The sequence below is a fragment of the Ammospiza caudacuta genome, chromosome 4 (assembly GCF_027887145.1).
Source record: "Ammospiza caudacuta isolate bAmmCau1 chromosome 4, bAmmCau1.pri, whole genome shotgun sequence".
In the NCBI taxonomy this organism is placed as follows: Eukaryota; Metazoa; Chordata; class Aves; order Passeriformes; family Passerellidae; genus Ammospiza; species Ammospiza caudacuta.
In genome coordinates, this window is record NC_080596.1 from 29,043,952 (window position 1) to 29,620,667 (window position 576,716).

A 576,716-nucleotide genomic window follows, 5' to 3' on the forward strand; every position below is an offset into this window, starting at 1 on the left:
CCTTTAGAAAACAAATAAGTTCAGAGGTGTAGAGGGGTAAATATTTTTCCTTGCGTTAATTCCCTATTTCAGTTTCCCAGCCAGGCCTGCTCCAGCATTAAAGCTTTAATCTCCATCTTTTACAGCAGAATATAAAAATATAAAGGTAGTATAGATAAAGGTAGTATAGAAAGTAATCTTACTCCCTAAAGAGTTGCAGCTGGGTTAATTACTAAAGATTAGGAGCAGGCCTGACTTTAACAGGCCACAGCTGTAGCCAATAATAAGAAGAGTGCTATAAAAGAGTGGGCTGGTTGGTTGGCTGAGGGGAACTGGAGTTGGTTGGTTGCTGCGAGGGGAAGAAAGTCAGTGCTTAGAGGAGAAGACTGTGAGAAACGTTAAGAAAGTATAAAACTCTACCAATATGGAACTCTTGCTATATATGACAACATCTAATGATAACTTTGAGCTAATTTTTTTTTTTGTGTGACTTATCTGCATGGACCTTATTAAAGCCTTCAGGCACCCTGTGGATAAAATTTGGAAAACTTCCCAAGACTCCATCCTTTTGGCACAGCAGACCAGGGAAGAGTGCTGGAGTGCACCAGCAGAGAAGGGGGCCCTTCAATATGAAAACCAGGAATACTTAAACAATATTTTTCTTCCTATGCTTAGTATGATGGGAATGTAGCAGACAACAGTGAGGATAAGCCTCGTTGGGTAATGCTGGCTTTGGTTCTGGCTCATCTGCTGGGTGGAGGATGCCTGGAGCTGCTCTGAGCACAGCTCTGTCCAGCAGGGTGCTGGAGGCAGCTAGGGTCAGGGCTCCCCTGTGCTTTGAGGCACTGCTCAAGGATAATCCTGCCAGTGCCTTTCTGTGCCCAGGTTAGGAGTTCCTGCCAGCCCCCCGGGGGCATCCGTGCCCTTGTGTTTGCTGATCCAGTTGAAAGTTGGCTCTGCAGGGAAAACCATGGGGAATGCTGGAGCAGACGCGAGCCAGGAGAGTGGCTCGCAGAGAGGAGCCATGAGCCCTCTGCTCAGCTGGGCTCAGTTTCACTTTGGCCCAAGCAAATCCACAGATGGGTCTCACTGTCAGACCAGCGAGAGCAGCACCATGGCTTAGGGGTTCTGTGTTTCTCACACAGTTTCTCACCCACAGGATTTATTTTACAGGTGCCAGGGGGTACAACAGCCAGGATCCAGGTGCCCAAGGATGGGTATCCCTCAGGGGACACGGCGTGGTGCAGCTTCTGGAAACCTCGGGGGCATTGAGGGACCGTGGAGTTCAGCACCGCTGTTGACAGTGTGCAAGGAATTAATGGAAGAAGGTACATGAACACCACACACAGAGTCACTGTTTTGGTTTTCCCTAGCATGCTACTGAAGGCTGGAGGATGCACGCCTGAGTGATTTTAAAGAATTCGGTATGTTTTATCATGTCTGCGCAATTCTGAAGAAATGTGCGTACTTATCCTATTTGGCTACACCTGGCAGTCAAGTCACGGCCACATGTGTTCAAAAAACCCTGAAAATTCACTTTTTATCTGGTTTCGGGGGCCAGCTTTCTTCACCTGCTTCGGAGGGCACAATTAACGGGCGGGAAAACGAACAGCCCGTTACCGGGCGGCTCGGCCGACAAACGCCTCCGGTGCCTCGCAGTTAGGCGCTGCGCGGACACGGGCGAGCGGCAGGTGCCGGGGGCGCGCAGGCGCTCGCTCCGCCAGCCGCTGCCGGGCGGGCACCACCCCTTCTCCCGACATAACGGGCACCCAACCGCGCCGGGGGCAGGATCCATCGGCGACACTCCAATTCGGCAGCCGTGTGCCCGCCAACCCCATAAGGTACTGGCCACGCCCGCGGCCCCCGCGCACATCTGGCGGCTCCAGCTGTGCCCGCGCCTGCGCGCGCCGCGGATGGGCGGGCGCGGCTCCCCGCATACACACACGGGGCGGCACCGCCCCTCGCCATTGGCGGAGCGGCGCCTCGGTCCCGCCCCCGCGGGGGGCGGACGGCCCCGCCATTGGCCGCGCGGGCCGGCGGCGCCTCTCGGTTGGCTGCGGCGGCGCCGTGGGCGGGGCCGCGCCTTCACCGTGAGGTGCGGGAGGGCCCCGGCTGCCGCCGCCGGTTCCGGGTCCGCGGGGGAGAAGCCGCGGAGGGCGATGGCGTAAGTGCGGGGGGGTGCTGGGACCGGGCTGCGCTCCGCTCCCCACCGGGATGGGCCCGGCGCGCAGGGCTCGGCCCCGCCGCTCGCCCTGGGCCTGCCGGGAACACGCAGCCGCCCCCGCGCCGGGAGGAGCCGCGGTTCGGCGAGGGGCTCCGCCGGGCCGGGACGGGAGGAGGCCCGGGTGCCTGTCCTTCCGTCCCGCAGGGCCGTGTGGTGACCCCGGGGGCCGGTCCCGCCGAGGTGCCGGCCGCCCCGCGGGGGAGCGATGCCGGGAGAAGCCTCTCCGGTGTCGGGAATTCGGTGTTTCCCCTTTGGCGGGCGGTAACGCCGTGCAGAACGGCTGTAAGGCCGGGGGCGGGAGCTCACAGCCTCCGGTTGTGTCTGGCCTGCGAGGGAAGTTTCCCTGTGCTGGTCCCTGGGCGGTGGAAGGCGATGTCTGCCGGTGCCTCTGGTCCTGAGAGGGTTCAGCACACGCACGGTGGTTTAACACGACGTGCACCTGCTTTTTGGTGTGTCTGAAGCTGTAGTGGTGGTGATACGTAACGACGTTATGATAAGGTGCTTGTACTTTGCGTTATCAATAAAAAACCCGATACAGTTACCAATGTAACGTGTGCATAACAGATATAATACATAATATAACACTGATACCGGGGAGGTGTCTTTTGGGGGTAGTCATGTAGCAAATATCCCAATCACAAGCTCTTTCTGCTCTGGTTTCCCATCCTAAGATCCATCTCCACAGCAGCCTTCGCTCAACTTTGTGAAAACTTCCCAAGTTGACAGTTTGCTGCGATGTGTAACTTTCTCAGGTTTAATATGCAAAAGGCCACAGTTGTTGCCATGTGAGTTCTTCTGTTGTGTCACTTAATCCCGTGATTCTGCTTTTCTGGCTTGTTCTTTTTATTGCAGCCGTGCAGGGTTTCCCTCCCCTGCTTTTTATGTGCAGTGAGCAGCTAAACAGTGGGGCCAGAAATTTTGAAACTGAGAAAAAAACTGGAGGGGGAGGGAGTATTCCTCTTGTTTGTTAAAGTGTGTTAATAGGTTACTCAAACAGCCATTGATAAAAACAGTATTGATTGTCCACTTAGGCAGTTGGCTCTGAATGGACGATCGGGGATGTTTGTTTAGGGTCATGGCCAGAATTTGCACATTCTGGCAGTGATCATGAGTAGCTTTTGCTCCTCGTGGATCGTCTGGGCTCGTTGTCTGGAGGTATGGACACATTTAAGGGGATCTTAGCCTTGTTTGTGGCGTGCTGAAGTCACCCTTTTGGGAATGCTGTTAGGGAGCTTTGGCATGTGAAATGTGCATCAGCTGCTGTTTGGCGATTGCTCTTTTGCACCATTTCATCCTGGGGGAAATAGGCAAGAGGTTAGTTAATGCTTTTGCTTAGCAGTGAGCAGAGTTCTCGCATGTTCCTGTGACGTGTAGTAGCTTCTCCTGTCGCTGCTTATCTCCGCACATAACTTATTCTAGCACTTGTTGCTGCACCCAAATCTTTGTGGGGACTCCAGGCTGGGGTGAAGATACAGGCAGTTCCCTTAAGGATGATGCTGCATGTAGCTACAAGACTGACACATAAATCACTCTATGTGTGATTTATGGCAATGACTTCCTCTTTCTCCAAATTGTGGTGATGTATCAAAAGAGAAATTTAGAGGAAGTATGCTTCTGGAAGAATTCATAGGTGTGGAGTAGATGGCTTAGTTTCATAGAGTATTTCAAAGGTACAGTGCTGTACTCAAATTGAAAAAGGGAGAAACAAGTTATTGCCTTGTTAAAACCAACCACCAAGGCCCCAAAGGCAATATTTTTATTTTACCCCTCTAAGTTGAGGAGTGTGCATGAGGGAAATTCTTATTTATTTCTACTGCTGTAAGCCTGTAGGTTCTTCTGTTTGTGGGTTTTGGGGTTTCTTTTTTTTTTTTTTTTTTGTTTTGTCTTTTTTTTTTTTCCTCTGCAGCATCAAAGCTTGGCAATGTAAGCAGGAAAAGAGCCAGCTCCCCTGAAGAAGTCTGGGAGGCAAGGTTAAGAAGTGTATTTTTAATTTTAAACAGTTAAATGAAAAATCATCCCAATTCAAGCAGGTATTCCTAGGCTAGCAGTGGCAGTACTGTGTGTTGGTTGCCATAGCAGGAGTTTGTCTTTGATCTCTTTCCTGGGAAAACTCATGTCATTTACTATTAAAAATAGAAAAATAAAAGCTACCACTTGTGCTGTGAAACTCAACTTCATTGGGCAGGCTATTGTGGAATGATTTTTATCTTACCGTTCCTTTGAGTATGCTTTATTTTGATTTAATGAATTTTGAAGTAGACCTGTTATTTGCTGAGCTACTGTAGTGCAAATTGTGTTTGGCTAAGGCTGTCCACACACCGGCTCGACCAGGTGTGGCTCTGCTGGGCTCTGCTTTCAGCGCAGCTGCTTCTGCTGGGGCTGTAGCAGGATTTCATTAGCATAATTAAAGCTCTAGTTTATTTTGTTTACAGTTCACCGCTAGTGGGACTTCAGGCATGGGCAGGCAGGGAGGGAAATAGACCTGATTGTTTGCTGTTTTCTTAAAGAAAGCTCAGAGCTCATTTCAATTGGGTACCAGATATGAGAGCAATGCAATTTGCCCTGTGGCAGAACTGCTCTGTGGGTGCTGTCCCTTCACTTAGTTTTTTGTCTGTTTTGTGGGTGTTTTTGTTTTTTTTTTGAGAGCAACTCTCCTTCTCTTCCTTCCTCTTTCCTTTGCTTGCTGACTGAAGAGCAGCTGAGTTTCCTAAGCTGTGCTGGGATCGGTTTGAAGTGTTTGACCTAGCTGGAGAGTTTTGGGATGGGTGCCAAGGTTGGCAGCTTTTTGTTTTGTGAGAAGTGTTTAATGTGCCTCTGGGTGCTGACAGTGTGAGAATATCCTGAGAGGAGAACTGTGTCCGTGTTTGTGAGCCTCCTTTATGATATCATGTACTTATCTAAACCTCTCATTTCACAGCAGATGTGCTGGAGACCCTTTGAAAGGCAGTGATGGAGTGGGTAATGCCAAAAATACCTTTTCTTTCCTTTAGAGAGCTGCCTTAGGTATGGCTTCTTGTTTGAGATGAGGCATCCAGACATGTCATCTACATGCATTTATTGACACCAAGGGGATTTAATGTGTCACTTTGGGTGTAATTGGCACTCCACTGATTAGTAATTGCTGTGGAAGTTGGGAGTATCCTTGGAATGGCAGCTAACCTCTAATAACACCAATTAACATGTATTTGATAAGCACTTGATCTTGTGTGGATCTGAAGGATATGTCTGGCAAATTTAAACTCCTGGTTTATTCCCCCTGAGAATTCCAGCAGTAATAACAGAATTGGCATGTCCTTTATTTCCCTACCCACTTCATGACCATATAAAAGTATTTCTTCTCAATATAAAATGGCAGTTTTTTCCCCACTTTTAGACACCCCTTTTATTCAGCTGTCTCTCTCTGACATGCCAAGAAAATGACTTTACAAAGGATGTGGTAAAGAGACATTTCTTGTTCTTTCTCCTCTTGTTGCCCAGCTCAAGACCTGCATCACCCTAATGTTCCCAGGCACTGAGTAAAACATTTGTTGCCTTTTTGCTCAGCTGTAGGTGCCGGACAGACCTTTTCCAGGTGGGTGCAGCTGTTCCTGCCAAGTGGCTGCACTCTGGTCACTGAATTTCTGGTTTCTCTTCTGCCAGCCCTTGCATATATGCATGCCTCCTGTAAATATTTCATGACTTAGCTCAAGCAGAGGTTTGTTCTTGGTGTTGAGTTAATTTGCCAGGCTGAGGTTAAAATGAGTTTACTTATCTGATGTGATTGGGATGAGTTTATAAAGATTAGGAGCAGCTGCTTTTGAGTATTTGGCATTTTAGGGATGGAATATTTGCAGTGAAAATTGGTTTGGACTTGTAACACAGGGAGCAGGCTGAAAATGAAGTGCATCCCCTCAGGATTATAACTTCCCTTGCCTCTTCTTAGTGCTGTGGAGAATGGATTATGTGTGACACAAGTAATTAAAATTCACTTTTTAAAGTCTGTTAAGTATATATTTTTGCTATAAAGACAGCCTGGCTGACCATGAGGTGCAGCTTCACAGTAAAATCAAGCCCTCATATCTTTAAGGCAGTCCAGTGCCTGCCTTGAGCCTGCTGAGTGCTCCAAACGTGCACAACCTGAAAAGCAGTCCTCTGGTATTTCAGTTTGGGCATCATAAATGAGGGATTTGGCCTTTATCTCTCCTTGCTTCAGATACTCATTTGGAGAGAGACAACTACATGATGCCCCAAAGGACTGCTGTGAAGATAAAATATGAGTATCAGTGTTCTGTCACCTCAGTGCCACAGAATGTTTCTTTTCTTCTGTCCTCTTCCCAGGAGAGAGCTAATACATTTTGTAGTTATTAACGTGGTGTGTGGTAAATGAGAGGCACAAGTGACATAATGAATAGTGAAAATGTGTTTAAACAATAAGGCAAGGGGGAAGGCAAATAAATCCAAACACTTATCATGGTCTTAGACTATATTTCAGCATGCTGACTGAGCTGTTCATCGCAGAACAGCACAGACCTTGAGAAAAGATGCTAAATAAATGCAGAGAAACAAATGTGAACTTCTGGGTTTCTGTTCCTCTTTGTTACATTTTCTTTTGTGTATTTGCATGGTTGGCAAGAGTCAGCTTCACGCCCTCAGGTCTTGTCATTCCAAGGGCAGTTCCTTGTGGGATTGGCTTCAGAGAGTTCAGTGGGCAGCATGACAGACCATTCCAGCCTCAGCAGCCTATGGATCACCGTTTCTGGGGAGTGCAGCAGTTTGCTCTGGTGGCAGAGCTGAGTTTGCACACAGGAGTAAATGTGAGTGCAGCAGGGTGTGGGCAGTGAGAGCCTGCAGGACTCCCAGCTGTGGTTACAGTGTATGGCCCAGGGTTTAAACCAATGGTTACAGTGTATAGGGGCTGGGAGGTGCAAAGGAATGCTGGTTACTCTAAGTAGCAAATACCTGTTGTGAAAAGATGGCATTTCTTCCTCTAAGTTATCCTGAGAGGAAAATTGTGTCTGTTCTAAGTTACCATAAGTTATCCTGATGGTGCAGATCCTGCCCCTTCATCCCCTGGACCTTATAAATGCACAGGGACGTTATGAGCACTGCGCACTCCTTAAGTCTGCGCTTTTTACTATAGTAATTAATAATACTAAATGGATTAAACACCTGATTGCTCTGAGAGGTGTGTTGAGAGCTCACATCCAGTGTAGGTGTTGCTACTGGCTGGCTTGGGGTGCTTACACTTTTATTGCCAGCATCCTCCCTCCAGGAACTTGATCAAGGGCAGAGACTGCCCTAATGAAAGAAAAAAGCCCAAATCAGAGGGCTGGGGTGTTAAAGGATCCTCTTTGAAGCTCAAATATGTTGTATTGACACATGCGGAGTGATGGGGGATTCCTGAGTTTATTTGCATGCAGGTAGGAAATGCATCCCAGAAAAAAATTGAAAGTATGTTTTTCCAGTTTATGGTTATGGATAGTGATGACAAAAAAAAAAAAGAGATGAACACTGTCTTTATTTAAGTAGCTAAGTATCAAGATTCAATAGTTTCAGTCTCCAGGTTGTCTTGCCACTGTCCTGTTTAATGATTTTTAGTCGTGTTTCAGTATAATGTCATTTTGGGTGATAATTTCTTGCTTCCCTGATGAGATTAAATATTGGTGGTTGAGGCAATAGGTAGACAGTCCTTACCTACTGACACCATTTCCATGGTGATCTGGGTCACAACAGAATGACACTGTTGTCCTTAGGTGGGAAAGGGAGAGGTCGAGTCCTTGGGTCCTTTTATGCTGCAAGTGTTGATTTGGCTTTTTCTCTTTACCCTGTGATTCAGGGGTTAAAGGCTCTGGAGGCTGCCTGCAGAGGCATCATCTGCTCCATCTACAAACTGACATGTGGCTTTTTTATCAGAGTACTGTGGATGTCTTAAAGTAAATCACAGTGCCGTTATGTGATTTCATTTGCTGTTCTGAGGCCCCTTCTGAAACAATGGCTCCTTTCTTAGTCTGTGTGCATTTGTGTGATGTTTATTTCTCTTATTCCTCCTCCTTGCAGGGCAGTAAGTTGGTAGCTTTATCACCCCTGCTGGAAACTGGTGTTGGTTCATTGTGTTTCTTTGTTGTTTCTTTTTTTTATTGTTTGCTGCTTTCATGCTATTTCCTCCCCATTCTGTGTCTTCTTGCAGAAGGGGTAATGAACAAATGATTAACCCTTATTCTTGGGACTGTACTGCTATTGTTGTTCTAAACACAGGCTGTTGGTTCAGGTACAGCAGGAGAAACAAGTGCATTAAAGGCAGTTTCCCCCCCAACTTCTTCCAGTTAAAATAATAAGAGTAGTTTGAGTATTAAAGGGTAAAAACAGATGAATTGCTACATTTGCTGCTAACATTTGCAAATACTAATTATTCAAACCTGTTAGGCTGAAAAATTAAGGACTCGTCAATATTAGTTTTATGTCCTACAGCCCTTGATGGAGAAACCCACTGAGACTTCATAACAAAAGGAAGTAAGATCTACTTATATTTTTTGAGGGTGAATACTGTCAGGAGGACAGGAGCTGGAAGGTGTTAGAAAATAAAAAAAAAAAGAAGCAGAATCAATGCTTCCTTTTCTATAAGAAGATGTGACATATAACATCCAAAGGAGAAGACTGCAAATGAAACCAATGCCACAAAAATACTGCTGTGTAATTACAGATGTTGCTGAGCTGAGCAACTCCCTGCTAATCACATTTAATTAATATAAACCCAGTTGCAAGGTGATTTTTGGGTGATTTGAAGAAATGTGTAAGATCCAAATGACTGGTTTTCTGTTCTCTATGACAGATCAACCAGACAGTCAGTTTTAACAGAATGATACAAACCCATCCTTAAAGAGAATTATGGACACAGCAGATCAGGAGGTTTTGGGAATTTTCTGTAGCTCCTGGAAGTGTCTCCTTTGGCCTTTCTTTCTGCAAGGGCAGGGGTTTAGTCTCATGTTACAGTTTTGCATGTTAGTGAGCTTAATACAGCCTCATTTATACTTGTATGTTCAGTTGCCTTTTGACTTACTGCTGTGCCACAGCAGTTTTAGACATTTATTTGCTTTTGTATGCTGTACAGGGCATCCAGGGTACTAAATTTGGAGGGCATATTTTGGTGTTTGGTTGGTATGTAGTTTGTTTGGGGCAGTCTTGTGCCAGGAAACTGTTCCAGCAGAGATGAGTGAAAGTGTGTCTGGAGCTCTGGAGTAGAAGAGGAGGTACCTGAGAATCATGAAGTTGTTATTGAAGGAAGAAAACAATTACATATGTATTTGTGTGAAGCACTCTGCTGGGGATCACTTAAGATGGTACATATTCCATTTATTCCAAACTGTACTGTTCTTGTTATTAATTTTGGTTTTGCAACGTTTTTCTTGTTCTTTCAGTTCTATAGGTGCTGGTGCAAAAACAGTGTAGCAATGGATCAAAGAAAAAATGACAGTTTTGTCCCAAGTATCACACAGCTGGAAGATTTCCTGACAGAACATGACTCCAACGTGGTGTGGCTGTTAGTAGGTAAGGTTAACTCTTCTGTCTTGGTTAAATTTATTCTGTGGTACCATAACAAAGGATTAGAATCATAGCTACAATAACTTCCAATATGTGCCTACCTGCCACTTCATCTGGTGTAATTTGGAAAGTGATTTAAGGACTGTTGTGTTTAATGACACAGCTTCCTGACTAAGTTGTGGGCCACAATGAGCCTTGAAGCCAAGCTGTCATTCAGTCAGTTATGAGCTAGGTTTGTAAACATGCCTGATTTAGGTATGCTGATTTAGTTTTTCTTTAGCACTAGTGCTATTGCTTATATTGGTGTAGGCATTTTTATTCATCTATAAACAAGTGGCTCAAGGACAGCCAAGTAAATATGAAGTTGTACTCAGGTGCATGTAAGAATACTGAAAGTGTGCAATGAATTCAGACTTTTCCAAAGGTAGGTAATTAGATAATGCCTGCTTTCCAGCCTTGGCTCTTGGACTTGGAGTGAGGGGCAACACAGGATCAACAACTTGATTTTTTCACTTTGACTTCTGACAAGTTCAAGTCTATTGGCTATTGACATACTGGAATTATTTTTCCATAGGCCATATGAAATAGAAAGGACATAGGTAAATTATTTGAGGGTGCTTACTGTTTATGTTTAACTTCTGAATGCTGGAGTGGAAAGTTTGTATTCAACATAGAGTTCTCAGTGTAGTCAAGATGGAAATAGGGGAAGTCACTGGTAGTAGCTCATGGTAAAATGTGGAACAGATGCAAATAGATGTGAAAATTTTGTCTTCAAAAGCTTTGCATTGCTTCCTGTTATGAGGCTGGGATAGAAACACATTGGAATGATGTTCATTAAGGCAATTTCAACCAGCCTTCCCTCCTTTGCTTTTATCTGCTGACCTATGGCATCCTGCTATAAGGGAGCATAAAAAGATATCAGTGTTTGCCTCTCCTGAGTGCTGAAACAGCTAACTACTGCTCTCAGTAAAAGGTGATGAATTCCAGAAATGAACATGCTCCTCAAAGAGCCATTGCTCACTTCTGGAATCATTTCTAAAAATCACATGCAGTAATACTTCTGAAATGCAATTTCCAAAACTTGGTTTTAGTGCAGAGGCTTTAAAAATCAAGAATATAATAATGAAATTAATGAAGTTTATGGAATTTGCTGAAGGGAAAGGCTACAGTTTGTGGCAGAGGTGAGTCTAGTGCTGAAGGCAATGGATCAGAACTGGAAAGAGCACTGGTTTCGCAATTTTTCTCAGTGTGTTTCACCTTGAGAGGGCACCTTCTTGACTGCAGCCATCCAGCAGTGCCAAGTTGAACTTTAATCCCAAATTAAACTCTGTGGACCCTCAGAGTGTGAGTCATCCCACCTCTCTCCCTCCCCAGAGAGCACCAGCAGGGAGGAGCTTACTCACCTGAACGTGAGGGAGGTGAGCACTGTCCTTGGAGTGTGCCTGCCCTCAGTGCCAGCTGCAATTTCTTTCCTGGGTTGTGGATTCCACCCTCCCTGCTCTTTGCTGTGGGATCACCCGCACAGACTTGGTTTGCTTGAGTTTTGGTCACACTGGATCCATTTAGAAAAAAATAAAGCAAGAGTGGAAGAACAGATAGATTTTGTAAATATTTTTTTCAGTAATTATCTGAGCTCTCTTCAAAGTTAAGGTTCCTATATGTTTCTACACTTTATATTTTTCATTTAAAAAATTCCATTTTTAGCATAAATAAAAAAATTCTGTTACAAAGTTCAGGTGTTTTCCCTACTCTGCTTTGGGTGAAACAGAATGGTAATTATCAGTAAGGTGAATTAGGACTAGTCCATTCCTTGGCAGTGCCATTCCTTTTGGGTTTGTCCTTCTGGAAGCTTAGAGAACCCTTGTAATTAGAAATAGGTTACTAGCTCTTAATCAACTCAAGTAAAAATGACTTTGGGGACTAGCAGACCTAATTTTTTTTTTAAAAACCTTGTTTCTCATTGGATTGCTATTTCCTTTTTTTCCCTATCAAATTCCATGCTTGAACTGTTGAGGTATTTCTGCTAACCCAAGGGCTGGTGCATTTCTCTCAGGAGGCAGTGTTGTAGGAAATGGTTTGGTATATGATAATGTTTCCTGTGATAATATATCAAAGACTAGAAATTTAAGTTACAGCTCACAGTTTGGAGAAGAGTAGGTGTCCTGGTTTAGGACAAATTAGGGGAAATCTCCAAAAGGGAGCCCCCCAAAACAAAACAAACCTCCAACCACCCCTCCCCCAACACCGGGTTCGGGAAGGAATTTCTCGGAGGAGCAAAGTGGAAAACAAAACCTATTTATTTACAAGTAACAAAAGAACACTCCCCAACACAAGAAAAGAAAAGAAAACAGAAAAAACAGACTGTGTGTTTAGAGGGCGCGGCGCTTCTCTGCAAGCTTCGGGTGTCCTGGACGTCTACAGGTCAGGTCCGGAGCCGGTCCAGTATCTTCAGGGGAGGGTAAGAAAGAGGGAGCAAGAGAAAAGGAAAAAAAAACAGCACAAAAAGCAGAAAGCAAGCAAGCAAAGCGGCTAGCCAAGCCAAGCAGCAAAAGCCAAAAGCAAAAAGGCCTGGTCAAACACTCCCCCCTCTCTTCCCCGCCCCGCCGCAGCAGGACGGCCGGGGGGGGGGGGAAGAGAGAAAAGGCACAGCTGCCAGACACAACACACGATATTGGGATAAAGGCTGTCAACCCACGACACTCCACCCCTTATCCCATATCGTGAATATACAATAAAAACTTTCATTTCACTTACTCACACCTTTGACACATACGCATTCCTCTCATCTTACTTGCTCAGACCTTTGACACTTACAGTTTCCTTCTGTCTCACATTCAACAAACAATGACATTCATATATGAGTCTCATCCCACAATCAGGTCTCCCTGAGGTACACACCGTGTTGTTCCATCTTTCTGCATTATCCACCATGTATAACCTGGTCCTTGAGCAAAGACAATCCCACGGATGGGTTTGTCTGTACTCGAGGCAGGGTTGATCCATACTGTCTTTCCCAACAAACCTCTGACGTGGGCCACTGGGGCTTTATCCCCATCTACTATATTAAGGAGCTCACACTGAGCAGGACCCGCTTGGTTGGTGGAACCTCGAGTGTTAACTAACCAGGTAGCCTTTGCCAAATGCTGCTCCCAGTTTTTAAAAGACCCCCCACCCAATGCTTTTAAGGTGGTTTTTAACAATCCATTATACCTTTCCACTTTCCCTGCAGCTGGTGCATGATAGGGGATATGGTATATCCACTCAATGCCATGTTCCCTAGCCCAAGTATTAATAAGATTGTTTTTAAAATGAGTTCCATTATCCGACTCAATTCTCTCGGGAGTACCATGCCTCCAAAGGACCTGCTTTTCAAGGCCCAAGATAGTGTTACGGGCTGTGGCATGAGACACAGGGTAGGTTTCCAACCATCCCGTGGTGGCTTCTACCATGGTTAGTACATAGCGCTTGCCCTGGCGGGTTTGAGGCAGTGTGATGTAATCAATCTGCCAGGCCTCCCCGTATTTGTACTTAGACCACCGCCCCCCATGCCAGAGGGGCTTCACCCGCTTGGCCTGCTTAATGGCAGCGCACGTCTCACAGTCACGAATAACCTGAGAGATACTGTCCATGGTTAGATCCACCCCTCGGTCTCGTGCCCACTTATAGGTGGCATCTCTACCCTGGTGGCCTGAGGCATCATGGGCCCATCGTGCTAAGAATAACTCTCCCTTATGCTCCCAGTCGAGATCTATCTTCAACTCCCCTATCTTTGCAGCCTGATGTACTTGCTGGTTGTTTTGCTGCTCTTCATTAGCTCTGCTTCTGGGGACATGGGCATCTACATGGCGAATCTTCACAGGTAACTTCTCTACCCGAGTAGCGATATCTTTCCACTCTTCCGCAGCCCAAATTGGTTTTCCTCTTCGCTGCCAGTTCGCCTCTTTCCATCTCTTCAGCCATCCCCATAGAGCATTGGCTGCCATCCAGGAATCGGTATACAAATAGAGCCTTGGCCACCTCTCTCTCTCTGCAATACCTAGGGCCAGTTGAATAGCTTTGATTTCAGCAAATTGACTGGATTCACCCTCTCCTTCAGTAGCCTCTGCAACCCGTCGAGTGGGACTCCACACAGCTGCTTTCCACCTCCGTTTCATCCCTATGACACGACAAGAACCATCGGTGAATAGAGCATAACGTGTTTCTTCTGCTGGCAACTGATTGTATGGCGGAGCTTCCTCAACCCGGGTCACTGGCTCTTGTTCCTCATCTGCGACACTAAAGCTTTCACCTTCAGGCCAATTTGTAATTATCTCCAGGATCCCAAGGCGATTTAACTTCCCAATTCGAGCGCGCTGCGTAATGAGGGCAATCCACTTACTCCAAGTAGCATTGGTGGCATGGTGGGTAGAGGGAACCTTTCCTTTGAACATCCATCCCAACACCGGTAGTCGGGGTGCCAAAAAGAGTTGTGCCTCTGTACCAATCACCTCCGAGGCGGCTTGGACTCCTTCATAGGCGGCCAAGATTTCCTTTTCTGTTGGAGTATAGTTATCTTCAGACCCCCTGTAGCTCCGACTCCAAAATCCCAATGGTCGGCCTCGGGTCTCGCCAGGTACCTTCTGCCAAAGGCTCCAGGACAGACCATGGCTCCCGGCTGCAGAGTAGAGCACGTTCTTCACATCTGGTCCCGTCCTGACTGGACCAAGGGCTACAGCATGAGCGATCTCCTGCTTGATTTGGACAAAAGCTTGCTGCTGCTCAGGGCCCCAATGGAAGTCGTTCTTCTTGCGGGTAACCAGATAAAGGGGTCTCACAATCTGACTATACTCAGGGATGTGCATCCTCCAGAAACCTATAGCGCCTAAGAAAGCTTGTGTTTCCTTTTTATCAGTTGGTGGGGACATGGCAGTGATTTTATTAATAACATCCACAGGAATCTGACGCCGTCCGTCTTGCCACTTCACCCCCAAGAACTGAATTTCTCGGGCAGGTCCCTTGACTTTGCTCTTCTTAATGGCAAATCCAGCTTCCAAGAGAATATGAATTATCTTCTCTCCTTTCTCGAACACTTCTATTGCCGTGCTCCCCCAAACAATGATATCATCAATATATTGCAGATGTTCTGGAGCCTCACCCTCTTCTAGTGCAGCCTGGATCAGTCCATGACAGATGGTAGGACTGTGTTTCCACCCCTGGGGCAGTCGGTTCCAGGTATACTGCACTCCCCTCCATGTAAAAGCAAACTGAGGCCTGCATTCTGCTGCCAGAGGGATGGGGAAAAACGCGTTAGCAATATCGATGGTCGCATACCACTTTGCTGCCTTAGACTCCAGCTCGTACTGCAGTTCCAGTATGTCCGGTACAGCCGCACTCAGTGGTGGAGTCACTTCATTCAAGGCACGATAGTCCACAGTCAGTCTCCATTCTCCGTCAGATTTTCGCACAGGCCAGATAGGGCTGTTAAAGGGTGAGTGGGTTTTACTGACCACCCCTTGGCTCTCCAGCTCTCGGATCATTTTGTGGATGGGGATCACGGCATCTCGATTCGTCCGGTACTGCCTGCGGTGCACTGTTGAAGTGGCAATTGGCACTCGCTGCTCCTCTACCTTCAAGAGTCCTACTGCAGATGGGTTCTCTGATAGTCCAGACAAGGTGTTCAATTGTTTAATACCCTCTATCTCCACTGCAGCTATTCCAAAAGCCCACCTGAATCCCTTAGGATCTTTGTAATAGCCATTCCGGAGGAAGTCTATGCCCAAAATACACGGAGCCTCTGGACCAGTCACAATCGGGTGTTCCTGCCATTCCTTCCCAGTCAAGCTCACCTCAGCTTCCAACAAAGTCAACTGTTGTGATCCTCCCGTCACTCCAGCAATGGAAACAGGTTCTGTCCCCACATGTTCTGATGGCATTAAGGTACACTGTGATCCAGTGTCAACCAACGCTTCATAGTCTTGTGGCTCTGATGTGCCAGGCCATCTGATCCACACCTTCCAAAAAACCCGGTTCTCCCGTGCCTCTTCCTGGCTGGAGGCAGGGCCCCTCTAAGCCAGATTGTCCTTCTTTCCTTGGGCATATGCCTTAGAAGTTCCTTCAAGGGGATCGGACATGTCATCGTCATCATTATACTTAACATCTCGGCTACGAGCGACCGGAGCTGCTATCCTTTTGGTGATACTTTCTCTTTTCTTCAAATCACGCACCCGTTGTGCCAAAGCAGCGGTGGGTTTTCCATCCCATCTCCTCATGTCTTCTCCAGACTCACGCAGAAAAGCCCATAACTCAGTCCGTGGGGTGTACCTTCTCTCCCCATCAAAGGAGCGCCAGCGTTGGACACCAGGACCTCTAATTTGTACAGCTGAGATTTGAATAAGGTCCTCCTTAATCTCTTCCCGGAGTTTCTTATGATTCTCCTCAATTTTATCCTCTAGTTTCTGCAGTCGGGTTTCCACTGCTGCAATTCTGGCATGAGTTGGGCCATGCACAGCATCTGCATACGCTCGAAGCTTCTTTGCCATATCGAGCACAGTCTCATATGTATCATCCCGCTTCATTATTGCTAGGGCAGAAGCGTATTCAGGTGGCCCAAGTCGCACGAGTTTCCTCCACATTACAGGTGTGCATGGTACCAGGTCCGGATTTCTAGTTGTTGTGTCATCTGAGAAAATGAGCTCTGCCACCGCCATCTCTCTCAGGCGTTGGATCCCCTGTTCTATGGTCTTCCACCGTGTCTGCTGCATATAGAGATCATCCGTACACAGGTATCGTTCTGCTACGCTTCTTAGGACCCGTTCCCAGAGGCTGTGAGGGTTAGCCCCCCTCATCATACCTTGATCGATGACAGGATCATGTGACAGGGATCCCAAATGCCTCGCTTCAGTACCATCCAAAATCGTAACCTCCCCTGCAGCATCCCAAAGGCGGACTAACCAACTAATTATAGATTCGTCAGGTTGTCGTCTGTAATCCTTTCTTAGGCCTCTGAGGTCCTTCAGAGAAAAGGAGTCAATATTAGCTCCAGATTCTGTGCCCCTTGATGTGGCCTCTGATTTTGGTGAGGGTCCTTCTCCTGCATCATCATCCTCATCATCCTCCACCTTTCGATCGGTCTTGTCTTTACACTTTCCACCTCTTGTATTAGCTGCAACAGCCATGGTTTGGGGCCTACTGTCTGATGTAGCTGCTAGCCTGGAGCCTGGGATGTTAGCTGCAGCCTGGGTCACTGGGGTAGTAACTAACTTATCTCCCTGTTCCCTTTCTGCTATCTGCTGCTCCACAGTATCTAGCAGAGTACGGTAAACAAATGCCAAGGCCCAGCTCACTGCAGTAATCCTTTCTTCCTTAGTGTTACCATGGCACTTCTCCCTCAAATACTTTGCCACCTCGACTGGATTCTGAATTTGATCAGATGGAAAGTCCCAGTCCATAGGATCAGAAAATTCCTTTAAAGTCTGGCCCATGTCCTCCCATTTCCCACTCCAGTCAAGATTTTTCCTGCTTTGTTTTACTCCTAAGTCAGGAGTGTCTCTAACCCCTCTAGAAATCTCAGTCTTCATTTTATACACACTCTAGACAGTATAGAAAAGGCTTAATAAATTAAATGCCAGAAAGATGGATTCTTTCAAACTCAGGGGAAATTCAGTATTTTCTAATAGAGATGTCAACAATTTGGAGGACAAGAAGGAAGACAAAGCTGAAAAGCCCCTTCCCCTTCTTCTCCCCAAACAAACTGAGTAAACAACCATAATAACAGTCCATACATTCCTGAAATAAAGTCCAGCATTTTTATCCGACACATCATCATACATAAGACCAGCACAATGACTATTCTGGTTAGTGCCCCCCGCTTACAAAAGCTACTTATTAGGGCCAACATCAGAGCTATTTTTGGGTAAGGAAATAACCCTAGGGACCACAAAAGTATTAAAACTTCAAAAACCCCTAGGGACCAGAACGACCGGCAAGCTTCCACTCCAAATGACATTATGAATCACCAATATGCCCACAAAATAGCCAAAACCAAAATATTATTATTATAGGTTTTTTTTCCACTGTTTTTTGGCCTCCCTTTTTCCCGGCCAATGCACCAAAAAGTATATTGTCCTGGTTTAGGACAAATTAGGGGAAATCTCCAAAAGGGAGCCCCCCAAAACAAAACAAACCTCCAACCACCCCTCCCCCAACACCGGGTTCGGGAAGGAATTTCTCGGAGGAGCAAAGTGGAAAACAAAACCTATTTATTTACAAGTAACAAAAGAACACTCCCCAACACAAGAAAAGAAAAGAAAACAGAAAAAAACAGACTGTGTGTTGAGAGGCCGCGGCGCTTCTCTGCAAGCTTCGGGTGTCCTGGACGTCTACAGGTCAGGTCCGGAGCCGGTCCAGTATCTTCAGGGGAGGGTAAGAAAGAGGGAGCAAGAGAAAAGGAAAAAAAAACAGCACAAAAAGCAGAAAGCAAGCAAGCAAAGCGGCTAGCCAAGCCAAGCAGCAAAAGCCAAAAGCAAAAAGGCCTGGTCAAACACTCCCCCCTCTCTTCCCCGCCCCGCCGCAGCAGGACGGCCGGGGGGGGGGGGGAAGAGAGAAAAGGCACAGCTGCCAGACACAACACACGATATTGGGATAAAGGCTGTCAACCCACGACAGTAGGGAAGGTATGTAGCATGACTTTGGTGTTGAGGTTTTTTAGGGTGTTCTGAAATACATGTCCATGTGGGACAATGCATATTACAATTCAATCTATAAAATCTGACTTCTTAGAATGGTAAGTGGTATATGAAATAATTGATGCCATCTGCAGTTCCTCTGGAAGGACAGTTTTTGATATATTGGGGAATGGAAGAGCAGTGAAGAATCTATATTTTTCTGGACTTCTTCTCCCTCCATCTCCTCACACCCATCTCACACCATCTCTCTGAAAACATCCAATAAACTGCCCCATCAGTTTGAATTTTTTTGGAGAGCAGGAAGAACACTGCTAAGCCTCATAGTCCTAATAGGTAAGGTTTTTATCTGGGTCAGTGTACTTTAAAAAATGCTTTAATTCATTGTAATCTTTCAACAGCAACAATATTGTCCTGTGGATGGATTATCTACCTAACTTACTATAATTCCCGGAACATTGGACTCATTCTGACCTTGGTTCTTAACAGATTATATAAACATGGCTACATCCATATTGGTAAGTTATGATTCATGTCATGCCACTCTTTGTCTGCTCCAGTTTGCTAAAATCTTGAAGTAAACTCAAGTTTTCCTTCAAGTGTTCCTTCATTAGTGATTTGAAAACATTCAGTGGATTCAAAGCAGAGACTCAAGCATTAAGTCCCTGTTCTGGCACTGCCCTTGCTTTCTAAATAAGCTGTCAGAACAACTAATCACAGGTAGATCCATACTGGGACTATATGTAGAATTGATACTGGCTAGAACATTTTGCATCAAAATCCATTAACTTTTTATTAAAATATTTTAAACTTTTTTTCAGTAAAACAGGTCAGTACAAATCACTTGGGCACTCACCCACTTACAAAAATATCTGGTACTGAGTCACAGAGGGCTGTAGCTCACAACCTCACTGATCACACTTTTAATTTTCTTTCACTTGCTCCTCTGCCTTCCTCTGTCTGCTTCACAGAATAGCAATGACTTCAGTTCTGGACTTTTTCTGCAACTATACCTCATGAATGTAGTGAGAACTTCAAACCAAAAAATCCCACTCACACTTGGCCTGCCACAGACACCCTTGCAATTCAGTTGTTGATATCCTCAAGAACCTAAGAACTGAATTCCACATGACATTCAAATCCAGCTTTTTGGAAGAGCAAAATAGATGAAATATTTACTGGCTGCTGCACTTGATCTGTAGGCTTTTAATAAAAATTACTCTGTGAAATTGCCATTAAGTAAGGACAGCTGACATGGCTGGCCATATGTGGTATTCTTTATGAGCCTCATCAGCAAGTAGAACATAATGTTAATTCCCACCATTTACTGCTTGGTTTCAGTCGTTTAATGTTTATTTTGGTGGTGGTTTTTTTTGTTTTGTTTTTTTTTAAATTATGGTGTACTTTCTGTGAGTGAGGTGAAAAGCCTTAGCAAAAATCTGGGCTGTTGCATTACCTGCTGGTCTTTTCATACTTAATCCTTCTTGCTGCAAACATAATTTGTTGTAATAATTGGACCAAACTCCTTACAGCCATTTAAAATTTTTAAAAACAGTCCATCAGGAATCTTTGTTCCTCTGATTATGGTCTTGCACACAATGTCCTGAAACTCCAAATGTTCAAAACAGCTTTTCTAATTCTTTAGAGACTTGCATGGCACCTGGATGTTTCTGAGTGACTCATGTACCTCAGGGGCTTGGTTGTTTTGTTGGGTGCTGCCAAAACCAGCATCCCTTAGTTGTGTGCTTTGTCTCCTGTGTTCTGAATCTCTGACTTGCCTTCAGAAAAGGAACTCAAGATATCCAGTTAACCCATTTCAGGTCATGGAATGCTGTATTCTCTCTGTTCACAAAATCAACAGCTTTAGGGTAATAACCTTTTTTTTTTTCTATGATTAGGTTCCTTTTCATTTTCTGTGCTGTCTGGAAAAGTCATGGTGCGTGAAATTTATTTCATCACAGAGGACATGTCCATCAGGTACAGATTTCCAAAGGAATCCTCCTTCTAAATAAGTGTTTTAAATACAGGTCTAAATAGCACAAATGCAAGTGTAGCTTTCCAAATGAGCAGTGTATTTGTAAGTGTTGGACTGTTTCTTTTGGTGCTAGTATTTAACACCCCTACAGACTTGGGAGCTCATTTGCTGCCTTAGCCTTATCGTTTGGAAGTGAGTGCTGGATAAGATGGTTGTTGTCCTACCATCTTAGATTTGTCAAATAAACCACTTTGGAGCGTGAAGTTGCTCTCTTAACTTCTGTTTTATTCCAATTTGTTTGGTTTAGAATTCAAGATGGATTTATCATTTTTCGCTGGTGGAAGATGTACAACCCTAAGCAGAAGCAGCATGGTAGGTTTCCCAAAAAGCTTTCAAAGTTTAAATTTACAGTTAGCCTACAGAAACACACTTCCTTTGCACAATCATAGGCATGCAATTGCTTTGTTAATATGTACCTGAAGTACTGTGATGCTCAGAAGGTATGGATTTGTTCACTGTTGCAGAGTAGATGCAATAAATACAGGATTCGTTATCGAGGACATGAACCCTTCCTGACACAAACCATTAATCTTAATAGTGGCCTTCATTAGCTGCAGTCCAAGCATAATTGTCTCTGTATTGGAGTTGATAACTATGATGAATAGAGATGTCTCATGTTCTGCAAGTGATTTTAGTTTGAGTTTCAGTGAGTGTTGTGCTTTCAGTATTTTAGCTAAAGTGTTATGGTAGGGGATGTCCTTTAGTATTTGACAAGCCTGTGTCTAGATGACATCTGTGGCTACAGAAGGGAGGCAGTATAAAAAAATTCATTTTTCTTCCTTATCTCTGACTGAAGATGGATGATTAACACAGATGCAAGAGATTAATTCTATCTGCAGAAAACAGAGAGAAAGCATAAGTAGCCTAGGGCTGTGTGCTTAATCATTTATATGATTAGAATCTTGTTGGATGAGACTCAGGTCCTGCTTCTCTTGACTTTTTGGAGCCATCTCAGCCCCATGTGCTTATTCAAGGAGGTCTGGAAATGTCAGCTATCTACAGCTGAGTACACTAATTGGGAGGGTCATTGAACTTTACAGGGTTTTTTTCCTCACCTCGCCTTTGGAAGTGGCTTCTGCTGGTGTGAAGCCTCTCAGAGTTGTCAGCAGGCTCATGGAGCTGTTGCTGTGTCAGTAGAGCTCAGCAGTGGCAGCAGTGCTGCATGCAGAATCAGTCAGGTGGATGTGAGACTCCACTCTGGGCAGTGATAGGAGCTTGGAAGAGCTGCTCATTTCTATTTACTGAGGCACTGCTCACCCTCTGAGGTAGTAGGGCACAGTTCAAATTCACTGTACAGTAAAAAAGTCATTGAACAAGTGGACCCTAGTCTTAGAGTTAATTAGATTTTGCCAAGCCTGTTACTGTCCAATGGGTTTTCATAGTATTGTCTTCATCTGCTAGTTAAAACCTATTTCTCTGGTGGCTCAGAGAATGAAAAATGAGTTGAATTTAATGCAGTGGAGATGGTTGCCTGTCCTCTATGGTGGCATTTTTGCTTGGCTTTAATGTTTGCTGCTGGCATTTAAGGCCAGGTGATTAGTGGACAAATAATCCAAATAACCACAGAAGTGAGAGGTGTCCAGGTCTGATAAAAAAAGTGACATGACTAAAATGCTCTTGAGGTTTTGTGTATACTTGGGAAATAGAAGTTTAGGAACAAAAGCTGGAGGATTGTGTTGTGGATAGGGCACACCCCAATGACTTGGCTGAGGTGCTGCAGCCCATTAGCAATTTTCACATTGTGAAACAGTCTGGTAGTTACTTGTACATAGCCTACATAAATGCTGCTTTGAATAATTTAATGTCATAACATTCAGATTTGCTTTGTCTCTTTTTCCTTATCCCTTTTTGCTTCTTTTCCAAAAGTGTTTTAGCAAACCAAATTGATGTGTGGAGGTCAAACCTTATTTTGTTGTTAAGAAAAAGAGATACATGTCTCTGTAAATCCCCTTTAAATAAATGAATTAGTACATATGATTTCATTTAGTAAATCAAGTCTAATGCTTGCATCCAGGAATTGAAAAATTACATTTGTCTTCTTGATGCTGCTCAGATCTCCTGGGTGAGCAATTGTGTGTCCCGATCTTTGTCCATCTCATTCTTTGCCTGACTTATTGATACAAGTTAAGGTTGGCAACAAATGGATGTGATGGTGCTTTTCTGAAAACAGGAAGGAACTGAAGCTGGCTCATTAACTTTTCTGTCTCCTCTTCAAGAAACCTGTGATGTCAATGGGCTCTGGAAACTTACTTTCTATGTATATATATTTTTATAATTATATGGGAATTTCTGGTACTTGAGGTGTGATGGGGGAAAAGTTGGGACAGTGTTGCAGAGATGTGTGATTTTGAGGGACAGATGAGTTTTTTATCAAATTGGGTGCATTTAATCAAGTAGATGTCTCTAAACGTTGGCTCTTGGGCATCTGCATTCCTTCTTTTGACCCCGACCACAAACGTTTGCTCCGAGTTTTAGTTTCTTGTGTTTTGGGAAATGCTGCCTTCAGTTTGTACCCCCTGAGTTACAGCTGGGGGACTGCTGTAATAACCATTGATTCTTCAGCTGCCTGAAGTCTGTTTGACTTAGCAAGACCAGATGAGGTTTTTAGAGCAGCTCAGGTCTCTTGAGTCAATGTGTAATGGGCACTCTTTCAACTGGGTAATTAGGGGGAAGTGGTGCAAGCTTTTCCCTCACATTAACTGCATAATTAGGTCACACTTTCTGAGGCAAAAGTATGTCAAAGTATGTCACAATCAGCTCTCTATATGTTCAGCAGATGTTAAAACAGGTTTTAAGGATCAGAGAGCCAAGCTGATATAACAGTTGAAATCTTAAAATTGTGAGAATGTTGACTGATGGTGCAAAATGAGTATGATCTGGTTAGTTCTTCATCTTAATAATTTCTCTGTGAAAGAAAGCTTTTTCCCACTTCAGGCATGGTGTACCAGGGAGCTTGGCTAGAAAACCATTTGTGTTTTGAGATTGAGTTGCTCTCAGTGATATCTGTGCTAAAAAGCAGAAATTTTTGCCGAGGCTTCTGTTCTATGCATCAAGAGAGAGGTTTGTTTGTTTTTATACATGAGACTGAAAAACTTCATTTACCATTTTGTGCAGTTTTTGTCTGGATTTATTTTTGGACTGTGACCTAGGGGTGAAATGCCTTTCAGATTTAATATTTTGTATGCAGCTGTCTTATTTGCCAAGTTTTACTGATTTGCTTAGAAAGCTGTAATTATTTTGTGGAATTTTTTACTGCTTTTTAATATGTACTTCAGCAGCTGTTCAGTACTGTGTGGATTGGTTTTGCAAAATGTGCATTTTTGGGAAACTGTAAATATTCCAAGGGAATGTTGAGATAGAATTAGAAGCTGTTTTCCTACTCTTGGGTTAGATCCAAAGGCAGAAACTCGACTGTATATTATGGTGAATGACTTTGAATTTCACGTGTACAACCGCTCTGAGCTTTATGGACAACTTCAAGAGCTGTTTGGCTTGGATCCCACAATAATTCCAGCAAAGAAAGATGATGAGAGAGCACAAGTGAATGGGAGGCAGAGAACACACGCCAATCTTGAAAGGTAAATAATTATTAATTTTGCTGTTTTGTTGATGCTTTGTTCTGCAAAGTGCTGAACTAATTGGGGAATGTTTTGTTAACGTGTGCTCTGGAAGCCAAATGAGGGAAGCACAACTGAGAGAAATTGAACTGACAAGCCTGACAGTCTGAATCTTTTCCCTTTCCTCAGATTTCGTACCAGTAATAATTAAAAAACACAGCCAAACAAACCAAGCACTCTTGTTTAATGATCAGAGACAGGCTGAAAAATCTATTTGAAATACAGTGTGGAGAGGAAGCATGTGTTGAAGAGGATTATGCTGGCAGAATAATAATGGTTTTGCTCAGTAGAAGTAACAGCTGCTCAAGACATTGAATAGGCAAAATGTGAGGATCTCTATGGTCTTGTGTACAGCTACACAAACTGTCTTCTGTTAATTCCTCTTTTTGGGGTACCCCAGAAAATATGGAGTGGAAATATAAGGAGTTTTATCTGGCTTATGTGTGGTGCAGTCAGATGTTCAATAATCAGCCTCTGTTTGGGCAGGACCTCAGCAGGCTGATTTACTGTCAGGAGCAGAGAGGATCTAATGAGAACTGAGTCCTGCCACTGCTGCTGGCCAGTTGCTAAATTTCAGAGTGGGCAGCTGCAGGAGGCTGTGGCACTCCGGAGTTTGAGTAAGGGCTCTGCCTCCCAGCCAGCCTTGCTGTGTTTTTATCTCAAGCCCTTATTGACAGGCACAAGAAGGATTTCTGCCTTTGAGGAGGATGTGTCTTGGGAAATGAAAAATCCCATGCCTCAACAGGAGTATTTAGAACAGGCCAAGATCCTCTGAGGAAGATTTATTTAACTACTGCTCTGAGTTAAACAAGGCATGCTTGTTTCTTAGCTATGTCAGCACCAAGGTGCAGCTCCATGTGCTTCCTGCTGTTCTCTCAGGCTTGGTGCAAGTTATCTTGCACCCTCCTGGGGAAGGAGTGTTCCCCAAGATTTGTGTCCTGAAGACCTCTAGAAGAAAAATTTGCTTGGTCCTTCTGCAGAAAAAGCAAAGTAATAACCCCCTTTTTTTTCTTTTTTTTTTTTTTTTTTAATTTAGTGTTAAAGTAAAAACAGAATCTCAAGACCCCTCTTCTTCATGGAGATCACTTATTCCAGTCATTAAAGTCAATGTGAGCACGGTGAGTGTAAAGACCCTTATAAGGAAACTATTTATCAGTATTTGCCATTCATTTTTCTTACACATTCTGTTCAAAGTTTTTCTTTGCATTTATGCTTTTAAAAAAGTTAAAGTTACATCATCAACACTCCTCTGACCAGTCACACATCCTGCTGGTGCTGGTGGAAATACAGCTATGTTCTAATTCTGGGAAATACTCATGCCTTAGTCTTAGTAATGATTTCCAGGCTATCACAAGTAATTAAATTGTGGGTGTTGTACACTATGGGATGTGTTGGTTTTAAAGAATCAGGGAGACTGTTATTGAGTTAATAGAAGAAAAAATTCAGAGTGTAACATACAAGCTAATATTTGTAGATATGCACAGATTATGGCCAGGACTTTTGTCCGTGTTCATTTGCACATGGCTGGTTCAACTGCATTTTTATAGATAAAAAATACTTAAATGTAAGAGTTTGAGTGTAATGTAAGAGGTCACTGTAAATAGGTATGTAAATATAAGAGATAAGTGATTGCCAGTGAGTTACTGGGTTTGCTTTTTGATTTAGGGTCGCTTGGCATTTGGGAATCATTATCAGCCACAAACACTTTGCATTAACTTTGATGATGCCTTTTTGACATACACCACAAAACCACCTTCGAGCCACCTTGATCAGTTCATGCACATTGTGAAGGGAAAATTGGAAAATGTTCGAGTCATGCTGGTTCCAAGTCCAAGATACGTTGGTCTTCAAAATGATGAGTAAGTTTGGGGTACTTTTGTATCCATATTATTTTCTTATTTTAAGAACACAAAGAAAAGCATGTTTGATGTGTTTCCATGTGTTTATTCAATGTGTTTTTGTTACTACTCTGAAGGTTTTGGTTTTGGATCTTTGAACAAATTTGATATATGGAGAAAAGTGCTGGTTTTCTGTGTTATTCCAGGTTTGTGTTTTTGGTGTGTCTTCTGCTCTGTTAAACATAAAATCATAGAATAGTTTGGGTTGGAAAGGTTTCTTTGAAGGCCACCTAGTTCAAACCCTCCACAGCAGATCAGATTGCTCAGAGCCCCATCCAGCCTGGCCTTGAATGTTTCCAGGAATGTGGCATCCTCTGTCCAAGGTCTGTTTTCCTTCTCTCAGGTACAAGAGCTGTACCCAGGCTTTGCCACCACTGAATTTCTAGCTGAAATGCAAGTTTTAAGGTGTTGACTTGTGTAAAGCAGATTCACGGTTTAGGAAATGCTAATAAAAAACCCAAACAGGGCAAAAGCTGTGTAATACGTGGTAGAGGAGAAACCATGTTATCTTTTGAAGACAGATTGCTGATCCTTTTACCTCTGTGTGTTTTGCGTAAGCAGGGTTAGGCAGCTTGAACTGACTGAAGGAAGTCAAACACAAGCCTGAGTGCTTGCATGAAGTAATGAAGTAAACTGTACATCATTTGTACCTTAATTGGCTTTTTATCAGCCAAATACTGCTGTTTGTAACAGGGCTTTATGTTTTTCTAAGAACATTCTGTGGCTGTGCACAGAATCTTACTCTTCCAACATGACGACAAAGGAAATTTCTGCAACTAATGTTGAAAACAAATAAGATTAAAACAAAATAGAATTAAGATACTCAAACTATTAGCTTTTCTTGCTTCCTCTAAGTATTTGCTTTTTATGCTTTTACCATCCCTGTAGCTCCTGATGGCTGAAGGATGGCATCTGTGCACAAAATGTGCTCTAATTTACTGGGCAAATTCAAAAAATTGCCCAATTCACTGGAAATGGAGAATATTTGACTCTGTGGAGCCTGCCCTCTTACACTGCTTTGGCTAAAATTTAAGCTGGGTGTTTTAACTTACAGAAATTCCTGCAGCCAGTGTATGTATAAAAAACAGCCAAGTGGCTTGATAAATTTGTGGCAGACTGAGGAATCAATCCAAACAGCAACATTTCACTTTGGAAACTGACATTCTGTGTTACAAACATCCATCTCAACACTTCTAATGCTCTTTGCAAATAAGTCCTCTGAAATTGAAGAAAAGAAAAGAAAAATGGTGCTGGGGAAAGCAAGTCAAAGTAGAAGAAGTTTGGAGGCAGCAAGCTTCAAGTTCAGGATAGATATTAGGGAATACTTTAAAATTGCAATTATCTCATTTTAATTTTTTGCCAATATCTAGTTTGTGTTCAAGTATGATCATTTGGTGCTGTTACTCAAAATAAGCTTAGTTTCAAGGTTCCTACTCTGTTGCTTTTGAAGCATTTGTGGCAGTATGTGATTTCTGCATCTGCTGTTTTCCATGTTTTCCAAGGTTTCCTGCCTTTGAAAATGAGCTGTGGTAATATGGGCTCTAACAGGTCATTCTCTTACACAGTCATAGGAGTTGTCTTTTTTTGTCAAGAAATGACAGTTTACGAAAGTGGCTGAGAAACTTCAGTAGTGTCTTCTGCAGTCAAACCAGAATAATTAATATGTAAATTAATGTGGGAAAGGGATTGTAATAAACCAATGTGGTAGTGTTAGAGAAACATTTCACCTCTTAGATTTATCATTTAGATCCTTTTATATCGAGGGAAGTGTTATTGAGGCAGAGTAGCTTTTTTCTTTTTTCTTTCATTAACTGATGGTCTAATTACTGAAAGTCCTGTTCCTTTGGTGTAGAGGGCTATTTTAGTGAGAAAACAATTAGCAGGTGAAAGAACAATATAGGACAAGGAGAAAGGAACTCTTGCCTGGAAGAAACACTGAAAGTAAAACTTCAGTAGTTACTTGTGGTTTAGGATATCTGAGAAATGCCTTTGTGGGGAAGAACCTGGTGTCTTCATGCTTGAGTTGACTAAACTTTTAAGTTATTTAATGTAATGGTTATAATAGTAATAACATTATGATCAAGGGTTTGGTTTTTTCTCAAATCATTATGCAAATCCATTATGCTTAATATGTTGCATTTAAAATCATTTGAGTTCATGAAGATCAGTCTTGGCATGTGGATTTTTAGTCTTCATCTTTTCACTCTTTCCTTGCAGACCCCCAAGGCTGATGGGTGAAGGTTTTGTTGTAATGCAGTCCAATGATGTTGATATCTATTACTATATGGATGAACCAGGTACAAGCTGTTAAATACAAAGATAGTTTATTTTTTTGAAGGTGAAAAATCTATATGCTGAGAGCTAATGCAATGTTTTGGAGCAATAGAAGTATCATAAGTATGCTTTTGTTCTGACTGCCCTTGAAGTATTCCCTGAGCCTTGAGCAAAGACAGCACGTTTGGTAATGGTATGTACAGGTGTAGGATAGGTGGCAATTTTGGGTCATTTTTGGCTGTATTTCTTAGCCTTCCCCTGGAAGTCTGCATTGAATTGTCTTGATATTTACATATTGTAGTGCTCTCAAATAAAACTGACATGAGGACACTTTAATTGTTTTGTGCTTAAGAAAACATTTATAATTTGAAGCAGCTTCCTTTAATAATGTGTTTAATATTTTATGTAATGCAGGCCTTGTACCAGAGGAGACAGAGGAGAGTAATGATGGAGAAGCCAGCAATGAAGACAGCAAATTACAGGACCTGCCACCATGCTGGGGTTTGGACATTGTGTGTGGGAAAGGGACAGACTTCAACTATGGACCTTGGGCTGATAGGCAGAGGTATGACCATGATTTACAGCTCTCATCTTAATATCCAGTATTACTGAGAAAGCTTGCTCAAGTTTCCATTGTGTGATTGCTCAGAATTTGTGTGTTTTAGGGTAACCAAGTCTGAAAGAAGAGTCCTGCCACAATGGTTTAAGATGAGTAAATTCATTGGTGTTTATGTTGTTGGCCTTCCAAAGTTAGGATTACTCTCATTATTGAATTAACAGATTATGTTCCCTTCTTGGAAGCAAAGTATTTTTAATGTTTATTGAGTAAAAGGTTTAACTTGTTAACTGGTGATCTTTAGATTTATCAAGCTCCTGTTAGCTAAGATGGGAATAAAGTGCATATTGATGAGGAAATCTTAGGGAAGCAGAAATCTGGCTATGAAAATAATGAGGGAGGAATAATCTATCCTTGCTTAGCATATCAGCTGCTTAATGTTATCTCCAAAGTATTTATTATCTAGCTATTTTAATACAAAATATTAGCCTAGAGTTCTATTGTTCTTCACTTGGCCCTGGATGCTTTGCGCATGAGCATTTCTGGTGAGGACAATAGGATTGTTTAGAGAGTGAAGGACTATTAAACAAAAGTGACATAATCAGTGCTTTCCCTCTTTTCCCCTGTTAATTACAGGCTGGTACTTGGCCTCCACTAATTCTCCTGTGAAACTGTTATGATTTCCTGTCTCAGGAGTGTGAGGATGGCAGCCCAAAGAGTAGTCATTAGATATGACAGTGCATTTTAGAGAAAATGTCGCTTTCTAGAACCTTTTGCTAGAAATATGAGGTCAGTGAATCATTAATGATACTTTTAATACTCCAAAGAAAGCTTGCTCTATAATGGAATGCTTTTTATAATCTTAACTGGCTCAGTAGAAAGCAGTTTAGTGCAGAGTGCATAGAGTTCCTAGATACACACTAGGAACACTCTTGCATCTTGCTGTGGATGGATCCTGGAAGTTTGGGAGCTCTTAAGCTGCTACAACAGCCAGGTGCTGGGTGCAGGAAGAAATTCCACTCCATTAAGACCTAGGTAAGACCTCTGCTGTCTGTGCTTTGTCACTCTGCCCTTCCTGTCAAGTATTTCATGGCACATTCAGCTAAAAATCTGTAGAAATGTGGCTTCCATTCTGAGGTCTAAAGTTTTGTGCTTTCTTTATTTCTGGGCTTACATCAACTATTTATGCACAAACTGAAGAGTAAATAAGATGATTTGCTGCTATGCTTTTGTAACAGATTTTATAAACCAAGGATTAGGGAAAAAAAGAAAACATGTTTGTTTTACTTCTGAATTAACTTGCAGACAAAAACCATAAATTTTAACTTTTTGCCATTGACACTTTTGGAGATTGCAATAATGAGTTGGAAGGCTGCTATGATGAAGATATTCAACATTCTTCCTTATCACATCCACTGGTTGTCCAAAGACTGAGCTAAGAGGAAGATAGTTAAATGAACCAAGTAGATGCACAAGTACACATATGTATTTCCTCTGAGAGCAAAAAAAAAAGTCTTTTTTTCTGTTTCTGCACTAGGGATTGCCTGTGGAAGTTTTTCTTCCCACCAGACTACCAGGTTATGAAAGTCACAGAAATTGCTCAGCCTGGGAAATCAAGACAGATCCTTGCTTTTGAGCTGAGAATGAATATCATTGCAGATGCCACCATTGATTTGCTTTTCACCAAGAACAGGGTAAATAGTGTAACTTTATCAAGAAATTAACTTTGTCTGCTGTGGTTGCACTGTGTTTTTTGGTTGTGCACAGTTTTACTTGTCTCAGGTGTTTATTACAGAGCTATGGTTTTAAAAGCTGGGTGATTTTTATCTTTTTTATAATTATGAGCAAACCTTTCAAATAGAAATGTATTATTAGAGGCATTATTTTAAGTTTGTTTTAAGCTTTAAAGGTACATCTTAAACCATGCCAGCTCCTGCAGTCTTGGGGCTTTATGTCCTGTGCAGTCTTAAATTCTAATGAAGCTCACCATGATAGATTAAAAAAATCAATTTCTTCTGATACTTCTGAATGAGGAGAACGTTGGAGGAACAGAACTAGTATGTGTAGGAGTTGGGATTTTTCTTCTTGTTCCTACTTTTCCACATGGGGTACAGCATCACTTTGTTTACCCCTGTTGTGTTCTTTGTGGGGGGACTGAAAGGGTTAGAATTGCAGTGTCAGACATGAACATTAGACTAATGTACATGTCTGACACTACAATTCTTGGAGTATTTTATGTTGTTTCTCTAACTGGGCTTCAGTTAGCGTTTATGAAACCTAAAAAAAGTATTTTATTATTGTTAAACCTAAAAACAGTAGATTATGTTGTACCAATATGTATTGATAATTCCTTAGTGGTTTTTCTGAAGGCAACGAGGACTTTAATCACCAGGTGTGGATAATGGTAGCCAGAGGCATAAATAAACCTAGAAATCACACTTGGACTGTTTTGCTTTCTTGCGATGCAGGAAACGAACGCTGTACATGTGAACGTTGGTGCAGGATCCTATTTGGAAATAAATATTCCCATGACAGTGGGTGAAAATGGTGAGTAAAGGCTAAGCTAGATTTGTTTTTCACTGTGTTTCCTGAACAGTTATCTTAATTCCTGTGTGTGCCAATGTCTTTTAGTGTTTTTCCTTTGTAATTTTGAGATGTGTATTCCTAAGGAAAGGAACAAAAAAACTTCCCTGTACAATTCACTGCAAGATGTTAAAGCAAATATCCCTCAGGGTGCTTCTTGGTAGTGGACTCCTGAAATCATTGCTAAAAATTGATTAAATATTGATCTAACTCTTGTGTCTAAATGATAATTTGATTTTTGTTTGCCAGGCTATTCACCTACAATTAAAGGGCAGCTCCTCCACGTGGATGCCACCAGCAGCATGCAGTACAGGACTCTCTTGGAAGCAGAAATGCTGGCTGTAAGTGTGCATTAATAAGCACAAAGCTTCAGTCTCTAGGGGATTTTTAATAAAGAACATATTTGCTTTTCTGTGGAGCAGTCTTTACTTAATGCAGGAAAATGCCTTTTTAAATGTGTTTTGCAGGACCTAAATATATAAGGAATTTATATGTACTAAACAATTGTGTATGTGTGTTACCTTTAGTGACTTAAAAAGCACTACCTTGGTGTATAAATTACCTATTTACAAATGTTGCCTCATTTACTGTGTAGCCATGTGTCCATACAGTCTTGGCCTTAATTCATGATTATGCTCACTAGCTCTGCAGGAGGATGTGTGTGCACAAGTACTTAAAAGCAGTCAAGTATGCTTGAACTACTTGAGACATATTTCATACTCCATTGCTCCTTTGTTTGCCTAATATTTCACTTCAGTGTTGTAGTTGTGTAGATTACCCTTCCTGTTAGCTTTTAAGCTATCTTATTGAAGTGATAGTTTTATGAATATGAACACTGTATCAGTGGTTGAAAAACAGTCTTTCTGGTGCATTTTCTTTTTGTTGTAGTGTGAAATGCTCTTGATGAAAACCTTGCATTTCAAATTGCTTTGTACATCTACAGCAGCAGATGTATCTGAAACTCATCTCTACCTTTCCAAATAAATGAATACACTAATGCTTGACCTTCAAACACAGAAGGAGGGACAGAGATTAAATTATTAAGGAACTGGAAGTACCTTCTGTTCATCCCAGCAGGAAAACAGTTTTAATTATTCAGCGGGGTACATGTGTGAACACTGCTGAGACAGGGTCAGCTATTGTCATCTTTGCAGGTAATCCTGATGCTTTCATTTCTTGCCCACAGTTCCACATCAATGCCAGCTATCCCCGGATATGGAACATGCCGCAGACGTGGCAGTGTGAGCTGGAGGTCTATAAAGCAACCTATCATTTCATCTTTGCTCAGAAGAGCTTCTTTACAGGTAACCTCTTTGCTAAATAGGTTACATGTCAAATATTCTTTCTTTGGGATTTGTTTTCAAATTTTGCTGAGTTGTGCAAGGTCAGGTTCTCTTATTTCATGTTTTTAAGGTAACAAATAGTTTCTGAGGACAAAATTCCTGATGGCTATAGAATGTCAAACTGCATGGTATTCTTACATTTGAGTAGAAGCGCAAATAATTTAATTTTCTAAATAAATGTCTAAATAGATTTGTTTTGCAGTTAAGTGATCCTACATTTATTTCTTACTAGAACTCTTACCACAGCTACTGATTTGCTTAATTTGTCACCCATGATGTTGATTTCTGCTGGTATCTCTCTTTGCTTGGCTCATTTTCAACTACTTGGGCTTTGGATTGTGTCCCTATGGCTGACAGATGATGAGGAAAAGTCATTTGCTCCTCAGGCTTCTGGCTGTGAGGAGGAAGGCAATGCAAGGTGGAACAGCACCACCCAACTGTTGCTGGGAGCTCCAGCTGCAGCAATGGAAAGAATAGAGCCCCATCACTGTGGTGTTAATTTGCCCTGCTGGGAGGAAGGTTTAATTTGTGCAGGCTTGGTGCCATGCTAATGAAGTTATCCCCTGAGTGAGGCCAGAGCCACTGTCTGGGTAGTGCCACAGTGCCCAGTGTAACCTGCTGCTGTGCTCAGGGCAAAAATCAGCTTTTCCAACACCAAATGCTAAGGAATCACTCATCTCTGCTGGCCACTAACCCACCTTTTATTGCTTGCTGTGGGTCTAGATCTGATCCAAGACTGGTCCAGTGACAGCGCACCTGATATTTTTTCATTTGTTCCATATATGTGGAACTTCAAAGTCATGTTCCATCAGTTTGAAATGATCTGGGCAGCAAATCAGCACAACTGGATTGACTGTTCCACCAAACAACAGGAGAATGGTGAGATCACTTATTTTGTATTTGGAAGAAGTAGCATATATAACAAAAATTCATCAACAAAATACACTGTATACAAATGTATGAAGAGATAAAGTACTAGAATTACACCCAAAACCTGGTGGGTAAAAAAAGCATTGAGATATTATTGTAATTTTTATTGTTTTCCTGCAATATCCTTGTGCTAAGTACAATGTCTTTCTAGAAGCAACAAGATGTGGGTAATAAATACTTTCAGAATAATTGATTACAGTAATTAATGACTCCAAGTACAGTGTAGTTAAATGGTAATATTCTGTCATGAGTTCTTAAATATATTTTAATTATTAAGACCTTATGTTTGATATTTTGTCTAAGAATAAAAGAGAGTAATTCTGACAAATTTGTTTGGTTTTCCTTTTCCCTCCCAGTTTATCTGGCAGCTTGTGGAGAAACCCTGAACATTGTTTTTTCTCTGCCTTTCACTGACTTTGTTCCAACCACATGCAATACTAGATTCTCCTTAAGGGTAAGGACATCTTGTAATTGTGAGACTCTTTCCTGAAATAAAAATAGTCTTTTTCACTTTCAGTTCATAGAATTTTTCTTGAAGCAACCCAGAGGTAAATGCTTTCGGTTTGCTTGTGTGAAGCATTTAATCATAGGCTGTTGTACTTTATATATACATATATGCACAAAAATGAAAATATTTCTGGAAAATACCAACATGCATACACTTCATACATGCATAAATATACACATTTAGTATGCATATTTATTATATGTAGTTACATTGTGTGTCTGTATGTGGTTTATCACCTGGAATTCTGTTCCCCTTCATTTATGAAATATGGAAATGTAATGTGTGTTCAAAGATAGAATCAAATACTGTACTGGCTACCCCCAAACCATTTTGAAAAGCCATGTTCCAGATTTTTAAGAGGTGCTGTAGCATAAATAATGATCACCAAGTGTTTTTCACAGATGCAGATCATTCTTTGAATTACTGTACTTTTTGTCTTCCTTAAAACAGAACTGTCTACTGCTGCTAAAAATAAGAAACTAGTTGATGGTGATGTTGCTAATTTGGTATAATTTGTTAGCAAAGAAATCAATGTTTTATAGGTTTCGTTCTTTTTCAAGTGTGATTTAGTTGAGATGTGGAGTAAGCTTGTTTTAGTAATTTAATTTCTGCAGTAGAAGAACAGGGATCATGAAAAGTTGTCCAGTGTTGTATAGATTGCTCTAATGATGTGGAAGTTATTGGAATTGTAAGCATTCAGAGCTGTAGAGCTCTTGAGACTGCGCTCAAACTTGCTGGGAAACAGATTTCTTGTCTAATGATGCCTTTATGTAAAATAAAGATGATGGCACACACGAACATGATGATAGCTTGAGCATTGTGCATAAGGTGAATGTAAATTAACTCTCCTGTTGCTGATGTTTGACTTTTAGGGAGAAGATGTTGATCTTCATTTGTATCTGCCTGATTGCCATCCTAGTAAATATTCCCTTTTTATGCTGGTAAAGGATTGTCAGCCCAATAAAATAAGTCCTGAGTCTTGTATGTCTGCAGAATGTCAAAGTGGTCAGAAAACAGGCAAACCCAAGTGGAGGAACATTACTCAGGAAGAGTGAGTTTTATTAAGATACCTATGTATATTTGTGTCTTCATGTTGACTTTTCTTACTTTTTTATTTTGTGTTTGATTCATGAACTTTTGAGGTTGCTTTAAAGATACTTAAAAGAAGTGTTGTGCTTGAAATAAAAGGATGCTGTTTCCTTTTGAAAGGGCTGGATGGGTTGAATGCTGGACAGTCCCAAGTGTTGTGTTCACAATTGACTACTCCTGGCACCCAATTTATCCTCAGAAGGCAGATGAGCAGTTGAAGCAATCCTGTAAGTGTCACTACCTTTTCCTTGTTAGCATTGCTGCATTTGGGAAGCTGCTGGGACTTTGGATCACACTGCTTCCATCTGCAGAGATGAACTTGGGACTGAAATGCTGTTCTATGTCTCAGGGGAATGTTTTGATCATTAGAATGCACTGGGATTGATTTAAAACCTGACAGGATTCCGTGCTGCTACATTTCAGTATGTGTCCCAGTTCCTTGTGTAAAAAAGAGGGTACTGTCTGCAGTTCACTTCTCCTTGTCCTTAACAAAGTGGATCTCTTAAATGGGTTGTTGCACAAGATAAAATATCACTTGGTATATTAAACATCAGGATATTAAATAGGAAGTACAATATTTTTGGCCATGCCATTGTTTTCTAAGTTTTTTTGACTTTAGAATGTTGTGATCTCATCTTATTATTCAAATTGTTTAAATTGATTGTATATGAGGTGTAATAATAGTGCCTTCCCTTTATGGATGTCAAACTGATTTCATTGTTCATGGTTCAAGTGTACCATCAGAAAGGAGTGTTAGACTGGTCAGTCTAATGTCTAAGAATTTATTTTAACTGTCTAAATATTTCTAGATAACAAATATTCTGTAAGTATGTGCTTGCAAAACAAAAATTTATAAACGCAGATTAAAGTAGGTTAATTTAAATGCAGAGGGAGGTATGCAGGAAGTTAGGGGTTACATAAAACTCTTTCAGGCTGAGATTCTAGAAGCAGAACTGATGGAGGAGAGATGTTGGAAGAATAATGAGGGCTAATTTGAAAGGGCCACAATCAGCAGGTGTTGAAGTCATGCTGGATGGCATTTTTAGGGTTTGAGTTCCAACAATTGACATCTAAAAGAACTCTAATTTGTGAGGATGAAGCAGAAAAGGTGAGATGGATTTTGCAGATGCTCATTAAGTGCTCTTGTGAGACTGTCAGCTTGTGTCAAATGTGCCTTCCTCACATTCTGAGAACATTTCCTCATAATTGTAGCAATTGAAACCTGCATTTTCAAGTTTGTACATACACAGGTAATTCATCTGCAGCTTCCTCCAGTGATTAGTTCAGCAGTCCACCTCGCTCCTACTCCGTGGTGCTGATGGAATCTGCTTGCACTAGCAACATCTGTATTTTATTTTGAGTCAGTCCATCAAACTCTGAGAAATATGTTGCATTACAAAAGATGTAGTTTCCATAAAAAGTGGTCATCTCTCTGCAGCATTTGGCTGATGCATAACTCATAAGATTGTGCAAGCACTGAGCAGGCACTGTAGGCAATAATGGGGAGTTCAGGCCTTGGAGGTTTCTGCCTGCAGGTGTCTGTAGTTCTGTATGTGCCAATTCTTCCCATTAAACTGGCACCTGAAATCTCCCTCCAGCTGGAGCATCAATTTTTGATGGTTTTCCCATGGAGTTCTCTACTCACCAGTAATCAATTCACATCCCCAAAATACTTCCAGTTACTCATTACATTGTCATTGCCTTTCCTCTCTTAAGACAGTTTTTGGGATCTCTTGTTCCTAATTCCAAGTACAAAGAAGGGGTAGGAAATAGGATTTGAATTTCCAAACTGTTTTGTGACTAGAGTAGTTCAGTTGTTGGAGACAAAATTTTGGCCTACAGAGCTACTAGTTCAGAACAGATTTTTAGTACAACTTTGCGCTTTGCTTGTTTATTCTCTGTTGTTTATCCTGTAGTAGCTGTGTGGTTGTGGGAAATCTGCTTTGCTGAAATGAAAGCATGTTTCTGTTTAACTTCAAAAGCAAGCTAAACATACCGAATACTCTTTTTTCAGAACTTCAGGGATTGTTTTCTCTTGCATAATTAACATTGACTAAAATATTCTCTATTTTCTTGTCTTCCCATAGTTACTAAAGATGAAAAACTATATCTGTAACATAGACATCCTAATGTAATTATACAATTTAGGTGCTGCAAGTTGTGTGTTTAATACGCATTCCTGTTGGCTGAACTTGGTCTAACAGAAACCTACACTGTAATCAAAAATCTATTTTCTATTCTTCTTTTGCTTCCAAGTGTCAGAAATGGAGGAAACCATGTTGTCTGTGCTGAGGCCATCCCAGAAAACCAGCGACAGCGTGATCTCCTCTCCCACAGCTTCCAGCCGCCTTCCCCTCGACCCCTCGGAGCTGCCCCCAGATAAACTGCACGTGGAGCTGGAGCTCTCCCCAGATTCCCAGATAACCCTCTATGGACCCTTGCTCAAAGCCTTTCTCTCCGTAAAGGTAGGCAGAGCAGCACAACTCGCAAAATTTATGCGTGGCCACTTGTAGGAAGGGGAAATAATGAGTGTTAAAATGGCAAATTCAATTTCGGAAGGATATGTGAATTTGGATGAACGCTTCTGGTAGGCTCTAGTTTAGAATTGCTCTGGTGATCTGGTATGAATCACCAGATGAATTTTGTTGTCACAGATTTGTGAGATGATTTCTTACATACATATATATACACACACACAGACACCCATATCAGCATAATTTTTCCTTCAACAAATACTGCGTGTTCTGAACATGTGCAAAAAATTTCTTCTTTCAATTTTCTACTAGTAAAATAAAAAAAGAATCCATGACTATGACTAGAGCTTATCTAAACTCCAGTTTTTATGCAGACTTATACCAGAAGCCATGTTTTTGGTGCATTTTAAGTTCTGCAGTGTGTTGTTGTTTTTCTTAGCTAGATTCCATGACATTTCTGGAGTTAGGATCATGGAAGGGACTGGGGAATAAGCTTAATTTAAAAAGCTTCTTCAGTAAATATTTGAAGAGGATTATGCGTCCTTTTCTTGATATTCATCTATTATGCTTTAGAATGTGTTTGTTTTTTTTTGCTGTCTTCTCTTCCATGACTTTTTTTTTTTTTTTAGGCTGTCTAAGTTTAATTCCTTGCCATCTCCATCACCCTCCCTTGTAGTGACAAAAGCCAAGGCAGTTGAATGTGTCAATTCTGTTTAACAGCAAAATGCTTGGGGTTTGGTTGATTTTTGTGGTTGGTTTTTGTATGTGTGGTTTTGGGGTTTCTTTTTTTGGTGGGTTTTTGCTGGTTTTTCTCTGAAAATGTGTTTCAGCATATGCAGATCTAGGTTAAAGTAATGCTTCTGGAGGCTGGCATTTTGGAGCAGAGGTTGAGGAATTTTCTGAGACAGGTCATCAATATAAGGACTCACTGGAACAGTAATTTTCATTAATTTCTATAAACATAGCATATAAGCAAGGAATAGCAGAAAATATTCTTTTGTAGAGTATAGGACTTGCAAATATGCTCATTATTTTTTCATGTTGTCGATAAAATAAATAGGATTAAAATTAGGCCAGTACTGCATCTTGAAGATTTGATTTCTCCTGGTACAGAGCAAATGAAGCCATGTTTGAATTGTTTATTGAACCTTCTTTTTGAAGCCCATAAATTCGTGGGGGATTCTGGCTTTTCAAGCAAAGCAGCACCATTTCAGTGCTTTTTGCCTCTGGAGATAAATGCAAACAGTGCTCCATTGGATCCCTGGTTCTGTAATGATTTCATTTTTAGGTGCAGATTTCTCATGTGAAATTTGGCTTTCCTATTCTAATTCTCAAGAGAAATTGTGGATTAATAGCTTGTTTATGAACATGTGCATTTATTGCTCCTTTTAGCATTTTTGTGACTCTGTTTAGATCTTTTAGTCCAGCTGTGCTGGGATCATCTCTTGAAAGATTTCTAGGGTTTTTTTTTAATATTTGTTTTCCTGACTTGTGGTTGTTTTCAGTTTGTTTACATTGATCTTTATTTAATACATGGTGTATAGATCTCTGCACACACATTGTCCATGCTGCTTTGTTAAGCCTTCTAATCTTGGGAGGTAGTTTTTTGGTGTAGCACACCCTGCTAAGGCTGTACTGTCTGGAAAGGAATGATTCACAGCAGGAGTTGTCAGGAGTGAGTTACCGGAGCACCTACCACCCTCTGCTGGGTCTGCCTTATTAAAAATCACTGCAAGAAAATTCTTCTTGAGTGTTTAGCTTTTCTTTAAGGGAGAAGATGTGATAGATTGCCAGAAACTTGATGGATTCTCTGTTTCCCAGTAGAACTTGGCAGTGTTACTTTGGCCTTAGATAATTGAAGAGGATTTGCTTGGATACAAGGTGGCTTTTAGACCCAAGCAAGCAATGTTTATGACATAATATTTTAGAAGCATGGTTAAGACTTCTAAGCCTGCTGAAAAAAAGGGTCAGAAAGTTGGAGGAGGGTGACTTCCTGCAGGATGTGTTTTATGTTCTTACTCTGTTATGTATCTTTGACACTTTTAAACAGATTTTGTGCTTTTAGTTATAATATTTCAGTTACTTGTGTTGAATGTTCTCTCAAATACCACTACTGTGAGAACTACTGAGCTGCCATCATTTTCTGCAAAGCACAATGCCTAAATTTGCACATTTAAGCTATCCAGTTTTCATAAAATACAAGTATCTATGTTCCTTTAGCTGTAGGCTATAGCTATGCCACTTATTTTAGGGAGGATTAAAACCAGAAGATTTGTTTTGTATTTCAATTCATTGCCTGCATGTTTTTCGTTTGTTTTCCATGTGATCACAACAATACTTTTTCCTAGGAAAATTATTTTGGGGAAGATGACATGTACACTGACTTTGAAGAGGTCATTTCAAGCCCTGTTTTGTCCCTGTCAACATCCTCAAGCTCTGGCTGGACAGCTGTAGGAGTGGAAAATGACAGGAGAGAAAATGAAATTTCAGTCAGGCCCGTTCACCCTCTTACTTTACGCCCATGGGATATCACTGTGCTTGTTAATTTGTACAAAGTGCATGGGAGACTGCCAGTGGTAAGTACTTTATAATAATAAAAGCATTTGCTTCTTGTAATTTTTTTTTTTTTGTTTCATAATCTGGAGCCACATTTAACTGCCTGGAACATTGAGTTGCTGTGGTGCTTACCAAAATGTAAGCATACATACCAAAATGTGTAGATACTCTCTGCTGAAACTGTGGCTATCTAAAAAACTTTGAGACAGGATTTATTTTGCTTATCTGGGAGGCAGAACTGGATAATTTTCTAATATGTTTGTTATTCCCAGAACTTGATTTGTGTGCTATTTTTGATAGACCATTACAATTTCTCTGCTGATTAGCCAATTTGTCTTATAATGGTGCAGTCTGCTCTATGCTCCTGACTTCTGAGGGAACCCCAGAATAAAAAGGCCAGATAGAACATTGGGTTCACCCAAATCTTTTTGAATTACTGTTGATGTGATTTTCAATAGGTTTTTGAAGTTGCACAGGCTTCTTCTTGAGTGTCCACTGAGGGGAAAATCAGCATACTCATACTTCCTACTCACAGGTTTGCAGCTGATAGTAAAGTTTCAACCATGTTATGTACTTTGAGGTTCTGAAACAGATGTGTTTATCTTTGTTTCAGCATTGCAGTCCAGATGGTCCAGACTGTCCTACAGCTTTCTTGGAGAGGCTGTGTTTCGAGATGAAGAAAGGGTTTAGAGAAACAATGCTTCAGCTTGTATTGTCTCCAGTGAATCTGTTTCTGAATGACAATTATCAGGTAGTCAGTCAGTGTTTGTGTGGCTGTGTTGTGGAAGTTCTGTTGATGTTAAATTTGAATTATTTTTTGGTAGGAATTTTCTTGTTGTGCAAAGGCTTTATTAAGGCTTGTAAGACGTAAGAAAAATCTGATGGGTATTTTGTAAAAGTCTTTATTTTTGTCCAGATTTTTTTGTCAGTAAATCAAACAGGATAAAATGAAGCTGGTGTTGCCTCTTCTCCAAGCATTGCCTCTCACCTCCTTGTCCTTGCAGCGCCCTGCAGTGGACGAGGTGCTCCGGGAGGGTCACATCAGCCTGTCGGGCCTGCAGCTCCGTGCCCATGCCATGTTTTCTGCAGAAGGGCTGCCCCTGGGAAGTGACACTTTGGAATATGCCTGGCTGATAGATGTGCAGGCTGGAAGCCTCACAGCCAAAGTGACAGCACCACAGGTACCATCCAGAAACCAATCTGAAATACTGAAGTATTACCCTTCTTCCTTCTAGAACAGGCACAGTGTGGATTTCTGGAAAGCGTGTGATCTGTGCCTTATTTTATAACTGTAAAATCTAATAATTTCTGTAAAGAGACAGGAGATGCCAAATGAGCCATTGTCAGAGTGATGTTTTAAAGCAGGAGGCAAATTAGATGATTTATGGGAGTGTGGTATGGACAGGCCTCAGGAGTAGCTGCTCATTGCATAAACTGTGCTCCTTGGTCCCACTGGAACATAATTTGCTTTCCCAGTATTGCACTTTGTAGGGTCAGTCTTAGCACTAACCCCTTTTAATTTTGCCATTTATGTTACATTTGTCTTTCCACCTAGGTGAATGACTCCAAGTTTACAACAGGCAGATCATTCTGATTTATTTCTGCTGTGGTCTGCCAGATCTTTAAAAGGGGGCTGCTTTGCCAGTGTATTCTGAAGCACAAGAAAAGCCCATGCTTTCTATTTAGTAGTTACTATTTGCTTTAATTATTTTTAAATTTTTAAGACACTTCTACATCTTCTTGTTCCTCTAAGAACTGGTATTTTCTAGGATTAAGCACATATTTAATTGGGAGACTTCTGCAGCAAATAAAATCAGGCATACAAGCAAGTTTAATAACTCTAAAGAATAGATGTTTTCTTGCTGCATATACAGACATTTGTGGTGGTACTTCCCAAAATGCTGCCACTGATTTAGATCATCTGCAGGATTTGCTCTATTGCTCTATGGTTCAAAATTGAACTTTGTTGATTCAAAGTACTCCAAGGGTAAAGAACATTTCTTAAGGCCTAACGCAGCTGAAGGATTTTCTTGCTTTATGAAGCCATTCTCAATTGTATGCAATTGTATTTTTTTTAGTTGTCAGCTCTTGAATGTGCTGTTTCAGGTTCATTGGCTTTTTTCCTTCCATAGTGTGATGCATTGCAGGAATTTCTGAAGGGACTACACTGAACAGAGGAGGAGAGATTTTGTGCAGGAGAGTGAGGGCTAGATTAAATTCCATTCAAATTACTGCTGATTTTAAGTGCCCTTTCCTTTGGCAAGCCAAAGAAAACCCATTTCCCTCTCATAAGAGACAGACAGTCATGAATCATTTCCTTTATGAGAGAGCTAACTATATAAAAGACTTAAATCAACAATAGGCTAATTACTGCGTCTAGCAAGAATCAGCAGTGTTTTGTTGAGCCAGTTTTCTCCTGTGCTATCTAAATGTAACTTTGTTGCTTTTATAGAAGCAAATCTGACATTTAAATTATGTGTGGTAACGAAGTACCTTGAGCTGTTCTTCGTGAGAAAGTTGGGGGAGCTTTGTCTTTACAATCAAGTTCTCAGCTGACTGCAAGAGCAAAAGCTGCTGCCTTTTATTAAGAAATAATTTCAGAAATTGTTTAGTGTCACCATGCTTTTCCATGAGAAAGTACAGACTTGCATGTTGTGGTGCACACAAGAATAAAAATCAGCCTTGAGTAGCAGGAAGGTGCTGAAGCCTTCTGCTCACATCCCAGCCCTTGGGGTTGTTCTGTCACACCACAAATCCATGTTGTGTGGGTGCTGATGGATGCTGTTGTTTGCTTGCAGCTTGCCTGCCTGCTGGAATGGGGGCAGACCTTTGTGTTCCACGTGGTGTGCCGGGAGTTTGAGCTGGAGAGGCCCAAATCCGTCATCCTGTGCCAGCACGGCATCGACCGCCGCTTTTGTGACCCCAAGGTACCTTGTCATCTAGCCCTGCTGCTCACTGGGCATGCACCCGTTCTGTGGAACACTTCTCTAATCTACCCAGAACATAAATAAAAGGCTCAGCCCAAATTAAGCTCCTAATAGATCTTTATATGGCTTTTTCCCTTGATTCTTTCTTTTCCCTTTTCCTTCAGACAAACACTGTGCCTGGGCCATGCCCAACGTCGGATGACTTGAAGTACACCATGACACGCTTAGCCATGGATGGAGCAGATCTCTATGTGGTAGAACATGGCTGTGCCACCAATATCAAGGTAAAACTTGTTCTCTTGACAGCAGTTAACTTCTTTGCTAATAGACATACTTGTGTTTTTTGATAGAATATCTACCTGCATGGATGGCTTGCTTGCATGCAATGGATTAAACAGAATTTCTAAAACTTCAAGTGATAAAAAGTCATCATGGGCTGAGCAAGGAGTAGATCAATTTGGCTTCTATTTAATTATGCCATGGCATTATTAATTAATTAATGCCTTGGTAAATGTAAGGAGGGAGTATGTGTCTCCCAAAATAAAATGTAAGCTGTGAGTTTGGTGTAAATTAATTTCAAACACCCTGGGCAATATAAATCTCAGTGTTTGTCCCTGAGAGTTGATAAGAACTTTTGCTGTGAATTAATAATTCAGCAAATGGAAATGATTGATATGGATCATGTACAAGTCTGTCATCATTTCAAAAGTCCCATACCTTCTTGGTGATTGCTCATGAACAGCTCCTTGCAACACTGACTCCTTCACAGCACAGCCAACAAACTCCATCTCTCTTCAACCAGCTCACCCCCTCTTTTGTAGCACTCATTTTCTCATTGGGCACAGCTGTGGCCTGTTAAGGGTAGGGCTGTTCCTGATCTTTGGTGATCAGTACAGCTGCAACTCCTCAGGTGTGAGATGACCTTCTGCACCATTTTCTTACATTCTGTCCCTCCACACAATTCAGTGCTGGATAACTCACAGTCCTCTTTGTGAATTTAGGTGTATCTTTGGTAGAGAAGGGAGAAGTGTTTGTGCCACTGCCCAACTGAATCCTCTGTTCAAAAAGGGCTGTGTAGAGAAGAGCTGGTATTCTCTCCATTATCCTACTGCACAGGGAAAAAAAGGAATGATTTACTTAGTGTAGCAAAATATGAGTTTAGATACAGTTGAGTTATGGTAACAACAGCAAAGAAGGAAACTGCCATGCTGACACCACTGAGTAGTAATTGTTCTGTTAGTTAATAAATGCAGTTTTAAATGGTAGACTTAAAAGTCGAAGTTTTGGCCACAGCTTCACATTATGAGCAAGAATCTGACTGAAGGGCACTGGTAATTATTTTAAACATTTTTTTAATGACGTGATATCTCATCACTTGAATGGCTTGCTGCCCTGTGGCAGTAAAAAAAATGCTTGAGCCCCCAAATTCTTTAGAATCCAATATTAAAAAGTACCATCATAAATATTAACAGTGTCTGTAGGCATAAAGATGAATGGCAGTATTTTCAAAGGCAGCTTAATAACCTGAACCACTCTAGAAAATTATATCCTGAATGTGTTCCATTCAAATAAAAAAAAAAGAAATTTCCTTTATAATCTGTGACAGAGATGAGGAACAATAATTTAATATTAACCCTGTGGGTAGCTCTTCTATGGCTAGGTTATCTTTCAGCTTTTCGTGGTTTAGATTTGGCAAACTCCATCTGAAATTTCAGGTGCTTCATGGTGACACTGGAGAGGACTCAAGCTATGCAGGAAGTCTGATCCAATGTCTTCAGATTCTATGAAGTTTGAGGACTAAGCAAGTTTGAGCGATTCAAACTTCTTGGGTTTTAGGTGACAGTGAAGAAGTTAATGATTTAAGTTTTTAAGTTTCATGACAAGTGATTTCTGTTTTGTTTACAAAAGGATGCTTCTATGTAATTATTTTTTTTTTGTTAGGTAAAAAGTGTCTGAGATTAATTTCTAAGCTTGCCTTCTTTTGTGCGTGTGCTGACTTGCAAATAGTACTGCTTCTCCAGAGAGATTTTTACTGAGATCTTTTTGGGCTGTAGTTTGGGATGGATGTGTTAACTGGTTTAAGGCCACTTTTCCTTTGTCTCACTGACAAATAGTCAGAGTTGCTGTTTAAATCCTGTTTCAGATGGGTGCCATCCGCATTGCAAACTGCAACCTGCACAACCAGTCCGTGGGGGAAGGCATCAGCGCCGCCATCCAGGACCTGCAGCTCAGGCAGTACGTGGAGCAGGTGAACAACTGCAGGACTGGCCTGCAGCCAATACTGAGGAGGGCATACTGGCTGGAAGCTGGCTCTGTCAACCTGGGCCTCATCACTGCTGACATTGCTCTAGCTGCAGATCACCCTTCCAAACACGAGGTGCAGAGGCATTTCTTGGAAACGCACGATAACCGCACCAAGAGGTGAGCCACGTGCTCCAGGGAGGTGCATTTGAGGGGGATATTTATTGATCTTGCTTTCATTGAGCTTCAGCATGGTCATGGTTTTGTTTTGCTTTCTTCTCTTCTTCCTTTTGTAGGTTGTGGTTTTTGTGGCCTGATGATAATTTGAGAAATAAGAGAAGCAAGAACAAGTGTGGCTGTCTCGGTGGTTGTCGGTTCTTCGGTGGAACCTTAACGGGACTGGATTTCTTCAAACTTGAGGAACTGACACCTTCAAGCAGCTCTGCTTTCTCAAGCACAAGTGCAGAATCTGATATGTTTTATGGGCAGTCTTTACTGCAGCCAGGAGAATGGATCATCACTAAGGAGATTCCTAAAATTTTAGATGGTGAGAATGCGCTGTACTGTGTTTTTACTCTATTTTGCCCAAAAGTATGATTCCTTAACGTTTTGCTGTTTATAGTGTTTATGAATCTGATTAGTAAAGTACAAATGCTTGTGCTTTTCTGGCTTGACCCCTTCTAAGAGCAGGCAGAGCTTGAGCAAGCTTTCCTAAGCTGGATTTTTATATTACCATGCACCTCCATGCTGAGTAAAAAGGAGATTTTTGACTTGTTCTACTTATATAGAAAGCAGCCAACTGAGACAATCTGATGTTTTGCTGACATGATTTTATTAATTTTTGTCAGAACATGCTAGTATGTACATGCATTTCAAGATTAGGGCTTTTATTTAATAATGATTTTTATTTCAGTAGGCAGGGAAGAGTCCACTGCAGCTGTGCCATGAGAAACTTTTTCTTTTCCTTCCTTGATCCTAGGTAAAGCAAATGGTGTCAAAAGGAAAGATTGGGACTGCAGATCTGTGGGGATAGAAGTGGAAAGGAAAGCACAACACCTGAGCCTCCAAGTGCCGCTGCGCTCCCACAGCTCCTCCTCCTCTTCAGAGGAAACCAGCAGCTCCAGTGCTGCCCTGCCCTTGCTTGCAGGGGAGAAGGACAGCCCCTCATCCACTGCTGAGGATCACCTGGCACAGAAGGAGTTCCTGCCCAGTGCAAAAAGGGAAGATGCTCATGGAAGGTGAGTAGTCTTCTCCGAGTAGACATCTAATTTGACTCTTACGTCTTAGAGCATTCAAGAAATTTAAGATATAAGATGTGGGAACCCAGAACATCCCTCTGACACTCGAGAATGGCCAAGACCCATGCCAGGGGCCTCAGAAGCTCTGGCACAGAGCCCAAAACACCTGTGGTTTTGATTATGACCCGTGGAGCAAATTGCTAACTTTATATGAAGATCTGCAAGCCAAAACATTTTAGGTAGCACAACAGTGAAGTTATCGTGGGTGGAAGAGTAGATTTTGGGGTTTCTGGTATGGGGGTTCAGGAGGCAAGATGAAGGGATCTGGGTGTGTCCAGCCTTTCTCCTTCTTCTTCTTGGCCTCCATCTTCTGTTGTGATGTTGGCACTTGGAGATTGGTTTAGAGTAGAAGCTCATTGTGTAACGTAGGTGACAGGTATTGGGAAGTTACTGTAAACACTGTACACGTAGTTTTTAGTATAAAGACATAACATCATCCAAGGGGCAGGCAGAGTGCCTGGAACTGTCCTACTGGATGGACCTTGGCAGGGCAGGAGAAAATTTTTTATAGATAAGGAACAATAAACAACCTTGAGACTGAGAACTGAAAAGCCCTGACTCCTTCTTCAAGTGCTTGGGCTGGGAAAAGAGACTTCTAACATCTTTTGGGGTCACAGTGACCCAAAAGACCCCATGAGTAAGAAATTTGATTTAGCTATTTTTCAAGTGTTAAAGGTGCTGCTGAAATGTTGCCTAGTTTGAATGATGATTTGGGCCCCTGATGGGGGATGGTTACCTGGGCAAGGTAGAAAATCCAGCATGTTACCAGCACTTGTTAAATGTTTGGTTTTACCTCCTCTGTATGTGTCGAGATCGCTAGCTTATCAGAGTGACCCTGAGAAAAGTTCAAAAGTCTCTTTTCCCAGCCCGAGCGCTTGAAGGAGGAGTCAGGGCTCTTCATTTCTGGGTCTCAAGGTTGTTTATTGTTCTTTATCTATAAAATTTTTCTCCTGCCCTGCCAAGGTCCATCCAGCAGGACAGTTCCAGGCACTCTGCCTGCCCCTGGGATGGTGTTGTCTTTATACTAAAAACTAGCTGTACAATGTTTACAATTACTTTCCAATACCTATCACCTATGTTAGACACTGAGCTTCTACTCTAAGCTAATCTAAAAGTGCCAACATCACAGCAGAAGATGAAGGCCAAGAAGGAGAAAGGCTGGACACACCCAGTTCCCTCCATCTTGGCTCCTGAACCCCCATATCAAAAACCCCAAAATGTACTTTTCCACCCCGTGATAACTTCACTATTGTTCTACCTAAACTGTTGTGGCTTGCTGATCTTTGTATAAGGTTGGTAATTTGCTCCACGGGTCATAATCAAACCCACAGGTGTCTTGGGCTCTGTGCCAGGGCTTCTGAGGCCCCTGGCATGGGTCTTGGCCATTCTGGAGTGTCAGAGGGATGTCCTGGGTCCTGACATGTATGTGGACAAGTGGCAGAGTTTGGTATGTAACCAGCATTATGAAAATAATGGCTGTGCTAATAGAGAGCCACAGAATCACCGATGCATTTGACAGCTCTTACAGCGCAGGAAGAGAAGCATTAGTACAGAAATAACCAAGTGTTGTGTGTGTTTGTGTTCCCAGTGTCACTGTGGAGGCTGCAGAGGGTCGGCCTGCGTCCCCTGGCCCCCAGGAGAGGCCTGTGGGGCAGTCCCCCATGAGGTCCCCGCTGAAGCGCCAGGCGTCTGTGTGCTCGGCGCGCCTGGGCAGCACCAAGAGCCTGACGGCCGCGTTCTACGGGGACAAGCAGCCCGTGCCCGTGGGCGTGCAGTTCAGCAGCGACGTGTCCCGCAGCGACGAGAACGTCCTGGACTCCCCAAAGCAGAGGAGGAGCTTTGGCTCCTTCCCCTACACGCCCTCAGCAGATTCCAATTCCTTCCACCAGTACCGCTCCATGGATTCCAGCATGTCCATGGCCGATAGCGAGGCTTATTTTTCAGCTGCTGAAGAGTTTGAGCCGATAAGCAGTGATGAAGGTCCAGGAACCTATCCAGGGAGGAAGAAGAGGAAAAAGCAAGCTCAGAAAGCTGAATACAGTAGGGGGTCTATTTATCACAGTGTGGAAGGGCCCTTAACAAGCACAATCCACAGAGAAATCAGTCAGGATATGAAAACGTTGCCAATTAAGACTCATCCTTCCCAGGCTTCGTTTGTTTCAGCTCTGGGAGGAGACGATGAGCATGTTGACAACATGTACATCCTGGACTCTGAGAAGACTGTGGAACGGGAGCAAATCACTTCCCAGCAGCCTGTAATGGCATGTTACCAAAATTACCTGACACAGTTCCAGGTGATCAACTGGTCAGTAAAGCACCCAACCAACAAAAGAACTTCCAAATCCTCATTGCATCGCCCTTTGGACCTTGACACGCCAACCAGTGAAGAAAGTTCCTCGTCCTTTGAGCAACTCTCTGTCCCAACTTTTAAGGTATGGAAGATGGAGGAGTAGAGAAAGGAGTAAGAATTCAAAATAACTTAAAATGGCTTAGTACCAGTTGTGTGAATAAGATACAGAAAACTTGAAATTGCTTTCCTTTCAGTTAAAGAATACCTTGAATTTCTAACTTGAGATCATGGGGCTGTGTGGCGGGAAGGCTGTGGGCAAAAACAGGACTTGGAGTTCTGTGGTTCTGAATTATCATTTTTGCACTTAAAATGCTGTCTGTTGAATGATATGCAGCTAGAGGACATTTATGTGAGTTTTGTTTAAAACACATTATGCAGAACTGCAGTAGTAGTACATTTAATACTGATAAAGTATACTTCAGGCTCTCAGTGCTTTATTTCAAAATTAAATTGCAACTCAGATTTAGGAAATGAGTTTTTTTAAGTGACCTGAGCATACATGCTTAAGGAAGGAGATGAACTGAAATATATGAAAAATAATGGAAATTACTTGGTATAAAACAGGTGATTGAGTTCTGAAACTGAACTTGTTATCATTTTGCAGAAAAGGTTTGTGTTGATGCAAGCCTTATGTAGATTAGTATTTGAAGGGTTTTTTAAAAGCAATAAATCAATGTTTATGTAAAAGCAGTGTAATCTGATTTTTCAAGTAATTTAAAAGCAAACCTAGGAGTTCCAGTATCCTATATTGGAGAGTCTGTTTCTAAGTGTTCTTTTAACAAAAACAGTTTTAAGGGGAATTTTTCAAGATCCCTTGGTTGGGGTTTTTATCATACATGGAAGGAATGTAATAAACTTCTTTGCACTTCTACCTTAGATGGTTAAACAGGGTCTCACAGCTAATTCACTACTGGACAGAGGCATGCAGCTCACAGGATCAACATCTAAGTAAGTTGAACACATAATCTATGCTATATTATTAGCATATTTTTCAAGAGTAGGATTTTTATTATACCCTGTGAAGTATTTTGGCTCTTGCTAGCCCTTTGAAAATTTTGATTTGCAGCAGTAGTTTTCAGTACCAGATCTATTTCAGAACAGATCATTCTATTATGAAATATTTGGGTTTGGTCAAACAGAAAGTACACAGTGCAAGCATTAAATTATTTCATATGTACAATTTCAAGATTATGAATAGTGATTTTGTTTAGATTAATTTGGAGGTGCTAATGCAAGTCTCCATTTCATTGCCATAAGCGTAACTTGAATCTAGGGGGGATTGTATTTTTGTGCTTTCTAAGATATACAGTAGAAGAAACCTGCTGTTACGTGGATTTCAGTAAGAGTCAAAATGATACCAGAACACTCTTGTTTGTTTTTGCAAAGCCTGGTCACTGATGTTTGTTTGCCTTCCCTAGCACACCTTACACTCCCTTGGATAAGAAGTCTGCAGAGAACACAGATGATGAAACAATAACAGAGGAATGGACGTTGGATCACCCGGTCTTCCAGACACGCACCACGGCCATCGTGGAAGTAAAAGGAACTGTAGATGTAGTTCTGACTCCTCTTGTAGCAGAGGCACTGGATAGGTAATTTTATTTTGATGGCACTAAAAATTGTCTAAAATCACAGCTGTTCTGTTCAGCAAAGGCTTAGGTAAAAGGATTGAACAGCCTGGCTGATGGAACAGCAGGGCCTGGTGCCTGCAGGATGTAGTTCTGCATTTCCTATGAGGTGCCTGGAGTAATGGGAAGTGCCCTTTGTGTTTGTCAGTGCTTGTTTTTCCTCTGTAGTGTTAATTGCATGTGGCTGATGGTTAAACTGGGAGTTTCAATGGTCTCTTGTGGCTCTTTTCCCCTCCCAGGTACATCGAGGCCATGGTGCACTGTGCCAGCTCCCGGCACCCGGCAGCAATCGTGGATGACCTGCACTGCAAAGTCCTGAGGGATGCTGTGCAGAACAGCAAGACCAGCTTCTCAGAAAATGTGAGGGAAAACCAAGGAAATCCTCATGGATTTGAGAAAATGCTCACTTCTCTATCTTACATACAAAATATTTTAACTGAATTTAGTGTTTTGAGATATAAAGCTAAAATGATAGCTATATTAATTTGGAATGCATACTTACATGCATTTTCATAATCAACTCTTACATATTGTCTTTCACTGCCCAGGAATCTTTTACAGGATTCGACTTTTTCTGTTTTGGATAGTCTAGAGTAATTTACATCAGATGAAATCACACATTCTGTTCTTTGAAATTACTATAGCTGGTGTTCTTAAGTATTACATTCATCTCAGTGAGATGTTACTTATTATTTTGTAGTAGTTAGGGAGAGCTTTGAAAGTGCCTGTGGGTTTTTTTTGCAGTTCACCTGAGACCTTAAATTAATTAAACTTAAATAGAATTGTATGGTAATTCTACAGAATTAGGTGTTCTTTCTGTCTATGGTAATGACCATATTTATATTTTATGGTTTCTTAGACTTCACAGTGTAGTGGACACTAATAACTTGTTTCATTGTAAGTTGTCTGATATAGCTTACATGTGTAGAATTCCAACTTCCAGCTGAAGTCTGGTTGTTAAAGTTTACTGCAGAATGGCACTGCTGCCCTTATGGTTTTAAACCTACTGTACCTCTAAGTGCTGCAGCCTTTATTCTGGAAATCATGGTAAATTGCCTAAAATAAAGTCAGAGTCTCTTTCTGCTTCAATGCTAATAAAATATCTTGTTTCTCCTGAGCTCAGCAGCTCTTGAGTTTGTGCTAATAAATTATTTTTCTCCCCTCTTCAAGTTGTCTTCAAAGCAAGACATCAGAGGAACAAAAATAGACACCACCACAACAGGAACAACAAACCAGGGACCAGCACAGACCAATCTCTCACTTAAGCAAGATAATGTGACAATTAAAGGTCTTCAGGCCAATGTTACAGTTCCAAAGGTAACAATCTTTTTTAAAGCTTATCAGGGAAGAAGTGCCTCACAAAGTTCTTTTTATTTTGAATCCCTTCTCATTCCCCAAAAGCTGAAGTGAAGCTAAGCATTTGTGCTAGAGAACTAAAGTTTTGAATTTTGGAACTGCTTAATTTTTTGATGGTAGACATGGAGTAGTTAAATATCAACCACCATAGAGGTAACTTGTTGCCATGTCTTTAAATTATCTTCTGGATGTCATGATTTTATTTTTCTTTTTACTCAAAGACAAGGTTCTATCAGAAATGAGTGGTTGATGTAACTTGCTTTTCTAAATGTCTGTCCTCTCTTGGAATTCTGTGTGCAGGTGAACCTGTGTTTGCTACAAGCATCTGTGGATGAATCCCCAGGAGTTTCTTCCAGCAAAACCGTGACTCACGTTTCCCTGGTAGCTTTGTGTTTTGATAGAATTGCTACTCAAGTTCGTATGAACAGGTAAGAACAGTGCATGTCACTGTCATAAACTTCAGACATGTTTATTTCATTGGTTTTGTCTATCTTGAGGTTTGCTTAATTGCTTTTTCCTCCCTGATATTGTCAAGGGGTATAGTTGAGGAGACTTCGAACAATGCAGAAGCTGGGAGGAATTCTGTCGCATTTGATCGTTACATCCAAACCAGCAAAATGCAGCCCCAGTCCTCTGGCTCACTGAGATCCAACTCTGGAGCAGAAAAAGGAAAAGAAATTGCTGCTAAATTGAACATCCATCGTGTTCATGGACAACTTAGAGGTCTTGATACAACAGGTATTGACCAATATTAAAATGTGGAAATGTCAGTGTTAATAGAAGCAAGTAGTTACAGTTGGTGTTCATCTTTTAGTTTGGTTGTAGGTGTTTTGTTAACATGGATGAAAAGCTACTTGCACCCAGAACTTGTGCAGATACTTGAAAAAGAAGTTTGAGATGAATTATTATTCCACTAAGTGCTAGATTTAAACTTAGGCAAACTAAAAGGTGTCAAGACAGACTTGTGAGTAGTTTGTGTGGCAGGTGTGTTGCCCTGTAAATATTGACCTGCACTGCTGGAATTTGAGGCCTGAGCTCCCTTTCTTCCAGCTAATCTCTTTTCAGCTTCCATTTTTGTCACCTTTTGTAGGGAATGAATTACACTTCTTTGCTTTCTTAGTGTATTCTAACACATTCAGTAATTGCCTGTTGTGCCAGAAATTTCAGCATGATACATTGTAGATTTTTAACTGTAATAACTCTAAAGCTGAAAATGAGATCTATCCCATTGACTTCCTTGTTGTTTGTGTTAAGGAAATGCCTTCAAGAAGCTAGGAGTTAAATTTTGCTCTAATTCCTGATCCTGGAAAAACAAACCAGGAAAAGATGATGAAATGTAGAGGCTGTTTTTGTTAAACTGCTTCAAGTTTCATGGAATCTACACCAGTTTTGATTCTGTTCTGTAAGGATCCGGAGTCTTCAGACATGAGGTAGTACTCTGTAAAACCAGGATGATGAAACAATACGCAATAAATAAATAAATAACAGAAAATCCCATTGCTGTGCAAAGATGAGTGAGCAAATGAAATTGGAGGAAAACAAAGAGCACTGCAATGGTTACCTCCCTTTTTACTTAGTTATGGATGGAATCTTAGCAGTAGTGCCCTGTGGCAGATATGCCACAGACATTCAAGAGGTCCAGTGTCGGAGTTCTAACCAAGAAAAGTAATCATCTTCCGTTTAAAAGGTTTGAGAAGAGCCTTTCTGAGGATCTTAGCATCTCATGTTTACTTCAAACATGGGTGCACTTACAAATTAGAGGCAGGGAGTAAGGATTAGAAGGGGGATAATGTGTCTCAGTGTAGTTCTTTGCCTGAGGTATTTGATATTTAGGTATAAAGTGATTTAAAATACTGCTCAGTCCTTGGTTCTTGGTTTTTTTTTCAAATTTAAAAATTATCCTGCCCATATTAACAGACCAGGAGCAAGGCTTTTTTGCCCTCTTTTTGTGCTTCTTTTTCTTGCTCGTGTTTCAAGTTTAAACTTTTTCTTTCTTTTTTTCCCTTCCTTCTCGTTTGAGGAATACTAAAGGGATAACTCCCACAAAACACTCTAAACTTCAGAGAGCTTTTGGAAATTGTAAAGCTTTTCCATTTTGGAGCAAAGTATTAAATATTTATTTATCTTATTTATTTTCACAGATATTGGAACTTGTGCAATAACAGCCATTCCTTTTGGGAAATCAAAAGTTCTTTTTACTTTGGAAGAGTTGGATGAGTTCACTTTTGTGGATGAAACAGATCAGCAAGCTGTTCCAGATGTAGCTCGAATTGGTCCTAGTCAAGAGAAGTGGGGTTGGATAATGTTTGAGTGTGGAATTGAAAATTTAACTATAAAAGGTAAAGCTTTTCAAGGCTGTGTATTGTTTTTTTTTTTAATGAGATTAGTGACAGTTCTGTTGATAGGTCTTCTGGCTTACCAATTATTTGATTAGAAATTGTTAAATCTGGGTGATGCTGAATAGTACATCTCTGTGGTAAACAAATTTCATAGGTTATACAATAAAGACATTTTTAGTTGTAAGTACCACTAATAATAGTATAGGAAATAATTTCATGTAAACTGGTTTCATCAGTTTCTGAACTTAAGGTTGAAATTAATGCTTTCACTCATCACTCAAATCCTTACCTTATCCACAGGAAGTGCATTATAGAGCCAGAGTAGCCAGAGTTTTGCTGTAGGAGGGGAAAGCTAGTTACAAAAAGTAAAAAAAACCGACCTAGTATATGTGTGTTTTCTATCTTCAGGGTTACTTTTTTTCAGAAAATAACGTTTACCAAGTCTTTATGCGAGTACTCTTCATCTACTTGTGGTAGAAGCTCAAAAGGATCAGAAGCTCAAAATTGTAGTGATAAGTTGTTGAGTAAAATGGTAATGCGTCTTGTTTAGCTAAAATCCTGTGTATTTCCCTGCTTAAGCAGAGATCTTCTGTGGGAGCAATAACTTACAGCTGTTTACAGCTGCCAACCTTTACACTCTGGGTGTTTTTACAGGGGGAAGACAGTCTGGGGCAGTGCTGTATAACACATTTGGAGTCATGGGCAAATCAAGAGACACAGAGAGAGGTGGATTGCTTGCATCAAACAACTCTTCAGATTCCCCCACTGGCAGTGGCTACAACACTGATGTGTCAGAAGATAACCTCCCTTGTGACAGAATAAGTCCCTCTTCAGATATTAATGGAAATTCTGTTTCAGATGAGCAGGTTAGTTCAAGCTGGGTAGAAGTCATTAGTCACTCATCCTGTCTGCTTAGACACTAAACTTCCAGCTTTCTGCAGAGTCCCTTGGGAGGAGGAGCATTAATTTATTTTGCTTTGCCTAAATGCCTGTGGAAAAAAAAAACTATGAGCATGTATGGTATGTTAGCACCTTTCAGTGTAACAGTTTTGGAAGTCAATTTCCCTTCTAACTTCATGATTCCTTGTTTTTGAAGGATGAAGGTGTTGAATCAGATGATCTGAAAAAAGATATCCCCTTGATGCCTCCTCCCCCTGACTCCTGCAGCATGAAGTTGACAATCAAAGAAATTTGGTTTAGTTTTGCAGCTCCCACCAATGTGCGCTCCCCAGCCCACATATATTCAAGGTATGATTTTACCTGATATAAAAGAGGGAAAATGACACTTCTGCTTTGTTAAATTGCATTTGTATTTGCTAGGTTCTGAATGGAATTTGAAGCTTTGAAAATGGTAATTTTTATTTTGTGTATATCACAGTAAGGCTTCCACAGAAATTACTACAATAAAAAACTGAAGCAAGTGCTGCTAGAAAATTCTTACAACAAAATTAAAAGCAGAGAAAATGAAGAGTAAAAAAACCAAATGAAACCAAAAGCCTTCACTAGCAACTTCTGGTGAGATAGAAATATATGAGGGAGAAAGGCAGGGGAAGGTGTTTGTTTTGAGTAGATGAAATGCCAGTGAAGAGAGCAGCTCAGTGCTTTTGGTATTCAACTGAATATCATGCATGATCTCACTGCCATGCACTATAAAGTTCTAGATGTGTATTTCTAAGAGTTTTTCACATCATGTAGGTAGAATAAGCCAAATGTTTCAGTCTGTCAGTACAAAGCCATGAGTTAAAAAGTACTCTGCTGGTACTCCTACCTCAGCCCTTTACCAAAAGTCCTTCATGGCATGTAACACTTCAGTGGGATTCAGTCAGTGATGAACATTTTAAACTGTTTGATTTCAGTAGGGAATACAAATGGGAAAAGGGAGGAATAGCAGTAGCAAAAGTGGGAAGAATCAGTGTGTGAGTCAGTAAAACAGAAATTGCCTCAGGTCCGTTTTGCCAGTTTTATGTTCTGGGCACTGAGTCTGTGTGTATTACTTTGCATCAATGCCCCACCTGCATGACTGTCATTTGTAAGAGCACCAGAAAATCCTGCTCATTGCTGCTGGTGCCTGTGAACATCCCTTTCTCTCTGTCTGCACAGGCAGCTGAACCTCCTGAGCACTGCAACGCCTGCAGTTGGTGCTTGGCTTGTTCCCATCGATCAAGTGAAGTCATCGTTAAATAAGCTGGAAACGGAAGGAACCCTGCGAATCTGTGCTGTTATGGGGTGCATCATGACAGAGGCTCTAGAGGTAAATGGCCTTTACAAAATCAGTGAGCCTATCAGAACAGGACAGTGTGATAGACAAAATACAGGTTTTGGAATGCTGGATGCTTTCACTGGCACACTTAGAGCATCTCTTGTGAGCCTTTGGAATTTGTCACAAGAGATGGCAAAAAGCTGTGGTTTTCGTACATAGTCTGAATTCCAGAGCCAAGTCTCATGCTTCTTACAGGAGTGCATCTCCAGGTAAAATAAGAGTAAGAAGTATGGCTGTGGTGCCTGGTATATTCTATGGAGTGTTTTTGTTTGCTGATGGTTGGATTGGCACCATCTAGTGGGAAGATTTGGATGTGACACCCACGCTGAGATCCTGTCTTGCTTAGTGACGTGGATGACCTAAATGTGATGCTGGTTTTCTGCTCTACTCAAAAAATTATCCTTTTCAGCAGTCTCTTATTCCTACCTCCCTTCCTGTTTCTTCTTCCTGCTCTCTTTCTAGCATTAAACCAAATTTTGAAAAGTGCCTGTTCCTTCAAAAATTACAGCTAGCTTTGCATGTATGTCTATTAGTCTAGACGTAATTTTATAAGGCCTGCAGTTTGAATCCAGGCTTTTCTTTTATTGCTTCATATATATAAACATGCATCCAGAGTTGTTTTTCACATGCAGTATTTAAAATAAGGTGGGTACCCATGAGCCAAATCCTTGTTGCAGAAGTTCAAAATGAGGTTAGATGTTTGTTGTCTTATAGATGAGATCTTTTCTTTGATGCTGTTTGCAAGTGTTCATATGCTGAAAATGCTTTTATTTTAATCTAGAATAAAAGTGTGCACTTCCCTCTGAGAAGCAAGTACAACAGGCTTACCAAAGTGGCTCGTTTCTTGCAAGAAAATCCCTCTTGTTTACTCTGTAATATATTGCACCATTACCTTCATCAGGCAAATTACTCCATTATTGAGGATGCCACTATGGTGAGTTACCCAGGAAAACTGGAAATATCTCAGTCCTTTTGTTTCAAATATACCAATTCTAATGTCTTAAATTTGGCAACAGTTTGAGGAAGGTTAAGAAACAAGAAAATATAAGCAAGACTCATATGTATCTTTCAAGTGATAAGTAGATATTGTTTCTCTCATTTTATTTTCTTTGATATCTGCTATTTTTATGACCTGTATATACGCATAATGCTTATCAATCTATTTTATTAGTAAATATGTGAGATCATAAACCAAAAAGGTATGCCTTTAAAACTGTATATGGCTTTTTTTATCATATTTCCTTCCCTCTCTGTCATACTTCAATGGACTTCATATGATTTCATTTTTCATGGTTTTAAAGTGGAATGAGTCTCAATTATTGGGGCAAGTGTATGAACTGGTTAGTTTATTCCAAATTCTCTCCTTGGAACTAGTTTTCATGGAACTAGTTTTCTAGAAACACTGGGGTAATGCAGACAGTTTAAGAAAGGAACTAGAATTGCACAGACTTAAGGGTTTAAGAATCTAATATTTTTTTTGATGGCTTTAGAGTGTTAAGATTGTAGTGGGAAATAGTTATTTGAACAAACATCAGGCAGAAGGGAGGAGTCTTTATTCCTGATTTTATGTCATTTTCATAATCCAATTCCACAGCTGTCAGATTTAAACACTTTGGTTTTCAACATATTCAGCTGAGAGCCAGTGATCAGGAATAGCACAATTTGTGGCACAAATAGCACAGTTTGACTTGTGGTTAAAATGCCAAGCTTTTGTTTCCTTTAGGACAATTCAGTGATGTAATCAAAACAATCCCTATATTTGGCCTCAAATTTATGTTCCAAAAGCACTGCTTATGAACAATTGAAAAAACAATCTTTTTAATTTCATTTCTGTTTGTACAAAGTTGCTATGAATCTTAGCCCATAGCTCAGAGCCTGATAGTTACTCAAGTGCTTTTAGCTTCATATTTAACAAACCTGCTTCCTGTTGTTTATTTTTGGCCCTTTGGGCTGGCTCCTCAGGTCATGTAGATAAATGTGTTTACTGTGTTCAATGAAGCTGTAATTTTTTATCTGTCAGCTCCTTGGCTTCTTTCTTGATGTCTGATGGTGCCAGCATGTTTGTCATAAGCCTCTTAAGTATAGAGATTTAAGAGAGCTTTGCCTTTTTCTCCCTCCAGTTTACTTCAAAATGTTGTGATATGAACTTTTATTTTATATATTTTATTTTTTTTAAAGAGTGATGGTCTTCCTGCCTTAGTGACCTTAAAGAAAGGTCTGGTTGCCTTAGCAAGGCAGTGGATGAAGTTCATTGTGGTCACCCCAGCCTTTAAAGGAGTCAGCTTGCACAGACCAGCCCAGCCAATGAAGCTGCAGCCAAATGCCAGCCACGAGCATGAGGATGGCCTTGGACTGGACAATGGAGGGGGCCTGCAGAGTGACACAAGTGCTGATGGAGCAGAGTTTGAATTTGATGCAGGTATTTTCATCCATAAAAATTCACAGGGGCAAGCAGCTCCTCTCAGACGTTTTTATCTTCTTAACTTTTAGTGTTTGATACATTATAGTCTCCTTAGAATTATCCAGCTTCTTTTTTTATATATATCACCTTCATTCTGAGGCTGCTGCTAACAATGGTAATTATAGTATTACAATAATTAGTGTTTGTTCAGGGAAAAACAAAACAGGAGACCTCTCTTTCTTCATGTCTTGTCTTTTTTCCCTGCACGAAATAAATCAACTTAATTATTTACTACATTTCAATCAAAAGCCAGGCAGCAGTTAGCAGCTTTAAGAGAGCAAAGATATTTGTGTGAGAAACCTGTATGTAGACATACAGTATAAAGGAAATTTTTGCCCCCTTCTCTCAAATATCTGTTTTAATTAAGCAGAAACACTTGGATTACTGAACAAAACCCAGCACACGCCTGTCTGAGGTGTTCTTACTTGTTTATAAATCAGACAGCGCTGTGTGGGTGTGTGCCAGCACTGGGAAGTTCATGACTGCTTGTAGATAGATGTGCCTGATGCTAGATAGATTTGGAGAACCAGGATTATCCGAATGAGGACAGTGTTTGCTTGGTGCAGCCACGGTGAGCGAGCACACGATGCTGCTGGAAGGAACGGCCAACCGCCCTCCCCCTGCCAGCGCCTCCTCCGGGCCCGTCACCGGGGCTGAGATCATGAGGAAGCTGTCCAAGACTCACACCCACAGTGATTCCGTGCTCAAAATCAAGGTGAGTGCACAGGGCTGGGCACCAGGGCAAAGGGGGGTCTGGCTGGCCTGTTCAGGAGCAGTTCTGTAGCTGCAGGTGGGTAAATGCGTGCAGAAAGTTACTATAGTGCATGGAAGGTGTGCTCCTGACCTTACAAAAGGGATGCTCCAGCAGTTGGTCTGTGTTCTTCGTCTGTTCTTTGTTTTCTTGCCAATTAACTTCCTGTGCATCATTTAAGGATGTGCCCTAACCTTTGCAGCCTTTGATCTTTTATTTATGGCAGCACAAACAAGGATTTAACTGTCATGGTACAAAATCAAAGACTGGCAAAGCTCTCCAGTGACTTGTACTAAAATTGTGCTCCAACCTTTTATTCAGACTAAATATTACTTTGTTTTTGCAGTTTCTACAGTACTTCGTTAATTTGCTTTCTGCTCACAGGGCATCCATCCATATCATTCCCTGAGTTACACCAGTGGAGACACAGCTACAGATTCACCAGTGCACGTTGGCCGCTCTGGAATGGGAGTCAGGGAAAGCCCAAGGAAGGAAAGTCTGCTCAGCTATCTCACTGGGAGCTTTCCTAGCCTGCACAATCTGTTGGAAGGGACTCCTCAAAGAAGTTCAGCTGCAGTTAAAAGTAGTTCTTTAACACGAACAGGTAGGATGTAGCATAAAAAAGTAGGATGTAGCATAAACAGGTATGATGTGGCATAATTTACTAGTCTTTTTGAATGAATAAGGAAATAACCATTTTGCATTTGTTTTTTCTTAACCTTTTGAGTAGCTCAAAAAGAGAGCTGAAACTACTATTTCACTACTGTAGTTTGCATATGATAAATTCAAGGTTTAGTCATGGTTTATGAAAATGTTTATTTTCAATAAATATTTTAGAAGCTTGAAGCATTGAAGTGTTTATACTCTGTGTTATTTTTCAGAGTGTATTTTTATCAGTTTTTCTGTGTATGTACAATATATACTATATTTGATATTGTATTTTCTCTAAAACTTCTCTCCTTTGCTGTCAGGGACTGAAATATTGTTCAGAAAAAAAGGTATTTTGGTTTCTTAATGATTCATTTCCTCTAATTAATGGTAGAAATGAGCAAATACAAAGCCATGTGTAGTGCAACATCGATTAGTGCCACTTGTAACTTCTGTGGTAGTGCTGTTTGACACATAATTTAGTGGAATAAACCTAGAGAATTAGGTTTATTTTTATAGTTTCTAGTTGTTGGCAGTGAAATCATGCTGTGTTCCTGGTTTTTGCTGACTTGGATGCCAGAAATGCTGAAGTTTCTGCTTTACCTGCACAGGAAACACTGTGGCCACAGACATGTTGTCTGAGCACCCTTTGCTGTCTGAGCCCTCCTCTGTGAGTTTCTATAACTGGATGTCCAATGCCGTGGGCAACAGGGGAAGCGTCATGCAGGAAAGCCCAGCCACCAAGTCTGGGCACAACAGCCTTCCAACAGGTATTGCTCATTTGCAGCTGAGTTCCAGGTGCTTCTGGGTTGGCTGGGCCTGTGTTTGCCACTTTCTGACTGAAAGTAATGGAGGGAGTGATTTATGATCAACAGGACTTAATTGGTTCAAAGTATTACTTGTGGGACTTCACAGCGACCTGGGAAATGAAAACATGGGATTTAAGCAAAATGGATGTTTTATTTTGCCTCACCCTGCCTCCAAAAATTTAGCTTTTTCTTGCATTTGGAGCAGTATGGCTGCCAAAGCAATGTGTAGCTGCCAAAACTTAAACCATAATATCTTCTTCTGTTGCTGAGTTCCTTCATTTTGTTGGCTATTTTGGATCTAATTTGCATATGCTTATTTTGTGATTTGTGCATTGGAATCCTTGCTCTTTCTCAGTTGAATTTTGAGACTAAACGTGTTTGGGAGTAACTTAGGAATGGGTTAACTTGTGGAAGGGAATAAAGAAAAAATACATTTCTCAAAGTCATAGGTGTATTAAAGAACCAGGTGTAACAATTTATTGCAGCTCATTTATTTTTCTTCTTGGCCTGTCATCATTCAGATTTTTCAGTGTGTATCTTAATTTTCTTTTTCACTAACACTACACTTGAATCTTTTTTCTGTTAACACTCCTTCAACTGTGCTATATTAATCTTAGGCAAAAAGCAGTTGCTTTAGTTTGTTTTTAATATTGAACCAACAGTCTGATCCTACAAACATCATTGTGCTGTACAGATTGTCGTACATATTGAACTATTGTGGTTCCTGTGTAAACTGGAATGTGTTTCTCTGCAGGAATACTCTTTCCAAATTTGAATTGGGCAATCTCTACCCGTTCCAGCAATATCAGGCTGTTTCTTTATCCTGAATGCCACCTTTAGTAAAGTTACAGACCTCGCTGTGTCTCGTTTATCTGTGTAAATAATCTTGCTGAATTTATCAAGTCGCTGGTGGTAAGATTTGCTGTGGTGTTAGTGTTCCATGGGTATTTATTTTCCAGGTGTGGCACCCAATCTTCCTACCATCCCCTCTGCTTCAGACTTCAACACAGTTCTGTCCAGTGACCAGAACACCCTGGATGGCACTCACTCGCAGCACAGCACCAGCCAGGATGACATTGCAGGGGTAGAAGAGGGCAACCAGGGCTTTCCTGCTGTCCAGCTGGCAGATGCACAGGTAACTGGGGTTGCACATGGTGAGCAGGAGTGTGGAAATGATCAAGGCTTTCATAACTCATTGGGTGGGTTTTGTTTTGTAGGTTGTGTTCAAACCTCTGCTGAGTTACACGGGGATTCAGTCACAGGATGCGATGCCCCTGTGCTACAGGATGTACTTTGGAGAGTACCTCTCCTTCTCAGGAACTCTGGACTGCCTCAGAGCAGATATTGTTGATTCAGACACAGCAAAGGAGAGGAAAAGCAAGCGAGCCCGAAGGTATTATGAGAGATTTAAAAACATGTGTATTGGCTAAAGAACAGAAATTAGGCTTTTCATGTGGTGACAGATTTCCAAAGCACTTTCATGGGATAAGGACCAGCCCTTTATTCTTCTGATCTTTTGTTCTGTCTCCCTGTTAAAATATTTTTTTAATCCTCCTATGGAATGATTTGGGAATTGTAACTATTTGAATCTTAGCTCCTTTTGAAAATTGGAGATTGGGGAAGGGGGAGAGCTGGTGGAAATAATAGTGGGGAGGAATTTGGGTGGCTCTGAAGTGGTGTTTGATAATTAATCCTCTAAATAATAATGATTTGAATTCTTCTGAAAATGCTCAATCTTCCCCTGGACCAATTTTGGGCAAAGCTTTAGGATGTAATGGAATGACTGCATGCCAAACTAGGTTTCGTAGAACTAGATGATTTCTATGTTAGTAGCACACAGTGTGAAACTGTAAAAGTTTATTTTATCATATTTAGAACTGTGGTAAAAAGGTGATATCCTAAGGCAAATAAAAGGCTGGGTTCAGTAAATTAGATGTAAGCTGTATTTGACTCTCACTCTCATAAAAAGCAGCACAGTAGTAACTAGTACCTTTCCTTTCCTCAGGCAAGGAGCTGTCAATCTCCCTCCTCTGGAATTCAAACCAGCTTTGATGTTGGAGACTTTCAGCATTAGCGCCGTGGTGATGGAGAAATCCATGTGCACCCCTCAAAACTCCACCAACGCCCTCTCCTTCCACGACTTGAACAAGCGCTACTACAACACCTTCCACTGCAACTTCACCATCTCCTGCCAGTCCATCAGCCAGCACGTGGACATGGCCCTGGTGCGGCTCATCCACCAGTTCAGCACCATGATCGACGACATCAAGGCCACGCAGACGGACATCAAGCTGAGCAGGTACACGGCCGGCTCGGCCTCCCCGACGCCCACCTTCAAAACGCGCAAGCACCGCGACTTCCGCTCCTCGGATTTCAGCCGCAGCTCCCGGGGCAGCCTCAATGGGGGCACCCGCGTCAACAACGCCAAGGGCAAGAGGACAAACAACGACAACAACAAGAAGGAGGCTCGCAACAAGAACTCCCTGGGCAGGTCGGAGCGAAGGACGTCCAAAGTGTCCAGGAAAGGCTCCAAAGATGTTGTTGACCACGTGACCATCCATATGGATGACTCTGACTCCATTACTGTGTCGGAGCAGAGCGAGCCCTCTGCAGAGTGCTGGCAAAATATGTATAAACTGCTCAACTTCTATTCACTCATTTCTGATCCCACTGGCATCTTAGAAAAGTCTTCTGAAACCTTTGGACCAACAGGTAAAGTGGTTCATGAACCCAAATAACCGAGTGTGTGTGGTTTTGCTTAAATGGTGCTTTCTAAAGCTTGCTCGTGATGTCTTTTTGTGAACTGCCCATCCTGTCTAAATTGGATTAGAGGGGCAAGTGATGAGGACAGAGGTGAGCTTTCAATTAGTTCACCAAGATGATGTACAAAAGGTAAGCTTAACTTTTCTCACTAATTGCATAGTGTGGATTGAGTTTGTTCCTCCCAAAGTGCTGTTTTGTGTTCAAGGGGGTTTGGAAATGCTGCATATTATTATTCGTGGGAATATGCAAGCAGGTACATAAAGCCATCCTGAGGAAGTTAATCTCTGCCTTGAGAATGACTGACAGTAAAAAAAAAAAAATCTGTGAATCTTGCTGTGAGAGAAGGAAAGCTGCAATAGTGGTTTTGGTGAAGTCCCACAAAGATTACAAGTGTTTGGGCCTTATTCTCATCTGAAACTTTGAGATCTGGTGTGATTATTACTATTTCTAATGTATTTCAACACAGAGCAGCAAATCTGAGAGCTGACTTAGCATCGTTCTCTTTGTTGCTGAACTTAGGTTGCTGTGAATATGCAGGGGATGGTGTAGTTGCTCTATTGCCATATTTTCTTTGAACTTCTTTTAACTAAAGAACAAAAAACTTCTGAGAGTGTCAGATGGGAACTCGTATTAAACAGATACCAGTGTCTTTCATGCACAGAATATCATAACCACAGAATATCATATCAACATCTGAACAAAGTGTAAATTTTCTTATCTTGTTTTTAGCTTCCTGAATGTTGAAAAGGAAAACTTGTCCATCCAAAAAGATGAATTATAATAATCTTTGCCTGTGCAATGATCAAAAAATAAACAGGGCAATTGGAAACTGTCAGGGCATTTTTCTGGTATAACAATAAAACCAGATCATTACAAATATTTATATGAGGTGAATATATCTGTGAATAATAATGAAACCACATTGCTCATTATTGTCTCCATGGTGTCTTGCGTTCGGTTCAGTTGCAGTGGTATTGGGGTGGAGTGAGTGAAGCACAGATAATATTCCTGAAGAGTTTTCTTGCCATGAAATATCTGTGATCCTCAGTTTGAACTGGAAATGTAAGTGGGATATAGCACGGGTTTATCCCAAAAGGAGCCTTAGGGAGCTGCTGGTGTGTTTGTGTGCAGGTGTGCGCAGCCCCACGGAGCCGGCCTGCAGGGTGGTGTTTGAGAATGAGCAGGACAACGGGCGCAAGCGCAGCCTGGTGACCGCGGAGCCGCAGCACGTCACCCTCATCGTCTTCGGCATAGGCATGGTCAACAGGACGCACCTGGAGGCCGACATCGGCGGCCTCACCATGGAGTCTGAGCTCAAGAGGATCCACGGCAGCTTCACCCTGAAAGAGAAAATGAAAGGTGGGATCAGCTAAAAGCATTCTTGAAACAATTCCATGGCAGCTTTACGTGTGCGTGTGCAGTATGTGTGTGTAATATAATAACATTCAGCAAGTGCTTTTAAAAAATTATTATAAAGGTTGCTGCAAGCTTTTCAGAAAGTGTCATGGAGGAAATTATCTTAGAAGACAGTCACTCATTTTTCAAAAGCTTTTCTCTTGTCACATTTTATATTTGACATCACTTACTGTGACTGCTAAAGCTGTAATTTTTCAGTTATTTTCCTGCTGCAATATTTTTAAAAACAGCACACCTGAAGTATTGTACTGACTGAAATGCTGTTTAAATAAATTTTTTCCCTGAAGATGTGCTACACCAAAAGATGACTGAGACATGTGCCACTGCTCACATTGGAGGTGTCAATATTGTCCTGCTGGAGGGAATTACCCCAAATATACAGTAAGTATGAAGTCTAGAATTTAAAATTGTTCAAATTCATCAAAGTGTTATGAGTTGTATTATTTCTCTTGTGCTTCTAATTGCTTTTTGAAACTTGTAGGCTCAAACCATATGAGATTTGTAGGGAGTAATTAATCTTCTGATGGTAATTATTCATTGGTCATTATATGTTCAAGAGCTATAGTGTTTCTTTAGTAGACATATTTTCCAACTCTCATGATGCATCGTTCTTTGTTCTCTCATGTTAGTTTTGTTGTTCTAATATCCTTTCTCCAGCCTTTATATAATTGACACAAGGTGGCAGGGGAGGGGAGGAGAACCACTTCCTGTGCATGAACATCATGAATCACTTGCTCAGCATCCACATTGTTCTGGCTTTTTTATTTCTGCCAGGTTCACAGACTCAAAAAGGCCATGCATTATTTTAATTTGTTCCCAGCTGCATCTCTTTCTGTTTGAGTTGCAGAATGAGCTGAACCACAATTCTTTGTAGCACAGATCACCCTCACACAATTTGGGTGTTGGCTGGGTAACCCTCAGTATGTGTACTGGTCTGAGAACATGACTCTTGTAGAAAGGGGCTAAACAATGTCACTTGAGTTTCTCTCTCCTTTTAATTCCTGGGTAGTGTGCAGGATGCTACATAGAAATTAAAACATACAGAATTTTATAATTTCCTCATCTAAATTGCTTCCAGTAAGTTTGTTTCAGAGGGATAAATAAAAGTTCCAATCTGACAGTCATGAACATATTGGGAGGATACAAAAGGAAAGGGGGGAAATAACGATAAATCTTAAAAACAACAAGATCAAAGAACAAACATGAGCAAAACCAAAACCTTCATCTTGGTAATTTTAAAAATAAGTGTCATATTGTGGGTTACAAATAATTAACTGACTAATTTTGCATGACTGTTTATTCTTTATTTGCTTTGTTTTTGTTTTTCTTGCTTTCTCTTCAATCTTCATCTGTAGACTGGAGGATTTTCCTACATCTCCTACAAGCACAGCCAAACAAGAGTTTCTGTATGTCATATTATTATGTTTAATAGTCTTGCAATTAACTCTGTGTTGTGTAGATAATGGCTGCTTTCCTACTCTGTGTGATTGTGGAGGCAGATGATGCTTGAATACATCCTGGTTCATCATCTAGTATTACCTAGATAAACTTTTTTAATGAAGCCTGCTAAATATCTGCCTGAAACAAGCCCTTGTTAATGTTAGCAATACAGTTTGAGGGACTGCTATTGCACTGCACTCACTACTGTAATGTTGGAATGGTTTTAGTGCCCCTTAAGTTCTTTAGATCTACTCCTGTACTTATTTTAATGAGCTGAAATAGTGTTGATAAATGTTAGGGAACAAGAGGTGAGATTTGCTTTGGAACTGCTGTGCTTGGAGTGATAGTTGTGGTGTCATTGTGGACAGGGCTGTTCCTTTTTGTCTTCATTTCTCTGTGTGCTGGTTTAACTCCCAGGCATGCTGAAGATCTCTGTCTATTTATTCAGTTTTGTGGTAATGCAGGATTAACTTTAAAATGTTCTTATAGCTCTGGAAGAAGAGGTGATGGACTGAAAACTACAAGTGATGTAGGGCAAATACTGGCATTTGTGTTCCTTTTTGTCTGGTAGCAGCATTAAACCAGGGCATCACTGAGTTGTTGAATTGGCTGCTATATGATGTGGTCAACAAAAGTATAAATGATGAACAGGATTGGATAAATCCATGTTGGATTTATGGTGGTGTGTCATGATGGAGTCTCTGGCTTAGAAAGTGAATTCCTTTTGTCTGGAATTAAGGGAAGGATCCCTTTATTTACACACAGCTGACTCAGTGCAGTAGCTCCTGTGTGTTATTGGCCTCCTGCTGACTCTTTCCCCCCCCCACATACTTGTTACAACATGACCAAAATCTGTTGAGTACTGGCCTTGTAGTCAGTTCTGCAGTGGGACTAAGACTTTTTGTCACTAATTTGTCTGGAGAGTGATCATTTATAGTATTGATGTGAGAATATAGAATTCTTTCTGGAAGCATTATTGGTATAGAAGTTAAATAATGATTAATGATTTTAATGAGATAGAACCAGGTGTGTTACAGGCATGTCACTGTAGGTAAGCAAACTGCAGATCTTCAATAATAAATGGATAGCCAGGCAGTTGTTCCACAGTCATGGAAGTAGGTTTTTTGTAGGCAAGCAGCAATGAAATTCATTTGTTGCATGAAATATGGAGAAAAGCACAGTTAATTTTGCTGAGCTTTCTTTCTCCTGCAACAGCCATACTGATGTAATATATTTTTAATTAAGGAAATGTTTAAAATGGTTTGAATGGAGTAGTATTTTGTGTTTATAGACGGAGATGGAAGTGTGTTCTTGATTGGCTTCACAACAGTTGAGTCAGAATGGTAGCAGGAAGAGAGTGGGACAGAAGCAAATATCAAGAAAAATAATGTTGTTCTTATAAAGTGGTGGATTAAAGCAATTCTGGCTTTTTCTTAAGTAATGTTTATTTGTATAATGTTTTTCTGAAAATTGTTGTGAATTGTTTCTTCCTTCATCACATATTTTGCAATCATTTTTACTTGATAGTCTGCTCTAAAATATTAATTCTGAACTGCTTTAGGTCACTTGCATCTCTGGCACAGCTGTGACAATCTGAGTGTTCCTTGAACTTGAGGCAATTAATTTGCTGTTGATAGGCCAGTGGTTGCCTTACAGTGCTGTGTATTTCTTGATTATTAGCAGAAGGGTGATGCCTTTTTTTCTTTGGTCTGTATTTCCACATCTGGGTTGCTTTGGGCTTGCTGGTATTTTAGCATAAGAATAAGAAACATTACTTAGAGAGTGGAGTTCATAGAATAATCAATCTTCCACCATGAGACCAAACTGTCTATAAACAATTTAAATATGATACAAAAAGTATTTTAGCTATACCCCATGAAATACAGTATTTGAGAAACTTGCATTGAATGTTTTTATGTATTTTATATTGTCTATTTTACATAGTCTATAGTTTATTTTATTCAATTTTTAGTCTGTTTTTCAGCCATTTTAGCTGATGTATTGCATCTTGACAACTACATGTCCTTCTCTTTGAGGCTGTAATTCTGTGTTGGCTGCATAATATACTTCCATTGGGTAACCCTCCAGGAATTGACCATAGAAACATTTATGTGTTACCCCAATATATTTTTAATAGGAGTTTAGTGAATTCTGCTCTGCCTAAATTCTATAATGACATCAAAAACTGTCTGCTTAGTGCAGTTATCTTTTTATCTTGGGTAACCATTGTGAACTATATCCTCCTCAATATTAAAATCAAGTTTAGATAATGTTTTGCAAGAATATCTCTGAATTGAACATCAATATAATGCACAAATTTATGAATCACATGCTGTGTATTTACTGTTAAGTATTTCCTCCAATGAACTATTTGGATGCAAAACTCAGAAATCTGAGTTTTTACTAAAAGGATTATTCAAGATTATTCCTGAACAGGAGTTGAAATGGAAGGTTCTTTTTTTTATTTCTGTGTGTGCAAATTTGTTTGTCTATGTGCAGCCTGGTGTGTATGCACTGAAATGACCTTAGGTTAAGCAAGGATAGGAGTTTGGTATAAGTATTTTTTGGCATGCATGACATGTAGTTCTCTTAAGTGTAATGTAGTTGTTTGTGGCATGTAGTGCATCTGTGTGTAAAGTGAGAGAAAAAGGGATGTGGGTGTAGTTGATAATATTACTGCAAAATTCAGCTAACACTTAAAGACTCAGTTTAACCCACAACTGGAAGGGCGTGCAAATGACTGCTGTTCCCTCTTGCTGCCAGGACTGTGGTGAAGTGCAGCATTGCCAAATCCCAGGCCCTGTACAGCGCCCAGAGGGGGCTCAAGACCAACAACGCGGCCGTGGTGAAGGTGGGCGCCATCAGCATCAACATCCCGCAGCACCCGGCCACGCTGCACAGCATGATGGTGCGCAGCTCCCACCAGCTCTCCAAGCAGATCTCCGACCTCATCCGCCAGCCCTCCACTGCGTGAGTGCTCCCACACCCCTCCCCTGGCAGGCTTTGGCACCTCAGGTGCCTGGGCGGGTTAACAGCGAGGGTTTCCTGCCTGTTGTCCTGGTCCACAGGCCCCAGCCAGCCAAGGAGGATGTGGCCACTCCTCTGCCCTCTGAGAAGACTCCAACGAGCATCAATCAGACGCCAGTTGAAACAAATGAGTTCCCCCAGCTGCCAGAAGGTTTGGAGAAGAAGCCCATAGTGCTGAAGTTCAGTGCCATGATCGATGGGATTGCCATTGGAGCAGCGCTCCTGCCCTCCCTGAAGGCGGAGTACAAGATGGGAAGAATGAGGAGTCATGGAATGACAGGTGACAGTTTGGCCTTCCATAAGCACCCACAAGCACTTGGTGTTTGTTGAGTTCTAGCTAGAGCTTTGAATCTGTTGTCGTCAGCTTTGGTTATTTTAATATGGGCTTCAGCCAGGTGGGCCCATATAGAGAATTTTCACTGTTGTTGTTACACATTTCCCAGAGGCAGAATGCAAGAGCACATGAAGTAATGTACATGTTCATATATAGCATCCTCCCAGGAAGCTTCCCTCTAACTGCCAAAATCAGGTTATGATCCTTGATTACTTAAATTTTGATTTGTAATGCTGGTTTAGAATAGTCTTGTAAGGCCTCAGTATTCACAAGGTGGTCTGTATGACTTCCCCCTTAGTCTTATTACTGTGGAATATTTGTTTTCTCTAAAAATTAAGACAACCCAGAATCATGTGGATAGGTATTTATAGTTCTTTGGCTGTGTGAACTCCAGTAACGTTTTAACCATTTACGTTTTTTTCTATTGTTCCAAAACTGTTCTTAAATTTAAAGATAAATAAGAGATTCTTTTGCCAGTTCATACCTTTTCTTCCCCGCCTTCATTTTTCAGGTGCCCAGACCAGATTTAATTTTGAGCTTCCAAACCACAGACTGCGCTTCACTTCAAAAGTTTCTGCCACTGACATGTCAACCATTCCTCCTTCGGCCAGTCTCAACCTGCCTCCTGTCACCATGTCAGGGAAATACGTCATGGAAGAGCATGACACTTACTCTGACCAGATCTGGAGCATCGATGAGCTCCCTGCCAAGCAGGGCTACTACCTGCAGGGCAACTACCTGCGCTGTGTGGCTGAGGTGGGGCTTCAAGGCATCTTTGATAACTTATTTCCCTTCTATTACAATTCTGTCTGTGCACCTTCACATTTTTTTTAGCAATCTGCCTCCTCCAGAACTCTCAGGTTTACAAGCTGAATCCAAATAGTGAAAATCTATTTTTTACTGTTTTATAGCTGGTTTTTTTTATTGGACAGCTCCATAAATGGAATAATGACATGACATAGAACCTTAATGATATAAAATGCTCCGCTCGACACAGAGTGTTCTATTCATAAGTTCTACTTGTGTGCCAATTTCCATAGTTAATTTTTCCAGAGAGAAAAGGGATGCTGCTTAAAAGAAACACCTGCTGGGGAAAAGCAGGGCATTCCTACTAACTTTTTAGTCAGAAAAATAGTCTGGCATGTTTTTAAATGAGAATTCTGATGTTGGCAACTAAAAAAAAAAACAACCTGAAAATCCACTGTTTTTTAAAAGTAATGTTTGTTCTCAAATGTTCTATTTCTACAGGTTGGCTCCTTTGAACATAATCTCACGACTGACCTTTTAAACCATTTAGTATTTGTGCAAAAAGTGTTCATGAAGGAAGTAAATGAGGTCATACAGAAGGTTTCAGGTAAGTGGAACACTTAAAAGCTGCTTTAAATAAGATCCTCAAACTTTGTTTGATGGCAACATGATGTAGCTCTCAGTCAGGATCAGCTCATTAATTTCACAGCCACCCTCATTTCACCTCTAGCACTGCAAGCAGCAGCAGGAAGCAGAGCTGGACTTTGAAATGATAAGAGAGGCTCTGGAAATTATTCTAGGTCTATCATAAGCAGGACTTCTATTGGGAAGCAGGATTGTTTGACGTTCTGGACTTCAGCCTCTGTGTGTCTCCATAATGTGACCTTGGCTGGGTTACTTTCTGTAGTCACTTTGTTTGATTTGAACTTTTTTTTGAGTTATCCTAAAAGGCAAATTTTTAGTTTAGTAAGATTCATCAATAGCTGGAAACATCATGAGGAAAGAATAACAAGTGGTAACTAAGTCAAAAGAATGTCTGTATGTACATCTGCCTCCTTTCATGTCCCTCTGTGTGTGTGTATGTATATTCAGATATATACATCCAATAAAAGAATTGTGCAGTCCACATGACATGCCCTCAAGGCGGTTAGAAAATGCAGTGGAGAAAATGGAAAATGCCAAATTCCTTGAAGGCTAACAAGAAACACCCTGATACTTGTTCCAGCCAAAATATATTAGTATTGGGTAGTAAGAAAATGCTTGGGCCAAGAATAAATCTTCTGACAACTGTCATTATTCTATCAGAACTTTTTTTTGTGTGGAGGAGCATATATAGTGCTGAACCAGGAAAGCTGTATTAGCTTTTACAGTGTTTCGTAGACCCAGCCTTTCAATCTGCCCTGTACTTTTATGTGAGGAATTTATTACCAGTGCTGCTTCTCTGCTTGTCCAGACTGTAAATTTGTATTGCCAGTAGCAGCCTCCTGGTGGTTTTTCAAATGTGACTGTTGCCTTCCATGTTGGGGTAATTCAGAAGGGACATGGTCAGGTCAGCAATCTGTGGGTCTGGATGCTCAGTGCAGAACAATGGGGACAGAAATTGGGTTGGTCCCTCTGGCTTGGAGCAAAGTATTTTTTTAAATGCCTTGAAAATACCAATTAGTGTGATGTGCTGCAGTATTTTTTCTAATTAGCGTTTGTGTTGCACTAAAGTATTGTTTGCCTATTATCCTTATATAAAAACTGTGTAAGTACCAATTACTGAAGGTGAAGTTGCACAGATTGAGGGCTTGTTAATGACCAGAGCAGTCCATAATAATGGCATCTGAAAATTAAAGGCAGTGTTGATTAAAAGAAAATTACCCAGATACAGAATGGAGTGATAAAAATTGATTGTTGTTTGGGGTTTTTTTTGAATCCATGATTCAACTGCTTGTCCTTACCACCTGTAATTAGATCAATTGGCATATTTGGAGAGAAATAATGGCTTAGCCTTTTCCAGCAGCAAGCCCTTCCTATAAACTAAGTTGGAATGTAGATAAATATCAAGGAGAATTAAAACCAGGATTGCTTCTTAGGGGTACATAACTTGGAATGAAATGTGCCAGAATGAGCAAGTAAACCCAAAAGTGAAATAATTGCAGAATACTCTTTCCTCTCATGGAAAAATACTGATATAATTTCAATTCCTCATTTTCATGGGATTTGCATAGTATTTGGTCAAGTGTTAAACTTGTGTTGTCAGATAACTAGGAGATACACTAGTGCAGGGGACAAAAACCCTCCTTTTTGAAAAGCAGGTGTTAATCCTTTCAGACTTTGAGACTTCCTATGGAAAATTTCCCAGGAGGGAGGAACATGCTTCTGTTCCTTCATTCTTAGTGGAGAGATACTAATTGTATGTCAGAAGATGGATCTGCACTCATGTCTCCAAGCATCACTTGTTTTTGTAAATCCTCAACTGGTCACTATTTAAAATGAGGCTTAATTTATGGTCACTTTTTTATGTGTTGGTTTTAAAATGTTTTCTTTGATAAAACTGTGATTGTGCATTTTTAACGTGTACAGGAGGGGAGCAGCCAATACCTCTTTGGAATGAACATGATGGCACAACAGATGGAGATAAACCAAAAATTCTTCTTTACTCCTTGAGCCTGCAGTTTAAGGTAATCTTATGATGACAAAACAGTGGTTGGGTTCTGTTTTCCTTCTCATCGTGTCTCTGAGCCAGATGCTCATGGCTTTGTACCTTCCTTTTCCATTAGGGAATTCAGGTGACAGCAACAACTCCCTCGATGCGGGCTGTGAGGTTTGAAACGGGCTTGATAGAACTCGAGCTCTCCAACAGACTGCAAACCAAAGCAATGCCTGGAAGTAGCAGCTACCTCAAACTGTTTGGAAAGTGCCAGGTGGATTTGAATCTGGCTCTGGGACAGATTGTTAAGCATCAGGTTAGTGCTCAAAATCTTTACATGTAATGTTCTCAATGTGTGATTAAAAAATGGCATAACCAAGCTAAGAGGTTGTTGCACAATGCTGGTTTTTATCTGGTTTTTTTCCTATATTAATAATATCTTAGAGCTTCTTAGCCCTTTAGAACAGTAATAGCCGTTCTGCTGAGTTAAACTCAAAACTTTTGTTGATATTAATATAATTTTTTACAATATTTGAATGAAATAATAAGATCAGAGGAGATCCAAACTTTACTAGACCTACATTTTGACCTAGTTTGTCTGTCTTGGTTTGACAGTTGTACCTCTTGTACTCTTAAACCTGCTGCTACCTGGAATCACTTGTTCTAGGATATGAAAGTGTTTTGTGATGCCTAGGAAGAAACAGACAAAGAGAAATCTTAAGACTTGTAAATCAACTGTCACAATAGAGAATCTGGATCTATAAATAGCTACATTAGTTAACAATTTATGATAAATAAGGAAAATAATGCTGTGATCAGACCTTAATTCAAGAATACTGAAGATCCTCAAAGGAGCTTTGGCTAGAGAAGAACAGGAAAGGACACAACTTGTTTTAATTTTATATTCTGTCAAATGCAGTAATTTGGTGTTTTCTTCTTCCCCCTCCCCATCCCTGAACTCTTCCCTGCTGCAAACCCCTCCCTCTTCCCATTTTTTGTAATGTTTTAAGGTTTATGAAGAAGCTGGCTCAGACTTCCATCAAGTTGCCTATTTCAAGACAAGAATTGGATTAAGAAATGCTCTCAGAGAAGAAATCAGTGGCTCATCGGACAGGGAGGCTGTGCTCATTACTCTGAACAGACCCATTGTTTTTGCCCAGCCGGTGGCCTTTGACAGAGGTACTGTAGAGACAATTGCTACAAGTTTGTGTTCATACTGAGGAAGAGATTTTTTTTTTTCTCAAAAGGTTTGATTATTCAAGATTCTTTGTATTTCATGTTAAGTAGCTGAGAAATTTGGGAGATCTCACCCATGCCAACAGATTTATCAATCTGTCATCACACATCAAAAATTCCACATGTTGAGGTGATTAGATGGTTTGGAGCAAGTTGCTGTTGTAAATCCTCACAGAGGAATAATGCTGAGAACAGCAGGACTTTCTGTATTTCAATGTATTAATAACTTAGGTAAATGATCAAGTTTGTCCATCTTGTCCTTTGAAGCATGACCTGATCACTGCACCCTGAACCTGTGTGTGTCCATTGTTACACATCCTCTCACTTAAAGTAATGGAGGAGCTGTAAAAAGGGATTACAAAAAGAATTTATACATTATTTTTTTAAGGTGTTCATTTCAATTAAGCATTTTTGGTTTCCTCATTAAGCTGTGCTGTTCTGGCTGAACTACAAGGCAGCATATGACAACTGGAATGAACAGAGAATGGCTTTGCATAAAGATATTCACATGGCCACAAAAGAAGTGGTGGACATGCTGCCTGGAATCCAGCAAACCTCTGCACAGGCTTTTGGCACTCTGTTCCTTCAGCTGACTGTCAATGATTTAGGAATTTGTCTGCCCATCACAAACACACCCCAGGTAAGCAAAAGCATGATTATTGCAAGTCTGTTAAAACAGCCATTTGTGTGTGGTGTGCATATACAAGAACCAGGTGATATAAGCTTCAAAAAAGGTCTAGTTTATAAAAGGAAATATAAATTAAAGTGAAACATAATTATAGATGTGCATATTCAGAGCTAGAAATTTATCAATCTGTACATTTAGGATTGTACATAATTGTACACATCGAAATAAACACCGAAAAAAATCACATAAAAATTAAAGGTACCTTTTGCCATTGTTCAGTCAAGTCAGGTGTCATTTTTCTTGGAGAAAAGAATTGATCCTTGGCTTGTCTTCTCTGCTGATGGGGCCATATGGATTATAGCCCTTGATCAAACCTAGATTTCTGTTCCTTTTCCAGATAAGCCTGACTCCCACTGCTCAAATAAATGTATAATGTAGGTGTTGCATTTAGGAATCAGCAATGTAAGGCATTGTATGGGCAGAGGTGATGCTTTTGAGACTCTCTGCAGAGAAGGGAAAATACAAGGAGATATGAGCAGGGGTCAGTTAATAGGGAAAGATAAATGGCATTTAGGAAATGTAATCACTTTTGCATTGCACTGACCAGTAAGTTCTCCCTGTGATTTTCTTTTCCAGTCTAACCACTCTGCAGATCTTGACACTGGCTCTGCTTTAGTCCTGACTATTGAAAGCACGCTCATCACTGCTTGCTCCTCAGAGTCTTTGGTTAGCAAAGGTCATTTTAAAAACTTCTGCATTCGCTTTGCTGATGGCTTTGAGACAAGTTGGGATGACTGGAAACCAGAAATAAGAGGAGATCTAGTCATGAATGCATGTAAGTGCAGGGGATTTCATACTGGACAAGAGTATTTCAGATATAAATCCACTTTTGCCTTTGCCATTGACTTGAAAAACAGCTGAGCTTTCCCAATAAACCTAAAGAAAAGACTTGGGCCTTTTGAAAGCAAAATAATATAGATCCAAAAGGTTATATTCCTTTTTTGTTGCTTTCCTTTATTAATATTAACTTTACTGCTTTATATATAGTTGTAGTAATTTAAGTTTTGCCTGAGAGATATTGTAAGAGTTGAATGCATTGCTTTTATACAATTACATAAGATCCCAGTAATATTTTAATAGTCTAATATAGAATATTTTTATATAATGTGAAAATTCCAACATTTTTATGGGTTTTTAAGTTGATTCAATGCATATGTGTATTATACATGATACATATTTAGAGTTTTGTACGTTAGCAAGTAAGTTCACTTTACTAAATAAGAAAAGTCCTTCAATGAGAAATAAAACTAGAACTCTTGTCATTCTTTAATTATGGCAGGCAGGAGAATGAGGGTGGGATTGGGAAGGGCTGCTCTAAAGCAGCTTTTACTGGCTACCTAGTCAGTGACTTGCTGTGTATGCTTCATGTAGGTGTTGTGCCAGATGGTACCTATGAAGTGTGTTCCAGGACAACAGGCCAAGCTGCAGCAGGTAATGTGCTTGTTTTAATTAATCAAGTCCTCCATGAGAAAAGCATTCATAGAATATGAAATTTAAGTCCTTTAACTGTGTTTTAATTTAATTGGTTGGAGAAGAGTCAGCAATAGTTGCCATAACAGTCAGCATTGCTTCCTGTCCTCGGGATTGCTCAGTCTTCCTCATGCTGAGGCTTTGCACCCTGAGCTGCCATCCCTCTCTTTCCTCTCCCAGAAAAGGCTTCTCTTTTTCCCAAATTCCCTCTCAGCCCAATCTAAGTAGTCTGGACCTTCTCCAGAGCATTCAGAAATAGCTGGCAGTCTCTGTATTAGCCATACTTCCATATAGGAAGAAAACCAATATCCTGTGTTGTCATGCTTAGAGCAAGGTCTGTATTTTGATGCTGAAAAGTGGCACTCAGAAAAATCCTGGGCAGACAGGATATTCACTAGGCACAGAACACATATGACATCTTCCAGCATCATTGTTCAAGACTTGAATAAAAATAGGTCAGCATTTGTACATGCAGAAAGACATGCTTTATGTTTCTTGCTGTTAGAAATTCTGTTTTGGAGTCGTGTACTTGCCTGCATTTGTATGAGCTGAAGCTTGAGATGCTCTTTACTTGCTCGGAAGAGAATGTATTTTCATTAGGTCTGCCTGTGTTATATCACTTGTTTAAGAAATACTGTGAAGTATTTTCATTAAGCATTTCAGTTATGGAACGTGTTTTCCTCAGAATAGACAGAAAAGATAGTGTTTTTCAGTTACAAAGAACTGTCTTGGCTAATGGGTACACAATTCTCTATGGGAGATTTTTTTAAAACAGGAAAAACTGTTTAAACTGGTTTGTTTGTTTTTTTTTAACACAGAAAGTAGTAGTGCTGGAACCTGGACACTGAATGTGTTGTGGAAGATGTGTGGTATTGATGTCCACATGGATCCAAACATTGGGAAAAGACTGAATGCTTTGGGCAACACCCTCACAACATTGACAGGAGAGGAAGATATTGATGACATTGCTGACCTCAACTCTGTGAACATAGCTGACCTTTCAGATGAGGATGAAGTTGACACCATGTCTCCCACTATCCATGCAGTAAGTGATTCCACCAAAATAAGTTCTACTAATTGGAAAAAGTATTCTGTCAAATGGAAAGGTCTTAATCTTGAGTCCAGCATGAGAGTCTTTATAGCTCATGCAAGTCTTGTTAAATCAGAAACGTTTGTGTGTGTGTTTTCCAACTCCATCTTTCAAAGGCAACAAATTGCAGATCATATTTCTACTGGTGTTATGTGGAAATAACGATCTGGATTTGAGAGCATGGAGGGGACACAGTACCTAACCTCAGATAGCTGAACTGTAAAAGCTGTGGCTTTCTTCTAGGTTTTCTTCACAGGAGAGTAAGTAACTAACATGAAAAAAATTTATAAAAACCTACTTCTACTCAGTATGCTGTTGACCTTGCTTTTTGGTTTTCTGCAAAACCATTTTAACAGCTGTTCCTTCATGTCTCTAGCCTGCTGACTGAGGAAACATTTTCCCAGCACACTAATGCTCCTGTTTGTTGTTCAGCAATCAGGTGGAGGTTCCTTGGGTGGAGAGGCACGCAAGCTCACATTTGGGCAGCGGATTGTAAATCACCTGCTGGGTTTGAGCCCCCCAAGGCAGCGATACTCTGTTCCTGTAGAATATCTCTGGGGCTCAGCGAAGCGGGATCTGCTCCAGCCTAGCAGAGCACATTTGAAAGCAGGCAGATCCTGCTCATGGGGACATGTATGTAGTAGTTACAGTGTGTCTAACTGAATGATGGGCTTTGGATCACTGGAAAAAATCCAATCAGCTGCCTGTTCACATGAATTGATTCTTTTGCATGCACTAGTCCAAATTTGAAGGTGTGAAATTCACTTTGCCTGTTGTTCACAATGTTCTGATGGCCAGTTTTTCATGAGGACATGAATGCAATCTTCATTTTTAAACAGGAGATCGTTGATCACCGGCGGCAGGGAGCTTCCAGTATCCAAACTGGAGAACAGCGAGGAAGGAAATTTATGAAGCGTTTGGTTGATATTAGAGAGCTCAATGAGCAAGCAAAAGTCATTGATGACCTGAAGTAAGTGGGGTTTGCTTTATGTTTGTATCATACGTCATGTGGCACTGTTAGGATTAAGTGCAAGTTGTTGCCTTTATTTGAAAAGAAAAGGATTCCAAAAGCAAAGGCTATATGTGCAAGTGCTCTCTCAAATCTCTCGGGTTGTTCCACAAGTGTCAGATTAGTCTGTGTTTTTCTGACTCTGCATTTTAATGACTGATTTATAATCCTTTTCCTATTGATTCAAAATCAGACTTCTATCTTGATATATTATCATGCTGATTACTTTAGGAAAATATATTACTTTGAAACTGTAATACGCTTAGGAAGAAGAGGGAAATTATTTAAATATAAACTTGTTTTTAGTGTCTTGCACATGATGTTTTCAAGATGAAACTTGAAAACTTTCTTATACTGTACTTGAGAAAACCCTTAAGAAAAACTTATTTTAGATTGCACTAATGTCACCTGACCTTCTGTGTATTTTATTAATAGTGTTTTCTGACTTTGGGCTTGTTTGGGCTTTTCCCCCCCTTTTCCCCAAGACAGACTTACTATAAATGGATCTGTCTGTGATGGGAGTACAGAGGTTGGTAGTTACATGTTAAATAATGAAAAGGGATACATGTTTTACTGTTTATACTTAAAATAAGATTGCTGTCACCATTCAGTGGGAATTTTTTTCTGAAATTAGGAATTTAGGTTAAATGCTTGTTTTCATAATTCTGTGGCTGTATTTGGCACTGGCCCTAAGTATTGGGACAAAAGAGAAAATGGGTTAGTTCCTGGGGAAAGCATTCTTACAACAAGAGTTTTGAAATTGTGGAAATAACATCTTGTAAGGTAACTCAACCATGCTTTACCTCCAGGAAATTAGGTGCAAGTGAAGGGACCATAAACCAAGAAATTCAGCGCTATCAGCAGCTGGAGTCGGTGGCTGTCAACGACATCCGCAGGGACGTCCGCAAAAAGCTCCGGAGATCCAGCATGAGGGTGAGCAGGATGAGGCTCCTTGGAGAATACTGTAGCACTTGTGTCCCAAAACCCCTTTGACTTTGCTGGCACTCCCACGTGCAGTAGCATTTTAGCTTGCCAGAGTTTTTCCCTGTGTTCTCAGTAGTTGCGTTTCCATATTGTTTCTGGTGTAGGCTGCCTCCTTGAAAGACAAGTGGGGTCTGAGCTACAAACCCAGCTACAGCCGATCAAAGAGCATTTCAGCATCAGGGAGGCCCCCTCTGAAGAGAATGGACAGAGCAAGGTGAGCCTCTGGGAATTTGGGATTTGTGATAGCCACAGCAGCACATGGGACAGGGGAGAAGTTGGACTTGGGCCTCAAGAGTCCTTTTACCACAGGCAGCAGCTGTTTGTGGTGGAACTGGCTAGAAAGAGGTCATTTTGCAAGGCAGGCATGTTCTAAAAAGCTTTTCTCATTTTTCTGAAACCACTGAGAAGATTCCACTTCTAGAACAACTTAGGGTTTTCTACAGAATCCTGATTTCAAAACATGTATATAAGGAAAAATAGCATACTGTAATAATCTTTTCTACACCTGATTTGCAATCATCTGCCTTTTAAAAGGGTTCTTGTAATGAGAAGAAGAAAGGGAGATGCTTTTTTCTGTGTAAATAATTGTCCCATGTGGCAGATTACAAATGGCTTATTTTTCTGTAATTTCTGCATGTTGGCTTTAGGATTGAAAAGCTTACACAGAGACAGTAGCAGAGATAGAGTGCTGGCCAAGTCACGTGCAGCTTCCTTCTCTTTTCTTCTCCCCCTCCTTCCTTTTCATTTACCCAAGTGCTTCAATTATGATTTTATATCTTATTCCCTAAAAGAGTGCTAAGTGTGACCTTGTACTTGTGTAGTTAAATGTTTGCATGACCCTAAATCCTGTAGTACAACTCAAAAAGCTGTTTTGGTTTTGTTTTGCTTGCAGCTCTCGACTGGGAGACAGTGAAGACCTCCCAGATATCCGTGTGGATGCTGCATCCCCTGGGCCAAGAGTAACCTTCAACATACAAGATTCTGTAAGAATTACTTTATATGCCATATAATTATATTTCCTCTGCCATTTGGTCACCAGTTCATGAGATAATTACATCCAGGCAAGCCTGAATTGTGTCTGCTTTGCCTCAAATTACAGATTTGTTTTTGAAAAACAGACTTATTTTCTTAGAAGACAGATGTATTTTGGTTTCTTGGCGCTGAAATTGACTCATGAGAGAAAAATATTTTAAAATGGCTTGATTTGTTTCTTAGGCTCACACAGTAGTCCTTTTGTTGGAATTTTTGTCAGAGGTGTGCAAAAAATCACCTAGGTTTTTTGGTGTTTGAATATATTTAGAGTTTTGGAAATGGGTATTAGTTTGCTGTAGCTGTACAGGTATATCCTTAGTATTTGAAATGGATTGTTGAATTGGCTTGGGGTTGTTTTATTTTTTTTTGTATGTTTTCTCACATTTAAAATGTTTATTTTGCATGGTTGAGATTATTGTAATTATTTTAATTTCTATTTTTTTTTCATTTCTATTAAGTTGAATCAAACAGCTTTGGGGATTGCACAACAATCCAGCTGTCCAGGGGAAGGGTATTTTCAGGTATTTCTGAGCAGAAACAAGTATTCTTTGCCAGAGAACTAATTTATCTCATAGGGAGCTGCTTTTCAATATTTCATCTCTTTTGCACTGAGCTAAACAGAATGTATATTGAGCTTGAAAATATTTAAATACATAAACTAAGTAGAAGAACATGATTTATGGTTGATGCACCCTTATGTAGACTTAAAACTACTGCTAAAATGAATTACTGACTTTTTGCTTAAAGACTGAGCAAGGCTGATGTAAAGTGACCCAAGTCTAGCATTGAAATGTGCTTTAGAGGCCGATTTTAGTGTGTGCCTTCACATGTCACATTGTGTTCCAATGTGATGGCAATCAACACTGGTACAAAATTATTACCAGGTGGGAGGACTTCTCCTCACACTCTTATTTCTGTTTAAATTCTTATATTTAGTGTGGAATAAGGCATTTTCCAATAATAGCAAGTAGGGAATGTTCTGAAACTTAATATCCTGAGGACAAGTTGAGTTTTTTAACCGCTTCCAAAACCATCTTTTGAGAAAATAGTAGTTTTTTTTGAAGAATTAATCAAGCAAACCCAAAACTCATAACAAATCAGGAAAGGCAAAACTAAACAAGCAAACAAAAAAAACCAAACTGAAGAGACAGTAATGTACTTTTTCTCCTTTCCAACTCTCCTTAATGCTCCCAGGAGATAAATGCCTATTTCTGAGAGAATGGTGGAAATGGCACCTGGGAATGTGCTTTGCACATTTAAATATGTTCACATTTCAAAGCTACCCTGCCTGTTGTTGTTATGTAAAAGCCCAGTTAGCTTAGGTTTTGCTGGCATACCAAAAAACTGTTAATCACGTAGAGGTACCAAATGTTGAATATTTTTTTTAAAATGTGTTTTGCTGACATCATGCCAGTTGTTCATCAGAGCTGTAATTTGAGTATGCAAACAACTGTGTAGCTCTACAGTGTTACTGCATAGGAAGTGCTGGTGTTTAACACTTGTAGATGCTTTTCACAGATGCTTTTAAGAATCTAATGTTGGACAATGGCTTGTGGCATGATTTCTGTGAGAAGCAGGAGGCTCCTTGAGGGCACTCAGTTCCATGCTCAGGCTGGGATGCCCAGGGTGGTGCTGTACATTCTGTCTAGTGCCCTGCGTGCCCTCGCTAACGCTTCCTGCAAGTCATGGGCACTTGGGCTGCCTTCTGTCCTTTGCTTTCAAAACAGTTCTTAAATTTAAATGAAATGTTTCCTTTCCTTCTAAATTGGTAAGAGCATGATGAATCTTGGTCTACCAGGCTGAGCTCAATCACTAGGCAATGGCAAAGGTCTTCCCACCAAGCTTTCATTTCCTTCTTTTTCATAATCCTCCTGCAATTCCTTTACCTGCTCTCTCTGTGTTATGAGGAACTCACAAGTGAGAGTTTTTCATAGCAGGCCTGCTTCTTTATTTCCAGATCTATCTACTGCATTCTCTGTGGAAATCCAATCTGTGGAAATTTACTATCTTTTTGTCTTTTCATAATCAGTTTCCAGAGGAGACAGAAATGGACCTTTTGTCCGTAACTATTGATGGTCCCTCCCATTACTCATCTGCTAGTGAAGGCTCATGCTCAGTATTTGGTTCACCCAAAACTCCAGCTGTCTTCTCACCCGGCATTCCCTTCCAGCCTGAAGAAGGACGCCGGGATGACAGCTTATCCTCCAGCAGCGAGGACTCAGACAAGGATGATGACCATGAAAGGGAGAGGACCTATTTCTATAGGAAACCACCGTAAGTAACAGTCCTGAGGAACCACACAGAAATTAGGAAGATAACTAAATATGCTTTCACTATTCTCAAACTTGAAATATTGAATTTCAAGCTACGAATTCTGTTGCTGATGTAGTGAGTACACTCAAATGTGGGTGTGGAAGGCAGGTGAGGTTGTGTTCACTAGAGGTGACTATGTGGGAAGGAGTGATCCTGATTGGAAAAGGAGGTAACTGTTACAAATTTCAGCTCTTGGAACAGAATAAAAAAACTTGGAAAGTGAGGCTTTTGACCACAGAACAGGGTGTAGTTCCACAAACTGAATGTGTAAATGTGGCTACTTAGAAATATGAAATTGATTGTGTGTGTATATTTTTGTTCCTTTTTTGATTGAGAGTTTAAGAAAAGCTTTGTTTTTTCTGCTACTATTGCTGCATATCAGCTAAGGCCTTTCCCTAAAATATTCTCATAAGACCCTACAATGTGGGCATAGTTTGGGAATGCCTCGTAGCCCCTGCTGAGGTCGATGTCCTGCTGATACCTGCCCCCCACCTGTGCCTGTGCAGGAGCACCTCTCGCAAGAAAGCCACGGGCTTTGCTGCTGTGCACCAGCTGTTCACCGAGCGCTGGCCAACAACACCCACCAACAGGAGTGTCACTGGCACCACCACAGAGAGAAACATTGACTTTGAGCTCGATATCAGGGTTGAAATTGATTGTGGGAAGTGTGTGCTGCATCCCACCATGCTCCAGCAAGAGCACGATGACATCAGTTTGCGAAGGTAAGAAATGCATGCGTTAGTTTATTACCAGCAATTAATTATCACTGCTTAATAACAGCACCATAAGTTGTTCTGGCCCAATGTGACACAGCAAATTACTTTAATAACATGAGGATATTTGTTTCAGGAGCTATGATCGGAGTTCCAGGAGTTTGGATCAAGAGTCTCCTTCAAAAAAGAAGAAATTTCAGACTAATTATGCATCTACTACTCACTTGCTTGCTGGCAAGAAAGTGCCATCATCTCTACAGACAAAATCCAGTGATGTGGAAACAACAGTGTTTTATATTCCTGGGGTGGATGTAAAGGTAAAATGAAGGGATAACTCAGCAGGGAGGCAGTGACAATGTTTTCTTTCCAACAGAGTCAAACTGTACATTTCCTTGGTTTTTAATCATTGTGTCTATATCCTAGCATGAACAGGTCTCAACAAAAATGTCCTTGTATTTTGTGATTTGAAATCCGAATGGAGTAAGAACAGGGAAAAATCTGTTGCTGCTGAACAAAAACTTGATATAATTCTGTTGAGGCAATGCCATGAATCAAATGCTCCTCACTTGATACAGCTTGGCTTTTCTAGTCTTGCAATGTTGAAGGACCATGTATTCCATGCTGTACTCAGGGATAACTGTTATACCTCAGGTCCTGCCTGTTGCTTCTAGTCAAATTCAGGAGTGACTAAACATTCTCTACAACTTTTGTTATGTTCTGTGTTCTCAGTAGTAGTCTACTGTGCACATGGAGGAGGTGTGAACTCCTGGGTTCAGAGGTATTTTGGGGTTTTTTGTGCCAGTTTCTGTATTCCTGTGTTCAGTAGTGGAACAGTTCCACCACACAGACATAGTTGTGCATAGGTGGCACAGGGTGCATGTCATGTAACAGAGAGAAAAACAAGCTTTAGTGTTCCTAAATCATGAATTTCCTCTGTTTCTCTGTGTTTTGTTGAATGTTTTAATAGTTTATTAATTTATCTCTTTTTTTACTAAGTTTTCAGTTCTTTTTGTGTATAGGATGTGAATTGGAATGTAATGTATATTACAATGATATTTCTGTAAAAATGAGAAGAAATAAATTTTGGAGGGAAGGACTGGCACCAAATGGCTGTACAGCAATTGAATTCTTTGTGTGAAGTAACTTGGATCTTGCTTTGCTTTCCAGCTGCACTACAACTCCAAGACTCTAAAGACTGAATCTCCAAACACTTCTCGAGGATCCTCTTTGCCACGCACCCTTTCCAAAGAGTCCAAGCTGTATGGTATGAAAGATACTGCCACATCTCCTCCTCTCTCTAGCACTATCCACAGCAAGACTAACACCTTACTTCCTCCCCAACCCCCACCCATCCCATCAGGTACTTATGGACAAACTTTCTGAACCTTTCATGGATATTTTTTTCCTTGGTGTAATCTACTGCCTTTAGATCTGGCTGCACCTTACCTGGAGCACTGTGTTTATCCAGGTTTGACTTTAGCTGCAGAAACCTGACCCCAGAAGCAAAAATGCAGTTCATGAAGCTGCATTTTCAGACATTGGTTGCCAAAGCAGTCTCATTAATAATTTTGTCATAGTCACCATATCCCAGTGTTGGGCTGTCACTGCCTTCTCCCAGTTTTCATTTAACCAAAGAACGTTGGAAAGCAGTGTAAATATCTGTGTCTCACCCATTGAAGGCCTCTAAATAGCCATGATTTGGAGTAACATGAGTTCTAATACAGGCTTTGTCGTGTCTCCAATGATTCCTGTTCTCAAGCAGGAGGCTGTTGTTACCTCCTGTTGGATCCAGAGGCATGTAGATTGCATCTCCCGTTTCTGAGACATTCACTCTTCTCTCCTTGGCATTGAAATGCTGCTTTAAACACAAAGCCAAAATTTTGCCAGAACTTGATCACCAAGCAAAATTAATAACTGGAAGTCATGCTTGAGGATTTTACCTTATAAATCACCAGAGATGCTGGGAGAGAAGAGTGAAATGGGAATACTTTCCTCAGTTCTCCATGCTGTTGAACCATTAGCTCTTACTCCTTTAGGTGGCCATCCTCTTTGATTACCAGATGTTGCGTAGTGGTTTATGCTACTTCACTTTGGTTCTCTACTCTACCTTTCTAATCTTTGCCTTTGAATTCTTACCACATGATGTCCAGATCCTGAGTCTTGCTGGTTAAATGTCTGTAAGCTCTGCATTTGGTGTGGAAATTGCACTTGTATGATAATGTATATGGCCCCCCAAGACTGCAGATTGGCTTGTAATTGCTTTATTTCTTTATGCATTTTATTTCTGTAAGTATTTATTAGTCTTGAATGGTTTTGAAAAACACCTATTGTTGTTTATACTACTTTTTTATAATAGTACTCTTCCTCTGGAATGGAGACAACTTGTTGTATTGTCTTTGGTTTCCAGTAAAAGTAAGATAGGACCATGTTGTCAAGAGACATGAGACAGAATAATTTGCACAGAATGGGAAGTCAGTGTTTTCTTTTTTTTTAACAAATGAAAGGATTTTAATCTCTGTTTTAGTAGTTAATTTCTATATTTGTCTTGGAGAATTTTAAATCTGACTCCATTGATGTATATTCATTCTAATAGCTGTATAGCATAGAGACAGCAAGTGAGCTGGTACTTATATCTTCTCTGCATATTAATATTTTGATGAGCATGGATTCAAGATTCCTCTTCCACAAATTTACAAGACAGTAACCTTTTTATTTGTTTATCCTCTGGCTAATTCCAAGCTTTCAAAAATTATGGTTTAGAATCTTTAGTCATTCTTTGCATAAATATAGTAGGACTTGCCATTTGCAGTTTTAATGTTTTTATGTGTTTTTCTCTATTTAAACTGATATTCTTTCCAGACTTGTTGATTTAATTTTCCTAATACCACTTTAATTTCCAGTCAGCTGTGGTTACTTTGCACTGGGTATTTGGAGGAGAAGTGTCTGTGTTTGCTTTCAGTGCTATTTTCTAAAAAGTGAGGTGGTGACAATGACAACAGAGTGCTTGGTTGAGAACATGAGCAATGGAATTACTACAATTAAGCCTTACAGACTAATGGTTATTTCTGCAAAGAGAAAACTTAATGGCTTCATTTCTTCTAGCAGACCTGGTCTAGATCTCTTCAGATGATAGAGAAAATAAGAGGGCACAGCTTGATAAGTTATGAAGTGCCTTCTAATGTTTATCAGTTACTGCTCAGTGCTATTACCTTAGGCAAATGTACCTTCTCAATCTTGCAGCCAAAGGGAAAGGAAGTGGTGGAGTGAAAACTGCTAAACTCTACGCATGGGTTGCTCTCCAGTCACTGCCAGAGGAGATGGTGATCAGCCCCTGCCTCCTGGACTTCCTGGAGAAAGCCCTTGAAACCATTCCCATCACACCCATTGAAAGGAATTACACAGGTCAGTTGCATAGCTGTATTCTGGCACTCTGTGCTTTTTTGGTGTTGACCTGTTTTCCCCTTCAAATTCCACTTTCTAATGAGTTTTTGTGCTTGTTAAAAGCTGTTAGTTCCCAGGATGAAGACATGGGACAGTTTGATTTACAAGATCCCTTGGAAGAGTCCACAACATCCTTGGTGTCATCCTCAACATCAGCATACTCCTCCTTCCCTGTAGATGTGGTGGTTTATGTACGAGTCCAGGTGAGGGTTTAACTCAACATTCAGGGGGGTAGCTTGCTTTAGTCGCTGTCATTTTAACAAGCCATGGTTCTAAATTTCATTTTTAAGGAATAAAAGCTCTTGAAGAAAACTTCATAAAGAAAAAAGTCAAGCGTCCCTTCTGAATGCTTTATTTTCTTTCTGCCTGCCAGCCCTCTCAAATCAAGTTCAGCTGCTTGCCAGTATCCAGAGTTGAGTGTATGCTGAAGTTGCCTTCCCTGGATCTTGTTTTCTCTTCCAACCGAGGAGAACTGGAAACTTTAGGCACAACATACCCATCAGAAAGTGTGTCCATTGGTGGCAGTACTCCACAGAGTGGCTCCAAGAATTCAGCTGGTAAATCTGGAGCACCAGGTAATACGTGTGTGAATGTTGACTGATTCAGAATATTTAAGCTATATTGCTGATAAAGGGCATAATTTGAAGTGTATTTGGTCTGTTTAATATTGCTCTTACCATTAAGCATTATTTCATGTTTGAAAATGCTTTAAAAATCTGTTTTTTTGCCCCCAGGTTCATCCCCTGGCCTCGGCAGCCCTCTGGGCCGGACGAGGCACAGCAGCAGTCAGTCAGATCTGACGACTTCCAGCAGCAGCTCTTCGGGCCTGAGCTTTACTGCCTGCATGTCTGACTTCTCCCTTTATGTGTTCCACCCCTATGGAGCTGGAAAACAAAAATCAGCTGTTACTGTGCTGACCCCAGGATCGGGAGCCTTGGGTACGGAATGAGGTTTTGTTTGCTTTGATGAACATGATTCAAGTGTGGCACAGGTTTCTGAACTGCAGAATTGAAGGGATCACACAAGATGAAACTGTTTCCTTCCTTCTTGTAGGGAATGTGGATGAGGAGCCCACTTCGGTCACTGGCCGGAAGGACTCCCTGAGCATCAACCTGGAGTTTGTGAAAGTCAGCCTGTCACGGATCAGGCGTTCAGGAGGCTCCTCCTTTTTTGAGAGTCAGTCTGTGAGCAAAGCGACCAGCAAGATAGACACCACTTTGATCAACATATCTGGTAAATGCTTCTTTCATTTTAATCCCAGCTAATTACAGAACTGCTGTTCCATTGATGGGCTTTACTCTTGGCAGCTTTTTTTTTTTTTTGGAAGATCTGTGTACTTATTTTTTGCCCCTGCACATGGGATCCTGACTTACTGGGGAAATAGCAGGATGGTTGTGAGTAATTTGCCATTAAAATCCTCCCATGAGGAGTCTGAGGCACATCCAACACAAGCAGGACTCAACATAATCTGTATTCTTGGGTTCTACTGTGTCTTTATGAAATGCATTTTTATGTAATGGCTGGACTTGAAGAAATAGCAACACCTTAGGAAAACTGTTTTTTCATGACAGCAGAGACAACACTATTAGGTGAAGGAGAATATGACTTGGTTATCAAAACCTGTTATTACTGGGAATTTACAACTGTGTGCGTGTGCTTTTTCAGCTGTCTGTGACATAGGATCTGCTTCTTTCAAGTATGACATGCGCCGCCTCAGCGAGATCCTGGCCTTTCCCAGGGCTTGGTACAGGAGAAGCATTGCTAGAAGGCTCTTCCTGGGTGATCAGACAATAAATCTGCCAGGTAAGAGACTGCTACTTATCACAAAAAAACTTGTTACTCAAAGAGAGTAGGAATTTTATGAGCATTTATTACCTGTGTCATATTAAATCATTGGATACATGTAAATGTATTATTCCATATGCAGTCACTCAGAGATGCCTTGTAGGAAATCCTAGACAGAAGAAGTGATAAAGTAATAATTTAAAGAGCATATTCCAAGGCCAGGTACGATGGGGCCCTGAGCAACCCAATCTAATAAACCCTGCCCATGGCAGGGTTGGAACCAGATATTTAAGGCCCTTCTCAAACCATTCTGTAGTTCTATGATATATTAAAAAAGAGTAGAAAACTTTGAGTTATGTTAAATGAAATAGTTTTATTTCTTAGTACTACTTAGTGTATGTGAGGATATGGTTAGACACAAATGAAATGGTTTTTCTGTGTTTCCTGTGCTGCGTTTTCTCCAGTAGCATCAGGCCCTGGCACACCAGATTCAATTGAAGGAGTGAGCCAGCACCTTTCTCCTGAATCCTCGAGAAAAGCATACTGCAGGACATGGGAGCAGCCCTGCCAGTCTGCTTCCTTCACTCACATGGCACAGTCCCCCAATGTTTTCAGTGAGCACAGTGCCAGCAGCAGTATGTCACCTGGGACAGCATCTCACAGCCTCAAGTCTCCAGCTGTCACAAGATCCAGGAGCGTGTCTGACTCTTCAGTGCCTCAGAGGGGTGAGTAGATAATGACTTGTATATTTTTTTTTTCAAGTATTTCCAGCAGTTGTATGAAAGAAGTATGTCATTACTGCTTTGAAAATATTCTTTTCCACAGTGTCTGGCACTGGAGAGTCAATAGTTAGAGAAGGTAAAATGTCTAAAATGGGTGAATGAAAGTTGTTAGCATATTTTCCATAAAATTTCCCTATCTGAGTCAATTTCTGTGATAGCTAAAGCAATGCATATTGCAAATCCTCTAGTTCTCACTTATCTTTTCTCATGGTTTTGTGCTCTTTGTAAATATTGTGCTTGTCAGTCATTTTGTAATATTCAAAATGGATATATTCTGCTAGTTTTTCCTAGTATGTGGAATATTTTCCTATATGTGGAATAATTTACATTTTTGTTTGGTTTTTTCTGTTTAGATACTCTCTCAAAAACATCAACTCCATTTAATAAGTCAAATAAAGCAGGCAGCCAGCAAGGAACACCGTGGGAAACACTGGTTGTGTTTGCTATGAACCTAAAACAATTAAATGTTCAAATGAATATGAGCAATGTAATGGGCAATACTACGTAAGTATAAAATATGATCTAGTTTTAACACTTGGTGGTGTTTTGAGGGCAAAAAAGCAATATTTTCCCCACAGACTGTTTACAGTCTGTTGACTTGTAGCTTTAAAATCCTACCCTTTGCAGTTTTGGACTGAGAATTCCCTCTTGAATACTGTAGTTGCTTAATCCTGAAGTCACATATGTCTAAACCCCACCTTATTTACTGCTTTCCAATAGATTCAGTTTCTCTCTTGGCAGCCTGGCAAGTTGTTGTCTATTTTGACCTCTGTTCTAGGTGGACCACCAGTGGTTTGAAAAGTCAGGGCCGTCTGTCTGTGGGCAGCAGCAGAGATCGGGAAATCAGCATGTCTGTGGGCTTGGGAAGGTCCCAGCTGGACTCCAGAGGAGGGGTTGTTGGAGGTACCATAGATGTTAACACCTTGGAGATGGTGGGTAAGTTGGAAAGTGCTCCAGTCAATAAAGGTGATATCACTGGAAAAACTGATTTTCATCTCTTTAATTCTGTATTTCTCTATTGCTTTGGTTCTATTTCAGCTCATATTTCTGAGCACCCAAACCAACAGCCCAATCATAAAATTGAAATTACTATGGGTTCTACTGAAGCGCGTGTTGACTACATGGGATCCAGTATCCTCATGGGAATCTTCAGTAATGCTGATCTTAAACTGCAGGATGAATGGAAGATTAATCTGTATAATAATCTGGATTCGAGCATGACTGATAAAAGGTGATAATATTTCCTGTGCTTAAAATGTATGATGTTTGATAATGTCAAATGTCTTCTGTCCAATACTGCTAACCAGAAATGTGTTTGCTAGAATGCAAAGGGTTCATTGTTTGGTTTTGGTTGTGGGTTTTTTTATTGTCAGTAGGGAATTGACAATAAAAAAACCGGTTTATTTTCTTGCTATTTTTTATATCTAGTGAGATATTTGTCCATGGGGACTTGAAATGGGATATCTTCCAAGTGATGATTTCAAGGTCAACTACACCAGACCTGATCAAAATAGGAATGAAACTCCAGGAGTTCTTCACGCAGCAGTTTGATACAAGCAAGCGAGCTCTGTCCACGTGGGGACCTGTTCCATATCTCCCTCCCAAGACAGTGGCAAACAACTTGGAGAGAGCCTCACATGAGCAATGTAAGTGCTACCAAAAAATATGATTCCCAATTAAAATGTTTTAATTGCAAAAGTTACCTAGGAGACAGTGTCAGGGAAACAGAAAGTATTACTCGTAATTCCAATTTTTACTAAAAATAGAACTATGCCAGCAGCTTTTTCTGCATCTTGCCTGAGGTTTGTTGTTCGCGTTTGCTCTATAGTGTTGGATGCAGCCCATCATCGCCACTGGCCAGGAGTTCTGAAGGTGGTATCTGGGTGCCACATATCCCTGTTCCAGATGCCACTGCCAGAAGATGGGATGCAGTTTGGAGGATCCATGAGCCTGCATGGGAACCATATGACCCTGGCTTGTTTTCATGGACCTAATTTCCGCTCAAAATCGTGGGCCTTATTTCACCTGGAAGAACCCAATATTGCATTTTGGACAGAAGCTCAGAAAGTTTTGGAAGATGGTAATTTAAACTGTTTACTCATTCCTCTAAATTTCTTTAAATGAGTTTTTAATGATGTATTATTACATGAGAATAAATGAAAAATTTATAATCTTTGTCTGAATCAAGAATATTTCCCAAAAATATACAATTTATCTAAAAATAATCTGTTCCCTCCACATCTTTACCACAATTTTGCCTTATGTGTGGAATAAAGTACATTTTCAAGTGTACTGGGTATGTCCCTGATAATGAGCCTACCGAGTGGATTTGCTGGCTTTTTAATTGTTTGTGTAGTCTTTCCTAGCTGTATGATGAGTTTTGGTGATCTTATTGCTTATATTAGTCTTGATATTGTGAAGTTGTGTTGTTTGTAAATACCGAGGATGTGATTTCTCTGTTGTTTTCAAGCTTTATACCAGCATTTATACCACTGGCACACGAATTATTCATATTAAGTACCTGTAGGAGAATGAGAGAAAATTCCACTACCCTCACTAAGCTGCTTTTACTTTTTTTTTTTCCTCTCCCATACCACGCTGCCCACACCTCCAATGCAGGCACCAGTGAGCACTCCACGTACATTGTTCAAACCCTGGACTTTCACTTGGGCCATAACACCATGGTGACCAAGCCCTGTGGGGCCCTGGAGAGCCCCATGGCCACCATCACCAAGATAACGCGGCGGCGCCACGAAAATCCCCCCCACGGAGTTGCCAGCGTCAAGGAGTGGTTCAATTATGTGACAGCCACGAGGAACGAAGGTTAGAGTCAGCTTCCCTCAGTCTGGGGATTGATCTGCTTGCACAGGGAGCTGTTGGAAAGCTGCTGCATCTCAAGTGTATAAACAACAAATTTGATGGACCTTTTCTAGACACGCTTTTGGGAGCAGAATAAAAATCTTCTCAATAATCATACAGCAGCAGTTTTACAAGTGACTTTTCTTAACTTTTTTGCCTTGTCATGATTTAACATCTCCCATTGTTCCTGTAGAGTTGAACCTGCTGCGGAATGTTGATGCCAACAATCCAGAGAGCAGCACAACAGTGAAAAGCTCGAGCTTGCTAAGTGGCTTCAGGGGTGGCTCCAGTTACAACCATGAAACTGAAACCATCTTTGCATTGCCAAGGATGCAGCTGGATTTTAAATCTATTCATGTTCAAGAGCCCCAAGAGCCTTCATTACAAGGTGCAGTAAAATATAATTTGGTTTTTCTTGGTGAAAAAGTATTTCTTGCAAATTAGGAGTTAAAGACAAAGGTAGTGGGCTGATAAGAGGGTTTAATTAGAATTGCTGCAGATCTACAAGAAAAAATAACATTTTGTAGTAAAATGTAGAGGGAATTATTTTAAGAGAGTGACGATCTAGTGCAGAGACGGGTTGCTGTAGAAAACAACTAAGAAATGAATATGAACATTTCAGCTACACTGGCTGTTTTCATAGGTTGGTTTCCTTATATTTATTAAAATGTTAACTGCGGTCCTTCCTCTCAAAAGTTGCTGATTCAATGAAAATATTATTTTCAAATGATTTGCCTTCCAATTCTATGTACTTTTAGACTTAGTATGTACTTGTAAGTGTACTGATGCTATTTTTATTTGGCTGTAGATACAAGTGTTAAACCAAAGGTGGAATGCAGTGTGGTAACTGAATTTACAGACCACATCTGTGTGACCATGGATGCTGAACTGATCATGTTTCTGCATGACTTGGTGTCTGCTTATCTAAAAGAAAAAGAAAAAGGTGAGTTGTTGTTCAGGAAGTAACACTTGTCTAGACCAAATACTCTTAAGTCTCCTATTTTTATTTGTAGTTTTTTTTATTTTTAGTTAAATACCATCTTTCTTTTCATAAGATGGTATAGGCAGATGAAAACTTTCAGAAAGCTTTATTCTTGCTATTGCAATCCTTTCATCTGTGGGGTCCTTTTAAGACATGCATTTTTCTGATTTCAGAATTATGTACTTTTCTGCCTTTTTAATGTTCAGTTGCAGCATTCAAATTTGGCATGGTCATTCTTAAGCAATATGTGGCCTTCTGCAGAAAATCTGGAAACATGAGGTGGTTCTCTTCTTGTTGAGACTTGTGCTTTTGTTTTATTTAAACTGTGTACAAAAAGAATCCAAGTGAGCTGCTCATGGCTGACTGGTGTTTTTCCTCTCTCCCCCTTGCAGCAATTTTTCCTCCTCGCATTCTGGCTGCTCGTCCAGGGCAGAAGAATTCTGTTGGTGTCCTTGAGGACAGCTCCACTGATAAAGAGGCAGAGGAAAGCATTACCTACACTACAGTTGACTGGAGAGAGTTTATGTGCAATACTTGGCATTTGGAACCCACACTCAGGTAACAAGCAGCTTTAGTAGCTGCAGTCTCTTTGGCTGTGCATTAACTTCTGGGTTAGATTTTATGCACATTAAAGGCATTTTTGGAGGTGCTTCTGAATTAGGATACAGTGAACTTTAAACTCATCAATTTCAGGTTTTTCACCTCTTCCTTTGAGAGGATGTTCCATTGATCATCTTGAGCTTATGTGTCTAAATCAAGTTTGAAACAATGCCTGTTAGATTTAAGATTTGGCCATGAGTAACACTGGGGAAAATTGATTTTTTTTGTATATACAAATGCCTGTTTGCTATATTTATATATTTGAGACTGAGTCTATTTATTGCTTTTCTAGATTAATATCCTGGACTGGGAGAAAAATTGATCCTGTTGGTGTTGACTACATCCTCCAAAAGCTGGGCTTTCACCATGCAAGGACTACTATCCCTAAGTGGCTGCAGCGTGGTGTTATGGATCCTTTGGACAAAGTTTTGTCAGTCCTTATAAAGAAACTTGGTACTGCACTACAAGATGAAAAGGAGAAGAAAGGAAAAGACAAAGAAGAATATTAAAAGTACAATGTGACAACCCTAAATCCATTTGATTTTATCAAAGTGTTTTATTATATTTTAAGAACTTAAATATGGTTTAAAGAGAAACCTAACAGCTTTTTGCTACTCTATTTGAAACTTACATTGTGAGTAACTGTTTATTGTGGTACTTGATACCATTCTGTATTTGAAGTTATTGCATGATAATGATGATGACCAATGTATATTCTGTGAAGGAATAGCTGGAACACTGTAAATCTGCTCCTCAGCGTCCATTTTATGATGTGCAATATGATCCTGCATCTTTACAATACTTGCAGATTAACTGTGAATTTTCTTAAAATTTTACTTGCCATAACACAAACCCCTCGTTGATGTGACCAGTAATTGATTTGTCAATGTAGACTGGTGTAAATTATATATATATATAACTTATGAAACTGTGATTGCCTTAGTGCTAAAAATCATGAAGTTTATTACACTTGTAATAAAATTTAACTACTGTACAGGACCTTTTTTTTTTGCATCGATCAAGGAAGCTGAACTACGAGAAGAGTGTTTTAAGTGTAACTCTTCAGACTGTGATTGAAGTGAGGTCAAGCCCAGAAGGCGGGAAGCGCCGCCCCCACCCAGCAGGGCGGACGCGGCGCTTTCGCCGGGATCGGGGAAGCGGCTGCTCCCGCTCCCTCACGGCTCTGGCGGCTTCGGGTGCCGCCCTTGCCCGGCGGGAGCGGCCCGGGAAGGTGAAGCAAGCGGCTGGGAAGCGCTACTGAAGCCGAGTCGGCAGCACAGGGGGCAAAGCTTAGTAGCGCCCTCGCTCCCTCAGCTCCCCCCTCAGCTGCAGCTGCGGCCTCGCGCCTCGGCCGCGCCCCTCACAAAGGGCGGGAAGGGCCGAGAGGGGCCGGCCCCGGCTCTGAGGGACCGGCGGGCTGAGGGGGGGAGCGCTGCTCGGCTCTCGGAGGCCATCGCCTCAGGGCAGCCGGCACTTCCTCGGCTCCTCCAGCTTCGTGAGCCCTTAGGGGCGCTTGGCCTGTCCGCGGGTGTGAGCGCTGAGGAATCTTCCACAGCAGGACCAGGGCAGCAGGTGCAGGTACCAAACCCTTTAACTGCGGCGCCGCTGGCTTGGCCTGGAAGCTTGAGAGGGATCAGCTTTGCTGCTTTAGTTCGCCTCAGTCCCTCAGGAGAGTTGTTCTGAGGTGTGTCCTTCGAGGGGCAGGGCCGCCTTAGGCGTGAGGGGAGGTGGTGTAACAAAAGGAGAACTGGCTGCCGTGTGGGGAAGGACACCGGGTCTGGGTTCTACCCCAGCTCTGGGCGAGTTGTTCTTGGTGTTCCTATGAAATAGCTTGACCAGGAGAACTGCTGGGTTGTTTGCAGGTTGTTTTTGCTGCTGCTAGCATTAGTGAGTTAAGTTTCCTTAGGTCAGTCGGAAATGGCGAGCAGCTCTGGCTGCTTTGAGGGTGCGGCAATGTTCGCCTTCGACCCCGCACCTGAGAAGATTTTGCTCCCCGAGGTTCTCAGACAGCCAATTTCAAAGGATCTCTCCGAGCCTGTGATTGCAAGGCTGAATCCTCCATCTTGTATGATGTGCAGTGAACCAGGGGTGATGAAAAATCCAGGTATAGTTTGCAGTTTATACACCGGGATTGGCTGTTAATGCTGTTGAAAGTAACTTTGCTTTTTCTTATCGCTGTGTTTTCTTACATGACTACTTTGGCATCTCCTTAAACTTGTCCCTCCTCTTCTAAAGCCTTTTTGTGCTGGAAGTTTTTTAGGCATTTGTTGTGGGGTGGCCTGTGTAGTCTGCAGCATTACCTGTTTATAAAGTTCAAGTTAACTGTAGAGTAACAAAATATAGAATATGTTCTGCTGCATGAATTTTATAAATAACGTTGTGAAAGGGTTTAACTGCAGTTTGAGATGTCCCAGGGTGTATTTTGAATTGCTTTGAGTAGTTGTGTTGCAGTAAAGGCACTGTTAAGACTCTTAAAAGTGAGGATTTCTTGTTGGCTGGGAAGTGGTTGTGCTTGAAGCTGATTGTTGCATCCATCCAGTGGTTGCTGAAACTTCTGTCGTGTCTCAGAACAAGGAGTCCTGCTGCTGCCCAGCTTTGTGTGGAAGAAACACAGGCTCCACTGTTGGCTATCTGCCATCAGCAACTTGGATTTGATTGTTCATTTGCAAGAGAGGGGAGGGGGATATATGTTGTTTTGTTTGTTGTTAGCAGATTTTCAGAGAGTGTGTTCAGTTCTCCCCTTAATTTTGTTTAAGGACATTTTCTTTCTGAACGAGCTGACACCACCACATTTTCAGCCTTTCTCTCGCAGAATGACCTGGATTTGATTGAAAGATACAAACAGGGAGTAATAAACTCAGTGTCTGCCTTGCATCTGTTTGCCAAAACACACCACCTGCAGCTTGAATTGAAAGAAACCAGCGTGGCCGGTAAACACTTCTGCTACCAAATAAAGTGGTGTTTGGGTGTCCTTGAGGGTATCTGAGTTGATTGGGTGGTGCTGACACAGCTGAACCTTGTTACTGTTGATGCCGCTGCCCCCGCTTGTGTTGGCTTTTGGCTGTGCTGTCCTTGCCTCCACAGCTGTGTGTCCTTATCAGGTGCTACAGAAATCGATCGGGTCAATTTGCTTTAATTATGGCTGTTAGCAGAACTTTGTGAAGAGTGCATGAAGTGAAAGGTGCCAGAATTTTGGGGGAGGTTATGGGTGAGGGTTTTACTTTGCCAAAATTGTCTTTTTGTCTTGTATTTCTTCTAGGAATTAATATAAGGACATAAAGCTGTGGATCAAGTGCCTTAAAATAGTTTCACTGCTTGCGTTCTCTTTTTTGTTCTCCTTTTAAGGTGACGTCATAAGGCCTTACTTTGCCTTTTGTGCTGTGATAAATGGTGTTTGCTACAAGACTGGGCTGGGAAAGAACAAGAAGGAATCTAAATTAAATGCAGCTAAACTGGCTCTTGCTGAGCTACTCAACCTGGAGAATACAGGGGCAAAGTCTTTTGAAGATTCAGGTAAATATTGTAGCAACACCTAATTAGAACTTGAAATGCTTGGCTTAACAGCAGCCTATGCCAAACATCTATAGTTTTATTAGATATTGCAGTATTGGCCTCTGCCAGGTTTTTTGAATCCTTGGGGCAAATCTGTAGTTTGATTCTGAAACTGGTTTTTATTTTTGTCATTTGTGTATTCAGAGTTGCATCAGCTGATGCCAGGAACACTGAAGGAATTAATTCGTTGCTGTTGCACTTGATTTGCTACTCACTAGGTGCAGCAACAAGAAGTACATCTCAAGTGGGTTTGAATTTTTATGATTAAAAGGCTTCCCCACTGAGATACTGCTTTCAACAGAGTTCACTTGCCATAATATTTTGAGTTTTGCTGTCTGAATCATTCTAAGCTTACAGGGACTTAAAAGTCAGAAGAGCAGGTTCATAGAGAATTAGAAAGTTTGACTTGCTGCAGATAATGTGAGGTTCATGTTTAGAAATTAGGCATATCCATCCCACTTCAAAATGTTCTTAAATTCTTAGCTTTTTCCTGTGTTCCTGCTGAGCCTCGACCTCCAGGAAACTCTGCTTGTGTTTCAAGAACTGGTAAGGAATAGTCTTGCTTTTCCTCTGTTGATTGAAATTGCTCAGCAAATAGTTTCTTTTTAAAAATTATTCATCTTTTAATACACTTAGTGCTTCTCTATGTTGTTAGTATTGTTTTAAACGTATTTGAAGACTGTAAGAACTCATATTACTAGATCAGTTCTACAATAGGACACACCTTCAGTAAATTGCTTGAATTTGTGTCACCAGTAGTGATAGAAATAGCAGCAGTATTCTCTGTCCTTACTTGAGCTAGTGTGCAGTAGGTGATCCAACTTGGGCTGTATCTGTTGTTACTGTAATGGATGATAAAGACATCAAGTATTTGGGTGTTCTTGAGCTTTTTTCATCCTGGGGATCTTAAGAATCCCAAAAATGTGTGGTTGTGCTTATACCATGTGTTCAGGGATACATTTGGCAAGTTGCTCATGTCTGTTATTTCTGGTACCTGTAAATTTGTGTCTTGATGGATTCTGTTGTTCCATTTAGGAGGAGAACATATCTATCAAAAGCTCTCACAAACGCTGGAGGAAGTGTTCAACCGCCTGACTAGCCAACATCCTGAGTACCAAAGCTGTGGCAGCTCCCTGGCTGCCTTCATCATTGAGAAGGGCAAGTCTGGGTTGATTGGGAGCTTTGGGGAGGGGGAACACTGAGAGCTTGGGAGCAGCTTGGTGGGCAGCCAGCCCTGATGAACCCCCCACCCTGTGTGCTTTTAGGTGGGCAGCACGAGGTGGTGGCTCTGGGGACAGGAGAATGCAACTACAGCCGGCGCGTGGAGTCCTGCGGGAGGCTCCTGCACGACAGCCATGCCATCGTCACTGCCAGGCGTTCCCTGCTCAGGTGGGAATGTCCCTGCAAATCCTTCCCTTGCCGCCCCTTTGTGCCAGTGTCACTGCTGCACTTGAATTCTATACTTACGGAAACAAATAATAAATAATAATGCAAATGGGTATCCAGATTATATATAATAATTTATTAAAGTATTCAATGTAAAATACATAATTTCCTTTTATTTTAGATACTTGTACAGGCACCTTTTGCTGTTCTATAACAAAAATCCAGCCAAGGCAGAGAGATCCATATTTTGCACAGCACCAGGCTCGAAGCTGCTTACCTTAAAGCAGAACATAACTCTGTCTCTCTACATGAACCAGCTTCCAAAAGGAACTGCTCAGTTAAAATCAGAGGTGTAAGTACCGTGGCATTTCCTGAGATAATAGTGGAAGGTGAATTTTTATTTTGTTTTGGGAACATTAATGTACAGGGTAGTTGTGATATATATGCAGTACAGCTCAATATGGTGATACAGAAAATTTCTTTGTGGGTTATATTAGGTGTTGGTTTTGTTTATTACAGACAATGAGCTGTTAACCCCTTTCCCAAGATAGTATTAAAATACTATGAAATCATGAATTTAACCATTGAGCAAGTGGATGTAATGACCTAATGCCATCAAATGCACTACAAGATTGGAGTACAAAAAGCCTTGAATTGAAACCAGAGGCTCTGCTTTGATGTCTTACCTCTTTGTAACTATGGGAGAAAACTGTTTTGCTTCAGAACAACCACTGGTTTGTCTCCCTTAGGTGTTGTATCTACTTACTTAAATATTTTGAATCACAGTGTGAGTTATGTTTCTAAGGAGATTTTAAGAACCTTACAGCTGCTTTTTCGCAAGTAACTGTTACAGTGTGGGTAGACAAAAAGTGACAGCTTGTTTGCAGCTGTTTGGTTTTTTTTAATGTGTGCATTAAAATTAGACTGGTGGCTAAGATTAGATTGAGTGGCTATTTCCTATTTAAATACCGATTTCAGTATTCTAGGCACTTGAGCAATTCAGTCTGGTGTTTTTAAGAATTACAGACATTGAAGATAACACAAGGCCTAGATGTAGTGGTGATTTTTGTTGTCAAAAGCAGCCTTAGCTAGCGCTTCGTGCAATCTCTGATCAGAGTGCTTGCTCACTGAAATCCGTTCTCCTGTCCTGCCACAGGCATCTTGGTCCCCAGTCCATCTCTGCTTACGAAGCCAGCGAAGAGCTGAGTCTGCACGTTGCCCTGGAAGGCAGGATTTACCTGGCTGTCTGCTGTCCCCCCAAGACTGTCAGAGTGAGCAGCATGTCAGCTGGGGACAAACTCACCAAGTGGGAGGTGGTTGGTCTTCAGGGAGCCTTGCTGAGCCACTTCATCGAACCCGTGTACATCAGCAACATTCTCGTGGGTATGTTCAGTGCCAGCTCCAGGTGGGGGGGTTTGTGTGTTTCTGTATTCCAGTTTGGTTGCATTTTATAAAGCATGAACTAAACCAGAGGTACTTGGAAGAATTAAGAATTGTACTTGGAGATGCAGTGAACCAAAGTGTATTTGTTTAGTAGGCAGTCAGAAATGCTGTTGAATGTTGAGGTAATGTGGGCAAACTCCTCAACATATTTTCTAGTCTGGAAGGTTGAAATTTGAGTAGGGAATGTAAAGAGCTGGTGAAAAACAGTGGTTCAAAAAAGAAAACATTTTCCAGTAAAAATAATGGTGCCTCTGGAGAAGAAAATGGGAAATCATTTTTGTTCTGTGAATTGAATATTGGAACTGATCTTTACAAACATGAATTTTATGGGAAAAATGACTATAATAGATGAAGAATGCAGAAATATCTGCACTTTTAACTATTTTATTTGATGTACTTGCATGTGGCTGATCTGGTCCTGTTCACTAGGAAATGGAAGTTGTAAGGATACAAAAGGACTGGACATAACCATAAAGCAGCGTCTTGATGATGAACTCATTTCGAAGCTTCCTGTGCATTACCTGGTCAACAGATCTCACATTTACTTGGTGAAAGCTGCGCTGCCAATCCAAACAGATTTGAACCAGTGGTCGCTTAGTTTGAATTGGACATTGTCAGATGCATCCTTGGAGGTTGTGGATGGATTAAGTGGGAAAACCACTGAAAGGTCAGTATTTATCTTCATTTTAATGGGTATAATGGGTTTGTGCTGGCTTATTGTTGTATTCAGTTTTCTAAGCTATGAGAGAAATTCTCTCCTGTGTTAGTTGAAAGCTAATCCTGTGATTAGGTGAAGTTTTAGAGATCTTGTAAGCTCACAGTGAGATTCCAAGACACCGAACAAAACAGCTCTCTCAGTGGAGATTGCCTGTAGTAGTGAAAATGTTTTATCTTTCACAATGCATAAAAGTAATTGGGATTCCAATTGAGATGGATTCCAGCACGATGGCATTCACCAAGTGTTAGTGGGGAGGGGAAAACCCCTGTAAGGCTCCGAGCATCTCCTGCAGTGAGTTTGTTCCCGAGTTCCATGGCTGTTTCCCCGCTCTGCCCGCAGCTCCCCGTTCCGCAGCGGCAGCTGCCTGGCCAGCCGCCTGTGCAAGGCCGCCATGTTCAGCCGCTTCAGGATGCTCGCCAGGGAAGCAGGACGGGCTGACCTGCTCCAGTTTCCAACGTACCATGAGGCAAAGGTGAGCTGATGTGGTGAGAGGGGTCATTTTTGCAGTGTTTGTGCTTGTGTTTAATTGCATGTTGGTGGCAGAGAACTCTGATCCCTCTGAGTAATTCTTGAGCTTTTTCTACAGATCTCTCTGTAACTGTAATTCTTGAGATTTTACAAGGTGTATCTTTTTTCTTCTTTTAGATTAAATCTCAGTTGTACCAAGAAGCTAAAAGCTTGCTGCAAAGCTACCTAGAGCAGCACAGTTACGGATCGTGGATTGTGAAGTCTCCACATATTGAGCAGTTCAGTGATTGATGGAGGTGGATTAAATGTCAAGTTGGTTTGAATGATCTGTTTCAGTAAATAGAGTTCTGAGTAGTAAAATGTTCAACTTTCAAGTTGGTAGTTACAGGAAGAAAACAATTCCAGAACTGCTTCTTGTCAGTTTAAATGCGGTTATTAAACTACCTGTAGTAGTTCAGTCTTTTCCCAAAATTGATGTTTTCTCACAGGTGGGAGTATCCAACAGCTTTGTAAAACTTTGTTCTGCTTTGCCTCTCGGTGCCACCTCATTTCACTGACCCTGACTCCTACAAATCCCCACCCTGTGGAATTAACATGGCTTTTTCCTGATAGTTTCAGGATTTCTGTACGTTGATTTCTTCTTTTTCCTCCCTTTCTCATAACTTTAGAAAAGAAAAAAAAACCAGTAAAAGCTGGATTTCTTCAGGAAAAAGGCATGCTAACATGAGAGTCTTCCAGGAAAAAAAAAACACATGGACAATCTGTGCTTATCTGTAGGCATTCATCCTTTGCTGAGAGTTTTGTGTAGTGTCAGTCTGCCAACTGGCTTATAGTTTATGTTGTTTGTGCTAGAGGAGTTAAATAATAATTTTTGTCCTTCCAAATGTGAAACCTGGAATGACTGGCTGTTAGTCAACTGTTTTGTGATAATTACTGGTTCTGCTGGTGGGTTTAAAGCATTATGCAGGTGTCAAAGCTGTAATTGAGAAAGTAATGCAATGTAGTACAGAAGTCTCCAGAAACAAGATTTTTTCAACTTTTGTGATTTGCCTCAAACCCCATCAGCGTTAATGCTTATGGATGAGTTGGACTCCTGCACTGAAGATGACTTCATCACTGCACTGACAAGTCCTAGTGAAATCATCTGCATCATACACAGTAACCTGGAAAATAGTGCCTGCCACAAGGGAATTTACTCCTTTTGAGTCCTGGTGGGAACATGGTAGCATTGGGAAGGTGTTACTGCATGCCATGTTTGGAGTTGGCTTGGTGTTGTGAACAGTGGCGTGTTCAAGCTAGACAGTACACCTGGATTATGTTTGTGATTCCTGTAAATCATGTGAGGGGGGTCACACAGTGTTCCCATACATCAGGAATAGTGAGCGTAGGGCTGTAGTCACGTTTCACCTTCTCAGTGTCAGAGGATTCTCAAAGAAGTTCCTCCTCCTGGTGTTTCTTTCCTTGATCTGTTCTTCCAGCTAATAGGAGAGTCTCCTGTTGGGATGATTGTATGCTGACTCACAAGTTGTTGAAACTCGCTGGCCTGTTACTGCTTGGTCCTCAACCTTTTTTTGGCTTATGTGCTCTCTTGTTTTCTGTTACTGTCCCTTAATTTTGGGGGTTGTGTGGTGGTTTTTGGTTTATTGTGGCACATGTTCCACAGACTGCTTGTTCCATGTAATGTTTTCTAAGAATGCTTGGGAATGGCCATCGTGTTCCAGGCTAGAGCACAGTGTTGCCTTTTTGTAGGGGTGTTAAAAGTTCAATAAATGTCCTTGACAATGCATTAGCTATATCTTCATACATAGAGATGCTGGGAAGTGATATACATGTTAAATCTGACACACACGTAGCATACCACACATGTGTTTGCATTCTGTACACTCCTCGATTGCTTTTTATATGGCCTTAGTCTTCTGCTGAGGTATTGGCCCCAAGGTGTTTCCTGTAGTTGACCCAGAAGCCTTAAATATGTACAAGTATTGAGGTTTTTTTTTGTGTGCTGCAGCCATTTTATTAATTGGACAGCAAACTGAAATTTCCATGGAACTTACTGCTGCCTTAGGAAGAGAGATATTTGTTAGTGGAAAGGATGTGTTTGGCTGGACATGATCACTGTGTCCTTGAGCAGTAGCTTGATGGCACCAGTGTAGGTCCAGTTCTTCTGCCTGGATTGTTCTTTGATTAAGCAGCAGCATATGCAGCATGCACCAAGCTAGTAAATGGAAGCATGGAGATGTGTCCAGGTTTTTCCTTGGCTACTTCAGTATTTCCAACATGTATGATCTTAGAAGCTTGAGAGAGGCAAGAGTGCTGCAGTTCCAGTGCTGAGGCTGAAGCTATTCCCAGCCAGATCCATGCACACGGAGCAGGTGTGCATCACACTGATGTGGCACAGAGCAGACACAGGCAGGTGAGTACCAGCAGCAGCCCGTGGCAGGGCTCAGCCCTCACCTCCCTTCTTGAGGAGAACTGAGCTCTGGGGAGAAGAATGGATGTACACATGGAGTGTGGGGGTGTGCTTTCCAATTCATGGAGCTCTACCTGGGTGGCTGGAGTGACAGTGACCTCTAGGAGTGGTACTTCCTGATTCCTGCCCCCACTGAGACGCCAAACCAGGTGCTGCTCTCAGCTTCCATGCTTCTCCCTTCACCTCCCTTCTGCAGTGGCATGGAGTGGGGAACTGGGGGCAGAAAAGACAAAGGCCTCGGAGTTAAGAACAATTTACTGGAAACAGCAATGGTTCACATGGGGGAGAAAAAACCCCAATAACAGAAAATAGTGGACAGCTCCTTCCACCATTTTCTGAACCAGAAAGAAATCCTCCCTGGAAGAGGACCCCTCTCTGACATCCCTGGTAATGATGTGAGGTGGTACCAAATGACCTCTGTGTCTTGGCTGTGCCCTCTCCTGGATGCTGCAGAAAATCCTATCCTGGATGGAACCAGAACATTATTCATCCTTTTTACACAGGAACACAGGTCTCATTTCCATAGCCAATGGCTCTCCCTCCAAGATGTCGGTTGAGTTAATTTGATCCATCTCTGTGGGTTCTGTCTATCCTAGATGGACACACAATACATACAGTATTACACAGTTCAACATTACAGACTGTTTTCCCCCAGAAATCAAATCCCCTTCAGGTACAAATTGTGTTTCCACACCTCTGCATTGCCTGCCACATCCCCTGGGTTTTGGGGCAAAAAATAATCCCACAGCTGGTTTTGCCTCTGCCTGAGGCAGGGCTAGTGCACTGTTCAATGTCATGTGTCATATGTCACACCATGTCTCAGACTTGGTAAGTTCACAAATGTCACATGCCACATATGCATACACCTCTGTCTGTCACATGCATTTCGTGGCACATGTCAAACATCTTGATTTGATACTAGAACTGTGCAATCAAGCAGGGGAAGGCAGGTCAGGAAATCAATTTTGATAACTCTTTTTAGGGGTTCTGTGGTTTTTTTAAAGCATAGTGGGGGAAGGTACGTTTAGTAAAGTTCACCTTTATGCATTTTCAGATGCTTTTTAACAGCATCCTTTTGATCTAAAAACATCTTTTAAAGCTTGGGCAAATACAGAAGCTGGCCCTGCAGATGCTGTTTAAGAATGTGGACCTTCCTATAATTAGGTGTAGATTTGACAGACATAACCATGTGTAGCACAAGCACCTTCCTCACACCTCAGCTAGTTCTTTGTGTCAGCAGTCTTTATACAAATGTTTCTTTGAAAAAGCATCTTGAAATTCTTGCTGGAGGTGCTGTGTGGGGGGGAGCAAGGCAGCCTGAACATGGTTTGAAAATCCACAGCAGATCATGGCTACTGTACAAGTGTGATGTTATCCCCAGAACTGGAGCCAGGACAGGCAAAGCCTCCTCTTTCCATGTCTGTGAACCTGCAGCTGTCTCAGAACAGCCCAACTCCAAAGCAGTTTGTGCAGACCAAATGCCACAAAAAGTGTACGTAGTTCCACACTGCTTGTGTTTGTGAAGTTGTTAGTGAGCTCCAGCTTCTGCCTTTCCTTATGAATACATGGGTGAATATCTCTTTACCATCCTTTCCTGCTTTCTGAACTATTTGACTCTTCCTGCCTTACCTAACACTTACTGTTTAGGGATTTAGGACATGTTGTGGTTATTCCATGTGGGATGTCCAGCTGCACAGACTGACTCTGGGGTAGATTTTACCCATCTGCCAAAGCTGAGGGCTCTTGGGCTTAAGAAAATAATAAAGAAAGCCTTATTTATTAAGAGAATTGTTTTTAATGAAAACTGCTTCTTTGCCCTTTCTGGTTGTCGAGAGTTAGAGCAGCATTACCACAACACTGCCCACAGAGAAATGTCTGAGCTGATTCTGGAAGAGGTTTGTTTGCAAAGCCTTGTGTTATGGGTGATGCTGTTTCTTTCTACATGCTGCATTTAAGAATTTTTGGAGTAAAAAGGTATCTGTGTAAAGAGAAGGATTTTTCTATAAAGACTACCAAGGTAGAAGGAATTCTCATGCAGAAGTTTCTTGCCTGTTTTCTCATATGTGTCCTGTATTCAAGTATTTTTGTTGTGACTGTCATCTGATTTGAGGGAAGGGTGGGGCTTGTCTGGTTGTGGCTGAGGTGACTGACAGTATTTACTTTCCTGAGTCCTTGTGGGTGGGGACAGAGCACTCCTTCACCGTGGGAAGAGAAGATGAGTAGAGAAACAGACGGCAGTGCTGTGAGTATTTTCCCAGTTTTGGCAGAAAGCTGTCATTAACACCCATTTTCTCTTTGCAGCATGCAAGGAAACTGCTGTTTTTTCCATTGTTAGTCTGGTTTTAAGTCTAAGGTGAAGTACTCCATACCACACCCACCAGGAAAGCACATCAAAGTCTAAACGATGATAGATGATAGCTGCTGTAGTAGGCTGACTTTCATCAATTATAGTCTGCCTTGTTAGTATTGACTTGGGGCTTTTGTGTAGTAAAAAGTGCTCTTACATTGTTTCTTTGTCACAGAACTGAGTCCATCTGCTTTGGGAGTAAGGACATTTCTGAGGTTCCATGGAAAGATTTCTGACATTGCAGTGTGTTCATTTAGATTTGTACATTAATCTTCAATTTCATGTCAGTTTTGTTTTCTGGGACCTCAGTTACCTGCACAGTTGTTATTTCAAGTGTGTTACTGTTTCCATAATGCTTCCCTGTCTCTGAAGAATTTTGGGAAGTACTATTTTGCTTACACCAATGAGAAAAATGTGTCTTGCAGGAAGCTTGTGTAGCTAAGTAGAACAGCTCAGGAAAAAATGAAGGTTTCTTTTATGAGGGGGAGCAATTTAGTGTTCTAAACCTTGTGCTGCATGCCAGCATAAACTGGCATTTTATATTGCTTAAAAAAGGTTATCTGCAGATGTCTTGCTTTGAGCCTGGTACCTGCACACTTGCATGCTGCTGAACGCTTCATTGGGGTTTTTGTGTGTTTTTTAAAAAAATAGAGTATTAAGTGACCCTCTAAAAGGGCAGTATCATAACAAAGAAGACTTTAGACATGATTTTTATATGTCTGTGACATTTATTAAATATAATCCACAATAACTTTTAATAGGTTTTTCAATAAATAGTTGTCTCAGGTTGATGACAAAGTGATAATGAATGAGTTTTCCAAAGAACATTGAGCCCCTAGGGCTTACAAAAAGGATCAAGTGTGATCTTAGAACAGACAGTCTTACCACCCACATTAAGAACATTTAGTGATCCCAAAATGGACAACAAGCTAGTAGTATGCCTCATGGCAAAATATATAAATTATTCAGAATTAAATATTTCAATAAATAATGTAGCAGTAAAAATAAAAATGGTTATACAATTTCTTTCTGCATAGATTGCAAGAATCTGGTCATTTCTTGGTGAAATTCAGGAAACTTTTTCTTCTCATTGGCTTCACACTTCTTGCATGTCAGGTTTGAGAAATTAGGGTCCTGCAATACAGAGAATTTTATTGATTGATGATAACTTCCTTGCTAGCTGGTTTTAACAATGATACTTGAACTTCTATAAAGATTTTTCTTTAACAAAAAACAACCCTTAGTATTTCTAGCCTGAGGAGTACTCATAAAATGCTACAAGGATGTCTAGGCCATGGATTTTAGTCTAGTAGTATGTCAGAGTGTACTGCATTCATCCCTGAGCCCTCCAGTCATAAACTTTTCTGAAAACTGGCACAGTTTTCAAAGCCATTGCTATGTAAATATTTGTTAAGCTCCTAAAAGCAAGCTTTTGTCAGCATAAGATGCTTGGCGTGATTCAGCAAAGAAAATATCATCTTTAGTTAAATGTTGGCTTGTATGACCCGTAGGGCTCAAATGTATTTTACTGTATTTAGATTACCATGCAAATAGGTGTTTTCACATAGTTCATCATAGCATATTTTTGTAAAAAAAAAAAACCTGTATTTTATGGTAACACAGATCTTGATACATGAACATGCTGATTCTGGCATGGTTTTTCACTAATGGTGAAACACTTTTTTATTTCCTTTTTTTTTTTGGTAGCACTTGTAAAAGATGGCCTACCATAAAATCCTCAAGGTTCTTCTGGATATTTATTACAGGTCGCCGTTTGTCCTCTTCCAGATCTTGTTTCAAGACCTCCAGTTCTTTCAGGAAGCATGCTAGAGTTGTGTGGTTGCACTCCTAGAACAGTCAATGAAATTGTTATATTTGTGACTTGTTTTCGTTGTTCCACTTTGCAAAATCTCAGTTTCCTGGGTTTTTTGTCCTCATCTCAGGATAAAAAATTGTTTTCTGCACTGTATTACACTTCATTTGTTGCCCTCAAAGTTATATTGGGAGATGTTATACGGGGCCTTAATTCTGTAGCTTTTGAAAAGTAACTTTCACAAGACACTTGAAGTGTTGCAATATCTCTTGGGGCCCCAAAGCTGCAATATTTACTCCTGAAGCGAGCCTTACTCCTAGCTGCTATCTGAAAATCACGGGTTAGCAAACAGGTGGCCTCTCCTAGAGACATCTTGAATTGATGCATTTTGGTTGCTCTATCTAATGTCTGCATCACAGCTGGTTTTTGAACAGGGTAAATAACTTTACACACCACTTTTGCAAGCTATTTCAGGCACTCACTGATAATGCCTTACCGATCAGCCCCAAACATTTGCATTTAAGACTTGGAGCTCTCAGATAGCCAGGTCTTAATGCTGCCAGCAGATGAGAAAAGGGACATAGATAAGGAAGTGGTTGCAGAATCTGACTTTAAATCTATACTGAAACAAAAGTGTTTTTAAGTGAGAAGTCTTCTGAATTAGAAACTTACCAGAGGTTCAAAGCAGCTAACAGATAACTTGTGTAAAGCTTTTAACTACTTGCCAGTACTAAATAATTAATGCTCTTGTTGATTGGGCTGTTTGCATGCTGAATGAAAGGCACTACAAATCAGCAGCCTGTCTGCAGTACAGCTGTATTTGGAATACTCTCTGCACACTGATGAGCTGAGTTTCAGAGAGAGGTGACCCCAGTGATGGTATTCTTGTGCGAATAAGCCTCAGCTATTAACTCAGTGCTATACAGCATGATGTACAGCTTATGTATCCAGAAGGGCTTGGTTAAGTTGTATTCATGAAGAGAATTAAGTAGAGCATACCTGAGTTTCATCTTTGATGGGGTGCAGAAAACTTAAACATCTTAAACAGAACCAACCAGTGGCTCTGCCGCTAGTTTAGATAAAATATGGGTGATTTCATGTGGATATTGCTTTAATCTATTTCTAAGTCTGGTTTCATTCTCAGAATTGTTCCTGTGTTAGAGCTAACAGTATTTGCCTCCTGCAAATCTTATACCGTCTTTAAATTTTCATGAACCACTTTTTTCCTGTGAACTCAAGCATGCTTGAGCAGGATGAATGAAGTATTAATTTTGTGTTCCTTATTGCACAGAGGCAATGAGATAATATTGCATGTCAACCTTTCAATGCTTGAGAATAAAAAGCAAAATCAGAAGTTCCTTTAAGAAATTGCACTCCCTAAATTGAATTAAAACCGAACAGAAAATTCAAACTCACCTGTCTGTCATTCGGTGTGTAAAAGTCAAGAAAATCCTGTAGAGAAGGAGGGGGGAAAGTTAATTTTTCTGAAAAAATTACATAGAAAAAAGAAATACAAATGAATCTTCAGATAACAGAAAGTCGCCACTTACGTTGTCGAAGTCTTTCAGGAGTCCTAAATCAGCTATTGAAGCTTCCAGGCGTGCTGCTTTTTGAGTCCAATTAAGAGGTGCTCCATAAGCTGCACTCATGAGAATTACTGCTGCAACACAGCCAAAGATGAGGGCTTTGCACATGGTGTCAGTGTTATCTGGATGCCAATATTAGAGTTGGGATGGATGGTGAGAGCTGATAAGTTGTCATTAAGCTGTTTAGTGTATTTATACTCTTCTTTCTGGGGGGGAAAAAGATGGGGGCGTCGTGAAGAAGAGGTTTTATTACACATTTTTTCATATGTTCTACCTGTATGGCAAGAATCATTACTTTTGTTTTTCCTCCCTTGATGACACTTTGGAATTTTTATCAAGCAGAAGGGATTTTACCTACATTCACTGCTGTAAGAGAAGCCCACACTCACTTTTGGCAGCCTCTCTTTGTGCTTCCTGCATGAAACACTTTTTCCTGCACTGTCCTACTCCCCCATAGAATAGGCCACAGACTATACTCCTGCCATACAAAATGTTGTCCTAAAGGTGTATATTTTAATCATGACTTTAGTGAAGAAGAAAGAAACGTTCTAATTTTAGTAATTGTTGATTAAACAACAGGAAGAAAGTTGGCTTCCTGTCTGAAGGTGGTTTTTTTACCTGTCATCTTTCGCAAAGGCAGTGGAAGCTTAGGTGCCTAACTCAGTCTTTATAGCATCAAATTTGAAACATTTATGAAAAAAATCCATCAGAATCCCTTGTTTGGGGATGAGAAGCTCTCCCTTCTATTGCTGTTTATCTTAACACTACTCTTTTTTCATTGTGTGCAACTTTCACTTTTCTGCAGCTTAAAATGAAAATGTACCACTGTAAAATGTTTACAGATTTTATTGCTGATACCTAACCCGCTGCATCTTGTGGTGTGTATCACAGCACTGAAGTTCGCAGTAGGCAGTCATTTGACACTGAACTCAAGCAATGATAGTATTGTTTTCTCCTTCATGTGCCCGTTGGCTGATTTCTTTGGCATATGAAGTGCTTCAAATTAATGGTTTCCTTCACTTTGAGTGTAGGTCTGAGCCAAATACTCCCCCTGCTGCCCAGCAGGTTCTGACGTTATGTGAAACACAGTTCTGCTCAGTGAATTCAGCTGCTGAAGCTGTGTGGAATAAATCCTGGTTTGCACACTGCTGTTGTTTGAAGTTTTGTAGCATTTAGGATGTGCAGGACTGGGTGGGTAACTGTTTCACCTGCCATTGCATTATGGAAACCCACATTGCATGTTCTGATCCTGCAATCAGAGGGGATGTGGATCTGCTGCTGGAAGTTGGTTAGAATACACTTTGACTTGGATGAAACACAGCCATTAGTATCATTCTTTTTATTAGTGTGTGTCTGTCCCTTAGTCATTTACTCAGTGCTAATTAGCATTGCCATCCCAGCTCTAGAGAACATCTTAATATCCTGTTTTGAAATAAGCACATTTCATGTCTATGGTTATAAACAAGTCCTAGTTGCTATCTGAGCTTGCAATATTGTAATATTTGTGCAGTTTCAAACTTTTTCTGGCACCTTATTTTTGTATCTTGTATTTATTCTTGATAGTAACCAATATGTAATGAGGTGAGTTACTGAGCACTGGGTTGTCAACTTCAGCTTCCTGCTCTTTTCTTTTTCAGGTCTTGGAGATCTTAGGAAAAAAAGAAAGCCTGAGCATTCTGTCAGAACTTTTCAGCAAGTTTGCTACCAGGTCAGTACAACATAAACTACTCTAGTTGTAGTCTAGGTGTAATTGGAAACAGCTCTTTATCTGTTCATTCTTTTCAAAGACAAAGAGACTTGCACATCCAGGCAGGAGGATGGAATCTTAATATGCAGCATTTAATAAATTGTGCATGGGAGTTTGAGTGATTCATTTCTGCTTAATATTGTGCTGCAGGATTTGTGGTCCAACAGGAGAAAGCAACAGAGATCTTGTTTTGATCGTTTTTATTGGATGTACCAGGTGAGGAAGACACGGCTTGGAGTATATTGATGAGCTGAGAAACAGCAAACCCCTCAGTTAGTGTTAGCACACAACTCTGCTGTGCTGGTCAGATTTCAGTTATGCTGCTCAGTATGTGCTCATATTTATTACTGGGCAAGGAATTACTTGGGCTTTTATTCATTGATTTAATCCTCCCAGCTTTACTTCACTAGAGTTGCTAGCATTTTAACAGGAAATAAAGTTATTCTTTTAAATTGTCCTGGAATCACAGAGGATAAAGTAATGCTACAAATGCAGACCTGGAAAAGTCCTGACTTTTTAAAGTTTTGGGGTCAGGTACCAGTAACCATATCATACAGTGGGTTTTTTTGTTTTTTCTTTGTTTTAATGCACTATTATGAAAGGTAAGTTGATTGATATCTCATTTATCTCCAAATTTAATTACACTAAAACAATGATATAAGAAAATGCACCCTGCCTGAAAAGCTTTAAGAAACACTGAAAGCCTTGCCTAAATTTTTAAGGAAGATTAATTAGCAGTAAGCTACATATTTTAAAGGGAAATGATGTTTATGAGTCAGGGGTTGGGAAAGGGAGAAGATTCTTGTTTTAGTGGATTATTTGTACTTGTAGTACTTGTGCGTAATTTAAAGAAAAAGGGCTGATTTTTCTGTTTTAGTGACTAAAAGTGACTAAAAGTAAATGGCACACACTGACTAAACCCCTAATCTGTACAACTTCAAAGTCTGGAAAAGTTTTTACATAGGATCTGACTCCTCTCAGTTCAGACTTACTTGTCTTTCTAATCTGAGAACTTCCATCTTTGTTTTTTTGTTTTGTTTTGTTTTTTCATTTTCTGCCCTTGCAAACCTGCTGACTGGTGAATTTTGGGGACAGGTTGTGGTTTCAGTGAGGCATTTGGCATCTTGTTGATCAAGGTGCTTGCCTCCTTTCTCCATCCCCAGAACAAAGCAGTATTCAGCTGAAGTGAATGTCTTGGTTGGTACTTGAGTTCATGTGCAGGTATTTTTCAAACTCCTATTATAGTACAGGATTACTGTCAATAGAGTCACAGGAATCACAGCAGAGTTCATACATCTGATGAAAGCAATAGCCAATTTTTGATCATGGTCTGTTGATTTAACACTTTCTAGCTGTGTTTCAGAGAATTTTGGGGGAGCAGAGGTTGACTTCTGCTTGCAGATCTCATAATTTTAAGCAATAACCTATAGAAAATAAACCTTTAGTATTCCTATTCTGCTTAGTAGGGAGGCTCATTGAAACATATTGAATATTTGATTGAAGGGTTGAGTGACATTTCTTTTTCATTTGATTTTACACCATCAAAAGGAGACATTTACCACTTTTCTTCTTCACCCTTTTCTTTTCCTCATCTTTGTGCTAGATGCTACAAGTAGAATAGTTTCCAGATAAATGCAGTGGATTCCCTAAAGTATTAGTATTTAAATGTAGGAGTGAATAATGGATTTAGCTAGTTGAATATTGTACTTGATCAGGGACACAGTTTCAGGAGAAAGTGCCAAAAAAACCCAACCTCAAAGTGAGTAATTGTTAGAGTGAATTTTTCCTGCAAGGATGACAGTGGGGATTTTTTTTTTTTTAAGAAAGACTTTTGGTTTTGGAGGCTTGACTAAAATGGCCTGGAAATAGTTGACAATTGGGAATCTCTTCACAAAACCAATGGTTGATGTAATCTTCCATTGAAAGGACCAGCATTAAGAGGGAATACTTTAAAAATAAAAAATGTTCTAGTTATAAAAGAGCGTGTCCTTTGGGAAAGTAACTTTAATCTCTCCTTAGGAGCTGTGTGACACACAAGTTTCATCTTTCTAAAAATCTTGCCTGTGATTGTTGAATAGGTGTGGACAGTGTTTCCTGTCACTGTAGTCTACTTTTCAGAAGTAATTTTACAAAGGTTATGAACTTTGGAGTTGTTGATTTTGTTTTCTGGTGAAATTTGGTGTGATTGGAAGTCTGAATGAGATGAAGAATAACTGTGAGAGTTATGGCTGAATGCAAAGTTGGGAAGGTTGATCTATAAAGGGTAAGGATTAAGGTTGGATGTAATGCATGTTGAGATTCTGTGCTGTGTTTACAGAGGAAATAGTTCAATTTTTGCAAGATTTCTGGGTGAACTTCAGTGACTTCTTTTTGTCTAGGAATAATCTGTCTTCAGGAGGTCCAGCATATATTTACAAGGGTGATTAGTCCTGTTTACTCATGTTTTCCTTTTACATCCAAATGGACTTGGTAAGGCTGTCTCCATAGTGAAATGTTGCCAAAGCTTTAGTTACCAACTCCCTCTTAGTACAATGTGCACCAAACCTGCTAAAAGTGTTCTTGGTATACCCACAAAATAATACAAGTGTTAACCTCTGCTAGTTTTGGTTCACACTTCTCTTTAGTTGCAGAGCTGTAGAGACCAATACAAATGCACAGTTGATGAGGCACAAATCTGTTAGGGAAAGCCAAATGGAGGTGTCCTGCAAAGAGGAAATCAAATCAGAGCATCCTGGTCAACTTAATAGGAAAAAGTGCTTTGTTGTGGCTGGAAAGAAACTGAGGTCTGTCAGTTACTCTGGGCAGCTCAAATTAGAACAACACTTGTTTTTATTTTGGAATGAGAAGTGAAGTGAAAGCCCAAAAGCAAAAGATTTCTGATTTTCAATATTATTGTTTTGCAGTGGAAAAGAGGCTGGTACATACCCTGGCAAGCCAGGTTGTTGCCAAACGGTTCTCAGGGTCCGGATTTAAGAAATATGATAAAATGCAAGCTGAAATTGCCCTACTGGGTCAAAAGGCCAGTGTCAGGTTATAACCATACAGGATGCTAACAGCCCACAAAGAAAGAACCTGTGACTTGCCTTTGTGAGAGCTGTGACAGTGCACATGATAAGCAGATGGCCTAGATTTGTCACTAGATAGGGACAAAAGGTGTTAAGGTACCTCCTCAGCGCTGGCTGGCTCCCAGCTGTGTGCAGGCATTGTTATGACGTTGTTCCTGTTCTCTCAAAGTTCCCTTTCTTGATTCCATTTTCCCTTTGCTTGCTTCAGACTGGTTGTGTGGAATTTACTGGGGAGCAATGGGGGCTTGCCCACACTGATTCGTTTTTCCACTGTCCTGTCCAAGGCCAGTATGGTATTCCTGTGCTTCCTTGAACCACTCTTAGGATCCACAGCACAAATGTTTGGCAGGTTCCACACATCAGCCTACTGTGGCTCTGCATGTTTTGATCCTGGGTCCTGCTAGGATTATTTGATGGTTTTATCTTTTGATCCTGGTACTGGAAGAGGTGGTGAGTCTTCCTGTCTACCTGTGCTGTGGCACTCAAAATTAGGTGGAACTTTGTCCACAACAATTGCCTCATTTCTAGCCTCTCTTTACTGTCCGACTTGTTTGCTGAACAAAAGAACAGAAATTTGATTGTGTTTGTTGCCCTTGCTTGAGCCCTGTGAAGCTCTGCTGTCTTTTTGAAATGAGGGGACAGCATCCATTTCCCTTCTTCACAAAAACAATTTGAAGTTGGCATTTGCTTTATTTTTGAGTGAGAGTTATAAGGGATACTCCTCTGAAGTAATGAATACAAATGCAAATTTATCTGTGATTACAGGGGTAAATTTCAATACTAGTGACCTGGCGAGATGTGCATTTGAACATAAAGCTGGAGAAAAAATACCTTTTGCTAGGAAAATCCTCTGTGTCAGTGGGATTCAGAGCTAAGGAGTATTCTTGGTTCTTTAACTTTTACTCATGATGAAAATAGTTTTATTAAGATAGATGGAGGAGAGCCATCTTTGGTCCTAATGCAAATGCTGTAGTAGACAACCTGAATTTCTTACATGTCTGTAATGCCTTGTTACTACTAAAAATGACAGTTTTAAGGCGTTTACATCTGTTCCTGTTAGGCACAGCAGTTCAGTATCTCCAGTTCATTCAAGAACACTCAACACAAGTGTTTCATGTATAGAAAAATTATGTTCAGTTGATTTAGTGCAAGAACATCAGTACAGGGATCAGAGCTAAATTTTATACCCTACCCAAGGTCTCAGTGTAATAAGTGTGAGACATAATGAAATTTATTCAGTATGGTACGAGCATATTTCATAATTCAAGTCCTGTGGCGATTTTAGAAATCCCTGCCCCTAGAGCTGCATGTCTGCCCCAGCCACATCATGACCCCGCAGCCAAGCGAGCCCCGGGCGTGCGTCACCCTCCCTCCTGCAGCTTGGTTTTCTCAGAAAGGAAATGCATTGCGTGGGCTGCAGAGGAGATGGGGTGCTCTGCCTCGCCTCTGATCTGGACGATTGGGGTAGCACCTGTGTCAGCTCCCGCCCAGCTCACAGCCTCAGCGGAGAAATCAGACAGGACAGCGTGCGTGCTTCTTCCCTTGGGTCCCTAAAGAGCGTCACTAAAGGCTCTGGAAAATCCATGGATCTTGGTAGAAGCAAGTTGTTCCAAGGTTGTGTTGGAATGGGGAGGGTAAGTTTCTGCAGTACTCAGCCAGTTAGGAAAAAGAGTAGTAAATTCCAAACCGGTGGAAACTTCTTGGGTGGCAGCATTGCAAGAGGCGTGAAACACTTCAGACCTAGAACATGTTTTCTGTTGAAATGCATGCATTGTTATTGTTATTCACATTACAATAATGCCTGGCCATGATGAGTGAAATCCAAATCCCATCTGTTTACTCTATGAATACAGAAGGACATAAGCTGCTGTCACGTTACATTGAACACACTGCTGAGCAAATATGGGTAATAATAATTCCTAGAAGACTTGAGTTCAGCAGGATTAAGATTTAAAGTCTTGCACATCAAGGTTTCCTGGAGTTTGGGAAAGATGCTTCTACACTTCTGCAGCTCTGGAGGCTGTTTACAGCAAGGCGAGACTGAACAGCACAGTAGCAGAAAGAATGTCTGGTGTTCACCCTTGCTCTTCTGAAGCAATGGAATGTACTCTGAGAAAAGTGGGCTGAAGTATCCAAATACCATAAAACCATTTGGTCTGTGACCTCATCATGCCTATTACCATTTACTTTTGCTCACTAGTATTAAAAAGTGCAGGAAATAGAAACTTTGATCATGTAGTTAGAGGTTTCATAAGGGACCACAGTGATCTGATTAGAGTTTACACTCCTCCTTGGTTTCTGCAATCTTAATAGAATAGGAGAAGTCTATTAAACCACAGAGTACAAGGTTTAAATTACACAATTGCACTGGGTATTAGATTATTTTCTGCTTCAATAGCCAGATATGAAGGTCAGTAGAACCTATTGTGGAAAGTGAGGTTGAAATTTTGGTGCTGGGTGCTCACTTGGTCTCTGGACTTTCTTCATGACAAATTTGGCAATCGAAGTAAAAGCGACGGAGAAATTTGCTGGGGTATTGGTCTTCCCACCGTTATTCAAATTACTGTGCTTTTCATTTTCCATATCTCGCTGAGGGAAAGATTGACAGTGATTTATTGGTGGCAAGTGCATCACAGCAGCCTCAGTCATATATTCCATAATGAAATGCCTGAGAGAGTAAGCGCTTGGTCCCCTTGCACTGTCTGGATCCTGTTTTAAAACTTGTAGTAATTCAAAGGGTTTTATATCAGTGAGCAGGAGCCAAGAAGTCCCTGAATGTGTCATTTTGTGCCTGTTGGATTTCAGAGTTTTTAAGAAAGGAATCTTTTGGATTTGGCATATCCAAAATACAGCATGTGAGAAAAACTGGCTTCCAGGAGGTAGACTGGGGACCAGCAAATGTGTGATGGGTGAGAAGTTCCTTTTTAACCACAGAAAACACCAGTTGTGGAACCAAGTATGAAAAGTACTGTGCTTTATTCTACTGTAATCACCTAAATATGCTGCTGGCCATGGAGTGACATTCACATCCAAGTGCTAAAAGTGTTGCTTTCTGGAAGGGGAGTGACAAAGGTGGGAGAGGAGGATTTGATGGACCAAAAAAACCCATATGAAAACAGATAACTAAATGCACCTTCCACCTGTGGACAAGGGAGAAGTGAAGGATTTCAATCTGCTGCAGGATGTAGTCCATGAATATCACAGAATCATGGAATAGCCTCAGTTACAAGGGACCCACCAGGATCAATTCTCACTCCTGGCCCTGCACAGGACATTCCCAAGAGTCACACTGTGTACCTGAGAGCATTGTCCAATGCTGCTTGAGCTCTGTGAGGCTTGGTGCTGTGACCACTTCCCTAGGGAGCCTCTTCCATTGCCCAACCACCCTCTGGGGGAAGGGACTTTTCCTGATATCCAACCTAACCCTCCCTGGTTCACTTTGTGCCATTTCTTCAAGTCCTGTCCCTGGTCATGAGAAGGAAGGAATCATCACCTGTCCCTTGCGAGGATGCTGAAGACCCTCATGAGGTGTCACCTCAAATGCAAATAAATATCTTGGACATGTGAGGACTTCCTGTAGGGAAATAGAGGATTTCCTACGCCTTAGAAGCTCGCTGCGTGAAACTGCTACTGTGCATTATCACAATAATGATAAAAGGATTTTCAGTGGATTTTTTTCAGATTTAGGCTGCAGAAAGAGAAGTGAAAATGCAATTTTGTTATTATTTTGATTCTAGAAAACTGCTTTTATATTTGTGCTAAATTTATATAATTACTTCTTATTGCAAAACACTCATTTTTTTAGCCTTTAATGACCAATCTGGCACAAGCCATTTGTTTCTAAATGGAGATGTAAAGATTTGAGACAGATATTGAAATAAAGTATCAGGCTTTTGTCACTGGTTCTTAATCCCTGCTTTCCAGAAGCCTTTTCTGGTAGTTAGCTTTCCATGCAAAATAGGAAATAGGAGGCTTTGATCAGCTGTTGAGTGCCCCAGACAAAGCTCGTGATATTTCCAGAAGGAAATGAAACATTTTTGCTGTGAAACATCTCCTATTCAAAGCATTTTTTTATTGTTTTCATGGAATATGATTTTTTTCGTACTTTGATATGAATTTATCATCAAATTTTGAATCTTGCTGTTTTAAAGAGATTTAATGCTGATAGTTCTTCTTGATCCTGTCAGGATGGAATAACTGGTTATGGAGTATACAAATTAGCCATCGTTAGCATGAGCATCTGAAAACTGAAGCTTATTAGTAGAATTATATGTGGTTTTGGTGATCTTTTTTCCATTTCTGGTGAGATGTTTTTTTGTTTTGGAATTTTTAATTGGTAAAACACTTAATGGCTGAAAACTACTTCCCCTGATGGCAGAGGCAAGTCATTATAATACCCTTTGTAAAGGGGAGATGATACCAAGTGATTATTTTAGACATTAAAACTTCTTAAAAATAAGAAGAATTTAAGAAAAGAAGAAGATTTACTGCTGAATTAACTGACCAACTTCCTAAAACAAAAAGTAGAGCCAAGAAGAATATCTAATGGATAGAAGGAAGGAGTTTTGGGAAGATGTCACTTCTTAGGATGCCAACACCTAAGCATGGCAAGAAGATTTTCTGACTTTTTAAATCCAAGAATCCACTTCCTATTTATTTTGGAGGTGTGAAAATGAACCACTGAGTTTTATTGAGTCCTACTACACCTCTTCTCTTCCATTTTTGAAGGTGTAATAGCGAAGTTGCTACTTCTGCCAAAAACATCAGAAGTAACCAGAAGTGATCAAAATCATGTTGGAACAATTGTGATATGGATTTACTTGGAAAAGGACTCAGCTGCTGTGGAGAACAGAGTAGTAAGAGATGTACAGATTTTCCTGAGGCATGTTGTGACATCGGTACAAAAGGTTATGGTAGATTGTTTGTTTGTTTGCATTTACTCCCAAACCAAAAAATGTCACTCTTCAGAAAAGACTGATTGAGGATTAAAAATTTAGGAAGAGTTCCCTGCCTTTCCCCTTTTTAAGCCTAGCCTTGGGCTATGTTGCTAGATTCATGGAAGAGCCCAGTTATGCTGAGAAATTGTAGTTGATAAAGCATAGGGTAGAGAAAATGTAGAAATGGCATATAGTAGAAATTTAGATCAGATTTTAGCTGGTTCTTGGTTTCTGTGAGATCAGGATTAACAGTTTTCCCAGCTTGAATCTTTCAGCACTTAAGACTGAGTGCATTTGTTTGTGAAATGAGATCATGACTTATCTCATGCTATTCATTGGCTACCATTTCAGGAAGCTTTTTAGAGAGTGGATATGCATATGGGTGGTGTGTAATGAAGGTAGCTCTAGTACAAGGGAAGTTTTTGGGGGGTTTTTGTTTGTTTTTTTCCACATTTATTATCCTTTCAGCAACCTGGTCTGGTGGAAGGTGTTCCTATCCATGGCATGGGGGTTGAAACTGGTTGATCTTTAAGTGCCTTCCAACCCAAAACATTCTGTGACTCCGTGTACCTTGACTTAAACATCTATCTAAATTTTGCTTAATTTCAAATACTTACTATTGCAAATTTTATCTTCCAAAACTGATCTCCCAGTGTCTCACAATCTAAATGTGCAAAGCCTGTGCGATTGAGACAGATTTCTCTTACAGCACGAGAAACAGTAGCAATTCTGACCTTATTTCCTATATTTTTAACAAAAAAAAAAGTTAGGATACAGAGTACCTCTTGTGGTTTTGGTTATAATTTCATTATTAATGAATGTGATTCATAGGTAGAACATAGGGGTTTCCCCCTGTGCTGTGTAGTAGATCCTTGCTTGTGGTAATTCAGGGTTTTCCCTCTCCTGGTTTTTTAGCTGGGTTATAGAATCTTAATTCTTCTTGTTCTCCTAGATGACTGCATATTAATTTCTTCCTTTCTGCCCAGTCTTGATGGGTTTTTGTAGGATTACCTACAAGGTAAATGGTAAAGTGTGACCTTCAGCAGGGCTGTGGTTCAGAGGCTCCCATGTTGTCATTCCATGACACTGCCTCCCCCATGCCTGGGGAAGGTGCTGACTCTGCTTTAATCTTCATGAGTAAATGAGAGTGAAATCTCACTGCTGCATTTTGCAGGAACTTGGTGCCTCCTTCTGAATAATCCACTGTTAATCCTGATCTCACAGAAACCAAGAACTGATTTGCATTGATGAATTTCTTCATTTTGATGTACAGCTTTGGAACACTTACCTTATACGTCTGTGTCCTGATTTTGGCTCATTTTTTCCCCCCAATGGAATTGGTGATAAAATAATGCACTTTGGCTTAATAATAGTAGGAATGATGACATGTAGTTCTGAAAAAACACTCTCATCTCCAGAGCATCTCTCCATTCCAAAAGTAATTTTATTACTTTATTCCAATTTACTCCTGCATTGCCATGTGGCTAAATTATTTTTTTCCTTTATGCTGGTTTCTATATCCATGTAAAATTTTACAAGTTGCTCTTTGTCTGGTATCTATGAAAATCTATATATTTAGGTTCTACATTCAAAAAAAACCAGGGGAATATTTTCTGACACATTTTGGATTTTATGATCTATTCCATAGAGCAGTATTATTACTGCCTCCAGAATTCATAGCTATGTGTGGCTAAACAAAAATGTCAAAAGGTTCCACTTAAGTGCCCAAGGAAAAAACACAGTGTGTGGGAGAGGAATTTCTGATGTTAAACAGGAAGCACAAATATTCAGCAGAAATATTAGCAGAAGCATTGTTAATAACTCTACAGATGTACATGTGTTCATTTTGTCACTCATTTTACCCCCAAGGATTATTAGTATATTTATGGGAAATTAAAATAATTAAATAATAAAAAATAATTAATTAAAATAATTTAAGGCACCTAATTTAATATGTAAACTGGAAAATATGTATGTGAAAAGAAATAATCATTTTTTGTGCATTTGCCAAACAGCTGATAAGGAGGTATATCAACCAGTCCTGTAGCCATGTAGCTTAGCCAGTGTTAAAAAAGGAGTTGTGTTCACTCTTGGACAACTCCAATACTAATGTTTTCTGAAGTTTGTGCTGTAAATGGAATTTCTTCTTCTTTATATTCTGTAATAATTGCCAACTCCTGCATATCAGTGTTAACTGGACAATTAGTAGTAGTTTTCCACATGTAGAATTTTGACACAAATTTTAGATCTGTGTGTGCCTGGACATTTTTAGCAAATCAGTAGAAGCAGAGGCAGGAAAAAACCAAACCAATGAACAGCAAGTTCAAGATCATTGTATTTGGGAAAACTCCAGACCTACTATGCAGTGCCGTGAAAGTGAAAAAGTATTTCCTTTGCTACTATAGATAAAAGGATTGTGTGGGGCCTCTTGCACTGCAGCACTTGTGAGAATCCTGAATTCTAAGTAGAAGTGAAAGGACTTTTACATTGTGTTCAGAAACTAAGTTGCTGTTTTTTCCAAACAGAAAATGATTGAAAGGTTGTAAGGACAAAACAACAAAAGAAAAAAAAAAAGGAAGAGTATGAGTTGGCCTTGACTCAATGTTTTATTATATTTAAAAAGTACAGGTGCATTAGTCATATTCTCTGAAGGATTTCTTGTAAAAGAGCTTTGCTGTTTGTAAGCTTTCCCTGTGATAGTTTTTTTTTTTAATACAAGTATTTTTTAAAATTAGATGAATTGGTACTTTGGAAATTGATAATGATGGGAACTGAAACGATCTCCTCCAGACTTTCAGGGACACTGGGTGCTGTGAGCAGCGTGCAGAGAGCTGTGCAGAGGAAGAAGCCATTTCTGCTGGGGCTGGGCCAGTGCTCGGCTCTCAGGAAACCCCAGGAGGTGACACAGGACCTGTGGTGAGGCCCCATCTGCTGGTGCCTCCTCCTCCAGCCGCTGCCTGTGGCTGTGCATCAGGTACCAGGTGTAGTCTGTGTTCTCTCTGAGCTCACATCCCTCTGCTTTCACTGAAGAGAACCTGTTCCCACCATTTCAGTCTTGCAGGATAAGCTGGCAATTGAAACCCATGCTGTGTGAAATAAGAGATAAGTATAGAGTGACGGGGCAGCTGGTTCCATTTTTATTTTGCAAAGCAGCTAAACCAAATGAAATCTGTGTAAATAATAATAAAAAAGGTGGGCCGCTTCTAGTATGATTTTGGCTATCAAAACTCTGAGCTGTAATCACTCTCAGACGCCTATTAAGGTTATGTGCTAGAGCCCATCAACATGGCCAGTTTTCAGCTGGATGCTGTCAGAATAGTTTTTTATATATAAGCAACATTCAAACAGAGCAACAAAAAGAACTGAAATTTTAATCGCATTTATGATGACAATTAGAAAATAGTATTTTACAAATGTATGGGACTACGTATCTGTCTTACACTTAGAGAGTTGAAAATATGTTTGTCATATCTTTTAAGATATGAATCATTGTTCCCTACCTGAAAAACTGAGCATGGATTATCCAAAGCCATGTGACTGCTGATATCTGATTGTTGGTACAGAGCAGTTTCACTGGACTGAACTTGTAGTGTTGGTGCCTTGTCTTGATGGAAAATAAGGAGATCTGTGGGGCCTGGGAAAGTACCCTGGGTGCTTTTGATTGCAAAATGGGTTATTGATGGATCAGTACTCATACAGAAACTTTCACTGAGGGAGAAGTTTTAAATGAGATTACTATCCAACTTTGTTCTCCCAGTGACTTGTCAACCTGCGGTTTCTTTCATTCCACAGAGGGATTTACTGTTTGCTGTGTACCTCTGCTGCTCTTCATCTGACCTTTATTGCTCTGCTGCCCACTGAGTTGTTCTTAAAGCCTAAAAAAGGCATATGTGTCAGACTGGGAAATTTGCTGGAGAATTGTCTCAAACACTGAGACAAATCACATGAGAACCACATAGAACTAGCTAGAAAATATTTCCCCATCTCACAGAAGTGTCACTTGTCCATTTTTGGCCTTTATTCCCCTCTGTGTCACTCTGAAATGATGTTGAGAACTCTCAGCTTTTATAATAAAAAAGCACTCAAGCAAGTGTGAGACTGATCCACAGCCATCAGTAGCCTGTGGAGTAGGCACCTCCTCTGGCACCTTGCTGGAGTGTGTCACCATGGAGAAGCCAAATAAAGTACAGCAGGGTTTGGAGCCTAACTCCAGCAATTACTTCCTATCCCAAAACCCTGCATTCTTCTCTGCTCTTGTTTACATGCTTCTGTTTATAAAAAAAAATTCCATCCTGGACCTGAGAAAAGGTTTTTGCTCAAAGTTTTATCAGACTGTTGCAGTAAAAGTTGTAAAGTTTCAAAAAATTGTCATCCTCCAGTGGAAGAACTTGCGCTGAAAAATTCCCAACTCAGTCTGCTTCTGAGTTTGCCTTGTACAACAACATCTTTTTAAGGGAAGTCTTCTGATGCAGAACACTTACACTTCATGAGGGCATGTTTTAAAAGGCAGTGTCTGGGTCAGAGAACTGACCCAGAGCAAATATAATTTGTCACCTCACCCTCTCCTCCCAAAAATGCAGCTGTTGGGGACTGGTAGGGGGAAGAAGTGGGAATGGTTTAAGCCAACCCTGCCCCATGCAACAGGTGGAAAAGGAGCTTGAGGCAGTAGGTTCCCAGTATTCTGTTCTTCAGTGCCATAAAAAATTCTTAGTGCCAGCTGAGGTGTGTGGGAATTTGTACTACACCTTTCCCACCACTTCCAGCTGCACCTGCTGCATTCCACATGTTACCTGGTGTTTGTTCAGCTCTTTGCAGGGTGTAAGCCAGGAAATTAATTAATAAAAGTAAAACAGGGGGCAGCAGAGTGTAGCAGCTGTCTTACAGGGGGTGGGACACCTGAAGGGAGAGGCAGTAAGTCCATAAGGAGTGCTTGGAACTGTTCATCTGCAGGTACTGGGTTAGCAGTTTAGAAATGGGCTAAATGCTCCATGCTGAAGGGAAGTGTAAATCTCCCAGGAATAGCACACATCCTGTAATTTATTTATTTTTTTTCTTAATCTTTGTTTTTAGGTGATACTTTTTCTAGTGGTACCTCTGAGGTACAGTGGCAAGATTTTCAAGTGCTTTGTCCTGTCTGGTGTTAATGCAAGAGTTGTAAATGTCAGGCATAACTAATAAAGGAGAGATGGAGGGTAGAAGGGAGGAATGAAATGAATGAGGAGTAAAGTGTTTGGGAAAGAATAGAATATAGAAAGAAGTAGGAATTATTAAGTAGGCAGCATTTGAAATGTGCCTGTAAAAGAGAACACAGAAATGGGAGCATTTTTAATTAAGTCCCCTTTTTGGACTGTATTTGGCCACATTTGAGGATTCGTAGATTCATTTGTTAAGAGCTGGGCGGGGTCAGGAGGAGAAGGAGGAGAGTGAAGATCTCCTTTCCTTTCTCAGCTGCCTGCTGCCCTCTTGTGCAATGATCTGCTCTCTACACCGCTGCATTTCCTTGCCATTCATAAACCTGGAGCTGCTTCTCGGTTTGATGAAATGCTGGATTTGGGGTGCCAACCTCAAACACTTCTGTGTTTCACCCCCTGCAGATACTGTCTTCATGTCAGCTGGCACTGGCCTTGACCCCTCTGTCATTCATTGTCTCTACGTTTTTTAAGGATTTAAGGGAGAATGGAGAGACCTGCTCTATCATGGTGTTTGTCTGATCTGTTGTGATAAGCTTGATATGAAACTTACTGTGTTTCCTGCTACAGTTGGTTTATGAGTGCTTCCCTCAATACTTTGGCTTAGAAGGGAAAATCTTTCTGACTTCTTTGTTGTCAGGATGTTCTGTGGATGGTAAGGAATTAAACTTTATGTGGACCACTAGCATTATGTTCAGCTCTTTTTCCATTTTAATGGAATTGTGCAGCTGATGATCTTGCACCATCTGTGTGTCTGAAAATTCCCTGATAATAGTAAGGAAGCTGGAGGAAGTGTAACAGGAGGAAGAAAATGAACTGGGATTGGGAAAACAAGTGTTGGGAATTAGGATGGGAGGAAGATGGAAAACCAGGGGTGGGCAGTGAAGTTTAATAATGTCATCTTAAAAAGAATGGAAACAGGTAAGAAGATTGTTTACAAAGAGTCTAAAAAGAGCAGGAGATGTCCTGGTAAGTTGTTGGACACTTAATGAAGGGACAATGGACACAGCATCCATTTGTACATCTTCTTACAAAGGGAAAGGAGCAGCTGAAGAGCCTGACTGGTGTGGTAAGGGAAGTTTTTGAACATGGTCTTCATGATGTTACAACAGTAACACCATTGGACCTTCAGCAGTGTGAAGAGGAAAAGGGAAACCTAAATGGGAAGTGGAGAACTTAGTTGTTATGTCTGTGGTGTATCTCAAAGCTCACTGTCATGACAGTGATACTCAGCTTGCCCGTTTTGTGTCTGGAACTGCTCTGAATTTCCAAACTGCCATCAAAAGGTGGCAGTACAGCAATGGAGATGAGCAGCTTGGGCAAAGATGTTTGAGTAGGAAATGTCCTCTTTCACCTTTGCTCCTGTTACAACATGGGTCATCAGCACGAGTGCAAAGCAGAGAACACTGTAGGGAAGTTTTGTAGTTACCTATTTGTTGTGAGATTTATTCCCTGTGGATTTTACCCACTAGATGGAGGGATCCCTTCTGACTTTGCACACAAGAAAACAGCAGCAATCACATATGCTGGGATTCATCCAGAATTAGCTGTTAGTCAAGTCTGACTCATCTCTCTCAGTGAGATGCAGAAATGCTCAGGAACAATTTACCCCACTCCAAACCATGTCTGTGAAACAGGTGGCTGGAAAACCCACAGGGAATAGTTCTCGCACAGATAACTACAAAAATACTTTTTGGAAGAAAAGAACAAGAGAAAATGGTAGTAGCTAAAATTGTTTACTATCACAGGCATATAAATTAATCAGACCACATAGTCCTTAGTATGAACATTCCCTTTACAGAAATGCAATAAATAATTAAATTAGATTAATCAGTTGGTATAAAAATAAAAAATCCTCTCAGGAAAAGTAAATATTATACAAAATTGTATATACCATGCTAAAACAGATCTCGAAGTGCCTACAAAGGGCACCTATGATCAAAATCATAAATATATTATAAAGCCTCCCTGGGAGGTAATGAGCTTTTATGGCTTACATGATGTACTCTGTTAACGAAACACACATTGTTTCTGCAGAGTGCACTTAGTACAGAGTTCATCTCATGAAAAGAAATAAGTCTAGAGGGTGTACCCATTTATATTTGTGGTGTCTGGTCCTTCCTAAGGTCAAAAGTTCCTCCTGGGGCATCTTCATTTTTGCTTCTGAGAACGCTGTTGCAGAACAAGATGATGTCTTCTCGAACACTGGTTTGTCCTGCACAGATTTCCTGTGCTTCATTCATCCTGTTCTTCAAATAGCACACCCTGAATAATACACTCAGTCTTTGATCACTTTTGGCAAATCCAAGTCTCACATCTTGTAAATCAATGCATATTTTAAGTGCACAGTATCCCACAGTGATTGTGCTGACACTGCCCAGGGATGTGGTGTTGGCCAAAATCACCTGTGCTAATTTTGTCATTAATATTCTCCATATGTAGCTGGACTGGCTTGTTCAATAATTTCAGTTTTCAGCAAGATCTCTGAGCACTTAACCCTCTAAAGTTACATTTGTTGCAGTTTCTCACTAGTTTTTTGAATACTACAAGTGAGCATTTTAAATTAAGTTGTTCTGCAGGTACAAGAAATAACCTCAATTAATAAACAAGTATATTGTGTTTAAAACAAGAAAAATAAGCTTTAGCACTATGTTTGGTGTAATAAAATCCATAGTTAAAACCAGTGAAGCAAGTCACTAAACAGAAGTAGGTGCATTACTTGCTGCGTTACATGCTGCCTCTTGGACAAAACCCAGGCATTGCTGCAGTGTAGGCAGGATTACCTAGTTAGCTTATGACATTCCTGTAGGGCATTGCTTTTCATTCATAAAATGTCCATCTCAGGTACAAAAGTTGCTTCTCAGTGCTTTGTAATGATTGCTAATAAATATGTAATAGACAATGTTGTGCTTGTCAGGGCATGCTAATCCCATTTGCTATGCACAACAAGGATTTTAACAGGCTCTTTTAGAACAATGATTTCAATGCACTTAGCAAGTTACTGGAAAAGACATTTACAGATAAAGAAATACATACTGTATTCTTTGAACAAAAATAAAGCTCTTTCTCCAAAACCCTGCACATGCAAATATTCCACAGAGCTGCATCAAAAGTGCTGGTTTATTGGTTGTCCTTCTAGGACTCATAAAAATGCACTTGATTCATGATAAAGGCATTCCATTAAAACCCCTCCATAAAAATACAAATGTAGAAACATCAGCAGGTATGCTGCAACTGCAGGACATGCTGCAGTGTTTCCCCAGTTGCTTTTATCCAAATCTGGAATGAAATTTTACCCAGACTTTAAATCTGTTGCAGTTGCAGCAGCAGCAGCTTTGCAATGCATAGTGCTCACTGATTGGTGATGAAGGGACTTCATGGGTAGGTGAGTCAGAGAAATGGGGATAGAAGGTGCAGGAAGAACATCATTTAAACTCAGTACTTTGATTACTTACATATGAGTGGTAGTTCTTTTTTAGAATGTTAATTTTGATGCAGTAATGTGGAAACATTGAGGTATAAGATAGAACATTACACAGAGGAAAAGCAAGTTTTGAAACAGAAAAGGGAAAGAGAAGAAAAAGATGTTCTAAATGAGAATGACCATCACCAGAAACAAGGAGAGTTCACTTGGTTTGCTGTGCCCTGAGGATCTTCCTTCCTCTTTCTGATGTACATTTTTGAGGAGGTTCATGTTTCAGGACAGTAAAATTGTGGAGGCAGCAAAACTTTTTGTATTAATTTCCTTTAGGCAGATGACATTGGTAGGAATGGAAATATTTTTAATACTACCGCATTATTTTTGGAGGTAACTAAGCTTGTCAGTTTCCATTCTAACACTAGATGCAGTTTTCCAGTTTCCTCTCTCTACCACATTTCTACTAAGTAGAGAGAAAATTAGATGAAAGATTAATTTTTACTGGAAGGCATTATGCCCTTTTCCAAGATCAGTTTCCTCATGTGGGGTTAATATCTGTTTGGGGCAAATTAGCAGTTACTGCTCAGATGGAAGAACCCAGAGGTTCAGAATCCTTGCAAGCAGAATATGGTGGTATAGAATTAAGCTATCAAAACTAGTTTTAAGTGCCGTGATACTCACTTTCATTAAAAAAAAAAAAAAATTATATCTCTAGCCATAGTTCCACAGAAATGTTCAGGATTTCAGGAGCTGGACAGGAAGGTTTCCACAGAACAAAAAACTTGGCAGATTTTTAAAGAAAAAATGGCAAATAACAAACTGTAAAAATTAATCAGGAGGAGGGAGAATGAGTAGTGTTAATGGTACATTACTATGAGGGTACATGTTGTCCTCTGAGAAAGAGCAGTATGCATTTGAGCTGTTTCACTCTGACTGAGCATCAATGACTGTATTTATTGGACATTTTGCAGTGGCTGGTTGTACCAGCCTGTCATGCCTCTGCTCTATCTGTCATGTTAAGCTGGGGCAGTGTAGACAAAATTTCATTTTCTGAAACAGGATTTCCTCTCAGAATCCTGTATCTCAACTTAGAGCATGTGGGTTACACCTCTCCCTATTGAATCCCATGGCAAATGTGCCATTAGCTTCAAGATGTTAATCACAGCCATACAGTATGATTTGTAAATGTTTTTTCCAGTATTGACAAGGCAGTTAAATGTAGGACATTTTTCCATAGTTAGCTAAAATGCAGTCTCAGAACTTATAAATAAAGCTCTGTGTGTGGTATTATTGTAAATAAGGAAGTCAGCCCAAGCAGATTGCTTTGAGGCTTCAAAGCCCCTGATAATTTTTCTGTTAATTTTCTTTAAAAATGTGCAGAAATCTCTGCATGGGATTCAGTTAAGGTCAAAGTAAAAATACAAAAGGAACCATGTCATGTATTTCTAGTTTAGCAGAAGGGGGACAGTTAAGTCCCTTACGAGAGCCAGTTTTTGTGAAATTAGAATTTATTTTTCCCTGTAAGGTGGGGCTAGAATCAGTTGCAAAATAGCACCCATCTTATAAATCCCCAGCCAAATAAGACTCCTTAATATTTTGGGAGAAGCTTTCACTTACCACACACAGAGAGCACATCATAATAGCACTGGGAAGTATTTACATTTTTCATGTCTTAAATATAACATAGTGTCTGCTTTAAAAAATAGATTTTCAGTAGCCTTCAGCTGTGGTGTGTCCTAGATCAGTTCTTGTAAAGCTGTAAAAACAAGACATTGTCAGTAAGGATGTAAACTAAGGATATCTGTAATGATTTGCAAAATGTCAGAAAGCATCCAGGAGGAATGAATTTTGCTTACCATTTGCATAAGATTTTCAAAGCTCTTCAAAAATTCTTTGGGGCTTTTCTTCTCATAAGATTCACATGTTTTCGTCTCATAAGACTCACAGTGCTGGAAGATAAAGAGAATCATGGCACTTCTAAACAGCACATCACAATCCCTAATCAATCCTCAAGCTTTCTCACTGAAAAATCCAGAGGGTTGTAATCAATGCCTTTTCTAGCTGGAAAAGCTTTGATACAAGCTCTTCCAAAAGGGAAGGAATTTAATAATGACACCTTTCATTCACTTTTTTTGCAGTGATCCCCGTCCCTCTGCCAGCACATTGTGTGGTTGCCAAGTACATGTATGTGAATTTTTATGGTCACAGGGAACGCTTTTCCCAAAAATTCAAAAATTGGACTTTTTGATTTTCAAAGTAATGAAAGGCAGATTACTGTTCCTAACAGACTTGCTTTCTACAATTCCCCCATTGCAGGGGGCAGCTGCTATAGAAAATAAGGAGCATTATTATTAATATGAGCGCTGCGAGGAAACCCTACCTCTCCAGAGTCTCTGTAGGTAAGTTTGTTCACAATTCTAATGGCTTTGTGGAACGCCACCTTATCTTGGCTGCTCGCTGGTTGTAATTTCTGGACGCCCTTCTTGAAGCAGGTCACAGCTGTGGACAGGCATCCCTCCTAGGGCAGGAGAAGAAGGAACTGGTTAAAACCAGTGTTGCTGCAGCTGTTTTTCCTGCTCATGTTAGATTGTGGTCCATGTGCAGAAGAAAGTATCCAGGGTATTAACTGAGAATATTCAGCTGTACCTTTTTTATTTTTTTAAATTAGTTTTTGATGTGCAGGTGATGTTGAGGCTTTACTTTGGCTCTTCTTGCATAATTACTTCAGTATTTCCTAATGAAATAAATGTCCACTTGGCTATTAATCATGACAGCATTTGAAAGAAAGCAGTCCTGAAGAGTAGATCAGTTACATGCAGTAGGTTTTCACCTGCTAAAGCACGAGCATTTTATTTTAAAAAAATTACTATGTGGGAATATATTTTTTTCTTCCTCATTTTGGTGCCTTTTCTAATAGCGCTGGGTTAATAATTAGAATTGACGAAGAACTGCGTGTTTTGAAATACTATTAAAATGTTATGTGATAGCATCAGAAATGATACAGAAACTATCCCCAAAACTAATCTAACAGTCAACAGAGAAAGGAAAGCGATGTTTACTGCAGCCAATTTAAGTTGCTTTCTGTTTTCCAAAGAAGGAAGCTGCTGATTACACGTATTAGGCTCCAAAGCCATCCTTGTTTGCATACCTACTGCTACCCAAGCTGAGTCTCATCTGCCTTATGAGTTGTCACTGCAGTTTGCTGCTTGGGCAAGGACAAGGCAGCTTTCATGGATGTTGCTTATAGCAAATTTTTATAGCAACATTCTGTGTTGGTCAGATAAAACATTTTATTTTCCTTAAAAACCACACGTTTATGGTTGTTTCAAGCATCCTTACCGTAACCGGCCTTGCTTACTGGAAAAAAACCACTACTTGTCTTTTAAAGAGATCGATTTTCCAGCTGAAACTGAAAACGTTTTTGGTCTCATCCGTGCTGAGCTGAGAAACCAGCATTTCTCATCTGTGCTGCCTTTTCTGTTTTGCTGAGCTGTCACTTATAGCTGCAGCAGCCAACGAGCAGGGCACCACAAGGATTGTGGGGCCTGGTGGGTTGTCATGGGCTAAGCACTTTGGGGATGAGGCATGAAGGAGCACACACCACTGGAAATGTCTGAAGGGAGCTAGAAATGTGTAAAATATTTCTATCAGTGGCACTTGGCAGCAGCACTCTGCATCTGACTCAAACTGGCTTTACAGATGAGCCTGTAGAGCCCTTGCTTCCGGAATTAGCGATCAGCGGGGTGAGATACAGATCCAGGGCACTTCAGCATCTTGTCACTCAGTGTCACTTCAGCTGCACTGCCAGTCACTAGCAGGAGAGCTCATTTGCCCTCCAGGCTGGAATTACCTCAGCCTTAACACTGCTTTTTCACTTTTTAACACTGCTGGCTTCCCTTCAATTGACGTCCTCTAATCTCTCTCTATTCAAAGGAAAGAATACTCCATTGTTGAGGGTACAAGGAAATTATGTGGGAATGAATAGGGGCTAACAGTACACACAAAGGAACCTCAAGGAAGCCAAAATAGATCAGGATAAACCACCTAATTCTAAATGTTATAATAGGTGATTGAATATTGAATATTGAAGACCAAATGCATATCTGCAATGAGCAGGTTATAATAAAAAAAAATCAAATATTTTGGTATTTGAAATACAGTTCTGTGAGCAACTTTTTATTAAATTGAGTTTCACTAGGCTGTGATGGCACCTAATCACTGAGTGCCACTTTAGCACACTGTGTTACATATTCAGTCACCCTGTAGGATGAGAAGTTTGTTGATTTGGTTGCTGGTGATAATTACTATTAGCCCACTAATGTTGTTTTACATGTTTTACATTAGAAGCTGAACCCGTATCAATACCTTCTAAATATGAGAATTCTCTGTCTTCTCTAGTATTCAGAGGAGGCACTTAGGACCTCCCAGAATCAGGCAGCAAAGCCCTAAGCTGCAAGTGAGCTGTTGTTTTCCTTCCTGAGCCGAGCATGACTTTTCTTAAGAAAAAAACCCCAACAACCTCATTAAGCAATTAGTCAGTAGTTGTTGTATTTGCTTAGTTTCAGAGGCAGCGGCAAACGCTGGATTAAAATGACAACTAATAATCTCCTCCTTTTCACTTTGACACCTCAGGTTAGAAAGAGTTTTAGTGGAAAAAGCCCAGCAATGAGTTTGTGCACTGAAGTTGTTTCTAGCGCTTCAAAGGAATGCATCTAGTTTGGTCATGCTTTTGTATATTTTTTGGCAAGTTAAACATGCACCGAGCTGTAAAGCCTAGGAAGAGGCTAACCAAAACCTGTGTGAAATGAGGTGAGTTTTTTTCCTTTCTTCTTGTAGCTGCTTGCAAGGGACTTTAGAATCCTGAGTAGATAAATTTTTAAGAATGTCTGCAGCTTTTACAGCATAGTAGTGCATAGTGATGGCTTTTCCATGTCAATCAAAATTGTGCTACAAGATAGGGCTCAAAAATTTAAGACAGCTGATAACACAAGTATAATATTAGGTAGTCACAGGTTGCTCTACATCTCAGTTGCATGTTGAGGGATTATCAAAGCAGCATGCATTTACCCTCTAAATTTTTAAGATGTGATTTTACTATGATGAGCATTTAAATTCACAGTACATCCTGCATCCTACCACTTTTGAGAGTGCACAAACCTGGTGACTCACTGTATATAAGATCTTAACCTTGGAAGATGCAAAATATCAGCACTAAATAATGTGTAAATATGTATCTGTATTAAAAAAGGGTTCACAGGGAGCTGCCCTTGTGCTCCCCAATTTTTACCTGGTTATAATCTGAAGAAAATATTGGCAGGTGCAGTTTTGTCTTCCTGTTGGTAGCACAGTCCCTGCACGAACAGACTCAGAGCAGTGTGAGTGCACATGAGAGGAGGAACCCGTTGACATGGCCTTGCAGTGCCACTCTTGCCATTTGGCTGCAGTGGGGGGCAAGGGGGGCAGCTCAGCCATGCTGGAGCTCATGGCAGCTGGAGGCACTTCCACTCCAAATACCTGCATCCCCAAAAGCACTGCTGCTTGGCTGGGTATCATCTGAATCCTCACTCTTAGCACTATTTGTTAATTAAATGGAATCTGTGCAACTCTGGATCTGTTGGTGGGTTATGATACACATAAAAAAGCAAAATAGTAATTCCAATGCCAAAATAGAAACACTTCTGCTAATAAATATCCAGAAAAGAACTTTTAGAAAGTATTTTCTTACTCAGTCTAGCTTGCATTAAGAGTACTAGGTCAGAGATGTGAAGAACAAGACATTGTCCCATTTGTCAATGGAATAAACCAGCACAAAATCAAAATTATATAATTTTGAAAAAAATTTTAAAGCAGCCTCACCACAAAGTTTTCTGGTGTATGCAGCAATTCAGCATCCTAAAATAAAACAAATAAATCTAAGTTAGAAAATTTTTAATATTTGAAAGTGATGTCTCTCATAAGATACATACTAAGCAATGTCCAGTGCTTGGAAGTAATTTCAGTATTATGACAAATGCCATCACTTACCTTATCTTTCACCATTGTTTGTAAGTCTTCAATTTTCTTTTTAATCTGTTTGTATTTTAATGTTCTGGGTGAAGCTGCAGTCAGCATCATAGTGGAGCAGAAGAAAAGCATGCAGAAAATAATCATCCTCTTCATCCTGATGAGTTTTAAAATGTGCCAGGAGCAAAGCTGTGCTGTTCAAGTGTAACACTCCAGTTTGAGCTGTGCTCAGGTAAACTCTGCACCTACCTATATATTGCTCCCTGCTGGAGATGGAGAACCCACCCATTTCAGTTTGGAAAGCTTTGTAGAATGGATTAATGAGTAACCCTTTTTTCTTTTCCACTGGCTAGGTGCATGTATGCAGGCTTGTGCGTGGGGGGGCAGGGATGGATGGAGTGAAAGAAAATGTGCCCCATCTGCACATTGGGCAGGAAAAAAGAGAAAAGGGTGAATTCCCATTTTCACTTTGAGTCAAGAAATGAACGTACTAAAAAGTTAGTACTTAGAAACCACAGGCCTAAGTAAACAAAGATTCTGCATTTTTTTTCCTGTGTCATACAGCAATGAATCTCTTCAGTCCATCTACAGCTCTTCTGTACTGTTCTGGAGAAATATGACAGGACTTCTTTCAAAATTTAAATTTATTTATCTCACTTTATGGCTCCAAGGAGTGTTTGTCAGCTATTTCCTCCTGACATATATGAACTGTGGCTTTTTCATTCTCAGCTTGGATTGTGTTAGAGCTGTGAGTAAAAGCTCATCTTAGCATTTAAACCAGCTGAAACTTGCTTTGTATTTGCTTGGAACCAGTAGCAGATACATGAACAGCATTGTGGAGGGCATGTCCACTGGGAGTGAAGGTTGCAGGGAGATACCTTGTCCTGGGAGAGATGAATCCCTGGAGCACAGCCGTGACCAAGAGGGTCCAGTACTGGAAGGGCAGGGACTAAATCCTGGTGTGCCAGTCCCAAGGGACACTATTGCTTGTGGCAGGGATTCAATGCTTGTGGCACCTAAACACATTCAGTTACATCCTTCAGCAGCTGAGAATTTCCTTCGGAATGTAGAAGAATGTTTGAAGTCCAAACAAAAGTCTGTGCAGGCACTAGGGACTTACTGGACTTCCATCTCTAGGAATCAGTTAATTTTAAAATCCCTGATCTTGATATTTCATCACAAAGAGAAGAAAGCCAGCTTTAAATTACTTTTTTATATTATCATTATTTAATTACTATCAATGGCACTGAAGGGTTCCTATGTGGAATTAGTAGAGAGCAGTTAAAGTCACTTGGGCACCTTCAGTTGTGATGAATAAAAAGATGGTCATGTATCTGTCAAATTAAATATTTTCTTTTGGAAATCTGAAGATTCCAGATGGCTTTGGGGATGCTTTACAAAATCTACACAGAATTTGGACTGCAGTTGGATGTCTGGTAAACTGTATAGTATTCTGACATGGTATAAAATTCCCTGTATAAATCTGTCTGGTGGGTGAATTTGGGATGCCAGGCTGGGTCACTTGTTCATTGTTCATTTAAAAATGAGTGTTTAAGCTGGTGACAGCTCTATCTAACATGCTCTGGCATGTTTCTTTTCTATGTGCAAATTATTATTTACTCTATGCTGTTTATGTGCTCAAGTAATTTTTCACCATTCAGAAAATGAATAGCCTAAAGGAATAAATTTAAAACGTGTATGTGTAAATACACATAACTGCACTCAGTCTCATGCATGCACACACAGACTCTCTCCTGGTGAAAGAGATAGCTACTAAAACCCAATAAAAGAGAAATTCTGAAAAATGAGAACTGAAACAAGTAAGAAAAAATACTTTCTTCTATCACATAGTCTGAAATTTCATTTCTTGAAGGAAAGGTAATGTGATGATTTTTCTTCCCCCCTATGGATTAATCTTAAAATAATTTTAGATAAGCAGCACAGCTGCACTGTGAAGTACAGAGGATCTAATTAAGTTTTATTTGAAATGTCTGTTAATTTATGGCTAGCGTTCATTAAAGGAAGTCAACAGCATCTTTGGTTTGAGAAGCCACATGGTGACCAATACTTCTTTTTATCTTCTCTCCCTCCATCCCATTCCTGTCAAGCATTGCAGAATTATTTTTTATTTGTTCTCAGCAGCCTCAGGCAGGTGTTAGACACAGAGAGGTTTTTTCCAACAGTGGTATTCTTTACACAAAGAGAAGTCTTGCCTTGCTCCTCTTTACCATAACTTTTACATAGGTTGTTGCCTGGTAATGTGGATGAACATTCATTTATCCTCTAATCCAATTTTTGATTGACGATTGGAAGTGTTCATGGTAAACAAACAGGCTGGTGCTAATGTTTACTTTTTCTTCTTATTGCCAGTATTTCAACTGTGGATTCTTCTGGTAAGTTTCTTTGAGCTCAGCTACAGTAGGTTTGTTGTGGTGGCATTGTCAGCCATTTATACATCTTTATTTGGTTGATAGGTTGGGAACTTCCCACTTGGATGTGTAACAGGACTCTGTTAGCTGTGACATCTTGAGGTGCTTGGCAGTGTTTGATGCAAAGAGATCAGTGAAGGTTTTTGCTGGTGCAGACAACTTCAGAACCATTTCAAAACTTTAGTTAATGCACAGGGTAACTCTCCATGTGTTTTCAGAAGCTCAGGGCTTACAGGGGCAGAGGCAGATCTCCACCAAAATCATGGGAGGTGAGATTGCTCTGTCTAAACTACTCCAAATTAAATCAGTTACATCAGAGATCAGTTTTAAAGCTGGTGGAGTAAATGGGAAATTAAACAATGGGCATTTGAGAATGTGATAACTTTTGTTTGCATATCAGGTCTCTAAAGCTGCTGTATAGACTTCTGTTTTGTGGTAGAGGCTGTAAGGCCACAAGAACTGCATCAAGGAAGCCATGCTGACAGAGAAAGTGAAATGCAGGGACAAAGGAGGACTTCCTCTATTGTCTAGGCAGTGGAGAAAACTCCTTGATATCCCCCTTATCAGATAAGAGCGAGCAGCAAGTTTTTATATACGTCAGTGCTCTCTTGTGGCTTAGGAGCACGCTGAGTCAAACACTGACAGCCTCTCTCGCACTGCCCGGCCCCGGCCCCGCAGGGATGGCTGGAAAGAGGAAACGTGAGAAACCTCCCGGCCGAGCCCGCCGGGCTGGGCCCTCCTCTTTCCTCTTCGCGATGGTGCCACCCAAGAGCTGCATGACTTCGACCCCGAAAGCCCGGTTCCCCACCCACATTTTCCTTTACAGGAGAGCTCAATGGAGGCTTTTCCCATGGCTTAGTCATTGCAATGGCTCAGCCAAAAAAGTCTGTAATATACAGGGCTGCTTTCAAAGAATTTTTATAACTTAGGTTTGTGAAATTTCACATATGTACTGTCCGTGACTTGAGGGGTTGTAGGAGACAAGGGGAGAGAGTTATACTGGAAAATGGGAGACTAGGAAGAAGATTCCTGTAAAACAGATTTAGAAAAACTAGTCTTCAAAATATTTCTGATAGCTTTGCAAGACAGTTCTACTCTCTTGTAGTCTTATTTTCCTATTATAAGCTTCAGTGTAGTTCTTTGGTCTTTGAACTTTGTTTTGTATTTGTAAAGAGAAAACCTAACTTGGGGAAAAAAACTTATTCTTAAATTGTATTTGCTCTAAAAAATGAGAATAATATAACTCTGAATGTGGGGACACAGGCACTAAAATATTAATAGGCAGCAATGTAAAATTATTTACATTCTCCATAATGATCCTCCAGGGCTAACTTGTAGCCTATTTCTTTCCAGTAATGATTCTTAGGCACATAGTTTGATGTATTTGTGTCCTTACCAACTACTAATGACAAGCTGTACTGAGGAAACATCCTGTCAACACCTCGAACCTGAGACAAGCTTAGACCCACCCTGCACAGAGCCAGATATTCAGAGCTGTCCTCTTGTGGGCACATGATTTTAAGTATCCTCTAGTGCTGGGAGCAGCCTCCCACCTCCTGGGTCACAACTCTCTCTGCATGTAGGATGGAAGGAGCCTCACTGTGTGACCAAGTGAGCTCTTCTGCCACTGCACTGAGCCATGTCATGCAGTTCCTTTCATATCTCAGCTACAAACTCCTGCTAAGGCCTGAACAGTTTGATCCCTGTAACTAAGAGCTTAGAGCTGTGCCTGAACTGCGTTCCAGCTTTCATAGAGAGCTTCATTCTTCTTTACAGTCATGCTTATAATCTTTCCTCACTACCAGAGGACAGCCACGTTTAGAAGACAAGGCAGCAGCTGACAGGATGTTTGGCTACCACAGTTCTCTTAAAATTTTGAGGGCAGAAAGGAGTTGTTCAGCTGAAAGCCACAGATGGGGAGAGGTTGGGGCAAGTCATTGCTCCTGCTCTGTGTGGCAGCCAGGACTTCTGCTGCTCAGGGGTTTGATGCATGGCAGGTCTCCTTGTGAAGGATGGCCCACAGAGCACCACCTTTCTACCACAGGAGTGTTGTCTGTTTCCCAGCATTCCCAACACATCTCCCAATGATTCCAGTAAGAGATAAGCCTATGGTGTGAAAAGCAGGGGTGTGGTAATGCTGAAACCCAACAGCATGTGTCATGTTCATCCCAAATGTTGAGCAAGAAAAATCAGAAAAGGTACATGCAGGTGTTGGACAATGAATGGAGGATGCAGAATGGAACAATGCAAGATGCTTCCCTTGTTCATTTACTACTATTAGTGAACAGAAGGAGCAGAAGTCAGAAGAGACTGACACATTTCTGTGTTACAATACCAGCAGCATAAAACAACCTCTGAACCATTTACAGGCTCAAGATGTGTGTGGTGCACAGTCTGGTACACAGCTAACTATTCCACTGGCAGCTGGGGCTCCCTGTATCCTGTTATGCCTTGCATGGTGATCAGCATGACACTACAGTTTTGATAAAAGGATTCAATGTTTGATGTTACAGATTCTTTTAGAAGTCACCCCCAGGGTTTGGTGAGGCTTCTGAGCTTGTGTGGGATCTCCACACCAGTGCATTGTTCCTCCTTACACAGCCTAAAGCTAAACACAGGGCACAGCCACTGAGGGGCTGTGGCCCCTTTTCCCTCCTCCAGCAGATCTGCTCTGATTTGGTCTTTACATAAAGTGATCTTCAACATAAAATGCAATTTTCTCCTTTTTATTATGGTTGTTATTGGTAGAAGCAGATGACTGAATACCACTTATTTCTGACTAGTTCTGCTTTCTGGTTTTCAGGTACTGCCAAAATACCACAGATTGTACCCTCATTCTTCTATCTATATGTGTTTACTGTTTATACTCAGTTTCTAATAGAATTATTTTTAATGATAGTGTTGATTCCAAATCCTATGAGCTCAGTCACATTATTCTCCTGCCCTTTCTTATGTGTCTTCCCAGGGACAGTGTCACATCTCATGGTGCTGGGGCACCTCTGGCACAGCAAGAAGTAGTGAGGACAGAGGAGCAGTGTGACATTGCACGGGAGGATGCGGTCTGGATCCCTTTGGAGTGACTCCAAGTCCTTGCTTGCACACCAGCTCCTCAGCTTGCCCTGAGCACCACCGCTGTGTGTGCTGCAGACCACTGGATCAGCCTCCAGATGTGCTGCACTTCAGCCCCTGCAGCAGAGGGGAGGCTTTGCTGTGTCACACTGCATAGCTGAAGTCAAGGCTTAGGCAGAAGCCATGTCTGCAGTTCTCAGGGAGTACACATCCAGGTGCTTTCTTCAGCAGCAAGGCCATTTAAAGAAATTTCTATTTCAGGTCACTGCTACTCTCTGTCACAGTTTGTCACAATCTGAGGAGCCTCTGTTACAAGAGCCTTGGGTTAATGCACTGAAATCCCTCTTGCAAAGGCCTTGAGAGATTGTTTGTTTATCTTTGTTTTAATTGCAATCATTTCACTATAAACCCTATTTTCTCCTTAGCACACCTGACAAATTTGCAAATAGAAATGAGTTGTTAGAAGCCTGACACTCCCCTCCTACTGCTTTACTACTGAGCACAACTGTGATCTGCTATGCAACATATGCCTCCTTAGCACATGAGGCTGAGGGGGCCAGTGGCTCCCACTCAGGAGCCTCATTCCAGGAACAGCAATTTGGTGCCAGTGCAGACACCATTTCATGATTCTGGCAGAATTGTTTTATGGAAGAGTGTTTAGGGGAATCTTAACTCTGCACATTTAGGACTCTTGAAGGTATGGTGTTGTTCAGGCAGGATTTGTTGTTACTTTTCAGGCAGTTACATCAATAAAAACCCTGATGCAGAAGTAGCTATACTTGTCTAAAATTCTCTTAAATGGGAATACTCTTCTGTTTCTCATACATTAATTGCTCTGGTGATGAAATGCACTTAGTTATGACTTCTAACTTCATGACTAGATCTGCTGTTTAATTGTTTACAGGAGGCTGAAGAATGCTGAGGTAACTAGCTCATGCTATCCTTAACAGATAAGTTAGTAACATTGTAAAAACAGTCTTTCTTGTTTTTTCTTTTTTTCCAGATGTCTCTTCATCTGTAAGTAGCTGTATATAATGCAGGGATGGATGTGTGTGCCTGTGCCTGCAGATGTATCTGTTATGTGCACACACATACAGATTTGAGAAGCTATATAGCAGAGTTGTTTGCATAATGAGTTTCATTTCTCTTCACAGGTCAGCACCTTTAGTGAACCTTGGAAAAACTATTGTGTGAGCAGTCAGCACACCAAGGCAGCAGCACCCGGTGGGTAGAGCTTGTCTTGGATAAAAAGCTGAATGCTGTGGTTTCACTGACTTGTCGTTGAAACCTTGTGGTTTCTGTGTAGGAGGCTGTATAGGCTGGACACATTCGACATCCTTGGTTCTGAGCTGTGAAATCTGTACATCTAATTTATGAAAATTATCTCTGGTTCAATTTTATTCTTTTTGTTTTAATGAAGTCAACATATTTTCCTTGCATTCAGTAGAAATGGTAATGGAAATGTTTTAAGATGCATTGTGAGCATTTTTGACCTCAAAAAGTGAGACAAGTCGAGATATTCTTGGTTATGATTAAGGTCTAGGAAGGAAATTTTAAATTAAATGCAGAGAGCCAGATGCGAGAGGAAAGCGTTTTCTGAAGTGTGGAGACAAATAGAGTAAGTAACTGTGGAAAATGACAGAGGAATTATAAAATAAAAATCTTCCATCTGAGAATTTGATTTTTAAAAACCCCAAACAGCTTAGTAAAATAATTAAGAGTAAACAATGGTGCTGGTACCATTTAAGGTCACCAGCAGTATCTCTAGTCTGAAAAGGTGGTCTAATTAAATAAATTTTTAAAAACCAAGACTAAAGAATCTAAAAGTAAGACAGAAGGAGCTGCAGCAGAAGCAGTAGCAATTCCAACAAAACACAGTGGGACACTTGATCACTTGGGTGTTTTTCCTTCTGTAGTTGAGTTCCACACTGCATTCAGTGAACTGATTCTCAGGATGACAGAATCATCACTTAACTGGAGCCAGGAGAGCCATGGACCACCTGTATGAGCCTTTACTCCTTCCCTCACTCTCCTCCCTTCTGCTCTGGTGAGTGCCTCCCATCCTGTAACTCCCCAGAAAGCTGAGCTGCAGCAATACAGGACACCTGAACCTCTAATATTGGCAAAGCCCATTCCCAGTCAATTTGGGCAGCATTGACTGCCCAAACTTTTGAGTTTTCACCAACAACAGTTTTGCCTCTTTCAGGCAAGTTCCCAGAAACATGTACACCATTCCCTCTGAGTGAACCTATGGGAATGAATTAAAAATGAGCAAAGACCTCTGGATTGAAAACAAAGGAGAAGACAAATAACATTCAAGTTAATAAAACAAAGTTTCTTGCTGATATGTAAGTGAAATTACTATTTGTGTGAAAAGAAACAACAAGTCAGTGTGTTTGTGGGAGTACCAAAATCTGTCTGAAAACATTAGTCAAAGCATTCTTTGTGAATAAAGATTGAAAGTGTGATCACCCACTTAGCTATTTCAGAGGGATGACTGCAAGATTCATCTTAATAATTTTCAGTAATTTCCATATCAAAACATCGATAGAAGACCATAAATTTTAATTCCTCATTACTATCTCATTGGTCCATCCTGGAGACTTGTTCCTTTTCAAGGAAAAAAAATTAAAATGTTACTCTAAAATTGTATGTTTGACTGGCAAATTAAGGTATCTTGTCCTGCTTGTGTTTCCTTTTCATAAATCGGAGATAGCAAATATGATGTCTGCATCTGTCAGTGAATATACAAGAAAATAGTAAAACTGGTCTCTAAAAGTACTCTTCTGGTCAAGGACATTTTGCTTGCCTGTTACTTATGAGCTTCTTGCACTCTTTACAATTGATACCTGTTCCTTGAGCAGGACAGTCCTGTTTCTCTGAGCTATCTCATGGGAAACCAAAAGGCAAACAAGGAGGCACTGAAGATCCTAGCCCAGAGCAATGGTAGCTTTTGAAAATCACATTTTCCCCGTTATCACCGCAATATATGCAGGTAGGCAGATAACCAAGGATTAGCTTTCTTCTGAAGCACCCAGATTTTACTCAGAAGCAATAGGATTCATCATTCATTCCCATATAACTCAGTTTCCACTCCTGGATTCTCCTCTTCTGACTATAATAAAGATTACACAACTAATTTGTTATTCAACCTATGGAAAAACCCTGTCAATGCCTCTTCTGCTTGGTAGCTGAGCCTCCCAGGATAGCTGCATTTCTTAAATCTCTCCTGCTGTAGTTTTGAACCCCTATGTTGAGGGCACAGCTGAAAAATCAGAAGAGATGCTGAGGGCACTCCAAAGGCTGCAAAAAGCTTGTACTTGATACTGCTGCACAAAGGGCAAAAATGTGAAGGGAAGTGGAAACATTTAACCTGAGGACAGGAAAGCTCACGAGAATCTCAGAAAAAAGGAGACAAAGATGTAATTTCCAAAACAATACCCAGAGATCAAAGGAGGCTGATGCGCTTTCAAACACTGTTTGTGCTGGATCTGCAAGGAAAGGTTAAAGAATGTGCTGTGAAAAATGCAGAGTATGGTAGAGAAGCAACAGACCCTGAAGAATTTTTTTTGTCTCTTTTCCTTGCCATTGCCCTCTCCACGACTGATTTGGCCACACTGAGAGAAATGTCACCGTTTGCTTTAAATTGCCTTTAAATTGAGCAGAGATGAAACAGTTCTACCCTCTGATATAATCACGTGCCATGGAAGCTCTCCTTACTCTTTGTCTGAGCTGCATTGTTTTCTCCTTTATTGCTAGACCTAGTTCAGTGCACACTTCCCCTCTCAGCTCTGTTCATCATATCCTGATTGTTTTTATTAAGTTTGACCAATTTGTGTCAAAGCTAATAAATAACTAGAAATATAGAAATATTCAGTGCTGACGCTTTCATATGATCATTTCAGTTGTCCATTAATTATATTTAATTATGGAGTTTTATTTCAAATAGTTTTAAAAGCTAGGAAATCAACCTTTCTTCATTGTTTAAAGCAGAATATCCAACCTGCAGTGAGCTTTTTTTTTTCTTGTTCATCTCAATAGTTGCAGTGTGTTTTATGCCATTTTGTATGGTTTCTGTCAAATTAAAAAGATGCTCTCCCTTGTTTAGATGATCAGTCTAACATTTGTAGTCATTCTCTGTGCTTTCTTAGATCTTTATGTTTCAGTACACATGCTCTGAAAAATTTTTGTTTTTTCACAGGTGAGAAACAGTGCCAGAGTTATATACAGTGAGTAACCAGTATTCCAGAAAATGGTGGGCAAAGGAAAAGGACACAAGTAAAATCAGACCTTCAGTACAAAAAGCCTGAGGTTGGTTCTTGTCCTTCCTGCTTGATGCAGGAGGGTGAAGTGATCTGATATAGAAAAAGAAGATCAGTAAGCCAGTGTGCTAAAGTAGAAATACCCAGGCACTTCAAGGCAGTTCATAAGGGGCAGGGGTAATGCAGATTGAAGGTAAAAGAACTTCTGCCTTAATAATTTTTGTCTGCTTCTAACAGGGCCAGGACAGTTTTCATTAATTTACCAGGCTAGGGAATGTGGATTGCCACCTGTTTGGACAGGTAGTTTCCTTTTTCTCTTACAAAAAGAAAAGTAGTGAAACTTTTGGAATTCAAATGATCATTATATTTATGCTACTCCTTGATGCTTAAAGAAAGAAAACTTCAATGTTTTTATTAAGACTGAGAGGATGGTCAGGAGAAGCCAGTATTTTGTACATTAGATTGTCTTCTCTGTATAAAGTTGTATTTCATACAATACATTGTCTTTTCATTAGTGTACATCAATCTTCAGTGTTACTTAAAATCGTCCATAAGTTAGTGGAAAATGGCCTAATATGGGTTGCTGTGGACTGCTGTGCCATATTAGTTCTTTAGACCTACACAGCACTTTATTGCACCTAGTGAAAATGGGGTAAAAGAGCCTTATTTAGCTGTTTTTTCTGTTCCCATTTTATCCATTGCCTGGAATGACAGTCCCTTTGGCTGCCTCTTGCCCTGGACTTCTTCCAAGAAATCTGCACATTCCTTACTGAAGGGATTCAAGGGAACTTGCACCTCCAGGGTGTTGATTTACTTTTCTTCTCCTATGAGCCAAGATTTCTTCAAGAATGACACTGTGCAATGAACAAGAGCAGCTCAGTGCCAGGGTGGGGATTCACATATCTGTGCATAAATCAGAGCAGCTGAATACACACCTCTGTTGCCTCTCACTCTAGTACTGAGAAAGCTTCCCAGGGCTGATTAGTCATTTGAGTGAAGTGCAATAAATGTCAGAGAAACGAATTAAAACACAACCTTGCTGAGTGTGAGGCATAGCTGCTCTCTAGTGGACTTGTGAATAGTGTCAGCAGCTCTGAGTACACTTATCACCAGAAAATAATAATACAGATATTCTGCTGAGAGATAGGTGGAAACTCCCTACACCTGTGAGTTCAGCTGCTTCACTTTCTTGTCACCTCTTCTCTCTTTGTGGCTGATTTAGACCAGAGCTGCAGTGAAAAAACAATGCAGAAGCATCTTTAAAAGCTATCTCCTGTCCAGTGCTGTGGAGGGACAATATTTCATTGTCTCTGTGTTGTGGGTTTGTTTGCAGAGGACACTGTTTCCACTCAGCATCCTGAGAGTGAGAAGTATCTTAGAGCTAAGGGAAACTGTTTTATTGGAAAAGAGGGAGGTGTTCAGAGTACAAGTGCTTATTTCCTGAGGTGGCATGGAAAGCAGAGGGAAAAACAGCTGCTGCACAAAGGACCTTCACTTTTGGGAACACGAGATCTTCTTGGGCTTTCTCAGGGGGAAAGTTAATGATTTCTGTGGGGTTGAGGTCAAATATGTGCATGCACACAGAGGGCCTTGGGAAGGCAGGTTCTGCCCAGCACATCTGGGGCTGGATGTTGTATGGAGCAGTGCTCCCTACCCCTGGGACAGCACTACTATTCCTGACCTTCCCAGCAGCTCCACTGACTCACTGTTCAGCCTGCTGTCCACTACATTTCAAGGAATTCTCCTACAAAGTGCCCCAAGCAATGTTCTTCTGCCTGTATTGATTCACTGAAAGATAATCTTTAAAAGAATTTGAGAACAAACGTATCAGTCACAATCTTTTTTTGCAATAATTTCAGCAAAAATCAGTGGCATATTTCATAAACAGCCCCTGAAATAACGTAGAGACCAAGTAATGTGATTCAATCCCACTAAAGGTTTATTGGAGGGTCTGAAAAATCAGTCTTTATTTCTATGACCAAAATTAAGTGTGCAGCAAATTGCCTTCTGGAGAGAGCCTTGGTGCTGTGCAAGAATTGTTCAGCCACAGACAAAACACTGGTGTGTTTGTGAGTGTATTTTAGTCACAAATCCAACCAACAGCCATAATGGCACTGCTGTGAAGAAAGGCAACTACATCTTTGCTGGAACTGGGACACTCAGAGTGATAAAACTGGTTTGATTATGGATTCTCTGGTTACACTAAATCACATTCATTCTTTTCTGGCAGGGACAAAGTCCACGATTTCTCATTGTTAATTTGTTGCTCATGAATAATTGTTTGCATCTTCCATTGGGAAGGAGTTCACTGAGTCCTTTTCCTATGTACCTTGAAAGAGGGTATGTGGTTCTGTGACTGAAGTGAGGGGCTAAACTAAAGTCTGGAAGGGCTTCCACCTCTGCTGAGCAGAGTATTAAACACCTTCTTTTTACTGAAATTGAGGAAAGACTTCCTTATTAAGTAAAAAAATCTGGATTTTGTAGTCTGTGTCCCCAAGTAAATGGGTATATTGTCCATTGCCCCTTCCATTGTGTACATTTGAACACATGAGGTGCTGATCTTTGGCATTACACAAGCACCTAACCCTTAATATTGCAGTACAGATGATAGCTGTGAATGGGGCATAAATCTGACTTTTGCTACCCTTATGGACCATCGCTTCCATCCTTTAGTGGGAGAGAAGTAATGGTGGTTTAAATGAAAAAGGCTGAAACTTTAAAAACAGGAAGTGCCTTTTTGTATCCATAGGGAACTTAACAGGTACATCTGAAGGACCACCTTGATCGAAAAATATGTCAGTCTAATCTCTGAGAAGTGAAAATATGTACATGAAAACCAATATTGTCTATTTCCTTTTTGTTCAGCTTCCTGTATGCAGAGCCCAGGTTGTTTATTCTTGTGAATGATGCAATGGGTTAACGGATAGTATGTGGGTTATCAGTAAGGAAATCTGAAGGTATAAGGACCATAACAGTACCTAATGTTTCACTTTGATTAAACTGGTGGAATTCTGTCTAAATGGAAAATTGTGAAGGCGTACAGCCTTCATTTAATCAAGAGGATACGGTAGGAAGTAACTCGAAAGACAAATTGTCATATTATTTCTAAATTATTGTCATATTATTTCTAAATTATTAAATTACTTGAGGGCTTCCAATTCAAAACCCATGTGATCTTCTTACAAAAGATTTTACAAAATACTTGCATAGTCCTTCCTTGCCAAGGCTGAGATTTAGGGAGATGTGAGGCTCAGGGGAGAGGTTTGGTGGATTTACTTAGAAGCTAAGAGTAATCACCAGGAGGTCACATTCTCTAACTTAGCTTGGCACAAGAGAATGAGCTTGTTTCCTTTTGGATACTGCTTCCATAACAAGCAGCCTTGCAAATGTCAAAGCACTTTATTTGCTTTAGAAATCTAAGTAAATTTAAAGTATTTCATATCAATTTAAAAAAAATAGACCTCATCCTTTTTGTTTCTTGGCTGCTTTATAGAGTGCACAGCAATGCAGGATAAGGCTCAGTTGCCTCTTAGAAATTAAAAAAGCTGGCACACAGGGAAAAGCTGCCCATAATCCCTGACCCCTGAGAGCTTCAAGACATAAAGCAGCAATCAAGATTTTCTTTGAGGTGGGTCTTGTAGACATTGTTTCTGTGCCCAACTGCTCTTGCTTGGGCACAGATCAAGAATAATGTTTTGTTAAGAAAACAGCAGGGAGGGAATGCCCTTGGGTTGCCCCACCTTAGTGCTGCATGTTGGTGTTTTGAAACTAGGGTGGGGTGATTTATATTTTGATAGCCCATTACCTAGGAGGGAAGTAAATAACCTGAAAGCTTGACCTCATTAATGCCTTGTTCCTCACCGGTGTTCTTGTTGTTGTTTATATGCTGCAAAACTGCCTGTGAGGGCAGCCAGGAGCTAAAGACAGTTCTTTACACTAAAAAGGCTGGCCAGCAGTTTTCCTGGGATGACTTCACCAAATACATTAGTTCACCCAAGGCTCTGAGAATTAAATGTACAGACAATATTTTCCTCCTGAATTTGTAGGTAAGAGGTACCTGAGTGAGTGCCTTCAGTGCCAACCGTGTGGGACCTGCTGTAAGAAGCAGGACCTGCCTGGTGTTGGCACTGGTAAGAATCTCTGTGGCATTAGTCACAGCTAGTGGCTACCCACAGTCACTCAGGCTGTCTGGGCAAGAAAACTTGTGGGTTTGTTTCAGCTTCCTTGCTACAAGTCTCAAAGCCAGATATCCTCATTTTGGGCAAGAGATGCTCTCCCAAACCTGACTTATCCTGCTCATTTCTTGCTATGACCTGTCCACAAGCCCTGTGCTCCCCTGCTGGTGAAGGAACAGTTCCCAGGGCCTCACTGTTTGTGAAGCGCATTTCTCCCAATTTCCTCTTTTTCACCTAATACTGACCATTTCTATCTCTGTCTTCAGAAACCTTGGGTTTTTTTAAAACAGATTAATTTTGGTTGCCTTGAGAGTGATTTTTTTTGTAAAACTGCCTCATTGTCTCATTGCTGCTCCACTCCTTCTTAAATCTCAGATGGAAAATACCTCCTTTTGTCCCCAGACTTGTTTTTCTCTTCTACTGGGACTGATTTAAGTCTTATTCTGCTCTCCCAGTATTGCTTAAAAGATGTTGCAGAAAACAAAGTTGTAGTGTATTGAAACATAAAACAATTTCAGAATAGGATGAATCACCCTATCTTTAGCCTCTAGCTAAAAATAATTAAAAAAAGGATGATTCACAGTAGAAAGTCTACATGAGGTTTCTTTTATTCAGTTCTGTGAGGCAATTCTGTGCTTGTCATTCTGGCAATGTGGTATCATTTTACTTGAAAATGGCTTTTACTGATTAATTCTGGGAGATGACTTTGTTGGTGAATTAGAAGATTATTTTTGCTTCTTTCATTAAGTATTTGAAGCATATGTCAGACTATAGAAAATTTAAGTAAAAGTAAATATATAATAAAACATAACAATAAGTCCAGTCAAAATGCAACACACTTAAAGCCTGTGTGAGGCACTGCTTTTTTACCTGACAAGCTGTGGAACCTCAAAATCATCAGGGCAAGACCTTTGTGAGGCTAAGTACAATTAGGCACACTGGTAACATCATCTTTTGTTAAATTACAGCAGAGGGGTGAAAAGAAAACATCAAACCTGGAGACAGAAAACATCAATGCCTGTCTCGCATTCCTTTGGATGCAGGAGTAGTGCCTGGTGCCACAGACTGCCAGGGCTACCCCAGCTGGTTTTCTGTCCCCTCCAGCTGGATCTGTCCTTGTAGTTCCCTTCACCTGGGCAAAGGCTGTGACTGTTTCTGCAGCCTCTGTAAGGCTTGGCAAGCAGGGTTGATGCCTGGATCTGGTGGGACATTGGCTTCCTTGGGGCTTTAAAGGACAGTGATTCCCCTACCTGGACGAAAATTCCTGTCCCTCTTGATCAAATCAGACCAGAAGTATGTTTCCAGTTCTATATGGTGAGCAGTTTTCTGTAATCAAATGATCCCCAAAGAGGGAGTCCACAGATGAGCTTTGGTGGAAGTTGACTCTGGACTGGTGGGAGAGGGTGCATTTGGGGGATTGGTCCGTGACGGTAAGGGAAGTTCCTGAGCTCACAACAAATTGCACTGGATTTAAATAAAAAACTTAAGCGCAATAGTGAATAAAGGCTACTGAAATACCCTGTAAAAATTTCCATTTCCCTAACGGGCTTTTTTCAAAATTATTGCAGGGAAGATTGAGAAGTAACCAAGCTTTGCTACCCAGGTGAGAGCAATGGAGCAGAGAAGTGGCAGGAGCCTCTTCCTGAGCCCCTCCTGCTTGGCTGCTGGCCCTGGTTCCTGCAGGTCAGTGCAGTGCCTGGTAACTCCAGGAGGAAGGGTGACTAAGAGGGTGACAAAAGTCGGTCGAGGCTGCCATGAAGCCCTGTCACAGGAGGTGTGACATTTATGGCAGTGCTGACATATTTGCTGTGAATTGCAGGAAGGGCACACGAGGTCGGGTGGCCGAGCTCCTTGGCTCTCTCACTGAGGGATGTCTGGACTAGAAATCAGCTGCTGCCTGGTGAAAGCTTTTCATGAATCACTTTTAATTAATACTTATGAAGGTGGTGGGAGGGGGCAGTATGAAGAGGGATCAATGCTGAGTGTGGCCAGAAGCAGTGCTGCTGGCAGGGCAACAATTCCCATGCTGGCACAGGCACAGTGGCAGCAGTGCTGCTGTGAGATCTGCAGCTGCACCTAAACTCCACGTGCTGACAGTTTCCCCAGATAGGCTCTGCTAGCGCTGCCAACCAAACTGCCTCTGGAGCTAGTCCAGAGGAGAGCCACTGAGTTGATCACAGGGCTGGAACACCTCTCCTGTGAGGACAGGCTGAGAGACGTTGGTTGTTCAGCTTGGAGAAGGAAGGCTCCAGGAAAACCTTATAGCACCTTCTAGGATGTAAAGGTACAAGAGAGATGAAGAGGGACTTTTCACAAGTGCATAGGACAAGGGGGAAAGGCTTTAAGCTGAAGGAGGGTAGGTTTAGATTAGATTTAGGAAGAACTCCTTTACGTAAGAGTGGTGAGGCATGAAACAGGTTGCCCAGAAAAGTTGTGCACTCCCCATCCTTGGAGGTGTTCCAAGACCAGGTTGGATGTAGCTCTGAGCAGCCTGGTCTAGTGGAAGGTGTCCTGCCCATGGAAGGGGTGTTGGAGCTAGATGAGCTTTAAGGTCCCTTCCAACCATTGTATTATGCTAAGATTAACCAAATTTTCACAATCTACACACTTTATTAGAGCTACATCTCATATACTTACCAACCTCGTCTACTGCAAAGATAGTAGACATGATTTGTTTATGACTTATTTAGAAATCATTTTACATTATTAAACTAGTGTCCTTTGTTTGGGGGAATTTACTGTTCTTCTAGTGTATAATAGATATTCTTCTTAGTATTCTAAGAGTAATCATATTCATGTGGGGAAAAATGAAGTCCCCTGTCCATAACTGAATTTCAAGCTGAATATATCACAGAGAGAAAAGAATATATTTATTGTTCATGCTTTTGGTGTATTTTAAGTCTGTGAGCTGTTGCACTGGTAAGTAACCATCTCTTAAGGGCAGAAATGAAAGCTTCTTTTCACAAACCTGGATTCACTCACACCCATTGGTCACAAAAGCTACAGCAACATGAGCACTACAGTTCCTACCAGGGTAGGAATTAACATTTCCTTTCACATGCACATAGGTGCCCCCATTTCCTCAGTGACCCAAAACCTGAGCCCAGCCAGGAGCTCTCTGTCTGCAAGTGTCAAAACTGCACCTCCAGAAACCCCTGAGGGCTCTGTGGTCACTGAGCTCACACCTGGGCACATGTGGGTGTCAGTCTGTTCCCTGCCCACACGTGTCAGTGTGTGAAACCTTGTGCTGCTTTGTGGCCAAAGGGGCCCTGGGGACATTCACCAATGCTTTCTGTGGGTGCCCAGGCCATGTCTATAGCTTAGAAATGTACCCTGGTAATGTACATCTCTCCCCAGATGATGAGTAAGAGATGACCAAAGCTGTAACTACCCACAAGAATACAAAGCCTGTGAATGACAATAAGGCAGTGTTCTAAGAAGAACAAGGCAGCATAATAAGGGATTTGAAGGTACCTTTGTTTTAATGAAGTGAAATATAAACATGTAGGCTGATCTTTTGTTACTTTGCTATTTTGCCTTACATTTTGCAATCCCATACATGAACAGCAAATAGTGAATTTCTATTCTAACACCAATTTGCTCACAGATTTGTATTTCTGAGGGTAGTATAGACAGGTATTTTGTAGATTTGGTCTTAATTACAGACAATTAAAGACAAACTCCTCTGTCAAAGCAGTCTTCAGCCACGTGAGAGTTTTCTAGCAGCAGGTAATCCACAGGTACTAAAAAACAGATTGTCAGATGTCAAAGGTTCTCTTTCAAGGCTGCCTTTAAAATGATATTGTCTGTCTACTGGAAATGTTTATTCCTGAAGACTTTGTCAGAGGATGTTTCCTTAGGTATTATTTCTGCAGCTGGGAATGGCATAAGAGGTTTTTACTTTGTTGCCTAAGTTCGAGGTTCACTAAGCAGACTAGGAGTCAGATATTCCATGAAGTTCTGAATTGAATAAAATAAAGTGACTTAACATCAGTGAATGGGAAGGTAACTTAAATTTACATTTATATGAATCAGAGGCCTAGGCAACCTAAAATAAGAATTTTATGCTTATGAAGTAAAAAAAAAATAAAAAAATAGCAGCACTCACTGTATAGTTTGGAAAGCTGTCCTTTAGTATAGCCAAATGAATTTCTTTCCTTTACACCTGTGTTGAGGGTTAGTGTAGAAACTTTGATTTCAGACTAATTATTTCAGAAATCATCTCTTTCATACACACAGTAATAAACATGAGAGGGATAGCAGTGGGTTTCTGCCAGAGCAATGCAACCTATGTTCTATCCCCTAAGGAATGACCCAAACAATGGACAGGTTCATGAGTACAGCAAAAAGGTGTTGAAGAAAAATGTCTTTATCCACATACTCATGGAGTGCATTATAACATGGCCAATCTTACCAAGTTTCACAATGAATCATAGGTGGGAACTGAAAAAAGCAAACTGTTGCCCAAACATCGTTACCGTAAGTGTAAAGGAAAAGAAACATTGTAGGTGGGGATCGCAGTTCTGAGCCATTCCTTTGCTGTCTTATATGTAACTGTCCCAGAAAAACCCCAATAGGACTTCACCGAGACAAATGTCCCGTTCTGCAGACAGCCTGCCTGTTCTTGCCTGGTTGGCCACAACCCCAGAGCACTTTGACAAAAAGAAAAAAAAAAAAAAAAAAAAAAAAGAATGCCATTTGACGTATTTCACATTTCCATTCCTGTTCAGTGATCTTTTTCCTTCTGTCTGCGGTTGTGCAACCTTGATCCAGTCATTCAGGTGAGAACAGAGAAAAGTGGAAACAAGGCTATGTATTTTTCCTCCTGTGTGTCGAGACACAGCACAGTCAGAGATGGACTCAGTGGTCTTCGAGCTGAAGTGTTCTTTGAAAACAAAACAATATTTTGATTATGGCTCAGTGGCATATAATTTCTGCAGCCAATAGTAATTATTTTACCATCTGGAATAGTGACTGTTGAATTTTCCCCTGGGGACGGCTGAACCACAGAGGAGATTGTGGGGAAGCACCATCCAGGTGCCAAGCTCCAGAATCCACAGCACAGCCAATTCTACATTTTGCAAAATCATCCTTTGCCTGTGCATGCTTAGGCTTTGTTATTTGAAAGTTGTTCAATAGCTTGCAACAAAAATTTCCGTGGAGTAGAGAGCAGGGAAGTGTGTTTTGGGATAAAATCCAGGCTGCTGTTTCCAGCCTGTGAGCTGCCTACATTGCACTGGCAGCTATGAATTAGGTGACTCAGTCCTGTGTGGTCACAGTCAGTCAGAAAATAGCAATGTTTGTGGCATGCAGGGTGCTGTGGCTGGTCTCAACCTATTGAGCAAATCAGTGTTTACAAGGACCACTGCACTTTTCCTTTCCCTGGTGCAACACCCAGAGCAGCCTGCTTGATTTTTCTATAGCCAAGTATAACAGTGATAGCAGGGCCAGTGCTTTCAGAAGTGAGTCTTGGAAAGAGTGGGTGAAAATTGCCTCCCCCATTTAGACACCTAAATAAAATGCCTGTCTTCAGAAAGACTTTTGAAAGCCCCAGACCTTATCATTAGTGACATATTTTTGAGATCTGTTATCTATGTGGTTCCACAAGTGACCTAGAATAAGAAGAGAAGAATTCTTGTTTTTAGAAATGGAAGAATTTGCCCTTTACGGAGTCTCCGTGACGCAGAAATATTGGGCTGTCTGCTGGCCTTTGCTTTGTCTGTCATTGCATGGGATGTTCTTCCTAAGCAGTGTGGAATTGCCCCGGGGCAATCAGCGATCAGAAGCAGCTGGAGATGATCCAGGATGGTTTTGTTGGCCATGCTGCTTTGCCAGGGTGAGCAGGGTTGGGGCAGAAAATCCACCGCAGCGCGAGTGAACAGCAGGAAAGCAGAGCAGGGGGAATTCATGGCACACCACAGCAGCTGTGGTGACTGCTGCAGGCCACAGCCACAGTGTGGATTGAGGTTGCCCTCGGATTTTTCACTGATTTCTTTCAGCATATCTGCAGCCAGAAAAATCAGGTCTGGCTTTCTTTCAGCTTCACTTTAGCACAGCCAAAGCAGACTTCCTGCCGTCGGCTGCAGCGGCTTGGGACAGGGTCTGTTCTCAATGTCAGTGAGTAGCACACAGGTCCTGGGTGCTAAGCACAGAAGGAAACTTGTGTGTGCAGCTAAGAGCATCAGAGGGGTTTGGGCTGTGTATTTCTACTGTTGGAAATTGCATCAACTGATGGTATCAGATGCAGATTGGTATCAACTGGGAGTCAGGGAACGTGAATATACCATACCACATTTGATTTTGTCATTGTTATTATGAAGACAACACCCCAAAGACCCTAATTCTAGCTTATAGGAATAACTACAGCCTGGCTAATCTCTACTAGGATTTCACTTCAAATTAGCTCCAATTAAGAATACTTATTTTTCCAGAGATAAGCTTTTGCCAGAAAGAGTAGTTTCCTTTAAATCACTGGATTTAGATGCACATTATAGAACTCAGTACATATGCAGAAGTGTTGGTCTAAGTGGACTACGGAAGGGATCCTTAATTTTGATTTCTGTCTCTAGCTACAGCCTTGCAGTTTCTCAAACATCATCTTTTTGACTGAATAATGAAGGAGAAAATGGTTTCCTGGAGGGGCTTGTGAGAGGCAGAGCACTCACTAATATTTAATATAGACAAAGTTAAATTAGGGGGGGAAAAAAGACTTGCAGGAGATTATTAACCATTTTTTCTGCCAGAAAGGTGCAAAAAGACTTGCAGGAGATTATTAAGCACTTTTTCTGTCAGAAAGATGCAAAAAGAATTGCTGTGCTAGGCAAGTCTGTCTACACATCCTAGAAATTTAATATTTAGTAGAAGTATTCACCACTGCAAGATATTTTTCTCTCTTTTGGTAACCTCCACAAGAAAGAATAAAAATAGATAAACTACATGGGCACCCATCAGTCTTAATTAAGAATATACCTGTCTGCACATGAGGTTCTTCAGAAAGATCTGCTCTTTTGCAGATCCAGATTCCACTCTTAGAAATGCAGAGCAGGAACATCCCCTTAAGCAAGAGCTAAAGTCTTCCCAAAACTAGAGACACTAGTCTGTAGTCTTACCTTTTTTCTAGTGTGCTTCTCCTTCCAAATTACTGATCCATAAAATTGCAAATGCTAATACTGACATGAGAGTGTCCAAAGGAAAAAAACCAATTTGCCTCCATCAATGGCTTCAAGACAAAAGCCTATATCTTCAGTTCTGCATTTCTTTGGTATGAGAAGAAACAGGTCTGAAAAGAGGCTTCTTAAAATAAAAGAAATTCAGCCTAATTGGTTCTGCCTGTGTATTAAATACATCTGTTGGCTTGTGGGGGCTTCTGTTACTCAGAATTGAAGTGAGATTCACTGGAACATTTGTTTACTGTGTATCCGATCAACCACGTTGAACCTTTACCACAGCAACTAAATTAGACAGAAAAGAGCAATGCATTAGGATAGCACTGGCATCTGCAACGTAGTTTTTAAGGTCTGTTCAAGATGAAAAACATACAGAGGTCATAAGCACTGTTACTGGAATGAACTTTTGCAGGAAGCAGGAGACACCCACTTTTTCAGGGCAAAGATTGCTAAAAGGTGTGATGTGACACTGAAAAGGATTAGATATATAAAATGGAGAATATCAGTACAACAAGATATAATTCAGAAGTCTTCAGCGACAGGTGAGAGACTTTACTGCTTAAATAGACCATGCTTGATTCCTCTGGATTCAAATTTGGATGTTGGACTTCGAAATTGCCCAAATTTGCATTAAATAGAAGATGTGTAGCTGAGGGCATATATGTCAAACAAAAAAGAGTTAATAGGCAAAGACCCTGCTGTGAAAACCTGGCATCATCCTCAGGGAATATTTCTTCCTAAAATCCTTAAGCCTGTTTTGGAGTGATTTATTCTAAACAAAAATTTGAAGGGGTTTGCTTTTGGGTGATAGAAGAGGTTTTTTCAGGGTGTGGATTGCAGCCAGCACAAGTTGAGATGCAAGCACTCTGCAGATCACACTGGCCAAAGCTTTTATATCAGGCAGCAGAGTGATTATCACTACTGTTAATCTTCACTTCCAATAATTTTCCTGTACTTTATGAGTAACATGGGGAAACAGCATGATATTGCCTAACAGCTGTCTGAAACCAAATGTGTTTGTATTTGTAAGGAATGAGGGCATTTGGATGAGTACAGCACATAAAGGATTGTGGATTTTTTTACAAGACCTCATGCTGGATTTATCTGTTGTACAGAATAATGCAAACAGTCAGAAAGATGAATAAATTTAATGCTTTCTCTGTCAATAGCAAGAATCCAATGAGAAAAGCTCCAAGGTCATGCAATTAAAGGCTAATCCTGGAACTCAGCAACAGGTGAATGAAGGTTGAACAAGTGAATATAGCTGCTGCTTTTTTAATTATGAGAGTTGGGCTTTTCGAGTGTGTGCCTTTCCCTAGCAATTTTCTGTTCCTCCAGAGACCTATGGACTGTTTGAGGACAGTGAATTGAGATTAATTAATCATGTCTCTCCTGGATTCACAGAGAGGTTTGTTTGTGATTCCAGTTCTAGTCCAAAAGCAAAGTGCTGTTCTCTTACATAAACCTTGTGTCTCTTACATAAACCTTGTGGTATTAAATCAGGGCATAATGAGATCTAACAAAGTGGCAAGTATAATTTTGAAATACTGTGGGTTTTCACTCTTGGTCCTCTCAAGGTCAGTTCCAAAATCTCAAAATCTTCTCCCAGCTCTCCCTCAGTTTCAGTTATATTGTTCAAATTTTGGCATTCCTGTCTGAACCTTCATTTTAGTTCTTTGAACTGCCCAAAGCAAAACTTGAGACATTGTGCTTGACACATTGAGACATATCAGAGTCCTCTTAGGTCTGTGAAATGAGATTTTTCCTCTTTGAAGGTAGAAAAAAACCGGTGTGTTCTTCCATCCATTGCAAAAACAAAACTTCCAAAACTTCCAGATACATCACCCAGTATCGCTGTAGAAATGCCTCTGTAATTAACCAGATTTGGCTTGATGTTGAAGCAGTTCTGTCTCTGGCTTTTCTTTCCCAGCTGTCTAACCTCATTCACAGCAGAGCCACAGGCAGAGGTGTGGTCCTTGCCTGCACAGTCTGCTCTTGTCAACTTATTTTCTGCATTAGTCTCTCACTATGGACTCGTGTTTTCCTCCACTTGCTGCCCCCATGCTTTTGTACCAGAGCAAATCTCAGTGTTGTGAGATAGGGACCAAGAGGAGGTGCTTGGAACTGTTTCACAGGGTTTCTATGTACAAAAGCATTTCTGAAACACTTAAAATCCTTTGGTTAAAGTAGATCAGTATCTGCCAAAAATGAGCCCTCAGGTGCATTTCCACAGCCACATGAAACAAGCAGCCACCTGTGACTGAGTTGTGCAAGTTGTGTAGTACCAACAGGATCCTGGTTTCCTTCATCTTTTGCATCCTCAGTTAAGGCATGGGAGTTGCATTTGATAGCAAGTGCTGTGATGTAATGTAAATAAATCAAACCTTGTCTGGTTTGCTGAAGAAGAAATTATTAAGGGTTTCTGTCTTTTGATCAATAACGGTGAGAGACTTGAATTAGAAAGGAAGCAAAGAGCATTGGTGGAAAATGACCACTGAAAGCCACGTAGACCTGTGTGCCTGAAGACTTTACTGAGTATCCAACGAGCTGCTGAGTTATTAACATCAGACTCTGGGCTGGTAAATTCTCTGCACAGACTTTGGACCCAGCTGTGTTCTGGTGTTTAAAAACTCAAATGGAAAGCTTGACAACTGATAAATTTATCACACAAGTGTGCATTTTTGTGCTTAGTCTTTAACACACTGTTAAAGCCTTCTCCCTGTCCCTTTCCTTTAAAAACTGAAGGCAAACTCTTTACTGCAGGTGGAAGAAGCTGTCAGCTTGTTATAAATGAATAAAGAAGGAAGAGAACATGTCATTGGAGATGTTCCAGCGGTGAGCTGAACTGTACCACCCCTCTGCTTGCTCGCAGATCAAAAGCCAGTCCCTGAAGTTGCATGGCAGCTGTTTCAGAACAGCACCATGTTTCCCTGGGCTCTGGATTGTGCATACCTCAATGAATCACAGCTCCATGGGCAGGGTAGGTATTGGCAATTACACTGGAGAGGCCCTGCTGGAGGGGATCATCTTTACACAAAGCAGGGAGGAGGAAAGATGATACTCAAGCAGGTTACAGTACATTGTATCTGCCAAAAATCTCTCTCACAGCTATTCCCTCCCATAGCCATGTAAAACAAGCAGCCACCTCTGATCACACTGTGCAACACATCCCTGTGTTTAAAGGTGTTCATACTTTTGTGCCAATCTGCCCATTAGGAGGGATTGGGATACAGAACTTGCACTTTCATTGTAAGCCTTGGAGAACTTCCTCCATTGTTCTCTCGTTTGTGTCTTGAAATGGTCCTCTTGTGTCATTCTTCAGTAAAAGGTGAAAATGCATCCAAATCTCCTTTGGAATTCAGTTTTTAATCTTTAAAAAGGAAATCTGGAAAAATGGCACTGGTGTTTACTACTAGGAGTTAGACTGAGGACAGAGCATCATCAGTCTAGGACTGTTCTGTATCCAGGTGATGCTTAAATCTGGATGTGTGTACTCAGTAATGTGAAGATTTTATTCACAAGGTTAAAAATTCCTCTTGTATCTCTAACTGCAGGATTCCCCTTGGCTTTCATGTAATCCTTGCCTGCTACCAAAGCTAATTTTCCAAACCTACCTCTCTGCTTAAATAATTTCTGTGATGTCTGTGCCAGATTAGGTGCAAGTAAAATGCCTGTTCCTCCAAGGCCAGCTCTGATGTACTCTCAGCTTCGTGATCGTCTCTCACTTGCTGTTGGTACATTCCCTTCCACCTCCCACTGTTCTGTGCTCCAAGGCTCTGCCACCCTCCTGATACATATTTAAGAGTGCACATTTTTGGGTGGTTCCGAAGCATCCCAATTTTAGTCATCTTCAGGCTGCTTTTCTAAGAAATGGTTATTGGAAAGTTGTTAACATTCCCTGGATTTCTGGGCAATACTGTCTTAGGTGTTATCAGTCTTCTGCTGAAGCTGAAAGCTTTCTAGGGCATGGGGCTATTACAGTTCTGCCTGGATAGTCCCTAAAACAACTCATATGCAAATAAAAAAGAGTGGTAATTGCTAGGAACTCAGTGAGCATTATCAAGTAACATCTACTGAGGCTGATGTAATGTTTTTAAAGAGATGGGGCCTTGAATAAGCCAGTCTCTCAATGGAAACTGCTGAAATAAGTGTGAAATTATTTCTTTTTGTCTAAGGCTTATGCCACCTTTTGAACTGCGAAAGTTTCAGGATGGCAACAATGCCACAAATAATTGCTGTTCTAGACTCCATTTTCCATTAAATACCTAGATTCAGTTTGAATCAGTGCTTCACGCTTAAAAACAAATCATTTTGTGTCTTAAAAGTAATTAATCTGCCACCTTGACATTTGTAGGTGCTATTCAAAATCCACCTTAAACTTTTGAACTCCAGGACAATGAGCCAGAAGCTCACGTGCAATTCATTGAGGTAAATTCATTCTGACTCCAACATGTAGAAGGAAATTCAGTCCAAGAATGCCGCTGTAGATATTTAGGAATGTCCCAAATGGCCATGATAGATCTGTGAATTATCACTATAAAGTAGTTTGGGCGAAAAGGGAAATGTTGAACCCAGTAAAGGGAGCACCTGTGGTGTAACCAGGTCCATGATGGAGCCAACCTGTGACACCTCCTTAGAAGAAAAACTTGGTATTGATCACCAGTGTTAAAACATCCAAGTGGTTGTATGGTAAAGGAATTGTGGGGTCTTGTTCTTCCCTTGTTGGCATAGATTACAGAGGCAGGCTCTGGCCTGCCCATCAGGCTGGGCTGAAAGCACTTGGTAAGTGGATGCATGCCTAGACAGAGCTAGGAAAGGCTGGTTTGTTTTTCCCTTGACACGTAGCTATTTTCTCCTGTCTGTCCTTTCCTGTGTTTTGGTCAATATGGGCATGGAACAAATGTGACAGGGAATGGATGTCAGAAGAAGTTTCCTCTCCTTTTTTTTCTGCATGGACTTGCTGCTTCAGCTTCCTAGGAGAAGTTTCAGGTGGCTAAACAGAAAGCACAGGGGCAGCAGCTTTGCTAAGGAGGCACAAGGAGGAGGACAAGAAGCCTCCAAGGAAGCATGGCACTGGCCTAAAAGGATTGCATTAGGGTTGTGGGATTGGCTGGGGCTCTGATGCCAGTTCTGAGCCAAGTGGCCTATAAGCCTTTGGAGATTTGGGGAGAGATTGTACTGCCCAGGGCTGACTGAGGCTGTTTGATTGCTTTCCTAAGGCAACCTTTCCCAGTGCCAGCAGAGCTCTCTGGTTGCCACCTCAGCGTGGAAGTGCGCACTTAGGGATGTCAGGTCTCTTCTTGTCCCCTTTACAGGAGCAGCTTCTCAAAAGAGCTTTTGTTTGGAGCAACTGCCCAGACAGCTGGGCAAACCCATGCTGGTCTGTTCCTGTGTTTCCTTTCCCAAGAGCAATACCCAACCCTAGGCTGGAGAGCCAGGCATTGGCTGCCTGACCCAGGATGCTTGTGGTCTTCTCAGAATAACACCACCCTCAACATGAGCTTGGCAAGTGACACAGGGAACACAGGGCAGGAAACAAGATGGATCTGTGAGCAGTGTCTTGGGTTGCTCTCCCAGCAGGATGCTTGCAGAGCCGTCATCTGAAGCAGCGTTGGCAGTATTCAGCCATTACTGGAAAATTCAGAGTTTGAAGCTGCCCTGACTGAATCCACCCAGCTTTGCAATCATGGAATAAGGCTGGGACAGAGATGGGTGGGAGGTGAGACCTTCATTGGAGCCACGAGGGCTGTGCTGGCCACAACAGCATGGCAAGAGCCAAAACTTCATAATCCCCTGTGCTTGAAGGCAAACAGCCTTGGCTGAGCAAGACCAGGAAGGGCAAGGTGTGACGTGCTCCTTGCCAAAAAGTGAGGAGACAGGATGAGGTGGGACAGCAGAGGCCGTTTGCTGGTGGCCCTGGCGTGTCCCCATGGGTTACACACCTTGCAGTGTTGGCCTTGGCAAAGCAGCAGGGCTGTGGGCAGGCAGGGCTGGCTCCCTGGGATGCTGTCGGCGAGGCCCTGGCACGCTGGCCCTGAGCCCGCAGCCGCCGCCGGCGCCACAGTCTCCCCTTTGTTTCTGGTGCCCATGCATCCAGAGGCTGTAGCTGCGTTTCCTACACGCACTGGGAGGATGTGGGATTTTCCTGGCTGCAAAATGCAGCAGCGAGAAGCTCTGCAGGCTGGGCCAGTGACTCAGCTGCCAGCAATAGGCAGAGGACATTTCAGATGGGCTCTCCCTTCTCCATGTGTGCAGCAGCCCAAGCCACGGTGCCCTTGCAAACCTTAATCCTTTTGTTTTCCACCCCACTCCTGATTTTGCCACACAAGAGAAGAAATTGATCTCACCAGAAGGAGACACCCCAACTGGTTTGGAGAAACAAACAGATGATTTTTATTTTCAAAATATTTCATTCCTTTCATCATAGTCATTTCTGCAGAAACACAGTCAGAAGTTGCTGTGTAGGAGTATGGATTTCTGGTAACGAGGCCACCTACACAAATCCACTGCAGGAAATAGGAAGCCCATACCTAAAGCCTCCATTGTCTAAGGCCCAGTTTTGCAGAAGTGCTTAAGCATGGCTTAGTCCTGCTGCAGGCAATGGGAACAGATGATGCTGAGCCCTTGGCAGGAGGGGGTCAGGGTTGCACCATCCTAGACCTTGACTCGGTGAGTCACGGCATTGCAGGCGTTTGAGAGTCGGGAGAATTCTGAATCTCGGCGCAAAAATCCCCACACAATAAATAATATCCTGTTAATTCATCTATTGCATCTTGGGTTGATAGCAGGAAGAATAAAAGTACCTGTTTCTTCCCTTCCACCTTCAAAAAGGTCTTTCATTTCCTGGAAAACCTCCTTTAATTGTGATACATAAGATTTTCAACATTTTCTCTTGGATTTGTAATATTGCTATTTTTAATTTCATTGGCAATAACAGAGTTTTCTGCAGAATCAGCTGAAGCATTTAGCCCAGCCAGACAGTGACCCAGTTTATCAGGGTTCGACAAAACATATTTATAGATATATTTCACAGCACAAGCAGAAATATTATTCAAACCTCTTGGCCATTTCGATGAGTACTTTATTGGTTCCTAATGTTAAGGAGGAGGATGAGAAAGAGCCATGTTAAGGGATATATTTACTGAACATTAGTCTCAACTGTGGTAATAATCTGCTTAGAGAAAATAATTAGTAGTAGTTTTAGCACCTGTTTGCCTGATATCTGCTCTAGATGGACTGTACCTTCACTAACATGGATTTTTTTCATCTAGGAAAAAATCTCTTTTTACTTCTGCAAAAGGTACCTGTAATTCCACAACTAACATCAATAACTTCATTAATAATTTAGTTAATCTGATAGGGGAGAAAACAAAAACAAACCCTAAAAACTTTGTTAAAATTATGTCCTTTCCAAAAGGAGCAATTCTGCAGCAATTCTGTTCAATCTTATGAGTATATTATGGACTGATTTAAACAAAACATTCAAAAGATTTGTGGAAACCACACTTCTGTTGATTTCTTGGTGAATCATGTCCTAAGCTCTTTAAAGAGGAAACATGGGTTGCACAGACTTAAAATTTACACTGAGATGATCTAATACCATGTTTTTAGAAGCTGCTTAAATGTTGCTTTTTTAAACTGAAATACCTTTAATCTACAATGTTGGTGGTCACTTTTTCCTTGATGTTTATAGCTTTTATAGTACTTCTTATTTGGATGTCTGAAAAAATTTAGAGGAAAGTATGTTTATCTGTTTTCTCTATATTGAAATGGAGAAGGAACCATACTAGGAAGCAATTTCAGACAATAGCATGGATGTGTGAATTACGTTGGTTTTGCTCCATTGCACTAAGCTATGTTTTTGGGTCCAAAATAATGTTGGAGATGGGCTAGGTTAGGTGTTCCATTTGCTTCCTATGGAAACCTGTTTTTATGGCTTTATTTAATGTGGGGGGGAGGTTCATTTCATAGTGAAACTTATGTCACTGCTAGAACCAGTCAGAAGCTTTCAGAGGAAATAAAGTGGCCTTGAGAGCAAGGGAATTTTGCACCTTTGCAGGCTAGGCTTTACAGTTTGTTTTGTTAATATTCTTTGTATTTAATCTAATTCAGACAAGCAAAAAAAAAAAAAAGCCTTGAGCAATTTCAAGTTCAGCAATTAGTGGCAGCCAGGACTGCAAAGAGTTCAAGAGCTGTAGGTTTAGGTCCCCCCAAGGCCATTGGAGTTATGCCACATCCCTAAAGGTCAACACACTCACCTTGGGGACAAGAGTCTAGTTGTCAAATCCTCGTTCCTGCTGAAGCAAGGCCACGATTCCAGCTTTCCCACATCCCAAGGGAGGGCCACAAGCATCCTGCAGCAAGCCTGGCTCTGGCTCTCAGCTGGAAGTGGTTCCATTTGATAGCAGTATTCCCAAAGGGACAAAAGAAATCTACAGAGTGGTCAGAGCACTCGGGGGGACTGTGTGAAAGGCAAGTTGAGTTCTCTGCTTTCCTGAGAGAGTGCCTGCAATTATTGATACAGAGTGGGAGTTTCAGAAAGTGTGGTTTGGGGGTTTAGCTTTGAACAACTGACTAATAATTACATCGTTTTACACATGGCTTGTGAGAGAAGCATTGCGTTCTTCCTTTCACAGAAAATAATTCTGTATCCAACCACGTATTTCAAGGCCAGTCTGGATGATGTTTGTATGCCTACTTTCCCTCCTCACTGAAAGCCACAGCGGAGGCAAAGCAGCATCAAAGCCTCACGCACCTCACACGTCAGTAACTGGATGCCCTCTAGCGAGGCTGCCACGCTCTCAGATCCACCGGCCCTCGCTGTACTGGGAGGTGCGACACAAAGGAAGCTGGCTTTGCAGCGTTATCCCCTGAGGCTGCCTTTCCTCAAGTGGCCAAAGCTCATCTCAGCCTCTAGACGGAGCACTTTGCTGCCCTGTGCCCTGCTCAAAATCCACTTATGCCGTCCAGGGGCATTTAAAAGTAGCTGGCGTGTGGCAATGTTTGGTTTCCAAGGAGTTAACATTGAACATTTCAAATGCTTTGTGTGACTCCACCAGGCAGTTTGCAGGATGTGAGAGTCTTCAAAACTGTAAATGACCAATTTAAATATCTTAATATTAAATGCCTCATCAGTTTATGGAACTATTTGGGCTCTGTTAGTAAGACTCCTGGCATATGAATGTACACAAATGTTTCCTGTGCTGCTTCCCCCCATCCTCTTTTAAATGCCAAGATTAGGTGTACCTGAAAAGGAACCTTTTTTCTTCTGCAGTGTTAGAAGCTGATCCTGTGCTCATTGCTCTGAAAACAAACTCACACCTAATGAAGTGAGAGCAAGCACTCCTTGGCAGTTCCTTGGGTCTTTTTTCCCTAAAGCCAGCTGAAGATTTGCCGTGGTGTGGGACTGGCAGGACTGTGGGACTGTACTGTGGGCCTGAGAGATGATGCAGAAGTTAGAAGCTGCATGTGGGAGATTAAAATTGCCATGCAATTGTCATATTTTGGAATATAACTTGGAAGCAATTTTTTTTCCTCTTGAACTATTTTGTATTTTATTAAAAGCCTGGTACTTTTCCAGTTCAAAACATATCTCATTAGAAGATATTTGCAATATTATCTCCCAAACAGCTGTTTACCTTTACCAGCGCTTTGACATTTAAGTGTTTGCCAGACACAAACTGCAGTTCCACTTTCCTTTCTGTGCAGTGTCTGCCTAGAATGAACACTCAGAGTGAAAACCAGGCTTTGCTGATGGTGCAGAGGGAGGATCTCAGATCTCAGCTGGGTGCACACAATGAATGTCTGGATTGCAGCCACCTGAGGGGAATCTGCAGGTGCCAGGTAAGGACCCACTCTCGTGTCAGCATAAGGAGAAAAGGGATGCAAAGGATGGGTTTACAGCCACCTGCCAGGCTGAAGAGGGCATGATTTCCCTCACTATCCTGCAAAATAGAGCACCATGAGATGCTTGTTAACACTTGCAAGTTTTGTGCTCATTCAGACACTACTTGACATTCCAGACTTCAGAGATTAATGGGCAAGCCAGAAATAACATTTCACCATTGTAGCACACATGGCAGGGATGATTGTGTGGCTTTTTCCTACCTTCAGGGCAGATAATGGGATTAGAACAGGAAGAGAGAAGTGACATGCATCATAGGTAAACCACAGTCATCAATCTCTTCCTGTGGCAGCATAAAAAAAGTACAGTCACTCTTAATAGGCTCTGGGATTCCCCATAATCAACTAGAACTTCAAATTTCCCTTTCTGAATATATGTGGTTAGTGCTAGAAACTTTTAGTCAGCAGAGTGGAAGAGGAATTACGTGACAGACTACTGCACCTAAGAATTCCTCTCTTAGAAAGAAGAGATAAATGAAAGTGAAAATGGGCTTGTTGAACCATTTAAGACTTTAAAATAATTAAGGAAAAAAGAGAATAAACACAAAAACTTCTTAACTTGCAAAACAGTTTTATTTCACACTTATACAAAGGTAAAACATTTTAAAACACTTGCAGTAGTACAGATTACATCTACAGCCACCATGTTAACAGGGGACTTCTCAGGCCTCTGAAGTTTCACAGGATTTGAAAGTTTTGAAGCTGATTGTCTATACAGGATAAACCCTCCTGCAGAGCAACATAATCACATAGCAGGCTGTGTGTCACTGCTCTAGAATTCAGAAGGAAATGTGACTCTCCAATTAGTCCTGGATTAACAGTATATGAAAGAAATACTGAAGAAAATGAAGGTACTACTAAAAAAAACCACCCCAAAACCTGTGATGTGCAAAATTTGGATTTGGACTGCATGGATTTAAAATATTCAGCGCTCCACAGATGTCCATGGTGAGCTACTTTTACACTTCAGATGCAAATCCTCTCTGCAGTGCAACTGTCAGCAAGACAAAATTTACTCTCCTGCACCATGGAACTGAACTTTTTAGGTACCTGAAATCCTGGAATAACAGAAGCTCTGGGGATGTCTGGGGAGTAAGAACAATGGCACAAGGTGTTGCCTGGTTATAAACAATAAACTTTGGTCACCCAAGCAGGTTACATTCAAGTTTCATTCTGGTTTCAGGTGATCAGCTAAACACAAGAACATCTATGGATAGCACAGAGCTCCAAAGGAAGAGCCAAATCTACATTTGCTTTCCATTAAATCCAGAAACAACTTGCTATAGGAAAACAGTGTTTCATACAGAAATACAGACAAATATACAATTAATTTTAGAGTCTTTCATGGAAATAAACAACAGGAGACAAATACCAAAAGATAACCTAAAAAACCTTCAAAGGAATAAAAAATACTGTGCTTGTCCCTTCAATCAGTAACCTTAGAAAAGGCAAAGTATCCTTTCCCAGCAGCAGTGGGCATCTTCACATCTGAAGTGAAGTATCTTTTAGTTAAATAGTAAAACACACCAGTTTTTATCCAAAATGGCAATCAGGGAAGTTGTTATGGTAGAGGGGAAGGGACCCTGCCTTGCAGTATCTTCCTTGACCTCTGCAGTATCTCATTTTGGCAGTACTGGGTACTGCAGCCCTCCTTCCCCAATTATCTTTGTTGAAAAAGAGAAATAAACCAAAAAATCTGCCCTTTCAGACTTTGTTCACGTGGCAGAAAACATGCAGAAGGCACAAGCCCAGTTTTTAAACCTTTTCCAGGTTATCTTTTGGCCCAGCTGTATAGCAAGGCAACAAATATTAGTATAAGCTAGTTTTCTTCATGATTCTCAAAAATTCTTGCTCGCTTACTTCCCCATCTCCATCTCGATCAGCTTCATCAATCATTTCCTACAAAACACAGTGTACATTTCATCAGGCACTGGACTCTAAACACAACACAATCCACCCATTAAAACAACAATAAATCAGAGGCACATCATGTGAAAACAACAATGGATTTGACTGCTTTTCATATTTCTGATCTCTCAGCCCTTCTGAAATAGGAGTAAATTCCCACCCAATCCCTGGGATCTACAGGAATGGTCTGTGCCTGTTAGAAAAGCTCTGGCAAATCAGAATTTACCTGAAGTTCTTCATCTGTTAAATTTTCTCCCAGCTCCTTGGCAACCCTTTTCAAGTTTTTGAATGAAATTTTTCCTGTGCCATCATCATCAAATAATCTGAAAGCTTTCAGGATTTCTTCTTTTGAATCCTTTTCGCTCTAAACCAAGAGTAAAGCATATGTTAATCAGAAAACCCCTGACACTGAGATGTCCCTTTCTCTTATGCTGCCACAAGAACTTCTGCTAAGAGTTCCTACCATTTTTTGTGTCATCATAGCTAAAAAGTCTTCAAAGCTGATGGTGCCACTTCCTTCCTTGTCAATGTCTGCTATCATCTTCTTAATCTCTTCCTTCTTTGGCTCAAAGCCTAAGGCACGCATTGCAACCTGTGCCAAAACAGCAAGACCAATTCTGTTAGGAGGCCACCAGAATTTTGGGGTAAGAGCTGAGCTAAAGCCTGTTTCATTTCCTTGTCCAGAACTCTAGTCACAACCATGGAAACACCTTGGTGTCCTCTACCATCTTCTTTCATCTTGCTGAACAATAATAGTGTTGGTTTGATTTTTTATGGTGTTGTTTTTCCTATATAGTAATGGAAATCCATTGTTTATATCAGGCAGAGGTAATTTTCAGGTTACAGAAATTGAGATTTCAGAAATTGAGGTTTCTCATGCAGAAACTGAGCAGAGTGCATGTAAGAAATCAAGGTAAAGGAGGTAAGTAAATTTAAAGTGTTCATGCTTACAAAAAAATCAAACACATAAAATCACAGGGAGACAACTGATATTCATCTTCCCCTTGTACTACTGTATGTGTGCAAGTGCACACACACTGCCTGAGTTGTAATTGAAACACAACTCAGATCTCTTTTTTGTTCTTTTTTAAATTAAAAACCAGGTATTTTTTGGATTACATATATGCAAATATGGTTGTAACTTTCCTGAATGCATACGAAATCTGTGTTTAGTTCTCAGGTGAAGTAAATATTTGATACTCTGATACTCATCCCAGAACAACAAAAGTCTACTTCCCAGGAACAAGCACCTTAGTCATGAAACCTGAAACTGTTTAGTTTCTCTAAAGCTCAAAGCTGTCAGATTTAAACAGTCACACAGAGAAGCCTTTCTGCTTCATGCATTACATGCAGAGTGCACCCCAAATTCAGTCATGACAGCAAGCCATTACTCTTCCTTGTACTCCAAAAACTGCTTTAAAATAGGGTTGGACAAACAGAAAATGCAGCTACAATTTTGAGATCAAAGATATTTTCATCTCAGAGGAAAAAGAAAAAAAAGTTTGAAAACCTTCAGTTCTTTTATGTCAATGCTTCCAGATCCATCAGTGTCAAACAAATCAAAAGCTTCTCTGATCTCCTGCTTTTGCTCTTCTGTAAGTTCAGGTTTCAAGCCACTTTTCTTCCTCTGGGCTGTACCTAAGCCAGGTTTTCTATAGTTGGATGCCTTCAGAAAGTGAAGGGAGAGAACAGATAAGCAACAGCACCTTCCTGGGAGAATTTCAAATACACTTAATTATAAATGAGAACAGTAATACAGTAGAGGTGAGAGATATTTCCTTGCTGCCAATGATAGACATTGAGTGTCTAGGTCAATTTCCTTACGTTGTTGTAGAAAGAAAAAAAGAGATTTTGTTTCTGGGGAATGTGGATTTGGCCTTCCTGTTTTCTGTTTTAAACTGAAGTATTATCAATTCAAGGAATAATGCCAAAAAACCAGGTGGACAGCCTGAAAATGGAGACTCACTGATGTGACCATGACCCTCTGCACCTCCTGCCAGTTGCCTTTCCTGCAGGTTTATGTGAAACATGAGTACAGCATCCTCACAGCTAAGGAGGGTGGCTGCTTAGGGTCTTGGCTGTAAATAAGACTCAAAATCAGCCACTCCTGTGGGAAACAAGTGTAAAGGGAGCTGTGTGGCTCCAGGCTGCCTGTCCATCAAGTAGATGTGGGATCAAGCAGCAACATCCAGTGGGAAAGTGAGATAACAGACGCTCTGTCCCATAAGGAGAACTAATCTGCTTGTGCTGAGCTGGTGCATCATTACCCAGGACACTTCCGAGACTTTTTCTGCCTCTGGTGTAAGCCAGTGCAGGACAGAGTGTCCCACACACCCATACAGCAGGGAAAAACTCCTTCCTCAAGTATAATTTTGGTTTTAAATCAGCAGCAGACAGATTTTCGTCCTGCAGTCCAATCTGCACAGGATTGTGGAAGGAAAGGCAGTCCCTCCCACCCCCAGCTCCAAGTGGCTAGGCTTTATAGAAGTAAATAAAACAAGCACAAGGCAAGGGATTTGTTACCTAGTTACTGCTGACCAGTGGCTTGCCTCTGCTGAACTGTTAACTTGTTTAGGGTTGGGATCTCTCTTTTAACTAAGAAGATTCCATTTTCTTCTATTTGTTAATGAAATTTCGTTTTCCAACGTGATTTGTCCCTCCCAGGCCGGACTGCAAAGCCATTTGTCTGGCTCACCCCTGACTTCCCTGTGCTGCTATTAACACACGAATCAGACTTTTACTTTTATATGCTGCACTGGGAAGAAGCCACACGAGACCTTTTCCTGCCTCCGGAGTCTTACTGTTCCATTTATTTCACATCTGACTCGTACAAATAAATCCCTTTCAGGTTCCACCTCCGGGCCTGGCCGGTGCCATTCCGACAAGGCTGCCCGGGCCGAACGCTGAGCTGCGGTCTGTGAGCTGTGCCAAGAAGAACCAGGCACGCCGAGAGCCGGTGACGTGTTTTGCGAATCCCGGTGTTTTTCCGGGCGCGTTTTTCCCGTTGAAGTAGGGGGCCTTTCCGGGGTGCGCTGTGCGAGGTAACCGGGCAGCAGCGACGGCCTGGGCAGGGGTGGAACCTGAAGGAGGTTTGCGGGCGGGAGGGGGCGGAGGGGCTCGGGGGAGGCGGCGGTGGGAAGGGAGCCCGCGGCGGGGAGGGCGCGCTCACCATCCGGCCGGGAACGCCGCTCCGGGCTGGCACCGGGCGGGACGAGACGGGAGCTCCGCACCGCCGCGCGCAGCCGGCACGAGCCGCCCAGCCGGCCAATGAGCGGGCGGAACGAGGGCGGGAAGCCGCCCCCCCTCACGGCGCCGGCCAATGAGAGCGCGGCGTGCCCGTGAGGGACAGCTGAGGGAGCGCGAGGGCGGGCCCGCCCGCGGGGAGCCTGAGGGAGCGACGGCCGTGTCCAGGCAACTCCGTGTCCAGGGAAGCGGCGGGAGCGCGGCCCCTCCGGTGAGACACCCGCACCGGCCCGCCGGGCACCCTCCGGGCCGCAGGAAGCGGCCAGGCCGCCGCCAGTGCAGTTCCGGTGTGTCCGCTCCGGGCGGCTTCCCCCCGGCCGTGTGGAGCGGGCGGGCCGGGACGCGCTTCCTCTCCCTAGCGATAGTAGGACATAATATTCAAGCGGACTTTCGCTGTGTGGGATGGGGAGAAAGAAAAAAAAAAAAAAAAAAGCTTTTTGGATTGGGAATAGCTACGCAAGGGGGCCTTTAGGGAGCTGGAATAAATGATGGGAATAAATTCCAGTACCTGAAGGGAACTTACAGGAAAGATGGGGCAGGACTATTTACAAGGGCATATAGTGATGGGACAAGGGAGGATGGGTTCAAACTGACAGTCGATTTAGATTGGATATTAGGAAGAAATCTTTATTGTGAGGGGGGTGACGGACGGGAACAGGCTGCCCAGAGAAGCTGTGGATGCCCCATCCCTGGAAGCGGTGAATGCCAGGTCAGATGTGGCTCTGAGCAACCTGGTCTGGTGGAAGATGATCCTGCCCATGGCAGGGGGTTGAAACTGGGTGATCTTAAAGGTCGCTTCCCACCCAGACCATTCTGTGATTCTGTGATGTGAATCTGAGCATAAGAGTTACAGGACTCAGGGTTCTCAATTCTTGCTGTGTATACTTTGTTATTCAAAAAGGGAGCTTTATTTTAATCTGCATCTGCCACAGGACCATGGTGTGGAAGAGATTTTGAGTGAAAGATTTCTTTTTGATGTGCTAAGAATGAATAGTTGGTCAAAACTTTAAAGTCTCAGCAGTTTGTAAGTTATGAAGAAGTGGCATTGCTTTCATTTTGCTTAATGAAGAATTCATGCATGTTAGTTGGACTAAACAGAATTTGGTATAAAATATGTTTTCCCAGACTTGAAGGTTAAAGTCAGCATGGCATGACTGTTGTTACCAAGAAGGATCCACACAGAGCTCTTGAGTTTGGCATGTAATTTGTCCATTCTGCTCTAATGAACTTTTGCCCTCAGTCAGGCAAATAACTGAAATTCCGGACATTAGGGCAGGAGGAGGTGGTAGTTCCACACAGCCTGTATGCCAGAAGTGTAAGAAATCGTGGGAATTAACAGCTCTTTACTATCTGCCAGCCAGAAACAATTCCATGGTATTTTAACAATGCCCCATTTCAGCAACTCTGCCCACTGATTTCTCAAAATAAACACACAGTAAGAAAGGTTGATATGGAAGAAAGCCATGTTCAGGGGTACACTGTTAAATTAATTTTTGGTGATTTGTGCTCTGGTGTGCTGTGAGGATGGGGCAGTAATTTGTCATCTGTTCACAGATGCTGCCCACTGCCCATGGCTTTCAGGGATGTGAATGCCAGGAGACACATTGGACTCCAGCAACTCTCAGCCTTAGCATCCAATGGGAGAACATTCCTGGGGCCAGTGAAATCACATAAATTCATTGTGGATGAAATCACCAAGCAGAGCACATTGATTTGTTCTGCTGTTAGGCTGCTGGAAAGTTTGGATTTGACAAGTGCTGTTGGGCAGCTTCTCAACGAGAGCGTTCAGGCCCAGAAGAAGGAGTTTAAGACGGGGATGAGCACCCTGTTGTTCCTGGTTGGAGCGTGGAGCAGTGCTGTGGTGGAGTGCCTCCAGCAGAACGTTCCTGTTCCAGCTATAGTGTCTGTGATGTCTGAGGGGTTGAACTCCTGCTGTGAGAGAGTCCAGTGTCTTCAGATACCAACACACGATGTGAAGAAAGAGCTGTGTTCTAGCAGAGTTAGGCCAAAGGATTCTGAAAGCAAAACTGGCCAAGCTGGACGTGATGCTCTTACAAATCCTTGGGATTTGCTGTGTTTTCAGAGAGATATTTCTGCAACAGAAGAAGTAATCCAAATAAATTCTTGTTCCCATCAAGGAGATGATTGTAATTTTAACAAGCTCCTGGTTTCACCCTTGGCTGGCTTTGGTTCAGTGGCTTCATTTGTCAAGGCAGCGGGTGACAAAAGTTCACCTGCGCTGTCTGGAAGTGCTGGTACTGCTTCCAGCTGTATCACACGGAAGTTAACCCACAGCAGACACTTCAGCACTCTAGGGAAAGGCCCTTCTGCAAGTCAGCAGGGAAGTTTTCAGGGACACCTTTCAGGACCAGCAGCAGATGTGTGTGGGTGTTGTGGTTTAGGACACCTGGCAGTGGCTCTGAGCCACGGAAACCAGAGCAGCGTGAAGCTGCTACAAAGCATTGCTGCCTATCAGCAAGAGAGAGCAGAGGGCAGTGGCAATTCCCAGATTAATATAGCAGAGATTGTGACGTGCTGTGTGCTGGGCCTGCCCGAGAGCTATTCCTGTGTCTCCCCGGGCTTTGTCACCTTGGTGTCACCAGAGCAAGCCTCAGTCATCAAACGCTTTGCAGACAAACCCCTCCGCGTGCTGCTGATGGATGGTGACCTCACGGAGGGGTACCGACACTTAGGGTTTAACAGACCACCCAATGTAAGGACCATCTTGGAGCATCCCAGTCCACAGGGATGGGCAGGAGATGCGTGGCTAAGCAGAACGTTGGATATTCTGATGAGCTTTGAAGTAAACCTGGTTTTGGTCAAAGGAAACGTGTGCAAGAACTTGATGGAGAGGTGCACGGCCAGCAGGATACTGGTAGTTGGCTGCGTGGCCCGGGATGTGCTGCGTGCCTTCGGGGCAGCCACGGGTGCCCGGGCAGTGACGTACCTGAGCCAGCTGAACGCTGCCTCCGTCGGGAGCGGGGCCTGGGCGGAGCTGTGGAAGAGCAGCGATGGGCGTGCGGTGGATCTGGGCGAGCTGCTGCCGGCGCGGATCAGCGCGGGAGGCATCGCGCTGCTCACGGCCGTGCTCACCACTGCCCTGCCTTGCAAGGCGCAGCTCCTCGAGGACCAGTTCTGGACTTTGCTGTATCGGCTCCATCACGCTCTGAAGGACGGCAGGGTTTTCCCTGGGGGCGGTGCGGTGGAGCTCTTGTGCCTCAGTCACATCCAGGCGCTGGCAGAGCAGCCCGGGCGGCCGGGAAGCGACGGAGCTGCGAGAGGGCTCCCCAGTCCCTGGCTGGCAGAGCATAAACCCATTGTGCTCCAGGCACTGGCGAGCGGCTGGAGGCGGTACCTGGCCGTGCTCCTGCGGAACACTGCGAGGGCCGGCTCGGAGCTGGAAGCAGGTGCCTCCGTGGATCGTCACCTCCAGAAAGCAGCGGCCTGTGGCTCTCCCTCAGCTTACATTTTGGAACAGTTTAGGAGAGGGGGAGTGCTCGGGAGTGGCTCTGAACCCGTCCCTGAGCAGGTCACAGGTTTAAGGGTTTGTGATAACGTTGCAGCCAAGACGGAGGCGTGGAGGAGAGCTCTGGACCTGGTGCTGCTGGTGCTTCAGACTGATGCCGAAATTGTCACAGGCCCCAGAGGGCATCAGATCCTGAACTCACCTGTGTCAAGCGAATTTATGTTTTTATAGGATTTTGAGGATGTGTAAGTCCGTGGGAGAAGGCTGGGTGCTACCTAGATGTCTTTTTATAAAGCAAACAGTGAGGTGTGATTGGGACTTTAGAATGTAACAGCAGAAGTCAGAATGAGAGACAGTCACAAAGTGATTTCTTATTTCTAGAAATGAGAATTAAATAACAAACAAAAAACCACTTGTGGGTTTATCTCTAACCCAGGCCATGCATTTCTAGCTAATGGTATTGCCTGTGTTGATGTCCCCTAATGTCTTCTGAAGAAAGGTGGAGATCTCTTACATTATATTGCTGTACTTGTGTTAAATGAAAGAATATTTGTAATTATTTCTTAATTAATACCTTTTTCTTAATTTCTGTACATTGCAAACATAAGAGTTAAACTTGAAATAATGTGAGTGTTACATTTTATACTGAGAGTTTGTATTTATAGATTCTATTTTTGCATATTTATATGGTCCATACATCTCTGATTTCCTAATGTAGACCCTCTGGAATTTCCCTGGTTTTGACCAATTCAGGCTGAATCCTTCCTTTTGGTATTACAGACTGGATGCATCTCTACACAAAATTTTCCTTTACCTTCCCAACTGGATTTTTAGATCATTTCCATGGGGTCTTTCAGCTGTCCTTGCAGAGAGGAAAATGTTGCTGTTAGTTTTCAGTGCTGGGTAACAACTAAATCTCTCCTGGTGACTGAGGCACGGCATTTTTGCTGTGTTACAGCACTGACAGTTTGAAAGCTGGGCATGGAGAGCTGGCACTTCGTTGCAACAGAGAGGTGTGTAACTATGGTGATATTTTTTTTCTGAACTTGGCATTCTGAGTCACACTGAAAGTGAAATGTCTCACCAGTCTGGTGAAAATAGAATGGAAAACGAATGGAAATGGTGATGCTAAAGAGAATCCTTGTATTCAAGAGCTTTCTCATGAAAATGCTCATGGCTGGCAGCACAGATAATAAAATTCATCCACAAATAAGGTTTAGATGCTTATTGGGGGTATCTGTAGTAAAGTCATGTTATGTCTTTGACCTGAAACTAAATATTCTGGTTTTCTGTCAGATCCCACAGTTTGGTGGATTTTGGCAAAATACTGTAGGGGCTTACAATTTTAAGTTGGAACAGTAGTTCCTAGTAGCATAAGGATCTCGTTAGAATACAGTTTTGATCATCCTGCAATTTTTATTTTCATTATTAGAAGGTTGGCAATTTATTATGTAGCTTCTGGGCCACATTCTTGATGTACCAAGCTGTGAGAAAGAGTCTGGTAGATCAAAAGAGACAAAAGGAGCTGGGGCTGTTAAGTGAGAATGAAATGGAAACACAGCACATAAATAAATATAAACAGACTCTGCTGCTCTGCAAGTGTTTGCAGCTCATGTTGGGCTTTACACTGTTTTTCTCGAGCCTCCTGTACTGAGCATTGCATAACCCCTGTTCCCAGGGAAAGCTCCACTTGGACTTTATTTGAATAATAGAGTGAAGTGTGTTATGGAAAATCTGCAGACAGGAATTGTATTGAGGTGCTCCAACATCTATTTATGGGACTCTTAGGCACTGGGAGCTGACGCACCAAATGTTGAGAAAGTCCAAAATGATGTAATTTTTCCAATCAGGCTTTTGAAAAGCACATCATGATATATTTAAATGTTGTGATGCCAAACCAGGACAAGAGGTTTTCAAAAAAGCTGTCAGATGTTACATTTGGATTAATTAATGCCTGTTTTTGTACAGGCCAATGAAATGGAACCGTTTATAAACTGGGTACATCCTGTATCCTGGGTTACTTAAAATTCTGTCTGATGTGCACAGAAGATTGCCATGCAAGCTCTCCTCAAGGCATCCTCTCCTGAAATTTGGGATACAACATTCTGCTGTGGCTCCCTCAGCCCCAGGTCTGCTAAAGCTCTCTGCACCATGGAGTGGAGATCCCGCGCATGTGTGCCATGGCGCTCGGCACAGAAATGATTTCAACATCTGCCACAGCTCCTGCCAGGCAGAGGCTCCTCCTCTGGACACAAAGGCTGTTTGTGTAGAGCATGGTGTGATGGCAGAGCTAAGCTTTCACATGTGATGTGCTTGGGAAATTGGGAAATGGCTGAGATTCAGGAGTTGGCACATCTTGCTCCCCGCTGGAACCAAGTCCCAGTCAGGTGCCTTGTTTCTCCCTTGCATCCCAGTATCATCATTGCCATCTCACTCCACCTTCTGTTTGGGGCTGATGGCATTGTATTTCACATTTCTCTTTATAAAAAAAAATTTTATGCGTCTGTACCTTGAGGATATCCTGAAATGTAGGAGAGGTCTCGTAATTCATAGCAACCAGACCGTTGTCCCAAGCTGAGCCAGCCTGGAGGGCACAGCCCCCTGCCAATTCTGTCCATGTAAGGGACATGGACCAGTGATCAGTGGCTGTCAGGAGGCACCTGAGAGTTTGCCTGCTGCCAGGTGTGCTGAAAATGGGAGCTGGGAAGTGTGGGAGACTGTGTGTCCCTACAGTGCTCCCCAGGCAGGAGAGGAGTGACTCTGGGAGGGTGAGGAGAAAACTGTTAAGACTGTTTGTTTGCACTGAACTCCTTTAGATACCCTAGGCCAGGGCTGATGGAGAGGCTGGGAGAACATTTTCCTTTTTCTTAGAGGAGGGAGTTGGAGAGGGCCATTGAATCTAGGAGAAAAGTTATGGAGTGACAAGAGATTTTCAGCTCTGCTCACAAGGATGAGGTGACTGCAGGCCTGAGTCATCCCATCAGTCACACTGCCAGCAAAAAGTCCTTCTGAAGAATGGGAAGAAGTGACCTTCTTCCATGCAAAGCAGCTTGGCTTCCCATAACCAACATCCACAGGAGCTGAACCAACATCACCAGGTATCAAGTGAATGAAATGTCTTGTAACTGTTTGGGGTTTTTTGTATCTTTTTGTTTGTGTGTGATTTCTATAAAATTCCTGTGTAAATTCCCTGTTACATGAAAGTGCCAAACTCAAATGGGGCTGAGCTGCTGCTTCCAGAATGGACTTGCTGTTCTGGAACCAGCTGAATTGCCAGGACTGCTGTGAACAACAGGCACTTCTGGCAGTAACAGAGGCCCATTACAAGCCTGAAGATTTGTTTTACCCACTTTTATCTCTCTCTCTCTGTAGATAGCAGTCCTTCCGAGATAACTCCACACCAGCACAGTCAGAGCATACTTTGTATGACATAATTTGAAAAATCTAAAAATTACACATTTAATTCCTCCACCTGCCACCAGCATCATTGTATTAATTAACCATTTATTGCAAAGCTGCAGGATCAAGCCTTTTTTTTTCTAACCAAGCATGAATAGATCTGCAGTCTTAAAGGGCTTTTTCTTTACAGATAATGTTGCTCCAAGAACTAATGTCCACAGGGACGATTCCAGCCCAGGTGAGAGAAGAGGGAGAGCAGCTCAGGTGCATGCACAAACCAGGGACTGGGGCTGATACTGAATAGTGGGAGGGAAAAAAGAACACACCCCTCTGTTCTGGCTTCCTACCTGTTTATTCTGCTCATAATACCCATTTCTGTAGATTTTTGAAGAGCACCCACAGTTGTGCTTCTGCTGATTTCAATGCTGGTTTGCTGTGAGTACTGAGATTCAGCTTCTTGCACTGTGTCCCTGAAAACTCTGTAGGGCCAAGGGCACTTTGGGGCAGAGATGCAGAATGGAAGGAGAGAGCAATTCCCCAATTTCTCCTTCCACATCAGGCCCTGGATGACCCCTGGGGAGTGGCTGCATGTCACATTTAATCAAACCCCAAGTTCCCAGCAGCCATGTGTTCCCACGGTGAGAAGTGTTTGGGAGGAGTCTTTCTCAGAGAGTGGAAAGAAAGGCTGGGCCATGATCATGCACAGATGGTGAAAGAGCTCATCAGAAAGGAGAGAAACCAAGGGCTGTATTTGGTTTCCCTGCCTAGCAGAGATTCAAAACAAAAAACTGTTTAGTTCCTTGGGGACCAAGTGCTACTCCAAACAATAGGATTATTTTTTCATTATTGCAGGAGTAGCAAAGATAGCATGCAGTTTTGATTTAGAAGTAATGGGAAGATTCACCTCAACTGTGTTTTATTCCAGCTGAAATCAGTAGAATGGGGTTTAGTTCACAACTGTTGTCCACTGTGTTGTGAGACCAAATATTTAACCAGCATTGCAGATTTGGAGAGATGACTGAAAATAACACAGTTGGTGAATTTACTTATTTCCAAGGTATAATTTGAGTCACTGCTTTCACTGACTACACTTAAAAACAAAACAAAAACAATCAACAAAAACTTTTTATTTGTCAGGACTGGAGAGCCAGAATCACCCCACAGGAGTTGTATAAAATAAATTTTGTTTATATATATTGTATTTGTACATATATTCACACATTCTGGAGCAGAACAGTTTCTCAATCAGCAACATTAATTTACAGTGTAGTCATACAACTCTAAACTGATTCACCCCCTGTTTATTTCAAAGAAAACCATCCAAATACCTCCTTTTATAGAATAGCTACCTATTATCAGTTGGTTTTTGGTTTTTTTTTTTTCGAAAGAACCTTGTAGAAAAAGGATCCCTCCAGTAAACTGAAAGGAATTGTTTGGGGTATTAATTCCTGTATCCCATCTGCTGCTCCCTGCATTTGCAGTTCTGCCTGAGTCACAGCTCCTAGATAAGCCTGTACCAGTTTTAGGGGGAGGGAGCACAATTCCACATGTGTAATTCCATATCAGTCTAATGTCTGTGATCCCCTGCACTGATGGAAATTAACTGGTACACCTGCAGCAATACAGATATGCTGATTAGATCAGATTAATTACCTGGCAAAGCCCTGCTAATGTGAGATTATTCCAGCTCCCTGAGTATTCCTTGCTCAAGGTAAGGGGCAGTCATTGCTCAGTACCTCTCCCTGTCTTCATCTCTTGGTTTATGTGAGTACTGTTTAAATACCCACCCCAACCATCCCACCCAAACTCTGGTGCTTTCTGGAGCTCTTCAGCTGGGACAGTTGCTGATGGAAACATTTTCCTGGGACATCCAGGAAACTTGGATGTCATTGGCAGTAAGAGAGCTTTACTGGAGCTGAAGCCCAAATCTCTCTGTTTATCTGAAGTACCAGGCAGTTAACTTGAAAAATGGCCATTTATTGTGACCCTGGCTGTGCAACTATTGAGGCTTGTAATTGACATCTCAAACACAAGAGCAGTGCTGTGAAAAAGCACTGCGAGTTGCCAAATGTCAGCGGTAATTGCTATACACAGAGTCACTGTGGCTAATTTGGGAACTGCTCTCACATCTCTGCTCCAGTGCTGGATACTTGGGACAGATTCCCAGCAGAGCTTGAGGAGGGCCTCCAGCTTCCCAAATTCCTCTCACAGCCATTCATAAGGCCAGTGAAACTGTGGAAGAAGAGAGAAGTGTCAAGGCCAGGAGAAGCTGGAGGAAATCCAGTGTCTCTTGTTTGTTCACATCTCATTACTAAACAGACATTATTATTATTATTATTAAAGTGCTGAAGAAAGGCCTTCCAAAAATACAGGAGTTAATTTAAAATAATTTTTTCTGTTCCAAGAGGTCCTGCTTGAATTAAATGTGTTTGAATTAACTGTGTTTGCTCACCTTGAATGGGAATTCCCAGATGCTTTTGCTGATGTGTGTGTGACAAGATGTAATTTCCCAGATATGTTATTCTCAGGAGACTGGTGGGGAAGTGGAAATCACATTTGGGTCCTGGATTAATACAGGGACCAATCCCTTTCTCATTAAAAACATCAGTGAACTTCCCTTGGTTTTGGGGATTGGTCCCTGAGAAACTGAATTTTGCAAAACCATGATTGTCCTCCTTCTAAATACTGGCAAAGGGTGGCTTTTGGATATTTCTTAGTGACAAGAAATGCAACACCGAAGACTGCAAATGAAGGAGTGCAACCTTCATTCAAAGCCACTCTCTCTCAGATGAAGCTCTAGTAGCAATAACCATTGCTGAGGGATGACATGAGCACATTTCCCTCAGAGATGCCATTGGTTGAGCCGTGCTATCCACTGAAGAATTTGATGAGGTTTAGAAGCCCAGCCCATCCCTGGGTTAAGGGATGCCTCCTGCAGGGAATGTCACATAGGAAGGGCAGTGAGCTTTGGAAACAGGCATATCCAGCTCTGTCAATCTGTTTCTTATCTTGAAACTGCAAACTCTGTAGAGAAGAAACTCTTTACTCTGTTCATGTGGTATGTAACAAAAGGAGGCCTTGGATCAGGAGTCAGAACTGTTGTAGGAATGAATGAATGTTTGACGTCATCAAAGATACAGTTTCTTCACCTCAAAGGAAATTTCCTTGATTTGCAAAGCTGATGAAGCTGATGGAATTTCTCTAAAAGCCTTCTCACTTGGCCATACACCATTCCCACAAGTCTGAACTCCACAGGGATAATATCAGAGTAGCTCTTGGAGAGTAATAGTAAACTTTGACAATGAACACAGTAGCTCTTTTTTGGAATGTGGGGTGAAGATTAAACCACAGCAGTTATAAAGTGCCAAGCAGAGCTCTGAGTAGTCCTACAACACACAGTGCAAACTCAGAGGAGCAGAACAGTTTCTCCACATCCGAGCTGGCAGGATGGAAGCAATGTTGTCTTTTCAAATGCCTGGGAAATGAAGTGAGGCCACAGTATATGTGTGAGGGGTTGGAGATTCACTAATTCTTTTTAACATCTCTTTGAAATAATTCCCTGTAATCTGCCATCGTTTCCTTTGCAAGCCATCTCTTTATTTATGGCTTTAATACTAATCTCCAGGGCTGAGTGTCTGTTTGTCTTGGTCTGACAAAAGTGTTGGAAGTTGCCCCTTGTCACATTTCCTGTATTGCTGATGCAGTGCTGGGTCAGGCAGATTTGTAGCAATGCTTTTAATATTGCAAGCAAAAAATGAAGAGATTTTATTGCTGCAGGTTAGAGGAAAATCCTTCCTTCTCCTCTTTGGTTTAGTTGAGGTTGTTTTGGTTGTGGTTTATTTTTTTAAGTGGAAACTTAAAATGCCTTTTAGAATTGTGCTTTCATCTGTCTGCCTCTTCCCCTGCTCTGTTTTCTCTTGAGTCCCCAAAATTAGCAAGAGTAATGTTCTAGTTTGCAGTGCAGTAGGAAAGAATAACTTGACTTTCTAAAATGTAATAAACAGTGCAAGACCTGGAACAAGTACAAAACCTTCAGACAAGGTGAAAGCCCCCAGAAGAATACCTCCATTCAAAAAGTCTGGGGATGTCTGCAAACACTGCCAGCAGCTTAAGTCTTGTCCTTTTCCTTTCCAAACATGTGTATTAGGTTTTCCTTTAAAAATACATACTGTATCCCTGAACTCTTCCACACTCCCAGTCAAAGAAGGTAGTATTTCCTTTAGACCAATTGATTCATACACAAAATAAAAGATGTGAGACATTATTTTGGTCTTGGTTGTTTCCCTCTTGTGATATTGATGAAAACATTCTCTTTGAAATGTTCAACCTTTAAAACCACCAATCATCTCCAGCTCTTGAGGGTTACCTGGCTCCACATCTCAGGAATTCCACAGGGCTCACATTCACTTCTACCTGACCTGATCCAGCTCTGTTTAAAATGTCCCTTATCCTCTGGGGCCTGTCTGTGCTGTACAGGAAATCTTACAGTGGAGAAATAAAGTGCAGTGTACAGATTTGTGTTTTGGTTTGGAATGGAACTGTGATCTTCCCTCCTCTTGGTATTTTTTACAACAAAATATCTGCTTTGCAGACAGGGCAAAAATGTTTTGTTTTGTGTAGGAAGCTCAGCTACAGACTTAACCTTTCTGTAATGCCTCTAGGCTAAATCAGTGAAGATAAAGGCCTTACATCACACCATCTGTTCTGTACCCCCAAATGCACATGGGATGACTTAGAATAATATGGCTAACAGATCAGGGTAATTTGTTCCTTAAATATGAGCTTTGTCACTTTGGGGTCAAATATGATGGAGTGAGAGACTGTCTGTTGTTTAGTGTGTCATCTGTTCCACCTGGGTGACACCCATCTGTTTGAGTGTCCCAAGCAGAGGATAATTTTGTAGCTGTGCTGTTGCCAGCAGCCAGAGAAGGATTCCTTGTTGCATTTATTTACTTCTTTTTATTTGTCTTAAAATCACTGCTGATTACGGTCTGACTTTCTCTTTGTGGTCAGATGAAAACAGCAGTGAAAATTCCACTGAAATTTGACTTACTGGGAAGGAGCCACAAGTGGTCTAGGATTTATTCTTGGGTTGTTTTGCTGTGTCACCATCTTTTATTAGCTGGTAATTTCCTGTTCATCCGTGACAAAGCAGTCAAACAGCACATCCTCTGCAGTGGAGGTTGTCCCTGCATGAGTAGCTTTTTGTATTTTAAGTCTGGGCAAGAGAGAATTCTTCATAGGGGTAAAAAATGTGTGTGGAAGGAAGGGATTAATATTAGGATGATGGCCTCATCATCTGATTTGGCCTCTTAAATCCTTCTGGAAGTGCCAGGTCTAGAAATTCCCGCAATTAATTTTCTTACAATCCCTTCTGTATTCTGCTTCTAACAAAGTCCTGTGAGAATGACTGCAACAGATGAGAAAATTAACTGAGATTTGAATCACATTTGAAATTGGCAGGAAAGTGAGGGGCTTAAAGCCAAGCTCCACAACGTCCTCAGATACAGAATATTTGGGATCAAGAGCCCAGTGTTTGCTTCTGAGGAGAACTAGGGCTGCTTGTGATTTGCTGCAATCAATCAGTCAGGACTTTGCAGTCCCATCAAAGAGATGTCACTGGGAAGGAAGTGCATCCTGGGGGCTTGCCTGGGGAACAGCACCAGCTGGGGCTGGGACCCCTTCCCGCTGTTATCTGGAGTGTGGAAAAGCCAGGCTGGAGAATATCATGCATCCATTTTTGTTGCTGTTGTTTTGTTTGATTTTTTTTAGTGAGTTGGTTAGCCGAGGTTGGATGCAGTTGATAACAGGGATACCTGTGAGAACTGTGTGACCTGCTCAGATGTAATTCTGAGGGCATTAATTACATATTGCTAACATTTCAAACCATAAGTAGAGATCAGTGTTATGTTGCAGCCTTTGCAGTAATCTGAAGCAGCTCTGTTCCACAAGAAATTTTGGAGACAAGTAACCACTTGAAGCCTAAAATTGTTCCATTGTCATTATTGCTCTTTGTTTTCATTTTTAAATCTTGCAATTAGTGTTCTTAAAAAATAATAAATAAAGCAAAAGGCAAATGCAGACCATCTGTGAAACAGAAAGAAATTGTTAAAAGCTGCATCCACGAGGATCTCTGGGAAGAGTGCCACAACACAATAAAGCATTCAGCCAGCATGATATAATTACAAATTAAACATCTCTAAAACAAATTCCACATTGAAAATAAAAATGAGTTCTGCTTCTTTCTTTGTGGTGGAGGATCATATTAATCTCAGTTCTAGAAATTACCACCTATCCTCCTGCAAACTGCAAGGTCTGGGGGGTCTGCATGCCCTCCACAGGTGGGGTTTTGGAGGGGATGCCTCATGGGGCATTGCTCAAGTCCATGTTTCAGTCAAGGCACTGAGTTCAGGAGGATTTAGAACAAGTGTGGAGCTTGCTGTGTTTTTTAGAGCTCTGACATAATGGCAGGTAATTCTGTATTCATGGCTTACAGAAATGTGCCTCTTGTTCCAGGAGATGGCTCATTCAGCTCCTATCAACTGGGTTCATTGAAATAAAGGGCTATTGTCGATTATGTTAAGACATAATCATTTTACACTTAACTAGAACACAATCTTCAATATATTCTCATTTCTTGCTTTTATCTAAAGGAACATTTTTCTGGTTTAAGCCAGACTGGATCTGATGGCTCTTGGGGCATGCTTGAGGTAAAAGTTCTTTCAGCTAAATCATCTAAGTATTTGTAATGACAGCTTATGTGATCATTTACTGCTGTATTTGCAAGAGGAACAAATGGAAACTTTACTCCTTGAAAAAGAAAAGCCAGTAGGCAAATTCTGTAAATAAATGAAATTGATGATGACACAATATTTAAAATTATTGCTGAACAATTTTGTCATTTAAACAAGACTCTTTTTTCCTAGGCATAGCCTGCCTTTCACAGAAAAGTGTTACCCTCAGTTTTAGAGGTTAGTTCTGTCTGTTAAATAATCTGTCCTCTCCATCGAAACCAGAAGTATTCCTAAGAACTGAAGATGACTGTAATGAAACAAAGTCTCCAGTATAAAATTTCTCCATGAAGATCAGATTAATCCTGAGACTGAATAAACAAATGTGTTTCTCAGGAAAGCTGAAAGTAGCTGCAAGAAAATGGTTTGACCTGGAAAGGCACAAAATAATACACCAAACACAATACAGTTTTTGGAACCTTCCTAATTTAAACCAAAAGAAAAATCCTCTACCTCATGTATGTAATTCTAAATAAATAATCAGTTATTAACATGTTTGGAATAGGAAAAACTGAATTTTCTGCTTTGAAGAGGAGCATAAACCAATGGCTTTTAAGGGAAGGCCCATCAGAGTTTCTTTTGGACATCTGAAACCAATGAAGATGTCCTTGGTCAACATGAGTACTGCAATAAATGTAAAAATTCAAGCTTCTTTGCTTGCTGATCCAATGTTTTGTTTTTCCCTTGTGATACTGTTGTAGAAATAGCAGCCATGTATTTAATTGTGAATTTCTTTACTTAGTTCTGGAACTTCAACCTTAGATTTTTTTTTTAGATTTTTCAAGACCTCTGAAGGGAGATGATTTTATTTCAGAATTCTGTTTGATGTGCATTGTAAGCTTTGCTTTGGTCACAAAAGCTCCTGTTTCTGATTGCAATTACCATCAGGGTATTTCTTTAACAGAGAGGTTATCTGGGGAAATAATTGCCATTCTTTTTATCCAGTCTGTTCATCTCCATACTTCCACTTCTCAGCTCTCCCCTCATGTCCTAGGTGTGTTAAATCAGGAAGCCTCAGCCCTGCTGTCACCTGAGCTGTGCTTCCTGGCTTTCCACCTTCTGAGAAACCATTCTTTGGACAGAGTGCCTTCTGCAATTAGCCCTCTGTGCCTTCTGGGATAAAGATGAGCAGCAGCAGCCCAGAGCTCTTGTGCTCAGTCAACTCAAAATGACAGCTGCTGTTAATAACAATTAAACTCATTAAAACCAAGTCCACTGGTGGTTTGTATGAAGTGAATGCCTGCTTGCTCACTGGCTATTTAATTGATGTACAGACTGTCAAGCAGACAACAACAGCACTGACTGGAGAGATGCTATAAATCCAGCTGACTTCCTCCATTTTCAAATCTCCAGAGACTGCTGACAAAATTATTGAGATTCTTTTCCCCTCCAGTGAATAAGAAATGCTGAGTAAAAGGATATTACATAAATTGGCTGACATTTGGAGTGGACTAGCTAATTCTCATTGCCTCGTGTGTGGTGGCTGTGTGTGTATGTGCACATGTGCCTGGTATTGTCAATGAGCTCCCTGCCCACTCCCCTCTGCTCCCAGCAGGCTGCTGGGAGGCTGAATTTTGGGGGTTACGTAAGAGACAGTCTAGGAAAACATCCCAACCATGTGGAATTTACCCTCAGCACTAACCTCTTTCCTCCATTGTGTCATGCACTTAAAGAAATGATTTTTTGTTTAGTGGCGTGACGGGGATGTGTCTCATCTGAAAAAATGAGGTCTGTCTGTCGTGGGGAGGGAGTTGGGTGTACCAAAATTGACTTTTGCTTGCTTCTGCTTTCCATGGGCTGTGGCTGCAGTCCCTGGAGTCAAAAATCTCTCCTTTCTCTAACAGCTGGGAGTTGAAGATCAACAAGGGCAATCGTTCAGCAAAGGGAGATAAAAATGAGCTGTTAGGGCTGTACCTTCACCCTACTGGCAGCTGCTTCCTAAGAAAGGGCTAGCAGCATGTGCTGTGTCTACAAACATTTCTGACAAATAATTTCCCTTGAAAAGTAACAAAAAGTAATGCTGTGAGGTTACACTTTATAGTCAGAGAAGTTGGGGTCATTCATACTTTGAATAAATTGATATGAAAATCATAAAACACATTCCAGTGAAAGTGCATTTCACCAGGAACATCACTTGTTTGCCATGTGTAACCCTCCTCTGAGCTGTGCTCATTCTGAATGCAGCTTCATATTCCTGCAGATTTGTGAGGATTTTATCCTACAAGTTTTGGTTGGCCTGTCTTTTAACACCAGAAGCACACTCCAGTACATTTTTCTTATAACCCTTTGGAACAGTGCAGTGTTACTTTAATACATGGGATTTTTCTCTTGTGGCCTAGAACCTTAATCCTGATTCCACTCAAGTTTCATAGCAAAGATAAATTTGTGTAAGCAAAGTAATATTTGTATTTTCTTTCAAAAGTGGTTGGGATCAGACCTCTACTCCCTGTCTCTTCTTTGTAATGTTCTGCTTTCAATTTCTTAAACATTCTGTTCTTGATCTTTTGCAGGTTGACATGAATGAGAGTTCACCTCCATACAACAGAGCAGGAATTACAGCTGAATTCCTCCCAGTACCACTGCTTTTAATATGCTAAAATCAATCTGGATTCAGACAGGAGGTAAGCAAAGCAACTCTTTTGTTCACACTCACTTGTACCACATCTGGATTCTGGCCAGTTCCATCCAGTCTCCTGTGATAATTGCATACAGTTTGTTCCTGTCCCTTCATCCCTTTGCTTACAATGCTTACAATTTGCCTTTCTTGCATGTAACCATCCTGGAAAAAAGACTCGTGTCTGAGAGGTAATGTAATTGTGTTTTCAATTATCCTCTGTGGGAGTAATCCAAACATCATCATATAAACGAATTTATTTTTTTGAAGATGGTACACAGAGCTCCTGTAAAGAAACTGAAATAAGAGTAAAGGCTATTCAGTGCTGGTCTATTTTGTATGTGAGTGGAAGAACAAAGGTACCCCACTTCCCTCCTCCTAACAACCAAACCTACTCACCTCTGTTGGCTCCTAACACAGGATATAGCAACACACAAGCTGCAGCTTTTCCCCTCGGATTTGGTGTTGTGTCTTGGGCATGTGGCAGCCAAAAAGCATTTGTTTACCCCCTCATAATTTTCAGGGGCCTCTTTTCCTTCCTCTTTTCAGAAAAATTACTTCCATCTGCTAAGTACAGTTGTTTAAAAAAGAAAAAAGTTGGGTAAAGTTAAAAATTATGCTTTTTACTTTTTTTTTACGCAAATCACTTCATCATTATTTCTGTCACACCTTTACTCTGCTGTCCTTACTGCACGTCCTAGACCCAGGCAGTTTCACACATGTGGTGCATGGAGCCAGGACCTCTAGTGAGAGCTGGCTGGGAACTCAAATGTCTTAGAAACAATGGCTGCCATCATCACTTCAAAGAGGCAATGGCTTTTTAAGGGATTTGGATCGAGGCCTGAACTGACTCCAGAGTGCTGAGATGCTTTATTGGTGCTTCATTTGGACAGCATGGGAGATTTCTGGGAATCACCTGCTGGAAATGGAAGGCAACATAGGGATACCCTAAAGCATTCATTTCTCTAGAAGCTTATGCTCGGGGCATTGAAGGTGAGAGAGTAATGAAGAATGACAGAAAAGGTTTGTCATCAAGCTAACAACTCCAGTGACAGGAATTTAATTGTAGTCATTCCCTAAGCTTGAAAAAAGTTTCAAACAGAGCTCCCAAATGGGTGCAGCTGACTCCTGAGACACTATTTGTGTGTGCCTGGCAGTCGAGTGGCACTGGCCAAGCTGCACTAAATGTGGAATCAGGTTGGTTCAGAATAGTTGATTCTGAACTAATTACTTAATAAAATCACAGGTTTATTAGATGATTAACCTAACTTTTTATTTGTTATAGGCTCTGGAGAAAACATGCATTGGCAGTAACTCATTCCTTATATTGCACTTGCCACTTCTTCCTGCTCTCCTGCCCTGAGCTCCTGAATTTTGCTATTTGCTATTTTGATATTTATAACTGTCTCATCTATTTGCATTTATAGAACATGGAATCTTCTAGAAACCAGAGAAGAGCACACAATATAGATGGAGAAAAGCAGGAAAGGGATTGGCTCTAGTGTGTACAGAAAAAAACCCCAAACAAACATAAGAAATGGGGTTTTTTTTACTTCCCTAAGTACATTCTTTGGGCTGTACTCAGGTTGTACTTAGCCTCTTCCCCTTCTGAATTTCTGAAACTTTGGTTTTCTAAAGATCACAGTTCTCTGCTGCTTCGTTCTGTTCTCCATTCCACAGCTGGGAAAGGTATTTATTCTCATCCATGTCTGTGTGATGAAACTGGCCACTAGGAAAAAACCCAGTGTTCCATAAAAATAACTCTGCTCAATAATAAATTTGTGCATGAGGTCATATTCTTAATCTGAAAATAAATAGCTAAATAGTAAAAAAAAAAAAGGTCCAAAAAAGCAGCAAACAGTTTATAAGGAAGAGAGCCATACTTCAGCAACTAATGAACTAATGATGCCTTATGGGCTACTTGGTACCATTGTAAGAAGGAACTTGGAACAAATAATTGTCCTTGAAGTCACCTCTACAAATACCCTTGATAACAATGAAGTAGTTGGCATGGCACTGGTGTCACTTTACTTTGCCTGTGGTGGTGGGGTTGTGACAAGAGATCTGTTAGTGAAGATTACAGGAATTGTTCAGCACGAGTTGAAGTCATTTATGCAGGGCCATAAAGGCTCTTGTACACTTTCCTTGGGAATGCACGAGTGCTGTAGGTAAAAAGATTTCAAAACCTTCATATATCTGTGTGCACTAAAAATATCATCTGGAGGTGGTTGCCAAAGAAGTCAGTGAGAGCTGCTATTTGAAGGGTGTGAGTAAAAAGTAATGTTACCGTAACTTCCAGCTAAGTAGGTGAGGTAGCCTGGGGATACATCCTGTGCACATCCTGTTCTTCCTTCCATACTCTGCATGGGGATTGATATCCCTGCTAACTGTGCATCCAGCCTTTTCCTTGCCATGGTGTCCCCACCTCTCCTGCTTTGAGGGACAGCAGCTTCAGGTACAGCAGCTGCAGCATCATGGTAGCTTCAGGGAGGCCAGGGAAGACATTGGGAAGTAAAAACTTTAAAGGAATGTTAACCTTAAAATCACTCTCTTCTTGCCTGTCTTTAAATCATACCAGAGCAATTTTTTTTACATCAGTAAAAACAAGGAAGGATGTTGGCTCTGAACTGTACAAGTGCTACTTGATACAAGCAGGGCTTGGCCAGCAGCGCCTGCTCCATGGCCTGCCTTGGCAGCACCCTCCTGGCTGTGTGTGGACACCCAGGGAGCTGCTGCAGGAGCTCTGGCAGACCTGGCAGGCTGCAGCTGCCCTGGGATCCCAGCCCCCGGTGCTGTGCGCTCCCAGATGGGACAGCAGGCACGGTGCTCCCTGCACAGCTGGGCTGAGTGACTAACCCTGGCTGTGCACCCACACACTGATGTCAGGAGAGCAGCCAATAGCTCAGAGTGACTCTCCTTGTCTCTGTGTGCACATCAGCCACAACAGTGGCAAACCCAACAATGGGCAAGGAAGCAATCAAAGGAAAACCCAACTTCAGACTAGGAGCAACTGATGTAAAATGGGATGTGTAACTCCTATTTCCAGTGAAAGGAATCATCGATATTAGCTCGCTCATTTTAAAACAAATGAATCATTAGATGACAAAGCCCATAAATTGATTCATAAACAGCTGTCATCTGAATATGAAAACTCTGAGATTAATCTGTCTGAAAAATTGCAGTTCAATTGTGAATGGAAATAACAGCTAAAATCCAGCATTCGTCTTGGCCAGGATGAATTTTACAAAATAAACTTCAGAGTACACTTCAGAGTTCTATCCATCCTTGTGTGTATAATATGTGCATGCTGTCTGGCCACCTGGATTTCAGTTAATTCATTAATATCATTAATTGCAATGACTTTGGCTTTCTGGTGTTAGAGGGGAAGGCTTCTATCACTGTTTGCTTGCTGAATTTTTTGTTGTTTTGTTGAGGTAGTTGTTGGCTGTGGTGCAGTGACTCAAGGCATGCGATTACTCAGAATGAGCCCTCAATACTTATGGCAATAAAGTTTGGCACGTATATTTTTGTTATTTTTCCCTGCAGTGAAGCACTCTTAGACAAGGTATGGGTTTAGGATGCACTTGCTGAGGTAATGGATGCCATGGTACCTTCTTTGAAGAAGACTGAAGAGGTTTGTAACTTGAGTTTTGTGGTAGGCAGGTGATGGGCAGTCTGATGGGACTCAGGGAGACTGCCACCCTGCCAGGGAGTGAAATGGGGAGCTGAGAACTACTGTGAGATGGGGAAGTCCTAGGGGAAAGGAAAATGAAGGAGCCCATGGAAAATTGAGCTATAGGGTTATGAGGATTGGCTGAGGAAGGAGAACATGGGCTTTGAATTTCAAGAAAGGAGGCAGGGATTAAGAAGCGTTGGGGAAAGGAAACACAGCTCTGGAGCACATGGCTAGGAGCCATAGTGAGATACAAAGAAAAAGTAGTCCAGAGGACAGAGCCTGGCATGAGGAGCTGGGGAAAGATTTAGAAACAGGCCAGGAACCTGTGCCTGACAGCAGGGGAAGGGAAAAGAACAGGGTGGGGACAAAGGAGAGGAGACGAGACAGGCTGGGGGTGGAGGGTGGGGCAGCTAAGAGAAAGGAAGATGAGTCTGTGCCTATTTCAGTGTCCTCCTGGTTCTCACTCCTGGGTCTGGCATTACACAGCCTTTCCCTTCATCTGGTGTCAGGAGACACTGTCATCCCCTGGTAACGTGCACACATGGACTCCTACACAGCAGACAACCTGCCACAGGGGACAACCCTTCACTGCTTGGGACACAGAATCACTGTGGCCTGGGGCAAAGCCAGTGGGCCCAGCTTTATCTCCGGTGTCAGCAGACAGCCCTCACAGGGGATGGGCAGGGAATCTGTGAGTGTTACATCAACAACATGAACAGCCCACAAAGGTTTCAGAGCAAACATTCAGACTCCTAATGACACCTGTAACTCTTGCCTTTCATTCTTAAGTCCCCGTTGCTTGGAGTTTTCACCTTCAGCATTCTTTTTAAGGTACAGCTGTTTTTTCCCTAGCAAAGTCTTCCCAAATGCCATGTGAAGTATGTGATGGCTGGAATTCGTGGCAGTATGAGTTCAGCAGTCACACAAGGCAGAGGTCAGTAGCCGGCCACATTCATGTCAGAGTGAGCTTCCTATTTAGCATTTGCTGGGGGCACTTGGAGCAGGTAATGCAGCTTTTACAGAAAAAAAACAATCAAGACTGCACTTGATAAAAGTAATGAGGGTACAACAACGCGGCTTACACAGGCATTCATCCTCTATTTTTTCCTGAGGAGGAAAAGGATATAAATTGTGATTCTTATGTAATGACTATTGCTTTTGCATAAAAGGACACAAAACACTGAGCAATCTAACCTCCCAGATGCTTGGAAGTTAATGATTGCAGGTCAGCTTTGAGATAATAGCCTGGGCAGTGTTGGGAAAGTCATTTTCTGGCAGATAACAGATTCCATTTTGGCATGTGGACAGTGGATTACAGTCCTTTAACCACCACGAAGAGCTGCGCTAAGCTCTGGTCTCTCCAAGAAACAAACAAGATTTCACAAGAGCCAGCTGGCTTCAGTTGCACTTACAGCACTTGTAACTCAGATATCGTGGGAGATGCAGTCATGGTGAACTTAAAGACATATAGGGATGGTTCCCTAGCTTAGAAAGGGGGGATTGCAGAACGTGTTTGTCCCAAGCCGGTCACTGCATGGATGGATGCATAGGGGTGTGGTGGAGCAATAACTGCATCCACCCCAGCTCTGAACGCTGCCTCAGGCTCATTTGGGAGAGTTCTCCCTCCCTAGAAATAAAAGCTAATGCAGCACAAGGGACCACATAATTTCTTTGCACTTCCAAAGGCATTCCAGGGCTCGTCTCTCCTTTCTCAGATGCTGCTGCGCTGATACCCTGTACAGGGAGCTGTCTTTGCAAGGGCTTAATGAGTTCACTGTGCCACTGGAACTCTCTTTGTGTTCTGCATGTGATGCTTGGTCTGTGACCTGCTGCTGCAGGGTGTTATGCTCTGGGGAACCCTTCAGTGGGGCCTAGGTTTGGGGATCCATGGAAACAGTCCTGAAACAAAGAGAAAACAAATGGGAGAGTTGTGACATTCCTTCTGGAATACTATCAGCACAGACTGTTACCAAGAGAGAGAGGTTTGGGGTTGTCTCTTTATTCTTGCTGTTTTCTACCTGCCAGCTAATACATCCTACAGAAATGACGCAGAGCAAGATTTTGGTTGTGCAAGTGGTAGAAATTAAATTCATGATGTAGTAAAATGATTTTTTTTCTTTGTAATGTCCCGCTGATCTCATCTCTCCTTGCCCTTCAGTGTGACATGATGAAAGCTGCATGATGTGGTAACTGCTGTTCCTTGGGAATAGTCTGTCTTTGCTGTATTCCTCCATGAGGTTACTTTGGCTTTGTGCTATAACATACCAGGGAATGGAAAGAGTATTTTCCTCACTTCCACCTATATTTCTATTTCCAGCTACAGTCCTGTGAATAATGTAACATTCTCCAGAATTAGCCCATGTGGAAGTTATTCTATGTGGAAGTAATTCTATGACCTGTATAAGAATCTCATTTAAAAGAGGATAAAGACAAATCTATAACAAAACTTCCACTATTTCATGATCACTTGCTAGGAGAGACAGTGAAAGAGACATTTTTGACTTGCAAGGGGTTTGTAGTTGATGTGGAAATATTTAGAGCTAAAATTATTGCAGGCAGACTTGTTGCAAGCAGCTGTGCTTGAGTTTTCCAACCTTAACTATTCTGTGCTTGTGTGACGATCTGCTTCCTAACAATCTGTGTGTGCTCTGATCAAATGGGATAATGGGTTTCTGAAATTACAACAACCACACAGGCTGTATCTGCCTCACAAACACTGATTTCCCCCAACACGGGGAAAAAGATCTCCCTCTAATCTCTGAGCATGTGTTCAAGCACTTCCAGTACAAAAGCAGTTGCTTTACCCTGTAGCAATACAACAAAATGTGTCTTGAGTCCTGAGCAGGGGCCAAGTTACTTTGGGACACTTTTTGCCACCCTTCCAGTGCCGTGGGATCAGGAGAGATAAATAATTAAACCATGATCTTATGGTTACAATGCAATGCTATGAGAAAGAGATGTGATTTTATGCTTCTTCCCATTAAGGAATCTCTCAACAAGTTTGGATTTCTTTGAAATCCAATATTAACTGAAATTGATTGAGTTCATGATGTTTGATTGCAGAGTATTTTTGAAAATTTTTTTTAAATGTATATCATCAATCTTTATACTGACATTGTTTCTTTTCTTAGCCTGGAGTAATTTTGCTAATTTAGATGGATTGCTCTATGTGATGTGGATACAGAGAGAGAGGGTGTGTATATGTGTTTGTGTGTACATTAGAGAGAAGGAGAGGGGTGCTAATTCTGAACTCTAACCCCCATAAATATTTGTACTTGAGACATTATTTCTCATTTCTCATGAGCTGAGGTCACTGCTCCATCTCTTAGACCTGCAACAGTTGCCAGTGCTTCTAGACAGTTCAGATCTTTTTCCAAGTGCAATTATTCTGGACTAGAGAAAATTTGATTTACTTCCAATTTAGACCTCACTGGATTGTTTGTTCTCTTATCTTCAGCCATGCTGGGCTGCTGTGTTTCCAACATTCGTAAAGACAACCCAAAACAAAGTTTTGGCCATCTGTGGCATTATCAGATTAAGCATATATGGAGAAAATTTTATTTAGAAAGACATAAACAAGTGTCCACTGGTGCTTTACAGGAATAAAGTACTCCTTTGAACTGGATTGGAGACTGTAAGAGGTTAGTAATAGGGAGGAGATTTTTTTTCTATTGTTGATGTAATGTCTTTCTACTATTTGCACCAGAAAAAGAAAAAAAAAAAAGAGGGAAGAAATAAGCTTTTGTTTACAAGAAATATTGATGAAGGGTCTTAAAGTCTTCAGAAAGGAAAATGAAAAGCTGAACTTGTGTTACAGGTGTTTTTAAGAGAGTGACCATGCACGTAGATTTTCCCAGGCACTTAATATCCATATATACTTCAAGCAGAGAAACTTTGCCTCAAAACTGCACCTACAAAAGCAGGTGGGCAAAAACTGAAGCTACTTTCTCTAGTAACTAATATTTAGAAGGGAAATTCAGCTATAGCCAGATTTATGGCTGTTTGCTTCCATCATACAAGGCAGGAATCTTCCTCCCAAATTTAAACTCAAGCAGTTACTGTACTTTAAGTTTCTACATTTCCTGTAACAAGTGAGCGTGAGAATTTGTGGGAGAGCTTTGGTGTCAATATTCAGTGCTGGAGAAAGGAGATGGATGATTTTTTTCCACTGTTAGCTGAGTGCTAGACAACACAGCAACAGCTTCAGAAGGGACACAGCCCATCCATCTCTTTTTGGCTAACTGCTTCTTGGATAGGCACCAAAGAGAGGGACTGGGAAGCCAAGAGCCCCAGGGAGTGGAGAAGCTCTGTGGTGGAGTGGAGGCCTGGGCTGATGTTCCATTTCCAGCAGCTGGACGTGTTCCCTGCTGCCACAGAGACACAAACCACCCGCTGAGTGTCCTCATGGTGCAAGATGGATGAGCCTGAGTATTCCTGGGTGTCTTTGCTTTCCTGGAGTTCTACTTGCTTTTCAAAAGTGAGGCGCTGTTTGTTTGTTTGATTGATTTTAATTCTATAGTGAGTGCTTTTCAAACACTACTTTCATTATTCCAGTGTGAGCAAACTGGAGATGTCATCCTGATAAACTATCAAGGACATATGGCTGAAACCCTTTGAAAAGCAGTTTTTATGAGAGGGGATTGACATTTCCTGGGCTCGTCATATGGCAGGATTTGCAGTAGTAACTGCTGGAAAGGCAGGAAAGTTGTTGCCCCTTGGATTAAAAACCAAAAACTCATGGATGGACCTGATGGAGTTTCTTACTCCTATTTTTAAATTATCTCAAAAATTACTCTTGGATTTCTCAGGGTTTTCCTGTAATCACACTAACAATATAATTTAGGTTTGAATTGTGTTTACTCTGGAGTTTTTTCCCTGATGTTCTTGCTGAGAGTCTCTAGAAGTTGAAGAATTATATATTGAATAAATGAGATGATTGGATGAGCAGATGATGCCTTGTGTTTAGTATGACCTCTGTGTTAGAGAGCAGCACTGAATAAAGCAGCTTTGTCTTTGTAAGAGGTAAGGCATTCCTGTGAGGAACAGGAAATTGGACTCAGATCATTCTTAAGGGTCCCTTCCAGCTTGAGATGTTCTCTAATTCCATTAAAAATTGTAGCTGGTTACAGAACAGTGCAGGACAAACAGAGAATGGCAGCAGTTCAGATAAATGGAACAGGTTAGAGAAGAGGTCTCTAGGAGGTTCTTTTGAAGTAGCAGGAAGGTGGGCTCTAAGGCACTGTGACATGGAGTGCCTTACACAGGCCAAGAGAAGACTTGAAGGGGTTGGATAATTGATGGTCTGGGTGGAGGGGAGGCAGCCATATGGGTGTGATTGTGTGGAAGATCTGAGTTGAGGAAGGGCGGTGGAAGAGGCCACAAGAAAGGAAAATGCTACTGCCAGAATCGCTTTAGTCAATGTTCAAGAGCAATATTAATGACCATATTAAGAGGCTGGACTGCAGAAGAAAGTAGAGTGGAGAAAAGAAAACAGGCATGTTTTCCATTTGAAGAAGAGAAAGGAAAATATATTTAAAAATATAGAAGGTTGGCAGATCTTGAGGTGAGTGTAGATTGCTTAGGGAATAGGACTTTCATTTTAGCTCTGTTATCTTTTGGTTGTAGGCTCCATGTACACAATTCCCAGTGACAAGTTTTTAAAAAGTTCTCAAGCCTTACAATTTTATTGGTGCACTGGATTTTACTGATTTTCAAAAGGATCATTTGATAAGGAATTTAGGCTGGTTGCCATACCTACCCTGCCACCACTGGGTTTGGCCCACTCATGGAGATCAGGGCTCCAAGGACTGAGAAATACCAGGAGCGTGGCCTGTAAAGCGTGGTGTCTACTCTGCAGCTGTGACAGGGCATCCAGCTGAGAGCTGCGAGGGCTGCCGTGCGTGCAGGGAATGTAAAGTTCCAGGAGTGGCTGAGTGGAACCATGGGTGTTTAGTCTTAGGGAAGTTTTTTTGTGAGATTGTTTTTAAAGAACTTGTTAGAGTTTTTTAAATGACATTTCACCCCTTCCCTTCATCTACTTGAATTCAGCTTCATCTTCTCTTAATCTGCCTTCCAAGAAAGACACAAGGACTTCAGAAGGCTCCATAGTGCAAGGACACAAAATGCCCTGAATGGAGCTTCTGTTGCAGGGGAGGAGCAAGAGGAAACAAGAAGGGTCTTCACTGTTGGCTGTGACCGTCCAGAGCTCTCAGGTACAGTGAGAATGAGGGATTTCCTTGAGAAGGAGCAGAGAGTGTTTGAAGTGGAGGGGTGGCTGGGGGACCTAGGGAAGGGGGATGCTCACGGAGCAGCAGGGCTGCAATGCCCATCTGGCAGCAGATGCCTGCCCCGGGCTGTGCCTGTGGCACCGAGGGGAGCAGCTGACACGGGGTGAACCTGTGCCTGGGCTGGGCCGTGCTCTGCCTGCTCCCTTCATCAGGAGGGCGTGGGGAGCAGCGTAATTGTCTCTGATTCTGGTAAAGAACTAAAATTTATGGCTTGCCAGAGGTCAGAGCTGGGAAGGGAATCTAAGCAGCAACAAAATATCCTTGACGTACTTGTTAGCAAAGTGAATACTGCAAACTGCGTGAGCTGGACGCTGTGTCTGCCTTGGCGTTGGTTTGTTCCTGTGGGTTGCTGCATATTGGCTCTGTGAAAAGCCCCGTGTTTGCAGTCCCACCTGGGACTGTCCAGGGCTGCTTGTGCTGCCTTTGAAGCCACAGAGCTTCCCAAGCTCCAGGCGTGAGCAGCCAGCCTGCTGTTACACAGGAGATAAGGGGCACAACCATGTTTTGGGAAACAAACCTTTTCATCCTGTTTTGTTATCAGCCTCAGGCACGAAGTGCATTTGATGGGTCACTATACTTTATAAACTCTGCACATTTGTTTTACCAGAGGGGGAAGGCCTGTACCAGAATTTTCACCTGTTGCCTTTTGCTATCACTTTGCTCCTGTTGGATGGGAGGAGAACTGGTCTCTGGTGAATGCAATGGAACAAAACGGTTACCACGGATTTATTTTAAACACATGTGTCATCATATTGTGATTTAAACAATTTAGTGTGGTGCAGAGGCCACACAGCTTCTTCTGATCTAAAACAACTCACCAGTTACTTTTTTTATAAGGCCAGAGGAAAAGATGTCCGACCGATGTTCGCAGCATCCCGTTTCCAGCGCTGCCGGCAGCGATGCTCAGCCGGACGGAGCCCCGCGCTCCTGGCCGCGGTCCCTCGGCGCGGGGACCCGCTGCCGCCCCTGCCCGGTCCCCCGGGATGCCCGGCCCGGCGGTGCCGGCGCAGGGAGCGGCCCCCGGCGCGGCGCGGGGGCGGTCGGGGGCGGGGCGCGGCGGGGGCAGCCCTGTGCCGGCGGGGAGCCCGTTCCCGGCGTGCTGGGCTCTGCCGCCTGTCTTGCTTCCCGCTCTCCCGAGCCGGCAGCACCGTTGCGCAGCTCCCGCGGACCGGCCGGGACGGGACGTGTCGGGAGCTCGGCGCGGCTCGGGGCTCGCGAGGCGAGGCGAGGCTGGACGGCCGGGGCAGGGGCCGAGGCCGCCCGGCGCTGGCGGCGGGGGGCGGCGGGGGCCCGGCGCGGCGCGGAGCTGCCGGGGCCCGGCGCATGGCGGCGGCGGCGGCGGGGGGCATCGCCACGCTGCCCGACGACGGCGGCAGCGGCGCCTTTCCCCCGGGGCACTTCAAGGACCCCAAGCGCCTGTACTGCAAGAACGGCGGCTTCTTCCTGCGCATCAACCCCGACGGGAAGGTGGACGGCGTCCGCGAGAAGAGCGACCCGCACAGTGAGTTATCCCGGGAGCACCGCGGGCGGCACCGGGGCGGGCGGGCGACTCCTCGCCCGGGCAGCGGGGCTGCGGGAGGGGCCGCGGCTCGGCCGTCCCGCCCTGCCGGCGCTTCGGCAGCGAGCCGTGCTTGGAAAGCGCCCGTCAATGTGCCGAATGCTCCTGCGCGAATAACCGCGAGTACGCAGACCGAGTTAATTGATACCGAGTTAATTGATACCGAGTTAATTGATAGCGAGTTAATTGATACCCGCATCCCGCAGCCGGTGGTCCCGCACCGGCACCCGCGGGGTGTCTCGGGGCAAAGCCTCGCTGGCGGCTCCGCGCTCAACCTGCTGGGTGCAGAGCTTGTCAGGTGCACAGTTTTTGTTACGGGCTTGAAGGGGTCTCTGGTTTGTTTGCGTGGCCCTTATCCGGGTCTGATGGTACTTGGCGGCTCTACACGGCGGCGGTGAATGCGTTGTATGCATTAAGGTAGGGAGGAGGGTGTTCTTTTTCCCGGTGCAGGTAGGCGCTCATGAGTAGGAGCACTTTTGGCACATGGGTACTCTTAGGAACTGAGGGGGTAAATCTGGCCAAGGAAGCAGGCTTTATAACAAACTGCTGTTAGAACACCTCTCTGGCTTAAACTGTTACATGTTGCATTGTTTTGTTGTTTTTTTTTTTAACTTAATGATGATACAGATAAAATGTATGGATACCAGCAGCAGCAGGAGGTTGTCCCTCCAGTACCTGATCTTTTGAAGGGAGGGAAAGGCTCCTGGGCTGGGAACACAGCCCACGGACTGAATGATCATAGGCTTTCAGGGAGTGTGTGGCAGGTTGCTGTTACCAACACAGGCTGCTTTTTGTCCCACAAACAAATTGCCTTTTGCAGAGCTCAGAATATTTTGGAAGTATTCAGCACGGAGGTTTTGTGGATGCAGTGGTGAGTTTTTGATGCGCCTGTGAGGCATTTCCGTCAGCGCAGGTACCGGGACTGCTGGGTCAGATTGTCCCAGTGCAATTCCCGGTTGGAGGGAATTTGTTACTGTGCTCGGTGTGCAGGGCCTGCCTGCAGGCACTTGGCATGAGGAGCAGGTGAAATGCCTTACTGGCATTCTTCATCTGCTCTGCACCTGTGCTCTGACTGATGGATGCAGGGACCGGGCTAAACTCCGGGACTAGGAGCAAAAGGAAGTGAGGAGACAGACCAAAGATTCTTAATATTACTTTCCACTTCAGATATTCATCTTTTGCAAAACAATTAGTTTTACCCAATAATTCCAAAGAATTCTTGTAACAGGAATTCTTAAAGGAAATAAATCTAGGGTGTCACCTCACCCTAGAAGCAGCTATGGAAATGTGCTGCAAAGGGAGGTGATGTTGAGTGGAGGATATTCAAGGCTGAAGCTGAGTCCAAGACATTGCCATGGCTGTTGGGATCTTGCCTCATTCCCTGTCTTTGCTTTTGAAAAGTGCAGGTAATGGTGTGTGCTGTTGTGTGCTCACCTGGCTGGGCCAGGCTGCCCTGAGTGGAGGTGGTATTCATCACTGCTGCCTTTTTCATCATAGAGCTCCCCCATAATAATTTCTTCCTTCCTGCCTTTTTTTATTATTCTCTCAGGAAAACTAATACTATTTTTTTCATTCTTGAGTCCACTGAATGTGTGTTTTCTCTTCCTATTGAACCTTATCAATACCAAAATTTTCAACTGACATCTCGTGCTTTCCTAGTAGTGAATTCTCTCATTTTTGCATTATCAGACAGCTCTTGGCTTGTTGCTTTTTCTTCCTTCCTTCTTCTTTTTTTTTTTTTTTTTTCCTGGAAGAACCCTAGTTCTGAGAAGCAGAGAATCATCGGTGCCTGAAGCATCAGCGAGGGTCATTGCTGGGGCATTGCGTGGTTCACATCCTTAGCATCCTCGCTGTAAATACGTCATTCCACACGACTCTGCTCAACTCTGACCTGCTGAGTGCTGCTCTGTGGAAGTCCCTGTGAAATCTCCTGGTATTCCTGGCATGGCAGAGGGCAATAAATCTTGGACAACGTGAGAGGACTTTAAAAAAGAAATTAGCAATGAAAATATGCACCTTGAGTAGTTCAGGGTGATTTTCTTAGTTAAGCAAAAGGTTTTGTAAGGTGGTTTTGAGAAAAGAAATACAATGTCTGCACAATTTGGTTTAGAAATAATTAAAGGCCCCTTAGTAGAGATGCTTGTGGTTGCTGCTATTCTTAGGAATTAATTATACAAAATAACATTTCAGTAGCACATCATCCTTCTTACTTTTAAAGGAAGTTCTTATTTTAGAAGGCAAGTTACTGTCTCCTTATGTTTCAGACCAAAGTTTTAATACTATAAACAGTTTCCATGATCCATGTCCTTTTTACCTCCCCTCTCCTGCCTCTATTTGAAATACACAATACACATCGCTTTAGGTCATGGCATGGTTTTATATTTGCCCCACTCACCTTCATTTACCCATAATTGTGTCATTAATGAAATTAAGAATGCTGGAGGATTGGGATCCTATGATTCACCCAGCTGAAACCCAGGACAGGGCGCCTTCCATGGCCATTATTGCCACATCTGACGCGTGTGCTGCCGTGACTCCAGTGAAGTGCCCCTTTGGACACACTCTGGGGACTCCATCCAGAGTGTTTTCCCTTGAAGAGGTACTTTCAGACAAACAAGAAACAGAAGGCGCTTTCTGAGAGTTTTGTTGTCTAAAGCAAAACAAAATCATGGCTGGTTTGTTGTTGTTGATCAACAACTGTTGATTTATGCTCTGGAAATTGTACAAAGGACCCAGTGTTTCTGGAAAGGCTCTTAGAAATTCTAAAATAGAGGTGTTTCCCTCAAAGAGGCTACAGTGCTGGTGAGGGGGAAAATCCTGGAGAATGGAAAGGGAACACTTATCCATACATTTAGAACATGTCTAGTAGCACAGCTTGTTCCTTTCAGAGTTTCCCTAAATGAGGAATGGTTGGCACTTATGTATTTCCATAATTTCTTAAGCAGCTTTGTTTCATGATGAGCATAACCCAAGACAGTATCCAAGGCATCCTGAGCCATTCTTGTCCATTCCTTAATGAGGTGACAAGGCTCCAGCCTCTCACTTGGAAAGGATTCAGCTCTGTGAGCTCAGTCAACCCTGCAGATGTATGAAACACCTCCTTCCTGCTCAGTACCTCTCTCCTCTTCCGTAAATATCTGAAGAAAATGTAAAATAGGGTAATACTGGTCCAGGAAAATTTCTTAAGAAGGTTCCTTTCATAAATAGTGGTTAATATTAAGATTTTGACTTGTCTCTCTCACAACATTTAAATGGTTATGCTGTAAATGTTTTAGAAAGACTCTGCTGAAGTAAAGACTGACTTTTAGAGCAACTCCGTGAAGAAGATGGAAATCTGATCACTGATCATGCAATGGGAGAAAACTCATGGTTATCCCCAAGCTGAGCAAATGTCAGGAGGTGTTTTCATATGAAGGTTCAGGACCTGGTGTTTACCTTTCATAGCTAAGTTGTTTGGGACTTGGATTATCTTCTTCCCCATTTTGGTGTCCCACAGACACGGCCAGAGCTGTTGACAGGGCAAGATCTTTTCCAAATCTTAGCACTAAGTGAGAGGTGACTTGTTTAAAAAAAAAGCCTGCCCCTAAATGCTCAAATACGTTGCTTCTACCTCAGTCCTTCTGGAAACAGACTCTTTTTGCATTACTTTTCATCTGTTGCACAGATCTGAACTGCTTTGCCAAGTACTTTGTGGCATAGCATGGAAATTCCTCCTGGCTCCTGGATGTACCTGCCTTTAGGGGATGAAGTAGCAGAGATCCCGTGTGAAAAAGTTGGGAATATGCTTCTTTTGCTTCTTTTATCATAGAAATACCATCATGTTCCTGTATGTTCCTGCTCAGGGGAGGATCCCTTCTCATCTCTCACTGTGTCTGCTACTCCTGTATCCCAGTTCCTGGTGAGTCTTGCCCACCCCAGAGCTGTGTGATCCAGCAGCAGGTGCACCCCCAAGGTGAGCCAAGGCAACACGAGATGTCTCCAGTGGGCAGCGAACTGTCCTGTCCCTCCCAGCTGTTTTCTGCCCAGTCTGGAAGTGGGGAAGGTTCCAAGGGCACCACCACCCACAGGTACACTAGAGGGCAGGATTTAGCCCTTAGATTGTCTCACACAGGAAATCAGGAGCACTTTTAGGTACTTACATAGTCTGCTTTGCAGGAAAATGGTAATCCAACTCCTGTTAGCCACTGCACTCTCAGAGCTGGAAAAGACAAATCCAGATAACATGTGAGATCAGGTGGCTGCTGTTGGTTTTCATTTGTTTCATAAATGCTTGAAATTTGTGCAGCTGATTCTAAGAAAAAGTTTATATGTAGTGGGGTCATATTTAAAAGCATTTTACAGAAAGTAAATTATTTTAGTAACTCAACCTGAATTTTACATCATAGTCTTTTCAGTGACACTTTGTTTCCCCAGCTCCCCTGGATTACAGATAAGGCAGGCAGTTCTAATAAATAATTTTTTGATCATTATGGTTTTTAGCAGTATTGGGAGCATTTCCCTGGGATCAGAGGCCATCTGATCCAGGATACTTGAGAGGTGATGGATTGTGCTGAACTGGTGCACAACCCTGGGATTAATGGCGCTTTTGACTGTTGGTGACAGTGTGTTCAGTGCAGTTATCTAATATAACCAAACCAGACCCAGTGCAGCCCAGAGAATGCTCAAGTTACTGTTGCTGAAGAACATACGTAAGTGTACGACATCTGTAAATTGAATATCTATACCAGGTGGTACCTGAAATGTTTACAGCATGGTTTTTGAAGCCTTAATGTTGGTGATGAGATACTGTTTCAATCCTGATGGAGAATTAATAGCCTTTGCTTTTGTTAGCACCTGTTTAAGACTATGTGTTTCAAAATAAAGCAGCTCTCTCACCCTTCGTCATTTTCAGTAATGTTTGGTAACAATGTGCAGGTCAAGTGTTTTGCCTGTGCCTCTTCTGCTGCCTCCAGACTTGTCAATAAAAATATTGAAAGGGTGACTCTCTGGAGTGCTGGTGGCATTTTAGGGTTATTATCTTACGTAGTTTTTTGTTTGTTCAGGGTAGGGCCAGATTTTGACTGGAGCTCGATAGGATCAGCCGAGAATACAAATGAGATGATGTCTGAGCAGTTGGGTGGAGGTTGTCCTGCAGGAGCTGTCATGGTGCACTGCTGCTGGAGTGACCCTGGCTGAGCCTGGCGCTCATCTCTGACTTGCAGAGCTTGAAACCACATTGACCGGGTGATTCAAAGGACAAGGAGACTGAGGGTACTGGGAAAGGGCAAAGTAGGGCCCAGACTCCATGGCCATGTGCAGAGCCAGTGTGGTGAAATTCTGCTCGTGTGATGCAGAGCTCAGGATTTGTCTGTGACCTTCTGACAGGGTTGTAGCAGATTTCATAAAACCAGAATCATTAGGATTCCTGGAATATGCAAGTCACAGAATCCTTGTAGCCATGGCTGTGGAATCCTGCATGGTGGTGTTTTGTAAGAGCAGGGAGAGATGTCAGCTGTGATACAGCTTGAAAATATTTGTAGTCTCTTTCTTGGTTCTTTCCTTCCTGCTCTCAGGCTGACCCACGATGCCTGATGCAGACTTACCCCATATCCTGTGCCATTCTCTGGGGATGTAGCTTTGGGGTTATTTTTGGTGTTAAAGGATGTCCTTAACATACTCAAGTGTGCAGTTATCACAGCATCTGGATCTGCACTTGGGGGAAGGTCTGCAGCACCTCTGGCAACTGGCATCAGTTTTTTGGTATCTTTTCTGGGTACTGGGGAAAAAAATCCTGAAGTCTTTATTTGTCACCACATATCCGTCACTGAGATGCCAAGAGAAGTGCCAGAGCTGGTGCCAGGGAGGTGGTAGGGAGTGCTGGTAGTGTGGAATGGAGTGTCCCTCTCCAGTGGCAGCTGATTGTCACTGCCTGTCCTGTGATGCAATGTCCTCTTCTGTAAAAGGGCAGGACAGGAGACAAGTTCTTCCCAGATGGATGTTTTGAAAAGCATGAGCAGAGTCTATGCAGTTGTCACCTGTGTTACATTTCAGGTTAGAATAGAAATGTTGGGACTGTATTACAAAGAAAGTTCACACAGTCCCACAACTCTGGGAAGACCCATGGAGAGACCAAGATTCCTGGGTGGAGTGGCTGTGTGCAGTTACTCTGTGGGAGCTGCTGGTACCTGTGGGAACAGAGGTGGATACAAAACCAGGAGCACGTGTTAGTGTGGAGAAGCAACTACCAATGGCCATGTAGAGGCTGCCACCTCTGTGGAAAAGTCACTTAGGGAATCCTGCTGCACAGACCTGTTGGGCAGTTCCTGGGAGACAGTATGTGGATTCAGTTCCTTGGGTTTGTCCACCTGTAGTGGAGCAGTTGGGATGAACAGCTGAGCATGCTCCGGGCCGTTCATTGGAGTATGTAAATAGGAAGGATTAATTTTGTGATTTTAGAGATGTTTACAGACTCACTGTGGATGTTTTGCTGACAGAAATGTTGTTCATTCAGGAAGATGGAAGACAAAAATGTACAATGTTCATGTCTGTAGAAATGCAGGAACTCCTCAAAGCTGAAGAGGTGCACAGAACTGGCTCATGTTGCCAGGTGTTATTTATTTCAATCCCAACCTTCTGCTTGCTTTACAGCTTCAAGCAGTAGCCTCCTCCAGAGCACTTATCTGTGCTAGAGCGAGTACCAGTAGTAGTAAGGTGTTTTCCAGTGATCAGGCTCTAGTTTCATGGATCAGTATTGTAAGACTGTGATATTTTATTAGAAGAAAATGCTACTAGGAGTGGGGTGTCTGGCTGCTGCTTTGATGTGGTGAAAGGTGAGACTGTTTGATGGCCAGTGCTTGTAGCTGCTGTACTGCAGGAGCACCCTCTTGCAGGAGCTGTCTGGAGCAGTGTGGGACTGAAACCATCCCATAGATCTAAACCAGGGTATGGGCACTAGCAGTGGTCAGGCTGAAGAAGCAGGGAGTCAAGTAGGTTCTTCCAAGCTGCAGGAGGTCCAAGGTCTCTCTTTTGTTGTGAGGAATCCTTTCTTAGCATAGTTCAGATGTACTTAGAATAAAATTGAGGAGTGTTACCCAAATATGCACTGTGTGTTTATTTTCAGTTAAGGAATTTGATTCCTTACAAAGAAAATTCTTTGCTTAAGCAGGGCTGCATTCAAAAGCAAATTAGAGCCCTTTTGTGAAGACTGGGATTCATTACTGTGCTGGGTCAGCAGTGATTGACAGCTCTTGTCCTTCACTGCAGCTCGTGCTGTTCCCCTGTGCATGCTTTATTGAAAGGTCAGCACAGGGTGGTTACACAGCTTGATGGAAGGGGATGAAATAGGACGATGAAGTAAGACTTTGAGCTTATTGTGGCATTTGCACTGTCCTTGCAATAAAGGAGCTGTGCTGGCACCAGTGCTATACTGTGTGTGCATGTGTACGGCTTTAAATTTTTAAAAATTTGTTTACTTTTTGAAAAAATATTAAAGTTTCAATGATCAGTTCAGTTTCATTGGTACTGGAGATAAGGGAAGTACAAACCCAGTATAATTGCCATCTCAACCTTTTGGCCAGGTTAAGAGCAATCAGCTGTAAAAGGCAGCTCAATTCACAGGAGCTCCTCTGTATGGGGCTGTTCCTTCCTCCCATCTGCTGTGCCATCTCTCTGGATCCTGGGTGCCTGACAGAGTTCCTTTTTCACCACTGTGCTCCAGACTCTCTGAAATCCCATTTACTTATTCTTCTTGGCATTTCTAAAATCCAGCTTTTCCTTTCTGTGCCACTGAGGCTTATTGAGCCTATGGGACAGCAATGTCCCACTGCTGCTCTGGCAGCCTCTGCCTTTCATCCCATGTGTTACTGCTCTGACATCAGTCACAGCCCTGAAATACCATGTACTACTGAGTAGTTGTGTGAGTTGTACCTGCAGGAGGAACACTACAGAATAACTTTTAAAAATTACACATTTTACCTTCTCTGTCTTCTGAAATGCTGCTCCTGTGTTTGCCTTGGGTTGTCCCTGGTTTTATGTGTTTGTTTTGCTGCAAGTGCAAAACAGGTCATAGTTACAAGGAGATGAGTGAATGCACAGTAAACATAAAGCAGAACTTCTGCAAGTTCTGTACGTGTTTTGTGACACGGCTCTGTTGGCTGAACAGTTGCACCAGCTTTGTTCTGAGTTCAACACCCAAAAGTGGTTATTCTGAGATTTACTTCAGTCAAGACTGAATGAAGTGAAAGCAGATGGAAACAACGTGCGGCATACCTTACCCTTGCTAAGAAAAGCCCTTTGGAAACAGTCCTAAAAAAACTACATGTGAACAGGCATGCATTACTCTTTTGATAAGGCAACCCTGAAACATTTTTCTAAATCAAGAATATGGGGTGAAAAGAATGGTAATTTGGAGACTAAGCTTTATTACCAGTACCCAGTAAGGAATTAAGTTCTTCTCTGGTAAAGTTAGGAATTTTTTCAGTTTGCTTTAGCCCTCTTGACTTCCGAAGATGCATCAGTTCATCTGCAACGCCAAGGAGTCAGCAAACAGTGTGGCAGAAAGCATTTAGAAGGGTTTTACATCACGGTGACTTGGAGCTTCTGGCGTACGAAATCCTTTCATAATGCGAAGCAATCGCTGTTTACTTTACTCAGCAGCACAAAATGCCCAAGTTGTGCTTTGTAAGCAGAATTCACAAACTTTGGATTTGCTTTTGCATGACATTTTTACTTTTAAAGGGCTCGACTAGGTTTCATCAACCAGATTATGCAAGCTGTGAGAAGTGGAAAAGTGTGGCTGTGCGTGTTTTACATGTGGGCACACAGGCAAGGAGCCACTGGTGCCAGAAGTGTTGGATGTCACACTATTCTGAAATTATTGTTCTGCATGATGGCTTTACTGTCTTTTATATGAAATTTATAGGGAGCACCAGAGAATGCTGTGTGTTTGGTAATCAGTGTTTCATGGGGAGGATTCCCAGTGTCATAGGTGCATGTTAGGTAGAACTGGGTACTTGCAGCAATTGAGGTCAAGGTAAAAATCAGAATCGGTGGAGAATCTGAAGATGGAAATAATTTCCATTGTATTCAGTATCTGTACTACTTAAAAAGGTGCAAACTTTTAAAATCTGAGAATGTCCATGTTAATGTGGTTGATTACCATAGTGGGTGGATGCCTAAACAGTTACACAAGTTACTGTTCTGCTTTAAGCCTTGGTTTACTCTTAAGTGTAATCAGAACTTCCTGAAGTGTTTGCATTTCACGAGTGTGTATTTTTGTTGTAGATGTTTACATTTTGGACACCTTGGGTCTGTCTGTGAGTGGTTTTATGCCTCTGGCTGGCAAAAAGGAAAAAGATACACTTAGAATGTTGTCATGCAAAAGCAAAGAAATGTGCCTTTGTATGGGAGCGTGACTCACTGTTTCTCATCCTGACACTCCATTGGCTTGATTGTTTTTGTTGCAATTCTGATGGTTTGGTTTATTAGCAGCCCACCTCTCCCGCTAAGGTTTGCTGGTTGTTTCTCCTCTCTATTTCTCCTTTTGGTGCCTCATATGTGTTCCAGGTTTTAGGCAGTGTCTGCATCAGTGACTCTGGCAGTGGCTCACTTTTACCATGAGTGTATGAAAGTGAGCAAGGAGTTGTTCTCTTGTTCACACTCTGAAGACTTGAGGATGCCTCGTATGTCAGCGCTTATCAAATAGCAGGAGATGTTAAGTTGCTAATTGTGCCTTTGAGAAAGAGATATCAGAAACTGTCAGAGACTGATGTGAGCAGAGGGACACAAAGATATTTGTAATTCTTAGAGAAAGTTGCAGTAGGCATCACCAGGCTGGGGTTTGGATCTGATCCAGCAGACAGGAAAAGCCAGAAGGGAGTGTTAATATATGTGTGTTTGTAAATGCATGTGTAGCTTTGAACCAGCCCCGGGGTTTGGGAGGGTTTGTCGTGTTAGGTGTGGAGCAAGCATGTCTGACTCCTTGTGTTTTGCTTGGACACCTGGCTGGGAATAGATGTTGCCCCTGAGCGTGAAGGAATGGCCAACTTCAGCCACAGAGGATGGAGGAGTGGGAATTCGGCTGTAGGGTGTTGCATTTAGCGAAACTTACTTTCCTCCCTTTTTTTTGTGAACTTCCTTGCATTTCTGATGCTTATTCCCTCTGGAGCTGACCCACCTCTGCAGTGAGGCTGCAGAATAGCTGCTTTGTGCTTTCCTGTGGGCACGGAGGTGTGGGAGGATGGGCAGTGGGAGCTGGCACAGCAGCTTCACTGCGCTGTCACTCGGGGGCCTCGTGGAAGGATTTTCCTTACAGGGCCTCTGCAAATATGTTGGAGATGGGCCCTGAGCCTTTGGCTGGGGCTGAGCTTTTCCACAGCAGACTGTAGTAACACTAGTCATTGATCCAGAGACGTGCAGCCTGGGATTTTGGGGGTACAGAAACTCTCCCTTCTCGTAAACTGAGTGAGAGGTGTTTTACTTTTTGTTCCAATAAAGCAGCTGTATGTTAGTGAAAACGAGGGTTGAAATAGTATCCAATTTTTCCTCTCTTCCCAGGCTGTGAGCTGCTCCCTTTGCTGCAGTGTGGCAGGCAAGGTTCTTGCTGTGAAATGATGGAGTCTCTTCAGCAGGAGGCTGGACTAGAGGGAGTCCTTCTGACCTGAGTTTTGTATGATCCTGACACTGGGGATGGTACTTGTAGCTCTAGATTGCACTGAAGGCTGTCTGTAGGGTGTTAGCTAGAAGGGTTACAGTGAAAATACAGCTGAAGCTGTAATTGAACCTTTATTTGCTGTGTAAATGCATCCAAAGCCAGAAGCTCATAGTTGTTTTTTACTTCATCATTTTTCTGATATAGTGGTTAGAGTTCCCATTTCTTTGTGGAGTAGGAAAATGGGGCTTTTATTAATCACTTTGGCTAATGCATCCTCAAATTTCACCTCCTTCGGATGTGTGAGTTTGCCTCATGCTCCAGTACAGCACCCTCCTGTACTGCCCTTACCCTGCCCTGTCTTCACTGCTCTTTGCTCTTTTTACCTTTTATTTTATTCCAGACATGTTTCTGGTCCCTTTCTCTCCTCCCTGTGACCTTTATTTTCCCTTTCCTTACTAATCCTGTGGCATTCTCCTGCCCCAGAACATCTTAGCCAGTGCAGCTGCTGTGAGTGAAATACCAGCACGTGGCTTTGGTCACAGGGATTGCCCCGGGCGAAGGTCTTGCCAGCAGATTCCCACTGGGAGTCAAAAGGTAGTACCAGCTCAGCAGTGAGCAACTTCCAGAATGTGCAGCTCTGTTTTCCTGAAGTATTAAGTTGGTAGGTTTTGCCCAGGTCTTTGAAATGAACCCATTTTGAAGGAGATTTTGGCTGAACCATTTATGATGCATAGCATGGAAACCTTTGGGACCATTTAAGCTGTGCAGTTCCTGGGTCTGGGCCACTCTAAAGCTTTGGTTTATTAGAACTGTAAAAGGACCTGAGAATTTGCATTGCACGTGTGATTTTCCAGTTCTAGTGCTCAGGACAATAAAAGTACTTTTGGAAAATGTTCATGTTTTCTTTATTTTTTTGCATTTGCTAACAGCTTTCCTGTCTAGCTACTTGTCCTCAAAATTATTTTCTCCACTGGACTGTGCAAAAGTGCCTTGGAAATTTTTTTTTTTTTGGAGGTATCTAAGAAAACAAGGAAGATCCATTTTTTAAGAAATATCTTAAACTTTGCCAACCACAATGCTATTAAATACCACTTTTCAACTTCCATACTCTTAGAAAGGTCTCTCCAAGTTGTGGAATAAATGCCCATTTGTAACTCTCTGAAATACACTGTTTAGTTTAACCTGCACTTTGTACATCTGTCCTGTACATACCCTCTGAAGGAACATCTCAGTGCCTGTTGCAGTGTGCTCCAGCTTCCTTTAGTGCCACAGATTGTACTGGTTTCTGTGGGTTGGACTGTATAGCTTGTGGTGTTTTTCAGCCAGAACATCAGTGAATATGAATCTCTAACAGACCTCTGTATATTGTTGGGAAAAAAAAATTCCTTCTCTATCCGTTTTTATATGACTGGAAGGCACTGTAGGTTCACTTGAGCTACATCACTCAGAATTTCTTCGCTGGTGTGAAAAGTGCAAATGCACATCCTGCAATTCATTCCTTCTTATTCAGCAGAATGATTCTATTAAGCTTATTATGACAGAAAAGAAAGTCTTTAATAGGAGCTGTAAATTTCCTGGGTCCTCTGAGTTGCTTTTATTGTTTAATTTAATAACTTAATGATGACTTAGCCCCAGTCCTGGGGATGTTTTCTCAGCGGGTGAGCTCTGTGTTCTCACAACACCAGCAGGCACCGAGCAGAGCCTTGTGCTTGGTGCTCCTTGTGGATCGCAGGGCATGAATGGGAACAGGGAAATAACTCACTGCCGTGTTAGAGGGGCCAGAATATCTGGGAAAACGGGCCTTTTTAGCCCTTGGTTAATGAGCTCTTTCACAACAATCTGCTATTTTTTTTTGGGCTACAAACGTCTTAGTTATTTGACTTCCATGGATGGGGTCTTGAGGTTCAGTTGTGCTGAAAACAAGTAGATGTGAAATGATGAATGGAGTCTGCACTGTTGCTGTTGGTGACCAAAGACTGTAAAAAATGCAGATCATTGGTGTCAAGTGATACATTTCTCTTACAACCAATTTAGTTGCAGTGATCTAAACCTAAAATTGTCACTTCTGCTGATGATCATATAGTCAAAATGTGTTTGATCAGTAAGGCTGTGTTGTATCCTGATATCTCCAGTGTAACCCTGTGGCGAATACTCACTGCATTAATAAAGCTGTAAAATAACACTGAAACCTGAAAAACTCACAGTACTGTTCTGGCTCTGTTTGTTCACAGGTTTTTGGGTTAGAGAGGAAAAAACAGTGAAGCTGATTTTCCTTTTGGAGCTTTCAGTATTGCAGCTCTTTTCAAACTCTGCAGGAATACCTTGGGTGTTTTTTTGTTTGTTTTTTTTTTTTTTTCACAAGCTATACAAATTTTTACAGGACTTAGAAACCTTTACCAGAAGCTCATTTTTACAGAATTTGAACCTCTGGCCTGGTGTGATGCTGTAGGATTTCATGTGCATTTTTGTCCAGAGAAAGTCGTGAAGCATAATAAGTCAGTACTGTAGTAATTAATATTAATTTTCAACTGTTCCACAGCTGTTTCTTGTTAAGTGTGTGGTGAAAGCTGTGTGCTTGGCACATCTCAAAAGTCCATTTCCCACAGTCCCTGCCCAGAGCACTTTTCCACGTTCTTGCTTCCCCAGAGGCTAAGGAGTTACACCAAAGTGTTTGGAGCTGTTCACAAGTCTGATTTTGGCCTCATAACTTAGGAGCACTATATTTTGGATACTTGATACTGAGATAAAATTGTGCCTGACTTCTAACTTTTACCATGAAAAAGGGTTTGCAGCAATAATCCCAACAGTTTTATGTTCCCTGTATTCCTGGTGTTGGAGTTTCAGTTGGTTTCTTCAGTGCTGTCTTTTTTTCCCTTCAACAAAAAGCCAAATAAGCAACAACCTCTCTCTGAATCTCAAGAGATCTCCAAAATTTACATTCACTTCAGGCATTTATTCTGATGGCTGAAAAGCTCAAGCTATTTAGAACTGCATCTCCAAATGGAATAAAGGACCTGCTGAACCAAAGCAGGTGGGTGAAGGAAGCTCTCATCTGAGACGTTGTATACAACAGGCAAAGGCAGGCAAAAGGGGAAGCTTTCATCCAAACTACTGGGTTTGATTTATGGCTACAGAAATCAGTTAAGGTGTTGTGTTAATAATTCACAGGTAGTAGCTCAAAGCTGTGTGATAGGACCTTACAGGTTTTCATTTCTATAAAATCTTTAGTTTCTTTTAATTGATGCAAGACACGTTCCTGCTTTGTATAGCACTGTTTCTTGTGCCTTTGCTGCCTTCACCTACTGCTGCAGTTCTGTTTGTTTGTTCCACCCACTTGCTGGATAGATGAGGTAAACTAATGAATATTTTCTGCTGGGAACTGCCAGAACCCTTAGGGAGTGATATGGACCTGGACAGTCTCAGAGTTAGGCTCGCTGACAGTCTGCCTGTACAGAGCTGTGTGCATTCTGTGTCCAATGCTGTTCTGCAAACATTGAGACATACCTCTGGAAAAATTGCCATGAAAAATTTCCATTTTCTGGGAGCAGCTGACTGTGCCCTAAGTGGCCTTTCAAGGTATTTCATGGGTTTTAAGCTGCCTTTATGCGAAATGAAGATGGAATAACTCAATCTCGCCATTGCAAATTCAAAAGTAGCTACTTACTTTCTAAAAATGGGATCAGAAAGCCAAATGTTAAAAATTTATTATTTTCATTGCAAGCTGAAGCTTTCTGTGGTGGAGGGTTTGAAGCACTGCCTGCTGCAATCCCACGATGGCTCAAAAAGGTGAACAGAGGTGAAACCTTTTGTTTTTTTGTTTTGTTTGCAGTCAAGCTGCAGCTCCAGGCGGAGGAGCGAGGAGTGGTGTCCATCAAAGGTGTCAGTGCCAATCGCTTCCTGGCAATGAAGGAGGATGGCAGATTGCTGGCCTTGGTAAGCAGCACTTGCCTGATGTCTCTGTGTTGCTGTGTCCTGCCCTTGCTCTGTGTGGGGTGGCCTTTCTTCCTGCAGGACTTACTCGGCTGCTCGGTGTGGGATTTATCAGGAGAAATGAGCTCTGCACAGTTCCTGTCAGTTACTTGAAATAGGAATTAGGAGGAGTTGGGTATTTCTGCCCTACTCCTAGGAGCTGCAAAATTTAACAGGAATGGCTTGTCAGAGGGAAATAATCACAGTGATCAGGAAATTATCAAAACAAATGAAGAGTAAAGTGTCTGCCTTTTTACCCTCAGGAGTAATTTTTTCCCCTTTCACTTACTTGCACAGGAAATGATTTTAAAAGACCTCTTTGAAGGGGAAAGTAAAACCAATTTCTTTTAAAAAATTACTTTCATGGTACTAATCTGTAAAAATTATTTTCTCATTTTCCTCTTTGTAGAGAATCACGTTTTTTTTTGGGCACTTGTACTTCCCAACTGGAAAACTGGCAAGAAAAATATTTTTGAAAATGTGATGATAAAATTTTAAAAGTTATATAAGTGTGGATAAATTAAGCTACTCTCTGCTGAGACTAGTTTAGTTTAAACTCTTGTGTATTTTATTGGTATCACTTAAATTTTTAACTGTGTTTTAAAGCCAGTGTATGCAGCAGACTCAGACGGTTAATGTCTCTCTGAGCCAAATGAAAAATTTTGCTTTAAGAGCTGAAGTTACATTAATTTTGCTTATGAGACCTAGATACTGTAAATCCTCATCCACATTTATATCCTTCAGTGCCTGATGAAGCACCAGGGCATCCAGCCTGCTAGAATTTTGGTTTGCAATAGCCCCTGGTGCTTTGTTTATTCACACAGCCCCATTCAGCCTCTGTGCAAGTCCGCTCTGTGGCTGGGGCTAACAATGCGCATTCCTAACCCTGGCTGAACTGCAGCTAATGAAAGACCAATGCCAGGGGATGCAGAAATTATTTCTGATTCCCCTCTGCCTCCATGAAATGAGACTGAAAGTAGTTTTACAGGAGCAGGGCTCCCCAGGGTGCTCCTCAGTTCTGGCTCCAGGGAGTTTTGTGTGGGCTCGGGAATGAAGTTAAAGAACCTGCTTCAAGTTACTCGGATATTGTGTGACAGCTCAGTTGAAGAAAATGTGAGGAGTTGTCCAATGTGCTATTCTTGAGTTAAGGATAATTGGGAATTTCCTGTGGTGCTGGTGCGGTGGCATTCGGCTTCCCATTCTAACAGCACTCCGTACCCTGAGTGACGGGGAATGGTCAAAATAGGGTGTTTAGCACCATTTGTGAAATGATAAACATAAATGCAGGGGTGTGTTTATATTTGGGGTTTCTGCCCTGCTGTTGCATTCTGGGTTTGCTTGTAGAATAAGTTTCCCTTGCAGCGGTTTTTGTTTGCTTAGTTCCTGTAAGGCGAAACGCTTGTGAAGTATTGCCCAGTCACTCAGAATTGCTCTCTCAGAGTATGTAAAGTTGGGTCACTTTGTGCTTCTCACTTGAGCTTGTAAAACTCTTTTTTTCTTTGGCGTTGTTTCTGGAAATGGGTATTACTTGAATCATGTTTGCTGCATGCAACATTGTTGTTATTCAAAGGTGGAAACTCTACTCTTTTAAGACTTTTCTTCTGCAGCCAGCCTAACAATTGCTGCTGCAATTTCATGGCTGTTTTCTGTAGCACTGGCAGTGTTTTTCCGTGAGGATTCCTGCATTGTGATTTCCAACAGTCTGTGGCTGGCTGTGCCTTTACCATTTTCTGCCTCTAAACACATTCATGAAACTGTTTCTAATTGCCAGCGTCTCTTGTTCATTAGAGCAGGGCTGTGTTTCACGATAGCTCGCAGAGTGTACGTTGGAAATGTGGTGAATTGCACATGGTGAAACACTGCTGAAATTTCTTTCAAAACATTATGGAACTTTAATTTCTAAACACATAATTTAGTCCTCTAATTAGTCACTCAAGTACTATTCTGTCCTTTTTAATGTCTGAGGTTTTTTAATTACTTTTCAGTGTCCAGGATCAATTTGCGCAGAGTCCTTGTTTTGCAAATAAATTAACATTTTTGGAAATATGTTTGCAAATTCTTATTCAGGCCTGTTTTTCATCTTGTTGGATGTTTTTGTAATTACCTGTTGAGACATGCTGCAGGGTTTGTTCTGAGCTGGGCTTTGCAGGATGATTTATTGCACAGCCCGTGGACCACTGCTCACCCCGGTGACCTGTGTGGGGGTGCAGTGGGTCGTGTTCTTGTGTGGAAATCTGGATGATGCAGCTTTTCATGGAGCATTTTCATGTTCCTTACTAACAGAGTCAGTCATGGGGGAGAGGTGATCTCTACCGCTGGAGGAAATGGCTGGATGTGAATGCAGATAGTCAAAACCTCCCCTTGGGAAATGCTCTTTTAACTGAAAATATTTGTGCAGAAATGCATCTGATCCAGCAGAGTTTCGATGAAAAAATGAAAAAAACATTTCCCATCTGATATAGCTTATTTTGACTTTCCAGTTTAATTATAATTTCACTTCATGGAGTGAAATGTGATTATTTAATTTAATGAAGACATTTCCCAAACTTCCCACGAAAGCAGGAATTTTGACTGACTTGTATTTTATGATAAATAATTTTTTATTTAGGGATATGACCTGTTCATTCTGTCATGCTTACATGGCTTTGCTGTGATCAGCCAGGTTTTGCCAGACTTGAAGGACTTGACTCTAAGAGAAATTCTTGTCTTTTGATGTTATGGATTCAAATTGTGCACAAACAATGTGAAAATAACCTGCATTTAGTTTGAGGGGCGTTCAGGTGTTTCATGAGGTGCTGAGAAAGCTTCTGCTGTCAGATCTGCACTCTGGATGCAGCCTGGACTGAAGCGTATTTGAAAGGAAAAACCACAGATATCCAGAGTTTTTCCAGGTGCTGAGATTGACAGTGCAGTGGCTGACATCCTGCTTTTGCTAGACAGCAGTCCAGCTCCTGAAATGTCACCTCTGGGGGATGTTCAGGAATACACAGTTCATGAAGCCTGAGCTGTCATTTGTCACCTTAATGATGGGGTTTATATCAAAATGTTAACATTGACAATGGACTGTAGGAAAGCACTGGTGTCACATATGCTTTGGGGAGAAATAAGAACTTTTCTTTTTTCACCCTTTTTTGATGTGCCTCTGCCTGAATTTCCAGCTTGGGCAATTGTACTGAATTGTCTATATTCTGCTTAAATTTTTTGTTCTTAAAGGCTTGTTTTATGCATTTTCTGATCAGAACAAAGAATTACACAGTAATTAAAAGGAAGTAAAAAGCTGCTTAATCTGTGTTAGAGACAATAAATGAACCATAGGTAAAAAACCTCATATTGTAAGTTTTTAACAATATTTTCACAGTAAGTATCTTTCTTCAGTTGTGACACAGTTAATCTCTATTTCTTAAAACCAAAGGTACTGCTCACATTCTTGCTAAGTTAGTCCCCAGAATGTGAAGAATTGATTTGTGGTGTTACACCAGTAATGCTTTCTCTTTTCCCTTTTAGAAATACGCAACAGAAGAATGTTTCTTTTTTGAACGTTTGGAATCCAATAACTACAACACTTACCGCTCACGGAAATACTCAGATTGGTACGTGGCACTGAAAAGAACTGGACAGTACAAACCTGGACCAAAAACTGGACCTGGACAGAAAGCTATCCTTTTCCTTCCCATGTCTGCTAAAAGCTGACTTCCATGGCAGATTCTGAGCACCAGTGCCACACAGCACTAAAGATGTCACCTTTCCTACTCCTTTCTGAAGTAGCCAAATATAAGCAATTATTTGCTGATATTATAACTACTTTTGCAGATACCAGATTAAACCATGAATGTTTCATACTGTCTTTATATTGCTCTTTAAACCTGTTGTGCCAGTGTGCGTGGAGGTAAAATGACTTGCAGAATATATTTTCAGGATCAGTAACACTTTTGTTTTCTTCTAGGTACCTATGTATTTTATTTACCTTATGCTTGCTTTATGGAGTAGAGGAGAACAAACCCGATGCACACTCATAGCAATAATTACCTTTAAAAATAATTTATATCTTATCTTATTAGAGAATAATTATGTTCTAATAATTACCTAAAAATAAGTCCACAGATAACTATAATATTCAACATTGCAATAATTCTAAATTATTACTATAGAGAAATGTGAAATGTATTGCTATCATGTCATGTTTCTGTAGGGCTCGGGCAGCTCCCTGTGGTAGAGCTTGTAGAACAGGCCTGTGTAGACAGCTGGGAACTCCCTCATGGTTATGTCAATCCTATCAAACCCTTCCCGGTACCCAAACAGTAAGAGCTTGGCCACGTTGCTGGTGATGGGTGTGGTGTTTTCTGTCCTGGCCAGCTGCTCCAGGTGCATCCACTCGCAGCGGAGGCACTCGTGCTGGCAGAAGCTGATGCGGAAGGAGGTGGGCTCCATGCGGCAGATGATGTACATGTCCGACTTCCCGAAGGCTCCGGGGTGCTTGTGCTGCTGCCTGATGCTTAGGATGGACTTGAACTCTGACTTGATGCCAGTCTCTTCAAAAACCTCTCGAACTGCTGTGTCTCCTGGGTGGAAAGAACAATCCTTGCAGTACATCTGAGAGTACTCAGCATCCTTAAACCTTTTGGAAAGGTGGAAAGCCTCTTACTCAGCATGTTCTCTATTCTGCTTCAAAAGGTTTTCAGAATGTAGGTATGTTTTTCCAACACAAGGATAAGCTAATATTTTGATTCCCAAACAACAGTAATTGCTGTGTGCCTTTCCTGTGTATATCCTACAGAATTACTTTGGTAATGCTGTGCAGGGTGTGGTTTGTAATGGACACTGATGGCTGCTGGCTCCACTGATCTGTTAATCCAAGACAGCACTGCACTGTCTTTGCAGTCCTTTGGATCCCCATCCCTCTCTTTGCCCCTGCCCAGTCTCGGGTTCAGATCCTGTGCAGCTGCACCTGTACTGATGTCAGACCTCTTGATCAGATCAGTTTCACTGCACTTCACCCCAAGGGGTAACAAAATGGGTGGAATTCTTTTCAGAAAGTGAAAGTTGGTGCCAGATCCTTTTCAAGATGTACCGTAAGAGTCAGGTGATATTTCAAATATGCCACAGCACCTGTGCAGCCCAGAGCCTATTCTTGCAGGAAACATGCTGTAAACATGCTGCATGTGTGCTGCATGTGTGCATTCTGTGTGCCCCAGCCAGAGTGAGGTCAGTGCTAACATTTCTCACCACAAACACAGCAGGAGCTTTTAGGGTCTACAGGGTCTGTGTGCTGCAATTACAGCCAGAGAACCACCCACCCATCCAGGACTCCTCCAGAGATATTTTTCTCTTCAATAACAAATTGAAGAGTCCCTAAGAAGTTTGTTAATATTCCACTGATTTCCTCGAAGTCTGCAGTTTCATTGTAGTCAAATCCTACTTGCCTGGGGTAAGTACTGGTAGGTTAAATACTGGCTTTTCCCAAATTAATGTAACCTCCTGGTTGTCTCTGGTTTGAGTGGTCAATGTCCAGAACTGTTGTGCAATGTTACCTGCTCCTGTGAGTTCATTTTCAGTAAGGAATGTGTGCTAGCTTGCTTCCAAAAGCAAATGCATTTTAAAAGATTTGTAGAGATTCACCATCCTGTGGAGGCTTGCATCTTGCCAAGTCCGAGGGGAACAAAGCAGATGATTCAGGGGTAGTTTCAGATATTGGAAATAGAAACTCCCTGTGGCAGGTGGCTTTGTTAGTGGGCAGGGGGCTACAGAAATGAACTGAGATCATGAGGAACTGAGGCAGGCTGTGGTTAAGAAACTTGCAGTAATGATGGATTTCATTTAAGCGTTGAGCTTTGCTTTCAGATGAAGTGCCATTTTCTGTTTCCCTTTTATTTAAATGTGAGTGTGTATATATATATAAATATCTAATGACAATTAAACTAGAAGAAACACTAGGGCTGGAGTTTCAGAAATGTTCAGATACAAAAATGTGTGCACTTTGCTTAATCTGCATTATGAAATTGGTGTCACTTGCGTAAGTCAGTTTGCACTCATTTTAGTAGGCAGCCAAGCATATTGTCACTTCATGTAACTGAAGGATTTTAAAAAATGTAATTGCAATTCTTAATTGTAATTTAAAATTTAGTCCCATGAGTGACTTGTGTTTTAAGGTTTGATGTAAGAATGAAAAAGGAAAATTAGGCTCTATTATATTTTATGCTTGACTAATTTATATCTTTTTGTAATATAATATGTGATGCAGAGAATTGCAACTTTTATTATTCTGTAGTTTAGAAGTGGCAGGAGGGAAGCTGTAGGACACTTTTGTCTTGGGTGGTTTTCAGTGCAGGCTCCAGCTATAATCTCACCTGTTCAGTGAAGGATGGCTGCTGTTGTACTCAGTAGCAGTATCACTCTGGGGAGTCTCCCACTGGAATGCCACTACTGGTCATTTGTTGTTTCCTTGAGTACAAAAGTCCTGCTGCTGCTGGCACTAGAAGTGAGAAGGAGCCTGCCTAGATAAAGCCATGGCATTTGGGATTCTTTTGAAAACATGGATCCTTTTCACCCTGTTACATTACATTGTCCAGCAAATATCTTGGATTTCCATCACCAGGTTTGACAGAAAGACTTAAAACATGACTCATGAGTAACAAAAACCAAACTCAGCCATATCCTGACAACTAGCAACTTTCTCCATGTATTGAAATAATAATTGGAATACAAGCTCACCACACATTGTTGTAGGGAGACTGCTAAACCAGGAGGTATTTTTAAGGTACGGAACAGTCAGGAACCCTGGGCTTGACACCCATCTTAAGAAGTAACCAGCCTATGGATAATGATTTTAAGGGCTGAGATACAAGGAGAAAAAACCCAGATTTTCTCTTCATAAACACCCCTGTTCATTCACCTGTGAGGATAAACTGCAGCAGTGTTCATCAGCTGTGCTGTGTTGGAGAGAAATGAGAAGTTTCCTCAATCCAGCATTGTTTCCTACCACAGGAGTGCTTCATGTCCCTGTTGGGAGTAGGTGCCCACAAGACTGAGGCCCTGCACTTCACCCTGGCCCTGTGCCGAGGAGCTCTTGGTCCAAACGAATCAAGTGAAGGGGGTGGAAGGAAGCAAGTGCATTTATTGGAATGGAAATTTTTCCTCAGTCCATCCCTGAAGTCACTGCCCTAGATTCCAGTGGGAGCTGAGAGCTCCCTGTTTCAGTTTTATTTGGGCCATATATGGATTACCTTAATCCTCTGCACCTCTGGCTCATATTGCAGCATATCTGACCAGCCTAAAAAAACTTAGCTGGCCTCAAGCACTCACTTAAAGAAAGTGTGGAAAAGAGTAAAAAGAGTAAATGTTACAAACACAAAACTTCTTTGTCCTGAACATGCTACCCTGTTACCATTAGGGTCCCAGGATTGTGTCACTCCATCTATTCCCCATTAATTCAAGGAAACAATCCATCACAGGAGTAATGTGGGTCATGCTGTATTTCAGTGGTGTTCATGTCTTTGTATTTCTGTTGATGGCTGACCTGTTCTCATAGGACTTACCAATGTCTTCTCCTGGATTAGACAGACCTCCTGGAAATTTCCATGCGTTTATAGTCTGTACTGGAGGAAAAATCCATTAGTGAAGTAGTCAGCCTGTGTTGTACTCTTTAATAAGAAGGAGACAACACAAAGTTTTTTTTTTTGTTGAAGTTGCAGTATTGTTATTTTATAAATATCAGTAAGTAGGAACTTGTTTGTTCCTGCTGACAGGATGATTAGAGACAGCTACAGTCTGTATGAACAATGGGAACAAAACACCTACTGATTGAAAATACAAACTGTCTAACAGTCATTAGACAATGTTGCTGCTAGATAGAGTAGTTGAATATTTTTTTAAAAGCTGCTATAGACTATATAATCTTATATTTAATCACTAATGTATTCTACTTCCATTGTTTTGGCTTTTAAAAATGTATATATATTTAATCTTACAAACAGGTATTATGATTGTACTGTTCTATACTGCACTGGCTTTAAGATGTGTCTGTAATGATCATTTAGTGTAACTTGTCATTTTCATGGATACAAGAAATGAGGGCTTGTGTGTGATTTATGTATAAGAAACATTTATTGACAATAAAGTTCAATATTAAAACGTGAAGTGCAGGCTTGGTGTTGTTACTCACACTGCTAAAGGAGTCCCAGTCCCTGCACCTCTGGCAAGAGCACAAAGATTTGTAGGCTTTACCTTTACTTCTATGTACTTTCTATTTCTTTCCTTGTTAAAAGTTTATGTAGGAAGAAGTTACCCTTCTCCTAGAAATAAATGCAGTAAAAAGGCACACTGGCCCAAAAAAAGCCTTTTTTGTCTATGCAGCATAGCAGGGAAGCTGTGTGCTTTCCAGTGATTTGAAACCCTAATGACTACATTGGAAAACTATTTTTTTTTCCTGGGCATTCTTAAAGGGCTTGGATAGGAATTTAAAGTAATAGATTAAAAATAGTGCAGATGGAAAACACATATTGGCTTTTTTCTATTGGCTTTCAGATTTACTTTTAGTTCCTGGAAATCTTTGTGTGCTGTGGAATTGTCCTGTCACAATTAAACCCAAACAACTCTTAAAATTCCAACAGCTGTTACTATTTTTTTTTTACTCTCATATCTGTTCAAGATATTTACTAAGAGGTGAGCATGCACATTTGTATTTTTGTGTATAAAAGGGTAAATAATAGGTATTAATGTTTACAGTGTGCTTTGTTCCCTGGAGCTGGAACCACTTTTGGAGTCTACAGCATGACAGGTAGTTTTATGCTTTAATTGGTAATTATTGAATGAAAGCCTGAAAGTCCTCCTAAAGCCAAGTCCTCAACATTTTAATTTACTGTAAGTAAAAATATAAAATACAAAAATGAAAAATAGACATCTTCAGTTACAGGAAACAAGTTCAGAGGAAGAGAAGTACCCTTGTCTTTTGTGTTAGAAACTCAACATGTGGTATGATTGAACCTGCCTATGAAAGCACTCTTTCACTGAAGTTCATTAACTGTATTGTAGGTCCTAATGAACTGATCTCTTGGGTCCTGAGGAGAAAAGTATTAGTAGCTATTTCAGGAAAGACAGGAGAATGCACCCAGTGAGATTCAGCAGAGTCTTAACAGTATAAAATGAAAAATATGCATCCAAGTGTATTTCAGTCCACCTCGCTAAGCTTTGATTGTTTCATGTTAAAATGGCATTAATCTCACTCTCTCAGAGAGTTAATTAGTGCAGTTTTAACTTGAATCACTTTAACTTGCAACTGAAAGCATAATGCAGGCTAAATGTCAGTTGAAGCCTGAGAGCTTTCTGCAGCAGCTGAGTCAGAAGGTGGGTCAGTCTGACAGGGGCTGGCAGACGTGTCAGTGATGGATGCTCGGTGACCTCAAGCCACATGACACGAGCCACGCTCACTGCAGCTCTGCTCTGCTCTGGCATCCTCTCAGTGAGGGCGGGCGCTCCTGTGTGTGAGGAGTTAAAGATCTTTACACCTGCTGGACCAAGGGGGTCTCCAGGTCATGGCCAACCACGCTACTGCTCCCTCAAAGCCACAGATGTGCCTGGAATTTTGGAAACCAAACCAAATCAGAATCCTTCTCTCAAAATCTGTTTCAAGCCAATGGGGATTTTCCAGAGGTCTGCATGGATCCAAAGAAAGATCAGGAACTCCTGGGTTAGTTACAGGGGAAAACAGAAAACTCAAAACAGGAAGGATATTTAGTTCTGCTGAATCAATCTGCAGTTTTAACAAAGCTGTTCATTTTTAGAGTTGTTTTTTTCTCCCTTAATATGGAATTCAGCAATCTGTTGCTAGATGTGTTTAAGACACTTGTAAAAGGAAGTAACTTTTTACTATCACAATTTTGGACTGGAATAAAAACAAAATATATTTTGTTTTATATTACAGAATAGGCTTATCTAAATGAACTTCTCTATTTTATAATACTGCAACAAACTTACCTTATTTCTGTCTTGTACAACTAACACCTTTCCAGTGCTTTCATCTAGAACAGCACCTGGTATAGAAAGAATATTGAAAAAGAGAAAGTGTTGGACAAAGTCATTCAATCCTAACAACCAAAATTTAACATGCTTTGATAAATATAACATGTTTTAACATGTTTTGGTAATGTACAGATAGCAAGGTTTGTATGGATGAATCACAAAGTGGTTTGTCAGTGGAAAATGGATGCACAATAAAGTATCACAAAGAGCTTAAGTATCCCATATAAAAATTCAAAGTTGGCAGTACCAAGATAAATAATTGCAGCTTTTAAGTTCCGGATTAGACAAGAAATGAAAAGAAGAACTTGCTTGTGTTAATATCAGAACTAAAGAATGCAAGATCAAGACGTTACCCAAACAATCTGGCAAAGCTCGTTTCAGCAGAGACAGGCCTGTAATCTTCCTCAAATAACAGAGAATTTTCCAGTGACTGGCTGAGAAGCCACCCTTAAGGGGGGGATGAATGTTTCTTCAGTGAAATTCATGACAAAGCCCCCACCTGCTGTAGTGGAGATTTGAGTGGTTTTGGGTTAATAACACACTCTGGGCTGACTGTGCAGATAATGTTCAGCTGTGTGACTATCTCTGAACTCGCACTACCCAGCTAACATCTCATGACAGGAACTGCACCACAATCTGAGTCAACTTCTTAATCAAAAAGTGTTGCTTCCAAGTGGAAAAGTAACACTTTCACTTGATCAAAAAACCTGTCTGACTGAGAAGTGCAGCTTTCCCTTATATCCTCATGCTCAGCTCATGACTTTCTCTCACACATTACAAGTTTTCCTACTTTCTGGAACCCAAGTGCTTTCATGTTTAATTATGTCATACTCACTGGTCATAGTTTAAAAATGTCCTTCCCTTACAACAGGTATTTTTCTCAGATTTTAAAGAGTACTGCGGCGAGCAGGATGAATGCTGTGGTGCAACTTACCAGGATCTTTTCCACATCAGTCATGCAGGGCTTTCAAATTTGAAGCTAAGAGTAACAAAATGCTCACGTCATTTTACAGGCAGGAGGAGGAGGATACAGGCACATCTGTGATGACATGTGCATTTAAAATGCTATGGGGAATTATACCCACAGGAAGGAATTATTAAGGAGTGAGTGTCCAGCTAAAAACATCATGTTTTTTAATAATACATGGCAGAGTTATGTGTAGGAGGATATTTCAAAGATGAAGTACCAGTCTTCTTTCAAGATATGTCAAAGGACATGCTTTAAGAGGCTAGTCACATATCTGCCTCCCCGGGGCTTGTGACTTGATGATTTCATTCCTCCTGTGAATATTTAGCAGTGTCCAAGTTCAACTACTGTAATGATTAAAAGAGGCAACAAAAGGAAAGCAGGAGGAAGTTTGTGATAAGAGGATTTGTTTTCTAGAAAAGCCTCAGCCAAAGGGTTTGCTGAGACCAGGGAGGGCTGGTGAAGGCAGGAAACTGTTGTTTGAATCAAACAGAAAGTGTGTTTGCTCTCCTCTGTTCCCCTGAAATTGAAGCCTGTGAATGTCATTTTTGGCAGTGAATTTCCCAGTGAGGTGATCAGAATCTTTGCTAGGGGATACCTAAATCCAGAGCAAGAAGGATGAAAACACAGTAATAGGATTTGCTGCCTGGTCTCATGTTCCCTTGCTGGGCCACACCTGGTTGGCATTAGTGAGACCGCAGTTTGACTGCCCTGGATTGTGGTTCTTAAAAACTCTGCCTCCTGCTACAAATGTGGCATCTGGACCTTTAATTCATCCAATGCCAGGATGACTTTCTGGAAAGGTTTGTACCTGAAACCCAACCAAGTAATCACTATTACAATACCACTTGGTTTTGAATGTTTTCATTTACGGAACAGGCAAGAAAAGCATTTAAACAATAAAAGAATCCCTTAGATAACTCCAGATAATGAGTAACAGAGGAGAAAAATATCCTACTTGTTTTATTTATGACTGATGTAAAAATGCATGCAGAGATGCTCCATGTTGAGATGCACCTGTCAACCACAGAATGAGTGAGGACACCACTGCTTGCACTGCAAGCATCAGCAGGCAGGGGCAGGTATTTGTAAAACAACTTGGGAACTACTTTTAAGTCACTTTCCATAAGTGGCTTATCAAACCTATCCACCTCCATCTTCCTGTGCAGTTCCACAGTAATGCAGCTGCTCAGTTTAGATTTCCTTAAGTACCAGGACTGGCTGAGGCTGCTCATCCTATGTGTGTGTAGGCTCTCCTTCCTGGAGTCCTTCAACTCCAAGGACTTTGTTTTAACAAGTGGATTAAGGTGGTAGCAATGCAAATAACAGCTGTGTTGTAAGGCTTGTTTGTAGACCATGTGAGGGGGAAGAAAATGCCTTTCACATTTCTTTTACTTTCCTTCCTCAGCTTGTCCTCTCATGCCATTGTTGCATACTTACAGACATGTCATATTTACAATCATGTCACTTTCTGGACGTGCTGCATATTTACAATCATGTCACTTTCTGGATGGCAGGCCACATCCTCCTTGGAGGTGGAGCATTTTGGAAATGCTCTTTAAAAACACGTTAATCACTTCACACACCAGAGACTCCTCTGTATCTTTACACATGTGGAAAATCCTGCCGCCTACAAACGGATGCAGTAACCTAGCTGGAAGACACATCACACATTCCACTATTTCTGAACAATAATGGCCAAGCCCAATGAGTAACATTTGCTACTCTCTGCTTGGCCACTCTGATCCAGTCTGGTAGAACATGACCTGACCCTGCTTATTCACACCTTTGTCATCACTTGGCTGCATGGTGCTGAGGCACAAGGCCTGGCTGTGCTGCCTTTGCTGCGTGGGAAACTCCAGACAGGAGAAAACCAGCTGCTGGTCTACTTGGCAATGAGACTCACTACCTGCTCCCTGTTCCTGGGCTGGCTCCCTGCTGGCCAGCCAGCCACTCTCCACATCTCTGCTTTCCACTCCAGGATGCTCACAGCACTGACTCCTGCATTTCACTGTCTGCCCACAGCTTTGAGATGGAGACTCTCAACAGAAAATTGCTTTTATTTACTGCAGACATGTTCTAATATACTTTTTGGTTAGGGGATAAAGAAAGCCTTGTGTTTGAACCCCTCCCCAATATTTGTATTTAAATACTTTAATATTTCAAGAAAATGAATTAAAAATAGAATGGATCCTTTCCACTACTCAGGGTCTCCCTCCTAAAGTAGAAAGATAATGGAATAAACCTACCAGGTGGTATCCATGCTGTATAAATACATCCCATGTATTTTTGGGATGTGTTCCAGATCCACTCAGAGTGGGCAGAATAAAGAACAAAAAACCCCACATAGCAGTCATTATTTCACACTTGTTTACCTGCCTAGAATAATTTCTTGAAGTATTTATGTCCTTTAAAGAAAATCCCAATAATGACTAAAAGCGTACATCTTTGAAAAATGGTAGCAAAGAGCACATACATTGTATGTTGTGCAATTTTAAAATCCATACAAGAAATCATGTAATCTGTATACCTGCACTTACCAAAATTCTCTTTAATGTTTTTTTTCTACTTGCAGAGTGCAAAGAGTTTTGAAGCACAGCTGCAAATTATGCTCTGAAAGTGTATTTTTCAATATTTGCGAGTCTTTCAGAGTTATGATTTTTCTTTTAGCTCTTTCTGATGCCCACCAGGGTCACAACTCATCTTTTATGGGATTTCCTTTCAAGCAGCACTTCCAGCTGTGCAAGTTCTATGCAGAAAACCTGTCACTTAGGTTTCCTCACAAGGAGCAACCTGGTGCTTTTGTGAGGAGAATGCACTGTCCTGCTGCAGTTTAATGCCACATATTTTAATGGTGAGGTTTCCAAAATACCTCAGGAAAACATGCTCCAACATGTCCATTGACAAAGTCCAAGGCTGCCTTCAGCACCCACCCTGCCCTCTGCTGGCCTGGGAACCGAAGACTCCCACTGCTGGTGGCAGCAGCTCTGTTTTGTAATTCAAGGGCTTTTCACCTGACCTGCTGCTACACGGAACAAACCATCTTTTGTGAGTTCTTCCTAACTAGATTTTTCAAATTGCTGTTTATGGGCCTTAACACCACTTGGTGGAGAAATAACACCCCACAGAGTCCCTGCGTGCCCTGACAAACAAGTCAGGGCTGCAACTGGAGAGATGTGCTCTCCCCAGCCTCGTGATTTCTGTGTGTTAATGTAACCCTTATCCAGTACGTGAGGGCTCCAAACCAACCTCCAATCACAGGTAACTGAGTGATGGGATAGGTAATGGCTTATCTGTGGCACTCTGCTGAGTGAGAGAACAAAACCACTGGAATATGTGAAGCTAACTTCAAGATGACTGTATTTTTGGCTTGTCATCAGTCCCTTGTGTTGTGCTGTATGAAAAAATAAAAAAGAAAAAAGGTGAAACTGTCTTGTCTAGCTCCTTGGAAATTTTCTGTTATGGAACAATTTTCTAGCTGTGGGAGATCTACATGGATAAGAGTATGGTGTTTTGTGGGGTTTTTTGTAAAATACATGTTTGGATTAAAGATTTCTAGGCACAGTTTAGATCAGCTTTCAGACCATTGCCATTCAGGCTAATAGCTGCTTTAGCTTCTGAACAATCCATGTTGGGTCAAGTTTTCCCCATTTACAGACATTAACTTCAACACAGTTTAAACAGATATACACATTAAGCACATAGAGCAGAGAAGTGCTTTTTTCTCTACATTGGTGGCTGCTTTTTCATTCCAAAATGCAGCAGCCAGCTGGTTTCCATGTGCTGGTTGTAGAGAGGAACAATTCCTACTGAACAGCCTCCTAAGGGCTCTTTCAAGATTTTCTGTGGGTGTAACTACTCCTGTAACTCACCTGCAACCCCCAGCTGGTGTGTGGCAAACCCTGGCAGCCTGCTGGGCCCCTCTCCCAGCCACAGGGTCAGGGTGGACGAGCCCTGCTCAGCGTGGTGGAAAGCAAAGCCTTGGGAAGCAGCCACTGCCACAAGGCTGCTCTGGAGGATGGGGACATGGAGCCAGACAGCAATGCGGCCTTCATCTCGCCACTGAGACACGGACTCTGCAAGAGAGGGAAGTGAGGAGGGTCAGGGACCCCTTTGCCCTTGGTCTGTGTTGCTTTAAACTTTACCACACACTATAGCCGTTGGTAACGTGCAAAAATCTGTATTTTCATGTAATTTACCACAGGGTAAAACTATTGTTGGTGTGAGAAACTCACCAGCAGTCTGAGAGGCTGCCAGGTCGACATTTTATGTGGTACAACTGGGTGTTCACGTGCAAAATGATGGCTTTTACATTTAGGGTCTGTCATGAGAAACAGGGGAACTACTCTTCTGGAGTGCTCTGTCCAGTCCTGGGCTCCTCAGTACAAGGAAGATAAGGAACTACTGGAGTGGATCCAGTGGAGGCCACAAAAAGGATGAGGGGTGTGGACCACCTCTCTGTGAGGGGAGACTGTGGGAGCTGGACCTGTTCAGTCTGGAGCAGATGAGTCTCAGTTGGGACTTCATCAATCCATCCAAATATCTCAAAGATGGGTGCCAAGAGAATGATGCCAGACTCTTTTCAGTGGTACCCAGTGACGGGAAAAGGAGCAATGACCACAAACTCAAACACCTGAAGTTTCACCTCCTCACGAGGAAGAACCAATGAGAGTGGCAGAGCACTGGAACAGGCTGCCCAGTGGGGGCGCGCAGTCTCCTTCTCTGGAGACATTCAAACCCAAACCCACCTGCTATGGTTTGTCACTCCTGTGTCACCTGCTCTGGGCGATCGGACTGGATGATTTCCAGGGGTCCCTTCCAACCCTACCTATTTTACGGTTCTGTGAACGACCTGTTTTTCTCCTGCCAGCGCCCTTCATACCCCGGCCGTGGCTGAGGCTCCGTGAGGGGAAGGCGGCGGCTGAGGGCGCCCCCTGGCGGGCCGCCCGGCCCCCTCACACACCACCCCCCGCCCACCCCGGCACTCGGGACCCCCGCCCGGCACTTGCCCCGCAGCCACCGCCCGAAGGCGGCCCGCTCCAGCCGCGGGGAGCCGCGCAGCTCGCCCAGGTCCACGCTCACACCCCCGAACTTGTCCGTTCTCGCCCGCAGCCCCACCAGGGCCGCCCAGCCCCGCGCCCTCCGGAGCCCCCGCCACGGGCCCGCCATGGCGCTGAGCGGGGCGGAGAGCGGCCGCCCCCGGGGCGGTGCCGGCCTCTGCTCCGGAACCGCTCCGCGCCGGCCGCCGGCAGCATGTCCGCCTCCTCTTCCAGAAGGAAGAGCAAGGGGCGCCCGGCCGCAGGCAGCAGCTCCCCACGGGATGCTCACCTCGGAGCTGCCGCGGGCGGACCGCTGGTGCTGCGTGTCGCCGACGCCGTGGAGGCAGGTACGGCGTGGGGGAGGCGGGCACGGGCAGCCCCGGCCCCGCTGCCTCAGTCCGGCGCGCTGAGGGCGCCTCGTTTGAATCTGAGAGTCCCTGCCCAGCCACTTTCCCGGCGGCTCAGGAACGCAGGAGCGGGGGATCTCCCACTCCAGGCCCTCATGAAACCTACCTTTATCCCAGCGGAAGGGTGCCGGCGGTAGCGAAATCGCGGTGGAAGGGGCGGTAGCGAAATCGCGGTGGAAGGGGCGGCAGCGTGGGGCTGCCCGTGTTCGCAGCCCCGCCGGCGGCACCGCCTCACGGGGGACCGCGCGCTCCCCTCAGAGCGGCCGCCGTGAGGGCAGGCGAGGCTGTGCTGCCCGGGGAGCGCGGGACACGCCGGGGCTACTGAGGGGAAGGACAGAAAAAACTGGGTTTTTTCCTCCCGAAAACTTTAGATGACAAAGTCCCGAAGATGCTGCGCAGAGCATTGGCGCAGCTGTCGCTGAGCAGCATGAAGTCTGCGGATCTTTGCATAGGGAGGCCGGCCCTGCTCACCTCCGCTGATGGGCGGCAGGAGGTGAGGCCCTTTCTTGACCCTATAAGTGCTTTTCCCATGCTGTTAGCCTGTTCCTGTTGTATTCAATGGAACAAGCATGGATCATGTGTTGAGAAAGATGGTGAATGTGCTCTTCCATGTTTTCTGCACTGTAGTTGCATCTGTATTCTCTGTGTTGGAAAAAATCCGTGCAGCTGATTTTTTTCCTATAAATTTATAGGTCATGTATGAGTAAATGGGCTATATATTATATCTGTTTTAGACACAGATCTGTTTTACTTGCAAATAAAGTGTATAGTTATTTGCTCATCTTCTTTTCACTGATGCATGGCTTTTCCTAATCAGCGTAGTGTATGCTTTTGAGTCATCTCCAGAATGTGTAGAGAGTCCTTGTGGAATTTTTTATCACATCTGTAGGCAAAATGTAACCCTATTAATTTTGAAAGTGTCTTAGATCAAATCTTAAGAGCTCAGTGCCCCTTGTGTCTTGCTCATTGGAACCAGGTTTTAACCTAATCCTTCATATTAACCTTTGGCTGGAAATGAGCAGGGCAAGACCTCAATTAACAGGTGTTTGCTTTGAAAACTCTTCCCAGGTCTGTACTGCTTGGCCCACTGCAGGCTTCCCAGGGGGGAAAATTGGGCTGGCTGAAACCACTCAGAAGAACCTGAAAGTAAATCCAGGTGATGCCCTCACTGTGCAGTCTGTGACTGGTGCAGTCATGCAGGCAGAGGAGGTCGATGTAAAGTTGAGGTATGGAACCTGTTACAACCTTACTGAGGTTTTTATTCAACCAGATCCCTTGAAAATGTTGTCATTCTCTTATCATTTCACAGAGCTGGCATTTGGATTGTTGTAGAGTCTGATAACAGTTATTTCCTAAATACAGTTACTTTGCAGTTACTTTTGAAAGTGTAACTGTGCTGTAAATAAACATCCCAGTTCCCAGGCAGTCATTTGCAGTTTTTTTTCCACGAAGAAATTCCTCCTGATGTCCAGAGAGCCATAGTTTCATGTAAGAAGCAAGAACATAAATTACTAAAAGAATACATTGAAGTCTCATTGCTCAAGCAGTTCCTAGGTTTCTAGATGCTTTACAGGTGTATTTCATTCTCTGCAAATTAAACACCTCTGGGTAGTGCTCATATGCATTATTTAGCTTTTCCTCCACTTAAAAGAGTCAGACCCCAACACCGTATAGTTAACTACGTGTTCACTCATCAGGAAAGGCTCTGATCTATTAAGAGGTGTCCTCTAAATGAACTTAATACACCTGTTTTCCATCAAGCTGCTTTCTTGATGGCTCAAATCGAGCAGCGGCTTTCAGGCGGGCTTGGGGCTCCCCCCGTTGTTCGCGCTTGAAGTTGCAGCAGCAGCGGCTGCTGTCAGTGCCCTTGGTGCCGCTGCTTTTCAGCCCGCAGGGGTGTGAGTGCTCGCAGAAGTTGGGGAGTTCCGTCTGCAGAATGGGGGTGAAGTGAGCCTTAGCTCTGAGTCAGCTAATTAAACGACTAGAAAATGCTTTGTGGGAAATCTTGGTGTGTTTTGGTAGTGGGTGTGCAAGTGCTCAAGGCATTGCTTTAGTCAGTAAAAGTTATGTATGTGTATCTGCTGAAAGAGACCTGCCTGATCTAAATTTGTCTCAATTCAGTACCTGTAGCAATGATTAAGATGCCTGCATTGCCTATTGGAGATCCTAAGAAATGATAAGTGCAACTTAGGATTTTGTCAATTACAACATTTTGTTTGGCAAAACTAGGTTAAATAGGTACACTTCTTTTGTTTCTGTGTGTCTAATACCTTCAGGGTTATAGTCCATATGATATGGGGACTGTGAAGTGCTGTGGACTGTGGTTTTGGTTTTAAGTGCTTGGAAAACCAATTTTTTCCCTTCCTACCACAGGGACAAAGATGGAACTGTTAATGCTGAGGAAATGTCTGTTTGTCTGCTGAGAAACCTTGGTATGAGTTTTACTGCTTCTCTTTTGACTGTTCAATTTTTGTAGTTCTGGATACAAGAGCAAGGATTTTCCTTTTATGTTCTCAGTCAAGGGCTTGTGGCAGAATAGGGGAAAGTTACTTTGTTCACACTTTGTTCAGGCATCTGTCTTGGGCTAACTGATTGTGCCATGCTGCAGATATCTAATTTGCATTAGCTGTGGTTCCATTTCTCCTGTCCACTACTTGTATAACTTGCCTCAAGTCAGGAGTGTTCACACCCATTGACAGCCTTCAGGCTGATACTGCTGGGGTGCACTCCAGAGTTTACTTGCACTGTGAGGAAAAGAGTGCACTGCTGCACATTAATAACAACATTAACTTGAAATTCCAATCTCTGAATCTGTTTTTTTTTTTGTGTTGGTGGTAAATAAGTGAAGTTGCTCTTCATTGGGTGGTAGGTGTACATTAGGAAGCAAGGTAAGTTATTGAAGGTAGTGAATACAAATTTTTTGCTTCTTACAATGCTAATTCCAAAATCCTCTCTTTATATGAAATTTTAAAAGGTGAAATTAATCATGAGTTTAAGTGTAGGAGATTACTGGATAAGCATTTGTCAGTATCATATGTAGAGTCTGCTTGTGCACAAAAGGATCATTCAAAGAACCTGAAATTACCTCGTAATTGCCTTTTGTTTTGTTAATTTATAGCACTTTCTAAGCTTCAATTGCTGCCAAAGTAGATTGAAATAGCATCATCTTTGTCTTTTTTTCTTCTTTAACCTTCTCACAGATGGGAAAATAGTCCTGCCAGGAAACCTCTTGGCTTTCACTTACTATGGCAAACTTTGCAACGTGGTGGTGATGAAAGTGAAGGGGGCTGACGGCGCAGAGCTGATTGCCCAGGGCAGCGCCATTCCCAGTGACTCCAATGAGCCACACCTTGAGAGGTCTGATTTGGAGAGCAGTGCCTTAGACTTGTCCCTGCAGCTGGGCAGGATGGACATTGGTGACAGTCCCCAGGTTGCCTCCACGAGCACGCCGAGCAAAGCCGTGGATCCAGGCTCGCCAGTCACTCCCAGCGCTCCAGACTCCGGGCACGGAGACAGAGCCAGCAGGGGAGATGGTGCAGAGCTCACCCAGCATCTGCAGCTGCCTGGGGAGGGCAGCGCTGAGGGACTCCCACTCACTGGCAGAATCGGAGCAGTGAGCCATACAGATTGTTTTTACTTAATTTCTTCAAGAACTAAAATCAGTTTTATTGAGTCAAGGACCAGTGCAGCAGAGGATGGCGAGTGTCAGTCCCGGGTCACCTATGACATGATAGGAGGCTTAGGCAGCCAGCTCAGAACTATTAGAGAAACTGTTGAACTGCCCTTGAAGCAACCTGAACTGTTCAAGAGCTATGGTATGATGCCTGAGAGTTGGCTTTCTTCATTAACTTTTGTCTTTAATGTGACTTTTTTTTATTTTTAAACACTAATTACTCCAGGATTATGCACTGAATTTTATGTAACTGATCTGGTAAACTTGTGTGTCCAAATGATGTCAAACTGCTTTATAATTACATTGTGTGGATACTGTGGAGATGTTCTGGTTAGCCTGTGTGAAAAACAGTAGAGCAGGGAAGAAATGCATGTCTGCACCAAAATTCAGGTGTGCATGAGCAGAATTTATAGCAAATAGGAAAGGTTTCTGTACTTGGACACATGAAAGGGGCAGTTGTTTGTGTTGTCGTAAGATTTTGTGTTGGTGGACTCAGTTATTCATATCTTTTAAATGGAGGAGAACTCAGATTAATTGTTCTACTTTTTTATTCCTGTGCGTTCCTGCAAAATTTCAAGGAGGACTTTTGAGGCTGTTTACTCAAACTGCCAATGTGTTCAGCATGGAATTACAGGGTGGAATACCAGATACATTTACTGTTGCCATATATAAAGTTGTAGGTAATATATATAAAAACCTGGAGCATTTTTGTGACTGTGCTGTGTATTTATCACAAATGGCTGTGTACCTTGTTGAGGTATGCATTGCTGTGAGGCAGGGCTCTTTTACCTATAAATACTTATTTACTCTCTTGTCTTGGAGGCCCATTATTTCTCTCTATGACCTCTCTCCCCACACACAGGGGAGGTGATTTCACTGGGGACAGTTTCCATAGCACACAGGTGGCTGTTTCCTGGCCATGATCCACAGGTGTCACTGGGGTAGTGTGAGGCATCTCCATCATGAGTGCTCCAGCTCAATTTGCTCCAACCCCAGCATCACCACAGGGTTTGCTTCAGCATGAGTGTTCTTCATACCTAATCCCTGAAGCTTGAGCAGATTCTCTACTCATCACATGATGTTTTCTCAGCAGTTACAATCCTTTAGCCCCCATCCAAACGTTGGGAGTCCTTGTCTGCTCCTGGGCAGTGAGGCTGGGGCTGAGGTGAGCCTGTGGTTCCACAGCCCCGTGTATTGCCAGTGCTGGAAACACCGCAGGAGGGAGCAGCACGTGCTTTAATGGGCTGGTGTGAAGGAACCTGTCTGTAGGGATGCTTTTATTTTTTATCCTTTGTCAGAGGGCAGATAATTTTTTCCCTTTTCCAGTGTATTAGTTTCTAAGATTTGGGCATGTGGCTTGCCTTGTCTGGTTCCCAGTCCCACCTGGTGTTTCTTTGGTTGTGTTTCACCAGTGTCTTTTGTGCTGGGGTCAGGCCTTTGTCAAATGCTTGTCTCTGCTTTTTGCTTTCTAATTTTTCAACTTTTGTTTTTGGCTTTTGTGCCCATTTAATTTGGCTTTGCTGGTCTCAGACTTCCTTTGATGGGCTCTACCTGGGATCACAGTTTTATTTCATGCAGTTTGCCTGTATTTTCTGTCCAGCTTCAACTATACACAGCAGCAGTACCTTGTTCTTCCAAAGTCCCTTATGTTTCTGTCTCTTTGGCTCTTGACGTGTGCCATTAAATAGGCAGATTCATCCTTTTAATGTGTGTTTGTCACCATCTTGCAAACATTCCTAAATCAAGCCTTACAATATCTCTAGAACTTTTTTGGAGTGTTGAAGAGAAGTGGTTTTCTGATGTGGGAAATTTGATATGACCCTGTAAGAATCATGAGAAACTTAAAGGGTATTCATGGATGTTAGGTACTCAGCTGAGTAATCTTCTTGAGTAAACACAGGGAAGATTGTAATGATCTGCTGAAAAAAATAATGATTTAAATAGGTGCTTTTTAAACAGAATCTTTTGGACTTTAAAGATACAAAATGTGTATGTATGTCCCATTTAAGAGCAGTCTTTTCCCTGAAAGCCTAATTCGTCATAATGACATGTCTGTCAAATGAATTAATGCTGGGGTCAAGTTATTATTGATAGTAACAGGGACAGTGAGGTGTGCAAGTGCAGGCTGGGCCTGGCATTTATCACCAGTAACTTGTCTACTCTGTTTGCCTGCATGTGCCTGTCCCAAGGGATCCCTCCTCCTCGGGGAGTGCTGCTCTATGGCCCTCCAGGAACTGGGAAGACCATGATTGCCAAGGCTGTCGCTAACGAGGTTGGCGCTCACGTTACTGTCATTAACGGCCCTGAAATCATAAGCAAGTAAGTCCACCCACTTTGTTTGCATTAATTGTGTAAATATAGTAGCCCAAAATATACCCTGGCATCTCTCCATCCATTGTGGAGAGATGGAGTATTTACTGTGGGTTACCTGCCCAAAAGAATCAGAAACAAGTGGGAAAGGGTTCTTTCAAGTGGGGCTTACATTTCTTGTATTAAAAGATGTTCGTTGGACTTGGCCAGGAGATTTGTTTAAGGCATGGACTGAATTAAAAGATGGGATTAAAACTGCATCTGCAGTTGCCTGTAGGTTACTTCTGCAATTAGAAGATGAACTTGTTAAAATGTGTTTTCAATCAAAGTGACACTCCACAGACTTATGTCTCCAGATAAGTAGTTTTTTGTAGGTAAATTTTTTGTAGGTTGTAGGTAAAAAAATATAGGTAAAATTGTTTCTAACACAGAAAAGAAGCAGTTCCCTTTATCTGTAATAATTCTAACTTTACCTTTGCCCAATTTCACCTTAATATCTGGTCCTTGTAGAAATAAAGATAATTGTAGATTTGCCCAGACTTCAGGACTTTGAAAGTGTGAGCTACGGCTTTCTGTAACTCACAAGCAGTAATTCTCCAGGTTGCCTGGAAAAGACAAAAACTGCAAGATTTTTATTAAAATATTTTCATTCTCACAGGTTTTATGGGGAGTCTGAGTCGAGGTTACGTCAGATATTCGCTGAGGCTTCTCTCTGGTATGTTCCTTTGGAGAAATTTATTCGTGGTATCGGTTCCAGCCTTAGTGTTCTTAAAAGAAAAATGTTTCCAAGAAGCTTTGAATTGTGACTTTTTTCATCCAGTGCTTTTTAAAATAAAAGAAATTTGTTTATGTTGAGCTTAGCTAGGAGGAAAGCAGTCACATTTTAGGATGCCTCTTAAATCTTTTTGGACACTGCCCTTTTTAGGGGATGTTAGGGATGGTGCCAGATCGCTCAAGCTGTGTCGTTAGTGCATCGTGTGCTTGTTTCAACAGATGGAAACATGAGCCTGAATTTCACCAGGATCCAGATTTTCCTCTAGATTTTTATCTTTGGAAGCCAGCTCTAAATGAGTTGGTGTTGGTATTGGATATAGCATTCCTCTGGAGCAGAGTGGCATCTTGCCCATATTTGTAAGACCTGGCTAAGGCAGACTTTAGACTTCATGTGACTCGTGCTCATTGTACATTAGCAAAAGATTATTGCATACTGAAGGTATTAATTGTCTAATATAGTATTAATTTTAGTTTTCTGTCTGAGTGGGATGCTTGGTAGTTTTTGTAGAACTGGATGTTTTCCATGAACAGCTTTCCTCTGCCTTAGTGTTTTATATCTTCCTGAGCACCTTAACATTTTTTCCCTTTATTTTTTTCCCCTCAGTCGCCCCTCAATTATATTTATAGATGAGCTGGATGCACTCTGTCCAAAGAGAGAAGGGGCTCAGAATGAAGTGGAAAAGAGAGTTGTTGCTTCACTGCTGACATTAATGGATGGCATTGGCTCAGTAAGTTGAATCTAATGGGACAATTAATGTACATGGGGACTCACTGAACAAAATAATATTGCTTCTACAGTGGAGCCAATTTGAGATGTATCACTTGTGGGGAAATGAAACAGACTTAGGTGAGACTTTGTAGAATAATCTAATGGTTTTTTGGATGCTGAGCAGAGGATATAGGAGAGGAATGTCTCCTGAAGACTGTTAGTTTAAAATAAAGTAGGTTTCTTCCATTCACTGCCTTTCCTTTGCCTTCTACCCCTCTTGTAGTTTTGGAGATCAATCTGAAATTTCAGGGATAGCCCATCATTGAACTAAACGACGTATTTTTAATTGCTCTGAAATCAAAGTCATCAGAATACTTCTGGTGATGTGTAGGCTGCATGAATAAAGGCAACAGCAGCTATTTCAAGAGTGCCAGAGCAGTATGTAGGACATAAAAGCCTAATAAAGAAACAGTAAATCTAACTGACTTGAGTAAATTATGGATTAAGCCCATAAAGTCTGGCAATGTCTCGTCTATTGTTTTATGATTATTATTAGCAGGAAAGATGAAAGAACTCTGTCCAGAGTAAGAAAATGAATTTCTTCTGTTTATGTAATCTGCAAGTTTCTCATTATTTTCCTGCATGGCAGTTTGAGTTGCCCAGCCTGGAATTGTTCACAGGCAGAACATATTTTCTGGTGGCAAAGAAATATTTCTGGTTATTCTTCCTGGAAAGAGTGCTTCATTCACAAGAAGAGAATGACATTACAGGAGACCTCCTAACTGATGGTGCCTCACTGTAGAAGTGAAGAAGCAGAGCTGGAGGAAATTGGTTAGGATTTTTGACCTTGATTTTCCTGCTGGACTTACAGGAAGCTTTATAACCTCCTGTCTCTCTTGGGTTTGATACCTGAGCTGGTTTGTTTCTCAACTATGTTTATTCAAGGTCTGCTGATACCTTTTTGTTCTTGTGCCAACACTGAATTTTAGCTTAAGCACTTCTTTTTCTGTCCTTCGTTCTTAATTTCCTGATTTAGGAAAGCAGATTCTTGGGGATTAAAGTGGGAGTGCCTCTTGTATTATCTGTTTGACATTGAATTGTATTTTAGAAGTACTACTTTGTGTTGTTTGATGCCTTCAGGAAGGCAGTGAAGGGCAGCTGTTGGTCCTTGGGGCCACCAATCGCCCTCACGCCCTGGATGCAGCGCTGCGCCGCCCGGGGCGCTTCGATAAGGAGATAGAAATTGGAATTCCCAATGCCCAGGACCGCCTGGACATACTCCAGAAGCTTCTCAAGAAGGTTCCCCATTCACTCACAGCAGAGCAGCTGGCACATCTGGCTGATAGTGCACATGGTTATGTGGGTGCAGACTTGGCAGCCTTGTGCAAGGAAGCAGGTAAGGCTTTGTTTATTTAGGGTATTATTTTACTGTTAGTCTCTTTATTAAAGCAAAAACAATCCACAGTCTGTGCTAATAGCTTTTGAAACACTGAAGGTTTATTAATTCTTGTGCCAAAGGAAACACAGCCAAGCTCTTCCCAGACAGATGGGAAAAATTCTTTGAATATTAATAACTTTTAACATGGAGCGTTAAGATCAATAACCCTGGGGAATAACCCATGTCATTTCTAGGATCTTAGACAGCTTGCTCTCAGTAAAGCAATGGTTTTCGGAGTTAACTAACATCCCTAAGAGTTTTTCTACTTTCTAGACAGCCCCTTGCACACAAAAACCCTAGGTCACTCTGGCTGCACAGCTTGCCCTGCAGGTCCTTGTTCCCAGGCTGTGGAGGCAGTGGGCCTCAGGGGTGTTTCCTGCATCTCCCCTCCATATTTTGTGCCTGTATTCCATTTTCCTGCAGAGGAGAGCTCCTGGCAGGGGCGAGGGTGCTGTGTGGTGCACCTGGCTCAGGTTGTGCAGCAGAGCTGGAGAGGTACAGAGCACACCCTGAGCTGGGGGCTGGAATGTGGCCCTTGGCCTTGGGAACAGGCATAGCCCTGGAGAATTATGCACGCCAAGGTTCAGTATGTTCCAGGGAATGCTTCGCTTCTGTTTTCACTGGATGAAATATTGCAAGTACGCTCTATCAGATCCTGGGTTTTGCTAGAGTGCGTCTGCACAGTTTGAGCATTGGAACTGAAATCTGCCCATGAGCAGCCCTTTAAAACAGCTGAGTCAAAATCCAACTGTCCAGCCCTGCCTACACATGTTTGCTCCCTTGTAGTTCACAAATAAGTTTGCTGCATGTGCTGGTTACTTTTATTTCCTTTGGCACCGGGACAGCTTCCTCTGGCAGTGGCACAGAGCGCGGATAATCCCTGCATGGGAACTGACTGTGAAGATGACAGATGTTTTATTAAGGGTGATGGCACCTGGAACAGCCAAGGCTTTGCTTGCCAGCTTCCAGAATTTTTAAGGGATAGTTCTCAAATAGGAATTTGTGGAGTTTTTATGAAAAAATCTATGACATTATTCGTTTTCTAGTGCTTTCCTCTTGGCTTCAGTTGTGTTTTAAGCGCTGTTTTTAGTTAGAAAACATAATTTTTTCCTGCTTGTTTATATTTGTTAATAAAAAAGATAAACTCCCTTTTTATTTTCCTTCCCCTGTGTTTTTGGAAGCCTGTCAGTCTGCCTGTGTCTCAGTGCTCAACTAGTAAACACTTAACTAATGTAATCTCAAGTTCTCAGTGAGAAGTGTTGTGGTTTCAATTCCAAACATGACCCAGCTGAGGCTTTTACTTATGCATGTGCAGATGGCTTCATAATCCAGCTGCAAATAGATGATATTTACCCACTTCTTGAGGACCTCTTAGAAAATAAATCTGGAATGTTGTGCAGGTCGAGCATTGCATAGACAAAACCCTTCAGGCATCTTACCTGTGACTGCTTGCAGGACAGGGTGCTACCCAGGAGCTTTGTATCCAAAGCCAGAGGTGGGAACGAGGGGAGGAGGATGTCTCCTTCCTGTTGCACTTCTTTCTTCGAGTTTGAATCCGTGCTGTCGGCTTGCCCTGGCGTTTGTTACGGTGGGGTGACCTCTGTTGGGGAAATACAGACCAGCGCCGTTAACTCCTTGCAGCCCACGTGAAGTTTTCCTCCTCAAGAAGTTGCACAAGCATGAGTCAGTCGAACTGTTACATAAACTGAATTTAGGTTGCTCATCATTAAGGAATGTTCTTAGTTGGAGTATTTTTTTCTTTTTTTTTTTTTTTCCAGGTATGCTCTTTATCTGTTTTTTATATTACATTTTCAACACCCTGTAAAACATTACTGCTTTCACTGGAGTTAAGCTTAGCAAATACTTTTATAATATACTGTTTCTCCTCAGCAGAGGACGATTCCTTCAAATGGCAAATTTTCCAGTGTTTTGTCTAGTTTTTTGTGTTGTTCCAAGATGCATGGGCTCCTATTGCTTCACTTCAGAAACTCTGCTGTGGGCCAAGCTAGCTTGCTGTCCAGGAATGCTCTCTGATATTCAGCCTAAGCTTCCCTTGTTTAGTTTTATCCCATTATTTCTATTTACATCCTTGTATAACACGTTTGCTCTCCCTCCTTAGTGTTTACACCCTTCAGATATCTCTAGGCTGTTCTCATGTCCCCTACCTCCTCATTCATTACTGAGCCAAACTATAAATATTTAGCTCTTTTAATCTTTCCTCATAAATAAGTCCTTCCTGCCTTCCGAGAAATTGTGTGGATTTTTCTCTGAACTGCCTCCAGTTTGTCAATAACTTTTTTGGTGATGTAGGCCTTAGAATTGAACATAACGTTTCATATATATGTATATTACATCATAAAATGTGGTATAAACATGTAGGTAGGACATCTAATGCACATTTCTAAAATGCTTAGCATTGAGACAACATCTGAATTTTTTAAGAATTCTTTCACAAATGTTAAGTTTATTTGTGCTACATTCAGACTTGATGTATATCTTTGTACAGGGGAAATGTGGAAACTAGCTTAGGAAAAGGATTTCAGAACTCAGGAATACATGCTCAGTTTTTGGCACAGGATTACTGTTGCTTGCTGATTGTATTTCTCTTGTGGTCTGTGGGAGACTCTCGAGTCCTGCATACCCCATTTATATCCTTAGGTTTGGGGCTGTTAAGACTGCAAGGTTGCAAGCTAAATATGTTTATATTCTTAATACAAAGTTTAGATCATTTTCCAGAGGACTCATCTTTCCTTATCTTTCTACTTCAACTCTGTTTTTTTAACACATATATTGTGTATATACTGCTTATATAAACCAAGAGAGCAGTAATTAGTAACATGGTAAGTGTAGTATTTGTTGGGCTTTTGCATTTCTAGTCAGGTTTCCCAAGATACTTCATTATAAAAGCTTTGATGTTTGCCTTCTATATAATTCTGAAGATCATTTGTTGATGGAAAGTAAATAAATATTGTAGAATTAAACATATTCCAACTGGTTTTTTTGGCAGAAGTTGTTTGTTCTCCAGTGCAAGATTTGCTTAGTGGTACTGCTGGGGTCAGACAGTCAAGTTTCATGTTCTGTTCAGCAACTCTGCATTTTCATGGGAATTTTGAAGAAGTTTTGGGGGCCTGTAATGTCCGTTTTGTGTTGAATGTTTCTAGGCCCCTGTGACTATGGTGTGTGCAGAATTCTGGTGTCATGTGTGCTGGGATGGGCAGGGAGAGGAGAAGAGTACAAGAAACTTGGAGAATCTGTGCAGTGTGATCTGGACTTTCCCAAACAGGGTGTTGTGACCAAAACTCATGACACCTTTATATGGAGATGCTTCTAATAATCAGCTAAGAGTGGTTTTATTTCTATAAAGAAGATAAACTGAAGATACAGCTCTAGCCTCTCACAAAAATGAAACCATAAAGCTGATTTTTATAGGATATCTACATGTCCAGATTACAATATCTGTCATGGCTACACTGGAGAAATGAAGATTTGCTGTGATTCTCTACTGCCTAGAGAGATGCTTGAGATTTCCATAGAAGATAACAGCCAAATGTGATAAACCTGCAGATTCCATGCTGGGCACTGGGCCACATCCTGGGGACATCAGCTTGTGCTGGGCTCCTCTTGGCAGACTCCTGAGGACTTGAGTACCATCCAAGTGATTCACACACAGAATTCTTGACAAGAAAAGGGCTGATTTATGTGTGTAGCTGAGAAATTCATGTTCTTCAGGTTGGGAGAGGTCTACTGTATCCTAAATTATTTAGTAGACTGGTTTTTAGTGTGAACAGCTGCCCTCTGGATTGTTTTATCTCAAGGAGAGGAGTATGTAGAAGATAGACTGCCACATCTTGGCATATAATATCAGTGTTTGTATGACCCTGAGATCTTGATGCTTCTCCTTTATTTTATTTGCCACGTGGTCTTTTATTAATTACCTAAAAAACTATAATGGTTTTAATTTATTGGTGAAGATAAGCACTGTACATCTTTTTTAAAAAAAACCAAAACATATGAAATGTTAATTATGTAGCAGGGTCATGAATGGTATAAACTGTACTGAATGTTAGAAGATGCTTAGCAACAAAGGTTTCCAAATATAGCAATTTATTATAAACTTATCCTTCTATGGCTGCCTGTAGCATTTCAGGAGGGTGAATATAAATATAGCTTGATTTCTTCAAGGAGTGGGTTCAGTCATATTGTTTACAGAGAAAGGAAGTATTTGCTTTGTGACTCTCAGAATTTATCTTGAACATCCTTGTTCATTACACATCATTTCAGTGTGCTGATATAAAACACTTGGGCTGTGATAAGATAGCATCATGAGGAGAGGAAGAACAAATGGCTTTGTTTAAATAGTGGTCACTCTGGCAAGAACATTGATTTGCTTCCAGTAAGGATGCTGCAACCACTGGGACTTGGAGACTTCTGTGAAAGAGGCACTGGTGACTTTGTTTTGCATCAGACGTCTTTTTAATTGCCTAAAAAAGGTATCACCCTGCTTAGCCATTAGGATTAGAATGGTTTGCTGGCTTGAGCTGTCTGTTACAAAATAATCTTAGAGAAATAAGAGGTTGAGATGCATTTTTGACCAGTATGAATCAGCATTACTCTGCTGGATCTGTGAAGCCACTTTGACAGGCATGTGATAATGGTGAACAGAGTCAATTGTTGGTCAACAATTGTGAGTCTTGTGCTCATAATTTTGAGTCCTGTTGTTTGGAGATCTGTCTGTGCTGTTCATTTGCCCATTTAATTTTCCCTGCATTCTGGTGAATAACACAGCATGGAGAGGCTTTATGCTGTTTAATCCATAATGATTTTATGTGGATATTAGATCTGTAAAGGTGTGATTTATTATTTATTTAGGAGCATACTGTACTTAGCTTTTTGTTGGAGCCGAGAAACTTCCTGCTGTATCTTCTACCCCCCAAAAAAAGATTTTCTGCAGACCACTTGCATTAAAAGTAAAAATTAATAATCAATAATCAACTGAAGGTCTGTCTGGTTTTCCCTGTCACTGGGGGTGAAGTGAATTCCCCCGAAGCCCAGTAATGTCTCTTTGTTAGACCTGTGAGGCTTTTCCCCCCAGCCCCTGCAGTTTGGTGGCCTGGCCACCTGCGGGAAACCTGAGCCAATGTGCGGGCCGATGTGGCGAGCAGCGCGGCTCTGTGCGCCCCGAGGGCAGCCCCGACTGCTCTTGGAGCCGCACAAACGCTGCCTTCAGCCCCTGCCTTCCCAGCTTCCTATCTGCCATCGAGCTCTTCCTTTCAGCTCGGCACAGCCCTGACCAAACAGCCCAGTGTTAGGGCATCAGGAATATCCTGCCTTTCTTGAAGCCATAAAGGTTCTGAACCTTTCCCAGCACTGTCTGGACTCGGGTTCTGCTGGCGGTGTGCGGCAAATGTAGATATTTTCCTTGGATTGTGCTGCTAGATGTAGGAGTGTGGGTTTGAGATGCTGTTGAAAATGCAGATTTTGACAGAGGCAGTTGATGACCAAGGCAATGGGATTGTTTGTTTTGCAGGGTGGTTTTTGGTTTGCTTTCTAATTAACTGACTGCAGTTGCAGTGCTTCCCCTTGCAAATCTGTTTGACATGCTATAATTATTTTATTCCCTTATGGAAAGTGACTGAAAATACCATGTCTGTGTTGTTATTTATTTATTAGTAGCAGGGACAAATATTGAAGCTGTGCTGTTGCAAACAATCTGCTATTGCATTGTCTGAGTACTGGTTCCCATGTGACATTCAAAATGAGGTGGGAAAGGCTGCTTGCCTTTTTGTGAAAAGGTCATGAAGAAAATGTGGGAGTTTGGGGAATATTAATAACATATCTAGTCAGATCGTCAATATTAGAAAAAAGTGTTATGAAATTTTTGCAGAAAGGGCAGAATATTGGATTTTGAAATGCACTGAAAAGCACAGACATGGTATAAAAGTCAAGATATAAATGAATTTTTGGACTGGGACAACTGAGTTTTCTGGCACTGAGTTCCATCACTCTAATTTATGGTGTAAGGAAAGCAAGAAAATCCAATGCCCATGTTCAGTGTTAAGAGTGTGAAGTTGGTGCTGTGTTCTGTGGTGTTTAACTCGGGTCCCTGAAGCAGGGGGTGTTTCTAAACCAATGCAATTGCCTGAGCAGGTTAGGAGCAAATGGGCCCTTGCTTGCACACACACATGGCAAAACAATGTGGCTTTTTTGGCCTCTGTAACATGGATTTTGGGATTGTTTCTTCCAGCAGCAGCTTGGAATGATGGCTTTTCTGCAGAACTGGCTACATCTACAGCAATGCTGGTGCACGCTGTGGTGGTTTTTGGAGCTTTTTTCTTCAAGAAAATCTTTTTTCTTCAAGAGAATCTTTGCTTTTTTTTTTTTTTTGTTTGTTTTGTAATGGTACTTGATTTTTGGTTTTGCACAAGGAACATTGCACTCACTGCAGTCAGGGCATGTGAACTTTTGGTTTTCATCATAACTAATTTTAAGTGTGTGTTTATCCAAAATCTGCAGCTAATTGGATGATGGGATTGCTGACTTCATGCACACAGTTGTGGCTTGAGCACTTAATAATCTGTTTAAAGCACATCCCATTCTACCTCCTGATATTTATATAAGCAGGAAATGGGGATTATTTTTTCAGAAGAGTTGATCAAAAGCTGTAACTAATATTTTAAATGAACCTTCTTGGCAGATGTCACCATGTTCTTGCTTCTGCAGCTTGAGTGGTATGAAAGAAATGATGTTATTCATGTGTGGCAATGCAGTTAGTAGGCATTTGTGTGTGGAATGATTGGTTACTATTGGGGGATACCACTTAAACATTTTCAGGCAAAGTTTTCATGAGTCTCCTGACTTTAATTTTTAGTTGTATCCCTTGCCAACATTCCTAATTACAATTAGACTGGGCAGTTAGCCATGAGCTGTTGCTTATTGTCTTTCTGCCCTTGCTGTTCTGGTAGCCTGGCAGTGCTTATTTTTCTCCTCACACACGTGTGACCACCCTTAGGTACATTTATGTCTGGGAGCAGGCTAGGAACAGGCAGTCTGGTATTCCTTGTTTCCCTCTGTTGTCACAGTGTCGGGATAAATGACGTGTGTGTGTACCTGATCTGTGAATAAAGCGTTTCCTCTACGAAAGAAGTTCTGAAAATGCAGTTCCTCTTTCCTTCCTTCCTTGCCCTCCCCTGTCACACCTCTCAGCAGCTCCACAGACATGTTCCAGCAAATGTCAGGGCTCTTCAGGAAGGACTATAAATCGTGGATATAATCCATGCACTAGGTTAGTGTTCAGGTTAGCCCAGTGAATTTGCAATGTTATGGTTACAAGGGATTTAAGGGCATTATCTTTCCTGTGCAACCAGTGCATGAAAGTTCTTCAGGGATTTTTCCCATATAGCTCTGGCAGCTAAAGACAGATTGCAGAATATGGTTTTGAGAGCAAAAAGTCAAGGTTTCTGCTTCCTGACTTTTTTTCCCTAATGCATTTTTATGTACGGGTTAAATTAAAAAAAAAGTTTAAAATACATATTTAAACTGACTTTAAGTTATATGAAATGCTTTTTCTATGCATAAACCTGTTAAATTTTGAAGTGTGGTATGTAAAGATCTGGAAGTAGAGGAAGATGCCCCCTTCAGTGCCATAAGAAAGCTGGGGTCTTACCCATCCGTGCCCCTCTCTTGAGCCCTCCACTGCCAGCCATGTGGTAGAGGATCACGTTGGATCTGACAGGGAGAAATGGTGTGTGTCATCTGGGTTTGGCCACAAGAATTTGGGAGGGAAATGCCAGATCAGCAGAGAAAGAAGAAACATTTACTCTTGTAAACAATCTTACAAGAAGATAACAATTTCTTTGAAGCTGCTTAAAAATTCTGGTGTTGGGATTCTGGTGGAATAAGTCCAGACAGGATGGATTTGCAGAAGGAGTAGCTGATGGGCAGTAAAAGATGCATGATTAACCATGTTGTTGGGCTCAGTTTATTTCCTCGAGTGCTGTGTATATATTCTGTTTTGGAAACCTAAATTATATATGTTGGTCATTCTGAGTGGCTGCTTCCTATTATTTACAGCGGTGTGTAATTATACACAGACTCTGACAAATAATAGCAGTGTCGTGGGATCTATTTTTAGGCTCAGATATTTGTTATTGTGACCTAATGTGCCAAAACTTAGCCAAGCTATGAGCAAGAAAATCTTACAGGCAGACAATGCTGTCGACCTTGTGCATAGCCTGGCACCAAAGAAGGATCATCTGTACCAGGACAGGGCGTTCTGCTGGGCTTTTCCCCTCTGTCCACTTGGTTTCCTCTGTTCTAGACAGACAGGATGAGTTGGTGAGGTAGAACACACAGTTGCTGGGCTGGAACAAACTGTTTATTTTCCATTGTTTGTAATCATGCATGCCTTATTATGCTGCTCTTTTTTTTTCCCTTTTCCTTTTTATTTTATTTAATTTTTTTGTTTAAACCGGGGTTTTCCATTCACTGAGGATCGGTGTTGTTCACTATTCCTTTACTGAAAATAGAGTATACTCAAAATACTATTGTGCCTGTGTAAAGTGCCACTGACCCTTCAGCACTTCAGTCCTTCCTCCCCTCATGCAGGACTGGAGTAAAACAGGGAAAACCCACTCTCCCACTTCTGAGCCCCCCCAGGCACTGCCAAAGGGGTTATCGGAACTCATTAACCCTGAAGAATGGAGTAACATCTGAAAAGCAGCAAGCAGAGCTGAAACAAGTGCTGTGCTCAGAGCCAGTTCACAGCAATGACATTATGGTCAACCCAAAACATTCCCATGTGGAAGACACCCAGGTGCCTGATGTTTCCTGAGGTGTTCCTGTCTGTATCTGCTTTATAACTTGTGTAGTGGGGGACATGGCTTTGCTGTAAGATTCCATCTCTTGCCTCTGCACTGCTTCTGGCAGCAGGGTTTGCATCCTACCCTACATTTCCTTACATTAAATCCATCTTTCAGCATCTCGAGACAAGGATGTGTTTTCCTGCCTCTGGCAAGCCACTGGCTGTATCCTTCTCCTGTTACTGAGGCTCCCTCCCCCACCCCTCTTGCTGGAGGTCAATCTGAAGTGCAGGAAAGAATGATTATGATAACAGGAGGAAACAGGAAGAATCATGCTTTCTTTTTCAATCTGTTTTTTATTATTGTTTTAATGTAAAACATTGTTTCAATTAAATGCTGACCTGTGCAGTGGTGTGTGCGCGCACATGCTGAAATGAATTCCGGCTTTGTTTGGAAAGCTGTGACCTCTTTATTCCTGTTCTGGATCAAGGCTGTTGCCTTTCAAACTCACTGCTGAGGACTGAAATTTCACTTGTACTCCTTGTAGCACTGGGTGTAACAAACCTTAAGAGCCGTGGTTTCCTTGGGCATTTTTATTTGGTGTTCTCTCTCAATTTTTAAAATAAACATGCTTGGTTTTAAGAGGTACTCATGTAAGGGAAAAAAAATAACTGACATTTAAAATGCCTCAAATGAGTACTTGGTGGAGTAGGTATAGAAATGAGTAGATATCTTTATCCTTTACTTGCTTTCTCTATGCCTTAATTTTGTGTGATATTATTTACTTGCATTTTTTTTAAACTGAGATTCCTGTGTGAATTAACTGCCCTGAAAGAAATTAGAAGACTGGACCTCAATGCCCACTCCCACCCCACAAAGTCTTAGCTGCAATGACACTGGAATAGTATGTTGAGTTTGCTATTTGTTTGGATATAAATTTTAAATCTGGGGGGGTGAATCTATGTTGTCTCATTTAAGTTGTTTGTTTTGGGGGTTTTTTTTGCTTAAAATAAACTTCTTTCGAGGAAGGAAGAAGTGGGTGAAAAATTTGCCTGAGTTGTTAAAATGAGTCACTTACATTTTATACTTGTCCTCTGGTGACCAGATTTTCATTTTTCTCCTTGGCCTCATGGAATGTTTTTATTTATATATCTTATTAGTTTTGGATGTTCTGTGCAAGGGGAAACCTGAAATACAAACTTTTTTCCTTTCTGTTATTGTATTAAGAGCCTGCGTATTGGATGCAGGTGCTCTGACTCTGCCGTAATTGGCACTTTATGGAGAGACACCAGCTGTACTGCTTCACAGGGGACGTATTAGATCTCTTCACACGTTGTATATATTGTAGGAAATGCAGAATTCCTGTCATTGTCACAAACTTTGCATGTCTGCATCTACCAGTGCCTCTGCAGAAAAAAAAAGACAACAATCTGCTGAAAGTTAAAACCACGTCTATTTTCAGAAACGGCTTATCCCTTTTATTGTCCTTTCATGTAGCACTAATTGATGTTTTGTTTGGTTAAATATAGAAGAGACTTAACAAATGTTTGTCTTTTTATGGTCATGCAAGGTGAGCTGGTATGGTATGAAGTGCTTCATTTGTTTTGGAACACATGGCAACAGATACTGCATCTCTGGATGTGTGTGTACCTGCACATAAAATTATACTCATCATGTAATAATATACCAAAAAAAAACGTTTAACATTTTCAGTCACTGGACAGGTTTGGAAGCAGAAGCAATAAAACTCTAAATTATATTAGGCCTTAAAAGGGATAATTATAGAGGGGAAGCAATCCTGCTTTTGGGCATCTTACACAACAGGAGCTTCATTTGCTCTCTTGGGAATGCCTGGGAGCTGCCAATGGTACCTCTCGGCCCTGCCTGAGGAATATTGATGTATTGATGTGTGAGTAGGTGGGACTTGTATGGCTTCTGAGGGATTGATTTATAGGAGGGAACTAGGAATTAGTATCAAGATATATAGATACTGTATGTGAGTCGTTTGTCCAAACAAAAGAGTGGGTAAAAGCTCTGCCTGCTTTTGAAAAGTGTAATTGCTGACGGGAACAAAGAGCTGTTGAGTGTCACAGGGAATGTTTGTTCCATATCAAGAAAAATGCAGGTGTCTGGCATCTTATTATATGGGAAAATATGGTTCCAATGGAAGTTAAAGCAATCTCATCAGATTTTTTTAAAAAGTTGTGAAGATACTGTCCAGATAATAGAGAAGTGGGTGAGTTTGTGGATTTCTTGTGAGCTGATTTAACATCTCCTTGAATGTTCATTGTCCTGCTTCCTCTGTGGTTTAAAAATGTGTTCACATCAATGTATGGACATGTGGAGAGTTTCATCTCTGGGAAAAGGGGAACAAGGCTGTTTCATTCTATCTGTTAGAACTGATACAATTTATATTCTATCTGTGGTTGTTAAATCCCCTTTTTTGTGCTTTTTTTTCCGAAATGTCTAGCATGTTTTTTGACGTAGTTCAGGCCCAGCACTGAGACACTTTGCAGCATCATTTCCTTCCCAGTGCTGCAGTATGTTTGTGTGTGGAACACTGTGCTCATGAGAACCACGAGGAAGCCTGCCTATTTCCATGTTTCCTTGTTTCTCTAGGTTTGTGCGCGCTGCGGAGAGCGCTGGGGAGGAGGCCCGGCCTGGGGGACACCGCCGTGGCTGGGTCAGTGATGATTGCCTTCAACGACTTCCTGCAGGGGATGAAGGATGTCAGGCCCAGCGCCATGAGGGAGGTGGCAATTGATGTGCCAAAAGTAAGTTGTTTTGTGCAGTGCTGTGGCAGCATTGTCAGGGCCACAAAAAGAGAGGAATTTCATGGAGTGGAAGCCTCAGGTTACTACTGAATATTATGCATCATCTTTCTGTTTGGGTGTTTATTTATTTATTACTGTGAAGAACCGTTTGCAGAATGGTTCCTAATGCTCCAGGAAGAGTTTGGAAGTGCAGGATCGTGTCTCCTGATCTCTAGTTTTTTATGCTGAGTGGATTAATGGGGTACAAACCTTCAGATGCATGTTCAAGGAAGGTCTGGAACAGCCATGGAATCTGGAGCCTTTTGGGAAGCAGACACAAACTAAAGCAGAAACCAACTGTTAGCATTTGTAGCCAAAGTGTGTTGAAACAAACTGTAAACAGTTTGATTGCTCTGATTTTTATGTAAATGTGGCCTGAATGTCTTCAGTGGTATTATATGGTTTTAAATGAAGGCAGAATTCAATGCTGTAGGCTGATTATGACTGCCAAACAGTCACCTGTCAAGTGACTGTCATTATATGAACAGTTCGTTTGGTGGTGCCAGGTTCATCTTTACCATGCTCACTGCCCTTTCTTAATTACATATTATAGTATTTCAGTAGCAGACTCAACATAAATTGGGCTGGGGAATTGACCTGGTCTAAGGCAGCTCTGATCTGTGCTAAGAAGATTGAGCAAAAGAATTTTCTATTTAATCTGACTAAATCCTGATTCTGTGAGCAGTTGTGTTGGTGTTCCTCAGCAGCTCCCCAAGCCCTGGAAGAAAACATTTCTGTTTCATTGCATGAAAATGAGTCATTTGGGAATTAAATTGCACAACTGTAGACCCTTATTCCCAAACTTATAGGAATGGGAAATGAAATCCGTGAACCGGATGCTGCACGCAGCCAGCTTGGATGTCACACTTGGCTTGCTAAGAGCCCATGCTCTGCAGGGTGGAATTGCTTGGGCTGGCCCCAAACAGCTTTTCCTGGAAATGGTGTCATGGCACCAATATCCTCAAGGCTAAGTGGCTCTGCTGAGAGCCAGAGTTACTGATTCTTGCCTTGCTCATGTGCTCAGGTTGTTATTCCTTTGCTGTGCCTCTCAGGCACTCTAGTCCCTTTGGAGCCAGGTGGAATGCTGCCCAATGGCACAACACAGGCAGGTAGAAGCAAGGTCTTGGGATACTGCAGGAAATCTGTTCTCAGTCCTGGTCATCCTACTCCTCAGGTTCCTCTTGTCCGCTAAACCACCCTCCTAGTGATTGTTTTCCTTGATTGTCACTTGGTTTTATTTGTTAAACGTTCACTGAGTTATTGGAGTACTACTGGAATTCATTCCTTTATTAACAGCCTAGTGGAGATTATTTTTGTGCTGACAGGACCTGCATTACCACAAAGCAATGCGTATTTTCTGAAGGTGTAGGGTAAATTTCAAGCCATCTGCTTGCTGTCTGGGGTGAGTTTAAAGTAGATTCTAAAGTAATTTGGGTGCAACAGATTTTGTGTCCTCCTATATCACCAAAGGAAGGGAGTTTGGAACTAGATGATCTTTAGAGTCCATTCCATCTCAAAGTATTCTGTGAATGCTGCAATCTAAAAAGTCCTTGCTAAAAATAACTTGATACACTAAATAAATTATAAGATGTGAGATTTTTTTCCCCAAAGAGAAGACAGAAATTTGAACTACATTTATAATATCAGCTTTTTAGGTATTTATTGCAGATGGAGTACTCACTTTGCAACCCCCTTGGTGTGGATGGGCCTTTGGCCCATGTAGTTACTTACAAGTAAAACCATTGACATACATGAGATTTTTTTTATTTTCAGCTTCATTTTTTAGATGGTGGGCTCTTCCATAGTTCATTGCTTTGCAGTAGCCATGTGCCAGTCAAATGACAGGAGTTCAAAGTAACTTCTGAATAAAGCCACAATTCCTTTCTCTTGTGTCTGAATTGTGTTGGCTGTGACCAAGGCAAATGTAAAATCCTTGCTGCCTAGTTCTGTGTACCATATTGCCTTCCATTTTAAAGAGCCTTTCTTGAACTTTGCTCTGTGTTACAACCTTTTTTGAAGGCTGCTTTTTCTGCAGCAAGGATTTAGGGGAGAGAGGATGCACATTATAAATCAGGAAGTTAATACTGCAGTTCTTTGGAGAGTTGCACTGCAATTGCTGTTCCTCCCTCTCCTGTGGGTCTTTATGAAATTTTTTTCAGAGAGTGCTGTGGGTTTTGCTTGCCTCTTCCACTCCCTTTAGTGTAATTCAACACTCAGATTTGTGTCTTTGAAGGCAAAAGATTCTGGATAAGACAGCCTTTGCCTGTCTGCTTTATTTCTTTATTACTGGTGCTTAATAACCTCTGGGGAGCTGCTGCTCTGTGTTGCACTCTGAGTTCTGTTGACCTGGGGGGAGCTAGAGATTGCAGCAGTAATGAAATGTTGGTGTAGCAGAGAGCTGGTTTTGTGTGTGTGAGTCCAGCCCCAAGGCTAATCTTTAAAGCCATTTCCACAGTGACAGAACATCACACCTCATTGCTGGTGTTGCAAGACCTCTCCTTTGAGATCCTGTGCAGGTGAGAGCAGTGGAACTGTTGCTGGTAGACTGTTCCCCAACCTCTCTTCCCTCACCTCTCCCCCCCCAACACTTATCTCTCTCCTTTTGAAATGAGGACAAGTTTGTTCTGTTTAGAATTCACCAGAATGTGAAGGTAGTGGTTTATTAGCTATTTTTGCTTTTAATACTATTGCAGCACCAGTTCCTCACCTTGTACTGTCAGAATTTAAATTGTAAGCATTCTAGACTTAGAATAAGTCTCCAGATTGCTGAAAACAACCTTCATGTAAAGTGACCTTACTTCACCTTTTCTGTTCAATTCTGTCACTTGTGCTGGTCTTAAATGCCATGTAGTGGGTCTGAAAAATCACTTGAACGATGCCTGACTGATATTCAGAAGACTGAATATTTGCAGAGGGTAAATGACTGAATATTTAAGAGAGTAAAAGTAACATTTAAGTGTTTTCTCCCTGGCTTTTTATGTGCATGTAAAGTACTGCTAATAGATTTTGCCTTCTATTGCTGAAACTTAAGGGGAATTCATGATGGCCTAATTAATTTCAAGATGCTTTTGTTCATGTTTGTCAAAATCTTTGTCTAGATAGAAAGACATGATGACTAGTCCATACTTTGCCAGGTATGAGTAAGGATTGATACTGAAAAAAGGAGAACAATGTTGTCTCCTTATGTTGTCTTCTGCCCTCAGAAAAAGTTGTCTAAGAGTGTCAGATTTAGTTCTGTGCAGTTACAAATCTCCTACATAGAATCAAGAGCTGTGGGGGTAGGTAATACATCTTCTTAAATGAAATTAAAGTCACACTATGTGACTATGAATAGTCACACTATTTAATATCTGACTCATAAACACAAACTTTTGTTACGTTTGCTGTTTGCTCTCTGCTCTCTTTGTAATTTTCTTCTACGTTGAAGTCTGACAATCTAAGAGAAATTTTATTTGATTCAAAGTTTGCTTGGTCTTAAATAAAAGTGTTTGCACCACATCCAAATGCTTTTTTTCAATAGCAGACTGAATTACCTTTCTCAGGGACTGTCTACTTCTAGTTTCCACTCCTTGTCCTGGCATCAGGGGAAAATAGGGACAAACCAAGGGTGACTCCAGGTTTCAGCTTGGGGGAAAGGCAATACCTTGCCTCTCAGCAACACCCTGCTTGCTTTTCACATCTAACTCACTTTCCAGAGCTGAAGGATGATTAATGTTGAGCAAATTTCTGGAAGAGTGTTTTAAGGCAGAAGATCATTTGATTTAGGTGTGCCTTGACATGTTTAATATTTGAAGTGGATGGTGACCAGAGGAAGAGCAGGCTGGGAAGATGTGGAGAAAACTCTCAGGCTTGTTGACAGCACTGTAGGAAGAGGTGTGGCAGGTTTTAGATCTGTCTGCTTTTTTGGTAGGACATAACACATGCCTTTATGTATTCCTGACAGGCCTGTCTTGTGCTTCTTGTTTAATAAAGACTTTTTGAAGAAGTGACTCATTGAAAACAACTTTATTAAAGAACCAGTTCACATTCTGCAGAGCACTTTTGATTTATTTACTTTAATAGTTCTGCTCTGAATTGTCTGAATTCAGCAAAAATGCTCTGTTCTGCAGGTATCTTGGTCAGACATAGGAGGACTAGAAGATGTCAAGCTGAAGTTGAAGCAAGCAGTGGAATGGCCTCTCAAACATCCAGAGTCCTTCATCCGAATGGGGATCCAGCCTCCCAAGGGTGTCCTGCTGTATGGACCTCCTGGGTGCTCTAAAACCATGATAGCAAAAGCTTTGGCTCATGAAAGTGGCCTCAACTTCTTGGCAGTGAAGGTAGGCCATTCACACTCACATTTTCTTAACTCCTGCATAACAACTGATGGTTTTACCAATTTCCAGTGTTAAAATCCAGTGGCTCTTAGTGTTTCTGTTCCCTATATGCTCCTGCAAACACCTTGTAAATATCAAGTAAATTTTGTGTTTTCTTGTATGCTATTAAAAGAATTATTTTGTCACAGCACAGATCTGGGATGGACAGGTAAGCTGTGGAGTGAGGTCTTAAATATTGGCATTGTTTAAAGTCTTTCTAAAAGTGGCAACAATATTTATACTGCAATTAAAGCAATGTAAATGAAAAGTGCCTCTGGATAGTGGATAGCTGCTGTTACTGTAATAATTACTTGCATGCATGGAAATATCATCTAATCTCTTACATTCCTTTTCATTCCTCAGGAAGGTCACTTTCTTTATCTCACTGGTTGTGTTTCATTACAGATTTTTTCTTGTCCTGTTTGCCTTTTTTCCTGGGGAAATAGTTCTACTTCATCAGTTTTCAGAAAGCTTGAAAAATCAGTTATATCTTGAATACTCTTGTAAAGATGGGATATTCTCTCAGCATTAAGAAACACTTAGTATAGAAAAATTTTGGATTTCGTTGCCTATGAATCAGTGTAATTGATCACTGTGGGTTGTATGGAAAACACATGAATGGAAGTTATTTAATAATAATACTGAGCTTCACTGCATAGGAAAGAAAAAAAAAAGAGTGATTCCACATGGGTTAGTCTTGCAGCTGTGTCAGATTGTTAATGAAGTGCAAGAAAAAACATTTGTTTAAGTGTTTTGAAAGTATCTCCTCCTCAGCAGTAAGATCACGTCCCCTTCTCTGTTGACCATCTCCTGACTCACAAAGCCTCCTGTGTTAGTTTGCACACAGCTTCCTCCTCCTCCCATCCTTTCAGGCACGCTGTGGATCCTCTCTGGGAGCAGAGGCACTTGTGTTGACCCTGAAGCCAGCAGCCCTTCACTGCCCGGGCTCCCTGGGGTTACAGGCAGCCCTCTGGGTCACAGTCACATCAACAAGGGCAGCTTTGGAAACCTCAGCCCTTAAGAAACGCTACCTTTCCTGCCTCTTCCATAAAGACAAAGTAGTTCTTTGTGCTCCAGAGTTACTGGTAAACAAGGTAACCTTTTCCTCTGCCTCTGCTTAAAAGAAAACATTCCTCTTTGTCTCACCCTAAGCACTGGTGCCTGAGAGGGTGGGGAAAGAAGGTAGCAGTCTGGAAAAAAGAAAATCAGTTGAAAATGGATGTTGTTGCTGTCTTGTATCCCTCAATCATGGCACCATCAGACAGTTTTACTGATGCCGTTAATTGTCTGAGAGTGAAGGGTGGCTCATGCTGACCAGGAGGTATCCAAAGCTGCAGTGTACAGTAATGCAGCATTTTGCCATGGTGCAGTTCTGCACGTGCAACATTGCCCATCACTGACAAGCTGCAGAAGTGTCTGGCTCTAGGAAATTGCCTGTGATTCCCAGTTGGTTTAAATCCCCTGGCCTGGAACTGGTCAAATATTCAATGTACAGATGTTTCAAGAAGCACATATCTGGAGCATGTCCAACCTTGGACATGTTGACTCCAGGAAGGGAACATAGCCCACTTTCTCTAACTTCACATTTGTTTCCTGGACAGAAAAAGGCAACATCCATCATGTACTAAATGTGTTAAACGTCGTCTGTAGCACTTTCTCAAGCACAACAGGCATGAATTAATTTCCACTGCAAGTGTTCCTGCAATAAATCCAAACTAGATGAATTTGTGGGGTTTTGGTTTGTTTTGTTGGGGTGTTTTTGAGAGAGGATTTTTCTTTTCTTGCTTATAGCCCTATTAATTTTCCCCTTCTCTACATTATGTCTTGGATATCCATCCCTGGAACCGACATCAGGCATTTTGAAACGAAAGTGCGATTCTTGATGATTTACTTTTCAGACTTGCATTTTCCTTCCAGACTCTCTGGAGTAAGTAATTCTGATGAAAAGTGTCTGCTGTACAGCTTGTAGGATACTCTCTTGGGATAGTGCAGAGGGCAGAGGTTCTTGGGCCCTTCTGGAGCAGGGGCTGCAGGCAGGCAGGAGGCACAGCTCTGGATGCTGCCTCTCCCTTTGGCTGTGAAGCCTGAGAGGAGATCGATTCTGTTCCATGCAGTGCTTGCTCGGTTCGGTGATTTTTGGACGGCACTATTGTGTCTGCACAGTGCATTTTAGAGCCACGAGCACAGCAAGTCCCAGCTCCCTGCCATCAGTGCTGGATGTGCTGTCCTTGTCTGAGCTGGCTGTCCTGCTTCAGTGCAGCAGGTATCGCCTCCAGGCAGGCTTTGTTTGCCAGATGTGTCTGTGCAGTTTGGACAGCTGACTCTGTTCAGTGAGACGTTTCAGCTGGGTTATGAGCAAACTGCTCAAATGTGACCTTTCCATCTGTCTTGGGCATAGGGAGCTGTCACAAGGCAGCCTCTGGCCTGCGTCTGACTGGCTTCTCATGAGGTTTGGGAGATGGGCTGAGTCTCCATGTCATTTCTGGGCAGAGGAGCTGAAGAAAATAACGTGATAACAGATGTTTGACGTTGCATCCTGTTCTCTCCTGAAATCTATTGTGAGATTTGAATGGTTAGCGTTACAATGAATGTTGCCCTTTTGTAAACATGGTCTTTGATACTTGGCCAAAAACTTTTTATAGCTGTATTTGCACCAAGATTGGTGACCTTTTGCTTTTCCAGAGCAAAGCTTGTTGGTTGGTTTGTTTTACAAAGCAATCTTGCATATCATTCCTAGGGGGAATAGTTTATTTTTGTTCCTTCTCTTGACTTTCTTTGTTTCTAATACAATGTATCTGCTAAATTTACTGGGGGGGAGGTTGTCAGCTACTTTCCAGGGGATGGCTCTTCCTGCTCCTTCCCGCCAGCCCCTTTTTCTAAATCTCTTGTAGCATTGAGCCTTTTCAAGGTTTTAGTGGTCATCTGGATTATTCCCCCCTCCAAATCTCTGTTACAGAAAAGGCAACAACTGAATTGTTCTCAGCTGCTTGGAGATTTTTCAGCGTTTTGCACTCATGGATACAAATGAGTGTAGGACTGTGTGAAGGAATGGATTAGGATAATTTTTTCGTTATGCAGGATTGAACACCAGTCTTGACTTATCAACAGCTTTTGATCTGACTGACTGCTTGTTTCAGTCAGCCTTTTCTGCGCTTTGTCTTTCACAATCCTCTTGTGCTTGTACCAAAGTTTGTAATTTTCTTCTGAAATGTGTTTTATGCACTTTTTGTGCTAGTAAGAAAAACCCCTTATATTCAGGTATTGGACCTATCCATATGACTATGATGGGGATATAATTTTCAGCTTCTGCCAGGCTGATGACACCTTGCTGTCATATACAACCTGTCTCTCTGACATTTTTGCTTTAGATGTCATCTAGCTTTCTGAAACTGAGCATGAAGGAAATGAAACCCTTTGTCACTGTATTTCCTTGTTGGACTATTTGTGTCGTAGGTATTTCTGTGGACTGTTTTGACAGTTCCTGCACCTAGGGTCAGTTTTGACTGGCTAGTTTTTTGAGCTTTATTTTTTGTGAGACCACTAGGATTTTTGTGGTGATATTATATTTTTGGAAGTAACTCGCCTGGCTTGCTGTATAGCATAGATAATTATCTTTGCATTTGTCTTGCATCTTAGTTTATTTAGATGCATTATAACTGCCTTCTTGGATTTTAAATTTGTTAGTTTATTTTATTTTTAGGAAATCCTGTGTCATTGTGTTTTGCTAAGAATCAAATGGGTATTACTTTTCCTTACATATTTTCTGTGGCTTTTCTGGGAAGCAATTAGCAGAGTCTGTGTGGAATCTTTTTCCCCCTCCTATTATTGTGCTATTTAGGTCATTAACTTTACTACCAAATAAAAAAAAAAATTGAGCTTTTTCTGGTTTTAACCTATTTCAGAATGAACACTGGAGTCTGCTCTTAAGATGTCAGGCTGGGAGGTACCATCTGGATACTCATCCAGATAAATTCTATCACCCAGCTGTGATGGTCTGATCCATGGGGAATTGGAGTTCTGTTTTCTGTCTAACAAGCAGATTACCTGAGTTTATAAGATATATAGCAAGAAAAATTACGTAACTTCTATATGCTTGTGCAGGTTTCAGAAACATCATTTTTCCTCTTGCTGCGTAGTGCTTTTTAACATTTGTCTGTTTAAAATCAAAAGTAAGACCAAGCCTCACTTAGGGGTAGTGACAAAAAACAGCTTAAATTTTAAAAAGTTAAATGCCTTGCAGTTCAGCTAAGCGAGGCACAGTAATTTTTGTAAACAGGATGAAGCAATATTTGAAGAATCCCTACCACACAAAGCAAAGTAAACCAAATCCACCTGTGACAGTAAGGAGTGTTTAAGGATGTCAGCACTGAGCAAACCACTGGTACAGATGATGTGAACTATACTGTTCTTAAACTTTAATTTGAAACATTCGTTAGGAGATCCAACTACAGTGTGATTTTTTTTTTAAAAAAAGAGAAAATATTCCTGACCTTTTATTTGCTGTTACTTAAGAGCTTGGACTGAAGGAATCTTTTCTTTTTGCAATGAGCAGTAATTACAAAAATATACAGAGTTCCCAGGGCTCTGTCTTCACCTTGGCTTGGTTCAGCTTCCTGTGTCACCCAGCCGATGCTTTTGTACCACTCCCCGTGCTTGACATGTGCTTAAGCTTAGTTTGTCATCTGGGTCAATTATGTCAAAATATTTTCCAATTCAAGTTTCCTCTGCTTTTCCCTTCAGCTCTTGGCTGTGGCAGCTCCCACAGATTAATGAGGCTTGGAAAGGTCGACTGCTTTGCTTTGTGAAGAGCTGTCACTGAGTTTTGGGGAGATAGCTTAGCCTTTTGATGGGGATTTCAGTGAGCAGAAGCCTGAAATAAGAAAGCTTGGTGACTGTAAGTAGTTTAAAAGCAAGGCATTTAAGATGAAAAATGCAGAGGCATTGTGGCTTTATGAGAAATTTTGGCAAACATTTGATAAAATTTCTAAAAGGATCCACAGTAACACATTTACAACAACTTGTTAGTTAATTAGCAGATAGTAAAAATAGCTCTTTGAAAAATTGGACATTTTTTACAAGGGATAACAAGTTGAGATACTTTGTTGATCTCTTTTAATCCTGAAGCTTTCTGCATATTGTACTCAACTAAAAATCATTAATCCATTCTTACCATAAGCTTACCAAAAGTGACTATACAGGCAGAAAATGGTTAAATATAATCCCTATCTCTTTGTCCCTTCTCAATTACCTCGCAAATTTATTTTTTATTAGTGCTTAGTTTCTTTCTCTCTCTTCAAGTTACCAGTGGAGGAATGGAGTGTTGCTGGAGGTGCGAAGTCTCAGCAAATAGGTTTTGCAGCAGGGGTGGCTCATTTTGTGTGGTTTTGCTGTGTGATTTTTGATCCTGCATGGATCCTGCCCTGATGATGCCAGAGGCACTCCAAAGGCACTGGTGCGTGCAGTGAGTGTAATTCAATGTTTCCAGTCAGCTCATTCTGCAGTGCAAATCCTGGCTTCTGTCTTGTGTAAAGAAGCCTCAGAAGATTGTCACTGGAGTTTGCTGGTCAAGGCAAATGGCAAACAAGTGGACTCTGAGGCATGGCAATAAAGAAAACTGGATATTATAGTTGCCTTTGCAGTCTTACCATGCTTGTTACAACTGCACTGCAGGGACTGGGGATAACAGGGTTTTGCCAGTTTGCTCCCTTACATACTTTGGAGCCCACAAGCACCTGGTGAAATTGAAGTTTTTCAAACCCCAGACAGGTGTCAACAAGTTTTTAATGTCCTCTGGAATGCAGGGCAGAGGGAAAGGAAGTGATTAAAATGGTGCATGGTGCTCAGCCTGGGGCTTCCATGTGCTGAGAAGCTGGGAGTGATGCAGGTGAAATCTTGAAGCAGCCCTGAAAGAGAAGCAGGCTTTATTCTTAACAAGCAAATAGAATGCGTTTTCTGAGCAAATATTTTTCTATGCAGTGTAACCAATTACCAAATCACACACGTACAGCCTCTGCCTTAGAAAGAGCCTTACTGTTAAATGAAAGGAAGTTTCAGTGTTTATCCTATTAACTTGCTTCCCTGCAGCCACCCTGAGTCATGTGCTGCTTTGGTTGGACTGTGGGAGGGATGGAATAGCATTTTGCCATGGAGATTACAGTGCCAAAGGACTCAATAACTAATTTCTGAGTCTCTTCAGTGTTGTTAGAGTAGAGCATAAGGCTGAGAGAATTGAGATTGTTCAGTCTGGAGAAGAGAAGGCTTAGGAGTGACCTAATTGTGCCTTCCAGAACCTAACTAGAGCCTACATGAAAGATGGAGAGGTACTTTTTCCAAGAGCAGGATAAGGGAGAATGGTTTCAGAGTAGATTTAGATTAGATAGATTAGGAAAAATTCTTTACTGTGAGGATGGTTAGGCAGTGGCACAGGTTGCCTAAAGAAATTGTGGATTACCCATCCCTGGGTATTGGATGTGGATTACCCATCCCTGGATGAGGCTCTGAGCAAACATGGTTTGGTGGAAGGTGTCTCTGCCCATGGCAGGGAGGTTGGAACTAAATGGTCTTTAAGGACTCTTCCAACCTGGGCCATTCTGTGGTTCCATGACTCTATCTCACCTTCGGTGTCCAAACTGGAAAGAATTAAAAGAAGATGCTGGGTTCAACCGTATGAATGGTGTATTGCTGGGGTGGGATCAAACTTTGCTGCTCTGAGCTGCATGTCTAAGCTTCTCCTGCAGCCTTAAGAGAAATTAGCACATGGCACCTGAGAGGTGAACATCTGTCTGCCCAAATCAGTTCATGTGAATGTCTAATTCAAATGCCATTGTGTGACTGTGGGCACTGAACTTTGCCCTAGGAACACAGTGTGAATGGTTGAAAAATAATTTTGGCACCTCTGTCCTTTTCTTTTTGTTCTTTTCTGAGATTCACAGTACAGAGCTCAGTTGCTAGAGACATCATTTTAAATTAGATATTAATTATGACTGATACTTTAATGCCTGATCATTTCTGCTTTGAATATGCCAAAGAAGGAATTGTGCATTATCTTGTAGTAATAATCTAGAGCAATAATCTGTTGGATGTGATAGAAACTTTCTAGTTGGATCTTTAGGACCTAGAAATTGTGCTCTGTGGCTAGCACAGTTTGATGTGTCTGTGTAAGAGCCCAGAACCTGTATGTGAGGTTATCAGGGTATTTCTGAAGAGTCTGGACTGAGCTGTGTGCTGGAGACACGTCTGGAGCTGTGCCTGTGTGACTCAGAAAGCTTCAGTGCATTACTTGCCTGATTGTCAAAAGAGTGAAAAAGAAAACATGTAAGAGAAATCACTGCCTAAATTTCCTACCCAAGTGGTGGAGAAAATCTGCAAGTGGTCTTAAGGCCTGCTCAGAAAAATGACTGATGCTCTTTAACTTCAGGGGTAGCAGATGTCCCTCTTGCAGTTTAAAAATACTTTGAGAACCTCTGTCAAAGCCATGTGTGCACAAGCTTATCTCATGTTGCTGCATGTATACAAGGGTTTTATCTTCTGTGCAGTTAATCTTGGAGAGTTAATTCTGATAATACTTTAAATCCAAGAAATTTGGGTTTTTTTATTAAAATAAAAAAGAAATTAAAATTCATCCGATCCAGACCATAAGCAAGTAGAAGGTTTCATGATGCACGGGGATATAAGTAAGTAGGGATGGAATAGTCTGTAGAGAGAGCGTGCCTGGAAACTCTCTCTACTGTGAGGCTGAATAAAGAAACCTCAGCAGTATCCAGTGGGCCTGAATTGGCAGATTTTTTACTGTCAGTCTGGACTCCAGCTCACAAATGCTTATATGCATGGCTAAGCTACAACTACTTCTGCCAATTTTCTGCTCCAAATCTTTTGCTGGTTTTGGAGTCCCTGTGCAAATGTCCACAAGAAACAGGTTTTATTTCTACATGTCTGCTTGTATGGAAGATGACTTGTTGCAGATGAGAAAAGAGCTGTGCAGCATTAAACTGGCCCATTTTTTACTAGCACCTCTTGGTCAGTCTATCAACAGCTATACAAAGCTTTTAAAAAGAATCCATATGCTCACCCCTTGGCCAGAAATGATCTTTCAACAAATGTCAGCTAAGTCAAGCTCTTGTCATTTGCTTTTTAAAGCATTTAGAAAAGCACTGAAAAATAAAATGAAAAAACTCTCCTGGTATTTCTTCATTGGCCTCCAAAGTCTTCTAAAGGTGAACTTTGTGAAATGAGAAGCTGTGTCAGCTGCCAGCAGGTGACTTTGTGGTGGCCTGCAGACTGCCTGTCCTGCAGATTTGTTTTTCAAACAAGAGCTGCCATCAATCTGAGCTAAAGGACAGCACAGGTGCAGACAGGGTAAGGCAAAGGCTCAGCTCAGGTGGGACCAGAGCTCACCCAGCTACTTTGAATATTTCTAGTTTTTGTGCTGTGGTTTTCAGTGTTTGCATGATTGAATTGTACAGCAATTCCTCCTCTTCTGTGTGTGCTTTTTCTTACTTTGGAGCCTTTTCTTTTCTTGCCATGGACAGTAAGGATGAGCTGCTCACAGTAAAAAGCGTGACACTCAAATGGAGTTCTGGTATCCCTCATGAAGGGTAAACTAGGAGACTTTCAAACCAATTTTCATTAAAATTCTCCACAAAGAGGCAGAGCTCATTAACATGTAGTAGTGTTTCACCTGGAGTTGCTTTTTAGTGAAGAGAAAAATGGAGAAAAACTTAATGTCAAAGCTTACAGCAAAAAGTTACATTCAAAATAATTCTCTTTGAAACATTTTAAATGGTGTTTATTGCTTTGATGTTGCCTTCATCATATTTTAATGCCTTATTAAAAATGAAACTACATGCATCTGAAATTATATTGTACCTTAAAGCTCAAACAGGGTAGTTTTGGGGTTTTTTTGCTGAGACAAAAGAAAATGTCAGGCTGTTTGATGTTGGGTCACAGGAGAGGAGCACACCGTTGGCACGGATGTGTGTGATGTTGGTTTCCATGGGAATACTGATGTGAATGAAGATTACTTATGGGAATAAGGGCATGAAAGGGAAGCTCCAGAGGCTCCAAGGAGAAGTTAGTGAGAGAAATCTGTAATTGTGGGTAGAGTCTGCAGTGGTTTCTCATTGTGACAGAGAGCTGGATGGAAAGAGAGGACTCTGCTCTCATTCCTTAAGGATTTGTCAGGGCTGTGCTATCGGATTCCTCATCTGCCCTGAGCGTGATGAAGGACGAGGGCCCAGAGCAGCTGGGCTGTCTCTGAGCTGCAGTCTGCCCTCACTGGCTGCTCCACGCTCCTCATGGCTGATGTCAGTAGCAGCAAAAGGCTTTGTGCTTCTCTCTCTCACCTTGTATTTTGTGTTTCTCTCCTCACCTTGTTTTTCCCTTCTGTCTTTCCTGCGTCCTCAGTTTTGTGTGTGAATAATTCTGTTTCCACACAGGTACCCACCAGACTCCAATTTTGCAGTCATTGGAGGCCTCCAGGTGCCACTTTAGCTGCCACAGCAGTTGCTTTAAGAAAGAAAACAATGCTAATTGTATAATTTACCTTTCCTGCAAGCCAGGCACACAGTGCTGGCCCTATCAACTTTTACAGTGTGGCTATGGCCAGGCTGCTGCACTCACCTGGTCCTTTGGATAAAGGACAATTCTTTGAAAAGAAAGAAATAAAAGTGGTGTCTATGCCTGGATGCTTTGCTGATATCAGATAACTTGTGCTTTGCTTTTCAGAGGATATTATTTTTTACCCCTACGTGAGCACAGGTGTTTTCCAGTGTCAAGGTAAAGTCAGTGCATTAACTGTTACTGCAGGAATGAAAATGAGCATGGAGAGGGGAGCCTGCAAAAACCAGTGTGCTGCATTTTTGCTGTGTGATGAGTGATGAATCTGTGTTCCACCAACCTGGGAACAAAGTCCAGATGGTCCCATTCAAAGATGGCTTGTAACAGAGGCTCTGCCATTGCCAGTGCATAAATGTGTGTCTGCCACACATTCTTAATTGTGACATACCTGCTGTTAAAGCTGCCCTGTGCTCTGGCTGAGTTACCTGAAGGCACCCACAGCTGGGAGGAGGTGGTTCAGCTTTCTGACTGTGAAGGATGTTGTTTCTTCTGGGGGAATTACAAGGGCACCTGTTGTTGCCTGGGAAATAGATTGGAGCCACTGGCTCTTTTCGTTCAGGGCAGCAGATAATGATCCTTGTTTGTGGCTGCAGGTCAGTGCTGATGCAAACCAGACTGAAGTCAATGAGTCATTACCAATCCCAGGAGAAGCTGAGGCCCATTAGGAAGCCTTATTTAAGCAGCCTATCCTACAGGATACAGCAGAACAGAAAATACTCTGAGAGTCTGCCATTGTTTTACTTTTTAGAATTGTAAGTACTTGTTCAAGACTGGAATGCTGACCCTGTGGTCTCCAGTGTGTTCCTGGTGGACAGGGCTGTGAGGATAAGCAGGCACCACAGCAGCTGGCACTCATAATCCTGCTTGGCAGGCTCAGCAGAGCAGCAGGAATGTGCATGAGCTCAGACACTGAACAGCTCCCTTGCTAGGGATGGGTTTCAGGTGTGCTGCTGTGGAGCTTCTTGCTTCACCTGCAGAGTGTCAGGTTCAAAGAAGTGCTGTTAAATGTTGGTTTAAGTCACTGCTGTGGTGCTTGGCTGGGCAGGATGCAGGTTGAGAGTGCAAGTAAATGCTTTGCTGTGATTTGTTCTTCTGGCTCCTTTGCAGCCCCTTGGTGTGCTGTTGTTGAGCACTTTTAAGACCCTCACAGCATTTGTTTTTGTGGTTAATTCAATTTCTCATTAAGATACTGGCAAAATATCAGGAAGAGAGGACTAACCAACATGCATAGGTACTAAAATAAATGGAGAAACCCTCTATCTCTACCAAGCTAGGTCAAAATGCACCCATAAGACTTAAAAATGACAAAATCTCAGAATTTTTTGTAAGAGATTGAGACCAGTGTAGCACTGGCAGACTGTCTCAGTCATTTTGTATACAAATGTATCATGTTTTTGAATTTTCTGTTTTTCAGGGGCCTGAGTTGATGAGCAAATACGTTGGTGAGTCTGAACGAGCAGTGAGAGAGGTGAGAAAGAGCAGGCTGTGGATAACATTAGATACAAAGCTTCCTGGGCTTTCAAATTCTTCTCTGCTTATGAGGTTACCATTAAACTTCCTGAAAACTCCTTCTGGTGTAAGCTTAAAAAAGAAAAGAAGAAAATGAAGCAGCAGGGATATTTAGCTTTCTCCTGCATTGGTACATGTTGAATTTGGGATCCTGTGGCAGCTTTTTCTACTCTTTAAAAAAAAAAATCTGTTTTAAAATAGAAACAACCCAAGACAAGACAGGCTGATGTCTGTTATGTGAAACTCTGTCACTCTTGAGGTGTGCAGGGGGTGATAGTGTACTGTAAATGCTTCCTTCCCTTAAAACTGGGTATTTCATTGTTGGTTTTTTGTAGATCTTCAGGAAAGCCAGAGCAGTGTCTCCTTCAATTCTCTTCTTTGATGAAATAGATGCCTTGGCAGTTGAAAGGGGAAAGTAAGTAATCCTGTTACAAAAACAACAGGCATTATTTCCTGATAAATGATTCTTACACTGTACAGTCAGTTTTATTTACCTTTCTAGAATGATTTTATTAAATATCTTCATTCTTTATACAGAAGGGTAATGTGTGACTTACTCAAGTCTATTTAACTTGGCATAAACAGGTAAGCTGATGGAGTTCCTCCTTTCTCATCTCATTAGCAGGAATGAATTTACTGGTTCTCATGCTATTTGGCTCTTTTCTGTGGTTTTACCTTTTATTTCCAGAAACTTAACTCCTTTTTTTTCCCAGGCTTGTTGCCCTGGCCTAATTGGGTGTCTCCATCAAGCAAACAGTAGGATCATAAGCTACATAACACAAATTTCCAAGGAGAATACTCATAAAACTAAATCTACACCTATGTTTAAATGTTTTGCCAGACCGGGAAAAACTTCATTAAAAGATTTGGGAACACTTGTGTCCTTTCATGTGTGACATTAAGAAGGGATTATTGTGCAAACACCTAATATTATTTTTTTAATATCCTGCTTTGTGATCATTCCAAGAGATGTTTAGCTCATGTCTGAAGTAGAATGATTGCAGTTTTTAGTTGCCACTACAGCATTTAAGATTTGACAGGCTCTGTAAGTGGACTTCCTTGAGGGATACCTCATTATAAATGTAACTGCTACTTGCTGTTGCAATAAATACTTTTATTCTGTTTTATTATGCATGAAAACCTGCCAAATAGGTGCATTAGAAAGTATTTGTCCTGTTTAAAGGCACATCAAAACTCCAACATTTTTCTGGGGAGAAAGCTCCCTCAGCATCCCTGCAGGTTCTTTTGTATTGCAAGAAGGATAACAGGAAAGGATAACAGGTGTCATTTTGATGTTGGTGGCATCAACATCAGGAGGTGGCATCACATGTAGCATAGAGCTGCCCTGTGAAGCTGCTAAGAAATGAACATTCTTACTGTTGAAAATGCAAAATCTGATTGAAGATGTTTTCCTCAAAGTCCTTCTCATGTGCAACGTGTGCAGCTGTGAAATTTGTGATCTTCCTAGAAGTGCTATGCACTGAAGCAACAGAGAAATTGCAAAATTGTTTGCTTGAATCAAGCCAGTGGAGGGGAAAAGAAATATCATCCCCTGCTGCAATTGTTAATATGTTTAGCTTCCAGAACCAGCACTTCATCAAGATCAAACCTCCAAACCTCTTGGAAGGTTAAGCCATAATACATTTTAAACAGTTTTTTCACACAGTGCCCTGGAGGTGGTGAGTTTGTTAGTTTGTTTGCTTTTTTAGGGAGTAAACAACATGATTTTACCTTACCTGGGACTGTCTCTGGGGGGGTAGTAGGCCTGGCACAGCTTGCTGAAGAATGTGGTGTGACCTGCTGCAGTGGTGTTGTGCTGGAGACATCTGGTTTTGGAGCTTTAAAAAGAACAGGGCGGTACACACAAATATTTCATTGTCAAATCTGAACCAGATGGGAGGTAAAATATGTAGCAGAGTTCTCATAAAATTCATCTGAAATTAAATGGTGTAGGAAACCAGACAAGGCACTTATTAGAAATGGCCCTTTTTTACAGGCTGACTTTGCACAGTAGGAATTTGCAAATGCACTAGAGATGCTAACGATTTGAGGCCTCTGGAGATCCATTTCCTGTGCTATTACTGACTGTGCTGAAGTTTTCAAGGAAACACCTGTTTATATTGTCTCCCCATTCCCTCTGTTGGCTGAATTAGTTTTCTTTGCCTTGGCAGTGAAGAACACTCTGTGATATAGCTTTTGAGAGTTGAAATCCTTGATAGGATGCTGTGGGCTTTGTGCAGAATGTGCTACATTCCATATCTCCTGGGTAGGCAGCCTCTCCTAATCCTACCAGGGTATGTCCAGAAATCCAGAGAATCTGAAACTGTTAAACTGTGAGAGTAATTTTATGTATAAATCTGATCAGAAATATGGATGTGAAATAACATTGAGTAAATAACTTAATGTTTTTGTTCTTTAAAGCACCCTGCCAAGTATTCATTAACCCTTTATTTAGATTTGACTAAAACTTGTGGTTGTTTTGCTCCCAACCTTCTGTAGAAGTCACTAAACAATCCCTTCTCAGCAGCAGGGGCATATGAACTAATAGATTTTGTAATTAAATGAGTGTAGAGGCAGACAAAGAAAGCTAAGGAATTTTCTTGTTTGGGCCATTCATGATAACTCCTTTGCATCAGGTAGTGGATTCTGTCACTGCACAAGCCATTGTGCAAACACTGTGGCTGCACTCAGTTATGCCACAGTGTTTTATTTATGACACACTCCCAAGCCATAATTTATTCCATAATTGTTACACATCTAAGATGCTACCTAATGTAACTGTCTCATGTAGCAGTTTTGTTTTACAAAATCCTGTTTGTGTGTGTTTATTAGTTAGAGCTAACAATACTTTGAAGTCAGCAAAAATTATAGTAATTGCCATTGTTCATTGTCAAAATGTTTTATTTGGAAAAGATTATTTCTTATCCAGCCTGCTTAGAAGTTTTATCAATAAGTTTTATCAATATCAACTAAGATTTTTTCCTTGTCTGCCCACACTCTCCCTAGTTTGCATGTAGTGGACACAGTAATACATATTGATCAAGGAATTAAGCAAGTAGGCTGGAGGCATACCAATTTTAAAGACAGTTTATGAAAATATTATCCTGCAGCTCTGAAGAAAAGTAGTTCAATGTAAGGATCAATTGCTTGAGATAAAAATCTGATTATCCTTTATGAAAGAAGAGAGAGTGAATCTGAATGGTCTTGAGTTTCCAGTGTAGTAGTGAAGACATAAAGATACTTTGAGCTGTGTTCACTTCTGCATTTTGTTCTGTTACTCTGAGCTTCTAATGCTCATGGAGGATTTTTCCATCTCTTTCTGATTTATGTAGAGATGTTAGAGTAAGTTTAGAGAGAACTGAAAAGGAAAAATTAGTGGCTCAGTGGCCTGACTGTAGAGAAAAAGGGAGGCATTCACCATGACTGTTTCTAAAGAAAAATTATAAACCTGCAGCAGAAAAGATGGTAGAAAGTTAGAGGTTTAAGGTTTGAAGAGGAGAAATGATAGAGAAAGAAAAAACTTCTTCAGTCATGCATCAGGAGAGGTGAACTTTGAGATGCACAGAGCCTTTTCCTCTGCTTTGTGGTTCTAATTAGCATCTGCTTGCACAAGCAGATTATGACTTTTTCTCTGCTTTCCCCATACTTTTGAAAGATGCTGTTATGACTTTTTGTAGAACAGATTGCACTGAGGCAGGACTGGTCCAGATACAGCAGAGTGTGAGCAGCAGAGTTTGCCTTGAAGTGATCCTGTGCCTGCACAAAGCTTGGGAGACTTTACAAATTACACAGCTGCTGAGAGTTATGGGTATTTGTTACCCTCAGTATCCTGACCATGTAAAACCTAATTCTTCTGGCCATTAGGGGTTGCCAAGAGGGAAATGGCTTGGTAATTAGACTTGAAAGTGATGAATGAACTTGGGTCTGTGTAAATGCAGTGCAGACAGTCTGTTTGCTGAACTTCAGAAATCTCTGTGCTTTGGAAATGGGACATTGTTTATATAAGTAGGATTTTTAGGATTTTTCAGCAAGAGACATCCTTTTCTTGTTTTTCAGAAGCAAAGCATTTCCCCTTTAACTGCAAGTCTCTATAATGTAGGATGGGAAATGCTGCAGACTGCTGTGAAAGGCACTGATAAATGCTATTTTCCAAGGGGAAGAAAAAAAAGGCAGACGAGGGACAAAATCAGTACCTTGTATTTGACATGTGGATGCCAAAAGTTGGTAGATGAATATTGCTAACATTTTTAGAGGATAAAAGTGACAAAGTGAAGTGACTTTGCTACCAATCCCCTGAAACCACAGCATGATGGTGCTTTTTTTGGGAAAATATGTTGTCCTGCATGGTGGGGGAAGGACAGATAGATTCCTAAGCCACAATTTAAAATAGTCAGAACCACTGAAAGACACACTGTTTTCACTTTTGGTATTAAAATCTTTGCAGTCTCAAGTTCTGAGGCTCTTGGGTTTTTAGAAGAACCTGTGAAGAACAGCAGCTTCTCTTCTGTAATGTACCACCTCTGCCCTTAAACAGAGATAGTGATAAATCTTCTCTTTTTAAACCAAGATTCTGGGATATTTTAGCTCATATTTATTTATCCTCTACCCTTGAACTTGTCATTGTATTTTAGTGCCTGTGCAGATTCCCTGATGCAATGGGCAGTGTCTGCCATTGAAGGAGCTCAGTGTGTTGCATCCAGTAATGAAACCCATGGGCTGAATTCTGTGGGGATGCAGCAAAAGGGAGAGGTTCTTGGCAGAAATCCACCTTGCACAGGGTGAATTAGCAGTACTGAAGCTGGAGGAAGTATTGTCCCCCTGATATTTCTCGTGCAAAGCCAGAAGAACATTGTCAAAGTATACCTGGAAGATATGGAGTGTCCCCCTGCCATGGTTGTTATGAGGGACCCAATCTTGTTCAGCTCAGACAAAGAACTTTGTGTTTCTGGCCTCTGTTGGCACTGGTGTCCCAGGACTGGGGCACATCAGCAGATTCCCTGCAACATCTGAGCCATGTTTGCACATGATGGAGAATTGAGGCATTCAGAACTTTGGTGACTGTTGGATGAATTCTTTAAACTTTTGGAATTTGGTATCCAAACAAATATCATCTGGGGAAAAAAGCTGCATGCCTAGTGCCAGCTTTTTATTTTAGGCCTAGCAAGGACTGGTGAAAGAAGAAAGTTTTGAAACTATTTTATTTTACAGTAAAGCTTGTAGTTGGTTTTGGAAGAGCAGTTCTAACAAATTACTCATAGCTCATGTGTGTATACAGCAAATATCTGCAATCCCTTTAATTTTAAAGTGATCTTGTTAGTGCTTTTGGCTGTCAAGAAGCATTTATCATGTGGTTTTGCATCTGTGTTTCTTCCTTTTTGTTTACAACCCCAATAATTTGTAACTTCCCAGCCTACATTATAATTTGGGTATTTGAAGTCAATAGAGACTTTCATTAACATCAGTGAAAGCAGGACTGGATCGATAAACCCTTTTCTTGAAGTCATCATTTTAATGATAGGCAGGAGGAACATAATGGTAACTAAAATTTATGAACAGTGAACCTATTATACATAAATATTGTTGTAATGAAATGAAATCCAGTCTAGTTAGTTACTTCTAGGTCTCAAATACTTACGGCCTAAACTGTGCTTGCTTGCCTGGTAGATGTGATTGACTACAGATTTAAACTTGATTAACTTCCAGGAATGCACAGAGGAGAAATGCTGAGAAAAACAGAATGAAAGAACGTGGGAAATATACTGTGCATCAGGTGTGGGCTTGGTTTGGGGTTGTTTTTATTTTGTTTCATTGCTTTTTTTTTAAGGCAACATCAGTGTTAGCAGAATAGGAGAACTCATGATGTTAGCATCCTTCCTGTCAGCCAGACAGTGCCTGGGCAAGCTGCAGGTGTGGCCTAATGCCAGTCTTCCATGGATGTGCATCTGGAATTAGCTCCAAGCAGATGGAAATGGGTGATGGATCACCACCTAGGCACTCAAGCATTTGGAGATGTGCTTGGGGAAATCCCTCTGGAAGAAAGCCTGTTGATTCCTAACCTGTCTCAAGCTGACCTCCTTTTCCTTTTCTCTCTTTTCGCTGTGTTTCATTTTTCTGGGCCTACTTCATTAACTTTTGGAAGCTGCAATAATGAGAAATGTAGGTGAGTGGAAGAGGCTGCTTACACAACCGTGAAGGATAATTAGGATGTGTCTGCAGCTGCCTGCAGGCCATTTGTTTCAAAGTCACCTGCTGACAGCTGAGCACTGTTTCCTGTTTTCACAAAGCTCATCATCTTTTTAGGAAAGCTTACTTGCAAGCTGGAGACCACTCAAGGAGTACTTGGAATTCTTTTATTTTTCTGTGCTCTTCTAATGCCTTGCAAACCAAATTACATGAACTGCATTTAACTGGTGAATCAACAGTTGGCAAAACATCATTTTGGCATGGAGGTGACAATGAAGATAAAAATTCTACCCAGACTGAATTTCCCAGAAATTAGTAAACCTAAGCTTTACTTAGGTTTCCTCTGGGTATTTCCCTTCTGTAGTACTTGAATTTTGTACTTGAGAAGACAGGGAAGATATGAAACGATATGGTGGGTAGTAGTTGATAGAGTTGGTGCATACAGGATCCAACAGCATCTAATTGTAAGGTGCTGATGGAGGGAAGGGTTTAGGATCCTCTTCTTGCAGGGTTTTCCTGATCACACAGGCAGGAAAATTCCCTCCCATGAGGAATATTTCTTCTGAGCACTAAAGGGGCTTGTGTACTAGAATGTTTTGAGGTTGGGGGTTTTTTTTGTTTTTTGTTTTCAATGAACAGTGATGCCTTAAGTGATAATATTAAAGATTTGCATGCATATATTGTTCTTAGGCTTTTTAACAACATCCAAGCCTGTAGTATCTGTAGTGGTCTTAATGATGATTGTTGAAGTTGTACCGTTCACAGAAATAGATTTGGCCCAGTGTTTTAATATTGGACAAGCCTGCTTTTCCTGACAGGCATACCGAACAAAATGCCCCAGTGATGGAATTTTTGCACAAAATTTGATATCAGGGACCATCCTGCAGTTATTGTCTTTCTGGTAATGCTATTGGAGTAGAGAATTTTTTATTTTTCAAGTGCTGAGGAAAACCTTAACCTGCCAGAGGCGTGTTCCAGCCGAGCTGGGAGGGAGAGCAGTAGAAGCGTGTGACAGTTAATTAGGATGGCGGCAGCCGCATGGAAAAGCCGGCCTTGGCAGGTGCTCCTTGCTGACAGGTTCCCCCTGAGCAGCCCCCACACAAATGTCAGACTCAATAAAAATCCTTCAGGCTGTGAGAGTGGGAGTCTGCTGGCAGGATGCTTCTGTATTTCAGGAACCTTTTCTGTATTTCAGGAGCCTTTTACCTCTGTAGTTCACAGAGAGGTGGAGAGTCCTGCCAGCAGGGTCTATTTCAACCTGTTCACATTTTTTTGATCCCGAGCGTTCTGTCATGTCAATGAGTTTTACATTTGTTTTGATATGAAATTATTTCCAGAGGTTTCAGTGAAAGGGTTATTTGAGATGATACCACGTCCACAAGTGTTTTTAAAACCTATAAATTTTGATTGTGATTGTGATTCTTTTGTTTGAGGGGGAAACATAATAAAGGCAGGTTTTATCCATGTGTAAATCTTGCCTGATGGGATGCTTTGGAAGAGAAGGTGGGCTGGCCTCCCTTGTCACAAAACCTGCATTATAGATTTCAGCTATGTGGGGATTAATCCATCTGCAGTAATTTATCCTGAATACTTCTCCTGAGGTCATTCTCTGATCTTGCAGCTCTGCCTGAGGTAGGGTCAGCTGTGCAGGAGAGGGGTCCTCCCAGACTTCCTCCTGCTTTTGCAGCCTCACAGTTGCTGTGATATTAACAGCTCTCAAAATGTTACTGTGTCAAGATTTCCTGCATTTCCACATCTACAGTTTAGCAGTGTAATTAAATTAAGGCCCTGATTCTGAAGCCAAGGTATTTTGACAGGCTTCAGTGCCATTGAAGTCAATGGTGGGATGGAGACTCACTGGTTCTCCTTTATGAGATTTAAGTGGTGGTGGAGATTTAAATACATTTTTCAGTGAAAATGACATCTGGAGTATTTTTTCAGAAGTGCTCTAGATGGTCAGATGATGCAAATGTATGTTTGCTTTAGTTCACAGTGGTGATGCTTACCAAATTTCATCTTGGGGTGAAACTGCAGTTTCTGCATCCTCAGACTGCATTTTCAAATATTAAAAAATGTGTTAGAAAAAGGGTGGGGAGGGGGAAAGGAAATTAAATAAGTAAAATGTACAAAACAAGAAGTTGCTGTCAAAAAAATTCCTATAGCAGGAAGGGTAACAGATTTAAATGTGATTTCATACATCTGGTTATGTCTGGAAACAAAATCTTCTTGGCCTGAAGACCTGTATAAGCTAGTGAACTTTATGTACTCCTTGGTGTAGTGAGAGGATCAGGCTGTGGTTGCTTTTATATCCCCTGGAAGCAGTATGAGAGTAGTTTAAGCTGTCCAGGGGGAAATTTCAGTGCCCACTGATACATGAATCCATCTGGCTTGAGTGGTCATTGGATATAGCCAGAGGAGATAGAAATAAAAACTGTGGAGAGCCCTCTCCTGCTATATTGATTTTGGAGCTGGTGCTCCTGATCCATCAGGACAAAGGCAGAATTAATTCAGATTAATTGTGAGTCTTTGGTAAACTGTAGAATACATGGTTTACTCTGCCAAAATGTGTATTGGGAATGCCTTTAGCCAAAGTAAAATACCAAGAACAAGTTTGTCTTTCATATTCAGTGTGGAGAGTCTTACCTGACAGGCTTCAGGAATCTTCTCTGGTGGTCAAACTGAGTGCCTGTGCAGGAGTGCACATGCTGTGTCTGAGACTGGTGGGACACTTGCAAGATTAGCTGGAATACCACGTAGAGGAGGATTTCTGTCTCTAACTGCTGTAATGACCTTCTCTACCTTTAAAAACTTCATTGAGGATTGTAAATAAAGTGCAGTTGGCAAAAAATTAAAACAACACATAGCCTCATGTATTTGATTAGGGCAGCACCAGCAACTCTCAGGCAGGCTCCTCTTTGCTCACACATTTTTTATTTCAGAGGTATTTCTGGTTGGGGCACAGCTCCTGGTGCACACACATGGCCCTGCATGGATTATGTGAGGGGCTTAGCTCTGGCTGCCTGGATTTGCAGGCAGCGTGTTGACAGGAAATGAGTTTGTACCAGGACGTGCCTTTGGAGGACCATTTCCAGGCAGTTGTGAGGGTGACATCAACGTGTGGAGGTCAGCTGGAGGCAGGGGAGGGGGGCCAAGGCCGCCCCTTGGCTGGAGGTTGGTTTTGGCAGTGCCTCTGTGGGACTGGAGGGTTAATCATGGTTTGTTTCTCTGGCTGCTGCTTGCGTCAAAACTCTGGGCAGCCTTAATGAAGGTTGCCTGTGCCCATTTGGGAACCTGCTGGGAAGGCATAGGAAAATGGAAAATGGCATCCTTGCCTGTCACCCCTGGACAGCACCGGAGCTCTCGGAGCTCACCATGGCTCTGAGGCAGCTCCCAGCAGCTGGGGAAGAGATCTCTCCCTGTGCCTGCCTGGGATTTTTATGGGGTGTCCTGTTCAGCCAAAAGCTATTTTATTGTAGGCTGTGCTGAAATGGTGTGATGGCTTACTGAACTATGTAAATAAAAGCACTGACATCAGAAATCCGTGGTGTCATAGGAGCTGGGCGTTTCTTCACTTCATACTGATTTTGTTATTGATATTTTTTGCACGCATGGACTTTAAAATTGTTTGATTCACTTTTAAGCGATAATAATAAAGCCCCTAATAATGTCCTAGAAGCCCTGCTATTGTTTGAGCTGTGTTATACCATGAGTGATTGCCTAACTGCAGTTTTCTGATGACGCCCTAATTGCATGGAAGTCTTTGCAAAGTGCATTTCCCTGTGGGGATTTTCCTTAGAATAAACACTTCTTTAATGTGTTGTGGGTTTTGTTTTTTGTTTTTTGGTTTTTTTTTAGTCAGAAGCTTGTAAGGGAAATGTTTATATTGGGGAAAGATGTAATATCCGTTCTAGCCACCTCTCTCTAAAACTAAATTTTTCTTTCTTTTTTTTTAAGGAAACAAAGAAAAGTTTAGCATCTCCTCCAAAGTCTTCTAGCTTCAGATCATCTCAAATAACGTTAACATTTTTGTCCCAGTTTTACAATTATTTTTACTTTTGCTCAGCATTTTCTTTTGCTCAGTCTATTGGGTATAAAGTGAAGTAAAATTGAAACTTATGGAAGATGGGAGGCCTGGATCCCTACTGAGACTAGCTAATGTTACAAAGTTGACTTTAATTTCCTTTAAGCTGTGTGTCTTTCCAAAAGCATTTGCTATCCATGTCCAACACCTAAAGTGTTTTATCACACTCAGCCCTCTATAAGTCAGTGGGACTCTGACCCATGGGTATGTTAGAAATACTCAAATATGGCTGGGGAATTTCTAGTGTGGCTGCAGGAACTCCAGAATCTGACAAGCAGGTAATCCAAGTCCCTTCTCTAATATTTCTTAGCAACCTAAATATTTTACTCTCTCTTAGCCAACATTTATTATAGCTCCTTTAAGATGTTTTCCAGACTGGGTGTGATAAGTTCACTGTTGTGCTCTGGAAAATTGCAGAACTGGTTGTAGGATAGGAAAGTTAGGGGATTTATTTGGAGCTGTACAACAGTGATGGAGCCATTACTGTTGCTTTGGCTCTGGGACATCACTGTGGTGGCAGTGCTGCAGCAATATATGTGTATAATAACTGTACAACTGTATTTGTGCACTCTCTGTCTGGAAATAATTGGATCACTTACATTTTAGTATATTTAGTATTTTTATCTTTTGGAAAATTAAAACATCAGGATGATCATATGGCTCTTCTGTGTGTGTGTAGGTCCTGTTTATCTATATAAGCCTTAAATAGAACTTTTGGAAAAGGACTTGCAAAAAATTTGAGATCAAAAAATTATCTCCATCCTGGTCTTGTTTTAAGTATCAGACTTCTTTTTGCTTCTTGGTTTATAGGGATCCAGAAGAACTGGTGAGATTAATTTCTTTAAAATTGTATTGAAAAGAGCCAATTTAAGGGTAGAGAAGTAAAACCTTCCCCTGTTCAGCAGAAGAGGGAATAGCCCTTGAAGAGTAGTCCCATTGTTGAAAGATGATGGAGGTGTGTGCCTGCCATTCACAGGGGAAGGTTGTGTGGAAAACAGTGAGGTTTTGGTGTGTGCCAAGAGAAGGATTCCCAGTTTCTGGTAAAGGAGGATAAAACTCACATTTTTGGTACAATCTCCAGCTGCTGTCCCTAGCCTGCTTCAGTTTCCCTGCCCCTTCTCAGCAGAGGAAATACTTTATGCTTGTCTGCTTAGGTTTTTCACATATTGGTGATTTTAAAACTGAAGTTTTCAGTTTTTTAGTGTTGGGCTTTTTCCCTGGTATCTGGAAAACAAACTGAGTCAAAGGACTGACAATGCAATTATGAGGCAGTTGGTCAACACTCAATTTATTCTCACATGATGGAGAGAATATAAAAATGTAGAGCAACTCTGCAAAACACATAACTGCCTCATTTTTTATACTGCATAGGGGGGTGTAAGCTCTTACTTGGGATGGTGTTAAAAATAAAGGTTTGTCTGACTAGTAACGAAGTGGCTGGAATTCAGTTTTCTTAAAAATGTTTATTCCAGATACCCACATTGTGGTAAGTTGTTTACAACCTCCATAGCAGGGCAATAAGTAAAAAAAACCCCAAATCTCAGTTGCTTTGCTGAATACCAAGAAAACCTATGGAACTCAAATTCTCTGATTTGGTTTTACTCACTTATCACTGATGCCATTTCAGAGGGTGAAGGCGAAAATAAATATTGTATCTTTTCCTTTCTCCTATTTTGAGGAGGGCAAAGATAATGCTTTGACTTTTTATTTTTTCTGTAAATCAGCTCTTCAGGTGCTGGGAATGTAGCAGACCGTGTCTTGGCTCAGCTGCTGACGGAAATGGATGGGATAGAACAGCTGAAGGACGTGACAATCCTGGCAGCTACAAACAGACCGGACATGATAGACAAGGTACAAATAGATGCACTGTTTATATCCTGTTCTTCTTGAAAAGACCACATTTTGGTATAGTTCCATCCTCTTACTCCCCAAACTGCTGTCTGATCAACTTAATGATGAAGAGTAGAAGTTTGGAAATGAAGACAAGGCAGAGCAATGGTTCAGGTTCCTCACTTTTTTCCCCTCTCTACAGATTTTTTAACAGAAAAAAAAAGTTTTATGGAGCCTTAAATATCTGTTTCCTAGAAGAAGCTTTCCTTAAGCCAAGCTAATTGAACTAGTGCAGCAACATTTCTGTCAAACTGCTGCTGTGGTTTTTGCTTCTGTTGTGTTTGTTTATGCAGGAGTTTGCTGGAGTTGGTTGGTTTCATTAGTTACTTCCTTTCAAGGATTAAGTGTTTCAGCAATTCAGTTACCAACTGTAAACAGGGAAATTTCTCCTCAAATCCCATGGCAGCTCTGCTGGTGTGACAAGAACATTTCAAGTTCGTAAAATCTTGAGGGTTGTAACACTTACCGCAGAAAGCATCCAAGCACACACCCAACCCAGCAGCCCTCTACAAAATCCACTGTAAAACAGTTTACCACTGTGGTGTCTTCTCACAGCTAAGTGCAGTAGATGGATCAGTCTGAAGTGATTTCCTTTAAGATATGATTAGTAGTGTTGGTAAGATTCTTTATTCCACAGCTTTTTGCCTTCACAACATTATTGAATTTGATGACATGTTAATGAAATAAGTTTATCTTTTTAAAGTTTCTTTTAAGTTTCTTAAATCTCCCATTGTAAGCTGTTTTTGGAATAGTCTTTTCTGTTTTTCTTGGAGCATTCAGACATAAAATACATGTGAAATGTATATGTTTAAGATATGGTTTGTATGCACATGAAGTCTTGAGAAGAACTTGCATTTTGGCTGCAGAACACAGCCTCTTCCCCTCTGAACGGAAGGAAGCCACCCAGCTGATGAAGACCTGACAAAGGCTTCCTCAGAGCTTACTTGTACATTTATCTGTGAGCCTGCCATGACAAAGCAGAGCTAGCAAAGAATTTTCAGTAAAAGGTAATAAAACTCATCAGTGAAAAGTGCGCTTGTGCAAGATTGAAACTTTTAAGATTTCACTTTTGTCAAATTGATTTGTGTAGGCACACAGTTTGTGGTAATTGGGGTGGGGCTGCAGCTGAGCCTCACCCCTAATTGGCCACAGCTGTGAGCAGCAGGTGAATGCTATTGAAGGTAATGAGAGCCCAGGGGCACTGCCCAACCACCAAAGGGAGCAGAGGGCACACAGGTGCAGGACATCAACAGGAGGGGATAAAAGGCTGGGCTGAGGGACAGGAAGGGCAGATGCCTGCAGCCTTCTGGAGTGGTGTGGTGTTGCTCTGTGTGGGCTGAAGCCTTCTGAAACTCTATGGTGACACTCTGTGTGTTGTGGCCATCTCAGCTGTGATGTATGCTGTGACAGGTTTGGAGGTTTTTTTTGTAACTGTTTTTTGGGGTAAGACTAAGCTGAATTTGAAAACATTCTGGTTGTTGAACAGCAGGGAAATTTCTTTTGGTGTCAGTTCAACATTCTACTGTGTTGTCTCCATCACCACCTGGAAATCGAGTTCTATGTCATTCTCCCTTTTGCTGAATTTCTCCTGGGCACATGGTGAACACTGATTTCTCATATATTGCGTTTTATTTAAAATACTGGCAATATTGGAACAGAACTACCATTAGTTAAGGGTGTCACCCTGCAACACAGAGGACTTTAGGGTAGAACCTCAGTTACTATGTATTGTACCTACATCAGTCCAGATGTAAATACAGACCTCTTAGCCTGGGAATGAAAGTCTTTATTTTGACATGTTGCATAAAAATGTAATGTATTCTGTACATATGAATTTTATGGGAATAGTGAACTTTTAAGAATGAACAACACAGTTCTGTTATCCAGACCAGACAGGCTGTACCATCCCACTGTCTTCTCCTGGGTCCATGCAATATTTGCAGTGCATGAGTTGTACTTTTTGCCTTTCCTGGAAAAAAGAAGATGATACCAGAAAGTATTTGTACTTCACTAATGGGAAATCTTTCAGTAGGGGTTTTAGTTTACTCTGTAATTGGTGACCCCTTTGTGAAGGTAAGAATTTGTTAAATTAATATTTTATATGGAAATAGTTATGTATGTCAAAAAGTGAATGTCTTGTTTGCATAGGTAGGTATGGTGATTATATAGTAATTTTGGGGATATGACTTTTACATGTGGTATTAAAGTGCAATGCAGTTTCTGTTCTCTACTTCCAAAGGCTGGGAAAATGTCTGCAATGCTTTTTTGTGACTATTCTTCAGTTTTCAAATCAAGAAATCCTTGAGGAATGTGTGTTTCTAAGGCTTCTATGCCTGCAAAATTGGTAACAATCCATCCAGCATTTTAATTTATGTGCCTCCTGCTTAACTGACAATGATGTGATGATTAATCTCTTGTAATTTGCAAACAGCACGTGGGGATATCAAATGTAAGGGTATTCCCCAGAGCCTAGTGCAGGCTTCATTATCCCTGCAAACACTACAGAACATTGCTTTTGGAGAGTGAATAGATTTGAGTCACACTTTATACAAAGTTATGTGTAATGGGAAACTTGTTTGGGCTTGTCACAGATGCCTATTAATAACTTATTTCTCTAAGATGTCATGATTGTATTGAAATAATACTGCATCCTAAAGTTGTGTCTCTTGTTTGTGTCTCAGCTACTTTGCATCTCCTTCATGTGATGCTGGGGAGACTTTGGAATAGTTTCTGTTTTCTGTAAGAATACAAACCCAGCACGTACTGTTTTCAGCCATGTATGGTACAGAAAGTGATTTCTCTTGGAAGGGAAATATTCTGGAACAAGATGTTCTGAACATTCTTTCAAAGTGATACAGAAACAAAACACTCTGAGTCAGTAATAATAGTAAAATCTTTCCTTTTCTTCTTCATTCTATAAGCAGAATTGACGAGCAATAACTGGAAAAACTGCCTTTTGGTTTTAGTGACTTACCCACTCAGGAGTGATTTTTCATGCCTAAAATATGTAGCAGTAACTTTATGGAGCTGCTTATGATTCAAAGCCTGTTTGTATTTTCCTATGCATCAGTTGTGCTAATGAGAGATCACTCATCCTCACATAAAATTTTTTGAACCCTGTTTATAAATTGCTCAGCTTGAAGTGAAATGTTCTGTCCAGATGTACATGTGAACAAGTTTTCAGGTGTGGTGTGACAGATTTCCATGGCAGAAAACCTATACCAACTCATCAGAATTTGTGTGCCCTGTTTTTCCTTTTCTCAGTGGAGCCTGTGGAATTTTTCTTTTTTTAGTGCTGGGCTTACTTCTGGTGTAAAAAGGGTGAATTGGTATCATTACCTACCCATGCAGATATCTTTTTTCCCCCTCCTCTTTAACAGCATTTCAAACTCCATTAGCAAGGGTACATAGGGAAAAAAAGGAGACTGTCAGATCCCAAGGGACCTCGGTGGATGTTTTAGCACAGGAAGCAATATGCACGTTGGTTTTCCCTCCTGCTGGCTCACATTTGAATGTCAAACACTTTAGCTGTGATGTAAAACACGAGATGAGGCACTGAGTGAAGGGATGGCCCATGGTACAGGGTGACATCCTGGTGCTCCTGACAGCTTCACTTCTCCTTATCTTGGGGTGCAGAAAAGAGTATCCTCAAATATGCAATTTGCATAAGAATGACAGGATGTGATAGGACAAATGAAGATTAATGGGAGGCTGTGCTGTCAGCATTGCCCATTGTCTCCAGATTGATGATGGTCTGGATTTTGTCTGCATTCATGAGCTTCAGTGTAGTTGAAACTGGAAGCTGTCCTGGTACCAGAATACTGAAGAGCTGAACCTTTGCAAATGCTGTGTTAGCACAGGAGGGCAGTGCTTGGCTCCCCATTTCCAACCATCCTGCTTGTTGCTATAAAAACATGTATTTTGAATATTGTGCTGGTGCAGGGGATTTTTCCTACCTTCTTTTGCATGTTTATTTTGCTTTTTAAAAGCTTCCTGCTCCCTAGCCTTCCTCCTTACTTTTTTCCTCTTCCATCACCTGCAAGTTTTGCTGCTCCTTATATGAGCTTTGTTGACTTCATTCTATTAACCAGTGTCTTTGAAATTAGCTTATTTAAGAGTCATGTGAATAACACTGAGTTTTCTGTTCTGGTTGCATTAACAAAGTAAAACAGAACTGCAGCTGATATTCTTCCTAGAAACTGCCAAGCATGAGGAAAGGGAGTAAAACTCCCTTCCCTCATGCTTCAGTTGGATTGGAAGGAGTCTTCTGCGTATAGAAATCAAGCAGGGATTTATCAAATTGATCTGCCCCTCAAAATGTTGACTACTATGTAGTTATGGGACAATCTTAATTTAAAGTGGATTGTTTTGATGATAATAAAAACTGCATGATAGAACCATTTGGCAGAATCAGTAAAGAAATTATAATTTCCTGCCTGCAGCAAAAGTGAATAATCTTTCCTCTTTAAAAACATCAAAGTTCACTCATTCTGAAGGCTCATGGAAGAAATTCAGATATTTGAGTTTGCAGTTTTACAGGTTAAAAGGAATAGGGAAGTATCTTGCACATTTATTCCTTATTGTCTGGAAATGTGTATGTGCTGTTACAAAGCAGGTGATGCAGTGGCACAATCTTACTTCAGTACCACGTCACACATTCTCCTGTTTACATATTTGCCCGTTTGTGATTTCTGTTTTGCCCAGATCCATCTCACTAAAGGTTATCCCTGTGTTACAACTCTGGCTTGGTAGGATTTCAGTTTTCCCAGGTGTTGTACAGGACTGTACAGTTAGAAGGCACATAATCCATCATGTGTCTTGCAGGGGTAGGGAATGAGCAGAGTAAGGAAAGGGGGATAAGTCTCTTGCTGCCATTTCTCAGCAGTGCAGATTTCATCCAGATTTGGAGGACAGGAGACCAAAGATTGGCTGCTTTTTAGAAGGAAATGGTGCAGGAACATTTAACTTTCCCACCTCTTGTGATGCAGTATTTCGGAATAGGAGCTGAAATATGGGAATGCAATCACCACATCTCTCCACACTGCTGAACCTTTAATTATTATTTTTTTACTTTAAATGCTGAAATGCCTCCCTGCTTGTCAAAGGACGCTCCTCATATTCTTGTAAAACCCTAGGATTAAAAACAGCGAGTGAGATTTTGTGGGTCTCCTTTTCAGTCAGCCAGCACCTAGAGCATTTACATCATCTTGTCCAGGTGCAAGTATGACTCTTTGAAATAACAGAAGATGTGGGATTTCTTTTGAAGACAAGATTGTTCTGGAGCATATAATGAATTTTCAGAAAACGAAGCTTTAGGGAAAAATTATATCAAACTACGTGACACTGAAAAGAGGATCAGATATTCTAAAATACGTTCACAATTTTGGCACCATCACATTTTCCATCAATTGGTTTTATCTGGTATGTGTTTGAGTTTTTCCTCTTAATTTTCATAAACTTGCAACTCTGACTGGGACAAAGAGGTGCTCTGGAAAGTTTTTTAGAGGTTCAACTTTCCCTTTATTAATATCAGATCTTTATACTTTAGGGTGATTAGAAGCTTATTACCTTTACCTAAAAAAAAAGCAAAAGAGTGAAGTGAAATTATTGAGAAGTTTTCACATGTTTTTTTCACCTGATAAACTGAAATGGCTGAATCGATACAGTTGATGAGCAGTGTTGTTTACTGACTGAGGCTTTCAAGGGCTTGAGACCTCCAGATTTTGAGGCTGGTTTACATAGAGAATCCATGGTTTCTAAAGATCCTCACCACTCTTATTGTGCAGAGGTAGTTTTGGAGTTCATATATATATATTTGTATCTCTTTAAGTCAAGAATCAGGTTTTAAGATTCACCTGAATCTCCCTGTCTCCCTTCCCCTCCGCCTCCTTCCTCACAGATGAAAACTTTGTTTTCTCATGAGCACAGCAAATAAAATATTTCCAGGTGTGCAAAAGTGATTTTTGTTTCCAACTATTCGATTGTCAGAGTGTGGAGGGCTGAGTAGTAAATCAGCCTTAAGGCTGCTATGGTTTTAAAAACAAAATCTTAGTGGTGACAGCTGAAGAGCACAGTGACTTTTTCACTCAAGATTTATTACTTGCCTGAAAAGAAAGGTTGGAGAGAAAACTTGTTGGTCTGCATATTTTCTCCTTTAGCTGATATACTATAGGGCCAGGACAAGTTGGCTTTATTTTGTCTGTGAAAACATACATTTAGACAGTATATGTAAAAATACAATAGTTTTACTTCAAATAGAACAGAAGAGTCAATTCACGCTTCTCTTGTTTACAGTGGAGAGCATTCCTTGCATCAGCTCAGTGGTGTGTTTTAGCATCACTTATACTTTTATAAACTTCCCTGCAGCACATGCCAGAACATTTACTTCAAGGTATCAATGTGTATTTATTTCATTCCAGAGATGGAAAGGTGAAGGCCATGAGCCAAAGTTTGTTCTTACTCAGACCTCCTGCCTGGAGGTCACACAGTCCAGCTAAGGTACACAGGGTGCTAGCCAGCCTCTGTACACAGTGGCAACTTGGAAAGGCTCTTGGTTCATGTCTGCTGTGTAAATGCTGTCTTGGTTCAATGAGTCTGTAACTGTGGTAGCAGATGTGGTTTTGGAGGTTTGTGGTTTTTTGTTTTGTTACTTTTGTTTGTTTTTTTTTAACAGTGACATGGAAATTATGCTGTATTTCTAAGATAACACGAGAACATCTGGGGTTAAAATGAATAACACCTCTAAAAAGGAAGGGCATGTAAGCAGTACACACAGAGTAGGTGTAAATTCCTCAGAGTTGGGTTAGGTCAAGCCTATTCTTCATGTAGGTTTAGTAATAAATTAAAAAACTTGATCTAGAGAAGTAACACTGATTTTATGACTAAGTGTAATGTACCTGTACAGCAAAGTGGAGAGAAGGCAGAGAAACAAAGTGCAGCAAGGCACTATGGCACTATATTGCATAGTCAGTGTGCTGGATGGCATGAGTCTTGGTTATATTTAATTAGCTTCATTAGGGTGGTGATAGCAGTTAAAGGAGAGACATTCCAAACAGCCTTGGGTTTTAAATATTTACAGGAGTGACGCTGGGAGGGATGTAAGTGTAATACTGAGAGCTGCAGAAGCTTGGGGAAGGGCTGCAGTTAGGGTGTTTGGGCTGTAGCCACAGACACATTGAGAGCTTGCTTTGCACTTGGTCTTCTGCCCAGCTTTCCTCTTTGTGGATGCAAAATGCACAGTGTTTGTCCAGCTTTTTGTGTATGCTATATTAAAATAGCATTATAGAGGATGTTGTGTTTGTCAAGCACTCATGAGTTAAGAACTGGCTGCAATCTTCATTCATTCAGTGTGTGCATCATAATGCAGCCTCTGTTTACATTAATTAAAGATGTGTGCATTGTGCATGATTAATTAAATTGCATTCATTTAGAAAATTATTTTTGCAAGTCATGATTGCCTCTACTTTAATTACCTTAATACTCACATTTTCTTGCTTTTGGGGGTTCTGATTAACACTGTTTAAAATCAGATGAACCATCACTAGTTTCTGGGGGGGAATTATCAGGTTTCATTGTTTTGTGTCATACTGAGATCTTTGTGGTTATCAGCAGTACAGGACCCTCTGGGTCTGCCACAAAAAACTTGTTTATTTGATATATGTGATAAATTGACAACATTAAGCTCCTTTGCTTAATGCTTTACTGATTTATTTTTTTTTTTGTGGGGTCTGCTGTACAGGAATGGGACTTTTGCCTGTTATCCAGGATATTTTCTGACAACAAAAGAGGGCTTTCGCCCCACTATCCAGACTCTTGGTTTTCAATGTGTTTTCTCTTAATGTCAGGCTTTTTGTTCTGGGTGCCTTCTTTCTCCTTTTGCCTGACTGTATTCAAACCACTCCCTGCAGTCATTTTGGGAGCCTAAATCCAGTATGGGCTGCAGACTCCTAGAGCCTTGATAGGATCAGTCTTTGAGTAGGCAAAAGTTGGAAAAGGTATCTACAAAATGTCAAGAAGCTTCACAAAGCCTTTTCAAATTGAGATGTTTCAAGTCCTCTGTATTGTGGTCAGGTCTCAAAACCTCTCTCCAAAGGTTAGTGTGAAAGAGTTTTATTTTTATTAATTTTTTAAGAACTGTAAATAAAACTACATTTTTCCTGCTCTCCTTCTCATGCAACAGCTGAAATGTTTTGACTGGAGCATTACAAAACAAATCAGTCTAAGGCAGCCAGCCAGCTTGGAAAGGACAAGAAGGTCAAAGCTCAGAATAGCATAAGCTACTAAATAAATTATTTTATAATATGAAATGTTGAGTGACTTCTATATTAACTGTTGATAGTTATCTTTCCCCTAATAGGATAGGGAGCTGTTCCAGTAAAAAGGGTGAAACAGGAGGCCTGGCTGTGTACAGGTCACTGGTTTGCTGTCAGTCAGAACCAAGGGCAGCTTGGGAGGATGAGGTGGCCAGCACACAGTGCCACTATTTGGTTGCACACTTAAAGATTGTGAACTTTTCACTTCTCAATTTAGGTTTAGGAAACCTCTGAACCTCAGGGCTTTATAATGAGCAAATGAAATACAGTCAAGCTCTTTACATCAGTAAAAGACTCTAAAGAACAGCTGAATTTAGGGATTAGGTGCTATGCACTTGTTTCTCTGTGAGAATTTTAGTAATCTTTTATTTAATGTTCTTCATAGATATTAGATGCCATCGTTAATCCTTTCAGTTGGTTAGAACCGTTTCTTTGTGAAATTTCTGTAGGGAGAAGGAAAAATAGGAGATCACAATCAGAATTTCCAAGAGCTGACTTTTAGAAAATTTTTATTGTGTTAGAGAAGATCCAGCTTTAAATTCTATTTGCTCCATCCGTGATGAAAGCTGGATGTCTTGCACATGTGCTGCACATAGTTTCAGGGATGAATGGAAATACCATTCCTGTGCAGTATATGTAACACTGAAAGACAATAGATTTGTTCAGGAAAGACAGGCTCTTTTTCTAAGAACTTAGTTCAATTCTTAACATAAAGCTGAATGTGGTAGTGTAATAATGTAACACAGGAGGAAAGGGAGCATTCTGGAGGTGACTGATTAATAATGTATCATTTCATAAGGAGTGTGGAAGGATTGATGTGAACTGAAGTGCAGAGCTAGGGCTCTCCATGTCCATGTGAGATGTTAGTTAACATCTGCTATAAACAGTGCAAACTTGGTGAATGACTGCTAGAACACTGGGTACCTCAGGGTTGGATTGGATATGCATAATAATGAGATTTTGGGTGTGTTTTAGACTGTGTGGTTCGATGTATGGGCAACTGTAAGAGTTAGCTCAGACTCAGGACAATTTGTGATATTTTTTTGGGATAACCTAGAAAAACATGTGAATGACAAGGTGATTGAGAGCAAAGGGTCTGGAAGTTTAATGGATGTTTTGATTGAATAGTGCCAGGTGGGCCTCAGCAGTTCTGGAAACCTGAAGTGACTGCTTCTTTTGGGGGTTATATATGACAGATTCTTACCTAGCTGAGGAATTCAATTAAAGAGGGTGTCGCTTCTTCCTTTGCTTTAAATGTATGTGTCTTCCCTCCGTGGCAAGTGAAGTTTTGTGCTACAGAGAAGCATAAAGCAGGTATATGTGCTTTGAATGCACTTTAAAGCAATACTTTGATTGCTGTCTACAGCATCTTCTTGAAGTACTCTTCCCAGTCAGGCACTGGAAAAGATAATTTTGGGAACTGCCCTTTTTAGGAGGGGTTTTGGTCATGTGATATTGTTCCATGCAGAATGAGAGGAGAGTCAGCTGTTCCTAAACAGAAACTGGCTTGTGCCTTTGATCATCCTTGCTGCCCTCCTTTGAACCTCATCCAGATCTATTACATCCTTTTGGAGAGAAGCAGACAGAGGTGCAACATGGGTTTGTGTGGTGCACGACGATGTTTTCTGGTCTGATCTTTACCCTTTTATTAGCAGTCCTGAATTTTTAATGCCAGAATTGCTTTTTTTGACTGCTGCCAAGAGCCAAACTAGAGTTTTCATCACTGTATATTAAGATGAGAAGTGGTAATGATTCATCTCATGGCACATCTGTTTATTTATGAAGAGAATATTGAATTTCCCATGTTTGGTGCTTTGCTTTTACTTACATTGAATGTTATCCAATTGCTGTCTCCTGAGAGTCTTGGACAGTTCTTTACCATCAGTCTTCATCCCTGTTTCTTTGTATAACTCTATAATTAGAAATTATGGCTCCTATATGATGTGATTTCTCTGGCATTAAACCTCATAAAGGAGGTGTAAATTTTATACAGGAAAAACAGATGGAGATGAAGGGGTCTGTACTGTGTTGCAATGGAGAGGTAACAGGAAAAGCCTCTCCCCTGCCAGTGCATGCTGTTATCTACAGACAGATCCTGACAAGCACAGTTGGACTCTTACTGAAAACAGAGAAACAGAGGAATGAGAGATAAAGCATCACACAATATAATGAACCTGGGGGAATTTGTATTCCTTTGCACTGTTGTTTATTGGTTCTGAGAAGGAGAGCAAGAAGAACAGGAAGCCAGGCACTGGTTTTGGTGCACGTTTGGGTACAAAATGACCAAGCAGAAGCAAAGCAAAAATTAAAAAAAAACCCAAAAAACTTGAAGAGATTGATCATTCTGAAAGAAGTTTGTCTCTGTATAACAGCATACATGGAGAGAGCCTAAACATGTACATGTGTGGAGAGCCTAAACCTGCCTATCTGTTTATAAAGAGGAAAACAGTGAAACAGGCAGTCCTTGAAGTTTACTAGGTGGTAGGATAAAAGCAGTCTGTAGGGAGGGCTGTGTCTTTACAGTAGGCAGCAATGCCCAGGAAAAGTGCTGAGTGCCAGCCCCCCCATTCTGGGGGAATGCACTCCTGAGAGTGGCACAGAAAATGGAGGGATCACAGCATTGGTTCTTGCAGACAAGAATCTCTTCAGACTGCAGAGATCTTAGCTGTGCTTCAGAAGTTGTTTTTCTTAGTGGTGAATGCTTTCTGCAGAAGTCACTGAGCAAGGAGAGGCGGCGTTAGCCAGTTTGCAGGGCAAGTCTTATTCCATTACTTAACAGGGAGGCACGTGAGCTATGTAAGCAAGAACGCACGCCAGGGTGTGTGTGTTCATCAGTCAGCATGTGGGGTGTGTGTAATTGGCAAACACACACCTTGAAACATGTTCCTGCACCTATAAAATGGCCATTTATTTTAGTTTTATTGAGGAATGTAAATACCCTCTGCCAGCTTACAAAATTCTCTTTTTTACGTATATAAAATCGAAACACTGTTCTTTCATGCATTTAATTCTGAAGTGTGTTAAAGTCTTTAAATGCCTGCTTTAGTGCTTAGGTACTATTTTGATCTGATATCTGAGCTTCTCTGTTGTCTCCATGCACTGAACAATTCCATTTGAGTGGGTGTGAGGAAATGTAACTTGACTTCATCCTAGATTTCCCTGTCGATTCCTATTCCTTGTGCTCCTCTGAGCTTCCCCGCCTGTATTTAGAAACAATACATTTCCCAGGGGGGCTGCAGCACAAACCTTATTCTTCACCCAGAAGGATTGGCTTCAGAGGGTGTCACTCTTGGTGATGGTTTGATTCTGTGTATAAGCAGGGAAGGATTTCATCATGTTGCTTCAACTGTCTGCCTGCTCTCCAGATAAAAGTGTTGTCAAGGGGTGGAAGACTACAAAAAATTAGTGACATGGAAATGGGCTGTGCCTGAATCATTGACATGGAAATAGGCTGCAGCTCTTTGCTGCACTTCTGGTAGTGTACTGCCTATAGAAGACTGACAACTTCTTATTGAAGGCCTCTGTCTCCTCTGTGCATCGTGAGCAAGAGTGATGGAAACAAAGTGGAAGAGCTGTAATTGCTGTAGGCACTGTAATTGAGGCATTAGGTGCAGTTCTGTCACTGTTTCTCCAGAAATTGCTGATTAACATTCACAGAGCTCAAAAGTCTTCCCTCTGTGCGACCCCACTGCGTGTGAAAGGATTTCAGAATTATGGCTAAAGGGGAAGTCTTGTGTTTTCTCCTTTTTGGGTTACTTTTTTTTTTTTTTAGTTGCTTTCCAGCAAAGAGAGCAGGGAAAGGAGAGAAGCCGCCAGTGAAGGCTCTAGGTCATGTGCAAGATTTGTACAAGACCATTTACTGGCTTTGTAGATAATAGGACTCTGTCCTGCCTTTGTTTTTCATGTGAAAACAGAGTATGTTTTACAGGAGATGCCACATCACAAATAAAGAAACTGTTTAAGCAGACACATTTCCACAACAAAGGCATATTTTGACGTCATCTGCCAGCAATGCTGTGACAGAACATAAATAATGTGGGCTCTTAGAAAAGGAAAAACATTAATTGGAACCATTAACCTTCTGAGACAGTGAAGACATTTGGAAAGAAATTATTTTAATTCGTAGTGTACTAAGAGAAGAAAAGTTGTGGTTTGATTCAGAATCTCCAGAATTTGTGTACCTGGCTTGCCACCTGATGTTTTGGGCTCACAAAGAAATGCAAACTCATTATTCTAATGGCAGCCTGTTTTGTTTTGGTTTTTTGTTTTTCTTCTGTGGTAGGATTTCCATGGATTTACGTTTTATTTCTGTGGATCTTACTCTCATAAAAATACTAATGCAAAAGATCTTAACCTGGAACTCCTTCATGCTCAAACAATTTTCTTTTCCTGTAAGCTGAGGATTCCATTTCTTTCTGAGACTGGAATCATTTATGTATATGCTTTACTGTAAAGCTCAGTGTGGATTTGAATGTCTGCAGAATTGGAATTACAGAAACTAGGAAAGGGTGACTAAAGTCAATATCTGATTAGGCAGAAATACACCATGCATAGAAACAGGGCTGAAACAAGCCTTGTTTTGGCACCCCTTGAGCTGAACCCCTTGAGCTTTAACATTGTCTGTTTATATAACATATTTATATATTATACCCAAATTATTAATAGAATCACTTGTTTTTTCTAGTTTGCCTCATATAATAATGGAGTGAAAGAACAAAGTTTTGCTGAAGGAAAAATATTGAGAGAAAGCTTATGGTGGGATATAGTTCTCCCACCTCACCCGAGATGAGGGAGAGAGTGAGAATGAACCCAGTGCTTTCTCAGCCTGATGCCCTGGGCTGATAACTTCCTGCACATGGGCAGGCTGCACAGCCATCCTCTGTAGGTGCACCACACAAAGCTGGGTTTGCCAGGAGAAATGTTTTTGTATGGAACATGAGAGTAAATCTTGCTGCTTCAATTTCAGCTTTGAGCCGTAGCGATCTAAATGTTGGCTTGTACTGATAAAAAAACATTCTGGGTTAAAAAAAAACCACACTTCAAGTCCTGTCCTCATCCACAATGTGTTCTCTTCCAAAGAGGTGGTTGGTGTATCCACATCATTCAGCCCTTGACCAAGTATCTGTTATCTTGGAGGAAATAAAAAATGTCAGGGTCCTGAAGGTGAATTTGCTTTCTTTTGTGCATGTGTTTTATTGGGTACAATGGAACAAAGACTTTTTATAATTTTGAGTATTTTTGTGGTAAAATGGGTTGTTGTGGTGTTCTCCCTTGTGGAAGAATGTAAAGCTAGTCTGTTATTATTCTGTATTTTCCTTGGGTTTTTTCATAGTTGCTTCAACTGTGATTCCCTATTCTGTAAGAAGCAGCTGTTGAACCTGATTCTGTTTCTTACTATCACAATGGTCCTGGGCATGACATGCTTTTGTTTCAACAGTCATTTTATTCATGCACGTGAAATTATTGAATTTTCTGTGTCTGCTAATCTGAAAATTAGCGAAAGGATGCTAAATATCTGGACACTTGGTCTAATTGTATTTCTTTAAACAAGGACACCTGTTAGCTCTAGTTATCTAATTTATTTGTTACCAAGAACTGGGAGAAGAAACACTGAGCATTTTGAAAGTTTTGTGCACATGTTTTTAAATTACTCTCCAGGTTCCCAAAACTTGGGATCAGCAGATGGCAGTCAAACCAAAGTTCCATCTCTTAGCTTGCACAGAGATTTCCAAATCCCGTGCCTGTAGGAGAAAGTGAGGAGGAAGAGAGACTCTGTGGCAGAGTTGTGTCAGAAGAGGTGTTCTTACACATCTGTAAATAGATACAGGTTTGTCAGACCTTAGAAAAGAGAAGCTTTGATTTCTCTCTGTCTGAGATTTGCATAGGCTGTTTCAGGTCATTGGACTTGGGAAGCTCTTGAATTTTATTTTTTTTAAACATCTGTGGATGTTTTGAGGAAGAGCAAACTGCTGATTAGGTTGTCTCACTAGTCTTCTAGAGATGAGTCTGTTTTAAAATATTTTCTTATTCTACATGTGTAAGGAAAGAGCTTAAATTTTACACCTGGACTGTCTGTCTCACTTTGGAGTATGTGTTATTAATTAGTTTTTTTATTCCATAAAAACCATAAGTTTCTTTAATTCATGGTGGTTAATGCTTAAAAAGAAAGAATTTTTTTTTTAGACTTCCTATTTGTAGTTTAATTATTTTTTGGTGGAAGATCAGCTAAGTGGCTGAAGGTTGTTCAGTATTATATGGCCTTTTTATTTAGATTCTATTCTAAATAGTTTGACACTTGTGAAGCAGTACAGCCGTATTTAAGTTGTCAGTGGAGTAGTTTCCTAGAGCTGCACCTTCCATGTAACAGTTATTTCAAAGCTCAGTTACTGAAAGCATGAGAACTGAAAGGAGTTGTAGGGTTTGAGGTATCATTATGCATTTATTGTACTATTACTTCATTATATTTTCATGTTTTTCACTTTACAATGTCATTGAACTTTGACCTGTAGTTTTTTGGGGTTTTTTTCATTTACATTGCAAATTCTATTTTCTGTTTTCTCCTGTCTGCTGTTAGGAGGGGAGAGGGAGAAAATCCCCCTAATGGAAAACAAGCCAACAAAACAAAACACTTTGTGGGAGAAATACTCACAGGTTTTATCATGAGTCAGTATTTTCAGTTCACACTTCACATCTCCCTTTTCCCTGGAGGGATTAACACTGCCTATTAATTGAAGAGCACAGTTTATACTGAGCATTATTTAACATATACTGGTGGAATTACTGTACTTCCTGTTTTGTATTCACAATAATAGGTTTCTGAAGAGTTGCCTTTGTATAAATACCTCACTGACATTTCAGACAAGTGTATTCATGTCTTGGAGTAAGCACGAAAGAGTAATGTGTTGGAACACTGCTAAAGAAGGAAATCTCTTGGTGTTTCATAAATGATACCCCTAAAGCCTTTTAAAAATTGTGTTTTTAAATGACAGCTCTGCAATGGTTTTGTTTCTTTGCTTTATGTTTTTCTGGCTGGAATTGGCTGTAGTAAAGCATAAAGGGAAAATGTGGCTTCAGTAAGGAATCTTCTCTGCACCTGGAGTGCTCTGCCAGGAAGGGTGAAATACTGTCACGTGGAATAGCAAATCTGCAGAATGTGTTAATGTTAAAAGGAAGTGAAAACTTCATAACAAACGAGCTATTAATGCAAGTACAAATTTCCTTATATGTCTCTTAGTCCCATTTAAAGTCACTTGCAAAAAATCAGGGGGCCATGGGGAGCCCAGGGAGTGAAGGTTTCCACCAGACTTCATGTCCAAGTTTTGTCTGTAGTGGTTGTGGGACTGCAAAGTTCTTATGATGGCCAAAGCCGATAATGCATGATGGAGATCAGGTCAGAACTAATTAGGTTTTATTATCAAAAGTCATTTGCTAATGCTTACTGACCATCTGGTTAGTTCTGAAATATATGTTGAGTCTCTAGAGAAAAAGATTAGAGATAACAGTAATAGTGACTTTTTTTTACATGAATGTTGAAATTAATAGAAGATATTTAGCCTCTGTTAAAAGGTTGTTAGCTCTCTGATAATGTTTATATTTAATGGGTTTTTTTTAAAGGTGCACAAAATTGACACTGGGCTAAATCACTGGTTCTGTTTTCTTTACCTCTTAATTAGTTTTTACCATGTGATGTAGGCTCTCAGGATATGTGAAGTGGTTTCTTACATTCCAAAATGTGTAGAAAAAGTAAGAAATGGGAGCATATTTTTTTGTCCTTCAAATGAAAGCTGCTAGGTGTAGCTTTACATATTTGCCACATTTACATATTTGATGAAAATACTGTAGAACAAAAGCCAGTCTTGTGGTTTTGTGCTCTCAGTTTCACTTCAGTTTTCACCTGGTCTGTAAGTGACAATGCAAAGATAATGTGTGTTTAATCCTGAAATCATCTTTGTCCTGTTTTACAGCCTGAGAGGGGAAAAAAATGTGGGGAATTTCCTTTTAAGATACCCTGGTTTCCTGCCTTCTCTTTAATCTCCACACAAGATATGCTTCCCAGAGAAGTGTCAGCTGGCAATTGCTAGCAGCAGCAATGCTGCATGTGCAGGCCCTCAACTGAGAAGAAATTAAATCAAATGACACACAAACCTGAATTCCCAGCAATTTAAGTAACTTGACAATACATCTGTGCATGAGTTTTGATTTGCCTGCCTGAAGCTCTGCTTGTGTCTGCTCTGCTGACAAGGTTTGCACATTTGTGACAGTGCTGGTGTAGCTGAATGTCCAAGAGCTGCATTTCTCTGGCTGAGTTGGCAGAAGGCTCTGGTGGAGCCTTTCTGCTGATGTAGCTGTACCTTTTCCCTGAATGATGTGAGCCAAGCAAGGCCAAGAAAAAAAAAAGCCTCAATTCTTTCCAATTCTTTGGCTGCTGTGGTACTGAATCTGTATTCCCCTAAAGAAATAATGTCCAACATTAACCTCTCTGACTGAAACATTCTGGGCTTGCTCTTAGTTCTGGGCTGACTTGTCTCTTTAAGGTTCCATGACAGTGTTGCAGATGATTCTGAGAATTAAAAAAAAAAGAAAAATAAGGGTATAATTTGTCTAGATTAAATCGAGTCTCTGAAAAACTCCAGGCTCTTTATCTTTGGAGCATTGGTGATGATCCAAACAGGAGGATTGCTTTCCCTGGAAGGATTCACCTAGATTTGGCCATGGAAAATATATTTGCTCAGCAAATTTAATAAGCTTATCACAAAGTTCTGCAGGCATGTTCTCTTTGTTTTGGGTAGTCTGGACAACATACTGCTGCTGAGTAGCTGCAGCCCTGTCCTCCATGATGTCTTGTCTGCAAAGCACGAAGCTGGACTTTGGGCTTGGGCAAAGGAAAGAGCTGGGAATTTTGAGGTTCCCCTTCTGTGCTTTGTGGCAAAGAAAAGGGCAAAAGGATCCAGAAAAATCATAATTTCTTGAGTGGATGTTAGCTGGCTGGATTTTATGGTTGTCATGGCACAGTGCTGCAGACAGAAGGCAAGCAGGGAGCGCTCACCCTATTTGCAAAATGACATGATTGAGATGTGCTTGTGGTTATATTAGATGCTTGTGGAGAAGCAGAGGTCTAATTGTAGCTGCACCAGAGCTCTTAAATAGCATCTATTTAGTCACCCAGACTTTGAGAGAAGTCTGTGTTTGGTTGTGATGCTGGTAACCACTGCACCACATTCCTCCTTAGGGGCAGAAAAAGAAGCCAAGTCTTATAAAGAAATAATTTCTCTGCTGCCTTGCAAATAGCAGTGCAATCCACAGGCTACAAATCTGTGGTGGGGTGTTCGGGTGGCTGGGCTCTGCACAGAATAACATCCTCCTGCTACCACAAATTGTTCTCATCACCCAGATGGGAAGTGTCTGGGCTGGGCATTGGCTGTTTATATTGGTAAATTCAGGAAAGCCGTGGTGATGCACCAACACCATGTTGGACACTGTACAGGAAAAAAACCTGTCCTGCCAGCCCCAAGAAATGAGGGCCCCAAGTTGCCCTTCTGTCAGCAGTGTGCCATAGGACAGACTTTCTGCTTCTTCTTCCAGATAGCTTCCTTTAAGCTTCAGAAACAAAACCTGCACAGAATGTGATAAAGACACTTTAAGATTGTAAAGGCAGATACTGGGAGTTAACCAGACCTGCATGGGCAGCTGCAGCTTGATTTTGTTCTCGTGTGTGTCACAGGGTCCTGCCAGAGATTCCCCAAGCGCAAAGTATTTGTTTGAGGGATTACTTATGGATGGCCCAGTGCCAGTGAAAATATCTGCTCTGAGCACAGCAGCAATCAAAACCCAAACAAAGCATTTTAAGATATATGCTGAGCAGTATGGGCACGACATAAAAATAGTTTGGTGTTTTGCTCTGGGATGGAACAACGTGGCCAGTGCCCATGCAGAGCTGTGAAGGAGGCTCAGAGATCAGCATCAGCCCTTCAGGGAGTTCAGACACTCCCAGATAAGGGAACGTGGCTTTTATCATTACAATTTTCAACTTGGTTAATTAGAAAGAAGGCAAAAGTGAATGGGGAACAAAGATGGAATAAAATATCTATTTGTATTCTTTGTAAGTTGAAGGAGATGATGATGCTGAGTGGATAAGCAGCTACCTGGTGACTAATGGGGGCAAGTGGCTAATGAAAGAGCCGACTTCAAAAAGCTATCAAAGAGAAAAATGGCTTGCAGCAATCACTGCCATGCAGTGACACTGAGGTAAGCATCTTAGCCAGATTACACAAGGGATTTTCTGTTTGTTCAGCTACTGAAATGAACCAGATTTGAAGAAGAAATATTATATAAATGTGTTTTATTGTGTCTGTGTTTTAAAATGACTCTAAGTCCTTAAAGTTGATTGTATTACTCACACTCTGCTTCCTGGAGTTTGGAGGATCCTCACCAAGTAGAGGCTGAAGATTTTGACACACAAACAACAGCAAAGTTGTGGTAATTCTTCCTTTGCACAGCACATTCTTCATTTGCTGCAGCAAATGTGTGGTGATTTGCCCATCTGGATTTGAGTCATATGCTGCCTCTCAAGGAGAATGTGTGGTCCAGCCACCATGGCAGGGAACCTGAAAGATCAGATGTGGTTGCCATATATAAAAGTGTAAATAATGCAACTTCTTGTTATCAGATGAGTCATGGTGGTTCTAAGTCTGCAAGTACATGCTCAGCTTGTAGGATGGAGAGAACACAAGTAATATTTCTTCTCTGACAAAGGTGTGTGTGAAATGACATGTTAAAATAGGTAATCTTTGTCTAATAATGGTTGCTCATTTGGAGCTGATTTGGAGCAGTTTTCTGCTTTATACAGTTCTTTATGAGGGAGTATGTTGTTGCAAGCTCTTTTATTATTATTTTATTTTTATTATTGGTTTTATCGTGTTGGCTGTGGAAATATTGCCAAATCCTTCATGGTGAGCTGTAGCAAAAACACATGGGATTAATCAAAATGCAAAATAATATATATTATTTCACTTTTATAGGGTAGGAATCCCATGTGTGCATGCCAGTTAATTTTGTTCAAGGAAAACTTCCTCTTGCACTGCTACTTATCACAGAAGTAGAAATAATGCTATAGTTGCATTTTTACAAATCCAACCCTTTACTCTGAAGATAAATAGGGAATTTTTCTTTGGTTGTTTCATCACCATGCTGTCAATTAACTGGAACAGAAATAAAAACTCTTTCTGTACAGTGTGAATAGGCAAGCAGAAAAGCAATGCAGAAGTGTTGCTCTCTTTGCCCTGTATACAGCAGGTGAATATTAACATGTACTGGTAGGTGCAAATACCTCTACAGAGTATAGGCATGTACAAGTTATATTTTTACATGCCCAGATCTATTTGACAGCTTTTGAAGTTAAAAAAGGGTGCAGTAAGGAACAGGACTACAGACAGGTGAGTCCCAGCCATAATTTCAAACATCTCTGTGCAACTTGGATAGTTTCACACACAGTAGCAGACCAGTGCCTTTTATAAATAAACAAATGTCATGGATGATGAACAGTTAACTAATTGAAACTGTCCACCCCAGCCAGCTTTATGAATGGACTGCCATTTAGCAAGTCAGAGATGGCTGCACTTCTTTTTTTTTCCTGATGATTAAATGAAAACTATTTTCTTCTAAGAAACATTTTCAATAAAGTGGATTGATGTCAGGTTCAGTAATGCATGTAGAAAAACTTGGTAATTTACTGATGGTTTCACTCGTGTAATTTTGATGTAGTTGCATTACTCAAACTGTGGCTGTAAGGAGCTTTCTTTAAGTCTGTGTCAATATAGTATTTAAACCACACCACACAAAACACCTCCATGTAGTACCATTTTTATATGTTTGTGCCATGTAATTTTTTGAAAAAGCTTTGTTGAATATCTGTTGACTGTTCTTATGATACTTCTTATTTAATCTTGAGATTGACTCCTCCTTGTGCTTGTAAGAAATGACAGTGGTTAGTTAAGATACGGTAAGAAGTAAATCTAAAATACATAATTAATAATATCTAAAGTAGTCATAGAATTGTGACCTGGTTGGATTGGAAGGGACCTTAAAGATCATCTAGTTCCAAGGTGGGGACACCATCCACTGGACTGGGTTGCTCAGAGTCCCATCCAGCTTGCTCTTCAAGAACAAGGCCTGATGCATTGCAACCTTACCAGCCAAGGAGAAAAAACCCAGCAATCCAGATTTCACGGCGAACTGCTTTTTTTGGCATAGTGGTGGCTGTCTGGACTGACAGGTTCTTGGGGAGGGTAGCTATCAGATGGTGTGCAGGGCAGGCAGATGATAGTGTAGGAGTGAGCCATTCCCTTAGTGGTTCTGGTTCTTAGTGGTTCTGGAATTCTGGCTTCCAAGTGCCAGTAGTAGCCAAATGTAGACAGTGATTAAATTCTAATAATTCAAACTTGAATAATGTAATTCTTCATATTTTAGTAGCTACCTCTTGATTCTTACTTTAGCTCCATCTCCTGCCCCCCCCCCCCCCCCCCCGCCCCCCCTTATCTCAGCTGTTTCATTTTAGCATGTCAAGGGAGAGGGAGAAAAGAGGCTGCAAATGTGTGGGGACAGCCTTGTGCCTGTGGAGCAGATTACCTCCGGGACATGCAGCTGAAGTGTTTGAAACACCCTGGAGTTTGGCAGCTTTCCGTTTGCTTTCCCTTTTCCTTCCTTTTTTTTAGTCCTCCAGTAATAGCTCCCTTGTTCCAAAGAACAAAACCAGCACTTAGTGGTCATTCAGAAAGATTCATTAAAAACAGGAATGGAGTAATTGTAAACAGGCACCCCCCTCCTATCATACCTCCCCCTTCCATTCTAGCCCAGGGCACAGCAGCCTTGTGTTGTCTGGCTCCAGACAATTTTTGGGAGAAAAGAGGGAAGCCTTTGGAGGTTAAAATAGCCTTTCCTTATTCAGCTGTTACAGTGCTTTCTTAGAAAACGATTGAGAAAATAACTACAATTAGAATTTTTTAAAACCACACGCTTTAACTGGTAAATGTTCTCATTTATTCTCATTTATTATTGTTCTCAAATCATAGTATGACTTTTATAATCAAAAAGATATAGTGATTATGCTAAGATTTCATTACAGAAGGTAAGAAAGGTGTGAAACAGCAATGAGAATGTTTTTTAATTAATGCAGTTTTCTTTTAGGCTGGAGTAATCAGTGGCTGATAAAGTTCTGGTTCACTCCTGGTTTGTCTTTTTTACAAGAGCTATCCAATAATATTGCATATTTGTTAACCTTTGTGCTTCCCAGGAATTATTGGCAGCTACATGGGCTGCAAGTAGTAGCGGTGATTTGCTGGATAGGAGGTGTTTGTGGAAATTGTTTCACCACTAAGAGACTTTTTAAATTATGGAATTGTGGAAGGGAGTTGAAGATGTGCTCTGGGTACCTCTCCTCCCCCCCTTTGCCTCTGCAGCTGCAGAACCCTTGTAGAGTGTCTGCTGCCTTCCCACCCACTTAGCTCTGCCCAAGACTGACCTGAAGCTGGAGCTGCTAAAACACCTTGGATTTGGATGCAAAAACAGGTGCAGAGTTATTTTAAAGCTTGCAACTGCTCCAAAACTGAGCTTACTATTGATCCAGGCAGTGCACTGGAGAAGGGATGGGTTCTTAGTAAGAACTGTGGCATTTTTGATTGACAGATGGTTTGGCAGTGCTTCTTGTAGAAACTATTTCTTTTTCTGCAGTAGTGTGAGAAGCTAGAGTTCAATTGGAGAGCCAGCTGACTTCAAAGCAGGACAATTCATGAGTGAGGCACACCAGGCAGTGACACTGTATGGCAGTGATTGCTATAAGCAATTTTTATTTTTCTCTTTGATAAACAGTACAGTGGCAAAACCAGCAGGGCTGCTCCCCATGGGGTGGAGACATGTATTTAGTCTGAAGGTTGCATTAATCAAACTAGTACATTAATTAATTGGGTTTGAATCATCCTGGATTCCACTGTTTTGCCAGGGGGGATCTATGTGGAATTGCTATGGTGGTGCAAGGATGTTAAGGCCAAATTACAACCCTGTTGCTATCCTGACTGGGTAGTGTAGCTGCTTAAAAACAAATACCATTAGGAACAGCCTAATCCATCTAAGTATTCACTGCTGTTATGCAAGTGATTGGGAAGAAATCATATGATTGCCATCCTTGGGCTAGGATCATTCCTGTTTATTTAAAAGCTCCTCAGAGTGACCCATTTTATCCCTTTTTTCCTCTCTTTTCCTTTTTTAAGCAGAAGAGGCCAGAGCAGGAAAGCATGGCAAGGACAGCATATGTAGGGTCTCTTCCCATAGCAAATGTAAAGAGACAGGTTTTGAGTGCTGGATTGATGGCATGTGGCACAGCTGCCCTCACCTCCAGCCTGACCCTCGTGGCAGAGGACACGGTAAGTGCTCCCAGCAGTGATGGGTCTCTAATGGGAAGTCGTGCGTGGCTGTTGAGCTGAAGCTCCACACCTGTTCTGTGTCACAGCGACATCCCCTGCACATGGGGGGAGTTCTGTGAGTTATTTATTTGGGTGTTCATTTCCTTACATCCTGTTCTATCAGCAAAGCTTTCACCTCAGTCTTTTTGGCTTGTGCGTGTGATCATGTGCGTGTCTGCAAAGGCCTCTGGAATCATACTGTGATGAAGGATAATAATTACTTTTTTCACAACTTTGTTTTGTCACTTCACTAAGTAAACATGGAAAAAGTTGTGAGAGTTTTCTAATGTATTATGGAAGAATATACCAACCCCACAATTGATTTGGCATGCTGTTACCTCATTTAGCCTTGACCAGATTTGCCTGTTACAGATTATTGTTTTCAGTCAGAGGCTGTAACAGCGTCACACTTTGGCAGCATCCTCTCACCCACACAACCACATTTTTCTGTGGTTTTTGACTTGCTAACCTCAGTCTTTCATTGGTTCATACCTATTTAAGTAGGTGGTTGTGCTGTGTGTTCAGAAAGCATCACCAGAGCTGTGTGCTTCAAATTATGCTTAGGGAAGGTGGAATTTCTCCCTGAGCCTGTTCAAGTTGCAGGGGAAGTGCATTATGATGATCTTAGTTTGGGTCAGTTAACCCACCATAAAGCTATTATGCTTTGATAATGAGTTCTAAATACAAGAGTGTGACTCTGAGAGTGGGACTTTCTTTTGAGGACTTTCTTTTATAATAATGCGTGTAGTCAGTTTCTTTTGGTATAGAAATCTTAAAGCTTAGTTTAATATTGTACTAAATATCTGCATACCTTATAGTCATCCATCTCTTCCTTTATTCGATCTATTTTGTACTTATTTTACATTTTGCTGTGGTTAAAGACCCCTGATGAGAGTGATCAGGCTTGGGATTCAGTGATTAGTGCTGGTTTAGATATGCAGATACCATTCATACAGCTGGAGCCAGCTGTTTCTGCCTGATTTTGATTCCAAGGTGCTAATTGCTGTTGGCAGGGTTTTTTTACTGCTGTGCTGCCCTTGACTGTCCTTGTAGTTGTGAACTGTCAAAATATTGGGGTTTTGGGGTCCTCATTCTTCACCACATTGCAGTTGTATTGAACCTTGCACAGGTGGGTTGTTGCAGGGATCGTCCTGACTTGGTTTGTGGATGTGAGGAATTACAGAAGGTAAGGCACACAGGGAGTATGAAGTACAAGCATTTTTGGAGAACAGGATCATTAGCCCCAGAAAATCCAAAGTAAATGCTTTTGCAGCCTGGCCTCTCATCAATGTTGAGGTATAAAAGAAATCTGAGAAATTTGTGTTTAGAGTCCTATCAGGATTTCTGAATGTGCTCTTGAGAGACTAAAATTTATGTTTAAATCATCATTGCATGTCATTGCTAAGACTTAGTGACAAGGAAAGGAAACTTGAGACACGTGATTTTCTTGTCATAGAAAATGTCTGTGCTTTTGAGTATGAAGACATACATGGAATATCTCAGCTTTCTGTGTGTGTTTTTAGTTTTGAATTCCACTGTTGACATTGTGCACAATAGCTTTTGTGAGGGGTAGATATAGAGAGTGTCCAGCAATGGGTGGAGGCAGGTCATGGTATTGACAGAGGAGATAATACTGGATGGAAAAGAGGAGAAGCAGCAGGGAGACAGTGTAAATTAGACTGATTCAGTTACTTTTGAAGTGGTAAGAGCTGTAGTGTTACCATAGTTGCTCTTCTTGCCTTTGTTCTGTCATTACCTAAGAAATGATTGTTGTTTGATAAACAATGTGCAGCATTGGATGCCAGATGAAAGCATAGCCAAGAGATTAGATTACATTATCAAGGGAGAGAGGAAGGAAGATGCATTGAGAATGGATCTGTTACAAGTCTCCAGGTAATTATCAAGCTCCATAATTATAAAGCGACAGCATCTCCTTTCTAATGTCTGTTTTAAATGTTAACTTGTGATTAAAATCAGATCATTTTAGGAGGGAGGAGTGAGCTTTGTTATTTCTACATCCAGATTGATGTTGAAACAAAGAAAAGCTGCAAAAGTGGGAGAAGTCCTCTGATGGTGTGTATACACATGCATGTTGGGAGGGCAGAGATGTAATTGTGAGAGCTCTGAACTTTGGATTTCCCAGCAAAGTGGATGCAAAAATCAGTATGAAAATAGTGTGGCATGACGTAAATTAGTTTTTCTTTTGGTAATGAAGTCACAGGTCTGGTTTAGCTAACGTAAAGAGTTGATGGTGATGTGTTGGGGTGTCCCTACAGGTTTCAAAACCGGGGGAATGACAGAGTTCCAAATGGCAGATAGGTTATTCTGTATCCCGCCTAATGCTGTTCTCTCCACTGATAGATATTATTTGGCCATGTGAGATATTTTTCCTTCTGTGTCACAGGTCATTAGAAACATAAGTTAAATTTTGCCAGCTCCAATTACTATAATCTTAAATAGAAAGACAGGTTTTTCCCTCTTTAGAATCACTACATATGTGGTTGAATAAGGGCTGTTTTTCAGGCCCATTGCCTGAAATGGCCAGACAGCCAAAACGGGTTTCCACCCACATAAAATTGTCTAAAATCCCACAATTAATGCTACGGAAATACCTGCATGACCACCACTCCTCTCTGTTAGATTCTAACTGGTGATCTGTGAGAATATTGGGAAAGAAGACTATCTCAAAATTATGCACAACAGTTTAGAAAATGCCTTTTTATGTCTTCAGTGTTTCTAACTCTGACATGCTAGGAAGATTGCCAGGGTGATGGGACTGCCATGGCCATTCTACTGGTAGAATTCTTTATTTTCTGTTGTTGCTATGTTTGCCTTTTCTGCCTGCCCATCCCCATGGTTGAATATGTAGATGCTGCGGTTGCAAACATTTCTCCAGAAAGGTGAGGCTCACCAGGTGCAGAACACCTGCCACTGCTAAAGGGCTTGGGAGCGCCTTTCAGAGAACGTGTCCTGGACAGCCAAGGAAGGGACAGACTATGGCTAGAAACATACTTTAATTGGAAGAGCACTAAAGTTCCATAGAAGAGGAAGAAGAGAGGAATAAAACAAAACAAAAAACCCCCAAACCAAACAAATTAACTAAACAGCTTTCAGAAATATGAGAGAGGGCTTCTAATTTGGGCCCAGACCTGGAATATGGCGTAAATCTCAGACTACTTTGTCAGTTAAGTTCAGTTGCAAAGGGAGACCAGGCACATGCCTTTGGGAGCCAAAGAGAAATATTGATAAATAAACTGCAATGGATAGTTCTTCCATTCCTTACAAACAATGCTGTTAGAGAGGACAATGAGGGTGTTGTTTTAATGAGATTCTAATCCGTGACTGAAATAGCTTTGCATAAAACATGGAAATTTTGCTTTGTCAGAGGCCTGCAAATGGTACTGAAACTGTAATTGTGGTCAGTGCTATTGTGAGATGCAAACACTGGAAGATGTGGTCTCTGCTATGAGTTCTCACATGTTCCTTTTATGTGCCTGGTGGCTCCTCTATAAAGGCCTTGTCATAGTTGGAAGAGCAGGGAGCGAATGGACTTGCTAATGCCAGAGTCAGCCTGCATTTGGCATGTGGATGGCTGTGGAATCAGCAGCATTAACTGCACTGTCTGCTGTGTTTAGCCTGTTAGTCCAGAGTAAAATCTGAAATTCTTAGTCTCATGTTAGACCTGATTCTCTTTGAACTGATTAACATGATTCTTTCTGACATTCACTACCATATGTGGTCCACATAATGTGGATTTGTCTGTGGGAAGCAGCCTGCCCTGACTAAATAAAACTTAGCCTTCCTGAAAAGCTTCTTCCCCTCCCACACCTTTTTTCTTTTTCTTTTTTTTTAAGTAGGTTTTGTGGAAGTGAAGTATTACTATGGTATTTCAGAACACAATCCTCAGATCTTAAAAAAAAAAGAAAACTAAAGGCAGGGGACTAGAGGGATGGAGGAAGAGAAAAGCTCTGCATGGCAAACCATTGTCTCCGGGAATGGAACACGCCCACTAGGTATTTTTCCATCAGGAACCATTGAATTAGTCCTCTGCATCCTGATCAGAGAGATTGTAAAAGTGGGACGCTTGCAGTGAATAGACTGCTTTTTGTCAATAGCTTTGAAACTGCCTGCCAGAGCTCGCATGCTTTTGTGCAGTAATTTGTTTATTATTACTTCCTTCCTATGAAATCAGAATAAAAGGAGTGACAAGCAAAATACACATTTGGATGAGATTTTGCAGTTTGAAGTGTTTCATAAGAATGATTCAGTGGTGTGCATTTGTTCCCTCTTGCAGTGGGAACCCAGAGGGGAATATCTGCTGGGGTGTGCTCTTCAGGAAATGGGAAAGCAGCAGGATGCTCCATCCCTGCAGGGGACAGAGTCACTAATGAGATGTGAGAGATTGCATTGAACTCAGTTCCTTGAAACATTTTGTGATACCATTAAAAAATTGGTTTGGCAGCATAAATTAGCTGCATCTCATGGCCACAGCAGTGTGGTGAAAGTGTTGGTCAGCAATCACAAGCTGTAGAGTTGCCAGGTTGTGTGACTTTGCTACCTCTGAGAACTCATTCATTGTTTCAACATGCAGACTTTACCTGGGGTCAGAACTAAGGCCTGAAATGTGAATTTAGGTGAAGGATTTTTACCTTCAGGTAACCAGTGCTTTGGTTGGTTCCTCTCCTTTGACTGTTGTGTCTCAGTGAGGAATGTCACAGTGGGTTGGTGGCAGGGGTGGTGTGAATGAGCAGCCACTCATGTTAGCTCAGCACCATCATGTTTAACCAAACAGCTGTGAGGGGAGGTTGCAATTTTAGATTTGTTAACCACAGGTAAAAATAAGTTGCTGACCCTCAACATTAGGCGCTCCCTACCCCACTTATTCAGCTGCCTGGTTCCTGGAGGAATAGGTATACTAATGTATTTTTGGTTTTGTTCAGAAGAGAAGACATGATTTCACATCACCTCTTCTTTAACAAAATAAGTTATACACAAGTGCAGAACAGACTTGGTTAAAAAAGTTGGAAGTGCCTATTTTTTTTTATAAGTATTTGTTGGCTATTCATTTCTATTCAGACAGCATGCAATGCCTGGTGTTTTTTTCATGGAGGCTTGGCATAGTCAACGATGAGACCATCTTAACCTTGCAGCTCTGAGCAGCAGTGAGGTGAAGGGAGCCTGGAAAGTGAGACGTGTATTCCATAGCAAGTGTGGGTGATTAGCAGTTGGCAATGAGCTGATATGAAATGATAATGCAAGAGTGGCTGTGGTAATTGTTGTGTTGTCTGTGTCTCGGGAAGAGGTGTGTCTGCCTCTTGCCTGCAGTAAAATTGATGACATGGTCTGATAGACAAGTGCTACATAAAGACTGAGAGGAATTTATAGGCACCTGAAGGCAATACAAGCCGATGATGAAAGGCGTTCTCAGTGTTAGACACTAATTCATAGTGAAGTGAAATCCTCACAGGGGCTTTGTGTCTGCAGTGCAGCTCACTGGGATGAAAGCCCACCTCAATGGCAGCAGGTTGTAATTCAAACACACTTTGGTGCCATGTTGAATTCACAAGTGAAAAGAAAGGTAGAATTATTAATTAGATCTTAGCTGCAAACTTCTTGCTGCAGCTCTTTCTTAAGAATCTTCTCAACTACTCTACCTTTTACTCATCTGTTATTTTTCTATCTGCTTTTTTTCTTTTTGCTTATCTTAAATATGTGTATTCAATGCACATCAATAAATGCTTCAGAAGCAGAGTAAAAGATATATTTGAACCAATTGGGTTAGAATTCTACAATTGCCTCTTTTACAGCTAACTAAGCATTTTGTTTTGGGGAATAACACATTTTCTCAGTCTTCCTGTCTGTCTCCAGAGCCTGTTTATGTAGTTCATCAGGTTTCTGTGAAATAGGGGTAAGGTGACACACTCAAAAGACTTAGTAGTGCTTAAGAGCAGTTTCACTTCCTAAAATATTGCTCAAGGTTTAGGGATTGCTATGAACTAGTCTTATTATTTTGTTTTCTTTCAGAAGATACCAGTTTCCAGTGTTAATCCACAGAATTATTATAGTACCAAATGCAGAATAGAAGACTGGGGCAATTTATGGGAGCAGATTAATTACTGTTATGTCCTGTGCTGTAATCATGTTGTTATGGTCATTGTGGTCTGGTTCTGTAAGAGAGGCCAGGCTTGTAGAGAAATACATGAAAGAAGTGGAAGAAGTTTCAGGCATGGGTTACCATGATCTGGAGAGTGGTGTGTTTGCCAAGAACCTGCTTTTTTTCCTTTGTCAGCTGATTCGTTAAAGATAGTGCTTTTCCTGTGTCCTGTTGGAGACTTACAAACTACATTTTGGATGACTGTAGCAGTCTGAGGTAGTGAAGAATTGGTGTTGGTATTGCGTTTTCCTTTCAGAACCATCAGATGCTCAGTGCACTGGTGGAAGGACATGATCTTTCATTTCTCAGAAGGCTGAAATTCAGAGACTACATTTTTATGTATGTATAAATGTTGTTACATTGTATAATTGCCTTGTGCTCACCTTTTCCCCACATACTCAAGTCTGTCTGTTTTTCTGTTTATGGTCTGTATCATTATGTTTGCTTGCAAAGCTAAAAGTAGAGGATTGGCAGAATTATTTTAGAAACATGAGAGGTGCCAACAATAATGGTGATGATACAAAGTTCGTAAGTATTTTTATTTATTTCAAAACGAATTTCACCGTCTTTCTTCACACTTTGTCTTTTTGTAAGTTTGAAAAAAAGAAAAAGAAATTGGACTATGTCATTACATCCCATTAAATGAGGTCAAGTTGTACTCTAATGCCTAAAGTTATCTGAGACTCTTCTCAAATATGCCAAACAAATTCTCCATTTCCAAGGTCAAAACCAGCTAGATTGCAGTGACTCTGGAAGCTGTCTTTTTTTTTTTTCCCTTTTGGAGCCATCTTGCTGTTCCCTGGATGGCGTCTGCTGTTCACTCATTCAGTTCATTCACTTGAGTCAGTCTTTACCAAACTCTGTGTGGGTTTCCCCCCCTCCGCCTCCAAATCTTTCTCAATTGTTTTTCTCTGAACCACAACTTGCCCTTTTCCACCACTAATGATGCTTTTTTTTTCCTGACTTGCTCCTTTTGTGAACACTGGCCTATTCAAGGCTGAATTTCTCATTGCTCCCAGCTTGACCTTCCCTCATTTTGTTGACTTCATGCTTTAAAATTTTGCCTGCTTTTCCTCCCTCTCTTTTTGTTCTTCTTCTCTTGTCTTTTCCCCGGCACTGTATTTCTCCATCTTAGTGTGTCCCACCCTTCCTGTTCATGTCAGCTACCTCTCATTTTGTCACTTGGGGCAAAATCAATCACCTTGGTAAGGAAATTCCCAATTATATTGTATTTTCCTTTTCAATTCTTTGCTTTGGAAATGGTTTTCCTGATTCTGTCCCATTTCCAGTAGTCATTTACTACCTCATGTTTTACAAATTGATTAGTTAAAAGAAGATGTACTGAGTCAGAAGAGAATCAGCTTTTTCACATCAACCTCCCTTCCTCCCAGAGCTAAAATAGGAGCTTCCACAAAGCTGCAAAACTAATGAAACTTCTGATAAATTTGTACTTCTGCTTGTTGGCTGCCTTCTGCTGAATTTTAGGAGGCTGCAGCTGAACTTTTGGTGTATTAAATACCAAAGAACCTGCTGCAGGAAAGAAATTGTATGCCCAGCAAGCAAGGGCTAAAACCTTAACTGGAGTTACTGCCAGTGTGGACATTGGATAATTCACATGGGGATGGCATGGGCTCTGTTAGCCTTGGACACCGTGTGCTGGCACAGACCTGATTTTCTGGTGAAAACAGACCAAAATGTGTCTTGTCTCAGATCTGGCAAAACAAAATTCAGAAATTTGAAGACTGATATATGTTGGGTGTGTATTTGTTTGCTGTTGTAGTTGTTTGATTTGGTTTTGTTTTTTAATATCTTGTTTCAAGTGTAAAAGTTTTTAGGTGTTTTTCTAAGCTTTATTTTTCTCTGATTCTTTTACACACTTCCAGCATTTTCTTCAGTTGCATTTCTTTCTTGCCTGACTCTTGTCCGTTCCTCACCTCTGCACTTCTTTCCCAGACTTCCCTTTTCTGGTATTTCTTGCTTTGAACTGATGGTTGCTATGTTACATATAGCAAACCTTTCTGGTTTTTTCTGAAACTCTTCTGGTGAGTTTTTTTCCTTATAATTTCTACTCTTCTTATTTCTCCCTAGTGCTAACTAAAACAAAGCCGTCGTGGTTTGAATTCACATTATCACTGTCTTTTGACCATTCAGATCCTTTTTTGAAATGGACAAGTGGTTTCTTCAGTAACAAAAGCAGTGATGCCACCCCAATTCTCCTTCCCCCTCCCTGCAATAGCCAGTGAATTAAAGTTACAACAAAAGGAGACAAGGAAAAGGACTTGTGATGGCACAAGTGGGCAGCAGCGTTGCTTTGGTTGCCATAGCAATGAAGTTGCCCATTTTGGCACGAGAGCATCAAGAGATTTAAGTAATGACATCCATTAAAATATGGTGTGGGTTTCCTGCAAGTTGGCAGCAGGGCTGCAGGGTTATTCTCAGCTATCTGGGGCTTTTTTGTCTGCTCTCTTAACCTTCCTGATTGACCTGTTTGCAAAAACATTCTGTATCCAGTGGCTGCCTTCCAATCGGAGACAGCCCCGAGGGTAAAGTTCACTGTTTAATTCTACAAGTGCTTAGGGACAATGCCTATTATAAAGGTACACAGAAGACTGTTGTGCTTGCTCTGCCAGTGTTAATGGAACTAATGTATTTGTCAGGAGAGGAAAATACAGCTACCCCTCTCCAGAGGGTAAGCACAAACTCTCACTGAAAGGAGAAAAAGGACAGAAGAAAAAGGAAATATCAGGAAAACTATATTAGTAGTTATATGGATTCTCTCCTGGTGTGTAGGATATGTATACTTGGAGAAGAATAAAATGACAGCTAAATCCTTGCTTCAAAAATAAACCACAGAATAAAAATCACTTTGTAAAGCATCCCATTTCTTGCCTACTGCATTACTTCTTATTTCCTGCTACAGTAGCTTTTGCAGAATTTTTCATACTTGAGATATACAGCTATTTAAAAACCTGGTTGGAATATTATGGATGTTTTCCATGGCAGAGATGATGGCTGTTAATTTGTTAGGGTGACTTCTGAAATGTGTTTTTTTTGTTGATGTGGTCATTTGATGCTGTTTGCAGATGTACTTGAAGGTGCATCCTCTCAGGATGAGATTTTTCTTTTCTTCATGGCAATATTTCTTCTACAGATATTGAGCTGCATTGCTTTTATTTACACTGCTTATTTTTGCTAGCAGAGGAAACATTTCTGGATATTGTCATAACATAATAACATTAAAGGAAGCATTGAGTTTTCTAATCTAATCTACTCAGAAAGTAATGTGAATGGAATGGGCATTTTCAGTTTGTGAATACTTCTTTGTTTTTACTTCTGTGCTTGCAAGTCAGAGTATTAAATATTTATTTAAGTATTAAATATTTAAATATTACTTTATTTAAAGCCCTGATATTTTTCTGCTTGGTTGTGCAGCATTTGCTGTACTTAAAAAAAAAAAAAAAAAAAAAAACAACAAAGGAAGTTGGATCCCAGCTGACTGCTACTGCTGCTTGTAGAAATAAAAAAGTTAAAACTTGAGCTGAGTGGTTGAAGAAAGTGTGAGTTTAGACAAAGCTTATTAATTGTTACTTAGCCTGCACCAATGAGTATGAGGGAACACCAACATACGAGTTTTCATATAAACATGCAACCACAACTACATAAACAAGTCTCTGAGCTCCTTTGAAATCACAGGCAGCTTGAAACCATGAGCAAGTTTCCTATGGAAATAACTTATGGTTAAACCCTTTTAAATTCCATTGGCAGTTGAGAAAATAACCTGTTATTTAGGTCATGGAACATTTTTGTCCCTTACTTTGCTTGTACCCATTGCATCAAATGAGGCTTCCCCTTCTATTAAATGTGACTTTTTACAATTGGTTTTAGACTTCATGTTTATTGTAGCTGATGGTGGGGGGCAATGGGGACTAAACACGTTTTGAGTCTAATTGCAAGTGATTGGTTTTTCATTTTTCCTTAAATGTCATTGTTTAAGTTCTGCTCTTTTGACATGTTTTCTCCTAAAGCACTCCTGTTTACAATTCAGTACTTCTATTAGCTTGAGGCCCAGCTAAGCAAATCCTGTTCTGTGTTAGTAAATGTCTTAGTTTCTGACAGATTCTGCAGCAGGAGTCTGATGGGTATGATGTTTACAGCATTAAAGCTGCAATGTTGAGAAATAATCTCTATCTTGTCAGTTTATGGTAGAATCAAACATCTCTTTTAGTGGAATAAAACAGTAGCTGTTTCCCACTGCAAATTAGAGATGCATTTTTGGTTGGTTTTATTGGATGGGGGTTTTTTGTGATTTTTTTTTTTTAATTTAATGGGAAAGAAATCAACTATTTCCCACAACAATCTGCATTTGTAAAATGAGTTGTGGTTGTTACAAAATTTTATATAAAGTGTTTGGATCCATAAGCATGAGGAGATAAACATATTTCTCAGACTCAGAAGGTTCATTCTAAGCCTTTGTTTTATGCACCCAGATGTTTTGGATTTACTGGGTCTACACTGAAAACTGGGTGAATTTGGCCAGAAACTACATGATTTGATCATAAAAAGTTGTGTTATCTTATGAGAAAGAAAACGTTCATGATAGATGGAATAGTCCCTGAGCTGTCCAATGGTTCCCAAAGTAGCAGACAGGAGAACTGCTGGTCTTGGCTTTCCTTTTCATTTCCAGTTAACAGGAAAAGAACAAATGTGTGGAGATAAAGGCTTTATCCTCCAAGGAAGTTCTTTGATCCTGTGGTGCCTATCCCAGTGTAACTCTTTATGAGGACACTTGTATTCCAGGATGAAAATTCCCCTTTTTTCTGTGTACAAAATACAAGCAGAAGAGGGTAGGGAGCATTAATCCTGGAATACAAGTGTCTCAACAGGATTAGCATAGCCATTAATGTCCCTATAGACAAGCCTGAGAGGATATAGAGAGTTAAAACAGTCTGTATTCTCCTCATTTTCTTTTTAAAGTTCAAAACACTCCCTGCCATGCCTGAGGCTAAGTTCAGAGTTGAGGGATGCTTCATTGTGAGTGTTTTAATGTACCTGCCATTCCTCCTTGGGTATCACAAAGAGGTTTCACACCCAAAATGTGCAGCAGGCTGTTCACCTGTCCCAGTCACAGACCCTGCTAGAGGGGAGTGTTTGCTTCAGGTGGGGTAGGACGAGATCTGTGCTGCCTCACTTCCAGAGCTTGGGGTTATTTAGCATGTACAGTCATTCCCAACTTGCTTTTTTTGTTTTGCTCATCAGTGCAGACGTGTTCTTAAGGACAAAAATCACAGCGGCCTGAACAAGAAGGAAGCTGCTGACAGCTTTACTACTGGTTTTTAATTGCTGTTATTCTCTGTGAGCAGTGTGGCTTTTCCAGAAGTAGTTCTGTGGAATTCAGTGGAATTCTGAAAATCATACCCTGAGTGTTAAAAAGGTGCTGTATTTTACTGGGAAGTCTTCCTTACTTCTTTTTTTTTTTTTTTCCACTCCTAAAATTATGCTAATGGAGAATTTACTGTTCACTTTTTGAGCATTTATTATTCTGGAGTAGTCCCCACTCTGCTTCATAGTTGACATTCTAATTTGTGCACAAGTACTAGTTTTTTAGGAATATTGGATTTTTAACAGGAACAGCTTGAATTTAAATTATTTTTCCAAACTCACATACAGGCAAGACAATATCCCTGTTTTATAAAGAATTGGCAGAATAGACTTCAATTGCCAATCCTGGGAGCATTCTGAAAACCTGTGTGACAAATTCAGTTATATTGAGGGCATGAATTTTTTTTCCAGGTTTTCCTGTTTTAAGGAGTCTTCTGAAGCTGATTCTGTTTGTAATCCATACTCCATGTGTGGAGCACTGTCTTTTATTCTTTCTTACACTCTGCAGGTTGTTGATGGCATGTACCTTTTGAGTCTATCCTCTGGCACCCAGGAGCATAAACAAAGCTGCAGACGCTGTGTTTTCCTCTCCCAAGCAGCATGATGTGTTTGTGAATTAACCAAGTAGCCTTGGGTTCTACTTGGGTTTCCCCATTGTTGGAAAGGCAATTTATTCCTTTAATGAGACCAGAGATTAAGGATTTAATTAAAGGGAAAGTGTGGGTTGATACAAAAACCAGTTAATAAATAAGTTAAATTACTGGTCTTTTCAGTTTGAATAGCTGATGAGGTGTTGGATTTCTTTTGACAGTGCTGAGTTGTTGGGAGTGATTGTTTGGGGTTTTTTTATGGTTATAACCTCTAAAGAATACTGTGCCCTTACTTTTTCATAACTGAGAAACCACTGAAGTAAAAAAGTAGGCAGCTCCAGAAGTGGGAATGTGTGATTTAGGAAAGATCATGTGAAGATTCTGTGGTTTAGAAAAGATCAAGCTGTGAGGAGGAGAAACCACCCAATCTCTAGAGTGGCAAAAAAAGATTCACCACAGGAGGGATATTTTGCAGCCATGTCTGTGAGCCTCCTTAGCCAAGAGGTCTTTCTTCAGTAAAAAAGCAGAGATGCCACCCCAATTCTCCTTCCAAGTTAGGCATACAGCCACATGAAAATTAAAATAGGGAAACCAAACACAGCTCCCAGATGAATCCTAGAAACAATCAGGTGTTGGCTAATGGACCTTATTTCTGTCTCACTCCTGTCTACTGTGCTTTATGCTTTGCCACCCTGTGCTTTTTCATATCAAAATATTTTCAGATATTTTTTAATATCCTGAAGGGAGTTCTATCTCATTGCATGGTGGTGTTACGTGGGTGCTTCTCTCTTGTGGCTCCTTGGGGACATGTGCCTTTTCCCTTTCCTCTTCCCTGGATTTCCGTCTTTAGGAGAGGCACAGTTCAGAGCCAGCTGCTCTTACCAGAAATTCACACAGTTACCTGGCAGTATAAGGGGAAACCCTTTGAAGTTGTGAATAGGGAGGAGCAAGGACCATCTTGGTGTGTGTTTCCTGGGCATGGCCACAGGCTCTGAAGTCAGAGGTGGCAGGAGGGAGCTCCTTTTAGCCCCAGGTGTGTGGGCAAGAGGCCACCCCACAGGTGGAGGAAGCTGCAGCACTCCTGAGCCATCTGGCACAGGTTAAGCATGCTCATGGGGTTTGCTCCTTGCAGTCCCTTCTGGAGCTCCAGCAGGGAGTCAGCCATGGCCCAGGTCTCTTTGTAGTTGCAGGGGAAGTTGCTGGCTGGAGATAAGACTCCCAAAGATCCGGCCCAAATCAGACTGGATGTCTGGCACTGGGCTGCAGCCGCGCGAGGAAGTCCTCCGGCATCGGAGTCAAATGAAACGCGGGTCAGAGACTATGGGGTCACAAGAGAAAAATTGCTAAGTTAGCTTGAAATTCCAGGTCAAAAGCTTTTCCTCCTTTTATTAAACACAGCAAAAGGCATTTCTGATTACCAGGGATACTGATAATGCAGTATTCTAGAGATGCAGATCCTTTTGTACTCGGCCTCACACGACTGCCTGTGCTCTGAAGATCTTTCTTGAGGTTGAGACTGGTGCATTAAAACAGTATTCCCTGGGGTTTTGTGCAAGAAAACTGGCATATTTTAAAGCAAAAAAGTAATGAAAACCATGTTATCTCCATTGTTTTACTCTTTTAAAATTACTGTATTATACCTAATAAAAATATCCTTGATCATATGCAGGGGGAACAAAATCCTGGATATTCCAGGGCCCCCTGTCTCAAAACCAAAGCCATCCTGGAAAGGAAAGGGGGATGTTCCCTTTTGAGACTTTTCTCCTTCTCCCTCTTTACTGTGCTTTTCTAGACTTGTCTCCCTCTCAGTGGCTTCTCTTCTTCACCTGTCCTTTCAATGCCTGGGAGCTACCTCAGGGACATGTAGATGTGTCCTTCTTGGAGTTTCAATTCTTTTTTTAGGCTCTTTTCCCCATTCCCCTGCAAAATGGACTTGCTGTTGGTGTGTAAAACCCCACCAGATTTTGGTTGTCTCTTGAATGATTGTTTACTGGTTTCAAAGGTCTGAATGACACAGCTTTCTGAATCATGTGGCTGACATATCCTCTTCAGATTTTTGCTAGCAGGCCAAATTATAAGTAATACTAGTAAGATGTGTTTGCAATCAAAAGTTCAGCATGTTATTTTCTTGGAGCCACTCTCACCGCTGTCATTCTGTCTCGTTGTGTACAACATTGTATTTTCCTCCACATTTGAATGTTTTGCTTCCATCTGAATTGAAAAGCCATAAGCAGCTTTCCCTCTCAGACAGTGGAGTCCTTTTTTATGACCTTTAGCCACAGATGTTGGTTCATCCCTTTGAATTTACCTTTCTAATTTACCATTACCTGTCCTTGTTTGTGAGGTAAGTTCTTGATGAGACTGCAGCCCAGGGCGGCTGGCCAATATTCTCTTAGTTTTTCTTGGAACATTCAGTTTAGGAAGTGGACTAATTAGCACGTAAACATTGTTTAGCAGAAGAACTCCAATTAGCAGTGTTTGGCCTGGCTTCAGCGATAAACAAAGTTTGGATGCACGTCAGTGTTTGTCCTAACAGTTTATAAAGTCCATTTTGTGGTCCCAGGGGACAGCACACATTAAATAGTCACTGCAGTTGAGGCCATGAGAAAAAGCTTGCTGTGTCAAGCTTAATAGGCTGTGCATGATACATTAGTGAGCTACATTGGAAGTTTTCCATTAATCTTAATTATTCTGAAATACTAACGAAATCTTTACAAATATGTCTTTTTCTTGTTATTGTCTGTCTGGTACCATAGGAAAAAAAATGAAACACACTTCAGTCCTTGTAAAATAATGGAATTGAAGTTTTCAATGTGTATTTTTTTGTTGTCACTGTATATTTTCTCTGTTTTGTTAAAGCCTAAAACTAAGCTAGATTCTTATCAGCACAAGCATAGGCAAGCTTCTTGCCCCAAGAAGTCAGCTATCCTCGTTTTGTCATGACAAAATTAATACTGATAAATGGGTGGGATAAGCTTGGACTACCCTTTTGGTAATATTGCAGGTAGCCAAGTGTAGCAGATAGCATACACTTGGTGGTTCTAAGGGAGGGATGCTTTGGTGGGGTTCTAAGGGAGGGAAGCCCACAGCCATGGTGGGCTTATCTGTAAGAAACTGAAGACTAGAAGGTTGTTGAAGTGTATAATAACCATTCCTCCTTCTCTACTCCACATGCCTTAGTCACAATTTTGTTGACTTTTTTCCTTGTTGTTCTGTGAACTCCTATATACGAGCAGGGGAGTTGGAGAGAGTGGATAACTTCATGTGCCCATCCCTTCTGTTGGCACTTTTAATTTATGATATAGGCAAACTGGCTTAGGGGTTGAATCTTTACATCATAGACAGTATTGGATGACTAAAGTAAATATGAAATATTCTGTGGGTACTAAAAATACTTGAACTAATTGATGTAATCCTAGCTCTGCATGAGAAGAGGATGCAGGGAAGCTGCTATGAAGGTTTTGCTCTTTTTGTATTTCAGAAATTACTATAACTAGAGGATCACACAGGACAGGTCTGTTCTTAGCTGTATAGTGGGTTGAAAATCTCTTTTTTTGGTCCTGACAGCATTATACAGACCACAGAGGCAGCCCAAAAGAAATCAGTTTTATGCTGGAATCTTTCCAACCAATTAAAAGACATTGTTCAAGTGGCTAATTTAGATTTCATTGATCAGTTAACTGAAAAATAACAGATGCAAATAAAGGAAAATATTTCCTTTCTCCTTTAGACAATGAGACAGATCCAGAACTTCTAGACAGCCACACAAGGGTGTTTGTTCTTCCCTGCAGGATCCTGGGTTGCATGTATATTACTTGTCATTAAACAGTGCAGGATGTGAAGCTGCCCTTTCCCTCAGCCCTGGCTGGTTAACTGAGAGAGTGAAATAGTCCACTCACCAGGGGAAGGAGGAATCTAACCCTAATGTGTAACTATTTATGGCACTTCAGTGTCACCCATACTCTGCAATGGCACATTCTTTGTGGATGGCATTCTTGATGCTCCAGCTGCAAAAGGATCGTGTGTTCCTCAAATTAAATTTGTTGCAGGTTTTTTATAGCAGTTGGGGAAAACCTGTCCCGTTCTCGGCTGTTTTTGATGGCCTGGAAAGGCTCGGGATGGCCTTGGGGCAGCCTATGCTCCAAAGGACGAGAAGAGTCTTCAGGTTTTTCGGTCTTCAGTGTTGTTTATTAATCTTTATCTACAATATTTTTCCCTGGCCCGACAGAGGTCCGCACAGCAAGCCAGCCATGAGCACACTGCATGCCCTCGGGACGGTCACTTATCTTTATACTAAAAACTATGTATAAGATATTTACCTTTTCCCCCCCAATACTTTTCACCCTTATTGACAAGTGCAAGAACCAGTAAGAACCAATCCCAAAGTGCCACCACCACCACTGAAGATGGAGGACAAGAAGAAGAAGAAGGACAGGACACGCCCTAATTCCTCCATCTTGTTCCCATAGAACCCCCCTGTACCAAGATTCTAAAACCTGTGTTTCACACTATAATTAACCTATCCCTTCACCATTTATCCCCTGAGATCCTCCTATCCTCATACAGGTGTCGTCTCCTGTGCAGGATCAAAGTCCAACCACCAGACACTTCTGGCAACATTCCAGGACCTCCGAGCCCCCCAAGGGTGGTCTCGGTGACTGCACATCAGGACTGCTGTGCTGAGATCCCACAAAAGCCCTTCCTTCAAAAGTGAACATCAGAATCTACTGTTGTTCCTGAAAAGGATGGGATGTAATTGGTGACGTGGTTTAAGTTCATGTTAGCTTTAGCTAAACACATCTACATTTTCTGGGTTTTTTTCCTCCTTTTATAAATATTTCACTCTAATATGTTTTCTATGTTAGCAGTATGGCTCCTCCTCATTCCCTAATGTTCTTCCATTGTCTCCCACTTCCTCTCATTACTCCCCTCACCAACAGGCCAGATTTTGATTTAACAGTTTTGTGGTTGATACTTTACTCAAATACTTGAAGAATTATCAAGTGAATGGTGCCAAGGGCCTATTGAAAGATGTGCTTCTCAGAAGTTTTTTTGTCTCCTACGAACAGATTCAATAAATTAGCCTATAATTACATTTATTAGAAAATAATAGACTCTTCCTACCTGCCATTATGTGAAGGTACTTCAGAGGAGTAGCCAGCTATCACTTAAAAAATCTTTATTTGATTTGTAGTAGTGGAGTTCTCCATGACTTTAGCACATCTAAAAAGAAGTCTTTAAATATATGCCATGGGAAAAGGTGCACAGAAATTAATTTCATTTTAGATGTACAAATTTTCTAGTTATTCACATTTGCAAATTTAGTTCTCATTTGCAATGATCTGATAAATGTGTCTCATTAATTTCCAATTTGGTCAAAGTTTGTTTATGGTGCTTTTTTTTAAGTCCTTTTTTATTTTTCTTTTAATTACGAGGGAGACTCTTTGGAAATATTCCAAAGACCAGGTTAAAAATGAGCTGTGATAAAAAAGGTCGCATAAAAGATGGGAACTGATTGGTGGCAAGGTTAGTTGATAAAAATGGGTCTCGCATCAGAAAGTAAGTTATTAACTGCTTGATTTTTCTTGAGGTCTTCTGTTCCCTTGAGCCTTGGGAACTTTATTGGGGTTCTAAAACAAAATACACCCCTGATTTAATTCCAGCACATGCCAAGTAGGTGTTGTGCACTTCTCTTGCAGGTTTTAAAAAGACTGCAGGTGGTTTTTGTTATACTTGCAGTCTTAACTGTGGGGCTGTATTCTGGAACACACCTTTGTGAAAAAATAAATTTTATTTGAAAAGATACAAACTATTAGTGGAAAGCCTGTGAGTGATACCTAAAAATAGAGATGGTTCTCTTCATTAAAATAGCCCAGGAGCTGACATTCATCCAGTCATGGCTGGTGTTTGTACATCTAAGGAGCAGGTGAAGCAGTGAGCAGCTCTGGCAGCACAGGTTACACTGTATAGGAAACTCAGAGTGAGCTAAGAATTACATCCAAGTTTCTTCAAGTCCAGTAAGCAATTTTGCTTAACTACTCTTTTATGGTTTTTTCCCCCCTCCCTGTTGATTTTTTTTAAAGTCAGCTATAGAACAGGGCTCTAGTGAATTGAGCAACAACTCATTTCCTTTGCGATCACCAGGAAATACACGGAGCAATTAAGGGTGGCTGGATGGGAAAAGGGCTTTCATTTCACTGAGATACAAAAGTTCCCAGGCTTTCCTGGCTTTTCAGCAGCCTTCCAGGTGGTCTGACTTGGAGCTAAGTCCCCCATGTTCCAATGTCCATGGCAGCAGCAAATTTGAGGAAACAGGACTGACAGCTTGAAGGATTTAATTTTTTTTCTCTCTGTGTTTCATGGTTTAACAGCTCCTGTACAAATCTCAGCTTCTATTTCCTACCTGTTTCTTTATTATCTACATAAAGAGCAAAGAACTTCCACCAACAGCCTACAGATTGACAGAAAGTTGTTCTTTAGTAAGAAGGAATATCTCCCAGTATTCCTTGAATTCTCCATCTGGGTAAAGATTTAACAAATACGGGGCTATGTTTTAAGGGAGGGTGACCATCTGCTGGTCCTGCTTTGCACAGAGATGCTCAGTGGCTGTTTTTCTTTCAAATGTTGACCTAAAATGTAACATTTCCCCACAATGTGAGCTCCATGTGACAGCAAGTTGTAGCTTGTTGAAATACACTATGCCCACTAGTGTAAAATGAGAGTATCAGGATTTCATGTGGAAACATGACTTTGGCTTGAAACTGATACAAGAGATTTACAAGATAAAAAACCTGAAAACTCCAGCAAGTCCTAACAAAATAGTCTCTTTAGGTAATGCACACTAAATAAATATTATTGTTTATTGGAAACCCTTTTCCTGTTAGAGTCTGTTTTGCTGTTTACTTCTCCAGGATCTGAATAACAATGCCAGTACTATTTTCTAGGAGATTAAAATAAAAAAATCTGAGTTTTATCTCTCTTTTAAAAATTCAGATTTTTTTTTCACTGCTGATTTATCCAAAGTGAAAGACAATTAATTACAGACATATCCATATCTAATAAGGTGGTGTCAGCTTCTGCTCCCTTGCCTCCATGGTTGAGAACTCACTATCTGCTTTTAAAAGAGATCTCACAGTCATAACAGATGCCAAATGTACTGAACTTTTTTGTTCACTTGCTGATAATACTGGATTATTTATCCAGTATTTATCTGGATTTATTTATTGTAGAGAGGTTTATGTGTGTGGTTGTGCGCACGTGTGGATTATCTCAATTTTGTGTTGTTCCCCCCTGCCCCTTATATTAATGTTCATGCCATGGCAGTGTTTTCAGTGCCATTTGGAATCCTGTTTAAAGCTCCTAGCCAAATAACTGTTCTGAATGTTAATTCTCTTCTGAGCAGTGGTAGAGTTCCTGTGTCCTTCCTCTCTGAGGCTCTGCAGTGCACTGAGATCTGTAAGAGCCATCACAGGATTAAGGAACAAGAAGTGCTAATCTGGGTTTTACCCCTTCCTGGCTCTCTAGTTCAGGCTGCCTGTGGGAGGAGAGAGCTGACCTGACGTTCTCACAGGGCTGGGGTGAGGATTAATTAACTGCAGACACAGATTGCTGCATGGGTGATGGGGAATGTTTCACCAAGGTTTTCAGCTGGTACAGTTCAGCTGAACTTAACAGAAACTTGCATTTTGTTACTAGAAATATGTAATTATCTGATGGAAATAGATCTGAAATATTTTTAGCGCTGTAGAATGCAGAGGAACAATTTCTCTTGTATCTCACTGGTCAATATACACACTAGACTTTAAAATTTGTCTGCACCTGTTTTGGCATCCAATCCAACTAGGATTTTCTTTCTGAAAGATGGGAGTGAAGTTTGTTACCTGGAATTGTAAAAATAGAGATTGGTGCCTTATCCTGTATCAGCAAAATGTGTCATCAGCCTTCAGCAGGGAGTTTTGAATGCAGTTCCCAAGGGGCCTCTGCTACTTGAGACATCCAAAGGCTCAGATGCTGTCAGCTGGGAATCCTGACCTAGAAAAATGTTTGTATATTTTGATTTTCCACCTCAATTTTCAGTAGATACTCCAGTTTACAATAATATTATTTGTTAGCTGGAGCCAAGACTGGGAAAATATGACTGCTCTGTAAAACCTCTGTAGCTTTTGTGGAGGTTTGATAGCATTGGACACAGAGAAAACTGTACTCCCAAAGTAGTGTTAATATCATTGAAACACCTGATTTTTGTATAATCTCCTATTTTGAAGAGCAAATGCGAGAGAGGGTGCTCTATACATGTGCACATAATAAATGTCAGTCTGGTTTATTCCTTCAGAATTAATGTTTGTGGGACTGGAACTTCTGTAAAAGGCATTAGCATGGTGAATATTCTTGCTAGTGCCACATTTGTGTGATTGATGAATGATGCCTTGGTCATGAAGCCCTTGAGGAACAGAGTGCAAATAGCAGATTTTTTTGTTCTTTTTAATACTTACTCTTTCAGAGATTTTACAGGTAAAACTTTGAATAGAGTAGAATTTTTTAAATGTTGTCTTTTGACCACAGTGTACAGGGTGCTACATTTCCTTCTCAAGAGTTCCTGTTTGGGACAGACAAAGCAGATGTTTGGCTTGGAAGCAGGCTTTATTTGGCGTGGTGGCAGGAAGTACTGAGAGATTTGCTATTGACATTTAATCCCTGATGTTTCTGTAGACTGAAAGAACTTTTTTTTTATTTCTCTCTTTTTTTTTCCTTTTTTGTTGCTTGCTTGAATCTGTGTAAAATGAACTGAACTCATAGTACATATTTGGCAAGGGAGCTGGAAACACAGTATTCTGTTTCTTACAATCTTGACAGTCTTAGTCATAAATCCCAGTCCCCTGATTCCTCTGATCACAGTGAGATTTTTTTTCTTGCAGGTGTTTAAAATGTGAAATTAGATGTTTCCCCCAAAGCTGTATGTCCAATCTCCATCACTGCAGCAATGTGACTCAAGGGCCTTTCCCCAAATCATTCTGGTTTAGGAAAGTTTCTTCCTGCATCTGGTCCATGTGTTGTGTTAATCTACATTAATATTAATTAATAGGTATTAATATTAATCTGTTTTACGATTAGGGGTAAAAAAGAAGGGGCGAGAGCAGCTGAGAAGATAACTGGGCTGTGAAGGCAACCAAGCTGATTTGCATGAAAATACTGGAATGAATTACTGTTGTAATAAATTCTGATGGTTTTTCTGTAAAACTTCTGGGATGGGAGTTTTCATGCATAAAGTTATTCAGCAGAGATTTTTGTTGCAAAAATCAAAAGTATCAGAAAAAGAACTTCACCTTTTTTTCCATATTTGCATTTTCACACAACAGACTTTTTTGGTTGGTAATCTTGGTTTGTGGAGGCCATGAAACTGCCCCTCTTTTTCCCTCACCTGTGGTTCAGGCTATGATGATCTGTGCTGTGCTGGAAGCAATGAAGTGATGCTCTGAGCATTTTATATGCAGCAGATTTGAATCCTGCAAAAGTAAAGTTTCTGGGGGGAAAAGCAAACCCCTGGAAGGATCCAGTTTACTGAACTTGATTTTGGGTCAATATCTGGAATGCTTCATTTTTAGTGGACTGGATTGAGGTGGTTTGGGCTTTAGAGCTGCACCGGCTTGAACTGTGTCTCAGATGGAGTATGTGAGGGCAGCATTCTATTGTAATAGGAATTCTTTGGAACCAGAATAAAACTCCTTCTATTAGGCAGTCAACAAAAATTTTAAATGCTTTTTGTTCTTAGGGGTATTTTTATAAAATCTTAACAACCCGTGGTTTCCCGTTTAATTTGAATATAGCTTAATTCACTAGCTTGCCTTTCAAGATGGTCCTGGATTTACCACCTGAGCCACAACTTCCTTAATGTCATGCCAAAGTAGTTTTAAGGGAAGGATGTACTCAAATAATGTGGAAAATGTGTCCAAGAGAATGTGTGTGATAGCTCTCGGGTTACAGAGAGCAGCGGAATCTGCAGGAGAGGAACATGGATTACCCATTAACACTTTACAGAAATAAGTCCTGCAGAAATAGTTACTGACTGGAAAGAGTAAAAAAAAAAGAAGGCCAATTATTTTTCTTCACCAGTTCTAGTTTTTAGGCCTTCCTGCTGATTCTTGAATGTGGGTGCTCTGTTTTAAAGAAGAGGTTATCTGTATAATTATGCAATTCTATTACTATATAGTGACTGTGTGCTTACCGCCAGTCATTAATGTAGTTCTTCTACACCAGGTGTAGCTGTCCTTGGGTGGCTCTGAAAAACAGAGTGGTTTTAAAAGCTGTTTCAAGAACTTAAAGAAATGGTGAAGCCAGCAAGCATACCATGGAAAAAGCACTGGGAATAAGAAAAGCTCTTCTTTAGAGCAGGAGGCTTCATACGTTAAGAAATGTAAGAAGTTGAATCATCATAAAAGCCTAAAACAAGATGTTCCTCCTGCCTTCCCACAGCTGGAATATTTTTTATTTTGTGCTTTAGTCCCAGGCCTTGTTTTTGTTTAGGTAATCTTTATGTCAGGTTGCAGAGTATGTTCCTGTGCAGTTTTTCCTAGTACTGACAGCCAGAAACAGTTTCCAATCCACGGTTTTTAAAAGTTTTCTGGGCTATTTATGGATTAAATGAAACTGCCTCAGGTCCAATAAATTTACTCATTAATGGTATCAGCATTAGGTTTTGGAGCTTTCTGGGTTTCTGTTATTCCCAGTGCAGTCTCCAGGCTGTGGTCTCTCATCAGGCAATTCTGTGCACACGGAGTTGCCAAAAAATCAGAATAGGAAAGAATTACATGCCTCAAGTTGTCGTCGCATTGTTCATGGGAGCCTGCCTGTGGGAAAAAAAAAATAAATATTCAGGGCAGAAAACTCTCCTCCGTTCCTCAACAAAACCATGGCTGTGCCAGCACAGAGAGCTTCCCTGTCCCTAAGGAATGAGGTTGTACATTTTTTCCCCACTGCTGATCAGCTGTGCTAGAACTGCCCACCCATCCTGGGTACTTGCCTGTGGCTGATTTAATGGGAAAAGATCTCAGCAGCTCCAGCAACCTAATTCCCTCTGCAAAGAGTACACGTTCCTTGGCACAGGCATAGCTGTTGATCCCCAGAGCAATTGGGATTGGCCTAGGAGTCTTTGGGAGTGGGGAACATGTGAAGGAGGTGGTGATGTCTAATGGGTGAGGCCTGGTGAGAAAGGGTGGATTTTTTTTTTTTCCTACTGCTTCAGTTATTTTTGATAGGAAAGTTTGGTGATAGAATAACCCCAGGCCTTGTGGCTGGAAGCTAAAGGATGGCAAGGATAAATTTAAAGTAAATTTAAATATTTAAATCTGATTTTTATTTTAATTTCCTTTTTTCCCATGGTTTAATAAGTTAGCACACTCTGGTATTTTTATCTACAGCTTTAGCACGAACAGTAATCGTTGCCAATCCCTGTAATTATTATTTTGTGATCCTTTGGGAGCCTGCTGTACCCAGGCATTCTCTTCCCGTTGCTTCGGCACCTGGGAGTTCAGGCTCCAATGATATTTTCCAGCAGATGTGACTCTCGGGGCTTGTTTATTTTTAGCTGGGGATTGTGCACCTTGATCTCGGTGGGAAGCTTCCTGTCCTCATTGTCTTTTACAGCCGGTTGTAAAGGCAAGTGGCTTATAATGACCTACCCTTACTTCCCCTTGCTGCTTCCAAAAGACACAGGAATGTCATCATCACATGTTATAATTTACTCAGGGACTTTCCGATGAGGACCTCACAGGTTTAACCTTTCCAAAAGCTGTGTTTGTTCAAGAGGGTAATAGTGTTGGTAGCTTAAATGTTGAGGCTAAGAAGTTAGCAGATTGTTTGATAGGTTCGTTGATCTTTGTTCCCTGCATGGTTTTTATTTCGGGGCAAGTGAATCTGTGTTTGTCAGTGACAGGCATATTTTGATCACCTGATCGCATTATAATGAAATTTCTGAGGAAAACCATTTTTACTTTTAATGTTACATATCAAAGTTCTAACTGTTCTTAAATTAGTTTTCAATAATGGGGAAAATGGGGGAGCATACAGGCATTATTTCTATTTCTCCATCATAAAAGGTAGCAACTACTTTTCATAAAAACATATTTTAGAACATCCTGAAACTTTAAGCCTTGTGTGTGTGTCTGTGCTCCTGCACATAGGTGCGTGTGTATACATTCTCTGTGTCTTTAGACCAGTTTAAAAGCCTTGTGTAGCAGGTTGTGAGGAAAAGTTTTTCTCTTTAATTTACAGATACTTCCAATGTTTGTTAAAGGGAAAAAGATTGAGCAAGAGAGGGCTCTGATCCCAGGCTCAGGTATTTCTGCAGCCCCTGCGAGTGCTGCTGTTGCAGTGCTGTTTTGTCGGTTTCCTGTTGTATGAAAAACAGTTTAAGGAGCAGATTTCCATCTATTATATTCTTCAGAAAGCAGGCAGGATGATCCAACTGATGGTTGGGTTTCATATGCAGGGGGTTTGGAATAAAGCCCAAGCTTGTGGATCATTTCATCTTTTGCTTGCCTAACTTGTTTTGCCATTTCAGGGAAAAGAATGTTTGTTTCCTAAATATTCCATGTGGTAGATAGTGGGAACTCCATGCCCGCTACCTTTCTCCACCAGGAAGCTTTTTCCCCACTAACGATATGCAGATTTTATTTTTGGCAATTGTTTTGAATTTTGGAAGAGGGACATGATACAAGGATCCTCTTTCAGTACTCTTTTGTTAAAATTGGAAAAGAAAACAGAGCCATCTTTTTCTTTGCAAAGTGAGCAATTAACAGGAGAGTGCTGCTGCTGTTGGTGCTTGCCATGTGATATTTATTATTGGGTAGCATGGCATGATAATAATCCTATGAGTTGTCTTTTGGGGAAAAGACTCAAAGACCTTCAGTTCTCCTTGGAATTCTTTTAAAAAGCCAGAATTTTTTTGAACAATTTGTTTCAACCACCTGTCCCAGAACCATCTTTAGTGAGCTGTTGTGATTTTCAGTGTACTCTGAGAATAGCCTGAAACGTTTTGATGCTTTTCTAATTGCTGCTTCACAATCAGCACCAAAACAGACCTCCTCAAAACATCTGAGGGTTTTTTTGTTAGACCAGAAGGTTGTACAGAAGTTTCTCTTGTCCCTGAATTATTCTCAGTCAGGCCACTGTTTTTATCCCTAATAGGAGAAGTCGCTCCTAAAATGCATTCTGTTGTCAGTGAGGGTGCTGCAGAATTTTGGCTTATGTAAAAAACAGTCAGTATTGGAAAAGTTTGGTAGAAGGGACATACTGGATGTGTTGTGCAATTTTTCTCCACCTACTTTTTACAGTGTTAAAATCAGTCCACACTTGTAAAAGTGATAAGATGGTCTGAGGGGACCTGGCAAACTGGTACAGAGATCTATCTCCCTGTTTTGTTCTGAAAGCATTTGTGTGCACTCCAGGTAGTGATCCTGAAAAAAACCCTCCCAACATGTACCTGCAAAGCTTTGTTGAATGGCACATCCTGACACGTGAAAGGAGAAGTAGGGGGCTGAGCTACCTGAAAGAATGGCTTGGCATTCCGGCAGCGGAGGAGAGCTGCTTTTGAGGAAAGAATGGAGGTGGGGAGGAGCCTGGCCAGTGGTGAGTGTGGGTGTGGGGGGGGTCAGGAAAGCAGGCTGGAGCTAAAAGGACCACATCCGTGTTTTTCCAGGTGTCTCTTTTGTAATATTTCACTTTTTTTTTTTTTTTTAGAAGAGGCAGCACATCCAGTTATTCAGAGAACTAAGTGACAAGAAGAGAGAGAAGCCAGGCTTGTGCTGTGCTTTCATTAAGTATTTTACTGCAAGTGGTACCTCATTTTATAACGCTTTCTCAATTACAGGGTCTCCAACACACTCATTGCCCCTCATTTTCTTCCTCATTACTTTATTGCTTTGTTTAATCCTTTATAATGTGTCTAACCCGCTGCTCTAAGGTTGCTACAAAGGTCAGGCTGCTCTTGAGATGTTTTTGCTTGAAATAAGTGAAATGGTTCCAAATTGTCTGTGTTTAGTGTGACCAAAAAACCCAAACTGTAAAGCTTCAGAAATGAGTGACTTCTTCCCTGATCAAACAGGACTTCCAGAATTGGTCCTTACCTTCTACTTAAAAGATTCAGGAGGCCCCCTCCATGCTTGAAACATATATAAATGATGAAAACAATTAAATGTGTACATATTTTACAAGATTTAACTTGACAAGCCTGAATAAACTAGCTTCTGCCCTGCACCTTTGTTCTTGCCCTAGGACTTTCTGTGTACTTGTGATAGGCTTTCAACTCAGTCAGAAAAAATTCTTCATAACTAAAAGACTTGGCATCAGAATTAAAACACAACTGTTTCGGGAATTGCTCATACCTTTCCCATTGCTTTGGCAGTATGACAATTGCAGGTAGAAAAATTAAGCCACAAAGTTCTCCTGAGCCCCCTTTTGCTGCAATTGTTTGGTGCAGTTTTTACAGAAGGATGTCCTGCAAATGCAGCTTGCTAAGAGAAGAGATGGAGTGTATGCTTCAGTAAAAAATCTGTTTTTCAGGTTAGGTTTGCATCTTTCCCTTGCATTGTTTCAGGGTGAGTTTCAGTTATAAATAATAAATCTGTCTGGAACTCTGCACTGGTGTATCTTGTGGGCTGGGTGTAGTTGTTGGTGAGAGCTTCCATCTTATTATCTCACCAAATTTATTTTCATTTTGATTTTATATGGTTCCTAATTAACTGAAATATGTTTGTATATTTGGATGTTTAAGTCCAAAATATTATAGTCAATGATGTCAGAAAGGCAAACACTGTGTAAGGAGGTGTAAGGAGGAAGCCTGATGGTGTCTGCTTGTATTTGTAAGTGAAACTATGATCCCTCCCATAAGTTATGGCTGCCTTTCTGGTTGTAATAATTTAACAGCTTGTTGAAGGCTAAAGGGGTTTCACTACCAGAAAAAAAAAAAAAGGCACATCTAATGTGAAGGCATTATCTTTGAGTATAAAATGGTAAAATAGCAGTAGCTCCTTTGTAATTTGGTAGTGCATACTGAAGATTAGGAATGGTAGTTGGGGATATGCAGTATAGCCAAGAAATACATGAGACTTTACAATCAGCTACTGCATTATTTTGTTTGTTGTCATGGAATATTGAATGGTGCAGGATTAAAGAGGCTTGGGGAAGTGTTGAAAGAAAAACCTTCACTAGAATTGCTGGTAGGGCAAGAATTGTTCCCTGTTCCCCAGCCTCCATGTTTTCTAAATTCGGGTGACTTTGTAGCAAGAAAGTTTTTCAAACAATTTTTTTAAAGATATTGTCATTAGAAAATTGTCACCTGCCTGGTAACTTTTAGCGAGCGATCTGAGCTGGGAAACTGACAGAACCATCTTGGTAAAAGCCCATTAAAGGATCCATTTCTGACTTCTCATACAACTGTTGTGGGTTTTATTATTTGATGACAGACTAGGAGATACCTAGTGATGTAAAGGACATATCAATTTGAAGGAATACTTGGCCTTTAAAGAAAAAAATTGCTCTTATGATTGTGGAGAAACCTGAGCCATGAAGTTATAGAAGTTGCAAACAGCACTGAGCTCAGTTTACAGGAGAGCTGTGTGTGATGCTTCTGCCTCTCACATGACTGTAAATTAGTGTTACCTGTCAACAGGTTGTTATTCTGTTTGTTTGGCCTGTAACTATTATGGAAGGAACAGGGAAAAGGAGGAAATCAGCTTTGATCATGACACAGAATCTGATGAAGGTATTGCAGAGATTTTTGTTGCCTTTATTATGCTTGAGGTCAGATCCTTGGAGTTTGAAAAAAAATCCAGGAAAGGAGAAAAAAACCAGAGGCTTGAAAAAGAATTTATATAATTTGATTGCTGTGTGAAACTATAGGTTAGATCAGGGTGAGCATTTTAGTCCTGAGTAAAGAGAAATAATTTAGACATTTTTCATAAAAGAAGGCTTTGCTGGATAGCTATGATGTGAAAAACTTTGTGTCATGCACAGATAGTCTACCAATTTATCAGGTTGTTTTAAAGTAATCTCAGGAATGGCAGAGTAGCCAGACTAAGGATTCATCTAGTCCAGTTTCCAGACTCTAGTAGCTGCCAAAAAACAGATGCCTAAGAAAGAACACAGAATTACTTAAATTCCCAATTTGCTGCTCCTTGCAGGGACAGAGCACCAGAACATTTATCAGGAATATTGCTACTTTTCCTTTCCTGTCTATTAGAGTAATTGACAAAATACACGCAACCAATGGTTTCTTGACTGAGAGAACTGCAAAATAAACAAAATAAGACCCAAAGGAAGCTTTCCACTAAGACTGAAAATATCATTGGACAGCAGTGATGCAGTTTTAGCTTTGCCCATAAAAATGCTAAGTCACAACCCTGAGTTGTTTTACAGCTCTGCCTGATTTTTCATTATGAACATTGTCTTTGGCTATTTTATTTTCAAATATTGTTGGATCAGCTCTATTAATAAAGGTGCCCTCAGGGTATTTTGCAGCTAGTGAGGTGGTGTTCTGGGTACTGATTCAGCACTGAATAAGAAATTATTTGTTACCTTTTTGTTTGCAGCAGCAGCAAGTTTTAACATTAAAGCATTATGGTATCTGATTGCCTACAGGAAAGGGATATAATATTCACTTAGCAGCCAATGAATGAATGATTAAAATCTTAAAAGCATTTAATAAGATGGAAACACAGAGCGGGGCTGTTCTCTGGTGTAAAGTTACAGAAGGGGTTCACTGGGTCAGAGAAAGAGTATGGGAGATTGGATTTTTTTGTTGTTGTTGAAAAAAGTTGCAGTGTTACTTTTGCTGTCAAGTCAAGACAGCTCTGAGGGGAAAACCATAGATGAGTGATGGTATGTTAAAAACAGCACAAAACCAAACAAAAGAATTGGTTCTAGCCCTGTAATATGACCAAAAAAAAAAAAGAGTCATTATTATGAAAAGATGTGCACATAGTTTCTATCCTGACCATTAGTTAAAGCTGTAACAATTAGGGTGATGTAAACAGAATCTGAATGTAAGGAAAGTACTCAGCTGAAACTGCAGTTCCAGGAGTTAATTAAGCACAGGGACAGCCTCGTTGCCTGTGACAAGCTCTGCAGAGTCTGACAGCTGCCTCTTGCTTACTTGTTTATTAATAAACAGGCTGTCTTTAATGACATCTGAACACTTCAATAGTTCAATATATTGAAAGTGTTTCATGATGCTTTGTGCATTTTGAGTTTGGCAACCTCTCTCTGGAAGATGAGAGGTTATAATTGGTTCTTAACGACCTTAAGTTGGCCAAAAATTCCTGCTAAACAATTTTTTATGAGCAGGGAGAGAGCCCAGGGCATGATGTGCCTAGCATCCCAAGCACAGTTTGTGCTCAGGTGCCCACGGTGAGGAGCAGTCTGAGAGACATCACACATGAAACAGAGAGGAAAGGACACATTGGAAAGGTGAAGTTATCTCCATTTAATCCTCTATAGCTTGATGAAACTTTGCATCTTCTGAGTAGGTTGTACTGGAAGTCTAGGACTCCAGGACTAGGGGGATGTATCTCTGCATATGAGAACTGCTAATATTTTCCAGGGATTATTCTTCTCCAACTTCATGCTAAGGCTTGGAGGCAGAGAAATGGAGGCAGTACAGCTTGAAGGTTCCCAGGAACATTGAAAAACCTTTGGACACCATGGTCTTCATCTGAAAGTACTATTAAAATAAGTTATATGATATTTTGGAGGGGGTTTCCTCACAACCCTGAACTGTTTCATTTTCTTCCATTTCTGTCTGTCTGCCCTGTAAAACCTGCATTTTTTGGGTATAGCAATTGGATTTGGCTAGAATAGGATCTTATATTCATTCATTAGTTTTTCTGACTGACTTGATCCAAGCTGATAATTGCCTGCAGAGGAGATTCCTCACCTCACCAGAGCATCCCTGGACTGGTATCCTGGGCATGCAAACAACTATGAGCTTTGCAGTCCATTTCTTGATTTTTCAGCTTTAAGAAAATAGCTTACTGAGATAACAATCTTAATCCTGTCAATAAAATAACAACCAAAAAAAAAGGAAAGGGGAGGCTGGACTGACAGGTTTCTCTAACCCAGAAGACTCTGAGGTGTTGGAAAGATTTTTCCCTTGCTCTTGTCTGTCTCCACAGAGCCCTCACTCACCCTAAGGACAGCGGCACAGCCTCTCGCCATCAGTGCTGGTGGCGGCAGCCAGTCTGACCTGGAAAGGAGCCGAGGCTCCAGAGATCTCCCCTCAGACCCGGAAATGTCAGGAATTCCCTTCCTCATCCCGCTGTGTTTATTCAGGGCTTCACCTGATGGCACTGTCAGGAGGCAGCTGGAGGCTTTGCCACAGCCGTGGCTGGGGCTGGCTTTGTGCACGCCAGGCTCTGTGTGCCTTGCAAGGGACAGACTTCCATCCAGGCTTTTCTTTAGGGCACAGCACAGATCAGGGGAAGGTGCCCAGTGAGTCCCTGGCAGAAGCTGAGCTCCTCTCCTGAGCTGGTTTGAGAGGCAGGTCTGTGCCTAAAGGTGTGTGCAATCCAGTGATGTGAACCCCAGACTCACCTGGACTGGTCCTGAGAGGTGACTCCTTTCACTGGGAAGCATTAATTTATATTGTCTGTGCAAAAGATGGTGTTGACAGAGGTTCCACCCTGGAGGTAACTGGGATTTGGGGCTGCATGCAGTGATGCAGTACCTCATGCTTTAGGAGTCCTTGGTATGAAATGAGACCTCATACTTTTTTTGGGTCCTGTACAGTTATTTCCTCAAAGTCCATTTCTTTTTCTGGTAGATGGAAAAGCACAAGCATGCTTCTGATGTTGAATTCTTAGTGATAAGCCTGCCCTTAAAACCAAAAGTTTTTTATTTGTCTCTAATTTCATTGAGAATATTCTCAGTACTATGGATTTTATTCTCAATAACTCAGTTTTAGAATAAAATTTGTTTTACCAGTATTAGTTGGTAAAGAATCTCCATCTATGCTTTGGGAAGACAAATGTGCATACTGATATAAATGTTGTATAACATCATTGGACAATGGGGGAAAATTTCTTTCAGTATTGGTGAGGAACATAATTTCAGATGATTTGTGTTAAAGAGACTGGTGGAAAATGTCAATGAGGACAGAGAGATCAAGATGTCACACAGATATGGGAAGAGGGTTGGGATTGGGCTGGAGGGAGTGAAGAGTGAGATTTTTAGGATGGTAGAAACCAGGGATGTGCTTCATGGAATAAGAAGTCAGAGAATAGAATAGAAGGAAAGATGGATAAGGATTTGAAGGACATGAGTAGATGAGTTGAATGAGTTCAGAAGGATGAGAAGAAGACAAAGTAGAAGGAAGAGGCTGGATGAGCAAAGGGAAAACTGCAGCTGGGACAGAAATACAAGAGGGAAGACTTGGAGATATAAATGTTGCTGGAAAATGGAAAGCTGAAAGTATTCTATTTTTATATTTTCTATGGGAAGAAAATTTCCAGGTTATAGGTGCAAAGAAAGTAGAGGCAAGGAGAAGCAGTGGATGAAAAGTTGGAAAAACAGACTTAGGATTTTGTAAGTTCCTTTTACTTAAGCGGGAGAAATAGAGCTGACTGAGCTAGGATTGTGGCAAAACTAACAGTGCAGTGGAGGGCATCAGCCAGACCTTGAGCCTTCCAGCCCAGATGACCCATGGCACAAGAACAGGAGGAGAGGAAATGGGTGTTGGTTTATTGGGAACCTGCAGGTCTCATGCCAGGTGTTTGGTTATCATTGTGTCAGTGAATATAGATAGTGTTTCTTAAGTCACTGTTTAGAATATTGTTTCTCTGAAAAAGCCTCAACAATGTTGTCCTCTTACAAAAGTTATTCCTGTCCTAACATGCTGTGAGTTGGCAGGAGAAGGTGTGACTGTTCCTGCACTGTCTGGAATTTGGACAGTTTTTGGCTGTAACCTCTCAAGTAAAGGTAACAATAACAAGAAGTCATTGCCTTATTGTTTCTTTTTTCAACTATAAATTACAGACTTTGGGTTGTACTGTCAGGAATTTAGAGCTGGAAGCAAGTTTCTGCCACCTTGTTCCATTTATGTTTTAAATCTTAGTTGATGAGTAATAGAAAGAACAGGCATTCGAAGTGAAGCAGGATTGAGGGAGAGAGATTGTTAGAATTTTCAGCAGGACTGTACTGGGGCAAGAAGAAATGCAGATTAATAGAGTTCAAGGAGTTAAGGAGTTGTACTCAGAACCTTGCCATTGCATAAACCAACAAAATCGGGGAAATCGTTGTTGGGATTTCTTTGGCCCAGTCTACTGCTGAAGTCCTGCTTACCTGCCTTTATCATAGATTGCTCTGTGGCAGTGACATACAAGATTGTAAGAACTCAGGAATTGCTTGAGACCTATGAGGGTTAAAAAGCTGCACAAATGTAAGACTAGAAGTAAAAAACAATATGCTAGTTCTAATTTGAACACAAAATTGCTTCGAAACTTCTGACAAACCACTCCAAGTCTGTTCTCCCCTATTTCCCCACCTGTAAAACTCTGATGTTTATTTCACAGAAATGTAACAAATATAAGCTGTTGCTGTTACTATTACAGTATTTTGAAGATAGAGAGTGATAAATTATTAGCCTTAACATGTGATAGTGCTTGCCTGACAGAAAATCAGAGAAGCCGTGGATGGCCCATCCCTGGAAGTGTCCCAGGCCAGGCTGGAGCTTGGAGCAACCTGGTCTAGTGAATGTCATCCCTTCCAATGGCAGGGGCTGGAACCAGGTAATCTTTTACCTGAGCCTTTCTCTGATTCTATGAATATCAGCTGCAAATCAGCAGGTTCAGAAAGGCTGTAGCTTTGAGTCCTTGTCAGTGGTCAGTTGAGGGCATGGATCTGTGTGGGTGCTGGGTTTGGGGACAGCATGAGAAAGCAGAGCACCGAGAGGTCCTCAGGTGGTTTCTAGAAGTGCAGATGTTGGGGGTTTTACCTTTTTGCCTTCCTGTTCCTCCCCCAGAGGAAACATTTTCTGCTGATTTTCCTTCCTAGTAACGATGCATTTCTGTGTGTTTTGTGGGAAGTTGCAAATGAAGGAGAAGTTGTTTTGTTTTTTTTGTCAGGGGTCTGGCTTTCACACTCCCTCTCTCTCCAAGTCCAGGCCTGCAGTCTGTCCGCTGCATATCTGATTCATTTTAGTTCCTCCAGGGATGTGTTTGTGTAACCTTTTAATACCGGTGACCTGGGTGACCTTGGCATAACACCATGAATCATAGATGGGAAATGTAAAGTTAGCAAAAAGAAATGAAGTAACTGTAGTTATGGTCAGAAAAGCAATTGTACAAATCTCATCTTAGGCAGCAGATAGACTTCCTGTGTATGTTTTGAGTTGTCTCTGCTGACTTTCCTGACAAAAGAATGAACCCACAGGGATCTTAATTGGCTCTCAAAACCCAAGCTGATTTTGCAGGCTGATAATTAGTGTGTTTCTGTGAGCATATTTATATACATGTTGAAAACAGCCTGTATCTAATTTAGATCCTATTGAGAAACACAAGACAGGGACATCCATGGTGTGATTTCCGTTATATTTATTTATACAGATTTCTAAAACTCATTAAGAGTGCATTCTGCACTTTGGACTCATGACACATAAATCTACATTTGTATCACTAATTTATTATTTTTTATAAAGGCCCGCTCAGCACATCTTAAATCAGAGTTGCACACCACCCAACAGTAAAATCAGCAAGTCTGTAGCCACATAAATCTCTCCAGCCTGTGTCCATCTCCTCTTTGGAGTTCAATTGCAGTTTGAGCAAAAGATCATGTGTGGCACATCCTGGATTGCAGGCACTCAAGAGTGAGTTATTCCCAAAACAATTTTTTGAAAATTGATTTTCCTGAAAGGACTCCTCTCTTTGTTTCTTCCCCCTTGTCCTCCAGCTGAAGAAATGTTATTAGCAACTGTGCTGAAGGTGTCTCAGAAAAGTGCCTGAGCTGTGGTAATTTCTCTAGGTAATAAAGATATTTTATATAGTACTATATCATTAATTCAGTATGATGTGACCTCACTCTAGGTGAAACTCTCAAAAGTACTTTGCTGAGTCTTTTTTCAGAGTGGAGGGTCTGACTTGTCACTGGAAATGCAAAAGAATCACATATTTGGGACTCGCGCTTCTAAAGCACCTTGAAAAATCTTGCAATGCAATATGAAATTGCACACATTCCCTAGCTGACTTAAGTATTCGTGTTTTATGATTTATTCTAGTTAAGCAAACTATGGTCATTATTCCAAAGATCCCTGCTGGCTTTTTGGTGGAATGTTTTGGAGAAAACAGATATAAAATAGCAGAAAATACTATTGGTTGTCATATTTTTTCCCCCCTGCCTTTGCCTCCCTTCAGGTGAGAAGTTCATTTTCTTTGACAAGGCTATGTAGAACATTTCCTGCATGTCACATCCAATATTCATTTGAATATAAATGATTTACAAGTTGTTATTTTAATATGTCAACAGAATTTTTTAAAATCAGAAAGCAAATGAAGGCACCAACATCTACAGGATCCTTAAAAAGCCACTGATACTTTTCCTCCTTTCTCCATGGAAGGGCATGGAAAGATCTAGAATCAATTGCACTTGGTTTGGATTGGAGAACACTTTTTTTCAAGTGACTGATTAATGCTCTGAAGTTATCAACAATTAACTGTTACTTTGATTAGCGGCAAAACATACCCATTGAAACAAATGGCGCCACCTCTGGTTCAGATGCAGTGGAGACCCTTTTTCTTCTGATATTTCCTGCTGCAATCTTGCCTTCTCTGAAATGTCTTTTTCTTCATCTTTTGTTTTGTTTAGTTTTATTTTGTTTTGATTTGTGAGGAGGTGTCGTTGCGGTGCAGTTCCGGGCGCAGCCAGCAGGGGCGCTGCTGGCTCCCGGCCAGGCGGGGCAGCTTTCAGGAGTCCCCTGCGCCTCCAGGAGGCGCCGTGGTGCAGCCGCGTCTCCCTCACGCGGCAATGGCGGCCGTGGAGCGGCTGCTGCCGCGGGAACCTCGGAGCCACGGCTGGCATGGGAAAGGCAGACACCTCCCCGTGGTGACAAACAAAATGTAACAGAAAGGTCCACAGCCTTAGCAGGAGCCATGGAGGTCGGGTGGACACACAGGCCAAGGCAGTGGCAGCCAGCTCCTCTGTAGCAGCTGCTGCCCACAGCCGGGAGCCATGCTCCTCAGGAAAGGGGTCGGCATCCTGGGTTTTCCCCTGAGGCACCCCAATGGATGGTGAGGGGCCTTTCCAGGCAGATTGGGTGTTAATAAGGTTCAGCAGCTGCTCTAATGAGCAAAGCTCCCCTCAAGGTAGGGGAGGACAGCAGGAGACAGAACCCCACAGTGGTGGCAGATTTCCCCTCAGCGATCACGGCCTGTCTCCCATCAGATAGCGAGACAGGGAGAGGAGCCGAGCCCTCACCACCTGGCCAAAATCTCATGGTGTCTGCTCTTCCAAAGAGAAAGCCCCTCCAGGTAAGAGTAGCCAGCTGCACCCTTCCCCACCTTGGCCATTTCTTTTCTCTCTTAAGGCCATTTCTTTTCTCTCAGTCGTTATTGTCTCTCAGCAACAAGTGGGACAATTCTGTCTTGCATTGGTAGTTTTTCCTTATATGAATGATGGGAGGCAATTTTTAATTTTCCTTCCTCTGAATGAAGCTTGGATTTTCAACTATCCCTTAATTTTATGTAATACCTTAATTTTATGCTATATGATTGCCTTCTTGGCAATAATATCCTTCATACTGTATTGTACGGTAATTATTCTCCTTTGGAAGTCAGCATGTTTTCATCTCATAATTGTCCTTCATTATCCAGGCCCTGCTGCAGGAGGAACTTCAGATTTCTGAGAAATATTTGGAGCCAGTTGGCAACTAAGGCACCCCAACATAGTTAGCAGAGAGAGCTGTGGCCTCGCTTAGGCACGAGTGTGAGAGCCTACATGTAACTGGAAACATTTGTTTTCCTGCTGTTTGTGAAATTATTGCCAGGAGAGGAGCATCAAACAATGCTGTAATGTCTTTTGATGTTTCTCCCTTGGTCTTAAATCAGGCTGATGTTAATTAGTTTGGTGGGGTGGGTTTGGGTTTTTTTTAGTCATTTAATGATGAGTATTCGAGTATAAATAAAATAATTTTCTTTGCCTGCACCAAAATATTGCAGACTGGTGAGATGCTACTTGAGGAGTAGAGAGACAATGTAAAAGCTAAGGTTTTACACAAAAATTCAGTCAGTAACAAACAGAAAAAGTATGAGTACAAATTCTTTAGCAGCTTTAGGGTCTGCAGTTGCAACCAAATGTTGATAGGAGCTGAAAAGTTCTTTCAGTAGCTCCTAGAGAGCCAGGAGCCACCCAAGGCAAAAGGTTAACAGGTGGCACAGGTAGGGTTTGTAAAGCCCTACCAGCAAATATCTGTGTTCAGGAACTTGGGTTTATTCTGAATCTTTCAGTATTTCTTGATGCAGATTTCCCCCAATCCTTGGAGCATGCTTTGTTTTCATAGAGTTTTAGACTTTCTGTAGCCTTATATGGAGTATTTGTGTTCAGTAGAATTTCTCTAAACAAGCCACTATAGAGAATTACCTTTAAGCAGAGAAAATGGTCATTCCAGAGGATTGAACAGTAATAACTTGAATAAAATTAGAAAAAAAAACCCTTATGACAGCTTAATTATATACATTTATCTTATGACTACATAAAATTATATTAATTGTACTTCTGGAGTATGGTAATCTGTATTTTCATATAGAACATACCAAATAATTTAAAACATTGCACCTGTTTAATGTCTGTTGTTACATTAGCATTTTGCCACTAGTCAGATCTTTTAAATAGTGTTTGTTCTTAGTTATGCTGTTGATTATATATTATAATTCAATATCCAGAGGCCACAATAATTTTGTATGCTAAGTGTTAAGGGATACACAAATAAGATGATAATTTTAGTGGTGTAAAAGCATATCATGCTAAATGCTTCTGGGTTTTCTTATATATTTACCTGGGGTTTGTAATGGTGTTGATGAGGGTAGAAATAAATTCCAACAGTAAAGAGCAAAAAAAGGATTCATCTAAGCTAAGCAAACTGTGAGGTTTTTTTATTTGCTGTGAGGTTGGAACAGGCTGGCCAGGGAACTGGTGGGTGTTCCATCCCTGAAGTGCTCAAGGCCAGGCTGGATGGGGCTTGGAGCAACCTGGGCTGAGGGAAATGTCTCTGCCCATGGCAGGGGGGTTGGAACTACATGGTCTTTTGGGTCCCCTCCAACTCAAACTGCAATTCTGTGATTTCCTTTATAGTCTTTTGTACTTTAAAGGCAAAAATAATTTTATTTAGGTATCTCTTCTAATGAAAAAAAGAATTGGAGCTTGAACTGCCCTGGATATCAGTGGTGTGTGCAGTGATTAACTTCAAGAGAAGCATCTGTGTGGAAGCCCAGTCCACTGAGGTTCATTGTCAGACGCTTAAAATATTCATGGTCATGACACAAGTCTGACTTACCCTCCTCTTAAACAAGAAAGAAAAGAAAACACTGGAATATTCTAAAGAGAAGTTTCTTTAGGCCCTGGTCTCACGTGATTATGCCATTGCTTCTCACCAACAGAGAGACGAAGACCCTAAATGTTTTGTAGAAATCTTTCATCCAAGAGAGTACATTCCTGAGAAGTATTTTTTGGGTGTGGCAAAATTATTGATTTTATTTCTGAGTCAATCTCTGAAGGTAGATCATTACCATCATTAATCAGTTTAATATTTCAAGATCAAGTCTGTAGATGTTTGGCAGGGACAATGTTTTGCCTTCACTGGGAGATGATGAATTTTGAGTGTTGCCTTCTTTAAAGCCTTCAGAAGCTTTTGCCTGTGTAATGTTTTTCTGAGACTGGAAGAGAAGTGCACTAAGTATAGCTAATTATTTACCTCCCTCATCAAAGGTAAGCAACACTTCTCCTTGGGGTGAGTATGTGACTCACCACACTTACCTGTATCTGTCCTTTTCCCCTCTTAAATATTTTAAGTAGAGATAGTGGAATGTGAGCATGCTTCTGGAGCTCTAAGCTGGAATGTCAATTTTCTGGGAAAAGAAATAAAATATACCTTAAATTAAGCCACAGCTGATTTTGAAATTCTGAATTTCTGGAATTATTGTCTTTGCTGGCAAGGTAGAATGGCATACCCATGCAGCCTGCCTTGGTGAAGCTCAATTCCTAGATGCTTTTTAGAATTATTCTGGATGATTTAGATAGTGCTGTCTGTACTTCAAGTTGTGCAACTCTTTGTCAAATGGATTGGTCATAGGAATCTTTATAATGATGATTCTTGGAACATTGGGACCATTGTCTGCTTCAACCTTTCTGCATGTCAACAAAACCACTTCTGTTTTTCTCAAGAAAAGCTAATTGGAGATTATCTCCTACCACAGCTGTTGGGTTTGCCCATACCAATGTTGTTGGGTTTTTTTGCTGTGGTTTGGTTTAGAAATTCTCTCACCCCTTGCACAGTAGAGGAGAGACTTCAAACTTGTTATGTGTGTACCTTTTCTTACCTTTTTGGAAAGTTCTCTGCAGATTTGAGTGGATTTTATTTTGAGTAAACTTTCTTTTCTACACATGGCAGAGTCTGGCAGCTAAATTAAACAGCTGTCATTGGGTGTGATCCATTCTGGCGTGGCTGACACTTTGGGGTGTCACCCCCATCACTCAGAGGGCTGAAAGGTGAGAGTGGGGTGTAGGGGAAGCACGGAGAGTGACAGCATCCCTGTAGCTGGGTATCAGGTGGCTGAACAAATTGGAGACAACTGATGTAGAAGTCAAAAATCAAGCAGATGGATCTTGTAAGGGGCACTTTAAATGTCACAGAGAATCTAGATTACTCTGCACGCTTATGAAATCAAAACAGAGCTGTGAAACCCAAAGGCAGGGTATAATCTTCATTTTCTTCTGCTGAGTGGCCCACCTAACAGACTGGTACTGCTTTATTAGTTCCAGTGGTAGATGTCTTTACTGATATTTCACATAAAAACTGTAATATTCCATATGGTGAAGGGGGTTTTCTACTATGCTTCCTTTTCTAAGATGTCACATGGGAAAAATTCCCATAAATTATGTTGTTTTCACCCAAACAATGTTCATACTAGGAATGGTTCTCCTTTCTCATAGTATAAAACAAGCTGGGTAATTCTGGAAAATATTGACCTAGTTCTTTCATGTGAAAAAAAAAGGCAAAGGGAGAACCACAGAAATGAACAATATAGTTAATTCCACATGGATCTCCTTTTGTATTTTTATATGTGAAATAGCATTATGGGCAATAGTAAATATGCTTTTAATGTGCCAGGAATTTAGCCTCAGGTATTTGGCTGCCCTCCCACGTCCTGCTTCCACTGTTCTGTCAAACCATACAAGGATAAGCCGTCCCTGGATGCTGGGTGTGCATGGTAGCAGGGACTCCAGGGTGACATGTTCAGGCAGTGGGGAAGGTTGGGCATATCCCTGGGGGAGCTCTAGGATGTGCTTAGCAGTGGAGTTTAAAGAATAGGTACTGTTACTGATGATTCAATCCTTCAGATTAATTTTCAGTCAAATATTAGCAAGTAGTTTTCATGCTCCAAAAAATTATACCAGAATAATTTCTAAAATTGTTTGACCATGGCTAGCCTGGATAGAAAAAGATACCTTTTTGAAGGTGCTGCTGTAGTTAAAAAAAAAAAAAAAAATCAGCTTTTTCTATGAATAATCAATGTTTCAGATTGGTTTCTTTTAACAGAAATGAGTGTTTTCTTTGGTAGCCAGTTGGGGTTTTTACAAGAGACATCTGGTCATGGGAGGATGTACTTTGGTTTGGAAATGCTCTTGTTGTGCTTGCAGAACGTTTCTACCAAAGTTTATGGCATCCAGGCAGAGCCCCAGGGAGATACCATATGACCTTTTCTGAGTCTTTAACTTGCTTTTCTGACCCAAAAGTTTTCAGCCTAAAATTTTTCCCCAGAAAATGAAGGGCTGCAAAACCTGTGCTGCTATTGCTGCCAGTGTCATTCCAAGCTGCAGTGCTGATTGGGGCAGATCCATCCAAGAGCTGTTGCTTTTGTGTGTGAATCCTACTGACATCTTTGACTCTCTTAACTTACCTTAGTGGAAAATATTCTCTCTTTCTGACTTCTTCTATTATCTTCTTCCTCCTATGTTTCTCCCATGTTCCTCTCATCCCGTCCTCTGTGGTCTGGCTCCAGCTCCAGGTGCTTTTCCTCTGTGCTAGAAACAATTAATGCTGGTTTTGTTTTTAGCTACAATTCCTTGGTAAGGAAGCTCTTTAACCTGGGCTTTAATTCCCTGAAGCAGGGTGGAGCCATCTGTAATCCTTAGTTGTTGATCACAGTGAGTTAGAGATAATTTCCAAAGCCTGGAATTCCCTGTTGGCCAGGAGGATTCAGTGATGGGATAATGAGTAAGAGTCAACCACCCAAGTTTTAGGATTTTGAGGTTATATAAATTTGCTGATTCATATGATGAGAAAGCCACTGGCCACTGTTTAATTTCTGGGATCAGCCTCTGCTGCTGTAAATATTAACAGAGTGCCAGGAGAGAGGAGCTGCAGTGGTTTGCAGCAGCAGGCTGGGGCTCTAATGTCTTAATAAATAACTGTACATTGTTACAGTGACTGTAAATGTAATAATTGTAAGTGTGCATTGTTACAGTGATTCTCCCTTTACTGGACTCAGCAATGAAGAATTTGGAAAGGTAATGGAAGGGTACTGTAAATAATAATCTAAGCTCTCAAAAAAGTTATTTCTAGTCTATCATAGAACTGACTGTGAGCACTCCAGCTGAGCTTGATGCATAAAAACACAGTACATGTGATATGTAAACTATGTGTGTTATTAAATCTCATTAAAATGGTTGCTACTGTAGAGGAGATTTTGTCTTCCAAAAAAAAAAACCAAAACTCACACGTGATGCAGTTTCCTATTAGAAGAATGAAAATTGTAGCTAGAAGAATGAAATTAACAGCTACTTTTCTACCATATACATTTAAAAATGCCACCTGAATTATAGTCTCTCATCAGTTATAAATGGTATTAGAATAGCTTTTTTCTGAATGAATGGTCAGATTTTTACAGCACACTGTTAATTCAGACTCGTTTGCAGAGATTTTTCAAAAGTGGAGTGGGTATTTTAAGAGTGTTAGAAAACCAGGTTTGGAAATCTGATCAGGTCTTCAATTCCACGGTTTTCTCTAAATCTTTTACAGCTGCTTGTAGCCTCTTCTCACTGATTTTCATTAGTTTTATTGCTCCAGTCCATTCCTGCCAAGTGTGCTGCAGACTCTGGTGTTGGTGATTTGCAGGCAGATATTCTGTGCGAGGGCCTTGTCACTCTGCTTCCTGATAGGACCAGCTCCTCATTAAACTCCCCTAGCAGCACTGCAGAATGAGCTGCATGTACATTGCCCTGCAAATAATACATTGTAATTAATGTAAAATGACTCACAGAGAATAATTTTCTTTGATAATCATGCCATTATTTAACAATAATTCTTGTGGGTTTACTTTTAAGTAACTTCTCGTAAGGAGTGTATATGCCCACAGGTACTGTTTAAAAGCTAGTTGGGTAATTAAACATTTTTGCAGTAATTGTTACCTCTTAAAGCTGCTTCACTGAAATTAATAAGAAAGAACTTAGAGGAAAAAAAACAGCAGGAAATACACAATTGAAAAAAGTCTGACTTAATTTAAAAGAAAATACAAGTAGGAAGTTAAAGGAAGTGTCTCTGATACAACTTGGATGTGTCAATGTTCGTATCACCAATATGAATAGTAACATCAGCTGCATTATGATAATTTAGCATCCATTAGCATACAGTAATGAATTGAAATTTAGAAGGCATTTTTATTTTATTCCAGGCTTGCCAAGTTGTAATTAAAAAATAAGTGAGAAATCATCCTTCCTTTTGATAAATTCGGTACAGTTTTGCAGTGATTATTGTAAAGGTGATGGGAATTTTTTTTCTTTTATCTTTGCTCTCCTCCAAGTCACAGACAGGGAAGGCAGGGATGTGGCTTGTTTCTGTCAGCCTGGCTGAGCTGGTTTGTGGATACGGAACTGAGAGGAGGGAAATGGACACTATGTGATGAAATCCCAGCAGTTTGTGGATAGTGAAGCCTGGTGCTTGAGAGAGCTCTCAGAGCTCCCTGGATTTCTGCAGATAGAATGTTTCCTGGTCAATGGTTGCATCTTTGGCAGGCAGGGGACCAGGGATGCTTGCCTGGCAGAGCCCTGCAGTTCTGCACAGCTGTGGCCAAGCAGGCTTTTGTCCATCCTAGGACTGCATTGATGTAAGGAAATAAAGCATCAAGGACTGTGCAACTCTGCATTACGGGCAAGGACTGGGAGCATTTTTCCTATGAGCAGAGTGAGATGAAAAAGCAGTGTTAACTGCAAGATTCATTTCCACCTCTCAGCCCCCCTGAAGTTTTTGTCTGTGGATGTTTGCATTCTCATAGGGGCTAAAAACTGTCACATGAGCCAATAAATCTTCCAGGAATTCTGAAACCCTGTGAGTTATGGAACACTCATGTTGGGCTGTATGTAGGTATACCAGAAGTGAGGGGAAAACCTGCAGAGATTCTGAGAGCTGCTGTTGGAGACTGTCTGTGCTGCTGAGGGAGTCTCCAGCACAGATCCCATCACCCATCTGTGTAGATTATTGTGGTCTGGCTTTTTTTTGATTCACTTACCTTTGAATGCTGGCAGTTCTGAAGTTACAGTTTAAGCATGGAAGGTTTTGATCTTTTGAACTGTGTTCTCTGTTATACAAGTGCTGGTTTTGAAAAAGAGATGTTAAGTGTGTTTGCAAAGGGGGGATTTGAATTGTGCACTAACTGAATTTTAATTTGCCTTAAGCAGATGAAAAGTTGTAGTTTTGTCAAAATCTGACAGTCATAATCCCCAGCTCTGTCCAAGGAGCATGTTATTTCCACTTACATTTTATTTGTCTTTATTTTTGTATTTAAAATGGGGTTTGATTCATTGTCAGCACCGTTTGTGACCATTTTGATGGTGCTCATCATGAGAGAAGCTGAGTTTCCTGGCACAGATTTCCCATAGAATAATTTTTGCATGCATGTGCTATTGGTACAAAAAGATTATATCTTTGCATCCCCAGAAAGAACCTAAAACTCTTGCTTTTTCCATCAGAGCATCTTGAGCAAAATAAGATTGTTTCCTCCTGCATATTCTGGCCTTCAGCCAAAGCATGGCTTTATGAATTCAGAAACTTGAAGAATGAATATAATTTTGAAACCTAAATAATATGTGGGAGGAAATGTCGGTAGTTGTAAAGCTCTTGTGTTAGAAATGTAGCTATGTGAAGCAGGATTTTTTTTCCCCTAAATTCCTTTGATAAATCCTAACCCTAGAGCCCAAGAGTTGTCTCTATTCAAAGGGCAATTTGTATTTCCTCTTGGTTAGAGGGCGGCTTTGAATACTGATGGCCCTGTGAAGTAAGTTAGAGTAATTTAAATTTTAAATGTCTCAGTGCGGTTCCTGCAATTTGCAAATGCTTCGGGAAGTTCCAGATCAATAGGAAATCGAGGTAGGTGTCTCCTTAGGAGCCACATCGCCCTTGGGCAACATCGGGCTTTGGGCACACCATTCCTGAGCTGCATCCTGAACTGGGCTATTGTCTGTTTTAAATGGTACGTCGGGAGGAGTAATCAGATAGTTATGTTAAATTGACTACGTTTGACTCTTCCTCTGAACAGTGATTAGAGCCCAAGATAAAGCTGGTGGTTCAAAGTGACTCTTGGCAAGTCACTTAAGCTTTCAGGATCAAACGCTGCTAAATTCCGGGAAGACCTTAGCATGAACACTGAAGATATTTCCTGTTTCCACGTTGCAATAACTAACTACTGGAATTCGGTAGAAAAAACACAACGTTTCTTTCAAATAATGGGGCAATCGAGTCTTTTATCTTACACATTGCAGTTCCCAGGTGCTGAAGAGGGGGATTCTGTGACTCTGGCAACAGGATGGGAATGTAACAAGCTGTTTACTCTGTTAGCTGACAAAATGTACAGCTCGGGTTATGGCAAGATGATTTTTGTGCTTTGAAATTGCTTATGGTTTCCAAAATCTGCATTCTGTAAGGAGAAGTGTCTTGTTCACTTAGGAGGTTCACACTTAGTTGGACACCTGTAAACTGAAGGGGAGTAAACCTCCCTCAACACTTCACAAGAAAGCTTAGCCGAAGGAAACAATTCCCCTGAGGAGCTCAGCGTGGCTTCTTTTGGGCCTTTCTGCCCGACAGCTTCATAGCTGGCACATGAATGCAGCTTTCCAGACAGCCAAGAGCTAATAAATCATAGTCGGTTTATATATGTAAAAGTTGTTGAAATTATGAAAATTAAGTGTTCAAACAGACCTTTTCAAGGGGAAAACCCAATTTCTGTGAGTTATACTACAAGTAAATGCAGTCTGAAATGAGATACGTTGCTGACTGTATCAAAGGAGCATGAACAAGTGTTAAAGAGGTGATAGGAAAGCACTTTACCAGCATAGCTTACGCCTCAGGAGACTTCCTCAGGAAATAAACTAAATATTTTCAACAAGAAGAGAAGGAAATAAGCAATGATAATATTAAACAGCTGAGTAGCGCAATGATCTCTAAATCTTGACAAAGAAATAGGCTGTAAGTGGACCATCATAAAACTCACAGCAGAGAGGGAAAAGCAACACAAAGGGAGAGCTGTAAATGCATATGGATCCAGAAAATGACAAAAAAAGAAGGTCAAAGTAACTGAATTTTTAGTCGTTAGAAAAGTTGTAATTAAGGAGAGGGAAAAAAAATAAAGAAGAGCAGAAATTGAAGATGGCCTGAACTGCTGTAGTAATTAATGATTCTGTCCATTTTTGATGCTGTTGTTGCTGGAAAAGTCTTCTGTGGTGTTTCAGGCAGGATACAGGAATGAGTTGAGGTTCAGTAGAACAGAAATTCATATGCTGACCAAATTTAATCATAAGCATAACTCAACTAAACCCTTATTTGAAACACCTCCCCCAGTGTTTTGAAATCTAGATTGTACTCAGAGCTTTAGAGATATTTGAATCTGTCCATCAGGACTGGTACTGTAGCATCTTGAAATGACAGGGTTTGTTAAGACAAGTTCATTGAGGCTTTAGGTCAAGGTGCAGCTTTGTTGATTGAAGTACAGCTTGACTGGATGAATCCTTATTCATGCAGACAAGTAGAGGTGCAATCTTTCACCCTTGCTGTTTGGAGCCATTGTTCATTTAAGTGGGAAAAAGTGGGAGATAAAAAAAGGTAACTCGGGTAGTACATTATGTTACTTAACAAAAACCACAACTGGCTTCTTTTCTAGCAGACACAGGCAAGAGAAAGGGGGGAAAGAAAAGAAAAAAGAGAAAGTGAGTTAAAAATCAAATAGACTTAATGAGAACCACAGTAATTTTCAGCCCTGATAATGTGATGCAAAAATAAGCAAGATACAAACCAGGCATCTTCACTTTGCATGGCAGTAAGATGGGGATGGACAGGATGTCCAGAAGGAAATAGTGCAATACATCAGTGAGGCAGCAGCTGTATTTGACCAGCATGAAGAAGATGTAGGTGTTGATAATCCACAATTTAAAACCAATGTAGCAATCTTCCACTGAAATTCTGTTTCCACCTTAACAGTTGGATGTGAAAGCTGGAAATCCACCAAAGGTACAGACAGACATCTAAAAGCTTTTGAAATTAAATGCCTTGGGGAAATAGTAGGTATTAAATGGAATGAATTTATAACAAATACTGAGATTCGTTGGGGAGTTGAACAAGACTTAATCTCCTAAATTATCCAGAAATGAAGATGGAAATATCTAGGATATGTGGTAAGAATGAAGCCAAATCTGATGCCAGACTGTCTGCCATGGCAGGAATGCCTTCAGGCTGACTGTAGAACATGTAAAAGGGACTGACCAAAATAATCCCTCTATTGCAAGGTGCTTAGAGCCAGAAATATCACAGGTGGCTTCACAAAGTGGGGGACAGTCAAGGAGAAAGCCAGATGGACAACAATCAGCAGGGTCCTGCATTTGCTTGATGGAACTCTTGGCAGCGTAGGGAAAAAATGTGAGTTCAGTGGCACCAAATGCTTTCCTCTAATATTTCATGTCTGCTAGGGGCTATAAACACTTGGCAGACCTGCAGAATGATTTCAGGACCTTTATCAGCACCGCTGCAGTCCTGATGAGCTGAAAGGATGTATTTGAACCCCAGAGTTGCAGCTCTCTGTTACTTGCAACTGGCAGCTGCAGTGAGCTCTGTAATTTATGTAAACCCTGCACCACCCACAAGACTCCAAGATCAACACACAAAGTGGTTTCTGCCGGTATGAGGGAGAAAACCACCAGGTTGTCTTCCTGCATCCGGGTGGAGGAAGTCAGTGATTGTCTGCTTGCACTAATAAGAGGAGGCATGTCTGTGGGGCCTTTTCTCCAGGCAGTGTCTTGGCTTCTGACCCAGCCAGTGCACTGCTGTTCTTAATTAGCCATGTCTTGACTGCATTAATATCCTGGCATGCAGCTATCTGGGATTCTGGAGTCAGCCATGCAGTTCTTCAGTGTTACCCACTTTTTCTCTGTCACTGGAACCATGTCACCTGCTCTGTGCCACCAACAGCAGCCTCAGTAACCACGTCTGGCTGTTCCCAAAGTCTTTTTGCTCATCTGGACCTGAGAAAGTTCTCTAACTGCTTGAAGACTCATGCTGAATGTCTGATGCTAGATGCTCTGCGTCAAATAGCGCTTCACTGTGTGAGCATCACTTTGCAGGTGCTGGTTAGAGTCTTCTTAGCCACCTGTTTCTCTTTTTCTCCTCAATTTATAACTTAAACATGGGTTAAGAATGCACCTTTTGAAAGAAGGAAAGGGCTTCATTTGTGTTCAGACATATATCCATAGCAGAGGAGTTGAAACAGATGATCTTTAAGGTCCTTTCTGACTCAACCATTCTGCAATTCTTCCACTACCAGGTACTGAGTCTTCTGGTTGTTCCTTTATCAAAAGCATTGTTGACATCCTATGGACAGAGGCATCCTGTGCTGTTTGTTCTGCTCAGCAGGCTCCTGCCTGGCTACCAGCTGTGCCCTTGGCAGGGAGAAAGACCCTTTGGATCTCTCCCCAAGGCTGCCAGGTGTTCCCAAGTTTCCCCGGTATGTGTTAGCTGTGAAAGGGCAGGAGGGCTGTGTCTCCCAAAGAGAGGGGTTTAAACCAGGATGTGTTTTTTTTCACTCCCTGATTGTTTGGAATATAGGCCTCAAGATGGGTTTGTAAAAGGCATAATCGCCCTAGTGTTCAAGTACAGATGAGTGATGTTTTTTGTATAGTGGCTTTATTCTCTCTCTCTCCGAGTTGAATGACTTTTCCTTTAGCTTACAGTTATTGTGACTGGTATCTACTTTATTGCTTTAAATGGTCTTCCAGAACCACAGTAGTAAAATAAGATCTTTCAAATAATGAAAACCAGAAATTTACTTTTTTTTTCAGCCGCAGTGCTGGCAGTAATGACGGAAAGTCATTGATTTCCTTTTGAAACTGTTTCTGAATTGTTTCCTTGATGTTGCCTATCTCTGCTGATTTCTTTCTTTAGAAGCAGCTGCTTTCATGTATCTGGTTTGTTCTGGGAATATTTCTTTTGCACTTTGTTTATCTGTAGTATGTCTATCTGTAGTTTGTCAGACAGGTCTGTAAAGTTTGGTCACAAGCCAGGAGAAGTCATGAAGAATTTTGTGGTAGGGTAGTCACTGAAGGAACCAGGTGTAAGGAATACAAAAACTGGTATGACAAAAGGTTACATAAAATGGATCATGCAGCTTTTAGAAATACATCTTCTTGTCTGTAGCACAGTTTAACTTCTCCTTGTCATACACTGAAGTATGTTGCCTAAAGAAGTGTTCAGAGCATGTCCTGTGGATGAATCCTAGGAAAACAGAAAGTAAGAGATGAAAAGCTGTTACAAGGCAGGTCCTGATGGAGCTGACCTGCAGTCGGTTTTTGTCATTTGAGGCTTAGTTGTCTCTCAGAAAAGCATCTCGTCCCATGCTGGTAATTTAATCAGTCAGAGCACTGGTAATATAAAGGTAAAGCTTATGTGTGGAAAATAATGTATTTTCCGAAATACATTATTATTACGAAAGCTTCTGAGGAGAATTGTGCTATTTTGGCAGGAGTTCAAAATTCTCTTTCCTACAAGGAACAGGTTCGGTGGTTTATTTTTTCTCTAACATGTCATTTTGAGGTTACATGGTAACATCTGTCAGAGCTATGCTGACCTCTGTCATCCAGCTGTTATAATTGTGGTATTTTCCTTTCTTTTCCTTCTCTTTCCTCTCCTTTCTGCTTTCCCTTTCTCCCCCCTCAGAAAAAAAAAGGTAAAAAAAACCCAGCAATGAAAACCACCTCCTTTTATACTGGAACTTCAGGTGGAATGAAGTGGTTATAAAAGCATCTGTCAACACAGGAATGGTTTGCCAAGCCAAGTATTTGGGTTGGAAGTCATGCCTTCCCAACTGCTTGAAAACAGGAAGTATCTCTGTTAAGTGATGGATAGCTCTACTTTGCTGAGAGGAAGAAAAGGCTTTTTTTCTTTCTTTTTTTTTTTTTTTTTTTTCTTTCTTTTTTTGCCTCTGGGCCAACAAATGAGCTCTGCAGTTGTTCCATGTATGTAAAGAAAGATTCCTATGGAAATGTAGATATGGGTGCACACATCTGTGTGTATGTGTGTAGATAGATATATGTATATATTTGTGTGTGTATGAATATACAAATGAAAAAAAAGTACAAAACTCAAAACCAACAATACACTTTGTACATGATTGGTCCCTGTCAGAAGCCAGCCCAGGCACATCTTATCCCAGTGATTCCTGTAAAGCTCTCAAAATCTGTCAGAAACAGCCTGCAGGATTGCAACGGCTCCTGGGTGATTAATTGCCAAAAGAGTCTGGTTCCAGGTTCCATTACATGTAATTGTTATCTTTTTCTAAAGGGGTTCTTTCATTAAACCCCCACTCACCCCCCACCAAAAAAAAAAAAAAAGGGAAAGGAAGAAAAAAAGCTGACATTCCTGAGGTTTTGCATCTCTTAGGAGCATGGAGGACTCTCTTATGTAAACATACACTGAAGAGGGTGTGATATGTTGTTTATTAGCTGATGATAGATTTTTTTTTCTCCTTGACTTAATTTTTAACTTCACTAAAAATCATTTCTTAGAAATGAGGGAGAAAAGGCTGCATGGAGTGGGCATCTTCCAGTGTCTTCTCCACCTCACTGTGAGACCCAGAAAGTGGCAAAGGACTCGATCACTCCTGCTTCTTGCTAAAATTGCAGGAAAACAGCTGGAAATTGGGACATCCTCTGTGCCATTGTGGTAAAAGTGTTCAGACGGGACATGGGGAGAGGACAAAACCTTGTGTCTGACACCTGCTTTGCAAAGGTGGCTTTAAAATGTGTGGTTGAGTGTCCTGAAGGTACGGGCAGATGATGAAGAATAAATTGCTTTTCTGAAGCCATGTTGACAAAGCAGGAGGGATGGAGAGCCTGATTCCCTGGCAGTGCCTCAGTGGGTTTGAACACACGTAATTTGGAGCTGGATTTCTGTGGTGCCAAACTGGATTTGTATCGGCATGGTTGCTTGGGTTTGCTCTGGTTTTACTGCATTGAAAACGGGCCGTGTTTCTGACAGGTTTAGACTTTTATAGATGGAGGCCTGGGCAAAGCTTGGCTCCCAATGAGCGCTGCAGTGATTTGTGCCAACTGGCCAATTTAACTGCTTGCAATATCAGATGGAGAAAAAAAGCTCAGAGATACTGGTTCTGCAGCTGCAGAGTATCTACCTGCAGATGTTTCTGCCAAGAGAAATGGTTGAAACTGTGTTTCTTGAGATATTTTAATCCTATCTGAACAAAACTACATAAAAACATGCCCTGGTATTGTCTGCATGGGCCAAGGAGCACATTGTTCCTCACAGTGGTGTTTGCACGGTCACATTGCAGCAGAACAAGTCTCCTCAAGTCTCCTTTCTCCACGACTCCCTGTAAATTGGTTTTATCAATCACATTCTGCCAGTGGCAGGATGGTGATGTGCAGTGGTCAGGGCACTGCTGTTAGTCTGATTAAAAGGATGAGAATGTTTTGTGGCATCCTGCTTTGTGCAGGTTTGGAAAGCCAAGCCTGGCCTTCCTTAGAGGTTTTTGAGGCTTGATATGCTTTCATATCAACTCTGGAAATTTTTGCTTACTTAAAGCACTGCCTATTTGTAGTTATTGAAGTCACACTCCTATCTGTTTTAAATCACCACCCTTATTGGAAATGACTGGGTGCTGTGAAACATGCAGAAGCAGGGCATGTTGTTCCAGCAGGTGATGACAGTGGTTTCAATTGATTCAAGGCAGTTCTTTCCCCAGGCTTCATTTTGTAAGGACGGGTGATTTTGCTGTTTTCCTGCACACTGTAATGTAAGCTTTTGCTGGAATAGCTAAGAGACTGATCCGTAGTGCTGGCTTGAGGTGTTAGTTCATGTGGGTAGCCAGCAAAGAGAGTAGATCTTGAGAACACATGGAATTATATGAAGAAGTTTCCCTCTGTTGATCTGACAAACTGGAAACAGGTGTGAATTGGTGGTGGAAGGCAAAAGATTAACTGGAGATGTGTACCTGGAGGATAAGCAGAGGGAGTAGCTGCTACGCAGGCAGGGGCATCTGAGGGACAGATCATGTTCTTATTTTGGGATTGGTTCACTCTCTGTATCTCTTCATCTTGCTTTGGACTGGGATCACCTCAGCTGTCTTCCAGTTGGAGCTGGTTTGCTGTTTGCCAGGGTATCAAAGCACACATTTGCTCCGTGCCTTTAGTTCGTGCTGCTGCTGAATGCCTGAGCAGAGGGCTGCTGCCGCTCGGTAGCGTGTTCCTGCTGAACACCTGCTGTCAAACCATCATGTCCTTTCTTGTCAACTTGCACAACGCTCCAGGTCTTGAGCAAGACTGACACCACAGAAAGGCTGTGCAGCCTGGCTTTTATAAATCTGTGTGCAAAGCAAAGCCTTCACATAGGGAAGTGCAGCATTCTCTAGGAGCTGGTTTTTAATAATGTTTGATAAAATTCTGTTAACAAATGCATTTTATGGAGTGGATGCACAGTAGGTTAGGGAACCAAAGTGCTCCACCCTGAGAGGAGTAGTAGATGTTGTGTAATGACAGCAGAGAGTAATCTGCACAGATCTTGGGAGATGTACAAGGGTGGTGACCAGCAAAAAAAGTCATCAAAGAGGGGAACTGGTTAGAGATGTTGGCATGGGCTGAGGGTGGTGACAGACATTGGCACAGAAGGAAGAAGGTGGGGAAGTGGAAGAGTGTGAGGAAAGGGGCTCTTGGCAGGAACAAAGCAGTATCGCTTGACTCGGGAGCCTGTAATTACAGGACTCCAGCCTTGTGACACAGTGAATAAGTGTGTCACCTGGAACAGAGGAATTTGGGGTTGCTTCCTGAAGCAGCTCGTGCCAGATGGAGTGGGAGTAAAAGCCTTATGGGAGAATCAAATTTAGTCTCCACTGGACTATGGTTTTAAGTCTTTAATGGTAATACTCCCACGTGTCTTTTCCCCTCAGCACCTTCTGTTAATTTTGGCAATTAAGCCGTGGTTGCAAAAAAGCCTCCAGTAATCTCTCAGACAGGATGGATGAGCTTCCTGTACTTGAAACTTTCAAAGATCCTAAAATGCCTGGCACTTCCTGATCTGTTGGGCTGGGAGCATGACCTGCTCTGGCACAGTGGGAACGAAAACATCAGGCACTGAGGTGAGCCTCAAAAGCACAGGGGAAGCACCTTGATGGGAGCTGCCTTCACTCCTGCCAGAGGTAAATGATGGCACAAGAAGGCCTTAACACTTCCCACACTTGCAACGCATCTGTCCTGACATGTGGGCAAAGCCATGGAAAACATCTCACAAACAGCTACTGCCTGCACAGCCTGCTGGAAGGCTGTGATGGGGTGGTGAGGCCCTGGCACAGGCTTCCTGGAGAAGCTGTGGATTCCCCATGCCTGGATGTGTTCCAAGCCAAGCTGGATGGGACTTGGAGCTACCTGGTCTAGTGGAAGGTGTCCCTGCCTATGGCAGAACTGGATGATCTTTAAGTTTCCTTCCAACCAGGCCATTCTCTTGATTCTATGATTCTGTTTCTTTAAAATGACTTAGAAATGTTCAAATACTGTAATTGTGAAAGTAAAAAAAAAAGAAAATAATTGCATTGCTCAATGAAGTTGAGATACAGAGCATCTGTTGTATTGAGGAGACCATGTAAGTAGGAGCCCTGACCACAGTTCATAAATAGCAATTGTTAATCTAAATTGGAAGGATTGAGTTACAAAGGAACTATTCCCAGTCCTCTCATTTTCATCAGTGATCTAATCCCAACAGACTCCAGAGGCAAAATTAAACTTTTAGTTGCATTTTTTAGGTTTCACATTAAAAGCAATGTATTTGCTTGAAAGGAGACAAATTTAGTAGAAAAATTTGTTCCTACTTGTGGAGATTAATTGCAGCAGAGAATATGCAGTGACACTGATTCTCCAGATGAGCTTCTCTACCTCCTGAACTGATTTGCTTTCTCTTACTCACCTCAATATGCCACTTACTGCTCAGGAGTTTTTAAGTTGTATTTATTTTTTGCTAAAGTTAGGTTGCCTTCACACACAGTTCATGTGTGAGCTTTTGTTATAAGATGTGATGAAGAATGCTTTTGATGAATTAAGCATGGCTGCTGGATTCCCATCAGTAGGAAAATAATTTTTTTTCCTGTCCAATAGATAGCTCAGCTAGTTATGCTTCTGCTATTGTTGTAGTTCTGCATTCTGTGACAATGTGATTTTTAAAATGGCCAAGTAACCTTTGACAAAGCTAACTAAAGTAGATGCTCAAAAGAAAAAAGGGAAAGAGGAGGAGGAAAATTAGCAAAGCCCTTAGGTTAAGTCTGGTCTGTTCTTAACAAGAACCACAAATATTTTCCAGGCTTCACCTATTAATGTTTTCTTTCCTGAAATAATTGTCTTCATAATTGCACACAAAATACATGTTTTTGACTTATCTATCTTTTCCAATGATACATTTTGAGGAAATACTCCATTTTAATTACAAGAAAATGAAAGGTTCCTTTTTGAAAGGGCAGGCATTTCTCCTTAGAAAACTGTGGTTTTGCTGTCGATGATACTCCATATTACATGAGAATTATCCCACTTTCCTAGTCTTCCCTCTAGGAGCATTGTATCTGTGTACCACTCATAACCTTTCAATGCATGGGCACTTGTATAACTGTTGTGGTAACAGCAACAAAAAAAATCACATAAACCTGCAGAAGAATTGCTGAGTGGCACGAAGTGTTCTGGGTTCGAGCTATTCTGGTTTCTACCAAAACCCCAATTACTTAGTTTTGTGCCCTTCCTGGTTGGAGTAAATTATGCAGCCCTCACAGCTCGACATCAGTGAGTTATGTAGCTCTGTGCACACATCAATTAATTTTGGCCCCATCAAGTTCCCACCTCCTGTGTGCTGCTTGCCCCGAATCGGGTTTGCATCTCCCAGTCGCCAGCAGTTCATCTCGCGCTCCCGGCAGCTGCACCTGCCCAGGCCTGCAGCCCTGCTTCAACTCTTCACCCTCCCCCTCCTGCCTCTGCTCCTGCTGAGTCCCTCCTCCTCCTCCTGCTCCACAGCTTGGATCCATCCTCCTGCTGAGTCCCTCCTCCTCCTGCTCCATCCTCGTGCTTTGCCAGGTGGTCACCACCTGATCCCGTTGCACCCAGCCCAGGGCAGTGGGGCTGGCCCAGAGGTGACCTGGCTGTCCTTACTGCTCTCTTCCCCATTTTCCAAGTGCATGTTGCAAGATTGAAGCTCCGTCTTCTGGAATGGCCTGTGAAAGTCATGGCGTGCTTGGAGCAGCCATCTCCAAATCCATACCTGTGGTGAAGGCTGGATCACACAACATTCCACTGAGAAAAGCAGAAGCTTCTAGGTCTGTACAAAAAATGGTGTTGAGGAGAAGGGTGGTGTCAGCACCCATCCAAATCAGCCCTGCAGGTTAGCATGATGTGCAGCTGCCCACATCGTGTGCCCCAGCAGGCTTCCCTAAGCAACCCAGAAGAGTTCACTTCTCTCCAGTGAGCAAAGACATCATGAGGGTTGTCTTGTTCCCTTACTGCCAGCCTCTGTGTGCAGCTTGGTTCTGAATTCTGAATTATTTTGGCCTGAAAGGAAAAGCATCTCTGTGAGAAGTGGGCAGAGTTGAAAAGCCTGGGAGGCAGCGTGATGTCCTGCAAACGAGAGAGGCCTCAACTTGCTGTTGTGTTCTGAGCATCCAGCAGCAGAGCAGCTCTGCAGCCCAGCCCCTCACCAGGCCTTTTTCCTCCAGGAACAGCAGATAGGTCAAAGCGGGCCCATTCCTCACTTTCTCCTGCTGATTTTAGCTCCTCAGGAACATGGAGAGGGGGAGCCTGGTGGCTTGCCAAGGTGGTGGCAGCAGAGCCAGGAGCAGCCAGGCTGTGCCCAGGGTCTCCCAGGGTCACCACAAGGGGAGGGCTGGTGGAGACCAGCTCTCAGTTCAATCTGCTTTTGTCTGCAGGGGCTGGAGGGACTGACTCTCATCTCATGCTGAGGTTATAGAATATTTTCTCTCCTTTTTTCTGTGTTGATATAGCCAGTGTGCACTGCTGCAACTGACTTGTGCTTTTTTTGTGCAGTTCCCAGCACATGTGGTCACCTTGGATAAGGTCCCTGGGCCTGATTGTAGCAAAAAAGTAATGATAGCATGCTTAAAACTTGGGCCTTCAACTACCACCACAGGTAAAACACAAAGCACTGGGGACAAACGGGGGGAAACACAGATTTTAGTCTCTGACCAGAAAAAAGTGTGTTCACTGTGTTGGATCTGCAGTTGTTTTGTGCCTTGGAACTGAGAGCCAGGCACTGGAGAGCTTGCTCCCAGCTGATTGGCACTGAGCATTGTCCCTGTCCCACCTGCACCACAGCCCTGGTCCTTCATCAGTGGGAAGTTAAGCTGGCTCTAGAAGATGTTCTAATTATCTGGGTGTCCTGATGAAACCTGCCGTGGTTTGAAAGAGGCACCACCGTACTCTTGTGAACATTTCTTGTTTCTTCTAAATAATAGAATTAGCTATGGGCATTTTCTTAAGAGCATGCAGAACACAATTGCAGTTTAATTCCACTCCCTCCAAGCCTAGTCTTGAAAAATGCAAATTTCTCTTTCAAGTGTGTTGGCAAAAAATGGCAACTTCCTGATGAACACACACGATTTAGACACTGAATTGTACACTGGTCAGGACATTGTCAGTGAGCTGAGTTCTTGGGTGGGTTCATCAGGAGTGGAAAACAGCAGTCTGTGAGCAGGTATCAGTGGACAGCTTGTTTCTTGCTCTCTTCTGTAGGGATGCAGCATTGGCCACTGCAGACACAGGATGCTGGGCTGGTATTGACTTGTGGGCTTCCCAGCCGTGCTCTGTCCTTGCACAGCTCCATGCAGCACCACAGGACCCTGCACTTTCTGCTGAGCATTTTCATGGGTTGTTTTAAAAATAATGAGATGTCTCTTAACATTCAGGATACATTTTTCCACTCTGAAGCACCACAACAGTCTTTTTAAAGAAACTCTAGGAAGGGTGTTGACTTGATCAATGCTGTGCAGGAAGGAAAGCTCTTTCCTACTATTTTTTCAGCATGACTTTCACTGACATGATCAGGCTGGGAAAAGACTTATTGGCTGACAGCCCAGGACAGCTATGCAATATCTCTAGTCATCTGGAACTCAAACTAATCTACCCAAGGGAGAACCATAACATAAAAACAATTTAGGTTACACACTGAATCTTATAAACATTGTTCAGTTTCTGAAAAATAGTTTAAATACTATTTATGTGCATTTGCTGTGCATGGGATTATTGTATTTTGCTTTTCTTTTTTCCAAATGTTAAGAAAGGCTGGAGGATTTTTACTTTTTTTACTGTAGATGGTTTTCAAAAACCTTGGAGATTTTTTTATAAACATAGGGAAATAAGCTTCCTCCCTTCCTATAAATTTAAGAGTTTGGCTTCTCCTCTATATTGGGTATAACTGCTTTATATATAGATAAAGTTTACTTTTTGACCCTGTGCACAAAGATGTTTGAAGGGAGCTTCCAGAGGCCCCGTGGTCCCCCTCCTGCTCAGGACTTTCACCAGACCAGATCAGAGAGAGCTTGACTGCTTCTGCTGAGCCATAAAACCCCCAAAGGCAGAATTTCCACAGCCTCCCCAGTAACCTGCCCTGAGGCTGTGCTTCTCTTCTAGAAATATTTTCCTCCCATCCAGTCTGGACCCTCCATGCTGCCTGTTGTGGGCATTGTCCTATCTTACATTTTCTGTCTCTGTTTGCTCTGCCACCCTCCCACCCTCAGTATAAACTGAACACCCAAGTGCATCACTGGCCTCTCTCTGTTGTTACCTTATTTTGCATAAAAAACCTCATCAGAGTGATCTGCTTGTGTGTAAGCATGTGCAGCTCTAATAACGTGGGATAAAGCAGCGTGGATCCACAATGTAAGATTCCAATAAATTTATTGACTCCAATAAAACCCTTCTTTTTTCTCATTGTTGTCTTGTTGGAAGATCTGAACTTGGAATGTGTCCATTGCCACCTGTTCTTCTGCCAAGTCCTAACATTCCAGCACACCTTGCAACAAGTCTAGAAGTATTGTTTTAGGAAAATGACTGTGGTTCCTCTATGATTCCTTTTTTCCATTAACTGGTATTTCACCAGCTGAGTAGCCTTACTGTCTTTTCTTGTGCAGATTCATGCTTTTGTTTAAACTGTTGGTTATTTGGTGGTGGTGTTGGTTTTGGGCTGTGGTTTTTTACTCCCTTGGTGTGCTGTAACTTTTGCTGTGACACTTTCATTGCAGGCCCTGCTGAGGCCGGGGCGAATAGACAGAATTATCTACGTGCCACTGCCAGACGCAGCCACTCGCAGGGAAATCTTCAGGCTCCTTTTCCAGTCCATGCCAGTCAGCGACGACGTCTGCTTGGCCCAGCTCGTGGAGCACACGCAGAAATACTCAGGAGCTGAGGTAAAACTTCTGTAGTCGGTGCACAGAGGGTGTTTAAAGTTGAACTCAAGCGTCCATGGAGCTTTCTCGGAGTGCTGGTGGGAATTATGAAAGGGAATATTTCAGATGTTCCTATGTTTCTGCAATCTGGGGCTTTTTTACTTCAAGGTCCCCATCAGAGGAGTGGTGCCAGGGGAAGGGTCTCTTTCAGGGTGAGCCTTCATACAGTTGCAGGCAGCCTCATTAAGGATGTGCTGCCAGGACTGGAGGGAGGTGGAGGCAAGCTCTCCCAGACTTCCCAGACAGTTCCCCCACATCTCCAGGAATCTTTTGAGTGCAGGATTATGACTGAGAGCCTCAGAAGGAGTGAGGAGAGATGGAGGTAAGAAACAATGTAGGGGAATTGCAAATGAGTTGCTTTGAAGCTTGTATTTTCCTATTCTCTATAATCAAGACGTCACAGCAGCATTTATTGTTATAGCTCATTGCTATTATTTAGCTTCTGACAGTGAATGTCAGACAATTATTTCCTGTCCTGGGTAAGAGGAGAAACTTTTTCAGATGCTGCTGCCTGGCAGTTATAATAAGTATCAGTGCATTAGTGGTCACCATTCTGCTCCCTGAATGTTATTCATGTCAGTGTCTCATGAAAGGATATTTCGTTCTTTCCTCATTTTAATTAATTGAGAGTAATTATATTAATTCAAAAATTCAAAAAATTCAATTCAAAGTTGAGCTCTTGAAAGGTATGAAATACCAGAATTTCCACCTTGCTGTAGCCAGCCCTAGTGTCTGTATTATCACACCATCTAATTACATAGCCACCTTCTGCTTTTTCCATAGCAGGGTGGAAAATGTGCTGTGCTTGCCTTGGCTCTCCATGTCTCTGTGTGCTGTTTACAAGGGCAGGGAAATAAGCTAAACTTTTGTCTTGGGTGATTGTGGAGAATTTGTGTGATTGCTTCGAGGCCCTTCTCAAAGGACTGGTGGTGCTCCCAGGCCAGGCTTCCCCTCATTTAGCTGTCACTTAGAGGCTGGTGGGCTGGAAAATGCTGTGCTGCCTACTCATAACTTCTGGCTGGTGTGGGCACTGCTGTGTGTGCTGTGGGGTCATTCTGGGAAGCTGTGTCACTGCAGACACCAAAGCCAAACCCATGAGAGATTTCCTCCTCCACAGCACAGGGCAGACTGCACTCTGGGGATGAATGAATGATTGGAAGCTGTGTAGTGAGCAGAGCTGGTTTGTGTAGCACATCTGTCTGCCCAGAATGTGGGCTCTCACAATGAAAAAAAAAAAAGGCAACAGTGAAAAGTATTTCATGCTTAAATGTTGGTCTGGAAGACTGTCACAGCTCTACTGCTTCCATGTTTTGGAAGTAACAGTGTCATGTTTATATTTGGGGGACAGTGACACAACTTGGGAAAATCTATCTGCCTCTGGCTGTGTTACAAGCCTCCAAAAACATAAATATAAACATCTCCTCTGTCGCATATGGCAACTGTCGCCTTACCAGGCAACAACTGCAGTGCTTGTATTTTAGAAATTCCAAGCATATGGGGATTTCCTTTGGATCTGGATCAGCTGAAAAGCTAGTGGTGAATTCCAGTCCCTGGTTGATAATGAGTCACAAATGTCTTGGTGCTGGCTTTGTGCAGAATCAGAAATAAGTTAATGGGTCATTGAGTGCAGCTACAGACTGGTTTCAGGGAAAAAAAAAAAAAAACTGCCTGTTTCTAATATGGCATTTCTCACGAATTTTGTTCATTTGCATCATGCAAAGTATTATAATAACTGGGATGTAAAGAGTAAATACAGAAAAAGCCTCAGTCAGAGTTCCTTGGAAGAATATGTAAAGTCTGGATAGTTGGCACACACAGTGGCCAGTTTCATTAAAGCCTTTTCTTCCCAGTGTCTCCAGCTTCCCAGCTTTACAAATAGTTTCCGCTGCTGAATGGCAAGTTCCCACTGCACTGTTCTAGCCTTTGTTCAGAGGAAGAAATGGAAAATGCCTGGTTTTGTGACTGGAAGATGCTGCATGAATAGGGAGCTGCGTGTAAAGATGCATTGAATCATCCTGACATGAGCTGAATAAACAGCCAGGAAAGTGGATAGTTCAGTGTGCATCTGGCTTCCAACTTGGCCCCTTTTCAGATCAGATACTTGTGTGTTTTTGCCTGTCATCGCTTATGACCAGTTATCTCTGTTCACCTGCTGGATGTACGTTTCTCTTAATGACTACCTTTAAAGATACATCAAGATAGCAAAATGGGGTGATTACTTCCCACTGTTTCATGTGAGGGAAGGTGGAAGATAATTTATGAGGGTGAATTACAGTTTCGTTCTCTTGTGTGTCAGTGAAGTTTAATAAGAAAAAAGACATTAGATGAGCAGTTGTATGTCTGTACAGTTGTCTGTCTGTATGTCTGTACAGTTAACTTTTAGGTTGAAGAAATCCTCAGCTTTCTGGAAATAATTGAATTTGAGTGCAATCTTCATTTCCAGACCTTTCTGAAGTCATGCTCAGCAGCAGTACTTGGGCTCCTCTTCAGGGATACTGCATTTTATTTTGGGCCAAATTGCAGGGGGTCCAACTTTTATAAAACTGATAATTTTTTAATGGTTTTACATAATTAGAATGTCTGTGCTCTGAGCTTGTTCACAGTTTGATCACAGCTTTTCCTAGAGCATTTTCACTGTTGTACTTCATGCTGAGAAGTTTTATCTGTTTCATTTCCCACTGAAGTAGGGATAATTAGAGATCTGACCACAGAAGTATTTAAAAGCAATGTTTTAAAGTACGAGCAGTGTGAGTTTTTTGGGTTTCATTTGCTTGTTTTTATGGTACTGCCACAGCCAGCTATCCTTAGGAAAGATGGGCTTTCCACAAACTTAGGTGCTCCATTTTTCAGTTTGGGGTTAGACAAGCAAGGGATAAAGAAGAGAGTGCTTCCCCACTGGAGAAATATTTTGTTCCAGAAAGTAGGTGATAAAAAGGAAAATAAACCCAGCAGAGTGAGAGATGTTCTTTTATTGTCTGAGCTGCAGTCAGATTAAGTTTTTGTTGCAATTTAAAAGGCAGAGAGGGAGGTTTTAGGCAGAAACTGAAATCAAGTGTTGAGTTGTTTTCAGTTTCAAGTTGGTTGGAAGTAATAAAAAATTAAATAATCTGGGTATGATGACAATATTCCTCAGATGAGTGTGCTTATAAAAATAAGATAATGGGGACTGACTGCTTTTAAATTGGTGGAAAGCAGGTCATGGTGAAAGCCAAGGCTGGCATGGTTTCTATAGTATTATCAGTTTCCATGCTTACAGGACACAAGAGTAGAGCAGGAATCTTGGAACCTGTAAATCTTTCACTGGTTCTGAATCGAAGTGGAGCAGTTAATGTAAAAAAAATCTTTCTCACTTTGCAATAACTCTCAACGGGAGCCCAGAAAATGAAAGGGAAGAAAAGCAAGCTGATGAAGATTTGCTCTGGCTCAAATAAGAGCAGATGTGATGCCAAAAAGATTTGTGCAGCAGCAAACTAGCTGAAATCAACTCAAGTCTTTGACTCTTAAAATGTGTATTCCAAAACATGCTTGTTCTTGTTTACCAGATATTGACATATTCAAACTAGTAACTTTAATTAAAAACACCCCCAAACAACCAGACTTGTCCAAAGTCCTCTGTTTCATGCAGAGGAAGATAGTAAGTTCAAAAGGAATGAGGATGTGTTCCACCATAGGTTCACAGGAAGGTAAACCTCTCTCTTTTAAGAGACTGGGGAGGAGTTGTCTGTTTAGTAAAGAACATCTACAGTGGAGAGATGGTTTAGATGTAGGGGAAAAAATGGACATTCAAAAGATATGGATGTGTTACCTTCTTTACATTTAGCTGTACATGAAGGAAAAGATCTTCCAGACTTAGGGAAAAGGCTTTCTGCTTAAAATTATTAAAGGGCAATGGATTCAATCCTATATAGTACCTGAAGTATTACAGTGAAATGTGACGTTTCAAGGTGAGGAATGTCATCAAATTGAAATGTAGCAAGATTAAGGCCTCAGATGAACCTCTGATGTTTCTCTTGGACTGGTGCAGAGGATCTGTTAATTTATGTCACTCATTGAAAAGTGAACATTTTTGTGTGGGTGGATGAGGAAAAGTCTCAGCCTTTATCCAATATGGGTAGCATGTGATCACCTCCTTCCTCCAGCCATTTATCAGCGCTAAGGATGTGTTTGGCACAGGTGGCTGGAAGGTGAGGAAATACCTGGCATTGGGAATGTTTTCCAAATGTTAGTGTTTGGGATAAACGAGATGAATCACCGGAAAGGAAGTCACTAACTACCCAGGACTTCCCATGGGATTTTGCCTGCTGCTGGTGTCACAGGAGGCTCCTACGTGTGGAATGTGCTCGGGCACACCGGGAGTGAGGGCAGTGTGAGCACCTGGGGATGCCTGGGAACGCCACTGGCGTGGCAGTGCTGAAAGCAGGACTTGGGGGCATTACTCTGCCTCTCCCTGCTCTTTTCAGTCACTTCAGAAAGATCTGGTTCCTGTCGCCCATTTGTCAGAGGTGTTGCCCAGAGTGGGTGGATTTTCATCATGTTATGTCTCAGCTGAGGCCTGATAAAGTGACCTAGTGAGGTCTGACCTAGTGAGGGTGTAGAGCATGGCTGGCAATCAGCACATTTATGCCAACCATAAGGTTTGGTGTAGAGGGGAGTATTGGCACTGAAATTTATGCATGGCGAGCTCATCTGGGAAAGAACATTTTCTCCTTCAGTAAGATAATGATTTGCTAATAGTTGAATCAAGCAGGGGAGATTTAATGCATCTGGCTGAAGGGACATTAGTGTTTCTGAAAAGGTCAGACACATTAACAGCTCAGGAGGACACAGTCAAAACTGCTTCCTAAGGAACTCAAAGAACAGTGATCCTCAGAGGAACTTGGGCAAAAAAGCCAGGAGGAATTTGAATGAGCACCAGCCAGTGCTGAGGTATGAAATTTTGCTTGCTTCTCAAACCGACTTATTTTATTCCCCATAAAGCCCAAAAAGCTGATATTTTGATTCTTTAAATGCCAAAACAGTTTGGATGCAGGAACTTTACAGCTGATTTCAACATGTTTTTCTTCATTAACTACTTTAAAAGTATTGTCACCCAGCTAAGTGAGCACTCTTGTGTTTGCTTTTGCAGGGTTGTTTTGTATTGTGTCCAGTGTCTGGAGAATGAACATGAGTAGGAGCATCACCTGTGTCAGGAGCAAGCTCCCTTCCCTTGAGCTTGCACAAACCAGCTGTACTTTCACTAAACCAGCTGAGGCCAGGGGAGATGCCGGCCTTTGCCAACAGCACCAACTGTGCTGTTTGCCTCCTTTCCCTGTGTTCTCCTTCCCATTTTCTCACAACCTCACCTATGGCAGAGTAAGCAGGAGCTCCCAGTTGCTCAGGGTGGCAGAGGGGTGCATGCTACCAGCACAGCAGGGCACTGCTGAGCTGCCACTGTCACACAGGCTTATAAAAGAGGGACCTAGGCCCAGCCTCTGTCAGCCAGCTTTACTTGCCCTCTGCTCTTGCCTCTGGCTTTGCTGCTTTATTGTCCTGGGCTTGGCTGCAATTCCCAGCAATGGAAAAACATGTTGCTCTTTAAAAGCAGATGGGAATTCATTCCTGAAGGAAAAAATATGTCTCTTTAGCCTACTGCTATTGTTTTCTTTGAGTTTTATTTTTTGCCTGTGAGTTATTTCTAGCAACTTTTAATTTAATTGTTTTTTAATCAGACAGTGGGGATTATTCTTCACTGTCTTAAAGCACACGCTCTTAGTATAGCAGAGATCACAAGTGGGGCTATGGAAAGTTCAGAGTGCAAATTGCATTTGCAGTGATCAGGAAGGAATTGAAAGTGTTGGCTTATTTCTGCCTTTTGAAGTACTTTCATTGGTGTAATACAAATGCTTATATCAGCTCAGAGTTGACAAATAGGCTTTTATGTTAAAAAAAAAAAGGAAAATAAAAGAGAAAAAGTGTGTTTTTCCTCACACTGACCTGTTTTTCTGATTTAAACCTGTAGTGCTGGCACTTGATCTCATAAGTTATGATGTGTCACGGGGTATGTGGTTAGGAGTGAACTTGCTGCTTGGAGTTTGTCTCAACTCTAGTCCTAAAGTATAAGACAAGGTGTACAAATTGGAGAAAGTCACCAAAAAGTTATTGCAGTTCAGAGAAAACTTACTCCTGGTCCTCTACTCTTATATGACAACATCCACTCAACATACACAAGTCGCTGTAAATACTGAGTATTTAGTATAGTAGTAAAAGGTATGTCTGAGGTTTTCTTGTTTCATTGATTTGTATCCACTTTTTTCTTAAACTGGGGTGGGTGGGGAAAGTAAATATTCTTACATATTCATTGCTATTTCTCATGGCCTTAAGATTAGCAAGTGTCTGACTTGCTTAAGTGCCTGTTATGATTAATTTTAGTAGTATTCAATGTCTGACTGTCCATCCTCATTTTTCAATTTCTCTTCCTTTACATGTATATTCATTTTCCCCCTCGATATGCTGCATTAAGAGGAGGGCCAAGGTGATTGGAGGGATGGAGCACCTTTCCTGTGAGGAAAAGCTGAGGGAATTTGGATTGTTCAGCCTGGAGAAGAGAAAGCTTTGGAGTTACTTAATTGTGGCCTTCCAGTACTTGGAGGGACCATGCAAGAAGGGAGGAGTGTTTGCAGGGCTTGTAGTGACAGGACAAGGGGGAATGGCTTCAAACTGAAAGAAAATAAGTTTGGGTTAGATTATTATGAAGATATTGTTCCCTCTGAGGATGGTGAGGCGCCCTGGCACAGCTTTGCCCAGGGAAGCTGTGGCTGCCCCATCCCTGGTGGAGCTCTGAGCAATCTGGGATAGTGGAAGGTTGCTCAGATAGTGTCTGTGGCAGGGGGGTTGGAAAGAGGTGATCTTTAAGATCTCTTCCAGCCCAGGCTGTTACATGGTTCTGTGATTTCGAGGAGGTAGCACATTTCAAGGCATGATGTCCAGCATCTGCTTGGCCAGGAGAGCTGCAGGAAGTTCCCCACTTCTGCAGTGAAATTACTTTCCATCCTTAATAGAATCAGCCCTCCAAAACCACGGGTTGTACTTGGTCAGTGACATCTGAAATGGTTCTGATTGTGATCTTAATTAGCACTAGGGATATTTAGATGTAGTACCTGAAGGCTAATTCAGGATGTTTATACCAGATGAAAGCATCCAGAGGAACACCTTGTGCTGACCTACTTGTGTTTCTGGGACTGTGCCAGTTCAATTGCTGTCATGGTAGAAGAAATGTTAATGAATGGCAGAGGAATAATAGGGCCCAGGTGTAAAAGGCTGTTAATCTACCTGGCTATTGTTGCTGTGAATGAAGAACATGTTATTTTAATGGCAACACTGACTGTTTACACTTCACTGAACTGCAAAGATTGGCGAGCTGGGGCTGTGTGTGTGAATTAAAATGTCTGAACGTATATTGGTATCTTTGTGTGCAGGGAAAATAGAATGTTTGCTTTTGGCAGTCATCTGCAAAAAGTAATTGTTTCTGTTGCAAAAATTTGGAACCTAATAATGAATAATAATAACTAATAAAATCAAATCACAATCGGCTGTTAATTTCTTGAACAATAAATGTACCTAATTTCAAGCTTAAATGCTCTCGCTAGTCAAACTACCATTGTGTAGTACATGCACCAACTACTCAGTTTCCATTGCTTTCTCCCATGATAGAAATGATATTTCACTTGTGTAAAGTGAATTTTGAGTTTGTTTTCTGAGAGGTGATCATTATTGATAAAACACTTGGAGTGGGAGAGTTTTTTGGTTTCTTCCTTAAGTTTTTGACTTAGGTGATTTGCTTTGATACTTCCTGTCCCTAACAATGTATGTAAGGCATAGGCATTAGTTATTAGTTATAAAAATGCACTCTTCTATATTCCTTTCAAAGAGGTTTTGATTATGTGTAATTTTTTTTTCTAAGTGAGATTTTTTGGGGGTAGAATAGTTGAAATGTCTGCTTTTGTTCCACTTGCTTTTTTTATCCACAAACTCTAGCAATGGCATTGTTGGAGCTGGTGGCTTTTTGGTGAGATTAAGCTTCTCAGTGTTAATTCTGAAACCATTTGAGAAGTTGTTGGTAATTGTCACTGATGCTGAATGTGGGAACAGGGAATCTTGCAGCCAAACCTCCATTGTCAAACGGGGTAGTTTTCATTCTTGCCATGTAACTTCTGTTTTCCAGAGCCCTGCTGGAAGCTGATGGGCACAAACACTGCTGTAGCCCAGATTTTTGCATAGCAGAAGTTGCAAGTTGTTATTTCCAAGTTATCTTTTATGGTTACCCTTACATACATACGGAAAAGCTTTGGATTGCCTTTGGCAAAAGGTTTAAAAGGTTATTGGCAAATGGAAGCAGCACAATAGCAACTCTGCAGCAAATTATTAGCTATGTTAGAAGCAATTCCATGGTCTGTTTTACTTTTTAATTAAACTTTTTTCAGACTATCACCTAGTTCTCAGCTTAGGCTTTTTGTTTCCTGTCTTTGAGTAATGAAAATGTCAAGGATAGCTGGGTAGGAAAAAAGCCTTTCAGGTCCAGTCTTGTGTAATTTGTCCATGGCATTGCATGTATAGAAGGGAGCCATCGGATCTGGCCTGACCACTTGCAGTGGGAGAAAACAGAGCAAACCCCAAGATGACTGCAAGTGCTAATTGGTCTTGACATCCCCATTGTCAGGAAAGGAGAACCAAGAGTGTTTTGTCCAGTTTAAAAGAGCTGCTTTGGGTTTTGTTTGATGGTTTAGTTTCTTATTTTGGGAAGTTGGGGATGGGAGTTATTTTCTCAAAGTAATTGGCATCTTACAGACGTAGCGTTTGTTACTTCATTTTCTAGCAAACAAAGTGAATTTGTGATAAAACTAGAAAACTACTATTACATTAACACTGCACAGTGACACACACTGTTGGAGGGAAAGGAGGGGGAGAGCAGCAATTTGTCCTCTGTTTTGTCCTCTTGCCCTCTTTTCACTGGGATAAACCAACTTTGTCTTTTTCCAGAACTGCTCCCAGTGAGCTCTCATTCAATGATAAACCAATGAAGAGGGGGTAAAAAAATTTTTACCCAGCTCATAGCTCAGACTCTGTGTGTTTGTATTTGTGAGTCTGTATAAGGAGAACTTTTTCTGCTCAGTCTCTTCAGCAGCTGGGTTTTGTTGTTCAGCTGGGGATGAGGGACCAAAGAGCAGGAGCCAGCAGGATGGGTTATTGGGGATTTTTCCCATGACAGGCAAGGACAGGGGCTTGAGTGTTCATCATTGCCACAGGGAAGCAGAAAACACCCACCCCAAACCCAAAAGCCATGTGCCACTTGTATTTCTGATTACCTGTGCCAAGTGCTGGTCATGGCTGTGTACCTGGAGAGAGGGGCTTTGGGGGGTCCTCTTGCCAGGGAGAGCTGAAGGGCTCATCACAGGCTCCTCATTTCATGGGATCTTGCCATTTCTATGGTCATTTCTGGGTATTTCTGTGTTATATGTACCATGGGAACCAAACTGCGCTCCTTTGTTAGCGTAACAGAATTTGCAAGGCAAGAAAATGAGCGCAGTAGTTTTCTTTAAAAAAGGGAGAGCAAAACTTTTCTTGATTTTGACTTTTCTAGTTTAAGGCCTGAGGACTTCCAAAGAAGTGTTGCTGGCAGTCTTGTTTTAATATTCAAATAGCAAGAGCTCATCATAATGAGATGTCAGCTCTCAGAAGTGGAATGTGGAATATAGTTGAAATGTTAAAAACTGAAAACTTGCTCTTCATTTCTAACATTTGTCACTACTAAATTTATAAAAGTATTTGTGACGTAAGCTGACAAACCTGGGGTTTTGGGGGATTTTAGGAGATTTTTATGCATATAGTTATCTGTATAAAGACCTTTCTCTTCTTGTTTATGATTTTCTTCACAAGAAAATGTTCATAAATATAATGAACTTACCCTTATAAAACAGATTCTGTTTTTTCCTCTTCTTTGTTATGTACTATCTTTGCACTCCTGAGCTAAAAAAAATTGGTTTATTTATTAAAATAATCTATAGTTTGTCATCATTAAACCATGTTTATTTCAACAATATTTATAGAGGTGCAGGAAAAAAGAATTTTGAAATTAATTTGTCTTCTGTCAGTGCTTGGAAGTTGGAATAAGAAAGGGAACTGGAGCACTGAGACAGTATCTTACCCTAGGCTAGTTGTTTACCATTAAAGAGAGAGCTTGCATGCGGGAGGGAGTGTTATGTTTTGGACTTACTTCCTTGTAACTAATAAATCTTGGCTGTATAAACGTTCAGTCATTAATTAAGGCTTTCAAATTAATCTGTTTCCTGACTGGACTTGGCTGGTTTTGCATAGAGCAGTGCTGTTGCCCAATCTCCCAGTTTCGGAGTGCTCTCAAACGTGTGCTATGGGAGGATGGTGTTTATTGTGGAGAGTTAATGAACAGCGCCAAAGGAGGGAGGGGGAGCCCTGGGTTACCAACATGTGCAGGAAATAGGGTGCTGGTATCAAAATGGGATTGTGCACTTTAATTGCTTCCCTTACTTCAAACAATGGCAAAAGTGGCTGTTTTATATTGATAAATGTCAGGCCTAGGCAGAAGTATTTTTCATTCCTTTCATTATTCTTACATAATGTTCTGGTTTTGCAGTTCAGCCAGTTTACTCAGGATGATGTATAAATACAGCCAAAACATCTCTCTCATGTGATGGAAAAAGATTTCAACTTGTGTTAGAGACTTCTTAAAAATTATTGGTAGTATTATCACTCAGGTGCTGCTCATCTGAGATTTGTGTCCTACTTGTTTTAGCCTTTCTTTACAAATGTGTAAATGTGTGTGTATATCTATGTGTGTGTGTCTCCTTTCTTACTTATGCAGGCAGGGAGGAGCTTGTATCATACATCATCATACATTTAATATTTCTCGAATATTAAGTATTTTCAGAAATTCATCCTGGAGATGAGCCACTTTTTGTAGGCATTTCAAACAAAAGTGTTTTCATTACCTGGGTACTAGATATTAATTAAAGCAGTCAGCTTCCTTCAGTTCTGCATGTGCCAAGGATTTCATAAATAACTTGTAAGGTTTAGAATAGCCATATAGAAGAAGAGGGTGGTGAGGCCCTGGCACAGGATACCCAGAGAAGTTGTGGATGCCCTGTCCCTGGAAGTGTTCAAGGCAAGAATGGATTGGGCTCTGAGCAACCTGGTCTGGTAAAAAGTGTCCCTGCCCATGACAGGGGCATTAGGACAAGACAATCTTTAAGATCTCTTCCAACTCAAACCTTTCCAGACATTTTTTTTTTTTTTTTAGTACAAATGATTTTTCCATGACCAGGAAAACCCCTTGCCTTTTAATGGTGTCAAAGTGAAGGTGTGTTTTCAGTGTCACTTAGTCCCAAACTAAGCCATTCCAAATATTTCCAGGTCTTTTCAGTGTTGCTTTTTACAGATTGCTGATGGGAGGCATGTGTGAGGAGCATTGGCCAGAGGAATCCCTCTGCTTTCAATCAGCACTTTGAAAAACTCAGTGTATCTTCAATGCTAATGTCAGCACATGAAAGAACAGCCTCACCTTTAAGAACCACTCTGCCAATCTTATGTGTTTATGGAGCAGGAAAAGAGATATTTGTCAAATTTTTTCAATAGCAGCTTCATCTCTAGAAGTTTGCCACAGACACACAGCATCAAAGATGTGCAGGCAGTGAGTGACCCACTGAATTGGGCAGGTGTGGAAATCCAGGTGGGCTTGTGGTGCTGGGTGAAAGTACCACGTGGAGCATGATAGCAACACTTGCTAAATATAAAACATAGCATTGAGAAACCGTGGTAATAAATCTCTTATTCCAGTATACATTTGATTGGAGACAGTCCTGGGCTTGCTGGGAGATAGGATGGATTGTTGGATTGTCTCGTTGGTTTCTTCTTTCTTATGGATTTGATAAATCACTTGACACATAGTATTTGGTAATAAGTAAACTGTATTTCAAAGCCTGAAATGATGCCTAGGTGACATTTATAATTTGAAACCTCTTGTTACATAAGACTTGACATTCAGTGTTGTGTTCAGTGGTGTCTGTGTGCAACCTGAGGGGCAGAACAAATGACAATTCAACTTATTGCTTGCCATATACAGGGTAGGACTGGTTTTGCCCTGTGCAGATTCAAAATGAAGAGCTCCACTCAAAATACCTGTAGGCCTTTATTACAGATGGTGTGTTTTGTGGCTACCCATTTATTCTGGGACCTGTTTCCTGAGGGCTGTTCCCTGGAGCTTGCATCAAGCCCCTTGGGAATGGCTGCTGCTGGTTTTGGTGCCATTCCTAACCTCTACTGTACAGCAGAAGTCATTCTGCCTATTAAAAAGGGCTTATAGCTAAATAAATAAAGTAAATAAAGGGATCAGTTAATGTGGTGGTGGGAGCCATGACCAGTGACCACTCCCTGCAGCCCAGGAGCTGCTCTGCTCATCTGACATCCCCAGAGCTCTCCAGGCTTTCCCAGCAGAGCCAGTGCAGAAACCCATGCAGGATTCCCTTGTGATCATTGCTCCTGCCGTGGTTTCCCAAGGTGAACAAAACAATGATCCTGGTGTTAAAATGATAAACCAAGTCCAGTCCTAGCCCAGTCAGGATCTGCACAGAACAGGTTGTTCCCTGTGAGCTGGAACAACGCTGATAACATTTAGCAGGAATAGCAAATGCACATTAATATTTGCATTGTGATAACAGGAAGAATCTATTTTGAGGTTTATAGTTAGTACTAATAATTCATCCTTGGCTTTGAGATCATTCTTGAAAGAAAGTGTCTGTTTCCTACAGGAACAGTCTTTCTTGTATGTCTCTCATTTTTCAAACAGAGAGCTTTTAGTCACTTTATTTTTACCAATTGAAATCCAATAGTTTTATTGTACTAATATTTAGCCTGCCAGGACTTTTTAGCACCAGATTTTTTTCCTTTGAAAATAGTGAGGGGCTTTTTGCTGTTTGTTTCTTCTTAATTCATATGCAATATTTAAGGAAAGCTTAATTAATCCCAGCATGCAGGGAGAGGGGAAGGAAACAGTGCTCAGCAATTGAGAATATATTTAGCTACATTTCTACAGAAGTGATTGTATTACCTAAAAATCCCTTTTTCTTTATTTTTGGATGAGTTTGGGGGCTAGGAAGGGAAGGCAGGCACGGGCTCGGTAAAAGAGGTGGAGGGGGAAAAAAATGCTTCCAGGGATCCAGAAAAGAGAAATATAATTAGCTGTCTCTGTGTAGAGCTGAAGCAGGTCCTGCTCTTTGAAAGTCCTTGAGTCAGAGGTTAGACTTCAATTTTAGGAGGTTTGCAATGGCTGGAAAAGCTGTGGAAGTAGAATTCTGTTCTCAAGGTGTGAACATAGGAGCAGGCTGATCCTGGATAGGAAGGCCAGTTCTTGTTACTGTTTTTTATTAAAATATTTTTTTACTTCTGCTGCAAATTAACATCGGTTTGAACATTTTCTCTCTTAAGTATTGTTGAGTCTTCCTCATTAAAAAAACATTTCCTCAGTAATAATAGGTTCCATATGTAGATGTACTGTGTATGTAAAGTGATACATATTAATATAGCAATTGCCCATGAAAATGTGTTTTTTTGCTTTTCCACCATGTAATGACCCTTCCTGCTCCTGCCCCCAAACAAGCAGAACAACAAGAGGGCCCTTTGAACGGAAATGTGCAGTTTTAAAGCATTTTCCAGATCCGATGTTTTCCAAGCTGGAGCGGAGCTGGCGGAGGAGGCCGGCAGAGATGGATCTCTGGCTGTTCCAGGAACAGCCTGACTGCAGAGCAGGGTCAGGCCCGGGGCTGGCTGTGCCTGACAGCGAGTGCTCCCAGGTGCTTCAGCAGGGCCCTCCTGCAGGACCCTTCTCTGACAGCAGAGGCTCACTCAGGTGCTTCCAGCTGAGCCCTTGCTCAGTGCCTTGCTGAATGCCAGCACTTTACAGTGCTCTGCACTTCATCTCAAAAACCTGTGGGTAAAGCGTTCCTTAAAAAGCAGGGAAACCCCCTTTTCATTTTTAGAGAGCTACAACGGTATCCCAACATCTGCCTGTAGAAACAACACCCAACCTCCATTTCATAAAATCATAGAGCTTTAAAAAGCCAAGTTACCTTGTGAAATCTCTATTTTTTTAATCTTTATGCATTTAACAAAAGGAATATTTCCATGTGTTCTAGTTAAGTGTTGGAACATGATGCAGTAGTCAGTTTGGCTGAGGAGATGTTCTCCAAGTATCCTGCAGCAGATGAGCTTGCCAGCTTCCGCAAGGAGAGGAGGTGGGGGAGAGCTACAAGCATTCTTCACTCCTGCCAGTTGTGAGTTAAAAGACTATCAGAACCATTTCCCAAAGCAACAGGGACACAGCAAATTTTTCTTCAACCCACGGGTTGATTGGAAATGAAAAAAAAAATTCAAATCCTGAATAAGATTAAGTGGTAATCCTGAATAAGATTAAATGGTCTCATTACTTACATGGGAAAAATGTAGATATTAATTTTACTTCTATAAATTTTGCTTCAGACTTCCTTCTGATAAAAAATTATTCAGAAACACTAAATTCAATTATTTCTTTAGTTCTGTATCAGTGACTTAATTTTTTACATTAGAAACAGAATTCGGAATGTTTCACCTTGGAAAGATTTTAAAAATTTCAATTCAAAATGACTTTTTCAAGACTTCCTTTCAATTTTGTTGCTAAATGGAATGGGTGAGGTTGAATTTGACCCTTTGTTTATTTGGCTTTGCATTAAATAATATATTCTGCTTGGGAAATATTCTACACTCTATTCAGCAGAATAGAATGCTTCTGCAATTCTGCTTTTGGATGCACTTACAATTAGAGGGAGTTGGTTTTATAAAACAGAGAATAAAAAAGAGTGGTTTTTCACATTTTGATAGATATACTCCAGCATCAACATCTATTTTCAGCCTCTTTTGCTGAAAGCAAATTTATAATTCTTTTGCTAAGAAAACTGAGCAGCCTGGACTGATAATTTGCTGGCTGCACTTGTACATGGACCCAGGTGTTCATGTTCTTCTGTTTATATTGACTCCACGGTTGAAAGATAAGACTTTCTGTCTCAGGTGGAAATGGTGAAGTTGTAGGAAATAGGTTTCAGAAAAAGGAATATTTAGTTGATCTGTATCTCAGAACATATTCTGTTTGGAAAATGTATTTAAATGATTGTGTGATTATACATAGTTGTGGGCGACTAATCTAGTCTGTTGCTGCAGGTCATGGGAATAGTCATAAAAAGTATTTACTGTGGATGTGAACCCGGATGTTTGCTTTCCCGACATGTTTCCCATATGGTCTGTAAGTAAACAGTAAATCTGATAGAGAAGAGCTGAGGAAAGAGAGGAAGTGGGGATTCTGCAGCATTAAAACCCTGCATGGTTTGAAGCCCTAGCTTGTTTTGTCTCTGAACAAAAAAAAAAAAAAAAGAGCAAGTCTAAACAGAACAAAGATGCTCTGAAGACCTAGGAACCCATGGAGATTCAGGCACTGACAAAAAACCATAATTTTTTTATCAGAAAAGCCTTGGTAGAAGTGCAGAGTCGAGTGGCTACCTCTAGAAATGAGTTGCTATTTGCCCACCTACACTTACAGCTGTGGCAGAGCCTGGCATGCATCTGCAGACTGCAGCCTGCAAATTCTTTTCCTGAAGCAAAAAACTAGTTTTGGGGGATTGCTGGTTCCATTTTGACAACTCACCATTCATGTCAGACTGTCCCTGTCAGACATGTGATTCCCCCTTGGTCCTCTCTGCTTGCTTTGGGAAATCCGAACAGGGGAGGCAGGCATGTGTCAGATGGTCTCAGTGAGTGGGATGAGGGTCTGAAAGCACTGCAAAAATGCCTTTTTTTATTGCAGCTGAAGAGCACACAAGAAGTCCTGAGTTGCAAACTCTGCACCCTGGATGTGTGAGTGGGAGGGTAGGAGTTGTGCCTGGCAGGAGAAAAACTGTTTTCATACTGCCATTTCAATATACATGAGAAGTTTCAATCTCTACTCATATATTTGCTCTGTGTTTATCTGTTTTACCTGATTTACCTTTAAAGCCATCCCAAGTCTCTGAATTGTTGTTTCTCCATACTTGTAGCCTAAGCAGGCGCTCTTTTAGCCACCATGGCAATTCCTCTGTCACTGAAAGAGGCCATTTCATAGCTCTGGTATCTCAGGCTAGGAAATTTTCTCTTGGATACAGCTCACACAGGCTTTCCATGCCCTGCCATCCCTGTGATTTTCCTTATTTTTGTCTTCTTTCACAGACTGAAGTACAAGTTTTCAGTGGGAAATGATTGGGAGATTAGAGAGAAGTTGGCTCCAGTCCAAAGGGTGGTGAGATATATTAGCACAGTTTGTAAGATAAAGCCAAATCTCTATTCTCTGTTACCTTGTGAGACTCCAGCCTAGGGCTAAATGCAGCCACAGATGAATGCTCTTGTACTTCTGAGGGCATGTCAGTGTGAGGAAGTTATCCTGGAATGAGATAGGCTGTGAATGTAAATGCAGTAGCTGCTCCAGCCTAACATCCTGTGGAGACAAGGCCTTGGTGAAGTGGCTAAAAGCAGTGGAATGACTCCAGTGGCAGCTGAGGATGCTGAGCCTCCACTGCATTCCCCCCTCAGCAGCCAGCCCTGCAGGCAGAGGATGGGCTGGACACCATCTCCCCGGCCTTTTCCAGTAGGAATACATGATCTAACCATCTTTGCAATGGCTGCTTTTCCTGTCATTGTGGAAATCAGATTTATTGCTCATGTTATCAACTGTCAGAATGAGGTGGACGAGGTGATGGCCAGCAGTGTTACCAAAGGTGAGTACAAAACATAGTTTAACACTTGCTGTCATGGGGAATATTTTATCTCTGCCTTCTTTTACTGTTTTTTGTCATTCCTACAGATTATCACTCTGGCTTTGATTGTCTCTGTGGGTATCTAGGGTCTCTGAGTGTGTGTTTGTAGTGGTGGAGAGATTGGTGTGTACCTTCTTCCTGTGGTACTCTGGGAGTTAAAACTCACCTTTTTTAATGCTTGAGAGGTTGCTACACACCAGTTTTTAGGCCTGTGTGGTGTGTTTCAGTTGTTACCTATTCTTTATGGTCTGCTGGAAATGAGTGTTTATTTTTAAAATGCCTTTTCCCAGATTAAATAGAGCATTAATTAGTGCGTGAGAGGAACAGGGTGCATTATTCCACCGCAGCTTTCCATGGCATTGAGAGCTCATTACCAGATGTAGAGATCATAAACAAACACACATGGCTGCTGCATGTAAATCTCCTGCAGGAGAAATTACTGCTGATCTCTCCTGATTACATCATTTTGTCTTCCAGCTCATTAATACACTTTTGACCATGGAGACTATTTAGGTGCTAATAACTCACAAAGCAATATACAGGAAAGTATTAGCTTTCCATATTTGTTAAACATATTTCCATCTGGAATTCCTGTCCATGGTCTAGACTACTCTTTTTTTTTTTTTTTTAATTTTGGAAGAGTAGTTGTGGAGTCAAAAACTTTCCTTCATAATTAGTGTTTGCTTCCACAAGGTCTATAGCAGGATATACAAATAGTCTTCCCAAAGCCACATGAAGATGATGATACAGAAATTAATCTGAAATTACTAGGCCAAAGTCTTTGCTGGCACAATCCCCAGGGGAGTTGTGCCAGCAGGTAAATTGGCTTAAGGATGAATAAACTTAATGAAATCTGGGAATCGCTAATTTAGGACTTGATCCTGCCTGTTACTGAGGAATTGGATCCCACTGCAGTAACTCCCATGGCAATCCCTGGAATCAGTCCCTGTCATGCCAGGCACTGCAGTGGCTGCTGTAACCCCTCCACTGCTGATGGTCCATGAGGATTGGGACATGAATGAGTGCTGACCTGAGGAAGGCAGCTCATCCCAGGTATCAGCAGAGCTTGCTAGGTGGTGACAAAGGAAATTCATGACAGAGCCAAGACTGTAACCCTACATTCAGTCCCTCTCAGGGATTGTCAGATGGCTGACTCCTGTTAGGAGTGACTTTTGCCTAACTCTACCTTGGCAGGTAATGTTTCACATAGTCTGGTGGAAAAGACCTCTCCCACATTTCTCATCCCTTTCCCAAACTCTTCAAGAGCACCAGCCACACACTGCCTGAGCAGCTGACCAGAGCAAAATCACCTGGCAGGGATGAGTAGCCTCGTACCAGAGATTCTTCCTATTTTCCTTTTACTGGAGACACCAATATATAAAAAATAGGTAGAAATATAAAGCACCAAAGGAATGTGACACACTGTCATTAATCTCAACTTCTTTCTCTGACCAGAGCATGAATTGTAGCATTTGTAATTTGATTGAATCCTGCATTAAAATCTGTCTCTTCTTCTGATAGTGGATGTTACTGAATCCAAAGTTTTGCAGAGCCACCAAGTACCATCACCTTAAAGGCAAAAAAGGTCTTGTTTGTTCATGGTACTTGTCCTGCTCAATGACTTATAGTTTCCATTTAGCTTCCAATTATTAAAAGCAGATAAGGGGTTTGGAACATATTTAAGCATGTGCTTTACTTCAATGGTGTTTGCTGACGTCAGAGGAACCCAAACCAGATGCCTGTGTGCTTTCAGGGATGCTTTCTTGAAACAAGGGGAGAGGAGCCTCTCCTTCCCTTCTTGGCTCTCCTCTTTTCATGTGTGAGTAACACACTGTGCGCCTGGTTTTGTTTAAATCCAGGGATGGCAAACAACCACACTCTGTGAAAACTTCCTACTTCTTCCCGTCCTTCTTTATGGTTTGTTTTTTTTTTTTCTTCTTGCTATTGATATTTGGGAACCTTTGGAGACAAAGTGATGTGAAACTTGGAGGTCTGACAGAGGAATTTATTCTGGCAGTGGTTGTGTGAAGCCCTGTGGTGCCATGAAATCCCCCTCAGTTCCACTGCTTGCTTTACTTTTTCAAACACAGCCATAGCTGGGCTGGTGCTTCATTTGCAGGGGGACTGTCAGAAGACAGGGAGATGGATGGGAGAATCTCCCAGCTCACAGGTTGGTTGAATTGCCTCTTTTAAGGTAATAACATTCCTGAAGCTTGTGCTAATATTTTATAGCTTTTGTGAAAGACATGGATACTTGTCACTAAATTACAAGGCTGTGAGCCCAGTAAACCTGTTGGTTCTGAATCAGGAGTGCTTGATGTTCAGATGAATTTGTATCCCATTAAATGGCAGTTGCAGTCATCATGTACTTCAACTCTACAATAAAAAAGTGTGTGTACAGACTCATCTTTTAAAAAGGGAAATAAATTTATAGGGATTTTGTTTGTGGGTTTATGTTTTGGGGTTTTTTTAAACAGTGAAAGAGTCCGTGACAGGTTTGCAGCAGCTAAGCAAGACGTGTGTTGAATTCACATTCACATGTAAGTGTTCTGGGGCTGTCCCTGCTTTGCCAGCTGCTCACTTCACGTGGTGACAGACCAAACAATTGCTAAGTGACAGTGCTGAAAACAATTTTGCAGGTTTCTCAAGAAAGTATAAAGATGAGACTTCTCCACCATCTGAGCTTAAGGGCCATGTGCATCACATCTGAAATATTCTAGACTTTGTAAAGATGAGAACAGGAATATTTTGGAACTATGAGTGTACGCAGTTGGGGCACTGACAGCTGCATGTCACATCTTTTTCTCCCCACCAAAGTTTGCTTTATGTGAATAGGGTTAAGCTGACCCTAACCATGAACTCTGGTGCTGATCAGAGATTTCAAACACACCCTGCTGTGTGCAAAAATGTCAGTGTGAACTCATGTTGAAGCCATATAGACTTGATTAGGATCTCATTTTAATCGAGAAATCATATTACAAAGTACACCTTCCCCAATAGTTCTAAGAAATGCCTTGTGGCAATTAAAGCAATTGCTTGCTCGGTAAATAATACCAGGAAGAAATCTAGCACATTTTACTACTTTTTTCCCCTCCTAGATACATACACTGTGTTAAAGAGAAAGATCAGCAGTCCATCAATAGTACATAAATTCAGAAGTCCCTTGGTGGTTGATTTAATAATCCAAGCAGTGTGTACTAGCTAAAGGAGAACTGGGAAGTAGAGTGCACACTCACTGCAAGGTTGTCGGGCAGTACTTAGTTATAAATCTTGCAAAACTGAAAAAAACTCACCCTGATAAGATTACCAAAACATGACAAATGGCAGCCATAAATAGATTTTTGACTTCCTGCTCATCTCTTCTTTCTCCTGCCCTTCGCACTCTGCTCCGGTGTAACAAAGCTGTCAGGGCTGTGCAGCTCCTCCAGGTGAGGGTCAGCTCTTGATATATTTTTGATCGTTGTGTGAAGTTCCCCTGTTAGTATGTGGTCCCCTTTTTAACCTCTTTGCAGATTCCCCCGATTATCCCAAATCACTTTCACATGGAGGTGAGGTTAAGCTTTATTTCTCTTGGCTCGTCCCTTCCGTAGCAGACACTTTGTCTTCACTTTGAAAGGACAAAGCGATGTTCAGCTGCCTGGGCCTGCGCCCAGCATTTGATTTATACATTATTTAATTTCCTTTAGAAAATTGGAAGCAGAACTTTAGGAGTGGAAGTCAGTCCTTTTCATTTGTTTAAGGATCTTTTAGGGCTAATATAATCATCGATAGTAGATGTCAGCATGATTAGGGTGACTTAAGGTAAAGCAAAGAAAATTGAATACCAGGAGAAACTCTTTCGCAGAGGAGAGGGTGCCAAGATTTATAGCCATGCACAACATCTGTGGGTTATGAATTGGGGCATTAAAAAATGAAAACAGAAAATCACCAGGTTTTTGAGTGACACATTGAAAACACCTGCCTCCCCTGGCTGCAGGCTGGGGCAAGAAAGGCTCTCGCCCTTTGCGATACATTTGCAGTTGATCCTTGGAGTGTGGATCTCTCTGGAACTTAATTCAACCAAGGAACTAATTCTGCAGAAATTCCTCACTGAGTCCAGAGGTTTGCATTTGGGCTGACACTGCATTCACTCCTGCAATTAGGTCTGCACATGGCTCTAAGTGACCGCCAAGACAATTTGAAAATTTCTCATGCAGTGGAGTCAGGAAATTAAAAATTAACTCTGGAAAGGACATCATATAATATTTGGCAGTGTGGTTTGAGTGCTGTGTCCACTGAGGGGTAGAAAGTCCTGCTCTCACCAAAACAAAAAAACAACCCCAACTGAAAAGTTGAAATATGCCTTCCATGGGATTTTGCATGATCCACAGCTGAGGGAAATATGGGAAGGGGAAAGGCCTGTGGCATGCAAGTGCTTATGGATACAATATGACTTACTTGTGGCCTTTAATTTAGCAAAATAGCATTTAATGAAGCAGAGTGAGAGTCCCACATTGTTTCAGGCTCCCTGGTGCTACAGCTGCTGTTCCCAACATGGATATGTGAGGGGAGAAAGGGCTTCAGTGCTGCTGTGGTGCTATGCCCTTCCAAGTCTCAGAGTCATCCATTTGATCTGGAAGTCACTTGATAAATGGGAGGGGCACATTGCAGCACAAGAGAGGCTTTCTCAATCACAGCCCTTTGAGCTAAAACAAGCACCTTCACCACTCTGGGCTGCTGAGAAGTACCAGTTGTGTGGTGTCATTTTATGCATTTAAAACTTGCTCACCCCATAAAAAACAAATGATTGATATCAAAGAATCTTCCAGATAGCATGAAAAGTAATAAATATGATACCAAGTGGGAAATGTTAAGAACATCTGCTCTTTGCAGTACTGAATAATTACAAAGCTGAGAGAAAATAGCATCTGGTTTTTGGTTCAGTATGGAAAACTGTGCTTCTGTGGCAGCATCCTGGATGTGGTGTCCTCATTCTTTTGGTCACCTTTTATTGTTTTTGCAGAGGCATTAAGACTTTCTGTCTGTCCTACTATCTGTGCATCTAGTGTGAAATGAGTAAATACAGTGCACAGGGAAGTGGAAAGTTCCCACTTTCTCATGCACACAGACAATTCCTGAGCAAATCAGAGCTCAGCTCTTGACAAGGATCTGGAAACAATACCAGTTGTAGATACCCACACAAGGCAGAAAGAGCAGCGTCTGCTAAGGACAAAGTCAATGATACAATTAAGGTGTCCTTTTTTTCTATCTCACAGACTCCTGTCTACTTGGCATAAGCTGTTGGATGCTGTCATCCTTGGGGTCCTCTGTGCCATGCAAAGTGGGCTGCTGGGTGATTCCTGAGCCTGTTAGATAGGCTGGAATGGCTTCAGGGAGAGCAGTTGTGCTTTATTGTGTCATTGTATAACTTGGCCACACAAATCAGCACAGTAAAATATTTATGGAAGTTCAGGAGAAGGCATATGTGTGCTGCAGGCTCTAGCTAGCAAGAGGAGTGCACCCACAACACTGCAGGTAAGAGGAGCTGATGGTCTTTTCCTGTGTTTTCACTCGGGCTCTGGTAGGCAAAGCAGCCCTACAGCAGGAGGCAAAAAACCTGATGGTGACTTCAGTTTGTGAGTGTCCCTCAAAGTATGCCTCAGGATCATTTCAGGACTGTCCTGCCACTGCTTGCATGTTTCTTAGTGCCTTTTTGTGATCTTTCTGCTGTGGTCCTTAGTTGTGTTACAGTTTCTGAGCTCACTCTTGTGACATCCTCCTTTGGGCTTCATCCTCTCCTTCCTTAAACACTACTAAGCATAAATTTCCTACTTTTCTGGCCTTAAATTGTTTGAGTATCATGCTAGACTGCAACTTCTAAGTTAAAATGCTGTTAATATTAAAAAGCAAAGCTGCATACAACATGGAGGAAGGGGAAGGGACACTCCTCTGCTTCCCCCGTGCATATTTGCAGAGATGCTGAGGGTAAATTTTGAATGTGAAGCATCTTTATGAAGAGAAATTCAAGTGACCTGTTTTCTAAATCTTCATAATGTTGGAAATTTGCATTGCGTTGTCTTGCCTAGACAAGGAAGGAAGGGGGAAAAAACCCAAGAGACCAATGGAGGTTTTTGCAATAACATGGCACAAGTGTAGAAGGAGTTTACAGTTATGAAAGAGAAGAATTTGTTAAATTAGATCTGTTATCCATGGTGTAAGCAGATCTGGATGACTTTCAGACATTATGTGGATTCAGTTTCCTCAACTGGAGGAGGGAACCCAAATTTCAAATTGTAACATTAACAATGCAAAAGCAGACACCTTAATTGACTTTCTGTTCCATTAAAATATAACCCTTCATCAGTCCTTAACTCAAGGTAATTGTTGGTACCTCACTTTTCTTGTTCCATATATTTGCATCATTCATGGTTTCTTTTCTTGCTGCAATTGCTTCATTTCTTTTCTTGCACAAGCAAACCCTGCATTAGAACTTGAGTAAGTTCTTTTCCAGCATTTTTTGCTTCCTCCTTTAGGAGTAATAACCATACACAAAGGCATTTTGCTGGGGCTTAATGGCATTGCTTTCTAGGTCTGCCTGTCCTCCCAGCCACACTCTGCCTCCCTGGAATACAGGCATGCAGTAGTCCTCCTCCCTTATTTTCCTGGGAAACACGAGCAGCTGGTGCCATGGGAAGCTCCAAGAAGTAAACTTAGAAACAGCTTGAAATTCCTTTAGCTTTCTGCTGGGGAAATAGATACTCCACAGGAAACATCTCACACCTTCCAGGAACTGAGAACCCAATAAATAAAGGCTAGAGAGCTTCCATTGAAGGCATTATGTGTGTTCTCCCCGAATGTCTTTTCTCACCTCAACCCAGGATGTGAATGCATGTGTCACCAAGAAAGTATAACCCTTACTATTGCAGCACTTGTGTGCTTTCTGTCCAAATTGACAGAAAAACTAAGTTTCTAGGAAATTTGTCATTATTTTTAAATGAGTGAGTTTGCTTTTACTGTATTGTATTATGATAGCTCATATGTAGGTAACTACAGTTGCTATTTTTAACCTGCTGTGTAAGGTCCAAATCAGGACAATATTTTCCATGGCTCCAAAGACAGGGTGAAAGGCAGAGTTTAAATGAACCCATGAAAAAAGTATTTTTTTTTGCTTTCCTTCTTTGCTAGTTGGATTCAAAAGTTTGGGGTTGTAGCAACCTTTAAATGGTGATATAATGTAATAGAAATGTGACTGGAGCTGAAAGGAGATGAAAGACAGTTTTAGACTGGCTGTGTTCTATTGACCAAAAAATAATATTTTTAGGGAAGGGAGAGAACTTCTTCCAGTTCTTTTTGCAGAGTTGCTTTTGTTTGCTTTGTTTTGATAGGAGTCTGAGGCCTCTGCTCAGGTTAAACTTGAGAAAGGAAAGAATTATCTTCCAGTGCAAGAAATAGGGAATATGCTGAGTATTTCACCCAGCCTTGTAAGTGCCTCGAAATCTGAAAAGCAAGCAAGCAAACGCAGCAACCGCTTAACACCTCCACCCTGATAGGTTTCGTAGGGTGGGAGCTGCCAAATCTGTTTTATACAGTTTTTTTTTCCCTAGGGAGAAACTCATGACAGCCACAGCTAATGATGAAGTCTTCTAGTTTTAAATTTTTAGTTGCATAATCCAATCTCTCTTGCTGGCGGCATTCGGCAGAATACCCTTGGCTCTGTGTCCAGGCCCTCTGCAGCACCAGCAGACTGTGAGTGAGAACACAGGATTCTCTTAATTACTTTTAATTAAAATGAGTGCGTGCACACACACACACACAGAAAGACTCTGTTTTTCTAGTGGCTTGGCTTCCTTTTCCTCATTGAAGGGAAGAAGTTAAACTTTCCCATTAAATGTTTATATAAAAATGGAATAATTCTGAGGTTAACCAGAAATGCAGCTTAATCTTGTATAGAAACACGCATGTGATTTTTGGGGGGGGGGGGGGGGGGTGCTTGGTTTTTTGGGGTTTTTTTTTTTAGTTGCACAAATATAGCTGAAACTTGAAGTTGGCAGAGAGTGCTGTTTAAAAATATTTAGTCCCAGCATGTAAAAACTCGTTTTGTTACGGAATTCCTTTGTGAGAGGTGTAGCTATGCCATGTCTCTGCCAAAGTGATGGGAGCCATATCGGTGGAGCGCCTCTTGGAAAATAGCTGCGTTTTGGGCTTGTAGTTACAAAATTGAAATCGGAATTTACATGTTTTATACGTTGCTTGGAAGGATACCACATCTAGTAATATTTTTTAAGAGTGGAAGGAAGAAAAAAAGAAAGCTTGCAGATGGATCCGAGGCTTTGCTCTGTTAGAACATGTCAGGATGAGCAGAGGTATGTGTGATGACACTTAGCATGTACCACTGAGAGCTCCGCTTTATTCCCCTTAGCTGTCATCATGTGCTGGAGTTATGATACATACACCTAATTTTGGCTACATACCTCATCCTTCCCTTCCCTGGGCGTGTGTGAGCTTTATAGAATAGCAGGAGCTACTGACACATGTGATGCTGTCTGCTGCCCAGGCACAGCCCCTGCTCAGTTTCTGGTACTGGAAGAGCAATTAAAGGCAGCATTTTGGGGTCACTCTGCCTCATTAATTGTTGCTATGATTGTCTCACATGTGCAGCTGGCCAGTTGTCTGGCTCAGCTCTTGGTTCACTGTCAGCTGATTCTGAAGCCTGGCTGAGACGAGGGGAGAGCAGGAGGACTTGGTCTTTGCTGTGGCCACCATGGAAAGGGTGAACCTTTCATGGGAACCCGCCTCCTGGTCAAATCAGATGTATTCAGGCAGCAGGACAGCTTTGTGTCCCCATGCAGCAACCTCAGGTAAGCTGTGGACACCCACACACGTGGTCACCTGTACATTAAGCCACAAAATTACACAAATAAGCAAATGGTACATTAAGTTGTGCAGACTGCTCTGAACTAAGGTCACTTACAGACATCATTAAAGGAGCTGGTTTTATTCAATTACATGTGCTTAACAATTTCTCATTAAAGGAATCGGGAATAGCAGAGATCATTTGCTCTCAGAGATACAGGATACACATAATCCTGGGTTTATGGTTTGGGATGGAAGGGACTTTAAAGATAATGACATTCCACCCCCTTGCCATGGCCAGGGACACTTTCCACTAGACCAGGTTGCTCAAAAAGTAATAGCTGTCCTTTACATTTAAAAATTGCAAAGATGCTGCCTTATCAGTACAGACCTGTTTTAAAGTAGGCAGTCTAATGTCTGCTCATAATGAATGTCTCTTTAATAAACAAGGGAGAAAGAAGTCTATATTTTTATGAAAAATAATTGTAGACTGTCATTGCTGAGGGTAGGAAATCATCCACTCCAATGCAGTGTTCCTAAATACAAAACTGTAGAGATGTAAGTGCTTTAAGTTGAGGAAAGATAATAACAGTTTACAACATAGATGCTTAGAGATCAAAGATGCCTCTGTCTCACTGAGGCTCTTGTGCAGCCTGTGAGGGCCTTTCACTCTTCAGCTGGGAAAATTTTAGGGAGCAACATTCATCTATCCTAAGCACATCCACTCCATAGGTCCCATAGTTCAGTACCTGAGTGTGAGGAGTGAATGGATACTGTCTGAAAAGCACGATGCTAATACACTTCATCGTTTTCTGGTTAGAACAGATTATTCACCCTTTGCAAAATGCCCAGATGTATAACTGTATAATTTTGTGGATACCCATCCATGGAAGTGTTCAAAGCCAAGTTCCGAGCAGCCTGGTTTAGTGGAAGGCTCCCTGCCCATGGCAGAGGGGTTAGAACTAGGAAATCTTTAAGGTCCCTTCAACCCAAACCATTATTTGATTCTGTGATCCATCCCATTTAAATCTACACAGATCATAGAACTGAGCAGAATGAGGAGGTGCACATACAGGGTGATTCTTTGTCTTTCAAAGATTGGTCAAAATTTATCACAAGATGTTAGTTCCGTAGTATTGGAAACTTTTTCCTCTATACAGAACAAGATTTTTAGCAATCTGTAACAATTTCTCTGAGCAGTCAAGAGAAAAAAGCTGTTTTCTTGTCTTGCCTTGGTTTATACATAAAACAGGGGAAGGTGAAACACAAGAGAAGTACTACATTTAAGCCTTTTTGAAACGCATCAAAAACTTCACCTCTCAGCAGCTAAGACCTCTCAGTTTATTCCATTTTAAAGAAAAAATTATACTTGTGACATCTTAAAATAGCATTTTCATTTAGGGCAGATCTCTGTGGCAGCTCCTGGAGCATAACTCATCCCACTTGCTGTGCTCCCCACTCCTCCCATGCCTACTTGTCGAATCCCCCCCTGAGCCCATCTCAATACCCCAGCAGCAAGCTAAGGCTCTTTTTATTTTATTTCTGGATTAGTTTTCTGATGGTCTGCTGCATTGAATCGGTGAATGAAAGGGCCAGCTTAGCACAGGAGCGAGCACAAGAGCGGGGCGGGAGCCCGCAGCCGGCAGCGGGTGATGCCTGCACAAAGGAGAGGGGGAAAGCGGGGCCGTGGCGTCCCACACTGAGCAGGGGTGACCTGCTGGGGGTGGCACAAACCTCGAGGTATTTTTACATCTCTGCCCAGCACTGCTATGAGCCCCCCACAAATCCCTTGTGGGAAGTTGTGCGCTGCTGGAGCCGCGTTGAATTATTTATGTGGATTTTAAGAGTACAGTCAGCAACCTCTCCCATCTCCTCTCTGCCTACAGAGCAGCTTCTCGCTTTAGAAAGGCATCCATGCCCACCTTTTCCCTTAGTCCCAGGTGGGTCCTGAGAGCTTTCCAGCTATCCCTGTTTAGTGGGGATAAGTCTTTTCCTCTCACAAGGCAGCTCCTGGCACAGGGGTAGGGCAGGAATTCGCACGAGTGAGACACAGATGTCGAGACCCGGGGGTTATTCATGTCTTTTTCAAATGCCGTGTGTGAAGCTTTTATCCCTCCCTGGCTGAGCGGGAAAGGCGAATCCCCAGACCTGGTCCCGGCTCCCTTTGAGGTGCCCGGCGGGCGCTCAGCCTCGCAGGTACTGCTCCGCCAGGAAGAGCCCCAATTTGTGCTATTCACAACCCGCGGGGCACTATTCTTGTTTCCAGGCTCCTAATCCCTCTCTCACACACAATCCCTTACAACTTTAACTGGCGGGGTGGAGGAGCGAGTGAAAAAGGAAAATGAAATACAATGTAGAGCCAGGCAGTGGCTGCCAGTTACGGCACACACAATCGACACCAGCTGCAGCCCAATTAAACCCGACATTCACAGGTGTTCCCAGCACACTCGGCCCTAACAAAACCACTTTCTTGAAAATACCTACGGCTTTAACACAGAAGAGCTTTTTTTTTTTTTTTGCCTTTTTTTTTTTTTTTAAGGTTCTTTAAAGCTATTTAGAGCACTTTAAATACAAAGAAGCTGAAAAGGACTTCGAGTCGGCTGGAAAGAGTTGGTGCTTAATGCCAGAATGGGGGAGAATTGGCCCAGCTGAAGCAGCCAGTGTAACCTTTGGTTTCAGGGGAAAGATGGGTCGGGCTCAATGCTGGTTATGCAGGGAACAGTAACTGGCACCGGGCATTTTATTGTTGCTTGGAGTGGAATGGGGTAGGAGAGAACGACTAGGTGTAAATCCTTTTCTGCTGGGGGGTTCATCGTTGTTTGTAGCATAGCTCTGGGCTGGTATGTGGCTTTGATTCTTACTGATCTCTGTGTGTGTGGCTCAGACAGCAATTTTTAATTCTCCTTTCCTCCCAGGAAAGCTTGATTCTGGTGCCTTTTCCACTTTGAAGCAGAATTCTAAATGAATTTATTTTCTGATCTTAAAGATCATTCCTGAGATTATAAATCAGTCCTTCAAGAAAGCACTGCACTGGGTTTTTATACATGAATTCAAAAATATTCTCATGGTAAGAGATGACTGTAGACAACAGATGAACACATTGGTCAGTAAATTGCTCTGACTCCGTTTGAAATGAGAATTCTGTTTGGTAAACTTCCTTTGATAATGATACTAATAATAACCAAAGTAGGGGATACTCTGGTACTCTTAGATTCAGCAGCTTTTTACCCCACCTGGCTGCCTCTTTACTGCTGCAGTAGCACCCATGCAGTTACACTAGGTACAGCTTGATTACCTGGTGTGTTGCTATTTAATCACTGCTGTCTTTGACAATTGCTTGATGCCTTCATTACTGCCTACAGTGGGTGCTGAAAGCCACTCTGGATTCAGATGCAGTCACAAAATATCTATTTTGTCCCTCCACACAGTGAGATGTATTTTTGCCTTTGGAACAGGACTAGGATGTTATTCCTGTTCCTCACAGCACACAGAGATCCAAAAGACTGAACTTTTATTTATCCTTTTTTTGTGTACTGAAAAGGTAAAAATTAAGATCCCTTAGTATTTTTATTTGAAACTCATTAAGAATTGTCTTTCATGTAGGTAATGCTGGTTCTTAGCATTCATTTATCGAGGAAGGCAGATGCTGTTCATCCTACTAAATGCAATGGAGAAAAAATAATATCACCCAAGCTTCAAATTCACAAATAATTTGGCCTAAATTAGGTACTGTCACTTGGGAAGAGATGCTGGAGGCAGCGTGGATAATGTTCTGAGAAAAATGCTCTCAGCACAAATACAATGATGAGAAAGGAACTGCAAGCAGCCCAGGGACAGAGCTGTGGCCTGGTACAGCCCCCTCTGTGCCCTGCACAGCTTCAGGCACTCAGCAGTGAGAGCTCAGGGCAGAACTGGCCAAGGCAGCAATGGCAGGTGGGAGGAAGAATGGACAGGTTGGGCAGGAGCAAGGTCTGAGTCACTGAGGACTCTTCAGCTTGCAAAGACTTGACTGGGAGGGAAGGAGATAAAGCTCTGTAAAATCATCGATGGTGCAGAGAAGAGCAGATGAATCACCATTCTCATAACACAGGGAATAGGAGGACTTGCTGAAATTGCCAGGTTTAATACAAACAAAAGTGCTTTATTATATAAGGATGATTGGACTGTGGCACTTAATACAGGGTGATCTTGTAGAGGCCAAAAGAACAAGTGATTTAAGAAAGTCACAGGGGAAGTTCATTGGGAATGGACCTCTTGCAGGGTTTTAAAGCTGGTGGTGTGGATGCAGCTTCTGGGTTTGGAGTGCTGCTAAGCCTGGAAAAAAATCCATGTCTTGCTGCAAAGGGTCTCCTTCCTCTGCTGTCAGTTACAGCCTCTTCTGTGGCCTTCCCTTTTTTCCTCAATCCACAGAAATGACATTTAAAAGCCCTTCTGTTGCTCCATCTGGTAAGAAATGTCCTAATGTGGCTGTGACAAGGAGTCTCCATGACAGACCAGTGACCTTAGGCCAATAAGGTCTGAATTCAGCAGATGAATTCACCCTCCTGTCACTGTGGCTACACCACTACTTGTGTTTGCTTTCCACGAGTGATTGAGCTTTATCAGCTAGTGAGAATGCTTGTGAGGACTTTTATTTTTTTAAAGTTTGCGTACTGAACAAAGCAAAATAATCAAACTTGCCGTGTTGAATCTCTTACCTCAGAAACCTGATCCCCTGGGTTAGCCAAGGAATGGAAACAAGTCCATGTGACTCTGTGACCAGACACGAGGGCCTGCATTTTCAACACTGTGCTCTAACACCTGCTGTTTATTATTCAATAATATAGAAAAGATTTAGTCCACAAAAATTCTGAGTGCAGCCAGGAAAAGGGAGAACAATAATTTATGCCCTAAATGTATGCCTTCCCTTGTCCCTTAAAAGCAGCTGAAATGCTTTTAAGAAGCCAAAAATAATGAGTTTTCTGGTGCTTCCTCATGTCTAGTGATTTTCAGTTATCACAGAACTTATGGTTCAGTATTTAAGAATGAAATTAAAACAAAAAAAAAATCGTTTGGAGGTGAGTTGCCATCACTCACCTCCAAAGGAGGATAGTGTTGGCAGAGCACAGAGAACAGGTGAAAGCTTCATCAGAGCTATCAGCCTATGGGTGAATTCCTCCTGATTGTATCGGTGTACAAATTAAACAGGAAGAAATAGGATTTGCAGTGGTGTTCCTTCAGTTTTGGATGTGACAGCTTGACAGTGTCTCCTTCAGCTTCTCCTTCACTAAACCAAGTGAACACCTTGACAGTGTCACCCTGCTTCAGCATTTCATGCTGTGGATAGGTGATGGTGTCTGTGAGAAGAACAGGGCAGTCAAATCCTGCTGGACTGCATTTGGGGATTTTTTAATAATGTCTGTGAAAACTTCCAGAGAGTGTCTTCATTTTGTGGCCTTACTGGAGTATTTATCAAGGGGAAATGGAACCCTCTTTCAACATGGGTTCTGAGTCCAAAATGCTTGGGATCTGTTTATCCATCACCAGTCCTCTCCCTTGTGAAAGAATTCTGGGGTCAGTGGTAGGCAGGGAGTGCAAGGGGTGTTTGATCTGGTGCAGGTTTTTTTTCTTTAAGTAGCTTAATATTCCTGTTCGAGATGGGGATGCAGTCACAATGTCTGCTTAGAGAAAAACTTGTACAGAAAGACCAGGGCCTCTCTGTTAACTTTCTGGGTGATGTATTACTGATCTCCACAAGAAGCTGATGCACTAAATCTCAGCTGCACTTCCACGTTCAGCTGTCTCTGAAGTCCTGAAAAGCATTAAAATGCGGAACAGCAGTGTTTAGCTTTGGTGCTCATTAGAGCAGCACAGAACTAATAGTAATATTGTTGTAACTTGACAAAGCCATCTAAATCCATGCATGTTTTCTTGTGAAAGCTTCCTAAACATGCTGCTAAATCCCCTAAAAAGCTACTAAACGGCTTTGGCAACCATTAGCAGAGCATAAGCGAGAGAACTCCTTTCAGTAAGTGAACAAACAGAGAAAATATGCTGAATAGCCGGACAAATGTGTTTCAGTTGGCTCTTTCATTTACAGATATAAGGGAACAGTCAATATCAATCACTGTTTTCCCTGTTGCACTGGAAATCACAATATCTCTTTTCATTCCACAAGCTCCTTTCACCACAGTAATGTGTCTTTAGAGTGACACTGGCATCAGTCTGTTTCCGCTGTCTGAAGTCCAGAGAGCTTAAAAACACATTGCAGGGTATGAGACCTTAACCTTCCTCCCCTTCCACACACTCCTCTCCTCCGAGCCTCCTTTTGGAATTAATTGTTTTTATTTCTTTCCCAGTGCAAGGCTGGGAAAGAAAAGTGCCCGCAGAGCCTGGGAATATCTGCTCTTGCACTTTGGGGATGGAAAAATGTATCGCCGGTGGTTGGGATTTGAATTTATCAGGTGTTGTGGGGAGTTCAACACAAGGTAATATGATTAGCAAGTTAATTTGCAGCATGCTGTAATGTGAAATTTAATGTACTGTGGTTTAAAGTTCGAGCTACATCCTGTTTTTTGGATGTCCTAATCGCCCACAACTTCATTTATTTTAAAAAAATTTAAAAGTTGGGAAAACTCTACTTGTGATTATCTGGCATTTGGAGTGATTTGATGTTCTTGGGTTCGCTTTTTTCAAATAATGTTGATAATGATAATGATAATAATAATGATAATGATGATAATAATGATAATGATGATGATGATGATAATAATAATAATAATAACAATAATAATAATAATAATAATAATAATAATAATAATAATAATAATAATAATGATGATGTGTGGTTGGTTTTTTGTTGTTTCTTTGCAGATAACAGCAGTGTGCAGGGAAGCAGCCCTCCTAGCTCTTCAGGAAGACATCCATGCCAAATCTATCACTGGCCGGCACTTCCGGAGCGCACTGACAGTCGTGAGCCCGAGGATTCCCGACTCGTTAATCCAGTTTTATGCAGATTACCAGCAGCAAAGTGGACTGCACGCGCTCTGAAAGGCAAATTAATACATTCCCCATTCACTGTGTGAATGGCACATTTCCTTTGTGAAGCTGTCAGAAGCCAAAGAGTTTTGTACTGTGAGCGAGTGGAGTGTCTGGAGTTAACTGAGTGTGGAATTGCTGTAATAAAAGTTCTTGTGGAAGTTTTGCGTGTCATAGGCTTTGTCCTAAACTTTAGATGTTACCATAACCTGCCTTTTAGGGGTAGTCAGATGTCTGGTTTAAGTCAGTTTATCCGTTTAAGTCAGTTTATCTGGTTTAAGTCAGTTATCAAAAAAACCCAAAAGATCAAATTCTGAAATTTGGTGGATTTGTGGCCCTAAAGAGAGAAGCGACAAATGCTGTTATTGTCTTGATTTGTTCCTACCTCAACCACAGTTGATCCCAGTGAGAGGCCTCATTACAAAAAATGCTTACAATTATTGTGAATTTTTTGACTTATGATCTCCAGCAAAGCTGCCAAACAGGCTTTCTGAGATAAAGCCAAGGCATCCTGATTGATTACAGCCAAACATTTATCTTTAGTCTTCAGCAGCTCCTTTTTAGACATGCTGGCAGGTAGGCACCTTGGAAAACTGTCCAGCCCTTCACTGGCGTGAACTCACTGCCAGGTGTCAGCAAAAGATTCTTGTTGTTCATGTTTGTTTCCATCAAAATAAATAGGAATGTTGATAAAGTAGATTATTTAAAGCTGGCTGCTTAAAATCCATAGTGAACCCTAATTAATGGATGAGAAAACCTCCTTGCAAGAACTGTTATAAATGACCACAAAATACTTCAGGGACAGATAAAATCTCCTCAGGTTGTTTCTTTGTTATATCGTCTGTTGAAATGATGACAGGTCCTTGTGGGCTCTCTGCTCTTGCACTCAGGATGAAATGCAGTTAAGCAAACTAATATTCAGTTTTTTTCCCCACAACAGAAAGGCTGAGCTTTTCTAGTCCAGACATAAACAGTTGAGGGAAAGATAAACCAAAACCAACACAAACTTCAACAGAAAGGTAATTTCTTCACCTTGATTATGGTTTTTCTCTCTTTACTTAGTTCCGCACTGTACACATTTTGTAGCTTTTAAACAGAAATCTACTATTTTTAAATGATAGCTTTTTTTATTACTCTCATTCTAACCTATTGTTGCTGTAATTTGCATTTAATTTTATTATTGCTGTAAAGAATTAGAGGATGAGGAAAAGGGGGTCTTTTACTTAGTTCAGCTGATGTGTATGAGGTTTTTTCTTTTTTTCATTGTTTGACTCTTTAGTATTCCAACAGACAAAGGGAATTAAGAAAATTATAAACTGGAAGAGTTGCCTTGGGGATCAAGACTGCATCTGAAACTACTTTATCCTTCTTTTCTAAATTCAACATACTCCAGCTCGGAGCTCAGGATGTGAACCATTCATCATAACCATGAAATTTTTGAGGTTTCCAGAAATTAAATGCCATACCTTTATCCTCTGGCACTTCACTCCAGTGTGTGCTCTTGAAAGGAGGAAAGAGAGACTGCAATTTTCACTGCCAATACTGAATTCTGTGTGTGATTTTGTAGCCTAAAAATAACACTACGTGCTGCTCCAGATGAGTGTTAAAACTAGCTGGCCATTCTTGGGAAGTGCTCAGTTTATTGGGAACATGCACCAAGGAGTGAATGTGAACTGAGAAACTACAAGAGAGGTAGGTGGGAGCTGGCTGCCCTGTCCCTTTGTGGAACCCTGCTGCCATCAGAGGGAAATTTTGCACACTAGGAGAGAATGCTGGCCTGTGTCTGCTGTTTGTACCTCGGGAAAAATCCCATCCCTGCAAACATTTATCCTTGTACCTGTATGGTGCCACATTTATCCACAGGGCACCAAATCTCTGGATACACACCAATATGCTTGAAGTGATTTTAAGTGTAGGAAGCTCCTCTTTTTATGCTTGGGTTTGTGGCATTTGATTTTTTTTAAAAAAGTAAGAAATTATAAAAAAATAAGCAATGATCAATTTGTGAAGTCCCCAGGAGGTGTCTGCTGCTTCCAGAAAATTCTGTTTGAAAAACTTTGCCGGTATGATGATTCCCTGTCTCTTTCCTAAAGAAAGATCACTGCTACTGTGGATGAGCAAATTGAAACATGGGTATGAGAATTCTGGAAAATGACCAAAAATTTGGTTTTGATCAAAACACAGGGGCAGTGTAGCCCTTTGATAATGCATCTTGCTGAGAGCTCTTGCACCCTGAGCCTCTCGTTGGAACTTACTGATGAGGGCACTGTAGGACAGAGCACTCCAGGAGCATCTCCTGTCATTTACAGGAGCAAGTTTTGATTCAGGGCTGACTCCTACAACGTGTTTTGCTGAACACCTCGTGCCTTGGCAGCCTCTCAGTTCTATTCCAGAGTGAGCCCATAAAAGCCTGAACACCTCTGTGCTGCAGAGCAGCTCAAAGATAGAGGCACTCTCTCTTCTGCTGGATTTTGTTGTGTTTCCATGAGATTTAATTTTAATAAAAGGATTGAGGCTCAGTGAATTTCAACAGAGAAGGCATCTGAGAAGAATATGTCTGTCCCATCCTCTCTTTTACTGCTTAGATTCCTAGGCTTACTTCTTTAAGTAATTTCTATTCTTTAAGTAATTTCTATTCTTTAACTTCTTTAAGTTTTTGAGAAATAGTCTTTTTCCTGCCTGCTGTTATCTTTTGGAGCTGGATTTTGGCCCAAATACTGCTTGAGTTGCAGAATTGTTAACATTAAATCAACTTCTCAACATTTCAGGCACACTTTGTTTAAATCTAAATCTACCTTTTTTCCTGCAATAACAACCTCTTGCAAAATGGTATAAAATGTCTTTTGACAGTTTTGCTAGAAATTACCAGGAGAATATTTGTGATCAAAATGCAAAATTGTCTTCACTTAACTTGAAAAAAACTTCAGTCCTGTGTTCTACCTACTGCATAAAACAGATTTTCACTGCAAGCATGATATACAATTCTTAATCCTAGAAGAAGGAATTAGGTTTATTGTGGATAATTTTCCTGCAGCCTCTAGATGAGAGCAGAGTATAACTTTTACCAAGCTCAGGTGCAAGGGCCAACATCAGAGACAAAATAAAGGTCATTTATTTTAAAGGTGGTTATTCAAAATCATTGAATTTAGACTTTAGATTTTAAATCAGCCCTTTCAAATATTATATCCTTAAAGCTGATTTTTGTGGATTCTGTATCCTGGCTCTTTCTTTTCAGCTTCTTTACTCATTTTGAATGTCAAAATGTGGTGATTCCCCTCTGGAAGCTGGACACATGCCAAACAATGCTCCAGGAACTGAGTATCCATGGAAGGCTGGGAGTGATGTTTCCTAGTGAAGCAGGAGTCTGACTCTGCTGATAAGAGTGTGAAGAGGGGAAAAGTGGAAGTCAAATCTGGAGTTTTGTCCTGTAGTGCCCAGGAAGATGAAGTTCAGTGATGGGCACAGGTTGGTGGGCAGGAGAACTGTCTCTGCTTATTGCAGTCAGGGCTGTGAGGAGCCTGACCCTGAAGGGTTTTGGTTCTTTCTCGTTCTGCCAGAGAAGGCAGCTGATGAAACAGAATTGCCAGCACTAGAAATGCTGGTGTCCAGGGACTGTGGTATCCTAGTATGTAGTGCTGGAACTGGGGAGGAATTGGACCGCAAAGATGAAGAGTCACCCACTAGAAGGTACAACCTTGGTAAAAGGCCCTGAAAGAATTAGTAAAAAGCAGGCACAGAGAACTTGCCTTGCTTGCTGTGATCCCAGAGTTGGGATGAAACCAGCTGTGCTTCCATTCACACTCCTGAGCTATGGGATTACTCCTGGGGCATGGCAAGTGGTTTGCAGTGGGGGCAGAGTTACATTTGGAAAATCAGGTTTACATTGGGACCCCTTTGTATTTGTATTTAATATTGTTGCTACAGTTGTAGTGAATTGGAATAATTTTTATCTCCTAGGAACCCCAAAATCTTTCGCTGATGTTTTTTTTTCCCTTGACATGGAAGACAATAGCAGAGGTGACATTAATGTGTGCAGTTCGATAGGCAGCTTTTCCAATGTAGTAGGTGCAAGAGGCAGAATTGCTGCTGTGGCTGGGCATGCTTTGCCCATTTGGCAGGCCAGCATCAAGAAGACAAACATTTCAGCTGAAACCTCCTCCTGATCTTGGGGTTTGTGTCTGCTCCTTCTGCAAGTGCTACCTGTTCATTTATTAACCTCCTCTGCTGGAAACTTCACGGAGCGTTTTCACCAGGGCTTTATGCGTTCTGTGTTAAACATTTTAAATGGCGTCATTCTTCCACACAGACTTAAATCCAACAGCTCCAGAGCCCTGACAGAGAAGGAGATGTGTGTTTTCTCTGTTAACTGGCCTGCCAAGGACAGGAGGGATGAGGGGGGAGAGCCCCTGTGTTTGCGTGGCGGGACTCCAGCGAGAGCGCAGGTGTTGGGAGAGAAGGCAATGGCAACCAGATGACATTCCTTCCCCTTGGACTAGCCATTGCTCAAACTGATTGTGGGTCCAGCAGTTGGACTGGATGATCTTAATGGTTCATTTCCAACCTAAATGATTCTGTGATACCCTTCCAACAAAAGTGTTGTCTGCGTGTGCCTGTGTAAAATCCATGACATTAAAGCTTGGGTTTCTCTGACTAAAAGATTACGGGGGTGGAATCACACTTGGCAACCACTGGGAAGATACAAGAAGGTAATCCAGACAGTGATTTATCCCAGCTGAGAAGTGAACTACCTTTCTGGAGGTGCTGATGGGGCAGCTGATGTCAGAAGAAGCCCTCAACACTTACCTAGAGAACACTTACCTTGAGGTAGATGGAAGAAATTGAAAGCAGCAACCCTTGATACATGGAGAAAAATATTTTATCAACTTGTGCAAATACATCCTGTTTGCCTAAATGATTATGGAAATGCTGCTGGTCTCTTCCTCTCACACCTGTGTGTGTGTGGCATTAACCATGCACCCCAGGGATTTTTTTAATCTCTTTTGCTAACACTGAGGAGTTTTCTCATCCCTGTTTGGTAAAATGGCTCTGCCATCAGCCAAGTGTGGAAAGGGCTTTGATAACATTCAAGGTGAAACACTTGTCAGCTCTCACTTTATCCAGGAACGGATTATCTGGGCTGTGGAATAATGAGGTCATGTCTTTCCTCCACACCGCTGGCAGGAGCTTCGGATTTCACACAGGGGCAGCTGCTTACACCAAGCCTGCTCTACTTAATGCCTTTAAAGCTACCCTGCCTCCCTGTCAGCGAGTTCTCCCCAAGCTGAGGGTGTGAAACTTGCTCACACAGCCTCCTTTGCAGGGCCTGTGAGGGGCTCCTGGTGCTTGGATTGCTGCGCTGTCCCAGAGTTGGGTGGCTGGGATGCAGGAGCACAGGATGTGAGAAGTAGAGTGACCTGTGCATGGCTACTGCACCTAAAATACAGGAATGTGGAGCAGGATTTGGGGGTGGGTGGACCAAAGCCATGCAGCTGTTTCCAGGTGTCCCATGAGCAGCTTGCAGTCTGAATCTGCAGCTTTAATGCAGAGCTGTGGCAGTGAGAGTGGCCATGGACATGAGAGATCCCTAAAGCACACAAGTTGTGGGTGTTAAAGCCTATGGGTGCTTAAGTAGATTAGCAAACAAACAAATCCTTTAATATTCTGGAATGCTTCCTCACCACCTAAGTAGGGATTATTCCACCAAGCCTTCTGCCTAGTGAAAAGTCTGCCTTTCAGATAGCTGTGCTCTTTAATGATTTGTACTCTTCAGTTAAAAAAAAAAGAAAAGGAAAGTCTGAAAGCGTATCAAAAGTGTCTGTGTGGATTTCAGGAAAAGCACAAAAATGATAAAAAGAGCTCTTAAAAATATTCAAGACCCTGTGAAAACTGAGGGTCTTGCTGCAGTGCAGGCAGTAGCATATGTAGGATGCTGCACCAAAAAAGTTCCTACAATTTTATCCTTAAAATTTGTTTTACACAGCCCACTACGACTCTATGTACAAATACGTGACACAACTTGCCCACCACTTTCTTCCTAGCACTGTGAAAATCTTGGTTAAACTGTCAGCTTTCTATCTGAAACATTCAGAAACAACCAGTTACCTTGGTCTGATTCCACTTCCAGGCTTTCATCATCTGGGATTTTGGTAAAAAGCTGCTTTTGTTAATGTGTAATGCCTCATAGTAACCGGTTACACTTTTACTACAAAGGGGTGTTTTATTTTCCCGAGGGATGAATAGTAATCAAGGATCAGCTGGTAGTGCCAAGTGCCCTGATAACACAATTGGCTGCATACAGCTTTGTTAGGCCCCTTCCTGCACTGCCTGGCTGGGAGACTTTAAGAGAAGATGTTGGGAGAGCTGTTCTTTACCTACTGGGCTGTGGGGGAGCTGAATTTTGGGATCACTTTGTCTGCTGGGTGAGGAGGTAAGAGCTGGCTTTGGAGCACATGAAGCCCTTGCTGATTAAGGACAGCAAGGGGAGGGTGGGAGAGGGGATGGATGGAGAAAATGCTTGAAAATAAACATGTGAATTAGAAAAGTTACCCTGAAATTCATCACTGACTGATTTTTGTGGAAATGTGTGGGGGTTGATGGAATTGGAAGGAGACAGAAAGTGGGAATACTGATTCTAATCAGAGTAGGGGCTGATTTGTGTTATTTTGATGCTGATTTAGGTGAGCTGAAGGAGGGCTGCAGTCACCCTAGCCGGTGGTAGGAAGTGTCTCACTGCTAAGCACAAAGTGGAGTCTGGCTTTGATCTCATTAACCCCATCAGCACTGGAGTAGCAGGTGTGTTTCTGGAGCTTGACTCTTTCAGACACTTGAGGTGCATAGAAAGGGGCAGAGGTTACTTCAGAACCAAAAAAGGTAAGACACAGATCTTCCTCTTGTGATTTTTTTCAGAAATTTAGGGTCTAGTAATGGTATCAAGAGAAATGAGGGGAATTCTGCCCCTTTTTTCAAAGAGAAGAGGAAAAGTTGAGGGAATAAAAATTTGAGAAGTAGGGATTTCTAAACTCCACAAGAAAAACAATGAGGTGGAGAAGAAGGAAAACCCACAGCAGCAATAACAGGAAGAGCATCTTGAAACAGCTTTGCACAAAGGTGGGCTTCATATCTTGCAGTCAGTTCTATTAGGATGTGACTTAGCCTGATTTTTTGAGAATACTCAATATCCTTAATAAGTGCCCTATGATTTTAAGCTGGATTTATCCTGCTGGATTGTCTTGGGAGGAAGGGTCACAGCTACAGAAGTTGAGCCCAAGCTGTGCAGACTACTTTGAGACTTCTGATTTAAAAATAGGATATAGAAGTAAAGTTGTGTGTTAGCTCTAAAATTCCACTGTTCCATCAATTAAGGGACCCCTACCTGCAATGACTTTGATAGTAGAGTGTGGGTGGAAGGAAAATAATTGTGGTTGTGACTTGCTGAGCCCCTCCAGTTGTAACACACTTGTCCTAAGTGAGGGCTGGAAACAAAACTCACATCATAACCTCAGGTTTTTAATCTCTGCAGATCATAATGAACTCTTTTGAAAGGGTGGTTGGAGGGTTAAGCTAGGAAGAACAAACTGGTAGTGTAATAACATCTATATTAAAAATAAAAAACTCCAACCAACCAACACAGATGTAATGTATTATATAATCTCTGTTAAACTTGCTCTGGGAAACCCTCCAAGAGCCAGTGTCAGTCTCCATTTTGTACAAGTCTGTACATAACCTTTGTAAGAATTTGTGTGAAGTTGGGTGGGGAAACAGAGAAACACAAAGTAAGAACAGAATGTAGCCTGGCCAAAGCCTTTCTGCAATGGTGCAGTAAGAGCAGGGACACAGGGGGGTTTGCTCCTTCCTGGGCCTTTCCCACCAAGCCACCCCCCCCAGCACAGGTGCTGTCAGCCTCTCTTAGTTGCTTACAGATGCAGCATTTAATTAAATCACTGCTAATAAGTAATGGATAGAATAAGACAGGGGCTATGCCACAGGGCTGTTTGTTCTCCAGGAGCTCGGGCACTGCCTGTCTCAGCATAGATGGTGTTCACTTACCTCCCAGCAGAGTAACTTGGAACAGAGTGCATTCAGGCAGGGTGTTTAGATACAGGGGGAAAGCTGCTGAAAACAGAGGAATTGTAATGATAAATCCCCTTGTGAAATGTGAAAGAAGCTTTTTACACTCTGCTGACAAAACATCAGCCCGACTGTATCGATCTACTGCTGAGCTCTTGTCAGCTTCTATCCTTTCCACCTTCCTCCTTCCCTGGAACTTCTGTCCTAGTCAGCTCTTCTTGTGACACTTTTGGAAGTCATCTCTCTTAACAGAGGTGTTGTTGTGCTGTTTCGTTCCCATTCCCTGCCAGGAAGGATTGTTTTCCTCTACACAATTCAGCAGAGCAGCTGCTGGCACTGAAAATATTGATGATGTGGAGGTGATTTGGAACATGGCAAGTTTCCTCAAACAAACAAGTAATGCAGTTACATTCATGGGCTTTGGCTGAGCTATCCTGTCATGAAATACACTGAGAAAATATTTTTTCAGGCTTTTTAAATTTTAGTCTGAAACCTAAGTTTAAAACAGAGCTGATGGACCAACTGCTGTCTAAGCTATCTTTAACAGGAACAGTAGGGCTGGTTTAGCTGTTCCTCAAGGAGCAGACAGGGAATAATTCCACATTTACTGCATCTCTCACATTAACTTTGAGTCTTTATAAACACAAACTAGGATATATATGAGTATGCTAGTACCTAACAGCATGTGGAAAGAGGGATGTGATTTAGAAAATGCATGCCTTGGACGTTCTCAGCATCTCAGCTTGGTTTTCCTGACATGATGCCTCCTTTCAACCCCTTTTTTCTTTTCCCACAAAGGTCTGACAGTAGGAATTGTCCCTTCCTGTCTTAGAAAGAACTCTTGAGCAAATTATTCTTTCTGTGTCTTCCTAAGAAGTGCTGAGCACTTTTACTTTATAGCAATTGGCACCCTGGAAAATTTAAGTCTGCAGAAGCTAATGAACCTACAGGAGTGTTTGTAATTGACTCAAAGTTGTTGCTTTTTCATGTGGCAAGTTTTAAAAAAACCAGCACATGGTTTTGAAAGGTAATTCTTGACATCAGTCCAGCTCCAAAAATGTTGTTTTCCATTTTCCTCCCATGTTTCACACTGTTGGTGTGTGATGAAATTCGAGTAGTGCTACTGCTGAGCTGCTATGCTCTTGTAGCCTTGTGGTGAGAGATCTTTTCCATGTCTTTTCAACCATAAAAGAGTAAAAGCAAGGTGTGGTGTTGGTTTGTTTGTTTTCTCCCCTGTACAAGACCTGCAGCAAAGACTCAAAGAATATGGTAAAATATATTGAATACTGATCTTAGGTGCATAAAAGTTTAAATTTTTTGTAAGTGGGACATTTGGAGGAGAATTAGAAAAGTCATGTTGGTTTGCTATGAGAACAGAGTGATGTGTAAGTTCTAACAGATTGATGTTTAGGGTTTGATAACTGCCCTCTGCAGAGCTGCAATCCAGCCAGGTGGTGACAGCTATTTCACTACTCTGAGAGGTATGGACATAAATAATAGCTGAGCAGTTGACCTCAATACCTGCTGGTGCTGAAGATGACCTTTCTTGAATACTCTGAGGTCTCTGTCTGGCCTTCCATGTAGAAAATACTAGAATCCACTAGGGAATTGTCAGGGATTTTTTGTTTGTTTGTTTGTTTGTTTAATAATCAGGGAATTACTTCAAACATTGAGTTCAGCCAGGCAGTGATGTCCACAGTTCTAAGCTAATATAAAATGTGTGTTTTCTGTTTTTCAACTGGACACACTTGTCATTCTTATCTTTATTCAGATGCTTCTTTTAGGTTAGATTATACTGCTGAAAACCTATGGAGAGATTGTTGTAGGCAACAGTGCAGTCCCTCTCTTGGGAATGCTATGGTATTACAGTGCTGCTCCAAGAAATGTCACCTTGCAGCAGCATCACTGCAGTGTTTTGGAAGGCTAATGGGTAGGCTAATTTCGGAGGAAATTCTATTTTCTGTGTAAATTTCAAAACTACTGAACTTGGGAGACAATAGAGACAGATCCTGGCTAGGCTTTGAGGTGGTTTAAACAGGGTATGTGTCAGTAATAGATGTGGTCTTGGCAGATGGAAATTCTCTGGCTTCTCAAAGACAGCATGTTTAACTGATCAGGGAAAGAAACAAGAATCACAGGAGTGGTTTCAAAGTAGAGAATTATGGAGGGAATCTAAAAGAGGGACCACCCCCCCAACACACACACAGAGTTTCTGGTGTCACAACCTCCCTGTGTTAAGTGTGTGCCTGTACATGTCCTCCTGGGTGGGAGCCAGCAGGAGAGGCAGTGCAAGCTTTCTCCATGGCTTGTGTGGAACTAGAGCAGCCTGTCTCCCACCCCACTGGAAATGAGGGGGTTTTCATCAGCAATGTGACAGTATGTGCAGGGGCATGTGTGTTTTCTGTTCTTCACTGTCAAGGGTTTTCCCAGTCCTTTTTGGTGGGAGAAATCTGACCTTTTCAACCCATAGGCTCTTGATGGATATTATTTTTTATGCTGTCTCCAAAATACCAAAGTCTCCTGACTTCCTCAATCTCAAAGGGAACCAAGGTTAACTTTGATTTCCCAGGAACAGAATCTGGCCCTTGACACTGAATATTCTTTGGCAGGTCGTTGTTACTACAGAGCAAAATTCCAAGATGTGACAGGCAAGCTCTTCTAGAGTACAACAAACCCCATCAAACATGCAGGGGGTGTCTTGGCACTTTATACTTGAATTGCCAAATGCAGAATCTGTCAGAGAAGTAAGACCCAGAAAATGGGAAAAAGATGAAAAAATAGAGGTTAATAGCAAATTATATTTTATCACTCTGTCATTGGGATGTGGGAAAGTGACATCACTGTAGTCTTGTAGATTTGTGGCAAGAGATTTCAGCAATAGAAGAGTAAAAGAAAGGTGGGGGGCTGTTTATTTGGTTTTTTTCCCTAAGAAGTTAAAATCTGTAAATATTCAAGTGAATGATGCTGTGGCCAGAATCCTATGTGAATCCTGTGACATGTTCCTTTTCTTGTAGCCGCTTTCTGGTGAGAAAGCAGTGACAGCTTCTGAGCTATCTGAGAAGCACATTTTCTTTAGCACCATTTGGTACCACACAAGTGTATGAAGGCTCAGAGGAAGAAGTTGCCATGAAAAAAATTGCCTGTTGCAAACTTCCCTTCAAGAGATCTATGGAAGAACTTCCTTGCTGTTTGCATTTGCCTGTTAAAATCTCTCTGAAATGCCTTTTAGTGGTAAAGCAGAACCAAGAACATGACACAGACGTGAGGCTACTGCTTCCCCACAGAAGCTGCTGCAGCCACAGAGGGAACCTAAACTTTGGTTGTTGACACACTGTTCTCGAGAGCAACAAGAGAGATTGTGTTCATTAGGCCAACCCCATCATTCTTGCTAAAAGCAGGCTCAGGTTTCCATGTATATTTTCAAATCAAATTAGAAACGCTGCTCCCGAGACCTCCTTCAGCTGACAGTGACGGATTGCACAACCTGATAAACAGGAGGCATTCCTGGAGCTGTGCTAACACCCCAGTCGCCACAAGTGCTGAGATTATAAAAACATGCACAGAGCCATGTATTTAAATTAGCAGAGAGCTTCTCCTCTTCCCCCAGTAAAGCAGCCCACTCCTGGGGAGAGGCCACTTCTCCAGCAGAAATGGGAAAGGTTTGTGTCTGTGCAAGGAATTGTGTCCCAGTGCAATGGAAAAGGCAGTTTGCTCAGTGCTGGGACAGGAGATAAGGACTTGTAGATAATTTATGGTAGATGAGAGTAAGTTATTATTGGTATTCAGTAATAATGACAATTTTACTTTTTCACAAAACTGTTTATACAGATGAAGATGGAGTCATATTAGCTAAAATAGTTAACAATTTATACAAAGTAAGGAAGATATGGTCAGTAGCTTAGAATATCTTGTGCACATGCAGGCAACCCGTGTAGCAGCTACACATGAAGGCTAGAGAGGCAGTTCTCCGAGGAAGATTAAACTTGATCAGGAAACAGTAACTATGGGTACCTGAAGGAGAGGTGTAGAGGTACCAAGTTGCCTGTATGTCAAAGGAGTGGTGGAAAATGAAGAGACTTGCTGTGGCCTACCCTTAGGAGAGTGAAGTTTTGCCTGTGGTTACCCAAGGAAAATTATTGGTTTCTTTGATACAGTGCAGGAGATGGGGAAGGGCAAGTGTGTTCTCAGACTCTCAGCCTATTTTACAGACTTTGGCATTTTCCTCCTGTTTAATTTGGGCACAGACTAAACCCCTCTCTCTGCAGCATTTCCCTGGTGCTTTGATTCCACATTCAAATGTTCATGAGGCAGGTTCACATCGAAGTTCGTCCCTTTGTTCTTGGAGGTTTGCCTGGCTGCTGCCTTTTACTGTCTCCTCTGCCTCTAAGAAAAACTGATGTTATCTCCTGAAGTGAAAACTACAGGTTCTATTTGTAACTGAGGATTTCCTGTGTGCCTTTCCCCAGCCCCAGCAGTGACGGCAAGAGGCAGCGGCGCACACGAGCTGTGCATCTTCAGAGAGCTTTGAGAACAGCCCCTGCGCAGGAGCTGAAGAAATCCCCAGCCACCCGTGCCTTTGATCTCAGATAAAGGTCAACCTGTCTGCTAGAAAGTGTGATGGGAAACGCTGCCACATCAGCCTTCGCTATCTCTTCCTTACGCTGAAGTGATTCACTGTGCGTGTCAGGGTATGCCTTCACCACAGCACTCATGGTGTTTGGCTCCTGGGAGCAGCTCTGTTTATCTCATGCACCAGCTTAAGCCAGGGCCAGCAAGATTTCATGAGAGCTGCTGAGAAACTGCCCACAGCACTTGTTATTACAGCAGTGTTCCAAAGCCTGTTGTTGCTTTGTTGGAGAGTTTTTAAATCATTAAATCATTTAGGTTGGAAAAAAATCTTTAAGGTCATTGAGTCCAGCCATCAACCCAGTGTCACCAATAAACCAGTCCCTAAGTGCCACATCTACACAACTTTTAAATCATTCCAGGGCTGGTGACTCAGCCAGCTCCCTGAGCAGCCTGTTCCAGTGCCTTCAGTGAAGAGTTTTTTCCTGCTCCCCAATCTAAATCTCCACTGGTGCAATTTGAGGCCATTTCCTCTTGCCTTGCAGTATATATATAGGCCTAGTGGTGTGTTAAAAAATTAGTTATGCTGCTCTTGTCCCAACAAGGATTCAGAGTTTCTGAGACTGTTCAAGCACTGACAACTACAAAGTTCCACCTGACCCAAACTCAAAGTTGCTGACACACAAAGCTTTGGAGAGCTGCAGGTTCCAGTTGGTTCTCCTGATGCCATCTCTGCAAGATCATCACTGGTGAGGGAAGTAACTGACCTACACATGCTACAGGTAAGACTGGCACAACAATTTGGTTCATAATTTTGTTATAAATGCTAATGGAGGGGGGTGTTTTGCCTTTGAATTCCTCTGTAACCTTAGAAATGTTGTTGCAGCTGTGAAGATTGGTTATGAAGTGACAAGTAACATGCATAAAGGGAAGCACTTCCCCTGCTGAGTCTCCTCAAAGCCATGTTGGCTTTGTGACTGGGGCTGATTGTGTGTCTTCCTTCCTTCTGGGATTTGTGCCTTAGCAAGGCTAAGTGATGCTGCTTAGGGAGCAAAATAATAATATTTCCAGGTGGGATCCATGGAAATAGTTGTTACTGATGGTGGGAGGATCACAGTTTATCCAGTGCATCTTTACAAAGGTTACTTGTCACTTAGAGATAAAAGTTGCTTCTAGGTGTGGATTAGGAAGAAAACCAAACAAAAAGCTAAGCAAGGAATGTGGTTTTGATCTGTCCAGTGCGCCTTCTGGCACTCGGGCTGCCATGAGGGAGAAGTAGCATGTGACTGCAGAAGGTGGGGATTATCTCCAGTACCTGATCCTCAAAGTGAAAGTGGAAACAGGGGTTGGACGACTGCTCTGGGCCATCATTCAGTCTCTTGAACCCCATTCCAGACAGGTTTTTCTGAAGGATTTACTTCAGGCACACAGGGCTGGTCTCTATTGACTTGGTGTCAGCTGAGCCACCTGTAGATGACGGTTTGGAGATAGAAAATAACTTGGTTGCATCAGATTCCTGCCTGAGCATCAATCCTCAAATTAAGGCCATGCCAGGATGTAGCCATAGGTGCCAGTTCATTCTCCAGAATGTAGCTCTCCTTTTTCTAATCAGAACTTCTCATTGCTATAATTTTCAGGATTAATCTAGTGAGATGGACTTCTGTGAGGTGCAGGAATGTTTGCTTGATCCTGTGGAGAGCCTTTGGATATCTCTGGAGGGTTTTTCCTTCTTTCTGTGAAGTATTAATTCAGGTGCCAGGTGATAGTGAACACCTGCCAGTACTCTTGGTTATTTGACTGACCCATTTAAGCCTGGTATTATGTTTCTAAAATCAAGCTCTCACACTTGGCATAGATTTTTTTAAGGTGGTCCTGGCTTAGAGATGTGAAAGGAGAGGTGTTGAGTTGTTTTTAGGGTTGTATCCTAGGAAAAATGTATATGAACTTTTGTGAGAACAGAGCCCTGCTACTTCCAAAGGCTCCAAGATGAACTCACACCACTAAGACTACTCTGCAGGAGTAGTGTTTTTTTTTTAATTTTCTTAATCATTTTGGTTCTTCAGTTGGATTTTTTTTCCCTTCATAGGTTTTTGTAACTCTTATAGGTTTCAAAGTTTTCAGATAGATTTCACTGAAAATGATTTTGTACTTTGTGCTCAAGGTGTGCCTGAGAATGCTTTTGGTGAACAACCACGCTTTCTAAATCCCACAGCAATATTAATACTGATTTGGTGTGTTTTCATTTCACACCAAGGATTTTTATGCCATTGTTTGTCCTTTGAGCCTCTCTCATTGGAGAATGGTATTTATGGTTTGTCTGTATCAGCAATCTGTTAATTACAAACTCAGAAGTATTAGGAGTCGTACTGTCACTAGTAATATATTCTAGTATTCAGTATAGAACCTCTAATGCATGCAAATTTTATTTCATAGAGAGATAGGTGATTCAGGTAAGGGTTGTGCATAATGATGGAAATTTTAAAAATGCAGTTCAGGTGATTTCTTTCCAAACTTACTAAAGTTTAATGGAAAACAACTGTGCTACATCCACGAGTGTGAGCTGGGTGCACAGACTGTCACCGAGTGCCCCCTTTGTGGTACAATCCTGTTTGTAGGGATTGTTTGCCTTTGGATGTATGCTCCTGCTAAGCAGCTCCACATATCCTTAGCACATACTTCTTTTCTTTGGGGCAAAAGGTGGGAGAATGGTTTTTTTCTGAAAGAGATTGCTAGTGTGTTTCAGATAAACTTAAGGCTGAGTGGTGTTTAGCCAAGTACTGGAAGCCTCAACTATTCCAATACTTTACATGCTGTTATGAAATAATTCTCAGAATTTGGATGTGCTTTACATTATTTTCCCATGTTCTTTTGGTGGCCTGTTTAAATACTCCACTCAATGAGAAAAACCAAACCAAACCCCCAAAAATCATATGCCAAAGGTAATATCTAGCCATAAAGCTACTGGCTTGGAAAGCATCCCTGTATCTCTTTGGCACCATGGCAGAGATGCAGTGGTGAGCTTTGGGAACGATGGCAAGAGCCGCTTCCTATCTCCTGGCAGGATGACAAGAGGGAATGCTCTTCTCGGGTCCTCAGCTGCCTCTGCAATAGTCAGAAAGAAGCAGAAAATATCTTGTGAATATAAACGAAGGGCTGTTCCACCTGGCTTGAAGGGCGCTGACGGTAAAACACAGTCAGGAATCTCTCTGTAACGCTGTCAGAGGAGCGTGGCAGAACTTCAGCCCTTGAGCAGAGCCCAGTGCCCGGCGGGGCCGCGGCAGCTCCATGAGCGCAGGCGGGGGCAGCGTGTGCGGACCGGGCAGCTCCGAGCTGCGCCCGGCCGAGCCCCCGGAGCGCTCCCTCTGCCGGCGGGGCCTTGGGGCCGGGAGGAGCCGCGGCTGCGGGACAGTGCGGGCCCGGGGCCGCAGAGGGGCAGGTCCTCCCTCCCTCCCTCCTTCATTCCCTCCCGCCCTCCTTCCTTCCCCGGCGGCCCGCGGGAGCGGCCGTGCCCGCGCGGGAGCGGCTCCCGGCGGGAGGGCGGGGAATCCACGCCGGGATTTCGGAGGCACACTGACATCAGGGGGGCGCGGCCGGCGGCGGGCGGGGGCTACGCGCTGAAAGGCGGCGAGGCGCGGCCCGAGTCACTCCGGAACGGCGGCGGGGCAGCGCGGAGCGGCTGCCGGCACTGCCCGGGCTGGATCCTAGCCGCCAATGTGCCGCGGGAGGCGGGCGCTCACCCCGGCCCTAGGTAAGCCCGGGCGGCGCTCGCCTCGCCGCGCGCCCACCTCCCGCCGGGTCAGGTGCGGGCGGGCGGCCGGGGCTCCCCGCGCCGCGCTGGGGGCGGCCGCGCTGCGAGGCGTGCGGAAGGTGCGGGCGAACCGGCGCTCGCTGCTCCGCGGGGCACCGGGCGGGAGAACGGGGGGCTCGGCTCCCCGGGCCGGCAGCACTGAGCTGGGCGCGATTCGCTGCTCGCAGAGAAGCTCCGGCTCGGTACTCGCCCGGCGCGGGGTCTCCGGCGCGTCGGAGCTTTGCGCGACCCTCTCGAGCCTGCGGAGACCTCGGTGCCAGACTGCGGCGTGCGGGGTCGCCTCTCCCCGCCGCGTCCTGCCCCTGCCCCGAGCCTGTCACTCGGCCCCGGCAGCGACAGCCAGCACATGGCTGTGTGCGGGGAGCTCGCAGGGCTATTGCATTGCGCTGCCTCTGGCTTCGTTCGCAGTTCGCTGAGCTCTGCCTGGAAAGCCAGAGCCGCTTCTTGATCGCTTTAAAAAGAAAATTAAAAATCAAAACGAAAAAGAAAAAACCCAACCCAGTCTTTCGCACCAGAGGTTGTGGTTGCACTTTGCCAGACGGGACTTGCGGTAAGGACCATGCGGTGAAGCCGAGCGCCGGAGCGGGACCGCAGCGCTGCACTCTGCGATCGCAGAGGGAAATAACAAACAGCCGGAGCGGGAGCCGCGCACCCGCCGCCTCTTCCCGGAGACCTGCATCGCAACAAGCACCGCTGCTTGCCGCAGCCTGCAGCCGCCTGAGGCTCGTTCCACACACTCCGCTTTGCAGGAAGGGCTGGATTTGCTCCCCGTCGCCTCCGGACCGAGAGAGCTGCGGCCGAAGGAGAGCGCCGCTTCCACGGGCGGCCGGGGCCGCTGCATGCTGAGCTCCGGGAGAGGGGAGCTGCGGTGGGCAGGAGAGGGGGGCTTTTCTCCGCTGGCCCAGTAGACCTGGAGATCGGCGAGCGCGGGCTGTGCGGGGACGAGGAGCGCAGCCCGCCGGCCTTCCCCGCCCCGGCGGCCGGGAGAGCGAGGAGCCGAGGCCCCGCCGCCCCCGCCCGCTGGATTTGCCGTTCCCGGCGGCTCCCTGCACATCAGTAAGTTGGGACCCGCCGTGCGCTCACAGCGGGGCCGGCGCTGCCGCAGCCAGCAGGTGCCGCGGCGCGCTGCGGCGCCCGCCCGGTGAGGGGCGGCCCCGACCACCCTCCCACCGTCCCGCTCCCGGAATGGAGGCACCGTGCTGCTGCGGGAAGGCTTGCTAGGGACCGTGGCCGGCTGCGAACGCGCAGAACGTCAAAAACACCCCCAAACGCTCCTCGCAGGTGGGGGCTGGAGGGGCTGAGGCGGGGGTGCCGAGCCGCAGCGCGGGGAAACCCCGGGGCTGAGCGGCCGCTCGGCTGCCGCTTTAAGCGCCAGGTAATCTGCCCTCCCGAGGCAGGGACGGGCTAAGATTTGCCTTCCCCTGAGGAAGAGAGAGAGGAGGGAAAGGAAGGAAAAAAAAAAAAGCCTATGTTTTCATTCATAACTTTTTTTTCTTCCCCTTTTCCCCTCCTCTTCCTTCCTCTCCGTCAGCGCCGTGATCCGCTCCGCTCCGCTCGGGGCGCAGAGGGCGCCGCGCCGCCGCCGCCCGCCCGGGGCTGCGGGGAGCAGGGCGGAGCAGGGCGGGCCGGGAGGTCTGGCGGCGTGTCCGAGCGGGTGTGGAGAAGGGGAGGGAAGCGGGATCCCACCCCCGAGGTGCGGGGAGGGAGTGCAGCCGCGGGTGCAGAACCGTGAGGGCTCTCGCCGCCTGCGCCGTACGTTATTTTATTATTTTGTTGTACTCGTTTTTATTTCATTGTCCGGGGGGAAAGCAGTTTACGAGCGATCTGCGCGGGGGTGGAGGTGGCTGGTTCAACTCTCGCCCCGGTCTGCAGCTGGGCTTGTCAGTCTGCGCCGCGTTGATGTTGCGCTTTCCCCCCAAAGATGGCACTGGATGTCTTTCGCATTTTCTTGGGATATTGTTTTTCATCCCCTAGGGAGCCCAGCTCCTGGCTGGTACAGCTGTAAATCTTTCCCTTTTCGCATTCATTCACCCTTGGTCTGTTGTGGATTTGTATTCAGTGCTCGTGAGGAAGGCTGCTTCTTGTGTGGGGTAGGAGGAAATTCTTTGCTGGAGAGTGGCGAGGCACTGGCCCAGGAAAATAACTGTGAATGCACCCATCCCTGGAAGTGTCCAAGGCCAGGTCGGATGGAGCTCTAAGCCCCCTGGTCTAGTGGAAGGTGTCCCTGCCCATGGCAGGGGCTTTGGGACTGCAGAGTCTTTTAGGTCCCTTCCAACCAAGCCATCCTGTGATTCTGTTCTGTGAATTAGAAGCGAGAGTGTTTGGTTTTCTGTTTAATCTGGTGACCACAAAGCCCACACAGGTGATGTTAGATGTAAAATGAAATCTTTGACTACTGGATGAGGACAAAGATGTGTCACGGCAGACGCTGTCACTTTCTGCCCATGGTGACTGCCTGCTAGAAGAAACATTTCCTCCTCTTGTTCTTCCTGTGCTTCCACACCATGGTGCCTTTTACTGTCTGGAGTGGGGAACAGCTCCATGCTGGCTGTGGTCTGGGTACACAGGATACTCTAGTGGCATTATTGGATGAGGTTTTGAAATGCGTGATAGCACTCACCTTTCTCTGCTTTCAGGTAAACACATCCCGGGGAGGGCGTCAAAAGGCACTTTTCCTCTGGTTGGCAGTAAAGAAAAGCAGTTTGTTGTCTTGGTTCCCTGCATAAATGTGGCACTTTAATACTCAGCTACATTTTGGTGTAGGTGCAGAACTGTCACTGCAGTTTTCTCAGTGTTGCAACCTTCGAGTCTCTCACTAGGCAGGATGGAAAGGGATGGAAACATGTAACATCTCACCTATTTTGCCACTATTTAAAAGATAGACGAGCAGATATTCTGTTTATTTGAGAAGCTTTTAATCTCTCTTTTGAAAATGGGTTTGTTCTTTGTTTGTGTTTTGAGGTTCTTGTTGAGGGGTTTTTGTCTGCTCTTAACGTTCTCATGAACGTTCAGGTACTTTTTGTTTGACACCTAGTTCATCTAAGCCTTTTCTAGCCCATTCTTCTTTCACACTCCGGCCTGTGGTCAGGAAATATTTGAAAACAGGCTGTTTGCACCCTTGCTTTAATTATATAAAGGAGCATAATAGATGTGTAGGCTGAGTTACTTTCTCACAGAAAATGTCTTGGCCACTTGACAGCACTTAGTTCAGGACTCTGTAATGCACATACGTCACATGAAGAGGGAGACTTTCCAAATGCACTAGGAAGCAAATCTGTGGAGCCTTCTGATGCTGCACATTCAGGGAGAAGAGTGAGAACTGGGCTCGTTCCTCACTCTGCCATACGGAACAGGAACATGACCGTAGTGGTGTTCTTGGCTGTTTCCAGCTCAGTGTCAGGGGCATTCGGAATTGCTGTTGCTAGAGACAGATGCTGAGTTCAGTAGCAAGGGAGAGGCACTTCCCATGGCTTGCCAAGAAGGCATACAAGTTAATACTGGATTTTTATTTTTTAATTTTTTTTTTAAATGGCATGGGGTCTCCTTTGCATTCCTGATCCATGATGCCATACCCAGACTCTCCCCATTGCTGGACTTTGGCCAGATCCTCAGCACTGCTGTAATCCCCTGCTGAAAGTGATCAGTACCAGGTGGCTGGGACAGTTTGGGCTTTGCCAGATCATTTCTGTTTTCAGAAAGTATCCGGTGCTTTATCCCTCCGCTGCCCTTGATCTCGAGTGTGTATATGTACACACGCAGTGTTTATTTACACCTTCTGTCTCCTTCCTTATTTCAGGATTTCAGATGCATGCCAGGTTCCCGCTGAATGCCAGCAGCAGAGATCACTACAGATGGAGCCCCAAAGTCAGCACGGCAGCGGCGGCTCCCTGGTGGTGATTCAGCAGCCCTCCCTGGACAGCCGGCAGCGCTTGGACTATGACAGGGACGGCCAGCCCGCCACCATCTTGTCACTGGACCAGATCAAGGCCATCAGGGGCAGCAACGAATACACCGAGGGGCCGTCGGTGGTGAAGAAGCCGGCTCCGCGGACGGCGCCGAGGCAGGAGAAGAGCGAGAGGACTCACGAGATTATACCGATAAATGTGAATAACAACTACGAGCACAGGCCCGGCCAGGCGGGGCACGCGGCCCACCCGCAGAACGCCAGGGCTCCCGTGCTGAGCCGCTCCACCAGCACGGGCAGCGCGGCCAGCTCCGGCAGCAACAGCAGCGCCTCCTCGGAGCAAGGGCTGCTGGGGCGCTCGCCGCCCTCCCGGCCGGGCTCCGGCCACAGACCCGAGCGGACGATCCGGGCGCAGCCCAAGCAGGTGGCGCTGATCGTGGACGATCTGAAGGGGCCTCTGAAAGAGGACTTGACGCAGCACAAGTTCATCTGTGAGCGGTGCGGGAAGTGCAAGTGTGGGGAGTGCACGGCGCCACGGGCCCTGCCCTCCTGCCTGGCCTGCAACCGGCAGTGCCTGTGCTCGGCTGAGAGCATGGTGGAGTACGGCACCTGCATGTGCCTGGTCAAAGGCATCTTCTACCACTGTTCCAACGACGATGAAGGGGACTCGTACGCGGATAATCCCTGCTCCTGCTCCCAGGCACACTGCTGTTCTAGGTACCTGTGCATGGGAGCCATGTCCTTGTTCCTGCCTTGCTTGCTCTGCTACCCTCCGGCCAAAGGATGCCTAAAACTCTGCCGGGGCTGCTACGACCGCGTCAATCGTCCGGGCTGCCGGTGCAAGAACTCCAACACGGTCTATTGTAAACTGGAGAGCTGCCCCTCCCGGGGTCAGGGCAAGCCCTCATGATTTTGGGAGGGAGGTTTACTTCCTCCAACTTCAGTTTTTCAGGTTGTAGCTGATTTTTTTTCCCTCTCCCCATCTTTTCTTCTTCCCCCCTCCTCTCCCATTTTGGGAGGACTGTTGCTTTCCTTTCCTTTCTGTCTGCCCAACTCCAGACATATGAGCTCTTCCCCTTGCATCTTTGCTCTCCTCCTCCTGCTGACTTGACTGAGTGTGGAGCGATTCATGCAGTCACTGCTGCTCTTTGGTAAGTGTGGACCTGGGATCTGCACCTGCCGCTCCTTCGGGCAGGGTCTTTGAGTTTGTAACTGAACCACTCCTGAAAGAGACAGTGAGGGCTCACTGGGCTCTTGAAGCTTCTTGCTCTGTGAATATCTTCCCAAAGATGTTTTTTTTTCTTTGTTCTCAGCAAGTTATGTTTTTTTTTCTCCTTAACCTACTGGGTGCCAAGGAAGAGTAACTTTCCTGAGTGAGCTGGATTGTGAAATAACTTTTTGTGTGTGTTCTTTCTGGAGAGGGATGTAAAATAAAGGCTTCACCAAATGAAAGGCCTGACTCTTCTATAAGCAGCCTGCTTCTTTTTTGCATCTTTTTTTTTTCCCCTCTCTCTTTTTCTCTTAACTTTTGGAACATTCTCAGACCTGAGAATTGTCCAGCCTTTTTTTTTTTTTTCTTTTTTCTTTTTTTTTTTTTTTAACATTTTCAGTGTAACTTCAGTTTTTGCTACACTATGTAGATCTTCACATTGGAGACATTGTGGCTGCAACATACTCATTTGTTTCTTTTGCTGTCCAGTCTTTGAAGGATATTGCTTACTCCACCCTCCTAATCCAGTTTTTATAGTCTGTCAGTATCAGTTGATATTAAAGTTGGTGGTGTTCATATATCCAAACAGCCTTCAGGTGTCATTGAGTCACCTAAATGTTCTTGAATCCTTCAAGTCTCTTGTGATCCTTTGGCTTAGTGAGTTTAGCTTTGCTCTGTACTTTATAATTTTATTCTGTCCCTGTTTTATTGCCTTAGCCACAAATTGTGGTCCTTTTTTGTATATTTTATGTATAAAACACAAAGTTGAATCCCAACTATTTTTAAGACAAAAGTCTGTTAAAACTTTTTTTATTGTAAAGAATATTTATTATGTGAATCTCTATTATTTTATGATATTTATTGCAAAAGACTTCAAAAATGTACTCATGTCTGAATATAACAAAATATCAATACTTAACGAAATAAGGATGACACGAAGAAAGTACATATGTTAACTATAATGCAGAAAATATATTAATTAATGAAAATGCCTCTGGAGTTCTTTTGTTACAATGATAGGTTGTGAGCTACCTGTGTGTATTGCTGGGCTCTTCCTCCTCCTTCAGGTCTGTCAGGTGACAAATAACCTCCTATTGATACTTCAAAGCCACTAGTCTGTGCTCTAGTTTAGTTTACCTAATTTTAAGTTTAAGCCAACTATGTATCAAATAAGGGATGTTTAATACAATTGAATCTGTGTTGTGCTTAACAGTGCCAAGAAATAGAGGCTCTATTTATTTACCAAAGCATTTGGAAATACATTTGTGGAGGAGGAAACCACAACTTCCAAGTTGGTTTCTTTTTTGGTGTTTGGTTTGTTTTGTTTGTTTTGTTTTTTGTTTTTTTAAGGAATACCACATTAACATGCAAAGCCATTTTAAATTTTCCTATATAGAACTTCCTGGCTGGTTAAATTGTGCAGCAGCGGAAGAAATTAATCTCCCCACCTCAATTCTAAATAAAAAGCTTGGAGCCAGGATGAAAAATAGTGATTGTGTTGCTGAGTTTGGTAGCTTTGAAATCTGGGAATGTGTGTGTTTGGGCCTATGTCTATGACTTATTTGGTTTTTTTCCCATAGTTTTCCAATGTCAACTGAGTCTTCTGTCTTTAAATTAAAGGCTCTTAAGGTTGACCTAAGTGTCACAGCTACTTGTGGCCATTTAACACACATTCAACAGAAAAAGCTTTTCATTAACAGTGAATGGGGAGACCTCATTCTTTTCCTTATGTGGGTCAAGGCTACATCACTATTCTCCTGAACTTTAAAAGTTTTAAATGGATGCAATTTCACATGGCGTTCAGAGTAAGTGGTTCTAGAGAAACTCCACTTCAGAACAGAGCAGTGACTTGACAAATGTGTCATATCTTGCTCTTTTTTGAAGTCCTGCTGCTTTGCATTACCATATTCAAGCTGCTCTGACTCCCAGCGCGGTGATGATTTGAATAAGCTCAGCTTTTTGTAGTTAATTCCATCCCAGCTGATGCAGTGTCATGGAACAGAGCTGAGTGAGAAGCTGCTTTTTTATTAAGCAGCACAGATGACCCCTGAGAGGTACAGAGAGACACCATCACCTGAGTACACCCAGCAATGCTTTGCAAGGTGCCGGTGGTTGCTGCTCCTCTGTGTGACAGAAGTGACAGCCTGGGGGGCAGCACTGGATGCACGTGGATTCTGCTTTCCAAGATTTCCCGGGAGGAAGCAAAGGCAGGAATGTTCCTGAGGAGCAGGGACTCGCTCTCCTTCGCTGTCCCCGCGCGTCTCGAGGAGCGACAGCTGCAGACGCCCCACGGACACAATGGGGGCCTTGTGCAGCGCTGGCCAGAGACGCTCACTGGTAACTGTGTGCTGGCACCCGGGAACACGGAGCCAGCTGCCTCCTCTGCTGCACCACAGCCAGCTCCCCAGCACCCCTGTGTGCTCCAAGGGTGCTGCTCCTGCCTCCTCAAGGAAAACATTGCCCTCTGTACCTCTGTCTCTTTTTTCAGCCAGGTGACTGATTTATCTGGGGGCTTGGGTTGGTTCCTAGCAGAAGAGAAGAAACCCCAAAGGATGCACATGTTCTCCATCCTTTATGTTTGTCTTCCATCAGGAGCTAGGTTGTGACACTGTTTCAGATCTCTTTTTTAAGACAACAGCTATGCTCTAGTTAGTCATGCTAATGCTGCCTTTACTAACCAGATTTTGGGAATAACTTGAGGTTGCAGTGCCTCTGGAGAAAAAATTACTGGGACCTACACAGCAAAGAGAAGAAAACAGTTCCTTGCAGGTCTTACATGGTTTACTCATTGCCAGGTAGAGCAGACAGTGTTAGAAAAATGAGAATAATGTGTTTTTCTCTTGGGTTAGATGCTGTATGCTTTGTATTTAACATATAAATATGTGGGCACACAGTTTGTGGTGACTGGGAGTGGGGCTGCAGCTGAGCCTCACCCCTAATTGGCTACAGCGGTGCAGAACAGGTGAATGCTATTGAAGGTAACGAGAGCCCAGGGCACTGCCCAACCACCAAAGGGAGCAGAGGGCACACAGGTGCAGGGCATCAACAGGAGGGGAGAAAAGGCTGGGCTGAGGGACAAGACAAGCAGGTACTTGCAGCCTTCTGAAGAGACAGGGTCTTACTGTGTATGGGCAGACACCAGAGGCCTTCTGATGAGGTAAGGTGTTACTGTGTATGGGTGAATGCTTAAAGCCTTCTGAAATTGTGTGGTGATACTCTGTGTGTGTGGCTGTCTCAGCTGTGACACAAATATATCTGAGCTCACTCCTGCCTACTCTGGAATGTAAGGTCATTGCCACTGTGCCATGGAGGTGACTGGGGATTCCTTCAGGCAGTTTTGTGGTGTAGAGCCATGCAGGGTTGGGTGAGAGCACATGAATGTCTTTCCAGCTGAAAGAGAAGGGAGCAAGCTGGTGGCTGGAGGAAGTGAAGCTGTGAAGCCTCCACAGCCTGAAGCAGCACAGGTTACTTTAAATATGCCCCAAGTGGTCAGCCACTGTGTCTGTTCCACTTTCCACAGTGGAATGGCCATCCAAGGATGCTGTGTCCTGTTGGAAGCGGGGTTGCTGAGGGGGTTTCCAGCAATCAGGGCACTGAAGTGCACATTTCAGTCCTTCAACTCCACATTTATCAGCAGCCTGTTTGAGGTGACTCCTCCATGTTTGCAGAGCACCAGACTGTCAGAGACTATTGCAGTGTAGCTCATAACAATTACTTTTTTTTTCCTGATATTTCTGAGATCCTGTTTTGAGAAGCCAAGAGAACTCTGTGTAAAATGATGGTGTAATTAGGCAGTAAGTTCAGCTGACCTACTGACCTAATTGCATGGGTGATGGATTTGGCTGAGGCTGCCATCTGCTTCCAACAGCAAAGGCCTCCTCGGATGTGTAAGGTCTGGGCTGAAGGAAAAAGGAAAGTCCAGCAAGCTGGAATTCTTGCTTTGCTTAGTGTCTCAAAACTCATGATAAGAGAGATGAGTTTAGGAAACAGTAATTTAGCAATAAAAACAATGGGTAGATAAAGTTTCCATGATCCATGCTGGAGGAATCCATGGCTGGGGTGGGAATTTGCCCTCAGAGTTGGGGTGTTTCTATAAAGATGGTTCCAGTACACCAATGCTGGGGTGGGTGAGGGCACTATCCAAGGGGGGATAATGCCTAGCAAATGAAAAGTACTTGCTCTTATTTATGGCTCCATATCATAAAGACAGGTGGGAGAGGATTAGCTCCTCTGTCTGTGATAAAGCAAATCTGTTAAGAAGGATTAAAGGGGCTAGATAAAGTGTTTTAATGGACTTATATGAAGTAATAGATTTTTGTCCTGGAGGAATGTTCAGGACTCACTGATACTTCTGCATTTCTTGTTCTGCTAAAATTGCCTCCAAATTCTAAGGAATCCTGATTAATTGTTGGCCTTCTTCCAGCTGGAGCATTTGTGTCAGTCATGGTGGTGCTTAAAAAAAACACCCTGGAATAAAATTCTGTTCTGCTGTCATAAAGCTGGATTTAGCAGCCTTACACAGCACATGGGGCTGCACAGGTCTTGTTCTGATGACCCTTCATTTGCAGGGCAGTTTGCTTTTGGGCAGCTCTTATCATTTGTAGTTCTTCCCTGGGGTTGTCTTTCACCTTCCTGTGGTTGGTGGGAGGAGCCAAGGCATGGCTTCTTCCCTTGGCATGACTTCCAGCCATGAGGAGCCTGTGGTAAGGATCTGCTCAAAAACCTTGTGACCTCCAGAGTGATATTTACAGCTTGGTTTATATTTGTGATAAAGGGGTGCAGTGCAGTTGGTTTTCCCAGGAGCTGCCAGTCCTGCTCCTCCTGGTGAAGCTGTCTTGAGATACTGCCTCATTTACTTACCAATAAATACAAATTTGGGAAAGTCTTGCTGCAAACCACACATGACTTGGCTTTTTAGTTGAAGCGTGTATGGGTGAGACACTAGTCTTACTGAGTAACCAAAAAAGAGCCAGAAATTCATCTGGATTTTTCAATATTCCTGGTAGATGTGCAGGACAGTATTATAAGAGAAACAGTGTGCTTCTAGAACAAGTACATATTCCAAAATTAGCTTGTAAGTGTGGTAGCTCTTTAATTAGGAGCAGAGAAGAATCCATTTGGTCAGTCCTTGGAGAAAGGTGTGCCTGATAGCCATGGCTCTGGCCTTGTAAGCACGCCCTGTTTTGTGAACCTTTGTCTCCACGTTGGTTGGGTGCCCCGACCTGAAAACAAACATCCTGCAGAACACGATGTCAGGAGGCACAAACAGCCTGACAGAGGCTCTGCCCCCAGGGGCTGAACCCCATTGTGTTTGTGCAAGAAGGAGCACAATGGGACATCCTGCCTGACCCGGCAGGGTCGCTGCCAGAGTATGAGCGGGTTTATTCCAGGGAATATTTCTTCTCAATGGAGCCGATGGATTTACACCAGTGAATGAGCTGGCTGGGGGACAGTGCCTGCACTGCCTTAGGAATGCCCAGTGGTCATAAATGTTAGGATGTTCTTAGTTTGTGGGATACAGTGACTGTGAGAAGTAGCTGGAGCTCCCTAAATAGGCTGAAATTACATAACTGATTAACTTCTTAATGACTATTTTAAGTGAAACCTCCTGTTTTCTGGCACAAGCTTCAATTTCCAAAGCACCTGAGAGTTCTTGCAGGAAGATTCCTCTTCCACACTCCAGTCAGGAGGAAGGGATAATTTACCTGGCCTGATGAATGTTTTCTCCAAAGAACATTCTCTCATTTCTTCTGTGATGTCTGATCAGTTGGTTTTGGACCTGTACACTTCATGAGTAGCACACTTCCAGATGAAAATGAATAAACTATTGCCTGAAAGGAAAGGGGAAGTGCTGGAGCTTTCCTCTAACCTGGATATTTGGAGATTGCACAGTACCTTCTTTTTATACCCAAGTCTTATCTAAATCCAGTCTCATTTACCTGACCCCTTCTTTTTAGGGAATAATTGTCCACTTGTTCATTTTTCTACATGGCATGCAAAGTTCTTCTGGATGGAATGTGCTATGACTACAGGAGCACCTGTGCTGTCACTGAGAAACTTTTTGATTTCATACACTTTTACATGTCCTGTATCTCATCCAATTCAAGGTGAGGATAAAACTGGTTAGTCAGAGTGGGAAATACAGGATAGTTGGATGTCATGAATTTTTGTTCTGAAATTCAGCTCCAGGTATGAACTTTGCCAAACTTTGGCTGTACCTGGGCTCGAATTTACTGATCTGCCAAGAGTGTGTGAGGAAATATTGATAGAGTTGAAAATGCACCAGTTCTGCTGTGTTAAATAGCCAAAGGTCTCTCTGGAGCAAGTGGTAGAGATAGAAGGTGCCATTCTGGAGTCTCCACAGAGATTTTTGAATGGGCTCTCAAACCTGGAGTTCTAGGGCCTGTGCTCTTGTATCCCCACTTTCCATCCCTTGCCTTGTACTGGAGCAGGAGCACTTGCCATGGTAGTTCCTGAGTCATCCATCACTGCTGCCAGGTGCAGATAACATACCTAGAAAATTTAACCTCATCTGCTCTCCCTCCTGACAGTTCTAACTCACTGGGGCTGGGACAACTTTATCTGTTCAGGTGGCAAAAATTGCAAAGTATCTCAGAGCATTTTGCACTTGGACTTAAATTCTTTCAAATTAACTGTGCCCGATAAAACAGCTCTGAAGGAAACTGTTCTTTGGCTCCTGGGAAAACTGGGGCTGGAGGGCTGTGTGGAGCCACGCTGTGAGGCGCTGGCACAGCCAGGAGCCGTTGACCAGCAGTGTTTAATTACTGAGTCATTCTGTGCAGATGGATGGATGGGAGAGAGGGGAAAAAATCCATCCTGCTGGAAACTGTAGCACTTTCTGGAGAACATTTAAAACATGCCATGGATGCGGTGGCTTAGAAGGATTGTTAATACTCTGGGTGGGGGGAAATATGCAATCCCAAACCAGGGACCAACTTGAAACGTGCTTGGTACAGCACACTGTATGGTATGATCCACCTGTAATGAAAGTTTCCACCTTTATTAGTTCTTGGGGTGTTTTTTTTAGTGGCAGCGGTGCTGATGTCTGGGTGTCAGCGTTTGGTTATGTGGGAAACGAGGTAAGGGCCTAAATAATACATGTTACTTGAGGGGCTGGAAACTAGAGCCATATCCTATGGCCTTCTAATTAAAACTCTTTATTTCCACAGATTTATTCTGTGGGCCTTACTAAATAGATCAGCCTTGGGTTTCTAATGGTGACTACTTGAGGAGGAATGTCGCCTTTGTTCCCCTGAATGGTGGGGAGCAGATTACCGGGCTGCCAATTTCCTGCTGCCTTTCAGAGCTGCAATTTGAGCCCTATTTGCTCCTGGCTCTTGCACAATTGGAAACAATGGGTGGCTTCTTTCAGGTTTCACTTCAGAGCTCTTAGAAACTGGGGAAGTGGCAAAAGCCCTACTTTACAGGTAATTAACAATAGATAATGTTTGCTCTGCGTCCCCCGGTCTCCCCCCCTTTTTTTTACCTTTTTTTTTTTTTTTTTTTTTTTTTTTTAAGAGCTGATAAAAGTAGAAGTCCACACCGAGCTCCCAATACAGAACCCGCAGGGGCAGTTTTGTGGATGCGGTCCCGGCCACAACCCCATCAAGGTGATGGTGTGGGTCAAACCTCCAAGCAAAGGCAGGGGAAGCCACACTGGGCTGCCAGCAGTGCTGAGGGCCCTGTTCCAGTCGGCCCGGTGTGTGTGAGTGTTTGCTGGTGTGAACCTGCCCTTTGATTTAGGGCCCCTTTTTATTGTAGCCTCTATCTCCTTTATTGGGTGCGCTCTACTCATACCTTGTTGACGTGTATGTAGGATAGTTAAATGTTTTCTTGGGGATATTCCATTCTAGGATACCACCTGTCCTGTAAAGTTTATCTTAAATACAGAAGCTTGTTTTACCACATAAAGATAGAAGTGGCTGTTGTTTAATCTTATCTTGCTAATGGAGGGCTGTGGATGCCTACCAAGAAGATGCAAAGAGATGCTCTTGCAATGTTATCAAAAGTTATCAAAAAATGGTTTAGGGCAGATGGACAGTGTCTGAATTGGGATGCTTGTGCCTCTCTGTGCTAGAGGTGCTCTCCTTCCTTACCTCCCTGCCTGAAGGCACATCACTGTAGGTGGCTACTGGAACTGCAGATGTGGATGCAGGGCTATGAACCAAAAATGGGCTGTATCCAGCAGCACAGGAAATTCAGTCCCTGCACTCCGTCCGTGTATTGCATTTGAACATGTAACCAAAGTATTAAAAAACAAATGAACACAAGAAGCAGTTCTGCATTTCATACCTGTGTTTCTGAGTTTCCCGTGGGGATTGCAGATTTTCATTAGCTTTAACTGTGAGCATGGCTTTTGCTTCTTGTTTTCACCATCTGCAAGGCTTGGACTCAGTAAAATACTCCTGTTCCTCCTCCTTCCTGTTGTAGCTGCCCCTCTTACTGCCATGACTTCAGTGATATCTTTTAGGCTGTAAATCTTACCATGGAAACCATCCCAGAAGGAGAGAAAGATTGTAGAGTTGCACCATTCTGGATATATCTCTGCTCCAGAGCAGAAGCAAATGGAAGGATGCCCATGCCCTCTGTTGCTCATCCTCACTGAACTCTGAAAAACAGGAGGAAGAGATTCTGAGCAGAGGCTTGGAGCCAAGCTGTAAAACTGCCTCGCTGGTAGGTTTGTTAGGAGATTGTGTTATTTCCCCCTTTCTCCAGTTCCTTGCAGATAATTTAGGAAGATGGAGGAGATCTGAATGAACAAGGTATGTGCCCACTATCCTTGCCACCTGTGAGTCTGCAGCAGTGCTTCCACGAGATGCCAACACAAAGAGTTTTCTGGCTCTCCTGTGCTTATGGACAATGCAGTTATATAATCTTGTAAAACAATAATGGAAATGTCTCCCATGACAGGAGCTGTATGATGGATAATCCTTTCCTCCTCCTCCTGCATTCTGTGGGCAGAGGGACACGTGGGGGTATTTGCACATGCACTCAGTGTACACCAAAGGTTTTCCCCTCCTGCCTCTAAGGCCTCCCCAGCACCCTTGGGCAGAATGTTCTTTGTGTCAGCCCTGCTCCTACATGATGTTCTGCTGGGGAAAATGATGCCTCCCTCATGTTTCTCAGGGGATGTAAATTTGCCAAAACAAATGTTGGGGAGAGGAACGCCTGACAATTCTGTTTTGATTTTATGTAACCTCTACAATGCACTCCCTGCAATGCCTCCCAGATAAGGAGGTGGTGTGCCAAAGAAAGAGAATGGTTACAGCTCCTGATGACTTCATCCCATCTCCCTGTTTCAAACAAGGCACTTTTTGATGGGTTACGAGACATGACATCAGAGTTCTCGGATTTGTGCCTGCAGCGCCGGTGGGAAGCATCCCACGGAGCAAGCCCACTGGCTGGGCAGAAAGGGCAGCAGTGAGGCAGGAAAAGTGTGAGTGACACCAGCCACAAAGCAATGGAGGAGTTGGAAAAGGTTGTACAGTAATACATCAGAGTCAGAATGGAAAATGCTTTTTAAGATTCCCTGCATCCTTCTTTTGCCATCAGCTTGAGTTCAAAGCAGTCAAGTTGTTCAAGCACAACAGGACTGCCATGGGCCTTGGCAAGGGCTGGAGGCTAAAGGCTGTTAGGCTCAGCAAAACCTGGAGTTAAGCACTTTCCCAAGTGAAGGAGCCAGATCTCACCAGGATGTGATGGAGGTGGCTGTGTCTCTGTTGCCCTCCTGTGCTGGAAATGCAGGGATGGCCTGTAAAATCAGACCCCAGAAGAAATTTCTTGTTTAAGGAGTCTCAGCTTCAAGTTTCTGCTGAAGCCTCAGCTCAGTCCAGCCATCCAGAGGAGATGCTACCTGGCAAAGGAGAGCAGGAGAAAGTACTGACTCATCTGCAATTATTTTCCTAACAAAAGGATTCAGTGCTGTCAGGTGGTCCGTAGCCTGGGGGTTATAATCTTATCTAGACTTAGGCAGGAAACCCTTTGATTTACAACTGGATGTAAGGAATAGCAATTGCTTCCCTCATCTGCACAGTAGATTGCTGGCATGTATTCCCCTTAGGTTACAAGCCTAAAGGATCCCACACCAGCAAGACACTGGCAGTGTGAGTTGTTGGCTAAGCCAGTTAGGATGCTAAGAACGTGGCAGACCAATGCTCCAGGGTTTGTCAATTCAGGGTTAAGTGGAAAAACCTGCCTGGAAAGCTCTGAGCTACTCAGCTGGTGGCAAACTCCTTTCTGCCCCTTGAGAGCACCTGGGATGCTCCACAGAGTTAGGAGGCCCAAACTCCCCACAGCTGAAGGGACACCCAGGACAAGAGCCTTTGGTTATACAGAGGGGTATTAAGCAGGCCTTCTCTTCTTGAGGCAGGTCACAGTCTGGTCTTGGTCTCCTTCAGGCTTGCCCCAAGACCTGCAGCCTTAAACCCATAAGGGTTTATGACAGGAGAGCTGTGCTGTTCTCCTATATCCCTTCTGGAGCTCCAGTGGATTTGGTGAGTTTGTGCTAAGGATATTGGCTAAAATTGGCCTGTGATCTGTGATCAAGCTACAAGGGCTTGATATGAGCATTACAGAATCTGCTCCCAGCAAAATGCTGGGTTTGAGTCAGCCAGAGAGACCAAATGGAGGTTCTTACCAACTTAGTCTTTGTTGGGTGCCTAACTAGAGCTAAGCCTCCTGCAAGGACAGGGGCTTTGGCTGCCTTTTGTGATACAAATGGGCTATGTTTAAAGCCCTGTTTGTGGCTGGGAGTGGGAAGCTGTTTGTTTGAGGGTATTAACTGTCTGGTAGCACTCCTGGCCCTCATTGAGGTGGCCCCAGGAGCAGGGTAGCTTGGAAATGCCACTTGCAATTAAAACCTGTATCTAAAAGTGCAGTTCTGCTGCTTGTTCACGCTGAGAAGGGTTTCCTATCTTTCAGAGTCTTTTGGTCGCTGGGCTACATTTAATAGGATGAGATTTATTTTTTTTTTCCGCCTTTCCCCCTTGAACCACAAAGCTGCCAAGCTATCCAAGAAAGAGGCTTGTAATTAATGCTAAGTGGAGTGGAAAGCAGGGTGGCTGCTCAGCATAGGGCATGCTCTGGCCTCAAAGAATGCCAGTGGAGCTCTGAAACAACTGTGAGTCTCCAGGTTTTTAATCATGCTATGTGGGAGTAGGAGCTGCCCCCACTGCAGTGAATCTGTTTGGCTCCATTGTGGCTGGAATGTGAATATTGTACTGCTGGGCCATGGAAGTGTCCCTTTGGATGGGTTTCTCTTTTGGGGCACTCCAGGAAAGGCTGGATTTGCTTCTCTTTAAAAGCTTTGTCAAAGTTCCTGCAGGTTGTGACCTTGCAGTTTGGGGCTGTGATCTTCGTGGTGATAACCTCATCATCTCGCCTTGGCCTGTCCCTAAAGGGTCTGTTGCAGGGACACATTTTCTCAGCCATCCCCTCCTCCTTGCACATAGCTTTGTTGTTCCACTAAGTGGTTTCACTTTCTCCAGTGTTGAAAGTGGCTGTTAAAGCAGCAGCTGCCTTAACCTGGGGCTCACCTGCTTTACATTTGGGATTTTTTCCCCTGCACCTTCAAGCTGTTTTCCCACTGGGTTTGATGAGCAAGTGGAATGCAGTTTCCATATCTGCTGTATGGGTTCTAGACCTCACCCTGGGCAGTAACAGGGCAAGGCTTTTTGCTCAGCTCTCAGAGAGACAGGGAATGTGGTGGGCAAGTCCTTTGCTTGTGCTTTTCCAACCACTTCTGGGTGTCTAAAAATCCTTAGAGAAAAATGCCTGTGACTGCCAAGAAACCCTTAGCTAAGAAAACAGAATAGATCAGTACTGAGTGGCAAAAAAAAAAAAAAAAAAAAAAGTGAGGAGCAGGAGGAATGACATTGGGGTTTTTTAACACACTTTATAGTAGGTCCATTTCAGCTCTGTGGTTTTAGTTTTTGGCTTTGCATTCCCAAACTGCATCCTGCATTTCTGTGTCTGGTGAGACTATAGTAGAAACACTGGTATCTTTGCACTGCCTCAGCTTGCAGAGCTGTAGAGAATAAATACCAGAGCTGTTGCCTTGGCCATTTGGTCACCTTGCTGTTGGTAGTGTTTTTTTTTTCATTCTCTAACAAATAGGCTGTGGCAGAGGACCTGCTGTGTAGGTGCTCAATTTAAACTTTTGCTTTGTGTTTTTTTTTTTTTTGCTGTTGGTTTTCTTTACCCCCATTTAAAACAAAGCCCCTCAATTGTCAAGCTGTGTCTGACTTACTCAGAATTCCCGAGTTGTGCTTCCTTTTTGAAGGTGGCAGTACAGAAAGCTGATGTATGGAATATTTTTCTCCTCCAGTGTGTGCGTGGATCTCCCCAGGCCGTTTGTCGGTGTTTCCCAGCTGCCCGGGTTTCTCATGCAGATGAGCCTTGCAAAACGGTTTCCTCCTGCACCCTGTTAGGACAAAGGCTCAGTTGTTGTTTTCTGTTGATAAACTGGACATTTAACTGCTTCGTTTCCCCCCTCCTACAGCAGAATTAGTCGGGGGCTATTTGCTCAGGCCCCAATCCCTGGGATTGCTGGGACAATCGCTCAAGAGGTTCCGATTTAGAAACCAATGAATGTCAAGCTGAGCCTCTGAACTAAACTTTCTTTGAGATGAGCCAGAGTGACCTGCAGCGAGCTATAAACAAGAGTGCAATGACCCCCCCCTCCCCTTCCCTTCCCGAAAGGAAAAATATTTCCCAGACCACTGGGAACCCTCCTGACTTCCTCTCCTGTGAATTCTGGATTAGTGTGATTTGCATGCTTAAAGTTAATTCACTGGTGAACGGAGGAGGTGTCTGGGCGCTTGAATAGATTCAGCTCCTCGCCGCCGAGTGCCAAAGGCCTCCAGTGCGAACCGCGGAGCGAGGGAAAGTGAGGACATGGAGGACAACTGCAGGGCCGAGGGGAGGGAGGAGGGATTGTACCATTTGTACTGAAGTGTTTGCAATTCTGCCCTCCCACAGGCCATGGCAACTGGACTGAATGTAATCTGGCCCTTTTATTTTCTTGCTTTCATTCAAGTGAGGCCATATAACAAGTGGGGAGAGAGAGGAAAGGGGGAAATGCATGAAGTATACATAATAAAGGTGATGCTGCTGGAAATGTCATTTGTTGCTCAAAAATGCTACCAAAACCCAGTGTACTGGATGGGTTGGGAATTTGAGTCTGCTGGGTCCCTGGGAGGCTTCTTCTTTAAGCCATCCTTAAAAACAAACAAAACAAACCAAAAAAACCCTGTCTGGTCATCCACAGTCCTCGCTCCCTGATAAGAGCCATCTCTCATGGCCAAATTAAAACAAGGGCTCCATCTTGCAGCTCGCCCTTGATAAGACGCGTCCATCCACCCGTTAGGAAAGTTTCCGTTTCCAATTTTTTGGTGCCTGGGAAAGCTGCTTTAAAATTGATGGGGGAAAGAAAGAGGGGGGGAAAAAAAAGAAGAAAAGTTTGAATCATTGCTGGAGTCACTGGCCCCGCTGAGGGGGCTTTCTCTCTCCTCTGAAGAACAGACCACGCACAAAGCCAGATGGTTCCCGTCTGCTGGCTTTATTCAATGCACTTCCTCCCACAGACGGGAGCCCTTTTGCCCTCCTTCCACCCCCCCTCTTTCAAGCATCCACCACTGGGCCTTTCTGTTCTGCGGCTGGAAATAATCTTTTATTGCCCAGTTGTTCGGAAGTGACCTTTTGCCCTTGATTAGATAGCACCAGGCTCTATCGCCGGATTGCTTTTGAGCTGGCAGTTGCTTTTTTGTGTCCGCTGATCCGGTGTCAGGGAGAACAATGCAAGGCTTTGCAAAATTTTAGTCCAGCTAAGGCTCCATGTGGGATGGCGGGGGTAGGGAGGAACGGCGTTGGATAAAGCGGCCTCGCGGACCATGATTAATTATATGAAAACATTTCCTTTAATAAACTGAAAAACAAATCGTGTTTTGCTTTGGGTTTTATATTCAGCTCGCGCACTGATGCGAACCGCCGTGCGCTCCTTTCCAAGCTCTTGGATCCTCGGTGGAGGCAAAGGGGCAAAACTGCTCCTTGTCCCTCTCCTACGGGGTTTTTGTGCCTGGCTGCTCAGGCAGGTGAGCTGAAACCTGCCCTCAAAACTTCCAGCTGGCATTGAACTCAGTGTTTTACTCATGGGGTGGATGGAGTAGTTATTTCAGGGAGAGGCTCTCAGGCCCTGGAGGAAATAACTGATCCTTTTCCAAAAAGCAGCTCTGCAGGTAACTAAGTTTCAGGTTTTGTCTACAGGTAACTAAGACTCCCCTTTAGACAGGGGAACCTTAGTTACCTGTAGACAAAAAAGTTGGTATTTATGGAAAGTAAAGGAAATTCTGTAAAATGTCGTAAAACAGAAGAAGAAAATTCTCTCTTGAGAAATTTTAACACCAAAACCTAGAACTGAGTGTGCATTATACTTGGCATAGGGATAATATGCTCTTATATTATTTTCTATTGAACATAAAATGCATTGCATTGGGGGGTGGCAGTCTCTTTCCTAAATAAACGGGCCTTGAGCTTTAGCCTAAAACCAAATCAAACAAAGCCCAAACCTGCCTTTCCCCTCCCCATCCAGCTTGATCTGGACTGACTTAGAAATAGCAGGACAGAAGCTGGTGGCCTGTGGGTTATTCAATAATCTGTAAGCTAAAATCAAGAAAGCTGTTTTTTGGGGTATTTTTGGAGTCAGGTTTTCAGTGTTCAAGACAGCTTAGTCTTAGGCAGTCTGGCAAAATAAAAAAAAATAAAAAATTTTTATAAAGTAAGTACATCTGGTTTCCAGTCCAGGAAAGGAGAAAGATCCTTGTTCTGCATGGATTTTGTTCTTTGTGTTTGGGTCTGGTGGGTATTTAGTCTGGGTTTTTTGTTTTTTTTTTACCCTGATTGGATTCTGTCACTACCCAATTTTGGAGGAAGTTTCTCCAGGGAATAATTTGCTGGTTGCCACAATCCTTTTGTTACTGCTGTGCACTACACTGCTTCCTTGAATAGTAACCTTTAAAAAAAAATATGCATCAGCTCTCTTGGCCTCACAGATTCATCGGCAGCTTTTAATTCTGTCAAGGCCACCCCTTCATCTGGCAAATCACAGCAATGTCTGTGGTGTGAATGGGACACGTTCTGTGTCGGGAAGGCAGCTGGGGAGCTCTGTTCCCTGCCTGCTCGGGCTCCAGCTGCTGGAATCCTGGGCCCAGTGAGGAATGGTGTCCAGCCAAGTGGCCAGCACCACAGCAGGTACCTTCACCTGGCTTCTCCTGGCTCTCAGAGCAATCTGTTCCACAAGCCTGTTGGTTTCACCACTGTTAGATGTCACAGGACTTCTCTGTGAGGAAGAGTTTGCTTATGATTCCTAATTAATTCCATGCTTTTTTTTCCCTCATGCCCCTATTTTAGCCACTGAAGAAGTGTTATCTTTGGGCAGCAAGAAACACTGAAATATTTGTATAGATTCAGTTGCACTGCTTGGAATATTTGTCAGGTGGTAGCTTGAGGGCACCTGAGAGGCACAGGTTGTATCAGCTGTAGCTCTCCAGGGTACAAGAACTCTTCAATTAACACAGGCTGTGTTAATTGAGCCCATATCTGTCCCCATATCTGTTGGTTGTAAACTCAGCAATGACTGCTGCTCTGTCTTCTTCCCTGTGCCAAAGTTATTGCTGTGATAAGAAATTTACATCTTAGAATATTTTAGGTTGGAAGGAACCTCAAAGCAGTAGTTCCAGCCTAATTTGTTTTTATATAGGTTTTAATTTGTGCAGGAAAGGATACTTTTTTTTTCTTCTAATGAGAATTGATGAAGAAGAGCTATAGGAAAATTTATATTATCGAATTTATTTTAATTCTTTCCACTTGCCCAATATCTCATGTAGGTTCAGTGATGGTGGTATGATAGCTACTCAGTCAGGTTTGAAAGAAGTCTGTGACAGAAGAAACTTCAGAGTAACTCATGACTCTTTATCAAGTGGAAAAAACATGAGCCAGTCTGAGGCAAAGCAGCAGATCTGGTTTTTGGCTTAGGAACCCAAGTGTCTCTCTGTGTGTGTGTTTGTAACGGGACCATTTCCACTTGCTGATGTCAGTGCTGCTGTTAATGAGCTGCCCACGGTCCCTCAGAAATGTTGATTTCAGATTCCCACACCTCTTTGCCCGCAGACTGCCCCTGGTGGGATGCTGGGCTGGGCTGCAGCACGGGGCTCAGGCTGTGCCCCAGCATCAGGGTCACAAATGCACCTCAGCACTGCTGTAGGGCACAGACAGGAAAAAAACAAATGCTTGATCTTTTCCATTCTTTTTTATGTGGGGGGGCTTCAGGTCAGGGCTGTGAGTTGCTCCTCTTCCTTGGTCAGAGAGGGAACCCAGGAGATTTTTTATCCTCTAAGATGGCACCAGGTCTGAGACCATTCCCAGCACATGATAGGACAAGGGGGAATGGTTGCAAGCTGAAAGAGGGTAGGTTTAGATTGGACACAAGGAAGAAATTCCCTCCTGTGAGGGTGGTGAGGCCCTGGAACAGGATGCCCAGAGAAGCTGTGGATGCCCCAGCCCTGGAAGTGTTCAAGGCAGGGTTGGATGGGGCTCTGAGCAACCTGAGATAGTGGAAGGTGTCCCTGCCCATGGCAGAGGATTGAAATTACATGATTCTTTCCAAACCAAGCCATTCTGTGATTCTATGATCAGTCCTGCCATGTCTAGCCCAGGGTGACTTTAACTTGAAGCAATACACCTGCTATTATCCAACTCGGATAAAAGGGGGATGGAGCTAACTGGGAAGCTCAGGGGAAGAGTGCATTTAATTATTCAATTTCTACAGTGCCTGAATACATTTTTCCTTCCTAGACTGTTGTTTGAATTCCTCCCCTCTTTTTTTTTTTTATACTTAGAGAGGAGGTTGAATATCAGAGCTGGTCTTTGCTTGCTCATAATGTTTTCTCTTGAATTATCTTTTAAAAGTTTTCTTGTGTTAGATTTGCCTAAAGAAATTGCCTTGGAAAACTAACAAAGCATTAAGACACCGAAAAACTGGGCTGCATACAGAAGAGACTTTAGATACTTGAAGTAAATTCAGGAGTTTCAGGATATGCATGCATTTGGTGGGCGATGGGAAATGAGTTAATTTTCTATATTCCTAACTTGTTCCTTTCTTCTCCAGCGCTGTTTGCCTGGGAAAACAATGATTGCCTTTCAGCCTTTTCTTCCCTTTCAAAGAACGGGGATTTAGTCAATGGGACTATTTACATGCAAAACGTGAAGCATATGCATAAGTGCTTGCAGGACTGCGGCCTTTCATTGTCGCTAAAGCAGCGCTGCTTTCCGGTGGCAGATGAACTTGTCATTTTAAAACCCGTAATAAACAAAATTAAGTCATTGCGGGCAGGTAATTAGGCTTAAGAAAAATAAACAAGCCTTGAGGAGTTTAATAAATGTTTTCCTCAACCCCCCAGCTGAAGAAAATGAGGCGCTGTCCTTTGGAATAATACAGAATGCAGAAATAGACATACTGAAATAAAATGGGCAACGATGGGAAGTGGGGTAAAAACCACTCCTGGTTGTATTGAAAGCAAAACTTTGAATAAGATGCTGAGAGAATTGGGTCTTCTCTACTTAGTTTATATTTAGCTTTGACTTATTTTCCTGCCTGTACTGGGAGACCTGCAGATACCTCAGAGCTCTGCTGACCACAGGTTTGCTGAGTGTGTAAAACAACAAAAGCTCGACAACCAACATTTCCAGCCACTCTGCTGTCGTTCAGCCTGATAGCTTTAATTTTCTTCTTTGAGTAGATTAACCAAAGCACTCTATTTTTGTCTAATTTGGTGACGTCAGAACACAACAGATAAGGAAATTTGCTTATCAAGATATACGGTGGAAACAGCTGTAAGTGTGAGAATATGTTGCAATGCTGTTGTTAAGGCTCCTTGAGGCGAGAAAAGCTTCTCTGTAGAACTATTTTCCATGTAATCTTTATGTTGTAAGTATCCTACGTGAATTGCACTGGGATCTAATTCCAAAAATTGGTTTTTCAGTCAGGATTTCTCAGTGTGTAAATATTCAAGCCTGAGTTAGGCTGTAAAAATCCCTGGCTTCCTAGAGAGCCTCTCTGCCTTGCTCAGCTCCCATCCTCATGGCAATAACCAAAACCATTCCAAATAAAGCCGAGGGATCACTATGAGCAAGGGCTGTATGTCCTGTACTCCTTGCACAGGCACTGAAGACTTTTTGAAAGCTAAACAAATAATAACCCTATCAAAATAAACCAATTTAAAATGGTAGCAAATAAAAGGGGAATACAATCATGTGCTCCTTCGCCTGACTAATGTTTCTATGTGCTCAGGCCTCGGTCTTATTGCCTTTATGAGATTTACATAAATTAGTCATCACATTTTATAATTTTCCTTTTACATATGTATGGCTGTTAGTCCGTGTGTGAAAAAATGTCATGAGTATCAGAGGTCTATTTGCATTAGAATTTCCAGTGGAAATGTCAAGTATGACCTTTCTCTTGTCCGGGTGGCTAATCCCATTTGAAATTCCTGCCATGCTCCTAGGGAGGGTCACTGCGCTTGTGAATTCAAGCCCAGCACCTGCCGCAGCCCCGGCTCCTCCTGTTCCTCCCCGAGCCCAGATGACGGAGGTGGCAGCCCGCAGAGCCCGCCTGATGCTCGGCCTGGCTGCGCTGGGCTGCGATCTCTGCTCCCCGCTTATGGGGGCAAAATGCCTTGCCACCAATTTCTTGATTTTTTTTTCTTTTTTCTATTTCTTTTTCTTTTTCTTCCCTTTGTCGGCATGTTGTTTTTGAAGGGTTTAAAGACCATAAAGGAAAGACGCGGCAGACAGATTAATGATGACTTTTGAAATACAGGAACGGGGATTTGGAAATTTTAGGGCAGAAAAATAAGATTTCTTTTCACATTAAGAAAGAAAAAGGCAAGAATAAAGGTGTGTGGAAGTTCATAATGTGGATAAGAGGGATGTGATGAGGGAGTTGAAGCCTTCCCTTGTGGTTGTAAATCAATCTGGAGGCTGTAAGCAGGTGCAAATATATTGGCAGGATATCCACATGCAATAAACTAACCCTTACTTTGCCACTACGTGGGTCTGTTGACAATTTCCCATTACAGGAAGTGCTTTTTGATACTCAGAGGAAATCTGCTCTTGGGTTGTAATGTCTATTTCTATCGCAGTGACTTTTTAATCCAATTGTATGCTGAGGGGATTGGAAGTAAAATTTCCTGCAGCCTACAGGAAAATAACTTTTATAACCTTGCTTATCTCCAATTACATTTTATTATTTTTTAGATGTTAGTTTATTTAAATATTTACTTTGGGAAATAACCATCAGAGATTAAGTTCTTGGTTCCTGTAGTCATGTGGGTATTATCTGTTTATGGCTCCTTTCTGAACCAGCCCTCAGTCAAATAATTTTCTATCAGACTGCAGCTGTACTGGCAAAACAAGAAGCACTGGTGCCTTAATCAGTTCCTGACATTAGAGATAGTATGGTGAGTTCCTGGGCCTCCTGCACCTTATATAAAGTTTGATTAAGGCACAAAGCCAAGATAGTGGGAATGCCAAACTTGCTCCCAATTCTGCTGCCAGACTGCCCCACGAGCTGTAGCAAACAACCCATTTATAATCCCTAAGCTTTATGGCCCTCTATAAATTGACAATAATTCCCTGTAATGTGTGGAAGAGGCTTGGTGAATGGAGATTCTTAGGGGGAAAAAATTAACTTTGCAAATAAAATTCAACAGTAGCTTGTGTAATGCTGTTGGGAACTTATGCAGCTCACTCCTGCTCCTGGTTTGGACCTCCTGGCCTGGGGGGAGAGCTGGGTGGGATGCTGAGAGGTCCACAGGGAGCCTGCCTGTTCCCATGACTCACAGACAGCTTTCCATGCAGGCTCACACTGCCCTGTAAAACCACCACGCTTCAGTCACTGTGTGACAGCAGGATGGTCACTCTGGGTGACCAAACCGGCCGCCACGCCAACTCAGTTATTCCCCTTCCAGCCTGAGAGGATCCCTTTCCTGCAGCACCTGATTGAAATCGGTCCCAGCACCTTTATTGTTCCCCAAGTCTGAGCATTTGTCTTACAGCAAGTGTTTTGGTGGCTGATCTGCATTCTGATACAGCATAACCTTCAGTGCTTTTCCTGAGGAAGTGACTGTACTGACAAATGAAGCATGTTTATCTGCTGAATAGAAAAAAATACAAAGTAAGAAATGTATTTAAACGGGAGGTGACTCAGTATGTGACAGGTGGGATGCTGGTTACATATTTTCCTTAAGGAGTGGTAAAAGATGACAGGAACAAATCTGTCATGTCCTCCCAGGGTGTGTACGTGGGCAATGTGAATCAATATATTACAAACACGGACATTGTGGTGGGTGGTTTTAAACTCAGTGCTCTGAAAACACTGGGGGCTAAAGCCAAGGTCTTTTAGCGACCTCCAGCCCGAATGCACTTGGCTAAACACTCCCTGTACTTTCCAGTAATGGCTGGATGTCTGAGCAAGCACAGTCAGGACTGAGTCCAGTGAGAGCAGGGCAGCTTCCTTTGCGAAAAAGTCTTGTTTCATCATGTTCTGTGTGTGTGTTTATCTGAAAACAGAACATATTCTTGAAATGACTAGTTATTGTCTGCTAACAGTTTCTGAGTCAAGAGTGCTGCTTGCGTCTCCAGGGAGCAGAAGGGCCTGCTGCCAGCACAGCACCTGGAGGGAAGTCTGAGAAGGCTGTGGACACAGCAATTCCCCTTCTGTCTCTGGAAGTCTGGATGTGATGTATCTGCAGTTTGTGCCATCGGCTAGACAGGCCAGCACACACCACAGCTGAGTGTACTGGGCAAACACCAGCTCATTAAAACTGTAGGAAATACACTTTTTAAAAAAGCAGGAAGCTTTGTATATGACTGTTAGTTTTTTAGGCCTTTCTGTGGAAGAGGAGAAAGGAATTGTTGAGGGCTGGAAAGCTGAGGTTACCTTTCACAGCCAGCAGTGGGAATGGATGCAGTCACCTTCTCTTCCCCTCAGACTCCCTCATAGCCACCTCTGGTACCCCACCCTGCTCCTTCAGGAGGGATGTGACATGGATGAAAGGACAGGGATGATTGCTGTAGTGCCCTGAGCCCCTTGGCAAACTTCTGTTTGCTGCCTGGTCATTTCTGTGGGCTCTTATGAGTATTCCCCATGTTGGACAGATGGCTCCAGCCAAATGGTCTCATGGGAAGGGTTCTCACATCCTCAAATCTTCCCGTAAGCCTCGCTTTTTCCTTTAACACAGAGCCTGCTTCCTTAAATAGGAAGTTGCACTTAGAAGTGCAACCTCCTGTGAAGATTTAGGAGCCTCTCCAGGCTGCTGTATCTCTTCCAGGCCCTGTGCTGATACAAACAGGCTGGGGTTCTGATGCTGCGGAGACCTTACAAGGTAGTGGCCAGAGCCTCTGTAATAAAACCCTTCTGCTTATTATTGGCTTCCTGCAGCTTTCACATGCTACGATCCAGCAGAAAACAGCCCTTCCCCAACAACCCCGTTTCCAGTGACTTTACCCACTGCCATTAAAAATTCAAGTCAGATCAGAAATATTCTTTAATGCCTCATTAGCAACGAACACTTCATGATATATCAGTTAAATGGCATGGGTGTGACATGACGTGATTGTACTTCAGGAAAGCAGAAGACAAATAGGGTCATAAACAATTTTTATAGTGCTGGGAGTGGGAAGAGAGAATTTAACATTCTAAGGCATAATATTACATTTGAGCTATGGATGTGTCCCCCTCCCCTTTACTCCGATCTCCTGAGATTGCTGTACCACAGGTCAGCATTTCTCTTGGTACACAAGTGGCATAATTTACCTCCTTTATTTATTTATTTTATTTGTTTATTTGTTTTTAAATATGGTTGTTCTGAGGAAATAAGGGGACTAGAAATAAGGGGTTTGTTGTTGTGCCCTGGCTGAGGAACAGATATCACCAATGTCACCTGTAATCTCTGAGAACTGACCTGCACCAACACAGTGTGAGTGGAATTCAGGTGTAGTCCATTGCCTTCCTGGCTCACTTGGAAAAACAGGAGCTCATTAATTGTTATGCTGGCTTGTGAGGTCACTCTCAATCTAGGGAAAAACTCCCCAGTTTTGACCTCATAAAGGTTTAAGTCCTAATCTGTTAATTCCGTCAGATATATATTTCTCCATGTGTTCAGAATTTACGTCCAAAGTTGCCTCCAACACACAAATATTTGACAAATGCTGCTAAGTACTAGATAAAATAAATAATAGATTGCATGACAAGTAGGGTGGTTTTTTTTTAGATTTCTCTATTTTATATGACTGTGATTTCAAACATATGTGGTTAAGCTTATCAGATTTCTAAAAATGAATGTTCTATAAAAATCAGACTAGGCCCCTCAGCTGTGTTTTCCTCTATTATTTATAGACAAATTGAAAACAAATGGTCTTCTCTCTTTCAAAAACAAAAAAGCACAATGAAATGGAAGCAGCTGTCAGAATGGGCTTTTCCTCCCCAAGTCATCTGCAACACAAACTAAATGGGAGATTATTTCCTTTAATCTGCAGTGCGTTGCCATTACATGGTGGTTTTGGTGGCAATTCCGGTGGAAGCTGAAGGGAAAAGTGTCAAGACTGTCACAATGGCAGAGAGCTCAAAGGTCCTTTTTGGGCCATGCCACATGTGTGCAGTGCTGTACTGTTGGAAGGGATGTGGAGGAGACTCCTTGGTTGTTAGAAAACAAGACACAAATTTAAGGGGTGGATAGTCTGGAGCCAGATTCATGCCTCCTGAAGGGGACCCCATAAAACATCTGGGAATGGATTTGGAGCTCAGAGGGGACACAAGTGCACTTATTGCACTGGAGTACAGCATTCCCTCTAGCTGCCTGTGCTTTTAAGAGGATGCTGAAAGATAGGAGATTGCAGAAAGCTTGTGAGCTGGTTTAAAGGCTTGTGTTTTGCATGGCAAGAAAGAGATCAAGAATTCCATGTATTTAGCTTATCACAAAGAAAGGCTGAGGAGTAAGTTGATTACAGCACTTTTAAACACCTTTGTGGAGAGGAAATATGTACTAAAGGGCTCTGCAATTTAGCTGGCTAAGTCACAAGACTGAACTTGAAACCAGAAAACTCAGAGCACAGGCATGTATCTTTAGCAGGGATGTTTAATAACCACTATAATAAACCACTGAGGAAAGTGATAAATTTCCCAGCTCCTGATTTATTCAGGTCAGGGCTGCAGCCCTGCTTGGAAGCAGTGCTTAAACCAAACATGAGCTGCTGGGATGAGCAGAGAGACAGCCGTGATTAAATGACCTCTTGTACAGGATTGTGAGTACAGTCCATCCATTAGTAGATGGCAGCCTGGACCTGCTGTGAAAATCACCTCACAGGACAGGGCCAAGAGCAAAAATCATCCTTAGAAATAACTCCACATGGCACTGGCAAGTGTTACATAATTCCTGGCTGGATCACAAGGCTTCTGTAGTTCTTCCGGTTTTAGGTCTTGTTGGAAAAGGTCCAGCTCAAGCTTTTACTTCTACCCTGACCTCAAACTAAGACACTCAAACTTCTATTAGCAAACAAAACCATATTTATTTTTTTTATTAGAAAACTGCTGATTTATACTATAGTTACCTTTCATGAAATAAGCACACAAACATTCATAAAACAAGCATCCTTATAAAACCTCTGGTACCAGGTGAACTAATCTGCTCGAGTTACCCCAGTGTGTCTGCTTGCCTCCAGACAATCTTCCCTGTGAGCCTGCTAAGAACAGTGACTGCATGGGAGCGAGCAAAAGGTGGTAGAATAAAGTTTACAATGGGAGGGGCAAGAAATCAAGATGATGAATGAATGCTTTGATAGCGCGGAACGTCGTTAAATTTCTGAAAGCTGAAGCAAGGGCAACAGGAAAAAAAAAAAAAGAGATCCACCCCATAACCTTTGATTTTAAAATAACCCTGGGTGTGTTGCTTGCAAGGTATCTCTAATTCCAAATTTTAGAGGCTTCAAGGACTGAAAGCTTCTGCTGATCTGATTGCATTTTGTTTGCTCCATAGTGTCCACACTTAATCAATACAAGTCCAAGTAGCTCTATGAAGGCCTGGACTGGGAAGAGCTCTGACATCCCCTTACATTGTCATTAATTAAAAAAAAAAATAAAATTACTTACTTTTGGTGGCCATTGAGTGCTTTTTCAGCAGCAGAGAATCTTGCTCTCCACTGATCCAATATCCAAACTCTGAGTGGGATGTCCCTCAGTGGCATCAGGTCAGCTGCATTTTCACACTGCCTTTGTGAAAATGTGGTGGTGTCTCCTGGTTGCTTGTCCTTTCCATTACAGTGCTGAACAGAACAGGATTATGGCCTTAAAAGTAAAATCTTCAACTTCTCAACAACATGCAATGTGTGATAATAGTTACTCATATAACAGTCATATGTGATAATATATGACTTGTTATTTTAGAGACAGGCACTTGGGTGAGGGTGATGAAGCAAGCTAATTAATGCTTTGGAGTTGGTTAATGTAATCATTGTTACTTGGAGAACATTCAGCATGCTCTGAAGCATTGTCCAGGGTTACTGTCAAGGACAAGCTTGTGGCCAAAAGGAGCTGTTGCACTGACAATGTATGGCAAATCCTTACAAGAAAAAGGAATCAAAGTTAGAACTAGTTAGAAACTGAAATATCTTATGTAGATAATATATTCACACCTTGTATTTTATTTTTGGATCTTTCTGGCAAAACCACACAGTTAATGGCTATGACTGAAGAAAAATATCCATTAGCACAGTGCTACTGTGTGGTATGTGCTCCGTAGCCATTACTTTCAGAAATCACTTAGTTTAGGGCACTTCCTTGTGACTTTTCTCTCAAACACACCCTATTAACAATGCACTTTGTCTCCGACTGTATTGCAACTGATGATAAACAGATGGATCTCGGTCACTGGATGAATATAAGAAAGCTGCTGGAGCATGGTATGGTTCGTATTCCCATCCAGCTGCCTCAGGCTTCTGTCCTCTTGAAACCCTGCTGAATAGTGAAGGCTTCTAATTAGGGTGAGGTTGAGGGTCTCTTTCTGGCCATATATCACTTTCTTTGGCAGGGCTTCCATGGACTCGCAAGAGGGAAAATGCACGATGCTGTCAAAACAGCGTCTTCTTCAGAATGACCTGAAGAAAAATGGGGTTTGTGTGAAAGCTGGCTCTTTGGGGCAGGGTGGGGAAGGGAAAAGAGGAAAGAACGATGGCGAAAATCGTTGGCATCTCCCCTAAAGCAGCTCCTGGCATGCGGATGGGTTTGAAATGATGCTGCGAGTTACTGAGGACACAACGCAGCATCACAGGCTGCGGCACATGTGCGACCATTAAGCGGTGATCTCTGGATGCTTGAATTGCGCTTTCGGCTCTTTTAAGATTTTAATTTTTTTTTTTTTTTTAAGGATAACTTGAAGGGGTTTGTTTTCATGTTAAAGTTCCCTTTCGCGGCAGTAAGGTCTAAGGCGGCACATAGTGCCACTGTGGCGAGGAGATTTTATCTGTGTGAAGTTAAGTGGTCTGAGGTGATTTTAAGTGCACTGAAGTCTGTAGGAAGTACAGAGGCTGGAATGGAGCCCTGGCACTGCCTAGATGTGCCAAAAGCACCCGCTAACCTCTTGGAGAGATGTTTTTGTCCCGGCTTTTAGAAAGCGATGCCCATAGCGAACAAAGTGGGTATTGAAATAATGGAAATCGAAGTCAGCGGCCGCGCTCGGCGGATTCTTTGCCCGCTTTCTGTCTGAAGGGCTGAGCCCACCTCACCGTAGAGGTGACGAGGGGACACAGAGGTGACACAGAGGTGACACAGCGGTTTCCCCCCTCACGTCTCCCATCTCAGGGCACGGGTGTGGAGGTGTTCCGTGCAGGCGCTGAGGGGCACGGAGGGTGATGGTGCGGGGCCCTGGCGCCGTCTCCATCGCGGTGGGCGCTGCCTCAGGGGCGCCCTCACGGCGCCCGCCCGCCCCGGGGCTCTGAGGGGAGGCGGCGACGGCGTTCCCGTCACTCGGCTCCCTCACGGCCCCGAGCAGCCTGAGGCGACCCGCGGAGGGCCTGGCGGTGCTGAAATGGCTGGAATTGGGTGTTTTCCAGCAGCCTTCTTCTCCTGGACCACACTGTGAGGCGTGAAAAGTCCTGTTGCAGTTTTGTCCGCCGTGCCATTTCGGGGTCGTGGTGCCCAGCCGTGCTCAGGGCTGAGGTGATGTGCGGACCGCCCCCCGGTTGTCCATGTGGGGAGGATGGTGCCCCAGACTTTCCTTATTTATTTCCAGATGGGCCAGAAGGCTTGGTCACTGTTTTTCTGCTGGTTGTATAATAAGGTTTTATAATAAGGTTTTATAATAAGGTTTTATAATAAGGTTTTATACCTGCGCCGAGACAGCCTCCCATGGAAAGGGGAGAGGGCGCCCCAGGGCGGGTGGAGCTGTGCTTAGCCTCAGAAAAGTTGCCCCGCTGGGTTGTTTCCGCTCCCCGCCGAGCTGATAACCCGCACCTCCCCGACAGCAAACAAACCCTGCCGTTCCCCAGAGGTTGGGACACATCCTGCAATCCCGCCTGGAACGGGGTCACTCACAGCTGCCAGCCAGTGACCCACTTTTCCAGCTGCTGCCAAGCGCGCCCAGCCTTCAGGCAGCCCCGGGGGCTTCGAGCTGTGGCCCTGCCCCCCAAAAAAGCGGTGATGTGTGAAGAGAAAATAAGAGTTTTAGCAGGGGAATCTCATGTCCTGGTCAGTAGTATTTGAAAACCAAAGGGAGGCTAAGATGGGTGTTAAAAAGTTACAGTAAAATCAAAATCTGGTTCTGGAATCAACATGTACTTTCCCAGTATTTTTTCCTCACTGTAGGGACCATCACAGTTTAGGTAAATCTAATTTTAGAGGGGCATTTTAAAAATATCCAAGACTGATCCTACTGGAGGGAGGGGGTGAACAGCTATTTCAAATGAGACTCTTGCAGTGTCTGTGAAAATCAGACGTTTGCCCTGTTTTAGCATTATCTTTTCTTGGTTGTAGATTTGCTGGACGTTTGCTGTATACAGGAAGGTGGACCTCTTGTTTCTGTGTACTTTTTCTCTTTTGCATCTTATTGCTCATTCAGAAAAACCCCATATGGTCACTTTCGCACTGATTTCACCACTCTCTTCTAAGCTGTTTTTGGAAAGTGACAGGAAAACCCTAAAATAGATTTCTCACCTCAAGGGTGGTATGTATGTAATATATGTATTGGGACTGAATATTTTCAAGCACAGGCTCAACAGAGCATTTATTTCTACTGAACCATGAGAAATGATCTTAAAGGCTTTCTTGGAGTGTATTTTGTACATGAGGTCAAATGATTTTCAAATAATTTCAATAGTTTTTTAAAAGAATGATGCTCATAATTTTTTAGATGTGAGAAATATCTATTATGTGATGTTTCCCCTTAGCAATTGAAAGTATTCATATCTGTATGTGAAATTGATGTTGATATCAATGTATGTAAATTTCATACACATCTCCCAATTTGCCCTACTTGCACGACAATATTTTTATGATGTACTCTTGTGTGTTACATTAATCTCTCCCTTTCAGCTTGGGAGAGAGTAAAAATCACCTGCACATCTGTCTCTACTCTGGGAATAATAAAATCTTTATGCACCAATGAATTTTCCTCTCCAAACCATCGACACCAAACTCCTCACATGGGGCTGCACAGGGAATTTAAAAGTAGGATGCCCTGTGGCAGTTAATCGTAGCTAATGCAGAGCCCAGGAGGAAGAGGAAATGATTTTATGACTGTAAGTGGAAAAAAGGACAAGACAACAGGGCTGGGAGAGGAGCTGCCGTGTGCAGGGGAGCCTCAGGCAGCAGGAAATGGGCTGAATGCATCATGAGGGGCGCCCACAGATGCACTGGGGCTGTCACAGATGTATTTAGGTCACTGACACTCTGAAAGCTTTATGCTTTTTGAGCCCAGGGGCTGTGACAAAGGCCTGTATACCCAGAGTGAAGGCTAGCATCCATCCGTGGCTGGCCTTATTGTATCCGCAGGAATTTCAGATCAATGAAGGATGTTAGCAATTATGTGCTGAAATAACTAAGTACAATGGGATGAGGTAAGGAAAGCGATTCAGCCTTGAATTTGAATTTCTTTTGGTTTCAGTCAGTTTGTGCCAGCACCCCTTGCAATGCACACTGAGTCTCTGGGGCTGCCCTATATTGTTAGGACAGGAAATTTGAGAGACACAAGTTCAGCAGCAAGCTCCAAAGTTATGTGTGTGGATGTGATGCTTTCCCTGGTGTACAGACCAGTTTTGCTGCTTGGACACCTGAGGTACTTTGTGAATGTGATGCTGGTTCCTCTCTTTTGGCACAAAATATTTCATAGCAGGTGTTGTTCTGGTTTTTAAGCCTGAGAAATGTCACTTGGCTTCCTGCAAAGCTCCAACTCCTGGTGGGCTGTGAAGAAAGCCCCATGTGCCGCCTCATGCTCTGCTTGTTCCCTGTGGTTCTTTCCGCTTGTGATTCCCAAAGGGCCAAGCACAGGGCTGTGTGCCTGACCCCCGTGTCCAGGCCACTGGGCAGACTGAAGGAAGGAGGAGGAATTCCTTTGAAGTTGTGGAGCTGCTCCCCAGTAGCTGCCTGGAGCCCAGTGGTGGGTGCAGTGTCCCATGCTCCTGCCGCTGCCTCCCTGGAAAGGATCTGATTCCTGCTGCTCCCTGCCGTGCAACCACACCAGTTCCACTACAGTGCAGCCTTCTCCCGCTTGCAGAGCAGTGGGCTGAGCCTGGCTCTGAGCAACCTCAGGATGACAGAAAACCCCATTAAGGACTTCCTTTCTCAAAAGCCAAAACACACGCTGGGAGAGCCTGGAGTCTGTGACTTCCAGTTAGAGCAGTTAATCAAAACGTTTGCCATGTATTGTGTGCACTCCTTCACAGTTTGTGCATTTATCTTTTTAACATCTGCAGAACAGCATGGCTTGGATAGGTTTCTGTTACTACTCCAAGCCTTCATTGGCTCTTGAGAATGAGTGAAGAGGAGCCAGACAACATAAAGGGCAGGCAATCAAAGCTTTTGACTCTTAGATCCTCGCAGATGGGCCTTCTGATGAAATGACTAACAACTGCTGCCAGATCAGCAAGTAGCAACCACAAGGCACCTGTATTTATTTAACTTTCATTTTGCCAGATAACTTGTCTTTATGCTCTTGGAGTTTTAACTATGGATTATAAGTCACGAGGCTTCTTTCTGATCTCCCTAGCACAAGTGCAGAATGAGTCACTTGAGATTGGTTGGTGATAAGAGTTCTTCTGCTGTACAAGTGGTGGATGCAAAGGCAGGAGGAACAGGCCGAGGTGCAGATGATGAGTCCAGTGTTGAGTTTGTTTCAAACATCTTTATTGCCAGCCTCCGGGGTGAAGCCTTATTATGGCATGTACGAGAGAGGAAAGGTTTTTAGCAGCAGCCTTTGGTTGTTGTGAAAATAAGTAAATAAAAATCAGTGACCTCATTTATCTTTTCCAAATGGCTGTGCATCTCATGAGGTCGGCTGTGCAAAGAGACACTGTCTGCAGCCAGGGCCCCCAGCTGCTCCAGCCTGCCCGGGTGAAGCCCTGGGTGAGGGGCCGCCCAGATGTTGCCAGATGCCTCGGGCTACAAACCTTGCACCTCAGAGCACTCGTCCCAGGAATGACTTGCAGGTGGTGCTGCCAGCAGCTCCACAGGAGCTTCGTGGCTCAGGCCATCATGGAAAGGAACAAAGCCGTGGATGTAGCCGTGTCCCAGGATGATCTGGTGGCGCTGCCTTGCACAGGCACGGGCTCCGATTGCCCTGTGGCCCCAGTGCCAACCCCGCTGCCAGAGGCCTCAGTGTAGCCCTGGCACGTGGAGCACACTTCTTTCTCATGAGCCATGTAGGCCTACCTAATTCTTGGCTATCCTCTTGCCTTCCTTGAAGGTGCTCATGCAGAATGTGCCATGCTGTATGTTGGCTTCTGTCAGGACAGGTTAGAATGTGCTCGGTGGCTCTGATTGCTGCTGCTTTTGGGTGCTGTGAAGGGGCCCCCAGTGAGTGCTTGGCTGTTCCTGGAAAGCAGTCAGCTCCCCTGTTCCTGGAGTCAGATATCTGAGCAATGGCAAGTGCCAAATCTCTAATTATTTCTGTATCAACCCCTGGATTTATAGCCAGTGCTTTACCTGTGTGCTGTTGGTCACTGGTGGCTTTTGTTCACCAAATAACATCCTGCCCATATGTGTTGACACAGGATAAAGTTGGGCTTGTTGACACAGGATAAAGTCACAAAGTGAACCTGCTCAAGTGTTAGGAGCAACACTGCAGCACTACCATCAGACTTGGCCCATGGTTTTTAGCAATCCTTGCAGCTGTGTCTGTTCTTCAGGACTTAGGGATATGCTTTGCTGTCTAAATGAGCACATGTATTCTCTGTCTGATAGTGGAAACTAGTTAGAACACAGAGTTCTGCCAAATTTGATCTTTTATTTTTTTTTGTATGTCTATAGTAAGATCTGATAGTTTTAAAAGGCTTCCATGTGACTCTTGCTGGAATGGTTTTCTTCAGTCACTTCTGTCTACACTCTCTTCTGAGTCCAACTATGATGAGGAGGCCACATAGCTGATTTAAGTACTTCAAGCTAGGGAAATTAGACGAAATTGATTAAGGGCATGTGTGGCAAGCACAGCGCCTGAAAGCCAACCAGCTGTTTTCTCCTGAGAAATGTTCTTACCGAGGCACTTGGCATTCCCATCAACCCCAGGTTTTCAGTATCAGGATTGTTTAAATATTGAGCTCTGCCTTATTGCTGTCTTTAGGCTACAGGGTATGATCTGCCTTTTTCCAGGAATTCTGCGAGCAGAGAAATGAAATTGAGGGGAGCCAGGGGATGCTTTGTTTTATGGTGCGTCACCAAAGCAAGAGTGGTCCCATCTTTCTGCAGTCCCTCAGCTGGTGTGTTTGCTTTACTGAGGCTTCTTTTTCTGGAGTCATCTCCTGCAGAGATTAGTTTGGATCTGAATTTATGCAAATAGTGGAAGTGTCTTGCATTGTCCAGAATCATAGTCGTGGAATGAAAATGCTGGTTTTGCTCATGGCTTAGAACAGAGCTTAAATGTGACTTTCCTGGGCTTTGTGCATTTTAGAAATCAAACTTACTTTTGCATTAACATCACATCTAAAACCCAAAATTCCTTTTTTGTTTTTAGGATAAGGCGAAAAAGTCAGGAACAGGACACACACTAGCCACATTTATTATTTGTAGATGAACAGCTTCAGCCAGGAATTAAAAATTGTGCGTGTGATGAGGTGGGATGGAATGAGGCATCACTCATGTTCCTTTGTGGTGCTTCAATTGGTGATATTGCTGAGGAGTCATGATGGAGTGCACAAATCCAAGCCTTTGCATGGCTCTGGACACACCTTTGAGCATGGCAGGGGCCGGGCTGGCTTTGGGAGGGTATGGCTGCTGTAGGAAATGCTTTTCAGTCGTGGCTTACATGGGATTGACCAATGTTCTGTGAAGAGCTGGTTTGTCCAGCTTTACAGATAAAACACACCATTTGCTTGTGGCAAAAAAAAAAATGCACAAAGGAGGTTGACAAAACTTTTTTTTTTTTTTTTTTTTTTGAGTGGTTCCTGTACCTGTCAAAAGGATTTTACGAGATGGAGAGCGAGGTAGGTACGTGGTTTCCTGCAGTGTGCCTGAAAGGCGATGGATTTGTTCAGATTATTTTGACAGTGCATTTGTTGCTGTAAGGGAACATTTAGGAAATCCTGTTTGGTGTGTTTGAGTGAGGCAATCACTCTGATGCTCTTCCTCGTGGCAAACTGCAAGTAACCCTGCCTGGGAGCAGAGCAGGCATCGCCCCATTCAGAGGAAAGGTGTCGAAACGCTCCGTGCAGCGGCGTCTGCAGCGCGGTACCGGGGGTGGATCTGCTGAGTCAGCAGCCGTGCGTGCCTGGAATTGCGGCCGCGCTCCCCTTATCTCCCGGTGGGCAGGGAAAGGCCCCGGCCGCGCAGAGCTGCGAGTGAACACTGCCAGTGTAAGGAGCAGGATTCCCATTTATCTTCAGGGGAACCTGAACTTTGCTGCTCTGCCCTTGCTGCTGGTTACGTGGCAGCGTTCCCTTTGCGGTGCCATTACCTAATTGTCCCTCAGACTGCCTGTTAACGAGGTAATTTGCCGCATCTGCTTCCACTTTCCATATCATGGACAGTTGCCGGATTTGCAAAATGTTTTGTGTTTGTCAAGCTGCTCTGCCTGCCTGGAAATGTTTTGCCTGCTCAAAATTTTTCGGCTCATACCTCAAGGACTTGTTACTAGGTAACAGAGTTCCATTTGCCAATTGCCCACTATTTCCTTCTCACCGTATTACAGGCCTGATTATTAACATTTAGTTCAGAGAAATTGCTGTCATTATGTGAAGTAACTTCCTTTAGAGGTTACTCATTAACCTTAGGTATTTTACCGTGCGATTATAATTGCCAAATGCCATAGGCATGGAAAACCTTTGAACTCCTCAATGTATTAGTGTATGGGAGAAATGGTATCAGCTGTGATTTTTATACATTCTCCATCCCCACCCTGCCTCCTCAGTTGTTTTTCCTTTTGACTGTATTCTCCTTCCATTCCTGTTGGCATGCTGCATAGCATACAGGGCCTGCTCAGCTGCTGGAGAAGAGAATGTTTTCTTCTGGAAGGGAATCAGCCTCTCCTATTCCCCTTCAGATCTGAGATTAGCCCTAGCCAGCTCAGGGGCCCATTATCTGCTTTGCAGTGTGCCACTAAGAACAGAATTTGGTCCCTTGCCCTTGCATGAAAAGTAAAATAATTGGAAAGTTGTGTGGCATGCTCCTTGCTGCTAACATGTAGTTTTCCAGCATGGCTCTACCATGTTTGCTTTGGGGAGATTTTCAACTCTACTGCTCTAAATTGTGTTCACGGAATGGAAATTTTCAGACAAAAATAATTCTCCCTTTGTTTTTTTCTTTTATTTTCTATACAGACACAATCAACTGCATACTAAGGTGCTTGCTTCAGGGCAACATGTGTTCTCTGGAAAAATCTTACTAAATATATTTGTCTTTCTCCCCTAACCCATTTCTCCTTAGAAGTCCATTGACATTCCTGGTAACTTGATGCCTCTGACAGGATAGAGCAAAACTGTAATGTAGGCCTGTGTCATCATGTGACTTGAGTGAGGAAATATATATCATACCCAGGAAATTAGGGAACAAGTGAGATATATACCTAGTGCTTAAACAGAAAGAAAAAAAAGAAAGAAATATTACCCATTCCAACAGGAATGTTTTTGCATGGAGTCAGACCTAATTTTGATGGTAGGAACCAAAATGTTGTGGTGGACAGGGAACATTAATCTGGTAAATCTTCTAAAATATAACATTAGAAAAAACCAGTGCTATAAATTTAAAAAAGAGAAAGCTTAGGTGGGATTAACCAATGAGTCCTCTTAAGTCTGAGCCTGGCAACAGGGAGAATAAAACATGATCATGACAGAGCAACTTCTGTCAAGCACTTGACTTAATACTGCTCACCCCACTCTGCTCTGTGCATTTGATCTCTGCATGAGCTTTTGGGTTTTCTTGAAGGGGGAAAAGTGAGGAAAAACCCACAAAACCAGTATGTCCTTTCATGATGCATGCAGTACAAGCCCCATGATGAAAGTGCTAAATCAGTCCCATGCAATTATTAATAATGAAAAATGTTTAGTAACACAATTTCAGATAGTGAAACCCTGTGGTTTTTTGTGGTAATCTGTTTCTTCTTTCATTCTCTAGAACAGTTCTTGCTCCTGATTTCAGTGGGTATTCTCATGTGACAACGTGTCAGCTGTGACTTCTCAGCTACTGTGTGTTGCAAAGAGCTCAGCAGTGAAATTTGTGGTGACATCTAATGTTGCTCTCCAGGATAAATTTAGTGATTCACGAAGTCCAAGCAGTGCAGGAGGTGGGTAACACTTCAAAAGTTCTTTTAGTAAAACTGTGCTTCACTGAATTCCTGTCTGCTCCTTCTACTTTGCCTGCTCACCTGCAGCACAGGGTCTAATTCATGGATGCATCATTCAGTGCTGTCAGAATAGCTCAGAGTTCGGCTTTTGCTTTCTGTTTATTGTCAATAAATCCACATCATTTAGCACAGACCACTAGTATGCTTTAAAACCAAGCACACCTCAAACTGGCATGAACTACTTGGAGCCCATCTGCAGAATACAGCATGAAATACAATTTGCTGGTGTGTAATGTGAAAATTACTGGCAAGGCTTTACGCATGAGAAGGCATTTGGGGAAATTAAAAGCCTATTGCTTGTCATAATGGCATTCTGTACGAAGATTCTGGATTACAGAGTTACAAAATCCTGCTCCACTGAAGCAAGTGGATGCAGAAAATTGGGAAGACATGGTTAACACCTAAGACAAGGCATGTTCCTGCCAGCTGTGGCATGTCTCTTGCATTCATGAACGCCAGCAAATGCCTCAACATATTTATTTATCCTTCTGTCCGTTTATTTATGAAATATCTAAATGTGTCTGTTCTCTATTGTACAGGCATTACAAAATATTTACCTTTATTTTGATACGTGACATTGTTTCTTGGAGCAGGTATCATGGAATAATAACGTTTAGGGTACCTAAATTTTTTTTTCCTACAGAAACACCTGTGGTAGTTCAAATGTTACATTTTTCCCATGTGTTGAGTTTGCAAGTGCAGAAGAAAGAGATGTATTTTTAGACCAAAATTAGACTACGTGGTAATACCCAGTAAAGTACTTTCTCCCACGGAAGCTGTAGCAAATTTAAGTTAAACAATGATTATTAAGTTTCCACAGAAGAAAGTGCAGTGGGATAAATCTCTATTAGCGACCTGCATTGTAACTCCACTTGGTGGGGGGGAGAACCAAGAAGGAAACAAGAAAGTGGCCTGGAGTACAGCATGAACAGAACTGTATGTCCTTAGGACGTACAATAACAGGCTGAAGCTGTCATAAACACTCTTTATTTCCCTAAGGTATGGATATGTGTCTTTGCAAGTCTCATTGGAATCAGGATTTATTGATCTGGAATCTCTTAGAAACACCTGTGAGGTTCAGTGTATTATTTTCTTATAAAATTTTGTTTCTTTTTGAAAATGAAATACCTATCACGCTTATAAAACAGAGAAAATGTTATTGATTTTCTGCTAGGAAGGTTATGTTTAAACTTACCTAGAAAAAAAAAATCCAAGATGCCTGGTAAGGCATTCTGCTTTTTTTTTTTTTCTTTTTTTTTTTTTTTTTTAATCATTCCTCTTGACCAGTCCTGATGCAGTCAGGCTTAATTCCTTTCATCAGGAAGGGAAAAATGGAATCTGTGCTTGATGGTGTATTGGTAACTAGGCAATCTCCAAAAGAAGAACTGGCTTGGTGGGGATTTTTTTGGGGGGGTGGAGGGGGTGGGGGTTTGTTTGTTTTTTCTTCCCTGGAGGGGAAAGAATAAGAAAAAAATTTGGTCTCTTAAAAACAAAAAGAAAAGGCAAGAAACTGATTAGTCCTTATGATTTCAATAATGTTTGACTCGCTGCATTGTGACGACAGTGTTTGATTTTTCTATTTGCTTTCCCCCCCTTTGAATGCAAGGCCGGGATCTGTTGTTTCTGATTAAATGTGTGCTGAGCCGTGTGGCCTTAGAAAATTGCGCTCCTGCACCTCCATTCCTCGTGCTCTCTGTTGCCCAATGTGGAAGTTGTGGCTCTATGGGGATTTACTCTTTCCTCTTAGGATCACCTGTGCTGTGGCTTAAATAAAAGTTTGTTTCTTCAGCTGTCTGACTTCAGAGTTTATCTGACTCAGGCTGACCCCTCAGTTTTACAATGAGCTAGTTTATTTGCTTGTGCAAATTGGGTTTTCTTAGACAGAAATATAACAGACTGTAAAGAGGCCAGTCTTTTGATCATTTCACCTCTGGAAGGGGGAAGGCTACAATGCCTTTCTGCACTCACTGGGCACTCCCTGGGTTGTTAATAACATTAAGTTACTGTTCCTGAACACTCTGTGGTTGGATTTTTTTTTTTTTCTTTTCAAACTGTGTTATAAAAGTCTGGTGTGCAGAAAAATGTTGTTTCTTCTGTCTATGCTAGGAATATTGATAGGGTTTAGAATCTAATTACTTCTCTATTTGTAGGAAATACAGAGCCTTTGCTTAGCAACCAGTCTGCCTGTTTCCAATTCTCCTTTAAGTGTATCTTTGTGCTGCACCTATAGCCGTGCACACGGGGAGGCAGGAGGAGGAATGCTGGAAGAAAAGGAGGCGTGAGCACTTAGTGAAAATGGTGCCAGTTTTTCCTCGATGGGCCTCGAGCCTCCAGTGCAGCCCAACAAAGCTGAGAGTGATGCGTCAAAATATCTTTTAATAAACAACCGAGGCAGTAGGAAATAATACTGGTCAGGGCTTGTTTTTCTGGCTCAGGGCCTCATTCCAACCTGTTGCAACCAGCTATTGAACGTCTATGGGGACACCCCCACACAGGAGGCCCCATGGAGGAAAGGCACTTTTACATTTCTGTTTGACTGGGATCCTTGCCAGTGGCTAAGTTCAAAGTGCAGTTTCCAGTAATTTGCTGTTACTACTCCGCGCATTTGATAGGCCAGGACAGAAGCATGCAACCCGAAGTAATATTTCCTGATTTCTGACATTTCTCAAGATATGAATGGAGGTTGCTGAGGCACTAAAACTCGGAAGGGTTTTCCTGACTCCGACACCTTCGATGCTTTCTTTTCTCCTCTTGCTCAGCCCCTTTCCCTCCCCCCATCTCCTCCCTTTGCTCACATTCCCTGCTGTTGTCAGTTCCGTATTTGGATGACATTCATATTGATTGTTTCCCTATGCAAACACTGTGTGGCTGGTCTGATGCAACCAGAAGAATCCTATTGATTTGCTGAGTGTGAGGGTTATTTAGATTGATATCCTTCTGGAGTAGTGATAACGCTTTCATCTCGCCACAGAATTATGGTTAACCTTTCCATTTTGGGGGAAGGGCATGGAAAAGAATTTCCTTCACCCTGTTAACTGTGGTAAGCACAGGGAGAAGCCAGTGGAATAACTACTGTTCTCTCCAGCATGTGCAGTTGTAGGCCATGTGTATGCCATTGTGGTTATGGAAGAAGCATCCTCTGTAATTAAGATTATATAAGCATTCCCATTGTAATCCTTTGTTTGCAGCTCTCCAAAACTTGCCTCTTTTGGGCTGATGTTTTCCTGGCTTGTTCTTTGCCATGTCACAACTTAATTATTTATTTTCCAAGTAGGGATGCAAATGTTGGAGAGAGCTGAGGAAATGGACTTTTCTTGCCCATTTGAAAACAGCTCTTGACTTTTTTGAAAATTAGATTCAGAGTCCAAATGAGCTTTAGGTAGGAAGGATGTGACCATTGATGAGCTTTTGGGGAATGCTATTTTAATTACTGAATAATCCACATTTGTGCAAAAGGTAATGCAGATGGGCTGTGTAAGGGAAGAGATGAGGTTGGGAGGGCAGGCTCCAATGCTTAAAATCCCAATTCTCTTTTTTTCTACAGTTTAAGTGTACAGGCTTCCTAAGTCTGCAGGGGTGTGGGGGTCCTAGTACAGCTACCCACAAAAGCAGAGGGGTAAGAAATTTAAAGGTGCAGAGCTCAGTTCAAACTGCTCCCTGCAGCAAAGTCAGTGCTCACAGGAACAAAAGCTGGGTGTTGAAACTTTGTGTGCTGGCTTTGCACTGAAGCTTCACTTTTCAGCTGAAACTGCCATCTCAATTCTGTTTTAAAAACCAAATAAAATTCCTTTGACTAGTATATAGCTTCAGTTTTCAAATAAATAAGCAAGCAATTACCTTTTCTTCCAAAGAGCACTGACAGGTTTTCACACAATCCAGGCACTCATGAGGTTTTAATCATTAAACTAAACAGTTCCTTGAAAGCAGAGGAATTTGGGGTTAATTCTGATCTTTATACATGTGCTGATCACATCCACTCCAGGTGTGTCCATGCAGTGACATCCACAGGCCTGCCTAAGCAGCAAGTAGAAGGAAACAGCGAGCACGCATTTTTGAGCTGAACATTTCAAGCACTGTAACTGGAACTGCATTATTCATGATTAGTGCCTTTTTTTCCCCATGTTTAGTCCCAAATCCTCTGGGGGGGCAGTGGGAGAAAGCACAAAGTGGCAAATAATCCCAGGATGCTCTGTGGTGGGAGCGGATATGCCCACGAGCGAGCGCCGTGCGTCGCTGGTACCGGGGTGTGTGTCATGTGGCCAGCAGCTGTGCTCCCTTGCCGGATGCTCAGCCCTTTCCATAACCAGCTGCAGGGCCCTGGCCTCCCTCTCTGTGGATTTTTAGCCAGAAAGATGTGGAAGGGAGAAGGCTGCAACCTGGTCCATGTGCTGGGGGTTTTGTTTTATTAATTATTTTTTTATTAATTTTGCACAAGAATAACTCGCCGATGATGTCTGGCTGCGTAAGTTTGTTAAGCCCGCAGTTTCCGGTGGGTGACAAAGCCTCTGGCTGTGTTACAAGTGCTCTGAACCGATTAGAGAATGTTGGGTTGCATCATGAGACCAAACAGCAGGTAAACAAAGGGAGCATGCTGTGTTCAAATGAAAAAACTCCTTGTAAACCTGGAGGATTGCTGTGAACTTTGTTGCTTAGTGGTTTCTTGGGAAGGAGAAGCACCAGAGATGTTACAGTAAGTAACCATAAAGGGTTACTACACTGAAAATGCAGTCTAACTCTGTTGAGGAAGATGCAGGGCTCACTAGATCCCACAGGAAGTTTTCTATGTAGTCCCTTGTGTCTTCATTGTTGATATGTGAAACCAGAATAATATTCTAGAGGCTGTGTTTGGTTTCCATAATATTTGCTTGAATGTGAATTGTACCGAGGGAGTTGGGTTTGTCCTTTGAGATCATCTGTGCAAAACAAGAAGTCGTGAAGGAAGGAACGTGTCCTGTTGTTCACTGTAACAATAAACATGGAAAATTATTCAATGATCTGTGAAGCTCAGTGAAATTTATGAGAACACAGCAGCTGTCACACTAGATTAGATCAAAGATTATCGTGAGTAAGTATCCTGCCTCCAGCAGAGGCCGGTGAGAGTGGGATGGGGAAAGGGCCTCAGAAAATAGATGTGTATTTGGAATTATCTTTCCCTGCTCTATCTTGTCAGTTTCTAACAAGGAGTTGTGTAGCAGCTCCTGAGGCTGACATGTGCTTGGTAGCTTCTCCTGGATGTATTCATTGTTCATTCCTCTGATCTCCATTTGAACCTGTGTGCTGCTTTGCCTCGACCAGCCCCTGTGGGCACTGAGTTCCACACTGTAATTGTTTTATGAAAAAGCATTTCCTTTTGTTTCTAAATTGCTGCCAGTTTAAAACAGGCTTCCCGACTTCCTTTATTGCATACAGTAAATAATTCCCCTTTTTACCACATCATTCCATTTCATTATTTTTCAGATGTTGATTCTGTCCCCTCTTAGCCAGCTGGCATGTTCTAATTTATTTAGTTTCTTCTTGTCCGGAATTTGTCCTTTACTTGTTACTTTCCACGGTGCCTTTTCCCTTAATCTTTCCTGTTTTTTCTGTGTGCTCTGTGAGATGGTGTGGGGGTGAATGTAATCAAGGGGCGCTAATGAGTAACCTGGTGCTTGGATGAGCAGAATGCCTGTGGACTTGAGCCAAAGGTTGCAGTGATTAGCCTGGGAAGTCCGGTGCTGTCAGGCTTTGTCTGTGTGGTGTCAGAACAAGATAAAGGTGTGCAAGTGCTCCTTGCTACCTGCCTTGAGTTCATCATCTCCCTTCTGAAGTCACAGCTGTGATGACAAGGCTTTGGGTGAGCCATACTTCAGGCTCCAGGACCTGAAACAGTGAGTGCCAAAAGGAGATTATACTGGCCGTGGTGGGGTGATGAAGGTTTGTGTCATGCTGGGGAATGAGGGGAGAAATTCCTAAAGCATTCAACAAAAAATTATTGCTCCCCTCCAAAATCCATAAATGGGTAGTTTTCTGGGGTTTTTCACTGTCCCTTTGGGTGATTTGCATACATGGATTTTGCCCTTAAAAAGTGATTTTGTAGTCGAAAGTGGGCATGCGTTTGAGACTGCTCTCAGATCTTGGCCTCATGGGGCACTGCAAGCCCTGACAATTCAGTAACAGCCCTTTGCACAAGCCTTGCAGTGCAGCAAAAACCCAAATGGTTCCTTTTGTGGTGAGGTTACAAGTCAATAACTTGAGCTCGGATTGTGTCCATATCCGGTGAGGAGTGAGGATTACATCCCCCCCCTTCTCCTCGCAGTCCTGCCTAACAAATGCAGACCCATTCCCCGCAGGGAGCCCAGGCAAAGGAAGGGAGTGTCGTTCCCCTGGGAGCTGTTACTGCATCCGCTCCCCCCCGGAAAGAGGAGGGAGGAATTCCGACAATTCCTTGCCAAGCTATTCCAAGGGTAGAGCACTTACACCCCACCAGCTAATCAGGGCTGTTCCTTAAGGCTTTATTTTAGCATCTGGACTTCAGTAACTTTTTTTAAGCCTAGTTTTGTACTGAGGATTACTGTGAATTTAGATCTAAACCACTGCTTGAGTTGCACATCCAAAATAAGCATTGTTAACAAAAGCCAAGTGCCTTATGCATTTTATTCAGTGCTAAGAGCAGCTTGACTGCTAATATTTCATCTGCTGGAAGAAATGGAGCTGCAGTGTTTCGAGCTAATTCTGGCATTTTGAAGCACATCCTGCATGGCAAACTGTAATGCCCATGGTTGTGCCAGTGGTGATCAGTTTGAGGCCAGTGAGATGCGGGTACAGAGATATACAGGATAGAATCCTTATAAGAAGGCAAATATGCCCTTTTCCATGTTTGTTTAATATTGCATTATTAGTTTTTTGAAGTGCCTTTGTGTATAATGTCTGCCCACATTACCTTTTAAAATTTTTTCCAGGTCTGCTACCGTTCAAATAAATCATATGGCTGAGCAAGAATTTGTCCTGCCTCCTCCTAAGGCATGTAGGCTTAATCCTCTTGCTGCCTAAATCACAGTCATGGTGTTGGGAAGGTTTAAACAAAACTCTGCTGTATTATATCCCAGCTTGGAATATATATTTGGGAGAAATATGTGGAGGAGGGGGGAGAAAGGTGAGAAAGGGAAAGAGGAGATCACTTACCTCTCTTCTCTTGCTGTGCAATCCAGCCTGAGTTTTTCCCTTTGCAGGGATCCACGAGCCCAGCTGGGTAGAAGGGAGCAGGACTGAACTGGCCCGGAAGGAGGATTGCTGTGTGTGCCACATTTGTGTGTCTCTCCAGCTCCAGCCGGCCGTTCTGGCTTTGTGCAGCAGATAGCTACATAAACAGATGGAAAGCTCAGTTTTCCTTGCATTGCTTTTGCCCTTTCTGCTCTAGACTTCACAAGGAGTGCCATTTTTTTGTGTGTTGCACCAAAGGATTCCTAAGTGGAGGAGCAGATTATTTGTTCCACAGCATGCATGTGGGTGAAAAATGCAGAGCGCTGCATGTAGCCTGATTCAGAGTTGTGCAGGGCATGGGTGTAGCAACAGCTTCCACTTGCATGGGTGCCTTTTTGGCAAATACAGGGCTACAGAAAGAAGTGGAACAACTCTCCCAGTGTGTTGGAAGACAAGGTCCACATAAGTAGTGTTACTAGCCAGTTGGGAGGGCAATTAAAGACCAGGTGGAGAGCATCGGTTCCAGGTGCCAGATCTGAGTATTGGAACAGCACTGACCTTGGGCATGCTGACTTTTACAGTAGAGTAATTAATAGTGTTGTTGTGTGTTGTTTAATTTCCTCAGTTATTTCCCCATTTTATGTATTCTCCCCCCAATTTTCTGTAAAATGGTTCCTCCCTCCCCTGATTTTCCCGCCACTGCCTCCCCTGACTGTTGGTCTCCTTGGTTACCCCCTTCCCCCTCAACTGCCAGTCTCCCCTTGTTATGTAATCACCCCTCCCTTACACTCCTTATAAGTAAGTTTTTCCTCCTCCCTGGGCCCAGTCAATCACCCCCCACTCCTCCCAGGTTTCCAGAATCTTCTCCTCTCTGGGGGCTGTGGTTGGCTGTGGTCCCGGGGCCCCTCCTTTATGTTGTATTTATTGGTTCGTCTCCTTTGCCAATTATGTTTGTACCCTTCCCCGATTGGCTAGTTGGGCTCCCCTCCTCTCTCCACCCCTTGTTTTTAAAACTGTACCTCCCGCCTCATTCCTTGCCACTTGCTAGTTGGCACCCTCCCTATCTGTTCCTGTTACCGAACCTTCAATAAACCGGAGTTAGCCCCCAGCCTGTGGTCACCTCTGCCTTCGTTCCTTCGCGCTTCTGTCCACACCGCGCATCCAGCTCAGCCCGAGGCCAAGACGCCGAGCGGGGCTGGCAGTATATGCGCCGGGGGTGTCGGCCACCTCCCTCGCAACATCAGCTAGCCGGACATTCGGGCCAGATACGCCCTCGCGCATAATAGGAATGGGATATGCAGATAAATGGAAGCTATTTTAGGGATATCTGGCTGTAATCCCTTTGTCACAACCCCCTGTATTGTCTAACATGCAGAGGTGTGGGCATCAAAGTATAGGTGCAAAAGGATTCTGAATTGCCTTTCTCATTTGTTTATCCTTGTAGGGAGAAAATGGTGCTGATGAATGTAGAGATCTGTAGAGCAGTAAAATCATAATTTGATTATGTGTATAATGTGATATATTGTTGCTTGAAAGGTAGAAAAATGGCCATCAGGAATCAAAGCTTTTGATTGTAAATTATTATTCTCAAAGCTTTTAATTGTAAATTAGGATTCGAGGTGTAAGTTCTGTAGGGTCTTGATTAGATTTTCTGTCTCCCCCCCTCAGCACGCTGGGATATTGATTAGTTCACAGTCCCAAGCTGTAGCTAATAATGGAATCAATCTATTAGCTGTATGGTTCTGCTAAAATTATTTGCAATAAAAGGATTGGTTAGAGTTGCATTTGCATGGTAATGGACAGGCCTTGGCTGTTAAGGGAGGATGAACAGATCTGATTGCAGGGTTGCTTACAGAGTCAGAAATATGGGGCGGTGTTGGCTTATAGTTTGTTCTTTTGGAGATTGTTGTACTGTGCATAGTGAAGCATTAGGGAAGCTAAAGAGATAATACAGTGGTCTGGTGTCTAGGACACTGAGCTGTCTGGAGGGGGACACCAGCTCCTTGCTGCAGTGAACATTTGGAATATTAATTTCTCACCTCATCTTTCTTGTCTTGTCCTGCTGTATGCACTTTTCTTCCCCTATCACCAGTCTTCAGGGATATGGAAACTGTAGGAAAACAGCTGTTGGTTATGCTGGGGATGTCTGCTTTCCCTACCTGCTGCCAAGAAGTCTTTTTGAAAGATTTCTCAGACTAGATCTTATCCTGTGATTACAGCCAGTGTGTTTTCCTGGAGTAAGGCTTGCAAGTGCAGTAGGCAGAAGAAAAGTTAGCCTGAAAATCCCACCAAATAAATTTTAAAAAACGAGCTGAGAAAAGCAGTGTCCTAGGAATCAAATTCTGAATTTATCTGCTGATGAAAATCTAGAGCCCTGTAGGCTTAGGATTAGCTAGGTCAGGGTGTGAAAGCAGATGGTGCTACCAGCGAGGGATGCCCAAATGCATCATTTGGATTTAACTTTGTAGGTTAACTCCTAGAAAGATGAAATGTGCTAACCACACAGTTAAGCTCAGAGCATCCCTTTCCTATTTCCCTTGGCAGGCAGTTTGTTTAACTGTACGTCATGCCAGCAGTGAAAAAACTGAAACAAATCAAAGCTGCTTTGCATTTCCCAGTCTGACTCTCACCTGCTGCATTGTGGAGCATCACCGTGGGAAGCTCACACTCTGCCACATGCTGTGGGATGTGATACAGCACAGCCTGACCTACCCAGGCTGTGGCAGCCACAGGAAGTCTGAAAATATGATTTCCTGAAAAACAAGTGAAAGGAGGGGAAGTGCGCAGTTTATGTTTTGAGGATGGCATTATTGGAAACTCCATGAGCTCTTTCTGTCAAAATACCTACGAAGTAACTATTTAGTCATATGAATAGTTGCCATTTATTTACAAGGCATCTGTGTATGAATTAGGAAAAATCCTTTAACATCTATCAGACCTCACAGAGATGAGTAATTCTGTGGAAACAGTGTGCGTGTCAGACGTGACTGATCGCTTGTTACCCTGCATTCTGTCCTTTGTTTTTCAGTAAGACTCCAGTGTATGTGCTAGCAGTGATTCAGTATGAACCAGGGGGTGTCTGGTAGAATCTGCTTGTCTCTTGCATTTCAGCAGAAGATGCAAGATTTTCTTACAGAGAATTTTCTTGACAGAATCAAATAGTAAGGCAGTTTCCCAGTTGGTGTCAGCTGGTAAGCATTGGTTTGCATCAGGCTAGGACCTGATCTCTCTGCTTATAGGACAGCTGTCCTAAAAATGCATTTCCCAAATGCAAAAGCAGTTGTTAGTGAAATCACGCTGTGCCATGCAGGGTTGGTTGTGATTGTTGTCTTTTCTCGATCTCTGAACTCCATATATGTAGAATAGAAACTCCTGGTTTCAGCACCTATGGTCTAAGGTAGGAGTGGGATCTAGGAACTGGAGTCAAACTAGGGGCCTCTCTCTTTAGGCTCCATATGTTAACTTTAATTACTTTTCTATGTGATTTCCTTGAAATGTTTCATGGTTTTCCCACTGCTTTAATACTGAATCTCTTATTTCCTGGACAAGTCCCTGAGCAACTTGATCTAACTGGACCTGCTCAGAGCTGGGAGTTAGATTAGATGACCTCCCAGGAGTCTTTTCCAATGTAAACTATTCTGTGAAAAGTAAAAGATGCTTTTGGGACTGATAGATGAGGTATAACAGAGCAAGCTGTGGAGCTGGGGAAGCCACAAGCACTCCATTTTACCCAAAGATATGAAGCTCTGTTATTTTCCCGTATTTGTTGTTTCCATCTTGTTGCAGTAAATTCAATTACCATCGAGCAGGACTTTTTCACAAGGGGCTGGCTAGGAAATTATCTGCAGAGGTCTGGAGATAGAATTTCTAGCTGGCAAGTTGTGTTAAGTTTGCCTTTCCTAACACCAGTTCCAATTCAATGGATGTAACTTCTGTAGCTGAGTGCATTCAGTTTAATTGCTGGCAGAAAGCAAATCTTTGACATGCAAAATGATGCACATCTGCAGAGAGCTTTAGCGTGAACTGGTGCAACTTTCCTGAGCAAAGAAACATCTGGAGGTACCAGCAGTAAGAAATTAGAGTAGACATTTATTTTTTAAGCAGACAGAATGGACAGGGAAGATGAAATACATCACATACCTTGTCCCCATGGAAGAGTAGGAGAGCGAGGGACCACAGCAGACCTTGTCTGCCCCATATGTTTCTGCAGGGATTTCAATCCTGCCAAGCCACCAATACTCCTGCATGATTGGAGAGAAAGAAGGCAGAGAGTGCAAATCCTGTCTGCAGTGAGAGAATTTGATTTGTTCCTCCTCTGGCCAAGTAGCTGCAGCCTACAAGGCAGTTGTGGGCCAGCTTTGTGCCCAGTTCTTCCCTGGATTTACATGGTTGGGAGTTGGTCAGCCAATTGTAGAATGTGGGTTTTTTTGGGTCTCTATTAAATCTCTTTGCTTAGAGCTCCCTGCTAACCCAAGTGGCTTATGTTGGACATGTCATTTTGGTCCTTCTGTGTTGTGCATGGTTTATGCAAAGGGATGATTTCAGTGCTTTGTGAAATCAGTGTTGCAGACACCTGAAATGGTGCATTTTTATAAAAACAAGTGCAGGTTAAATTTATTAATTCAACAAGCAAGGATTGTTGACATAATATAAGCACTCTTGTGTGCTCATGAGTTATTTTGCATAATTGTACTAGAAGTGTGTCTGTGCCTAAAGGAATGCAGATGATAACAGAAGGATAGATATGCAAGGAGAGCTGTTTAATTCCTGAACTACCAAGCTTCTGAAGTAAAAGCGTGGCATCTCTTTGTTTCACAGTTCACTTGTGGCATAAATATCACGACCGGTACCTTGCTGTTTGCCAAAATGTCCAAATCCTCCATCATGCTTTGGACAAAGGCCTTGTGGAAGCACAGCATTTAAACTTTTTACCTGCAGAAGGGCTTCCTGTTCAGGCTTTGTCAACAGATGCATGAAGCGCAAGAATTACTGTTGACAGTGAACACTTTATTATGGGGCAAAAGATCCTCTTAAGAATGTAAGGTCAGCAGTCTGTGAGCGAAGAATTTCTTATGCACATCAACACACAAATGCTTGATGCCTAATCCTTTAATATGATTTTTATGGATTGATTTCAACAGGAATCCAAGGACAAATCTTCGGTAGTTGAACAACCTTCTATCAGCAAGCTGGCTTTGTTGGAATTCATGCTCAAAAATTATCCCACTCTAGTTGCTTTTTAATATTGTGATTGCCCGGGCCCAGTCCTGTAGCTTGTCTTCCAGTTTTGAGTGGCTCCTTACTGAAGCAAACTCCTATTGGCCTTTTTTGAGTATTTTGCTAAACCAAGTATTCCTGTTTATAGGGGCAGGCTGTAACAACATGAGGATGACTGTCACATGGGTTAGTCTGAACTGACAATGGGTTTGTCAGTCATGGAAAGCTACTCCCGATTTAGAAGATAATTTCCATTTCATGTGTGCTTTCAGTCTGACTAGGTGACTTCCCTTGCATGGCAAATCTCAACTGGCTTGAGAGTAAACCCTTGGCCCTCCACTAATTTCTCTGTGAGTCTGTCCTCAATGTGTCTGGAGCTCTGGCTTGTCATCCTGAGACTTGCTGAGCCCTTTCCTTCCAAAAATAACCTATTAGCTGTAAGTCTGTTCTCTAAGCTGTCACTACTTTTCTGTTCTGTTTTAAAATATCTTTCTGCTGTATCTCATTTTTATGTGGAACACAGCCCTTCTCTGAACTGTCCTGCAGTTTGTAGTGAGCTCAGGAAGAAGAGGCATCTGAAAGCTACTAAAAACATCGTGTTTCAAACCCAACAGTTGTCAGAAACAAAGATACCTTTTGGTTTAAGTGATGGCTAAATTTTTCCAGCTGTTGCTCTTGTTAAAGATTTTAAATCTGGGAGGAAGTGAAGGTTTTTCACTGTACTACTCCTCCACCTGAGGTACTGCTTTAGTTCACTGCACTCAAGATATTTATTAATCTTTCTGAGCAGAGGAGCTGGACACGGGTTTGTTTAGTTTAGTGTGCAGGTTCTGCCTGACCCACCCTGTTTCCTGTGATCTGTGTATTCAAGGACAGTGAACCCCTTAGACCACGCCTGATTACTTGACCCTGGAGGTCTTCCCAATTCCTGGACTAGGTGTGTGTGCCAGACATACCCTGAATCTGTATCAGGGTGAGATCCTGGGCTCATATTGGCTTCCACTTTACCCTTGAAACAAGGCAATCCAGGTGAATAGACTGGATGTGAGCTTTAACACACTCTGACAGGTCCCGGATCTGGATGGTTTGAGGGCAAAGAGGGAATGTCGAGATTGGAAAGCATGCCAGGCTATCTCCAGCAGGGATCTGGGCAAGACCTTAGAAGACCTGTTGCCTACAAAGTATCTGGAGAGATTTCATCTGCTTAATTTCTCATGTTTCTTGAGTTTGTTTCATTGCAAACCTTCTGGTCATTCAACATAATGTTGCAAAGACCGTGACCTGGATTCTTCATAGTATCCATGGAAGATGTGAGCAATTCCTAGGAGAGGAGAGATTCTTAAATCTATTTCAGTGGCTCAAAATCAGGCAGCTTTCTTTACATGGGCATGTTTACCACTGTAAATTCTGAACATTACCTACCTTCTGCTAGTGCCTGGGGCCTTGCTGTCATTGCTGATACTGCATTTCTGGCACTGAAGACCTGTGCCCAAAATTAAGATAATATGTGTTCAGTTTGCTGATTGTTTCTCCAGAAAATTCTTATGCTGAATTAATATCCCACTGTCTGTTTGGGCCACACTGTGGCTGCCCCATCTTTGGCATTGTCCAAGGCCAGGCTGGATGGGGTTTGGAGCAACCCGGGATAGTGAAGGTGCCCCTGCCCCTGGCAGAGGGGTTGGAACTAAATGATCTTTAAGGCCACTTACAACTCCAATTATTCTGATTTTATACTCAGCTTCCCTTACACTTATTTGTGACATAGTAGGCCTGTGCTAAAAGTATTTTTATTCCATAATCTGAGGGCAGAAAATAACACCAGCAAAGCTTTCAGGTCACTTCTTTTTAGCAGCATCTGCCTCAATCCAAGGCACTGAGTGCCTTTCCTGAAAGGAAAGGGTTATCTCTGCTCTCAAATGTGAGAGCACACCCTGCTCTAGCCTGCAGGCACACAGATAATAATAACATGGAAGGATGGCAGCCTGTGCTCTGGAACGGTTTATGAGGAGGAAGTCCGCAATTACATATTTCTGGGCAAACATTAACCAAGGCTGAAGCCTAGCTTCGAAGAAAAACAACAGGCTGGAACCTCCAGTAATATAGCTGTTATGTGGACTGGAAAGAGCAGTCATGCATTCGTGGAGCATTAGAAGCTAAGTAAGAATAGCACGACAACAAAGCAAAAGGCTTGATAATATTAGCACATCCTGGTGTGAGCTTGCAGAAAGCATCTCTACCCTTGCCCAGCCCTCCAGTGATATTGGAAAGACCAAGGGGATTTTTTTTTAAGTACTCTCTAGCTCTCTTAAAACAGACCTAAGCCAAAGTAATGGGACTATTGTTTGCTGTGCTCACGGCCTAATCCATTTATATCGGTGGTTTCAGAGCTTGCCACCACAGACTGAAGTTTCCCCTTTAAAAAACAAGTTACTTTGGGCATCTCTCAATCACTGCAGTTACCACGCTAGAAACAATTGCCATTCTGTGCTGTGGTTTTGTAAAGCAGCAGTCTTATTTAGAGCTTTGTGTGCTAAACTCGGATATGCCCATTCTATTATGGACTCTCTGTACCTAAAAATGGAATTGTTACACTAAAATGAAGGAGACAGCCAAATGATACATACTTCCTCTGCTTTGTTTTTTCTGACAGACCACAATTGCTGCAGAGAAGCTGTCCAGTCATTACTGCAAACTCTGGGGAAAAGGAGTGACAGAATTTAGACCTGTATGGGAGAGGAGTGTTAGTCTAAAGAGACACTTGCTGTGGCAAGCATAATATGTAGATTCCAAAGTTAAGCACTTTGGAAAAAGTCCAAAAGATGAAGATACATACATTACTGCTGCTGGGGGGAAGGAAGGGAATCTTAAATGTCTCCATAGAGAATATTTACTTGGCTTTTCTTCCTTTCCTTTTTTTAAAGGGCAAGACAGCTGTGGCTGAGAAGCCTTACACTTGGAATATAGGCTATTGGTTCAGATTTAATGGTAAAAGTTAATTTATTCTGTTGTTAGCTGGGCTAAAATAAGAAAAGAGGATTACTGTCCTAACATCTTTCACGGCTAGGATAGGCACTTACCTACCCACTCCTGTTAGTGGCCTGAAATCACTAACATCCCAAGCCCTTAAGGAAGCTAAAATCAACTTACTGGTTCAGCTGGCTTCACTGGGGACAGTTGTTCCTGCCGCAGTGCTGTCCTCACAATTAGCAGTGATTAACAGTCCTGCTGCAACCAATACTCCACGGTGAGACTGGAATGGAAAATGCAGCCTTGGGGACTATGTGAGGTCTCTCACAACAACAAATTATCTTCAAAAAGCAGCTGATCCCACTTTGCCTTGTTCTGATAATGGAAAACTGTGTTCTTTGGTTCTGTCTTTTCCCTTCTCTTCTGTGCCTGATACTGCATGCTTTTTAATGCCAAAGCACCTTTTAAAGGCACCCCCTCCCCCCCCAAGTGTTTTAGCAGGTTAATCTTCTGGAATATTTTAACAAAACACAAACTATGACATTCAGTCACAGAGTGATTTCTGCTTGCCTTTTGAAAACCCAGAATATTTCTAGAAAAGTGCCAGTAGATTATTTTAGGTACACCAGAAGAGATCTGGTTTTGGCATTTTGGAAAGGTCCCAGTTCAGAGGGATAGAAAGAACTGGCTTGTTCTGATGAATATGGCTGGATTGTATCATAATTAAGGAATAAAGAATTCTGACTCCTAAATAGGTATCCTTCAGAATATTTTAATCTAACACGAATCAAACCATGCTTGTGTTTAAATAAGGAAGATGATTAATGGGATAATGGGAGGCAACAGAGTTTCACTTCTTGTAAAAGGAGTGCAAGTATAAACTTGACAAAAACCTGCTTTTTTAGTTTGTTTTGAAGATGGACAAATCACAGATAGCTTAAAGAGCTGCACAGGTCCTTGGCCTGTCCTTTCACAGTTTACTGCATCTTTCAAACTACGGTTTCAGAGGCTGAACATGGATTTAGGTTAATCTTTCAGTGATGCATCTATAGAAGATTTTATATGTTGATATGGGGGTAAACTAGGTTCCTGCTTGTCTTCTAGTGATGTGTCCTTCTCCTTTTGGGAAACTTAGCACATATCAGTGAACCAGCAAAGGATGAGAATCTAAGCAGAATATTCAAGTCAGACTTTTCTTTGCCTGTTTAAGAAGTTACTCATTGCATTGTCATTCATAATCGTCTTCCGTGTGACAGGATGGGCTCGTCAGATCCCAGGGAGATAAAGCGGAGTTTGTCAGCTCCTAGGGGGCCAAAGTAAGCATCCTTCTGACTAACAGTCTTTGAGCACTGTGTCAGGACTTATGGGAATTTGGAGTTACGTGCTGCTGTTGAGTGGCACAGCAAAATATGGTTGTGTAAGTGTGGTTAGTGGTTAATGATTTCTTTTTTTGTCTTTCCTTCTCTGCCTTCTGTGCTCCTTGCTCTGTACACAAGAGCAGGAAGGAGGATTTGGATGGAGCAGTGCAGCCTCTTCATCTTTTCCTAAGTGAGTCAATATTGTTGCTATTTCTAGAAAGTAATTTTTGGTCTTTTAGAAAAGACCATCAAGAGATGAGAGACATCTTTGACATGGTAGTATGGAAGGTGGGAGTTCTCTGGCACACCAGGAGCTCTGCCTGCTGGCTCTTCTGACTGCAAGCACAGCATATATTTTACATTCTCCCAGAGTCTCATTTTGCCTCCCTTCAGAGCACGAGCCTCTGCAGCACTGGGTGTGAGAGAGAGTCTTGTGTAGGCAGCTCTGTGTTGACAAGTGCCTTGTACCATCTGCTTCCTTCCTCCACAAATCCATCAGCATCCATGCAGCAGCTTGTACTTGCTAAGAGCACTGCAAGGAGATGTGATTTGGATTTAATCATTAGCAAATGTCCCCTGACTGTTTCTCAGCTGCCCCATCTGAGTTTAATTCCAGGAGAAGGAAACTGATGTATTCCTGCTTTCAGGTGTAATTACTTCAAGACAGATTGACCGTTTAAGCACACACGACACTGCTTAGCTTTAATTAGAGTAAATTGGCAGAATTTATATGACCGGTAGTTTTGGGGACTGTCAGATGCATGAAAGTATATTTTGCATATCATTTCCTGCTGAGGCTGAGACCAAGGTACTAGCTGAACGGCTTGTAATTGGGATAAAAACACTTTGTAAATTTAACCCTGTCTCCATTAGGATCAGAGTGGAACGGGCTGGGGAACGGGGTGGTGCTCCAGGGAGACAAAAACATTTGAAAGAGAATGAGAAGCAAGAAGTACCTGGAGACTGTGCAATAACACAGACAAGTGTTATTGCCAAACTGGAGTCTTTGTGATTTGTAAGTGTGTAAGTAAGATTTATAAATCCCAAAGATAATTTTTTTCTGGAAGGCTGTTCTAGCATATTGTATGACCCCGGTGTTGATATGAGTGAAATTGAAAAAGAGGTTTGGCTAGATGTTCTGTCACAACAGCTCTTAGTGCACCAATTCAGAGTGCCCTGGAATAACGTCTGCCTTTGCTGGATCCGTTCCTGGCTTGACCCTCAGCTGCACCAGCAGGGCAAGCAATGAGGTTTTAGTGCATAAAGAGGCCCCAAATCATTGACTGAGCAGCCAGGCAAGCACTGTTGAGCCCCTTCTGTACTGAGCAACTGGAGGAAGGGCCTCTCATTGCTGTGCTCTAGACCCCGTTTTTGGTTGGAGAAGCACTTTCCCAAACCAGGAGCAGGGAGCTGCCTTGTGCCAAGCACCTGCTGATGGATGTTCTCAGTGTAGTTTGGATGCAGTTTACAGTCTGTCTCTGCCTGGCAGCTGAGGAATCTCCATTTAAAAAATTGTGGAAGGTGAAGGGTCTTCAGTTTTCCCAAAGAAGGAATAGCTGACCACAGGTTCAAATTTTATTAAATTATTGGCACAGGGTTTGCTAACTGCTATCTGCTTAATGTTGGGAGCTCTTACTGATGGCATTCTGTAAGAATAGAGTTGGAAACAGGTTTTTTATTCTGGAATAGCCCAAATTGTATTCATTTCTGTTTTATTGCTTGGCACATAAAAGATGGCTGTATCACCTTGCTGATTTGAAGTTTGGTGAAGAGGCTCAGTGGAAGTGGTCTCAAACATCCTCTGCAATGAGGTCCAGATGGAATAGGAATCTGTTTCCCTGAGGATGCTGCAAATTTGGTGGGTCCAACATACTTAACTATTCCGCTTTTTAATATCTGCCTAATTTGTCCTGGGGCTGAGACCTGTGAGGAAAGTGGAGGGGGAGCTGTGGTCTTTCACACTTGAGTACTGATACTTAAGTTGCTGAACAGCTCAGAGTTTGGAGGGGAGTTTTAGTTCTGTGTCAGCTGCACCTGCCTAGGCACATCTTTGCTTTAATTTGGTGCAAGTGCACCACTATCCAAACATGATATATCTGGGTCCAATAGTCCCCAGAAAACTGTTTTCTCTAGTCAGAGCAGTGGAGTTCTGTAGATGGATAGGGGTGGTTATTTCTTGTTAATCATGAGAGAGGCCAGTCTGGCTGCTCCTTGTTTCTTGCTGCTTTCATGGGGTTTTTGCTTCTGTGACTGAGTTTAAGTGCAGTCAACAAGACCTGCATCTGCTGATGAGTTAAGAGCCTGCTGTCAGCACCCATTCTCCCAGCACAGTAGATTTCAGTCACCCTAATCTCTCTGCTTTCAGAAATGGAGTCCTGCATCCCGGAGAATGAGGCGCAGCGGAAATTCTGTTGATCTTTCTTCCCAAGATCGTGCATTAACAGCATTCTGGAAGGACTAAGGTAAGAAAGTTTGAGGAAAATCTCTGAGTTCCTTGCTGTTCATTGTTCTCCTTCTCTTTATACAAACATTGTGATAGCAATTTCTGATAAGAAGCAGTTTTTCTGAAGTCCATGTGCTCCAGGCTTAAGTGAAATGACAAAAATAAGGGCTCAAGATGAATAACAAGTATTTAGTGCAGCAGAGGAATGGTGATGGTCGAAGTATGATGTGTATTTGCTTCTAAGCCCAGCACAGATACGTTTTCCTGTCCCTTTTATTTTTAGCAGGATGCTGGGGATGCAAAACAAACATGAAATGTTTAGGGCAGCAGTTTATGCTGTGACTAATCTGTCTTCTGTGAAGCTAATAATTCTCTCTAAATTCTTCTGCAGGGGAAGTCACAGATTTGTACTTTTCACTGCATGGCACATCACAAGCCAGAAACGTGGTTAATGGCTGCTAATAAGTCCCTGAATTCTCCTCTTCAGGGAGCCTTCCCTCGGGAGAGCCCGTTAATCTGGTTAAATCTGGATGTTTCCCCTTCTTTTCTTATGTTGTTTGTTCTCCTTTGAGGTAGTTACAGTTCATTTATGTCTAGCGAGGGGACAAGTGGTGTTTGCCAGGGCCGGCTGCAGGGGCCGGTGGGCGCCCGTTTGCATGGGCCTCGTTACAAAGGCAGACCACATCCTGGCCAGGACAAAGTGCTGTCTGATCCACAGCCGGCACACACCAGTGCCTGCCTGGAGCCCTGCCAGCCTGTGGGCAGCCTTTGTGAGCAGCCACTGTGTTAGTCTGCGTGGAAGTCGAAGGAAGGGATAAACCAGCTAAATTAATCTTTCTTTCCATTCTCTGGCAGAGCTTCCACCAAATATGCCTGTGATTCACTACAGTATAAATTTTTCCTGTGCTTTTTGTTTGCTGTCATCTAGGAGAAAAGTGGTGTGTCATTCACTCAGCTGCTTCACTGGGAGCAGAACACTGAGAAAATTAAAATACCCTATCTTGGGTATCTTCTTGCAAAGATATTCTTGCTTCATGTGTAAGAGGTATCTTTGCAACCAACTGATAAATACAACATATATATAATCTTCCATCTAACAAGTTTTAAACCCCCCATGCAGCTCAGGTTCCAGGATTTAAACTTCCAACTCTTGCTAAAATGAGCGGGCAAGCAGCTATGCCTAACTCATATAACACAAAACCTGAGCTTGTGGGGAAGAGGGCAAAGGTGCTGTTGTAAGACAAATACAAATCATTATTTTCTGTCAGTTAAGGACTGCAAAAGGAATCCACAAAGTGGGTTTGGTGACAGAGTTGGAGATATTACCCCGTAGTTCCTTGATTTTGGATGTGTAAAAAAAATCAGAGGAACAACTGGTTTTCTTTTCATTTAAACACCACAATAAAATATGAACTCTGTGGAATGCTATGCAACTTAAGGTGATTTTTGAAATGAGTGCAGCTGTGTAGGTTTGGGTTTTTTGAGACTTGCATTTCTCAGTTGAGAGAATTATCATGTAGCCCCAGGGTTTTAATAAACCTTTTTGCAGCTAAAATAAAATGTTGAGGTTTGATGGGAAAGCAGATTGAAGTGGAACATTGGTTACATCAGTAAATGTGCCTTATTCTCAATTGGCAGTGGTGAGTGTGAGTCAGTTTCTTTCAGCCTCTAAAAATACCATATGTCTTTATAATTCCAAACAAGTCCTTAAGATGGACAGAAGGAGTGTGCTTTTTTTTTTGCTTAAATATGGCTGGTGAATATCTCTGAAAACACAGCAACCCACATCCTGGTTGACCACTGCTGTTCACCTCATCAAAAAGAGTGACTTCAGAAAGGTAGGAACCTTCCGTTTGCTGTGAGGATGCTGCTCCTCTGCCTCATGTTTGCAGGTGCTGGAGAACAAAGCCAGTCCTGGCATAAACAGGTGAGTTTTCTATTCAAGCTGATGGGAGTTGTCCCCATCTGTGCCAAGAATAAACTCTTTTAAAATGCACTTGTGGGTGAATTCCTCACAGATTCTGTTTATCCAATTTTGTGTAAACATGTTGTCCTAAAAACTACTGTGTGAGCCCAGCTTTACCACATGATTCAGTACCAAACTATGTGAAATTAGCCCTTTTTCTTTGGATCTTATGGTTTGACCTGAGAATAATTCTGAGGTTTTTAGTTTACTTGAATATCAATGTTGAGCAAAATTAATGATTTTGTTTAAACCAACAAAAGTGCTTGGAGAAAATACCTATTTCCTAGAATAATTGTTGAGATGCTCATTGGTTTCAGACCTTTCAAAGTAGGCAAATACAGTGAATGGGAAACCTTTTCTCCACTGACTTCATTAAAATGTGTTCCTGGTCAAAATCTGAAAGGAGGTAGGTTTGTGTTTTATTGGGAACAGACCAGCCACTCACTGTTGGGACTCAAATCCACTTGTCTTGAAATCTTGGACAGCATTTGCTGATACATATTCTGGTAGTCATCATGGATGTATTTGTCTGCTTGACTGATCTGCCCTAAAGTTGTGAAACCTCTTTCAAAGTAAGAAGTCTTTTTTGAGTCCTAGAAGGCAAAAAACCCATCAAATCCCAAAACACACACCTTTTGGTCTAGAGCTGACTTCATTTCTTTCACACTTTCACAAAACACATTTTATATCTTTTGTCCAAAATCTATTAATAACTTTGGCTTTCTGTATTCCAGCTGTAGTATTTAAATTTTTGCGCTTAATTTTCTTTTCTGCTTTTATGACTATGAGAGGATAACTGGAAATATTTGATACACCTGTTGAATTGCACAGAGGGACTCTCAGAAGCATGATAGAGAGAGAATTCCTTATTCATCTGTAGAGAATTATGGAACATTGCACCCATTTTTGTCAGTACAGCTATATTTGAGCACAAAACATTCAGACAAGAGCTGAACTTAAAGGAACCAAACTAAAGACAAGGGTTGTTTCCAGTGAGTAAGAACTGTGAAAATAAGCTGATAAATTTAGAGTTCATTTTACAATACTCCCTGTGTTAAATACATTTCTTCCTGCAGTTGTTGAGCATTTTCTGTCCTGGATAGTCCCAAATCAGGCTGGCCATGTTTACTTTGAGTTGTGTGGTGTTCATAATCAGATGCATAAAATTTGATTATCCTCTCACAATGTAAACTTCCAGGACAGTCTCAGAGTAATTTGATAATGGCTTTACTTTTGCCCTAACCACAAACCTTTTTGCGGGTGTTTGTTCAGTTTAGATGGAGGGTGTGGGAACATTTGGAAGAAAAAGTGCAAATAATATTTCTGTGAATATGTTGCAGCTCAATTATGCCATTTCCAGTCCTTCAGAATGCTCAAGTAGCAGCACTGGGTGTAGCACACCACTAAGAACAGGTGCCATGGACAGGATTGTAGTGCTCTGTGCCAGCTCTTTGCCCTTCTCTAATTGCACAGTGTTTGTCCCATGCAACCTGCAACATTATTATTGCCTTTTTTCAGCATTGTACTGAAATTTCAGTACTTGGACATTGTCCTGGGTGTCAGATACTTATCAGATACTTGAGACTAGATAAGACTCCTGAGGGGCTTGCAGCGCTGAAAATTAATCTCTTCCCCCTCCAGTCCTGTGCTGTAGGTTGGCCTTTTCAGGATGGTGTTGGCTTTTTTTGGTTGTGGAAGGGTTGGTTTTGTTTTGTTTTAATTAGTCAGGAACATGGATACAGGAAGTACTAAAGCTTTACTGGAGTGGGATGTGAGGGACCAGGCTATTGTCACTGTTTGTGGGAGGAATCTGCTCAATAAGCCAATATACAGGTCCCTATGTGCTGATAGTGCCCTCGTTAAAGCCTCTTACTATAGGCCTGCCTTTCCTCCTGCTCTTGTCACTTGAAAAGCTCTAAAGCTATCACTCTTTATTTATCTGGGTTTAGAGAGAATGGGAAGAGCTGTTTCAAATCCCCAGGAAACGAGCTGAACAAAGGGTGTGATTTGCTAGGTCAGTCCAATGGCTTATCTCCTCTCCTGGCCACTCCCAGCCTTGGGCCTTTATCAGTGCTCCAGGCAGCAGTGGGATCACTTGCACAGGTATCTTCCCAGATGGGGGATACAGTGAGGAGGTGGGTGTTTCTTTGGCCAAAAAGCCCTGTTGCTTTATACCTTGAAGCATGATTGTTTTTTGTAGCATTGGCTTTGTTTATTTAGCAACAAATGTGGCTTGCACCCAAGGCTTTATTCCAAATGTTTGCCTTGATGTGCTGGATGCCTGACAGCAAACATGCTAAAGGAGCCCTGAAGATGTGACTTGGAAACAGAATTAACTTCCCTGCAGTAGTTGCCCGGAGGAACTAACAGCTAACAGCACAGGATCTGCTTAGAGTGCAGCTTTTCCTTGGGAGCAGCAGGGAACATGGAGCTTTTTTGTGATTTAGGTAGACTCAGTTCTCACTGCTGGACACATAAGATCTCATTTTGCCTTTAAAAAAAATTCCATTATCTTCTCTGTCTATTTCAGGTTTGGTTCATAGTGTGCCTTGTCACCCTGGCAGGCTCCTCAACACTTCCATTGATAGAAACTAATATGTGGTGGTGAGATGTGCTTGCAGGCATAAGGATTTCTATTTTTAGAGAGTGTGAATATTTGCTTGTAGAAGGCTTGTCCATGGCTTTTGGAGGCATGGTAGGGGATGGTATTCCTGGATTACATGCTCTAGGAATCCTTACAGTGCTTGGACTGGCTCAGACAGGATTCCAGAGACTCCACTCCTTCCAGGAGTTTCTGGGGAGTGTAAATCAGAGAGACAGCATAAGCATCCCTACCAAGAATGAAGTGCGTGCACTGGTGCACACAAGGGTGAGATCGTGACCTTTCCCTCTCTGTCCTTTTGCAGGCTGCAAAAGCATTCTCTGCCTGTGTTCCAGACAAGAGACTGAAGATGCTAGGTGATTTTCTATGGTTTTAATCTTAGGAGTAAAGTATCTGTGACATGTTCCGTTTTTTAAAAATAATGTAGTTGTTCTGGGACCCGGTTTGTACATTTCTGGTTTACACTCAAAGTTGCTCAATGCAGAATGAATAAATTGCCTTCAAGAATGTCCTCCTGTGGGCTTCCCTTTAGAGATCTTCTGAGCTTTTTTAAAAAGAGTCTTCAAGTTCCACTTCTTTTTGGGTTAATTTTGGATCTGTTTAACAGTGATAGTGATTCTCTGTGATCAGAGGACTGGCTGGGGTGAGGCCTCAGTTTCAGCATGGAAAAAGCCTCCAGAGGGAAAGGTGCTTTGCTCAGCTGCTGCACACAGTGACAGATGCTGATCCATTGAGCAGATGCAGATGCTGAGCACAGATGGCAGAATTCCCTCCTGTCCAAGGGGTCTACATGGTTGCTTTGCTTCACTTCAATGCCACTTAAAGGCTGTTTTCAGTGCTCAAGTAGGACTTAAGTACTGCAGTTCTTCCTGGCACACCAGTGAGGAGGGTTATGGATGAATTTTTCAGTTGTGCCAAGAGACAGTAACTTTTGCTTTGATGGTTCTGGTGGGTTTATTTTTGTCTTATGAGATCTTTCTTGCTGTGATGAGAATTGATGGAACTTTGGCTTCAAAGTCATGGTAGCGTGTCTGAAGTGTTTCTATACTGCTTCATTTCTTTCCCTGTCTTCATTTAATGTGTCATCACAACAAGCTTTTAGTGAGGCACTAATTAAAGATTGCTATTTGATGATTTCAGTCACTGTTTTCTTCCTTGTGGATTTGGAGCTAAGGAATGAATTTCTCCATGTTATCCTCTGATGCATCTTGCAGAGGCACCTTTATAGTGCTTTAAATAGGGATGCTCCTGCAAACTCCTGTTTGCTTTAGGATACTTCAGGGGCTGAGTTCAGCCATCAGAAAACCCACTTGAATCCTGAATTGTTTTCCAGCTTCTAACTGTTGTGTTCCTACACACCTGGTAGCACTGAGATGTCCAGCTGTATCCCACCTCACTGATTCCATCACGTAGCCTGCGTGGTGGGGGGCAGTGCTGGGGAAATCATGAGCTGTGTTAAGCAGGCAGCCTTGCTAAAGCTCTTGGTTTGTAGTTTCCTCCCTTCAGTAGCAGTAAAATGCTGCTGCTTCACATACCAGGGATACCTGTCTATCCACTTAGAGCAACCAGATAGTGTGCTTTATGGGTACAAAGGTCAACTGGACAGGTTCATGAAAGAGAAATTAATTGAGGGTGACTAAATAGATAAAAAGGAGTCTGGCACAGGAAGTCTCTGATCCTCAAATGGTTGGCTGCTGGGAGACTGCCAGGAGGTATCGTGTGTGCTCACCCAGTTCTTCTGCTCCTTCTGAGAGATCTGCTCTGCACCACTACTGGGGGGCAGGCTTTTGGGGATGGGTGATTTGTTCTGAGACACTTTTAGGTTTTCATACATAACCTTCTTCTCCACAAGGGAAAATATTACAGCACGGGCACCTGTGATCTTGTTACTGGAAGGATTAAGATGTAAATCTGAAGGACCTGATCGTGACATGCACTTTATTTTGGAAGCTTTCTCTCTCTCAACCCTAAAAGTATCAAAAGCTTCACCTGCCTTTGGGGCTCCTATTCTCTCTGGTGGGTGAAATGATAAAATGTACATAGGTAAACTGGGAAAATGGCTAATTTGAGAGTAAAAAACATTTGTCCTTAATTCTTACTGTCATTGCCAGGATCAGTACTAGCCTAATTGTTGCAATCCAGGCCTAGCTCCTGGCTGGACAGATCCTGTAGGAAGCTGCTGGTGTCGCCTTCCTACATGTGTAGGAGTGCCATGGCTGTGTGTCGAACCCTAAATGGGTGCAGCCTAAAGCCAGGGAGCTGTGTAGGTTTCCACAGGCTCACCAAGGCACCGCAGCGGCCCCAGGGCCCTGGTTAAATGTTAACAGCCTGTGCCAGCAGTGTGTCTGCAGGGCACTGAGCAGGTACTAGCGGCTGCAAGTTCAGCACGCTCTAATTGGCAACACTAACCTGCCTTGGCGTGCTCTCAGGTGTCTGTTTCACCTCGTTACAGCTTGCTTCACGACTGCTGCATGTTGCCTGTAGTTTTGTTGTCTGAAGTACATTGGGGGTAATTTTGTAGGCTTAACTCCCTCTGACTGTGAATTCTCCTTTATTGTTTTAAAATATTCTGAGGAGGATATGTTGTTTGCTTTTGCCCTTAAAATTCAGAAGAGCAGTCTGTCTTACATGAGCCTTACATTTGGAGGCATTTATAGCTGGCTTAATTATTCCTGTGACTCGGAAGTGGAAATGCCCAGTGAGCTCACACTAACTTCTGAAACCCTGACACGTTAATGCACTACCTATTTAGGTGCCTAATTAGCATAGTAACTAAGTAACTGGGCTGTGGGTAAGCTGTGCCTGAGCTGGCGCCCTGCCGGGGTAGGAGCGGGCGCTGTTAGCGGCTGCTCCATTGGCGGCCAGCGAGGCATTTCTGATACAGAGAGGGTTTTCTTTGCGAGGTATAATAAAGGCTGCAACAAAGCCAGCAAATGTGGCTGCAGGGCTGGCAGCTCCCAGGTCGGAGCAGGAGCTGTAGGACGCCTGAGGGTTTACTCCATCTGCCTCCCTACCTACCAACTGTGCCGCTGGATGAGCGTGGGCACACGCAGGCAGTGTGCTGGTGCTGGGCTCTTCACTTCTTGGGGCTCCGTGCCAGGTTCCCTCGCTGCTGCTGCTGCTTCTTCACCATTCAGAGACTCTGTTCCATGTTAGATTAGGGACTATCCCATTGGGCAATTGGATTTCATGGAGCTGAACTTCACTGTGACAGTTGTCCTTGTGGTCTGTTGCTACCTTGCTGTGGGGTCTTGTGTCGTTGCTAACTTTAGGGCTGGGAGCCACAGAGCATTGCACCAGTGCCCTGGTGACGAGTTCCCAGTCAGAACTGGGCAGAATTTGCTCAGGAGAGTCTGCACAAAACTGCCTTGAAGAATTTGTTTCTCATCTGTTTCCACCTAAACTGGGCACTTTATAAAGGCCTCATCTATGTGTTTGAAAGGGTTAGTGTGTCAGAATTAAATCATCTTGAGGGAAATTTATCCAGCTACAGTGCCTTACACACCCCTCAAATCCTGTTCAACCTCCAAAATAGTTGTGTAATGCCTTGGCCTTGTGTGTAGGGGAGACCTGGTGTGAGCAGGTCTAAAGGAACGTGTGTGATCCTGTGAAGTAGGTAACACCTAGGGGTGACTTAATCCTCTGCTGAAATACAGCCACAGCAAACACCTTTTTACTTCCAAGAGGAAATGAAGAGCAATATCCAAATATCCACTTGAAGACTGAAGACATGCTTTTAGCAAGGGATCTGTAATGGCAGAAATAGCTTTCCAGCCAGTATACCTGCTGCTGTAGAGTAGTGTCTCTGTTCCTGGGTTTCCTCCTCAGCAGGACATGTTACATTTCTCTGGCTTGTGTGAGGAGCCCAGGATCGCTTCAAGATGGTGGAGTTGTTCAGCAGGAGAGTTATGTGCCACTACATTTCCTGTTCAAATGTGTTGCCTCCTGTTACTGACTGACAAGGAGGAGGAAGGGAATTTTTCGGAAAGGCTGGAAATGAGCCTTAGACAGCTGCTTTCCAGATTGCAGAGAAAACAACTGATTTTTTTTTTAATCTTCTCAAAAACATGCGTTTGCCCACTGCCACTGCACTGTGTAATACCCTAATGTGCCAGAGGTTTCTGAGGGGCAAGTGAAGAAAGCAACTTGTTGGTGTGGGAGCTGCCTCAGCAGGAAATCTTGCAACAAGCAAGGGTTAAAAATTGCCCAGGGAAAGCTGAAGGCGACAAGAATAAGCTCATGTGGTTATGCCACAAGGAAACTTCTAGCCCTTATGCTTGGACTGAAACAAAAAACATTTTTGTCACTTTTCTCTCTGGCTCCCTGTGGGACTATGGGGCTGTGGAAGGGCTGAATAAGGCAAGAGAGATGATCTTAAGTGTTCTAGCTCATTGGGTTGTGCCTTTAGTGTGGTGTTCTATCACCGTGAGGTTTTTTGGGGAGGGAGTTTGTTTTTTTGGTTACTTGCAAAGGCCCTGTCTTGGAAACAGCTGTCTGCTGGACAATGGAGTACTAAGCATGGCAGGCTTGGAAATAGAAAGGAGTCTTTTGAACCAAAAAGTGGAAATCCTGAGATCTATGCAAGTGGAGGGGAGAAATGTGGAAATGCTAGGGGGTCAGATCAATCTCTGACACAGTCTCCTGCATCAAGTGTCTTTTTTTTTCCTTTTAGGTTTTTTTTTCTTTTCAATTTAAAAAGATTTAAAACTTTAATAGTTGCTGAAGTGAGATTGCTGTTGTGGTTTTGTTTTTTGTTTTTTTTTTTGGTGTTTTTTTTTTTTTTTTTTTTTTTTTTTTTTCATAGGCAGTAGAAGAAGAAATGAAAAGCATTAACAGCCTTGCAAGGTCACTGGGACCTGAGCAGAATTATTAACTGGTTCTCTCTCTGTCAGGCACTCTGTATTCACTGTATCACAAGCTTGAAGCCAGACCTTATTTTACTAAGCAAAAAATGGTCCTTTTGTTGCTGTTTTTCCCCTAGTGTCATCTCTCATGGTTGCCAGGGAAACCAGTGTGTATCCTTTCAGCATAGGTTATTGGGCCTCAGGAAGGAAGTGCTCCAGTGCTGGCCTGCTATTTTTATAGAACTGTTACATAATACAATCTATTAAAGCTTCCTCTCGGTGTTTTATGGCACAAAGGGGAAATTAAGTTTGATGACTCCTAAATGTTTGATGGAGGATGTCAGGTGACTTCTGGATTGTTTTGTGCTCGCCGCATAGCAACAATATTTCTGTGTGCAATTCAAGAAGAACAAATATACATTAGTGCCCTGGGCAATATTTGCCTGCATGCAGATCTCCAGAGGAAATTGAATTCTAAGCAGAGCAAGTACAAACAGTGTAAAAGTGCAGGGTACTATCAGCTGGGGAGGGTGAGATGGCAGAGTAGTTGATGTTTTGACAGCATAAGGAAAAGAGGCTTAGAAGAAAATATTATTTTCTTTTCCATACTCTATTGTACTGCACAGAAATTGGGAGGTGTCACAATCCATTGGCAATCACCATAAACATCTGCACCATGCATATTGCAGTAGCTCTTGACTGACACTGATTTCTCAGGATTTAGTGCTGGGAGAGAATGGGGATTGAAGCTTTGGCATCACAAGCCTTGATTATTTTCAAGCAAGAGGAAACTGTGTGGAGTCAGTGGTGTTGGTTTTACGTGAAACTTGAACTGTTCCCATGTATATTCCCTTCCTAGGTATGTTTCACATGCACACTGACTGTTGAGAGATATATTTAAAAATGAGCATTCCTGGGTTCAATACCTGGCCAGGAAGAAATCTCTGCTTAGAGACTGAGGGCTCACAATTCCTTCAGCTCCTTCTCGTCAAGGTCAGGTCGACTCTGTGACTTGCCTGAGCCATAGCTCCAAGTGAAAAGGTTTAGCATGCAGATGAGTTACTGTGAAACGACATTTTACTGCACAGCACTTGCTCCAGGGGAACTGTCCACGTGCTTGCACTTGGCCTACACCAAATATGAGATAATTCAAGCCAGATTAGCCATCAGTGTCTGTTCTTTGTCTTTTGCACGTAGAAATGTATGATTTTCATAAGTTTTTTAGTTGCCACTATGACAACTGTGTTGTACCTCAGCCCAAATTTAACATGGATCTGCAGTTTCTGATATGGATGACATGCAATCAGCTTTGTGCTGAGTCCTCAGTGCTGTCCTTTGAAAGAAGGAAATAATGGCACTGTGAGTGGCAAGGTTGCAGCTTTTTGGAAAGAACAGAAGGAAATCCTTCTAAAAACCTGAAGTGTGGTGGTCTAAACTGCCTCCTGATCTTTACTGCTCGTGAAAGAAAGATGTCATTTCCTCTTGACACTGGAAGCTGCCAAGAGAATATACCTTAATTTCTATGCAAGCAGAAATCCTATTAAAGCTGAGAATTGCAATTCAAACACTTGCATCTACAAAGGCAGCTTCCATGATATTGTGCACTGCACTGGATAGAGATTCATCGCTGTTTTCAACTGTCCCCACTTATTTCAAAGATGGCACTGCTCTTCCAAAACAGCAGGGAGCAAGGGAAGAATTTTCAGCTGCTTGTAACCCTTTGCAAGTAACAGAAAACCTTCTGTGCCTGTAAAGTCTGTGCCACACCATGCAGGGAGGACATCTGAGATGAACCCTGCTGGGGGAATCGCTTGGTGTGACTAGGTGAAAGCAAAAGGGAAAGTTACAAAAACTCAGGTCTTGATGCTTTGCTCCTGAGAAGTAACAGGAGTTTGATTAATAACAAAGAACAGAAAGAGCACTGCATTTTTGACCAGGAGGTTATATAGGACCCGGAGGATGCAAGATTTTACATGTCCCAAAGGAGGGCTGGAGGAGGAACCAGAGCTCGCTACAGTTTTACTAGGCTCCAGTCAGCATGTGTGCAGCACACTGCTGTAAATCCATGGCCATGATTTAACGTGAAGATTAGAGCTTGCTAGGAATTTTCCAAGAAAACATTTTTTTCATCAAAACTTTTCATGGAAACTTGTCGCTTTGGATGAAACTTTTGCGTGGAAAAATTTCTGTGATCTGGCACCGAGTTCCTGTAGAAAGCCAGAGCAGAGAGCTCAGAATAGCCAATACCCCGGAGGGTAGAGCTTTTCCTGGGAATGTGGGAGATGTGCCTGCCAAACATGAGGTCTTGATTCTCAGGTTCCTGTTCCTTCACTGTTACAAGCTCTGACTACTGGGCTTTTGGCTGTCCTGTGAGGATGCCTCTTTTTCAGAGCAGGGGTTGCAGGGTAGGTTTCCCACTCTGTCTCCTCTTTTGTGTCCTGGTACAGAAGAATTTGTTATTATAATCCTAAAAATGTTAGCAGGACAAGAAACATGCTTCCCACCCCATCCTAACATTGCATTTTCACATGTTCCCACCATATGCAGTTTCTGCTGTCCTGTGGCATGTTTGTAGGCTATGGGTCAGGCAGGATTCAATCTGTCCAGTCCTGATCACTCAGACTGGTGGCATGCCTGGAGAAGGTCGATGGCTACCCTTCTTCATCACTGCTTGGACTGCCTCTGCACTGGGAACTGGGCTCTATCAGGACTATTTCTTAGCCAGCTTCTGTCTGGACCAGACACTTAAAATAGGTGTCCTATTAGACACTCATCTAATCTCAGCTTTGACAGCTTTTCTATTTTATTGTAATTTCTGATGTAAGTCCTAGCTTCTCAAAGGAGCAGGCTTTGGGGAGCCTGAGCTAGGCGATTAACTTAGTTCCACCAGGTGATAGTTTCTCTTGATCCTTTTAATTAATCCTTAATTTAAATAAAGTGGAACAACGTTAGGAGAAGGTGCTGAAGTACCTTTCTAAACTTGCTGGTATGACCTTCCTTGGGCAGACAGGAGACCAAATTGAATCCTCTCTGCTCTGGACAGAGAGGACGTAACAAATAATATTCTCTTCAGTTAATTCCTCTTTTCCCACTCCTTCCCCCAGAGTCGTGTCTCTGATTTGAGACAGCTTGTTAAAACTACAACTAACTTGCAAAACTTTTGGTATTGATGAAAAGTAATTTCTGAAGGAAACTGAACTAATGAGCATATATATCTTAATACTCCTGCTGTTGTGCTGTCCAGAATGAAAGTGCCCAGTGAAGAGGGAGTGAAGCAGCAAAGGAGACTGGAGAAGATACTTCCTGTGTTTGCTTTGAAAGCAGTGATGTATAAAAATCCTTGTTTGTTTTCAGAAGGAACCTCTGGAGGAAAACAACTGTGGGCAAGAACGTGCAAAATGTAGAGCTAGAATTGTCTGACTTTGTCCTGTCAAATGTTAAGCCAAACAGGAAAGTTTATTTTTCTCCCTTCTTTTTTTTTCTTTTGGCAACTACTTCCCCAAGCTTCCTATGGGGTGGAAATGGGCAATAAATAGCAGGGTATCTAATGGCATCATTCCAGGCCTCCCAGCTACTGGTGTTGGCAAGGAAATGGCTCTCCTTTTGCTTCCTTCTTATTTTTAGAGCGCTGAGTTTTCAGGGGGTGGAGGGAGGGTCGGCTATTATCAGTGAGAGTCAAACCACAGTGGCTGCTCTCACCGCCCTGCCAAACTGGAGGAAGCTGGGCTCATATAATTCACACCGCCAGCGGTTTTGCCTTGTAAGCGAGCCTTCCTTTCAATCCAAAACGCGTTTGCATGCACGCAAAGCTGAGCCCTCTCGTTCCTGTAGGACCCCTGCTTTAAACATGTCCACATTTTTGTCTTCTGGCCTCTCATTTCCCCCCTCCCCTCCCACCACCACTGCCACTTCTTCAAGTTTAAAAATGCTCACTGGAGAGATGAATTGCAAACAGAACCAATGTTGCTCTTGGAAAAGTTGCTCAAAGAACAAGCCCTGGAGAACAACAGGCTGCAAAAACAGTCTTCTCTGTGATTTGATGACTTCCATATAAAAATGATCTTCTCCAAAATTCTATTTTGAGCTTGGTGTATTTGAAGTTGATTTTTTTTTAAAAAGAATTGTCAGTTATGCGAACTGTGGAAAATACAAATGGGTTTATTAAAATCAAAAGGATTTGTTTGTCATGAGGTGATAAAAATAACCAAAAATACCAAAGGCTGTTTCCAAGTTTCCGGAAGTAAAGCTTTTTCTCCTGTGAAACTTTAGACGCTATTCTTAGTTCTTGCACAGGGGTGCTTGATTTTCATTTTAAATTTGTAAGCCAGCTAAAACAATTCAGAATTCATACACACATGATAGGCTTATGTATGATAGGCTTATGTATGATAGGCTGTGGGGCAGAGCTTTAAACTAGAGAAGCTCAGCTTGGTTTTGATTTTGACATGAACATTTCAAACACCCCTATTTCGACAAACTTCATATGAGAACTTTTTTTTGTGTACTTTGTTGCATATCCTGGACTTACAGCAATCATGGCTGGAAGCTTTGATCTGTAACAAATGCCCTGGGCTGCTCCTTCCCCAAAGAGGACTCAGGTATACCAGCTTCTTTCTGACAGCTTTTCCAAGGTTATCTCTTGGCTGTTGGTCTCAGGAAGGGTCTAGCACATGTCCTGTAGTAGGGGATGCTGTGGAGATAGCCTGCTCTGGACTGTGTTCTTCCAGGTTGTATGCAAATACAGGCTCTGAAATTTCTCCTAGCAGAGGAAAGACTGATTCCCAGGCTAGATTTGAAACTTTACTTGAAGCCTTGAGGCACAAAGCAAGGCATGATACTCGATACCAGAGGAATGGGTAAGGGAAAACCAGAGCAGAAATATCTGCTTGGACATGTTCAAATTGTGTTGGTCCAGGTTGCACCATGGAGTTTAATCATGGTAGGGATCTTTCAAATGTGGCCTTGGTGGTTTCTGAAGAAAAAATTCATAGTCATGAAGATGTCTCCAGGTGGTTTGCTAAGTCTGTGCTAACTGATCTAGCCCCTTGGGCATGTGTCAGTCTGAGATTTGGCAAGACCTTAGCTGCAGCACAGTCACGTGGTTCTAGGATAATGGTCCTGTAATCCACAGTATCTTGTTATTTCCTATAGTTCCTGATGCAAAGACTGAGGAGGACCCCAGGACTGGCCAGTCTTGGAAAGTTGTGGTGCTGAATTGATAGTGCAAGTTGGTTTTCACTTGTGCTTTGTGTAGTAATGTGGGAATGTAGACTTTAACCAATGAATTTTACATAATTTACACTTGACCTCCCATAGAAGTTCAGTTTGAACCTGAGCACAGAGATATTTCTGCTTTTGTGTTGTGATACTTTAGTACAAGCCTATACATTCTACTCAGTGTGAGGTGATTTTACTTTTTTTCGCCAGATAAAACACCCTCAGCTATGAACAAGTGGAAATACTGCCACAAAACAATGATTTATTACTGTTATTTTTTTTAATGACAAGACAAAGACTCCTCAAATAGATTAAAGAACCTTGCTTAGCATGTTTATCCTGAGACCACTGAGTATGTGCTGTAAAAAATCTCTGTTGCCCAAGTGCCACTATGATTTCTGGAAGAATGCAATGTAATTACTCTGTCATTTCACTAAAATACTTCTATATGTGCAGTTTTCTAGGTTAATTTGGGTTCCAAGAGGACCTCTTCTTATAATAATGAGATTTATTTGCTGTATCTTTAAAGGTTTAAGGGCTCTTCCCCCCCTTCCTTTTGTCCCTGAGAATCCTGGTTTACTGGTATAAGGCATGATGTTTCCTGAGTGATAACATTAAATGTATTATCCTCCTGGTGTGTTTGATTAGGAGTTGTGATAGAGAAATCCTTTTGGAAGTACCTAATAAATCTCTTATTGCTGAGACAAGGAGACTTGGCCTAAACCATGTTTAGGGATAAAGTGTATTTGTGTTATCTGTGGACCGTTCTGAAATATGGTGCAATTTGTTAAGTGATTACCTAGCTAATTTTTTGCTAAACATGAAGTGCATATTTTCCAGCATAGATTAATAAAATGTGATCTTACATAGGAACATGCAACTTTCTGTAGAATATTGATAAATACAAGGATAAAGTACAGTATATATGTGGCTTAACTATGGCTGCTGAAATAAGTAATCTCTATATAGTGAGCATTAAATTACCTTCAGGGTGAAAATATTTACTGTTTCAAAACAAAGCAAGGAAAATAGTCATGATTTTTCTCCCCATTGGGATGACCTGAGCATATTCCATAAAACAGTATTTTACAGAACATATAACTTGGCATGCCACTATTAAATCTTTTTCAAATATATATTTTGTGCCTTCTATAAAATCTGCATAAACTGCTTTATGTGTATCCATCACAGGCAATAGTTAAGTTCAGATATTTACCACAGGTATCATTTGGTCGTCTAACAAAACAGGCACAGTGAGACTTTGAGGGAAACACTGTGGAATATGATTTATTTTCACACCATTTAATGCCACAGTCCTTATCTTTCCTTAGAAACAGGGCCTGGATTTTCTCCAAGTGGAAATTTTCTACTAAAAGGTGAGACTTAAACTGTGGTTAAGGAAGCAGCAAAGAACATAAAAATAATGTGGCCAAATCCTCAGTGATGTAGCTCCATTAGGGATGGTGGGATTTGACCACTGAGAATTTGTCCCATTAAGTCCCAGCCCAGCATGTGTTTGCTCTGAAGATCCCAGCCTGCTGTGAAGTTGCTGGGTCAACACATTTGGCTACCTCCAACACTGAGCTGCAGTTTGGGGTGTCTTGGACATTAATTTATAAAAAAAAAATAGTGATCCATGAAATTGGGATCCATTAGGGAGTAGATACAGAACAGTTTCTTGCTCTGGTTTTTATTATCTTACTCCATTTTCAGTTTGGTAGTTTTCATGGAGCTTTGTAGGCTGGGGTTGTGAGCAAAATGAAAGTGCAAGTTGCACTGAGGAGATCAGACAAATCTCATTCTAAACTGTTAAAACTTGTAGATTCTGCTTTGTGCAATTTTTGACAATTGTGTTTGAAAACTGCCAGCTACTAAAGGACATTTCTGTCCCCTGAAGGAACACAAATATCTTCTGATAGACAAGTCTGACTGGCAATTACTGTGTTTGCAGCCTATATAAATAAATAAATTCACCTTCTTTAAAAGTGGAACTACTCTAAGATCTGGAAACTCCTGTGTTAAACACCTTTGTGTGAATTTTTCTTCTCTTTCCCTGTAATAAAAAACAAAGACGACGTTTGGGTGTGTCCAGATATCTCAGTGACCTGAAAACAGAACAGATTTATGCTGCTATAATTTATTTGAAGCCTTGTCATCTGCCTTTAGTGTTGCAGTGAGATGCTAATCTCCTCAGATTTTGTGTACTGTTAGTACATGTAAAAAGCTGTCCGAAATGTTGGTATCTGCATTGTTCCATGACATTTACAATGAAAGTTTCAAAACGTATTTGCACTAGTTTAGAATACGTTTTACAAACTGATTTCAACCTTTGCAAGTAATACTGTGTAAAAAAGCTCAGAATAAATATTTAGGATTTTGATTCTTGGATGTGAGCAGTAGAATGTGAACAGAGTGTGTAATAATAAGTAAGAAGGCAGAAGTCCTGTGTGTTGAAAGGGATTTTTCCTGTGAGGCTGGTTGGTTAATTTGGTCAAAAATCTGTGGGATGGGAGAAATAAAACTTTCTGATGAAATGAAAAACTTAAATGAAAACTTTCCACTTGGGTTGAATTTCTAGTCTGTCTTCAAAAAACACTAAAACTTACTGAACTGAGGAAAGGGCTTAGTTCCAAAACCAAACAAAATTTAACTCTGCATGTAAACTGGAAACTCCGATTAAATTGGAAATTGTTCATTTTCCTAAAATGCTTTTGTGTGGGTTGGGAAGTGGGGGTATAATTTCCTGACCAGCTCTAACACAGGCTTGCAGTGCTGCTGCTTTTTATACTTGCAGGCAGCCGGAACTGGTGACTAAGGTTTCGCTAATAGTGCAAATTCTATGAGCTGGTTGTTTGTGAGCATGTAATTGACCTTTGCTGGCAAAGTGATGTGGAGATAAGGAAAGGGAAAGGATAGATTTCAAGTCACTTCTCCAGCTCAGGGGAACACACACCAGTGCTGCCTCTTGTTTTAGAAATCCTTTAAGCACCGTTTGTAGTAATTATTTCAGTAGCTCATAAGGCAATTGCGTGTCCAGCAGTGCCTGCTTCATTGCACAGGTACCAACACAAAGTCATTCAGGAAATGTCTTCAGTACTGAGGAGGCTCTTTATCTGCCGTGGTATTAGTAAAAATACAGTTTTATATGGACAAGCTGAGTCCCTAATTCCTTACTATCCATGGATTCAGAACAGGCTTTTCCTGAGCAGTCTTTGGGAGATGAATCAGAGAAAAGTATGGAGCAAACCAAATTTCTCACTGCCCACACCACATTATTTGTGTTTTCTTAGGAAGTGGGATTTCTTCCCAAGTAAAACTATGAATTTATCAATGAAAAATGGGGGGAAAAAAATGAGACAATTTTTTCAGTCCAATTAGGGATATGAGTGTATGTATATCTTAGGTGTTGAACCTAAATTTCCACCAATATTTGCACGACCCTAAATTTGGTGATATCAGATTTGTGGGGGGAAAAAAATCTTACTTGAATGTTAGCAATCAGTGGCAATTTCCACGTTAATTCCTGACTTTGGCCAGTGACTTGATGCAGCTGAATGACACCAGAGTTAAGTGTAAAGCTGCCAAGCACAGCAGAAGCTTTGAAGGGTGATGGCTTCCAGTTTGGTAGCTGTCACTGGGACTGAGAAATGCTGGTATTTACAAAGGGGAGAGGAAATAAAGGTTCAGCCAGGGGAGGAGAGGAAAGCCTCTGCTGCAGCCATTTGTTACCATAAATACTCCAAATCCTGCTCTGCTGTGGAGCAGCCAAAGATCCAATTCTGCCTTCCCATAGACTTCTTTGTAAATGCTCCATCCATGGCAGCATCCACAGTGGCTCTAGTGGCTGAGGGAAGTGTGTGAGTGTGCGTGAGTGTGCGTGTGTGTTTGTGTGTTACTGCCATGTGGCAGCACTGCTATTGTTTCATATCTCAGTCTGGCTCTTTTATATTCAGTTTTGGTCTGGATTTTTTTGGCAATAGGTCCCGAAGCCAGTATGTATTGTACAAGAGCAGGGTTGGTTTTCCTTCCATAGCAGGGAAGATCCAAGCATTTCTTTGGAGCGGGAAGAAGGAACGACAGTTCTGAGGTGCTGAATGTCCTGTGCCTGTATTGAAGTCAGCAGTGGCAGTGCCTACCTTGTGCTCGTAGGGCTGTGCCTGCCCAGCGAGTGTTTTCATTTCAGCAGGCAGAGGTAGGAAGTGAGAACAGGCTGTTTTTCTCATTGTGTTTATTCAGCCGTCTCTCGTTTCTGAGGAGCGGGTTCAGGAGCAAGGTACCGCGCAGTCAGCTTCTCAACTTGCTGATGCTTGCACTCGCCTTCCCCGGTGACTCATTCCAAACACATCTCGTTCATTCAGGAGAGTAATTTTGTATTTCCACTTTGGTGCACTTCTCCTCCTCTGCCCCCTCCTTCCAGATCTAAAATGTGCTGTCAGCTGCTGTTTATCTGATGGTTCAAATGTCCATGCTTGGTTTCTTTTTCCCCGTCGCTACGGTTTCTCCTTCCGTTCCAAAGGCTGTTTTAGTTGTCATTTCTGTTCCCCTGTCAGCAGCATTCGTCTCTGGCTCGGGCAGTTTGTCTACATCGTTTTCTTTAGAGGTGTTTTTGTGCTAAATGAGTGCCTCCTAGGAAGCCCAATGTAGCATAGCATAATTAAGTGACAATATATGAGGTGCCAGTCCTTTACCAGGCAGTTAATGACTGGCTGGAAGATTTACAGGCATGAGGTAGAGTCAGAGGAAATTTAGCACTCCAGCCTGCAGTTAAATGATAGGTAGAGGACATTTGAATGCTCCTATTTTCCAAAGAAATACTACTTTAAACTTTGCCAGTGGTAAACATGTTTATTTCTATATTAAATTGAACAAATCAAAATTTGTTCAATTTAAATTCCAAGTTTATCAAGTTTGGAAGATGTAACATGAGAGCATTGCCCTTTGGAAAGGGTGTCCTGGGTTGTCTTGATGAGGTGGAGAGTGGCAGCAGGCTTGATTTTAAATTCCATATCTTCCACTAATTATGTGGCTACATCTGGGAAGGTTTTACTTGGAGTTCTCACTGTTTCCTCTCTTCATTACTTTAATTGTCGTGTAGTGTACACTCATGATCTTCCCAAAATAGCCACTGTATTTTTTATCCCTTGTGCCTACAAGCTCTGCCTTAGCAGTGTGCTCTGGAGGCCGTGCCTCCTGCTTCATGATCCTGTGTACTGATGCCCCAGGCAGGACAAGGACAAGTGTTCCCTTACCCCTGTGTTATCTGTGTCATCTTCAGATTCCACCTTTTGGCCACAAGTTATTGCTCCAGCTCCCTGGCAACCCTTCACAGCTTGCAGAAGTGAAGCACAAGGATGTTAAAAATATGCTTTGTTTTTTTTAAAGTGTCTAGATGCACTGTAAATGGATAGATGTATCCCATTCCACATTTGCCCCTTCCCCAGCCCACATGGAAAGAAATGCAAAGTTTATTTACCTTGGTTTGGATCTCACTTTACATATCTGAAATGTTTCCAGTGGGTTTTGTACTTTTAAGCATATTAAACATGAGTTTTCAAGGCTAGGGTGAGTTTTGCTAGCAGGGCTTCTGGAAAGTGCAGGCATGTGGCACGCAGAACACAGGCTGAGTGATATCTGTTCACATACATCTCTTTAAAGATGAAGGGAAAAAGCTGCTGTCTTTGGATCAATGTCTGCAAGATTATTCCAGGATAGGGTACCAAATCTTTCTACTTTTTTTTTTTTTTTTCCTCTAGCTCCCTTATGTTTCTACTCATAACTTGCTTTTCTTCTTTTTTTTTTTTTTTCTTCCTTCCTCCCTCTTTTTGGTAGCGGATTGCTGTGGCCACTAAGAGGTACTGTTGATACAGCTCTAGTTACCACAGTTTAGTTGCTGAAATAGAGATCTTTTTATGTACTCTTTGCATATTTGAGCTGCTCTTTCATTGTATCCTTTTACTAGTAGTTGTTTTTGGGTTTTGTTTTACTATATTTTTGTTTTAAATGAGTGAGCTGTTAACATTAGCCTAAACATTCACTCAGCTTTATGCCATTCAGCTTCATGCCCATGTACAAGGCAGGTAAACATCAACACAGCTCCACTTTTGCTTCCTTTACTTCTGAGTGACAGCTTTTGGACTTGTGCAGAGCATGTTTGCCTCAAGGGCTGCATTTGTTCTAGCACTGAGGTGAGCATTCCTGGTGATGGGTTTTCCTGCCTCCCCCAGCTGGGAAACTTCAGGTTTTGTGGGATGTTCTGGGCTTCTCAGTGCACCTGCGAGGGTTGCCCTATAAACTGGCTGAGTAAAAATTTGTTATCAAACTAATTTGTTATTAAATTTGCTGTAAGGTGTGTTTTAAATATATCTTGGTAGTGCTTGTACTAAGCACACAAAGGTGTCTGGAGAGCATTTCCTTGATTGTAGCTCATCTTAGCTCCTTTCTATTTGTGAAGTAGTCCACTTGAAGTCATGCTTGTTAAATTTTTGGCATTTTATATTGAAGAGTATTATTTTTGTCTTCAAGTTTTCTCTGTGTGTCCCATGTAAAAAGGAATAAAAAGCCATAATCCACACAAATGTATTCAGGAAATAATTCTGCTATGGGAAGAAGTTGGGATATTTTTCAAAAATCGAAGCAAAGGTGTTCATAAAAGTTTAGTAAACAGAGTTTTAGGAGGAAGTATTTTCAGGTTATTCAAGTGTCACTACCTTCCTATTGAAACATACTCCAGGTCTGAGTACATGCTGGTGTTTGGATGTCAAGGTGCTAGAGTGTCCAATGACAAAGTGGCTTGCAGATTTCAGCTTTGGATGCTTTAGAAACATCCTTCCCCCCCTTCTCCCATCTTAAATTGCTTTGGATCTGTGCTCTCTCCCAAGCTCAACCTCTTTCTCCCACCAGCATATCCGGTGCCTTTTGCAGTTCCTTTTCCACCTCACACTTTTGATTCCTTTAATTTAGCATCAATCTATCCGCATTCATGTTGACGTTGTCATATGCCATAATGGAATTTTTCCTTGACTTAACTGCGTGATCATGAACAGCATCTGAACCTCCAGGGGAGTCAGACGCTCAAAGGAAGTGTGTCCAAACGCATGTCAGTTTATTTACCAGGCGTGCACACGTGTATATCGCTGCCCTCTCCTGCATGGAACAGGTACTGCTCCCAGATGTGCCTCAGGCCATTTCATGGGGAGAGTGAGAGCTGTCCCAGCCTCCTGCTGAAGAAAAAGGGTCTTGTGACCTTAGCCTGGGAGATGTTCCTGCGGAGCTCAGAGTGCCTCTGCTGAGCACTTTAGAGACAGCATGGCCAGATCTGAAATCCAGAGAAATTCAATGCATGTTGCCACAAAATTAAGGGTGTCTTGAATAGCCCTCATTTCTAGTTGCAGCTGAAAAGGGCATTCAGGAATCTGGGTGCTCTTTGTTGATTTCTGGAAAATTTGCTATTTGTTGCCATATGTCTATAGGACATTGTTGAAACTGACTGAGTCATGGTGCCTGGAAATGTCAGGAGGCACATTGAGTAGCAACAGAAAGTTAGGGGTAATCACAGCAGAAGCAGCAACTCTGTTTAGTTCTGAGGCTATGAGCACAACAGCTGTGTGAGAGCCATGGGGCAGGGAGCTCCTGGAAGGCAGTGCCAAGTGGGGCCAGATGGCATGTGGGATTGGTAAAGCCTATGAAGTCATCTGCCTGCAGTTTGTGAATCCAAGTGCAGCTCAGGATGTTAAAATTTACAGTTGTCTGCAGCCCCTTTGGTACAGAGTGTTTTGCAAATTGGTTTGCTTGTTTAGGGAATGAAGGTGGATTCTTTGACAAAAACAGGAAAAAAAAAAAGCTGGGGAAACACGTTGTCCTGATTTACTAGCACCAACTGATGTCTAGCATCCTTTGATTCCTTTGTCAAAAGCTTCATTCAAGAGTGAAATGTATGAGCTGGGACATTTTTAGCACAGAGTGTGCTCTTTCCATTCTTTGAGGCCGGAATGTGGGAAATGGATATAATCAGGCTCCTAAAATTGAGACAAGCTTTTGGTCATAGAATGAATCACAGAATGGTTTGAGTTGGAAGGGGCATTACGGACCATCTGGTTCCAACCCTCTTCCATGGGCAGGGACACCTTCTGCTAGACCAGGTTGTTTAATGCCCTATCCAACCTTTATATGGTCTATTTCATACTGTGTGAAATAAAATTTTTTCTTGCCTAGAAACAGATGGATATTCATAAATGAATGGAGGGTTGAGGCTGGAAGAAAGTTGTGGCGTTAGCAACTGACTTTTGAGTGCCGGGGCTGTCTCTCCCAGAACAAGGGCTGTATTCCCAGAACAAGGAGGGAAAGACAACATTAACACATTAACATTAACACCAACAGAATGAGATGGGAAATGTCACTTTGAGTGATTTATATCCTGGGTGTAGATTCATTGGTATGGGAATAGAGAAATGGTTATTGACGCCCTTCTTCTCCTCAGCTAAGCTTTAGCAGCTTCCCATTTTGTAGGGTCTGGATGGTATTAAGGGTGTGCTGGAGGGGCGCAACGCTCTTCTGGGGTCACTCTGCAGAGCTGGAGGCAGCCACCAGGGCAAAATGGGAGGGCAAAATGCCATGTGGAGGTTCAATCTCCATGGTCACATCTGGGCTGAGCCTACATGGGCAGAATATGTGAGGTGGCCTTGGCTATAATCTGTGCCCTCTGAACTGGAAGTGGAGAATGGATGGAAGGATCAGGAATTTGGGATGATGAGGGTGCATTTGAAGTAGTTTTAATTGAGTAAGCCATTGTCAAATGGCTTGTCCTGGCCAAGACTGACAGATAAGGAGCAGGAGGGTGATAGTTGAAAATGGAAGGGTGACAAAAATGTGGCAAAATGAACAACTTGCCTTAATAGCTTCTAACTACAAAAACAGTGCTCTGTGATTCTTGCAAACATCTGCCATCAAATTTGCATCTACTCTGAGAGCCAGATGTTGAGCTTTGAAATCACAAACAGCAAGAATGAGCAGCATGTTCTGTATCCTAAGTACCCTGCTAACCAAGCCTGACTTGTGCATTATCTATTGTCTCTCTCTTTTAAAAATTTTTTTTGTTGTTGTTATTATTTTTATTTCTTACTTTGTGGGTTTTTTTCACACTCTTGAACTCATTATGTCTAAACCAAATTTTTTTTTCATCTGTCAGAGTTCTACATCTAAAGTTTTGAGGCAGTGATGAGCACAAATTTAAGAAGCAAAAAATTAATTGTTGATTCTTTTGACACATTTTAAACTCCAAGCTGTTTTATTTTTCAGCTCAGACTTTTCAGTTGATGTAAGAGGATGGACTTGAAATATTTTTAGCTTGGCCCCACAGTTTAATCCAGGCATTTCAATGGTGCTTTTGTTGTTTGTTGTTAACATACTGTTAATACAGTCAGCTAATGGAACATACTGTTAATACAGTCAGCTAATGGAAAGTGAAGCAACTTAGATGAGTAAGTTTTGATCTCCAGAAGGTCATGGTGATTAAGCATGACCAACTTGTAAATGAATAAGATGACATGATATCTGATAAACAATGTGTTTGGTGTCACAATATTTTGGGAAGTTTTACTATGGAGATAATATAAAGTAGTTCTCAGTTATGTGTCTACTGTGTGAATTCAGCATTGGTATGGAAAAATAATGTGTTTGATTGTCTTTCACTTCATCTTGCTGTTTTCATGGCTATCACTTGGAAAATACTTTTGCAAGGTGGGTAATTCTGTGTGAGGGAAGGCTGCAGAGAATCTAGGTGTGCCAAGCAAAGTATCAGGAGTTCCTTGATGAGATATGAGAGAGAAGGAGAGAAGAGATAAACAGAAACAACTTTTCATGCCAGTTGACACAAATCTTTGTGCTGATCAGAACCCACAGAATAGCAAATAACCCTGAGTTACTTAAAAGCAAGATTGCAGCTTCTCATGTTGCTGCCCATTTAATGCCACTTACACATATGCCTGTATACTGAATTAGTGAGTATTGATATATATTAATTTGGTTTTTAAGAGGTAACTTTCTCAGACTTTGGAGGCTTTATGTTTGGTTCTATAGAAGTATAATGTGAATTCTGTAATTGAGAAGGTGTATGCAATAAGGCTTGTATGACCAAAGGTAGTTGCATTTCTTACTTAGGAGGAAAACAACAATTTCTTTCCAGTGATGGGGTTTCAATTTCCAACACATCAGCGAGTCCCATCAAAAATGCTGAACTACAAATAATCTTAAGAGACCTGAACAACATGTGTAAGGTTCTGAATGTAGAAATAGCAGACAGAGGTGTAACCCCTCCTATTATTCTTGGGCCTTTGGAAACAGAACATGCCAGAAATATTGCCTGCCTTTGTTTTTTGGCATGGCTAATAAATCGCTCCAGTCAACTGGATGTTCCTTTGGAAGGTTACAGTAAATCATGGGCCTGGACATAAGCCAATGTTTCCTTCCGTGAGGCAAATCTTAAAAGGTACACAAAAACTGTGCTGGGCTATTTTCAGTTTCCTTGTGGACACAGTCTGCTCCCAAGTGGGGGAGCCACAAGAGGGAAATGGGTCTTTTATATAAGTGGGATGTGGCAACCACCCCTCCCAGCTCAGACAGTGGTAGAAAGTGATTAAAAAAACAACCAGTTGTGTGAAAGCAGAGAGGTGTAACCTGCAACAGCTGTGCTCAGTTCTGCAGACTTGCTCATAGAGCTGTGTGCTTGTTACTGACTTAGTGTTTTTAGGAAAGTTCTTAGTGCTTACAGTCCACTTCTTGAGGGAAGAAGTCTTAGTTCTTGTATGTAGCTCTTGTGCTCCTGTGCTAGATTTATTACCAAGCTTACTACATAATTGGCACTTGGAGTATCAGGATAGACTCAGATCCAGATGAGAACAATTTACTCAGCTGCTCAATTCTATTGGTATATCCCTCTTCTCCTCCTTCTTTCCTCCCCCTCCCTTTCATTTTTTCCCCTTTTGCTTCAAGGTGTGAACAAAGTGTTTTGAAAAAGTTTGAAACAGATTCTGAAGTTTGGTTTATAATTATCCAAGAAAAAATATTCAAGTACTCAAGAAGTGTACAGGCATTTCATATTTCAATACTCCCTCCCTCACCCACTTCTACTAGGTTCTAGAAATGTAGAAATGACAGGGTGGCAGCACATCTGTGGTAGTGCTGACAGGGCAGTAACTGAGCAGCACTGTTGTGGAAGCACAATCTTCAGAGAATCTTTATCAAGTCGTAGGATTCATGACAGTTGCTAATTTTGGAAAACTTTCAGTGGAGCACTTAACATCTTCCCTGAACTTTGGTTTCATCTATTAGTAATGACTTCCAGAAGTTAGCTTGAGTGGGAAAACAAAACCTTGCAGCTTGAGTGGGAAAACAAAACCTGAGCGGGGCTATGGCAATGTGAGAAAGGGCTCTGCTGGCTGGTCCAAAGTGAATGTGCTGGAAAACTGCAGTCACTACAAGAGCTGCATGTCCATTTAGATAAAAACATATTTGTTAGAAACATGGAGTCTGCTCTGGTGGGTCCCAACCTTGCTGTGTTTACAGATGTGTAGAAAAGTCATTAAAAGATGTGGAAGCATGCATAGGAGTCTCTTGGTTACTGAGGTGGAAAGAAATATTTCTGTAGCTTTCAATGACCTTGTGAGTCAAGCCTCACTCTATCATTAAAAAAAAAAAAAAAAGTAGGAAGGAAGTGAGCTTTCTTGAATTTCAGGTTCTTTTTTAAATGAGTCAGCACAGTCTAATCTATACTGTGATTAAGTGCCTCTAGCCAGGAGGTTTAGAGAAGAAACAAACACAGTTTTGTTAGTGCCCTTCCTCCATCCTGTGGTGCCTTTTCTGTCCTGGCTGACGTGTGCCCATGCACAGCGAGAGGCACACACACACCCTCCTGCTGCCTGGCCTTGTCACAACCTGAGAGCTCCCTAAATATCAGATTCTTTGTTGTCATAACACTGGGGAAATAGTAGGGGATACTGCATTATAAATATAGCTGAAGCCTTGCGGAATAGGAGCATTTTTAAAGGGCCTGAAGAGATGGCAGAGCATAATTGTCATAAATAAATGGGGACATAATTACTAAATTCTGACTGGCACTCCAACTTGCTAGACAATCATTATACTAAGGGATTAGCTTTTAACAGAGCACAGTTATCTTTTCTGTTTGTTTTTCTCATTTTGCTATTCACATAAGCCAAAGGAAATGCAAAGTGTTCTAATTGGTCATGGGTCTTTCTACTGAATAAGCTCTAGCTTTATTTAGAGGGCTTTTGTGCAGTACATTCAGTTCACAGCTGGAAGAAGGTTGAAGGTGAGGAGAGAATTTGACAGGTCTGTTTTACAAAGCCGCCACAGTGAGGATGTGAACTGGGGAAACGGACAGATAAATGTCATGTTGAACTGAGTTATGAATGACAGTCCCATAAAAATCTATAAAAGAAATCAGGCTCCCTCTGTTTCTATCAAAATAAGGAGCATTGACCTTTTACCTCTGCCTCACCTGTCTCAGCTTGCAAATCTGACAGCTGCAAATGTTATTAAATATATCCACATAGTAGCGATGTAGTGATTAAAAATAAAGTACTACTTTGTCATGTTTACTGTCTTTTACAAGACCTCTATTTGCTTTATATGCTATGCAGGAATTAATAATAACTGCCAGTGTTATGTGATCTAAATTCCAAAATAGTGGATAAAAGGAGACTCTATATACTGAAAAAAATTCTGAAGATTTTCAAGATGAGTAACAGATGGCAAGAGAGCTCAAAAGGGATAGGCAAGGGAAGAAATGATATTGCTGGAAAATGACTGGTGAATGGTCAAGGCAGAGAGAATTATAATTTTATCTCTGACAGTTGGAAAGAAAATGGACCAAGAGAGATGAGAAAAGGCAAAGAGTAAGGGAAGGGAGTGGTGGAAGATGCACACGTGACTGCTTTTAATCAATGAAGGAAAAGGACTGGTGAAGAGTGAGAAGAGATGAATGAGGAATACATTTTGTGTTCCTTAGATTTGTTTCTCTATAGAAGTATGTTTATTTGGTCTATTTTTTGAGAGGTTGAAGAGAAACATGCAAACTGTGGAACAAAGATAGTGACAGAACTCATGTGGATAACTATCTTGTCAGATAACCTGCCTAATCTGAGTTGATGGCTTGCTAATCTCCCTTTATAAATTTCAATTGGAAAATATTCCTCTTATTTTTCAAAACCCCAGAGACAGTAATATTCATTGCAGGTGGAATGATCCCTACTTAAGCTCTGCTTATTTCTAGGTCTTGTCTCAATTCTATTGGCTCAGAATGAGTAAATCACCACCCAAGGACCACATTGACTTTGATGTGATCTTATAAAATCAGGGCTATTTCTTGTGAGGTGTTCAGGACCAGGATACTTCTGAAAGGTGAAAAGTAGCAGGTAGTGTAGATTCATAATCTGCCATTTTAGGAGGATGTCCAGCCCAGCCTTGCTCAGTCAGACCTTGAACCCTTTCAAGCACAGAGTTTCCAGAGGAACAAACTGTGCTAGTGTTGGATTTATGGGAATGATGTTTCAATAGCTGCTGTGCCCTGTGCATGGCTGCATTGTGTAGCACAGCCCTGACCTTCTCAATATTCTGTCATCTAAATGCCAGTCACCTCTTAAGAGCTTCTGCAAAGAGTGAGGCTCTGAGGAAGTGTACAGTGCTGAAGAGAAAGAGTAGAGAGATTCATTGTTCTACACCACAAAATACGAATGATATTCTGATAAGAGGAGAATTACAATGAGGGTGGGCTGAGGCAAGCTGAAGGTCAGCAGCTCTCTGCCTGTGGTCTTTTGGAAACCTTCTGTGCAGAACAGCGTGGGGTTCTGTAAAATAAGTAGAAAAGTAGTGTGCCTTGCTTTTGTAGGCACACAGGCTGTGGAGACTGGGGTGGGGCTGCAGCTGAGCCTCATCCCCAATGTGCTACAGCTGTGAGCAGCAGGTGAGCAGCATTGAAGGTAACGAGAGCCCAGGGACACTGCCTAACCACCAAAGGAGCAGAGGGCACACAGGTGCAGGGCATCAACAGGAGGGGATAAAAGGTTGGGCTGACAAATGAGATAAGTAGATGCTTGCAGCTTTCTGAAATGGTGTGATGTTACTCTGTGTGGGCTGAAGCCTTCTGGAATTGTATGGCACTCTGTGTGTCGTGGCCACCTCAACTGTGCCATGTGCCACCACTGACCAGCTGGGAATACTGGGAAGCCAAATCACCCCCTCCACCCTTGGCTGCTGTGGTTACCAGACATGTAAGTCAGAAGTGACTTGATTTGTTTCTGGAGTCTTTTGTGGGGAAGAGGAATGCAGAAGGGCTGGTGTTTCCACTGTGAAAATAATGAATTTTCTGCATTTTGTGACAAGTGCCTTTCACCAAGCTTTGTGTTTCTATTCAGATCAATTCTACCCTAAATGCACAAGTGGCTTTCTTTACCATGTCTACATTTCAGTCTTAATTGTAAAACAGAGTTTTGGGTTTTTTTTCTCCCATTCAGATTAGATAAATAAGACAAAAGCAATGTTGTGACTGCACTGTCAACTTTTTTTCCTCCAGGTAAATGTATCCATTTTATGGTTTAGTAAGAGACATAGTAGTTTTCATGTGGATTATAATCTAGATGGTTTTATCTGGTGTTGAAGGCATCTGTTGGACTTTGTCAGCTGTGTGTTACAATTACTTGCTGTTTTATTTCTATCTGCTGTTTTAAGATCTAGATATTGAACCTTGGTGTAGGCATGGAGTTTGTGGTAATTGGGAGTGAAGCTGCAGCTGTGAGCAGCAGGTGAGCAGCACTGAAGGTAATGAGAGCCCAGGGCACTGCCCAACCACCAAAGGGAGCAGAGGGCACACAGGTGCAGGGCATCAACAGGAGGGGTATAAAATGTTGGGTTGAAGAACAAGGGCAGATGGTTTCAGCCTTCAGAAGTGGCACGATGTTGCTCTGTATGGGTTGAAGCTTTCTGATGTGGTGTGATGACATTGTATTGTGACTGTCTCAATTGTGACATGTGCTGTGACACACTTTCAGCAGAGAAGGTGAGACTGTGGCCCTCAGGTGCTGAGAGCTGTTGATGGGATGAAAAATGTTCTGTACCTGCCCTGCCTGATGTCTCTGGTCTATTTGGGTTAGAAAGTTTTCAGAGGAAAAGACCACCTTTCTTGCTGGGTACTGAATAGAAAAGATCCACCATGGTCTTTGGCTGTTACTGTAATAGAGAAAGATGGCAATATTTGCTCACAGAAATTAGGCTGGTTTTGTGGGGTTTGGCATATTTTAAAAATTGCCTTATGATTTTCCCTCAAAGTTCCTGTCAGTGAACTCTGAGGAAAACTTGTAAGTTATGTAGGAGAGCAAGTTCACCTGAGCACAGAGACCTCTCATCCAGCCCTGTCTCATCCTGTCTCCTCACCTATGCTGTCTAGTTATCATTAAAATTGTTGTCATTCCCTTTGGCAATCCTTGAGTTCCTCCTGACATGTAAAACCTATTTATTAGCATGGTGTATGAATAAGTGAAGCAGTAACTGTGGGGGAAAAGTTGAGGTTTTATATTTATGTGACTAATAAGTAGCAAAGCACTAAATTTCATTAGGATCTCTGCTTTCAGGAAAATGTGATATTTTCTTCTTTTGCTTGCTTAGTTTCTCTGACCTTAGGCAGCTTTCTTCACCTCTGTATATCAATTTTCTGAACTGTAAAGACAGGTTAATAAGCTATATCAAATTGTAGTTGCCTTGAAAAATGTATAGAGGAAGTCAAGTTGTAGTTGCATTCTTTTAAGTTATGTTGGAAAGTGATAGAAGTCAGGGAATAAATTGGTCAGTATAGCATCAATCTGTTTTCTCCTTCTGAGTCTGTATTCTTGTTCCCAAACACTATTTAAGAACATTTGAATGCTTTACTTTGTATCATTTACAAAATGCCAAAACTGTTAGCCCATACTTTTCCCCAAGAAATTCCTTAATTCCAACATCATTGAGAATATCAGTGCTTACTGAATTATATATTGTGTTTGCTACTTTTTTTGTCCTCAACAGGGCCTGTGACTCATTTGCTGCATGTTTTTCAAGCCCTGCTTTGAACATGCACTTGTGAATTTTCTTCTTGCATTTTTTCCATGGCATTACTGCTGCAGGAACTGTGCTGGGAACCAGTGTTTGAATTTTCAGTTTGGAAATTGAAAAATGTTTCTGTTCCAAGTCACTATTTTCTATAGAAGAAAATTCCAAATTTATATTTTGGAAGAACTAGAGGAGATGTGTGTCTGTGTTTATACACATACATCTTATTATATTATAATTATATTAAGGTTTCTAACTGCCTTTCATCCTTACACTTACTCCTGTCTGTCCACTTTTACTGAGGAAACAGTAAAGGAGAGTAAGGAGAGGAGACATTTGTACTTGAAGATATACAGGCTTTATTAATAAATGCTCTTTTTTGTTGTTCTGGTATCACTTCAGTCCCCTTGACTCTGGCCACAAATCCACAACTATTCTTTCCTAAACATAAAAAATTCTTCCCGAATAAGAAGTTATTCCTTTAAAAAGTACAGCATTTTGGCACATAATCCTTAGCAAACATTCTCTGCCTGTGAGAGTGGAACTCCTTAAAATCAAAGTTGACTATATTAAAATGGAGCATTCTGTGAGTTCCAGGAGTACAGGAGGTTCTTATGGATCCTGTGACAAGTTTGATTCCTCTTGGAAAAACACATTCCAATAGGTGTTAGCTCCAGTTCTAGGGAAGGACACACAGCCTGTCTGAAAGGTGAGCATAATGAAGACCTGCATATTTCATGATACATCATGTGCTGCTCAGGTGCAGAGGCAAAAATTCAATCCTTTCTAAGTCTGTCTGCCCAAACTGGAGCAGAGGTAGCTGTTTTGCATCCCGCCAAAGTGTGTTTGATCTTGGAAGTTATAGAATATTTGTTTTATGACTATAAGAGTGCCAAGAAATTCTTTGAAGCAAAGTCTGTAACCTCCGAGGCTGAGATGGAATAGGATGAAACAGGAAAGTTACTAGAAGATGACATTGTTAAAAAAAAAAGCAAAACCCCCTTAACTCAAACCCAACAACTTTCCCCTCCAACTCTTTTTAAGCCTGCTACTTTTAATTATATTGCCTGTCATGACTCTAATTCTTTAAATTAATTATGGTGACTGATATGAAGTCTAAAATGCCTTTTCCAATGTACATATGATAAGATGGATTGTGATTAATTGAAATGTGGAGGTCTGAAGTTTGATAGCTTATGAAGTACAGTTTGTGATACAGCCTCAGCTTCCATTTCTTTATTGAACTGTCTTTCTGAATGTCATTAGAGTATTAGACCCAGAGGGAGACCATATAAATGACAGATCACTGCTGAACAAAATTCCAAGTTTTCCTTTCTTCCTTCTAGATTGAGGTAGCATGTTGCACTGCTACCTTGCCTGTTTTTACAGGCAGAAAGAAGCAGTGGCAACATTTTTTGCTTTAAATTGAAATCTGTGCTTGTGTAGTAAAGTCTTTGCTGTATTGTGGACTTGTCTGGGTAGCACAGTATCTAAGTGGTGGCTGAAATTATTTAATAGGAATATGTACTTAATTCCCTGTGAGTTTCTGGTTTTGTTCTTTGCTTTTGGCTGTTGAGTCCATCCTTCTGCAGTCAGTTGTGTGACACTGTGCTGGAAATACTCTATAGAAGGGGATGCTTGGTGACCAGGAGCAACTTCAATCCCTTTCCTTCCAGGTTGTCTGGGCAGTTCTATGAGAGACCTTGATAACTTCAATTTGATTAAATCTTAGTTAACTCTATTTCCAAATAAGCCTATAATGAGAGTATGGGATTTTTCGGTCTGGTGTGGTGTCTGATTTTTTATTTATTTGTTTTTTAATTTTAATTGCCTTAAATAAGCTGCAGTGGGAGCAGTTTCTGTAATTGTGCTCTGTACAGAACCTTGAACAGTCATTTCTAGATCCTGAAACTACCTTCAGTAAGATAGAAATAAGATATTTAGGACCGGCAACTAAAGTCTTGAAACTAAATTGGCTGCTGCTCTTAAGCCAATCTAAGGCCCCTTTTGTACCACCGCAATTATTGCAGGTATTATAGACCTCTCTTGTGTGTGAAAATGTAATGGTTACTGTCTCTTATTCCTTTTCTGTACCACTACAGGCAATTAGTCAGGTTTAATATGAATACTGAACATAACTGCTTCTTTGCAAAGATCAGAGATGGTGAAAGGGGCTGCCTGAAAGCAACTCGATGGGCAGAGCTGTGAAGAACTTCCCTGGAGTTGCTGATGAACACCCAGGGCTTTAAACCTAGAGAAAGGAACAGAAATGTGCCAGGGCTTGACAGAAAAATCCCTGATGCTAAAGTACAGATACAAAAGGACTGATACCTTGTAAAACTACAGTGTGCAGGACAGCCCATGGAACTGTGCCAGCTCTGATAATCTATGCAAGATGATGCCTGATATTTGGAGAAAAAGATAAATGAAGAGCAATATTGTATTGCAAGAATTTATAGCATGTGTACAGCCTGGAGAAGAGGTCTGACAATCCAGCTATTAGCCCCAGGGATTCCTCATGGGAGCAACACTGTAGGACAATATAAACACTGTTGCACAGATAGAAAAGAGATATTTATTAATTTGAGGCTGAGGATGCTGACACTTAGTTATCCTCATTATGAAATAATGGAATCAGCACTAAAGGGGAGGAAAAACCAGTGGTCAGTTGAAACACAAAAAGGTAAAAGTTTTTTGTCAGGAGGAGGGTTTGTGAAGTAATGGGTAATGGTAGTCTATCTTTAAACAAATAAAAAAGCATGCAGTAATTTTTTGAGGAATTTTTTTCTCCACTGACTCTACAGGAAATGCAGACTCCTGAATTAAGGTATAAAGTAGGTTGTCATACAGTTGCCCTGTAAATGTCTGGTTGTTCATTATTGCTTATTTAATCTATTTTTCAGGGTAAAAGTACCCATGATAGGTTTTAACCCTACCAAGTCCTAAAATTCTTTGGTTAGGTGTACAACAAGACTGATTTGAGAAGATGATTTTCAATTTCCTTTTGAGCTTTGAAGTGTCAAATAAAATGGGATTGACGTTATTCTGCTGTGCCACAGTTTGTGATTCAGGGAAATATTTTTAAAGTTAGGAATTAAAATTAACAGTACATTTTTTGATCTGAGAGCAAGTAAAAAAGTTACATGTTGGTCAGTTTTATAACTGGTTCCTACCAAATGTTGGTCTCAGCAAAGAAAAAAAAATAGGATAATTTTGTGTGCAGACCCCCAAATAACCAGGTTAAGTGAATTACTTCACACCAGTTACCATGAGAATGCTGGATGATAGAAATGCCTTTTCTATAACTACAAATTTCTATCAAGTGGTTTAGAAACACAGGTCTATATGGGACATATTGGAAATTGATTGAATGTTTGCCAGGTTTAGTAAACAGAAATAAAAGGATATAAACTTGCAGGTATTAAAAATTAGTCTGAGAAAGGAATGTGCATGGAAATACAGCCACATGAAACAAGTGGCATGTGAATTATCCCTGGAAACAAGACTCTAAAAATGGACATTTATAACCCAGGCACTGAACGAAGCACCACAGTAACCATCTCAGTGACATAATGAGCTCAGTATTTCTTGTATCTGAGCTGTAATTTCAAAGCCTCGGCAGGCACTGCAGATCTTTTTAGATCTTCCTAATTCACCATGCAAAAGAGGAATTTCCTGTCTAATCCTATCCCTATTTAAATTTTTACATAGGATCATTAGTAGGGTTAGCTGTAAGGTGTTTGTCTCATTAGTGTGGTGCTGAAAGAACTTAACCTCAAGAGTTGCAGTTTTACTCTACATTAAAATGTTATGCAAATTCCCCATCTCACCCAGGGTATCAGAGGGAAACACAGATGCTGTTTTATTATTCTCAACTCACTTTTGACTTGTTTTACTGGGCTTTGGGCTCACAGGCCCAGAAGTAATTAAATGCTTCCTTTGTGCTATTTGGAAAATCCTTCATTAGCAGCATTAGCTTCCTTCAAAATTAATGCTGTGCATGCCAAATTGACCTGCACAGGAAAAAAACCATAAAATTTCTTCTTTAAAGCTAAAAGGGAGTGGGAATTCTTCTGCTTCATGGCTCTATATTAAGCTTAACCTGTTAATATCTTTCTCATCCATTAGAGAGGGGACTTTTAGATACCTTTTGTTCAAGGCTAGTCTGGGGTCTTCGGTGATTTATTATGAAGAAAATTAAAGCAGTGCTTGAAGAAGTCAGGAGGCTGGGTGAGGATTTAGAAAAGGAGATATAATACCAGTGATAATGTTAAACCCAGCTGCTGCTCTTATCAAGGCAGTTGGGTTCCTTGAGCAATCAAAATCCTTCATGTGAACCTGTCCCTCCTCCCCACCACTAAACTATCAATATGTGACTGTCATCTTCCAGGTATTTTGTTGTAATTAATAAATCAATATCCCCATGACTTGATTGTTGATCCTCCTTCCTTCTTGTATTGGCTTTATAGGAAGAAGACTAGTTAGAGACAAGATGTATGGTTTGGAAATTCCTTGAAAAACCCAATGAGGTGCTTGACTTTTAATATGTTGCTTCCTCTTGACCTTGCAGCAGGTCCTGGAACACAGCTGAACAAAAGAACTTTAGGACTTGTATTTTTTAAGACATGGGACTGATGTAGTGTGCAGAATTTCTGAAATCTTTCTGGTGAGATTTCTTATGGGCTTGAGTTCTACCAACTCATGGAAAAATTGGCACTGACCAATGATTCTGAGTGGCCTGGCTTATAGGACATAAATATGTTAAAATAATACAGGAAAAAGTAGCAAGAATATTTCATTTGAGATCAGTGAGAGATATAAAACTTAAAAACTAGATTTACAGCTGTTTGGAAACATCTAACTAATGTATGGCAAGCTGTAGTTGGTAGTTTGTCTTTGTGTGCCAGTGAAAATGTGAAAAGATTATTTTCCAGTGCAATTCAACCAGATTTATGGCAATTATAGGCTCTAGTAGCAGACCATAGTAAAGAGCTAAAGAAAAGTTGGATGAATGCTTGTTTTCAAGCTTCTTAAATAGGAACACATGAAATGATTTATATAAAATAAAAGCCAGAGTGAAGATGGTGGCAAAACCCCCTACTAAATAATCCTGTAATGTAAAGCCCTCCTATGAGCTCTTGCCTGTAATGACATTCACATCTACTTGTGAAGATAGGTTTGTCCAAACAATAGGAAGATTTTCTGCCAAAAGATCTCCAAATGTTTTGGAAACTGTAAAATAACTCCTAAATCCCATAAAGCTTCTATTAGGTAGTCCTCTTCTTTAGATTAATAAATTATAAAATTTGAATCTACAGTGAAGGCTAATAAGCCTTGGTAAGATCAGCATGACTTTTCTTCTTGAATGAGTTTATGGTCGAGTAACAGGCACTGTAATATTGTTATGACAACATAGCACATTGAAATAATGCTTGAAAGAGCCTGTTAAATTGAAAATCTATTTGGGCACTTGACTATTTGATCTGTGGAGCAAACTTTTCAGCACTGTTTATTAAGGATTATTTATTGGGGAGTCAGAAATTTCTAATGAAACTAGTGACAGAAACAGCACAATGAGAAACTAAATTTTCTGCTAGAAGCATAAGATTGCTGCTATTGGAAAACAGTGGCTATTTTTCTTACTGATTTAGTCTTATTTATTTTTGAGTTTTGAATTAACTGCAGTAACATAAGACTTAGGTATGAGAGCCCCCTCAGTGCACACATCTGACTGAGGTACAATGGCAATCATAGCAGAAAAGAAAAATGTTGGTCTGGGTAAAAGAAAAGGATAAAAATGCTTTGGAAAACACAGGTGAGATTAGCACCACTTCAATATCAATTTCTTTTCAGATATGGAGGGTTTTGATGCAGAATTCTGTTCCCAAAGTATAAGGGCCAAGTCTGAACTCTTGGCTCTGGCAGTTGCTGTAGCACTTCACATTGACCTTCCATGCTAAAATCTCAACAACTGCAGTTGTATCTTTGCATCCCAATCTTTTGGGGGTGCATAGGTATTAGAAGGCTGGAATTTTGGCGAGTTGGAAAACTTTAAGATGCAAAATCTAATAGTATGTGTTTTCATTATATTGCCAGCTAATGGTTATGAATCTTACTTCCCTTGAGGCAGGATTTATTATTTGACTTCGTGTGCATCAAACAAGGAAGGTTTTGTTTTAGTCCTTTTGAACTGCCCTTGGTTTGGTCCTTTATTGGGTTAAATTTTAGTGTTCTCATCCATCTAAGTAATAATGATGCATTTTAATTTACTGTCATCTAAACTCAAAGACCTGTGAATGTCTGGAGAGGAATAAGTAAAATCAAATTTAGGACAGAAACAAAAAGCATATTGACATATTATATCAGTCTGTGAATTAAAATAAGAGTAGTCAAAAGCTATTTTTTATTTTTAGCAGGAGATTAGGGGAAATACCTTATTATTGTTTAGTCTTAGTGTTACTGGAGAATTGATAAAGATTTAGGTGTTTTTCTTCCACAGTCACCCTTTGCATCCTGCTCAAAGGTTTTGTCTTTGGTTTTAGCAGAGAAGTTCTTCAGTTTGTCCTATTTTGAGACTCAGATTACCAGGTTGGAAGAGACCTCAAGGATTGTCTGGTCCAACTTCTCCTTACAAAAACATGATCCAGACAAGATGGCCCAGCACCCAGCCCAGCTGAATCTTATAAGTGTCACATGCTGGGGAATCCACCACTTGCCTGTGGAAAATATTCCTACAGCTGATGATTCTCACTGAGAAATTTTTCTCTCTTGTGTCCAATCGGAATGTCCCTGGGAGCCACTTGTAACCATTACCCCATATCTTTTCCACCTGATTCCCCATAAAAAGGGAATCACCATCTTCCTTTTCATCTTCCTTCCTACATCTTCTTTGTAGCCACCCATTTAAAGACTGAAATTCCCTGAAGCCTTTTTTTATTCAGACTCAACATCCCAGTTCCCTCTGCCTTTCCTTGCATGGCAAGCTTCCCAATCCTTTGATCATCTTTGTGCCCCTTCCCTGGACCCCCTCCAGCTCATTCATGTCTTTTTAGCATACCGGGGACCAAAACTGAGGAGAGCATTCCAGGTTTAGCCTGAGAAGTGCTGAATGGAGTAAGGACTTCTTTATCTTGCAGGTGATGCTGATCATTGTACGCTGGGATGCCCAGGTCTCTTTCCAGAGTGCCACTCCCAGCTGGGCAGGTCCCAGGTTAGAAGGTTTAAAAATGTTTTGCTTGGTTGTTACCAGGTGCTTCAGCCCAGTAAACACCTGTCTGAAAGATATGAAATCCTGGGGGGAAGAAATTGTGGGGTTTAATAGTGATTTGATGGTTTTGCTAAGAGCTGCTGGAATACTTGTATGTTGATTTGGCAAACAAAAGGAATTTTAAGGAATTTCTTTGCCTGGACAGTATATTACAGAAGTACCGAAGCTCTCTTATTTGCTGTGAATCCTTTATGAACTAGTGCAAATTCTGTGGTTCTCCTACACTTTGCTTTTCTTAGTTTCTTTTAAATTTATCTTTAGTCTTTGTGTACTCCAGCAGTGTCATTCTGCATCTACTGAGCTGAACCTTTTGAAAAGGTGGAGGGCTGGCACTGTGCTGCACTTTAACTAGTTGGGGTATTTTCTGTCACCTTAAGTACAGTTTGATATGGGAATTTTGGTTTTATTTATTGTGAAATCCTGAAGATGTTAGTGTATGGTGCCCACACCTTTAAATAATAAAACTCATATATTTGTTTGCAGATACTCTAATCTGTTGTTAATAAACTTGAAAGAATACAGTCTTGTCTAATAAACACATCAAACTAATGGGTACCAAAGCAGTTCAGAAGAGTGTTTGTTGTTTGGTGTTTAGATTTCGGTCAAAATTAATCAACAATGGATGGGGCCTGCTGTATTTATTAGCAGCACAAATCCCTGTGATTCAGTGCCAGGTCCCTTTGACTCATTCCAGTGTATGCTGGCAGGGGTACAGGACTGATAAATACTTACATCCTTGTGACTGGGAAAGAAAGAGGGGAGGGGGCTAGAGCTGAGAAAACAGACTTCGCAGTTGGCGTGGGTTCCTTGAGAGCCATTTTGAATGTCTTTCAGAGTGTAAATGGGAAGTCATTGATTCAGGAACAGTAGGAGCTTTTTTTTCCTCTTTGAAACCTTCAGCTTTGCAGATGGCTGGCTGCATAAGCCTGCATGGTTTTGTTCTCACTTCCCCTCCCAGGATACTTGCTTTCCCCAATTTTAATTTTCATTCTCCTTTGCTTTTTATTGAATTTCTTTAGGATATACAGTTATTGACAGGGGAAATGCTGTTGCAGACATGGTCCTTCTTGGGAACAACTGTAATGGTCTGACCCATCTCTTGGCAGAGAAAGTGAAGGTGTTTGAACTCTGGTTGTTTAGTTTTTAAGTTCCATTTGTGAATTCAAGGCAAATTATGTCTCGTTTTGTGGAGGGTAGAAATGAATGACTGTCATTGGAAATGTTTCTGTCAAACCAATTGAAAATCCTTACTGTTTCTCTTTGCTCCAGCCACTTGTGGAACTGGAAATACAAAGATTCCACTCATGGCAATTTTCTGTCCTGCAAAATTGGGGAAATTTATTTTCCTGCAGATGCTGGCTTGCACTTTTGCTACTGGAATCATAAATTCTGAGTCTGTGGAGTAAAAACTCCAATTCTGAACAGAAGCATGTTGAATTTCTTCTAAGAATTGCTTAGTGATAAACTGTGCAAGGAAACAAGTTTCAACATGTTGTTCATGCACTGCTGGAATTTCAATAATGTTATCTCTGGGACTCGTAGTTGCACTTGATACTGATAAGCAAACCAGTCAGGTCACAGTACCTGCTACAAATTCTTGTTCTTGACATGACACTTGCTGTTTTACGGCTTTGAACTCATTTTTCCTTTTCTACTGGCCAAATGACTTTGGAAGCTCAGGATACTTTCTAAGGAGAGAGCTTACAGTAGAATGGACTTCTGAAAAGGCTGTTTGAACACAGAGAATTCAGCTATTGATAATGGGAGAAACAATAATGCAGGGGGAAAATTATTGTGGCAGTATTGTATATATCAGCTTAATGACAGACTGCTGCTATCCAGTCTTGGGTCTAGGGTCTAGCTCCTTGTATGCTGCTGTCATATGAAGAGAAGGTGCAGTGTTTCTCCCTGGTAGATAGAAGTGGTCTGGGACAGTGCAGAGTTATCCTGCATGGGACTGTGTGTGTGATTTCTCTCTCAGGAGAGCCCTGCCAACAACTGCTCTGCATCAGTGACTGTGCTTTTGTTGTGGCTTTTCTCTCCTCAGAGAAAACCTGCACTGAAAGGGGAATAAATCAGCTCTTGTCACTTGAGAGATGCATCTAACAATGGTGGTGATTTTCTGTCTTACAGAATATTGATGGGAAACATGTGCAGTTTAGCCCTGTGATTACAACAGATTCTGCTCTTAATACTTATCATTTCTAGGAAAATACAGAAAACACAGACTTCCTTCAGGAACAGGGAGGCTGCCTGTGAGGGAGTTGAGTGGGTGGAATTACTCACAAAGATAGCTCAGTACCTTGCATAGTTGCCTTGGTATACTTTGACATCTTCTAATTTGAGAATATTTATCTTACATTCCTTCCCCTCTTTATTGACATTTTAATTGGTGTTCTCCGAGGTATTGAGTGAAAGTAACGTTTGGTGAACAAGTAGTTCAGGAGAGGACAACTATGATTCAGAACATGAGCTATGTAAGAATTACTCTCACATTTATTTTTCAAAGCTATTTAGAAAATGATCTAGGAGAATCATCTTTATGATGTATGTTGTTAAAGAAATCTTCAATGGCTTCTCAGGCTGAAATATTCGTTCCAAGCTGTTCCAAGTTTTTGAGGCTATGAAATTTATGGCTCTGTGGTATCACATCCTTGTGTTGATTATCTGAGTGTAACTGAATGATTAAAGTCCTGAGTTTGAGGTGAATGTTTTAGTTCAATTTTAGCTAACATATAAAAAATACTTTTATACAAGTTTCCTTTCCTACCACCATGCCTTTGAATAAACTCATCTCTAAAGCAATTGTGGAAAGTGGTTGTGTAGAGATCATTTGGTCTTTGCCCCAAGCATTTGCAGTCTTTCCCCTTCCCACTGGTGCTCCTGTTTAGCTGATGCCTACGGAATGACCACAGAGTTTCATTACATGCACAGCAGCTATAAAGGACTGTGTTCCCACAATGGGCAGGAGCAAGCTTGCCAGAACATTCAGCAAACAATTTCCCTCAGGTCCTGCTGTTACTGACAGATGGCATTACAACTTACAAATACAGTTTACATGCTCTTTTTCACTTGTTTTCCCTTAGGATCATTTGAGTTCTCGTAGAAAATTCTGTTTTGGTGAAACAGGGGTGGGTTATGAAACTGTTTCCACTGAAGTGTTCAGCAGACACCGAGGAAGTGTGTTTTTATCACTAGGAGGCAAAATAATTTCAGAATATTTTTGAAGTGTGGAATCCTTGCGGTGTTCAGGCAGTAGGAAAATGAAAACTCATAATATGTTTTGAGTTAAGCTTTTGTCCCTAGAATCTATTTTTATGGATTTTTTCCTTCCTAAATTAGAAAGAAATTGAACTTCAAGATTTTCAGAAAGATATTTTTTTTCTTTTACCATCTGTTGTTCTGAGCTGTTGCTGTACAATGTTAAAGACTGATTGGCCCTTGATCTTTCTAGTAACACTGCTGATGAGGTTGTTTGTGCCAATTGAACTGGTGATTTTTGATCATGTGGAAGTATCCAAATGTGACTATAGTCTATCACTTAGCTTATTTTGTACCAGTTATCAAAATCATAACTTTTGATGTCCATTAAATTATCTTGTGTTACATGCAGGACAAAAGTGTGGAAAAAAAAGTAGGAGTGTCATATCCTCAAATCACTTCCCTGTTCATGTCTCTCAGGCTCTGTCATTGTCTTTCAGTGTTTACTTGGTTAATGGAACATCACTCTTCCTTACTTACCTTTTCTCAAGTACTTCCTTTGGGAAAAATGAAACAGCAGGAAGTTTCACTGGTGTGGAAGTCACCAATGGCACCTGCTGACAATGCACCTTGGCCAAAAGCCTGACTTTACCAGTTACCTTTAAGTGCTGATCTCCCCATCCCCATGATTGCACTGGAAAAAAACCTGATGAGGAAAAACGTAATTTGGCTGGTTAACATCTCTTGGAAGGGTCAGCCTTGTGATGTACTGGGGTAGAGTCGGAAGTCTCTGATGTTTCATGCTTAAATTACAGGAATAAAAAACACAGAGGGGTTATGTGAATAGAGAAGGAAAACATCCTCAGGCGAGGCCACTCATGCCCCACCCGGTAGTTGGTGCCATTCTTTCTGAATGCCATTCAGGGAAGCCCCCTTCACTACACACAGCCAGCATAAAGCTCCTAATAAAACAATGTCAGAACATGTGTTAAGGCATTCTTTATTTCGTTTTAATAATACTGGTTTTCTTTTCTTTTCAGCAAGATTGAAAGCTTTTTTATTTTTATGTCTGGTATTTGTGAAAGGAAGTGTTGGGCACTCCAACTATATACTAGTTACTGAAATACCTCTTTTGCTTTAATGGGACTTGCAGTTAACAAAAAAGCAAGTTTTAACCATTAGTTTAATCTGTGTTCTTCCTGGACTTTTTATCATAGGTCTTTCTTTCCCTGCTAGAAAGGGAGGGAAGAGCAGGGCAGGAAGGAAATGAAGCTATGGAACAGGCAGACAGAAGAGGTTAAATAGCGCAGGCTTTGGGTGTCCTGCCACCCCTGGAATCTGCAGCTCTGTGTCACATATCCATGTTTCTAATCAGCTTGAGGCTGGGATCTGGGTGAATGAGTTGCAAGAAAAGTAACTTGCTGACAAAAGAGGTAGTTAGAGATGTCCAGGATAAAGACATGGGCTTAGGCCAAAGGGAGGGAGTGAGGCAGACACCAGGAAGTATGTGGTACCTGGGTGTCCACTGAATGTTGGCATATTTGTACATAGCAGAACCATCAGAGGAGAAGAAACAGATTTTAGAACCAGGCAGAGATGACCATCTAGATATGCAGGTTCAAATCCTGGCTCAGAACTGGGTAACAGATACAGAAACAAGCTTTTCCAAATGTCATGGGTAGCCAGATTAATTGATTGTATTTAACTCCCAATTGGGGGAATGCAGTTTTCCTAGACTATATGGCATGTTAGCTGAGAGGAAGAATATATATATTTAGCCCTGCAATTGCTAGGGTTTGCATGAGAAACCAGATTTACTGGGGAAGAAAAGGGTTTGCAAGCTTCTTGTTGCAAGCCAAAAGTCTCTGATTGTTTCAGGACCATCTAGTAGTATGTGAAACAAGAGTTTGCTGTGCTATCTCAGATCTTCCACTGAGGAAAATAACAGCTACAAAACCAAAGCTTGATGGGAAACATTATTGTGTAGGAGAGAAGAGCAGTATCTGTAGCAAGGGAATGATGCAGAGTGTGTTGGTTAAGTGCTGGGCTGAGCTGCTTTGGCAAATGAATCTTTGCAATTAGCTGGGCTTTGTTGTGTGCACCTTGGGACAGCTGGGCTGGGAAGAGCTGAGAGCAATGTGTGAGTCAAGGGTGGAACCAATGTGTATGTCCATACACAAATGGAGAAGGCTTTTTTCTCTTACCAGTGGGAGGAATGGAGTGCAAGCTTGGAGGTAAGAGTGTATCTGACTCATGCCAAAGAAGTCACCCATAGGTTGGATAGATTCTGTCACATTTCCTCTGTGAGTGTTCAGTGCAATAATGTATGACCTGCCCACAGTTTTTTCCATGTCCAAAAAAGTGATTCTGCATGACACATATTGAAACAATTCAAGGACTTTGAAGTAAGGCTGTTTTGGTACCTTTTGGTCACAAAGGTAAAAATGTTTCCAGAACAACCGCTTGACAAAATATAAGTCAAAGTTTGGCTTTTGCTGTAAAGGCTCTAATACTTAAGTATGTATTTTTCTCTCTTTAAACCATGCAAGTTCCTAAACATGCAGGCATCTAAACCACTTCAGTGAGGTTACATAAATCATGATTGTCAATGACAGTAATTATTGGGTTTGAAGGGCGATGACTTCAAAATAAGCCCTTATTTTTCCAAGCATCAGAGCTTGAAATATGTGCATCTTCCCATGCCAATAACAAATATGTTAGCACCCTGATTCATTCTCCTCCACACAGTCTTTGCCTTCTTGTGTTTCACAGGCAAGGGTCAGTGGAAATTGGCAAGTTGGAATATTGCCCTAAGGAATTTTCCATGCACCATGTGTTATTAGAATTTGTGTCTGAACTTTTAATAGAACAGAGACATGTATCTATATAATGAGAGATCCTAGCTGAGCTTCTTAACCCAGGTGCATGTATTCCTACCTCTGCTCCAGACAAATGAAAGGGAATGCTCCCTCCAGTTATTAAAATGATTAAAGATACATAGTTCTAGGATATCATCAGGGTTTACTGGTGTTGTATGTTGAGCTCAGTGATGTATTGCAATTCAGAGGCTGCCGTGGCACCTGTACAGTCTATGACTAGGTTACCACTGGCTGCTTGTCCTGCAGCAAATGTGTGGTTTCTCATTACTTTTGTGGAGGTCCTTTTGCCAGCTGAGACCTGCTGGCTTCAGGTAAATGTGTTGTCTCCCCATTTGAGTTGTGTCAGACTTGCAGTACTCAGAGGCTGTAGAGTCTTTTTGGAGGTGAGGGTGTTTTTTACCCTGTGGGTGATAAGCAATACAGGAATCATGAACTCATGCAACAGCTGGAACTTGTGATGTGGCAGTCAATTGGATAGGGCTGCTGAGGAGGGGATGTAACTAAACAAAACTGATAGATTTAACTGAGTAAGGAAATGTTTAACTTCCAGATGTTTAAACTGTAATCCCTCTGATGAAAACTCCTATCCTCCTGTATTTGGAATGGATGGATGGGAAAGCAATGCACTGTGCCTGTCTGGCTGCCTGTGTGCCACTGCAACATGCTGAGGACCAGCAGCGCTTGTGCTGTTGTTTCTCTCTAAAAGGGAGACAATAATTTTTTACTACAAGTGAGTGTGTGCCTAGAAGATGCCAGAGCTATGTCTTTTGCATTTTAAATTAAATAAAAAAGCATCAATACTAGATAACTCTGAGGTAAAGGTGAAAATATCTGTAATGAACCCACAAATCCTAATTCATCGTTAAAACGCGTCTCTGCAAGCAGCAAACAGCCAGGCAGAAATCTCTCCTGTGTCCAGGGAGGAATTCCCCCAGCACAGAAAATCCCTACACAAGGTAAAGCACTGCTTCTGCCAAATTTAAGAGATCTGTGCAAAAAGTGTTGGCGTGGGGAACATCCCATGGGCTGGTTAGGGTGGGAAATGTTCTCTCAAGCAGCAAGAGGTGGGCAGTGCCATAGCAGCACTTGTTCCTGCCCCAGCACTAAGCCAGGACTGGAGGCAGACCTGGACATGGGTGTTTCTACCCCATCCGGAGTTCTTGCTGTAGGTGTGATTTTCCTTCTTGCTGCCTCCCATGAGGACCTCTCCTCCTCCTCCCACCAGCTGCTGCCTTTCTATGGTCCTGGCATGGCCTCCTGTCCCAGAGGAAGGGAGGCTGCCTGTTGGTCTGATTCTTCTGACTGTTTCCTTGGGTTTCCATCTAACTCCTGTAACCTTTCCAACTGCTGCTTGTCTTTGTTTACCTGGTGACAGGGGATGTTGTCATGGCTTCCTTGTGAGCTCCTCTGAGGATCTCACCCACCTCTGTTCTTCAAAACAGCCTGAGGTGCTTTGCTCTTTTGTAGCAGAGCCATTCCCTCTGCTGCCTATGCAGCTCTTGTTCCTTTGCCAAGTGGAGCATGTTACCCTGTGGGGGAACGAACGGTTGTGGCTTCCAGCTTCCCATTCTTCAGGATTTTGTCTGGCTTTTGGAGGATGTAATGGAATGGCCTAAAAAATCCAGCTGGGGATTTCCTCATGTTCCTTCTCCAGCGACCCCACCGGCAGCACGATCTCTGACTTCAGGCAATCTCAGAGGCTTCATAGGGTTTTAGCTCTAATTTCAGCCTGCATTTGCCTGTTTCATTTGATTCTTTCTTATTTTGAAGGGTTCCCAGCCATGTATTGCTGTACTTTCACTATATATATGCAATATCTGTTTTTGTCCTGCACCACTTGGCCAAAAATGAGCAGAAACCTCTACATATAGTTTTTCTGCTTTTTGGAAGGTATGATTATAAAGTACATCAGGCACATCAACAGATTTAGTGCAGAGACTTTCTGTGAGACTTGAATTGATATTAACTGTGAGGAGAAAAGTGAAAGTCTTCTGGGCTCTGTACTTTCACTTCCCAATATTTAAAGGCTCCTGCATATCACACCTGAGAACTCTCCTTTCTCCAAGAAAAGCAAGTACCAAAGGAAGATGACACACAGACTGTTTTCTTATTAGCAGGTAAGTTTACGTATCCCAAATTTGAGTGAATGAATTGGTTGCATAATTTTTTATAAAAATCACATTTGTTGATAAGGGAATTACTGAAAAGCAGCAAGGTCTAGCTGTTTCTTGACTGCATACATAGGAAATTAATATTAAAACTGAAAGAGATTGAAAAGGTCCCAATAAGATCGAAATCACTTTTCACAATAACAGCATAGCAACAGCAATAAATGATGAGATTTAATGGACCCAAGATTTTTTGGATCCCAAACAAAACCTCAATGCACCTTGTGCTTCAAAACATATTTTCTTGCTGTAGAACCCATGCTTCAGATAATTTTGGAAATTTCCTCCACATTATCACTGGATGATGTAGAATTTCCTCAGACTAAAATCATACCAGATCTTGGTCAGTGTGTGCACACAGTTATTTCCTGCCCACTGCAGTTTCAGGTTTTATTTTAGCATGAATGCAGCAGGGCAGGCAGGCTAAAAGCTACCCTAATTCTACCACAATAAAAGTCTTTATACTGTGTGATTTGAAGGCTAAGGGCTCACTCTCCAACAGAGAGGAAAGGGCTGGCTTCTCAAAGTTGTGAGCTCTTCTCTAATGCACCTTTGTGAACAAAGCAGTGACATTGCACGTGTGATATTAGCAGGACATTGTCCCCAGGGCTGTGCAGCCACCCCCCAGACAGGTGCCACACTAAAACCTTTCTTCATTGTACTTCTCCAATGGAAAGCTGAGCAACCCTCACCTGCCATGAATTGATGTTTGGGATTAGTGTGTGAGAGAGGCATGTGAACTGCAGCCCAGCTTTGTGTCAGGTTGAGGAATTCAGTGCTCCATAAACCCCCAGAATTGGGATCCTTGTGGGACTGGGCTGCAGCCAGTCAAACATCCTATCAATCAGGAGGACCCCTGTGTGGTGTGGCATTAACTTTTACAATTCAGACCAGTGTGGGACTCTGCTGTACTCCATCCATCAGTCAAGTCTGCCTGCACAGTCCCTCTGCAGGGGAGACCTCTGCCTTTATGATGCTGGTCATTGACAAGCTGAGTTGTGATCAATCAGTCAGTCTCCTATCAGGCTGCACAATGGCTGCAGGACAACACAAGCTAGACTGCCCCGTGCTAAAAAAAACCCCAACCCACCCCCTGGTAAAAATTAAATAAAATGACCTTAAAAAAAATCCATCTATTTTTTACCTATTGCCCAAAGTGATGTTTCCAACACTTTTCTGGCAATTCTTTTGCTATTTTGCTTTTTTCTCCCCTTAAAGAGGATTTTGATGAATGATTTTAATTATGATTTTTTCCCTCTGGATTTTGTATGTATCTGTGTGCAATTATCTAATCTTTTGGCCCAAGGAAGCACCTCTGATCAGGCCCAGGCCTAGAATAACACAAGTATGGTAGGTCAGAATGGAAGAAGGTGGATTGGCACAGTGAGTGTGTTTACATCATCCCTGGCTCTAGCTTGATTTATCAGTAGATTTGGCCCTATTTACTATTTCTTTGTAGCTGGTGGTGAAGTATATAATATAAACCAAGAATGGTTTACAGGATAATAATTGTTCAGAGTGAATGCAGCTAAATTAAAGAGAGAGCATGGTAGTATACACAGATCTGGTAGTTCTTGGGCATTCATCTGGTTCCTGATTTCTGCACATTCCCACCCAACAATTTAGGTAGACCTGAGTAGATTGTAAATTTTTATCAATATAAAAATATTGCAGGTTTGTGCATGCGTAGACATATATATATATACACACACTTGATTTTGCTGCAGTGTCTTGCTTCTCTGTCATTTGTATCCACAACTTTTAAAGGTTTTTTTTGGCAACACTTTTGTACCTTGAAAAATACTGTAAATGCTGTCAATACTTTCATCCCATAGTAGTAGAGTGAGTCAGGCAATTCTTTGGAAGAATGGAGGTGCTCTGTGGCACTGGTCCTTTATTGTCCAGGTCAAGTCTAGAGTAAGCTGGGACATATTCCTGGCCTGGATTGAAGATTTTCCTTTTTTCAGCTGTTGTATGCCTGGTGACCTTGGCCAAATTTCTCCTTGGAGATAGGAATGCTGCTCTCTGCTATGCCCCACTCTGAGTTCTGCAAAGTGAAAAGGTGGTAGACAAGAACTGGACAGAAATTATCATGTTTGGGGAAGAGATGAGAGAGTAGGAAATAGCTTGTGATCCCAGCCCTACTCATACTTAAATACTGGGGAGGAAATTTGCTAATTTCTAAGTGTTCATCTGACTTGGCAGGGCTGGGAAGCTCTGAAATGTCTGTGTAGGAAAGCAAGGAGTACTAATAGGAAAAAGCAGGCAGATTTGTGTGAGGCCTGGGGCATACTAAGGCAAGGACACAGTGGATTTCCAGATCTCACCATGATAGGGAAAGGCAGTCAATGCCTAGATAGGCTATGAGGAGGCAACTACAGGAGGAAAATTAAACCTTACCTTACCCACCAAAAGCTTTCTCTATAAAATGCAGGCCTCTGTGGCATCATGGAAAAAAAGTCCAGAAAAACAGATGAAGTTATACTGGATTCACTAGCTCTTTTTCCCTCCTCTGCATCCTGCCAAAAATGCAATTTTACTTTAATTTTGGTTTTGTGTTGTTTTTCATGATGCTAAAACGTTGCTTGAACACAGATGTAAACCATCAGTACAGTACTGTAAGGCATGGACCACACAGACATGCAGTTCCTTTCAAAACGCAAACCAGAAGAAACAATCTGCCTTTAAAATTAAACTTCCTTATTAATTTCATTAAAAACGTGTGCAGCTTCTAGGGAATGGCAGAGGGTGACTTAAAACATGGCATTGTCCCTTGAAAACTGGCAGGCGGTGAATGTGCTCTGATGGGGAAAAAAGAAAAAAAATAGGGGATCTGAAAGGAAGGTTGGGAAAGGGAAGGGGATCTCCTGCAGTGGTTGCCATTTTTCTCCTCCTGTCTGCTTTGCTGCGCTCTGCAGACACACAATAATAACCCCAGTGGGCCCGGGGATCAAATGACGTGTTGCTGAAGGATTAGGAGCAATTCTATCCCCCTGGCATGGGTTTAGGAATTTTCATTAAAATGACCTTGGGTGTGGTGAGAAAGGAATTCGGACTGCATGGATGGAGAGCTAAACATCCTACCTGGGGAACAACAAAAGGTCTCTGCAAGGCTCACCTCCCCAGGCCCCAAGCAGAGCTGTCCTGCTTTTCCCCTGCTGGAGTGCAGTTGTTCATGGAGATGCGTGGAAGGTCAGAATTAAAAGGCATCTTTCCAGGAGATGGAGGGGGGGAGGTGGGAGAATGGAGTGGAGGAACAAGCAAGAGGACTTGTTTTCCTGGAATTGCTTAAAAACAAATACATAGAAGCAAATGTGTCTTTGGTGTGGAGTGGAATTGTGTTTAATTAGCAAGGCAGCCTTGTCACCAAGTGCTGCACCAGGAGAAAATGGAAAATTATTCTTAGGTTGTGCAACCCCATCCTGTTCATTTGCACAAGCAGCCCTTGCACAGTTTGGTGATTTTCTTGTGTATGGTCTTGCTTAAGCAAACATTTCCAGTCCTGCTGAATGTCTTCTCACAGTTTGACTGTTTGTATTCAGACAGGTGGCGTCTTGCAGCTTACAGGAGCATTTTCAATTCCTGCTGGCTCAACCCAATTGTTTTTGAGGAAGCAATTTATTGATAATTGCCTATGATACATGCCATCACATCTTCTAATGGTAGCATTCCTGATGAAATGGTTTAATCAGGATAAAAAGAAAGCATGATGTTGTTCACAACACAGCAAAAGCATTAAAGCAAGCAGAAAGTAAAACCTCTCTTAAGTTTATAGGGTGTGTGGTTGAAAGGCTTGTACACAAAGTCTTGACAAATTTCATCACTGGTGAAATGTCCCTCCTTACCTTGCATTCAAGGTAAATTAAATGTGCTGCACTGTAGCAGGTATTCTTGGTGAGAACAGTTGTCCTGGAGCACTTGGACGTAACACAAAGTATTAAGAAGCAAGTAATGAAAAACATGAGTTGTCTGTAGTTCACTGCAGTTTCCAACTCATTCTGGAAAATGTCAAGGAACTATTGATATAATGAACAGTTAAGAGCTTGTCAGTCCCCTGTCCTTTGATAGCTGCCCTCAAGACATCAGTTTGGACTTGGCCTGGCCAAGTGCTGTCTTTTGGGAATAGAAGACACAGCCCAAGGATGAACTTCCCTGGAGCAGAGGAAATGCTGAGCATTGTGCAGCAGGTGCTGCAACGCTGACCACCCGGCGTTTGTAAACCAGGAGCTGATGGAGAGTGAAGCTCTGTCACATCCCCAGAGGGTGCCCTGGGTGGGATTGCTGTGATAGCAACAAAAGATTATCTGTTCCCGGTCTCCTTCCTAAGCCTGCAGAAACACAATCCATTACATCAGATGGAAGGAGTTTATTTGAGCCTGATTGCATTACAAGATCTTGGAGTGGGTTCACACACGAGCAGCAGAAACCTGTCACATTTGAGAAACTGTGTGTCAGTGTGACTGGCCTGCTCCCTCAGCTCAGTACCTGCAGGCAGAAGGCACCGTGGTTAATGAGGGGAGGCCTTGAATATTAGTCAAACCTGCAATCTCCTACAAAGACATCTGTAGGCACTACTGCTGAAGATTGTTGTTTTAGACACCTTTTATTCTGATCTCTTTCAGGGCCTTCTGTGGCCCTGAAAGAAGAGAGGAATGTAAATGTGACCCAGATTAGTAAATGGCTTTCATGAAAATAGACTGAGAGTGATTTTCCTCTTGCAGAAGACCCATGTAAAACTGCATGGCTTTGCTGTAACTCTCAGGAGGTTGCTCTTTAAGAGACCAATTAGCAGGGCTAAGGATAGTAGGACATGTTTTGCATTTTCATCCTTTACCAGCAGACAAGTTAAGGAGGGACCTTTTCTTACTGCACTTTGATGCAGATGTCTGACTCCTCACCTTTCTGTTTTAGGGTGACTTCTCAGTATTCTGGGAAAGATTTGTGGTCATTTCAGTTTTAAGAGAACCTTCAGTCCACTTATCATGGAGATCAGACAAGTTAGAAACCTAACTTCCCATTTGGAAACAGATCTAAGGTGTCTGAAAGCAAAGGGAGCTTTTTAATTTGTGCTGAGGCTGCCTGTCCTCTCTGCTCCATGAGGATGAAAAACAATCTGAACCTCTGAAATATCTGTCATTGCCACTGTGTGAGGAAAAGCAGACTGTGATACTTTCTAGTGCCAATCTGTCAACAATCATTGGCTAAAGTTTTTCCTTGAGGCATGCAGGTTGGTGTACTTATTTTCATTCACAGGAAGGGTGATTCAGAGCAGAGAGAGGTTAATCTCTCACATTAGCCAAGTCATATTAGCACTGGCCAAAACGTTCAATAGAGTTTGTTTGCTCACTGTCACTATGCATAGCTAAATGCGCTGCTTCTGCCTGCCTATTATGGGTTATCTTGGATGGCCTGTCCAACCCATTGATAAAGCCCGGTGGTGACGCTGCTGTGACAATGAAATTGTCAGGGAAGGGGTTGCTGGCTGAGCTTTGGGTCTTTGGTGTCTAGAAATGTGCCCAGCCTAGGTTTCCCTAGGCCAACAAATGTGTTTCCTGTGGCCAGGGAGGACAGCAGAGGTGGCTAGCTGAGCAGTTTGGCAACCCATAATTTCCTCATCATGGGGAGATCCAGTTCCTCTAGTTCACAGGCCCTAGAGAAACTGATTTGCTTGCCTCTAGTCCAAACCGGGCAATAGTTTTGGTGGCTATTATTTTTTCTTGTTTATTTTTCATTTCCCTCATATTTAGATGCATTGCTTTCATGTCAGATTGAATTCTGTTCTGTTCTCACAGATTTCTCTCAGGAGGAATGGAAGATGATGTCCACTAAATATTTACTGTAAGGGAGTTGTATGAATGCCAGTGAGGGGAATGCTTAGTGCTAGTGGAGGGGTGTTTGTAAAAGATACAGTGCTATTTGTTGGGATTTTTGGTAGTTTTGCCAACATGAAAATGTCCTGAGTCTGAGAAAGTTGTCTGCTAAACATGAAGGGGAGGTTCTGGCCATTGAGACCTATACATCATTCTTCCCCACTGATCCAGCATGTGTGAAGTCAACATTAGAAATATTTCCATTCAGGATTAGAAACTGGACCGAGCACTAAAAGTGTCTAAACAGAACAACTAAAATCTTGTAAGAGGATGTGGAAGAGTTTATGCAGATCTGGGCATCTTTCCCACCCAGTTTTGTACATCTGAAGACTTTTATGTTGTACTAATGCATGGAAATGAGGGTTGTACTTAAAATAATGACCATTTTAAAAAAATTTAACCCTTTTGTCCACCTTTGTGGTGTTTTGCAACCTTGACAAAAAGGTTGACATTTCTTCCCTTGGAACGTGTACAATGTGGCCAGCAGGTTTAAAACCAAAGAGAAGAGCTTTATTAATGCAGCTTGAACAGAAAAGTAAAAAAAAAAAAAAAAGAAAAAAAAGTCTTGAATTGGACCTTCAGTTGCTGCAGAGGTCTGTTGTCCCTGGAATACCTTTGCAGTGTGTGCTAAACGGTCGCTGAAAGTCAGCATGAAAAAATGATTTCCGAAGCTGTTGGACAAATAAGGAGACTCATTCTGAGCAGGGACTAAATTGGTTTGAAACATATGCCTGTGCTGAGCAGCCAAAGTACATAATCAGGTTTAGCAAAACAAAGCCTGATACCAAACTTGCCAGGAAAAATTGTTTTGTCATTTTGAAATCTGCTTGGTTTTTAAGCAAACCTTCCCAGAACAGAAAACAATGTGTTTCATGCCCCACTTCATCTGCTATTGCTGTATTTTTCCTCTGAAGACTTGTAAGGAAGGGGAAGAATATATAATCCCTTTGTTAAGATACTTAAATTAAAAGCTTGCTCGTGTTGAACTGCCCTTTCAGTCGGGATTAACATTTGTTACCCAAATCTATATACCCTGTAAAACAACGACTAATCCAGACATTAATCACAGGAAATATTCTGGGCCTTTAAAAAATAAACCATGACATTCTGTGAAGAATACATAATTGAGAATATCCTGGACAGGTTGAAAATTAGCCCAGTTGATTGGTTACATAATGATCAGCTGGGTAAGCCAAGGGGAAAGAAAAGAGCACATGGGGCGAACAATGCAGCAGCTTTGTGCTATTGTCTGCCTTTTCCTGTCCTCGAGTTCAGCTCGGTACAAACATTGTCATTCCAAAACAAATGACATTAACAGGAGGTGTCTGTACCCCTGGTCAACCTCGCTCCTCTGCTTTCCGATTTTTTCGACCACAGCTCATATTTTTTCCCCCTTCTCCCTTTGCCATTTCCAGCCAGAGTTTCCCAGCCCCGATGTGTTGCCCAGAGTAACTTGTGCAGCAGTTGGGTTGTGACTGATCCCTTTCTTCAGGCAGTATGTGTCAATGTCCCCCCTCTCTGCCAAAGGCCAGTTAGTCATGTCAAGGTCAAATTGTGGACAGTCATTCTGTGTCTGCCCAAGTTAATCCAAACCAAACATACCATGTATAAGTAGCTTATCTCCCAAAATAAATAGAGGATAATTAGCATAAGCCACCGCACCCACTCCTTTTCCATTCCCCTCTGGAAAGTCCTTCCACCTGAGTAAATCAGGATGCTTTGTCTGACCCATTCTTATTATGTTGAAAAGCAAGCAAGCAAGCTCTGGCTCCCAGTGGGATGGCTTTTACTACCTGGCTTTCCCAGACCAAGGCTCTCTTAATGACACAGGAAGAGATGCACACAGATGTGCTTGTAATGGAGGTGACATTATGCCAGGAAACCCTCAAAATTATAATTTACAGCAGATCTCTGCAGCTCTGGGTCAATCATTATCAGTTGTGTTGTTGTCTAAATGAGCATTACTTCTTGGGCACAAATGTGTCCCACCTCTGTTTTTTTCAGAGACAGCAAGCTAAAGCAGACTTAGCTGTGCAAGGGGACTGAGGCACTTGGAGTTACAGTATGGATATGGGTCAGAGGTGGATTAAAATTCCATGCTTTGTCTGTGGGACTTGCACTGGGGATCTGCCCCATAGAGGCTTCTTTGGTTGGCTGAACCTCTGTGCTGTGGTGCTATGGGACTTTGTAGTGAAAATGTGTCCCCCCTTGGTGTCACAGAACATGTAGGCACCGATGCTGAGGGAGAAGAGAGAGAGATGAGTGCTGATGCTGTCAGGAGGGTGAGTGAGGATGCGTGATGTTGAAGGAAGGGCACGAACAGACAAAGGTAAAGGAAGTGATGGGTCTGAACTGCTCTCCCTGCCCAGTGTCAAGTGGTGACTGATGGTCAATTCTTTCCTTCTGTAAAATCAATTACTGGTGTAAAAAAAGAAAAAAAAAAAAAGTGGACTGAGAAAAATCCCAGCTTTACTCTTAGAGAAGGAATCTGCCTGACTTGGGTTGCTGAAGCTCAGCTGGCAATTAATTAGGCAGGTGGGATTTTTAGTGCTGAAAAGCAAGTTTCCAAATTTCCTACACTTCTTTCTTTTCTGTTTACATATCCTGTAATAAAGACAGACAGGAACTAGTCCCTGTGCTTATGTTCAATGTTATAGAAATAACATATATGTAACGCTAATTATTTAATAAATGACAAATAACATGAGGAAATTCTGCTCACTTCACAAGGTTTCCTCTCTTATTTAGACCTGTGTAGCTCCTTTGCCTTTCTCAGGACAGGTGGTTTGTTCTGAAAGAGCAAGAGGTGAGCTGAGCACCCACACCTTGACTATGGTTATCACTGAAGGTATAATTTCTGTTTAGATAATTCCCTTTTTAATCTGGGTTTGTGCCTTTTCTCACTTAGTGCCTACAAAACAAAGCATGAATAATAATAAAAAAAAAACGTAAAAGAACTAATACTCTAGGTTAAGCAGGATGTATAGGTTTCAGGCAAGAGTTAGAGGATGCAGTCAGTATTCTGGGATGGAGCCAGACAGAAAATTAATGGATTAGGCCCAGGGCACACGGGCTCTGCTGTGGGCCTCCAGTGCAGAGGTTTCCAGAAAAAGTGAGGCACAAGATACTATGACCTGGTCTTGTGCTTAACGCAACAAATTAGTTTAGTGACACAATTAGCAAGAAGAGGAATGCAGGTGTGTTTTGGATGCATTTCTAGCCAGCAGCAAAAGTGTCCCAATTGAGAGCAACATTTGTACAAGCTGGGAAGTTATATTGCTTATATTTGCTTTAGTAGCCTAGGAACACATCAGAGGCGGCGTGAAACCTCCTGGGAGGGGGTTGGTGTTGCTTTGCATAATTTCCATCAACGTCTCCACATCCTTCCTCAGCTTTTGAGGCTCAACCCAGGTGTGCTCAAATGCTCCTGAAACTTGGCAAAAGTTTCTGCAAGGCTGCCTGGGGGAAGGGAGGGAAGGAGGCAACTTAGAGGTTTCACCTGGTTTCAAGTTTCAGGACAAAAACTTTTGTATGAATAACAGCTCCCAGCTTCAAGAGCCCCTTGACAGCACGGGGAATCCAAAACCCCCGGGTTTGCGCACAGGACAGGCGGCAGAACGGGATTTCGGGCAGCACTGAGAACAGGATGCTGTGCTTGTCAGCGCACGGGATGCGCTCGCTGAAGCCTGTGGGAAGCGCTCGGCCAGGCTTGGCCGCCTTTCCCCTCGGGCCGGGGCGGGGAGCGGGGCAGTTTCCGAGGGGAGGCAATCATCTGGCACGTCGCGGGCAGCCGGGGCTCGGGCCGCCTTTCCCGGCGCACAGCTGGCCACAGCTGTCACAGCTGGCAGACCCGCCCGCTGCTGCCCAAGGCGCTGCCGACGCGGAGCCGGTGGCAGGGGCCGAGCCTGCCTGGAGTTACTTTGATCGGTGGGTGCTGCGCGAACGCGCCCTCGGCTGAAAAGTCAGGCATTCATTAAGTTGATGGCCTGTTTAGCTTGTAACCCCAGCAGCTGAGTCTCAACCTCTCTGTGGTCAAATAGATTTACCTAATGTAATGAAAGGCCGTACCCTTTCCATTTCCTTCTTTCAAAGCCCTCTCACCACAAACTCTTCTGGTAAGGCCACTTATCAGTGACAGCACATTTTTCATTACTAGTGGAGTATGAGTTAAAATGAAATTTTGAAATAGTTTTTCAAATTTCACGCTGCGTATCGACTGGTCAGTGATCAATCCATCAATCACCTCTGTTTGATTTTTTTAAAGTTGATTTGCCTGTTTGTCTCCTTGAATTGAATTTGTTTTAGACAACACTCCTTAATCTAGGCAGGCTTGAAGAAGAAAGGCAGAGAACTGATTTTTGTCAGAAGCTGGAACAATAATATTTTTATTGGCTTGTCTAAAAGTAGAAAAAAAAAGGGTAATTTTACAGATCTTAAGAGATTTACTTAGTTCTGCAACTTTCCCTAAGTTTTAAAAGCTATATATATATTCATAAACACACACACATATATATAAACATATTGTTCTTCTAATATAGCTCTATGTGCTATTACAGTGAGATACTGTGTGACAGCAAGGTCTTTATTTCATATGTGCCATCTTTGTTAGTAAGTAAAGTAGGAATTTAGCTCATGTGCATGGTCAAAATGATCCTGCAAAGCTCTCTGATTATGTAGGATGTAATTCTGCTTCAAGTTAACAAAAAGATTTAATTTTGCATTTGATTTCATACTATTGCGGACTGATGATGTAATCCTATCTAGTGTCATTAAATTTTACAGCAGAGTCATAGGGAATCACTCTGAGGTTTTTCTTACTCTGTGTCGGTTTGTTTTCTTTTTATTTTTCTTTTTTTTTTTAGTTTTGGTTTTCTCTTTTTTGGGGTGTTTAGGATTTTTTGCTTGGATTTTTTTTTTCAATGACTGCAGCAGTGATTAAATAATCTGCCCAGTGGCTGAGATGGGTAAAATTCATGTGCTTTATGTTTTCTATGACAAGGAGGAAGTGTCAAACAGAAAACATAAAGATGTCAGCATAGGAATTTGTAGATGAAAAGATCAGGAAAGGCTTAAAAGACAAAAAATTGTCCCAGGACAATCCCAGGAAAGGCTTAAAAGAAGTAAAATTGTAGAAAGCATCTACAAAGATGCAATCATTTAACTTAACACTGTGTTCTAGAACATGTTCTGTTATATATTCCATTTATTTTACCCTGCAAGGCATCCTGTTGAATTGGAGTCTTGAGTACATTCAATGACCATGACAAAGACCTTTCTGAATCAATGCAGACTGCTCTCTAAAACATCTGTAATTTCAGGGCAAAAAACGCCAAAGATTTTTTTATTTCAGCTATTGCTCTTACTGTTCACTTACTTGGAATTGATTTAATGGAACAACCTGAGCGTCCATCTATTGAAGATATTACTGTTTGAAATAGGATTTAACAGAATAATTGCTGGAGTTGTTCAGATCTCAGGTCTTTGTAGCTCAGAATGCTGCTTCCAGGAGTTTTCAATAGGACAAAGATGCAGTGATATATTCTGGGATTGATTTGTACCTTTTTGTTTCATGATTTTGAGTGAGTTTTGCATTCTTTTTTAAGATGTTCATACTGGTTTAATGTTAATAATTTTTCTTGACAGCTTTTCTAAGGTTAGATAGATCTTCTGTGAGTCTTAGCACAAGCTGAGTTTTTCTCAGCTAAGTCCTTGGGCTTTAAAGTCCCTGAAGTCCAGAGGACTTCTGTCCTAAATCTTAGTGTTTCAGAGATTTGGAGCTTGATTAGGTTTTGTTTTTGAAGAAGATGAGTGCATTAAACTGACACCAGGAGCGGTGTTCAGTGGCAGGATTTAAAGCAGACAGTGAAGAAGACAGCCAGCCACAGGATGTACCAGCTGGAATGTCTCACTGTCTGCACAGCAGCCGGGCTCCCTGCTGCATGAGAATTGCCGAGATCACTGCCACCTCACAGGGGAGCAAAGGATAAAGCAAACTGTGATAAAGCTCACTTATATGCTGATGTGACCTGGCCATTCACACTTCATGAAGAGTCAAATTGGGCCTGAAGCCTTTGCATTACTCTAATTCACTGACACCTTCAGCTGTCAGTAAAAGAGGGAAGGCACAGAAGCAGTGATCCAGCCAAACAGATTTTTCTTTTTTCAGTCATGAAGATATCCACATCAGTGTGAAACCAAGATTTATTTAAAAAGCATTTTTTTGTCACTTCTGAGGGAAGAATAAGACTTTCCTGAGTAGTTAGTCAGTCTTCTAGCTAGGGCACTATCCTGAAGGAGAACCTGGCTCCAAAGAGATTTCTTTTGTACTGGAGAATGTGGAGATGACATGTGCCATCTCAGGAGCGTGCTCTGAATACTGTGCTGAGGGTTTCCTAGATTGCCTCTCTTTCCTGCCAAAGCACTCCACACTATGGAAGCTGCTCCATGCTGGGCATCTAATTTATTCCATCCCAACCAAAGTTCTTTGTTGAAATAAATTCCAGAAAGTTTTGGCAAATTTCTGATAGAAATACTACATCACTGGAAACTCATCCATTACTTCTTTCTAGAGCAAGCCTAGGATGGCCTTACCAGGCTGCTATGTTTTTTTTTGGCCATCCTGGAGCCATTTTCATTCTCAGATTTGTTTTATATTGGTAGTGGGCTGGTGTTTCTAATGCTCAACACGTACAATTACTGCTCTGTTAAAAAATAAAGCATGCCATGGAAGTTGAAACCAGAGACTGGAGCCCAGGAGTGAAAACAGCTGAAAGCAGCAGGGAAGGGGAAGTAAGTGGCAGGGCAGGCTCTGGTGCTGAGATGCAGGGTATTCCTTGCTTGTCATCATTCCTTGGGAGCTGAATAGAAGGAAAAGCCATCTCTTGTTTTGTAAGTCACTACAAGTGTCTTAAAAAGTGGAGACAAAGAGAAAGAACGGAAACCAGTCCAGAATGTCTTTCCGCTTAGTTTCAGACCATCCCTGCTCTGTTGTGTTTTGAAAAGGGTCTGAGCAGAATATCCTATTGTTGCAGTTTCTCTTTATTGCGGAGTAGGGCTTGCAGAGGGAGGATGACTTTCAGCAAGATGCCAGGGGGGTGGTTTATGTGCATTACCCGAATTCTCAATCAGTGTTCTCCCAAGCAGCTAGTGACAGGATGAGAGGATGTGGCCTCAGCTGGTGCCAAAGGAGGTTCAGGTTGGACATGAGGAAGAAGTTCTTCATGGAAAAGGTCATTGAGCATTGGAATGAATTTCCCAGGGAGGTGGTGGGGTGCCTATCCCTGGAGGTGTCCAGGAAAGGCCTGGATGTGGCACTCAGTGCCATGGTTTAGTTGCTAAGATGGTGATCAAAGGGTGGACTTGATGATCTCAGGGGTCTTTGCAAAACGAAATGATTCTGTGAATCTACACATCAGTATAAGTAGGGGGTTCAACAAAGCAAAAAGGTGCTGGGAGGTTTAATGAAGTATTTTTAAGCTCTTGGAGCTCCTAAAGGAGGTGTTGTTAAGTGGAAGATGAAGTTAGAGCACCCATGTAGAAAGGGCAGCTGTAGAAATACAAGCATGAAATTGTATTCTTCCGGGGGGGGGAAGGAAACACTGGTGATGGCTATGACTAGCTTTCTAGATAAAGTCATGTACATAAACCAAATATTTTCCCCCCCTTTTAAACAATAACCCCAGGAAATGTTCTGAGGGAGCAACAGAGGGTGCCCTCTATTTCACTTTTGCTATTCACCATTAGCTGCAAAATCTGTATGCTTCTGTGTTTTGTTTAATCACATGTGATGGGGCCATTTGTGTATAAACCTACTTTGGGGCAAGACATGGGCCATGTGAAGTGCCTGTGGTGTCCCTCAGAGAGCCCAGACTAAAATGGGGCAGATCCCTCCTCTCTCACAGAAGTTTCATGTTTAAAGCACAATAATAATGGTAATAATATTAGGAAGAGTCTAGATGCAAGATTAACTATATTGCAAAAACGTTTCTTGTAGAATTGAAAAGATGAACTCAGTCCTGCAGCCATTGCAAAGAAGAGTTACATTTATGAAGGTATTTAGTTCAAACCAGATTTGATGGTTTTTAAACTTGTCTGTGCTAAGGGCTGAACACTGTGTTCTTCTGCTGGCCTCTAATGCAGTGTGAAAGCATTAAGTAACATGGGCTGAAATGCTAAAAGTGCCTGTGCAGCTTGTAACTCTCCAAAGCAACATTCCAGCTCCTGAGAATCCAGTCTCAGTGCAACTGAAGGAGCCAGGGAGGGATGATTTCCATCTTATGTCTTAATGTGAATAAAATGCATTTTTACTCAAAGAATCAGAGTTGTCATAGAGGGGAGGATATGCTGGAATCTATATCAACAAGAGGGTCACGTTCCTGCCCTTTGTGCAAATCCCTTTGTAATTATTTAGCAGTAGCCAGTACCTGAGCAATGGAAGGTAAACAGAATTGTTGACAGCATAAGGTAGACTCTTATGTGAGTTTCATAATCCTGGGGCTGAGTGGCAGCAGATGTTCCTGGTCATGCAAGCTGGGTTTCCCACTGGATGAGAAATTGGTGATGTGGAGTCTGGGTATGTTCTCAGTTTACTTAAGACTGTACTCACCAGTTGTGTGACAGGGATGGTCAAAGAGCATGCAAGATGTACTCCCTCATCCTTGTTTTCTTTCCTAGACTGCTGGAACAGCAATGCCGATGGAATGACTTTATTCCAGGAATTAATTCTCATTAGAGGTACTAAAGCAGAGAACAAATTGTATTGTTTACTTGTGCCACCTCCCACAAGTAGAACAAACTTATGACTAAAAATATTAGCTTTTCTTGAAAGATTGAGCAGGGCTTGCTAGCTAAATAAAAGAAGATGTAAAGCAACATGCAATGGCATCTCTTGACTCTTCACATAATGATACTGAAATTGAGGAAGTACATTACAACAAAAAGGATGCAAGATAGAGCATGCAGCCCTGGGGGTACAGTGCCAAAATAGCTGATGAATTCATCTGGTTTTAATGGTACAGTCACTCCTTCTTTTAATCAGCTTGTCTCTTCTGAGTAATGACACAGTCTGGTTATTGTTCTAATGTAAGAAATAACAAATCGTCAAAACAAATTTCCGTACCTGCTTTCTCTCCTTTTCTAAACATAGGGGATTTTGAACCGTAATTCACATTAGTAAGCAGGTCTTAGAAAAATCATGACATTTATGTAATGGCTGAAGTTGTAAATACACATCAAACTTTGCCAATTTTCTATTTCTCTAGCGTGTGAGAAAATTAATTTGGGAATTTTTCGCTGAAACACTTTGCATAGAGATCTTAATCTCCCAGCAGAAGTTAAGTTTTCTGCAGTGTAGGAAATTATGTCTTTGATTTCCTTTCTAGCATCTACTCCAAGGCTTACATTTCTGGGGGACTTTTTTATTATTTTCACTGTAGCTGAAAAATTAAAGGTTCTAGTAATATTTTCCAGCAGCACTGTTCACTCAGGGAATTTTTTTAGAGTGGAACTTCAATAAATTCGCCTGGTAAGGTCCAGTTGTTTTCTGCAGAACCAGAGCTTCACTCCAGTTTTCATGCAAACCAGGATCATGTGCTTCTTCCAGAGTCCAAATGCATTTCTTATGGGAAGCCATATTTCTCATTGCTCTGAGGATAATTTGGGGAACCCTACGTGTGGTAGCTGCATCCTTGAAAGCTACAAGCTGCTACCAGATTTAGTGTTGCCACATTTCACCTCTCTGAACTGTGAAGCACGTGGGTTTTTTATCCTTCTGCTGAGAATACTGTGTGAGACAGAACTGGTAACGTGGTGCACCCCTCTGATGGACCCAAAAACCCCACCTGGACTGGTCTAGTGTGCCAAAGTAGCTTGCAGTGCAGACAACTAAGTGACAGCACATGTTCACACAAAATGTACTCAGTCATAAAGTTTTTTAATTCTAAAAAAAGAATGGTCTGGGAAAAAAGCACTCTTGATTTTAAAATACCAACAAAAAAACACCCTGGCATATGAAAAATGTCATGGCAGTGTCATCTTTTTGAAAAGTTGGTGATGCAGAACAGCTGTGTTTGTCAACATCAGGCAGGAGATCAGCTGGTTGAGTGACGACTTTTCATGGTGTCACTCTGCAAATGGCGAAAAGCAAATCCCTGCCTTCAATCTTAGCTCCTGTTTTCCTTAGTTGTTACAAATTTTGCTCATTTATTTTCACTTTTTCTCTTGATGCTTGGCTGTCTCTTCACTTTCTGAAGTGCTAAACAGCAACGAGAAGCACTGACAAGAGTGATAGAGTATGTCAGCTCAGCTGAAATTCATACTTTTATAGGGAATAGCAGCTCTGGAGTTAACTGAGAAATAGGGAGACAGCAAATACCCATTCCTGTAAAAGACTCAGTTTCTGTAATTAACTCCCAAAAGAGCTGGAGCCTAACACTGTGCCTAGATTTAGATAATGTATTTGTAGTATTCATATTACAGCTGAAGAATCACAATGATCAGTTTTCTTGAAGTTGAGTAATATTTTTTTGTCCTGATGTATGTGTTGAGGGGATCAGTTTTGGCACTCCTTCTCTAGTGTTTCATGATGTGGAGGGTCTTCTTTAATGTTTTTTTCATTCAGAATTTTTAATGAGGAATTTGTCTATTGATTTTTTTTCTAGAATTTGAAACTACTTAAGCGGATTTACTGGTGTGTTGAGCTGTGCTGGTAGCTGGCCTGAGACATTCAAATGTCTTCTCTTTCCAAAGGTGATGTTGATGGAAACTTTGGTTTTGATTTCAGCAGAGTCAAAGCCTCTCACATCTTTGGCCATAGGCAAAATTTGTCCCTCAATTTCTTAGTGAAAAGGTAAGGTTCACACAAAAAGAAAGAGCAAAAGAGAAACAAATTAATATTTTCCTAAGTCTGCATTTTGGATAAGCTTTCAGCTGGTTTTAGTGGTGCTCCTATGAGTGTCAGCTGATGAAATCCTTGAAGCTGGTGCCTAATTGGAACCTCTGGTTATCTGTAGTGAGGCTCATAACCAGTGCTCCCCCAGCTCAGGGCAAGACCTGTGTGTTGAATTAACAGCAGCTTTCTCATATTATGTGCTTCCTACTCAAGGGCAGTGTATCCAATTATCATCTGTTCCCCAAAGCCAGGAAACCAGCGGGGTAGTGTGGTGAAAAGGCTGTATCCACAAACTATATTGATCCCTGAACAAATTTGTCTGGAGTCCTCAAGCACACACACACACACACACACACACACACACATAAATTCTTGTGGCTTTCCAGTGCTGCTCTCTGTGGTTTGGTCTGTGCCTACCCCAGAGCTTTGTGTCTTTGCCCAAGAGTTTTTCCTGAGATTGTCAGTGCAGGTGTTCCAGAAAATGCCTGCAGTACGTGAATGGGGATTAGAACCTGGGTCTCCAGGCAGATGATGAATTGTTCTTTTATTACTGAAAGTTTTAAAAAACAAAAGGATCTTGCAGTGGGGTGGCTCAGAGTCAAAGGAACCCAAACAAAGCTGAAAATTGAGTGTATACCTTGCAGCTCATTTATTCTGAAGGTTGAGGTTTCTGCTTCAATCCTTCATAAGGAAAAAGGCTGTCTTTATTGAAGCAGTCTCTTTTATCATTCTCTGGGATCTTTATGCTTTGGTTTTGTGTGTGTTTCATGGAAAAAAAAGAAGCTAATACATCTATTACAATTTTACTGCTATTTCACTTTAGTAACCCTGAACAATCCCAGCTGTGACTAAAGTACAGCTTTTCAATAAGGGGGACATCAGGAAAGGTGTTTTTTTGCTGGTAGCTAATAGCCAGAAGTTATTCCATTCTGGCTTTCAATGTTGTTGTCCACAAAATTTTGGGTTTCTGCCTGGGAAATTAAATGAAGAATGGACAGCATGGCATTTGCAGGCCATGGGAATGAAGGTGTCTAATAAAAAACAAACATAAGAGATTTACCCAAGAAACTGCCCTCTTGTTTTTCTTGTCATGCATTTTTCCTCTGTGGGCAGGTTTTGATGCGATATTTGATTCCAGTGGGTCACTTGAAATGATGTACGTGATGCAGATTGGTTAGTGGGTAAACTAACGATGTCTTGGCTATTTTTCTGTTGTTCTTCCAATTTCTTTCCTTTCAGAATAAAAAGGAGGCACTGAATACCTGTATGCATTATTCCGGTAGTGTTGTCACCGTGTGGTTTACACAAAGCCAAGACTTTGGTTCAAAGCTGTGCTGGTTTTGGGGTAATCCCCAAAACCTGCAATGTGGAATTTAATTGACAGGCTGTTGCCTGCAGGACAGCTCTGCTTAACAAGTCTTTGTAGGTGTATGACTGATATTCATCGTGTAAGGGAGAGTCAGCAAAGCCTTCTGGTTTTCTCACCTTCTCTAGTTAAACTGCAGTACTTGGCTTCTATATTTCTTAATATGAAATGATTTTAAACTCTCCTGGGTACTTGAATACGGTGTAGATAGGGTACAGCAGGAGAAGGTATTTCTTCCCTTCTTTTTGCAGTGTGGCTTCTCTGCAGATATAGAGAAGTGTGTCTGTCACTAAGAAAAAAAATAAATTATCCTGATGCAATCCTACAATGCAAGCATAAATCAGCAGGAGTAGAATCTAAATTCTTAGGAATTTCTAGATTTTATGTTTTCAAAATAATATGACAATTCACAAAATCAAAGCGCTCTGGATTTTTCTTTCCCTGTGCCCATTAAAAGAATCTCATTGTAAATAAGAATTGGAATTTACAATAAGTGATTTTCTGTATGGCTGTTCATATAAAGCTATGTAACATAATCTGAAATGAATGTTATAAAGTTAGGCTTTCCTATTGTATCACATTTACACATAATTTTCTGGGCAGAGAAGAGAATCTGACTTTCGAAAAGTTGCATTCCTTAATTCCATAGCTCTGTGGAATAATTTCATTTTGAGTGATGCCTTTCACGAAGAAGCTGGCATCGGGCTGATGTGGTGGTTGGATTCTGGTGCAGTATGTTTGGGAAGGAAAACTGCTCTAATGAAGGCTGTTTCATTCAGTTCCTCTTCCAAGGATTAAGGGGTTTCTACATAAGGATTCTTCCTACCTCAAGAATTTGTTTTGCCCTGATACTGCTAAAATTTGGGAGGGTGAGAGCAAAGGGATGTATCTCTGAGTAAAGGATTCCTGCATCCTGCTGGCACTGATCTATATCCTTGGTTTGATTAGCATGCAGTGTCAATTCTTTGAGTCTCAGTGGATTTTGCCTCGAAGGACTGCTGTGCAGTGCAGATGTGAAATATTAGTGTAGTACAGCACGAGTAAGAAATAAATCTGAACCCCTTAGACCTCACCTTTTGATATTTTGAGAGGTAGATGCGTTTATTTTTAATATATGCTTGTTGTAGTGAATATAAGGACAGAATTAATTTTATTCACTTGTCTAAGAAAACATTTTTAGGATGAGAGTTGTTGTGAGTGTGATTGCTGCAGCAGCTGGTCCTCTGTGGTTTCAGCCTGTGGCTTCTCACATCTGAACCTGTTCCTCCTTGATCTGGGGTCTGGAGGCCTTGTGATGATGGGGAAGAGCCCAAAGTTTGCTCTCTTCCTATGGAGTTCATTGTCTAGGCATTGAATGGTTTATAGTTTCTCTAGCTGAGCAGGGTATGAGTGCTTGAGGGCAGCTGTGCCCTCCAGTTCTCTACCATAGTCTGTGGTTATGGTTTTTTCCTTGTATTTTTTCCCTAATGCTTTTTTAGTGGTTGAAATGCATTTTAATTGTTCTTTGATCAGCATTTTTGTTATTAGATAAATATACAGGGTCAAAATGTGGCATAGTTAATTTATTTCATCTGGTCACAACTTTTGCTGTTCTCCTTACAAGACCCAAAAAAGGAAAGATCAGACAGAAGTGCTGCTCTAGAGGTGGTGGTTGTGGATTTTTGTTTGTATTTGGTTGGGTTTTGTTTGTTTTGAATTAAGACTGAAAAGCAGAGGATATCAGGAGACAGCAGTGAGCTTGCTCAAGAGGGAACTCCAGCCCAGACTTGCTGTTCCATAGGATGTGCTCTTTTCAGCATTCTTACCCTTCCAACATGAAACTGTCTTGGGTATATCAAGGTAGCTGTAGTTTGAATCTTTTCAAGCACTGTGTGATGCTTTGATTTTCTGCGACACTTTAGGCAGAGCATGTTGGACGATCCTGAGGAAAAAATGGTATTTTTATTCTGTTTCTACTTGGGCCCAGCTGAAGTCCTTTAGAATTTTATCATGTGATTCTGAGATATTAAATGTCTCCCAGTCTCAAACTGGACACATCTGAGTTTGTTGAGGTCTGATCCTGCTTGATTAAGAGGAGTTTAATAGTTTGTTTCACTTATTGCTGGACTGCACGAATACCTGGAGTTGATATTTTTAACTAATAAAATATTTTAAGTTAATATTTTCTTGAAATTATGAGGGGGTTATGATTAAAGAATGGCAACATTGCTGAAAAACAAAAAAGGTGCCTTAGGAAGGTTTTTGTTAGCTAGGGCTTCCATGTTTCTGTGTCTGTGTTTTCACAATATTTGATCTGAGCTTTCAATGTGCCACAAGGGAGAGAAGGAAATAAATAAACTAAATTTCAGTTGATATTTCAGTAACTGTGATAAGAAAAGAAAAAGATACATCATGTATGCTGGCGACTTTCCATTATGCCATCAAGAGTGTAAGAAGAATACACCCAGCCCGATCTTGGGAGGATGATTTTTCTCATATTCCGCATTAGTTCCCAGGAAAGAAGCCCAAAGAGCTTGGTAGGTTCCCAGCTAGTACAGACTAAAATAGCCATAAAATACACCCCAGCCTTAGAGAGACTTGTGTTTTGGGCTCAGTGCACCAGTTTCTGGGACAGGGTGAAGAACTAAGTTATAGAGAGAGTTAGTAGGGAACATTATTTATGCTGTACATAGAGAATCACTATGGCAAGATGAACAATTTTAAGTCAGTTTTGCACTAATCCACTGAAGATTTTAGTTTATAGCTTGTCTTGGCCTTGTTAAAGCTTCTGTGGCTCCTGGGGTTTATTGCTTCACGGTGCTCAGAAGGACATAAATTAGTATACATCAAAATTGTTCTTGTTTATCTCCCCTGCAAGTGGAGGAGGCCCAAAAGACACAATTGAATTGAAAACAGTGCACAGGAGAATTCCAGCCAGGCAATGAAGCTTTGTGGACAACGTGATTTTGCTGATACAGATTTGTTGGAAATATTATATTTCTTTCTGAGACGGGAATGATTATAAAAGCAGATCTCAAGAGAGCAACTTACTGGAAACCCAAGCCATGCTGAGTAGTTACTACTTTTACCTAAGGAAGTTTGCCTTTTGCAAACTGCAGGCAATTTGCAGACCTTGCTGCTGTGCTTATTTTGGGATTGCAGTGGATGATCTGTTGTGGCTATTGTGGATTTTTGTATTTTCCAGGCCACGTCTTTTAAATATTCTCAAATTTAAGTGATATTCAAATAGTTTTCATCCCTGGATATTGTGTTTCTTACTAGGAATGCATGCAATGTCATTCAAATTTTACTTACTTTGTATATCTCCTACTGAAAAAATAGATCATGTGAAGAAAGTTGACACAGACTTGAGACAAATACATTACTAGAATTTACCTCAGTCTTCACACACTTCACAAATGAACATTCCAGAATTTGCTTCTTGGAAACCTGGTGCCAAGAGAAGCTGGATCCTGTGCGAGGAGATCCTGCTCAGGATGTGCCTCTTGGCCTGGCACTGTGCTCTAGTGTCCCTTTCTGGGTCATCCCAGAGGTGACCTGAGATACAGGTTTGGTATATTTTGCATATAGAACAGCAATACACCCCTTGTTTTGGTTCTATATCATGGCTTATCAAACAAGGCAAGTTTGTAGCAATGAAATGAAAGACCAGTTTTGAAATATTTAGGTAATTTATTGGCACTAACTCAGCCAGGTGATGTGGGAGGAGAGACACCCTTACATTTGACTCCTTTATTTTGGTTAAGTGTGCCTAATGGGAAAAATCCTGCTGTGTGATTCTGGCTGCCCTGTGGAAGTGAGTGTGAAAAGAAGCATCTGATGAGGTATTTCCAGGATTTTGGGGGGACTGCTCACACTTACTCCATTATGTGTCTGAGTGGGGCTGACAGAGGATTTCTCTTTGGGGTCAACTCATCAGTCAATTTCAAATCCCTTACTGAGCCTTGCCGGCTTGATGTAGGGAGGTGAAAGAATTAATCAGAGGATGCAGTTCTTGGGCTGTGAGGAGGAGATAAAGTGAAGTGGGAATGCCTGTGTTGGCAGGTTGCTCTCAGAGCTGTTCTCAGGTATGTGACCATCCTGTGACCTGACAGAACAAGTAGAGGTCTGGAGAAGCTGATTAAAAGTGGTACCTGTCATGTTGTGAGAAGACCTTAAAGATTTTTATGTCACTCTTCTAAGCTCTTTTTCCACTAGCTTGTTTTGTTTCTATATCATATGGTAGTATCACTTTTAGATACCAAATTGAAAGCATATGTAACAAAACAGAAATGTTCTTCCACCCCGTGCAACCAAGGGTGATGTCCAATATGAAAAATGGATTTTCCTGAGGTGGAACATGCAACTTTAATTACTATGTGCAGTTTGGAATCACGACTATTTGTATAATTAGAAGTTTGGAAAGGCTTCTACAAATTCTTTCTACTTAGTCATTTAAGAGGTTTTTTCCCTTCGTGTCTAAATGCAAGCTAGAAGATGAATATCAAAACCAGCTTGGAAGGCATTCTGGCAGATGAAATATTTTAGATATTGGTATTGCCTGAATTTCACTAAGCATTTCTCAGCTGAATAGTAACTAATGTTTTTGCCTTTAAAAATCTGTTTAGATCATGCCTGGAAAATAATTCCAAAGTTGTTGAAAGGTGAATGGTTGCTGTGGTCAAAACACTTTACAACTTCCCTGGCATTTGGGTTAAAACTGTATTTCCGTATGGGCTTTATAGGATTTTGAATAAATAGCTTTCTTCTGGTTTGGGTTTTTTTTGGGTCTTTATTATGTAATGGTGTGCAGGCTGAATGCTGCTCCTCACTATTTGAAAAAGCTGAGGGTAGTGGCACCTATTATTTGACATTTCTTGGGAGTGAGTGCTCTGAAATAGTGCTATTATCACATTGCAAAATGACCTAATCTAAACAATGGACCAAATTTTCATCTTATTGACAGCAGTGTAAATCTAGGTGAAATCCCCTGAGACCAAGTTAAATACATGGATTTCCTCTACATTTCTACTGTTATTTTAAAGTGCTGAATCTGCCTCAGTGACATAATTGAAAGAGCCACTGATCACACAAAAAAAATATCCTCTGCTATTTGATAAGGTTCCACAAAGAAAGTTTATCCTCATGAATTCTGTGTATTTTTAAAGCAACTTCTTTTTTGCTGAATTGATTAAGCTCTGTTGAAAATTTTTGAGTGTGGAAGAAAATCAGCTGTGACTGTGGGAGGGATGGGGTGATAATTTAGTAAGGAAAAAACCCAGCATGTCTGTAGACTTATAAAAAAAAAAAAGAGATTTCTCCAGTAGCTGTAATTTTGAAAATAAGCTGGTTTTGAAGTTTGATAGTATGTTCTGAACAGAGCTCTTCCCTTGCTTTAGGCTCTTTGTGCAATTTACCAGGGGTCAGGAAGCTTGCATAAAAGCAGGGCAGTAGGTAAAATCTCTCTGAAATCACGAGTAAAACTCCTAATTAAGCAGAGTCAGGATTACAAACCATGTCGAATGCAGTAGACAGGCTAATATTACCTGTGGAGAATTTGTCTATCAATCAGGTATGGTTAGTTTTCCCCACTGAAAACAGAGTTCTGCTTGGTTTTGTGTACTGTCATTCCCTTTTTCTTAAAAACAGTGCTACCATAGCCTACTTTAATGTCATCAACTACTACAGTAGTGTTACTGGAATGGTTTATTTCTTTGGCTTTTTAAATATTTTATAATGGTTCTGTATAAAGGCCTCTCTCTTGGTTGGGCAAAAACTGGTCTGTTCATACATATTTCCAGGAAAAGTGGGAAAAGTGCATGGAACTTCAAATGACTGGTGCTGTACCAGTTCTGCACACATCTCTCTGGGTTTCTTTCTCCTGTGGTAATGATTGGAAGCCTTCTGTATCCACAGGCATAACAAATGAACAATTAGTCTCTGGGTTTTAAGATTACATCAGCTCTGAAGCATTGCTGCTCTGGAGAACCAGGTCAGTGTGGTCAATTCATGTGGATTATAGCAATTGCAAAGTGAATCCTTATCCCTGATGTTCCCCTGGCAGAGGACACTTGGACCTTTTGTTCACTGAACGAAGGGAATTATTTTATTCAATGACCTATGATTGTTATATCTTTCGTATGAGTTCAGAGCCACTCATTCTCCTTTCTTTCCAGAGAGAATTCCATCTGTTTGAGTGGTAGGGTCCTCACCTCTTGATGATCTAGTCCATTTTCTGTTCACAGTCAAAAGAAGAATATCTGTGAATAAACTAAAAATGCTGTGTATCTGTGGTTCTCTGACTAAGCATTTGCAGGAAAAAAAATCAATATGTAAGCAATTTGTATATGAAAATATCTCCTTGTAGAAGAAATAGAAACTAACAATAGAAACTCCAGTGTACACCTAGGAATTACAAAATTTAGAAGGCAAGGTGCTGTAAAGCAGCACACAGTTTATAACAATGCCAGTGGGCCAAACAGCATTGTACCATGTTAATTTTTTGCCTGCTTGGGTAGAACAACCTGTCTGTGTTTACCAGCACTGCATTTTACCTAATGACACTGTGTTAGGGCTGAAGGGTGTTAAGGCAGTTTGGTGTGGGGCTCAGGGATTAGCCTGGCATAGAGAACAGACACCTCCACCTGAGGAAGGCAGACTAATAAATAATGGAAAATCCAGCAGAGTCGCCTTCCACCCATATTGAGCACAAACCCAGTATAGTGCTAGAAGGTGGAGTTGTTTGGGGTGGTATTTGACATTGTGAGGAGTACAAAAATTAGGATAATTACAGCCTCCAGACTTCTATGAAGTGTGAGCAGATTAAGTTCGTAGATGTTGGTTATGAGCCCCTAAATACAGAGATTGAAATATTTTGCAGAATCAAATACAGTGCTGTTTTTCAGTGGGTGATAATTCCACTTTCCTTCATTCAAAATGCATATTGTCTAGATGTAGGTGAGTAGATGCTTGTTTGACATATGGCAGAACAAAGCAGCCCCAGCTCACGAATTCAGCATCTGCATTCTGAAGGAGATGAAACTATTTTTCAGAAATCTTTCTGTTTAAATAAGCCCTCTCAACTGTCTTTACTTGAAACCAGCCATGAAATTGTTTTTCCTCCCCATCCTATGAAAATCTGGGACAAATTATAACCTTTCCAGCCCTTCTCCCTTTGGCAAAAAATGGAAAAAGTTTTCAATATATTTTGATTTTACCGAAGACTGTTATCTCTCCTGGCCAGACTTTGGCTAACAAGTTTAGCCTTGCTGTGCTTTTCAGCTGCTTGTAAGAAGCCATGAATGTGCTGTCTTTAATCTTTATAACTAATATACTTCTAATCTCCCAATTCCTCTTCCCTCTGTGCTGCAGCTTGTGTGTGACAGTCCCAAACATTTTTCAAGTCCTGCTTTCAAGTTCTCTAACCAGTCCTTTTTTTGCTTCTTTTGGAAACAAAAGACCTTTTCTGGAGTCTGGGAGAACTACTTGCTCCAAGTCTCTCCCCATCAGGTGCATTGTATCCAGATATTGCTGAATCCATTCTTTCATTTCATTTTATACTGGTGGTAATAACAATTTGTAACAGCTATTATTGCACATAAAGCAGGTTTGTTGCTATTTTCAGGGTAAAAGATGGACACAGTCTATGTGCAGGTGGCTCCATGGCAGTGTGTGTGATACAATAAAAGTTCATGAAACACTGTGTGCAATACTGCGGTTATTGGAAGAAGCTCCTTGTGCTGGGAGCTTTTTCACACTGTTGAGGTGGTTCAGGAATAGTTGCACACTTGTGTTAGTCTGGGTTGTCAGCTCCAGATTGGAAAAGCTATGTATAGAGGAGGTATCTCTCCCAGACTGTTGTTTTGATCCTTCCATGCCTCGTGTCTTGGTAATTTATGCACATGGCAAGTGGAGTTTCCCACACAAGCTGCAGACCTTGGATGTGAGGACCAGACTAGAGAAGTCGAGACTATAAAGTCCTTGGAAAACACAAGACTGTGAAGAGGATTAAACAGGCTAGCTGATGTTGAACTTTTTTGCTTAAGAAAACAGATGTGTAGGAGGCCATGATCATTTGATTGAAAAAAAGGATATGGGGGTGGGGACCACAGTCTTTTGCATGACCTGAATTCTGGAGAACAGGTAACAAGAGAATTCACGTGGGATTCCTTCCCTCCTTGAGCATCCAGATACATCAAACAGCAATCCACTGCTTACTTTCTCACTTCTTTGTTCCCTATCGATTTCATTAAAATATGTGGGAGCTACTCAATTCTCAGACCTGTTCTCAGCCCCTTTGGGAATCCATCTTTTTATCCCTCTCTTCACTTGCGTGCCTGCACGGAGGTGCGCACGCCCGCACATCTGTATTTCTGTGTGCAGGCCGCGACACTCAGGCGTAAGGAATGCGTGACAGCCGTGACCGTGGAGCTGTGACACGGCTGTGTGGTGTGAAATGGGGCTGGGAAGGGAGGGGAGACTGATGGTACACATCGAATGTACAGTCATTCCCTCCTTTCCCTGTCTGAAAGGCTTCCAAATCCCATATATTCACAGGCAGACCCCAGCCAAAGCCTGCAGCTGTCATGCATTTTCAACAGATTCCACAGGGCCTAGATGAGGTTTGAAGACATTCCTTAGCTCTTACACATTAGCTAAAAGGAATTACCGTAACATCTGATATTGTGGAAGTGGGAAATTTGCCATCCTGACCTTGCCCAAAGCATTCCGGAACTGGGGGTCTGAGGATTTATTATCTCAGATGTCCTCTAAAGGTCGTCGAGGGCCCGTCTAGCGATGCTGCAGCCTGGCTCAGACAACCAATGTGCTATTCATTTGGAGGGACTGTGCTGGGCTTTTTTTAAATTTATTTTTTTTTTTGGTAAGACTGAAATAATGGGCAGACACATGTTACTGCTGCTCTCTGGGTCTTTGTCATAGGAAAAGCATGTTCCATTGGAGCAATTCCCAGCTGTCAGTAATGTGCTGAAACACCACAGCCAATCATCAGAGAAGAGGCCAAATAAACAGGATGTTCACAATGTGTATGATTGCATGAGTGTGTAACAAACTTTCTGCACATTTCACAGTCTCCTAATGAGATTGACATGCATTGCTTAATCTGCATCTGTCTGTTTGGGGAAGAAACACATCAACACCATGGAGACCATGTGCAAGAAAGCTCCGCTTCTTGGCTCTGTGGCTGTTGATGTGATAGGACAGAATCTGGTACTGAGCTGGAAGCAAGCAGTGCTTCAGAGATACTCATTTAGCTGCTGGGAAGTGCCCTACAGTCAGCCAAGTGCAGTTTGGTGAGTGTTCATGTAATCAGAGCTGTTATTATAGCAACAGATGACAAAAGTGCCTGAGGATGATGCACAGAGCTAATTTTAAAGGGAATATCTGAGGCGCCATTTGTTTTCTCTTTGTTTTGATTTCAGAATTTATTTTGATTGCTTTGTGCATTTAAAAAAAGAAAAATCAGTGTGCAGCACAAACCAACAAAGGAAAGAATGTTTACAGAAATCTATAATTACATAATGGAAAAGCAAAAGCCATTGTGACTTTAATTTGAAATCAGGACAGTATAATTAGAATAGCAAATATAAAAAGGAAGTCGATGTCCTCACCCTCCAAAGCATGCATTTTTCCAGCAGTCAATGTTCTCATCCTCAAAAGCACACGCTTTTTTGAGCAGAGTGGATGTGAATGCACATTAACTATCTAGATGCACAATCACTGAGGTGCAAGACCCAGAGAGTTTATCCCACAGCTGGACAATGCCAGTTTCTTCCTTAATCCCCCTTCTCCCTTCTGCTAGGTCTTTTCATGGTTCATGCCTTATAACGTCCTGAAAATTTTGTTCTTGTGAGCTTTTTATGGGCGATATCCCATGGCAGTTACTTACCTGAAAAAATACATCTTAAAAGAGATAAAGGCAAAGCAGAAATACCAATCTTATAACCTCCGTATTATGTGGAAGTGTGTCTGGAATAGCTATGATCTGCCCTATCACAGTCCTCAAGCCATTGTTAGCTCTTCAGTCTTATGGGTCAAATATGTCTGGTGCACTTATTAGAAACACATCCACCACAATTTCACACAGGCTCTTTGCTAAGATAAGCTCCAGGAGAAGGTTAATGCTTGAATGTCTTTGCAATGAGCTGCTGTAGAAGGTGTTTCACAAAGCTGCCAGTGTTGGATGATGATAGTGGTGAATTAATTTACTGTAATGAGATAGATCACAGCATAGGAATAAATATATGCAGAAGATGTCCTACTGGCTGTATCTTGTCAAGTTCTGGAGAACTGACCACCTTGTGTTGCATGAGAGCGAGGAAAGTGGTCAAGAAATTAAAATTGCACTTTTCAACATAATGGCATTCTAGACATGACTTTATCTTAATGGCCCTACCATTATCTTTCAGTTTATCTTGGCATTTAGGACATGCAAAACTGTACCCCCATTTCTCTCAGAAAATCTTCAAAAAATGGGCAGGTGATAGCACAAAAAACTAATAGATTGTTTTCAGGCTATGTATTTAGTATTTCTGTTGTGCAGGAATACTGCTTCCCAGGGATGCTTCTGAGTAAGAACTCTCTTACTAACAAAAAATAGCATAGGACATCAAACAATTTGGGGAAAGGAGGAGTGAGTGAGTTACTGGCAGTTCTAGCCCAAGCCTCTGGGAAGACATAGGAAAAGGCAACTTCTGCTCAGATTCTTAGGCTATGACTATTCTGGAAATGTAAGTATTGCAGAAAAAGTTTAGGCAACATAAGTCAACAAACAATATGAGAAAGAACAGTAAAAATTCTGTGACGTATCCTCAAGAGGCCAAAATTGCAAGTAAGCATAAAGTCAGAAGTAATTCCTGGTTCATGGGGTTGGGAGAGAGGCTGGGAAGAAGTGTGTTGCCAACTCCGAATATGCTTGAAACAAATCTGATGTAATTTACGTGAAAAAGGTTCTTTGCCTTGGTGCCTATGGTTTCCCAGCACAATCTAGAGCCTTTGTGGGTTTCACAGGAATGGAACTTATGGGAGTTCCTTGTTGTGGCTGACTTGTTTGTAAAAGGTGAGAAATGGAGGGATATGGTCATATTCCAGGACAGGTCTTGTCTGATGGGACATCTAGAGCTTGGAAATGGAAACTGGAGACTGCATAGTAGTTAGCATGGATTCCTTTCTGTTGGGCCTAAACATGACACAAACTATTATTTTTTTTAAACTTCCTTGTGGTTCTACTACTTAATTTTATACCCCCGTCACTTCTTTCATATTTAGATGCTATCCCAGCTCCTAAACATTAAGAATATTAAGAATTTCTCTTCACATTTATATCCCATTCCATTATGTCAAAGTAAGTTTGGGGTTTTTTCCCCCTGTGAGTTGAGTAGAGGCCTAGAGAATGCCTCATATCTTTTCAGGTGCCCTGGAAAGGGAAGTATTTAGAAACTCTGGCTGAACTTACTCCTAAGCTGTATAATGAATACTAATGTAGCATGCAGGATTTTGTTTTCCTAGCTTGATTAAATTGTGAGATGCTACATGTATGGGTCTTGGTACAGGCGTAAATAAATCAGAGTAAGTCTGCTCCAGTGTTCTAAGTTTATATGCAGATTATAAAATTAAGCCATAACAATGCTGTCACTCTGATTTATTTAATCTAACCTGAGATATTTATTAGCCATGACATTCTAGACCTCTTATAGAGCTACACTCATGAGAATTAAATGTTTCCACTAAGTTAAGCTACTTCAATATTGACATTCTTCCCTAGAATCAAAAAAAAAAAAAGAGCATGGCTAGGATTTCCATAGAAAAACAATTCTTTCAGGAGGTATTTTTCTTTGTTTTGTTTATTGCCATTATTGCAAACTAGATCAGCCTCTATTTGATCTCTTTATCTTCTGAAACTATATTTGGTTGTGCTTCCCAAGAGCTTACTCAGCGATGCCAATGCATTATGGAATCAATGTGAACAGGAAGAAGACAAGCAGGAAGCTTTAAGTGTCTGATACAAATGCATGTCTATGACTTTATAATGGCTTGAGCAGATGTGATGTTGTTTCTTCATCTAGGTGTATGCAATTATTAATATTTTAAAACATTTCCTGAGCAGAGTCACTGCTGCTGTTGCCCTTTGTTTATTGCACATTTTCAAAATGAGTAGTGATCCCCACCCAAGTAACAAACAGATTGTTTCCCTTTCAAGATGAACTGTGTTTTTTAAAAAAACCTTCTTAGCCTTTCTGTTTGACTGTGTAGCCACATGTATTTGGATAGCTACCCATAATAAGGTTTTAGGAGTGAATGCATTAATTTGCCTTACTTTATTTAGACCTAAATAAAAATTATGAGAATATGAGATTTAAAAATTTTAAGTTACTTATGTCTTGTTGCTCAGCTTGCTCAGAAGTGGAGCAAAGACAAAGTCTGGTGATTTAGCAGAGAGATGAGAAGTAGAGAGGAATTCTTGTAGAGGAAAATGCAACTCTGATTCTCATTGCCAGTCTGATCCCTCTATATTTGTTCAGCATCTCTTCCTCATGAGCTGAAGAGCTTTGGGAAAGATTTTTATCAGTACAAACGGAGAAAGAATGGTCTCCCCAGAAAACTCTGCCTGAGAGGATAACCTGGGTAGCTCTAATTAATTCTCTGCCACTCCAGGAGCCTCAGGAAATGCTGGTGTATTGATGCCTCCCTGATTTAAGGCCTGTGGCACAGTGTTTGGCCTCCAGAGAGCTTGATGGAGGATTCTGGAGTGAAATTCAATGTCAGGAAGTCTCACAAGGTGATCTACTGGGACAAATCATCAATAAATAAACTTCTGCTACTTGCCATGCTTAAGAAGATGCTGTGGGGTGATAGCTGAACAGTGACTGAAAAAACCTCCAACTAGAGAAGAAATTTTAAAAAAGAGGTGGAATAAAAATACCAGGAAAAGGGAGGAAAAATTTTCATGGTTTCTGTTACACAGGAAAGGGTGAGGATAAGTAAGGCAACCCCCAATCTCTAGGTTTTTGCCACTTATTTTCTGAATGGAATGTTTGTACAATGTAGAGATCCAGAGTGAGATGTTGTCAGGGACGGAAAGTAGAGGAAATGTGAGGAAAGAACAAGGCTGCCTCAGGTAAAGAGAGAGTCAGAATTAAGCCCATTTATTAGGCAGCTGACACCTTACCCTGGTCTCTTTTGTTTTTAGAATTTACTGCTGAACACAGGTGACAATTTATTCTCTTGTGTTGTCTGTACTTTTGTGGATGTGAATGAAGACTTGAGCGAGGCCAGGTTGGGAGAAATTTCATTTAGTAGTGTTTAGGGAAGGCTTCTCTTTGGAAGAACTTTAAGTAAAATTCGCCCATTAGTGCAGAGACTAGAAGAAAGAATCAAAGATTAAGGAAATGAGAAAATGGGCAGATTTTAAAATGCTTTTGCAATGCCTCCCAGAGGATCAAATGGCATAGCCCTACAATTAGGAGATGTTTTGCTAATATGAATTTTTATCCTTTAGTTGTCTTTTGTACCTATTTACTCATTTGTTCAATAAAATGAGTTAAGAGTCTTAGGCAAAACCCATTATTTAAAATGCAAATGATCTTCTGTACTGACTTCATTTAGGGAGTTAACAAACTCTGTGAATAGCAGGGCCAGACAAACCACTATTTCTATTCCATTCCTTTGGAAAATCCTCCCCTTTGCCCTCCCATTCTTAACCACAACTACACATATATCTGCTAATTTGAGGAATGCCAACATTGTTCTCAGTTGTATTTTCCTTGCAGTTTTGGTGGTTATAAATTGAATTCTTCATCCTCTACTCTGATTCATATTTTTTAACCTAAATCAAACTCATATGTCAATCTCCAGTTGACTAATGCATGCCATAGAAACTTAAGCAACAAGATTGTGAACCAAATACTGAGAATGACATAATACTTGATAAAATACCAAATATTTACCAAGCTAAAGCCAGTGAAAATCAGTGTCAGTGGCAGCAACAGAACTGAGAAAGGCAGCAAACATCAGCTAATTTATCTCATTTTGACAGGGAAAGAAGTTTTTCAGTCTAAAAATCTTTAGTGCTGTAAATATACAAAATGTGTTATTTGTCGATGATAAGTTGTTAGTTAATGACAAACAGGCCTAAAGCTGCCAGTAATCATAAGCTGCCATATCTCCACTGAAATTCATATAGTTCCTCTGATTTTCATCAATTAAACATCTGTTCCCAAACCTAACAATGAGCAATACTGCTGCTGTGAGCCAACTGGCTTTTTTTTTTTATTTTACATCCACACAGAACTGTGAAGTCTACTTTTATGTGACCCTGACTGTTGGGACATCCACTACTTTAGCGTTCCCCAAACAAGCAGAACCCTTCTCAGTGAATATGAAATGCATCTGCTGAGGTCTTTTGTTCCTTGTCAGCTCGATCACGTCCCCTCCCTCTTTCTTGTGTCCCTGCAGGCTCCTCACCTGGTGCTGCATCAGGTGTGAGCAGCTTGCCACCACTTCCACAGCCTTGTGTGCAAGAACAGCTTGCCCTTTTAGCTGTCCTCCCACAGCAGACTTCCTGTTCCCAGTGCTCCCCATCTGCTCCTCCAGTATTCCCAAATCCATCTGCTTCTCATATTATCAACATTGATTTTAATGCTGTCTCTGCTGAAGAGAGCAGGCTGCCTGATTAGTTTGTAAAACTTCTCTTTTATATGTTTATACTTGAGCCTCCTGAGGTTTCTGTTTCATTTGCACTTTAAAATAACCTTTTCTTTTTTTCAAAATTCCATTTTGTCCATCTCACCTGAAAAAGATAGGCCCATAATGCAGGAATACTGCCTTCCTGAAAGTTAAAAAAATATCTGTCACCTGGCAATGATAGGGAAAATATCTTTGTGATGGTAAGAAGAAAAGGCTGGAAATAGCCTCATAAATGAACTCTGAGATGGTACTGAAATGATCTTAAGAATTTTTAGATTCAAAGCTCTTTTATCCTTATTTAGTCATTGAAGACATGACCTTACGTACTCTTACCTATGATCTAGATGGTGTTTGGATATTCCTGTGGTACTGACCTGCTCCACAGTGTGTCCTGCAGGTCCTCTGGGAAGTGCTGTGCTCTGTAGTGGGAACTAGCACAGCCATTTGTCCAGCTGAGAAATTCCCTCTATAGCAGAGAACACAGAAACTGCCTTAAAAAGGGATCTTTTGGAAGAAAAGAAGCCAGACCTTAACCAGAAGCAATCATCCTCCTTTTTTTTTATTAAAAAAATTAAAAAGTGAGTGAAGGGAAAGTTGAATCTAAATATTACATAGATGTTAGGTCCTGAAATCCAGTTCTTTGCTAAATTTAAGTATTGTTTAGTGTCTGTATTTTCTCTTCATGAAGGTATTTGCACACCATGATCCTTCTCCAGTATTCTCACTTAAAAGGAACCAAAAGAGATCTTAAAATCTATCTCATCTCATAATAAAGATTTTTAAAAGCTCTCATTTTTGTAGCTTCCTTCACCTTAGGTATTTCAGTTCTCCAATCTTCTTCTTAGAAAGTGAACATCTGTTCATAGATCAAATGTTCCTTGGAGGTTTAATCAGCTTAATCAGTCTAGAGGTTAAAATGCATTTCTGCTCAATACTCCTTTCTTTATGTATTTTATGTTTCTTAAGAGAAATGCAAGATGGAGATGAAACTCCATTTAAATTACCTACACATTCTGACACATAAATCCCTTCCTATTGCTGCTTTTTAAGGCCCAGTCTCTAGCTGGATTTGTCTGTAGTGATATCTATGTGTCTGTGCAAGCCCCAGAGTGCAGTCAGTGGAAATTTATAATCACAGGTCATGAAAATGCTGAATTGCATTGGAGTTAATACCACTTTGTTATGGCCTGTGCTAGTGAAGTTCCATTCTGTGATTATTCCTCATTTTAGGGTTGATTTTACTCCATTGATATAAATCACACTGATACTCGACAGTGGTAAGCAAACCAGAAGTGTGTGTCTTACACAGGTCTCAGATTATTGCATCAATGCAGTTGCTTCCATTAGTGAGATGTGTGATCTCAAAAGGTTGAATGGGATATCTGACAAGGTCTGCTCTCCATAAAAACATGCTGTTGGCAGTAATTATCTTCCTATCTCTGAGTTCTTTATCAATTCAATCCCCTTTTGGTGTTTTACCAAAACTAGATGTCACTAACCAGCCTGCAATTACGTGTGTCATCCACCTTGCCCTTTGTGGGCACTGGCAAATTATTAACATTCTTCCAATCTTCTTGACTTTCCTCATCATTAAAATATATATGAAAAATTCACCTCACAATGCTGGATATGTATTCAGCAGCTCTTCTAGGAATCTGTGCCTCTTACCTTGGCCAGTTGATTTTAAACTGTTTATAGCTAGCTGATATCAGTTAGCACCTTCCATGACCATAAACTTCATCCAGTATGGGTTTTTATGGATCACAGTCTGTGTGATGTTTATGGATCCAGGAGTTGTGCATTGCATCTTTCTCTTTGTTTGTTATCTTAATTTTGACCCAGCTGGCTGTTTAGTGAAGTTACTGTCTTTCTTTAGATATGGTTTTGTGGTCTTTTCTCAAATGATAAACATCTTCCCAAGTAGTTTGATTCATTTACTTTCTGCTTTGTAGTTTTTCTTTCCAATCACTTTAGCTTAGTTTTTTCCTCTGGGAAAGGAGAGAGTTTGAAGCAATATGTCTGGAAAACCAAGTGTGTCACTCTAAACAAGCTTTTTTTCACCAATTTTAAACTTATTCAGACCATTGGAATGGTGACAGTACTTGCTAAGAAGAAAATACATCTATTTTTAAAAATAGACGTAAGTCAATGTTAATCTGGGGCTGGTGGAAGTGGGGATAGTGGTTTAGGTGGGAAATAAGAGGATCAAGAAATTTTCAAGAGCAGCCTTAAAATGGTATTATTGTAACATTTTCCATGACTTTCAAAAGGCAGAAAATATTGTTTTCAGGAGTGCTTTGTGCAGTAGCCCACATTTTGTATCTGGCTTATTTTAGTGATGTTGTTTTCAGAGATGAATGCCTATCATGTCATTAATGAGTTTTTATAATAACAATAATAATAATGACATTTCTTGTTTGTAGTGCTACTGGATGTCTGTGGGTGACAGTAAATCCTTATGTCTTCACCTGCCTTCAACATTAATACGAGATACAAACAAATGATTGTTTGTAATAAAAATAAATAACCCATTAGATAGCTTCCAGAGGATGTGCAGCTCATTTTGGTTACTGGCTTTGGTTAATGAAATAAAATTGACAAAGGAAAGCCCAGGAAAGATTTATTGTTACATAAATCTTAGGTATATTTTGTACATCCTTAGAACAACAGATCTTTAGACATTAGCTTTAAATAGATTTACAGAAGTCAAAGGTCATAGTTCCTGAAAACAGAGGAAACTATGCATAGAGATTGTGTTTATTTTCAGTCTCTTAAAAAAATCAAATGGAACCATTCAGTGTATAAAGCAGAAGCACTTTGTTATGAGTAGCAGAACCAAGGACTGAGGATATTTTCATCTCCCTGGTTACCATGTGTAACAAAAACAGATGTAGAAAAACTTATGGCTTTTTTTTTTTTTTTGGTCATCATTACTTGCTACAACAGATTTTTTAATATATATGTATCTGTCTATATATATATAGCTATATATATATATATATATATATATATATATATATATATATATATATTGCAGTTTGTTTAAATAAATGCAGTAATTCTCTGGGAACATCTTCCCACAGAGCAGACACCAGAAAACCCCACAGCAGTTTGGAAGATGAGGCAATGTGCAGTGGCCTCTGAGGAGGGAATCTGGTAATAGATCTGTACCACCTTCCTGAATGAGGGACATCCTTAATTACATGGTTTTACTGCAGGATAGACAAAGATAGATTTACACGAGAGAAGAAAACCCAGCAATGAGATGTTTTTCCACAGACTGAATGCCAACAATTTAATTGCAAATAACCCATTTTTAAGTTATAAACTGTTTTAAATGAAGATTCTTTTCCTGGATTGTTGAGTACCAAATGTCATCCTTATTTAAAGCTGAAGCAGAGAATTCAGATCCCCTTTCTGACTAGACTGTTCATAGCTGTGGCCTTCTCTGGACAGGGGCTGGGTCACTGTTACTTGCCTGGTGAATTCAGTTTTTTTTCCCATACAGCACTGTCCAGGATCACATTTATCCTTTCCATGTGTTTTAATCTAAATCATGATCTCTACACCAAGTATCATTTTTCAGGGCTTTTCCAGCTTTGTTTTTTGGTTTAACCAGTTAGTGGTCCTGCATTTACTGTGGAGGGGAGTTTTGGTGCCTCTTAGAGGTGTGCCCCACATGGTGAATTATAAAGCTGGTGTTCATCCCACTTATGAATCAAACTGAGCATTCCCTTCTTTTCCCCTCTACCCAACAGTGGCTGGTCATGTCACTAATCAGCTGTGGGGTTGTTTGTGTGCTTTGATCTTAGCTTCCCTGGGAATCTTTGAACAGTCTAACTTTATCTGAGGGACTGAGAAACTTGGTCATGTGGCTCTCATTTTGGTGTCAATTGCTGTATCTGTGGGTCACAACTTGTAAAGTAATGAGCACCTCCCACCAAACAGTTGCTTTTGGGAGCATATTGGTGCATAACCTAGGGTGCTAATGTATTTATTTGTTTGTGGGATTCTTATCAGAATAAGGACTAGGTGCTAAATCATACAGAATCAACAGCACTGGATCTGCTGCAGCTCCTCAGCTTGGTTTGGAATATACTGGTCAGTGCAAGTCCAGGTCCTCTGAATGCACTGAGTATTGTGGACTTAAGGAGACTGAAATACCTGGAGATTGTAGCAGGCAGAGGGGAAAACACAAATAAAAAGAGCACAAATAGAAAGATAAATAATTAGAGCGTTCATGATTTGTATTCCAATAATAGTAGAAACACAGAGATCTTTCAGGTTTTAGATTGGGGATCACAGAAAATGCAGTGGTTCACAGAGAGGTCTGGAAAACAGGACTTCTGAAAGGCTTATGCTTGGCACTCTGCTGCTTAGCTGTTAGGAATCATGCAATTTTCTTTCATGAACACAGAGTGATAATAACTGGAACTCCTACCAAAAAAATCATGCATACTACAACTTCAAGGGAAGAGTTCACAGGTTCTTTGCATGGCCTAACTTTAATCATTCAAGTCAGATGCTGGTTTAGAAACTTCATTTCCAAGGCTTCCTGGCTATCCAACAGAAAGAAAAAGGCACTAAAAAATCACTAAAAAAAATGCCCTGTGCTTTCCTGCATTCATATCTTTCCATCTTTTTGCCAGTGTTTCCTTCCAGCTTCAATTATAGAGTTTTTGCACAGTATATCAAACATAATGTGCTGTTGATCTTTAGGACCAAAATCTTTCAGTGTAATTAGGCTTTTAAAATAATATATTCTGAAGCATCTTGCTGTGAATTTTCCTTTTATTTTACTCTGTCATCCTTCCTGAAGTCGTTTACCGGATCTCTGCCCTAAAAGCTGGCTGTGGAGTCCTTTTGGACAGGGAGCTTCCTTAGAGGCACAAGTCAGTGCTGTTTGTGCACAGCCAGTAATGTCACACTGTTGTCTGAGTCCTCTGAAGTTATTGTCTAAGTTATTTTATTGGCATTGTTAATCTCTGGATCAGTCCCTGGCCAGTACTGCTGTCCTGTAAGCAGGTCTCCCAGCAGCTGGCAGTGCTGGCAATTGTGTTTTGTGATGAAGAACAACCTCTGCTTTTGTAGCCTGCCCACCAGTTCCCAGCTCTTGCCAGCTCCTAGGAGAGAGGTCTCTCAGCACTGGAGTAAAGGGCAGGAGGCAGCTGCTGGGCATTGTGGAGAGCGTTTAAAGCACTGTACAAAGCCAGATTTAGCTGCTCTCTGTCAGTCTGAGCTTACCCTATAGGTATACGCAGAACAAAAGGTCAAAGAGTCAAAAACTCAGAATAATCAGCCGACTAAATGAATGGGGGGAAAAAAGATACTGCTTCCTTTTTCCCCTTCACTTGGGGATTGGATATTTGCCACCAAGCTTCAGACATAATTAAAGTAGGGGCCTTGTTCACAGCAGGTACAGCAGAATACCTTCTTTCATAGCTGCTCCACTACAATAACACTGTTTTTCTTGCATCAGAATGATTATTTTGTTCAAATGCTTCTCTGGGGCATGGCTCTTCCTTCACGGAGCTCCATGATTCCAGTACCTTTCTCTTCCTTCCTTCCAGGCAATGCCTTTACTAATCTGTGGAGGACAACCTCCCAGATTAACAAGAAAGCTGTGGAAAGCCAAGGTTCCATGGACAAAGTAAATGGGAATAATGTCAAAGGCTGAGTTAATCAGGCTACAGTTTTGCTTCTGGAAGACAGGGAAAAGTCAGTGAGGTAGAGAGGAATGATATCTGCCATGTGCCCAAACATGCCCTGTATCATGAGAACAATGAAGATGAGAGTGGCTGCTCCTCTGCAGACAGATTTAGTCACTCCCTGTATGTAATGTAGATATTGGATGTCACATTTCTACTTGAATCTGTCTTGCAGAAGACCTCCAAATACGATGAGGTCATGAAATAAGTAAAATACATAGATGAATATCACAACATCAGTTATTCCAAATGATTTTTTCCCTCTAGTGCAGTTTATCTATGTCTTATGTGGGAGAGAGATGCCATTCTGAAAAGGTCTTGAGGATTTTCTACAGCAAATTTCAGGAAATTGTGTTTCAGATAGAAAAGTAAGTCTGTGTGGATGGTGATGGAAAGGTTACATTTGTACTTCTATTTTATGCAGAGACTTGGGGTCCATTTCTTTAAAATGCTACCTTACAATGCTGCTCTTTTGTGAAAATCACAACCAAATTTTGAGGAATCCACTCTGAACTGGCTTAGTTGAGCATAGTAGACTGAAATATATTTTACTCTTTATAAATCCAGCTGGTTTCCAAATGTTCTGGGGTCTAGTTTAGCCTTCTAATACAATTATGAAAAAAAGGTCAGGCTAAATGTCAGGTGTTGACAAAGTACTGATTGTTTCCACTTTGCAGGCTTCATAAATGTCAAGAGAAAAGAACTCTGCTGTCTGGCCTTATTAGAAAAGAATTTAGTGAATGTAATGCGTCTGAAGAGCATTAGTGTGGCAGCACAGCAAACAGTCTGAGTCTCCTTCTATACCAGGTAGCCCATGGAGGAATGGATGGATAGACACATTTCTCTATTTTGACTTTATGCTGTCTCTCCAAAGTCACTCAGAGAAGCTGTGTGTGCAACTCAGAATCTCTTTGGTTCTCATTTTGCATTTCAAATTCCAGCCTTTCTGCAGAAGTTACCTGATATTTTTGGTTCTTTCTCATTATTGTATTTTTGTCTTTAATTTCTTGAAAGATCATCTCCAGAACTCCTTTCCCACGTGATTAGAATCACCACCATCCTGCACTCTGCTTTTTCTCTTTCTACTAATTCACACCCATAGTGGCAAGATACCAGTTCCTGCTAAGAATATCCCTGATCCTCCTCCTCGGTCATTGGGTTGTATCCACCAAGTAAATACTTGGAGATTCAGAACTCTTGTCTGTCTGATGGTTCTGACAGATAGTAAGAAGGATTTGGAAGAAAGTGAAGTACAGTAACTGTTCTGGAAAATTTCAGTGTGTGGTAACAGTGTGATAGTTTTGATTTTAACTGAATTGGAGCATTATTTAATCATTCAGGACCCAAGGGAGGGATAAGAGAGCATTTCTTCAGAGCTGTAGGTGAGGCTCAGAAGGCTACAACAGCCCCATTGCAACCAAATATTATCTCCTGAATGTTCAGGAAACTCCAGTGGTAAAAAGGATAATAAACTAAAGAAGTGTGCAAAGAGTTGGAGTGACATATTTTGGGCTCTACCCAGTTCCCAAGTAGTGTTGTGTGAGACTTTTGCTTCCAAGATATTCCTATTGGATTGGGACATGGGAGTTCTGTGCTCTTCTGGAGAGTAAGTTGGAAGCCAGGAGGGGATATCAAGTGGCTCTAAAAGGTTATGTTTATACAACAGAATGGAATATAATTCTCAGGGTTAGCTGAGGATATTTGTAGGTGAGAAGCTACTAAGTAATGACCTGTGAGTGCCACATTCTTTCCTGCCTTGCTTGAAGACAGCTAGAAATTAAAATTTCTGCTGAGAATAGTTCTGTGAATATTTGTGAAATTCTAGTTTTGACATGAAGTATCAGCACACATATACAGTCTGGAGCTGTCCCCTTCAGGTCAGTGGATACTTTCAGTTGACAGTATTTATAAATGAAAATGAGATAATGACAGTATTTATAATAATTCAGTATTTATACACATGCAGGTTTACCCTGAAAATTATAAAAGACAATTTTAAAAACAGTTTATTTAAAACCAAAATAGTATTGGGATAAGACAGAATGGTTATGCCATTCTGAATTAACAAAAAATACCTCATTTGCCTTCTGATGTATTCTGCTTAAATTTTGGGCAGAAGAAGAGTAGGAAAAATGCTTTTTTTTCTGGTAGAAAGCTGTCTCTGCAGCTTATTTAACCAAGGATTGCTCTTCCTGTGTCTGTAATAATGTATTAATCCTTTCTGTCACATCTTTGTGGAGTATGGCACAACCAGGGATGGACAACACAAAGTGCTCTCCATCTGGGAAACTGGTGGCTGCCTGGAACATTGGAATTTATTTTCAGAGCCACTTGGGAGACTACAAAAGGCATTCATTTTGAAAGTAGACCAGGGCAATTACCACTACATTTATGTTAGAGGTTAACATTAGTGTTATTTCCTCTATTGCCAGGTTTTTTACAGAATGTTATGCTCCACTGCTTTTATTAGATTCAAGCAATGGATGAAATAAGTGTTATTAACCTCTAACACTTGCAGAAATTAGTCTTAAGGAAAACAGAGACAAAGCCAGGCAGCTCTTTTTCCCTGATTGTTTGTTGAGGTGCCATAAAACTTTGCAGATTTAATAGTTGTTTCCTCATGTATCCATGAAATTAAAATGATGGGAAGCAAAATAAGAAAACAAAAGTCAGTAAAATGCTTGCAGATTTTCTTAAGTAATTGAAAATTTACATACAGTAGAACAATAGTGAAATTTTACTGAGTATGAGGTCACTTGAAGTAAAGAAGCGCTAATGTAAGCCTCAACAGAAAATATTCACCAACTATATTTCATTGACATCATATTTGGGAGCTGAAAATATTTTGGATGCTTTGCTTTGTGGTTGCACACAGGACCTCAAACAATGTTAGTTGAAACAATTCTGAGCCCTGTGTGCTTGGTACAGTCAGTGAATGGCTGCAGCATCACTGACTGTACCAAGAAATAAGAGCTGAAGAGGTTCCCATCACCAGAAATAAGAGCTGAAGAGGTTCCCATGCTGTTCAGATTTAGCAGGAGTGCCTATCCTGCCATCCTCAGACAGAGAAATCTCCAGAGGATGAAGAAATATGCCTGGATGTCCTGGGACATTGATTCCTGAGGGCACTTCCTAGGCTGCTCAGAAACCTCATATATTCCTGGCCATGCATGCACAGCACCCTCTTCCTGCTCCTCACCTGAATAGTTTAAATAATTAATGAGTTTGTTACCACAGTGATATGAAGTTAATTTGGTGAATAATGGAAATGAGGGAGACTGAAGACTGACATACAGAAGTTGTAAAATTGTGTAAGACCATGGATTTTTCTGAGCCCAGTTGTCCTATGATTTAAAATACAGTATAAAGTTATGAATACAGTGGTGGATTAGCAAACTGTCCTGAATTTAAACTTCAGTTCTTCAATTTGCGGATAAAATTACATAAAATATTTGTCTGTTTTTAATGATTTTATTTCTAATGTGTCTTTTTCATGTGGCATCACAGACTTTGCCCTCCATCTTTCCCCCCAGTCAGGGTTGTCGATTAGGATGTAACTTTTAAACTTTTAGTTTTAAACATTTAGTTGTATTCCACTTCCTTCCACCTGAGCTAAATGTATACCTTAGGGCTCTTTGAAATACACCATGTTTGTTCGATATGCTTAATTTCTTGATAAGTTTTTTGTACAATGACCTCCAAGACAGTGGGGAGGAATGAAATGTTTTTGAGGGGAGAAAAAAAAAAGAGTGTTGTTTTAAGCATTGTCAGGAAGAAGTAGAAATAAGTGAACAGATGTAGTGGAGAATTGGTATTTTCTTCTAAAAGCTGATATAATCTGCCTTACAGAGATATCCCAGTACTCAAAAATGTTGGAAATGGAACTGATGTTCTCATTGATCTTTCCTATCTCTAATTACTTCAAGTTTATTTTATTCTATATTAGAACTTATTAAATTATTGTAACTAATTGTGGGTGATAAAGATAGCTGTCATTGCTTGAAATTTAACATCTACATTGGTAAGAAAGAAAAAATGTTTTTAAAGATGACATTAAAGGGCTCTGTAAGTCTTTTGTAGTATAATTTCTGTAGGAGAGAGCATGACCTTGAAACATCACTTCCGTAAACACTTCTTTAATATTGCTGAAGCTCAGACAGTAAATACTGCCATTTTCTAAACATCTAAAATATTCAGTGACCCAGCTAATTTACTTTCAGAGCATTCAGGCTTTTACTCACTTTTTAAACTATCTCTTCAATAGCTTAATTGAGTATTTTAAGCCAATAAATAACTCTTCAACATTTCTGTCTGGACACTCAGTCAGTATCCAAAACAAGCTTGTCATTAATGAACACTTTCTCAAACAAAAGAGAGGAAGGCAGCAGATCTGAATTGTGGCCCTTGTTTGGTTCCCTTATTCTAAACACATTAGTACACTGTATTTCCCCACTTATATAGGCTTTTGTACGGTGAGCATGTGACTGTTTAAATGCCCCAGCGGGGCACCCAGAGACTGCAAAAAGGAAAAAGAAAAAGGAGAAAAAGAAAAGAAAGAATAAAGGAAAAGAAAATGGTTTGGAACAATTTGCATTAGTTCAAGGGCAATGTTAAGCATTTTACAGCTGGTTTATTGCTATTCTTGTGCTGTTTAAACTGTCTTTCATGTCAAAAGTCCTTTCCTGCTTACAAATCATCAGGACGATTTGCGGCCACCACGCTGCTCGCCTAAGCTCCTGCAGGGGTTCTGGCTCTTTGATCACAGATATCGTTTGCAATTGAGTTAAAAATAGGGAGCTGCTGAGATAAGCCGAGGCTCTGGCAGGAGAGCAGCTTTCCTTTTTCTCCTGGGCTTTGCCGGCTCTGGCTGTGCTCTGGGAACCCGTAATCTTGGCGCAGAGGGAGCGGCGTGGTGGCCTCAGGAGACGCGTCTGAAGGGGTCGGGGAGGTCATCAAGGAGCTCAGCCCCTTGAGAGGTCCCCGCTTTCAAAAGCTGCCTTGTAAGCTGCAGCCTCGCTGCGCAAAACCAACAAATGGAAGCCTGCATCCCTCTTTGGGGCAGATTCAACTCAGTGCCAAGGTTTTGTCATCTCTCAGCTCTCCGGAGCGAGGAGAAAACATTTAAAACTGAAGTTCACTTCCTCTGTAATTCCATTAAAACTGTCCAGGAACCCTGTGCTTATTAAAGTTGATCAAAAATTCTGGTTGACCTTAGATCAAGTTTGAAGTAAGAGGCTCTTTTGTGGGAGAAAATCTTAAGAGCAGTGCATGTGCTTTTCTGCTGTAGGTGAAGACAATTTTCTTACATAGTTTGTGTGTGCAACTTGAAGAAGAAGGGACTGCAGTGTGGGGTTCATACAACCTCCATAAATGAAATCAATTTTATTTTTGTGTCATAGCCTTTTACAGTTTCTTTCTCCTTTTGGAAGCATCCAGAATTCAGATAAAAGAGGTCTTTAATTTAAGCAGATGGGTTTTTTTTGTCCTTAAAAAAGATTGAAATCATATAAGACATAGTCCATGTGGGGACTCCACAGCTCACACACAGACTACCTTTATTAATATTATTTATTTATTTGATTTATTTAGCTTAGGAACCTAGGTCATGAACCGGAGGCCTGTTGGGCCAGATGTGAAATCAGAAAAAAGAATAATGAGAAAACAATTTCTTCAGGCTTTTTGTAACCAACAGTTGAAATACAGGGAGAGGCAGAACAGCTGTCACAGAACATCAGCAACCTCTGTTTTTAGCAGTCCTTGTGGCAAAAGAGATGTTTCAGAAAGGATTTGAGCGTGGGTGCAGGAGTAGCTTTACAACCATTTTTTGCAGACCTGAAGGTTATATTTCATTTCATAGAGAAGAGGGAGACAGAAGATGTATAGAAAAGCATAGTGTTGTTACAGCTATGGTGTTTAAAGGATATTGCTGGGGAAAGATTAGAAGGGAGAAGCAGATTTTATTAGTTTGGATAGATTTTTTTGGGGCAAATAAAACCCCTCACAAGATCTTAGGGGCTTTTGTGTCTGGAAGAGGATTTTTTCTTCCCAAGGAGCAATTGGTGTAATGGATAATGTTACTCTTCCCATAAAGTGTTTCTTGTTTATAGGGAGGACTTATATGGCCTATGAAATCAGCTACAGATATGATTGTATCTAATTTTGGGCTCACCTATGCCCTGATCAGTAATGTTGTCTGATTAGAAGTAATAACTGCATGTTCTTGTTCTCCAAAATAGGTGGGGGTGGTGGTGGTTGGATATGTGTTTTCTGTGGTACACAGTCACGTGGCACCTGTGATCTGACTTAATTAAATAATTTCATAAGAATGTGATCTTTTATAAATCCAGGAAATGGTGACGTTGGAGAGGAAAGTAAATCAGGCTTGAATTTTATGTGCAGTTGTTGAGCTCTTACAGAGCTGTGTCAGTGTATGCAAGATTAACAGGCCAGAACTTTTACTGCAAGTTTTGCATTTGGGAGTATTTTAGTCAAATAAGTACTACTGGTAGTAAAGAAAATAACTGGAGTCTTACTGGGGAAAGGTTGGGGTTGTTTTTTTGCTTTTCTCCCCTTTTTAAAAAAAATTGCAGGGAATATCAGTGATATCTCAGATTCATAGCCAGTGTGAAGCACAATTCTAGAGCTCTGCCTTATTTGTGCTTTATTGCCTCACAGACTTGAATGGACAGAAACTCTTTACAAAGCTCATTTTCTCTATCGCTTTTTGTCTTTTTAATTGTCTGACTACTATTGACCCCAAAGCACACCACAAGCCTGCCATTTCTTAAGATAGTGCAAACTGAAATAAAAATGCAAGTCTGTGGCAATAGCTTCTGGTAATTGTTAGGAGGAAGAAATTACACATTTCCAAACAAAATTTTCCACTGAAATGAACAGAATGTGATCTGATAAAAATGCAAAGGGCCCTGGTGAAACTCAGGTGGGAAACCAGTCTGAGAGTCCTGAGAGCAGAACTGAGGCAATGTGTCACCATTGCAAAGGTGACACAGAAACATGTCAAACATGTAATGAAAATATAGACAACAATATTTATTGCTCTTTGACATAAAACATAATATTGTTGGTGCTCATAACAAGTCACCACAATTGCATATTGTTGGCAATGTTAGAGCATTCATTAGGCTGAGTTATCATATGGCTGATGTTAATTATACAGCTCATTTGCTAATTAGATGTGAGTCCTTCTGGAACTTAAAATGAGGCTATTGCAATTTGTATTAGGAGGCCACTTAACTGTGTGATGTGAGTTGTGGTTGCTTGTTCCTAAGACAAATGTAAGCATAATTTCTCCTCTCCCACTTTAAAAAGCTTTTCTTGAAGTTGTTCTTGCTTAGAATTTACTGGTTAGTACCAGCACTCCAGTGGAATGGCTTGAACATGATTAAATACACCAGTTCCTAATTGTATTTTCTTTCACATCTACATTTTTTGCCTTGTTCACTGTTTTTCTTAACTCAATTTCTAGTATAGTGCAAAGTTATAGATAGTGACATCTGTGGCAGAAATGGCATTATCTCTTTGTTTTTATGCTATCCCTTCTACAATGTCCAGAAGTGTTTTAAATTTCTTCCTTGTGATCTGTGCCTCAGGGAGGGAAGATAGGGGAGGGATAGGAAAAAACCTTTGAAGAAAATGGAAAATCCATTTGCACAGATGTCTGGAAAATCAGTTTCCTCCCAGGCTGTCTCAAGACTTTTGAAGAAATCTTTATATTACCTTTTAATCCCCCAGTGCCAGCAGTTGCCTGTGTGACCAGACACTGCCAGTGATGGTCTGTGTGTGTCTGTCAGTATTCCCTCAGTGTCCACATGTTAATTAGATTTGTTCCTGTGAAGAGGCACATAGCCATATGTATTTTTTGCTTTTCAAAATTTGACAGACATCACGAATTGCAGGTATTAATAGAACATGTCAAACAGTATGGGACATGATTTACTTCCTTTTTGGCACCTAGTGTATCCTGTTTCTATAGTGAGGAAGTACTACTGCAAAAATATTGGCATCTGCATTGCTTGCAATTGTCCATTCAGCAGGAAGCTGGGATATTCAGCTTTCCCATCTTCTTGTTGCAGGAGAGTTGAAACTGAATGTGAATCCAGTATTTTTTGTATTCATAGTACTGGAGCGTGGAGGACTGGGCTAGAAGGGAGTATTTGAGGTGCTCAAGGAATAATCCTGTGTTTTGCACACATATTTATATATTAAGTTGCTGTTAGCTAAAGGATTGATAAGGTATTTCATGCTTTCAATACTACTATCAATTATCTACAGCTAAATCTTAATCCCTTATTCACTCAGGTAACTGTACAAAAGTGAGAGGTTACCCACCTAAAAACATAAAAAACCATTTTCCTCATGTTGTATAAATAATTTATTATTAAACTAGTAAGTTACTAATGTAAGGGTGATACTGTGTAATTAATCTGATATCCCACATAGACAATACTGTCTTTGTAGCCTTAATGCTGAGTACACAAATCCATGCAACTCTTTCAGTAACAAGGCTTTGCTTTAATTGCTAACAAAATCTGGAAAAGTTCTTGTTGAGGATGTGTCTTCATATAAAATGTTTTATTGGGCACCTTTGGGTAGGAAGTGGTGAGCCAGACTGATTGCTTAAGCCTCAGCCACTGAAATCATAATTGTGTTTGTTGGTGACCCTGGGATTAGGATAAGACAAAGAAAGTCCCTCTGTTTTTAAGGTCACGTTGGTGTTAAGATTTGTTGGAGGAGAGACTACTTTCCCATTGCAAAAATGACATTCCCTCCCCACTTTTTTCTTCCCTCCTTAATGATCCCTGTGTCAGGGTGATGCAAATTCTCTCTGAGCTTTGTCTGCCCTGCCACAGACTAAGATGATGTGCCCGAAGCCAACCGCGTCACCTCTCAAAGCCACTTAAATGTGCACTGTCTCAAAGACGAGAGCAGACGTGGGGTAATTGGCTTTCTCCTGGTAGTAAGTAGAGCTGTGTTAAATGTGGGCCTGAGGGGAACCCCTGTTTTGGGCTGTAGTTTATTATTAGGTGAGGAAATTACTGGACACCTCCAGCTGCCATTAATCAGCCGTGGAGTCTGACTGGAGCCAAGCGAGAGGCCTGTGGGTGGATGCCGCTGAATGGCAGGGAAACACAACGAGACAGAGACAAATGTTTTCCAGCTTAGCAGCACTAAACTCTGCCCTTTCACAGTCCTTAACATGCATGTTCAAATTGATTTAGTCTGTTTACCCCCTCAGCCTAACCATCTATTTCCATTGAAGACTGACAGTTTTATGTGTCGCTACCATGTTATTATGTGTTGCTGTGCTGCCAGTAGCGATAGTGTTTCAGAGGGACTCGCTTCCAGACATAAAGGGAGAAGGGGGGCAGGGAGCCCGAGTCTCTTAATTCCTTTTTACAGGGTGCAAAACATGTTGAGCATGACACCCATTCTCTCTCTTTCTTTTCTCCCTTCCTTTCTTCCCCCACCCCTTCCTTTATTTACTTTTTCATTTAGTTGTTGATTTGAGTCAACACATGCCATGGAAAATCCTTAAATGAACTTGCATGCTTGAGAAAGACATCTGTCAGGTGATGTAAGTGTCTGGCTTATTCCTCTTTCCTGTTTAGTTTACAAACATGCCATTCCTTCAGGGCTCTGGTATGCTGGCCAGGAGGCTGCCAGAGGTGGGTGCTGCTCAGGCAAGGAAAAGCTCAGGTGGGAAACCCAGCAGCTTCACCTGGCTCCTGGGCATGCTTTAGGTCCATCACCACTGCTCTGCTGGCAGGTCAATGTTCTGATGTTTCTAGAAAAGCTGAAATTGTTTATTGTAGGCATTCCCAAAATGGGCACGTAGGGAGACAGAAAGGAGTTGTTTTTCTGTTTTGCAGGGTTTTTTTTGAGACAGAGAACATCAGCTCATTATCAAAAAGCCTAATTTCAGGGTTTGATTCCATGAACACTTCTTGTGCTTGCTCATGCCTTGTTCTGCTGTTTGAGGACTGAGACTCCAGTGAGCAATGGTAAAGATACAGAGGGAGAGCCAAGATGTGGCTCTTTCTGTATTTTGCCAGTTTTATATTGAAATAAAGGAAAAAAATGAAGAAAGATGCTTATTGTTTGACTCAAAGGCAGGAAACAATAAAAAATTCTAAAGAGACAGAAGGGACTGACAGTGAATTTTGAGCATCTCAATGATTACAAGGGCGTGTAGTGACAGGACAAGGGGGAATGGCTTCAAACTGAAAAAGAGTACGTTTATATTAGATGTTAGAAAGAAATTGCTCTCCTCCTCCTTAATGGCTGCTTTGATAAATTTTGTGTGCCAGGACAGCCATCAGTCCCTAATCTCTCCTTAAACTGGGCAGGCACAGTCACCAGTCCCTCCCATCTTTTGTGGGGTCACAGCCAAGTGAAGTGGGAGCCTCTGTCCTGTCTCTGCTTCCACTGGAATATTGCCATGATATGCATTGAATATAATTATAATATTCTGTTCTTGATGGACATATCTAACACTTAGACTAATTGTTCATATAATTGCCAAACGTCATTGTTGTTTAAAATTAAAATTAAAAAAGAAAGATTATGTACATATACACACACACATATATACACACTCACACTTCTGTTTTGAAAAAAACGATGCCCGTCCAGTAATATATGAAGAGATCTTCCACTATTTAAAGATATAAATTGCTCCTATAAACAAAGCTAAGGATTTATTTTCAGTAGGTTTCTAGTCAAGAGGATATGATAATGCTTAATATCCCAGCTGTGGAGTCTATGAAAATTTGCCCACATGCTGAGATTTAAGTACATGAGCTGATGAAATGGTGCTATAGGAACAGTTTCATCACATTTAATTTAAAAGTTGCCTTTTCTGAAACAGAAAAGTCAAGAAAAGTGTCACCAATATTTTCCAACATAACAGCAGAAATGGAATATATCAAAGTCAGTAATTATCATTGTATTGCTAAATGCTCAGTGCCCAGGAAAATCAAATCAGGGCCTTTCCTTAACTTTCCTGTACCTTCAGCTTCTTGCTGCAAACACACAGGTAACTGCATGCTGTCATGTTAGAAATAAGTATCTCTTTATCCAATGTAAACCCAATTTTTGGTGACCTACATGTAAAATTGCCTAGCCCAGTGAATTTTAAACAGCTGGCCTATACATCCTTTTCATTCAGCTGTTTTTCCTTCTGGAGGTACTTAAATAATATCTTGAGGGTGTTTCCTCTTAATGAGGTAATAATACCCATATCCTGGGCTAAATAAACTTGAGGCCAAAGGGCTAGGTGTTTATTAGCAGAGGATGTGGTTATTAAGAAATTTAACAGGAAGCACCCTCGAGTTATTATTTTACTGACATTTCTAATGATTATGCGTTTGAGAAATAATTGGTTGAAAAATAATACTTATACTTTTAAGAGGGCAGGTGAAGGAGAAGATAATTTATAGGTCTGCTCTTGGCAAACAAAGATTCTGTCAGTCTGGTACCTTCCCAAGTGGGTAGTGATACCAGAGGAAGGAGGATCTGTTGCTGCCTTGGGCACCTGAGGTCAGCATTAATGCAAGAAAGCCATGGAAGTTCTGCTTTTTTCAAGGAGTTGGACTGTGCATCCTTTTAAGAGACTGCTGTTATTTGTCAACAACAGTGGAAGCAAAAGCACATGAATTTGTGAAGTTTGCATGTTGTTAGCTCTAATAAGTGACAGTTGGCATCCTAATCCTCTTTAGTAAGGGAGTTTTTCCCCTAAAGGAGCAATAATAATGAGCTCAGCACTTAGAAAAAGTGGTTCTCATCTCTGGATCTTAACTGGTTTTGCAGAGATGGACAGGGGAACAGAGACAAAGGCAACTTAAAGAGCATGCCAAGATCCTGTCATGACTAAACAGGAGTTTGGACAAGACTCTGATCTCTGGGTCTGGTGTTCCAGTGGTGCTGCTTCCTCTGCCTCGGAATACCTCCATGCTGCAAATATTTGTGCTGCATGAGTAGCTGCAGAGGCCTTGGCTGCACTTGCCAGGCTCCTACCACCGTGGATAGGGTTTCATCTACAGAGCTTTCCACTTTGTGTGATGGCAGGGTGCAAAGGTTCTGATGAGAATGAGCAAACTGCTCCCAGACTCAGAGCTGAGCACAGATGAAGGTGTTTGTGAGGCTGGCGGCTCAGACAGATCAGATTATGCTGCTTAGCTTCACTCCTATGAAATCAACTCCCATCTAAAATCCCACCAGCTTTCCCTTTATTGCTACAGATCAGGAACTTAGTGGATTTAAACTTACAAAAAAAAAAAAAAAAAAAAAAAAAAGGTGATTCCGGGAGCTGACAAGTCTCCACTTTTCTTTGTAGCAAAGTATTTTCAGGCTAAGAAGCATCTGTGGGCTGAAAATTTTACCAAGACAAGGACACACCCCATGAAAAATACAGCAATGACTAAGAGCTGTGCTGACAGCTTGTTTAAGTTGAATATAGGATGCAAAGTTCCCCATGTCAGAACAAAAACACAATGGCTACTTATGTTTTGCCTACAATTAACAGAACAAACACCTTAATAGGCAAAGAAGACACAAACAGATGTTCTAATTGCACATCTGTGTGAAACTGATATTTGCTAGTTCCACTGTAGCTTGACCTCTGCACCTTGGGAAGTTGAAGTCCCACAGGATTTGAATGATTTATTGATCTGGATGCAATGAATATTGCAGAAACAAGCTGTGTTTCTAGGAAGTTAAATACATCCTCATTCTGTGTAGCACTAATGCATGTTTGAAGGGAATTCACTCTCTGCTTTAAATCAGAGTGGAGATATCAATGTTGTTCACCATATCCTTGAGTAAGTGGGAAGAAAGATGAAATATGCAGAGGATATTATTTTGGGCAACAGGATAAATGTGGAAATAAGGAACTTTGTTCCAATATCTAAATATTTCTCTTTAGGCTTCTGAAAAGGATTTTGTGAGATGGACCAAAGAAGAGCCAATGGCAAACCTCTCTTTTTTAGGAAGCTGAAAAGATCCTCATGCTCTACACTGAAGATTAATTTTCCTTCACAGTTCACTATCCAGAAACTAGAAAAAAAACCCTTTCAAAATATGTATGAAGACTTTTCATAAGATTAGTATTGACAGGTTTCCATGACATTTCAGAAATAGCAAATAATGAGTATCAAGGGACTTTATGACCACCTGTAACACAGAATATATCCTTACCTCTATACTGGGAAACTGGACATAGTAGGTTAGTATTAAATTGTAAAAAAAAAAATTACTTCTTTTAGAATATTTGATTACACTGGTTTTGGTAGTTCTGTCTTTGGCACAGAACTCACTGGTGTGTGGTGCTTTGAGTGTTGTAGCAGTTCCACTGAAGTCAGTATTTCTGTCAGATATGTGAAGGCTGCACTCCCAAGCCCAGTGCTGGTTTTTATCCTTCTGTTTTCCACCAAGCTGCCTCTTGTTCCTGCCAAAAACAGTTAGACTGTGCTGGACTGAAGTACAGCAAATCTATGTGTTTTAAAATGCACTAACTTTTCTATCCAGCTGTCTGAAATCGGTGCAGAGGATTAAACAAATGGCATTACAGCTTGATCCGTTCAACCTGTTCTGTGGGATTTGTTGGTTGTATTTATTTTGTTTTTCATAAGTGGCAAAAAACCCTGGAGTTTATTTTGCTAAAGGACAGTGAGATTGAGGAAGGCACCAAGTCTATTACCATATACTGTGGTAATGTATGTAAAATACAAAGCAAATACACCAAATCAATAAGAAGACACATATTCATGCCTATATAGTGTGTATAATTCTCTAAGGATGACTCCATTAATGACAGGAGCATTACACAGCACAGCATTTTCTCTTTAAAATTATTTTTATATACTTTTGTACCTTGTTTTTGTTACCATGTCTTTTTTTTTGTTTTGTTTTTCCCCTGTGGTGCTTTATGAGCTCTGAAGTATTTTGTGGCACACAGAAATGCTTGAGTTAAGAGGCAAATCTTTCATATGTATTTGCAGCACTAACATCTGAATTCTGAATTCTATTTATCTTTTATTAAGGCTGGTATGAAGGCATCATCTTCCAGGTGTTCTCAGTTAACTCTTTGGTGTACAGCAAACACACATCATGTGTGCTGTGTATTGTGTCTGTGCATTATCTCAAGCTATTGAAGGACAGTATTTACCAAGGAAATAATTTAGGAGTTCATACATATGATTTTAAAAGCCCAATTTCCCTTTCCCTAGAGGTGATTCATGTATAAATGTCAAATTTCAAATATATGACTCCCAAAAAGGCAGCCACAGAACACAAGACTGTGGTCATAACACAACTCCAGTGTCAAGGAAAGGCTGTATTTTAGGGCTCTGATGCCATTGTTATGAAATATGGCTTGGTTTTGGTAAGAGCAGATACAGGATTACTCAAGACAATTGTACTTTCCAGCGTACAACAGTTTAAAAGGTCAACAGCTTTTTTTGTTTATGTACCATTTATACTGAGCAATGAGATAATATTTTTGTCTGTAGGTGTGAGGGAAAACAAAGAGTTGTTCTGAGTTTGTGGGACAAAAATGATGCACATCCTGTACTTCACTTCATGTGGGCATTGACAGTGTGAGGAGCTCACTGTAAACACAGTGCAAGTCTTATATTGCTCTGTATTCTTATAGAGAATTCTTGCAGCCTAGCAAGGACAAGGATATTCCCTGAAACCTGTGCTAATGAAATGATGGAAATCAGATGCAGTGAAAATAAAACCTCTTCATTACTGTGGTCAACAAGAGTCTATATCTGGTCACTATTTGACAGCTGATAAGATCCTCAGAAAATAGCAGTAAGATTGAGCTTGTAGTAAAAGATACAAGACAACTTATAGGGACATTAAAAAAAATTAAATGTATTCAATTTATGTAGTCTGGAAAAGGCAAAAGAGATAATGTCAATTTTAATTACTGTTTTCTTCTGAACACAGGGAATAGGCCAAAGGGCATGAATGGAAATTAAAGAAAAATGGAAAACAGATGGTAGGAAGCATGCTACAGGAACTGGAATACAGGCAGCACGGTACATAGTTTATAAAAAAGAAAAGTGGCCTTACGAGTTATTTTTTGTCCCATCTGAAACAACATCATCTTATGATCTGTTTCACAACAACATTATTACTAAATCAAGGCCTCATTGATAGTAACTGCTGCAGTGTGGCCAGGATTTAAAATTTTCCCTTCTCCAGCTTTTGTAAGACATCTTTGAAATATGGGTCAAGCAAAATTGGTTGCTGAAAGATAGCTGCATAAATTAATAGCCTGACATCCAAAAGTGCTGGTCACCAAAACCACTATATATTTCAGGGGATACTGGTTGAATACTTGCCATTTTGGAAAAGGTTGACATTGATTTAAATGCTTCAGCATGGGATTAGAAGCCTAATTTTAGTAAGCGCTGTGAAATAAATCATGTCAATATTTATGATGACATATTGCAAAGTGCTGTTGCTTTGTTTTAGAGGCTTTCATCTGGATAGGAAATCTTTTAGTCCAGGCAGAATTTCTTTCACTTTACAGCAGACTTCTCAAAGCTGAAGGAGCTGATTAGGAAATGGTACTGACATGCAGCAGGGAGGTTTCAAACTTTGAAATCAGAAAGACTTTAAGTCACACTAAACCAAAGACTGTGTGAAACACAAACACCAAGTGGTAGTCCTGGCAATTAATCCTAGAATTCATGCTTGGTTTTGAAATTAATTTTTTTCCCCTCCAATCCTGCCCCATGAGGTTTTTTGTGCTATGGACCATCATGGCAGTTCTCAGAACGGCCTTCATAGGAAAGGCTGCTTCAAAGGAGAGAGGAAAAAAGGCTGAATGGTTACTTGCAAACATGTTAACATAAGCTCAGTCATCCCTAGGCTTCCAGCACCATGAGGGGAGAAGGTAATGAGGTCATGGGCTGCATTTTTTAGGTTCTGAAGACTGACTTTGAGAACCGAGGAAAAGTAAATAAAGGATTATTTATTAAATGAAGAAAGGATTACCCATTACAGGATAAATCTTGCTTGCCTTACGTATACAAACAGTTCTCATTGACTATGAACAAGTCAAATACTTACACAGGGCATTTATAACTTTTATGTAACCTTATAAAACCACATATATTATTCTATGTCCTGGACCTAAACAGCATGCAGAAAATAGCCAGTTAGGTGTATAGTGAAGAAAAGCAACCTCATTTTTACTGCAGATCTCTCCAAAGATGGAGTTAAACAAGAAAACATCTTATCCACAAAAATATTCAGGCAACTAAGCAAGTTTCACTGGAGAGTCTCAATTGCTATGAGAACAGAGTGGCTGGGAAAAGGAAAGGAGGAGGATGTGAAGCATGAAAGCATTTGGAAGGTATTTAGATGGAAAGTTCCTCCTCCTCCTGCACATTCCTGAGAGTCTCTCAGAGCACTGGGCAGGGCTGGCCCTGGGACACTCCTTGCTGGATAACGGAAACCCTCATTATGAGATCCTGCAGATTAATTTCAGAATCGTTTTTTTCTGGACCACAGCTGTAGTTATTCAAGGCAGATTAACCAGAACATGGTTGGTTTCAGCCCCTACCCAGCAGCATGAGCTAAATACCAAGTTACAGAGGGTGCCAGCACAGTGTTAGCTGCTAACTTGGTGACTGCATGGCATTTGGGTGTCCTGCTCCTGCCTCAGCTTCCCTGGTGTCTGTACATGGCATGTTTGTATTCTGTGGCCATTTGTGCCTTAATATGAGGCACTTGGGGACATGGCTTAGTGCTGGACTCGGCAGTGCAGGGTTAACAGTTGGACTCCATGGTCTGAGAGGCCTTTTCCAACCTAAATGTTTCTATGTCTGGTATTGAGTCACTTGGCAGTTTGTGCAGCCTTTAGCTGATGTTATGCTCTGTACACTAGATACAAAAACTTTTCTCATCATCTTTCATCCTCACTGATTCAGCTGGAAATCACCCTGCTGTATGTTTCCCATAGTTTATCTCGGGAATGTGTAGATAATGACCTCTCATTAAAAGAGAAGGAAACATTCAGCCTCCTATTTTAATTTTTTTCGGAGGAACAGCTGAATCCAAAGGGAAGATTTGGATGTTTTCCCCTCTTTGAAAAGTCAGCTACAGAAATTGAGGAGAGCAAACTTGAATCACCACTGGACAAGTGCTTTCAGTGCTGCTCTGGAGTAATTCAGACATTCTTCTCCCTGTGGTGAAACATTTGGAAATCCCTGCTTTTTTCATCTGAATGGCAAATGCCAAAACCTCAGTGTTTTTCGTGAGGAATTCTTGTCTTCTGGCCAGCTCAGTTATCTTCAGAGCAAGAACTGGGAAGTTAAGTCTATGGCAAAAGGAGGATTTCCACATTCATGGGGAAGCAGGCAGCAGCTGCTTTCAGTCATTTGACCTCCTGTAGCACTGAGATATCAGACATTAGGATCATGACACTACACAGAAAGTTATCAAATCAACTAATTCCTCAGGGATTTGACCATTATCTCCAATTTTTCTCTGTAGATGATTTAGTTAAGCTTAGACATTCATCATGCAACTTCTTAAGTTTATGCCAGGAAATTTTCACAGCAGCTATCAAGTAGTCCATGCAAACATTAAAAAAAAAAAAAAAAGGCCAAATGATGCATTCTCTCAATTCCATGCTGAAGAGTATTTCCTTTCTTAATCAGAGTATATATTGCTATGGTCTAACCTGTCAGCCATAATCTGAGTTCTGTCTTCAGCTTGACCTATGCCTGTGTTGTACCTTTTGCTGGTTGTGTTTCACATTAACTCAATGATAGGGCAGTTTTTATCCAGCTGAAATATTTGACTGGGCTTTTCCTTGTGTCTTGTGCATGACAGCTACAGTCCTCCCTTGAGCAGCTCCTCCAGAGTGTGGCTGCCAAGACTGTACTCCTAGAACAGAGTTTTGAGTAGCTCTCCTTTCCCTCCATGTCCTCCTTGTCCTCAGTCTGCAGGCCCTTCCTTCCCCCTCTGCTGGTCAGTCTCGTGATGCCTCCATCCAGTCTCTCAATCCCTAGTGATAATCTCGTGTTTTCCAACAAGCTCATCTCAACTATCCAGGGGGAATGGCAATCCCATATTCTTCAATGCTGTCCTTCAAACTCCTCTTCATCAGTGTGTTACCAGTCCCTCTGCTGGGGAAGGGTGATGATGTGCATGTGACTTCAGGATGGTTTCACCGTTTTTGGGGTTCTTGTCTCTGTCCAGATATTGCTTTTCTCCCACAGGTCCTCTTCCTGGGCATAAGTTGAGTGTGAGTCAAGAGCTTTGCCATACCCATAACAATTGAATGTGGATTCAGCCATGACTCAGGATTAGGGGTCACCTATCAGGAAGCTTTCCTGGAGTCCTGAAATATTGTAAGGAAACAAGAAAAGTGTTTTTTACTCTTCAACTCATTACAGACTGTAAGGCCTGGATATTCAGCTTGGTACTTCAGGCTATGCAGGTCTGGGTATGGATTATTTGACACAGTTTGAGGCCACAACTTTAGCTGCAATTCAGAACATGAAAACTACTTTCTACTGGGTTGCTATATTTTTGACTTCATCACTCGAATTACAATGATTTCTTGTTGTGCCTGAGCAGAGTGCGCAAACTCTGCAATTTACTGCTTCCTGCAACAGTCTGACACAGTCCCCTGTGGGAGAAAAATAAGTTAAATAGAGAACTTTTTCCTCTCAAAGAACTATATTGATCTTGCAGATGCTGAGTTGACTTACAGTGTTTTTCCTTAGAGCACTTGGCTGCAGATTCACTTAAGAGTAAATATAAGAGCCCTATCATCTTCTTTCCCTTTAAGCCTAGGTGTTATAATCTCTGTCAGTCAATGTCATGCAGTTTTTCTTTTAAAGATGAGATTAAAGAATACAAAACAGCTCTTCAATGTTCACTAAATTCTGTGATTTCCCAACTATAACTATCTAATTTCTCTCCAAAACATGTGGTTTATATGTATGCAGCCTGAATTTCAAGTGCAATATATAGAAAATATAAATATTTAAATTTGAGATATGGTTTACGCTGTTCTTTCCTGGAGTGTTTTTCCTTGTTTCAAAAACCACAAGAATGAAGCTCAAGTAGCCTACTTGAGAGGGAAAATTCATCATGTGTCTACTCCAAGGCTCTTGTGTTGTTTAAGGGCCAGCTAGACTGTGGTAAATAATCCACAGACCCTCACAGAAGGCAGTGCTGGCTCACATTCCTTCTGGAAGAGTGCAGGCTTGCATCTTCTGGTATCTTCCTCCTGCTTTTACCCCTTTTCTCTGAGATGGGAATGGAGAGGTTCTTTGGTCTCTGGAGAGTTCTGTGATGTTTATTTGGCACAGACCTTTATAGTTTGAATTCAGTTTGACTGGGCCCCTTGAGGTTGGTTTCCACGTTCTGCTACAATATGTTCTTCCCTGCAGACTGTAACCTGAGTTTGCAAAATGAGGAGGGCTTTTGGCATGTGAAGAGTGAATCTGTCTCCTTTACATCAGGATATACAAAGATGTATATATAGATGTATGTAAATGATATGCAAAGAGTATGTGCCCAGCTGCTGGACCTCAGCCAGGGAGCAGGCAGTGATTTTTCTCCCTGGGGACAACCTTGTGGGCATCATCAGATGTGCATACCAGTGCTGAGGTGGTTTTATGCTATTGGCAGCTTTGCCAAAATACACCAAAACCAAGTACCCTTTGCTTTTGTTCTGCAGAGCTCCTGTGACTGACAGTGACTCTGACAGGCAGCTGGTGTTTCCACAGAAACTGTGTTTAGAGCAAATTATTTAACTCCCCTTAGTAAATAAAGAGGGAAAAATAGTAATCTCTGACACTGCATTTTACAGGTAATTGATTTTTAAAAATTACTTTGCTTTCTCATTTATGGTCAGGAAGCAATAAAACCACCCCCACAGTTCAGACATTCACCACAGAGATGTTGCAAGTAGAGAGAGCCAGGAAAAGAGTGAGTGTAAAATACTTTTAAAACCAGACATCACATTTCTCTGTAATGGTGGATAACCTCAATCATTTTCCATTCCTTCTCAGAGCACAAAGGATATCATACTCCTGGGAATTACACCTCAGTCCTCCAAATGCTGCTGACCCTGTTATACACCTTAATCAGAGATGAGATTTGTTTGAATGAACTTGCTGCAGGCAGCCACTGGGCATTATTCTGGAAACAGCTTTCCTAAGCCTATCGCATGCTTCCCAGCAATGTTACTAACATTTTAATGTGTTTTCCCTATGGACTTGAGTGGCTGCAGGTGCTTGTGGGATACTGTGACGTAGCAATAATTGCAATTTCTTTTTGAGACCACAAGGAAGTGTTCTTCAGGTTGTGTTGCTTTCAGAAGGAACCTTTTGCTGGTGAGAAAAAATTGGTTGGTACTTGTAATACATGAGTTTTGCAGTTTTCTCTGTGGCACCTTTTCCAAGTTACTGTGGCAACAGTGGCCTGAGAGTTGTCTGCCTTATGGATGGGCAAATAATGTGAGCATTAAAGAGCCGTGCTGGGGTCAGAGGTTGGCTGATGTTTGTTTAATTGAGTCCCGTGGCACAAGCTGGAAAACCCTCAGCAGGGAGCATTGTCATTCAGGGCACATAAGAATCCTGGAATAGGTCAAATAATTTGAGCCTGATCTTCCTGCATTTGGTGGAGCTTTAGGGTTTGGTGCACAGTGATTTTAAGCTGCTTTTTCAATTTCCTGATCCTAAACATGCTACATCTATTCTTGTGCAATAGTGAAACACAATGTCCAGATCCTATCATGAAAGATAGCTACTATTTTTGAATTATGATAAGATAGATTCTGCAGTGCTTTAGCATTTCCCTTCACATCCAGTTTATGGAGAAAAAAAGAAAAAAGGTAAAATATGATGAAGTAGTTTTCTCTGGTTTAAAACAATTCTGTTCCTGAATGAGATGGCTGGCACAAATCACTGATGGACATGAATGCAGAACGATGTGCTGAGTTTGCAGTGCAAGCTGAAAAGGAAACAGATATTCCTGTGGGAATGGGAATTTTCCAGTGTGCACATAGTGCCAGTGTGTGCCAGGAACAGCAGAAGATCTTTAATGCACAGAAGGGATTTAATGACTTAATGAACCTGCTGTACTGAATCAGTCAAAACCCAGCAAGGAAAGGATTTAGAAAAACATGCTGACTTCTGGTAAGAACTGCTTATTTACTGGACTTCACTTATTTTATGGGCCATGATAGAGCATTACTTTCACATTATATATGAGGATAATTACCAGAATTTCAGTGAAGTAGCTGCCTCTTTATTTTCTGAGAAAAGTTCATGCATATACAGAAAAAAGGCACTCATTTATACACATGATTCCCCTCAGAATAACCCAAAAGCCTGAGTATGTTATACCCAAGTGCTCTCCCTGTTGAAATTTAATTTCACTAATAAATGAATATACTGTAGGCTATAGCTTCTAGGAGAAGATTAATAATGATAACTGTGAGGAAAAAAAAGAAGTATTTTAATGTATCATAAAGGTCAGACCTAAGTAATCTCCAACAACATCTTAGCATAACTAAGGCTGCATATAAAAATGGGTTTGAAATTCTGCACATCCTCCCCCTGCATAAGGCAGAATAGATTCCTCATTTCCAGTTGAGCTGGGACAATTGATAGCATCTGGCAGCTCAGCTATGCACATTTTAAATGTATAGATTCAGAAGGGAGTATTATTTTAAAAGCATGCAAAGCATTGTTTCAGAGAAAAGGAAGCAAAAATTATGTATTGCAAAAAAGTCGGACGTGCCTCTGTTTCAGTTTTAGAAACCTGGCCTATGTTCCTGCAGTGGTTTGGAACCACAGGCCAAGTTCCAAGGGGAACACCCTGCTCCCCATGGGGAAGGATTTACGATTTTATTCAGGATGTATGAAACGCGATGATTTTGGCTGGAGTTCAGGAAATAAGAGGGGAGCAGAGTCTCCTTTCATTTACACCTCTGCCTGTTGTTAGTGAAGTTTTAATGACAACTAACAAAGGCAGACGTGGGCTGCAGAATGGGAACTGTGTGCTTTGTAAAAATGGCCAAAAATGAAATTGCTTCTGTGAGCAGGAGCTGCTGGTGCTGGCAGAGCTCTGAAATACAAGGCTGCAGCTGAAAACACCAGCAGATCCTGAGAGCCCACGTTAGGGACCTTCCTTTCAGACCCTGAGTTGTGTTCTCTCTGACCTACTGCAATGATCTGTTACAATATAGTGGGAACTCAGCCTTTGGAAATAGAAGCAACCAGTAGTGTTTCCAAAATCTGTGGATGTGCAGACATGTAGCTCTATTCCCGGAATATGCAGGAACTTTTCACCCCATGAGCTGCACAAATGGACATCTGTGCATTTTGAGGGAAGACACTTAACATGGAATTTTTAAAATCTAAGTGAAGTTCACAGTATCCAGTCATTTGAAGGAAATGCTTTCCACTGTTCCTTCTCGCTGATAGTTTAGGGTTATCTAACACATGGCAACTTTCCTTTAATGAGAGCAGTGTGTGTGTGTTGGAAGAATCTCTAGCTGAAAGAAGCAGTGCTGAGCCAGATCCCTAGCTTGCATCCATTTCCTTGCATGAGGGAGTTCCTCAGTACCCCAAGCTTCAGGAGCCTGGCCCCTGCAGCATCCTCTTGCTGTGCCTTCCATAGGGGAACACCCTTGGGATGTAGCTGAGGCTGGCCAGAAGGGAGCCTTAAACAGTCTGTGAACTCTGGCCAGCCCCAGCTGCTGCAGCAGCCCTTGGGAGGATGTTGAAGACAATTTGGAACAATCTGGAGCAGCTCTGAGCTGCTGAGTGGGGTCCCTGCAGGCCAATGCCTGGGATGGAAAGTCAGGAAATTCTTGTGGATCCTTGTCTGGCTGTGGGAGGTGGTGACCAAATACCTGCACTGTCTGTACCATCAAAAGAGAGACACGGGCCTTGCTGGGTGGGGGTGAAGGCCCTGCCTCTCATCTAAACATATGTGCATTTTGTAAGCAAGGCAATAACCAATGAAATCCTGGAAGCAGCAGATACTGCCTGGGAGGCTGAAAGTGAGAAGGGAACTCATGAGCTGGGTTCCACCTGGGATCTGTGAGAGCCTTGAGGTCATCAACAAAGATGTCCTGACTTGAAACCCTAAACTTTCTTTGGGATGTGCTGTGCACTGGAATAGTCAAGAAGGGAGTGGTTTATTGGCATTTTATGCAGATAGAAGAGCCTCTCCAAAGGGAGACAAGTTTGCTATTGAAATGGGTTTCTTTGTGATGGAAATAAAAATAAAATGTTAGGCCTGTTTCATGCCATGATGTAGATTGAAATCTTCCCCATGGCCTTGGGGAGAGAGAGAGAGGGTTCATACCCACCACAGATATATAATGTCAGCTACCATTTCATTTTCCACATAGTACCCAACACATGCCCATTATGGACCTGTAATCAAGGCAAAGCTTCCAGAGCCTCAAAATGATCAAAAAGCAGCAGCAGCAATGCAGCAGTATGCCCCTGGGAAACCAGAACTTCATCACTACAAGTGTTAGCTGCTGCAAATTAAAAATCTGAGACTCTTACCATGCTAAGCTCTCATGTCTTTCTGCCTTCTCATGTACTAATACTCCTAAATAAATAAAATATCAAAATGTAATTACAGGGGAGATTCTTGACTTTCCCTGGGCTGGAATATACATCCAGCTGCTTTGTTAATAGTGCCATTCAGGTGCAATTTAAAATCAGCAGAGAAAGTCATTCCAGAACCTGTACCAGAAGGTCACAAACTCCCTTTGAAAGCACTGATACTTCCTTTTGTTCACTCTTATGTATCTGATTACAAATTACTAAATCCTACTGCTATTTGAGAACTTTTAGATTCTAATCAGTACTTTGATGAATGTACAGCACAATAATGCAGATGAGTGATGTCACTCTTTAAGCACACAGCAGCGTGCACGGACAAAAAAGTGGAGAAACCATTCAAAAGCTCTGGGACCTTTGTGATCTGGGAGCTTCCTTTGTAACCCATCCCGACTGTAAATTGTTGCCTAACAACTTGACATTGTTAAAGTGTCTAATTAAACCTTAAAAAAAACACCCCATGCAAATACAAAATGTTCATCTTGGATTGTGAAGGGTTGCCTTTATGTTGGTAAAATAGAATGAAAATCCGGGATAAGGAAATGTAACAGAAGTTGACTTGAATAAATAAGAAGGAAACATGAGTAAGTTCAACAATGTCACCATTAAAGAGCTTTTCTTTATGAACTAGATAACTTCTTAATGCTTTGTGCTACAGCATAAAAGACTGTTTATTAAATGAAATAGAGGTAAACATCACAGGCTTTTTTCATTTAATAAAAGAAAAACAATGTAGCTGGGTTAAAAGATGAGCAAAAAATTCTTAAAAGGCTCTTTTTGTAAAATGTAATGAAACCAAGTGGTTGAAATGAAAATCATAAACATAATCTGTGTAGTTTTTCTGCTGCAGGTGGCATGGTCCTGATCTGTTCTTTTAGTCTGTTTAAAACACTTATATTCAGTATTTTCAATGGGTATGAAAATTCCATAGGACTATTCTTGGTTAAACCAGTGCTGAAGGATGTGAGGACAATTTAGGAAAGGCAATAAATGAAGAAATCTGCTTCTGTTACCTCTTCAACACCATCTGGCAAGGGATGAAGCCTGTCCTTTCTGATAGTGTTTATAATTTTTTTGCCTGTGTAGTTATGCTTTATGATGTTTATATTCTTTTAATGTGGATTATAAAGGAGGGACCTTGCCTTAGTTTAAAGCATGCACCATTAAACTAGAATAACTGGGGAATTTGCTGTAAAAAGAGCTTTCCTGCCACCTCACACTGTGTCTGGGTGGTAATTTGTTATGTGGTGCACTTCTTCAGAGGTGCTGCTACCTGAAAGCATCCTCCTTTTAATAACCTTCTTCCTTTTCTCTGCCAGGGACTTCTTACACTCCCAGCTGAAGTACAAGAAAAGGACTTCACACAACTGAAGTACAAGAAAAGACTTTCTGCTACATTTTAGGTAATCAATGGCTCTTGGTTGTAAATGGGATTAAGTGATCTGGTGATGGAAATAGTGTAAAAATACCAAACCACTTGGAAGTCTGCCACCAGAAGTGAACACATACTTGATGATACAGGGTCTAATGAGAGTTATTCATTCAGTGTTTATTTTCAGCTCAAGAATTATAAACCAGCTTTCCTGCTCCACTCTTGGAAATTAAGCCTATATTTCTTTATTTTCCTGCCCTTTTCTTTATGAGTGTATATATACATTTGCACAACTGCAGTTACCTATGCTGTTTTGTCTGGGAAGCCCATTGTACAAACCTAAAGCTTTTCCCTGCTCAAAGTAGGTTTTGCTTGCAGTGTCACTTTGATTATGGCAGGGTCCTGTCTTTTCAACACTTAAGCATGTTGTGTCACCACATGATTAACATTTAAAGCTGCTTTAGCAGTACAAGTCAGTCTCACTTACATACTTTTCCCCCTTCTTGATCTTAATATGGGAAGTCACTATCCTCTAACTGGACAAATTTGTTTCAAAATGAGCTTGTAAAGCACATGGGTCATAGCAACTGTATCAGTTCATATCATTCCCCCTCCTTCCTCTTCTTCTATTCTCTAATACATCTGATGCACTTTAAAAGATCCTGGGAATAAGATAAGCTGGAAGAAGTCTCCAGTTCTTTCAAAAGGGATCAGGGATTCTGAAAAATTGGAAGGGGTCACCTTGAATCTGTGTAAGTATGAGAAAGGCAGGCATGCCAGCCCAGATGGTCTGTCTTTATACTTTTTATGCTATAAAAAGGGGCATTACTGTTTCTTGCATGGAAGGGTTTTTATGATCAAGAGCAGAAGAAAAGGATTTAGAATTGTTAATATACTGCTTGAGTGCTTAGCCATTTATATTTACAGTAATTGCTTCTGGAAAAAAAAAAGTCCTTCTCCTGCCAAGTGTAGGAAAAATGAAGGCTGATTGAATTAAGTCTGGGAACCAGTTTGATTAGAAACTGAAACAAATCTCCTAGGACTCTAGAAAGCCAGTTCATTTGTGGCATTCCTTCTATACTCTAATGGGCTCTGATGCTTGATACTGAATGATAAGAATTGCTTGTTTCTGAAAACAGCTGTTGTGAGTTTGGTAGTTTGGAACTGCTTTTGAGAGCTGAATGTAAACCATAAATATGTGGAAATGCATGCAAGTCAAATTGCTCCTCCAGATAGGACTGGAACCCGTGGTCATTGCTTCAAAAATATTCCCAGAAAAGCAGTAGAATTACACCTTCCTCTTTTGGAAAGAAAAGCAAAACCACCATTATTCCAGTGAGGCTGTGCAGGGTCTGTAATG

At 41.8% G+C, this 576,716-nt stretch overlaps 9 protein-coding genes across 14 annotated transcripts; 6 read left to right on the top strand and 3 right to left on the bottom strand.

The window, feature by feature from the left end:
- The first annotated feature begins 2,112 nt into the window (after nucleotides 1-2,112).
- On the top strand, nucleotides 2,113-95,644 carry BLTP1 (bridge-like lipid transfer protein family member 1). Its single transcript, XM_058802955.1, has 87 exons — nucleotides 2,113-2,143; nucleotides 9,598-9,727; nucleotides 18,783-18,899; nucleotides 20,280-20,358; nucleotides 20,664-20,728; nucleotides 23,808-23,994; nucleotides 25,070-25,151; nucleotides 25,699-25,892; nucleotides 28,149-28,228; nucleotides 28,620-28,770; nucleotides 30,299-30,455; nucleotides 31,230-31,308; nucleotides 31,594-31,685; nucleotides 32,531-32,648; nucleotides 33,411-33,566; nucleotides 33,974-34,071; nucleotides 34,998-35,176; nucleotides 35,335-35,441; nucleotides 37,471-37,679; nucleotides 40,037-40,264; nucleotides 40,858-40,995; nucleotides 41,249-41,425; nucleotides 43,043-43,171; nucleotides 43,336-43,455; nucleotides 45,315-45,592; nucleotides 45,709-45,959; nucleotides 46,392-46,650; nucleotides 48,299-49,142; nucleotides 49,938-50,008; nucleotides 50,479-50,652; nucleotides 50,928-51,048; nucleotides 51,859-52,005; nucleotides 52,345-52,472; nucleotides 52,580-52,782; nucleotides 54,186-54,383; nucleotides 55,038-55,249; nucleotides 55,480-55,631; nucleotides 56,484-56,634; nucleotides 57,425-57,577; nucleotides 58,822-59,062; nucleotides 59,671-59,819; nucleotides 60,240-60,459; nucleotides 61,115-61,273; nucleotides 62,272-62,447; nucleotides 62,530-62,705; nucleotides 63,318-64,024; nucleotides 65,207-65,434; nucleotides 65,779-65,872; nucleotides 66,847-66,897; nucleotides 69,695-69,901; nucleotides 70,000-70,238; nucleotides 70,804-71,048; nucleotides 71,541-71,646; nucleotides 73,608-73,705; nucleotides 73,805-73,990; nucleotides 74,685-74,853; nucleotides 75,339-75,550; nucleotides 76,175-76,373; nucleotides 76,970-77,029; nucleotides 77,887-78,113; nucleotides 78,591-78,791; nucleotides 78,998-79,128; nucleotides 79,977-80,100; nucleotides 80,256-80,365; nucleotides 81,044-81,134; nucleotides 81,642-81,704; nucleotides 83,213-83,457; nucleotides 84,003-84,218; nucleotides 84,346-84,526; nucleotides 85,377-85,569; nucleotides 87,450-87,611; nucleotides 87,714-87,853; nucleotides 88,024-88,225; nucleotides 88,385-88,588; nucleotides 88,704-88,883; nucleotides 89,316-89,453; nucleotides 89,900-90,160; nucleotides 90,571-90,721; nucleotides 90,996-91,153; nucleotides 91,256-91,448; nucleotides 91,646-91,863; nucleotides 92,046-92,297; nucleotides 92,837-93,040; nucleotides 93,270-93,464; nucleotides 93,885-94,019; nucleotides 94,451-94,616; nucleotides 94,951-95,644. The coding sequence occupies exons 2-87, from the start codon at nucleotides 9,631-9,633 to the stop codon at nucleotides 95,165-95,167; spliced, it is 15,261 nt and encodes a 5,086-aa protein (XP_058658938.1). The 5' UTR covers nucleotides 2,113-2,143; nucleotides 9,598-9,630; the 3' UTR covers nucleotides 95,168-95,644.
- Nucleotides 95,645-96,061: 417 nt separating this feature from the next.
- Nucleotides 96,062-104,175, top strand: ADAD1 (adenosine deaminase domain containing 1). 3 transcript variants are annotated; one of them, XM_058803834.1, is made up of 12 exons: nucleotides 96,062-96,236; nucleotides 96,565-96,762; nucleotides 97,457-97,588; nucleotides 98,004-98,171; nucleotides 98,694-98,756; nucleotides 99,246-99,368; nucleotides 99,476-99,599; nucleotides 99,778-99,948; nucleotides 100,753-100,979; nucleotides 101,469-101,706; nucleotides 102,097-102,229; nucleotides 102,403-104,175. In XM_058803834.1, exons 2-12 carry the CDS (start codon nucleotides 96,576-96,578, stop codon nucleotides 102,514-102,516), a joined length of 1,680 nt encoding a protein of 559 aa, XP_058659817.1. In that variant the 5' UTR covers nucleotides 96,062-96,236; nucleotides 96,565-96,575; the 3' UTR covers nucleotides 102,517-104,175. The 3 variants fall into 3 exon arrangements, with proteins under 3 accessions (XP_058659817.1, XP_058659816.1, XP_058659818.1); XM_058803833.1 differs by having other exon boundaries at nucleotides 96,193-96,342; XM_058803835.1 differs by lacking the exon at nucleotides 98,694-98,756 and having other exon boundaries at nucleotides 96,193-96,342.
- Nucleotides 104,176-130,492: 26,317 nt separating this feature from the next.
- Nucleotides 130,493-134,956, bottom strand: IL21 (interleukin 21). Its single transcript, XM_058804319.1, is given in 5 exon segments — nucleotides 130,493-130,530; nucleotides 130,644-130,746; nucleotides 131,178-131,315; nucleotides 134,654-134,689; nucleotides 134,822-134,956. Coding segments are annotated over 5 exon segments (450 nt in total).
- A 31,399-nt stretch (nucleotides 134,957-166,355) lies between these two features.
- Nucleotides 166,356-170,964, bottom strand: LOC131556680 (uncharacterized). The gene is made up of 5 exons (XM_058803476.1): nucleotides 170,882-170,964; nucleotides 169,223-169,378; nucleotides 168,176-168,304; nucleotides 167,939-168,076; nucleotides 166,356-167,703 (listed from the first exon to the last, which is right to left on the bottom strand). Exons 1-5 carry the CDS (start codon nucleotides 170,882-170,884, stop codon nucleotides 167,614-167,616), a joined length of 516 nt encoding a protein of 171 aa, XP_058659459.1. The 5' UTR covers nucleotides 170,885-170,964; the 3' UTR covers nucleotides 166,356-167,613.
- Nucleotides 170,965-171,114: 150 nt separating this feature from the next.
- Nucleotides 171,115-174,940, top strand: BBS12 (Bardet-Biedl syndrome 12). The gene is made up of 2 exons (XM_058804202.1): nucleotides 171,115-171,166; nucleotides 172,510-174,940. The coding sequence occupies exon 2, from the start codon at nucleotides 172,526-172,528 to the stop codon at nucleotides 174,650-174,652; it is 2,127 nt and encodes a 708-aa protein (XP_058660185.1). The 5' UTR covers nucleotides 171,115-171,166; nucleotides 172,510-172,525; the 3' UTR covers nucleotides 174,653-174,940.
- A 23,571-nt stretch (nucleotides 174,941-198,511) lies between these two features.
- FGF2 (fibroblast growth factor 2) lies at nucleotides 198,512-221,470 on the top strand. The gene is made up of 3 exons (XM_058804287.1): nucleotides 198,512-198,689; nucleotides 213,206-213,309; nucleotides 216,850-221,470. Exons 1-3 carry the CDS (start codon nucleotides 198,512-198,514, stop codon nucleotides 217,033-217,035), a joined length of 468 nt encoding a protein of 155 aa, XP_058660270.1. The 3' UTR covers nucleotides 217,036-221,470.
- NUDT6 (nudix hydrolase 6) lies at nucleotides 217,123-229,495 on the bottom strand. The gene is made up of 5 exons (XM_058804286.1): nucleotides 229,336-229,495; nucleotides 228,199-228,402; nucleotides 223,315-223,370; nucleotides 220,878-220,932; nucleotides 217,123-217,904 (listed from the first exon to the last, which is right to left on the bottom strand). The coding sequence occupies exons 1-5, from the start codon at nucleotides 229,493-229,495 to the stop codon at nucleotides 217,516-217,518; spliced, it is 864 nt and encodes a 287-aa protein (XP_058660269.1). The 3' UTR covers nucleotides 217,123-217,515.
- AFG2A (AFG2 AAA ATPase homolog A) lies at nucleotides 229,494-390,880 on the top strand. Its single transcript, XM_058804280.1, is given in 17 exon segments — nucleotides 229,494-229,569; nucleotides 229,572-229,712; nucleotides 230,144-230,265; nucleotides 230,841-230,998; nucleotides 232,146-232,204; nucleotides 232,973-233,587; nucleotides 235,635-235,764; nucleotides 236,414-236,470; nucleotides 237,134-237,257; nucleotides 238,379-238,634; nucleotides 250,094-250,248; nucleotides 254,397-254,606; nucleotides 265,672-265,725; nucleotides 266,102-266,181; nucleotides 277,755-277,881; nucleotides 357,826-357,990; nucleotides 390,591-390,880. Coding segments are annotated over 17 exon segments (2,706 nt in total). The 3' UTR covers nucleotides 390,768-390,880.
- On the top strand, nucleotides 277,795-413,806 carry SPRY1 (sprouty RTK signaling antagonist 1). 4 transcript variants are annotated; one of them, XM_058804285.1, is made up of 2 exons: nucleotides 277,795-277,881; nucleotides 410,993-413,806. In XM_058804285.1, the coding sequence occupies exon 2, from the start codon at nucleotides 411,048-411,050 to the stop codon at nucleotides 412,008-412,010; it is 963 nt and encodes a 320-aa protein (XP_058660268.1). In that variant the 5' UTR covers nucleotides 277,795-277,881; nucleotides 410,993-411,047; the 3' UTR covers nucleotides 412,011-413,806. The 4 variants fall into 4 exon arrangements, with proteins under 4 accessions (XP_058660268.1, XP_058660265.1, XP_058660266.1 ...); XM_058804282.1 differs by lacking the exon at nucleotides 277,795-277,881 and adding an exon at nucleotides 407,048-407,136; XM_058804283.1 differs by lacking the exon at nucleotides 277,795-277,881 and adding an exon at nucleotides 408,030-408,252.
- The last annotated feature ends 162,910 nt before the right edge of the window (nucleotides 413,807-576,716 follow it).

What these genes read in the sequence shown, in the direction of transcription:
- FGF2 (XM_058804287.1), top strand. Translation starts at nt 198,512, where the DNA reads ATGGCGGCGGCGGCGGCGGGGGGCATCGCCACGCTGCCCGACGACGGC. An exon ending in CGAGAAGAGCGACCCGCACA is followed by an intron (nt 198,690 to 213,205) that starts GTGAGTTATCCC and finishes TTTTGTTTGCAG; the next exon opens with TCAAGCTGCAGCTCCAGGCG. An exon ending in ATGGCAGATTGCTGGCCTTG is followed by an intron (nt 213,310 to 216,849) that starts GTAAGCAGCACT and finishes TTTCCCTTTTAG; the next exon opens with AAATACGCAACAGAAGAATG.
- NUDT6 (XM_058804286.1), bottom strand. Translation starts at nt 229,495, where the DNA reads ATGGCGGGCCCGTGGCGGGGGCTCCGGAGGGCGCGGGGCTGGGCGGCC. An exon ending in CTTCGGGCGGTGGCTGCGGG is followed by an intron (nt 228,403 to 229,335) that starts GCAAGTGCCGGG and finishes CCTCTCTTGCAG; the next exon opens with AGTCCGTGTCTCAGTGGCGA. An exon ending in TAATCCAGGAGAAGACATTG is followed by an intron (nt 217,905 to 220,877) that starts GTAAGTCCTATG and finishes CTTTCCACCCAG; the next exon opens with GAGACACAGCAGTTCGAGAG.
- BLTP1 (XM_058802955.1), top strand. Translation starts at nt 9,631, where the DNA reads ATGGATCAAAGAAAAAATGACAGTTTTGTCCCAAGTATCACACAGCTG. An exon ending in ACATGGCTACATCCATATTG is followed by an intron (nt 18,900 to 20,279) that starts GTAAGTTATGAT and finishes TTCTATGATTAG; the next exon opens with GTTCCTTTTCATTTTCTGTG. An exon ending in CATTGAAAGGAATTACACAG is followed by an intron (nt 87,612 to 87,713) that starts GTCAGTTGCATA and finishes GCTTGTTAAAAG; the next exon opens with CTGTTAGTTCCCAGGATGAA.
- ADAD1 (XM_058803834.1), top strand. Translation starts at nt 96,576, where the DNA reads ATGGCGAGCAGCTCTGGCTGCTTTGAGGGTGCGGCAATGTTCGCCTTC. An exon ending in TGCCTTCATCATTGAGAAGG is followed by an intron (nt 99,369 to 99,475) that starts GCAAGTCTGGGT and finishes GTGTGCTTTTAG; the next exon opens with GTGGGCAGCACGAGGTGGTG. An exon ending in GCCAGGCGTTCCCTGCTCAG is followed by an intron (nt 99,600 to 99,777) that starts GTGGGAATGTCC and finishes CTTTTATTTTAG; the next exon opens with ATACTTGTACAGGCACCTTT.
- LOC131556680 (XM_058803476.1), bottom strand. An exon ending in TTGACATAAAAGAACTGAAG is followed by an intron (nt 168,305 to 169,222) that starts GTTTTCAAACTT and finishes GTTTTGGCACAG; the next exon opens with GTTGCAATGCGTGCCTTAGG. An exon ending in TAACAGATGAAGAACTTCAG is followed by an intron (nt 167,704 to 167,938) that starts GTAAATTCTGAT and finishes TGTGTTTTGTAG; the next exon opens with GAAATGATTGATGAAGCTGA.
- SPRY1 (XM_058804285.1), top strand. Translation starts at nt 411,048, where the DNA reads ATGGAGCCCCAAAGTCAGCACGGCAGCGGCGGCTCCCTGGTGGTGATT.
- BBS12 (XM_058804202.1), top strand. Translation starts at nt 172,526, where the DNA reads ATGGCTTTCAGGGATGTGAATGCCAGGAGACACATTGGACTCCAGCAA.